At 43.7% G+C, this 576,716-nt stretch overlaps 1 protein-coding gene across 3 annotated transcripts; it reads right to left on the minus strand.

The window, feature by feature from the left end:
- Positions 1-38,488: 38,488 nt before the first annotated feature.
- On the minus strand, positions 38,489-475,980 carry cadm1a (cell adhesion molecule 1a). 3 transcript variants are annotated; one of them, XM_080214513.1, is made up of 12 exons: positions 475,812-475,980; positions 161,024-161,044; positions 148,499-148,645; positions 143,071-143,223; positions 133,911-134,048; positions 127,255-127,440; positions 103,197-103,293; positions 98,012-98,178; positions 88,236-88,304; positions 72,125-72,157; positions 44,929-45,057; positions 38,489-41,282 (listed from the first exon to the last, which is right to left on the minus strand). In XM_080214513.1, the coding sequence occupies exons 1-12, from the start codon at positions 475,978-475,980 to the stop codon at positions 41,164-41,166; spliced, it is 1,428 nt and encodes a 475-aa protein (XP_080070639.1). In that variant the 3' UTR covers positions 38,489-41,163. The 3 variants fall into 3 exon arrangements, with proteins under 3 accessions (XP_080070639.1, XP_080070640.1, XP_080070641.1); XM_080214514.1 differs by lacking the exon at positions 161,024-161,044 and having other exon boundaries at positions 475,812-475,966; XM_080214515.1 differs by lacking the exon at positions 72,125-72,157 and having other exon boundaries at positions 475,812-475,966.
- Between the last annotated feature and the right edge of the window lie 100,736 nt (positions 475,981-576,716).

The following is a 576,716-nucleotide window of genomic DNA, read 5'->3' on the forward strand; positions in this document are numbered from 1 at the left end:
CTTCCCTATAATTTTGCACTCCCACTAATGAGCCAAAAATACTAAAATTTGACGTTGATTCTGTTTTACATCAGCAGCAATGAGGATGTCTAAGAAAAAACAGATCCTGCAATGTTTGATCACTCACTGATTGAGACATTAGAATCATAAAATCCCTACAGTGCAGGGGAGGCCATTCGGCCCAGCGGGCCTGCACTGACAACATTTCCACCCAAGTCCTATCCCCATAAGCCCAAGTATTTACCTCATTAATCCCCCCGACATTATGGGGCAATTGAGCACGGCCAATCAACCTAACCTATACATCTTTGGACTGTGGGAGGAAACTGGAGCACTCAGAAGAAACCCATGCCGACACAGGGAGAACATGCAAAGCTTTTAAAGTGACGTTTATTTATTCATCATAAGCAGGCTTACATCCACACTGTAATGAAGTTACTGTGAAAACCCCCTAGTCGCCACACTCCGGCACCTGTTCAGGTACACATTAGCACGGCCAATTCACATCCAACACAACATCAAATACACAACACATTCAAACTCCACACAGACAGTCACCTGATGCTAGAATTGAACCTGGGTCCCCAGCACAGTGAAGCAGCAGTGCTAAACTCTGTGCCACCATTGCTGGCGTACTTCAAATTCCACTTGAAGCCAATTAGATAGACAGGCAACCTGGTGAACATCGAAGATCAAATATTGCACAGCCTTTGCTCAGAGCTTTAGCTGATGGTAAACATTCGACAAATCCAATTTACTGAATAAGGCTCTGGATAGTGTGATCAACAAATTGTCAATTTTGGATGAAAGCTAAGGTTTAGCCTCCACACTGCAGTTTACTGCTACTTTGTAATCCCTACAGATTTATATGTATGTGTTGGGATTTGGCATCAAGATGAGGTGCAGGCCAATTATTTTAGTCAATCTCTGAGACAGTGCTATCGAATTCTTGTTCCACTGTTTTCCGAAGGACAGATTTATTGATTTGGCATCAGGCTGGAAGATAGGGGCAAGAGTGGACCAATCAGTCCCTTAAGCCTGTTCCACCATTCCACTGGATTACACCTGAGCTGTGTTTGAATTCTATTTACCCTCTGTACTCCGGATAACATGAATCTGCTGACCTCACTAATATCTTTTTCAACTGACTCAACATCCTCACCGTTTGTGACAGTTCCACATTTCCATTTGTGTGAGGAAGAGGAAATCCTGATGTCGCACCTAAATTGCAAGGTTCTGATAGCTAAAGATGCGCAGATTATGTTGATTGGCCATGCTAAATTGCCCCTTAGCATCCTGGGATGCCTACTTTAGACTGATTAGTGGGGTAAGTATGTGGGGTTACAGGGATGGGGTCTGGGTGGGATTGCTGTTGGTGCAGACTCAATGGGCCAAGTAGCCTCCTTCTGCACTGTAGGGGTTCTAGGATTCTATGGTCATGGATATGTCCCATTATTTTAGATTCCTTCTCATCAGAAAAGTATCATTTCACTGCATCAAATCCATCGTAACCTTTCATCACTTTGATTAGATTACCTCCCCTCTGCCATTCCCTGGTTTCAAAACTAATGAGAATGCACACCAAGCATAGTGATTGTCCCTTTAAGGGCAACCCAGCAGGGTAAGGCGGCACAGTGGCGCTGCTACCTCATCGCACCAGGGACAAAGGTTCGATTCCTGGCTTGGGTCACTGCCTGTGTAGAGTTGTACACACACTGTGTTTGCATGGGTTTCCTTCGGGTGCTCCAGTTTCCTCCCACAGTCTAAAAGACGTGCTGGTTAGGTGCATTGGTCATGCTAAATTCTCCCTCAGTATATCCAAACAGGATTGGCGACTACAGGATTTCCACAGTAACTTCATTACAGCGTTAATGTAAGCCTACTTGTGACTCTAATAAACTTAAACTTAAGGGTCACCTGGTCTGGGTGACCAACTGAGACTCAAAGTGGGAAATCACGTCAGGCGTGAGAGTTTCCCTAGTAGAGAAAGATACTTTGGAATTAGATGCAATCATGCAGCTCCTGTAAGTGACTTGAAAATAAATCCTTTTTTGTTCTACTAATGAAATCTCAGACAATGCTTCATTAGACCAGGTTTCAACAACTTGCCCTCAGTGTTTAGCCTTTTCCCATTCCGGTAAATCTACGTTGTACTGTTTCCAAAGCCGGTATATCTTTCCTGAGAATTGAGGCTGGAATTGAACCTGGGTCCTTGGCACTGTGAAGCAGCAGTGCTAACCACGGTGCCACCATGCTACCCCAGTGGAAGCACAATCAATAATAGCATTTAAATTACATTTTTTAAATTAAAATTGTTGTGGGGAAAGGGAAGTAAATGGATCCAATGTGTTGGATCATTGAGCAATCACTATCATGATGGGCAGAATGGTCTCCCTCTCCACTGTAAATACTACAGATTGAGCGTGACATCAACTTCATATTAGATTATCCAATTTGTTCTCCTGGTTGAATGAGATTCTGTGGGCTAATGTTGACTTGAAAAATTAACTCCAGCATCAGAGCAAGCTAGTGTTGAGATGATTGGACCTATGTTGCCATGGCGATGGGATACCAAGGTCCTTACAGGTTGTGTTCATCCTCCCCCTGCTCCCATTTCCATTTGTTTTTCTGCTCTGCCTTTACCTTTCCAGTTGGAGAAACGGTGTCTTCTGTTGTGCTGCACAACTCTCCCACTGCTGAATAATTACTTTCCTTCTATATCAACAATATCTCAGTCAAGTCCAGCTGAATCACTGCCTGCATTATTTCTGCACACAGTCTATTCTTTATACAAACTGAATATCATCTATCTAAAGATAAAAAGTTTATTTATTAGTGTCACAAGTAGGCTTACATTCACACGGCAATGAAGTTACGGTGAAAATCCCCTAGTCGCCACACTCCGGTGCCTGTTCGGGTACACTGAGGGAGAACTTAGCATGGCCAACGCACCTAACCAGCACGTCTTTCTGACTGTGGGAGGAAACCAGAGCATCCGGAGGAAATCCACACAGACATGGGGAGAACATGCAAACTCTACACAGACATTGACCCAAGCTGGAATCAAACCCGGGTCCCTTGCACCGTGAGGCAACAGTGTGCCACCGTGCTGCCTTCTCTTCTATTCTATTCTACTCTACTCTGTGCTTATGGGACTGTTGTCATAAGAACATAAGAAATAGGAGCAGAAGTAGGTCATCTAGCCCTTCGAGCCTGCCCTGCCATTCAATAAGATCATGGCTGATCTGAAGTGGATCAGTTCCACTTTCCTGCTTTCCTCCCATAACCCTTAATTCCCTTGTCTGTCAAAAACCTATCTACCCGTGACTTAAATATATTTAGTGAGGTAGCCTCCACCACTTCAACAGGCAGAGAATTCCAGAGATTCACTACCCTTTGAGTGAAGAAGTTCCTCCTCAACTCCAATCTAAACTGTCCCCCCCCCTTATCTTGAGGCTGTGCCCTCTAGTCCTGCTATCCTTTGTAAGCAGGAAGAATCTCTCTACCTCTACCCTATCCATCCCTTTCATTATCTTATACGTCTCTAAGATCCCCCCTCATCCTTCTAAACTCCAACGAGTACAGACCCAGTCTATTTAGTCTCTGGTCCTGACGAAAACATATTTTTCCCACCTTCTCTTGCTGTCTTAGTAACAAGCATCTGTTGCTAAGTTTCAAAAGTGGGCAAAAATCTTTGGAGCTTGCCTCTCTAAATTTCTGAATATCTTATTCTTCCAGATACAGCATAGTGAAGGAATCCTTTGCAATAATTGCAAATTGATTAAGGTTGTGGGTTCAAGCCTGACTCCCAAGACTTTGATTTGATTTAGTTTATTATTGCTACTTATATTGGGACACAGTGAAAAGTATTGTTTCTTGCATACTATACAGACAAAACATACCACTCATGGAATACATAGGGGAGAAGGGAAGGAGAGGGTGGAGAATATAATGTTACAGTGATAGCTAGAGTGTAGAGGAAGATTAGCTTGATATAAGTCCATTCAAAAGTCTGATGGCAGCAGGGAAGAAGCCGTTCTTGAGTCGGTTGTTATATGATCTCAGACTTTTGTATCTTTTTCCTAATGGAAGAAAGTGGGAGAGAGAATGTGCTGGGTGCGTGGGGTCCTTGATTATGCTGGCTGCTTTTCTGAGGCAGCTGGAAGTGTAGACAGAATGGATGGGAGGCTGGTTTGTGTGATGGAATGGGCTATGTCCACAACCTATATCAGTAAGGAAAGGCAATAACACCTCCTTCACGATCATCCGCAATACTGATGCCCAAAAGGCTGTGTTCTCAGCTCCCTACTATACTCCTTATGCACCTATGACTGTGGGACCAAATTCACCTCCAATTCGATTTTCAAGTTTTCCGATGACACCACCGTAGTGAGTCGGATCTCAAACAATGATAAGACAGAGTACAGGAATGAGGTAGAGAATCTGATGAATGGGTGCAGCAACAATAATCTTTCCCTCAATGTCAACAAAACAAAGGAGATTGTCATCGAGTTCAGGAAGTGTAAAGAACATGCCCCTGTCTACATCAATGGGGATGCACCATAGAAAGCATTCTTTCTGGTTGTATCACAGCTTGGTATGGATCCTGCTCTGCCCAAGACTGCAAGGAACTGCAAAAGGTCATGAATGTAGCCCAATCCATCATGCAAACCAGCCTCTCATCCATTGACTCTGTCTACACTTCCCGCTGCCTCAGCAAAGCAACCAGCATAATTAAGGACCCCCAAGCACCTTGGACATTCTTTCTTCCACCTCCTTCCTTCGGAAAAGGATACAGAAGTCTGAGATTACGTACCACGACTCAAGAACAGCTTCCTCCCTGCTGTCAGACTTTTGAATGGACTTACTTTGCATTAAGTTGATCTTTACACCCTAGCTATGACTGTAACACTACATTCTCCTTTCCTTTTCTATGAACGGCATGTTTTGTCTGTACAGCACTCAAGAAAAATACTTTTCACTGAATGTTAATGCATGTGACAATAATAAATCAAACAAATCAAATCAATCCTTTGTAGTTTCTTGCAGTCTTGAACAGAGCAGGAGCCATACCAAGCTGTGATGCATCTGGATAAAACGCTTTCTATGGTGAATCTGTCAAAATTGGTGAGAGTCACAGCGAAACATGCTGAGTTTCCTCAGACTCCTGAGAAAGTAGAGGAGTTTGTGTGCTTTTTTGAGTACAGAAATCTAGACTAATACTCCAGTGCACTACTGAGGCAGGTTGGAGGTGCCGTCTTTTTGCCTGAGATGCCTGCTTTCTTGGATGAATAGCTCAAAGAAGAGCAGGGACATTCACCTTGATATTCTGGCCAATATCCATCTCTCAGTCAACAACATTAAAGCAGCCGACCCGGTGATTGTCACTTTGTTGTTTGTGGGAGCTTGCTGTGCACATATTGGCTACTGCATTTCCCACATTACAACTGTGACCACACTTCAACTGCTCCAAAAAGCTTTGTGACATTTGGAGTTTGTGTAAGATGATATGTAAATCCATGTTTCTGGAGAATTGAAGGCTGAGGGGTGATCAGATATTAAAATGGTGAAGGATTTTGATAGAGCGGTGCACAGAGAGAACTTATCCTCCTGTGGGCAAGAGCATTAACAGAAGCCATCAACATCATTTTGTCACTAAGAAATCTAATCTGGAATTTGGAAGAAACTTTAAGTCATGAAAATTACTACAGGGAGTAGTGAAATGAATATTATAAATGCATTTAAAGGGAAGTTAAAAAGTATTATTTATCAGTGTCACAAGTAGGTTTACATTGATAAATAAACTTAATTTCAGTGTTAATGTAAACCTACTTCTGACATTAACACTGAAATTAAGTTTATTTATTAATGTAAACCTGCTTGTGACATTAACACTGAAATTAAGTTTATTTACTAATGTCACATGTAGGCTTACATTCACACTGTAACAAAGTCACTGTGAAAATCCCGTAGTTGCCACACTCTGGCGCCTCTTTGGGTACACTGAGGGAGGATTTAGCATGGTCAATGCACTCAACCAGCACATCCTTTGGACTGTGACAGGAAACTGGAGCGCTCAGCAGAAACCCACGAAGACACAGGGAGAAAGTGCAGACTCCGCACTGACCCAAGCCGGGAATCGAACCCAAGGTCCCTGGCACTGTAAGGCAGCAGTGCTAATCACTGTGCCATTGTGCCGCCCTAAATCAAACATGGGAGAAGTGATGAGAGGTTTACGATGATAGACCTATATGAGAAAAGATTTGAGAGGAGCACAAACTCCAATATAAACTGCTTGAGGAGGCGCTAGTATCAAGATAGTGGCAATGGACTAGTAATCTAGAGAGCCATGATAATGCTGTGGGGATTGGAGTTTGAATCCCACCAGAGCAGATGGTGAACTCAATAAAAGAAATCTGGAGTTTAAAGCATAATGATGATTGCTGTAAAAAAAAAACACTAATGCTCTTTAGGGAAGGAAATCTACCTACCTTACCTAGACTGGCCTGCATGTGACTCCAGACCCACAGCAATGTGGTTGACTCTGAAATGTCACTCATTTCAAGGTGATTTGGAATGGGCTGGCCTAGCCTGTAACACCCATATCCCTTAAATGATTTTCTTTGAGAAATTGACCTATTTCTACACAGTGTTTCCTGTGTAATCCTACACAAGTTTTTCTTTCTAGGAAACCTTATTCAAAATTGATGTTTTGTCTAGGGTTTTCAGACAATGGGCAATGTCTATACACTACTTAAAATGGCAGCTGCCCACCAATGGGGTGGATAGGGCGAGAGAGAGAGACATGTGAAAATCAATAGTTGGTTAAAATAAGTGTAATTGTTGCTGCATCATTTACAAGACCTGCTAAACTTAACCCCAAAAAATCCCACCACACCAGTTTAAAGTCCAAACAGGTTTGGATTTTAAATTGGTGTTGTGGGATTTCTTCGTGTTTTACCTCAGTCCAACGCCAGCATCTCCACATCAAACTTAACCCCAACATTGAAAAAGAATTACAAAAGAACTAAACAACAAATTCACTGGTGATGTCTTCCACAGTCTAGTGGATCACACATGTTCACTATGTCCTCACGAGGTGTAATGGAGGGAATTGTTCATCGGTTTCGTTAGTCATAAACAAAGCTACGTTATCAGCAAATTATAAATAACACTTGAGTTACAATAATCAAGAAACAAAATCTGGAAGAAAGAACCATCAATACTCCATGGAGTTTAGAACAATGAGGAGTGATCTTATAATCAAAGCATGTAGAGATTCCGAGGGGATGTGACAGGATAGATGCTGGGAAGATGTTGTCCTCTGTGGAAAATTCTAGAACTAGGAGGCACAGCTTCAGAGTAGAGGGGCCCTGATCTTTCTGACTCCCATAAGATTGAATACAATCAAAACTGCTGGAGCATCCTCAGCTGTATTTCATGCACCTCTCCATTTTGTGGGTGGACTGAAAGTTGATGGATTCTATTGCTATTACCATGATACTTTCTGTTACTGCTCCCCTTAAAGGTTACTGCTTGAACACCATGGATAAATTGAAAGGAAGTTTTTATTAACAGTACTTAACTATGCACATACCTATGGTAGATATGGAGAGGACTCCACACTGGATCCTTGTACGTTGCTGCTCACCTCAAGACTGGCTCTAGCTCAAAGTCATGTGACTTCTTACATCACCATGTGGGTGTCACAGTATTCAGTCTCATGTTAACTCTTTAAGTGCCAGCTCCTTTTACTACACCTCCCCTCAAGATGAAGGGCAGCATGGTGGCAGTGGTTAGCACTGCTACCTCACAGTGCCAGGGACCTGGGTTCAATTCTGGCCTCGGGTCACTGTTTGTGTGGAGTTTGCATTTTCAACCCTGTGTATTCATGGATTGCCTCCAGGTCCTCCAGTTTCCTCCCACAATCCAAAGATGTGCATGTTAGGTTGATTGGACATAATAAATTGACCCTAGTGTCAGGGGATTAGCAGCTTAAATATGCGGAGTTATGGGAATAGGGCCTGGGTGCGATTGTGGTTGGTGCAGACTTGATGGGCTGAATGGCCTCCTTCTGCATTGTAGGGATTCTATGATTTTATGACATTAGTTTTCTTTCAGTTTGCTTCAAGCCTTAAAATACTCTGGATCTTACCAGCTGCTCATGCCACGTTCCCATTGCAACGAGTTTGGAGAATTTGGCAGCCAGCACTGCAGCGGGATGGGAAAACCCCGCCGTTGTGTATGGTGATAAGATTCGGGCTTATATGTCTTGTGTACCAACTTTAATGTTACAACTATAAACTATTCTAACTCGAGAATATATTATTTCGTTATAAACATTAAGAACATTTACAGTAATGGCAATGCATTAACAATGTTCTTGCTGCCCCATCTCCCTCCTTCAAGTCCTTGACTGAAGAGGTTCAGACATCCCTGCCATGTTTTGTTTGCATTTCAGTGGGGAGAGTGATAGACTCTTGAGGTTCTTTCTCTTGCCAGTGGTTTGGAGGTTGTACTGGGGCGCAGGCATGGTTTCATTTGTTTTTTTCATTGATGGATGGTGTCCTGTACTTGGTTGCACTGTATGGCTTGGTGGTAGTTGGTTGTTGTTCATTGTGATCATTTCTTTTTGGGGTGAGCAAAACTGGTATTTGTTAGATTGAGAGTGTTTTTTCTTCTTCTTTCATCTTTTTGGAAGTTCTTTGCAGTTGAGGGAGAATCTGTCTGTGGCTAGGAAAAGACTGGGTAGGTAGCACAGCTTTGCTTAGCTGCGTAGCATGTGTGAGGTTGCCACAGGTGTTGTGGTTTTGGCACACTGGCTGGAGGTTGTTGGGTTACAGCGGTGGTTATCATGTCTTACTGAGGTAGAGGTTTCTTTGAAGATCATTCTGGCTCTGACTTCTGCTTCCACCAGGGGGTGCTGTGGTAGCCTCATGTGTAGCCTCAGGTTGGTCTGGTCCTTGAGAAAGTTCAGGGGCCTGGGCTGGAGAAGGAGAGAAAAGAGAAGAAAGCTGACAAATAGTGTCAACATTTGAATAACTGGGGGAGGGGATGGGGAGTAGCTGGAGAAGGTCGAGATCCATGCAGGCATCTTTACTGAGGAGAGCTAAAGGCTGATTTTGCACAATGTGCATCAGCTCCGTCATCTGTTTATTACAATACCTCAGGGTTTTTGTATCATTTCAATGACCAGGAATTGGATTCCTCTTGCAGAAAGTGGGTTGTCTGTTATTCAGAGCAGGACGACTTGGAACCACAGTTCCTCTCCAATATCACTGTTATTCTGGCAATATAACCTCATTTACAGCTGGTTGGTTGGCCATTCGCCACGATGAGAGGGTTCCAGAAGGAAGAGCCACATTATTTGATGTTTCCTAAGCTGTGTGCCTTCTTTCTTTTTTATTCGTTCATGGGACATAGTTGTCCCTGGCTGGCCAGCATTTATTGCCAATTCTTAGTTGCCCTTGTTCAGAGGGCAGTTGAGAGTCAACCATATTGCAGTGGGCCTGGAGTCACATGTAGGCCAGACCAGGTAAGGACAGCCAATTTCCTTCCCTAAAGGACCTTAGTGACCCAGATGGGTTTTTCCAACAATCAAGAATAGTTTTATGGTCATCAGTAAATTCTTAATTCCAGGGTGTTTTAAATTAATTCAAATTCCATCATCTGCTGTGGTGGGATTTGAACCTGGGTCCCCAGAGTTTCTGGATTAATGATCCAGTGATAATATCACGAGGCTATCGAACCACTGGCCTTGATCTTGTCTGGCTTTCAGGTTGTCTGTGCAGTGCTGGCCTCTTGATTTGCACATCTTGCTGAATTGTAGCAGTGAAAGAACTGGGCAGTTCTTGCTGGACATTGGTCTTGCCTGTGCGGGCGCCTAACATTTCAGCAGTGGTAAGGTTGCTTGTTGGGGCGGTTCAGAGCTGGTGTACACTGACTCTGGAAGTTCAAATGGATGCAGGGTCAGAAGGCTGCCAAGGGACTTCTCACTCTGGGCTGGTGTTCTGGAGGTCAGGAATGTGTCCGAGGACAGAACTCTCACTGATTGGGAGAATCATGAGGTCCTCGACTTAAGGAAAAAAAGCCGTCTCTATCTTCTTGCCTTTTACTGTGTCTGAAATTAGCAAATGCATTTCTGCCGGATTTGATTGAAACAAGGACTGGCTGGCCTGGAAATTTAAAATAACTTTCTCTTGCCTTTGTGGTTTTGTTTGATTGAAGCTGATCTTCGACAGAGCTTTCAGTAGCATCTTTTGCTGGTGTTTAAACTTTACTTTCTTCCTGCTTCCAGGCTCTTGTCTCTGGAGCTTCTCTGGTGTGTTTTCTCAATCTCTTAGCTTCTGTAGGATGGTTGCTTCAGTGCAGAAAGTATTAAAGACATTCTTTTCTTTCACTCTTCAGCTTTGTAGTGATGCTGAGAATTGTTTATCACTTGCTGCCACCATGGTGGATTCTCCCTCTTTTACCATTGAACGGGTTAATAATTACACAAGTTTAAAAATTACATAAGCTGCTATAAAAAGGGGCTTCTTATAACAGCCTTCACAGATAGACATCAAGGCCATTAGTCTGGACAAAACTCAAGACATCTGTAACCAGGAAAAAGGGAGTGGTCCACAGACATAGGGATGAGCTGGGACACAATTACTTATTTTTAAAAAATGATGTATTAAATCTTCACGCTGTTTGGATATTATAATGAAGCAAGCGTAAAGTGATTGTGATTGGTTATATGCTTATATATCTCAGAATACCTCACTCTGGCTAGCTAAAGAATGTAAGCTGTATCTTTCCAGGGATATTGCTATTCCTTGATTAAAACAGTTGTACAGGAGAACTCTGTGACTTGGAGTGGTCACTTGAAGGGTAAAGTTGTGATCAATTAAAATACTGATATCAAAGTCCGCAATATCATGATACATTCTGATAAAGGCAAAATACTGTGGGTGTTGCATCTGAAACAAAAACAGAAAATGCTGGAAAATCTCAGCAGATCTGACAGCATCTGTGGAGAGAGAGTAGAGCCAGTGCTCTGATGAAGGGTCACCCAGCTTCGACACATTGGCTCTATTCTCTCTCCACAGATGCTATCGGACCTGCTGAGATTTTCCAGCATTTCCTGTTTTTGGACCATGATACATTTTGTTGTCATTGCCCTTGAAAGATCTATTGACAGCATGAAGCAGTCAAAATCTTTATTAACTATACTTAATTATATACAAATCTATAATAGATATGGAGAAGGCGCCATACTAGATCCTTACACACGCTAGTCATCACTAAACCAGCCCCAGCTCTAGGTCAAATGTCATTTTACATTCCAGTGTGGACATTACTCTACTCAGTGTCATGTCAACCTTCTAGGTTCCAAATCTTTCTATGACAATAGGCTAATACATTGTTGTTTGGGACATGACTGGAGTATGTCTGTGCATGTGGCACCCCGGAACATAGATTCATAAAATCATAAAATTTGTACACTGTAGAAGGTGGCCATTCAGTCCATCGAATCTGCACACACCCTCCAACAGAGCATCTTACCTAGGACCACCCGTCCACCCTATCCTCATAACACCATGCATTTACCTCATTAATCCCCTAACCTACACATCTTGGGACACTGAGGGGCAATTTGGCATGGCAAATTCATCCAACCTGCACATCTTTGGACCATATATACTTTGAAATATATATTCACATAATGATTTGTTCCTAGCTCATCACATATCATAAAGCAATATAATAGACACCATTTAAGATTTTATATGGGGAAAAATTTCATCTCTCCTAATGTCAGGAATCATTGGAATTTGCTTTCACAGAAAGCAGTGGAGACTGAGTCACTGAGTATATTTAAGACTGACCTTGACAGATTTTGAATGAGAGCGGAGTCAAAGATCACAGGGAAGAGTCAGCAAGGTGGAGTTCGGGCTGAGATCAGATCAGCCACAGTGGAACTGCTGCCTCACAGCATCAGGGACCTGGATTCAGTTCCCAGCTTGGGTCACTGTCTGTGCAGAGTCTGCATGTTCTCTCCATGTTTGTGTGGGTTTCCTCTGGGTGCTCTGGTTTCCTCCCTCAGTCCGAAAGATGTGCTGGTTAGGTGCATTGTCCATGCTAAATTCTCCCTCAGTGTACCCAAAGAGATGCCGGAGTGTGGCAACTAGGCGATTTTCACAGTAACTTCATTGCAGTGTTAATGTAAGCCTACTTGTGACACTAATAAATAAACTTCAATCCTTTATTGAATGGTGGAACTGGCCCAAGGGACATAAGAAATCCCTGTGTGTTCGCCCAAGACAGGAAAGTAAAGCAGGATGAGAAGAATTAGATGCTTCATTTTAAATAACATTAAAATATTATGCAAAGTAATTTAAGACTGCTGTGATGTTTACTTCAGTGTGTAAGGTAAACCATTATTAAAAGGTCCTGGGAGTCTGAAGCTTCCTTGAATCTAGAATTATAGAATCATACAACACAGAAGAGGACCTTCGGCCCATCGAGCCCGCACCGACACATTAGAAACACCTGAACTCCCACCTATTCCCATCTGCCGGTGCTTGGCCCAAAGCCCTGTTTAATGATGATACTGTGAAGGCCAAAAAAAAGATGGCCGGGGAGAATGCCAGAATTGATACATTACTTATACATTGAACTCTTCAATGCCAAATGATCAGAATGTCTTCCAATAGAACACTGTGGTTATTGCCAAGCATAAAATATCGATGAAAGGTTCACAGGAGACCAAGTAGAGAATAAACTATATGATACTCTTTTGAGGTAGAAATTCTGAAGAGAAACATCTTTGTAGGATTGTCCCATGTTGGAATTAACAGATTTCAGTCTGGGCTTACACAGGAAAGTGAAGCAGCGTTGAAAGGGATGTTGGAAGAAAGGAATCAGCTGGAGCCCTCATTCTTAATCATTAAACATTGACCCGTGCTATGTATCGGTGGGCGGAACTCTCCTCATGGCCCACTGACACCCATTATTAAAAATTGAAGGATGGACATCCATTTGGCAAGATTCCAAATAGTGATTAGGCAGCTGATTTATGATTTACGTGATTGGAGAACATTAATTTTTTAAAAATCTTTCACACTTAATGACAAAGGAATCAGCTTTGTTTAGTGAAAAGCAGAACTTTAGGAACAGAGGGGACTTCACATCCAATATTACCTAATTGATCAAGTGTTGGACCATTGGATCATAAGATATAGGAGCAGAATTAGGCCATCTGACCCATGGTGTCTGCTTCACCATTCAATCATGGCTGGTGTGATTCTCATCCCCATTCTCCTGCCTTCTCCCCAGAACCCTTGACCCCCTTATTGGTCAAGAACCTATCTATCTCTGTCTTAAAGATACTCAATGACCTGGCCTCCACAGCCTTCTGTGCCAATGAGTTCCACAGTTTCAACAACCTCTGGCTGAAGAAATTCCTCCTCATCTCAGATTTAAAGGAGTGTCCCTTCACTCTGAGGTTGTGCCCTCAATTTCTAACCTCTCCCACTAGTAGAAACATCCTCTCCACATCCACTCTATCTAGGCCTCTCAGTATTCTATAAGTTTCGATTAGATCCTCCCTCATCCTTCTAAACTCCATCGATTACAGACCCATCTTGCTTTGATACTTTAAAAAAGTGATCAACTCATTGATGAGATGAGAAGTTATTCCACCTGTAAAAGAGCCACTCGGTTTACGTGGCTCTATATCTAATATTCTTCAATACTCAGCAGGTCTGGCAGCATCTGTGGAACATACAAACATATGAATTATGAGCCAGAGTAGGCCATTCTTTCATTTAATAAGATCATAGCAGGTCTGATTGTTACCCCAATTCTACATTCCCAGCTACTCCCGATAAATACAAGAGGATTAAGAGTTCACACTTCCAGTTGAATGACTCTCCTTTGAAGTTGGGGTAATGGTTCACAGTTCTGAAGAAGTCATTTGACTTGAAACGTTAACTGGTTTCTCTCTCCACAGATGCCATCAGATCTGAGTATTTTTCCCCATAATTCTCAGTTTTCTTTTCAGATTTCCAGCTTCTGTAGTAGTTTGCTGTTATTTCCCAATATTCCTCAATCTACACAGAAACATAAATAGACTTTAGAATTTTGTGAAAGATAAAAGATGATGCTTTCTTGAGTGGCAAACATCTTAACCTAATATGATATGGTGTTCCCAGATCTGTCATTTTCCAAATAAGAGGATAAAATGATTCAATTCATCAGATATTTATATTAATTAAATTATTTAAAATTCAGCATCTTGAAAAGGTTCCCTTCTGCAAGTGGGTGTTTTCAGTTGATACTAAATGCTGGAATTTAGGATGATCTACTGTCAAGTTAGTTTGATCTATTTAGCAAGTTTCCTTCCAGAATTCACAGTCCTTTTCTCTCACCTACTTTGTTTTCTTTTTGATTGTTGGGTGACACTCAGTCTCGGGGTGGCACGGTGCCACAATGATTAGCACTGCTGCCAGGGACCCGGGTTCAATTCTAGCCTTGGGTGATTGTCTGTGCGGAGTTTGCACATTCTCTCCGTGTCTGCGTGGGTTTCCTCTGGGTGCTCCGGTTTCCTCCAAAAGACATGCTGATTAGATGCGTTGGCCACGCTAAATTCTCCCTCAGTGTACAAGCGCTGAAGTGTGACAACTCAAGGATTTTCACAGTAACTGTAACATTTATTTAGTTTATTTATCATTAGTTACAAGTAAAGCTTACATTAACACTGCAATGAAGTTACTGTGAAATTTCCCTAGTCGCCCCAGTCCGGGTTAATGCACCTAACCAGTGTGTCTTTCAGAATGTGGGAGGAAATCCATGCAAACATGGAGAGAATGTGCAACTCCACACAGTCAGTGATCCAAGCTACGAATCAAACCTGAGTCCCTGGCGCTTTGAGGCAGTTGTGCTAACCACTATGCTACTGTGCCAATTTCATTGCAGTGTTAATGTAAGCCTACTTGTGATATTAATAAATAAACTTTAAATATCTTTTTTTCCTAAGTTGATCTTGAGCTATTGACTCTGGATTTTTGTCTCTCCTCGGAGCTTGCAATGACTTGGGGTAGTGGGGTCAGAGTTGGTTATAATGGTGATTGGTTATAGGCTGGGGAATTTGACAGTGCACCTTGGCTGCTTTTATGCCTGGCTTTGATAGTCTTGGTGGATTAAATTGTCTTTTCTTACATGTTCATGAGCTCAATCTCCTTCCAGGCCACTGGCACTCAAGGAGCTGGATGTAGAACACCCCGTCTAATTCCTGTTACTCTAAGGTCACACCTCCCGTGTGCAACTGGCTGCAGTCTTATGTTGACTGCATTTCCTGGAGAAAACCCACTGTCTTACAGAAACAGTTAGGGGGAGGCAGTTGCGTAGTCGTATTGTCACTGGACTAGCAATCCAGAGACCCAGGGAGATGCTCTGGCGACCAAAGCCCACCATGACAGATGGTAACATTTGAATTCAGTAAAAATCTGTAACCTGGTGATGCCCATGAAACCATTGTCAAGTGTTGGAAAAACCCATCTGGTTCACTAATCCCTATTAGGGAAAGAAATCCGTTGTCATTACCTGGTCTGGCCTACATGTGACTCCAGAGCCACAGCAATGTGCTTGACTCTTAAATACCCTCCAAGATGGGCAACCAGTGCTGGCCCAGTGACATGCACATCCCATAAAAATGAATAATAAAAACATGTGCATTGTTGTGGATTTACAAACATAGTTTTGATCATGGGAACCATTGAAGCATTTGGACTTTGCATCAATAACAGTGTCACAGGGTCTGGTCAAGGTTTAAAAATGGGTAATGGGATGTAGCACCCTTAAAAAGGGATACTATCCAAGGAATAGATATGGCAAATGTAAAGCCATTTTCTATTCCAATGTTCAGGACAATGTACTGAGGGATGCACTAAAGCTTGAGGCAGCCACCCCTAGGGTTCTGTGTGGAAATACCAGTGTCTGGGGCTCCCCCTGGTACACAGCACACAAGCCCAGGAAAAAGTGTAAAGGTCTTTGGGCTACACATACCAGAAAACATTTTGACACAAAGCATATTGTAAACATAACATGTAATGGCAAAGTGATGTGAGGTACCTTGTATTGAGATCTGTATTGTACATTGTATAATGTCAAATTGAACTGTTACTTTCACAGATTTTATAAAATGCATTTTTGGAAAAAATAACGCTTTGAATCCTGCACTCCGCACCGAGTTGAGACCTTCAGACATCAGAAATCAGCTAACTGCTCTTTCATTCAGGAAGGGTAACGGAGGACATGCCACTGTCTACATCAGCGTGGATGAAATGGAAACTGTTGAGAACTTTAAGTTTCACCAACAACCTGTCCTGGTCCCTCCACACCAATGCTACAGTTAAGAAAGCCCTCCAGTGCCTCTACTTTCTTAGGAGGCTAAGGAAATTGAACATGTCCGCTATGACTCTCGTCAATTTTTATAGATGCACCATAGAAAAGCATCCTTGGCAGATGTATCACAGCTTGGTATGGCTCCTGTTCTGACCAAGACTGCAAGAAACTACAAAGGGTTGAGAATGAAGCCCAGTCCATCACACAAACCAGCCTCGCATCCAATGACTCTGTCTACACTTCCCGCCGCCCCAGAAAAGCAGCCTTCATAATCAAGGACCCTATGCACCCCAGACGTATTCTCTTTCATCCTCTTCCATTGGGAAAAAGATACAAAAGTCTGAGGGCATGTACCAAACGACTCAAGGACAGCTTCTTCTCTGCTGCCATCAGACTTTTGAATGGACCTACCATATATAACCTGGATCTTTCTCTACATCCTAGCTATGACTGTAACACTATATTCTGCACTCTCTCATTTTCTTCTCTCCTGCGTACTGTATGAATGATATGCTTTGTCTGTATTGCACACAAGAAAAAATATCCTTCACTGTATCCCAGTACATGTGACAATAATAAATCAAATCAAATCAAATCAATTGTGTCTCAGAGTTGACTAGGATGGCTCAGTCCTGCAGTTTTTGTTTCTACACGCTATCATTTCTGCACTGACTCCTCTCACAGCTAGATGTAGATCAGGAAATCGTGTGGAGGATCCGTTGGTGCAAACCCACATTGGATCCGTCTGGGCTTTCATTTCCTCATGCACTGATACACAACGAGCATCAGAGGCTTGGCAAATCACCGTGTAGTAAATTTCTCCAAAACAAGTCGGCAGAAATAATTATGAGTCAACAAGTCAATAACACAATTAAACGAAGTAAATCCTGGCTGAATTGTCACCTCCTCTCATTAGGAGTGCTTTAAACCTCTTCTGCCTGACACCAATGCACCATTTTCTGTTGCTTTGAAATCTGCATTCACGATCAAGCACCAATTACTGATCAATTTTCCCCTCCAGGAAATGCTAATGCCGATTAAACAGATCCAGACATCGAGACTGCAACACTGCTGACTTAGGGTCTCACAAACTGCTGTAAACAGAAGTGAGTAAGGCTGAAATGTATTGTAGGGAAAGTGGAACTCTTCAAAAAGAGTTATGTTGGGGATACGGTTCTGGCTGCCAGAAGCATATTAAACAGGCATTGTCTGACTTTTAAGACAATCTACCTTGGTAATCTTTAACAGCATTAAATAGAACATTGATGAAACGATAATAATGCTATATTTGCTGTCCGCTTTGAAAGCTGTTGACTGTGTGACTCGACATGGCATCTTAAAGGGCCACAGCCTTTCTACTGACATGTTTGGCATTTCTTTACCAGTAAGTATTTATCTTTTATTTTCTTATTCATTTTATGGGACTTGAGCCTAGCTGGCTGGGCTGGCATTTATTGCCCATCCCTAACTCCCCTTTCAGAGTGCATTTGAGAATCAACCACAATGCTGTGGCTCTGGAGACACATGTAGGCCAGATCAGGTAAGGATTTCCTGCAATAAAGGACCAGGTGAGTCTTTACGACAATCAATAATGATTTCATGGCCGTGATTAGACTTACAATTCCAGATTTTTATTGAATTCAAATTTCACCAACCTGTGAGGTGGGACTTGAACCCAGATCCCAGAATATTATCCTGGGTTTCTGGATTACCAGTCCAGTGACAAAACCACTGCTCCACTGTCTCCAGAGCAAATTACACTACAATGTGTCAGACAAATGCAATTTGTATGGCACATGTGGCATTGCCATGGGGGGTAAATTATATAAATGACATTGATGACTGTGGGGGGTAGGCTTACTAAATTTGCAGATGACACAAAGATTGGATGGGTGGTTAACAATGAGGCAGAGCGTCTTGGGCCATAAGAAGATATTGACAGAATGATCGAATGGACAGATAAGTTGCAGATGGAATTTAACCCTGAAAAATGTAAGGTGATACACTTTGGAAGAAGTAATTTGACAAGAAAGTATTCAATGAATGTTAGGATACTAGGAAGTTTTGTGGAACAAAGGGATCCTGGCATGTTTGTCCACAGATCTCTGAAAGTGGAACAACATGTTAGTAGGGTGGTGAAAAAGGCATATGGGACACTTGTCTTTATCAATCGAGGGATAGATTACAAAAGCAGAGAAGTCATGTTGGAATTGTATAGAACATCAGCTAGAATACTGTATGCAGTTCTGATTTCAGAGGGATGTGATGGCACTGGAAGGGGTGCAGAGGAGATTCACCAGGATGCTGCTTGGGATGGAACATTTAAGTTATGAGAGAGATTGGATAGGCTTCGGTTGTTTTCATTGGAGCAGAGAGGCTGAGGGGTGACTTGATTGAGGTATAAGAGATTATGAGGGACATGGACAGAGTGGATAAGGAGCAGCTGTTCCCCTTAGTTGAAGGGTCAGTCATGAGGGGACAAAGGATCAAGGTGAGGGGCAAGAGGTTTAGGGGGATATGTGAGGAAAAGTCTTTTTACCCAGAGGATGGTAATAGTCTGGAATGCGCTGCCTGGGAGGACGTTGGAGGTGGGTTGCCTCACATCCTTTAGAAAGTATCTGGATGAGCACTTGGTATATCATAACATGCAGGGCTGTGGGCCAAGTGCTGGCAGATGGGGTTAGGTGGGAGTTCAGGTGTTTCTAACATGTTGGCGCGATGGGCCGAAGGGTTTCTTCTGTGTTGTATGATTCTATGATTCTAATTTCACTGATCCTGAACCTCTTCCCCTACATCCCTGAACAAATAACTTTGGAAACAAGTTTTTCTGAAATCTGAAGCAGTCCCCACCATAGCTGCTTTGTGTAAAATTGAATTGAAATATTAATTCAGTCCAAATCTCTGTTGCTGTGCTTACAAAAAGGTTCAAAAACTGTTTTGCTTTTCAGACGCTGTATATTTCCAGCATCTTAGTTTTAAAATGTGTGGCAATAAGTTGAACTTAAATCAATTGGTCGGACATTTCTTTCTATTTTATAGCATTCAGCAAAAAAATCCAAATTTTTCTAGATGTTTTGTATTGCTATATTCTATCTTTGGGTTGAACAGCATTAGGAGATTTTATGTTGTATATTGGAGAATTGATGCTCAGATCAACACCAGAAGGTGTTGCGCCATATCCTAACTGTAAGGGTAGGAAAGGATTAAAATGTTTAACAACTTCAAATTTGAGCAGTTCTTCATTAGCTTGCACAAAAACCGTTATTGTATTGATTTGACCATTTCTACTTATTTTTCTGGCACAAAAGGGTTTCAGAATGGGAGCAAAGTTTAGAACAAAGCTTCTGTAGCAGTTCAACAATCCAAGGAAGGGTCACAACCCTTTAATGTTCGGAGGTGCAGGCACCTCTTGTGATAGCCTTGACCTTTGAAGGAGATTTATGAAGGCCTGTGGTATCCATCATGTCTCAGAAAATCAACGGATGACTGGAAGAACTCACTCTTGTCCTTATGGACTCTCAGACCATAGCTTTCCAATCCCTGGAGAGTGGCTTCAAATTCTGAAAATGTTCCTCTTTATCTCTTCCAGTGACTTGGATGTCATCCAGACAGCACTGGATTCTGTTCAGGCCACTCAGGATCCGATCCATTGCCATTTGAAACAATGCAGGAGCTGATGTGATACCAAACAGCAATTTTTGGTACCAGAATAAGCCTTTATGTGTCACAATTGTCAGAAATTTCTGTGACTTCTTGTCTATGTTTGTCTGCAAGGAAGCCTGGCTCAGGTCAATTTTGCTAAAACATTGGCTCCTGCCATTCCTGCAAACAGGTCATTGATGTGGGGAAATGGGTACTATTCCACACATGACACTGGATATATGGTGACTTTGAAATCCCCACAAATCTTTACAGATGCATCCTTCTTGATGATTGGTATTATTGGTGTGGCCCATTCTCTGATGTTCACAGGTTCCAAGACTCCTGTCTTCACAAGTTTTTCGAAGACAGCCTCCGCTTTTGCCTAATAGCAGAGGGCATGGACCTTGCCTTCAAGCATTTTGCTTGGCTTCCTTCTTTTAATCTTCAATTGGACTGTGATCTCTTTCATGTCTTTCAATTCTCCATCAAACACAATGGCATGATTATTTAGAATTTTTGTGAGATCTGATTCTCCATCTGTCATCAGGTTGACTTCAGCCCAGTTCAGTCGAATCTTCTCCAGGCATGTTTGACCTGTCAAATGCTGGACAATTCCCCTTTACAACATGCGGAGACAAATTTGCTGTTTGTCCATTAAATTGAACAGCTACTTCAATGCTGCCCTTCAATGGAACCATTTGATCTGTGAATATCTTCAGCACTATCCTTGAAGGTTTCAAGGGAGTGTGTCAGAGCTTTTTCTTGTAGACAGTCTCTGGCACCAATGAGATTGCTGCGTCAGTGTCAAGTTTCATTCTTACTGGTTGTCCATCCAGTGGTGGAAAGACCCAGTATCAGTGCATGGAACCAGCAATGGCTAACTGCTTTGGAGACAAAGGTCTTTGAGGCATACTTGTCTCCTTCATCACCTGACAGTATATGATGTGGAGTTGCCGGTGTTAGACTAGGGTAGGCAGAGTAAGTAGTCTCACAACACCAGGTTAAAGTCCAACAAGTTTATTTGATAGCACGAGCTTTCGGAGCACTGCCTCTTCAGCGCAGTAACTTATTGACACCTACCTGATGAAGGGGCAGTGGTCTGAAAACTCATGCTACCAAATAAACCTGTTGGACTTTAACCTGGTGTTGTGAGACTACTTACTGTGCCTGACAGTTTACAGATACATCTCAAGAAATATTTGGCTCGATCTTTTTTAATTTTCCTGGGAGCATCTCTTGTGCCAATTCTAATGCAGATCATTTTGTTAAACTCTCCAATATTGTATAACGCAACATTGGAAATGTCACTCACTGACCCATTCTGGTGCTGACAATAGGGAAAGCAATGCAGCAGCAAAACTTGCCCTTCAATATTCGGCACACTAAGAAAGTAGATGTTTGACAGGAGACCTTGGGCTTTAGATTTTCTTTGTGACTGTTACCAGTTGTTGCTTTGGAACGTCGTTTTTCAATCATGTCTTATTTTGTAAATGTTAACTCTGATTTTTGCGGACACTGTTGGCAGGCGTTCGACAAAGGCTTACTTTCTTTATTCCTTTTCACGGTGATAACTTCCATTAAGCGAGCACTTATCTGACACCTGACCAATGCAAACTTCCAAAAAAACTGCACATTGAAGCTGAGCTGTAAATAATTGGTTATCACATCAATAAAACTAACGAGGTTTACTTTCTCTTTTTAATGGTGAATAGGAAAGACAAATAGTTGGTGAAAAACAAGATCTTTTTTGTTTTAAAGGGTTTTTTGTTAAGGTTATTCATTAGTCACAATAGGCTTACATTAACACCGTGCTGAAGTTACTGTAGAAATCCCCTAGTCATCACACTCTGGCACCTGAGGGAGAATGGCCCTGGCACCTAACCAGCATGTCTTTTGGACTGTGGGAGGAAACTGGAGCACCCGGAGGAAACCCACCTAGACATGGGGACAAGTCTACACGGACAATCGCCCAAGCTGGGTCCTTGGTGCTGTGAGGCAGTAATGCTAACCGCTGTGCCACCTTGCTGCCCTGCATCCGCAGCATTTTGCTTTTATATTAAAAATATACTGTGATTTTTAAGCTCCACTGAAGAGCTGTTTCCGCACTTGTAAGCTCTGCCTCCTTTCTCAATCCCTAGTGAATTAATTTCTTCAGTAGCTGCTGGACATGTTCCTCGCTATTGAATTTCAGCAAGATGTCGGCAAAGAAAGGAACTGACCTTTGAACTCGGTGGGTTGGGTGGAACTATGGGAAATTGCAGTCTTAACTAGTCACATCCCAAAACTCTCATACGAGATCGTTCTGCCACCCTAACAATCATTGCTCATATTTCTGAGATGTGTTTGCATTACAGTTTTTGCAGCATGTTTTTTATGCCATGGTAATGTTAAGCTTGATAATAAACTCGAAGATAATTGCGTACAAGATTTATAGCCTCCAATGTCTACCTCTGTGGAACCACAACGATTTGTATTAATATAGTACATCAGGGGAAGCAATGGCCAAGTGGTATTATCAATAGATGTTCTGGGGACCTGGGTACGAGTCCCGCCATGGCAGATGGTACAATTTGAATTAAAAAAAACAAGAAAAAGTACCTGGAATTAAGAATCTACTGATGACCATGAAACCATTGTCGGTTGTCAGAAAAACCCATCTGGTTCATTAATGTCCTTTAGGGGAGCAAATCTGCTGTCCTTACTTGGCGAGATCTATCTATGACTCCAGAGCCACAGCAATGTGGTTGATTCTCAACTGCCCTCTGAAATGGCCTAGCAAGCCTCTCAATTGTCACCACCACCTACTCAAGGGCAACTAGGAGTGGGCAATAAATGCTGGCCAGCCAGCAACACACATGTCCCAGGAATGAACTGAAAAATAACTTAATGTAAGAAAATATCTCAAGATGCTGCACAGGAACTTTACAAAGGAAATTGACACCAAGCCACACTGAGGTGATATGGCAGATGGTCAAACTCTTGATGAAGGAGGAAAGGCTCAAAAGGAGTTTAAAAAATGAGCGAAGTAAGATAAAGAGGTGGCGAGATTTTGGGAGGGAATTCCAGAATTTAGGGCCTTGGCAGCTGAATTCACGACTACCAGTAATAGAGCGAATAAAATACAGGACGTTCAAATGGCCAGGGGGTCTTGGGAGAGCTGTGCGACAAGAATGGATTACAGACATAGGGAGTGGTGAAGCCATGGAAGGATACAAAAACAATAATAAATTTAAAATCAAGGCTTTTATTGTCAATAAAATACTTTTTGCAGACCTTCTACCAGTTTATTACATTTACATCAAGTGCCTTTATGAGACAGATAAAGGACTGTGGTTCAAACTTAGCTTTGTTAAAACACTCATGGATTAAAGAATCAGTTCTTACACAATAGATTGAGTTAACTTTCCCCAACTAGGCTAATTGCCTGAGAAATAAGTATTACCGGTCTGGTGAAATCAACTGGGCGTTGGATTCAATTCACTGAACTCACAAATAACATAGAATAGAATCCCTACAGTGCAGAAGGAGGCCATCCAGCCTATTGAGTCTGCATTGACCACAATCCCACCCAGGACCTATTCCCGTAACCCCACATATTTACCCTGCTAACCTCCTGACGTTAAGGTCAATTTATCATAGCCAATGGGTGGGGGTGGGGGTGGGGGTGGTGGTCCACAACATCCAGTGAAGTTAGACCAGGTCATCCTAGTTGTACTTCCCTCTTTAACAGCAGGGAGTCTGACTGAATACACAATCATAATATCTCCTGGCTGATCATCTCTTGATGGGTCTTGGGATTCCATTGTAATGTTTGAGCCCCTCTATTCAATATGTAAGAGGTATGGATTTTGGTTCCAGGTCATGGTGAAGCATCCCTGTTCAATATGCGAGACAGTTCTGGTATGAGTCCCTTTTGGCTTTTGACCTGTGGTAACCTCACAGAAGCAGTTTTAGCTGTATTAATTTAAAGTGTTTAGCTTTATAAAAGCAAATTGCTGCGGATGTTGGAATCTGAAACCAAAACTGGAAATGCTGAAAAATGTCACCAGGTCTGGCAGTATCTGTAAGGAGAGAGAAGAGCTGACGGTTCGATTCCAAATGACCCTTTGTCAAAGATAAAAGGCATAGAAAGTGGGAGATATTTAAACTGAGGGAATGAAAGATGAGTCATAGCCACAAAAACAAGTGGAAGGTTAAGAGGTGTTAATAGTTTATAGGGAGAATAGAAGGTGTGAATGACCAAATGGCAAAGAAGCTGAAATTAGAGGGTAAATCGTGACAGATGAAGATTGTAAGAAGTCTCACAAACCAGGTTAAATTTCAACAGATTTATTTGGAATCACGAACTTTTGGAGTGCTGCTCCTTCCTCGGGTGAGTCAAATAAACCTGTTGGACTTTAACCAAGTGCTGTGTGACTCCTTACTGTGCCCACCCCAATCCAATGCTGGCATCTCCACATCACAGATGAAGATGTGGGGTGAGGGTGGAGATGGGTGGGAGAGAGGTGAAATTGAGAAAAAGAAGGGAAAAGGGAATCAACGGGGGAGAAAAGGGGGGATAAAATAGGGGGAAAGAAAAATAAAGAAAGAGAATAAAGAAATTAAGGATAGAGAAAGAACAGTTAAAAATTAAATAAAATGAAAACAAAGGGGTGGAGCTAATCCACTTTTATGTTGGGCCTAGTTTCTCAGGTCTTGTCCATTTGACTGCATCGTGTTTAACTGGGAACCGATATGGTCAGAAGCACAGGAGGGGGGGTCACAGCGTGGGATAACTGTCTCAAAACATCAGTTATTGGTTCCAAAAGTATTGTTAGATGCATATTCAACACTTTGAAACATGTGGAGCACATCACCTTTAATCTAGCTTTGCATCACTTCCAAAATAATGATCCTGCCAGCAACTGTATTCATTTATACATGGCAGCAAGGCTAATTTTTGAACCACTTGATAAACAATGGAACAGCAACTTATCACAGGATGGAGCGTGGCTTAGAACAATTACAAATCACCAGAAACCTCTTGAGTTTTAGTGAGAGTGTGCTGGTCCGACTCACCTTTGTAAATCGTTTGGGCCACACTTCTTCCTGCACAGAATTCTTCAAATCAGACTTAGATTAAACCATTAAATATCCATCTGATTGACTGTCTTCAAAGCAGCCTTTCAAGTCTTGACATCTCATTTCTGTAGGCAAGACATTTCAAAGGAGTCAGCCCTGGGCTTTATTACTAGACAACCTTAAATAATTCATTGACTATGAAATGCTCTGGGTTGTCCTGATGATCAAAACGTGTACTTTATAAATGTAACTTTGCGCTTTCTTTCTACCATTACATTTGACACAGCAGAACCACTATTTTCAGAGTCAGATATTGTTACAGTGTAGGAGGAGGCCATTTGGCCCATTATACTTGTACTACCACTCCATTCACAATGTCATCCTCTTGTCCTCTCCCCGTAACCCTCTCTATTCTTCCTTTGCAGGTAGCAGGCTAATTCCTTCTTGGGTGTATCAATTGAATTTTAGGGGACAAATGAAGCCTCCTTTTATCTTTCTCAGGCTGCTGACACATCAATGTATCATTTAGATTTCCAAAATGAGCAGGGTCGGCACGGTCGCACAGTGGTTAGCATTGCTGCCTCACTGCGCCAGGGACCTGGGTTCCATTCCTGGCTTGGGTCACTGACTGTGTGGAGTTTGCACATTCTCCCTGTGTCTGTGTGGGTTTCCTTTGGGTGCTCCGGTTTCTCCCCACACTCCAAAGATGTTCAGATTAGGCTGACTGGCCATGCTCAATTCCCCTTATTGCCCCAAGTTTTGTAGATTAATGGGGTAAATATGTGGGGCTAGGGTATAGAGCTTGGGTAAGATGCTCTCTTGGAGAGTCAGTGCAGTCCAAAGATGTGTGAGTTAGGTGGATTGGCCATTAGTATCAAGGGGATCAGCAGGATAAATATGTGGAGTTGTGGGGATGGAGCTTGGATGGGATCATTGTCAGTACAGGCTGCATTGTAGTGATTTTATGATTCTATGACCACTTCCATCTAGAAGCACAAGAGCAGCAGATACATGGAAACACCACCACCTGCAAGTTCCCCTCCAAGCCACTCTTCATCCTGACACGGAAATATATTGCCGTTCCTTCGCAATCGCTGTGTTAAAATCCTAGAATTCCCTCCCCAATGGCATTGTGGGTCAACCTATAAGCATGTGCAATGCAGCGACACAAAAAGGCAGCTCTCCACCACTTTCTCAAGGGTGACCAGGGATGGGCAATAAATGCTTACCAGACAGTGATGCCCATGTCCCACGACTGAGTTTAAAAAAGTCCCTTTCGGTGAGGTAGAACTTCTGCAAGAAACTAACTTATGGACATTCTGCTACAAATCGAACTGTTGGGGCCAAGATTACAGGGCCAAGTGAATTATAAAATGAACACCTTAGAATTCAATCAGGTTTTCAAACTTAACCAAGTCCCTTGTTTCCAATACAGAACCTCACACTTTCCTCCTGTGGAAATCAATTTCTGACATGCTTTGAACCCAGTAAGAAGTCTGACAACACCAGGTTTAAGTCCAACCGAATTATTTGATCAAATAAATCAGTTGGACTTAAACCTGGTGTTGTCAGACTCCTTACTGTGTTTACCCCAGTCCAACACCGGCATCTCCACATCATGCTTTGAACCCCCAGATAAACAGGGTTAGACTATTTCTGTTCCATAACATTACTGCATTCTAAATTTACAAGTGGTTACTAATCCATTCTGTATTGTCTAAATTTAAAATGAAATGAAAAGCCTCATTACATTCATCTAAACCAATACTTTTTTCATAATTTTCCATCTTCAGGGAATAGCATTGGTGTGTGTTATATATACTTCAGAGCTATGCAGAGATGATACTCATATCTAAGCTTGCAACAGGTTTATTTACAAGAGTTTTAAAATATCTGCAATCTCAAAATGCCTGCTCTCATGCTTACAGTTCAGCCTCCAATAGCTTCTGTGGTGTTTATTTACTTTACAAGTCCATCGCCAGACCTTACCAATCAAGCACAGGGAGCATAATGCAGTTACCAGACATTCAGAATCAAACACTGATCAATTAAACCATTTGAAGAAATGGTTCCAAACAAACATGTTCCAATCAGTCTTTGGGAAGGTAGGTATCTCCGCATATTGAAATCATGTCTAAAAAGCATGCTCAACACGTGTTAGGGTGGATCATTACACTACAGCTACTTGTCAAATTAATGGTTTGTAATTACTACAGAACTTCAAAATCTCAATGCTTGCCAAATTAGAGCTCGCACAACAAACAAGGATGCATTTATGACCTGGAGGAGGGGGCCGAGTATAGGGTAACAAAATTTGCTGATGACACAAAGATGAGTGGAAAAGCGAATTGCGTGGAAGGCCTGGAAAATCTGCAGAGATCTGGATAGGCTGAGTGAGTGGGCAAGAACCTCGCAGATGGAGTATAACGTTAGCAAATGTGAGGTTATCCACTTTGGTAGAAATAATAGTAGGAGGGATTATTATTTAAAGAGTGAAAAGCTGCAGCATGCTACAGTGCGGTTTCCTCCCACAGTTCAAAGGCATGCGGGTTAGCTTGATTGGCCATGCTAAATTGACTCTAGTGTCAGGGGAAATGTGTGGGGTTACTGGAATAGGGCCTGGGTGGGATTGTGGTCAGTGCAGACTCAATAGGCTGAATGGCTACCTTCTGTACTGCAGGGATTTTAAATTTCTAGGTTAATCCCTATGCCACTGAATACAAATGAACAAAAATCATGCAATTGGGTTCTCTTTGGATGTCATGATTGCTTAAATAAAATAGGAAAATAAGCCCAACTGCAAGTCCACATTGGTGAAGTTCAAGGAATCCTATTCATAGAGTTATAGAAACAGTACAGAAAAAGGCCATTCGTCCCATTGAGTCCGCACTGGCCACAATCCCACCCAGGCCCTACCCCCATATCTCTACATATTTACCTACTGATCCCTCTAACCTTCACATCTCAGGACTCTAAGGGCAATTTTTGGCCAATCACCCTAATCCACACGCCTTTGTCGGAGAAAACCAGAGCACTCGGAGAAAACCTACGCAGACACAAGGAGAATGTGCAAACTCCACATAGACAGTGACCCAAGCTGGGAATCGAACCCAGGTCCCTGGAGCTGTGAAGCAGCTGTACTGGCCACTGTTCTTACTGTGCCTACCCCAGTCCAACACCGGCATCTCCACATCATGGCTATCAGAGTATAATCTACTTTTAGTTTGTTAAGACAGCTCTTGGGGCAAATGGGATCAAAGGTTATAGGAAGAAAGCAGGATTAGGCTATTGAGTTGGATGATCAGGCATGATCGTGATGAATGGTGGAGCAGGCTCGAAGGGCCAAATGGCCTCCTCCTGCTCCTGTCTTTTATGTTTCTATCTTTTCTTGAGTCAACACAAGTGAGGATCTGTTGCTTGCTAAATTTTCACTTCATGCTACAAGTCATGAAGAATGATTGGACTCTTCCAATCACTCAAAGGCAATAAGTGCCAAGAACATGAGGCATATGCAATCAATGAGATCAATAGCAATTATAAATTGTCATGAAATCTTAAGAAAAAGCAATAACTCATCCAAGGGAAGTCTTACCAGATAGTTACAATCTTGAGTAATGAAGCTCAATTGGGGTTTTCATCTGTTGAACAATGTAGCCCAGATTAATGAGCTGTCGCTCACTGTTAACACTCAAAAAAATGCATTGAGAGACTGGGCAGCGTGAATTGAATTCTCTACAGTGCTGAAGTTAAAAAAACTCCCCTTAATTCTCTGTCAACAATAAAAGAGCCACTTCAAATATCTAAATGTTGGCTAGGGTGGAAATGGGCTGTGATTTACAGGTGCCACAGATTTTGAGATTTTTTATATTCATGGTCATTACTGGCTGGCCAGCATTTATTGCCAATCCCTAGTTGCCCTTGAGGTGGTGGTGGTGAGCTACCTTCTTGAATCGCTGCAGTCCACGTGCTGTAGCTTGACCCACAATGCATGGGATTATGGGGATAGGGCCTGAGAGGAATTGTGGTTAGGGAGGAAATTCCAGGATTTCGACCCAGCGACTATGAACGAGTGGTGATACATTTCCAAATCCGGGTGGTGAATGGCTTGGAAAGGAGCTGGCTGGTACTGGTGTTCCCATGTATCTGCTGTCCTTTAAATTGTGGTAAATCATTAAATGTACAAGAAAGTTCATTTTGGATTTGATCCACAATAAATGGAGCCTGGTTGATTCAGGCAAGAGATACAAATGTGAAAACAATGGAAAACTGTTTCATTTCCACCATTTCTCTATTTGAAACACTGTCTGTTGTCCAAAAGCTGATGCCCCATGAACTAATAAGTTATTTTTTAACTGGAACAGATGTTTGGACTGGAATACAACTGCTTTAATCATGAAGTGTGGGGTTAATTCAGGAATGCTTGCTGCCGGGAACAATGTCTTCAATTATCAGCTTAACAAAACCTTGTTACGCATTTTAAACTGGATGAATGTCATCTGTCAAAGTTTGGCCAGTTCTGGAACATCTGCTGCTGAATCCAAGTATATAAAGCATGTGTGACCGTTTGTAATTATGCTATGAAACCTCAACTTGATTGATACTCCTTCCAGGAACATTCACTCCCCTTCACTACCGGACAGTGGCAGCAGTGTGTAACATCTACAGGATGCACTGCAGGGACTCACCAAGGCTCCTTCAACAGCACCTTTCAAACGTATTTAGAAGGGCAAGGGCAGTAGATACCTGAGAACAAAACCACTGGAGATTCCTCTTCAAGTCACTAACCTCCTCACTTGGAAATATATCGCCATCCCTTCACTGCTGCTGGGTTAAGATCCTGGAACTCCCTCCCTAACAGCACTACGGATGTACCTATGGCTCAGGGACTGCAGTGATTCAAGAAAGCACCTCACTATTGCCTTGTTCAGGGCAACAAGTACTGGGTTATAAATGTTGGCCCAGCCACATCCTGTAACTGAATAAAATATACATCCATTATGCCCAGTGGGCTAGGCAATGAATGATTTACTACCATCCCCCACTTGTCTCGGAATGAAGACACATTGATGTGCCCAGGGCTCGGAAGATCCCGCCTGAGGCCAACGGAGAATGCTACTCTCCAAATCTCGACTGCCCCAAATCTGGGGCGGGTGAGGTGGTAAAATTCCAGCCATTACTTCCAAAACAAGTTTGCAATTCTCCCTGTGTTTGTGTGGGTTTGTTCCGTGTGCTCAGGTTTCCTCCCACAATCCAAAGACAGTTGGATTGGCTAAATTGCCCCTTAGTGTCAGGAGGATTAACTAGAGTAAATGCATGGGATTATGGGGATAGGGCCTGAGAGAAATTGTGGTTGGTGCAGGTTTGATGGGCCGAATGGCCTCCTCCTGCACGGTGGGCTTCTATGATTCTATTCTATAAGTGCTGTTCTTTTCCCATCCTTATTTCTTTGCAGTCACTACCTATTAGTTTCTTCCTTTAGGCAGTGAAGGCTGTGGATAAGCTAACCAATTAATATTCCAATTAGTGGACTACTTCAAACAGAGCGTATTGTAAATTCTGGTCACTTATCCTTCTGTTGGTCATTTTTATGGTTTTTACCTTTTGTTCCTCAGACTTTTCTTTCTGGTGCTATCTTTGGTTTTTGTGTTTCTCTTTTTATTATTTCTCAATATTTTATTCCTCTCTCTCTCTCTCTCTCTCTCTCTCAGTGGGAGAGGTGTTTGTGGTCAGCAGGAGATTACTAACAACATCCAGATGAGATAATACGCCAAAACTTCTGAAGTCCTCTGCGGATTCTCTGGTCCGGCTGCAGGGAATGGAGTTTTAGCTGAGTGTCAAATTCTCCATTCTCGCCGGCAGGAGGGTGGCAATGGACGTGATAGGAGAATCCAGCTCATAGTCAAAGCTGGAGGGAAGTTTCAAGTCTCTTGGGGTAGTTGTTGGGCTGGAGTCATTTCAGTAACTACCGAAGAGAGTTAGCTGAAAACACAAACCTTATTGTGACGTATTTCCAGTTCAGAGAACACTCCCTTACATTAACTTGTTTCCATGCTGCCTTTCCTCAGACTCTCTCAGATCACACCAGTATATGTCACTCCCTTTTATGACTTGGCCTGACATATTCCATTAGACTACATCCCCCCCCCCACCCCGGTTTAGACTCTGAAGTTCCCTGCCATTCCTGGAAACTCATTGTTCTATTTCTCCTAGTCATTCTGAACATTTCCAGGTTTTGAAGTCATGCAGGAAATATAGCCTCTTTTTCCTCTCTTGGGTAAATCTCCCTCCTTCCTTCTTCCTCCTTTTATGTTGAGATTCCCACCTTCTTTTCCATCAGTAAGTTTTGTGCTGCCTTTAATTGGTCTATTGTACATTGTTCTCCTTTCACTTGTAGGGAATTAGGCATTCACATTCCGTGGAAACCTCAATGAACAGATCCAAATAATTCTGCAAACTTTCGAAGCTCTCTGTTTGTACCTGAAAATGGACTGCACCTGAAGAAGTTGCATTCAGTGTGGCAGTTGGAGGTAACTGGAGTTGGAAATTCTTTTGTATCTCTGGCTTTCCGTGGATCTACCTTTTATTCCTGATACACTCACTAAGTGACCAAGGAACCTGATTGTTGGCTGGGAAGACTCACATTTCCTTATGAGTATCAATCTCGCCTCCTGTAGGCTTCTCAGCATTGGTCTTACTCTGTCTCACTCAACTTGCGTGGGTCTATGTATCATCCATCTTACATCATCCGAGTGGCAAACAAGCCCTCCAAAAAGATTTGACTTGTTCTTTGGAAGATCTCTGGTGCCGATGTTACTCCAAAAGGTAACACATACCGACCAACTCAAGAACAGCTTCTTCCCTACTGCCATCAGATTATTGAATGGACCTAAGTTGATCTTTCTCTATATCCTAGCTATGACTGTGACACTATATTCTGCACTCTCTCCTTTTCTTCTCTATGCTTTGTCTGTATAGCAAACAAGAAACAATACTTTTCACTGTATACTAATACATGTGACAATAATAAATCAAATCAGAATCAAATCTAAATGGTATTATGGAAGTCATAAGAAGCTTAAAATCTTCTTCCGAGTTTTGTTTGCCAGAATCTGCTGCTACCATTTAAATAAGAGGATATTGAGGCTACCCTAATTTAGCTAAACTCTCAACAATTGATACCATTGGATGGACTTGTCTTTCCACAGATTTATTGAGTTACACAAGATCAATGTATAGTCTTAAGGAACTTTTTGGTTTCGGAACCAGTCCCACCTGAGCACCAACCTGTTACCTCTTTTGTGGGTGAAATGACTCTTCATCTTCCCACTGCATTGATCTCTTCCTTTATCTTTGAGTGTTGCATCGTGAATTTGCTTTTGGGCCCAGTGTTATATTAAAAGACCTCCCAACCCAATGAACAACTTTGGGAAATCTGCTCTGAACTCTCCTAATTCACAGAATCATAGAAACCCTACAGTGCAGAAAGAGGCCACATGGCACATTGAGTCTGCACCGACAACAATCACACCCAAGCCCTATTCCTGTAATCCCATATATTTACCCCACTAATCCTCTAACCTACGCATCCCAGGACACTAGGGGGCAATTTAGCTTGGCCAGTGCACCTAACCCACACATCTTTGGACCATAAGACATAGGAGCAGAATTAGGCCACTCAGCCCATCGAGTCTGATCCGCCATTCAATCATGGCTGATATTTTTCTCATCCCCATTCTCCTGCCTTTTCCCCATAACCCCGATCCCCTTATTAATCAAGAACCTATCCATCTCTATCTTAAAGACACTCATTGACCTGGCCTTCACAGCCTTCTGTGGCAAAATGTTCCACAGATTCACCACTCTCAGGCTGAAGAAATTCCTCCTCATCTCTGTTTTAAAGATAGCTTTAGCCTGAGGTTGTGCTCCGTCATTCTAGTTTTTCCTACTAGTGGAAAAATCCTCTCCACGCCCAGGCCTCACTGAATCCTGTAAGTTTCAATAAGATCCCCCCCTCATCCTTCTCAACACCAATGAGTTTAGACCCAGAGTCCTCAACCGTTCCTCATACAACAAGCTCTTCATTTCAGGGGTCATTCTTGTGAATCTCCTCTGGACCCTTTCCAAGGCCAGCACATCCTTCCTTAGAGACGGGGCCTAAAACTGCTCACAATACTCCAAATGGAGTCTGACCAAAGCCTTATACAGCCTCAGGAGTACATTCCTGCTCTTGTATTCTAGCTCCCAAGACATGAATATTAATGTTGCATTTGTCTTCCTATATGCCAACTGAACCTGCACGTTAACCTTAAGAGAGTCTTGAACAATGACTCCCAAGTCCCTTTGTGTTTCTGATTTCCTAAGCATTATCCCATTTAGAAAATAGTCTATGCCTCCACTCCTCCTTTCAAAGTGCATAACCTCCACTTTTCCATTTGCCAGTTAGATTCAATTCCATACAAGCCTTTCTATTTAAGAGAAAACAGCTTTGATCTTGAATTATGTATAGTAATTACATTCTATCTGTGCTTAAAGGTAACTGTAGTTCTCCCAGAAAACTTCAGCTTGTTCCTGTTGGTCCATGTGGCTTGTTGTAGGATGGTTAAAGAACCCTTTTTTAACCAGGGTTCAGTGTCTGAAAGATCAGTAACATCGACCAGGATTTGTGCACTCCAATACAACTTATAAATTCTTCAACCTCTATCTCAAAATCTTGTGAATTTTCTACTCTATGGACTCTGTTTCCATTTAAAACTTTTTTTTGAATGTTCTCGTTTCTTCCACTGCAACATACTGTCTGAAAATGCCCTAGGTTTTTACACCAATGGCATTGTCCCTTCACAGGGCAATTCCCAGAGTGGCACAGTGGTTAGCATTGCTGCCTCACAGTGCCACAGACCCAGGTTCAATTCCCAGCTGAATGGAGTTTGCACATTCTCCTTATGTCTGCGTGGATTTGCTCTGGTTTCTTTCCACAGCCTGAAAGACACGCTAGTTAAGTGCTAAATTCTCCCTCAGTGTACCATCAGGTACCGGAATGTGGCAACTAGGAGATTTTTCACAATAATTTCATTGCAGTGTTAATGAAAGCCCACTTATGATACTAATAAATAAACTTTAAACTTTCCTGTATCAGTACCTCTCTTCCATACCAGTTAATCTGGACTTCAACCATTGATTGCTTTTCATGCCACATGTCCCCTTCTTGACAAATTCAATTGTATCTGTTTCTTTGGGTTGCCTTTCTCTCTCTCCTCTGATTACTGATTGGTTCTGTCTCCTGATCTTAAGTTGTCTACTTAATTGAATCATCTTTGCCAGTGTCTGCTTGGGACTGCGAGTTACCAAATAGCTCATCTTTCAGGTTATGGCACTCACAGTCTTCTGCTGATCAGTATAAATCATTAATAAATACACACTGCTTTCCCCCTGGCCCATTTATTGAATTTTGTGCTCTCCATGATGATGTTCTTGCTAAGATTGGCATATGTCTCCAATGCAGCAATGACTTTGGCTATGTGGCTTTACCCTCATTGATCCATCGTCACCCACTACATACAAGAGTGTACTGACCTGCTCATCATCTGGCTTTGCTGGGAGACCTGATGCAGTACAAAATTGTGTGCAATTTTCTTTTACCTGTTTGGCCATGTTTCAGCCTGATTTAGGCCTGCATCTTTCTCAACATGCATTGTTCAAGGTAAAGATTTTCCTCGTTTCATCCTTTTGCCATTTGCCACCATATATTGGTGTGCTTATGGGCCGGAATAGTTTCAGTAACTCCTGTAGGCCGTTAGCTGCACTCTAAGCTATATTTTTACGGTTATGAGAACACTGCCTTCCACCAGCTTCTTTCGATGTTGCATTCTCTTATATGCTTGTGATCTGAGAGTGTCTATGTCACTTCCTTTTACAACATTACAGACAACTACAGTTGACCCTTTATGGGAGTTAGCCTGATATACAGAATTAAATTGCAGGATCAGGCGTGTGGGGAGAGAGGGGTTTGAGGAGGGCTGCATGGTGGTTAGCATTGCTACCTCTCAGCACCAGGGTTCCAGGTACAACTCCTGCTTGGGCCACTGTCTGTGTGGAGTTTGCACATTCTCCCCATGTCTGCATGGGTTTCCTGCAGGTGGTCCAGTTTCCTCAGACAGTCCAAGGATGAGCAGGTTAGGTGGATTGGCTATGCTAAATTGCCCCTTGATGTCCGGGGAATTTGCAAGGTGAATATGTGGGGTCATGGAGACAGGGTGGGATTGTTGTGGCGATGGACCAAATGGCCGCCTCCTGTACTGCAGAGATTCTGTGATTCCATGACTAGGACCTGATATGGCAGGTGAAAGTAATATAAAAGGGCAGAGATTATAAGATCTTGCCTGTCCCTCTAATTGCGTTACGCTCCCTCCTTTCGTCTCCCCAAAGTATCCTATTCTTTTCTACTGTAACTGCTGGCCATTACATGACATCTCCTGTTTTGCAGTAGCATCCCTGTTATTCCTTGGCCTCTTCCTTCCCGTAGCGCCTCTGCTTCGCCCCCTCGTTTGTCAATCTTTCCTTCATTTCTCTTCCCCATCCTGCCCCTGGAACACCCTCCATATTCTTCAACTCCGTCCAATAACCTGAAATAAAAACTGACATGTAAACTGAGCAGGAAATTAATCCTCAATAAGAATGGACTTGGAAAATGGTGTGCGGAGGACAGCAGCACTGTCCAATGTCAAGAGGAATGAAATCCCAAGCACAGATCCATGTATTGCTTAGGCATTGTAGATATAGTGGCCTGGGATTTTTTGCCCTTCCCCACCAGTATTTTCTGGTCCCATTGAAATTACACCCTCCCTCCCCCCACCCCCCAACCAATACCCCCCACACCCCCTGTTATAGCCAGTGAGCAACACAAATGGCCATTGACTTAGGTAGGACTGCAAAATTCCCACTTTCGGCCAATGGCGAGCCTCTGCAGTGTAAAACTCACCGTGACGGGTGGAGGCTGGAAAATCCCGGCCAGTGATTTAAACTGGAAAGAGCGCAGAAAAGATTTACTAGGATGCTACCGGGACTTGATGGATTGAGTTATAAGGAGTGGCTGGATAGTACCTTTTTCCCCTGGAGCACAGGAGGCTGAGGGGTGACATTATAGAGATCTATAAAATAATGAGGGGCACAGATCAACTAGTCGACATCTTTTCCCAAAGGTAGGGGAATCTAAAACTAGTGGGCATAGGTTTAAGACGAGAGGTGAAAGATACAAAAAGGTCCAAAGGGACAATTCTTTCACACAGAGGGTGGTGAGCGTCTGGAACAAGCTGCCAGAAGTAATAGTAACGGCAAGTACAATTTTGTCTTTTAAAAAAACATTTATACTATTACATGGGTAAGATGGGTATAGAGGGATATGGGCCAAATGTGGACAATTGGGACGAGCTTAGTAGTACGGAAAAGGACGGCATGGACAAGTTGGGCCGAAGGGCCTGTTTCCATGCCGTAAATCTCTATGACTCTAAGAATGTCTTAAACTTTTAATATGTGATCTACTAATGTTAATTCAAAATCTAGGATAACTTATGCTCATTAAAGTTTAAAGTTGAAAGTTTATTTATTAAGGTCACAAGTAGGCTTACATTAACAGTGCAATGAAGCTAGTGTGAAAATCCTCTAGTCGCCACACCCCTACCACTGTTCAAGTACACAGAGGGAGAATTTTTAGCATGGCCAATGCGAGTAACCAACACGTCTTTCAGACTTTGGGAGGAAACCAAAGCACCCGAAGAAAATCCACACAAGACTCTGCACAGACAGTGACCTAAGTGCAGAATCGAACCCAGGTCCCTAGCACAGTGGGGCAGCAGTGCTAACCACTGTATAACCAACAATAGCAGTCTATGGTAGCAAGGAAGTACCAAATTATTATTCGAATGGCCTACCTGATTGTAATCTGTCCTGTTGCTATAGCTTGCCCCTTACCCAAATAAGAGGTCTCAATGAAACCACAAAAGGCGTCTAAAGTATTGTGCCCAACTTAAGCCCGTCCAATAGTCTTTGCCACAAATATCTTAGATTCAAAATAAAGAACAAAGTTTCGGAAACATTCAGCAGGTCTTGCAGCATTTGCACAGTGAGAAAAGAAGCTATATTTCAAGTTGAAAGTGACGCTTCATCAGAGTTGTTCTTCAGTTCTGAAGAAATGTCATATTTAACTCAAAACGTTAACTCTGCCTCTCTCCACAGATGCTGCCAGACCTGCTGAGTTTATTCAGTACTTTGTTTTTATTGCTGCCTGACTTATTTAATATTCCTAGCACTTTAGTTTTTATTTCTGATTTCCATCATCCATGGTATTATAATTCAAATTGTTGTTACTAAATTATCTTCAAAATGGAACTTTCAGCTTCAGGAAGAATAGGTCTGTGAAGAGCATCACACGATGTAGGGAGGACAGTGAGGACAATTCATGGAATTCCTACAGTGCAGAAGCAGGCCATTTGGCCCATTGAGCCTGCACCAACTCTCTAACAAAGCATCTTACCCAGGCCCTATCCCTTGTATTTACCCTGCTAATCCCCCTACACATATTAGCGTACTAAGGGGCAATTTAGTATAGCCAATCATCTAACCTGCATATCTTTTGGGAGAAAACTGGAGCACCCAGAGGAAACTCATGCAGACATGGGGAGAATGTGCAAATTCCACATGGTCACCCATTCAGAGGTGCTATACAAATGTAATTGCTGTTTTATTTCAGTAATTGTGAATAAATAACATTGATAAAGCTCAAACCCAAAAACAAGATTTATCGTAGAATGCTTACAGTGCAGAAGGAGCCCAATCAGCCCAATGAGTCTGCACTGACTCCAGCAGAGTGTCTTACCCAAACCTACACCCCACCCTACCCTACCCTGTAACCCAAAGCATTTATCCTGCAAATCCTCCCAACCGTGCTCATCTTTGGACACTAAGGGGTAATTTAGCATGGCCAATCCAATTAACTTGGACATCTTTGGATTGTGGGACAAAACCCACACAGGTATGGGGAGAATGTGCAAACTCCACAGTCACCCAGGCAGAGGTGCTATACAAATGTAACTTTAAAAGCCCATATTTTCATTTATGTGAAGCATTACCACTGTTCTGAAAGGGTTAAATGAATTCTTTTTTTAAAAAAAAAGCCTCAACAACTTCAACCTTGCCTAACAAGGAAAGATGGAGAAAATGAAAAGAGAGTGTTTCGTGACTACTTCACAAGATCACAATCTTCACAAACTGCGGCTAACTCAAATGACAGAGCTTCACCCTCAAGGTAGAAAAATGCTCCATCTCCCAGTAGACACCCCTCATCCTGATGACCGTAAGAAGAAGAAAATCGCAGACGGTAATTATACACCACAGAACCAGATCAGAAATTTGGAACATTTAACTTTTTTTTATTAAGAAGACAAGAACGCTTCAGTAGTTTTTGTATTTTTTTTCCTGTAAAAATGGCATACATGAACTGATACAAAAAAAATGGCGTGGGAACATATGAGAGATTCTATCAATACACAAAATTTGCCCATGTACACCAGAAATAAGAGATGGTCTAAGCAAACAGCTTTAGTGCCTAAAGATCAAACCTATTGGGCATATAAACATAGCAAGAATCTTCAACTTCATCAATGCTTCATTTTTATATAACCAATTTTGCACAATACTTGTTTCGCACGTGACAAAAAAACCCCAATTCATTTGAACTAACTCTATACAAAGTAATACATTTTACAATTAAAACAGTGCACTGCATTTGAGAGAGAGAGAAAAAAATAATAAAGAGGGTTCACACAAAAACATGTACAACTAAAACTCTGAATTTGCCACGTTTTGTTTTCAATGTGTGGGGGGCATATCTTTTGCATTCTGCCCGAGATGCAAATGCCTATCAGAACACATGTTCCTGAGACATGACAAATTTAATTTTATTTGACTCTTTTTCTTAAAAAAAAGGCCTACTTCAGTAACACGGCTAACACTATAATACAGTTCAAACTAAAGGAGTGGGGAAAAATGACAGCAAATGACTGTGAAACCATATTTAAAACAGCAACGAGACACAGTAAATCACTTTTTGAGTATGTCAGCACATTCCCTTCACTGCTTATGGTGACCCTTTATCTGATGCAATTGTACAGAGAACTGAGCGTTGGCTATCAAGTATATATTTCATAATACTTTAAAGCAGCTCAATTTTTTTGTCACTTTCTTGTAACTCAGTGAAGAGGCTCAATAAGAATCCTTTAAATTGTAAAGCACAACACTTTCCAATTATAATGTCCCTCTGTACCCAAATCCTTACTCCCTCGTTGATTCCTTGGTTAGCACAGGTTCCAGTAGAAAGACTGAGGCTAACTCACCCTCTCCATTCCTGCCCCGTTTTACTCCTAAAGGTATGATAGTGTTTCGCACTTTGTAACATCTGTCCCAAATAAATCTCAAAACAAAACCAAAACGTTAAAAATAAAAACTAAAATGAACACTCTTCAGGTAAAGCTATGTCACGTCGGAATTGGGCCACGTACCTTATTGGAAATCAGGAGAAGAGATTTTGCTTTCCATCAGTAAGTTAATATTCATTAACCTTTAACCCACAATTTAGCTCAACGGTTTAGGTGGTGATAATTTTAAACAACTGCCAAAAAGTTTTACCTTCATGCCAAAAACTGTGAAATGCCATTTTGAGAATATTTTCTTTAAAATTTTCAACTGAAAGCAATAACAAGATATTTCCAACAGAATCTGATCCCCTCTGCAAAAGGCTCAGAGAAGAAAAGGCTTATGCTAAACACAAAAAAAGGTAATATTTTAAGGCAGCTTTTCACACTTCTCTAAAGAGGCATAATCCCTTTTTTTTTGATGGCAGACATAGGATGAATAAAATGCAGGATACACACAGAACTTCCATTAAATACTACAGCGCCCTGTACAGTGTTTGATCAATTTTAATTAAATCTTTTAAATAGAATACAAATAGCATTATACAATGGCACAAGGACTAACCACTTGCATCACTGGCTTGATTAAAAAAAATACACTGCCCTTTAAAAAGAGATCTATGCACACAGTCCATGTAAGCAGTGGTTGTTCGGAAGAGGTTCTCGAATATAAACCATGCACGATGAACAAAAGGGATACGCCTTTTTAAACCATGCTAGTGTTTATGAGCCAAACTGTACTGTGTGAATCCAGACTTCAACATGTAACATTTAACTTTTGCTCCAGGCAGTTGCTTGCCTTGCCTCTTTTGGGGTCGTGGGTGGGTTGGGGTGGGGTGGGGTGGGGAGGGGGAAAGCCTTGCTGACAGGGAACCATGAATGTAGATAGCTTTCAAGTTTTTTTTTTGGCAAACAAATTAGTGAAGTAAGGCCAATTGGGAAAGACTGATGAGATCTTTTGAAACAAAGAGCTGGCTGGAACTAAGCTTGTTCGCACTGTGATAACTCAAAACTGTCCACTTGCTAAAAGGCACAGACCTCAGCTGTCAGGTCTGGTTAGGGTTGTTGTTGAAAGTCCTGTCAGTTGCCCAGAACACAGCCAGACAGTTTGAGGTATCCTACATCGCACAGTCTATATATAGAGAATGAAATTATAGAGTCGATCTCGCCACAAGAAGCCTCACTTGCAGAAAAAAGCTCGATCCGTGTCCCTCTGCGGTAAATTGAACTGCCGCACGGGCTCACCCCTCACAGACAGAGAGAGCGTGCGTTAACAACAGAAAAAAAAAATTACTTTTTCTTTTTAAGTGTAGAAATAAAAGTGAGCTTGTAAGTCCACGGAGCTTCCAAAATGGCAATTCAAAGGCTGGAGCGTTTGCAGGGAAAACAAGGCACGGAGTTTTCTGCAAATGAGAGAACTAAACTAAGTCCAAGCCTGGCTTGGCATTTACAGAGGTGTCAAACTGTGGAACTCACTGAACTCAATGAACACTTTTCCCCCACCCTAACCCCAAGTGTACATACTCGTCTCAATCATCATCACCACCACGCTAAAAACTCAACTGCACGTACGTCTACAGTTGGACACCTCAGTGTAACTATACTTTATTTAGATGAAGTACTCTTTCTTTTCATCGGAGTTATTCTGTCCACCCTCTGCATTGATAATGGCAGTGTCCGCATCTGCTGCATCATCAGCTCCTTTGGCTTCGTGTGTGAAATATGTACCTGCAAGAAACCACGAAGGCTTTTGTTAGCATCGCCATGATTCAAACCCTCAGCCCATCCAGACTCTCTCTCCCTGGCAATCGCAATTCTGCTTCGACTGCCCAAAACCCACAGAAAATGTGCCTGAAAAGTCCCCCGCACCCTTCTTAAAGAAATGGGTGTTACTGAAGGCATGTGAAATTAAACAATCGTTATGTGGTCCAAACTTGTACAGGTTAGGTGGATTAGCGATACTAAATTGCCCCTTAGAATCCAAAGATATGCAGGTTAGGTAAATTGACTATTAAAAATTGTCCCTTGATGTCCAAAGGTGTGCAGATTAGGTGGATTGGCAATACTAAATTGCCCTTTGTGTCCAAAGATGTCTAAGTTAGGTAAATTGGCCATGCGAAATGGTCCCTTGGTGTCCAAAGATGTGCAGATTAGGCGGATTGGCGATAATAAATTGTCCTTTAGTGTGTAAAGATGTCTAGGTTAGGTGAATTGGCCATGCAAAATTGCCCTTGGTGTCCAGGGATCTCTGAGTTAGGTGGATTAGCCATGCTGAATGCACGGAGACATGGGGATGGGGCGGGCGGTTAATTTCTTTCAGAGAGTCAGCACAGACTCGATGGGCTGATTGACCTCCTTCTACACCGTTGGGATCCTATGTACCTCTCCAAGATTGGAACAGGGAAGCCACATTTACCTTGTGTCTGGTCTATACCTGTGGCTTAAGAGAACCTGGTGATGCCACTGTTTGTCAGAAATGGGAAGATATTTCAGAAGTGTCTGAGAACAATAGCTAAAGGAATATTAAGTTAATAATCCAACAATATTTGAAGGTGCAGTCCAGTCACCAAGTTGCAGATCACTCCACTCATGGAGAGATAGGGGCAAATCGGTAAAGTAGAAATAAAGAGAAGGAAAGGAAGATAAAGTTGAGAGAAAACAAACAGAAACAGAGATGTTATATTTCTTTAAAAAATTACAGTCTGTCAGAATGGAGTTTACAGAACTTTTACTGTTACTTTTCAGGTTCAGAAAAGTTGAGTGATATTGTCGGAACAGCGCCAGGCTCCTGGCTTCAATTCCAGCCTTGGGTCACAGTCTATGCGATGTCTGCACGTTCTCCCCGTGTCTGTGTGGGTTTCTACCAGAATCTCCGGTTTCCAAAGATGTGTAGATTAGGGGGATTGCCCATGCTAAATTGCCCCTTAATGTCCAAAGATATGCAGATTGGGTGGAGTAGTAGGGTAAATGCTTTGGGTTATGGGGATAGGCGGGGTGTGGGTTTGGGTAAGATACTCTGTCGGAGAGTCAGTGCAGACTCAATAGACCAAATGGCCTCCTTCTGCACCGTAGTGATTCTATGATGTCTTGTTTTTGGGTATGAGCCCTAGCAACGATATTTATTCACAACTACTAAAATAAAGCAGCAATTTCTTAAAATTTACTGGGACATCACTGGCAGTCTGCCTCCTTTGAGGAGCTAATGACATATTGTCCAGTACCACAAATCACGGTACTTTCTCCATCAGCTGGGCGATTTCAACAATAATAACAGTATGAGAATTAAGAATTCCAATACTTTACCAGAAAATTCTGGGCCAATATCAGTAGTTCATGACGTACTTATCAGAAGGCTAACTCCAATAGTGCTATTCATTGTTGATAACTGGGAGGCTTGATTTGAGGGACAGTAAGTAACAGGCCTTAGTACAAGGATTTACATAAATGAACCAACAAAGGCTACATAACAAAGGAATAACTGTTCTCCTGTCTTATCGAGAAGGTAAAGAATGGCTGTAATTTAAGAAGTTACCCCGATAACAGCAATGAATGAAGAGGCAAATGCTTCAAATGTCTTCTTTTGATGATTCTTATCATGGGGTTGGATTTCATTTTGGAGAGGCGATAGCCTAGTGGTATTATCGCTAGACTATTAATCCAGAAACTCAGCTAATGTTCTGGAGACCTGGGTTCAAATCCCACCATGGCAGATGGTGGAATTTAAATTCAATAAAAAATATCTGGGGATTAAGAATGAAGATGAAACCACCGTTAGGGAAAACCCACCTGGTTCACAAATGTCCTTTAGGGAAGGGAACCTGCCGTCCTTATTTGGTCTGGTCTACATGTGAAGAGCTACAGCAACGTGACTGACTCTCAACTGCCCTCTGTCAAGGGCGACCAGGGATAGGCAGTAAATGCTGGTCAGCCACCAACACCCATATTCCAGGAATGAATAAAAAATATATAACTGTTTGAATTCCATCACTGGCTGAGTGAAATGGAATTATAACACTGTATGGACTTTGTTACTTAGCCACTTCCCTGTGCTTTGTGACATAGACTGAAGCAGTGTCAAGGACATGATAATAGCTGGGAAACTACCTCTATAAGGTTAGGAGCTTCTCATTTGCCTACCCCAAGTAGGTGATATATTTTAAAGGGGGAAAGAGGAGATTTAAAACAAACGTCACTGCTGGTATGGGTGTTGCTGAAATGTGCCAGTTTATGGTTACTACACATTGGGCCGTCGTGCTGTTGTGTGTGCAGCAATATGTGAAGAGGCAAATACTGCAAATGCCTTCTTTTGATGGTGCTTATCAAGGGATTTGATTTCATTTTAAGGTTAGCAAAGCAAACGTGAGCCAACAGGCCATGTCTCTGCTGCTCCTCATGTCACCTCCATGGCATTCCGCACATGCTCAGAAGAAATATGCCAAAAGGATCTCACAGTTAACCTGACTTTCTGGTGCACCAAGTGGTAACATTACATTTGTTTCAAATGGCCAATATCTACATTATTATGGTGCTTGGAACAACAGCTTTTTACAAATTCTGGCAGAGCTGCAACAGGTTTGGCTTTGCAGCATTCAAAAAGAAAGTTGTCTTCAAGCAAAGCACTAAATTCTGAAGATCAGGAGGACATTTTACTTGGACCTGGAACCAAAATACGGTCTAATGGGAGGGACAGGCGCCTTCTGCTAATGTTACAGGAATTATGGTCATCACTGTCTTGAGGTTTGTGTATGCGTGCGCAAGCATGCGGTGTGAGTGTGTACACATGGGGCTGTGCGGCATGTGTGTGCATGTGGAGTGTGCGTGCGCATGTGGCTACTGTGTAATGTGTGTATAGTGTGATAAGTGTATGTAGTGTGTTGCATGTAGCATGTGTGTGTTGCATGTAGCGTGTGTGTGTTGCATGTAGCATGTGTGTGTTGCATGTAGCATGTGTGTGTTGTGTGTAGTGTGCATGTGGGGCACATGTGGTGAGGGCAGAGGGGTGAGATGGCATGGATAAGAGGTGAAGTGCCTTGTTTGGCTCTGCCACAAATAATTGCACTGGATAAAAAAGGGGGAGCTGGGGGTGGGAGGAAGAGTGCTGTTAGGCACCATTTTCCCACTACTGCTACGATCCAACCCAAATTGAGACAGGGTAGTCGAGGAAAATCCAGGGTACTTTAACGTTAGAATAAGCAGGTACTGTGAAGAAAGTGGATTTAATTCACACTGACACATTGAACAGAATTTAGATGCACTCTGCTATCCAGATTTTGCAAGCCATAAGGAACAATGCAACGCAGTTGAGAACATTGACTGCGTTTCATTGTAAGTGGTTTGAGGATGGCGGTTACAGAAGGCCTCCTTCGGGGCTTACCTTTGTGTCTCGCAAAGTATCGGCCAAGTACAATCAGCAGGCACAGAATGGCAAATACAACCACAGCAACCACTCCCCCGATGACGGCATGGTCTACAGACCTTGGAACTTCTGTGCCTGCTCTCGAGTCTGTCAGATCGAAAGCAAGAAGCCTTTGTCAGAAACATTTTTATATTGACTTAAATTAATTGACTGGGACTCAGCAAACGAGACATTCAAAAATAACATTTCCTGCCACAGATCCCTTAAGAACAAGGTAGTACATCAAGAAGCAAATACGCTTTCAAACCACCACCCCTCCCCCCCGCATCTTTGCTGCAGAATGATTTATCCTTTAGAATTACACTACAGCTTTTAAACATTCCCGTGCTGCTACAAATTGGCATGTTACAGCCTTTCTCTTTTTTATTGCTTTAGTTTGTCAAATGCTGGTGAATAATTTTACACAGGCTAAAGCAAAGAAACTAAATGCGCTCGAATCATTGATGAATATTAACAGCAGGTGACTAGAACAGAGCCAAACATCATCAACAGATATAATAACACATGCATTTAACTGCTGGGCATCTGTCAGTGGGTTCTGAGGAATGGCTGCTGCTGTTGTTCATTAACAAGCAATAAGGGCATGAAATATGAGCAAGTTGATGCAGCAAGTTAGTGAGATTCCACTCGGTGTTATCACGAATATTCCAGTAAGGTGCAATAAAAGGGAAAGTGTGATTTTTAGACCGTGACAATTTGAATTGCCAAAAAGTACCTCTGGGTACATTGAAAAAGGTATCGGCCAGAATTCCCTGACGTCTTAGGGCCTGCCAACGTTGCCAGCTGAGAACGGGGAACTCAGAGCTCAGCCAAATCTCCATTCACTGCAGTGGGGCTGGAGAATTCCCAGCCACGGGCGGGGCTGGAGAATGGCAGCCATGATTCCTCCCAGCTGGTTGTGGCTGACAGAGTCCTGGAACAGTTGAATAAATTACTGCCGATTATCAATAGGATCAATTTGAGGTGGTGAATTAAGACGACCGGCATTGAGTCCTAGTAATATTATGTTAAGTCAGGCCGGTAATAGTACTGCAACAGATACAACACGGGGGGTGGGAATGCGAGCAAGCAAAAGCTTTTTCAAGTCACAGAATGCTTTCTTTCCAACCCAAATGATGAAAAGTAGGAATAAAAACAATATAAAGTATTGCACCATCCAGAAGATTTACTATCTTTGAAAACATACTGGTAAAGCTCAGATAAAATATTCCAACTTTTAAATCATTTTTAGTTCATACCTAGTAAGCTGTCACCTAAATCTCTCAGTGTGTAATCGTACTTGGTCAATAAATCTGTCTTGATCCCAGTGCTGAAGGGAGTGATAGATATTAATTTAACCCATATATAAAATGTGCAAGTATTCATCAGTTAATTTTAAGGAAGATTTATATTGATCTCCCTGAAGATAACAGAAAATCCTTTCAAGGCTGACTACTGTGTATAATAATGTTGGAAGTTTATTGATCAGGTGTAGAGAACTGTGACAACTAAAGGTGATGCTGCAGCTCAGCGAAGAGGACATCTGATTCATCACTTTCCTGTTGAATTTATACCTTCTATGGTCTATCAATTTACCGTCTAAATTAATGGTAATTGATTTCAGCGTACTAACCTTTAGCCTCCTGGAAATTCTTTCAAATAGTTGCTCAAAGCCATATGTATCAGGCCAAGGGTTAAAATGTAATTTGAAAAGAAAGCCAGCAAATATATTTGGTTTACAAAATGAGGGGAGTTCCTGGTTTTGTATAAAAATGATTGTTATAGACTTGGTCAGAGGTTGGATTCCTGATATTTGGAACATTAAGCAAATGGCTGCCAAAATCCTGTTAAATATAATGACTAGACAAAAAATTCTACAATGGGTTCAGAGTCAAATTTCCATCTCAATTTGACAAAACATTTACCTTCCAGAACCCATGCCAGAAAAAAAAAGTGCCCTACATACAAATCTCACTCATTTATACAGTTCCTCTGGCCTCTGCGTCAGTCACTTGTATAGTTCCTGGCTTGGGCATTAGCTAATGGAGTTTCCATGGTGGGAAAAGGGAGCAGAGGTCAGAGTAGCAACTTTGCTCGTCAGATTTTTTAATTGTAGCAAAGTTGCTTTGAATGAGAGATTCTAGATTCAAGTTCATTATGTACTTCAGTACGTGATCTAGGCAAAGAATTCAGTGCAGCACTGAAGGTTGTTGTGGATTGTCACAAGTGCCATATTTTTTCATGAAGCATTAAAACTCCCTTGCATGTTCAGGCAGATGCATCCCTTGGTGCTGTCCAAAGAGCATTGGATAATCTCTTGGTGTCCCAGATGGATCCCTCAGCCAACATCACCAAGAACCAATTAACTGGTCATCTGTCTCATTTGTGGTTGATGGCTCTTTACTGTAAATAGACAACTTCAAAAAGGTATCTCACTGGCCTCAAATGCTTTGGGACAATCTGTAAGAGGAAATGCACCATGCAAAATGCAAGTTCTTCTCCAGCCACAACATGAAGCCTCAGAGAATGGGTGAAGTCAGAGACCATCCTAAGCCAAGGGATTGCAGAAGAATAGCATGGAAGGTGCGGAAAGTCAGAGATTAGATAGGTTCTTGATTGGCAAGGGGATCGAAGGTTATGGGGAAAAAACGGGAGAGTGGGTCTGAGAAACATATCAGCCATCATTGAATGGCGGAGCCAATGCGATGGGCCAAATGGCTAACTCTGCTTCTATATCTTACGGTCTAATGGAAAAATGCACAGAGGAAAGGATATCTACATATTCCAAGGTACTCAGACTTCCTGTAACTGCACACCCTAAATCAGAAGATAGATATTCTGCCAGATCATTCATACTTTCAAATGGCATATTGCTATTGCAAGTTCAAGGAATATAATTGTAAAAGTAGTTTTACAACCTTCCTTGGATCATAAGGTAGGATATACTGCTCCAAATCTAATCAGAGATCAAATCTCAAGTTTTCACTTCAAGCCTTAACCACTTGATATACCAATGATAGACCAAAATGCGTGTTAATGACTGGTGCTGCTTTTCTGATTACATGGTTGGGTAATGCAATAATACCCTTCCAACTATATCTTCTCTCATGGGTCACTATCTTAACCCTCAAATTGATAAGTCAAGGCTGCAACTCATCAACGTTCATGTAATTCAGATGTTTGTGATGAAGTATATATGAAAGTATGTTTTAATTGGCGGGTTTTTTTTGGTGGGGGTAGGTGGCATATATATTGCAATTCTCCCAGACGGTAAAACTGACATCCCACTCTACATGTTCTATCAATTTCATTAATGTAACAGGAGTTATGTGAGAATATCTTAGTCAGAAAATACTTTTAATTTGGAGTGCGATGAAGATCACCCCAAACCTCAGCACGAACATAAGGTTCCTGAGCCCCATGACTGACCGATCTTCTGCCACAGTTCAATGTTTCTTCTCTTCCTCCCCATATCCCTTGGAGAATAAAAAAGCTACCTCCCGAGTCTTGAATATACTCAATGATGGAGCAACCACAGCCTCCTCAGGTACAGAACTCCAAAGAGGCACAACATTTTACGTGAAGAAATTTCTTCTCAGTCCTAAATATCCACTGCTTCCCCCAAGACTCCGCCTCTGTGTTACAGAATCCTCTGCCACAGGAAACAGCCTCTCAGTATTGACCTTAACAAGCCCCTTCCACGCGTGCTTCAATTAGCTTGCCTCTTATTCTTCTAAACCCGAGAGACTAAGGGCGGAATGTTCTCGTCCCACCCACCACGGGAATCCTAGCGGGCTGGACAGCACCATGCAAAGATCTGTTGACCTTGGACTGGATTTTCCAGTCATGGGATGAACGTGGACAGAAAATCCCACCGTAAATGTCTAAATTACTCAGCCTTTCTTTATAGGTAAAGGGCAAAGTTGCCATAGTCCCAGATGACCATAGGCTGCTCTCCCTTTTGATGGGGAGAGCTTACTGGTGGTGATTTAACCTGAGGATCACCAGACCTCAGGCGAGGAGGCAAGGTTGAGAAGGCAGGGCCTTTGTTAATAACCTCAGCTGGTGCAGGAATCAAAACCACACTGTTTGCATAATTAACCAGCCATCCAGCCAACTGAGTTAACCCAACCCTTTCATTATAGGGCACATCACACCTCCTAGGAATGAATGTAGTGAACCTTTGGTGCACCACTTCCTAGGCAAGTATATCATTCATTAGATATAGAGACCAAAACTGTAATTCTTCTGGTATGGTCTCACCAAAGTCTCATAGCAAAACTTCCTTGTTTTTGGACACCGGTCCTCTTGAAAAAAAATGCGTCATTTGCCTTCCTCATTGCTTGTTCTACCCACATGTTCACTTCTGGTGTTCCACATACCGTGTACGAATACAGCCAAGTTTCTCCGGCTGTCAACATTTACAAGTTTTGCACCTGACCAGCACGTCTTTCAGAACAAGTTTAAAATTCATGGATAAACGTTATGCAGCATAGCACTGCTATATGAGTGATGAGGCTCTAAAGTTTGATTGCTGGTCTGGGCTGACATAGTTGAACACTAGCCCAGAGTATCCAGAATTATATCTGACTTTAACAAACTCAGACTGAGTGGTGAGTCCTGGTGGGGTTTTTTTTTGAGGGGGGTGGTGGTTGTATGTATGATACAAGGGGTAATAAGATTGTTCGATGTGACTGAGGGTTACACGGCGAATTCCAGGTCAGGCTCAGCACTCCAGCTTAAACACTCGGCCAACATTCACTGACTAGCTTCACACCAAAAAAGGAAGGCATCTTGATGAGCTGGTAGGTAGCAATCAGCTATCTCCTCGTTCCCTGTCACAGGAGAGGCAATGGCCTAGTAGTATTATCGTTGGACTCTTAATCCAGAAACTCAGCTAATATTCTGGAGACCCGGGTTCAAATCCCGTCATGGCAAGTGGTGGTATTTGAATACAATAAAAAAAATCTGGAACTAAGAATCTACTGATGACCGTGAAACCATTGCTGGAAAAACCCATCTGGGTTCCCTAATGTCCTTTAGGGAAGGAAATCTGCAGTCCTGATCTGGTTTTCATGTGACTCCAGAGCCACAGCAATGTGGTTGACTCTCAACTGCCCTTGGACAACAAGGGATGAACAACAAATGCTGGCCAGCCAGCGACACATGAATGAATTTTTTTTTAAGAAAGCAGCCTATTCTGGGGCATTAGTCCTTGTTCTCTCCTGGAAGAGGGAATGGCCCAAATCCATAATAATCCAAACCACCGCTCCGCCAGGATTGCTAACCGAAAGATAAACTGATGAGTGACAAGTGAGCATGGTCATCCAACCTTCTAATCCAGGTTGCAGTATTTAATCGGGCAGCATGGTAGCACAGTGGTTAGCACTGCTGTTTCACAGCACCAGGGACCCGGGATTGATTCCTGGCTTGGGTCACACTGTGTGTGGAGTTTGCACGTTCTCCCCGTATCTATGTGGGTTTCCTCCGGTTTCCTCCCACATTCTGAAAGACATGCTGGTCAGGTGCATTGACCCGAACAGGCACCGGACTATGGCAACTAGGGGAATTTCACAGTAACTTCATTGCAGTGTTAATGTCAGCCTTCCTTGTGACTAATAAATAAACTTTAATCTTCAAAGGATACCATAATGTACTGACAGCATAAAACTTGCCACTTGCTGGCAGAAAGCAAACATACCCACAGAATAAAGCTCCCCATAAATGACATTCACTTTGTAGCACTAATGATTAAAAAGATGCACTACAGTTGAGGTCTGGAGTCCCTTCTTGGGGCAGAGTTGGTTTTAGAAGCTTTGTGCCCTCACTTTCTCTGGAACCTTCTGTGAGTTACTGCTTTTACTTTCTCTAGCAGCTGAATAAACATAAAACTGAACATTTCTGTGAATGGAACTCTAACCTTGAAAACAAACATCCTTCAAAACACTTCTGCAGACCTACAAATATATCATCTAGAGTCTTCTTGCAGAATGGGCCATTCCAGAATCAAACACAGTTCGGTATCTAGACACCAGTTTCTTCAAGATTAAATCTGTTGCACAATTCCTGGTTTAGCTTTGGGCTCCCCTAGCTAACATTCAAACATCTTCTCTGACTTAACAACATTACATGATAAAATACTACACTCCTACATGTGGCTTGCTTTCCCTCCGTTAAAACATATCCCCCTGCAAACAAATTGCTTTGCCACCCGAATGCTGTCCCTAGAATTCGCGTTAACATCGTTCAAAGTGACAAAATCGTGACGCAGGTTTTGGAATGAAGTACGCTTCTTATTTTTTTTAAAAGAGGAGAGACACAGATTGAGTTTCTGCCTTCTTTGTTATTATTTGTTTGTTTATAAATCAATAGAAACATTCAATAAAGTTGCAGACTGCAAAACTAAAAATGACATTTAATTTGTATTCCATGAACTCCATGCATTTATTTAAATAGGATTGTTAATTTCAATTTAGCACATGAAGTCCAAGTAAATCACTCCTCTCTGTGACAGGAGGGACAAATTAATTTAATCTTTCATATACTCAATGTATTTTGAATTTTTGTTTCAATAGAAACATAGAATCCCTACAGTACTGAAGGAGGCCATTCATCCCATTGCATGGACCACAATCCCACCCAGGACATATTCGCGTCACCCCACATATTTACCCTCCTAATCCCCGACACACTAGGGTCAATTTAGCATAGCCAATCAACCTAACCCGCACATCGTTGGACTGTGGGAGGAAATTGGAGCCCCCCCCCAACCACCGGGAAGAAACCCATGCAGACATGGGGAGAACATGCAAACTCCATACAGACAGAGACCCAAGGTCGGAATTGAACCGAGATCCCTGGTGCTGAGAGGCAGCAGTGCTAACCACTGTGCCACCATGCCGCCCCAATAGAAAAGCATGAAGATTAAGTGGGTAACTCTGATCTGATGCTAGTATAAAGTAAGTGCATTAACAGATGGAACACCTTGGAGGTGTAATACTCTGTTTGAAGGCATTGCCTGGAATGAAGCATCTGGAATAACTCCTGAACAACAACAATAAATATTTACATGGTGCTTTTAATGCAACAAAATTTGGATGGCGTCCTGGATGACCTCAAGTTAGAATCATAGAATCCCTACAGTGCAGAACGAGGCTATTCAGCCCATTGAGACTGCACTGACTCTCTGACAGAATATCTTACCCAGGCCCATGCCCTATCCCTGTAATCACACATATTTACCCCACTAATCCCCCAGCCTACACGTTTTGGGGCACCAAGGGACAATTTAGCATGGCCATTCCACCTAACCTGCACCAAGTCCCTACAGTGCAGAAAGAGATCATTCGGCCCAACGAGTCTTATTTGACTCTCTCTGACAGAGTATCTAATTCAGGCCCTTTCCTCACCCTTTCCCCATAATCTCACATTTCCATGGCTAATCCCCCTAATTTACACATCTTGGGACACTAAGAGGCAATTTAGCACAGCCAATCCACCTAACCTGCACATCTTTGGACTGTGGGAGGAAACCAGAGTACCCGGAGGAAACCCACACAGACATGAGGAGAATGTGCAAACTCCATACAGAAAGTCATCCAAGACTAGAATTGAACCTGGTCTCTGGTGTTGTGAGGCAGCAGTGCTAATCACTATGCCACCAAGGGGGATAGCACACGCGTGAGCAGCTAGGAGCATATTGCAATAGTAGGTAGCAGGGGTTTCAGCAACATTGAGCTGAGACAGAGCAAAGTCAGGCGGTGTTACAGAGGTGGAAATAGGTGGATGACACGCATACGAGATTAGAAGTTCCTCTCATGATCAAATGTATCATCAAGGTTATGAATACTGACTTAATGTCAGACTGTTGCCCTGGAGAGGGACAGCGTCAACAGCTATGGAGTTTGGAGAGGGGACCGTAAACAATGGCTTCAGTCTTCTCAATATTTAATTCAAGGAAGTCTCTGCTCATCAGTTAGTGGATGTTAGGCAGGCAGTTAGATAGTGCAGTGACTGTGGAGGAATCAAGAGAGGTGGTGTGTGAGATAGATACGTTGTCAGCACGTATATGGAAACTATTGCCTTGGCTACCAAGGGACAGCATGTAGATGAGACACTGGGCATGGGGAGGAGCCAAAGACCGATCCTTGGGGACATCAGAGGTAATAGCGTGAGACCAGGAAAAGAAGCTATTGTAACTGCCTATGTTTAGATAGCTAAGAATGGAACCATGTGAGAGCAGTGTCTTTCAACTGACCAACAGCTGAAGGAGGATGGTGCGATCAACCATGTCAAAGATTGCAGGCAGATGGAGATGGGTGAGGAGGGAAAGTTTACCTTTGTCACATTCACATAGGATGTCATTTTACCTTTCTATGAACCGTGACAGTGGTGGAAATCTGACTGCAGGGATTCAAACATGGAGTGCTGAGAAGAGTGGAACAGATTCCAAAGACGTACAGGTTAGGTGGATTGGCCATGCTAATTTGCCCCTTGGTGTCAAGGAGCCTAGCTAGGGTGGCCTCCTTCTGCATTGTAGGAGCCTATGACTCAGATTTAGTACCTTTACTGACCTCAGGAAGCGTGTACAAGTAATAATTCATACCCTCCAAATTGAGAAAAGTGCCAGCAAACAATTGTTGCAACTGTTTATCCCCTGTGGATAATTCAAAGTTTCAGGATGGGTGGGAGGCTGGACTGATAGGTGGAGGTTAGTCTTTCCTTGGCTTTATAATTAAGATAGTAAGAAGTCTCAGAACACCAGGTTAAAGTCCAACAAGTTTATTTGGTAGCAAAAGCTACCAACTTTCAGAGCGCTGCCCCTTTGTCTTACCTGACGAAGGGGCAGTGCTCTGAAAGCTAGTGGCTTTTGCTACCAAATAAACCTGTTGGACTTTAACCTGGTGTTGTGAAATCTCTTACTGTGTTTACCCCAGTCCATTGCCAGCATCTCCACTTTAAGATTATGAAGCAGGCTAACTTTGTAAAATGCAGCAGGAATCCAGAATCCCCATCTTTTTCTTCTTTATTGCTACAAAACAGGAGAACACTATGGACGCAAAGCTATGCCAGCACAAGAAGAATAACTGAAAGGGCTCCATCAAAGACAAGCCTTGATTCAGTGCTTTTGGGGCCAGAATGGGTGGAGGAGATGGGGTTGTGGTGCCAGGGTTGAGCTGGGAAGATGGTATATTCTGGGCTGTTCAAACCTCTCTGAGGGCACTTGCCTTTTTTTGGATTAGACATGTTGGAAGGGTTAGTTGGAAGCAGCCAAGAAGCCTCCTTGAGTGATATGACACTCCACTTTAACATCATCATCAGTAACCCAGACTAACTTCTATCAACTTGCAAGTCAAGGAAAGCGCAATGTCTTGGTCACAACTAGGACCGAGATCAGCAAATCAACAATTGATGATCCGAGTCAGCTCAGCTCCACATCACGTGGTGGTGCAGTTACCCACGGTAACAGTTACCGTGGGTAACTGCAGCACATCATAGGAGCAGCTGCAACAAACCTTAGACAATTTAATTTTCACAGCATAATTTTTTTTTGAGATGTTTTATCATGTTTCTAGTTCTTGCTTTTGGCTTTTCATCCTTTGCTTTATCTTGCAATAGAGACCTACTGCAGGAAGAATGGATCTTCCTTTTTACCCGCAAGTTTTCCTCACATTCCTCCTTCTAAATAACATACAATTCCTTTTTAAATTCAGATTTTATATATCATTGGACGCCTTTTCCGGTTTCTAACTTCCTTTTCATATTTCCTCTGTCCCAATGCCATAAGTGTTTCCTGAGAATACTTTCTAATCTTCATTCACTTTTTCTCCAAGGATTCCATTCTATCTTCCTAACCTGCATGTCTTCACGTCATTTGTGGGCAACCTTTGTTGGCATTGATCCATCCTATTCTTCCTAGGTGTCTTCAAGAGCATGCTGGAGATAATTATTTCAAGTCAAGGTTCTTTCAGGATCTTAACGTCTGCTTTAGTTGTACTGGTATCACAGACTAATAGTCACATTTTGTCAACAATTAAATGGGTCGCGCCAGTTATACCGGGCATGACCAGCTGAGATGGTGGCCCTGATAATGAACACTTTTCAATGGAAACAATCTAAAGATTGGTCATGAAGATTTCAAGTGATGGGGCTGTGGCTATTTCCTTTGGGAGCTTATTTCATTGTGGGATTGTCTTTGCGAAGAAGCAGAGAAACTAGAAGCAGGAGTAGGATATTCAGCCTTTCGATCCTGCTCCGCCTTTCATTCGGCTGAGTATCAAATTCAATATCCTGATTCTCCCCCATATCTCTTGATCCCTTTAGCCCCAAGAGCTGCATCCATTTTTTTCTTGAAATCAGACAAAGAAACCTTACCATCGCACTGTTTTGGAAACAAATAGTCTTTGTAGTTTATGGGGATGGCTACCTCATGTCTTGCCATTGCCAGAGGTCTCCAGGTACTTGCTGCTGTCAATTCCATATTTTATAGAATATAGTCATTCTATTTTACTCCCTCTTAATTGTTGTGATTCCATTCCAAATCTTTGACTGAGGATGTGACACTGGTGTACGTTCTCAAATGTACTGATTTGCACAGAAACCTCTCTCTAGAAGGATCTTACACACAATTTGCATTCTCCAGGATTTGGACGAACAAAATGTTTGGAAACCTGATATTGTTATTGCAATGCCAAAAGATTCAACCAAAATTCATAGAATCCTAGAACACTGCAGTGCAAAAGGAGACCATTCGGCTCATCGAGCCTGCACTGACAGCAATCCCACTCGGGCCCTAACCCCTTAACCCCACGTATTCACTCTGCTAATCCCCCTGGCACTAAGGGGCAATTTAGCATGGCAAGTCAAGCTAACCTGCACATCTTCTGACGGGGGGAGGAAATCGGAGCATCTGGAAGAAACCCACGCAGACATGGGGAGAACGTGCAAACTCCACGCTGTCGCACAAGGCTGGGAATCGAACCCAGATCCCTGGCTGTGAGGCAGAAATGTTAACCACTATGCCATCCTATTGTATTTCAATATTGTACTTGGAAAAACTCCAGAAACCCCAACTGCTGCATACGTCAAGGGTGTTACAAACATAGAAGAGCACATTCAGAATCACTCAAGCGCTTATTTTCTCTATTTGTTTATTTTAGTATAAATCCTGTTTTGTATTCATTATTCTTAGTTAATTATAGGAAGCAGATACGCCCAGAAATAAGGTTTTTCACAAGTTTAGAAGATCCATGGCGTGCCAGTGCATCATTGGCAATCCATCCCTAGTGATTTACATTTTTCAATCTGCATCTATTGTTACGCAGAACACATTCATGTTAATATATTAGTGGGTAATAATTATTATAAAGATGTAACTTCAGAGTCACATAAATTTGACTCCGATCAAAAAGATACAACTAAACGGGTGACCGAGATCAACTCTTGGCAAATGTCGAAAGTTCACTGAATGAAGAGAAATGACAATTTATTTAAAGAACCAATTAGGTGTATTGATAATTGAACTTCAAGATTATAGAGGGGACTTTCGCTTCAAGATGTGTGTTCCATTTCAATCCTAATACAGTTTTGTATGACCAACTTTCATTTCCACTGCCCGGCCTGATGCCATTGGTACTGCATTGGAAGTTTAAATGCCACATTCTCAAGTGGTGGGATGCAGAGACATGCCTCGTCATCCTGAACACACTTACACTGAAGGCCAAGTGCTTTCTAAGACTCCTTCTGAACAAGACTACTGCTCTTTGGTTTCTCAAGTCCACTCCACGTATGACTAATTAATCATGCACATCTCCCTCTTTCACCCTGCCTTCCAAATCCACTTACTTTTAATCCCTTAAACTGATTGTCATAACTCACTTATTTATGAGAATTTTGCCCAGGCTGGTAAAATGAGGAGAGATTGGAAAAGTTGGGAACAAAGAAGGCTGAGGGCTGGAGGCAAAGTACTGTGGGTGCTGGAATCTGAAACAAAAACAGAAAATGCTGGAAAAAATAGCCTCGATGACTCTTTGTCACTCTGACGAGCGGTTATCCAGACGTGAAACGTTGGCTCTATTTTCTCTTCACAGTCTGACCTGTTGAATTTTTCCAACATTTTCTGTTCCGGCTGAGGGGTGACTTGATGGGGGTGCACAAAATTACGAGGGTAAGAGATAGAGTGGAGAGGATAAAACTGTTTCCCTTGGTGGGGAACTCCATAATCAGGGGACATAGATTCAAGATAGAGGGAACATGAGGAAGAGCATTGGTACACTGAGGGTGGTGGGGTGTCTGGAATTCACTGCCCAAGTTTGTGGTGGTGGCAGAGATCCTAAACTCTTTAAAGAAGCACCTAGATCTACACCTTAAGCGCTGTGAGCGACAGCGCCATGGGCTGGGTGCAGGAAGGTGGAATTAGCAAGGGCTCCTGAGGTGTCCTCCGGCTGGAGTGGACAAGATGAGCCTCCTTTCTGTGCTGTGAGGTTTGTATAGTGGGGGAAGAAATTAAGGTTTTTGGGGTGGCAGAAATCAAACTTCTGGCAGGGAATGAGGTTGGTATTTGAGAGGTAGACTCACCCCTTGGGTTGTCTCTTACATGCAGCTTGAGAGAGCTATCTATCTTCAGCGGCAGGGTAAGAGCATTTAGTTTCTTGGCCTGAAATGGTGCATGAGCACCTGAGTGAATAGATAACACACAGAGAGAATCTCATCCTGTTTCTCCATGTGCGCAGTTGGAGATAGGAAACTATGTAACGGAGCAGAAATCATTCAAATCATTAAAACAAAACCTTTGGTACCCCTTGTGGCACATTTGAATAGATATTCCCCGCACTCAAAAGCTTTGCAGCATGATTAAATGACTTTTTTTTGAAAAAAGTAACGCGAAATTTCACTTTGGTGAAATACAATTCATCACACTAAAATTATCTTTAATTTCAGCAATTCACACAACATTGTTGCTAATAAATACCACCGCAACTTGAGCAGAACGTTTCCTGACAGTACTAACAGCTATTTCTATTATTGCTTTCTTCAGGGAACCTAATGAAATTAGGGAGATAACAGTCCTCTCCCTTATAAGGCAGATTTACGCTTCACACCCAGGCATCTGCCTGGCCTCCTGACTCCTAATCCACTGCTACTATACGCAAGAGACTTGCTACAGAATATTAACATGTGCTCACACTATTCTGAAGTATTTTGGCTTTTGTGCTCAATGACTTTGGGGGGTGGAGAGGGGAGGGATAAAGTGAGATCCTCAGAGGTGCTATCATCTTGAATGCAAATAATTTTCACAGGCAGACAGTATGAACTGAATTTAATTTCACGCAAGTCTTATTTACTTTCACATCGCTTATGGACTTTTTGCCCTGTCTTTCTACTCTAAAGGTAATGAACTCTACTGAGACTGGCATGGTGGCACAGTGGTTAACACTGCTGCCTCCCAGCACCAGGGACCTGGGTTCAATTCCAGTCTCAGGTCTGTCTGGAGTTTACACATTCTCCCCGTGTCTGTCTGGGTTTCCTCCGGGTGTTCTGGTTTCCTCCCACACTCCAAAGATGTGCAGATTAGGTGGATTGAATCACAGGATCCTACAGTGCAGAAGGAGGCCATTCAGCCCATCGAGTCTGCACCGACCACAATCCTACCCAGGCCCTATCACCGTAATACTAGCTCGTCCCTCTGACACCAAGGGGCAATTTAGCACGGCCAATTCACCTAACTCGCCATCTTTGGACTGGCCGCGCCAAATTGTTCCTTAGTGTTCCAAGATGTGTATATTATGGAGATTAACCATGGAAATGTGAGAATTTGGTGGGGAAAGAGCCTGGGTTAAATTTTCTGTCAGAGAGTCAGTGCAGACCCGATGGGCTCTTCCTGCACTAAGAATTCTATGAAGGTATAGTTCCCACCATGACATCATTTACTGAAGTAATGAGATACTGAAAGTTCACTGAAGTAGAGATATGACAGTTTATTGGAAGAACCAATTTGGATATACTGGCAATTGAACAAGTTTATAAGGGAGACTTTGGCATTCATGTTTATGTTCTGCTTCAATCATAATACAGGCATGAAATCCAGCTTTCATTTTAAATTCTGATAATAATTGTGCTGCATTGGAAGGTTAAATGTCACATTCCCAAGTGGTGGGATGCAGAGATGTGCCCAGTGATTCTGAACACAGTGTTACACTGGAGGCCAAATGCTTTCTAAGACTCCTTCTGGAGCAAGAATGCTGTTTGGTCTCTCATAAGAACATAAGAAATAGGAGCAGGAGTAGGCCATCCAGCCCTTCGAGCCTGCCCCGCCATTCAATAAGATCATGGCTGATCTGAAGTGGCTCAGTTCTACTTTCCCGCCTTCTCCCCATAACCCTTAATCCCCTTGCCTATCAAAAACCTATCTACCCACGTCTTAAATATATTTAGCGAGGCAGCCTCCACCACTTCAACGGGCAGAGAATTCCAGAGATTCACCACCCTTTGAGTGAAGAAGTTCCTCCTCAACTCCGTTCTAAACCACCCCCCCCCCCAACCCCGCCGTTATCTTGAGGCTGTGCCGTCTAGTCCCACTGTCCTTTCTGAGCGGGAAGAGCCTCTCCACCTCTATCGTATCCATCCCATTCATCATCTTGTACATCTCAATGAGATCTCCCTTCATCTTTCTAAACTCTAATGAGTAGAAGCCTAGTTTATTCAGCCTCTCCTCATAGCTCAACCCCCTCAACTCTGGTATCAGCCTAGTGAACAAAGCCCACTCCATGTGTAACAAATTAATGAGTGATTATTTTCCAAGATGGAGACTGGGTGCTAAGTGTTGGCGGCCATTTAATTGCTGGAGGGCACGGGAAACGGGAGTTAGTCCTCACCCGGTCTGTGTAGCAGCAAGAGGCATTGGCTTGTTACCAGAAGTAGGAAGCCTCGTTGGCCTCGCCTCCTATACCCAGGGACACCGAGACATTCCTAAAAGCTGACTCAGCTAAGTGTATTTCAGACAGAGATAGTTAGGTTCTTGATTGGTAAGGGATCAAAGCTTATGGAGAAAAGGTGGGAGAATGGGGTTGTGAAACCTATCAGTCATGATTGAATGGCGGAGCAGGCTCAATGGGCCAAATTCTGTTTCAACATCTTATGACAGCACAGTCTTATTCACAGCATCACACCTTGATGCACTGTGACATTTTTAAAGGTTTGCTTTTCTGCCTTCAAGTCCCTACTCTGTGTTAATTTTTTTTAAAAAATCCTGAAATCCAATTAAAAGCATTGCTGGAATAGAAGTTAGAATTTGCGTACATGTTTCTTTATAAAAAAACAGAAAGGCTGCATTAGAAAGCACTGCATGCAAGGAAGGCTTCTACCTAGCCAATTTAAAGAAAGGCTCAGCATCAGATAATCAACAACAACATAATGAAAAGTAAATCAAGTTATTAAAGCACAAGTTAATACTTTGTGTTACTCAACTTGCAATTTAACCAACAGGGAAATTAGCAAGCCATCCAACGGGAATAAGATTTTCAAGTTTGGGGCGAAGCGAATAAAATGCTATAAATTATGAAGATAACAAACGAATGAAGAAGTGGGAAAGGTTAACTGGTGCACCAAAAGCTGCCAGTGTATGAGCTGAAAGCAGGCTTGATGATGAGTAAATTAAAAGAAAGAATGCCACTCTCATTAAGTGAACGGGCAGGGTGATGGGAGGGATGTTTTCATTTAAGAATAATTGGATGAAATATCTGACAAGCCACTCTCTGACCCAGAGTCCCGGTGCTTGGTCAGGGTTGCAATCATTTGCTGCTGTGGGTGGCAATGTTAAAACTTGAAAACCCACTCCAATATGTTCAGACCTGACAGTCCACACTTGGAGATTAGCTGCACAGTATTACTTTACACAGTATTAGTGGTTAGCACTGCTGCCTCACAACGCCAGGGATACAGGTTCAATTTCAGCCTAGGTCACTGCCTGTGTGGAATTTGCATGGTCTCCCCGTGTCCGTGTGGATTTCCTCTGGGTGTTCCAGTTTCCTCCCACAGTCCAAACCTAACAGTGCTGGTTAGGTTGGTTGGCCATGGTAAATTGCCCCTTAGGATCAAGGGGAATTAGTAGGGTGAATACATGGAGCTGCAGGGATAGGACCTGGGTGGGGGTGTTGTCGGTGCAGGCTTGATGTACCCAATGGCCTCCTTTTGCTCTGTAGGGATTCTATTTATTTTTCTTCTATGGAAGTTGCTGTCCCTCCAATGTGACGGCCTCCCTATTTGGATGGGTGAATTTACCCACATATTGTTGTATGCTTCCCTTTTAAATGGGCAAGAGATTTGGTGAGCAACTTGTTTTGGGATTAAGACACTAAAACTCTGGCATTTTACAGCCATGTGTTAGGACACAAAGGTAATACTGGAGGAGGGGGAAAGGCGGGGGAACGGATAGTTCAGTGGTTCATGTGCTATGAAGACCTCCCAACTGTGCCGGGAAAAAAAGATTGAAAACTCACGTAATTAGACCATAACTAAACCTTCATCTTCAGCTCTGTGGTTTGCATCTTCAATACCAGACAAATCTCAGGCCTCCCATGCATGAGCTGGGTGGCAAAGAGCTGCAGGTATGTGGTTGAGATTGTTTTTAACATCGCTCAGGCCCATGCACATTGGCTAACGGGACTTAAAGCTGAAGAGTGTATCATGTACTTACGACATACCTGCAGCAGTCAGAACCATGCAATTTATAGAGTATTTCCACAGATTATTTCACCAGCACTGCATAGCATTTCTCACACAATGCACAGATTCCTGCACAGCTGAGAAAAATCCGTTCAAAAAATAGACTTTGCCTCAAATTCCCTTACACTGCAGTAATGGGGAAGAAGGAACAAAGGTGTCTCAGCATCCATCTGGTAACTCCACCTTTGTGCTACCCACTGCCTTACTCTGAATCCTGACAATCTCTGCTTGATCCAAATAATCTGTGAATAACACATTGCTGCCGTGATTATGCCATTAATCATGGTCAGTCCTTTGCTGATTCACCACATCTCTGCAGCTCATTACAACAGCCCCAGTAGTCATTCAGTGAAAGATTTTCAGTTCGATTTAATATTTCAATAATCAAGTGATGGCACAGTGGTTAGAGCTGCTGCCTCACAGCACCAGGGACCCAGGTTCAATTCCAGCCTATGGGGACTGTCTGTGTGGAGTTTGCACTTTCTCCCAGTGTCTGCACGGGTTTCCTCCGGGTGCTCCGATTTGCTCCTGCACCCTAAAGCTGTGCAGGTTAGGTGGATTGGCCATGCAAAATTATCTCTTAGTGTCCTGAGATGTGTAGGTTAGGTAGATTAGCCCTGGTTAAGGCACAGGGTTACAGGAATAGGGTGTGGGTAAGGCCTGGGTAAGATGCTGCCTTAGTGTAGGCTCAATGGGCTGGATGGCCTCTTGCTGCACTGTAGGGATTCGATGGTTCTATGACTCATGGTCTAAATAGCATTGGCCATGCTAAATTCTTCCTCAGTGTACCCGAACAGGCACCAGAGTGTGACAACTAGGGGATTTTCAAAGTAACTTCACTGCTGTGTTAATGTAAGCCTAATTAAGGACCACATGCACTCCAGACATGCTCTCTTCCACCTTCTTCCATTGAGAAAAAGATACAGAAGCCTGAGGATACCTACCAACTGAGTCAAGAACAGCTTCTTCCCCACTGCCATCAGACTTTTGAATGGACCTACCTCACATTAAATTGATCTTTCTCTATACCCTAGCAATGACTTAACACTACATTCTGCACGCTTTCCTTTCCTTCTCTATGAACGGTATGCTTTGTCTGCATAGTGCGCAAGAAACAATACTTTTCACTGTAAACTAGTACACGTGGCAATAATAAATCAAAATGGCTACCAACTCGACATTTATATGCTGAAGTCTGTATAAATCCCAATACCAATGCAATATTTCTTGGCAAAACTACCTGAGGTGAGACTGTAGGAAGAACACACTGCAAACCTTGGCTCTGTAACCTTAGCCAAATTATCACAGATGGGTGTGGATCAGTGTCTTAGTTAAGAATGTGAACCAATTAACCACACCACTGTGATTGGCATACTCCACTGGGTGCGGTGGGTGGGGGTGGGGGAGGAGAACAGGTTGAAAAATATATTTTGAACAAAGCGGGGAGGCTGAAGCTAAAGTCAGCAGTGGAGTAGGATGAGACTTTATGGATTGTTTGTTCACCACTCCTTCCCTCCACTTGTACCTCTCCAGGGCCTGGAGGGACTCCTGCTTAACTCCATAGGTGTCATCACCGTTCTGGTTTCTCAACGCCAAGTCATTTGTCTTTGCAGGGTCAAATTTCCACCAATCAAGCCAGTTCTGGCCCTACATCCATGTCCCATGCTTTCCTGCAAGGGCCACACTTGCCACAGTCATCAAATAGAAACTAAAAGAAGGATTAGGTCATGTGACCCTTCAAGCCTGCTACATCATTCATTACAATCATGGCTGATCATCAAATTCAAATATCCTGATCCCACTTTCTCCCCATATCCCCGATCCCTTTAGCCTCAATAGCTATATCCAATTTCTTGAAATCAGACAAAATTTTGTCCTCAACCGTATTCCGTGGTAGTGAATTCCACAAATTCACCACTCTCTGGGTGAAGAAATTTCTCCTCACCTCAGTTCTAAAACAATCCTTAAACAATGGCCCCTAATTCTGGACTCACCCACCACTAGGGACATTCTTCCTGAATCTACCCTCAATAACCCTGTTAGAATTTTATAAGTTTCTATGAACTCCCCTCTCACTCTTCTAAACTCCAATGAATATAATCCTAACTGACTTCATCCCTCCTCACGTGACAGACCTGCCATCCCAGGAATCAGCCTGCTAAACCTTCGCTGTGCTCCCTCTATAGCAAGGGTATCCTTCCTCAGATAAGGACACTAAAACTGCTCACAATACTCCAGGCGTGGCCTCACCAACACCCTAAACCCTTATCCCTATATTCAAATCCTCTTGCTATGATGGACAACGCGCTCCTTCTTTACTGCCTGCTGTACCTGTCTGTTTACTTTCAGCGACTGATGCACGGAGCACCAAGATCTCGTTGAGTATCCAACTCCCTCAATTTACACCCATTCAAGCAATAATGTCTTCCTATTTTTGCTACCAAAGTGGATAACCTCACGTTTATCATGCTTCACAGTGAGCCTTGTCTGATTCTTGGCACGTTACTCTAACATGGAGGATTCGCAGGCAAATCAGATTCTCTTATCAACCAATGTCTAAGCACAGGCACACTTTCCAAGGAGTCACTGGGCAGTGACAGGCAGCATAAACCCTGGCTGATCTTTACCGGGGTGCTAATACTAAAATCCCCCTTCCTAGGATGGGGTAAATTGCCAAAGGCCATGCTTGGAAGATGTATCTTGGTTTCTCTGCTGTCTACAACTATAATTTGTGGATGGTTCATGAGGAGAGGGAGAGTGCTAAATATAGATGGAATAAACTTTTTAAAAATTAATTGAATTTCCTAATAGCAAACGATAATTTAGATTAGTCCTATATAGCATTCATTTCTGAAATCTGTTTTGCTGTTCTTAATAACTGCACTGAATTTAAATTAACTGCAAGTCATTCGCTAGTGAGGAAGGAAATAAATGCCAGGCAAAGTCTTTGCTCTTTGTATTAACTTCAAGTCACATCCCCGCATCTAAATGCTTTGATTTAAAAGGAATGCAGTCATTATTTTTTCATTAACAATTCTAAGAAATTAGATTCTTGCGAGATTGAAGTAATATCTGTTTACACCATTACCAATTCTAAGAATGTTTGAGTTAACTGTGCACTTCCTCCTTCAATAAAGGCAGTCATGAGATTATTGCTTATATTTCAATTATTGCAGTTTGATCAACTTTGACTCAAATTTATTCTATGTCAACTGCTGCAAGTTTCATTACAGAGCAAATATTCCTGCTCGAGAGAGACTTTGGCAGCAGTGCTACAACATGGGACATTTTGGTAACTTCTGTCAGAAAATTGCGATTGCAGTTGTTTGGAGTTAGGCGCCCTCCCTCCACACAGCAGTCTACCTCTCACTAGTTCTGCCTTTCCGAACTAGGCTGGAATTCAGCAGCCACTCACAGCACAGCCTCCTCCATTGCTGCAAACAAGGATGATGAACTTGGTACTCGGCCAAGTCTGTGTTCATTGCAGCGGGACCCCACAATCCTGCTGGCATGAACGATCGGAGAATTCCAGCCCTGGTTTCTAATCTTTTATGGCATGAACCCACACATCTTGCTGACTGTGACCAGGAGAAACTATCCCTCCTCATCTTTTGTGATCTGGCAGCAACCTTTGACACAGCTGGCTACACCTTTCTCCTTCAACACCTCTCCCCCATACTATATGCAGAAAATGCTGGATAAACTCTGCAGGTCTGGCAGCATCAGTGGACAGAGAGAGAGAGAGAATAAGACAGAGTCAATAAGTGGGATTCTCCCATCTTGCGTGCCCCAAGACTAGAATCATAGAAGAAATCCTCCAGAAAGAGGCCATTTGGCCCATCGAGTCTGCACCGACCACAATCCCACCTGGCCCTACCCCTTATCCCTACACATTTACCCGCTAATCCCTCTAATCTATGCATCTCAGGACTCTAAGTGGCAATTTTTCTTAGCATGGCCAATCAACCTAACTCGCACACCTTTGGACCGTGGGAGGAAACCGGAGCACCCGGAGGAAACCCACGCAGACATGAGGAGAACATGCAAACTCCACACAGACAGTGAGCCAAGCTGAGAATCGAACTCAGGTCCCTGGAACTGTGAAGCAGCAGTGCTAACCACTGTGCTACCGTGCCGCCTGAGCTCAGTGGTCCTTTGAAAGTGTGCCGAATTCTCTAACTCACTATTTCACTCCTGCTACAATTCCTGCTGCAAATGAAACAGGAGAATTTAGGCCAATGTTTCCACCCTGTACGACTCCCCTACAGAACCTGCTGAGTTTGTGCAGCATTTTCTGTTTATGTTTCAGATTTTCGGAATCTGCAGAATTTTGCTTTCATCCTTGATTCCCTTGTCCAGCTGAATGTGACCACCCTCACCTGGTTTCCAGTCTTGTCTATCCAGTCATGCAATGGCTCCTCTTCCTGCTTCCACACCATTATCCTAAGGATCTATCCTCGGACCCCCTCCTGCATCCCATCCACGTATCGTCCCTCACCAACAACATTCCAAAAAAGCACATCAGATTCCACGCACATGGTGATCGACGTTCAGTTTGATCACACTGCTACCACTCTTGATTCCTCCACTGCCTCAGTGTTTCCAGGCAACATGTCCGAAATCTGTCAGCAGATGAGCAGAGATTTCCTACAAGGATTCATTGCAAAAGCCAAATCTATTGTCTTTAGTCTCCAAACTCTGTTCTCTAGCAAACACGCTAATATCATTCACTTATGTCCCTGTTGAATGCATTATCTACACTTCTGTTGCCTCCAGTGTGACTAGTTCACTGCCCTCCAGACTGGCCTCCAATATTCCATCCTAAATAAGTGGAACTCATTCAAAACTCTGTACCCCAACTCATACCAAGCTTCACTGGTAACCTGTACCCGCTGATCCAGGCTTCCTCCCGGTCCAAAGGTCCAAATTTCAAATGTTACCATCCATGTGTTCTTATTGGCCAGTAATTAGTGATAGAAATCCAATTAGCAGACCAGACAGAATGTTCTTAAGGCAAGAATAGATACATTTTTGAACAGTAACGGAATTAAGGGTTATGGTGAGCGAGTGGGTAAGTGGAGCTGAGTCCACAAAAAGATCAGCCGTGATCTTATTGAACGGCGGAGCAGGCTCGAGAAGCCTGCTTCTAGTTCTTACGCTCGCTCCCAAATTGGCACCAATTAAATGTTCAATCCCCAATAAATTTGTAGATACGTGTTCCAATTTATGATGACAGATACCCAAAAATTTCTGAGATTTGAGTTAATGAAAATGCTGCACCCAGCACAATAGGGGCTGCCCTCAGTGACTGATCCTATTCTGGCTCTCCAAAGTTTGAGTGGGGAGGGGGGCAATGGTTTGCACTCATAGATGTTGGTTCTGGAGGAGTGACAAAGATAGAGCGTGCGGGGAATGGAGGACAGCATTCTGTAGATGAATAACAAGTCCTCTTATTATCTTCCGCAGGCAGAATGTCATCAATCCTCAGCCAGGGGGGAAATGAGCTGCGGGCCAGGCTGCAGTAGCATTCACTGCCAGGCAATTAACATGTTAAACCCTGCCACTGAGGCTTCATTAACAAGACGATGTAACCGGGACAGCTCCCAGGCTTGAATAAATCAGCAATTTTTTTTTGCCAAAATCCAGCTTGGAACATTGGCAAACCCCGAGCTTCAAACACTAGTGTTCGTGCTTGTGGTCCTTTCGGCCTTCTCTGTAATTAACAGTAATTTTTGTTTAGCTTCGAAACAGACATGCTTTGTTTTTTTTTGCCCATTATGCCGTGTCAGCCAGGTGAAATTTGAATAATTACAAAAAAAAATCACGAAACCTCGGGAGAGCAATGAAGTTTCATGTTAAAGTGGAGATTCAGATCTCCCTCCCCGCACCCCCTGTAAGAAGCTTGTCCTGTTTACATGCAGATTATTCGAGATACAAGGGAGCAAACCTGTGGGAAAAACAAATGTAAATTTTATTAAAGCCTCTGCTGTTTATGTTCTGTTGAATCCAGTGCCAGGAGTCTCATCGCAAGCTTGTTTATGCCAACATTCTCCCCGCTACACAGCACGCCCCCCCACCCCCCTACCGCCACTCCAGTGGGATGTATTGCCAGTCACAGCCAAGCCACCAGTTTCCAACCTTGGCACAAAACAACTTGCATTTTATACAGCAGTGTGATCATTGAGCATTGCAGGGTTCCCTGCCATTGGGCAGGGTTGGGCGGGCTAGGGTGGTGGTGGGGGGAGGGGAGACCAACACAGACATGCTTGGCATTAGCCTCACACAAAGCATTTTCACAGCGGAGGAAACCCTGCATTTGGTAGCGCTGCTGCCTCACAGCGCCATAGACCCGGGTTCAATTCCGGCCTCGGATGACTATCCGCATGGAGTTTGCACGTTCTCATGGCGTCTGCATGGGTTTCCACCTGTTTTCTCCCACAGTTCAAAGATGTGCAGGTTAGGTGGATTGGCCTTGCCAAATTGCCCCTTAGTGTCCCAAGCTGTGCAGGTTATTGGACTGGCCATGCTAAATTGCTCCTTAGCGTTCCAAGACATGCAGGTTAGGTAGATTGGCCATGGCAAACGTGTGGGATTATGGCTGGGGAGAGGCCCTGGGTTTTCAAAACTGACGTCAATAGCTTGAAAAATTTGTTGGAACTGCCAAGGATTCCAGCAACGCTGGTGTGCCACAGGGAACTGCTGCTCCACATGTTGGCCTGAACTAGCTGTGTATCGCCAGACAACTCAGTGGAGTGTGTGGAGTTACACTCAGGGCTCCAACTTCTTGAAGAGCTGTCAAGAATTCAGTAATTGGTATCTTAAAGTAGACGTTCGAGGCTCTCTCAGCCACTTTTCATTTGGTTTCTTAATCTCATCAACCTGGTAATGATGTGCAGGGTGCAGAAATTTAAATGCACTGGACGCAGTGTTCACTTTTCCAAACAGTATTTAAAAATCATTGACAAGTGAGGCAAAAATGCCATTTGTCTACGATAATTTAGGAAACTATTTTTTGTTCTGGTTCTCCCCCCAAGGTGTTTGTCTGTTGGGCATCAGTAATAATAGACAGCATGGGTGAAATAAAATTGTAGATCTCTGCCAATGCTGCATTATAGCTCTCTAAATAGGGCACAAGTAAAGGCAAAATCACTATAGTCCCGGGTGGTGATTTAACCTGAGGGTCACCACCACCTCAGCTCAAGGGGTGGCACGATAGCACAGTGGTTAGCACTGCTGCTTCACAGCACCAGGGACCCGGGTTCGATTCCGGCTTGGGTCACTGTCTACGTGGAGTTTGCACATTCTCCCAGTGTCTGTGTGGGTTTCCTCTGGGTGCTCCAGTTTCCTCCCACAGTCTGAAAGACGTGCTGGTTAGGTGCGTTGACCCGAACAGGTGCCGGACTGTGACTTTTAGGGGAATTTCACAGTAACTTCATTGCAGTGTTAATGTAACCTTACTTGTGACTAATAAATAAACTTTAACTTTTTTACTTCAGTGAAAGGTTGGGAAGGTAAGGCCTTGATGAATAACCTCAGCCGGGATGGGAATTGAACCTGCGCTGTTGGCCCGCTCTGCATCACTAACCAGTCGTCCAGCCAACTGAGCTCAACCCAATTGGAACCCGGGTGACTGACGCACAGATAGCAGTACTCCTCAGGATCTCACCACCCAAAGAGATGTGGCTGCCAACCCATCCTAGGACGGACTATATCATCAAACACTGTGCCAACTGGACGGTCTTTTATTTGACGTGCACAGAAAGCCAACATATTCTCATTGGCCAGGCATTGTTGCACATTAACACAAACCCCACATTCTCAATTTTACGAAGACAGCATCTGGTCTTGTGTATAAAAATAGAGCATATTAATAACTCTTTCTCAGTCCAAGTACAATCTATTTAAAATCAAAACCTCACCTGATCTGCAGTTACAAGGGATTCACAGTTAAAACTTCGTTCGGAGCAGCACAATTAGTAAGCAGCAAAATTATGCACAGATTAGGAGGAGTTAAAAACACAGGCTTACCTCCTACAGACACACCAAAATTAGACTACACAGCTGTGGACTAATAACACAAGCAGTGTGCGCATAAAACATTATGCTGATTCTGGAAATAATAAATGTTATCGAAAGTGGCAAAACAAGCCTTCAGGGCGAGGTATTTAGGTGCAGCTTTTAGTTCAGCACCATTTTGGGCAGGGACAATAGAACAATTGATGCCTCGCACTGGAGGTGAATGGGAATCAAGGCACTAGTGCTACAAGTCAATAACCCTCTCTCCCTCCCACTGGTAAAGTGCAGCGTCACGTTGGCGTCCGGGTGACACAGTTAAATCCATGTCAACTGGCACAATAGCTGTGATCTACATTCACAAAGATTAACGACAACTCCAGCTAACCCAGGGATATTTTGTTCCCTGAAAGAGGAAGACAGTGCAGAAAAACAGCTGACTTTTTAATCCAACTATAATGAATAGATTTATTCAAATATTAATACGTTGCCATTGACGACAAACATCCTATAATCCTCTCGCCAGATGTTTTCCCATTCAATGAACGGCATGATGAATGGCAGACTTGTTTATTCTTGACACCAGTTCACTGTATCAATGACAAATGTGCACATTATGAAAATTATTAATAGCTAATCTTCAAAAAGAATTGCTGATTCCAAAGTCCTGAAGACCTGGTGAAATCTCAGTTTCACATTCTGATGGTTCAAATTTGAGTTTGCTTTATGACCGAAAGGGAGGGGGAGGGGGGTTACTTTGGATAATTACAATTTAAACAGCACTTGAGAAGAATTTCTTAAAAAACTCAAGTGAAAAATAATTTTAACAAGGGGCCGACTGATTTGCACATCTTCATCTTTCTATCCCAGTTAGCAATCTGTAGTCAAATATTAGGTTATGGAATAAAACTAAAGTTAGTGCAATGATCATTAAGGACCTCATTATTTTATCATCAGACAGCAGCACCAGTCATCAATGCAGTCCATTGCTTCTGGCAAGAAGAAACATGCAACTTTGACAAAGTCTGCCAGATATTCATTCCCCCCCCAAGAAAGGAGCTTTAAGTGTCAGACACCCAGATGTCAGCTATTGATTCAGCCGATCTAACATTCAGAATCAGCTTCAGCAGAGGTGGAAGTCAGTAGCTTGCTCAGACAGCATCACCTGCTTTTTTATTGTTTTGTCAGATCCCAATTTTTGAATTCCCTTTTGTGGATTGGTGGGGAGGTGTCGGAAAGACTGGAGGCATGATTATCTACCTGTTGAACCCTGGCCATGGACATCCTCTGCCGTGGCCAAGTCCTGGAGGGGAACTTGAGCCCTCAGCTTCTGGTTCCGATGCAGGGTGACACCCACTGAGCCTTCCCACTTAAGCCAGTGATCTGCCTGCAGTGTGCATTGGGAGAGGAGATATCTCATTCTCCCCACTCTTGATCATCATTTTGGGTGTCGTGTTATGGTGGCCCAGTGTGAATGCAAATTGTACAATTTCCAATACTGGGAGAGCATGGAACAATCAACTCTTCCGCAATAGTATTATTTTTTAATTCGTTCACGGGACATTCGTGTCACTGGGCTGGCCAGCATTTAACCCTAACACTAGATGCCCTTGAGAAGGTGGTGGTGAGCTATCTTTAGCTGGCAAATGCAGCTCTTTTGTTTGGACAGACAGCAGAGTTGGCAGTATAACTTTGATGTGTCAGGTAACAGAAATACTATCAGTGTAGTGATAGCCCTTAGTCTCAGAACTCCTGCTATAAAATCAAAGATTTATTTATTCAAAGACCAACTTCTGTTATGGTTAAGGGTGGAATTGAGGTAAGTTTGACAATCAATCATTCCAAGTAAAATATAAAGTACAAAAATGGTAGAAATAACAGAGCAAAATAATGTACCAATCATCATTAAATTATATTCTTTACATTTTCAAGGCTCAAAGCTGAACAGTTATGAGAGTTTATTTGTTGTTTAATAAAATATAGTATTGGACTATTCTTAAAACTTGTTATTTCACATTTGAATTCAGTTAGTTGCTTAGCGTTCCATAGACGGTAGCTACCAAGAGATCTATGTGTGGATAACAAGTGGTAAAGAGTTTGTCAGTGATATTTTGTGAGCGATTGTGTCTGTTTGAGTGACTCTCGGGCTACGATCTGTAATTAGGGCCAATAAGGACTGACTGTCTTCTGAACACTTGCAGTTTCTTTACGCTGCTGCTTTTGCGATTTGATTAAATATGAATTTTTTTTTGTGAGGCAGGCAGGGTAAAAAAATTGAAAGAGCAAAGTGCAGAGAACCTCTACGCGCGTGGCCCAGACTCGTGCGAACGCAGAGAGCGACGCCTGGCCTTCGGGTGCACCTGAGCCAACCTCACCCCGCCCAAGACTCATCTTGCCACAAAGAAACAAACTGACTAAATAAACATCAAGTTTTACCAACCGTGAACTGATGGTTCTGTCGTCGGCGGTGTGGCTACACACAGGGAACAGATGATTTGAGGAAGGGAAGAAACAGTAGGAGCAGCATGCACAGGAATGGGAAAAATGGAATAGAAACGTAAACAAGCATTTGAGAAATTCCATGACAACAAGCAACAATTAGATTGTTAAAAAATTCTCTTAACAAGTGTGTGGGGGAGCGGTGGGGGGAGGGGGGGGAGGAAGGGGGTGGGTGTGGGTTGGGGGAGGAAGGGAGGGGTGGGACCTCAAAGCTGTAAATAAAAAGAAGCCAGTGAATGATCATCTCATCTTAAAAGACCCAGTCACATGATACACTAAACGGCAGTTGTCAAGGCAACAATGATTAATAATGGTTGCAATGATTACATTAAAACCAGCTGAACAGCACAAACATCAGATCAAATCACTTCTCATTCAACACTTCAGTTAAAACGCAGCCCTCTCGTTTGGAAGAAAAGCAACAGCAACAGAAAAAAAAGAACAGGCACCTACGGTCATTTCCTCAACATCTCAGGACTCCCTGTGTGGCACTGCATTTTATTCCATGTTAATGGGAGGAATCAAGTTGACTGGTAGACGGGGCAACCATGCCTGATATCCCAGCAACTGTGGACCAGGGGAGGGACGAGGTGAAACTATAATTTTCTAGCTTAGGAGAGGCAAAGGGAAAAAAACAGGGAAGCTTAAAGTTTTAAGGCAAAGTTCCTAAATGGTCGAGTGCATATTTTAAAAATACCTTTTTCTCAAATGCGAGACTTTATTTTAGATACATAATTTTAAAGCTTCGGATGACAACTGCACGTTTAGTTGGCTTTCTACGTCTCCCTCCAGTTAAGTGGGACAGTTTGGAGCTCAGCATTTTACCAAAGCACATCCTGCGTTTGGATTCTCTCGCTTCTAATTTTATACACCAGATTTTAATCAGTTTTATCCTGATCGGCTTTGTCCTGCTGACCGATGCTTGGCCCAGAGCCTGGCAGCTGCTTTCTGTGTCAAATCTATCTACCTGGGTTTCCTCCGAGTGCTCCAGTTTCCTCCCACTGTCTGAAAGACATGCCGGTTAGGCGCATCGGCCAGGCTAAATTTTTTTTTAAAAGTTAAAGTTTATTTAATAGGGTCACAAGTAGGCTTACATTAACACTGCAATGACGTTACTGTGAAAATTCCCTTGTCGCCAAACTCCAGCACCTGTTCGGGTACGCTGAGGGAGAATTTAGCTTCGTCAATGCACATCTTTGGGACTGTGGGAGGAAACCAGAGTACCCGGAGGAAACCCATGCAGACATGGGGAGAACGTGCAGATTCCATGACCGAGGCAGGAATCAAACTCGGATCCCTGGCGTTGTGAAGCAGCAGTGCTAACCACTGTGCCACCCAATTCTCACTCAATGTACCCGAACAGGCGCCACGGGGGAGTTTTCACAGTAACTTCATTGCAGTGTTAACGTAAGCCTACTTATGACAATAATAAATAAAAACAAACAAATCTATTCAATTCTTGATTGTATTACTTAGTTTAAAATGTAAGTTTTTACATTAGGAGAAATAGAATCCATTCAAACTCTACTTTGAGCAGTAACTTATTGTAGCTTTAACTCAATGAGGCAGATGCTGACTCAGATCAATTTCTGCCAGGCTGGTTAGATAAAGTTTCCTGAGCTATGGGATTACAAATTGATGGAACAGTTATTCATCGCTGTGTTAGCTCCAAGGTCCATATAGATTTCAAGCCTACACATAAATCGTTCTTTAAAAAACTAGGTTATAGGTGACTTTTTCCAGTATCAGCTACAAATCTTAAAACTGCCAATTAGCTTTACTGGGCAAATTTAACAAACATGGACAAAGTCCAAGGTACACACAATCTCCGGGAACATCTCAGAAAATAAACAAGGCACCAATCTTTTCACTTCCTTGCCGTTGGACTCTGAACTTTTCCTACATTGCTCTAGCCTACAAAAGAAAGGGAGATTGGCACTGGGCTTCAAGAGTGTTACCTTCAGTTGTTTGCTATCTGCCCCTGGAAGAGGACAGTGGAGAGGAGTAAGGGCAGCACTGAATGTGTGTGTGTTGTGAGTGCATGTGTGCAGTGGGGGGAAGTCAATTGAATTTTAAAGTGAACACCACCAAAGTGCCCATCTCAGCTCGGGCTAAATGCCTGGGTGAGGCAACAAAACAGGAGATAGGTGGTATTTGCCTGCTCGGTTTCTAAATAGGAATAGGAGGAGGCCGTTTCATAGAATTCCTGCCGTGCAGAAGGAGGCTATTCAGCCCATCGAGTCTGCACCAACTGTCTGACAGAGCATCTTACTGAGGCCCACCCCCTCAAGCCCACACATTTACCTTGGCTAATTCTCCTAACCTACACATCTTAGGTCAATTTGGCATGGCCAATCTCCATAACTTACACATCTTGGGATACTAAGGGACAATTTAGTATGGCCAATCCATCCAGCCGGCACACCTTTGGACTAGCCCCTCACACTCATGCCCCCCATATAATGAGGTCATGGATGAGCAGTGCACCTCCATACATCTGTCTTTCCTCCACTTCCTTCAATAAATGATCTCAACTTTAGAATTAACAACTGATCTCGCATCATTTATCATTTGCAAAGAGATCCAAACTTATACCATGTTTTTAAACGTGGTAAAGTTTCCTAATTTCGCTCCTGGTGGGTCTACCCCCTAATTGCTAGACCATGTCCTCTGCTACCAGATTTCTCAACCAGAAGAAATATCTACATAGTTGTTTCCTTTGTGGACTTAAAAATGTCAATTAAATCACCCCTTCACCCTTTTAATTCCAGGGAATACAAACTCAACGTATACACAATCACTCCTTGCACTGGAACCCTTGGGAGTCCAGGCACCGTTCCAGTAAATCTATGCTGTATTCCTTCCAAAGCCCATGTATCCTTCCTCAAACATGGTATGCAAACCCGCAATTAAGTTACCTGCAGAATGAAGTTATGGTGCACTCTCTCTCTACTGGTTCACCGCAGCTCCCACCATATCTAGTTTAGTTGGGATCCCTCTAATCACATTCTGACCTCGCTGGGAACCACCCCCTGCCCCCAAATTAACAACTAATATCAGTCAGCCAGCCACTTGATACCTGGCAGCTAATTAAACCGACAGGCCGATTTCCCATTTTCGTACGCACTAGATAGAAAACTCTTGCAAAGTGTGAAATTTTCTAAATAACGCTTGAAGTTTTGGGCAGCAAAGTGGTTAGCACTGCTGCCTCACAGCATCAGGGACCCGGGTTCGATTCCCGGCTTGGGTCACTGTCCATGTGGAGATTGCACGCTCACTGCGTGGGTTTCCTCCTGCTGCTCCGGTTTCCTCCCACAGTCAGAAAGACGTGCTGGTTGGGTGCATTGGCTGTGCTAAATTCTCCCTCAGTGTACCAGAACTGGCATTGCCGGAGTGTGCCAACTAGGAGATTTTCACAGTAACTTAGTTGCAGTGTTATTGTAAGCCTACTTGTGACACTGAAATAAAACTTTAAATTTAAAAACTTTAAACTAAATTATGGGCACAATAGGTTAATTCAGATTCAGAAAGGGAAAGGGAACAACTTAGCAGCTTCTCTCCACTTTTGATACAGAAGTCTGATATCTCCTATTGTGAGATAACAATGTCATAAAGTGAAATGTTTTTGCCTGAAGTTGTACTGCTTGTTAATTAAGTGAATGCATTAAAATTACTGTTGTTGCTGAATAAAAAGCCTTTACTAGGATAGTGGAGAAACTTCAGACAAACAGATAAACCACTTGTGTGCCATATGCAATTCCAAGCCTATGGAGTTGTCGGAAAACGAACAAGGAACTTAAAAAGCTGGACGTTTCTATTCCAATAAAGATGGAAAATGCTTTGCTTAGTTTTGTTTGATGAAGTGAAAGATGATCAAATAAAACGACATTGTTCTGCAGAACAAGGCGACTGGAGATGTGGGGCGAGATTCTCTGGCCTCCCAGACGTGTATATCTGCTGCCAGTGGGAGGTGGCACGTTGCTTGCTAGCGGCAGGACGCTTTGGTCCTGTCTCTGCCAATGGGAATTCCCACTGACCTCACCCCATGCTGGCGGGAAACCAGCCGGCGGGGCTGGAGAATTCCGGCTGTTGAATTTCCTCTCGTGCAATTACATGCATCCATGGGAAAGGAAAAATTCAACAAAATACCAGGTTAAAAAGCTAGCATTTTCAATGGTCAAAATCCAAGTAGAAAATGAGATGTACGGAGAATATAATTTGGATACAAAATACCAGGATATAAAATATTAAAGTGAAATCTGCATTCTCCCAAAATAGGGAGAGTTTGCGCAGCAGTGACAAATGTAATTTGTAAATGCTGCAGATATTCAGTAGGGTTTCAAAAACGTCACTTTTCAGAAGAGATGAAATTAATCAATTCTGGTGATAACTGGAATCATTTTTTGGTAACAAACTGGCGATAAAGCAGCACCAATTGGAGCACCATTGTTAATCGCTCAGTGACGCTGCTCCTACAGGTCAAAATTATCTACTGTGCCAGTGGGGAATAAAAAAAATGAGGAGAAAAGAGGCAGATACTAAACCGACTGCTCTGATAGGATTCTGTTTATTGCTTTTTAAAATGAGTGGATGATAGGCAATGTTGTCCAAGTTTAGCTGAAATTCCACCTGTGGTGAGTGCTATATGTGTCATATTACTGCATGCTGCTTATTCCAAAAGCAACACATGATATGCACAATAAGTTAATAAATTTAATAGTTTTTTTTCCTTCATAGATTGTAATACTATTTATTGAGTATGCAAGATATCGGTTCTCAGTTTTGAAGGGATACAAGGTTAAGAAATTTTTAGCAATGAGGTAATGGGCAGCACAGTGGCACACTGCTTAGCACTACTGCCTCATAGCACCAGGACCCAGGTTCAATTCCAATCTCGGGTTACTGTCTGTGTGGAGTTAGCACATTCTCCCCACGTCTACGTGGGTTTCCACTGGGTGCTCCGGTTTCCTCCCACAGGCCAAAGACATGTGTGTTAGGTTGATTGGCCATGCTAAATTGACTCTTTGCTGGAGAAGGCTGTGAAGGCCAGGTCATTGAGTGTCTTTAAGACAAGAGATAGATAGATTCTTGGTTAATAAGGGGATCGGGGTTAGGGGGGAAAGGCAGGAGAATCAGAATGAGAAAAATATCAGCCATGATTGAATGGCGGCGCAGACTTGAGTGGGCCTAATTCTGCTCCGATGTCTTACGGACCCTAGTTTTGGAGGGATTGGCAGGGTAAGTATGTGGTGTTGCGGGGATAGGGCATGGTTGGGATTGTGGTCGATGCAGACTCAATGGGCCAAATGGCCTCCTTCTGCATTGTAGAGATTCTATGATCTAGATACGGAAAAAAAATTAAGGTGAAAGCTAATTGTAGTGTGCGTGTCCATTATAACACACACATTTTCAAAATCAGTTCAATAACTGGCAGAGATATGGGCTACATAGGATTAACTGCAGAAATCCACCTTAACCATTAGACACTGATGAGATTAATTTTGACATTTGTATTTGATTCAGAGCTGATTTAAACATTTCAAATGAGAAGGAAAATATGTAAGGATTTGGGAAAGAGATTATAGTGAACCTAAGTTGCTATTACCTCCGTAACTTTAAACCTATGAAAACCTATGACTTTGCGGAAGGTATATTTAATATAATTGTCCTCAATGGGCAGTCACTCACTGCCTTGTTTGGGAGCAACTCAGAACTGAAGTCAGAAAATGTTTACAGTGGGAACTGTTCATATCCATTTCCATTCTGCTCCAGAGCAGAAAAAGGCAGCTCACAGAAACAAAAAGAGAAAATGCTGGGGAAACTCGGGTCTGACAGCAGCCATGATGTGGAGATGCTGAATTGGAACTGGGCGGGGGGGGGGGGCAGTAAGAAGTCTCACAGCACCAGGTTAACGTCCAACAGGTTTATCTGGAATCACGGGCTTTCGGAACCCTGCTTCAGGTGAGTGGAGATAGGTTCACAAACATGGCACATATAGGCATTAAACCCATTGGACTTTAACCTGGCATTGTCAGACTTCTTACAGCATCTGTGAAGAGAGAATAGAGCGCACATTTCGAATCCTGATGGCCCTTCATTAGGGCTAAAGACAGGGCAAGAATTTTTTCTTTTTCTGTGTTTGTTTCAGATTTTTGCATTTGCAGCATCTTGCTCCTTTTTAAAAAAAAGTCCTTGTTGGATTTTTTTCAAGGCTTGTATACCTTCTGAATGACAGCCAAAAGCAGGAAGGACATTTAGTCTATATTGTTGCTTGTGTGACTTCGGCTGACTGGCATCAGTGAGGCAATTCACTCACCATGCTGAAAATCTGGGGTACTGCTTCTCCACAATGTTCGAGTAATTATTACAATTTCATACTCCAGCTGATTTAAGGCAATGGGTATGGTGGAACTGTACTCTACCGAGCAGGCAGGTTGGAACTCCTAGACCAGAATTCTCCAATCTCATACACCCCCCGCCACTGTCACCAGCAGGAATGGAGAATTCGGCGCTCAGCCAAAACTCCATTCACTTCAGCGGGACTGGAGAATCCTGGCTGCAGGCAAGGTTGGAGAATTTAAATCCGCCAGTCTTTGCTGGGTTAACTGATGTCAGCCAGAATGCTTTTGGGGACTACAACCGCCCGTAGTGCGCATGGGCATTTGGCTGGGTAGAGAGCATGTGGTGCATGCAGAAGAGGGGTTGGGGTGCAATAGGAATAGATGATGCCTTCCATGTGTGAACAGCCTGTCAATACTCACATGGATGATCATGCGGGAGAAATGGCTACTATGCCGAGAAAGATATTGGGGTAAATTCTCTGGTCTAGACCTCGATGAGAATCGGAGAGTGTGGAATGATCTGTTGACCCCCAAGTGGGTATTTCCAGTCTCAGGGTGGGCAAGGCTGGGACCCTCTTTCTCACCCCCCGTTATGTTTTGTTCCCTTGGAACTGTAAACCAGGACAAGTTAGTTTTGAGATTGGGGATGGAGCTAGGAAAGTACAAAAGGTTTAATAATCCTTACAAGGTTTAGTTTACTTGAAATTTCTTCAAATCTTTTTTTATTCATTCGTGGGACATTGGCAGCACTGACTGGCCAGCATTTATTGCCCATTCCTAGTTGCCCTTGAGAAAGTGGAGGTGAGCTGCCTTCTTGAATCGCTGCAGTCCATGTGCTGTGGATTGACCCACAATGCTGTTAGGGAGGGAATTCCAGGATTTTGACCCAGCAACTGCTAAGGAACGGTGATATATTTCCAAGTCAGGAAGTTGAGTGACTTGGAGGGGAACTTGCAGGAGGTGGTGTTCCCATGTATCCCTCGTCCTTCTAGATGGAAGCTGTCATGGGTTTGAAAGGTGCTGTCTAAAGATCTTTGGTGAACTTACACAGATGACAGTCGACTCGTGCATTCTCTCAAATTAAAATCATAATTGATTTGGATTTCTATTTGTGGCTGAATTTTCAAACACTCTGAGTTATAAATTAGATGAAACTTTTAAATTAAAAGTTTAAATTTAAATTAAAATTTCTGCACTTTGATGATCCAAAGAACATCAGATGCAATGCTAAATAATCCGTTAACGTGCCTCTGTTAAGCATAAAGTTAAACTGATTGAGCAGTGATCTGGACCAATTATTGAATTATTTAGATAAATTTATATTGTTCTTTCCAGGATAAGTTTAAGTATTTAAACTATATCTGATTATAGTTAGCTAATCTCTTTTAAAAAACGTTACAATTATGAATAATTTTCCAACCAAATTTGATATCAGTTTTGCATATTAATTTGAAAGAACACAAGTCAGGTCTGCAGTTAGCAAATAAGACACCCCTCCTGGACTTGTGGAAGCTTCTAATAAAGGCTCTTCCCTTTTCTTAAAATTGGGTTGCCTGAAGGAAAGAACAACTCAGCAAAAAGCAGAGCTTCATGTCGCAGTCCAGGCACATTTTCCAGAGACAGTACTGCTACTTGTGAGCCAAATCAGGATGACTGCCCAATCTAATGCAACCCCCCTTCAAATTCACTGACATGTACAGGTAGATAGGATTAAAAAGGTCACTTAACAGATAGCCAACGAAACAACACCCTACTATTCCGTCTAATTTGCATTAAAATTTAAAAACTGTTCTGAGGTTTGAAGGGATAACGGTTGGGCCAATTTATCTGGGGAAGCTGCAAAATATTCAGTGAACAAATTAGAAATTCTGCTTAAAGAAACATTTATTAAATAGGGATTACTCTCCGTGCATCATTTGGTAAATTAGAACAAGAGGTTTTTGAAAGCAGAAGACTTTTACATAAAGCATTCTGCAGCACTTTGCAATGTAACGGATGAGGTAATATTTGGGTTGCCTGGAAAGAATTAATTTAAAAAAAATTTTGGCATAATTTCACATTTGGTAATTTCAAAACCATCAAAACAATGGGATAAGTTGCTAACTGGTGTAAGCCTAGGCATGAAAATCTATCCTAAATATTTATTCTTCCTCCTTCAATGTCAATCCCTATTTTTAAGCAGCTTTAGATTTACAGAATGTATTTTGCTTGGCTTAATTTAATAATGTGAAAAAAAAACCCAAATGAAATCTAAACTACAATTGCCAACCAGGTGTGAACTGAATCTGTAACAAACTGCCTTGTCTGTACGTTCCCCCCTCGCCTCTTGTTAGAATGCGTTGCATGCAGCATTACAGTGATAGACCCAGAAACATTCATGCAGGGATACAGCAAGAATCCGTAAACGTAACCAACTAGAGCAGCAGGCTTTCCGCATTTGACCAGGGGCAGCCAGAATAGGATTGTTGCATTGGCATTTGAGTTTTAAATCAGAATTTCATTTAATAATCTTACAACGAAGCATTATTAACTGCAAAATCGTTAATTAGCATGCCTTTGAGCATTGAGCTGCATTTAAAGTTTATTTCAAGAAAGGATAGAATAGGTCACATCTGTCCTCAGTGTCAATAAAATGGGAGCCTTACTATTATCCATCCCTTTCAAGGATAATGAATAGCATCTCCATCATCAGCTCTTGTACACGCCAAGTACCTGAGGCCCATGTAAGCGTTTTCTGACACATTTTTGACTCGCTTGTGGGAGTGATTCTTTGTATTATAGTTTAAGAACCTTTTACCCGGCAAGTGGATTAAAGATCAAGGTTATTGTTTTGAACAGAGCTGGAAGAACACATGGTCTCACAGAATTTCGAGTTTTAGTTTGACAAAAGGACTTTTGACCATATGATGCATATTTGAAACTAACTATGGAATTGTAGGCTTCGAGTGCCAAACAGACGGCCTTCACCAGAACAGTTCTCTAATCAAAAGACACCTTTGGAGATGTAATAGCATGAGTTGCTTCTTCAGTATGATGGGGGGGGGGGGGGGGGAACTAACATAAATACATTCTTCCAACTTTGTTTCAAAGCTGAGGTAAATATGTGTGTACAAAATATAGGAAATTCTTTTATCCGTTTCATTTTCAGCCATTGTACTGTACAGTTAAGGAGACAGGAGATAAATAGATGATCATATAGGCAGCCTGGTCCCAGGACACTGCCAATGTCATAGGAGGTTCTTCATGGCAGCTCACGACAAGCCTTCCTCAGATTCATCCTCCTGTAAAGTACGTACCTTGCTCTCGGGATGTCTCCCCCTCGCAGCAACCTAGATTGGGACCTGCAGAAGGGAATTGATGTTGCTTCGCTATGACGTAACCCCCACTATCAATTTGTATCACCGTTAAGGTTTCATTTTGTTGGCACCACTGCTTGCTTAACCAGTGGCTTCAGCAGATCCTGATTAATGGAACACTCCACAAGGGGCAGCCCAGGCTGAAATTGGAAGGCTCCAAAAATCAAAAGACTCACAATTCTGAATTCTCAACACAAGGACACTGAATGCATGTGCCATAAATCAAAAGCAATTTAATATGACAAAACTTTTTTTTAAGAAAGCAAGGCAGGTTTTACCCCATCCAATCTTGGGCCAACAAAATCGAGAAGTGTTTTGTGGCTGCAAAAATAACCACTCCTCAGAGGAGAGTGCTTTGACAGTATGATGTTCAGGAACATGAATGAATCACTGCAATCTTCAAAAGCACAAAATTATCCTGTCATAACATTCTTGATCATAATGAAGTAGGTGACAAGGACAAATAAGTCAATGCATATCCTGCAGGAACTTGTAAATGATAATAAGAGAAACAGAAAAGCTGGTCAGAATTTGAAATATGAGGCAGGATTTTCGAAAGGATAACAGACGGAGAAGCAATACAATGCAACGGCGGCACTGTGCTTGTCCGTGGCAAATACATAAAGAATTCATGCTGGCCGCAAGAATTGGATGAGTGCAGCAGTTTGTGTTGAAGTGGAGAGGTAATTAATTCCACAAATTGCCCTCACTGATTATCATGAGTACTCATTGCCCGAAGAAGCCAATCAGGGCATTAATTCAAATTGATCTTCTGGTGGCAAACTTGGTCTTTGGTAACGTGAAGGAGAAAGTGCCAAACAAGAGAACCTTTTTGTTTCTGAAAACTTTGGGAATAACTGTTCATTTGCACTTCAGTCCAACGGCAATAAGGATTCACTGGGAGACTTCAGCATTCAATCAGTGGCAGGGCTATCAGAGCTTCAGGAGTAATTACAATCGCCATGCAAGCAGCTTCCTCTTTCACTGAACAGGATATCACTTTAAAAAAAAACTCATTACTCCACTGGGAATGAAAGAAGGCATTTCAAATGGTTGACGTTCCCCAGGATTGCTAGCTCAATATTGTTTAATACTGCAATCTCTGTTCTGGTTTACCTACACTGGTTAAATGAATACCACAACCAAAAAAGGTTAGATAATAATTCTATCCTTTTTCTTAACCTGAAAAAAAAACTAAGCTTAAAACTTGTATCCTTTAATTTGCATGCACGCATTACAGTCCTCATAGAGACCGATAACCTTTAAGATATCTGCATATCCACCAACTATCTGGAAGGATCATACAACAATACATCAAGCTTTAAGACTTTTATCGTAATAAACAAACCAAAAGCAACATTGTCTAAACACTACTCATTAGACAACTCGTACTTTAAACTACAGAAAAGATTCATTCTCCAGGAACCAAAGATCATGGTTTGCTTCCTTTGACCTTTTCCAGCCAGATAACTTCTCATCATCAAATTGATTTTCACGGTGAGGTATTCTTCCCTGTGGCAAAAGCTAGGTGAATCTTCCAGCCTCCTTTAAATCATTGCAAACCTGATCTGTACAATCTGAGCCTCAGCTCCCACCAACATTCTGCATGGTGAACAATTCTTTCTCTGCACAGACAGACTGACCTCTGCGAGGTTCAAGGGTATCTTTAGAAAAACCCTGTAACCCAATCTTACAGTAGTTTGGTTTTGACTTTTGCCCTCGCAAAGCCCATCTCCTTGGCTATATAATCACATGGCTCTTACATTCAGGTAGATGCTCTAACTAATTATGGCTTAGACCCCCAACTTAGCTCTGCCTTGAAATTTAATAGACAATTTAAAGCATAAACGTTTACAAAACTTGACATTCTTAGTACCTTATTGAATCTTAGGGACCAACAATTTACTCAGAATTATCACAGATGCCCTTGTCTTTTTCCACAGGTGTGTTTTTGCACCTTTCTCTCAGTAAATCTACCTGGGCCTCATTGCCCCCATAACAACCAAGCCACATGGGGTTGTTATCAAGCAGGTTTTGGTGCAAGCCATTTGAACCTCTTCACTACTCTATTTTACCTCAAATTAAACAGACAGTTGCAAAACAAAATGAGCTTATTCTCCTCGCATTTGTAACATGCTGAAGTCAAATGTATAAGATGAACGCTGAACTTGGAATAAACAACTAGAAATGAGTTCAGAAAAAAAAGGGTTGTTCGATTCTAAAGTTTGCTTTAATAGCCGAGGAAATTGATGAGTTTAGCGCCACATCCAGGAAGTAACAAAACTAATAACTTTTACTAATTGCCCACACGCCTGTGAGAGAATTACAATGTTTCAGAGACTTAAAAGATAAAACAAATTACTGTGGATGCAGGGATCGGAAACAAAACCAGAAAATGCTGGAAAATCTCAGCCAGGTCTGACAGCGTCGGTGGACAGTGAATAGAGCTAACAAAAATGATGCTGGTTTGAGTCTGCATGACTCAAGCTCTATTCTCTCTTCACGGGTGCTGTCAGAACTGCTGAACTTTTCCAGCATTTTCTGCTCTTGCTGCCTTAGAAGATAACTTGGGGGAAAATAACTTCAGGGGACTCATGCCTCGACAGCAAGGATATTAAAAATATGTAGATATATTGAAGCTTTAAACTTGCCCTTTTATCCTCCTTGTACCCCCATGTATCCTTATCCCACCCTTTGCTCATAGCCACCACTTTGGCCCGGTAGATTTAGGCAACTGATAGCAGTGATTGACAGTGGCATTGGAGGTACTTGGGGCACAGCGAAACCTCCATCATTTCTGACCTGTGTTGAAGTGAGATGCCTCTGTGGCCCATGGTACTGAGAACTTGCTTCAATTACTACCTTTACTGATATAGGGGTTTGAAGGATGCGTCGGCGTGGAGGTGGAAATGGAGAGTTTCCATTGGAAGTAGTTGATACCCAAGCATGACTTAACCTATCCCCAATGTCTTGATCTATCTTGGAATCTGTTACTCAGCAACCTCTCAGTCTAACTGTGCAAGGATCATCCAACTCCACAGAAAACTTGGCTTAAATTTTGACTTTTTAGATACTTTGCATAAAAGTTGTGATAAAAATTGATCTGTGACAGTAACTGTCAACTGGATTAATACTTGAAAGGGAGAAAGTTGAAAGCTGATAAAGAAAGGGCAAGAACTGGGTCTAACTGGATTTCTCTTTCAAAGAACCAGTAAGGACAGAAATGGGTTCAAATGGCCTCTTTCTAAAATTATCTGAAAGACAGTCCGCCATAGAGGTTACTTTAGAAATAATTACTTTATATTAACTCTACCAACTGCAAGGAAATAGCAGTAATTGGGATAGCATGGGCAAGATTCCTGTCAATTGACAAAGATCAATTTCAATGTATATAGTTAACAGCTTTCTGTAATTGTTCTGTACAGCTGTTTAGAGCATAGCTCCCTTTTCAATGGTTCGCTAATGCAAAATCATCAAGAACTTCAGATAGCCTTTAGCACAATTTCTATCAACCTAGTTTCTATGCAGAAGGTGCGCGGATCCAATTTTCGCCCAACGGAAGAAATCCATTTGTTAGGTTTGTCAGAGAAAAGCTCCAACAACATTAAAGCCAAATGTAGGACTGAAATTTTCAAAAGGACCAGATTAATCACGTATTATTCCATGGGGTTACAGCATTCAGACCACCTTTTCAGAAATCCTCACCTTCCACTTTGCTGGATTATTTGAGAAAGGAAATCAAATGGTTTTGAAAGTGAAACTGCAGATTTACTTGTCTTTTCTTTTTCCCTCCCCACATCCCAGTTTCTTGGTTGCTTCTAGCATGGTTTCCTGTTTAAGAGGGCAAACCACTGGGCACAGAATTCTTCAGCTTCTGGTGCTGATGTTTTGTTGCCAGTGAGCAGGCAGACTAGGAACCCACCAAGTTACAATAATACAGTGTGGAAAATGTTTATCTCCACCTTGGGGCATCATCTGGCCAGATTTGCGCATATAATGGGTTGCTGAAATTGGAATTCTGATTACATTTGATTAACACAACAATGATGTGTCAGTGTAGACTTGATGGGCGGAATGGTCTCTTCTGCACTGTAGGGATTTTAAGATTGAAAGTACAGTCTATGTCGCTTCTAAGACTAAATATTCTATGACACTCTCTATAGGGGATAGGTTCATTCCTTGTAAGCTGTTTATGGAATCATACCATTCCAGCTTTAGGCACACAATGCAATCTCTCGCCTGTATTGAGTAATTCAATTATGAGAATCCGTCTCAGTTCTCAATTCAGACAAAATCTCTTGGTGTAAGCGATTGCAAACAGTCCCATGAACTGCTTCTGTACAAGAACAGCTGGGAGTGTGTTCCAAGGCAGAGTTGGGAGAACAATATCACTCCATTACACTTTATGGCATCATTTTAATCCTATAATGTCACTGACCTTTTACCTTTTACAGAATGGAGACAGATTTTCTTTATTTTCCTAAGGGATGGTTTTATTCAATTCACTGAGCAACATCCAATGATCAGGGCCACTACTTAGTTATGTCAAGGGGCCATTTGTGAATTACGACATCAGCTTTAAATATCACTTTAATTTAGATTGTCTCATTGATATTCTTGGTTCTGTCAACTCTACAATGTATTAAAATGGAGTTGAAGTCTCCCCTTTTCCTCAGGACTATTCGGACCAGATGAATCCATTATCGCCTAAGTTTGAGAGAAAGGTGCTTCACAAACCCTTTTGGAACACAAGGGTGCAAGAGTAGGCCATTTGGCCCTTCGAGCCCATCCCACCATTGAATGAGATCATAGCTGGTCTTCACCCTCAACTTCACCTTCCCACATAATTCCCTTCCTACTCAAAGATCTTCCAATCTCAGTCCTGAATCTATTGAATAGCTTTGCATCCACAGCTCAGGAGCATGGAAAATTCCAAAGACTCACAACCCCCAATGAAGCAATTTCTCCTCAGCTCAGTCCTGTATTCTGTGACTGCAGCCCCTTGTTCTAAACCACCCAGTCAAAGAAAATACTCTCCCAACATTTATACTGTCAAAGTTCCTGAAGAATTTCATTTTGCCAAGCATGTGATGCAATGGAATGAATTATTGTGTGCTGTCTTTTTTACATTTTAGCTTTTTACCTTTCACAGAATCCCAACATGCAGAAGGAGGCCATTTGGCCCATTGAGTCTGCACTGACAACAATTCCACCCAGGCCCTATCCCCACAACTGCACTTATTTACCCAATGTCCCAAGGAGTAATTGAGCATGGCCAATCAACCAAACACATACATCTTTGGAGTGAGAGAAGAAACCGGAGCACTTGGAGGAAACTCACGCAGGCAAGGGGAGAACGTGCAGACTCTGAACAGACACCTGATGCTGGAATAGAACCTGGGACCCTGGCACTGTGAGGCACCAGTGCTAACCACTGTGGCACAATGCCACCATCGTGTCCAAACCGAAAAATAGTGGAAAGGCATATTTTTAATTCAGGTAGTAGTGCTTCTCAGCATTTAAAAAAAAAAATCAAATAGTTGGCATTTGCCATTCTTCACATGAACTGGGCGGCAGAGTGGTTAGCCATACTGCCTCACATCGCCAGCAATCCAAGTTCAACTCTCAGCTTCAGTCACTGTCTGTGTGGAGTTTGTACATTCTCCTCTTGTCTGTGTGGATTTCCTCTGGGTGCTCCAGTTTCCTCCCACAGTCCAGAGATGTATGGGTTAGGTGGATTGGCCATATTAAATTGCCCCTTAGTGTCAGGGGGACTCGCCAGAGTAAATGCATGGGGATATGTGGATACGTGGGATTGTAATCGGTGCAGACTCAATGGGCCGAATGGCTTCTTCTGCACTGTAGGATTTAAACTGAATCCTACACTTGGCATGAAAAAGAAATGCTGTTTCAATGTTACATCTTTGGATTGATGCTATAACGCTTTATCAGTAGAAACCTGCTTTTGTCAGGAGTGCCCTTAATCAAACTAAATAACTAACAACAACACTGTGGGCCATCAAAAAAAAATCTGCTTAGCGGAGAGGCAAGAGTTTGTTTTTGAAAAGTGATCCTGAATTGCAAAGCATTTTTTAGAGGATTGGGTAACATTTCCTCTGAAGACACAAGCATGCAGCAGTCACAACATCGCAATCTGTCAATACACAACTAACAGCCACACTGTTGGGGAAACACATTCAATGTGAGGTGACAATTTAACTTGTACCCTGAAGCTCTGTCAGTGGGGTTCAACTTCGATTCTCAACAAACTGCTGCTGATCTTCCAATGCACAAAAGGGAAAAATAAAATATAGAGAGAAAGGGCAACAAGCAAGATGGTATGTGGGTACTGTACCTTCGGAGATGGTGGGGATGGTGGTAGTAGTGGTGGTTGTAGTGGGAGGTGGGGTAGTAGTGGGTGCATCTAGATGGTAAAAAGGAAAAAATGAATAAAAACACAAATGAAATACACAACATCTTTCCACATGAAATCACAAAAAAATGAAAAAAATTGCAAATAAATAACATACGCTAATTTCTTTGGCTCGTGTGATGGCTTTTTCCAATTGCTTTCCCTTCCCTTCAAAACATGTACCATTCCCAACCGTGTCAGAAATAGTGACATAAAACAGAAATGCCATAAGCTTCATCTAACACTCAAGAAATGGAAGCAACCACAACTTGTCGATAAACCCCAGATGGCTTTTTAATGTGCTTCCTCGCATTCTTCGCAACTTTTCCCAGGTATTGAAATAATTACTGTGCATTGCTAATGGCATTGGATTTAAGATGTTTTATGCCAAGATATAGGCTTAACATCAAAATCGTATTTAGTGAGCAATTCAATGTAGCAAAACACCTCAGTGTGATGAGATGTCATTAGCTTGGAGATACTGCTGAGCGTGGTGCCTTAGATATGGAAGGAATGCAAGAAGAAGTGATGAAAGGTCACATTAACCGCTTTAACTACAATAGCTTCTGAATTCTGGACTTTGCTTTCTCTTTTAAAAAACGGTCAATTCTCACCACAGTATACTCTTGATCAATATGCTCTTGGTTGCCAGGGAAGTGACGGCCCAGTGGTATTATCACTAGACTATTAATCCAGAAACGCAGCTAATGTTCTGGGGACCCGGGTTCAAATCCTGCCATGGCAGATGGAATTTGAATTCAATAAAAATTAATATCTGGAATTAAGAATCTACTGATGGCTGTGAAACTATTGTCGATTGTCAGAGAAACCCATTTGGTTCATTCATGTTTTTTATGGAAGGAAATCTGCCTTTCTTACCTGGTCTGGCCTACATGTGACTCTTGAGTCACAGCAATATGGTTGACTCTCAACTGCCTCCAAGGGCAACTAGGGATGGGCAATAAATGCTGGTCAGCCAGCGATGCCCATGTCCCACAAATGAATTTTTAAAACTGTCAGTAAGTAAAGGGACAATTATTTTTAAACAGGCATTATCTCAGAGTGCATTAGGCAAAAAATGTAGGTGGGAAGACGGGTAAAACCTATTTAACAATTTCAATTCAAAAAAAGTCCCTCAGGCCACAATTTATAAAGTAATCCACTGCAAAGTGAATGCCTAACAGCATTGTGGCTGTGCCTACATCATCTGGACTGTAGAGGTTCAAGGAGGAAGCTCACTCACCATCCTCTCAAGGGCAATGAGGAACGGGCAATAAATTGCGGCCTAGCCAACAATATCCACATCCCATGAGCAAATGATATAAAGAAGCTTTAATTGTACACCCTCCTTTTGACAGGCGGGTGATTCAACAGGGCATTCAAGAGCTTCAGGAAGGGCAAGAAATAATTTGCTGGAGATCTTAATGCCATGATGGAAAGATGTAGGATGGAAACTGGACTGTTCCACCCAGGTGGAAGAGAAGGGCTTGATCATTTACCACTTTTATGGTAGTACTGGTGACCCATGGCATATTAGGTGAAAATTAAATGAACGGAAAATGAAAGATGTCAAAAAGGCAACCTCCCTACAGCAGCAATATTACTTTTCAGAAACATTGCAACAAAGCTTATTGGCGGATTGAAGCCATTTTGATAATGAATGGAAATTGTGCCAATATTATGGAACTGTACTTTATATGTTTTAAACCAATGAAAGTTTGAATTTAACCAAATATAGGTACAGGAAATAAAAATGCTTTTTGAAGAATTTGGCTCTGTTTCATGCTAAGGATGTTCTTATTTCAATTTTCATCACGTGTCTATCACAGTCTCTCATTGTCATGATGCAGTTTGATAAGGGGAGTGAAAAAAACCTGTATTTACTGTAAATTCTTAATCAAGATCAATTAAAAATTTATTTGTGATGGAACAAATTCTTGTTCAAGATAAAAATCAATGTTTAAAATTTCTGAACCAAAACCAGGAAATGAATCATCAACTTTACGTGGCCCTTTGTGGGGGATGTTTACTGTTAAGTTAAATACAAAAACAAGGAGGCAAGTGTGCAGCGGGACCTGGGTGTCCTTGTGCACCAGTCACTGAAGGTCAGCTTGCAGGTGCAGCAGGCGGTAAAGAAGGCAAATTGTATGTTGGCCTTCACTGCAAGAGGTTTTGAGTACAGGAGCAGGGATGCAATTGGCCTTGGTAGGGCCTTACCTAGAATATTGTGTGCCATTTTGGTCCCCTTTTCTGAGGAAGGACGTTCTTGCTTTCGAGGGAGTGCAATGAAGGTGATTCCGGGGATGGCGGGACTGATGTATGAGGAGAGATTGACTAGGTTAGGCTTGTTTTCACTGACACTCAGATGAATGAGGGGGTTCTCATTGAGACTTATGAAATTCTAACAGGACTGGACACTGTAGATACAGGGAGGATGTTCCCGATGGTGGGGGAATCCAGAACCAGGGTCACAGTCTGAGGATTTGAGGTAGACTATTTAGCTCGGAGGTGAGGAGACATTTCTTCACCCAAAGAGTGGTGAGCCTGTGGAATTCATTGCCACAGGAAGTAGTTGATGCCAAAACATTTAATGTATTCAAGGGGCAGCTGGATATAGTGCTTGGGGCAAACAGAATCAAAGGTTATGGGAAGAAAGCAGGATTAGGCTATTGAGTTGGATGGTCAGCCACGTTCGTAATGTAAGATGGAGCAGTCATGAAGGGTCAAATGGGCTCCTCCTTTTCTTATCTTCTATGTTAGTGCTGGAATCCCACCACCATATTTATTGGGATGTGAGTGCCATTGGTGTGAACAGAATTTATTGCCCATTCTTATTTTTTACTTTAATTCCAATCAAAAAAGCCAATTCAAATCCAATCACAGTCCCCAAATGAGAGACAAACAAGATCCAAGCTGACAAGACAAGTGGTGAGCCACCTATAACTGACTGGCTAATAATGCCATTTTAGAGGGCAGTTAAGAGTCAACCACATCAACGTGGGTCCAGCGTCATACGTAGGCCAGACCCAATGATGGCGGCAGATTACCTCTCGAAAAACATCAGTGAACCCATTGGAATTTATGACAATCCAGTAGTTTCTTCATATTTACTGAGACTAGCTTTTTATTCTGGATTATTAATTCATAGAATTTAAATTCTCCCACCTGCCACGATGGGATTCAAACTTGGGCATGCAGAGCATTCGGCCTGTCTGCTGGGTTACTAAGCCGGTGACGTTACCACTATTCAACCGTCCACGTTTAGCCAAATGGGAGTAGTCCAGTTTGAATTGTGAAGCAAGTTGTTCCAAATTAGTTTGTACTTGCTGTGAAGTGGCTACAGCGTCCTTACAAATCGCCCACAGACGTCTAAGGTCTTGGCACTTGTCCTCTGCTACTTGCACATAGCACATCATTACTGAAATAACTCATGATGCATTTTTTAGTAAATTATCACATTACAGTGGGATAATCACAAGATATGTCTTGAAAAAGCCATCATCCGAACCAGAAAACACTGCTACGTAAATGATTGGGGTTTTTTTTTGGGAGGGGTTGTGGAAGGGAGTGTTTCTTTAATCTAACAAGGGGGAAAATCGATCCAAAACTTATTCAAATTAAAAATGAAAGTGAAAATTGCCACACAGCAGGAGTTTCATGGAAGGGAGAAGGAAATTCATAAAGGGGTTGGTTGGCCCACACTGCAAATTTAAATTTCTGTTTGACAATGGCTCTGACATTTCTCCAAATAGAAGATGCCTAATGCATCAGGTCTGCCTTATTGGTAGTGAACAAATAATGCAAACCACTATCCTCCTCCCACCAACCACAGTTTCGATAAAATATTAATCCCGTTTCATACAAGCAGAACATTTAATTCACGGGCATTACCCTTTAGAAAGAGGAAGCACCTATAAATAGGTCAGACTCATCCGTGTGAGGAACACTCTCACAAGAATTAACACCGCGCTTTGTGGTGTTACATATAATGTGAAAGTAACTCAATTTGCAGAGAGATCGAAAATATGCACAGAATGAACAAAAGCATTGCTGCTTTCACACGGAAACTCCTGCGTGTGCCATGAATGTCATGGAAATAGATGATAAGAGTTGAAACACAGATCTACAATAGTACAGCAGCTGCAAAAACTCAACACAGAAAAGATGAGCAATTTTTTTAATATGTCCTTGTGCTGAATTTTAATTAATACAAAGTGCTCGAGGTGACATTTTGCCTGATTTTTTTTTGCTGTGAATTGAAATCATTTTGTTAAAAAAAAAAGGTGAATTACATTTACATTTGCTCGCATCAAATGCCAATTTTGGCATAAATTATTAACGCGACGTCACTTTTATTAAATGTTAGCAATGACAACAATTAGCAATAAATAATTCTGATCTCCCTGTAAGTGTGAAATTGTTAATCCACGGGTAACGAAAACCAATGTATTTTGGAACACATCAAATAAAGGGTTAACATTTTGATACCAGTCCGTGGATTGTCCCAGCACATTTCATAGTTAACACAGATAGGAACAAATTGATTGGATTTAACGCTGGATGGCAGTTGTCTTTCTAACCGGTCTGATTTATTTTGGGTCCGCACACACCACTCTGCATCACTACCCCGCACTCCTCATATTATAAAAAACAGGAGTGTTAAAAAGAATAATTTACCTTAGCTTTACTTTGATTTGCTTAAGCAGCCAAGGCACTGTGGGGGGGAGGGGGGGTGGGGCGGGGGGAGAGATGTAACGCTTGGAGTTACTGTGCCTGACAGCATGAGTGAGCTGGTATTAACATGCACAACTGAAGTTGGAGCACCACTGGATAAATGATCATCTCTCTAGCAATGTTAATTCAACTTGTTCACACTGCTGGGGCTCAGTAACACTCCCTGGACGGTAATCCTGAAACGCTGTCACGGATGCTTGTTTAAAAAAGTTAAACGACTGGCAAGGTAGGAATAGAAGGTAGCGCATTTAGCAATTCCTTCTAACAAAGCTTTTAGATATAAGGAGCATCAAAGGTGAGACTGCTGATTTAAACAGCATCTTACTGCTCCAGACTAGACTGCAGAGACAGAGTGAGTTAAGAGAGAGAGAGAGATCTGCAGTTTACGAGAGACATTTAGGTAGCAATTGCAATTCATATCTGAATCACAGTCTGAAAAGGGCTATTTTGCAAACTGCCTTTTGGAGCTAACCCATATAAATTATTGGGTTTTATCAGACAAGCACTACATTAAATTAATTTTGAGCATCCATCATGCAATACTAATCAAACAGAGGTTAAAAATCACACCTTTACCGTGTGGGGAAAGGAGAGGGCGGCACACCCAAGGGAACCACTGAGTACAAAAACTCCCCCCCCCAGAAACCTGTTCCCCAAGTCTGCGTGATGGGGGATTCAATATTAACACATTTGCGTTTCCGCTCGCCCAAGGCGGGCTTTTAGTGGGTAAAGGAGAGAAGCAGGTCTGAAATGGTTTGGTAGTATTTTAATCAGTCATGAATGATATGGGCTCATTCTGTAACAGCATGGAGGTACATTTAAAACGCTACACTTCAGCTGAAACTAACAGCAGGAGGAACCTGGCCAATTTCAGCGTGACAACATCAGTTACACGCTGGCTCGACACTTGCCGACAGCTAGTGAAAGGGGCATAATTCATTGCCACTGTTACGAGGGGGCTCTCGTCTTAGCGGATGGTTAGGATTTAGCTTGGGCAAAAGATAGAACTGAATTTGGCTGGAACGAGAATGTGGGCTGCCGAAATTACCAGTGGAACAGTACTCAGAATGCAGTGGCTACAAGATGAAGGAAGACTCATCTGAAAAACAGAACAAGTTGGAATGGGCTGTATTATTCCACACAGTCTGTTCCAGCTCAACATCTTTGAGAGACCCATTGAAACATTACTGCATTCCACTCTTATACTTAAAATGTGCATCATTTCCCATCTCAGTTCGAGATCAGAACAGAAGGAATGTTCCCAATTACCAATTCTTGCAGCTGCCAGCTGTTCTTGAAACAAAATGAATTCTCCAATTTCTACAGTCGACTGTATTTTGGGAGTAAAATTTCTTGGGCTATTTGTATTTTATTGATATTGGAACACATCTACGGGAAACAATGAATTTCATTTGTGCAGAGTGAACCGGTAATAGGCTGATCTCAAGAAGATACGCTGAATTCCACAATGATGGGATACAGAAACGCTACTGATGGCATACTATAACTGTCAGTGCTATTCAAGAGGAGACAGTCATGGATAAGCACCTTCCTGCTTGGTCATCTCCATTCTATTTTAACATGAATAGTATAATGCTTTGGGATTTTTCTATGGCGTGCCCTCTGCACTGTTTTCTTTAGCAAACTCAGCACTGGATATTCTGAGGTGATGCTAACCAGAGGATCGTGTTGAGAGAATGACCACCCCGTCTCATTCCTCACTCTGGGCTGAACAAAAGTTGGGTTCTCCTCTTCTGATGCCCAAATATGGGCTAAGAACTGATTGAATAGTCAGACTTGGGGGCCGGGGGGGGGGGGGGGGGGGGGGGGTGTGTGTGTGTGTGTGTGTGGAGAGCAAGCTAACCAATTTCCAGTTTCTTCCACCTTTCTTACATGGTCAAGGTGCTATAAAACATTCCCTTGCTTTGATTTACACAGCTAGCAAAGGCTAGTGTCTGAAAGGCATGCTGGTTTGGTGCACTGGCCATGCTAAATTCTTCCTCAGTGTACCCAAACAGGCACCAGAGCGTGGTGACTAGCGGATTTCCACAGCAACTTCGTTGCAGTGTTAACGTAAGCATACTGTGACACCGAGGGCCAAATTCTCCATCTCCGCTTATAGCGATAGCGAGGCACGAATGGCCTGAGAATTCTGGCCCAGAGGTCCACTGATAGCTGTTCACCGCAAGCACATCAACATATAGATCTGGCTACTTTGTGAAGGCCAGTGTTTCTGTTGTGGGCTGTGTCATCATCAGTCATTGTGGTGGAGAGGGCATTTCATTCCTCGAGGTCACCTGTTTGATGTCCAGGTATTCTGCTCAACGGCATGGTCTGAAAAATATCTCCTTTCTTTGGCTTGTCATCCACATTTGTGTCATTCTAACCACCAAAGTGCCATGGGATATTTTTCCATGTTTAAGGTGCTATATAAATGCAAGAAAATCTGAAAGGGAAGGAAATTTGCCATCCTAACCTGGTCTGATCTACATGCGACTCCAGAGTCTCGGCAAAGTGGTTGACTCTCAACTACCCATGGGTAACTAGAGATGGACAATAAATGCTGGCCTGCTGGTGACGCCCATGTCCCATGAATGGATTAAAAAAAAGTGGTTGCCAGGTTTATGCCCATTCTTTCAGCATTGGCTGCAGATTAACATCATTAAATCCTATGGAGCAAATAGACTCCAGTTGCTCCTTTGTTTGACATCACCCCAGAGAATCCACTAGAGTATTTGCTGAGATAGACAGATGGTGCTCAGGGTTCCATAGAAGATCTCAATGAAGAACACTGCTCTTTAGAAAATCTTGTCTCCAAAATTGAATCCCATTGAGATGATCTATTGGGATAGGCTCATTTTTCATTGCAGCTAACCATAAAACTACCCTTGCCTTAAATTGGGATGCATTCTCAGTGAAGTGTCTTTTACATCTGCAGCACTTCGTTCTGACTCAACAACCTTTACAGAGTCTCCCAGCGTTACTGCACTATTGTTTTGTAAAATGCAGCTGGTAGGATACTTTGAGGAGGGTGCATGCCACGCGCAAGGAAACATTATGTAATCATGCGGACAATCAATGCATTAGGTTTCAAGGACCCAGCTTATTATATACCACTTCATTATTGATTGAGAACATGATGGCGGATTAATGGAAAGCTGAATATTAATTGCATTGAGAGAAATTCACTGCTGCGTCAAGACTTTCCACAACAGATTGTACTAAATGCAACTAGGATATAGCCAGTTGTTGGCCTAATCATTCAGCAGCTGCCTGGGACTATCAAGTTATTTGCCATCAATAGAACGGACCTGATTAAGTCTGACCAAGGATCATCCAGACTCAAAATGTTAGCTCTATTCTCTCTCCGCAGATGTTGAGATTTTCCAGCATTTTCTGTTTTTGTTTCAGATTCCAGCACCTGCAGTATTTTGTCTTTATCTGATTGTGGGCAGATTTGGGGTAGCTCAACTGGGGCAGGCAAGAGGAGAGACAAGAGGTGAATTTGACAATCACCCACCACCTGAACTGGTCATCAAAGCAGCACTAACGGTGACCAGAGAGAAGTGTTTGAAATTTAAAGTTTATTTATTAGTGTCACAAGTAGACTTACATTAACACCTCAATGAAGTTACTGTGAAAATCTCCTAGTCGCCACATTGATGCCTGTCCGGGTACACAGAGAGAATTTAGCATGGCCAATGCACCTAACCAGCACGCCTTTTGGACTGTGGGAAGAAACCGGAGCACCCAAAGCAGAGGCAATGTGCAGATCCTGCACAGACAGTGACTCTCAAGCCTGGAGTCAAACCCGGTCCCTGGCACTGTGAGGCAGCAGTGCTAACCACTGTGCTGCCCCCAACCCTATTTCAGGCTAGCAGGATGAGGGGATAAATGGAGAAAATATTTAATGAGAAGTTCCAATAATCCCATGTGCGTCAACTCAATTCTAACTTGAAAGTTAGAAATATGAGGTTTGGGGGTTTTTTTGTCTTTAATTTTTGAAGTGGTTGGGGAAGGAAAGGAACCCATAGAGTGATGCTGATATTAAGCTCCAGACTTCTGAAACCAGGTGTAAAACGAGCAATATATTTTCTACTTCATTCAACGTGATCATTGAGTTAGTTCAACGCGTTGATGAGGTTACTTAACTACGTCCTGCAACCCAGTCTGAACGGCTTAACTTCCATGAAGTTTGACTCCAATGGAAAAGAGGGTGGAGGAACTACATTTGATTACATTACTTTTTTTTAACTCATTCATGGGACATGTGTGTCGCTGGCCAGGCCAGTATTTACTGCCCATCCCTTGTTGCCCTTGCTCAGAGGGCAGTTGAGAGTCAACCGTGTTGCTGTGGCTCTGAAGTAGGCCAGACCAAGTAAGGATGGCAGATTTCCTTCCCTAAAGGGCTTTAGTGAACCAGGTGGGTTTTTCTGACAATGGTTTCATGGTCATCAATAGATTCTTAATTTCAAATTTTTTTTTATTGAATTCAAATTGAATTCACCTACCGTGGAGGGATTTGCAATCAGGATTAATAGTCTAGTGATAATACCACTAGGCCATCGCCAAATATTTGATTAACTATTTAGCACGTACTAGCCGGAATGGGCTCAACATCAACGCAGATAGAAAAATGCTAAGTGCTTTATGAACATGGGGCATTAATCCTTGCCATTGAAAATTTAGTGGTATACATTAAGTACTGGATCCACACTACAATTACACAACATACTTTTAAAAAGCATATTAGATTCATGATTAGTAAATAAAAGCATCTAGGAGCATTTTCATCTCAAAATCACTGTCATTTTTATACATTCCATTACTTTTTTTTTCCTCATTTACTTTACATCCAAGAAACAAATTACATTTCTAACATGCAAAAGCTACTAGTGACAAAAGCTATTTAAAAAGGCTAGCATCTGGCAGAGAGAGAGAGAAAGAGAAAGAGAACCCAAGTTTTAGATGGGAATTATACATACCATAGACAAACAAGACATAATCAGCATATGATTCCCCAACATCGTTGAAAGCCTTGCAGCGGTAGGTCCCATTGTCAGTTTTGTTTAGAGACTCAATGACTAAGTTGTCAGTCAAAATAGCACGATCAGGTATTTCATCATCTAATCGTTGCCAGGTGAGTTTAGGCCTGTGGGACAACATTGGTAAGACTGAATTTAGTATAGCGTTCAACTTTCCTCCCTTTCTTTCTCAGCTGATGTCCGTGATGGGAATATCCAAATGAATAGGTTGAAATCTTAAAACTTTAGATTACTACACTTTAGAATTCAGAAAATGGATACAGGCTAACACATAGCCATTTTTACTCAGAAGCCTTCATACACAGAATAAACAGACTGGTTTTAAAACTCAAAAACTCATTCATACAATCTACCAGAGACAGTTCTTTCTTTCTCTGAGGTAAACTTCAGGTGCCCGTCTCTGTGGAGTTTGCACATTATTCTTAGTGACTGTTACGGTTTCATCCAGGTGCTCAGGTTTCCTTCCACAGACCAAAGATCATAGAATCCTACAGTGCAGAAGGAGGCCATTCAGCCCATTGAATCTGCACCAGTCACAATCCCACCCAGGCCTTATGCCCATGACTGTATGCATTTACCCCAGCTAGTCCCGCTGACACTAAGGGGCAATTTAGCATGGCCAACGCATCTAACCCACACATCTTTCAGACTGTGGGAGGAAACTGCAGCACCTGGAGGAAACCCACACAGACACAGGGAGAACATGCAAACTCCACACAGACAGTGACCTGAGGCCGTAATTGAACCCGGGTTCCCTGATGCTGTGAGGCAGCAGTGCTAACCACTGTTCAGCTGTGTCGCCCATGTATCGGTTATATGGATTAGCAATGCTAAATTGATCCTTTGTGTCCCAAGATGTACAAGTTAGGCAGATGGACCATGGTAAATGCACAGGATTACAGAGGGTAGGGTGGGGCGGGTTGGGGTGGATGGGAAGAGGGTCTTGATGAGCTGAATGGCCCCCTTCTGCACTGTAGGGAATTTATGATTCTTTTATTGCCTTATTCACTAGCAAAGGAAATTTAGGGAAGATTAATAACGACACAACCTCGGGTTGCCACTATCAATTAAGACGACATCCCTAGAACTTAGCTCAGTGAATGAGAATTGAACATGATCAGACAACCTGTTATAAAATATACCGTAAGCTGAAGAAGAAAGAAACATTTAAAAATTTCTCCATCAAAAGTTTCAAAAAGAAATCAGGAATGATATTAGGTAAAGACCAACTTTAACAATTATATAACAGCGAATTACAAGAACTAATCAAGAAGAAGGAATTTAATTAAAGAATCAATGTCCATAATTGCTAAAGGTGATGTATTCCGTTTGAGAAGGGGATAAACGTGCTGTTTTTTTCCCTAAGAAATCAGAGGTAGTGTAGATGCATTTCAAATATATTTTGAAACCTCCAATATGTCTCCAGTTGTGTGTGTCAGCGGGGCAGAGGGGGATATTGTAAATTAGAATTCTTTTTGTGTCCTGTTCCTGGGACAACTGAAACACCAGCAGATTTAAGATAAAACATTACTTTGAATGATTTTAGCTGTAGCATTGTGCAATAAATTCTTTTTCAATGGTTTCCCTGTTAGAACGAAGGCCATCATCTTTTATAGTCGTTGACATTGTGATGCACATAGTCACTTTGAAGTATCGCAATGGCCCAGTGGTTGCCTCTCAGCACCAGAGATCTGGGTTCGATTCCAGTCTCAGATGACTGTGTGGAGTTTGCACGTTCTCCCTGTGTTTCCGTAGGTTTCCTATGGATGCTCCGGTTTCCTCTCACAGTCCAAAGATATGTAGGTCAGGTGGATTGGCCATGTTAAATTGTCCCTTAGTGTCCAAAGATGTGTAGGTTAGGTGGACTGGCCATGGTAAATGCACAGGGTTATGGGAATAGGGCAGGGCGGTGGGCCTGGGTAAGATGCTCTTCGGAGCAAACGGTCTCCTTCTGTGCTGCAAATGGTTCTTTAATAAACTTATAAATAAGTGAGCAAAGTATAACTTCCTTGACGTGTTTCTGTAAGCAATTTTAAGAACTCAACTTTCTTGTATTTTCTGAAAGTGAGAAGATAAAATTTTTGAAGAGAAATCCCAGGACCCTTACAACATCCGGATTATTATAACCCGGCTGATAAGTTATTCAGCAGTCTCTCTGGATGAAGGTAATAGCTCGAGAAAGTTATCTTCCTTGTGGGTGAGGTAGTTCACTTTCTCCGACTCAAACTAAGTGGGTGGAGTGGCTGTTTCAAATGAGGAGGATTGTGGAGGGAGTGTTTCTGATCTCGGTTGGTCCCTACTGGGGCTAGCAATTGTAATTCACATCTGATTTCATACCTTCTCATTGCAAATCATCAGAAACTTGTCGCGAGAAGGAGACTTTCCCCAGTCATAAATTGTGAAGTTTTACAACTCAAATTTCAGATAGACTCCAACTCTCGTCTCTTCAGCTATCCAGGTCTCGTGCTCCATCACTTCCACACAAGATGTATGGTGTGTGATTAAGAGGAATGATACGCTGTCTGTTGGCATCTCTAAGGGCTTCATCTTGTGACAACTTTGGTTGATGACCAAAAAATGAGCTTATACAGTAACAGGTAGATCACCTTGTAATGCTTTGGTCTAATCCCTTCTACGGGCAATGTCTTCTGTTCCATCACAACCCAGTTAAGTAGAAATGTTCCAGTTGAGAGAAGCTATATTGATTGCTGAAATACATCATGCTATCAAGATTTCCCCAGGCAAATTGAATTTTATCTATTACATTGTACAGTGCGTTGAGTAGCATTTAGGTGAAGTGAGGTTCGAGGGCAGGAGATTATTCGACCAGGGAGCACAAATGTAATTAAGTTCCCATTTTGGAGTGATACATTCGGTTCTTTATGTTTCCATTATAAGTTTCTAGATCCACGTTTGTCATAGAAATTGGCTATGTACACTGGCCACACTAACCAATGGAGGAGCGAGGTAAGGGTTTAATTACTGTAACCTTGCTAAGTTTATATTAACAGCTTCCATGATAAACCTGGATGTTATGATGGGAAAAACTGACAAGAATGAAAGCACAGATGCAAGTTTTTTTTTACAGGCGGCACTATGGCACAGTGGTTAGCATTCTGCCTCAAGATGCTAGGGACGTGGGTTCAATTCCAGCTTTGGGTGACTTTGTGGAGTTTGCACATTCCCTTTGTGTCTGCTTGGGTTTCTTCTGAGTGCTCCAGTTTCCTCCCACAGTCCAAAGATTAACAGGTTAAGTGGATTGGCCGTGCTAAGTTGTCCCTTAGAATTCAAAGATGTGTAGGTTTGGAGGATTGGCTGTGTAATTATGGGGATAGAGCCTGTTGGGATGCTCTGCCGGAGAATTGATGCAGACTTGATGGGCCAAAAGGCCTCCTTTTGTATTTTAGGGATTGTATAATTCTATATAGATTTGCTTCAAACCAATTTTTCATCATCCTCTCAAGCCACTGGTCCACACAAGGGGGCTAGTTTCTTTTGCACCCATTGATGTGTTCAAGTAACCATTTTCGCATGAGAATCAAGGGTCATGGAGCATAGTGTGGCCAACCCCATACAGTCCTTTAACTAAGAGCCCATTCAGTCCTTTGATGAACATTCACAGACAAATACTTTCCAGAAAATGCTGGAATCACTCAGCAGGCCAGGTAGCAGCTATGAAGAGAGAAAGCGAGCGAATGCATTTGACCACAGATTGTTCACTGAGCTTTAACTCTCCACAAATGTTGCCTGACTTGTCGAGAGTTTCCAGCATTTGTTGTTTTTGTTACAGACTTTCAGATATCCGCAGTAATTTGCATTAGATACTTTTCAACCACCGCATTGCAACAAGGAGGAGGAGAAAGCGGCTGAACTTTGGTTGGTCTCCTTTAGGCAACAGACACCGAAATCCACTATAGGCACTGGGGCAAACTGCAACCACTGAGGATAATCATCTAATCAAAAGTCTCATTTGGGAACTTGCCAATCTGCAAACAACATCCTACTTCCTCTAGGGCGTAAATAGGCCAATAAATATAGCTTTATGTTAATGAAATAACTAATGCGCCAAGAAAAACAAAATGATAAAATGGATTTCTGTACCAATTGATATAATAAACCCTTTTTTTCATTCATTCATGGGACATGGGCGTCTCTAGCTGGCCAGAATTTATTGCCCATTCCTAGTTGCCCGAGGGCAGGTGGGAGTGGCTTTGGAGTCACATATAGGCTAGACCAGGTAAGGATGGCAGATTTCCTCCCCTAAACAACATTAGTGGGTTTTTCCCAACAATCGACAATAGTTTCATGGCCATCAGTAGATTTTTGATTCCAGATAATATTTATTGAATTCCAATTCCACCATGTGCCATGGCGGGATTCGAACCCCGGTCCCCAGAACATTGGCCAAATTCCTGGATTAATAGTGTAGCCATAATACCACTAGACCATTACTTCCCCTTAATAGACCAAGGTACCATAGAGATATGCTCCCCTTATGTTCATGCTCCATGTTACATTTTAAAGTAGTGTTTTGTTAGCAAAAGCTCATTTGAACTAAAGTTATGCACTGTATCATTGATAATTGAAGTTAATATCTGTGGGCAGCAGAGTTAGCACTGCTGCCTCACAGTGGCAGGGACCCGGGTTCGATTCCCAGCTTGGGTCACTGTCTATGTGGAGTTTGCACATTCTCCCCATGTCTGCGCAGGTTTCCTCCAGGTGCTCCAGTTTGCTCCCAAAGATGTGTGGGTTAGATGGATTGGCCATGCTAAATTGTTCCTTTGTGTCAGGGCGACTAGCTAGTGGTAAATGCATGGGATTATGGGGATAGGACCTGGGTGGGTGCAGACTCAATAGGCCGAATGGCCTCTTTCTGCACTGTAGGATTCTATGATTCTATATGCTTGCTGCCGTTATGGAACTGAAACAGCACACAAACTCGGACTACAAATATCATCATTGTTCAAGCAGCTTGGGCAAATGTCCCATTAAATTCAAAGTTTATTACTGCTCAGCACTGGCCCAATAGGCCAATGAATTGGTTAACTGTGTGTAAAAATAAATATAGCCAACGCATCAAAAGAAAAATTAGTCTCTCTTGCCAGTTTGAAATGCGTGCACTTACTGTGGCTTCCCATTGGCTGTGCAGACCAGCTCTAGAGTGTCGCCTTCTCTCATCAGACCTTGTGGATAACTCGGAGTAATCTTTACTTGCGGCTTAACTGGAAAAATAACAGAAAGACAATTCAGCACAAGTACGTTTCACTTTTCCATTTGCATGTTCTCCCCATGTCTGTGTGGGTTTCCTCCCACTCCAAAGATGTGCAGGTTAGGTGGATGCTAAATTGCCCCTTGTTGTCTTGAAATATGTAGGCATGGTGGATTTGCCATGGGAAGTGTGTGGGGTTACGGGCATTGGATAGGGAAGAGGGCTTGGGTATAATACTCTGTCAGAGAATCAATGCAGACTCAATGGGTTGAACGGCCTCTTCTGCACTGTAGCAATTCTATAAATCTACGATTTCCTCTGGCGACTTCCCCAACTTTCGCACATTTCCGAGAGCCAAGATTTTTCTTTTCCCTTTCATTCGTTCGTGGGACATGGGCCCATTTATTTGTTGCCCATCCCTAGCTTCCCTTGAACTAAATGGCTTGCAAGATTCAACCACTCCCACCTGGCTAAAGAAAATCTCCTGTAATAATATGCTAATAGAACATAGGCACATCAGATAGGAGCAGGAATAGGCCAACTGACCCCTTGAATCTGCTCCGCTATTCAATAAGATCACGGCTGATCTTTTCATGGACTCAGCTCCACTTACCTGTCTACTCACCAAAACCTTTAATTCCTTTACTGTTCAAAAATTTATCTATCCCTTCCTTAAAAACATTCAATGATGTAGCCTCGACGGTTTCACTGAACAGGGAATTCCACAGATTCACAACTCCTTGGATGAAGAAGTATTTCCTCAACTCAGTCCTAAATCTGATCCCCCTTATTTTGAGGCCATGCCCCCTAGCTCTAGTTTTATCTGCCAGTGGAAACAATCTCTCTGCTTCGATCTTATCTATTCCCTTCATAATCTTATGTTTCTATAAGATCTTCCCTCATTCTTCTGAATTCATAAGAACATAAGAAATAGGAGCAGGAGTAGGCCATCTAGCCCTTCGAGCCTGCCCCACCATTCAATAAGATCATGGCTGATCTGTCGTGGCTCAGTTCCACATTCCTGCCCCCTCCCCAAAACCCTTAATCCCCTCTCTTATCAAAAACCCATCAACTCACGTCTTAAAAATATTTAGCGAGGCAGCCTCCATTCCAATGAGCATAGTCCCAATCTGCTCAGTCTCCCCTCATAAGCCAACCCTTCAACTCTAGAATCAACCTAGTGAATCTTCTCTGCACCCCCTCCAATGCCAGTATATCCTTTCTATAGGTGAGGGTGAGCACTTTGCTGTCAAGAATTGAGAGATATAATTTATTCACAAGAGTTCTTTTACAGATCTTATTTTCAAACAGGGAATTTTTTTTTAATATGGGATTTCTCAACAATTTTTATCAAAATTTTCTTTTAAAACTTCCATCTGTTATACTCAGGATAAAGGGAAAGAAATCCGAAAATCCGAAAACCCAAAATAAGAACAAAATAAACACTGGAAATGCCCAAAAGATGCACCAACGCTTTAAAAAACCATGTAACATATTACTTGGAAACTTTGGCCTAATTTTCAGATTGACATTATTTTGATGTTGGGCCAATCCTCTCGCCAAAAGACGTGTGGGTTAGGTTGATTGGCCATGCTAAATTGCCCCTAAGTGTCAGGGGGATTAGCAGGGTAAGTACGTGGGGTTAGGGGATAGGGCCTGAGTGGGATTGTTGTCTGTGCAGACCCAATGGGCTGACTGGACTCCTCCTGCGCTGTAGGGATACTTTGATTCTATGATTTTAAAGTAGGTTGTCACTGACATCAACATAATAGAAGTTCAGCAATAAAACACTTCCACCATGATGACTGCTTTCATTTCTGTCGCTTTCTCTTCCGAATTCAGTTTAGTTCATCCTATTTGTTACTTATTGAATAAGAACTAGGAGCAGGAGTAGGCTATCCAGCCCTTCAAGCCTGCTCCGCCATTCAATAAGATCATGGCTGATCTTTTTGTGGACTCAATTCCACTTACCCACTCGCTCACTATAACTCTTAATTCCTCTACAGTTCAAAAATTTATCAACCCTTGCCTTAAAAACATTCAATGTGGTACCTTCAACCGCTTCACTGGGCAAGAATATACTGCAATTAACAGTAAACAACTCTAAATGTAAAGACCTTCGCTTCTACAGTAAATAGTTCAGTTATATATGAATTGTGGGTTATTTCATTTTTCAGCATGCATTTAATCAACATTTCAAATAGTATTACACATCTCACGCTGTTCAGAGCGAATTATATAGTCTCCATCATACTAAAAAGTGAAATCATATTAACTTTACTTACTCGGGAGTTGCAAAATTGTTAGGGAGATTTTTAAAATTGTATAGAAAAATTGCACATGACGTGCACCATTTTGGGCATTTATATCTAGTGCAAGCACATTTTTAAATGTGAAAACCTTTCTTTTGCCACGCAAGTTTAAGTTTTTAAGTTTATTTATAAGTCACAAGTAGGCTTACATTAACGCTGTAATGAAGTTACTGTGAAAATTCCCTTGTTGCCACATTCCAGAGTCTGTTCGGGTACACCGAGGGAGGATTTAGCATGGCCAATTCGCCTAACCTGCTCATCTTTGGGCTGTGGGAGGAAACTGGAGCACCCGAAGGAAACCCATGCAGACACGGGGAGAACGTGCAGACTCCACAGAGTCACCCAAGCTGTGAATCAAACCTAGGTCCCTGGCGCTGTGAGGCAGCAGTGCTAAACAATGCAAGAACACCAGCTAAGAGAGGGCCTGAGCAACTTCATATATAGAACATAGAACATTACAGTGCAGAACAGGCCCTTCGGCTCATGATGTTGCGCTGACCAGTTAAAAAACAATGACCCTCTAACCTAAACCAAGCCCTTACCATCCATAAACCTATCCACGGATCTCTTAAACGCCCCCAAACTAGGCGCATTTACAACTGCAGCAGGTAGGGCATTCCAATCCCTCACCACCCTCTGGGTAAAGAACCTACCCCTGACATCCGTCCTATAACTACCACCCCTTAATTTAAAGCTATGCCCCCTCATGCTGGCTTTCTCCATCCGAGGAAAAAGGCTATCACTGTCCACCCTATCTAAACCTCTGATCATCTTATATGTTTCAATAAGGTCCCCTCGTAGCCGCCTTCTTTCTAACGAATATATTCCATACATACCAGGGTTTTCATTAACTTCTATTAGCAAGGTCAGGAGAGTAGGATCAATGCCAACCTCATTCCGACCTACCTCAACTGGCCAGGGCTAAACACATGGATAAGCTAATTGGGACACGCAACAGGAATGACATTCAAAGGACTGTTTTTACCTCAAATAATTGAGAATACACATTGGGATTCACTTCAAATGATTGCTGTTTATGGTAATCAGTTGGCTTTATGGATCAAATCTTGATTTGACATTCCCGTTCGTGCACTTGCACTCATTATAATTATCAACAGGTATGCTGATCTTCAAATTAATTTTGTTGTTACACAGCAAGATTTTGAACTTTCTGCTTATTGATAGTACTGCGAACCAGATTTCCGTGTCTGTACATAAAACACGGCATTAGCTTTATTCTTCTGCTCTTTGTGCACCGGCTTGCAAAGATTTGAAATATCCTGTGCAAGAACAGGTCACTGCTTCGACGCTATTTGCTGTACTTTAACTCAACGACACATTGAGACCCCACAGTAAGATCTGGACTCGAATTTTTAAAAAGGGAAATAAAAGCTAAGTTGCAGCAATGATGGCAGTACCAAGGTTGTAGTAAAGAGAAATAACTGGCATGTCAGTGTTGGGAGATGGAATCCATGCCAACACCATAGAAAGCATCCTTTCCAGATGCATCACAGCCCGGTATGGTTCCTGCTGTGACAAAGACCGCAAGAAACTACAAAGGGTTGTGAACGCAGTCCAGTCCATCACACAAGCCAGCTTCCCATCCATTCACTTCATCTACACTTCCCGCTGCCTTGAAAAAGCAGCCAGCATAATTAAGGACCCCACATACCTTGAACATACTCTATTCTGTCTTCTAATGTCAGGAAAAAGACACCAAAGTCTGAGGTCACAGGCCAACCAGCTCAAGAACTTCTTCCCTGCTGCCATCAGCTGTTTGAATGGACCTAGCATATATTAAGCTGTTCTTCACTGGACCCCACCTATGACTGTAACACTATATTCTTCACCGCCTCCTTTCCTTCTCCTCTCTGCACTCTATGAACAGTATGCTTTGTCTATATAGCAGGCAAGAAACAATCAAACGTGCCAAAAATTTTGCTGCCTGTGGTCCCACCAATGGCGCACTCTCATCGCGGGCTTCCCAGCGATGAGGGGTGCATTCATTGACAGGACCGTAATATCCCACCACCAGCGGGTGGCATACTGGAATCACCCCGTGCAGGGGAGAGGAAAATCTCGCCCATGGTTTCAAAACTTGTATTTTGAGGGTCAGATCATAACTGAAAGGGAATCTGAAGCTTCTCAATTCTGTGGAAATCGAAACTAAAAATTGAAACGGAAACTGGGAACTTCAGGTGGCTGGGGGTTAACTGAAGTTGGTTAAAACTAGATTGGAACAAACATAAAAACCAGCCAAGCTCAGATTCCCAATGGCAGCTGAGAGAGAGGAAAAGGAAAGCTGGTTCTGGGAGCAGAGATAAAAGGAGAGTGAGGTTACTGCCACTGAATAAAAAACAAAGAAAATTACAGCACAGGAACAGGTCCTTCAGCCCTCCAAGCCTGCATCGACCATGCTGCCCGACTGAACTAAAACCCCCTACAATTCCAGGGACCATTTCCCTCTATTCCCATCCTATACATGTATTTGTCAAATCACTTAAAAGTCAGTACATTATCTGCTTCCACTACCTCCCCCAGTAATGAGCTCCAGGCACTCACTATCCTCTGTGTAAAAACCTGCCTTGTACATCTCCTTTAAATCTTGCCCCTCACACCTTAAATTTATGCCCCCTAATAACTAACTCTTCCACCCTGGAAAAAAGCTTCTGACTATTCACTCTGTCCATGTCTCACATAATCTTTTAGACTTCTATCAGGTTGCCCCTCAACCTCCACCATTCCAGTAAGAATAAACCATGTTTCTCCAACCTCTCCTCATCGCTAACGCCCTCCATACCAGGCAACATCCTGGTAAATTTTTTTCTGTACTCTCTCCAAAGCCTCCTCATCCTTCCTGTAGTGTGGCGACCAGAATTGAACACTATATTCCAAGTGGAGCCTAACTAAGGTTCTATAAAGCTGCAACATGACTTGCCAATTTTTAAACTCAATGCCTCAGCCAATGAGGCAAGCATGCCGTATTCCATCTTGACTACCTTCTCCACCTGCGTTGCCACTTAGAGTTTCTGCTTCGGTTGTTTAAAAGTAACTGGTGGCCCAGCATTAGCCATTCAGCACACACAAAGCTGTTACTGAGGGTTCACAACTTTAGTGTATTGGCCATGCTAAATTCTCCCTCCCGAACAGTGTGGCGACTAGGTGATTTTCACAGTAACTTACTGCAGTATTAATGGAAGCAAATTGATTAAAGCAAATTGCTGTGGTTGCTGAATCTGAAATCAAAAAAGAAAATGTTCGAAAATGCAGGTCTGGCAGCAACTGTAAGGAGAGAAACAGCCGATGTTTTGAGTCCATATGATCTACCTAATAGAGGTGTACAAAATTATGAAGGGTATAGATAGGGTAAATAGTGGGAAGCTTTTTCCCAGGTCGGAGGTGACGATCACGAGGGGGTCACAGGCTCAAGGTGAGAGGGGTGAGGTATAACTCCGATATCAGAGGGACGTTTTTATGCAGAGGGTGGTGGGGGCCTGGAATGCGCTGCCAAGTAGGGTGGTGGAGGCAGACATGCTGGCAAGTTTAAGAATTACCCGGATGGACACATGAGTAGCCTGGGAATGGAGGGATACAAATGAATGGTCTAACTGGACCAATGCGTGGCACAGGCTTGGAGGGCTGAAGGGCCTGTTTCCTGTGCCGTACTGTTCTTTGATCCTTTGTCAAAGCTAAAAGGCACAGAAGGCGGGAGGTATTTATACAGTAGGGTGAGGGAATGAAAGACGAGTCATTGCCACTTTCTCTCCTTATAGATGCTGCCGGACTGTTATAAGTAGAGTTGAGTAACGTCCGCAAAAGGGCACCATCTTGGTGAAACTGTGCCCGGGTAACTCAGGTTGGTTGGAAACTGCTGCTGCTTGAGAATCAGTGGTTAAATCCTTGAAGGAAAAGGGCTAGAATTTCACCCTGAAGAAGTTCGGAGCTTTGCAGCACTTGTAAAGTAAAGGTAAAGAAAAGACCAGAAGACTTATGAGCAGAATTAGGCCACTTGGCCCATTAAGTTCTACTCCGCCAGTTTATTTATTAGTCCCAAATAGGCTTACATTCACACTGCAGTGAAGGTACTGTGAAAATCCTCTGGTCGCCATTCTCTGGCACCTGTTTGGGACACTGAGGGGGAGTTGAGCATGGCCAGTCCACCTAACCCGCACATCTTTGGGCCGTGGGAGGAAACCGGAGAGCCTGGAGGAAACCCACGCAGAGACGAGGAGAATGTGCAAACTCCGCAGACGGTGACCCGAGCCGGGAATCAAACCCGGGTCCCTGGCGCTGTGAGGCAGCAGAGCTATCCACTGTGCTGAAACTGGGGCCATATATGCTGATTGGACTGCCCAGTAAATCGGGGAGATCTACCTTTACTGAATCTGCCACTTAATATGTAATCTATGGTTTATATTGACTGCCTGTTAACTGATGCTTAATTGATGTTGATCTTTGTAAAGTAAATATTATAAAAGTGAAATCTTGCCCCTCGATTTTCTCACTGGGGTCGGTTGGTCCTTCTGGCTTGTTGGTCTCTGCATTGATCGTAACCATTGAAGAACTGAATCAATTCTTACTGAACCTTGGTAATGAGGAAAGGTCAAATTTATGATGCTGACTGGCATTCTTTTTAATCAATGGTTCTCTAGAATTAATTAAAAGGGAAAAAACCGGAAGTTTTTAAAAAATATTTTGATGATTCTGATTAATGTATTTAAGTTACTCATTTGTAGCACTATTATTATTCTTCCATCAATGAAGATCAGATTCTCTTTTCTTAATTCCTCTTTGCTAGCGCATCTACCGCATCCAGCGCAGTCATTTGTACATATTGATCCTGCCGACTTTATTATCAAACCAAATTTCACAGCATCCCCTTTGAATGCACAGTGACTTCCCCACTACGTGGCTAGGAAGAAAAGGAATACTCCAGCTTAAAATGAGCTAATCTAAACTTGGTCTCTACCCCTCATGAATACTTTGGACGTTGCACCTCAACCAGATGCCACAACAATTAAGATCATAATTAATTGACTGTGTTCAATTTGGACACTGAGCAACACTTGCTTGTTCAGGAAGACACTTAAAAAATTCAGGCCGAAATAAGGAAGTTTTCAGTACCAAACTGAACAGTTTTGGGCCCGAAGGAAGAACGTGCTGGCCTTGGAGGGGGTCCAGAGGAGGTTCACAGGAATGATCCCAGAAATGAAGGGTTTGATTTGATTTATTATTGTCACGTGTTAACATCCAGTGAAAAGTATTATTTCTTGCGCGCTATACAGACAAAACATACCGTTCATAGAGAAGGATATGAGGGTGCAGAATGTAGTGTTACAGTCATAGCTAGGGTGCAGAGAAAGATCAACTTAATGCAAGATGAACCCATTCAAAATCCTGACAGGAAGAGGAACGAAGCTGTTCTCGAGTTGGTTGGTATGTGGCCTCAGGCTTTTGTATCTTTTTCCCCCGAAGGAAGAAGATGGAAGAGAGAACGTCCGGGGTGCCTGGGGTCCTTAATTATGCTGGCTGCTTTGCTGAGGCAGCGGAATGTATAGACAGTCGATGGAGGGGAGGCTGGTTTGCTTGATGGATTGGGCTACATTCACGACCTTTTGTAGTTTGTCATATGAAGAGCAGTTCTGAAATCCTTCTAAACTCGATGGTGTTTAGAAGGATGAGGGGGGGATCTATTTGAAACTTATAGGATACTGAGAAGGCTAAATAGAGTGGATGTGGAGAGGATGTTTTCACTAGTGGGAGAGACTAGAACTCAAGGGCACAACCTCAGGGTGAAGGGATGCTCCTTTAAAACCCCCCACAGCTAAAGGGTGGTGAATCTGTGGAACTCTATACCACAAAAGGCTGTGAATCCCAGGTCACTGAGTGTCTTTAACACAGAGATAGTTAGGTTCTTAATCAATAAGGGGATCAAGGGTAACGGGGAAAAGGCAGGAGAGTAGGGACGAGAAATATATCAGCCATGATCGAAAGGTGGAGCGACTCGATGGGCCGAGTGGCATAATTCTGCTCCTATATCTTATGGTCTTAAGAAATAAAGCAAGCAGTCAACCTGCTCAGTTGGATTGGGAAGGTGAAAGATTTGTAAGACTAGCTGTGTGAGCACAACTTGCAAATATGTTTAGAATTGGTGATAGAATCAAAATATTTGAAAAATGAGAAAGCAAGTGTGGAAAAGGGGTTGTTAAAATTATTGAAGGTTAAAGTAAATCCACAGCCACTTGACAAATGACTTCAAACACTCGTCATGCAGGGACAGAACGCAACCCAGCCTAGCATTAGGTGACTAAAGGACAATTTCAAAACAACTGAATTCAGTAAACAGAGAGGTGAAGACAGAGGAGAACAAGAAGTGCGTGTGAGGCTTCTGAACACAGCCATCTGTCACTGACGCCAGTCACTTTCCTGGAACCCAGTCATTAATTGGGTACGTGCTGTCGCTGATTTTGCAACAGAATCTCATGGCTCATTTACTGTCAAACTTCAAGGCTCCCAAGCGCAAGCGAACTTGTCCAGATCATGTTGAAGGATGGATTCTGTATCACTGGAGATTTCTAAGCTTACGCATGTGTAACTGGTCTTCAATTCGTGGCTTATTCATGATCATTTTCCAGTTTCACCTTCTCCACAAAAATTTCAAGTTCCAAGGACAGGAAAGCTAAAGTCCTACCCTAAATAGATGGGATCCAGGAATAGTCCAGAGCTACTTGCTTGATGTAGAATGCACAGAATCCCTACGGTGTGGAAGAGGCCATTCGGTCCATTGAGCCTGCACCAATTCTGACACAGTCCTCTCCCCCGCCCATCCTTGTAACTCCACACATTTCCCACGGTTAATCCCTCTAATTTATACATCTTGCGACACAGAAGGACAATTTAAAAGTAGTTTGTCTATTAGCGTCACAAATAGGCTTACACTAACACCACAATGAAGTTACTGTGAAAATCCCCCAGTCGCCACACTCTGGTGCCTGTTCGAGTACACTGAGGGAGAATTTAACACAGCCAATGCACTTTTCATCTGTGGGAGGAAACCCACGCAGACACAGGGAGAACATGCAAACTCCACACACACAGTGACCCAAGCCGGGAATCGAACCTGGGTCCCTGGTGCCGTGAGGCAGCAGTGCGAACCACTGTGCCACCCATGTTCAATTTAGCATGGCCAATCCACCTAACCTGAATGTCTTTGGGCTGTGGGGGGGGGTGGGGGGGCAACTGCAGCACCTGAAGGAAAGCCACAAAGACACCAAGCAAATGTGCAAACTCCACATAGGCGATCACTTGGGTCCCTGGAGCAGTGAAACAGAGTTGCTAACCACTGTGTCCCCCTTAAGATAGCTGGCTCCCCTTCAGTTGTATTGTTTTCTTTTGGGTGACACTGTTTGCTGACATAACTTGTTGACCTGCAAGGAGTACAGTAAGAGTCAGCACAGTATACCTTTTTTCAATGCACGAGACCTCGTGACCCTGTAATTGTATTTGCACTGAGCACTGCCAGAAATATGCACCACACACTCTTGCAACCAGACCTCTTGTGCTCTCCAACTTGTTCAGGCCAGTTTTTACTTCCACCTTAATGTGGAGAACAGCGAGAAAATTCCCTGTCCAGCTGCCTTGTGCAGTAAAGGAAGTTGGACAGGCAACTCGTCTATGTGAATCCACTAAAAGACCAGCAGGTGGTGCACTGGAGAAGGCAGAGACAATGCTTAATAGTTCCTGTTGCTCTCTGCTGGTAACCCACACACGAGAGCAACTTTCCACTGCATTGAAGTCATCCGGATGTGTCAAACGCGACTCATACATGACATAATCAAGTGTTACTGCCAGACTGTGTCTGAACTTGAACCAACAGGGACATTAATGCAAGTAAACACCACATACCAATCATTATAACGCCAACTCGGTGAAGAATTAAGGTGTTGTGAGACAACGTAAAGCAAAAAGAATTCCAAGAGTTGTTTATAAAACCTGGAAGGTGTTGTATGGACGAAAAACACTACAAAGCATGTAATTGTACAACTTCTCCTCATAACAAGAAAAAGTTGGATTAAATCTAATTATGAGCCATCCATGTTAGTTTTAAATCTCAATTTAGTTATTTTGCTGTGTTATTGCTTCTAGGTAAGAAGGCTTGAGTTAAGAGGCCCATCACCTTAGCTGACAGTTCAGAGGAGTGTAGAGTTGCCACTATTGTCCTCGGAATGAGACATTTAACCAAAGTGCTGTTTGTCCGTTGGGGCAGACATCATAGATTCCATGGGGCTACTCAAAGTAGAGCAGGGAGTTGATCCCATTAACCAGCAAAAGGAAAATTAATTATTTATCCCTTCGTTGTTTGCAGAAAATTACTGGCTAGGAATGGCAGTTCTGTTTGCCCACTTTACAGAATTATTTTGAATATCTTTAAACATTTATTTATGAGTCACAAGTAAGGCTTACATTGACACTGCAATGAAGTTACTGTGAAATTCCCCTAGTCACCACACTCTTTGGGTCAATGCACCTAACCAAGAAGTCTTTCAGACTGTGGGAGGAAACCGGAGCACCCGGAGGAAACCCACATAGACATGGGGAGAATGTGCCAATTCATAAGAACATAAGAACATAAGAAATAGGAGCAGGAGTAGGCCATCTAGCCCTTCGAGCCTGCCCCGCCATTCAATAAGATCATGGCTGATCTGTTGTGGCTCAGTTCCACTTTCCCGCCCTCTCCCCATAACCCTTAATCCCCTCTCTTATCAAAAACCCATCAACCCGCTTCTTAAAAATATTTAGCGAGGCAGCCTCCACCACTTCAACGGGCAGAGAATTCCAGAGATTCACCACCCTTTGAGTGAAGAAGTTCCTCCTCAACTCCGTTCTAAACCGCCTCCCCTTTATCTTGAGGCTGTGCCCCCTAGTCCTACTGTCTTTTTTGAGCGGGAAGAGTCTCTCCACCTCTATCCTATCCATCCCATTCATCATCTTATACGTCTCAATGAGATCTCCCCTCATTCTTCTAAACTCTAGCGAGTACAAGCCTAGTTTATTCAGCCTCTCCTCATAGCTCAACCCCCTCAACTCCGGTATCAGCCTAGTAAACCTCCTCTGCACTCCCTCCAGGGCCAAAATATCCTTGCACAGGTGCGGCGCCCAAAACTGCACACAGTACTCCAGCTGCGGCCTCACCAATTCCACACAGTCCATGACCCAAGCCAGGAATCGAACCCAGGTCCTTTGATCTAATGCACTAATTAAATGTAGTGGTTAGCACTGCTGTCTCTCAGCACCAGGGACCCGGGTTCAACTCCTGACTTGGGTCACTGTCAGTGTTACTCTGCATATTCTCCCCATGTCTGCATGGGTTATCGCCAGGTGCTGTGGTTTCCTCCCACAGTCCCACAGAAAGATGCGCTGGTTGGGTGCACTGGCCATGCTAAATCCTCCCTCAGCGTACCTGAACAGGCGCTGGAGTGTGGCAAGTATGGGATTTTCACAGTAACTTCATTGCAGTGTTAACGTAAGCCTACTCATGACACTAATAAATAAATATCATTGGGCAGCTGTCGATAATGAAGAAACATGGGATGAGAATCCCATTTTGAGGACTGGACCTCAGTGAATATGGATCCGTAGATTTGGGCAACATCCAGTCTACTCCATTGGATGGGGAAGGTATGAGTCTGAAGGGCAATTTGATGAAGCATGGAAAATATAATCAAATTATGCAGCAAATTGGTTTCATGGAACATCTCAGCACGAGAAAGCAGAAAACTCCACTGAATTCATTCCTTAATGTCCTAGTATTCTGCCCAGATCACAGCATCAAACTGCTCCCCTAAATCATTGATCTCATTACTCTCAAAGGAGTCGAGTTTGGATGTTAACTTAATGCTAATTAATAATGAGAATTTCAAGTCTCTCTGTGGCTCAGCAAGTATAGCGAAAGAGCAGCTGAACCCCTCACCCGCTACTACTACAGCCTCTGATAGGTGGCGGTAATCTGAGCACCTCCTGGGATTTTACACTTGCAGCCACCCCAGGCGGAGCTGGTGAGTGCAGTGATAGCTTTATAGCCGACACAGATTATCCAAACTCTACCACAGATTACCTGATGCACATGGAACTCGATTCCTCAAGGCAATGCCTTCCTGAGAAGATAGGGAGGCGCATGCGGCAAATTGTGGAGTTATCACGAAATTGACCAAGTCAGAGACAACTTCACCAGCTAACCACAGGTCTATTGAACTGTATCAAGAAGATCTGTTTTCTTTAAAGAAAATACAAAGGCATTGACTAAAAAAATGGCTGCCAGAGTCACCTGATGGCTGAGACTGTAAATGTGACCATTTTTCTGAAAAGTTGATGTGAATTGCACTGCAGAATTGGTAAATGAAATTTCACACCTGGGGACTATCAAAATCCACTTCAAACAGAGACACTCTTGAAAGGAAGCCATTAAAGATGCAAAGTGCTGCACTTTGATCAGATACTCATCAGACATTGGAGGATGAAACAATCCCCAACCCCTGTTGATTATTATCATAAAATATGTCAAAGGTTTTAGAGATGAAAAGATCGGAATATGGGCGTACACGGTCTAGAACAACGAATGCAAGACTTGCTAATTCAATTCTCTTCTGGGAACATACAGTGAGGAGTTTTAAAATCTGCCCTTGCCAAGCAGGATAAGGGAAAGGGAAAACAGGAGGGGAGGAAAAAAATGACAGTCATCTAAAACACTGTTGGAAAAGAGCAGGAACGATCTCTCCCTCTTTGGAAACAAGATGATCTTCAACAAAGGCAACTTTAGAATTCTATGGGAAACCAACCATCTTCAAATGGTTGCAACATTCAACAATATACTCCTCAAAGACAAGCACAGGAGTTAGAGTCATAGAGGTTTACAGCTTGGAAACAGGCCCTTCAGCCCAAATTGTTCATCCCGCCCTTTTTTTAAAAATGACCATGCTAGTCCCAATTGCCCGCGTTTGGCCCATATCCCCCTATACCCATCTTATCCATGTAACTGTCGAAATACTTTTTCAAAAGACAAAATTGTACCTGCCTCTACTAGTACCTCTGGCAGCTTGCTCCAGACACTCACCGCCCTCTGAGAAAAAATTGCCCCTCTGGTCCCTTTTGTATCTCTCCCCAATCATCTTAAACTCATGCCCTCTTAATTGTATATTCTTTTTATTGGACTCTAATTTTCTTACTTTTGACGTGTGTGTGTCACTGTGTCTTTGTTTTTTTCCTCAGGTTCAGTAACTAACAAACTTACTCTTTTGTTTACTTAAGAAAGCCTGGTTTGATAGGCTTCTTATTAACAAATTGAATTTCAACATTTGGATTGTAAAAGGGCATTTACAGGGAAAATAAGTTGTAAAACCTTTGAACAACGAACAAAGAAAATTACAGCACAGGAACAGGCCCTTTGGCCACCCATGCCTGCACCGACCATGCTGCCAACTGAATTAAAACCCCTATTCTTCTGGGGACCATATCCCTCTATTCCCATCCCATTCATGTATTTGTCCAAATGCCCATTAAAACTCACTATTGTATTTGCTTCCACTACCTCCTCTGGCAGCAAGTTCCAGGCAGCCAGCACCCTCTGTGGAAAAAAACTTGCCCTGTACATCTCCTTTAAATGTTGCCCCTCGCATCTTAAACCTGTGCCCCCAAGTAATTGACTCTTCCACCCTGGGAAAAAGCTTCTAACTATCCACTCTGTCCATGCCCCTCATGATCCTGTAGGCTTCTATCAGGTCGCCCCTCAACCACCGTCGTTCCAGTGAGAACAAACCAAGTTCCCCCAGCTTCCCCTCATAGCTGAATCCTTCCATACCAGGCAATAGCCTGGTAAATCTTTTCTGTACCCTCTCCAAAGCCTCCGCATCCTTCTGGTAGTGTGGCGACCAGAATTGAACACTATATTCCAAATGCAGCCTAACTAAGGTTCTATAAAGCTGCAACATAACGTGCCAATTTTTAAACTCACTGCCGATGAACGCAAGCATGCCGTACGCTTTCCTGACTACCTTCTCCACCTGTGATGCCACTTTCAGTGACCTGTGTACCTGTACACCTCTGCCCTCTGCCTATCAATGCTTTTAAGGGTTCTGCCATTTCCTAGGTATATTAAACCTTCCAAGATGCATTATCTCACAAGGAAGGGTGGGGAGGCCCAGGGAGGTCAGACTGGAAGAGTGGGGGCGACCTGGGAAGGGGTTGGGGGAGGGGTGAGATGGTGGTTAGCATCCCATGCGGTACTCAGTCTGGGTGTTTAAAATACTTACTCTGAAGTCAGAAGTGCTTCCCCCCCTCACCCTCCCTTTTTTAAACTCTTTCAGAGTAACCATCAGAATCATCCAAAGTTAATGATTTAAATCAAATTGTCAGATGGTTCCTAGCCCAGCTCAATTGTCCAGGGGACAATTAGCCCTTCTGGACAATTGCCAAGAAAACCCTACATGGGAGCTTCCCAAAGGGATGGTCGAGCACATTGTGATATCCCTAAATGATGGGGATAGGAAAGGATTGAAGAAATGGAGATTATTTTAAGTATCTGAAGACCCCACTAGAGTTGTTTATAACCTTAGAATGGCAGTCAGTCCAATCACCTTCGCCAGTGTATCTTATTGCCATATTAGTTCTTTCAGAAGTCTTTGGCTGTGTTAACTCATAGCTGCTTGACTTCTAGCAGTTCTGCAGGCTCCGTTGTTCTCACATAAATGTCTCATTTAAGCTGTTTGGTGGTGGAGAGATCATTCACTGTTTTAATTTGTTTGGTTCACAGGATTGATTACAGAGTGGGCAAATCATCTCGCGTAAGCCGTCGATCTCCCGCTACACTGGCGTGACAAACGCAGGTAACGGTGTCACCGACAAAAGCCTTCAAATGTGGAGCTCGCTGTAAGCTTGTTCCGATGGCCAGGGTTAGAAAAACAGCAAAGTAGTTGAGTGAGGCTCTGGAGAAATGGTTCGCAAATCCCATTTGCAAACAAAAAAAAAATTGCAATTTCTGAAATCTCGAGCAAGTGTTTAATGTGCTGCAAACCACACACACTTGCAATCTGTCACCCAGCACGCCGTCTGATACAGAGATGGTTTACAGTCTCTGCACACAGCAAGATATTCTGATGTCAGTAAAACATGTGATAGATAAATGAATTGATGTAGCATCTGTTTTCTTTGGCGAGGAGTTTGCTGCATTTCAGGATCAATAGCAAGCATGTGAGAAATTCTGTAGCATTCAACAGGGGCTATGACTTGTATTACTGCTTCTCTTGTGATTTATTACCGGGATTAGTTTCCCAACCATCATAATGAGCCTGCTAAGCATGAGACAGGTGCGGACAAGCAAATCCTAGATAATTGCAGGATCGTCACTGCTCTTCAGGCTACGCTGATACAGATGGCTTCCTTGAGGACTGTTTGATTAACTGTGGACAATACCTGAAATCGGCCCTCTGGGACCGCTCAAGAAGTTTGAGAAAGGATGACGCAGCATTTTGAAACGTTAGTTCCGCAAACGCAACTTGAAGAAAACACCAGTCAGCACTGAGCGGCATGGTGGGTGAATTATTTGGCATCATACTTTCAGGAAGACAGCAGGTTATGAAAACGGACTTGAATATTCCCAGAATTGGGAGAAGAGGTGCAGGGCGAACACAAGGGTTGGAATTTTACCAGCACACCCGCCCTGATTCCGGGAGCGGGCGAGGTTCGGAGAACGAGCATTCTCCATCAGCCCCGGGTGGGATTGTACGAACCTCGGGCCAGACGTGCCGGTAAAATTCCACCCAAGGTTTCCATTCCGGATCGCTGAGCAATAACCCTTGTTGGACAGAGTGGGTCTTGATGTCAGGCGAGAACAGCTTTGGTACCCACTGCAAACAATGGATGTGTAACCACTGGATAACGTGGGACTAAAATGGCGAGTTGGAGAAAATACCTCGGGTTCTGTACATAGTTCAAGAAAAAAGGAGCAAAGAATTGGGGGCAGAGAAAGGAAGGGAAAACACTAGAGAATTTTAAATTGTTTTCACCTGATATTCTTACCAGGTTTATGAGTGGCCCCTCTGTATTTGTGACCCTTGTTTTGGAATCCTCATTTTTCTATATCCACCGTTTCTTTCCTTTTGGTACCTTTCTGTATTTTCATTCTAATCCATAAAGCCAAATCAGATGAAGTGCAATCATGGTGCCTACATGACAGCCAGCCAGGTCTAAGCTGACATGACAAGACATTACATTCCATCTTGGGCTTGATCAAACAAGATCCAAGCTGACAGGATGAGGCATTGCACCCCCTCCCGGGCTCGATCTGACGCTTCATCTTAGCCAAAAGGGCCAAGATGGCTTTGAAAAAATGCATCAGGTAAAGCATTGGCTTTATGTCATTGGCTACCCCGATTCATTAATCTACTCTAGTTTGGGCAAACCGCCATCGCAGACGTCAGTACACCCCCCCCATGAAATGGGCTAACCCCCCTCCCCTGCTTGACCATGGTTTTACCCCTGCCAGGTTAAGTATCACCATCATGCTCGGTGAGGAGAGCTTCAGAGCTGGAGCAGCTGGGGGACCTCTGGAGGAGGCAGAGATGGACCATCCACTGGGCACGTCCTTCAACCTTGTCCTTTACACTGGTGTTGAGCTCCCCCCTCATTGAGGATGGGGAGAGTTGTGGAGCCTTCTCCACAAGCGAATTGTTTAATTGTCTACCACTACTCACAGTTGTGGCAGGACTTCAGAGCTTAGAACTGATCTGTTGACTATGGGTTCGCTTTATCTTTTGCTGCTTATGCTTTTTGGTATACAAGAAGTCTTGTGTTGCTGTTTCACCTGGGTATATTCCTGGCATTCCCACTGACACACTTGATTGAATTTTATTGAGAATATTTGAGGCAGGGATCGAAAGGTATTTGGATATTAGAGGAATCATGGAATATGGGATCAATGCAGCAAAGAGTAGCTGATGTAATCGTTCATCATGATCTTTTTGAATGCCCACTCCTGCTCTGGTTTCCTTCCACAGTCCAAAAGATGTGTGGGTCAGGTTGATTGGCTAAATTTCCTCTTAGTGTCAAGGGGACTAGCATGGTAAATTTGTGGGGTTATGGGGATCGGGCCTGGGTGGGATTGTTGTCGGTACAGGCTACTTCTGCACTGTAGGGATTCTATGATGAATAACTCTCTGTCCACCCGTGACTAACCAAGTATATCTATATCAACCTCAGCTTTTGGGTTCTTTGGTCTGATCCGCTCGACTAATTCTTCACTACTTTTATGAAGCACTTTAGGATCCTTTACTATGTTCAAGGTGCGACCTGACTGTGCTTTAATGGTGCCAAGGGTTTGAAAACTGGAGAGGAATCCAGTCCAGCTACAAACCAGGACTGCCCTGAAGATATTTGTACCAGTGGCTATTGCGGAATAGGAAATACACTGTCATCTCTACTCCAACCACACTGGCGGCCTACAGATGTTCATAACCAGCAATAAAGTGATTTATGCCGCCTCACAGCTCCACAGTCCCAGGTTCGATTCCCAGCTTGGGTCACTGTCTGTGCAGAGTTTGCACTTTCTCCCCTCCGGGTGCTCTGGTTTCCTCCCACAGTCCGAAAGACGAGCTGGTAAGATGCCTTGGCCATGCTAAATTCTCCCTCAGTGTACCCTAACAGAGTGTGGTGACGAGGAGACTTTCACAATAACTTCACTGCACTGTTAATGCCAGCCTACTTGTGACATTAATAAAGAAATAAATGATGGAAAGATTATAATCCCTCCTACAAATGGTTTCCCTGACTAGCAGTAATAATTGCGATTTAGTTTTCAATCGGCGCTTCTTGCTAAAATGAAAGGGAACTTGGCCGGCCTGAAACTTGGACGGGAAGTAATTAATTTTACCCCTTCACCATTTTATTTTACACTCTGCAGTTCAGAGCGTGCACGGGCATTTTAACATGACACGCAAGTGTTGAGGAAGCGCTCAAGCAGAACTGGTGAATATTTTATGCTCCATTTCGCTTTGATATAAGCAAATAGGTTGTCAAAAATTGAGACAAGGAATAACTTTTCTTTTAATGGTGCAAATATTTAACTTCATTTGCCAGATTGCCTTTATCCTGTAGGAGCTGGTTAACAATGCTGTAATGAGGTCACTGCAAGAGTTGACAGTGAGGTTGTAAGACAGCTTTGGGAAGTACCACTACTCCAAAATAACTCACTCATCCTTTCATTGGTAAACCAAGAATTGGTGGCACAGTGCTAGCACTGCTGCCCCACAGCACCAGGTCCAATTCCAGCCTTGGGGTAACTGTCTGTGTGGAATTTACACATTCTCCCTGTGTCCACGTGGGTTTTCTCCAGTGCTCTACTTTCCTCCCATAGTCCAAAGATGAGAGAGTTAGGTGGATTGGCCATGTCAAATTTTCTCTTAGTGTTGGGGGGATTAGCAGGATAAATACATGGAGTTATGGGGATAGGGCCTGGGTGGATTGTTGTCAGTGCAGGCTCAATGGGCCGAATGGCCTCCTTCAGCACCGTATGGATTCTATGATTTTATTCTACAATCATTGTTGGAGCCTCAGCTATTTATAATCTATGTTAATGACTTAGATGAAGAGGCAGAGTATGTTGTATTGAAGTTTGCAACACTCCTTGAAAATGGAGGCTGTGGGGAGGACACACACAGGCTGCAAAGGGATACATACACAGATTAAGTGAGTAGGCAACAAGGTGGGTGATGGACACTGATGTGGGGAAGTGTGAACTTATTCACTTGGGTCAAAAGATTAGAAAAGCACAATAAAGAGACTTGGTTGTGCTTGCAGGAGGTTTGCAGGAAGTTAGCACACAAGATGCAATTAAGGTGGCAAAGCGGCAGCATGGTTAGCACTGCTGCCTCACAGCACCAGGGACCCAGATGCGATTCCCAGCTTGAGTCACTGTCTGTGTGGAGTTTGCACATTCTCCCCATGTCTGCATGGGTTTCCTCCATCTGCTCCGGTTTCCTCCCACAGTCCAAAGATGCACTGGTTAGGTGGATTGGTCATGCTAAATTCTCTCTCAATGTACCCGAACAGGCGCCGGAGTGTGGTGACTAGGGGATTTTCACAGTAACTTCATTGCAGTGTGAATGTAAGCCTACTTGTAACTAATAAATAAATAAACTTTAAAAAAAATTGTATGTTGGCCTTTATTGCCAGGGGATTAGAGTACATGGCATAAAGAAATCCTGCTACAATTACACAGGGTTGGGTGAAACCACATCTGTACCCAGCTTTGGTCTCCATGTTTAAGAAAGGATATGCTTGCATTGGAGGAGGTACAGCGAACGTTCACTAAATTGATCCCTGGGATGAGAGTGTTATCCTTTGACGAAAGGCCTAAATAAATGGGGCTTATATTCTCTTGAGCTTAGAGAAATGTGAGATGATCTCATTGAAACGAGATTCTGAAGGGAGTTGATAGGGTGGACACAAAGATTGTTTCCACTGGTCGGGTAATCATAGAGGGCAAAGTCTCAAGATAAAGGGCCAATTATTTAAGATGAGGAGAAATGACTTCTTAGGAATTCTCTATCTTAGGAGGTACCTTCGCTGAATACATTTAAGGCTGCAATGGACAGATTTTGGTATCTCAGGGAATCAAGACATTTGGCGAGCAGGCAGGAAAGTGGATTTCAAACTAAAGATGAGCCCTGATTGTGTTGAATGGCAGTCCAGGTAGTCTACTCCTGCTCCTATTTCTTGTGTTCATATGTGCATGTTCTAGGACTGTTTACTGCATTGTAGTCCAAAATTAGAATTGCATTTCTTCACCTTCCCAAGGGATGAAAAGATATTGAATTTAATTCATACACCACCTTCTGCTGAGATAAATCTGGAAAAGCCAAGATATTTTCAGTAATGGTGACCATGAACCTGCCAGATAATTGTGAAAACAATTCTGGTTCAGTAATGTCCTTTAGGGAAGGAAATCTGCCATCCTTACTTGGTCTGACCTACATTTGACTCCAGATGACTCCAATGAGTTAACTTTTCTTTATTCATTTGTGGGACATGGGTGTCCAGCATTTGTGGCTGGCCAGCATTTATTGCAAATGCCTGTCCCTAGTTGCCCTTACTGAGTGGCTTGGTAGGCCATTTCAGAGGGCAGTTGAGAGTCAACCATATTGCTGTGGCTCTGGGGTCACAGGGAGGCCAGACCAGGTAATTACCTCAGATTTCCTTCCCTAAAGGACATCAGCGAAGCAGATGGATTTTTCCAATGGTTGACAATGGTTTCGTGGTCATCAGTAAATTCTTAATTCCAGATTTCTTTTCTTGAATTCAAATTCCACCATCTGCTGGGGCAGGATTCGAACCCAGGTCCCCAGAACATTAGCTGAGTTTCTGGATTAATAATCTAGTGATAATACCACTGGGCCATCACCTCTCCCTGAACTGTCCTCTGAAAACTCCAACGATGTGCGGATTAGGTGGATTGGCCATGCTAAACTGCCCCTGAGTGTCAGGGTGACTGGCTAGGGTGAATGCATGGGGTTATGAGGATAGGGCGGGACTGTGGTCGGTGCAAACATGTCAGAGTGGGAAATAAATACGAATTTCAACAGCAACACCCATGTGCTGTGAATGTTTAAAAATAAAGCTTCCTCAGGTATGATCTGCACAAACTGAGGATCAAACAGCTCCAGGGAGCATTATTAAAGACCACCCCAGTATCTTGGTCTCTATAGGACCAGGTTGTCTATTAATCACCAGGAAACTGTCACATCTACTTTAATTGCAAGCAACTTTTAATTTTTTCCAGTAAAAGATGTGCACATTAGGCAGATTGCCATGCTAAATGAGTTACAGAGATGGGGCGAGGGGAGAAGGGCCTGACTAAGGTACTCTGGCAGATTGTAGGTGCTGATTCCATGGCCTGAATGGCCTCTTCTGCACGGTGGGGATTCTATGAAAATAGACCTGACCTTACAAGAAAACCAATATACACTATTAATGAACACTGGGGGAACAGCATAAGTATTTTCTGATCCTTTGCTGCAAAGATAACTGTGTTAATTATGCATGAATTTTTTACAATAGAGACACTGGACATTCAGAATGCTGCTTTTTAAAAAAGTATAACTATTGTATAAACAGGCTTACAAGACAACTGTACACAATCTTGAAAATGCTTCATTGTATAACCCAAGTACAGTACTCTGTTAAAGTACGGTACTCAGTTACTTAATGAGACCAGAAAACAAGGGAAGGTCTATGCTTTCCACTCTCCGTAGAAGTGCTTATACAAAGCTTTGCTAATGAGCTTGCAAATGAGCACCCAACTGGGAAATGTGACAACTAAAAACAGCTAATGCACCATAAAATCAACTCAAAAGGCACAAGTCTGCCAAGGGTGCATTTACCCACAAGGTACATCGCTGCTCCGGTCCACAGGCCCATTTCCCTGACTAAAAATCCATTTTTAAAAGAACGTACTTTTTCATCTCTTCTAAGAATCAACTGCTCATCTCTCGGATTTCTAACCAAGGATTGTTCTCATGCATACTCTGGAGCGAAACAAAGTTTTCTAGTTTGAAATGAAAGATTGTGATGGGTAATTGTAATCTGTCCTGCACACCGGGAAATTTAGAGGCCGGGGATTTTGCACCCCCGTTCAGGCGGGGTGTGAACGGCTGCGGGAGTGGGAAATCCAGCGAGACATCCAGATTTGCGTTTCCCGTTGATGTAAAAGTGTGGCCTCAATTCCCCCCTACCCCCTCCCACTCCCCACCAGTGACAGAACAGGATTCTGTGTGTTGAACATGGGGAACCCCAGGATAATAAATTTGAACTGCATTATCAGGCCGCAGACATGAATTACAACTGGGTTCCCACGGCACGCAGATAGACGTGCTAGAGGTCCTCGGATGAGTGCATGGCTTGGACACAGATATCCTGCGGGGTGTTGTGTTCTATTTCTACCTTGCCAGGGTGGCCTTTAATAATCATAGAAACCCTACAGTGCAGAAGGAGGCCATTCAGCCCATCCAGTCTGCAGTGACAATAATCCCACCCAGGCCCTTATCTCTGTAAGCACACATATTTACCCCACTAATCCCTCTAACATACACATCCCAGGACACTAAGGGACAATTTAGCATGGCCAATGTACCTAACCTGCACGTCTTCGGACTGTGGGAGGAAACCGGAGCACCCAGAGGAAACCCATGCAGGTATGGGGAGAACATGCAAATTCCACACAGACACAAGCTGGGAATCGAACCCAGGTTCCTGGAGCTGAGAGGCAGCAGTGCTAACCACTGTGCCCCTATGCCGCTCCAAATAATGCTCCCCAGTCTTTAAAGAACTATGTTGCTGGTGGGGCAGGCTTGTGGGAACCACCCTTTGGCTTTCTTTTCTCTAGGTTGCTAACAATATGACAGAAGAAGCCGCCTTTGGGGTTTAATGCCGCTTTTCCCACCCGCTCTGCCTCACTAAGGGAAATTTCTGCCCACAAGATCAAACACAACACTGGTTTCGCATTTGCTGGACTTTCTTTTCCATTAAGGATGGAGACAATTCTACTGGGTGCCGTGAAAAACCAGTGTTCCACTCTGGCCCTGAGTTTCCCACCCAACAAATTGAAAAAATAATATAACGAACCCCTACAAGAGATCAAAGACTTCCAAAGGAAATTGGATGGATACTTGAAGCAAATAGACTTTGTACTGCTATGGGAACTGGCTGGCTCACTCTTCAGAGAGCCATCATGGACCCGAGAGGCCAAATGGTCTCTTACTGTGCTGTCATGACCCTGCAGCACACAAATATTGATGAAAATTATCATGAGTACTTACGTATGGGGAGCGAGGGAAGAGATATATGCCTTTGTTACATAGTTGACCAAAGAATAAAGACTGCTTTTTATATGATATAAACACCTATTTTTGCAGTGAAGTTCAATGATACCTGGAACTTGGAGGGTGCCAGGGAAGAGAAATCTCTCACCATTTTCACTCTTATTTACCCACTCACCCTTCCTGGACAAGGAGTCCATGTTAACATGGGGAAAGGACAACACCAGGATCACCTGTGATGTGCTCAAAGAGGAGTGTGACTGAACCCAGTGCTCACATTGTTAAGTGGCGAGCTAAAAATCATCAAACTATTCGTCACTGTCAAAATTGCCAACAGGTGATAAATGACAAATAAGGCCAACAGCAAAAGGTGAAAGTGTTTAAACATCAGAAATTGTTGAATTATCTGGGGACATAAGACTGTTAGATAGCAAAGCAGAAATAGGCCATTCAGCACATTGAGTCTGTTCCGCCATTCAACCATGGCTGATAAGTTTCTCAACCCCATCCTCCCCCTTTTCCCACCCGTAACCCCTGATCCTTAATAATCCCACAATATCATTGAAACCAATCAGGTCTTTCCATTTCATGGTATGGTAATATATTCCTATTATAATTAAGAAGTCTATACATTCGAGTGAGACAGCCACATCATAAAAAATATAACAGATGAACCGACACACCACAAAGATTGTTTCAATTTAACCAAATCTTACATACAAGATTACGTGGTAAGAGTAAAAAAATTCATGAATATTGCTGCTCACATATTACAATGGCAGACGGTGAATTTTTACTTACATTGTACATCTAGATATCTTTGTGCTTGCAAATCCTTCATTGTCTGAAGTTCCTTCACTGCTGGATGCTCCACTTGACAGGTTACAGGTAATCCATCATCTCGGTAACTCACTTTCAGAACCAGCTTACTCGTGACATTGAACAATTTCTCTTCCCTCGGGTCCTCCTCCACTTTACCTGTGCTTTCTTGAGAATAAAGGGGGACATTTATAAATATTATTCATGAAAATATTTGCAACCAAGCAACTGCTGCTACTCAGCAACACACATCCTCGGATTGAATGTTTCCTATCGAGCTCACCGCCAGATTGGACACATTCAAGCTCACGAAAGGTCAATGTCATCAAACGCACAGCATACGTTGTCAGGCGGTGTTATCCCTGTATAAAGCATAAAAACGCCCAGCCGTTCTCGCCAGCGGGATTTTCTCATCTCTTTGCAGTGAACGGAGATTTGTCTGGGCGCCAAATTCTCTGACAGCGGGACCATGGTGTGAACGGCTGATAAGATTGCGCCCTCAGACCTCTTTTGCAGTTGCAGATGCCAATGAGGCATTACGACATTCCCAGTCAGTAACTGAGCGTTTATATATGGATGAACAGACATAAAAAAATTCCGCATGTCCGCTGCAACTCTCACCAACTTTTACAGATGCACCGTAGAAAGCATCCTTTCTGGTTGTATCACAGCTTGGTATGGCTTCGGCTCTGTCCAAGACTGCAAGAAACTACAAAGGGTTGTGAACGAAGCCCAGTATATCACTCAAACCAGCCTCTCATACATGGACACTGTCTACACTTCCCGCTGCCTCGGAAAAGCAGCCAGCATAATTAAGGACCCCACGCACCCCAGACATTCTCTCTTTCACCTTCTTCCATCGGGGAAAAGATACAAAAGTCAGAGGTCATGTATCAAATGACTCAACAACAGCTTCTTCCCTGCTGCTGTCAGACTTTTGATTGGGCCTACCTTGCACTAAGCTGATGTTTCTCTACACCCTAGCTATGACTATAACACCACATTCTGCATGCTCTCCTTTCCTTTTTTATGAACAGTATGCTTTGTCTGTACAGCACACAAGATACAACACACTGTATACTAATATATGTGACAATAATAAATCAAATCAAAATATGGATGTCAATGGCAACCTTGAATCAGTTGTATTTTGATCAAGGTAATTAATTTTGTGTTTCCAACTTCCAGTCTCGCAAGTCTGAAAATGTTGGTCATAAAATTGCAGGCCACCTAAACTGAACTGCTTAAGAGACATCAGGAGCTAGCTCATGCCACATCACATTAAGACCTCTTTAAATTAGTCCCTTGTGTTGATTACCATGAGAGAATGTATATTCGAATGCAGTCAAGTACTGGGATGGTACAGTGTTTAATTTGCAGGGTGTTCCATGCCCATGAACCCTCCGGTAGTGCTGTTAGAGCATATGGTTGCCTCGTAACAGCAAGTGGCACTCTGCTGTTTTTGGAGCAGCTCTTCACCTATTAGTAAAAATGCAGCAGTTTGAACTTTGCTGATTAATGAAGTCTCTAAAAGGAGATATTATACTGCCTTGTGTTAATTGTGAGGAGCTCCAGCTGTTAGTTAGTTTGCACGGCTTAATCAGGAGAGAATGCCAATGTGTTCAGCAGACAGACTTTGGCTAAAAGCTTACATGAAAGAAAGTGTAAGATGTCACCACACTAAGGGTTCTGTTAAGACAGGGGTACAAGCCTACAATTCCTTATACGACACTTGGCAAATTCCCAAGCTCAGTGTTGCTAATTCATTGATACAAAACAACTGAGGGCCTTGGAGAAAACAGTGCAAGCACATCATGTGCAAGTAAGCACACAAAGCACAGGATAGGCTACAAGGTGCTGCAAGCCAACTCACAGTGATCTTACTGAATGGCGGATATTCAACCTGAACAAGGGGACAATGGTGCAATGGTGTTGACCTAAAGGAACATATGAATGAGGAGGAGTGGGTCACTCGACCCCTTAAGCCTGACCCACCGCCATTTTAAAAGATCACACCTGACTTGACTGCAACTTCAACCCCACATTTCTGCCTCCCCTCGATACCCTTTCACTCCTTTATTGATCAAAAATCTAGAGTGAAACCCAATCCCACATCCTTGCCTAACCCTGATACCTTTTACCCTCTTGCTAATCTATCTATTTCTGCCTTAAAAATATCCAAAGATATTGACAAAGACATCCAACAACTGAGGAAGAGAGTTCCAGACACTCATGACATTCAAAGTATTTCCCATTTCAGCCTTAAATGAGTGACCCTTATTTTAAAAGCTGACCCCTAGTTCTAGATTGTCTCACCCACCCCAAAACTGGAAAATCCCACCTGAGGTCAACAGACATTTCCATGATCCGTCCCTCGCCTGCTCCAATTCCTGCAGCAGGCAGGACAGTAAAATTTGCCCATCCTCTCCACATCCACCTTGTCAATACCCCTCAGAATCTTAACAGTTTTGATCAAGTTGCCTCTTACTCTTCTAAACTCTTGTGGATACAAACCTAACCTCTCCAACCTTAATATATAAATATTGAATATAAATTTCTCCTCTCCACAGTCCTCAATCTGTCTTTTTTCAGTTTAAAGCCATATCTACAACCCTGTCGATTTAATAGTGTACTGGTCCCAGCCTAGTCAAAGTGGAGACTGTCACAATGAAACAGCTCTCCCTTTCCCCAGTACCCAATGAATTGAAACCCGTCTCCCACACCATTCTTTGAATCCCATATTCAATCTTCCGATTTGTTTAATCCTTTGTCACTTTGAACATGGTTTGGGTAGTAATTCAGAGGTTGTTACCTTTGAGGTTCTGCTTATTAATTTGGACCAGAGTTCCTCAAACTCCCTCAGTGGAACTTCATTCCATCCATGTTCTTGGTTCCTTTGTGGGTCATCACAACGGAGCATCCCCCTCCCTCTCCCAGCTCTTCTATAGCCGCGAGGAGATGTCCTTAACTCTGGCACAAGGCAGACAACACAACCTCCAGCACTCCCGGTTGCAGCTGCCATATCGATTCCTCTGACTATACTGCTGCCTATCTCTACTCCATTCCTTTTCACTCCCTCTACTTCAGTGGTCTCTGGTATTACATTGCCACGGTCAGTTTGTTCATCAACCCTGTAGACTTTTCCCTTGTCCACACAGGCAGCAAGAAGGTTGCAGAAGGGCAACGGCTGAAGTTCCTCCATCCCAATGTCCGCTGATTTGGTGTTACATCTTTCCATCTACGACCACTGGTCATATCTGTACTACTTTCTAACATAAAAGCTGTGATTGCCACCTGAGCAGAATATCCAAGCAACCCTCATCGTCCCCAATGCCAAAATAAGCTTTGGCCGGTTCATTTTGGATATAAAGGCATTAGGAGAAATCCAGAGAGGTTCATTTGAGTGATACCTGGGAGGTGGGTGAGGGTGTGGTCTATTTTAAGAGGAAAATGTGGACAGGTTGGGCCTGTATCCATTGGAGTTTAGAAGAATAAGGGGTGACCTTACTGAGGCACAGAAGGCAGCACAGCGACACAGCGGTTAGCACTGCTGCCTCACTGCCAGAGGCCCGAGTTCAATTCTCGCCTTGGGTCACTGTGTGGAGTTTGCATGTTCTCCCCCGTGTCTGTGTGGGTTTCCTCCAGGCGCTCCGGTTTTCTCCCACACTCCAAAGATGTGTGGGTTAGGTTGATTGGCCATGAAAAATTACCCCTTACTTCAGGGGACTAGAAGGATAAATACATGGGGTTATAGGGATAGGGCCTGGATGGGATTGTCGTTGGTACAGGCTAGATGGGCCAAATGGCCTCCTCCTACATTGTAGAGATTCTATGCTAAGACCCAGAGGGCAATTGACAAGGTAAATGCTGGAAGGATGATTCCCCTTGTTGGAAAGGCTAAAACTGGAAACACTGTTTAAAAAAAAAGGGTCTTTCATTTAAGGCGGAGATAATAGGAAGATTCCGCTTTGGATTCTTTGGAACTTTTTCCCAGAGAGCACTGGAGATTGGGACATTGAATACTGTTACAGCAGAAGTAGATAGAGTCTCAACTAAAAAGGGAGTCAAAGATTATCTGAGCGAGGTAGGAATATGAATTTAAGACCACAATCAGATCAGCCACAATCTCACTGAAAGGAGGAGCTGACTTGAGGGGACAAATGGCCAACTCCTGATCCTAATTCCAAGTTCTCATGCTTGTACTCCATAATGGCAGGATCTCAAGCCTCCAGCTCAGCAAGCCCTAGCTGGACTTCCTGGACATGCAGACACGGAGGTTGTGAAGGATTGCATTGCTCTTCACAAACTCACATGCTGCAGTTGCCCCGCATCCCCTGCGCTGTCATCCCGGGCTAACCTTGTTTCATTTATTTAGTTAAAGCATATCTATGCAATTTAACCAATAGTTTTCAACAAATTACTTAATCTAATTTAAATTAGATAAAGTTAAATATTCATTTGCAACTTGAACAATGCCCCAAGCACTGGAGATTAAAAAAGCCATATGTCTTTCCCACTCTGTACCAATTTCCTATTCTCACCAAGTTCCCAACTTTCCCACTTGGTTAATGATGCATCCTGTTTTGTGACTGCCTGTGCAACCTAAAATTCATTCACACTTTCCTCACTTAGCTGAAAAGAAATGTAGGTTGACGTCTCAAAGTTACCTGCTAACTCCTTCAGCCAAAAGACAAAACCTGGCTAGAAAATCTACTGGGGTGCAAAAATAATTCAGCACGAAAAGCTAATTTAAAAATAGAACTCAGATACCTCATCAATGATATCAAGTCAAAAATTCTACTCAAAAATGCATAGTAGCTTTTAAAAGGATAATTAAAAATGGTAAGCATAAGCCAGGAGATGGAATATTTTCTGTTTGGTGTGTTTAATCAGAGGAGAATGAGAAACACCCTAACTAAAGTGTCAGTCTAGATTACGTGTTTATGTCACTGGAGTGAAACTTGAATCCAGCATCTTCTGACATAGCTGGAGTAATTGACTACTTATCACTTGATACAGTAATACAAATTTCTTTCAATACATTGCAATATCGTGGCCAAGGTCGCCCAGTCCATCACGCAGATCAGCTTCCCATTCATTGGCTCTGTCTACGCTTGCTGCTGCCTCAAAGAAGCAGCCAGCATAATCAAGGATCCCACCCGTACTGGACATACTCTCTTCCACTTTCCTCCAGGAAAAAGATACAAAATCTGAGATCATGTGCCAACTGATTCAAGAACACCTTCTTCCCTGCTGCCGTCGGACTTTTGAATGGACCTATCATGTATTAAATTGATCTTTCTCTACTACCTTAGCCATGACTGTAACACTACACTCTGCAGTCTCTCCTTTCCTTCTCTATGCACTCTATGAATGGTATGCTTTGTCTGTACAGCACACAAGAAACAGTCTTTTGGCTGAAGGAGTTGGCAGGTAACTTTGAGACATCAACTTGCATTTCTTTTTAGCTAAGCAAGGAATGTGCAAATGAAGTTCAGGTTGCACAGGTAGTCACAAACAGGATGCACATTAACCAAGAGGGAAAGTTAGGAACTTGGTGAGAATAGGAATTTGGTACAGAGTGGGAAAGACATACTGATTTTCTAATCTCCAGTGCTTAGGGCATTGTTCATGTTGCAAATGAATATTTAACTGTATCCAAATCCACGTAACAATGATAAATCAAATCAAAATATCCACTTTTAGCAATGTACAGTTCTGTAAATGGAGGAGAGAAACATGAACCTCAAATAACTCCCAGAAGCCAGCTAGAGGACCAAGGGAGAAGCCAGACTGCCTGCCTTCCATTTACAAAGATGTCCTGAGAGGTCAACAAAAATGAATTAGCGCAAGGAGGGGCAAAAAAACTTGGAATATGTAAAACATGGGCCTTTGTTGAGGGTTAGTAGCTAAATGCTGCACCTGCCAGTTGGTATTGAGAGTTGGAACACAAAGAGTCAGAGAGTCATAGAGGTTTACAGCATGGAAACAGGTCCTTTGGCCCAACTTGTCCATGCCACCCTTTTTTTTTTGAAACCCTTAAGTTAAACCCAATTGCCCACATTTGGCTCATATCCCTCTATACCCATCGCACCCATGTAACTACCTAAATGCTTTTTAAAAGAGAAAATTGTACCCGCCTCTACTACTAGAGTAGATGGATGGCAGGGCAGGCTTGAAGGGCTAGATGGCCTACTTCTGCTCCTATTTCTTACGTTCTTACTACCTTTGGCAGCTTGTTCCAGACACTTACCACTCTCTGTGTGGAAAAATTGTCCCTCTGGACGCTTTTGTATCTCTCCCCTCTCACCTTTATCTATGCCCTCTAGTTTTAGACTCCCCTATCTTTGGGAAAAGATATTGACTATCTAGCTGATCTGTGCCCCTCATTATTTTATAGACCTCTATAAGGTCACCGCTCAGCCTCCTACGCTCCAGAGAAAAAAGTCCCAGTCTATTCAGCCTTTCCTTATAATTCAATCCATCAAGACCTGGTAGCAATCTAGTAAATCTTTTCTGCACTCTTTCTAGTTTAATAATATCCTTTCCGTAATAAAGTGACCAGAACTGTACACAGTATTCCAAGTGTGACATATTTACACAGATCAACATGATGCCAGCACAGAAAGCGTCCAAACCTTGCATCTCTTGATCGCCTTTCAGCCACTTGATCTCAGCAGCTGGCTTGCTACCCGTAGTACTGCATGTGAACTCGACATCCTCCCCATCACTCACAATGTCCTTGTTTGCATCGATGGTGGGAGTATCTGGTGGGACTGATGTTGAAAAGATGGGTGTCAGAATACGCGTAAAAGCAAACATTGGGACACATGGAAAACATTGCAGAGTTAGCCCCTGGCATTTGGCAGAAGAGAAAGAGAAGTTCAACATTTTGCTAATTTACAGTTTCACATTAAGAATTCCACTGCCATGCTGATTCCTGCATCGGCACAAAGCTGTTTTGGGCACATCTCAATGAGGCAGGATTATTTGGGCACCGGATTGGTGATTTGACTTGATTGCATTCAAGCAAGCACTTGGGCATAGCACAAGGTATAAACTAAGTTCAGAGCACAATCACAAATAAGCTTAGTTCTGACCCTCTTTACTGTTATTCTCTCTGCACATGAAGACTTAGTGACTGGGGAGCCAGGCATACAATCATGCAGGCATAAAATTCTCTGGCACTGATTTCATGGATCTCGCAGTAGGGGCCCCCAGTTGTACATAGTATCTTAGAATCCCTACAGTGCAGAAAGAGGCCATTTGGCCCATTGAGCCTGTATAGACAACAATCCCACCCAGGCCCTATCCCCGTAACCCCACATTTTTGCCTTGCTAGTCCTCTTGACACAAAGGGGCAATTTAGCATGGCGAATCAACCTAACCTGCACATCTTCAGAGTGTGGGAGGAAAGTGGGGCACCCGGAGGAAGCCCACGCAGACACAGGGCGAATGCGCAAACTCCACAAGGTCACCTGAGGCTGGAATTGAACCTGGGTTCCTGGCGCTGTGAGGCAGCAGTGCTAACCACAGTGCCACTGTATCATAAATTGCCACCCTGTCATTTTCCTGTTCCGATGCAGGTGCTTGTGGAACCCAACAGCCTAAAAACACTGTGCAATGTAGATAGAAAAACCCCAGTTGCAAAGCAATGTTATACTTTGTGTGACATTTTCAGGTTTGACACTGGACTTTGATGGATGCACTAGACTGAAGACTCCTATTATTTGTATAGACAGATAGATGATAGACTCATAATAATTTACAACCAGCCTATGTAGCATGTTAGGACCTGGTTGTGATTCGCCAGAGGCTCTCTGGTAATCAATTCAATTGCACTATCTGCCTCAGTCCCTAGGCACAGCAAGCGGCCTTCTTTACCAATAAATGTATAAAGTTTTACAACTTAATCATTCCCTACAAACACAGTCCATGAGAGATTTACCGTTAAACCTCAGCTGCAGGGTGTGGAAAATATCAATGGTTTGAGAGTGGTGACTTCTGCGGTTTCTTTGCTAATTATGTTAAATGTCAAGTGCCTCCCAAATGTGCGACTGCCCCCATCTTGAGGCATAAGTGCAGTAGGCACACGGGAACACTTTTATCTTCAGGTTCCCCTCCAATCAGGCAATATCCCACACTGGACATAAATTGCACTCCTGAAATAATGCTGGGCCAAAATCCTGGAATGACCTACAGGCAATGTGGGAACAAGGCAGTAGACGTGGTATATATGGATTTTAGTAAGGCGTTTGATAAGGTTCACCATGGTATGCTTCTGCAGAAAATGCAGATGTATGGGATTGGTGGTAATTTAGGTACTTGGATCAGGAATTGGTTAGCAGATAGGAGACAGAGGGTGGTGGTTGATGGTAATTATTCATCATGGAGTTCTGTTACGAGTGGTGTGCCTCAGGGATCTGTTTTGGGGCCACTGCTGTTTGTAATCTTTATTAATGATCTGGATGAGGGTATAGTTGGGTGGATTAGTAAGTTTGCTGATGACACCAAAGTCGGAGGTGTGGTAGATTGTGAGGAAGGGTGTCGAAGTTTGCAGGGTGACTTGGACAGGTTGCAGAGCTGGGCCGCGAGGTGGCGGATGGAGTTTAATGCGGAGAAGTGTGAGGTAATCCATTTCGGTAGGAATAACAGATGTGTTGAGTATAGGGCTAACGGGAGGACTTTGAATAGAGTGGAGGAGCAGAGGGATCTAGGTGTATGTGTACATAGATCCCTGAAAGTTGGGAATCAAGTAGATAAGGTTGTTAAGAAGGCGTACGGTGTCTTGGCGTTTATTGGTAGGGGGATTGAATTTAGGAGTCGCAGCGTCATGTTGCAACTGTACACAACTCTGGTGCGGCCGCACTTGGAGTACTGTGTGCAGTTCTGGTCCCCACATTACAGGAAGGATGTGGAGGCTTTGGAGAGGGTGCAGAGGAGGTTTACCAGGATGTTGCCTGGTATGCAGGGGAGGTCCTATGAGGAGAGACTGAGGGATTTGGGGTTGTTTTCACTGGAAAGAAGGCGGCTAAGAGGGGATCTTATAGAAACATATAAGATGATTAGAGGTTTAGATAGGGTGGATGGTGATAGCCTGTTTCCTCGGATGGAGAAAGCTAGCACGAGGGGGCATGGTTTTAAATTAAGGGGGGGTAGTTATAGGACGGATGTCAGGGGCAGGTTCTTTACCCAGAGGGTGGTGAGGGACTGGAATGCCCTGCCTGCTGCAGTTGTAAATGCGCCTAGTTTGGGGGCGTTTAAGAGATTGGTGGATAGGTTTATGGACGAAAAGGGATTGGTTTAGATTAGTGGGTCAATGTTTTTTTTTAAAAATAAGACTGGTCGGCGCAACATTGTGGGCTGAAGGGCCTGTTCCGCGCTGTAATGTTCTATGTTCTATGTTCTATCTTCACCAGAGTGAATGTCGCAATTCAGGAAATCTCACCACCAGCTTCCTGGGAGGTGGAGGTACTCTCAGTATTGTTAGTGAGGGAGTTCCAGGATTTTGACACAGCGACAAGTGATAATGGTGGCACGGTGGCACAGCGCCAGGGACCTGGGTTCAATTCCAGCCTTGTATGACTGCCCCTGTGGAGTTTGTACAAACTCCCCATTTCTGCGTGGGTTTCCTCTGGGTGCTTCAGTTTCAAAAAACGAATAAAGAATAAAGAATAAAGAAAATTACAGCACAGGAACAGGTCCTTCACTCTTCCAAGCCTGCCCAACTGAACTAAAACCCCCTACTCTTTCGGGGACCATATCCCTCTATCCCCGTCCTATTCGTGTATTTGTCCAGACGCTCCTTAAAATACACTATCATATCTGCTTCCACTACCTTCCCTGCAATGAGTTCCAGGCGCCCATCACCCTCTGTGTAAAAGAATTGCCTTGTACATCTCCTTTAAATCTTGCCCCTCGCACCTTAAACCAATGCCCCCTAGTAATTGACTCTTCCACCTGGGAAAAAGCTTCTGACTATCCACTCTGTATATGCCTTTCATAATCTTGTTGACTTCTATCAATCGCCTCTCAACCTACGTCATTCCAGTGAGAACAAGATCCTCCAATCTCTCCTCATGGCTAATGCCCCCAATACCAGGCAACAGCCCGGTAAATCTTTTCTGTACCCTCTCCAAAGCCTCCACTTCCTTCTGGTAGTGTAGCAACCAGAATTGAACACTATATTCCAAGTGCAGCCTAACTGAAGTTCTATAAAGATGCAATACGACTTGCCAATTTTTAAACTCAATGGCCGATGAAGGAAGCATATCGTATGCCTTCTTGCCTACTTCTCTATCTGCTCACTTTGTGACCTGTGTACCTGTACACCCAGATCCCTCTGCCTATCAATACTCTTAAGGATTCTGCCATTTACTGTACATTTCCTATATGTATTAAATCTTCCAAAATGCATTACCTCACATTTGTCCACATTAAACTCCATCTGCCATCTCTCTGCCCAAGCCTCCAACCAATCTATATCCTGCTGTATCCTCTGATGGTCCTCATCGCGATCCACAAATCCACCAACCTTTGTGCCCTCTGCAAACTTACTAATCAAACCATTTACATTGTAACATATATGAATGATTTGGAGGACAAACAGCAAAGATCCCAGCACTGACCCCTGAGGAATGTCACTTGTCACAGCCCTCCACTCAGAAACACACTCTTCCACTGCTACCCTCTGTCTTCTATGACCGAGCCAGTTCTGTATCCACTTTGCCAGCTCACCTCTTATCCCATGCAACTTCACCTTCTGCACCAGTCATCATGAGGGACCTTGTCCATGCAGACAACAGCCACTGCCCTACCCTCATCAATCACCTTTGTCACTTCCTTGAAAAACCCGATCAAGTTAGTGAGACACAACCTCCCCTTCACAAAACCACGTTCACTTATTTCCAGGTGGGACTAAATCCTGTCTCAAAGAATCCTCTCCAATAATTCCTCTACTACTGAGTAAGGCTCACCGGCCTGTAATTACCTGGATTATTCTTGCTACCCTTCTTAAACAAAGGAACATTGGCTATTCTCCAAATCTCTGGGATCTCCTCCGTAGCCAGTGAGGATACAAAGATTTCTCTCAAGGCCCCAGCAATTTCCTCCGTTGCCTCTCTCAGTATTTTGGGGTATATTCCATCAGGCCCTGGGGGCTTGTCTACCTTAATGTTTTTCAAGAACCTCAATACCTCCTCCTTTTTGATCTCTTGTTATTTATTTTCCTCTCACAGTCCCAAGATGTGCAGATTAGCCATGGTAAATTCACCGGGATTAGGGCAGACTGGATTAGGGTTGGAGTCAGTGGGATGCTCTTTCAGAGGTCATTGCAGACTCAATGGGCTGGACGACCTCATTCTACACCACAGAAGTCTATGAATTTCCACATCAGGCTGGTGTGCAGCTTGGAAGCGAACATGCTGACGGTGATGTTCCCATGTATCTGCTGCTGGAGTCTTTATAGGTGGCACAGCTTGTGGTTTGGAAGACTACAAAGAGCCTTGCTAAATTACTGCAATGCATCTTGAAGCTGGTACACACTGTTGCTACTATATATCAGTGATGGAATGAGTGGGTGTTGAAAGTAGGTGGATTGGGTGCCAATCAAGTTTTGTCGTGGATGGTATTGAGCTTTTTGAGTGATGTTGATGGTGGGAGATTCAGTGATGGCAATGCTATTGAATGTCAAGGGGAACTGGTTGGATTATCTCTCGTTGGAGGTGGCCATTGCCGAGCACTCGTGTGGTGGGCATGTTACTCATCACTTATTATTGCAAGCCCGAATGTTGTCTAGCTCTTTCCGCAGATGGGCAGTATCTGCTTCAGTATCTGAGGAGTTACAACTGCTGCCGAATATAAACATCCCCATTTCTGATCTTATGATGGAGGGAAGTTAATTGATAAAGCAGATGGAGATGGCATGACCCTTGTAGCACCATGATAATATCTGAGAGTAGGCTGAAGGGGTAGTAATTGGCCAGGTTGGATTTGTCCTGATTTTTTGTGGACAATGTTCCATACAGCCAAGTAGATGCCAGTGCTGTAGCTGGACTGGAACAGCTTGGCTAAGGGTGTAGCTAGTTCTGGAGCACAAGTCTCCAATATGATTGCCAGAATATTATCAGGACTCAGAGCCTTTGCAGTACCCAATGCCTTCTGCTGTTTCTTGATATCATGCAGCGTGAATTGAATTGGCTGAAGACTGACATCTGTCCTTTAGTATTTCACCAGCTCCAACAGTACTTTTTAAAAATTTTTATTCCAATCCAGAGAAAAAAATTCAAATTGAATCAATTTATCATTCCCATGAGAGAAAAACACAAGATCCAAGCTGACAGAATGAGGCACTGCACCGCAGCTCGAGCTTGGCCTAATGCTTCACCTTAGCTAAATGGCCAAGATAGCTTTGAAAAATTGCATCTGGTGATGCCTCGGTTGAGCCTCATCAGCAACCCTCGTCCTTTACACAATCCTAGCCTGGGAGATCCACCTGCCCCATCACTGACCCTCCCCTGCCAGCTCCAACAGTGATGGTGCTACAGTATCGCTCAGTGATGGACACTGGGGATATCTGGAAGAGGCCAACATTCATCATCCGGTTGGCATTTCTGGGTGAAGATGGCTGCAAATGTTTCAGCTTTGTCCTTTGTACTGACGTGCTGGGCTCCCCCATCATAAGGAGCTTCCTCCTCCAGCAAGTGGCTTCATTGTCTATCACCATTCAAGGCTGGATGCGACAGGACTGCAGTGTTCAGTTCTTATCCACTGACTGTGGACTCATTTAGCTCTGGTTATTGCATGCTGCTTTCGCTGTTTGGCATACAAGTAGCCTGGAGTTGCAGCATCACCAGGTTGGCACCTTATTTTTAGATATGCCTCGTGTTGCTCCTGGCATGACCTCCTGCAATCTGTATTAAACCAGGGGTGACAACCCCCAGCTTGATGGCAATGGAGACTGTGGCAGACCATGAGGTTCTGCTGCTGCTGATGGCCCACAGAGCCTCATGGATGCCCAACCTTGAGTCACTAGATCTGTTTGAAATCACCATGATGGAAAGGCCATGCACATTGCCAATGGCAGATTGGAGGCAAGGATTTCATCTTAATGAAGACTTGCGGTGGCATTCCTGCCAATACCGTCATGGAGAGATACAGCTGAGACAGGTAGATTGGTGAGGATGAAGTCAAGTATGTTTTTCCCTTTTATTGATTCCCTCCACAGACCCAGTCGAGTAGCTATGTCCTTTAGCATTTAGCCAGCTCCAACACTACCATTACTGCTGGGCCACTCTCGGTGGTGGACACTGAAGTTCCTCATCATAGAATGCACAGTGCAGAACAAGGCCATTTGGCCCATCGAGTCTGCACCAACAACAATCCCATCAGAGCCCCATCCCCATAACTCCTCATATTTACAGTCCTAATCCCTGATACTAAGGGGCAATTTATCTTGGCCAATCAACGTAAACCACACATCTTTGGACTGTAGGAGGAAATCGGAGCACCTGGAGGAAACCCATGCAGACGCAGGAAGAACGTGCAAATTCCACACAGTCACCCGAGGTCGGAATTGAACCTGGGTCCCTGGCACTGTGAGGCAGCAGTGCTAACCACTGTGCCATCGTGCCGCCCTGAAGTCATTCTGTGCCCTAGCCATCCTCAGTGCTTTCTCCAAGTGGCAGTCAATGTGGAGTAACGACTGATTCATCAGCTGAAGGAGGATGGTGCGTGATGATCAGCAGGGAGGATATTCCCGATGGTGGGGGTGTCCAGAACCAGGGGTCACAGTCAGAGAACTCAGGGCAGACCATTTAGGACAGAGGTGAGGAGACATTTCTTCACCCAAAGAGCGACGAACCTATGGAATTCGTTACCACAGGGAGTGGTTGATACCAAACACTGCATATATCCAAGTAGCGACTGGATATAGCAATTGTGGTGAATGGGATCAAAAGTTATGGGGAGAAAGCAGGATTAGGCTATTGAGTTGGATGATCAGTCATAATCATGATGCATGGCAGAGCAGGCTTGAAGGGTGAAATAGCCTCCTCCTGCTTCTATCTTCTATGTTTCTATCCCCTCCCCTGGCCACCACTGCCATCTGGAGCTATGTAGGCAAGTGAAAATGCAAAGATGAGTATATTGGTCTATGACCGCTCCCTTCCACACGGACTGAACACCACTGTAGATATAAACCTATTAATCCACTACTGTACCCAGAAGATGTGCTGGGGGAACCTCGAGGAGGTCCCCATGTATGTACTGCATGGGAATTGCTCGGGGAAATTTCCGACCCTACATCTGGAACCATCCGAGTTAAATTAGATGGTTTAGGCACTCCAAATAGAACTGTCACCCAGAAAAAAATTAAAGGATTAGAACCACTTCTAACTCCGACCACCACAATGTCCCCAGTACTAAACCGCCCTGACGACACCTGGTCTTTCCGCCGGAATCCCCCATCCCTGACCACCCTCCTAACCCATCAGCTCCTCTCCCCCCCCCCCCCGACCTTCCTGAACCATCCCACTCCAAATACCCAACGTAGCTCCAGGCAACCGTGCCCCCCCCTCAACCAAATACACCTTCTCTGCCGCAAATGATCTCCCCCACTCTCCCCCTACCCCTCCCCCAGCTACCCTTCCTCAGCCATCCAGCGCACTCTCAGAACAATACTGCCAGCACCCAACCCCTAACCTCTCACTCACTTATTGGAAAGACCTATCTCCCCCACCTCCCCCCCCCACCGGCTTCTTCAAGTGGCTGGCACCTTTAAACTTACATTTGGTGCATAACGACGAGGTGTAGCTTCACTTCCCCCATTTCCCCGCTTCACCGCAGCATGAGGTCAGGTATCAGGGTGAGAAATGTGCAACTCCAGAGGTTCTGGGTCATTTTTGTTCAAAGCACAATAGCACAATGCACATTAGACCAACAACACAATCAAAGAACGCCAGTTAATCTGGTCAAGAGCTTTCTTTCAGCCTACATACCCTTTGAAATGGCAGCATTGGCACATGAAGAAATACTTGATTGACTGGGCTTGTACTCACTGCTATTTAGAAGAATGAGAGGAGATCTCACAGAGACATATAAAATCTGATGGGACTGGACAGGCTAGATGCGTGAAGAATGTTCCCGGTGTTGGGGAAATCCAGGACTAGGGATCACAGTCTAAGAATAAGGAGTAAGCCATTCAGGGCTGAGGTGCGAAAGAACTTCTTCACTCAGAGAGATGTGAACCTCTACCACAGAATGCTGCTGGGGACCAGTTTGTTAGGTATGTTCAAGAGGGAGCTGGATGTGGCCCTTGTGGCTAATGGGATCAAGGGGTGCGGAGAGAGAGAGCGGGAGTGGGATAATGAAAGTGCATGATCAGCCATGATCATATTGACTGGCGGTACAGGCTTGGATGGCCTAATCCTGTGTCTACTTTCTATAAAATGTTGCACTGTTTTAGAAAACTTTCTGGATAAAACGCGGCGTTCCATCTTTGTGGAACAGCTTCCGTGCACAAAAACAAGGCTACATTGCTTAAACACAACTCCAGACACTAGTCAGGATGTTTCAAAGTGTGAGTGGTATCTGATATTTTTAGTTACTTGTCTGTTTGGTGAAATATAAAGAAAAATATGGATTTACAAGGTATTGGGTAATACCGCCCCCCCCCACTGATCCTTCTGCCTAAATAGGTAAGATCAAGGATCGATGTAAAATGTTGGGGATGGCAGCTGTCTTAGCAAAAGCTTAAAACATTATGCTGTTCTATTTCTATGAGTCAGTGCTATTACTCACCCAGAACTGTAATTGTAGCAAAGGCTTCCTGGGGAGGATCTGTGTAAAGCTGGCAGACGTATCTCCCTTCATCTACTAAAGAAACATTTGACAACGAGACTCGGAGCTCGCTGCTCGAGAAATTCACCAGCTGAAATCTGTTGTCTTTCAAAGCTGCAAGATTGAAGGTGACAACATTATAAACTTTAAAATTTTTGAATACATTAAAGCTTTTGTTTCAAGTGTCTGAACAAAAGGGAAGCATTTCAAGGTCTAAGAGGCAGCACATTAAAAAAAAACAAACACAAAGGGAAAGATGAAAAGTACAACCCCAGGAAGGAAAGATTCAGTTAGGAAGAAGGGGTTGTGTGTAACCTGTCACCAGCAGGACTTGGGAGAGTCAATATGAATTTTCTACTTTGGTCGTCAAGCCTTCCCTGTTTCCCTTCATTCCCAAAGCATTTTTGTTTTTTTTCCCCAGCTAATTCCTTTCCAGAATATTGAAACAAGCTTCATAGATTGGGTGGCACGATGGCATAGTGGTTGGCACTGCTGCCTCTCAGCACCAGGGAGCCTGGTTCAATTCCCAGCTTGGGCTACTGTCTGTGCAGAGACTGCACATTTTCCCTGTGTCTCAACTGAACAGAATATTTCACCCACGTTCAACTTCATCTCATACCTACGACTAGAATTAGCATCAGGGTGAGATGTTCTATCCTAAACATTAAATGGCAACCTCAAGTATTGGTTAAACCTAAAGGTTTCAACAAGGAAATTGGCACGATGGCACAGTGGTTAGTGCTGCTGGACCCGAGTTCGATTCCCAGCTTGGGCCACTGTCTGTGCAGAGTCTGCATGTTCTCCTTGTGTCTGCATGGGTTTCCTCCGGGTGCTCTGGTTTCCTCCCACAGTCTGAAAGACATGCTGGTTAGGTGCATTGGCCATGCTAAATTCTCCCTCAGTGTACCCTAATAGGTGTTAGAGTGTGCTGACTAGGGGATTTTCACAATAACTTCATTGCAGTGTTAATGTAAGCCTAACTGTGACACTAATAAATGTATTTAAACTTATCCCCATAAAAGTACATATTTTCCAAGGCTAATCCATCTAACCTGTACTTCTTTGGACACCAAGGGGCAATTTAGCAAGTCCAATTCATCCAGCCTGCGCAGGTTTGGACTGTGGGGGAAAACCCACTCAAACACAGGGAGAACGTGCAAACAGACAAGGTCGGAATTGAACCCAGGTCCCTGGAGCTGTGAGGCAGCAGTGCTAACCACTGTGCCACCCACCAATTTCTCATTCACGTTACGTAAAGCCCATTGTGCATCACTGCTAGTCACCTGGGAGTGTGTTATCCTTCAAATGCCATGCGACAGTCTTGCCTCTGATGTTCCATCCCTCTGTATGCCATTACTACCTGTATCCCCAAGGAAGCCTCTAAGATAGAGATACAATTGATCCCCTCCCCAAATCAGTGACGTTACATCACCACTTTGGGGTGGTGGGATGGGAAGGCGGGGGGGGGGTTCAGTTGGTGACAAACTGAAAGGGTCAAGAAATGGTTGCAAGGGTTTGGTTTGCAAACAAATAAAAACATTGTGTGGATATTTTAAGTATAAAAACGTCACTTGCACCAAAGAAACTTGTCAAAAAGCATAGAAAACGTCCCAATTTAAGAACAGGAGTGTCAAATTAATTTACACTGTTCCACACAAGCCCCAACACCTTACATTCAGAGATTGCCACTGACATTTCAAGTTGCTTTAGAATATGCAAGCATGTTCGAAATGATGCAGAACCTGAACTTTAAGGAACACTGCGGCTGATAATTTCCATACGTTGTCACCGGTGGTTAAATAAAACAGTGGAAGGAATCGGTGAAAGTCACGTAGAAAGTTTAAAATACAATCTTGTGCATTCCTCGCCTTGTTTAAACATTGTTTTAGAGAATAACTTGAATGAATTTGAGCAGGTCTAGGTCTCTCCAGGGAACTCAATGCCCGATGTGTACAATGGGAAAAGCATGGACACATATTTCACATTCTTCAATCGTCCAGTTACACCAAATAAAATCTTACAGCCAATGGTAATCCAAACAGGCAAAAACACGCTGATGCAAAATGATTCATTTCCGATTATTCCCTTGGAGGTAGCAATGGTTAGCACTGCTACTTCACAGCTCCAGAGACCTGGGTTCGATTCCCGGCTTGGGTCATTGTCTGTGTGGAATTTGCAAGTTCTCTCTATGGGCCCGATTTTACCATTGCGTCAACTTGGCGGTGTCGGGTGTGAGGCCATTAACACGATCCACGCCCACTTTACCGAAATCTGGGAATGGCAGTGATCTGATTTACGCCCAAAGTGGGCGCAACAGTGATTTAAATGCATTTGCATGTCTTTCAATTGAATTAATGAACTGCCTGCCCAACTTTATCAGCATTTCCCTTTACCGCCACGTTCGCCAATCTGGAATCATGCCAAAACGAACCTGCGAAATAAAAGTTTGAATTGGGTGCTCCAGCTGCTGAAGAGCGAGTTCAGAGCCTCCAATGGCTCTCTGACTCAGATCGGTAGGGGGGAAACAGGGGACAGATCGTTCTCTGGCGGAGGTGGGGGGGTGGAGATGAGGCGAATGAGGCCAGATTGTTGGCTGGTTGGGAAGGGGGGTGAAGAGGCGGTGGGTCAAATGCTTCTCTGGTGCGGTGTGGGGGGAGGATAGTTGTCCAGTGGTGGTGGTGGGGATGGAGAGCTGATCATTGTCTGGTGGTGGGACTTGGGGGGGGGGGGGGGGGGGGGGGTGGTGGGAAAGAGGACTGATGGTTGTCTGGTGGTGGGGCTGGGGCGGAGGTGGCTGATTGTTGTTTGGTGGTGGGGTGGGTGATTGCCGTCTGGTGGGGAGGGAGGAGGAGGTGGTCAGATGTTCCTCTGGGTGGGGTGGGGGCTGAGTGAGTGAGGCTAGATCGATCTCTGAGGGTGGGGGAGGAGGAGGGAAGCAAGGTACACTGTATCTCTGATGGATTGGTTGGGGATGGGGAAGGGGGGGGGGGGGGGAGAAGGCCACTGGTGGGTTGGGGGGAGCGGACAGATGGATCTCTGGTAAGGGGGAGTGATGGGGGGGGGGGGGGCAGAGGCGTCCATGGTCCATGTAGGAGAGGGGGAGAAGGGGCAGGGGTTTGATTGGTCTCAGTAGTGGGGGGGGGCAGTGGATAAGTGGGATAGTGATATCTGTGGGCAGTGGGGGGGCAGATAAGTGGGATAGTGACGTGAGTGGGGGCCATCGCTCCTGCTTTTCGCTCTCGGGCCGCTTTCTCCACTTTCTACAGCCCGAGAGTGATCTGACACGGGCGCACTTCTTCAAATTTTTTTCTAACTGCGCATGCGCAGTTCGGAGCTCCGATCGTTTCGGGAGCGCTAAGTCCCGTTGACAGCGCGAATGGGACTGGCAATTTTTTTTTCAGGCCGAGTGTGTATGGGGACGCCTGAAAGCAGATTTCCAAGTCGGATCTGCATTATGCCCAGATTCAGCACTTAGAATGAAAATGGTAAAATAATGTGTCTTTGTGGGTTAGCCATAGTAAACATGCAGGGATATGGGGAGAGGTAAAAGGGGAGGGCCTAGGCAGAATATTCCTTTGGAGAGTCGTTGAAGACACAATGGACTGAATGGCCTCTCTCCGCAGTGTAAGGATTTTGTGGATTCTACGGTCATCAACAGCACTATCAAGTGGCATTCATTCTGCAAAAAACCTGCTCACCAATATTTATTTAGGGCTCTGTCAGAGATACTTGACTCCAGACCCAATTACAGTTTGCTCCAGAGATGGACTGAAAGCTGAACTGCAGAGGTGTGGTGACACTGATTCTCCTTGGCATCAAGGCAGCATTTGACCAAGAGTGGCATCAAGCAACTCTGGCAAAAGTGAAGTCAATGGAAATCAGGGGGAAAGCTCTCCACTGGCTAGAACCATGCCTAGCACAAAGGAAGATGGCTGTGGTTATTGGAGGACAATCATTTCAGCTTCAGGACACCACTGCAGGAGTTCTTCAGGGTTGTTTCCTCGATCTATCAATCTTAATCAACAACCGTCACTCCACCATAAGTCTGCTGATGATTGCACAACGTTCAATGCTTTTTGCTCCTCAGATAGTGAAGCAGTCCATGCTCACACGCAGCAAGACTTGGATAACATTGGGGGTAAGACTCATAAGTGGCAGGTCATATCCACGCAGACAGTGACTATCTCTAACAAGAGAGAATCTAACCATCTCCCTTTGATGTACAACAGTATCACCATCACTGAATCGCCCACTATTAACATCTTGGGGGATTCCCATTGACCAGAAACCAGCCGTCTAAATTACAAGAGCAGGTCGTAGGCTGTGATTTGTGTGTCTTGTCACTCACCTCCTGGCTCCCCAAAGCTTGCCCACTATCAGCAAGGTACAATTAGGAATATGATGGAAAACTGTGGACTGCCTCGATGAGTGCACTGTCAACAATATTCAAGAAGCTTCATACCATCCAGGCCAAAGTAGCACTCACTTAATTGCTACCCTTTCCATCACTTTAAACATTTACCCTCTCCACCACTGGTGCCCAGTGGCAGCAGTATGAACTACCTACAAGGTGCACTGCAGAAACTTGCAACTTTTGACAGCACCTTCCAAACCCCCTTGAACCTCGACCACTTAGAAGGACAAGGGCCGCAGATGAAGTCTACTGTCTACAAATTCCCCACAAAATCATACATCATCCTGAGTTGGAATTATATCACCATTCCTTCACTATCGCAGAGTCAAAATCTTGGAACTCCCTCCCTAACAGCACTATGGGTGTATCTACATCGCATGAGGTAGTAGTGTTTAAGATGATGATGAGCCTTAAGGGCAATTTTAAAAAAATTCATTTGTGGAACAAGGGCGTCGCTGGCTGGCCAGCATCCATTGCCCATCCCTAGTTGAACTGAGTGATTTGCTAGGCCACTTCAGAGGACAGTTGAGAATCAAGTATATTGTTGTGGCTCTGGAGTCACATGTGGACCAGACCAGGTAAGGATGGCAAATTTTCTTCCCTAAAGGAGATTAGTGAACCAGATAGGTTTTTGTGACAATCAACAGTGGTTTCTTGGTCATAATTCTTAATTCCAGATACTTATAATTGAATTCAAATTCCACCATCTGTCATGATGGAATTCGAACCCAGGGTCCCCCCAGAACATTAGCTGAGTCTCTTGATTAATAGTCTAGCGATAATATCATGAGGCCATTGCCTTCCTGATTAGGGATGGGGATAGGGGAGAAAACACAGAGGTACATACATACACGCATGCACACATATATGCTTGCACACACGCACACAGTGTAAGGCATTGCTTGGGTGTGGCTCCCTGTTGAGTTACTGAAAGGAAAACATTAAGTAATTATTGCAGGAAGCTTGGAAACTTACGCCGGACGTCCCGGAAGTAAATCGTCTGTCGACTTGGATTCAACAGCTGAATAACAGAGTCGTCGTTGTTCTTCACTCGGCAGCTAATGGTTGCCACCTCGCCCTCCACCACCACCACGTCATCTGTCACCAGATTCTGGGAGTCAACTTCACAAATCAAAAGCAACAGTTAGAAACACAGAGAAATGAAACAATGCTCTTTGGCGGGTCTCTGCACAACAACCTGCCACACCAAACAACATAAGAACATAATAAGAACATAAGAAGTAGGAGCAGGAATAGGCCATCTAGCCCCTTGAGCCTGCTCCGCCATTCAATAAGATCATGGCTGATCTGAAGTGGCTCAGTTCCGCTTTCCCACTTTCTCCCCATAACCCTTAATTCCCCGCCTACCAAAAACCTATCTACCCGTGACTTAAATATATTTAGCGAGGTAGCCTCCACCACTTCAACGGGCAGAGAATTCCAGAGATTCACCAACCTTTGAGTGAAGAAGTTCCTCCTCAACTCCATTCTAAACTGCCCCCCACTTATCTTGAGGCTGTGCCCTCTAGTCCTGTTATCCTTTCTGAGCGGGAAGAATCTCTCTCCCTCTACCCTATCCACCCCCTTCATTATCTTATACGTCTCTATAAGATCCCCCCTCATCCTTCTAAACTCCGAGTACAGACCCAGTCTATTTAGTCTCTCTTCATAGTCCAACCCCCTCATCTCCGGTATCAGCCTAGTGAACCTCCTGTGCTCTCCCTCCAAGGCCAAAATATCCTTGCGCAAGTGCGGCGACCGAAACTGCACACAGTACTCCAGCTGCGGCCTCACCAGTGCCCTGTACAGTTGCAGCAAGACCTCCCTGCTTTTATATTCTATCCCCCTCGCTATAAAGGCCAGCATCCCATTCGCCTTCTTGATCACAAACATGATTAGCTTCTGCCACAAAATGAGGAGGACCTTTTTTCAGTCTGGTGAGGCTCGAGGCGGATTTCATCTTCAGTCACCTGGCATGAATTAGATGGCATTTATTCTACTGAGAAAACTCTGGTCCAACACTCGAGGGTGACACGCACTCTGGCTCACAGAGCTTGGTAAAGATTTCGCTCATTCTGGTTCAGGGTTTTGTATCCACTTGGGTCACCACACACTCTGCCTGAATAAAGCTACACTGTTTGTTCAAGGTTCAAACTCTTACCGGTACTCTTAACTTTTTTGCAGAGGATAGAAAATAAATGCCTTGCAGCCACATTTAATTGACAATAAAGAGCCAATTATATAACCATGTTAGATCATCCAAACACAGCTCCATTGTTATTACAAGGAACAGTGGAGAAACACACAATGGAGTCACCTGGCAAGGAAGAGTCAATGATCAGGCACGGTGATCTCTCAGGCTAGGGTATAAAGATCAGGTTAGCCGAATCAGTTTAACGGAGGTATTGCCTGATGCAATCTTTCAAAGCTATCTCAACCTTTTGGCTAAGATGTTGGCACGGTGGCACAATGGTTAGCACTATTGTCTCACAGCACCAGGGGCCCAGGTTCAATTCCTGGCTTGGGTCACTGTCTATGTGGAGTTTGTGTGTTTCCTCCAGCTTCTCCTGTTTCCTCCCACAGTCTGGAGATGTGCAGGTTAGGTAGTTTGCACCCTTAGTATCAGCGGAACTAGCAAGCGTAAATGTGTGCCGTTATGGGGATAGTGCCTGGGTGGGATTGTGGTGGGCGCAGACTTGATGGGCCAAATGGCCTCCTTCTGCACTGCAGGATTCTATGAAGTACTGCAATGTCTTTCTTCCAAAGCTACATAATAAATGTAATAATCTTTTAAATCTGATATAGATGGGCAGCGGCACAGTGGTCAGCACTGCTACCTCACAGCACCAGGGACCCGAGTTTGGTTCCCGGCTTGGGTGACTGTGTGGAGTTTGCACATTCTTCCTGTGTCTGTGTGGGTTTCCTCTGGGTGCTCCGGTTTCCTCCCACAGTCTGAATGATGTGTTGGTTGGCTGTGCTAAATTCTCCCTCAGTGTACTGGATTGTGGTGACTAAGGGGTTTTCACAGTAACTTCACTGTAACTAATGTAAGCCTATTTGTGACACTAATAAATAAACTTTAAAATTATCGCAAATCTAGGAATGAATCACATTTCATCGTGTCTACTCATTCCCTTGACTGAACTTGCACAAGCATGTGAGGAGGATGTGACACAATGTCCAGTCAATGATAAAAAATGAAGAAAAGGACAGTCTGAAGCAACTTGCTTCAGGAGCGAAGTGACTAATCTATTACTAAGCCTTATTTCCGATGTTTCGCAGAGCCTAAATTCCATGATGCTATCTCAAAGAAAATAGCAGAGGCAGAGGTCTCTTTTTAAAGGAATGAGATGAATACCATCTCCCGAGATTGCTAATTACAGGAGCTAAATCACAAATCTTGCTTTTTACAGCACCAAAGCTTCGGGAAACGACTTCTGGAGCAGGCTCGTTGCAAAAAACTCGACATCAAAAGTCACTTGATTTTCATACCTTATTGTAACTTTCACCTGAAAGTCAACACGTTAACAAGCAAGAGTTTACAAATCCTCCATATCTACTGTTTAAGATCACAAAGTACAAACGCTCCCAACGAGTATTTTTGTGCGTGGCCAGGGCAAGAATCACAGCACGGAAATGGCATTTTCTTGTCCCCTACTTGCCTTTCAAATTTTTTTTATTCACTCGCAGGACATGGGCATCATTGGCTGGCCAGCATTCATTGCCCATCCCGAGTTGCTCTTGAGAAGGTAGTGGTGAGCTGCCTTCTTGAATCACTGCATTCCATGCACTATGGGTTGACCCACAATGCTATTAAGATGAGCATTCCAGAGTTTTGACTCAGTCACTGTGAAGGAACAGTGATATATTTCCAAGTCAGGATGGTGAGTGGGTTGGAGGGGAACTTCCACAATGGCACGGTGGCACAGTGGTTAGCACCGCTGCCTCACACTGCCAGGGAGTCGGGTTCAATTCTGGCCTTGGTTGTCTGTGTGTGTTTCCTCACACAGTCTAAAAAATGTGCAGGTTAAGTGGCGTGGCCATGCTAAATTGCCCCTTTGTGTCCCAAGATGTGTGGTTTAGATGGATTAGCTAGGGGAAATGAGTTATGGGGATAAGGAGGGGTAGAGGTTCTGGGTAAGACACTTGTGTCAGGAAGTCAGTGCAGACTCAAAGGGCCAAGTTGCCTCTTCTGCACTGTAGGCACTCTAAGATTTGGGATCCCAAAAATTATGTGCAGAATAGTGAAATTAGTAAAGTGAATTTGGGCTCGAACTCAAATCGAACTGGGAAATTTGGTGTAACTAGGAAGAGCACTTGCAGTCAAAAGGCTGTGGCTTCAAGCACCCCCCCACCAGCCCTTGAACCCTCGGCTCAAATTAACAGCGTAAGGAGCTGGTACCACAGTGTTGGAAGTAATTAGCTGTTAGGTCAGCCAGAAGCAAGTCGCTGATCCATTGATTCAGATGGATGTTAAAGATCTCATAGATGAGTACAAGAGGAGCAAACTTCTTCCATTGGATATCGACAAAAACAGGGTAGGTTATTGCTTGTGAAACCTTTCTACCCACAAAATGGCCAGCTTGATTACTTATATATTTAGAGCACTACAGAATATAGTCCATAATGTGGATCGGTGCCCAATTTTTCTGATCGAATTATCAGGGTGATTGACTGATCTGTGATGTGTGACCTGCATTTCGCCGCGCCAATATTTGTATGGCACATTTGATAAACAGTTGCAAAATTTGAGTTAGCAACTCCAGAAATACATTTACAACAGAGATTCATCCTAACAGAAGCTGTGAGCTTGTTTAAATATAATTTTATGGACTGTATAAAAATAGATTTCGTGGGGCTGGATGCTACTACTGTATTGGACACCTATGGTGCGCTTTCTGTTGGTTAATATTTTTTGCACTGCCTTATTTGGAGTACAAAGGCCCCGGGATCTGCTGCCCCCACCACACCGCTCCAATTGCATCGCAACATGAGCGCCAGCTTTAGAATGTGTGATTGACAAGGCTTTCACATCTTAAGATTCACAATTCATCAGTGGCCAAGAGACCAGTTTCTCCAAGTTCCTCACTCAGCAGTTGGTAATTTAGTACGAGAAAATTGTGTTCTGTTTCTGAAATGCCATCTACCAAGTTCTGACTGCTGTAAAATGGAAAAAAAACAATGAAGGTAGATGCAGCCAAAATGGTTTACCAATCTTTCCTTTGCCCTGTATCTTCTTAAGCCACAGATCCATGTGGAGAACCACCAATGAATCATAGTTTGGTATAATCTTATCCCAACTTGGCATTCATATCACATGTTTTCTTTTCTCAGGGAATTGCTTGTGACCAGGAGGAGGCTATTCAGTCTTGGTCCATTCCAGCCATTCAGTAAGAACATGGTTCACCTGTATCTTAACTCCAGTGACCTGCCTTGGCTAGCAAAAATCTCTCTATCTTGGGCTTCGAATTATGAATTCAGCTCCATCATCTCCTTCTTTATGGGACAGAATTTTCCTCTTGTACCACCCAGGAGCTGGGGCAGCACGGTGGCACAATGATTAGCACTGCTGCCTCACAGCGCCAAGGACTCGGGTTTGATTCCCAGTTTGGGTCACTGTCTGTGTGGAGTTTGCACATTCTCCCCATGTCTGTGTGGGTTTCCTCCAGGTGCTCCAGTTTCCTCCCACAGTCCAAAGATGGGCAGGTTAGGTGAATTGGCCGTGCTAAATTCTCCCTCAGTGTACCTGAACAGGAATGTGGCCACTAGCCGATTTGCACTTCATGGCAGTGTGAATGTAAGCCTACTTGTGACTAACAAATATACTTTAAAATTTATCCTTCTTCAACCATCTTCTCAAGGGCAATTATATCAAATGCTAACTTTGCAGTGGCACCCTCCCCAACCCTGTGAAGTAATAATTTAATCATAGATTGAGTTCCTACAGTGCAGAAGGAGGCCACTCGGCCCATTAAGACTGCACCAATAACAATCCTACCCAGGCCGTATCCCTGTAACTCTAGTCTCTCTGATACTAAGGGGTAATTTACCTTGGCCAGTTAACCTAAGCGGCGCCTTTGGATAGTGGGAAGAAACCGGGGCACCCAGAGGAAACCCACACAGACACAGGGAGAACATACAAACTCCACACAGACAGTGACCTGAGGCTGGAATTGAACCTGGGTCCCCGGCACCGTGAGGCAACAGTGCTAACCACTGTGCAGATTTTGCATGTTCTCTCCATGCCTGTGTGGGTTTCTTCCGGGTGCTCCAGTTCCCTCCCACAGTCTGGGAGACATGCTGGTTAGGTGCATTGACCGGAAAAGGCGCCGAAGTGTGGCAAGTTGGGGAATTTCACAGTAACTTCATTGCAGTGTTAATGTAAACCTTACTTGTGACTAATAAGTAAATTTTAACTTGTTAACATTTCCTCATCACCCCATACATTTACCCCACTAATCCCTCCAACCTGGGACACTAAGGGGCAAATTAGCATGGCCGATCAACCTAACCTTCACATCTTTGGAATGTGGGAGGAAACCGGAGCACCCAGCGGAAACCCACGCAGACACAGGGAGGGTGACCCAAGGCAGGAGTTGAACCTGGGCCCCTGGAGCCTTGAGGCAGCAGTGCTAACCACTGTGTCACCCTTAATCTTGAAGAAAGCTTGCAAGACTTATGAAAATGATATGATTGAGTAACTGAGTGGCAGGATTTTTGCTTCTCCCTGGTCCAGGAATATGGAGACCATTTCCAGATGAAGTTAACAACTCAGAACAGAAAACAGAATACAGGACCTTCCTGGGTGTCCGTCTCATTCATAACATTAGGTCTGTTGAGGTTTACAATCCTTTTAATTTGTGCAAGGCCATTATAAATGAGAGTTTTCCATAAGGCGATGTAACAAAGCTTGGTCAAACCTTATATTTCATTTCTGGGGGATACGAGTTGTCAGAAATATGGTGGTCAGTTTGATAACTGGACAGGCTGTAGGACGAAGTGTATTGAAATTTAGCGTTCAGATTCCAGATTCAGCTTCAGGAATAAATTGGAAGGCAAATCACCTCGATTTCCCTTTTGATTTGGCGCCATCTTAAAATCTTTCCATTTAGATGCAGCACCAGCTTATTATCAGCACATTTCACCGTCTCTGACACGACTCTCATTCTGTCCGTCAGTCAGGCGAGTGAGGAATAATCCAGGTCTGGCCAACTCCAATGCCAGTTTGTGGCAAAATTTTGACTCCAAAGGCAAATTTTGAAGCCAATTCAATCTCTATCTGCTGCAGAACTTCTGTCTTATTTGCGAGTGAAGTTTCCATTTCTCAGCCAGTTTTGTGACAACCCTAAACCGAGGCACGGAATGTTTTTGGTTCTGAAACCTTTAGCATTTTGCACACGCTTTCGTTTCATTCATGGACACGACTCCGAACACTCCAGGGCTCAATATTTCGTAGCAGGTGATACTTCGTAGATTTGCTGGTGGGTCACTCGTTTTAACTCCAGGGAACCCACAGCAGTTATTGAGAATTACACTCTGGGAGACTCTTGATGCTTATCTCAACAAGAGACAACACGGAGAGATGGCCTCATGATATTCACTTAGCTGTGCAATAAATCTGAATTGCAATCATTATGTTCAAGGATCATTCTATTCAGTCTAGTACAGTAAAAGAGGTTATTCACACATGCTTTGTTAATTACATTACCATTAAGAGTGAGGCTTGTGAAACTTTTAGACAGATTTGACGAGATGCCAACAGTGAGGGATGTACTGAGTGAATTGTGAACCAGACTCATTACAATGGGGAACTGTTACTCGGTAATTTGACAAAAGCAAAAGCAACTCCCCAAGTATTCACGGTGTACACACGCATACTAATGTGAGCTCACGATGCAAGCATTAGTCAGGCTAGCTTATTGAGAAGGGGCATTCCAACGGAAAGAAAGCAACTTATTTTCAGGTGCCAGAAAAGCTCATATCCATGAATAAACTCGCTATATCAAGCATAAAACCAAAAATAAACAGATCAGCTGGTACAAGATTATAATAGACAAGTCATAAAGCATACTGGAAGCTGTCTGGGAGCTGCCATGATTATAAAAAAACCAAGTCAAAGGAAAGTGCTAGTTTAGGATTGTTAGCAGAGATGTTACTGCACGCACTCATTACAGGTAGGATGGGCTTGTTACCATAGATATTCATCATCAAAACACATTTTAAAAATTATACACAAATACACATTCATACCCAGAAACACTGACTGAGGAGGGTCAAATAATGCTGATAAAACCCCACTGCTTAATATCACAGAAACCCTACAGTGCAGGAGGCCATGCAGCCCATTGAGTCAACACCAACAACAATCACACTGGGCAGCACGGTGGCACAATGATTAGCACTGCTGCCTCACAGTGCCAGAAACCTGGGTTCGATTCTCAGCTTGAGTCACTGTCTGTGTGGATTTTGCATGTTCTCTCCATGCCTGCGTGGAGCTCCAGTTTCCTCCCATGCTGCTTAGGTGCATTGACCTGAACAGGTGCCAAAGTGTGGCAAACTAGAGGAATCTCACAGTAACTTCATCGCCGTGTTAATGTAAGCCTTACTTGTGACTAATAAATAAATTTTAACTTGTTAACATTTCCCCATCACCCCATTCATTTACCCTACTAATCCCTCCAACCCAGGGCACTAAGGGGCAATTTAGCACAGCCAATCAACCTAACCTTCACATCTTTGGAATGTAGGGGGAAACCGGAGCACCCGGAGGAAGCCCACGCAGACACAGGGAGAGTGACCCAAGGCAGGAATTGAACCCGGGTCCCTGGAGCTGTGAGGCAGCAATGCTAACCATCGTGTCACCCTTAATCTTGAAGAAAGCTTGCACGACTTATGAAAGTGATATGATTGAGCAGCTGACTTTTCTGCAAGTCATTTGTCTGTGCTCCATGTAATGCGAAAAAATTTGGAATGCTAGCAAAAAACAAGAGATAACTGCCTCACGCAGTCTTATTTACAGTCGTCTATCTTCGGATGAATAAAAGATCAGACAATTAATAAGCAATTCTGTCACAGCTGGGGAAGGGTGTGCAGCTCCCGACCCCTTCACTTGTCTCCCGCCTTACTGAACAGATTGCGCAGGCCAATCAAATTAATCAGGGTCCTGCAGATGAGACAGCAAAGTTGCAGTCAGCTACTGAGAAGCAGTGACGATAACAGCAGCGCAGGGTGTGCCATTGCACCAGCCCTCTACCAAACGCAAGCAACATCATTCTAAACGAAAGGAACCGAAGACCCAAAAGGAATTTTAACCATGTACATATCATACGTGTGCGTGCCGAGGTCTTCTTTCTAAGGCATGCAATGGGAAACATGCAGGGGGTTGGGGGGGGTGGGTAGAGAAAGGAACAAGGAACACGCAAAAAGGTGAAACAAAAGAACTGTTAGAAAGATATTTAAAAAAAAACACACGCACACACAATTGAAAGTATTCAGCTTTTCCAGCTGAGAACAAATCCATCTGCAAGATCAAAGCTGGGCTCTTTCCGGTTCACTGCTACCATTAAGTTTAAATGAGATTTTGGCCACAGCCTTTATCCTGATGGCTAGAGACAGTCCCTGCTTTTAAATTCTTTTATTACCCGACGGTAATTGGATCATTCACTAGCAGCCTGGATTCATCACTTTGGGCCAAACTGCAGGGATTTGAAGTTCGGACGACAAGCTGAAGAATTATATCCAAATTAAAATTCATGTGCACAGGACGGGCCATGGTTTCTCAGAGTTGTTTACTGAGAAAAAAAAATGGTCCGAGGGATCTGCACTGTTGGAAATTTTAATTGGGAGGGAATTGTGGTTAAGGATGGTGGCAGTGGGGGCGCATCAGGATAAACTATGTCTCCTGGCAATTTAATTGAAGCGATCTAAATTTTAAACTTTCCCACAGAAGATTTAGAACGTGGCCTTGGCAAAATCTGGGTGGCCTGCAACCAAAGGCAAAGATGCCCCCCAAGCGAGTTCAGCTCCTGGTACGCCGGTCACAAAATGTGGAGCCCTCCACTGAGATTCTCCTCACGAAAGGCCTTAGCACATGGTGTGGCAACCAGCGTACGCATTGAAGCAAGTAACGCTTTCTGCTTGTTCGAGTCCAGATACAAACTCAACACCAGAGAAAAGGAGGATAATGGCTCAATGAAGGTGACTGTCCATTTTGAACTTGAACAAACTTGCATTTATATAGCGCCTTATCTCATCATTGATTATTCTATTATTTTTCATTTTGCAGTGGTGCATTTTCTTTCCAGTTGCCGCTTCAGACTATACGGGCATTTGATTTAAGATCAGGAGTGGGCTATTTGATCCTTCAAGCCTGCTCCATTCATTAAGACAATGGCTACTCTAATTGTAACCCCATTTCCACATTCTTGCCTATCTCAATAACCTTTCACTCCTTTTATAGCATAATCAAGGACCCCATGCACCTGGGACATACTCTCTTGCTTCAATCAGGAGAAAGGTACAAAAGTCTGCGATCACATACCAACCCACTCAAGGGTAGCTTCTTTCCTGCTGCCATCAGACTTTTGAATGGACCTACCTTATACTAAATTGACCTTTCTCTACACCCTAGTTATGGCTTTTTCCCCAGCATTGAGATGTCTAAAACTAGAGGGAATGGACTTAAAGGGGAGATAGGGAAAGTTCAAAGGAGATGGGAGGGGCAAGTTTTTTTTGCACATAGAGTGGAAGGTGTCTGGAATGAACTGGCAGGGGTGGTGGGGCAGGTTGATCCAATAGTGGGGTTTTGGATAAGCACGCAAATATGAAAGGAAGGGAAATTAAGAAGAAATGTGTAAGGAGATTACAGATAGCTTCAAGAAAAATAGGGTGGGTAATAGTAGGGGATTTTTACTTTCCCAACATTGACTGGGGCAGCCACAGTATTAGAGGGTTGGATGAAGAGAAATTTCTTGAGTGTATTCAGAAGGAATTTCTCATTTAGTATGTGGATGGCCTGACTAGAAAGGGGGCAAAACTTGACCTCCTCTTGGGAAATAGGCAGGGCAGATGACAGAAGTGTTGGGAGGAGTTACAGAACAACGATCTAGGGGTATCCATTCATAGCTCCTTGAAAGTGGAGTCACAAGTGGATAGAATGATGAAGAAGGCATTCAGCATGCTTGGTTTCATTGGTCAAAAAATCAAACACAAGAGTTGGGGCACCTTGTTGAAGTTGTACAAGACATTGGTACAGTTCTGGTCACCCTATTATAGGAAGGAAATTACTAGACTAGAGAGAATGCAGAAAAGATTTACTAGGATGCAATCAGGACTTGATGGATTGAGTTATAAGGAGAGGCTGGATAGACTAGGGCTTTTTTCTCTGGAGCATAGAAGGCTGAGGGGTGATGTTATAGAGGTCTATAAAATAATGAGGGGTGTAGATCAGCTAGACAGTCAATATCTTTTCCCAAAGGTAGATGTGTCTAAAACTAGAGGGCATAGGTTTAAGGTGAAAAGGGAGAGATACAGAAGTGTCCAGAGGGGCAAATTTTCACACAGAGTGTGGTGAGTGCCTGGAATAAACTGCCAGAGGTAGTAGTAGAGGCGGGTACAATTTTGTCTTTTAAAAAGCATTTAGACAGTTACATAGGTAAGATGGGTACAGAAGGAAATGGGCCGAACGCAGGCAATTGGGACTAGCTTAGGGGTTGGCTAAAGGGCCTGTTTCCATGCTGCAAACCTTTGTGACTCTCTATGACTAGAGGGATGTGGAACAAGGACAGGCAGCAGGGATTAGTTTAATTTGTGTCATGTTCGGCACAACATCACAGGCTGAAGGGCCTGTAAAAGAAAGGGTGAGAGTGTTACAAATCCCAGCAGGAGCCAACGAGGGCAAATTACAGCAGACAGTAAGTGTTACATGGCACGCCAATGTTTGGCTTGTAGGCTGGCAGGAAATACATTTACACTGGTGATTCCCCACATTAAGTTGCATGTCAGAGGAGTGATCTAATGAAGCAGATATATATTTTCTACTGGAACCGGATAAAAACACGAAACGTAGCACACTTCTCTCTCTCCTCCTCCCCACAATCTTGCCACGGGCTCAACAGGAATCAGAGCAATCATGCCTAAAGAGCAGAAATTGTTTTCCCTGAAAGAAATCTTTTAAGAAGGGCAGCTTTTAGATGAAGCCACTGAAAGAAAGAACAAGGGCAATGCAAAGAAACTCCCCTGTGCAACGTACAATAGGCAACTTGGCTATCGGAACACTGCACGAAGTTACCATAACATCTTATAACAATGAATTCATCGTATTTGTCCAAAAAGGAGCAACCAGAACATTCTAGCTACACTGCTTTATCCATACGGGTTCACTTGCCTCATTCTTATGATGCATGCACAGCTACAGTCTGTGCCCTCAATTCAGTTACAACCTAATTTCCCAAGCTCTTCATTTTAACGTCTAAAAACACGAACCAGCAGAATGTCACAATGTTCAGTGGCGCCTCCCAAGGCGTGCTGTAGAAATGCAAGTTTGTTGTGGTTGTAGAATGCCCATGTTTAAAACAGAAGAAAGGAAGCAAAGCGTGCACAAAATCCGGAATCATCCAGATGCTCACGCCCCGCTACCGCTACCAGCGAGGATGGAGAATTGGCCCTCAATCTAATCTCTGTTCACTGCAGCTGGACTGGAGAATCTCTCCAGCGTGAACGGCCAAGAAATTCCGGCCAAGTCATTTCTGTCTGCTATTGGAGTTCCCAGGATAATCACTGGAGAACAGAGTTTTTGAGAACACAGGAGGAGGTACGGTAGCACAGTGGTTAGCACTGCTGCTTCATAGCGCCAGGGACCCGGGTTCGATTCCCGGTTTGGGTCACTGTCTGTGTGGAGTTTGCACGTTCTCCCTGTGTCTGTGTGGGTTTTGTCTGGGCGCTCCAGTTTCCTCCCACATTCTGAAAGACGTGCTGGTTAGGTGCATTGACCATAACAGGTGCTGGAGTGTGGCAACTAGGGGAATTACACAGTAACTTCATTGCAGTGTTAATGTAAGCCTTACTTGTGACTAATAAATAAACTTTAACTTTGAAAATCTTTTTGATGTTAAAATGGCCAGGCAAGAAACAAAAAGCAAATTTCTAATGGTGAGATTTAGCTTTAACCTCATGGTTTCCACACAACTGACAAGAGAAATTTAAATTGAAGAGAGTCCAGATTCCAAACGAAAGAATCAATTTTTGGGTTATTCCTTCACTTGTTGTTAGTGGCCTAAGGCAATATTAGAATGCAAACTAAAGGGCATCACTGATAATTGCATCTTTATATCCCCCAGTACCAGACCTCAGGTTGCATTTTTAAAGCAAGATACTGAATGATTATTGCATGGGTTGGTGCAATGGCTGGCCATCCAATTTGCAGCTCTTTTCCCTTTTAAAGAGGTCCCCACGTGAAACAGAGAGAGTCCAAGCTTATGAAATGCATTTGTCCTTCTCTACCTTCGATCTCTTGTGCAGCCCCTGTGAGAAAAGAGCGGTTTGGGTAGAAGAGGGAGGGGTGAGAAAAGACAAAAGAAAAACAAGTTTAGAAGTCAGCATTAGCCACGTGTGATTAAAGCTCTGACAGAGAAAAAAACACAAGCCATCACGAGAACATGAATAGCACTCAAGATTTACCGATAACCTGTGGAGGGGGAAACTTGCTGTACAGTACAGTGCAAGCAATGCAGTCATTAACGCGATAAGGTGCACAGTGTGTACCTAACACATCTATTCAGCTCCAAGACCAGACAGCTAGTGAAGCTCAATGCAGGCTCTCAATGTCTTCCTTGCTCAAGTCTGAACCTGTGCCAATGTTTCATTACAAGAGTTAGAGGATTTAACATCTTGACGTGCATTAATCAGCCCAACAGTCTCCTGTTTGGGCATGCATCATGACCGAGAAATGATTCAACTCCCCAGGAAAGGAAAAGGCATGCGACATTCTCCCAGATCACAACAAAAGCACTTTTTTTCAATGCCTTGTACCGAGAATTGTGTTGAAAAAAAATATAAATGAAGCAGTTTTTTTTCTGGAATTACAGCTGTTAAGTTGGCGGATCAAAATCCGAGCTCATTAACACAGATTCCCTGACAAGCCCACTAACATACAGCATGTAGTTGTACTACTTGATGTTCTTGTATTAAAAAAAATGGTGGAGTAACAAGAACTCGATAATACAACACTGAATTAGCCTGACAGAAATGTTAATAAGTCTTCGCTTTGTAACGATCTCAATAAATATTACTGCTTAAATTTGTAAACTCTCATATATCTGGAAGTCAGTCCTATTGCATCTTGGGCTGTTTGAAAATCCAGTCAATGGCACGTGATCTACGTGTAACACAGTAGACTGCTGAGTAGAATAGCGCGAATGGCTCCTTCTGCCAAAATGCAGAACCTTGGCCAAAGAATGGAGGACAAAGAGGAGGAAATATTTGGCGAATAAGGCAATCAAAATAACAAGACACACTGATGGACGGCATGGTGGCACAGTGGTTAGTACTGCTGCCTCACAGCGCCAGGGATGCAGGTTCAATTCCCAACTTGGGTGCGTGTGGAGTTTACGCATTCTCTCCGTGCCTGTGGGGTTAGGAAACTGAAAGTTCGAAAGACATGCTCGTTAGGTATGTTCGTCATGCTAAGTTTTCCCTCAGTGTACCCGAACAGGCACCTGAGTGTGGTGACTAGGGGATTTTCACAGCAACTTCATTTAATTTGATTTATTATTGTCACATGTATTAGTACACAGTGAAAAGTACAATTTTGTGTGTGCCATACAGACAAAGCATGCCTTACATAGGGAAGGAAAGGAGAGAGTCAGAAGGCAAGGTTATAGTCATAGATAGGATGTAGAGAAAGATCAACTTTATGCGGGGTGGGTCCATTCAAAAATCTGATGGCAGCATGGAAGGACTGTTTTTGGATTGGCTGGTACGTGTCAGACTTGTTTATCCTTTTCCCAGCAGAAGACGGCGAAAGGGATTATGTCTGTGATGCGTGGGTCTTTGATTATGCTGGCTGCTTTACTGAGGCAGTGGGAAGTGTAGACAGTGCCAATGGCTGGGAGGCTGGCTTGAGTGATGGACTGGGCTTCCTGCATGACCCTTTGTAGTTTCTTGCGGTCTTGGGTAGAGCAGGAGCCGTACCAAATAGTTACACAACCAGAAAGGATCTGTAGAAGGTGGTGAGAGTTGTAGCAGAGATGCCAACTTTCTTTAGACTCCTGAGAAAATAGAGGCATTGATGGTCCTTCTTAACTATAGCATCCGCATGGCGGGACTAGGACAGGTTATTAATGATCTAAAAGCTTGAAGCCTTTGTCCCCATTGATGTAGACAGCGGCATGTCCTCCACTATGCTTCCTAAAGTCAATGACAATCTCCTTTGTTTTGCTGACATTGAGGGAGAGATTGTCATCGTACCAATTCACCAAATTCTCTATCTCTTTCACGCACTTCATCTTGTCATTGAGATCCGACCCACAACAGTGGTGTCATCAGCGAACTTGAAAATCGAGTTGAGTTGGAGTACATTGCAGTGCTAATGTAAGCCTACTTGTGAAACTAATAAACTTGAAGTCCTCCAGTTTCCTCTCACAGTCCGAAAGGTGAGCTGGCCGTGTTAAATTTTTCTTCAATGGACCCAAACAGGCACTGGAGTGTGGTGACTAGGGGATTTTCATAGTAACTTAATTGCAGCGTTAATGTAAGCCTACTTGTGACAATAATAAATAAATGATGTGCTTCTCAGCATTCAAATCGAGATAGCATAGTGCAGAAATGAAAGGGCAGCTTTCTTACTTAGACCACAGAGATACTCAACAGGAAAAAATATATAAATACTAAGATAATTAGCATTTCCTCCATGTTACATTTATGCCAAAAACAAAGCCTTAATGATGTGCTACATTGAATAAACAGAGAGGAATTTACTGTTAAATATTGACAAAATCTGAAGATCCCTTCAAAAATAGAGAGAACAAACATAAAAGTCAACAGGCAACGTAATTTTTCTGGAAAGATTGTCAGACTTGGCTTTACAAAAATGCTCAAGGTCTCCATAGCAACGACCTCATAAGGTCTGCCAATAAGTAACTGAAAAGTCCAAATCTGCTTTTACAAGAAAGGTCAATACAGCCAGTTAAAACACTTCAGCCATGTAATTTTTTTCTTCTGAAGTGCATCAGATAAATTATATTTACTGTTCAATCCCAGTTGTGTTTATTCCAGATGCATCCACAGCATAACAATGCCACAATCTCAATTCTCTGGTCATCAAAGAGCAATCAACTCAATCTCCTCCCCTCACCACTTCATAACTTTTCTGGTGTGTATTTAGCTACTGAAGAAACGTTTAGCACTCAACGATGGAGCACAGCATCAAACATTGGTATATCGTCCATCACAGGGAAAAGCCGAGAAGAGCCTCACCCACTCTGCCCCCAAAAAATGACTTGGCTTCAACCTCAATCTCCCCGCGGTGACAGTTCCCATGTGAGTGAGCACTGTGACCTATCGGAGCGAGCCTGTTAATAAATTATTTACTGAACTCTACTGGCCCCTGTTCACTACAGCAACCACAATACCAATGTAAATTGCACAGAATCAAAGTGGCAGCAAAACACCCAACTTACAAGATCACAAAATAGATAGAAGGCAGCACACACCTATGGCCATTTTAGTTCAGAGAATGCAACAGTTTGCCCAGTGCAACATTCAATTATTTCTTAAATATTGCAAGGGTTTCCTTCTACTATTCTCATGGAGGATTGTTCCATGTATTGCTCATTCTGTCAAGAAAAAAATCCCCTATATTAATCCTGAGTTTGCCTTTGAAAAAATCCCTACAGTGTAGAAGAGGCCATTCAGACTGTCAAGTCTGCACCGACTCTCTAACAGAGTACTTTACCCAGGCCTTCTCCACTCCCTGCCTTGTAACTCCACAGATTTACCATGGTTAATCTATCTAACCTACACATCTTGGGACACTAAGATGGCCAATCCATCAAACCTGCACATCTTTGGATTGTGGAAGGAAATCAGAGCACCCAGAGGAAACCCATGCAGATACAGGGAGAACATGTAAGCTCTGACATCAATCTGAAGTAATTTTCCGTGTTTATCTTTTCCACGCTGTATAGTATTTAATACAAGGCCACCCCTTTGGTCACTTATCATCAAAACTGAAAAGGCTAACTTTCGCTAACATTTTCTCAAAATTTACTTGGATAAAGGAGAGCTAATTTTCACTCCTGGTGGGAATTGTACCCGAGTAACATTCAAATGCCAGGAAGACTTTTTTCACTCTGTGATTCCCTGCTTGGCCAGCCCAGAGATCCCCAGCAAGTCCCAGAGAGAAGATACAATGAGGCATCTTGCAACTGAGGAATGGTGATAAACCAGGTCAACAGAAGTCAAGACAGGGTTGGTGGAGGATGTGTTGAGAAAAGAGGGGGTGGGGCAACTACTGGAGATGCACCCCTATTCCTCTGTGTCCCTCTAAGCAGAATTTTTATTTTTTTCTGTAAGACTCCCAACAAGGGCCCTTCTCAGGATCTGATTTATTTAGCCCCTTGTGTGTTTCTGAATTTGCTCATGAGGTTACTGGTGGGTGGCACTGCTACTAAAACAGGCAATGTTTAAATTGCAGACTGGTCAAGATTGGAGCTAATCCATTTTAATGCCACTCTCCACTCGATTTGCACTGATTGGAGAGAGTTAAAACTCACCCTTGGGAATCAGCTCCGAGACTCTTAATTGAATTGCCTCCAAGGCTTGTATAACTTCTCTAATGACTAGAATTGGAATAGTTCTGTATGGTTTAAGCCCTCCTCTCACTCTACTCAATTGGGTATCTCTTTTACATACCTAAAAAGTAAACAAACTCAAATTAACTTAGGGACAAATTAAGACGGGCAGCCCCCCCAAAAAGGAAGGATGGGGGGGAACGGCCCGAACAGAAACCAAAGTCCAAAGGAAACTTAAAACGTTAAATCAAAATGTTGTTGTAAGGGTCTATAACACACACCAACCCCTGCGGTGCTTAGCGGGCATCTCGATCCAATCCAATTTATCTTATTGATTGCTATTGTGCCGGGCTTGGCCTAATTGAATGTCAAGTCTGCTGTTTCTTGAACAAAAACAGAAAATCGCAGCAGGTCTGACAGCATCTGTGGGGAGAGAATAGAGCTAATGTTTTGACTCTAGATGACCCTTTGTCAGAGCTGGAGCATATATCTACTGTTTCTTGGTTGGTTTGATGTTCTTTGAGTAAATCGTTGCCATTTTTCATTTTTACATGCTCTAATTTACATTTGCCCATTCGAATTTTATCAATCCTCTGGGTTGGTATAGGCTCTATGGGCCTAATGGCCTTCTCCTGCACTGTAGGGATTCTATGATCTTTGATTGTTCTTACCACTTGCAACCATGGCCTCGTAAATATTTAATCTTCCATAGATTGCAATTAATTACGTGGACCTTTAAACATTCCTGACTGAACACAAACACAGATATTAATCAAGTTATTCTGAAAATCTAAGGAAATTATTCCAGCACCCTGGCCAACAAATACCCCTCAACAATCACAGACACATTATTTGACCATTTATTTCATTGCTATTTGTTGCACCTTGCAAACCGGCTGCTGCATTTGCTTACAGTGGGGTATTCCAGTCTGCAGACACCTCCAGTGCCAATGTGGATTCTTGGTCTATATACTTGTCTTTTTCCAAGGCATTGATTGAGTGGACCAGATATCTCTTCAATCAGCACAGAGAAATCATGGCCAGAACTTTCCGGACATTCATGGCAGCGAGATCTTCTGGTCCTGCTGACAGTGCACCCCATCACGGATTTCCCTGCAACAAGGGTGTGTTCAATTGGAAACCCCACTGACAACACCAGAACCTGCAATGGCAGGCTGCCTCCTCCACCTCTAATCACGCGACGGGTTGTGTGGAAAATTACGTCCATTATTTTTTACCACCTCCCCTGAAAAGCTCGTGTTGGTGCCTGTTCAGTTTAGAATTACAATTCGTGCTCCTGTTTATAATGTCCAATATTCTCACAATAGAAAGATGAGCTGCCAGTAGCTTCAACAGCAATGCTTCCCGTGCAGTGCAGGGTCATGCTGAGCCACACTGACAAAGAAATGTTTCAATTTGATCCCTGGTCTAAGTGAGCAGATATCAGGCAGGCTAATGGCTGTGGTGGTAACTGGCACCAATGAAGTGCAGAGAAACGCAGTTCAGTTGAATTTCCTGCTTCTGTCAGCGTAGGGCATGGTGACACAGTGGCAAGCACAGCCACTTCATAGCACTAGGGACCCAGGTTCAATTCCAGCTTTGGGTGATCCTGTTTGGAATTTGCACGTTCTCCCTGTGTGTCTGCGTGGATTTCCACGTGCAGGTTACGTGCATTGGCTATGCTACATTATCCCTTAGTGTTCCAAGATGCATAGGTTAGGGGGATGAGCGGGATAAATATGTGGGATAATGGGGATAGAGCTAAGATGCCCTGTCGGAGAGTTGGTGCAGTTTCGATGGGCCGAACGGATTCCTTCAAGGTAAGGAGCAATACTTTTCACTGTATGCTAATCCATGCGACAATTACAAATCAAAAGCAACTCAGTCCATCACTCAAACCAGCCTCCCATTCATCTGTCTACACTTCCCGCTGCCTCGGAAAAACAGCCAGCATAATTAAGGATCCCACACACCCTGGACATTCTCCCTCCCACCTTCTTCTGTCGGGAAAAAGATACAAAAGTCTGAGGTCACATATCAACCAACTGAAGACAGCTTCCCTGATGCCATCAGGCTTTTGAATGGGTTATGAGCTATCTCGTAACCCATACTGGAATGTACATTTGGCAATTGATCTTTCTCTACACTCTAGTGATGGTTATAACACTACATTCTGCACTCTTTCCTTTCCTTCTCTATGAATAGTAAGCTTTGTCTGTATAGCGTGCATGTAACAATACTTTTCACTGCAATAATAATACATGTGACAATAATAAATCAAATCAAATTCAAATTCTGCACAGTAGGAAATCTTTTATAAATTCTATATAATTCTATAAATTGGAGAAGTTGGTATTCCTTTCCTTGAGAACTTTGAAAGGAAATTTGATTGAAGCATTCAAAATCATAATTGATCAGGGCAGAGTAGCTAGGGAAAAAATCATTCCCAGTGGTGGATGTATGGAAAAAAGGAGGGCAAAGGTTTAAGGTAATTGGCAAAAGAAGCAAGACTGACATGAGGAAAACTTGTTCACACCACCGTGAGTAATGAGGAATGCATTGCCTGAAACTGCGTAGGAGGAAGTATCAATTAAGGCATTGGCGAGGGAACTGGATTAAGAGCCTGTAGGGCTATGGGGAGAAGGTGAGCGAGTGGTACGAGGTGCATTGTTCACCCGGAGAGCCAGCATAGCGAGGACAGGCTGAAAGATCTCCTTCTGCGCAGTAACAATTGTTTCTTTATTCATTCCTGGGACATGGGCATCGCCTGCTGGCCAGCATTTTTTGCCCATCCATTGTTGCCCTTGGTGGGCAGTTGAGAGTCAACCACATTGCTGTGGCTCTGGAGTCACATGTAGGCCAGATCAGGTAAGATCATCGGATTTCCTCCGCTAAAATACGTTAGTGAATCAGATGGGTTTTTCTGACAATCGACCATGGTTATCTGTAAATTCTTAATTCCAGATTTTTTTTATATTGAATTCAAATTCCACCATCTGCTGTGGCGGGATTTGAACTTGGGCCCCAGACCTTTAACTGAGTTTCCAGTTTAATAGTCTAGTGATAATACCATGAGGCCATTGCATCCCGTGTGTGATAGCTATCTCACAATCCATACTGGAATGTACATTTGGCATGTGTACTGGAAAGAATAGGTTTGGGCTCAGCTACAATGATTCTCACGGTCACACACTGTTTATATTGACAGGGTGCAAGATTCATGTGGAAAGATACCCCAGGGTGAATCAATGTCTTCAGTGGACGGGGAGGAAGAAAATGGGAGAAAAAGACAGTCTAATAAAAACAGCAGTAAAGAATTCAGTATGTTCATAAAAACAAGCCTAGTTGTTTACGATGCCAATCGCTAGGGCCAATGAAAAGAATTAGACATCTCAGCTCAGAGCTCAGTTGTGGTAAACCTAGCATCTCTGCATCACTGCCATTAATCAAAAGCAAAGAATCACATCAACCTTCCAGAGTTAGAAGCATTTGAGAGCTGTTCCGTACAGACGCAGAAACACAGTGAAACCCGCTGACCGCTTCTGAATATTAACAGTCACCGCAAGGCGTGAAGCCACAAACTTCCTTTATGACAGAAGAAATGTACAACAAGAGTGCCAGAACAGGCACTTCCTACAAAAGGCACGTGGAGTAACACATTACCAAGAGGCAGAACACAAAAACTTACCCCCAGGCGCGCTGTACCTGTGAAAAGAAAGCTCAAATCAATGCTACGAGAATGTGCCACGTGGTGTCGAGCTTTTGACTAGGGAACCCACACTGATACACCAGGATGCTGGGGAAAAGTTCACTGGGTTTCAGCCCACAGCTTCCCAGAGAGAGTGACATTTCCATCTCAGGCAGGTTTTCAAAGGATTCAGAAAACCACAGGATTAAAGCGAACTTGCAAGCTTTTATTACCAGGCTAGGGTTGCAGTGGAAGGTGCATGGAGACTGCTAATGTTGGAATTGAGTTGTACATGTTTTAACTTGGTAATCGAGAGCAGCTGTCTCCAATTGGGAAAGCATTAGGGTTTCATTACATGAATAGAAAAAGAAGTGTTCGTACTGGGTGTTGGAGGGAATTGGAAGAGTGCACATCTTTACTCTGCAGGCTTGGAAAGAAATCTGTTTACAGACTGGTTTCTTTCCTCAGCACACCAATATTGGATTTAACAGATTACACAGCTACCCACTTGGTTCTTGAATGACACAGCCTGGAAATAGATGGCACATTGACCCTTGTACGTTCCAGCCTCTGCTTCTGGATCTGAGTTTCCTTCGTGTAATCTACACAGGGCTGTCCCAGAGCAAACAGTCTTACAGTGGGGGACCTTTTGGATTCTCAGCTTTGTTTCAGGAATAGTCCATGATAAGTTGGGCCTTTACCATTGCAGAAGGTGACGTATGTTTGGTTCATGATAAGCAGGCTCTTCTTGTCTGTCATATTGGAGGTGGCATAGTGGTTAGCACTGCTGCCTCACAGAGCCAAGGACCTGGACTAATTCCAGCCTGTGCTCCCCATGTCTGAGTGCGTTTCCTCCGGGTGCTCTGGTTTCCTCCCACAGTCCAAAGGTGTGCGGGTTAGGCTGATTGGCTGTGCTAGATGGGCAGGATTATGGGGATAAAGCTTTGGGGGGAGGGAAAGGGTGAGGTGAGGGAGGCTTGTGTGGGATGCTCTTTCGGAAGTCAGTGCAGACTTGATGAGCTGAATGGCCTCCTTCTGCACTCTGAGCAATTCTATAGATTCCATGGAAAGAGGCCATCTAGGGTCCAATAAATGGATATTGTCCAACTGAATTCCTAGGCTCATATCAGATAAGGGGGAGGAGTGGAGACCAAGGACGATGCATGCAAAGTGCACCAGAGGTCAAAGAGAATTCTGAAGAAAGTCCAAAACAGCAGAGAAAGAAGACAGAAGCTTACAAATGAGGGGGAAGCTGGAGAAACTCAGACAGGAATCTGCGACAAAAGCTCCTCTCACCATTTTGATTCCATACATCCAATTGGACACCCACTCAATGCTCAGGGTACAACAGGACCCTTTAGGTTTCATGCTTGGATATAATGAATTCTGGGGATCGATGGAACTTCTACCAAGCATTTCATTGCCTAAGGCCACATCTTGCATAAAAAAAATGAATTTGTCAGTGAGGCACAACTTAGGATAGAAGACAAACAATGTACTTGTAACAATGCATGTGGAACGGATTAAACCTCATTAGATAAAAGCAACATGACATCAATAAAACTCGGTTCCTGTAGCAAGCTTGTTAGTAAATATTATTTTGGTAAATGGGAGCTTTTTATTATTCAGATTTTTTATTAAAACTATGCAGAATGATAGTGAACAGAGGAAGAATGCCTACAGTGCAGAAGGAGGCCATTCAGCTCATCAAGTCTGCATCGACTCTCTGATAGAGCATCTTACCCAAGCCCTAGCTCCGTAACCTCACATATTTACCCCGCTGATCCCCATAGCCTACCCTTCTTGAGACACGAAGAGACCATCTAGCATGGCCTATCAACCTAACAGGCATACCTCTGGACTGTGGGAGGAAACTGGAGCACCCAGAGGAAACTCACACGGACATGGGGAGAACGTGCAAACTCCACAACAGGCAATCACCTAAGGCCGGAATTGAACCCAGGTCCCTGGCGCCGTGAGACAGCAATGCTAACCACTGTGGAAGTCAGCTTAAATGAACTACAAGAGTTGGAGAGCATTTATCATAGCGTCTGTTTCCAGTTCACCTGCATATTCAACTCGATTTGGAACAGTATTTTATTTTTAAAACACAAACAGTTGTCATGACTTTTTGACAAATGACTTTTGTGCTGTTGGTTGTTTTCCTGCAGCATTAAGGAAATGAGCTTTCTCGACAATTAATAGCCCTGTTCCCTCCGGGGCGCGCAACAAGCTGTTGCCAGTGCGGAGTATTCCTGCTCATCGTCAGACTGACCCCCACCACTGAAGGATTTATGTCCTTTCAGCTCCCCTGCGATTGTGCTCCTATTCTTGCCGCTTGGTGTCAAACCGATAAGACAGGAGTTCTACACTGATGGATGAAAGGCCCGATGAAAGGACGTTACCACCTGCAGCCGTTCAAAAAGAAGCTGATATGTCGAGAATTCATCAAATACCACACCGCACAGAAAACAAACAGAAAGTGTGAGGCGTGCCAAGCGTTGCTGACGATTGAAGGGAGGCTGGATGCCAATGCACAGAGGCTATACCTTGCAGAAACTATAAAATGTTGACAATATAAAATGTGACGATAAGGATGAGATTTTTCCCATATCTGTAGTAAACGAGTAGGAATTGGGTGGGAAGCCATAACGACCTTTCCAGCGCAGGGGAATTTATTGAGAAGCGATTTCAGAGAGAGAGCTTTTGACCTTTGGTTGATCAAAATCAATTTGCCAATTTGTAACACAACTGGGGAGGGAACGGCTTTTCACATTCATCTTAGCAAATTGCAAAACGCTTCCTGTTGCTTTCCTCACTTTCAGAAACAAACACTGGCCAATGCATTAACACTAGGGTTGCCAACACGAGGCCCTGGCAACTGTATCCAAGGTGACGGAGGAGATACTTGTTCCCGCACCTTTCATTATCAGGTCACGGATTTGGCGATATTTTCTGCTTTTATGCATTTGGCGGTGGCTGGGCATCAAGTACCATAAAGGACAGCCAAGCGCCTGCCGGCGTGCGCAGGGACAAAGCAGAATATACACTTCACCTTCAGTACAAATTTCAGATGGGGCAAACCAGAGTGCTGTTACATCAGGCCAGAAAAGGCATCTGTGAAAGTGGTGAGTTTTCACACAGCTTTCCCCACCTGAGCCAGCGCTCTGCAGAATTTCTGGAAAATTCCACCCCATTGCCCTGAAGCCTTTTGCACACCCTGCCTATCCTCGCCTCAGTGTCCGCGCCAAGTCGTTGACACAGGCATGACATTGAATGAGTCATTTCATTTACAAACCTGGCGAAATGATATTGAGTCAGCCCACCTGCTGCACGATGTGCCTTTACATCATTAAGCATTGGTGGAGAAGCTAACACTGGCAGCATTTCTGCAGGGAGAGGCAATGTGTGCTCAGTTTAATAGTGACAGCTACTCGTTTGTCATCTGCAGTGAGACACAATTTTCAGTTGGAGACTGGTAAACACTGGAAATTGTCCCCCGCTCTCTCCTTCCCAATCAGCAGACAGTAGACAATAGTTCGCTTTGTTCTCCAGCTCTCGATAAATCACAGGGCTGCTGAGTTGTTACAGAATGCAAACAAAACATGTTCCAATCATCTGCCCTGGCAATCATGAAGAGTAAGGGATTCCGCTTTTTCTTTATCCCATTCCATTAAGGAAGACAATTAATGTGGACCGCACGGCCGTACACACAGATGACCCCATTTATAACTGGGTATGGGAGAGAGTCTTTGAAACAAGACCGGTTCCAGGTTCAACCCCAGGCCTGTGTGGAGTGGGGCAGCACACTGTTCCTTACAGTGCCAGGGACCCGAGTTTGATTCCGGCTTGGGTCATTGTAAAGTTTATTTATTAGTCACAAGTAAGGCTTATGTTAATGCTGCAATGACGTTACTGTGAAATTCCCCTAGTCACCACACTCTGGCGCCTGTTCAGGTCAATCAACCTAACCAGCACGTCTTTCAGGCTGTGGGAGGAAACCCACGCAGACATGGGAAGAACGTGCAAATGCCACACGGACAATGACCGAGTGGAGTCTGCGCCTTCTCCCTGTATCTGCATGGGTTTCTGCCAGTTTCCTCCCACAGGTCAAAAGACATGCTGGTTAGGTACTTTGGCCATGCTAAATTCTCCCCCAGCGTACCTGTGCTAGAGTAGGGCGACAAGGGGATTTTCACAATAACTTCATTGTAGTGTTAATGTAGGCCAACTTGTGGCACCAATACATAAATTAAAAAAAAAACTTTACATGGCTTACCCCAGTTGAGATTGCATTAAATTTACAGCACAGGAATAAGACCACTTGGCTCAACTGGTTGGCATTGCGGCACAGTGATTAGCAATGCTGCCTCAGAGTGCCAGGGTCTTAGGTGACTATCTGCCAGGAGTTTGCATGCTCACCATGTGTCTGCAGAGTCCAAAGATGTGCAGGTTAGGTGGATTGGCCATGCTAAATCACCCTGTAATGGCCCAAGACGTGTAAGTTAGATGGATTCGCCATGGTAAATGTGTGGGGTTACAGGGGTAGGGCAGGGGAGAGGGCATACGTAAGATTCTGTGACTGTCGGTGTAGACTTGTTGGACTGAATAACCCACATCTGAGGAAGGACGTGCTGGCCTTGGAGAAGGTCCAAAGGAGGTTCACAAGAATGATCCCTGGAATGAAGAGCTTGTCGTATGAGAAACGATTGAGGACTTGTTGGAGTTTAGAAGGATGAAAGGAGATCTCATTGAAATGTACAGGATACTGCGAGACCTGGAGACAGTAGATGTGGTGACGATGTTTCCACTAGTAGGAAAAACTAGAATGAGAGGGCACAACCTCAGGCTAAAGGGATGATCCTTTAAAACAGAGATGAGGAGGAATTTCTTCAGCGAGACAGTGGTGCATCTGTGGAACTCTTTGCCGCAGAAGGCTGCGGAGACCAGGTCATTGAGTGTCTTTAAGACAGAGATAGATAGATTCTTGATTAATAAGGGGATATGGGGTTATGGGGAAAAGGCAGTAGAATGGGGATGAGAAAAACATCAGCCATGATTGAATGGCGGAGCAGACTCGATGGGCCGACTGGCCTATTTCTGCTCCTATGTCATATGATATTATGGCCTCTTCTGCACTGTAAGGATTCTATGCTGGTATTTATGCTCCAGGTGTTTCTTTTCCCAGCTTACTTCATATAACCAGACCAGAACATCCTTCCACTCCTTTGTCCCATCATGTACGTTACCAGCTTAGCCCGATTGTACACTGGGCAGCTGTGATATTGGTTTGGGCAATCTACACACAGCAGAGAGAAAACTAATGACCCAGAGGTACCCCCCCCCCCCCCCCCCCCCCCCCGATTCCACCCCGAAAAATGTTCACATATGGACAAAATTCAACTGTGCAGGTTCCTCCCTCCCCAACCAGATAAACACCCTGCTGATACTCAATACAACAGCTCACACATTAAGGGCAATTACTAAGACAAAAGTGCTAGAAAACTGCCGGCAGCTGGAGAACTTCATCCTGGGGTGAGTCATCAACTTCCAGCAGTGAGAATGGAACAAGAGGGGGGGGATCAATTCAAAACTCAAGAGCTCCATGTTAATATCTAGTCTCCCAATTCATTCAAACAGCCCTGTAATAACTGCCTTCATAATACTGCTGTGATATTTACATTCATATCTTTTCATGCACGTTCAAACTGTGCACTAATATTCAAGACCTTGTGTTTAGAAAATATTTACATCATGGGATTCCCAGTAAGACTTTCAGAAAGCAAAGTCAACAAAAGCACCTTCATAAAAGCAAATTACTGCGGATGCTGGAATCTGAAACAGCACAGAAAATGCTGCAAAATCTCAGCTGGTCTGACAGCATCTGTGGAGAGAGAATAGAGCCAACGTTTTGAAATCTGGATGACCCTTCGTCAGAGCCTTTCATTTCACTTGGACTGTGGCAGAGAGTCAAGCACGCATCACATCCCAGTGTGCTTGAGTGGGGCAATTCTACAACACGGTGCTCCCAGTGACAAATCTCGCTGCCTGGAAATGATCAGAAACTCGGGTGGAAAACAGCATGTGCCTGAATACCCAACCTTGAAATCGAAAGAAGCTGGAGGATAACTTGCTGTTTGAGGTTTCATCATGTGTCCGCAGAGGAGCAGACTTCCCCTCCCATGGCAGAATAAAGTTGGATTTCTTCAAGCCTGGTTGAGAGGCAACTCGAATTACACGTGATTATGTTCTCTTGCCCATCTCAGTGGGTTATTGGAAAACTGATAGCACTCAACTAAACCCCATGTGCAACAATATTTGTAAATGCTTGGTCTACCTGGCTTTCAGGGTGGAGTTTTAAATACGTAATTCATCTCTCCACCTTCTCCTGGAAACTACCAAGGGTTGTGAACATAGCCCAGTCCTTTACGCAAACCAGCCTCCCATCCATTGACTCGGAAAAGCAGACAGCATAATCAAATACCCAACGCACCCTGGACATTCTCACTTCCAACTTCTTCCATTGGGAAAAAGATTAAAAAAAAGTCTGAAGTCACGTACCAAACTGACTGAAGAACAGCTTCTTCTCTGCTACCATCAGAATTTTGAATGGACCTACCTCGCATTAAGCTGATCTTTCTCTACATCCCAGCTATGATTGTAACACTACATTCTTCACTCCCTCCTTCCCTTCTCCTGTATGTACACTATGAACAGTATGCTTTGAGGCGTCATGGCAGCACAGCGCATTGCTGCTTCAAAGCACCAGGGAGCCAGGTTCGATTCTCGGCTTGGGTCACTGTTTGTGTGGAGTTTGCACCTTCTCCCTGTGACTGAGTGGGCTTCCTGCAGGTGCTCCGGTTTCCGCTGACATTCTTAAAGATGTGTTCATTGACCGAACAGGCGCCGGAGTGTGGTGACTAGGGGAATTTCACAGTAACTTCATTACAGTGTTAATGTAAGCCTTACTTCTAACTAATAAACAAACTTATTTACTTACCTGTCTGCATAGTGCACAAGAAACAATACTTTTCTAATACACGTGACAATAATAAATTGAATCAAATCATACCTGGTGAAGAAGGCCATGGTATTAAAACTGAGTGAACCGCTTGTTAGATCGAAGATCAAGTGAAAAAATGAGTAAAAGGCAACTGAATTCAGGCATTGCCGACCACTGCATTCAAAAGAGGAAACTCCAAGATTAACCATCTCAGTCGAAGAGACTGTAACCACAGCAACCAGGCCATAGTGTTTCCCATTCTGCCACTTTATAACTCAGCATTAAATTACTGGATTAAACTGGATTTACTGGGAGCAGAAGAACTGAATTTGATGAACTGTCTCCAACTGATTTCCAGCTTCAAAAGCAGAGGGAGTTTGAGGGTAGTGGGGAAGGTGGAATGCTTCAACAGACAGCAAGCAGCATGTAGTCGCTGCACAATGCTGAAATGTCTTCTGAGCAGATACTAAACACAGCAAGACAGAGCATGACACATAACCAGCGGACCACTGAGACAAGCTTCTCCAGTCATGCCTTTGATGAGAGCAACGACGCCCCATACAGTTGGTGGCACTGTCACCAGAGATCAGTACATACTTGGTGCTAAACATGGCGGTAATCCAATCATGGTCAAATAAAGACACCTTTTCCAAATCATTAGCATTAGCCATGGTGTGATCTGGGGCTCCTTAGAACAGGAAATGAGATTTTACTTTTCCCTTTTTTTGACACAGAATTGCATTTAAAACTGCACCGTTTGTTTCAAAGTCTTACAGTGGTTTGGCAATACGTGTCAACATGCATATACACCAATGCTTTCCCCAAAAAACCAGGTGACCATCAGTTGGGTCTATGAGAATTGGCACCCCAGCACCTTTCCACCTGGTACCAAGCTTATTAATAATTACAAACACTGTGATTACAATAGGAGGGAAAAGTGCAAGGTTCTTAAATCTAAGTGATCAACCGCAAAAGATTTTATCAGGTCGGAAACCATTACGTTGTTTATTTACCATATGTCAAACATCTGAACTCTTTGAACACTGCACAGTACCACACACTGCGATATACTGAACTGGCGCCAGGAGAACAATTTGATATTCATCCATTCATAGAATCCTTACAGTGCAGGAAACCATTCAGCCCATCAAGCCTGCACCGCCAACAATCCCACTAGGCCCTACCCTTGTAACGTTGCGTATTTACCCTGCTAACTCCCCTGAGGCCACGGGGCAATTTAGCATGGTCCATCAACCTAACCCGCGCATCTTTGGACTGAAAATGATCTTTTCAGAGGGCCGTTTGGTCTCTTGAGCATCTCTGATCTTAACAGTCTGCCACTGGAGACCATGCCTTCAGTTTGTGAAATTTTAGTCCCTCAACTCTCCACCTCATCTGCTCTCCTCTCACCCTGGCCTACTGTCAATCTCTGATTTTAACTGCACCGCCATCATTGGCCATTCTTTCAGTTGCCCAGGCCCTGCGCTCTGGTGTGCCCTCCCTACACTGTGGAACCCAGGCAGTGGTCAGTTGGCTTGGCTTTGACTGGGTACGACGGAACGAATTCCAGGCCAATCCCAAAAACTCCCTCAGACTCGGACCAAAAGTTGTCCCCTGTCCTCCAGATAATTTGAACCCTTTGTTAGGGATGGTAAAAACTAATCAGTTCCCCCACTGTGATTGAAGGGCTGTTGATATTGTGCCTGTCATTTTGTGATTTGAACATTTTATGAGTAAAATATGAAAATTTATACAACATATTCAGCTATATCTCAACCAACCTGCTGTCAGCCCAAAGGAGAAAAATTCTACTGGCACAATTTAATTCTTTCTCCACACATCTTATTTCACAGCCCATATGGCATACACTTTGCCGTTAAATGAGTTTTAACTTCAACATTAACAATGGAACTGGTTCGACACTGACGTGAGCAATGGAGAGGTTTGTTTTTTTTTCCTGAAGAGTTCCTCATTTTGTAATCAGCCCAATCATCTGGAAACCTTCAGCAAGTTGGGAGATTTAGATTCTCGGAGAAAATCAGAAGTGTGCCCCTAGGTGCATTACCTTATCAAACTGACTGCAAAAAGCAGACTTGTCTCATCTGCTTAGTTATACTCAAGGGACCCTGGGTGTAATAGGAGCTTTCGACTGTCAAGGAGAGAACTTGATCTCCCAAAGGCACAGCGTGTGGATTTGTTCGGAAAGCTTCTTTCTCTAGGTTGGAGCACCTGTTCCCTGCACCTGCTCTACGCTCCCCAGACAACCACATCACATCCTGTCAGTGCATCAACGTTATCCCAAGCAAGATCAAAATCGCTTGGGACCAAAGCAATTATATCCCAAAGGCATCAAAACCTCTCCTCGGGTAGAAGCAGAAGACTTCTTCATCTTGCTGCCATTTTCAAATGATGAATCTCAACGTCACACTGCACTCTGCCAGTCTGGAGGCCGAATATTATCTTTGAGGATAACCCAATAGGCTTTGAGCAGTAAGTTTGCCAAATTGTGTTTCCAATTTGCCAATCAAAAATTTCATACCACTGTACTCGCCCTTATGGCTACCCAAGCTTATGATTCGGACAAAGCCGAATTAGGTCTTTAAGGACTGAAAAGGGGTGCCAGATTGGCATGTGGCACAATAGTTAGCACTGCTGCCTCTCAGTGCCAGGGACCCGGTTTGATTCCTGGCTTGGGTCACTGCCTGTGCAGAGTCTGCACATTTTCCTCGTGTCTGCATGGGTTTCCTATGGGTGCTCCAGTTCCTTCACCCAGCCCGAAAGACGTGCTAGTTAGGTGCATTGGCCACGCTAAATTCTCCCTCAGTGTACCCGAACAGGCGGAGTGTGGCAACTAGTGGATTTTCACAGTAACTTCATTGCAATATAAGCCTACTTGTGACTCTAATCAATAAACCTTCAAACACAAACTTCAAGGGAAAGGAAATGTTTTAAAGATGCAACTTGTGCAGGACAAGGTATCAACTGGAAATGCTGGCACACCTAAGTGGCGTGTGAATGAATTAGTACAAACATGGATGAGATGTCCTTTGAAGAGAAACCCAGAACAAAAAAAAATCAATTGTTCAAAGACCATCTGCAACTTGTCTTTAGTTGAGACAAACATTCTTAATTCTTATCGTAGAATCCCTAGAGTGCAGAAGGAAGCCAGTCACCAACTCCCTGACAGAGTATCTTACCCAGGCACACCACTCCACCCTACCCCTGTAACCCCACACATTTACCATGACTAATCCCCTTAATCTTGGGACACTAAGGGAGCAGGTTGGCATGGCCAATCCACTTAACCTGAACATCTTTGGACTGCAGGAGGAAACCGGAGCACCTGAAGGAAACCCTTCAAGGCGATTTTCACACTAACTTCATTGCAGTGTAAATGTGATACTAATAAATAAAATTGATTTAAAGCTTAATGTACAAACTGCACTCTCAGTCACCTGAGAACCCGGGTCCCTGGCACCGTTCAGCTTCATACGGATATCATCTCTCCAATATATTTCTTTGACAATGTTTTGCTCCGAAGTCCTACTTAACAACCGCCTACTCTTCCACTTACTGAATCTTAACTAATGCAGCGCTTAACACAAGGGGGTAAGTTGTGTGTGTATCGGAAAGGAGGTTGAACGAATTACGCAATTGTTATGTATTTAGCTACGGGAATGAAGACAAAGTTGAACCCAAATTTAAAAAAAGATAAATCCTCTTAATCTTCTGAAGCCTGGTTCTTATTTTATTAAAGTCGGTTTTGCTGGCTTTCATTTATTTACACTGGATCGAGGGCTTTAAAAAATAAAATCTTTTCACCCTTGGCGTACTGAGGGCCAAGATATCAAATGCAAAGAACAACTGGAGACTGGAGGAGGGCAGAGCAGAAAATTGAATGGCTGAACAGATGATTTTATCTTTTAAAATGCATCCAGAATTCAGCAATAGAATTTCTGGCTTGAAAGAGTACAGAAATACTACACCTACAATTCAAACCATGTCCATCCATTGTGTGTTCTGCCCTATGGCGTGTCCAAATAAGTCACAGTTAAAATATTTTTAACCTGCTTCCTTGGACAGAGTGGCCGAGGTATTTTTCTGTTACCTTCCTTGTGGTTTACATTTTAATCTTTGGAGGAACTTCTAAAGGTGGGCTGCAACAACGGCCATAACGTTTCCCCTAACCTGTGGGTGGCACAATGGTTAGCTCTGCAGCCTCACAGGTCAGGGACCCGGGTTCACATTCCCGGCTTGGGTTGCTGTCTGTGTGGAGTTTGCACATTCTCTCCGTGTCTGTGTGCGTTTCCTCCAGGTGCTCCGGTTTCCTCCCACAGTCTGAAAGATGTGCTGGTTAGGTCATTGACCCAAACAGACGCCAGAGTGTGGCGATGAGGGGATTTTCATTGCAGTGTTAATGTGAGTCTTACTTGCGACTAACAAATAAACTTTAGAAAAAGCTTTAGAATGGTAGGGAAACCAGCCCACAGCCCCTGGATGCAAGTACCTCCAAATCATTCATCTCAGGTTGAGCAGCATTTCACTTGCATCTCTTTCAATTTTGGTCTACTGTATTGATTGCTCCCAATGTGGGTCTGTTCTGCATTGGGGAAATTAAATACAGACTGGGTGACCTGCTTTGTGGAACACCTTCCATCCGTACGCAAGCACGACCCCTATCTTCCTATCACTTGCTATTTCAACTCAGCATCTTGCTCTCAATCCCACACGTCTGTCCTTGGTCTGCTGCAATGTTCCAGTGAAGCTCAATGCAAATGGGAGGAACACCACCTCATCTTCCGATTAGGCACATTACAGCTGTCTGGACTCACTGAGTTTAACAACTTCAGCTATAAACTTTCCCCTCATCTTAAATCCTTTTTTGTTTTCTTTTTTGTCCCAAATCCTTTCCCCACAGGGCCATCTGTCACGAGTTCTTTAGTTTTACTTGCACTGAGCACTGACCTTTCTCCCCCTATTAACACGTGATCTTATTTACACCACTATCAGCACCTTCATTAATCACAGAATCCCTACAGTGCAGGAGGCCATTCAGCCCATCGAGTTGGCACCAACCACAATCCTACCCAGGCCCTATTTCCGTAACCCCACATATTTACCCTGCTAATCCTCAGGCACTAAGAGTCAATTTAGCATGGCCAATCAACCTAACCTGCACACCTTTGGACTGTGGGAGGAAACCAGAGCATCTGGAGGAAATCCACGCAGATACAGAGAGAATGTGCAAATTCCACACCGACAGTAACCTGAGGCTGGGATTGAACCCTGGTCACTGGCGTTATGAGGCAGCAGTGCTAACCACTCAGCCACTGTGCTGCCCTAGTCCTTGATGCTACCATTAACATTCCATTTGTGTCCATGAGATCTTTGTAAATCTCTTCTTAGCTCCAACCTTAACCCTGACCTTCTACTCTGCTCCCCCTCCTCCACCCTGTCCCCCTCTCACACCGTGTCACATTTCTACTCTTCTTCACCCCTGAGGAAGAACCACAGGGACTCAAAATGCTGTCTCGGTTTCTCCCACCTCGTGAGGCTGCCAGACCTGCTGAGTTGACCTCATCACCTTCTGACTCGACAGACTGCCACTAAAGCCAAAGGCTCAGCACCCAGGCGGCGAGGAAGCTTCCCCTCCCAGTGCTCCATGAGATAAGTCACTTGGTGAACCCTGTTGGCTTCAGCTGAGCAACTTCAGTCAGCCCTGAGTTTGAAAATGCCAACAGGATCGGCATGTCAATTCTTTGTGTGTCTGTGCACTCCTGTTTTAAATTCACAGCTACAATCGGAGTGGTGTTGCTGCAACCAGTATACTGGTTTAGCAGGCAGCCTGATCAGACAAGGCAGTGTTCAAGTGTTTTTGCAAAGGTCCCAAGTGCAAATTGAATGCAGCATCTAAAACGTGTGACCTCCCGATATTAGTGCCTGCGGGACCTCGCTGGGCACAAATTGTCCCGCCTACATGACTACAAATCGGAAATATTTCCCTGGCTCTAACAGTGGGAGTTTCTACAATTGTGAACTAAACCACACGCTCTATGAATGCAAGACCTTTCCTCCACTCCACACGTAAGTGGAATAAACGGGGGAAAAGAAACATCATATGTTAAGATCTTAAGGTCGGGTACTGTCGCTTGCTCTGAACGAGTGCAAGAACTTCAGAATACATTTGGCCAACACAAGCAGTCATAGACACTAAAGTAGTCCTCCCGTTCTATGCATGACAATAGCAGAGCTCAATAGATTCTGCTAATGCAGATTAACAGATTAGGGCTTCAGGTTTCATAGCCTGAAAAACAAATTGGCTGTCTCACTGGCATGAAGCTAATTGCCTCTGGGGAAGCAAGGTGTCAAAGTACCTGCATTTCAGTTTCAACAAACCATTTACTGCAAGTGCCCAAATTCTGTGTTGAGCTGGGTATGAAATGTGATCAGCATCGCACAGCGGAGGTCACCACCCCTAATCAAAAGCAAAGCAATTAGTAGACATTTTAAAAATGCATGCACAGTCACCCGGTATAACTCTCTTGGCGTGGGTGCATTTCTGAAATTGATATAGAATGCCTACAGTGCAGAAGGAGGCCATTTGGCCCATCCAGTCTGCGTTGACTCTCTGACAGAGCATCTTAATCAGGCCCAATCCCTGCCTTATCTCCGTTACCCCACTGATCCCCCCCGACTAACCTGCACATTGTTGAGAAACTAAGGGGCAATTTACCATGGCCAATCCAGCTAAATCTGTATATCATTGGACACCATGGGACAACTTCCCATGGCTAATTCAGCTAAACCTGCACATGTTTGGACACTAAGGGACAATTCCCCATGGCTAATCCATCTACTCTACACATATTAGGATACCAAGGGTCAATTAAGCATGGCCAATCCGCGTAACCTGCACATCTTTGGACCATGGGAGGAAACTGGAGCACCGAGGAAACCCATGCAGACATAGGGAGAACATGCAGACTCCACACAGATTGTCACCTGAGGCTTGAATTGAGCCCAGATCCCTGGCGCTATGAGGCAGCAGAGCTAACAACCATGCCACCCCGATACAAAACTCCAATGCTCACTCAAATCCTGCAAAAGATTATTTGAATTCACTGCACTTATATTCAACTTTACACAGGATGTGACGGTGGCAGAGCGGATAGCACTTCTGCCTCACACCTAAGAACTGCTGCATTTATGATTTCATAAAAAAACAGAAACACTCTTTATTATCCAACGTAAAACACAAAATATTATTCTGACATGGTGGCACACTGGTTAGCACTGCTGCTTCACAGCACCAGGGACCAGGGTTCGATTCCTGGCTTGGGTCACTGTCTATGCAGAGTCTGCACATTCTCCTCGTGCCGTTGAGGTGGTGGAGGCTACCTTGCTAAATATTTTTAAGACGCGGGTTGATGGGTTTTTGATAAGCGAGGGGATTAAGGGTTATGGGGAGAGGGCGGGAATGTGGAACTGAGACACAACAGATCAGCCATGATTTATTGAATGGCGGGGCAGGCTTGAAGGGCCAGATGGCCTACTCCTGCTCCTATTTCTTATGTTCGTATGTTTCCTCCAGGTGCTCCGGTTTCCTCGCACAGTGCAAAGATGTGCGGGTTAGGTGCTTTGGCCATGCTAACTTGTCCCTTAGTGTCCCAGGATGTGTAGGTTAGAGGGATTAGTGGGGTAAATGTGTGGGGTTACGGGGATAGGATCTAGGGATCGTTGTCGGTGCAGACCAGATAGGCTGAATGTCCTCCTTCTGCACTGTAGGGATATGATACTTTTGTGGGGAGGTGAATGAGATTAATTGGTTCGTGAAAATGTGCTAACGTGAGAAACATCTGATTAAAGTACTCGTATAAACAATATGGATCAGTGCACAGAGCGTTCTGGCTGGTGACATTTCTCCAGCAGAATAGACACTCTTCTCTTTGCTTTGTCTGTCCCTTCCAATTTCACAGATTTCCTTTCAATTACTGCATCTCATTGTTGTTTCACGTAGTTCTCTGTCAACTCATGCTCTGCAGATTATCGATTAATTCTTCTTCACACTCTATCTTTCACTTGCTCCACACATTTTGGAAATGATTTAGTGTTGTTGCAGTGAAGGATGAAGCAGGAGACAGAGAGAAGGCAGCACAGATAATCTGGAGGTAATGTGGACACATGTATTGAAAGATTTCCCACAGAGAGGAGCATTAGCCTAGCCGTTTATTTTTAAAATGCCAGCTTTTGTCTTGCTTCAAGTTAGTATCAGCTTGAATACAAATGGCAGCATCCCCAACCTGGAGGTTAACGCCTCTTGGGATGTTTATCTGTCAGAAAGAGGAGTCAGTTTAGCTCAGTTGGCAGGACGGCTGGTTAGTGATGCCGACAGCGCGGGTTCAATTCCTGTGCCGCCTTTTCAAACTTGCCCCTTGTTTGAGGCGTGGTGATCCTGAGGTTACGTCACCACAAGTCAGCACTCCCCCCTCAGAGGAGAGAGCAGCCTATGATCATCTGGGACTGTGGCGACTTTACCTATCTGAAGGAGAGGCAGACTTGCATTTATATAGCACCTTTTCCCAACCTCTGGGTGTCCCAAAGCACTTACAGCCACTGAAATGTCATCCTGTCAAGGTTTCCAAGCTCAGGATTGACTGAAGTTGATCAGCGTTGTGTGGTGGTGTTATATAAATGCAAGTTGTTGGCGGTGGTTCTCGGAAGACACCAGGGGTGTAATTTGATGTTTCCATGGTGGCAAGGGGCAGGGTGGAAAATGTGATGAGTCATTCTGACGGCATTAATTTCAGCAGGAGAAGATCCCACTGAGGGGGGGAGGGGACATAAAATTCTGTCCAGGTGACAATGCATCTAAAGCAGCAAAGTTAAAGGATAAGGGCCATCTTACTGAGTCTGACTGGCATTTCACGGGGTATTTAAGAATCCACCACATTGTTGTGGCTTTGGAGTTACATGTAGGCCAGACCAGGTAAGAACAGCAGATTTCTTTCCCTAACAATCGACAATGGTTTCATGGTCATCGGTAGATTTTTCACTCCAGAGTTTTACTGAATTCAAATTTCACCATCTGCCCTTGAGGGATTTGAACCCAGGTTCCCAGACTATTACCCTGGGTCTCTGGATCTTGTCATAGATTCCTACAGTGCAAAAGGAGGCTATTCAGCCCAGTGAGTCTGCACCGACCACAATCCCATCCAGGGCCTATCCCCATAACCCCATGCATTTACCCTAGCTAGTTCCCCTCACCCTAAGGGTCGATTTAGCACGGTCAATCCACCTAGGCCGCACATCTTTGGACTGTGGAAGGAAACTCACACAGATACGGGGAGAACATGCAAGCTCCAGACGGACAGTGACCCAAGCCAGGAATTGAACACGGATCCCTGGTGTGGTCAGGCAGCAGTGCTAACCACAGTGCAACTGTGTCCACTGACACAACCAATTATGCAATCACCTGCCCTCAATGAGCACGAGGGGACATGGGGAGTGGTTTGAAGAGTAGAATCTGGTATAGGAGGCATGAAGAGACATGGGGGCAGGGTGGTAGAATTTGGCATGGGAAGTTTTTTTTTTAAAAAGGTCCCCCTCATATAGACTCAAGTTCATCATTCGGAGGATCCATGAACCCCAGACCCTTTAAACATTGGCTGGAAATTACAAAAGAGCTGGATTGGGAGTGCTGCTGACAAGAAGCGGCCTCCATCCTTTAAAGGCAAACCTGGAAATCTCACTGCCCGGGAATGGGATCAGGGATCCTGGAACTGGCCGTTTTTGAAGGACCATTGAATCAAGCTGACTGAGTGAAAATCTTGACCAAGTGCTGGTCAGCAAAGGAAGCGGCAAATTCACCTGTGTTAAATTGCAACTTTATGTATTTATTTAATTCTATTCATGGAATGTGGGTGTTGCTGGCTGGGTCAGCATTTAATGCCTCTTTGTCCTCTAGAAGATGGGGAGCTGCCATGTGGCCATTTTACCAACAGGTAGGCAGGACAGGCAAGTTTCCTGGTATTGTTAATCCTCCAAAGCTGATGGTTAGTAAAGTCACCGTAGTCCCAGCTGACCACTGGCTGCTCTCCCCTTAGAGAGCAGAGACAGACAGACAGACACAGGGACAGACAGAGAGAGAGAGACAGACAGAGAGAGAGAGACACAGAGACAGACAGAGACACAGAGACAGAGAGAGAGAGAAAGAGACAGAGAGAGACAGACAGAGAGAGAGACAGAGAGAGACACACACAGACAGAGACAGAGAGAAACAGAGAGAGACAGAGACAGAGACACAGACAGACAGACACAGACAGAGAGAGAGAGAGACAGAGAGAGAGAGAGAGAGAGACAGAGAGACACACACAGACAGAGACAGAGAGAAACAGAGAGAGACAGAGACACAGACAGACAGACACAGACAGAGAGAGAGAGAGACAGAGAGAGAGAGAGAGAGAGACAGAGAGAGAGAGAGAGAGAGAGACAGAGAGGGAGAGACCGAGAGAGACAGAGAGACAGAGAGAGACAGAGAGACAGAGAGACAGAGAGAGAGACAGAGAAAGAGTGCTAACTAATGGTGATTTAACCTGAGGATCACCACACCTCAGGCAAGGGGTAAGTTTGAGAAAGTGGGACCTTTATGGATAACCTCAACTTGTACTGGAATTGAACCCAAGCTGTTGATGTCACCCTGTGTCACTAACCAGTCATCCAGCCAACTGAGCTAACCTGATTCCAAAAGGTAAAGTTACCAGGGTTGCAGATGACATAGGCTATTCTCCATTGTGAGGACAGGTGGTGATTTTAACCTGAGGACCACCTTGCGAGGGGACGGTTAAGGTGGTGCAGCCTTTATGAATAAACTTATGTTGCAGATCACTTGAGTATTCTCACATCAAAATCAACTGATGAAGACCCCAGAGATGTTTTACTTCATGAAAGGCAGGTAGCTGTGCAGCAAACCTCTTTGAAAATCATATGGAAGTAATTATTTTGATCTGAAGTTAGATTGGGAAATTTACAATTTCTTCAACTTCCGTCACTTTCCATTGGTTACGCGAGAAAGGTACAGCGCTGGAATAGATACACAATTTATCATCACAGCTGTCGAAGATGGATAGGATTCCTTTGTTTGGACTCAGTGGGACCCTCCCTGGGACGTGTATCGAGAACAATGCCAGCTCGATGCCCAATTGACTCTTTGTAAAAGAGTATTTGCGTGCAGCACAGTCACTGCTGAGCAACCATATTGTTACCTTCCCAAAGAAGACCGCTTCAAATGAGGAGGATGTTTAAAATTCAAGTTTGGCAACAATGTTAACATGAAGGAAAGGGGGAGACATATAAAGAAAAACTGTTGGAGATCTGAAATGAAAGCAGAAATGCACAGCGGTCTACAAGCATTTGGAAGCTTTTTTTTTTAAATAAAATCTTTCTGCATCTTCTCTTTGTCAGCTCTTGGACTGACGTTCTGTGTATTTCCCTTCCACCAGCATTTTATCCATTTAAGTGTATGGGCCACATTGGATTAGATTTCTCTTGTTAAAAGCTTGAGATGTTGCAAGTTACTGACTCATTTCTCTATTTGTACAGCACATTTCACACGAAGATAAGGGACTGGTGGGCCAGGCTGAGGAATCGAGCTATGTGGAGAGAACGCTGATCCTGACATTAGAACTCTCACCATTTTACTGATGACATACCGTTACACTCATTCGTGCAAACTTGCACTTAGTCTATTTTGCCATCTACTGGCATGTCAACAATTCAGGGGAGCTCAAACCAGGCAGAATTTTTCACCCATGTTAAAATTCATCTCATACCTACGGCTGGAATTAGCATTAGGGTGAGATGTCCCGTCCTAACATTAAATGACAATCTCAAGCATTGGGTCAACCTAAAGGTTTCAACAGGGAAATTGGCTCGACGGCATAGTGGCTAGCGCTGCTGCCTCACAGTGCCAGGGACCCGGATTCGATTCCTGGCTTGGGTCACTGTATGTGCGGAGTCTGCAAGTTCTCCCCGTGTCTGTGTGGGTTTCCTCCAGGTGCTCCGATTTCCTCCCACAGTCCAAAATAGGTGCAGGTTACGTGCATTAGCCATGCTAAATTCTCCCTCAGTGTACCCAAACAGGTGCCGGAGTGTGGCGACTAGGGGATTTTCACAGAAACTTCATTGCAGTGTCAATGTAAGCCTACTTGTGACTAATAATAAACTTTTTTTTAGAAGGGATGTTCAAACCAGACAAGATGGAGTCTCTTACATTCACCACTTAAAATCTCTCCCTTACGGACTCCTAACCACTTCTGTAACATGAGCATTTCAGTGTCGAAACATAACACCACTTCTTTGTCCCTAAAAGTCATGGAAAGTCTGAGAAAACCCAGGACAATGTGTCAACTTGACTGTTGGAAATATTCAGACATGACAGCAATATCTCTAGTCAGGATTTTATGACATATCTACGCACAAAGTTGTCTTTTAATAGTGAACACTCTATGTGAGGCTACAAAATTCCCCATAAAACAAAAAGGGTTGCAGCATTTAACGACCCTGGATTATAGTCAACAACTTTTGCGCTATAAACTGCTTTGCTTGTACAAGTAGTTAAAGCCACGGGCAAGTCTCACTGTTAGTCACATTGCCATAATGCAACCTTTCTCATTTTCACATGCCAGTTAACCAGTTTTTTCATCCGCCTTATTTATCATTGTGATGTCAATGTGCTCCAGGGTGGAATGAACCAAACAAAAACACATTTAAGCCACACACCAGTGCTGTCTGATGCTCCTAATTGAACACTTCAAGTTGCATTCACCGTGAACACCAGTGACAGCTCTGTCATCATTAGCAACTCACCCGTTCTTCCATCATTCACAATGCTCACCTGAACACGTTTCGAGAAACTTCGAACATATATAAACCTATTTCACTGCTTTGTGAATGGATCTAGGGTACCAATTTCACATTATGCTTTGCTGAAATCCTACTTGCAACTCTGTATGCTCCCTGAATTTGGCAAGCACACATTAAGTTAAGTGAAACTTGAATTCCAGACATCCTTTTGCTGCCATCATACTAAACTGCTTTATTTGCCAGCTATTTCATGCTTCCTTCCCCTTCTGATGATTCCCTCATCCTCTTGACACATGTTTGGTTTCTCTAATTTCTCTCATTATCATCTCATTCTGCTTGGCACTGTTATAACTAATGTCAGTTAATTATCCTTCTATCTCCAATGACCCACCTCTCCTACTTTTATTTTTCTTTGCCCCGTTTACAAAGGGTTCATCGATAATAGCTTCCTGTTCCCAGGATATGTGATCGATCTGAAAGGTCAACATCTCTCTCTGCAGATGCTGACTGACCTGTCGAGAGTTTCCAGCATTTTCTGGCTTCATTTTCACCTTCGCTAAGTATTGTGTTTTTTTCGTTTTTGAACCAGTGTTGGATTGGTTCAGTGGCTGGCACTCTTACAAAACAGGAGGCCATGGGATTAAGCTGCACACCAACTCAAGCACAAAATCTAGGCTAACGCTGTCAGAGGGACCAGTAAACAAAGACCTTATTTTCCTCCTGTGCCTCATCCCTGCTGTCATCAGATTTTCAATGCACCTACCTTATATTAAATTGATCCTTCTCTACACCCTAGCTGTGACAGTAACATTACATTCTGCACTCTCTCTTTTTCTCTCCCATATTCTCTATGTACAGTATGCTTTGTCTGTACAGCAAGCAAGAATGGGTGACACTGTGGAACATGTTTGGCACGGTGGTACAGTGGTTAGAATGCTGCCTCACAGCGCCAGGGACCCAGGTTCGATTCACGACTTGGATCACTGTCTGTGCAGAGCTTGTACGTTCTCTTTGCATTGGCGTGGGTTTCCCCACGGGTGCTCCGATTTCCTCCCACAGTCCAAAAATGTGCAGGTTAGGTGGATTGGCCACGCTAAATTGTCCCTTAGTATGTGGGCGCTAGGTAGGGTAAATGCATGGGATTATGGGGACAGGGCCTGGATGGGATTGTGGTTGGTACAGATTTGATGAGCCGAATGGCCTTCGTCTGCACTGTAGGATTCTATGATTCTAAGAAACAATAATTTTCATGCATACCAATACATGTGACAATAATAAGTCAAATCAAGTAACAGATCTTAGGCTGCATATCACATCAACATTATTCCCAACCAGATTGAGAAATGATTGACGAGTGAATAGTTCAATCACAAACGGGGATCATATTAAATGTAGTAAGCGCGGTCGCTTTTCCTTTGTCTTGTTTGACTATCCAATGTGATGGAGGATAATCAAATAATACCAGCCAGTTGGCCTTGAATTGGTGACATTGCTGTCGGGTTGGCCCCTTATTCTGTTTACCTTAGTTTATAAAGTCTCTTTCCAAGTAAACTCCAAGGTTGTTGCAGAGTGCTGTTTAAATAGAATCTGTGATTTGTTGTAAATTAGACAGATGGCTCAAAATCCTGCCCCACCTCCAACTCATCAGCTAACATAGTGTCAAGAGACACATTGAAGATTTTGATGTCAGCATTTGAGGAGAACCAAGGGCTTTCTCCCCAAGTACAGGCAAATATTCACTGCTCAAACAACGGCATCTAAATAGATGAACAGAATGCACAAGAGGCAGTTCTCGGTGGTATTGTCACCGGACTACTAATTCAGAGACCTAGGATAATGCTCTGAGAACCCAGATTTGAATCCCACTACGGCAGATGGTGAAATTTGAACTCAATAAAAGCTTGGAATTAGAAGTCTAAAGGAAACCATTGTCGATTGTCGCAAAAATCTTGGTTCACTGATGTCCTTTAGGGAAGGAATTCCGCCGTCCTTACCTGGTCTGGCCTACATGTGATCCAGGTCCACAGCAATGTGCTTGATTCTTAACTACTCTCTGAAATGGTCTAGCAAGCCACTCAGCTCAAAGAAAAATACAGCTCAGGAACAGGCCTTTCGGGCCTCCACGCCTGTGCCAATCATGATGCCCTAACTGGAAAATAATCTTCTGCCCTTATTTGGTCCACATTCCTCTATCTCCTTCCTATTCATGTACCATCCAAATGCCCCTTAAATATTGCTAACTTGCCTGCTTCCACCACATCTTCTGGCAGCATGTTCCAGGCACCCATCACACACTGCATGAAAAGCTTCCCCCGCACATCTCCTTTAAACTTTTCCCCTCTCACCTTGTACCTGTGCCCCCTTGTAATTGACACTTCCACCCTTGGAAAAAGCCCCTGACTATCCACCCCATCTATGCCTCTCATCATTTTGTAGCGTCCATCTTTCCAGTAAAAAAGAAATCCTAGTTTATTCAATCTCTTCTCATAGCCAACACCTTCAAGTCCAGACAATATCCTAGTGAACTCTCTTTGCACTTTCTCCAAAGCTTCCATGTACTTTTGTGGTGACCAGAACTGCACGCAGTATTCCAAATGCGGCCTCACCAAGGTTTAATACAACTGCAACATGATTTCCCAATGCCCTAACTAACGAAGGCAAGCATGTCACATGCCTTCTTAATCACCTTGGCCACCTATGTTGCCACTTCTAGGAAACTGTAGACTAGCACACCCAGATCCCTCTGCAGGTTAATGTTCCTAAGGGTTCAGCAATTCATTGTATGATGCATACCTAAATTTGATCCTCCAACACGCATCGCCTCACATTTGTCTAGATTAGCTCCATCTTCCATTTCTGTCCCCAAGCCTTGAATCTATCTATATCCTGCTGCATCCTCTGACAATCATCAGCACTATCAGTAACTCCGCCAATCTTCATGTCATCCACAAACTTACTAATCAGACCACCCACATTTTCCTCTAGACCATTTATATATATATTACAAACAACAAGGGTCCCAGTGCTGATCCCTGCAGAACACCACTAGCTACAGATTTCCATTCTGAAAAACACCTTTCCACCGTGACTCTTTGTCTTCTATAGCCAAGCGAGTTCTGTATCCATCTAGCCAGCCCACCACACATCCCAAATGATTTTAATTTTTGGACTAATCTGCCATGTGGGACCTTGTCCAATGCCTTACTAAAGGCCGTATAAACTACATCCACAGCCCTTTCCTCATCAATTTTCTTTGTCGCCTCTTCAAAAAACTCAATCAAGTTCGTGAGACATGACCCTCTATGCTGTCTGTCACCAATTAGTCCATTTTCCTCCAAATGTGAATCCATCATCCTCCAAACGTGGCAATTAAGGACAATTAGAGATGGGCAACACATCCCATGAATGAATAAAAACAAACTTACCACATGGCCATTCATATTTTGACCAACGCATTTGTCTACATAACAATAAATACACTTCAAAGGCAAAACATATTTGCCATCCCAAACACAAAATATATGGGGAATACATGCTTCTCACATAAAGAAAATAACATGTTGATCGTTTAACGTACAAAGTAGTACATAGTGACTATTACACATGGTGCTTTCATTCCATAATGTTTGCCATGGGAAATATGCACCATTTTACTAATTTGTATTTTCTAATCAAAATAAACAGTGAGGCTAAGGTGCCGTTATTAATAAGTAAATCAGACAGCTCCTTTGGCCATCAGCACACATGCAATTAAACATGGGGATCAGTAATTTATGAGATCATAAATTGACCCTTTGTGCCAGAGGGATTAGCAAGGTAAATACGCAGGGTCACGGGAATAGGGCCTGGATAGGACGGCGATCAGTGCAGAGTTGATGGGTCAAATGGCCCCCTTCTGCACTGTAGGGATTCTATGATTCTGTAATCAGGAAGTTAGTGTCCCTGTTGTCTTGTCTTTCTAGAAGTTACATTAAAATAATATCGTGCTGACATCCTCTGTATTCACACAGATGAAGTCAGGGAGGGGCAGGGGTCTTTCCCACTAGACACCCACTGAACTTGCCAGAAAAAGTTAGAGTTTAAGTTTATTTATTAGTGTCACAAGTCAGCTTACATTAACACTGCAATGAAGTTACTGTGAAAATCCCCTAGTCGCCACACTCCGGAGCCTCTTTGGGTACAACGATGGTGAAATTAACACAGTCAATGCACCTAGCCAGCACATCTTTCGGATCATGGGAGAAAGTTGGAGCGCCAGAAGGAAACCCATACAGACATGGGAAGAACGTGCAGACTCCACACAGACAGTGACCCAAGCTGGGAATCAAACCGGGTTCCTGGCACTGAGAGACAGCAGTGCTAACTCCTCTGCCACCATCCACAATTGAACTCTTAATGGTGTGACAAATCTTAATTTATTAATGCCAAACAAACCTCTCAAGACACTGAAAATTGAATTTTACAAGTGTGGAGTCTCATTCCTTCAGATTTTCACTATTGCTGAAGATTTTAAAAGGGTGAAAATAACTTAGTCTTTTCATCCCTCCCAATCCCACCTATCTTTCCCTTTATTTCACTTCCTGTATCTGGTCTGACATTAAATATTCTAACGCGCAATTCCTGGTTTAGATGTGGTGTGTCTCAGGGAAACTCTGAAAGCTGCTTGCTAGAGGAGACGCACGTATTTAAGCAGGGCTTAGATCCCCTTCCAACACATCACATTGCATCAACTGTTCTTTTAACAGCAAATCCAGGGAAATATTTTAAAAATCCCTGAAGTAAATCTCAAACTTCAACAGCAGAATTTCTACATTTGACAAGGTACTTAATCCCCAAAATTCAAACAATAACTTACTTCTAATTTTGTTATAGCGCAAAGCAGATTTTCTCGTAGGTGAATAATACTCAACATGCAGTCAGGTGAACCACTCTGTTCTTTCACAACTTCAAACTGATTATTCTGTTTTTACCCCTTAGTTGATGTCTTGCAATTTATTTACCAAATATTTTACATTATCAACATAAAAATTTCCTTAACCTAGGGTAAATGGTGTCATGAGCTTGATTAGTGGCTGCTTAGTCCCATCATTCAAGATCAGCACACATCTCACTCTTGAACTCCTGATGAGACAGCCTAATGGAACAATTCCACAAGGTTAATAAGTAAGGATCCCCTCCATAAATAGCATTTTTGCTTCCCACATCAAGGAAAGGCAGAAAGCTCGAGCTGCAAGTTCCGACGCATAGAGTCATAGAGGTTTACAGCATGGAAATAGGCCTAACTTGTCCACGCTGCCTTTTTTTGGAACCCCTACGATAATCCCAATTATACAGGGCGGCCCATACCCATCGATACCCATCTTACCCGTGTAACTGTCTAAATGCTTCTTAAATGACAAAATTGTTTTCGCCTCTATTACTACCCCTGGCAGCTTGTTCCAGTAAGAAGTCTCACAACACCAGGATAAAGTCCAACAGGTTTAGTTGGTAGTAAATGCCACTAGCTTTCGGAATGCTGTTCCTTCATCAGGTGAGTGGGAAGTTCTGATCACAAACAGGGCGTATAATGGCACTTGCATTCTAATCATTATTCTGTAAATTATGTTAGTAGAATAGGTGTGGAGACATTGCTTTTTAATTGCAAGACCCAATCTTGCAATTGCACCTTTTTTAGTCTTAAAGGTGCTAATCAGCTAATCAAGTCTTAAAGGTGCAATTGCAAGATTGGGTCTTGCAATTAAAAAGCAATGTCTCCACACCTATTCTACTAACCAAGTTTACAGAATAATGATTAGAATGTGAGTCTTTACAGCTAGTCAGTTAATCAAGTCTTAAAGGTGCAGACAATGTGACTGGAGATAGCATTAAGCATAGATTAGTCCTTTCAATATCTTGTCTGCTTTCTTGCACCCAAAAGCTAGTGGTGTTTACTATCAAATAAACCTGATGGACTGTAACCTGGTGTTGTGAGACTCCTTACTGTGTTAACCCCAGTCCAACGCCGGCATCTCCAATCTTGTTCCAGACACTCGCCACCCTCTGTGTGAAAAAATTGCCCCGCTGGACCCTTTCGTATCTCTCCCCTCTCATTTTAAAACCATGCCCTCTAGTTTTAGACTCCCCTACCTTTGGGAAAAAATATTGAAAATCTGGCTGATCTATGCCCCTTATAAGATCACCCCCTCAACCTTCTACGCTCCAGAGAAAAAGGTCCCTGTCTATCCAGCCTCTCCATGAACAATTGCAGATGCTGCACTGAGGCCATGCCATAAGGGGCAAGGACAAGTTTCCTCTGGCATTGTGGTGCTCCCTCCACTGCACTGTTGGGTAGAGAAGCCACCACCAACACCCAACATGGATCCAAATTCACACGGTTATGGCAGGCATGAGGAAGGATGCCCGATGTTTATAGACCAAATCATTTACTCAACTATGCATTCAACAAAGGTTCCCTCAATAGGCATGCCATTCTCCACCCCAACCCCTGTATAATCTCGTTTTGCATGCCGCCCCTACGCTGTAGCAATAAAACATGGTGGGACTAATTAATCAGAGCCGCGTGAGAATTCCGTTACTCATTGGAATGAGGGCTCCACCCTCTGGAGCTGCCAGCCAATCAGATCAGGCAACACATCACCCTACCCAGGCAGCACCAGGAAAGGCATCAGTTGCAGGTGAGGGGTGGGGCCCGGGGTCTCGGGTCTCTGAAACAGTTAATCTGGGGTCTTGGGCCAGGAGAGTTTGGGAGCATTAAGGAGGGAAAGGGGAGAATGACCCCCCCCCCCAACTCTTCCCATCCTTTAAACATTTGCATTTAAAAAGCAATGTCTCCGCACCTGTTCTACTAACCAAGCCAAGTGTATTGTGATATGAAAAACATACTATGAGGGTCAATTAGATTAAGGGTCGTTATTTATTTCAATATGGCAGGTGGGCTTCTGGTTTCGGTGCCCAGCCCAGCTGTATTATGGGGGCGAGAAGAAAAGCAGTGGAATGGGTGCCCACCCCATTCACAAAGAGTTGTGAACGTAGCCCAGTCCATCATGCACACCAGCCTCCCACCCATCAACCCCGTTTACACTTCCTGCTGCTACAGAAAAGCAGCCAGCATAATCAAGGACCTCATGCACCCCAGACATACTTCCACCTTCTTCCGTCGGGAAAAAGAAATAAAAGTCTGAGATCACATACCAACCGACTCAAGAACAGCTTCTTCCCTGCTGCTATCAGACTTTTGAATGAACGGACATTATATTAAACTGATCTTTCTCCTTAGCTCTGATTGTAACACTACATTTTGTGTTCTCTCCTTTTCTTCTCCCCTATGTACTGTATGAATGCTATGTTTTGTCTGTATAGTGTGCAAGAAACAATACTTTGCACTGTATATCAATACATGTGACTATAATAAATCACATCAAAACAAAATCAAATCAAATGTTACATGCTCCCCATTCAGGAAACACAGTGGTACATACAATGCAGTGTTAGACTAACGTCAAACATTCCCTGCTTCTACCTCACTGTCAACAGTTTAAAATATCTGAACTGAAAGGAGCGATTGGCTGCAACACCGGTTAGACATATCAGCCTCAAGCACCTAAAGCTTAGAAAAGAAGGATTCACTCAATGTTACAATCATGGGGTGCAGCTGGGTTAAGAACTATGCAATTCAACTGACTAATATCAATCAATAAAGGCCAGGTGGAGGTTCAGACCAAGCAAAGGGCCATTGACCTCGGGCGGGATTCTCTAGTTTTGGAGTTAGAGTTAACGCGGCCTGTGAATCCCACCTGCAAAGAGGGCCCAAACACAGGAAAATGCTTTTCTCTATCCGAAGATGAGCGGGTCAGGTTGGTTGGCCTTACTAAATTGACCCATAGTGTCAGAAGATTAGCAGGGTAAATACATGGGATTATTGTCCATGCAGGCTTGATGGGCCAATTGGCCTCCTTCTACACTGTAGGGATTCTATAATAATTCCGTTTTAATCTTTGGAATCTTTTTTGGGAAAACATTATTTTCTCAATCAAACAAAGGCAGCGTTTAACATTGGTTTTCCAAAATCATTACATTAATGATCTTCCTCTGCACGCTACCAGAACATAAATAAACAAAGGATTAATTTTTATTTATTAGTCACAAGTAAGGCTTACATTAACGCTGCAATGAAGTTACTGTGAAATTCCCCTACAGACCACACTCCGACGCCTGTTCGGGTCAATGCACCTAACCAGCACATCTTTCAGACAGACAGGAAACCGGAACACCCAGAGAAAACCCACGCACACACGGGGAGAACATGCAGACTCCACACAGACAGTGACCCAAGCTGGGAATCGAACCCGGGTTCCTGGTGCTGTGAGGCAGTGCTTACTACTGTGCCGTGTTGCCCACAGTACATAAATCTGCGTCACCCATTGCTCAACTGCACCAAGAATCGTGCTTCAGTTTGTTTTCAAAGACTTAGCACAGCACACACTGCCACATGCATGCTAACCACCCCTCTGGAAAATTCACAATGCTTATCTAACTGCTCCCTCTTCGGAGGAACTTGTTGAGCTGATGTCTTTCATCAGTATGAAAATGGAATGGACCATCTTCCTCTGCTGCACTGCTCCATTATGTGGCGCACAAAAAAACCTGAGAGATAACAACCTGCCAGTGCAACAGCTCTCTGATTTAATGTCCTTTATCTCACCGTTACTTATTCACCCAGAAGATTTTTTTTTCCCCTACAAGATTAATGAGCAAGGATGCAACCATGACAAGCTGCGTACACTTGTTGAGGGAGCCCACAATCTACAGTCTATAGGTATCCATGTGCAAGCTTATCAGCCTTGTGTGCAAAGCTCGTCTACAAGAGAAAGCAAAATGAAACACTGGATCACAGTAAATTGCATGCTAACACTTATGCTTTTTGGCAAACGAAGACTGCAGTATTAGACCCTGAAGTTCCATTTGTTGTGACAGAGAGAGAGAGAGAGAGAGAGATAAAATATGGTGCAACTTACCTTTCTAATATCAAATTTACCTTGCTATTATCAAAGTATGATCCATAATATGGGCAAGGTAGGTTCAGAAAATTCTACTAAACACAATGTTCATCATAGTACACAAGCAGAATTCACAACTCTGCTGTTCATAAGGGCGGCAATTATTGTGGTGGTTAGGAGATTTTCACTGCAGCGTTAATATAATTCTAACATGTGAAACTAATAAAAAATTAACAAAGATTTGGCACATGATTAAATGTCGCGTATATGATTAGGGTACCCTAGTATATTTATTTGGGTGGCACGGCGGTTCGCATTGCTGCCTCACAGCGCCAGGGATCCAGGTTGCACTCCTATTTGGGTCACTGTTTGTGCAGAATCTGCACATTATCCCTGCGTCTGCGTGGGTTTCCTCCAGGCGCTCCAGTTTCCTTCCACAATCCAAAAGACGTGCTGGTTAGGTTTCTCCCCTTACAGATGCTGCCAGACCTGCTGAGATTTTCCTCAACACCTTCTCTTTTAGTTTCAGATTCCAGCATCAGTAGTGATTTGCTTTCATCCAGCGCTGGTTAGGTGCAGTGGCTGTGCCAAATTCTCCCCCAGTGTACCAGAACAGGCGCCAGAGTGTGGCGACTGGGGGATTTTCACAGTAGCTTCATGGCAGTGTAAATGTAAGCCTACTTGTGGCACTAATAAATCAACTTTAATCTTATTTGATTGGACTAGTAACCCAGAAGTCAAGATCCCTCATTGAAATCCCACCATAACAGCTGGGGCATTTAAATGCTGTCAGTTAAACAAATCTGAAATAAAAAGAAAGCGTCAGTATGTGAAACAATCAGACTGTCATTAAAAAAAACCTGTTAGGATTCATTCATGTGCTTTGGGGTAGGAAATCTGTCACCCATGCTTGGCTGGCCTACGTGAGACTCTGCAGTAAGCCATTAAAGGCGACAGTTAGAAATGGGCAACAAATGCTGGTCTTGTCTTCTCTGAATGAATAAAAATAACCTCATGCACTGGATGACCTGCTGGGGAACTGACAGGAAGGATGCTGGCATTCGGTTCCAAAAGATGGGGGGGGGGGCGGATTGGCAGAAACCTGGCGAATTCGAAGTGATCGGATAACCACAGGATCAGCTTTATATCCAAGTCCCTTCTCCTCTCGTGCGCTGAAGCAAACACAAATCCTTGGTACAGTGAGCTGCTGCTGACCTGACCCTCTCCTCTCTCACCGCGGTACCTGTCAGGGAAAATCTAAACGTTCTAAAACAAACTGGTGAACTTACAAACGCAAGAGTAAATACATTAAATGGAAAATGAGGCTGCCTGCAACTGTACTCATTAAATTGCACCAATTTTATCAAGAGCTTTTGCTTCCCTCACACAATATGTTTACATTTTTGTCTGCTTCCAGTTTTGTCTGCAAAACGCAAAGTAATGCAAGCCAATCAAACTAATTATACAGATAATCAGGTAGCGAGGCTAAGTGCGTATTAGGCAACCTAATCATTAAGAGCCCAAAGCATGCGTGAACACCTGAGCACGATGAATTAATATAAGACTAAGCAGTGCAGATGATTTTATTCAATCTTTGTCAACTCTCTTATGAAACACAACATCCTTCAATTTGTGTACCTTCTGTTAAAAAGAAAAGGTTTGATCCCTGGTTTGTGTGAGTTTACCAAGGCTTTGTTCAGATAACTCGAGAGCTAGGATTAAAGCCCAGAGCTGCCCACTTCTCCATGACTCAGTGTCACATTATTCAGTTCGCCAAGGGGGTCATTGAGGACTCAATTGTTTTGAAAGACCCGTGAATGATTAAAACTGGCGAGGGCACTAAATTTGGCGTGGGGGGGAAAAGTCAAGCTTCCTACCAGCAGGAAATTAGTTTTGAATTTTGTTCCCTCGGCCATGATCAAGACCGCAAGAAACTACAAAAGATCGTGATCATTGCCCAATCCATCAGGCAAACCAGCCTCCCATCCACCGAATCTGTCTATACTTCAGCATAATTAAGGACCCCACACACCCCAGACATTCTCTCTTCCACCTTCTTCCTTCGGGAAAAAGATACAAAAGTCTGAGGTCACGTACCAACCGACTCAAGGGCAGCTTCTTCTCTCCTGCCATCTTAAAAATGGATTTACCTTATATTAAGTTGATCTTTCTCTACACCCTAGCTATGACTGTAACACTACATTCTGCACTCTCTCCGTTCCTTCTCTACGAATGATATGCTTTGTCTTTATAGTGCACAAGGACCAAACTTTTCACTGTATACTAATACATGTGACAATAATAAATCAAATCAAATGGCGGTGGGTTAACAGCAGGTTAAGTCTCCTGCTGATCTGGGTTGGGAATTACATTTACATTTATTTCCATCTCATGAAGGTTCATTAGCAGGCCAACTCACTAGAATGACATTTCTCCCTCCCAATTATGGTCCCTGCCACCAATGGACAATGGGGACAGTCAGTATTCTGACAGTATACAAGTGCTACATGCCAGGCCAAGTCAGACGCTGCTTTCCCTACTGTTAGAAATGTTATCAGGGACAATAAAAAGACTGTCCTGGGGCTGTGCGGGCCACGTTAGAAAGTTCAGCATGGCACAAATGTCTTGGTGCCTGGGTCTTGGCCAGGGGAAGGCCTCTCTGGGCAGTGAGGGCTGTGCACGGTATGGTGGGTAGGCTATGCTCAGTCACCGATGGAATTGGATTGTGATAGTTTGAGTTATGACATTGAGAGGACTGGCAGCTGAACCGTCATGTGGGGGTGGGGGGAGGGGGTATTGGATGGCCTCATTGCAGGAGGGCAAAACAGTGAGGGTGCATATTGCCTTAAGAAGGGGAAGGGGTCAGAGGGTATAGGGACATCAACACTAAAGAGGTCAGAAGGAAGATACAGATAATGACGGGTTCAAGGCCCCTGAAGGACAACTAACATAGCTATGGATCCAAGGATGAACTTTTTTTTGACTCAAGCAAAACCTTCATTATGAATGCGCAGTCACATCTAAGGATAAGTTGACCCCACTTGCTTCAGGATGAGATCAGCCTGCAAGGAGGAGAACTTGGTATGTGGCGTGCGGACTGAGGGAAAGTCAAGGACTGGAAGCTGCTTCCCAGGAGGGAGACCATTCCATGGGAGCTACAATTGATAGCATTGCTCACGGATACAAGCAGGAGTGGGGGATACAGGCTGCAGGCAATGCAGGCAAAGTTACCAATCTTGATAACTTTGATTAGAATCTTACAGATTCTTACAGAAATCTTACAGATTTGTTTCAGATGTTTGGACCAATTGGGCTCCAATACTCACTGCAGTGTGTCCACATCTTCACTGTTGGCTACAACCCAGCACTGCCACAGGGAGACATGGAAGAGCTAGATGTCTCCTCAGGTGAGGTTAACATTGAAGGGAATGAATGTGGAGAGGGTGAGGGCACCATTCAGATGAGCCACATGAAGATGACACTGCAAGCGTAGAACATGGCAGACCCACAAGCTCATTGCTGCCAGATTCCAGGAGGAATAGGTGAAGACACATTCACGGTTCATGCTTTGAGGCCGCAGCATCTTCGTCGTCACCTTCAACCTACCCCAAAAAGGTCATCAATCTCACAACAATCACAGAAGCAACACCAGTCACCTTCAACCCTAACAATGTCGCCATCCCCAGAAGGCACAGCAGCTGAGGGAATGTGCAATGTAATCAGCACTCCACTCACGCAAATCCTTCAGCAACTACACACACAGTGCAGTCCTTTCAACCACAGCAGCAATATGTCAGTGGCCACAGCACCCTTCAAGAGACCGAAAGCTGTTGCACACACGAATGCTCTCGCGCCGGTTTGACAGCAGCTTAGCGAGACAGCTCAAAGATGAAACACATTCATCTGTGGTTAGCACTTGACCACTTCAAAAGGGAGCCACATCCGGACAGCACCAGCTCTCCAAATGCCAGCTCTCATGCCCATACACAACTGATGCAGAGGTTGCACCTTGCCACCGAGCCCAAGACTGTATTGGACATGGGCACACAGTGACTTGATCTGCCACAGCAGGGACCCCATGAGTTATGTTCTCACTGTCCCCACAGAGAGTGGTTCAGCAGGGTAATTGCGAGATCACTGATAAAACACTCATTTGTCAAAAGTGTGCTGACTCTACATCCTGCATTGCCTTGGTATTTTGGAGAGATGTGGCCCACACATTTTTGGCGCAGCAGTCAATGATCACTTATTCCCTTTTATAGATACTGATGAGCGCACAGGAGATGTAGTGGAGCATCGGTTTCACATCATTACAGTCCTCAACGATGTCCATCTCACAAAAGCTGATCCAGGCTGTGAACCTTAAGTCACTGAGTGTACAGCCATGCAATTGGCGTTAGAGTCAGAGAGATATACAGCACGGAAACAGGCCCTTCAGCCCAACTCGTCCATGCCAACCAGGTTTCCTAAACTGAACTATATCCTGTGTATGGCCCAAACCTCTCCAAACCTTGCCTATCCATGCACCTGTCCAAATGTCTTTGGTGATTCCATGAAGAACCTTTAGGCAGCCATACAGGAGCAAAATCAGATCCTTGAGGGTAAGTAGGTGCAATCAGCACACACCTCCAACATCACACGTTATTCCAGTCTAGCAAACATTTCAAACGTCACTAAGTGGAACCAACACCCATCACTCAATATCATGCGTGGGGAGAGTGGGAACTAGCAGGGGAATAACATTCAACCTTAATCAGAGACAGAAAATTCTGCGGGGGCGCATGAAAGGCTATAGTGTTCAACAATGAATATTACTTTACCCAAAAGCGTTCAGCCATAAAATAAATGCCACTGCAAAATACATTTTAGAGAAAAAAACTAACATTGCCCATGGGAAATACTTACAACAACCACAGACTACAGTGCAAAAACATTATGATAATCACTAATCTGAATTAGCAAATCTCAGGAGGTCACATAACATCACCCCTGTATCTCAGACAAACATGAGTGTTGCATTTTGGCTGGCCGGGGGTGCTGACCTCACCCTGATGGCCTCCTCCCAGGCAGGTATGGTCAGGTGCAGAACTTCCTGCCCCCATCCCCTGGAATGAGGACCTCTCTCCCCTATCTTGGATGGCCTGGAGGAGAATCCCCAGCGAGGCCTCACTGAACCGTGGAGCGAGAGAATGGGCACCGTGGTGACACACAAATTCACCACACGGCCATTTAAATATGGTGCCATGACCTTTGACCTCCCCATGCGGGAAGGACAGGGTGGATGTATCCCTGCCCACTCGACCACGAAATATAATGCAGAATAATTAGCTGAAAAGCAGAAAATTGGGCAGAAAAATAGGAAACACACCAACTTATCCACCTGCCATTGCTCTCATCCAGAGTAGAAGATTCCAACCCGCATCAAGTGGAAAAAGCTCCTTCACCGCAGGCAAAAAATACAATCCATGATTAAAATCGATTCTCTCCAACATTTTATTTTGCTGGAAATAACATTTTAAACCTTGAGGCAAAGTCCAGCAGATAACCATCTCACCAATGAACAGAAATGTCAGCAACATTTCCCTCAAACCAACCTACTGCTTCCTCACTTGTCAAAGCTTTGACCAAAGCCCTTTCCCCAGTACTGACTGAGAGTGGCCCTCAACCTCTTCTGCCCAAGAAAGAAAGCCCATCCCCCCCCATTTCCCCCTTGATCAAACAAAAGTAGGCCTGATCTATTCTCTCAGCATCACGCAGACCTGCTTGTCACACTGCACTGAAATCAACCCATTTGGCACAAATGTGCATCAGTTCACCCAGCCCCGCTAGGTGCACTAATTCTCCCCCACTAAGAGAAACAAATTTCCATCCTGCACCAACAACGTGTGCTCCCTCTGTCCCCTCACGGAGAAGCAACACTTTTCCCCCAACCAGTCAAAAACCTGCGCCGGAAAGAGAGTGCATGCTGCCCAACCTCATTGAGTGTTTCCACAACTTTCCACACCGTTAGTGCTGGGTACTTGAGTACTGGGCGTGATGGATCAGGGGGTCAGTGCAAGGTGCCAGTACCTTGCAAGTGGGCATGGCCAGTATTGGTGTTGCAGCTTTGGTGGAAGGAAGATTCAAGAGGCTTCTGTCTTGTACCTCTCGAGGAAGGGAAATTGGAGGGCTTCAGAGAGGCTGTTTGTGCTGCTCTGCCTACTGCTCAGAAGGCACAGCCTGAGACCAAAAGGGTATGACAGTTCCAATCTGAAACAATGCAGTGGTTGAGAAACACAAATCTTTTGAGGCTGTTGACCTTGTGGTTATAACATCCCTACAGTCTAAAGATGTGCAGATTAGGTGAATTGGCCATGATCAATTGCCCCTGAATGTCAGGGGGACTGCTAGCGTAAATGCATGGGGATAGGGTCTGGGTAGGACTGTGGTTGGTGCAGACTCGATGGGCCGAATGGCCTCCTTCTGCACCGTAGGATTCTATGGTTCACACAGCATCACTTTTGTTTCCTCGTCCAGTTCAACAGCCTTGGGATTCAGCTAAAGGTGTGAAGATCTTTTTGTCCGTTGTCTTGTAATTTTACTTTTGTTTTTAAATGCCTGTTGCATGTGGGGTTGAAATGATCATAGGTTCTTGTGTAAGTCATTCTGTTGGAGCTTATTCTCAGAGAAGGGACCCCTTTGCAAGGCAGGAGTTCTTGTGTTTGTTTTCATTCCAAGTCCCATTTGAACATGGAATTTTACTGCCCCGCCTGGCATGGGAATTGGGGTGGGCGAGGGGCGAAACATGGAAAGAACCATTGATCTCTACTTTCGCCCCTACTTTCTCAGAAGACTAAAGAAGTCTGGCGTGTCCGCGACGACACTCACCAACTTTTAAAGATGCATCACAGCTTGGTATGGCTCCTACTCTGCCCAAAACTGCAAGAAGCTACGAAAGGTCGTGAACGTAGCCCAATCCATCACGCAAACCAGCCTCCCATCCACTGACTCTGTCTACACTTCCTACTGCAAGCAGCCAGCATAATCAACGGCCCTACACACCCTGAATACACTCTCTTTCATCTTTCTCCATCAGTAAAAAGGAACAAAGATCTCAGATCACGTATCAACCAACTCAAGCTTCTTCCTTGCTGCCAACAGAATGCTACTTTACATTAAACTGATCTTTCTCTACACCCTAGCTATGACTGTGACACAACATTCTGCACTCTCTCCTTTCCATCTCTATGAAGGGTGTGCTTTGTTTATATAGCGCGTTAGAAACAATACTTTTCACTGCCTAATACATGTGACAATAATAAATCAAATCAAAAACCACGGGCAGGATCTTGCGGTGTCGGGATGAACGAGGCCCGAAAATCCCATTACTCTCTTTCCAATCTCACTTTTGTGCCTCAAAAAGTTACACCTGCCAGAGCTACGCACACTGTTAAAATTGCTCTCTATGCTCACTTGCAACTCGTACACCATTTGTTCATGCAATTCTCATCAAATCTTTACACTGAACCGTTCTGGCACCAAAAATCACCAAAACATCTGCTGTTCCCACCAAAGGGTCAAGATTGCAGCCAAAGGCATTTGGAAGCAGCAGCAGAGTCAAATATTTATGCAGACTTTATGCAAAGTTTGTTCATGAGGCTGGGGGAAGAAAACACTTGGATCGGCATATTCAAAACCTACTTGTCTCAGGAGAGTAAAATCCAGAACATTTGCTGCGGTAGCTCCGTTTTCATCATTATTAGTAATAATCTTAAATCTACGACCTTTAGTTATTGACTCGACAAACGGCGGGGTTAGCTTTTCCCTCCCATATTGGCTTGGCAAAAACCCCTTCATATCAGGTTTCAGCGCCTCTATCAAATCTCCTTTCAACGTCAAGGGCGGTTTGAATGAAAGACACCTCAGTTTCCTTAGTGTCTGCTTGGGTAGCTTCTGAGCATTGCCAGCGATGACATTAACTGCCTTTGTGACAGCATTGCTTTTAATAAGAAAGTTGTGTATCTATATTCCGGCACCCCTCAGTTACTCAGCTCTGAGACTGCTATGAGTTCGGCATGACTACGCGAGGACGGAAAAGAAATGCTTTTAGGCAGAACAAAAGGCACATGGATTTTATTCAATGAGGTCTGAAGTCACCAAATCAATTACTATTTTATTTTTGATCTTTTTTCTCTGGAGGCAGTTTACAATCTCTGCATGAAGCTGTCCTCAAATCTTTAGAGCATTTCTTCTTCCTTTTTTTTGAAGAAATTACTTTGTAAATATCCTCAGTTAGATATTACAGTCAGACTTTAGAACGCGAATGCTTCTCCCAGTAGGTGGTGCGGGCTCTTGTTTTCAAATCAGCTACCTTTGTTGTTCTTCCTTTTACAAATCTCCAAACCCATTCTTCTGCGGTGACCTGTGATTACGCATCCAAAGGAGTTGGGTTCATTTCTCCCACTCACGACACAAAACGCAGGCAGAATTAAAACTCCCAGCACGCGCCACAAATCACAGTCAGACCTTGCGAGATCGCAGAGGTATTACAGTGTAGAAGGGGGCCGTTCAGCCCATCGGATCTGCAGTCGTTCACTCAAAGAGCTAGCTTAAAAAAAAATTCATTCATGAGACACGGGTGTCGCCGGCTGGTCAGCATTTATTGCCCATCCCTAGTTGTCCTTGAGGAGGAGGCAGGGACGGACAATAAATACTGGCCAACCTGCGATTCCCATGTCCCACAAATGAATATAAAAAACTAGCTCTTTGAATTAACAATTCATTTAGTGCCATTCTCTTGCCTTCGCCCTGCACATCCTTCCTTTTCAGATAGCAACTGTTTAATTCCTCTTTGTATGGTTTAACTGTATCTACCTCCACTGGCAGTGCATTCCAGACTTTAACCTAATCTTTCTCGGCACAGCAATTTAAATATGGTGATTCATCTTAATACTGGCTTTGGAGGAACTTAACATTACTTTAAAAGAGCACTTATAAAAAGGTTTGAACAAAATGTCCAATATAGACAACAAGCAATGAAACCTACCTCTTCTAGACTGGTCATGCTTACTGCAAGAATATGCTTGAATTGCAGCCTCTGATTTTTGAGAGAGGCTGAATCTGAACAACTCTCTCTCTAAAATTGCTCATTAAGTTCTTAAATATTTTTGTCCTACACGCAGAGGTCAAAGACCAAGTGTCGTCTTCAACTGAGGTGGGATTGGAAGCCAGACAGGCCTGCAGATTAGGCCTCATCAGAAGCAAGCTATTGATTTGATTTATTATTGTCACATGTATTAACATACAGTGAAAAGTATCATTTCTTGCGCAATACAGGCAAAACACACCATTCATAAAGAAGGAGAGAGTGCAGAACGTAGTGTTACAGTCATAGCTAGGGTGGAGAGAAAGATCAACTTAATGCGAGGTAAGTCCATTCAAAAGTCTGACAGCAGCAGGGAAGAAGCTGTTCTTGAATTGGTTGGTATGTGACCTCAGACTTTTGTATCTATTTCCCAAGGGAAGCTCCGAGCATGAAGGCCCATGCTCGATCTTCCTGCCCTGCCTCCATTTGAGTCCAATTAACAACCACTTAATGACCTCTACCTAGCACTGTTATGATCTTTGTAAGCTTTGACAAAGGGTCAACGTGACTTGAAACATCAGCTCTTTTCTCTCCTTACAGATGCTGCCAGACCTGCTGAGATTTTCCAGAATTTCTCTTCTAGTTTCAGATACCAGCATCTGCAGTAATTTGCCTTTATCCAGTTACAATCTTCCCAGGTCCAGCTCCATTCAAAGAGCTGGCACAGACATGATGGGCTGAATGGCCTCCTTCTGTGCTCAGTAAGAAGTCTCACAACACCAGATTAAAGTCCAACAGGTTTATTTGGTACCCTTCTGTGTTGTAACACTTTTGAGATCATAGAATCCCTGCAGTGCAGAAGGAGGCCATTTGGCCCATCGAGTCTGCACTGACCACAATCCCAGCCAGGCCATATCCCAATAACCCCTTGACATTAATGGGCAATTTAGCATGGCCAATCCACCCAACCCACACATCTTTGGACAGTGCGAGGAAACATGGGGACGAAACCCACACCGACACTGGGAGAATGTACAAACTCCTCGCAGACAGTCACCCAAGGCTGGAATCAAACCCAGCGTCCTTGTGCTGCGAGGCAGCAGAGATGAGATTTCACAAGGCCCGGCTGTGATTTGTGGCGTGTGTTGGAGTTTTAATTCTGCCTGCATATCCCTACTTTGTTACAAGGGCGGGAACGAATGAATGATGCTGGCTCGTCAGGCAAGACCTGTCAACTCCTTTGGACGCACAATCATAGATCACCTCATGAGACTGGGTTTGAGCGTCTGTCAATGGAAGAGCAACAAAGGTAGCTGATCTGAAAACAAGAGGCTGCGCTACCTACTGGGAGAAGCATTGGCATTCCAAAGTCGGACTGTAATATCTAACAGAGTATTTACAAAGTAATTTCTTCAAAAAAAAATATATCGGAAGAATAAGCATCCAAAAGATTTGATATGTGGCCGGCACAATTAGTAAAGCAAGTGGGCTGCAGGCCACCTGGTGGAGGGGAGGGGGGTGCGGTGTGTGTCTCTCAATCTGTACGCGACCATGGGCGTGAATCTTGGGTAGCTCCTGGCAACGAAACTACTCCCCCCCCCCTCACCCCCGCTATTGACCCACCTCGCCCCACGGCTCTCCCCACCCTGTGACAACATCCCCCCTCTCCCCCACCCTGCCCAATAGCCCTCAACTGATTCCTCAGCCGTTCCTCAAGCCTGAGACTCAAAAGGGTTATTATTCTGGCAGCAGCCGCCCATAGCCGCTTCCGTGGTGCTGCCTTTAGTAGGCCAGCAGCTCTTGGTGGCAGGGAAGCCATTTTCTTGGGTGCTGAGAATTTGATTTATTATTGTCACATGTATTAACGTACAGTAAGAAGTATTGTTTCTTGCGCGCTGTACAAAGCATACCATTCATAGAGAAAGAAACAAGAGAATGCAGAATATAGTGTTACAGTCATAGCTAGGGTATAGAGAAAGATCAACATAATGCAAGATAGGTCCATTCAAAGGTCTGACAGTAGCAGGGAAGAAGCTGTTCTTGAGTCAGTTAAAGTTATTAGTCACAAATAAGGCTTACATTAACGCTGCAATGAAGTTACTGTGAAATTCCCCCTTAGTTGCCACATTCCGCTGCCTGTTTGCGTCAATACATCTAAGCAGCATGTCTTTCAGAATGTGGGAGGAAACCAGAGCATCTGGAGGAAACTCATGCAGACACGGGGAGAACGTGCAAACTCCACACAGACAGGACCCCAAGCCAGGAATCGAACCCAGGTCCCCGGCGCTGAGAGGCAGCAGTGCTAACCACTGTGCCGCCATGCCACCTTTTTACATGGTTGGTACGTGGCCTCAGACTTTTCTATCTTTTTCCTGATGGAAGGAGATGAAAGAGACAACGTCCGGAGTGCGTGCGGTCCTTAATTATGCTGGCTGCTTTGAAATTAAAAATTGAGTACTAATTTGAAGCTAGTGCCATCTCAAGGGGATCTGAGGTGCTCAGCAATAGCTGATGTTATCAAGCAGGGTAAGCAGCCAATCACACTGAAGTATCCTCACAGACAGCAAAACAAAGTAACTGGCAGTGATTACCCTTCCCTTGTCTCTATATTTTGAGGGAAGGCAAAGGAAAGATTGGAAAATGCACATTAGAAACTAAAATGTCACAACTAAACTTGAAAATATGAAAAACTCTGCAATCTTTATATCATATTGGAAAATTCCTAGGTTCCATCTAGCGGTTAAGCTATGGCTCTTCAGGGCGGCATGGTGGCAATGGTTAGCACCAGGGACCCGGATTCGATTCCCGGCTTGGGACGCTGTCTGTGTAGAGTTTGCATGTTCTGCCCGTGTCTGCGTGGGTTTCCTCTGGGTGCTCCAGTTTCCTCCACAGTCTAAAAGATGTGGGGGCTAGGTGGATTAGCCATGCTAAATTGCCCCTCAGTGTAAGGGGGACTAGCTAGGGTAAATGCATAGGGTTATGGAGACAGCACCGGGTAGGATTGTGGTCGGTTCAGATTTGATGGGCTGAATGGCCTCTTCCTGCACTGTAGGGACTCTATGATTCTGTGAAACATAAAATGAGTTTTCCAGGACCTTGGGAAACACTTCAGCAATAGTTATGATTTAGCATGCTTTGGGGGGTAGCCTGACAGTAAAATATTTGTGCTTTTTAACATACATTTATGCCTACTTTTAACAATTCCAAAGGGCGCCTGATCTCCAACAAATGGGGGCAGCTGACCTCAGTCAAAGATGTTCTGGGATCAGATCCAAAGGGGTACCTTGCCTCTCCAAGGGGACTAACCAACCTTTCCAAAAACATCCTCCAAGTTAACCTGCACACATTGGGTTTCCAGTTCCTGGCCTACCAAAAACCCACTTCAGTGGGGACAGCTGGTGACTTAAAATGGCCAATTGCCTCAGGGAGGCACGCGTGTGCAGAATGCACCCTGCCTTCATTCCCACCCTGCTTTGCAATGGCGAGAATCTGGGCCGTTGTCTTGGTTCCTTATTACTAATTGTTATGCCTATATTTAGAAACATAGATAAATAAAAATTAGAAGCAGGAATAGGCCATTTGGCCCACAAGTTGCGCTGATGATATCCATGCCTACGAGGCTTACCTATAACCCTCAATTCTATTAAGTTCCACGTACTCATCCAGAAGTCTCTTGAAAGACTCTATCGAATTTGCCTCCACCGCCACCAACAGCAGCCCATTCTACTCACCCACCACCCTCTGAGTAAAAAACTTAGCCCTGATATCTCCTCCTCTGCAGCACTTCAAACCTGTGTCCTCTCGTAGCAACCATTCCAGCCCTTGGAAAATGCCTCTGAGAATCCATCATGACTGATCATCAAATTCAATATCCCAATCCACCCCTCCCCCCCCCCCCAACCCTCCACCACCCCCAATATCCCTTGATCCCTTTAACCCTAAGAGCTATATCTAATTTTAGTGAAAATTACTCATGCACACTTATAATCCAGGTGCCACATCACAGTTGGGTTTAATTGCAGCCTGACATTTTAGATAGGCCACCTTCATTAGAAATCTGAATGTTGCGTCTGTTAATGGAAAAGTTGGCAGCATGTGTAAGCAGGCGAGAGGTGCAACACATTCATAGATGAATGCAAGTTATAATAACACACACAGCAGCATAGGGAGCAAGTAAGAAAAACATAGGCTTGATGTTTATTCACCAAATGGCTGAACACCATTTGGTCCATGTCAAATTAGCCATAAAGTATTTAACCAGCGCTGCGGCGACATAATGGCACAGGGATCACTATTAATCGTTCTCTCCACTTGACAGTGTTGTTCTATTATTTCTAGTAAGGCATGAAACATAATCCAACTGCAGCTGCAGCTGCTTGCAGAGTAAGCATTGTATTGATGCACCAGGGAATGATATGAAAAATTAACTGGTACACAGGTGAGTTCTTTAAGTGACTTTTAGCAGGGAGGAAGGAGCTCCAAGCACCAGCCGCAATATCAGTCCCAACACTAGAGGGAGGACTAGGAACTTCTCTGCCGCGAAAGAGATCATAATCATGCGGCAACTGAGGAATCCTCCTGGAAGCTGTGCTTGCAAAGACAAACCTTTCAGTTTGCCACTGCCAACAAGCCAGCTCGAAGCTAGATCAGGCAACACCTACTTGCGATCCCAGTCGAACTGCAACAACCACCTTCATTTATGTTAAATGCTTTTATTAATGTAATAAATCGCGCAGTGGCATAGTGGTTAGCCCTGCTGCCTCACAGCACCAGGGACCCGGGTTCGGTTCCCGGCTTGGGGGTTGTGCGGAGTCCGCACGTTTTTCCCCCCTTGTCTGCGTGGGTCTCCTCCGGGAGCTCCTGTTTCCTCCCACGGTCCGAAAGACGTGCTGGTTCGGTGCATTGGCCATGATAAATTCTCCCTCAGTGTACCCGAACAGGCGCTGGAGTGCGGCAAATAGGGGATTTGCACAGCGTCTTCATTACTGTAATAAGCCTACTTGTGACACTAATAAATGAATTTAAAACTTAAATCATTCCCAAGTGCCTCCCAGAAGCAGTATAAAAGAAAATTTAAGACAACAAGCTGCATTAAGCAATATTTGGCCAAAATTGTCTTAAAGAATACAGTCTACAATGCTGAAAAGTTCACACATTTTTGATCGTCTGGCTATTGGTTTTAACAAATATCAGTGTGTGCTATCCACAAGATGCACAGCAGGAACTCACCAAGCCTCCTTAGACAGCACCTTCCAAACCCTTCATTCCTACTATTGAGAAGGACAAGGGCAGCAGACACATAGGAACACCACCACCTGGAAATTTCCCCTCCAAGTTGCGCACCATCCCTATCTGGAAATACAGCGCTGTCTTTCGCTGTCGCTGGGTCAAAATCCTAGAACTCCCTCCGCAACAACACTGTGGGCGTGCGTACCAGCACCACAGGTTAGGTGGACTGGCCACGCTAAATTGCCCCTTCGTGTCCAATTCTGTAGGTTAGATGGATTAGCCTTGGTAAATATGCAGGGTTATGGGGGAGGGTGGGGAAACAGGCCTAGGTCAGATGCTTTTTTGGAAAGTTGGTGCAGACTCAACGGGCCAAATGGCCTCCATCTGCACTGTGGGGATTCTATGGTTCGAAGATAAAATGCTGTCAGACACAGAGAGACATTAGAAGAGGAATTCACAGCCTTTCTTTTGCTTTGTAATGCATTTAGCCTGTGCATAAGTTGGTTCCTGACTCTGAATTTCCCATTTAGAATCTTGCATCCCTCCAGAAAATCCTCAGTCTTCTCACTCCAGTTTCTCTCCTTTGTCGTTGGACACTTGGATCGGTCTCGTGCGGCTTCTGCGAATTATGTTAAGTGCTGGGGTTGGCCCCTCTTTGCGTCTCACCCACCACAAACGAATATTACTTGAGGCGCGGTCGATGGTGGGATTTCCAACTTTATCTCGACTGAGAGAAACACAGAACTCGGAGCGGGGTGGGGGGGGGATCATCTTCATTCTGCCTGGAAAAAAAAACTCCTAACTTTGACGGCAGAAGGATTTTGCACCCCAAATTTAATCAGGAGTTGTTCCCCGCTGTTACTGCTGCAGTGCAGGCAGTTTACTACAGAGCAGAAAATTGGGAGAATCTGGATCTGTTGTTTGAAAGAGCTCTGTGTGTTTTGTAAAACAAAATAAAACCCTTAGGGACCCTAAGAAGCCTGTTTTGTTTGGGCTGGGGAAGAGCTCCCAGTTGTGCTGGTGCTACATCATCTGATCAGAGGTACACCTCAATGAAGAGCAGCTAAGCAGATGGTCCGCACCATATGGGAGGAGAAAAATGAAATCAAAATAATTCCATAAATTAGCACAGACATTACCTTCCCGACATTGGAGACTGGACCACTAGGTTCCACCGTCTAATGAACTTGGCACGGATAGTAGGCAACTGCGTGGGGGCCCAGTGTAATTACTGGCTTAACTCCCTGCTTCAGCAAATTGCTTCCGTACTCCCACAGATATTCACGTCTAGGTGTGCACTCCGTTTCCAAACCTTCGGCACCGCAAAGCTTTTTTAAAAATCGCTCGCCATCTTTTCAAACTACAACTTGTTGGTCACCTCAATGCACCGCAGCCTGCAAATCCATTAGCGAATCCTAGTTACTGGTTACATCACATAGAGCGGGAGCGAAAGGGCTGAGTCCTCTATTCCCCACCACTGCACACATTTCCCAAGAAAAATAAATTAATGGGGCACAATGTAATTAAGCACTGTGCCAAGCTCCGACTAGTTGTCAGTACCACTGACATCTGATTTGCAAAGAAACGTCACAAGGAAATTAACCCAAGTTTTTTTTTACAAAACTACAGAGGGTTTACTGGAAGGTCTATGAGCCTGAAAGCGGCAATGTGTGTAAATCTTCCAATCAAGCCCCCACGTGTGCAAGAAAATCTCATTCACAAAACTCTTCACGTTCTCCCTGAAAATGGGATTCCATTATTGAACACTGGCCTTTCCATGCTTAGCAAAAGGCTCTTGTAACATTAAATATTGAAACGGCAATTTCTGCCATATTGTCAGAAATGAGACTCCAAAGGAGGGGAAGGAGCAACAAATGCCCTCATGGCACAGGAGTGCAAAGCTCACCTTCAGAAGCAATAGTATTTCGTACAACAGGCGTCAAAGACTTCCAGCCTATTATCTTAATGCTATGCTGTGCTGTTTTGCACTGTTGAAACTCAAAAGGCGCTTGCAGAAGTGCTTGCTTGCACGTGACATGGATCCGATTAAGACCACAAAGTTCTGATGTCCAGTTCCACAGTTTCCTGAATTACAGCAGATAGTTTTACTGGTGCATCAAGGGCAAAGTGAAGGAAAGCTTCAACATGTTTTGTGTAGTCATCTATTTCTGAATTAGACAAAACTGGGTCAATTATGAACCAGGTGACATTCTGAACCACATAAAACACACACAGGAGGCTAGGAAGTTAATACCAATTGAATTATGATGCGGCAATGCCAGTGTTGGACTGGGGTGGGCACAGTAAGTAGTCTCACAACACCAGGTTAAAGTCCAACAGGTTTATTTGGTATCATAAGCTTACGGAGCGGTAATGAGGGAACAGTGCTCCGAAAGCTTGTGATACCAAATAAACCTGTTGGACTTTAGCCTGGTATTGAGAGACTTCTTACAATTGAATCATAGAATCCCTACAGTGCAGAAGGCGGCCATTTGGCCCTTTGAGTCTGCACCAACCACAATCCCACCCAGGCCCAATCTCCATAACCCCATGTACTTACCCTGCTAACCCCCCTGGCAATTTAGCATGGCTAATCCGCCTAAGTCGCACATCTTTGGAGTGTGGGAGGAAAGTGGAGCACCCAGAGGAAACCCACGCAGACACAGGGAGAATGTGCAAACTCCACACAGTCAGTGACCCGAGGTGGGAATTGAACCCGGGTCCCTGGCGCTGTGAGGCAGCAATGCTAACCATTGTGCCACCATGTTGTCCTAATTGGTACAATATAATTTGTTGAAGCACCAAAAAAGCAACATCTAGGAGAAATAACGGGCACTTGATTTTTGTCAGTGTGACAGTCACTGCGTTGCTTTTCTTAAAACATCATCCTTCTGGGCATCTGTGACAAGGTCACAGCATTTATTGCTCATCTCCAAGCTGACCATGAAAAAGTGCAGTGAAACCTCGAACTGCTGTTGTGCGTGTGGTGAAGGATGTTGGGTAGGGAGTTCCGGGATTTTGACCAAGTGATAAAGTAACAGCGATATGTGACCAAGTTCAGAGAGCTTTGAAGTGAGGCTCTCATCCTTCAGGCTTAAAGAAGAATATGAATATCTAGAATAGAACTACAATGCAGGAGAGGCTGTTCAGCCCATCAGGTCTGCACCACCTCACTGACAGTATCTCACCTAGGCCCTTTCCTCGTAACCCCAAACATTTCCCATGGCTAATCCATCTAACCTACGTATCTTGGAACACCAGAGGACAATTTAGCATGGCTAATCCACCTAACCTGCAACCTTTGGGAGGAAACCGCAGCACACGGAGGAAACCCATGCAGACACGGGGAGGATGTGTAAACTCCATATAGACAAGTACCAAGTTAAAGTTTAATTGCAAAAATGAAATCAGTGCAATTAAAGCAAATTTGATGCCTACTGCACTTAAAAGGAGGGGCCATATTGCCTTGAGGGGTTAACAGCTAGAAAGATAAGGTAAATAAACTGCTGGCCTTTAGAGATTGCCAGAAAGCCTCAAGAAATGGCAGTTCTAAAGGTTAGTCATGTTTGTTTAATTAAATCAGAAGATATAGATGTATAAAAGGGCAGGTAAGTTTAGCTAAAGAGCATGCTCTGGGATTCTCCTCAAAAAGAACTCAGCGTAAAGTTTATTTATTAGTCACAAGTAAGGCTTACATTAACACTGCAACAAAGTTACTGTGAAATTCCTCTAGTTGCCACAGTCCACCTGTTCAGGTCAATGCACCTAGCCAGTGTGTCTTTCAGAATGTGGGAGAAAAACTGGAGCACCCAGAGGAAACCCACGCAGACACAGGGAGAATGTGCAGACTCTATACTGACAGTCACCCGAGCCAGGAATCGAATCTGGGTCCCTGGTGCTGTGAAACAGCACTGCTAACCACAATGCCACCCCAGATCAGAAAACGGGAGAAATTCCCACCCGCTTTTAAGGGCATACTTAGTTTGTCTCACAAAGTGCCTCAGAGGGATTCGTATCAAATATAGGGGGCAAGGCCTCATCCTACCTGAGATGCCAGCCGCATAGTGCTGATTGCTGCATGCGCAGTGGCCCAATCTGTCAGTGTGGATATTGGCACGTGCATGCTGTCTCCCCTCCCCATCCCCAACAATCGCTGGCCACCCTATCCCTCTGCTGATTGCTGGTCTATCTGACCCCATGGTTAGCCCCGACAACCCCCAATGTCGCTGGCCCCAACTGCCCCCTCACTCCCTCCCCCGCTGATCTCATTACAGAGTGGCAGCAAGTCTCCCCACTCCTCCCCCAGTAGGCCCCACCCTCCCAATAGGCCATGCCTCCCTCTGCCGCACCAGGATGCTAGGCTGGCATTGTCCAAAGGGCACCCCTTCTTCCCCTAGTCTCCCTGGAGAGGGGAGGGGGGGGCTCAGTAGTTTTAGGAAGTAAAGATAGTTGAAAAACACTCAGTGAAAGGTTGTAAAAACTACTTACGTCATCAGATCAAAGAAGGAATTGTAATCAAGAGATAATTAACCTAAAGGTAGTTTGCTGACAGCCCAGAGCGGGCTATTTTGTCATGGAGATGGGTGGAACATAGGATTGTTCAGAGGTTTCAATTTAGCTGGATATTTACAGTGAGTGATTTTTATTTGCAGATTGGACCTTGTGCAGTTTGCAGCTCAGGAAAAGACGTTAGGCTGAGGAAATGATGGTCAGCTAAACCTGCACTGTAAGCAGCGTAAAGAACTCTCATAATGGTGGCTTCCTCTCAATTTGAATCTTTTGAGGAAACGCGAACTGGAAGATTGCCAGGTTTGAAGTTAGAGAGCGAATAGACAGTTGGCCTGAGCATTTTATTGCAAGAGAATGTTATCAGCAGAATTAGCTTATAAGTATTTAGAAATAATCAGGAAAAGGGACTGAGGTAAAGGGATGGTAAATGCAAGTTTTACCACTGAGAATAACTGGAACTGAAGAGAATTTTAAAAATAGCTTTCAGAGGACTCATAGGTGGTCCCTACAGAAGTAAATAACTTTAAAGTTGATGTCTCCTTTTACTAATCTGAGTGTACAACACATAGTTTAGGATTTTCCTGGACTGTATACAAGTGTAGGTGTGTACCTACACCACCTGAACAGCAGTAGTTCAAGAAGGCAGCTCACAGCTCACGTCTACTCAAGGGAAATTATGGATGGGTAATAAATGTTAGCCATGCCAGTGATGCCCACGTCCCATAAATGAATAATAAAAAGGAACGAGATTGACTAGATTGCTTTACACAGGACTGACGGGCTCGATGGGCCAAATGGCCACCTTTGGTGTCGCGATGATTCTATGACTGGAAAGTGACCCCTTTCCTGCATTAATATATTGTTCACGTTGTCCCATTACTTCAAATCCAATTTAAATCTGCGACAATTCATTCTGGGATGTCCTCTTCCTGAGTGCCTCATACAGATGGAGAGTAAATCTAGACTCTATTCTCTCAAATTGTGTAGATGTAAAACAACTTGACAAATGAAATGATGACATTTAGCTATGGAATCCCTACTGTGCAAAAGGAGGCCATTTGGCCCATCGAGTCAGCACAGAGTTTCTGAAAGTGCATCTCAACCATAATGCATCTGCCCCCACAACCCCACGCGTTTAGCATTGCTAATCCAGCCAACCTGCTCATCAGCCTTTGTGGACTTCATTGGATATAGTGACAGAACCGTCACACCTCCCGATCTCTAAATCCACCGGCTCACTGTACAAGATTAAACCTAAAATTTTCTGTTCCCCTGACCCCAGACGTCAGTTGCCAGGTTACGCCATGTGGTTAGCACAGTTCCGAATTAGAAAAAAGACTATCCAAGGAAGTTGAAGTGAGGCAGTTTAGATCATTCGATTACTTTTAATTAGAACCACAACAAACCTTTGAAGTGAAACGGATTTGCGCTGGGAACGTTGCTGGATATTGTACATCTTAGGAAGTCGCAGTATTTATAATAAAAATTGTGAAGCCATGCAATTTGAAACCCACTGCTAAATGAGCAAAACGCACGGAAGATTGCAAAAGAATTAATCATTCTACAGCTTAATACTTTCTTAAGATTTGAACGTTGCCACGGTGACTAGTTTAAGAAACAAACAACTACCTATTCCAGCTTCTATATTAATTAAAGTAGTTCCACCTGATGTACTAAAACCTGCAGCCTCCAGCTCTCTGAAGGAATTATGATTTCTAGACAGTTGGATTAAACTTCAGTACCAAAATAAATTAAAATCACACTTTCTATTTGATGATTAAAACAACTGTTCCACTTCAAAAGGGTGGCAAAAGCCTTAAAACAAATCCCCAACTGGAGAAGTGCAGCCACTGTCTCATGAGTCACACTGATCAGGAAGGCCGCAGGCTATTCAACTCTTGTGCTGAAATAGCTGTGATCTCACCCAGGGCAGCACAGGAGATTCACCACTAGCCGCAGGCATTAGGAGGCAGGGAGAGATGGGCCCAGGCTACCCTGCTGATGTCAACAGCGAAGCCCCCACTTTACACACTCAAACCATTGCCCAGTGGGGCCAAACGTGGACTTGCTATCGAGGCTCACAACTTGCCTCTTGGTCCACACCACACCATGAAATGGCGCCTTAAGTCAAGAGAGTGAAAAGCCTTCAGATGAACACAGTAGAAATATTGGAAAGAAGTCAGCAATAAATGAATGGCTTACAAGCTGGAACGTGCAGGTTTTAACAAATATCTCGCGCGGAAAAGGATGAAGAAACCCTCCACACTTGAAAGAGGTTCGAAGAAAAAGCACAAACAGTGGTTAAGCACTGCTCTGTCTTTTTGTCTACTAAATACATTTGGAATTTCCAACAATTAAATAACTTCACACTCCAATTACTGTTCGAGGGAGCATTCTTTAATTAGGAGTTTAAAGGGCATTTGTCTCGCATTCCAATACCATTTGCAAACATGCATTGTTAAAGTTATTCGCATCGTAAATCATGTCAGCAACACGCAGCTGCCTCAGAGAAAAAAAAATGCTGACTTGAGACGGGCTCCTCCAGCCTTTTTCGATCCACAAAGGTAATGACATCCACTCTAAAAAAAGATTAGAAATACGTCCCATTCCGCAACTGCTTTGCCGATGCGCCGCACGCAAGTGTTGTGAAAAATCCTGCTGCCAGGAGACAGAAGGGAATCTCAGGTCGAATCTGCAAGACACGCTTTTAAAATCTCCTGCTTCGTCTTTCGTTGTAAGGCCAGAGTAAACTTGCTTGGAACACTGGCTAATTACCTGAATGTCACCTATGCACTTCCGAAATGACAAAGCTTTAAGTTGTCCATCAATACTCCAGGCAGGTAGCAATAGTGATCGATGAGGGCAGACTGTGAATTTTTAAGCATACAGTTAAAATGCCAAGGGGATTGATTATAGATCAAGTAATCACAGCAGACGAGAGAGGCGGGGGGGAGAGAGAGAAAGAGAGGAACAGCGCCAACACTGGCATGGGACTGTTTCAATGTCTCACTCTTCACCAAATCACACCAGCAAAGGAATATTTCAAAAAAAGGATGCTAGGAATCCGAATCAACAGAAAATGTTGGAAATATGCAGCAGATCCATCAGAATCTGATAACAGAAAAGGATTTTCTCTCTCTCTCTCTCAAAATGTTTAGCTACACATAGATTTTTCAGATCTGCTGGCTATTTCCAGCATTTAAATGTGGACTTATCCAAAGTGCAGTTGCAGAGTACATTAATTAAAAACAGATCAGTGCCAGGAACCCAGGATTGATCCCCGGCTTGGGTCTCAGTCTGTGTGGAGACTGCACATTCTGCCCATGTCTGCATGGGTTTCCTCCCACAGTGTGAAAGTCGTGCTGGTTAGGTGCACTGGCCATGCTAAATTCTCCCAGTGTACCCAAACAGGCGACTAGGGAATTTTCACAGTAATTTCATTGTAGTATTAATGTAAACCTACCTGTGACACTAATAAATAAACAAACTAGAGATAAGATATGTGAGCTGGAGGATGTCCCACAGCATGACAGATAAAGCAAGTTAATCGCTAACTAGAAATGGCCATGTCTCTCCAAGCCGGCTTTGCCAGCTCATAGGGTGGCTTGAATAAAGCTTCCAGAGACTGCTACTGCTCTGGCTAAATGTCCTAACATTTAAAAAATAATTTCCTGCCATATGAAAGTATTTAAGGTGCAAAATCAATCATGGCTTCCAAGTAACTTGCTCAGTCTCTCTCTGCCAAATTAATCCTTGTAATTCTGTTTACAATGATGGTGTACATCCTTCCAACTAAATGCATTTGATTTGATAAACTGTTGTCACATGTAGTGGGATGCAGTGAAAAGGATGGTTTCTTGCGCCCTAAGACAAAGCATACCATTCATAGAGTACATAGGGGAGAAGGAAAGGAGAGGGTGCAAAATGTAGTGTTACAGTCATAACTAGGGTGTAGAGAAAGATCAGTTTAATATAAGGTAGATCCATTCAAAAGTTTGTTGGTAGCAGGGAAGAAGCTTTTCTTGAGTCGGTTGGTACGTGACCTCAGACTTTTGTATCTTTTTCCCAACAGAAGAAAGTAGAAGAAAGAATATCCAGGGTGCAGTACTTATATGTTCACATTTGCCATTTATCTGACCAGTAACATACGCAATCTTTCACTGCATCTCCCACTGCTGCACATCTTAGTCAGCAAAAAATAGGGACATTCACGTTGAATTGTATCACAGCTTGGTAATGGCTCCTGCTCTGCCCAAGACCAAAAGGAACTACAAAAGGTTATGAATGTAGCCCAATCCATCACGGAAACCAGCTTCCCATCCATTGACTCTGTCTACACTTCCTGCTGCCTCGGCAGAGCAGTGAGCATAATTAAGGACCCCACGCACCTTGGACATTCTCTCTTCCACCTTCTTCCATCGGGAAAAAGGTACAAAATACTGAGGTCATGTACCAACCGACTCAAGAACAGCTTCTTCCCTGCTGCTGTCAGACTTTTGAATGGACTTATCTTGCATTAAGTTGATCTTTGTCTACACCCTAGCTATGACTGGTCCTGTATAGGGCACAAGAAAGAATACTTTTCATGGTATGTTAATACATGTGACAGTAATAAATCATATAAAATTCAAAGAATTTAAAGATTTAGGTAATTAACATGCATGAAGACATATAAACACTCAGTTTCCTCTTGAGTTTCCACCATCACATGCCCATCTCCAACTAACCTGATTCACTCAACAAGATAATTAAGTTATGGTTGAGTGCGCTGGACAGAGCAATGGTTATGGACACTGACAGAATCCCAACTGTTGTCAAAGTCTGTGCTCCAGGGTTAGGTGCATCCCCAGACAAGTTGTCCAGCACAGTCACAATAATGTCATCAAAGAAGTGGAAAATTGCCCAGGTACGGCGATAAAATGCTGAACAAATCCAGTGGTCTAAGTATCAGTCTACTTTCAATCGTCAGCTAAGTGATGGAAGGTGTTCTGCTATCAAACGACACTGGCTCAGCAATAACCCATTCACCAATGCTCAGTGTGGTTCCATAAACTGAGAAATAGGGACAGGGGCTCACCAGACGTAACTGCAGTTGTAGAAATAACAACACTTACAACTCTTAAGAAAATGGGTACTGCATCAATATTTAAACTAATGGGAGAAGACATTACACTATGACAATCTCAGATATTGAATCCTCTAATTGTTTCTCATGTGTCTTGAGTTTTATGCCACTTCAGGGCACAAGGAACATCAATCAACTTGCTCTCATCAGGGCCTGGAATAGATTGACTGGGCCACTAAGAGTTGAAGTACATTTACCTCAAGATTTCTCACCACAGAATTCACAACATAAGACAGTGTTTCGTACAATCCCTACAGTGTAGAAGGAGGCCATTCAGCCCAGTGCGTCAGCACTTACTCTCCTTCGACACAGCATCTTATCCAGGCCCACCCCCCCCCAGCTCCATTCCATTAACACCACACATTTACCTCTAACCCAAACATCATTGGGCACAAAGGGCAATTTAGCATGGCCAATCCACCTAACCTGCATATCTTTGGACTGTGAGAGGAAATCAACATAGAAATGGGGAGAACGTGCAAACTTCACACAGTCACCCCGAATTGAACCCGGGTCTCTGGCACTGTATAGCAGCAGTGCTAACCACTGTGTCACCATGCCGCCAATTTACAAAGAACTGATTATTATTTTCACTACTAAGATCATTTTTCACATCATACAAGCTTGTATACTCAAAATACTTGTCCGCCCAGCATTTTCAAAGCTTTTCTTCCTGCAAAGGCGCTAATTCATACTGGTGTGAATGCCATATTATAGCCATTGGGTACCCGTCCAAAAACCCAGCAGTGCTGTACGAATCTGGTAGCAGGTCACTTGACTGTGGGGCGGTGTTAGACTGGAGACAATTCTTGCCCTCGAACAGCATTGACCTACACTTTCCAACACGGTATCAGAGGCCAATTATCGCGGCTCACATTGAGCATGGAGAGAATGAGTTCCATTCGTACAGTGTAAGGATCAAATCCTGAATCTAGCAAGGCGAGCTCACTGCCACACTGGACCTATCAAACAAAGCACTGTAACCTGCGAACCAAGACCGATGGAAAAGTCTAATCGCCCAAAATAAGAAGCTGCGTTGCGATGAAGAACAAACACCAAACTTCATCTTTTATTAATTATTGTCAGTTTTATATCTGGAAGTATGGGCTAAATATTGCAGATTTATGCTCTAGAACAAAGAAAATTATCACTCAGGAACAGACCCTCCAAGCCTGCACCGACCATGCTGTCCTTCTGAACTAAAACCTCCTACCCTTCTGGAGACCATATCCCTCTATTCCCAAACTATTCATGTATTTGTCCAGGCACCCCTTAAAAGCTCACTATCATATCTGCTTCCACTATCTCCCCTGGCAGCAAGTTCCAGGCACCCACCATCCTCTGTAAAAAAATCTTGCCTCGTACATCTCCTTTAAACGTTGCCCCTCACACCTTAAGCCTATGCTGCCTCGGAATTGACTCTTCCACTTAGGAAAAAGCTTCTGACTATCCATTCTGCCCATGCCTCTCATAACCTTGGCAAAGTACAGTTTTACTTACCTCAACTCAGATGGTGAACATAGAAGCAGCGGATGGAATTTTCCCACACTGCCTGCCATGCAAATCACAGTCGGTGGGACATGGACCACACATAGGACCGTTGAACTCGGGCGGGATATTCTGGCCTTGGGTTGAGCACGGCCAGAAAATCCGTGGTTTTTTTTTAAACAGTACAAAAAGAGGCCCTTCAGCCCTTCACGTCAATGCCAGCCACTAAGCACCTTTCTATTCCAATTCCATCTTCCAGCACTGGGTCCGTAGCTTTGTATGCTATGGCATTTTACGCCCATCTAAATGCTTCTTAAATGTTGCAAGGATCTCTACCACCATTTCAGGCAGCAAGTTCCAGATTCCCACCACCCTCTGGTCAAAAGGGTTTTCCTCAAATTCTCTCTAAATCTCCTGGCTTTTATCTTAAACCTATGACCTCTAGTTATTGATCCCTTTACTAAAAATAGGAAATGTTTCTTCCTATCTACGTCTCTCATAATTTTAGCACACCTCAATCTGATTCCTCCTCAGCCTTCTCTGCTTGAAGGAAAAGAACCCCACCCTAACCAGCCTCTCTAATTCTCAGCTGAAATGCTCCAGCCCAGGCAACATCCTCTCCACCCTCTCTAGTACAATCATAATCAAAGAAAGAAATGATTGAAATATACAAATTGTGATACCTAACCTGTTGACACTCTTTGTGGCCTTTCGAGTTGGCTTCTTTGAATAAAGAAGCCATCCACGGTGAGCAGATTTCATAGGGAGGCAATGGCCTAGTGGTATTATCGCTAGATATTAATCCAGAAACTCAGCTAATGTCCTGGGGAACCCAGTTCGAATCCCACTGCGGCACATGGTGGAATTTGGATTCAATGAAAAAATATCTGGAATTAAGAATCTACTGACAACCATGAAACCATTGTTGATTGTGGGAAGAATCCACTAATGTTCTTTACGGAAGGAAATCTGTCAACCTTACCTGATCTGGCCTACTTATGACTCCAGAGCCACAGCAATGTGGTTGACTCGCAACTGCCCATGGGTAACCATGGGCAGTTGCGAGTCAAGAAATGGGCAAGAAATAGGCAAGAAATGCTTGCCAGCCATGTACCATGAACGAATAAAAGAAAGAAATATTTACAGCTAGGCACATGTAGTTTTACTAAAAAAACCAACAGAAATAAAATAGTCACATCACAGACCTCTGGGAATCAGGACTCATTAATACAGGATAACTCGTTAGTTCATCACACTATGTTGCTCAAACTCTAGCTGGCAGGAAGAATGTGGTCACACTGCACAGCTGCATGGGAATTCATTTTAGGTACCTGCCAAATGCCAAACTGCATAAAACTAACAAACATTAGCAGTTGGCAACGCGTCTGGACGCAAGCTGATATCTGGACAGCACCAGTCATACAGTATGAACGTTGGCACACTGTTACCAGAAAGTCAAGTTCAACCAATCTGATCTGGTGCAATGCCAAGTCTTCTGAATGCAAGCTTTCAAAGTCTTCCCCACAGCGAGGATCACTGAACTTCTGCACTCACAGCTGAACATGCATGAAGTGAAGCACGCAGTGTCGGTGCCTATTCTTCCCAGATTCAATGAAGCCCGGACTCCTGGCTGTTTGCTTTTGAAGATCATTAGGTCCCAAACAAACTGTTCAGTTGCGAGCCGGGAGACTCGAGTGTTCAACTGAAGAAAAATAAATACAGCAGATTTGTACTCGAGAGACAGCAGTCAATAGCTCACCATTTTGCAACCCAAAGAATACAACCAAGAGCGCATCAAATGACTCGCAGCCTGCCAGGATTATGCTTAGTTTAGGGTAAACCAATAACATAACAGGATGAAGTGTCCCTCTCCAAATAAACGCACCCATCAGATTACTCAACCAAATCCACTTTCCACACATTCCGTCCTTCTCTCCGAGCGGTCCTCCTGAATTATTGACAAATCATCATACAGCTTCTGCTCCATCCACTGGGATCTACAGCAAGAATGGTCAATTTTATTTCATTTAGCTACCTCAGCAGCCACCAGAGGAAGTGCATTTCATTCTGCCTGACAAGGTTACATTTAAACTCATCTCCCAATAAGTGAAAATGGCTAAGACACATTGATGTCAACAGCATCTGAACAATTGGGTCTTGCGCCAACTGTACTTTATGGGCCATTAGAAACAAGAACCATTAAAGCATTCACATGAATGCTTTCTTGTTCTCAAAGATATATAAAATCAAACCCAAGACCTTTAAAACCTTATAAAATTCAGTACTGTGCATTTTTTCTTTATTCATTCATGGGACTTGGGCATCACTAGCTGGCCAGCATTTATTGCCGATCCACGGTCACCTGATGGCAGCTGACAGTCAAGCACATTGCTGTGGCTCTATAGTTGCATGTAGGCCAGGCCAGGTAAGGATGACAGATTTCCTTCCCTAAAGGACATTAGTGAACCAGATCAGTTTTTTTCCAACAATCGACAATGGTTTCATGGTCATCGGCTGATTGTTAATTCCAGATATTTTTTATTGAATTCAAATTCCATCATCTGTCATGATGGGATTCGAACTGGGGTTCCCAGAACATTAGCTGACTTTCTAGATTAATATTCTACTGATAATACCACTAGGCCATCGCCTCTACTTATAATAAATAGTTTGTGAAGTATGATTGTGCAACTTGGTTGAGTGGAATGCGTCACCTGTTATATGTGGGAAGATCTGGATGTACCAGGCAAGGACAGCTGATTTCCTTCCTTAAAGGGCATGAGGGTAGTGAATGGCCTTTTCCGACAATTGATAATGGTTTCATGGTCATCAGTAGATTCTTAATTCCAGATTATTTTAATTCAATTTAAATTCCACCATTTGCTGTGTTGGGATTTGAACCCAGGTCCCCAGAACATGAGCTGAGTTTCTGGATTAATAGTCTACCTAAATACCACTAGGCCATCAACTCCCCCTACGTTGCCATATCAGAGAAGTACAGAACGTTGGATATCAAGGACAGTCACATTTCAATGTCTAAACTCAGTTCCGTAAATCACATTGCACAAATTCCTCCATTACAACACTGGCTCCACCGATTCCTGGCTTGGGTCACTGTCTATGCGGGGTCTGCATGGGTTTCCTTCAGGTGCTCTGGTTTCCCCCCACAGTCCAAAAAATATGCTGGTTAGTGCATTGGCTATGCTAAATTCTCCCTCAGTGTACCTGAATAGGCACCGGAGTGTGGCGACTAGGGGATGTTCGCAGTAACTTCATTGAAGTGTTACTGTAGGACTACTTGTGACATGAATGAACAAAAAAAGTCCATCATTGGCTGCAAAGTGCTTTGAGGCATACCGCGCTTGCAAAAATCGCAACATAAATGCAAGTCTTTTCTATTCAGCTCTACTCTGGCAGTGAGCAATGATGCAGTGAGACCATTTTATATTCTAAAGTGCGCTGCGAAATCTAGGTGAAGACTGTCTGCCAGTATACATTATAATGTGTTGAATACTGCAATAAAAAATGACACATCATTAAACATCAGTGCCAGCCTAGATAGCAGACAGGTAATCATCTTCCAGGGTTTCATTGCTGTACAAGAAATTTGAAAATGCAATTAGGATTCCACCCCCCCGCCCCCCATTTATGTAAGAATAAGCAGTGTCAAAACCACAAGGACTAAGAAACTCAGCTTAAGCCCTGGCCACTTGGAAATATCAAGGTGGCCCATATTAAATATACACAGTAAAAAAAACGCTTGATCGAGAAATAACTCAACATTCAACGAGCTACTAAATTTTTCATCACTGGTTAGTCAGTTCCTAGAACAAACCTTGTGCTTTGAATCAAGCCAGAGACCAGCATTGAACTGATAAGGGGGTATGGAACACACTGGTACTAATTTGTAGCGACAGATTACATGCACCTACTCCTTCAATGTTTATTTAATTGTACCAAACGCAGTGCCATTGTTGTATTAGTTGCCGCTGGGCCCAAACTTTGAGAATGGTCAATTTGACGTCCTCTCAACAGCCACCAGAGGAAGAGCATTTCGTTTTTCCTGTTGAGGTTACATTTAAACTCATTTCCCAGTGAGTGAAAATGGCCAAGACACATTGGTGTCAACAGCCTCTGGACAATTCAGTTTTGCACCAACTGTATTTCATGGGCCATTAGAAACGAGAACCATGTAAGCATTCACACGAATGTTTTATTATCTTTGACGATATGCAAGATTGTCAACTTCACAACAGAGTGTCATAGTTTGAAATTCTATTGCCTCGCCTGCCACGGAATCGGAGCGGGTAAGGGGCAGATGACAAAAATGCCTGTTAACCTCTGGCAGGAATTTCAATCTTACTCGAGCGAGGCCGTAAAATCCCGCTCACGGAGTTTTGCAGCCGGAAAAGAAGCCCTTCTTCAGCCCGACCTCCCTATTCTTATCCCGTTTGCAGCACTTGGTCCATAGCCTTGGATGCCACAGTGTTTTAAGTGCTCATCTAAATGCTTCTTAAATGTGTTGAGAGTTCCCACCTCTACCACCCTTTCAGAAAGTGAGGTCCAGCTGCCCACCACCCACTGGGTGAAATGCCTCAAATCCCTTCTAAATCTCTTGCCCCTTACCCATGTCCCAGTTCCAGTGCGAAAACATAGCGGTTACAATGGAGACCGGGTAATTGGTGCGACAGGAAGTTTATGTGGAGCACACCTCAAGTAAGGCCATCGGAAAAAACGGTTGGTTTCTGTGCTCTAGGTTCCACATGCCATCATCTTGCCTGCTCGCCACTCTTCCTCCAGTGTTTTTTCCAACATTTACTCAAGCCGCCACCTTTTGAGGCTACACCGTGGCAACGCTGCCTCACAGCAGCAGTTCAATTGCGTGGAGTTTGCACCTTCTCACTGCGTCTGGCTGGGCTTCCTCCAGGTTCCTCCCGCACTCCAAAGATGCACAAATTAGGTGGATCAGCCTGGGTAAATGTGTGGAATTACAGGGGAAGAAACGCTGTCAGAGAGTCAGTGCGGATTTGATGGGATGAATGGCCTCCTCTACATTTTTGGGTGATATGAATATCCAACTTAGTTTGCGAAAGGGACAGGATATAAGTTGGAGGTCAAGCAAGTTGCATGCAGTCCATTGTAAAAGTGGGCAGGAGCAATCGACTGCCAAACACTGCCTTCCCTTTTAACTGTGAAACCAGTTACACAACAGGGCAGTATTATTTCCTCTACATGATGCCTTGGAATACTTTGATCCAGAACTCAGCTCAGAGCAGAAATGATGTCAAAACTTTTACTGATTTTTCACCTGATGACAATGGTAGGATTGGTCACAGGGATTTGATTTGATTTATTATTGTCACTTTTTTTTCATTCATTCGTGAGACTTGGTTGTCACTGGCTGGCCAGCATTTATTGCCCATCCCTAGTTGCCCTTGAGAAGCACGTTAAGTAGTCTCACAACACCAGGTTAAAATCCAACAGGTTTATTTGGTAGCATGAGCTTTCGGACCGTTGCCCCTTCATCAGGTGAGTCTCAACTGATGAAGGGGCAACGCTCCGAAAGCTTGTGCTACCAAATAAACCTGTTGGATTTTAACCTGGTGTTGTGAGACTACTTACTGTGCCTATTCCAGTCCAACTCTGGCAACTCCACAACTTGGCCCTTGATAAGGTGGGGGTGAGCTGCCTTTGAATAGCTGCAGTCCATATGCTGTGGGTTGACCCACAATGCCTTGGGAGAGGGAATTCCAGGATTTTGACCCAGCGACCACGAAGGAATGGTGATATATTTCCAAGTCAGGTATTAGTAGACGGTGTTGTTCCTTGCGCAGTTTACAGACAAAGCATACTGTTCATAGAGAAGAAAGGAGAGTGGAGAATGCAGTGTCACAGTCATAGCTAGGGTGTAGAGAAAGATCAACTTAACGCAAGATAGGTCCATTCAAAAATCTGATGGCAGCAGGGAAGAAGCTGTTCTTGAATCGGTTGGTACGTGATCTCAAACTTTCGTATATTTTTCCTGATGGAATAAGGTGCAAGATAGTATGTCCAGTGTGTGTGGGGTCCTTAATTGCGCTGGCTTCCTTTCTGAGACAGCGGGAAGTATAGACAGAGTTAATGGATGGGAGGCTGGTGTGCGTGATGGATTGCTCTCAGAATGCAATTCCTCTTCTTAGGCTTCGCTTACCATGCCAACCAAAGGTACTGTAGGAAGATTTCCAATGATTACACCCGCTATTTGGTGCGTAACGGAACAAACTGTGTCTCAACACCATTAACTTGGATAAAGTGTTCCTGTATTTGTGGCCTCTCACATCTCCATGCACTGCCCAATGCCAGCTCCTGCTGAAAAAATCACATGACCAAACACACTTGGTTGACGGCATTCCAGTTGTGCAAACAAACCTGTGCGGTTCCGTCTGTGAAGTTCGCTAATTGATGCTGGGAACCAAATTAAAAGTTGACGATCCCAAAACAAATGCCTTCACAGCAGGAGTCCTGCCACAAAATATAATCCCTAAAGTGTATTTCCCATGACACAGTTACATGGTGACTATTTTGAGGATATGTTTATTCAAGGAATTTAAAAGAGGTTTCGTCTTGTGCATCCTTCTCTGAGTCATTTAACAGCTTCACAAGCAAATAGCTCGGCCAAGCGAGGAGGTAATGTAGGGCCTAATGGTTTGGCCACATCTGGAGCATTGTGTGCAGTTCTGGTCACCTCACTATAGGAAGGAGTTGATAGCATTAGAAGGGTACGGAGGAGATTCACCAGGATGTTGCCTGGGATGGAGCATTTCAGCTATAAGGAGAGACTTGCTTTCTTTACAGCAGAGAAGAATTGGAGTGGGAGGCGGGAGAGGGGAAGGAATACATAATTGAGGTCATAAGATTATGCGGGGTATGGACAGAAGGAGTAGGGAACAGCTGCTTCCCTTGGTTGAGGGGTCAGTCACGAGGGGGCACAGTTTTAGTCTGAGGGGCAGGAGATAGAGGGGATTTGAGAAAAAACTATTTGACTCTGACAGTGGCAGGAATCTGGAACGTACTGCCTGGAAAGCTTACAACCTTTCAAAATATTTGGATGAGCACCTGAAATATCATAACATTCAAGGGTATGGGATGAGTGCAGGAAAATGAGATTAGCACGTCTTTCGTGGGAGTTCATGGCAGTGCAGAGTTGATGGGCCTGTATCTGGATCCACCAACAAGAACCCCCTTCTCCTGAAAAAGGAATTTGAGTTTTAAGCTTGAAACGCGGTGCAAAAACCCTCAAAAATGATTCTCCGGGAGCTTTCTATCAAAGTTCACACATTGTTAACCCAAGAGTGTACAGTTCTTCACAGATATTCATTTTGTTTTTTAGTTTTTTACAATCAAACCCTGAGCTGCTCAGTGACTGACAGGACAGGCTCACAGTACATCTTGCATCATCCACTCTCCCCAGAATTTACTGACTCATGTGTGCAATTTAAAGGATTCCAAACAAATTATATAAACCGACACGGATGAAGCTCACAGAAAAGAATCTGGAATTAAAATTCTGGTACAGCTACCCACCATTACTTCAGATCAATATGTTCTTTCAGAGCTAAGTAGTTCCTGGCATTTGAACCTAGTGATTTTGCTTATCTACAAAACTGCAAAATCCATTTTGCCTTTTCACTGGACGGTCATTAAAAGGAGGCAGTAAATATTGCAGCTGGGGCAACATAATGGGGTTTTAGCACATTTTGTTGTCTACGCTCCATCTGGTCTTCAGCACACAGTAACGCAATGTACAGCTAAACAGATGTGTGTGTGTGCCAGGCGTACTGGTGCGTGCATATGTGCATGCATGTGGAGGGGCAGGTCTGGTGCGTGCGGGAGAGAGTGTGTGTGCGCGCACGTGCGGGAGTGTGTGCGCACGCGTGTGCAGGAGAGAGTGTATGTGTGTGGGAGAGAGAGCGTGTGTGCGGGAGTGTGCACGCGTGTGCAGGAGAGAGTGTGTGTATGTGTGTGGGAGAGAGAGCGCGCGTGTGCGGGAGAGAGTGTGTGTATGTGTGTGGGAGAGAGAGCGCGCGTGCGGGAGTGTGTGCGCGCGCGTGTGCGGGAGAGAGAGTGTGTGTATGTGTGCGGGAGAGAGTGTGCGCGTGTGCGGTAGTGTGTGTGTGTACACGCGGAAGAGCGTATGTGGGCAGGGGTGTGTGTGTGTGTGCGGGAGTGTGAGTGTGTGTATATGGGGAGTAGGTGTGTGTAGGGGAGTGTGTGTGTGTGTGTGTGTTTGGGGAGTGTGTGCACACGCATGCATGTGCACGGGGTCTTGTGTGTGTGTGTGTGTGTGTGTGTGTGTGTGTGTGGGGTCTGCTGTTTGACAGCGTGCATCAGTGTGTGCGCATGTGATTTAATCTATATAGCACTTTTAATCAATATCCAATTAAGTAATTTAGAAAATTACTTCATGCAAGTGTTGACAAATAAATATGCATTCTTCATTACTGGGTATTTGGCAGAATCCCTGGAACATCATCAGAGGAAATGCTGAATTAGGATGCAGCAAGACTGGAAGCAGCAATTTACTTTGCTTGTGCCTCTGCATCCAGAAAGGCTTTCTGATGGCAACTCGGGCAGCATGAAGACTTTAAACTCCAGCACCGTGAGAGATTGGGCCAGCTCATGGTGAGCAATTCTTAATTCACTGTGCTTCCTTTGCCCTTCAGCATGGAGTTGATTTGTGTTGTAACTTGCTGGAACCATGAGCTGATAATGGCCTGGTGAGGGTAAAAGGATAAACGGGGCCTTTAGCGAACAGCATTTATTGCTCATTCCCAACTGAACTGAGCGGCTTTCTAGGCCATTTTTTAAAGAGTCTACCTCCTTAGTGGTGGGAACTGCTGCCTCAGAGCGCCAGGGACACAGGCTCGGGTGACTGTGTGGAGTTTGCATCTTCTCCCCATGTCTGTATGGGTTTCTTCCGAGTGCTCCGCTTTCCTCCCAAGTTCCAAATACGTGTAGAGTAGGTAAATTGGCGACGCCAAACTGCGCCTTAGTGTCCCAAGATGTGCAGGTTAGGGGGAATTAGCGGGGTAAATTCGTGGGCATATGGTGAGGGGGCCTGGCTAAAATGCTCTCAGTGTCGATGCACATTCAATGTGCTGAGTGGCCTCCTTCTGCACTGTAAGATTCTGTGATCAACAAATGAGATTGGAGGATTAAGAAAGAAACAGCAACAACAGGGAGGATGTTTTGGAATAGAACTGGAAACAGAAGGAAAAAGAAGAGAGAAAGCAAGATTGGAATAAGATACTGTAGGTGGGATTTTCTGGTCACACTCGCTCCAAAGCTGGAAATCCCTGGTCCGAGGTCAGTGGACCTTTGCATGGCCACCACCCCGCCTGCTATGATTCTCATGGCGGCCAGGATGAGAAAACTCCGCCCTTTGTGCATTTAATTGTCTTTCTTCATGTTTACACCTCATTGAGTTGAGAATTAGCGTTAGGATTTTAAATAAATAATTAGCCACATGCAAAACAGAAGTAAAATGGTCAAGATTGCATTGGAACGTCTTTTATTCTTTTGTGAGATGCGGGCCTCTCTGGCTGGGCTAGCATTTATTGCTTATTCCCAATTGAACTGAGTGGCTTTCTCTGCCATTTTTTAAAGAGTCAACCACATTGCTGTGCGTCTGGTGTCACATAAGAGTGGCAGATTTCCTCTCCTAAAGGTCCTCAGTGAACCAGACAGGTTTTTTGAATAATTGAGAATGGTTTTGTGGTCACCGTTAGACGTCATCTTTTTTAGAACCGTAGAACATTACAGCACACAAACAGGCCTTTTGGCCCTTTGCCAAACCTTTTTTCTGCCTAGTCCCACTGACCTGCACCTGAACAACATCCCTCCACACCCCTCTCATCCATGTACCTGTCCAAGTTTTTCTTAAATGTTAAAACTTTTAAAAATGGAATTCAAATTTCACCATCTGCCACGATGAGACTTGGACCCGGTTCCCCAGAGCACAACTCAGTCCAGTGAGATTACCATTAATTCATTGCTTCCTCTATGGAATCAATGTCTTTGGTTTGATTTATTATCATACGCTTTGGGATATGGCAAAAAGTATTGTTTCTTGCACGCTATACAGACAAAATATACCATTCATAGAGTACATAGGAGGGAAGGAAAGGAGAGAGTGCAGAATGTAGTGTTACAGTCATATCTAGGATGAAGAGAAAGATTAGCTTAATATATTCCCTGGAGCGTAGAAGACTTAGTGGTGATCTCATAGAATAATGCGAATAAATCAGCTAGATAGACAACATTTTTTCCCAAAGGTAGAGGAGTCTAAAACTAGAGGGCATAGGTTTAAGGTGAGAGGGAAGAGATACAAAAGGGCCCAGAGGGGCAATTTTTTCACAGAGTGATGGTGTGTATCCAAAATGAGCTGCCAGAGATAGTAGTAGAGGCAGGTACAATTGTCTTTTAAAAAGCATTTAGACAGTTACATGGGTTAGATGGGTATAGAGGGATATGGGCCAAACGTGGGCAATTGGGAGTTAGTGGTTTTTAAAAAAAGGGCAGCATGAACAAGTTGGGCTGAAGGGCTGTATACGATTGGTCCATTCAAAAAGTCTGAAGGCAGCAGGGAAGAAGCTCTTTGTTCTCGAGTTGGTTGGTCCGTGATCTCAGACTTCTGTATCTTTTTCTCTGACAGAAGAAGAAGGTGGGACAGAGAATGTCCGGTGTGTGTGTGTGTGTGGGGTCCTTGATTATGCTGGCTGCCCTTATGTCTGTCAGTGCATCAAACCTAAACTAATATTCTATACGGCTAATCAGAAAAATACCACCTTCGGCAGAATGCTCCAGCTTTAACCTCATTCCACTCCCAATGCACCAGTCAGCTTGGAGCAGCAGCCTGGCTGAATCACTGTCACAATCATTTATCTTGACACTAAATCCATTTTCATCACAATCTTCCACAACCCCACTTAAAACTCTGATCCTTCCTCAGTGAGGAAAATGAATGCCATGGTTGAAAAGGTTTTTACCTTTTAGGAAAAGCTCCAGTTGACCAATGAAGTAATGATCTGTGCCTGATTGTGACAGGGCAGAGGCGTGACAGCAAAAAAAAAATGACTGGCTTGGACTGATTCCCAAAATTTCATGCGTACAACCGACAGAATACATCTCAACATATGTTCAAAATCCATGGAGCGTTCCGTAAAGCAGCACACTTACAGAATACTGACCAACTTTCATTACTCAAGTGAAATGCTCACAAGAGCCCAAGACACTTGTATAAAATGTAAATAATGAGTTGGCAGCTTTGCTTGGAATGAGAGGGTAGTGGATCTGGAGTGTGGAGTCTTGGAACAAACAGAGTACATTGGGCAGCACAGTGACACAATGGTTAGCACTGCTGTCTCACAGCTCCAGGAACCTGGGTTCGATTCCTGGCGTGGGTCAGCGTCTGCACAAAGTCCACGCTGCCTCCCTGTGTCTGCTCAGTCTTCCCGTGTCTGCGTGGGTTTCCTCTGGGTGCTCTGGTTTCCTCCCACAGCTCGAAAGATGTGCTGGCTAGGTGCATTAATCCATGCTAAATTCTCCCTCCGTGTACCCGAACAGGCGCCAGAGTGTGGCGACTAGGGGATTTTCACAGCATCTTCATTACAGTGTTCACGTAAGCCTACTTGTGACACTAATAAAGAAACTTTAACTATAAACCATTCTGTGTGCAGAGAGGAAAGAGAAGAAGGGCTTTCGCCAAGCAAAAGGTTCCAAGAAGAAAGGGAAAATGACAGGAAATAAAATGAGTGACTTCTAAAACCAAAGGCTGTCAGAGGTATTTGGTGTCAGGTCCCTTCAAAGCAAAACAATGAAGTCTTAAGTTGCTAAAAGTACAAGGGCTGAATTGCAAGCTTGGTTTTAGGCTAAGCTATGATTTTATATTTCTATTTTAGACAGTCAGGCCCTTCCCAAATGTTCGAGTCCTTTCTCTGTTTTTACCTGCACCTCCTGTTATTAAAGCACTTAATTGTTTCTGTGGAAGCTGCATAAATTCCAACCAACAGTCCTCGCCCCACGAGAGGTCACATGACAGTTTAGATCCATTCCAAACAGTTTAGTGCTTTTTTTTGGAAGTCTTCGATCAACCCTCACCCTCGCATCATTCCGCCTTCGTGAGGCTAGCTTAATCCCCACACAGCTGGAGATTTGTCTAGGCTTCAAACAGCCTCAATAACCATTGTATAATTTCAAAAGACATGTTTTCAAAGCTCCTTCCTGCTTCAAGATTTTGGTATACTTCTTATTGTTCATGACATCTCCTGGCTTAGCAAGAACCAGCTGTGCACAAAAACATCCATCTTCGGCCACTGACACTTGTGTACTTTTCTACTGGCAAGCAAAATATTCAAGATCAAAGCCTCAGTGAAGACAATATCCATAGGCAAGTCAGTCTCTCTTCATAAACAACGAAGAGCTAGAACGCAACTACCTTCTATTCAAGTTAAGGGTGGCACAGTGGCAAGCACTGCTGCCTCACAGTGCCAGAGACCCAGGTTCAATTCCAGCCACATGGGAGTGTGTGGAGTTTGCACATTCATAACACCCCTACATTGTAGGAGGAGGTCATTCGGTCCATTGAGTCTGCACCGACAATAATCCCACCCAGACCCTATCCCCATAACCTCAAGCATTTACCCTGCTAGTCCCAATTGAGGGGCAGCTTGGCATGGCCAATCGACCTAACCCACACATCTTTGGAGTGTGGGAGGAGACCAAAGCAGCCAGAGGAAATGCATGAGGAGAATGTGCAAACTCCACACAGACAGTGACCGGAGGTTGGAAATGAACCCAGATCCCTGTGAGGCAGTAGTAACAACTATGCAACCATGCAGCCCATGTTCTCCCAATCCAAAGTGGGCAGCAGTGGTTAGCACTGCTGCCTCACAGCAGCAGGGAGCTGTTTTTGATTTATTCCTGAGGTGACTGCCTGTGCGGAGTTTGCACGTTCTCCCTGCGTCTGGGTGGGATTCCCCTGGGTGCTCCGGTTTCCTCCAATACCCCACAGATGCGTGGGTTAGGTGACTGGCTGAGTTAAACTGCCCCTTAACGTCCAAACACACGTAGGTTAGGTGTGCATGTTAGATTGGCTGCGGTAAATTGCCCCTTATTGTCCCAAGGTATGTATGTGAGGAAGATTAGGGAGATAAATATGCAGTGTCACAGGGACAGGACAGAGGAGATGGCCTGGTAAGATACTGAGTCAATGTAGACTCGATGGGCCAAATGGTCTCCTTTTACACTGTAGGTGTTCAGACACCCTTGTATTTTTGAAACTGTACAGCTTCTTGCTAATCACCCCCACAATTAACCTCCCTGCTTTGTCAAATCATGGTAAGATTTCTCAGATATCAGTATCTTAAAAGCTGTGACATGATTAAAAGTTAGAGGTGTCCTTGATGATCAAAGGCAAAAAAAAAAAATCGCTTCCAGAAAATAAATCTGAGAACTCGGTGTATGTTCGTGCCACCTTGCGTTGGTGGCCATTCTTCATACTGATCATCACTTTAGCGAGCCTTCATGTTCCATGCCTCCGAGAGTATATTTACTGTTTGCGTCCAAGACTTCCCTCATTTTTCAAAGTTACATTTGCTCAACGAGCAGTGCATCATTGTAGATGCCATCAAGCAGCGTTGCTTAATTCTTATTGCCGGGTGTTAAGCGCAACTGATCGCATTTGATTTTGCTTTACTGACCCGACAGAAAGCACAGCCCAAGTAAGGAAAGTTTAGAGACAATATTTGCCTTTCAGAACTTTACATTTGTTGGATCAGGATTAAGAATTAAGCAAGGGAATATTCTGCTGCCTCTATGACTTAATTGCGTGCAATATATGTACGTTGATGTAAGATGCAGAACGGGCCACTGGCTATATTTAGCACGTAATAATTCAGAGCTGCTACAGTTGAGATATTGAGCCAGATCTTGCATGAGAAATAACGACGTGTGGCATTATTCATACTGAAACTGGCGGCATGGATTAAGACACGGCACGGGTTTCAAATCTCTAGAATATTGTTGGCTCATTTACACCGTTGTGCCGTTGGCTTTGCAAAAATGGCAATTTGCGCCCTCAGCCTGCCCTCGAACTTTTGATGTTATTTACTTATTAGTGTCCCAAGTCTCTGGGGTGATGTCGATCAAAGAAGCCATCAGGGCCTTTCTGCTCCACAGGATAAATGACGATAATCTGCAGCCAATGCTGAATGGGCTATACACATGGCAACCACCTACATTCATACAGCACCTTAACCATGGGAGAATATCCCAAGGCGCTGGCGAGAATGACAAGTGAACTAAAAAAGGAGAAATCCTCAGGCCATGCTGTTGAGCAGAACATCTGGTGTCAAACAGGTGATCTAGAGGTATGAAATGCCCTCTCTGCTATAACAGCTGGTGGTGACACAGCCCACAACAGAAACAGCTAGATCTGCTTGCAGTGAACATCTGTCAGTGGACTCCCGGGCTGGAATTCTCCGGCCATTCATGCCCAGCTGCTGCTGCAAGCGAGGATGGAGAAATTGGCACTCAACCAACTCTACATTCACTGCAGCAAGACCAGAAAATGTTTATTTTATTAGTGTCGTAAGTACATTGACACTGCAATGAAGTTACTGTGAAAATCTCCTGGTTGACACACTCCAGCGTCTGTTTGGGGACACCGAGGGAGAATTTAGCACGGCCAACGCACCTAACCAGCGCATCATTCGGACTGTGGGAGGAAAGCGGAGCACCCAGAAGAAACCCACACAGACACAGGGAGAACATGCAGATTCTGCACAGTGACCCAAGCCAGGAATCAAATCCAGGTCCCTGGCGCTGTGTGTCAACAGTGCTAACTACACATTAATTATCCATTAAATTTGCTGCAGAAAGTTAACGCTGGAGCTTTGCAGCGCAAATAACTTCCTAAACTTCTAAAATTCTAACACGATTAGACAGGGTAGATTCTGAAGCAATGTTCCTGACAGTGGGGGGAGTCCTGAACTAGGGGATCACAGTTGGGAGATGAGGGGTAAACCTTTTTGGACTGTGAGGAGAAATTTCTTCACCCAGCAAGTGGTGAATGCGTGGAATTCACTACCATAGGAAGTGGTTGAGGCCAAAACAGTATGTGATGTCCAGCAGAAATTGGGCGTAGCTCTTGGGGCTAAAGGGATCGGGGGGGGGGGGGGCACGGGGTGGTTGATTTTGATGGTCAGTCATGATCAAAAGGGCCAAATGGCCTTCTCCTGCTTCTAGTTTCTATGTTAACACAATGCCTAGTCGACCTATCAGAACCCAGAAAGGATACAGTCTAAATGGCTCATTATGATTTCTGCCTGTAAGAAACCGTTTGAAGATTTAACTAAATGTCATATTTCTGTTTTTTTTTAAATCACTTTTCTGTTCTCCCTTAATCCAGTCTTCCTTTTCCTCTCTTTATATTTCCATTTCTGTCCATTAATTTGATTTGAATCCACCCACCCCTCAATTCTGCTTTCAATCCTCAAGCCTCATTGATTAAGCAGCGTGTCCCATTGCTCACCGAGGGCCGATTATCCCCAGTCGCCAGCCCACACTTCCAGCAAATTAAGGCGTGAAGAGCTTCCATGCTGAAGAGTGTGCGGGACATCTAATGGTGCTGGCATTGGAATGCTTTCCTGCAGCAGGATTCATCAGAGCAATTGAACGCAAGTACAAAAATAAACTTCAAGCCCATCTAAATGAATACATTTGAATTGATAAACAACATTCCGCTCTGTTGCGATGGATGCATTTCTGAAATCAATTATTCTAAGGTTAAAGAAATGGTCACATCCCAAATGAATTGCTATCAAAGGCAAATTTCAGTATAATGGACTGAATTACACACAAAGCTAGAAGGCTTTATGATTCCCTAAGAATATAATGAACTGTCATAGGAGCAGCCCAACACATAGCATATGGATATATTATACACTTAATCTGTCATTCTCTGCATATTTTCTGAGTCTTCAGAACTCGATTTCAAGTCAGAAGTCAGTTATGCTTCTGCTAATCTACTGCAGATCTGAACGATTTACGCCCAAGCCAATTGCAAAGTCCTGCCTCACTTCAGAATTATGAGTACCTTGCCGATATTCCTGTTCGGTATTTCGTATTACCTCCCTTTCAAAAAAAAACACACTTCCCACACAAAAAAATCCATCTTGCCTCAGGCATTTTGCTGCTATCTGGAATGGACGGCATGATGGCACAGTGGTTAGCACTGCTGCCTCACAGTGCCAGAGACCTGGGTTCAATTCCCGGCTTGGGTCACTTGGTGTGGAGTTTGCACATTCTCCCCGTGTCTGCATGGGCTTCCATCAGGTGCTCCGGGTTTTCTCCCACACTCCAAAAGATGTGCATGTTAGGTGGATTGGGTGCAAAATTGCCCCTTAGTGTCAAGGGGTCTAGCTAGAGTAAATGCATGGGGTTATGGGGATGGGGCCTGGGTGGGATTGCGGTCGGTGTAGGCCCCCTCCCACACTGAAGGGATTCTATGAAGTTCATCCAATCTGTTGCTGGCCCATCAAAATGGATGGCAGAAGTAGAATTTTGTAAAATTTGAACATCTGTGGAATCAAAAGAGTGAGTGCAAAAAGCTGCAAAGATTTCCAGCTGTTAACAGCCACAAACAAGGAAGTATCGTGCTAGTAGAAACAGAATTTACTTCCAACGCCATCTCATTCAATCCCCGACAGGACAGCCATGTTTTTGGAAACGTATCCATCCCACAAGCATCTCCACTTCGAAATAGTAGGTCCGCGTGCACACTCCAAAACTGCCCCACCTTTCACAGTGCAGCCCTGGGAACAACCAGATATTTGAAAGGAAGTGCTTTGAACTCGCTTACTATTCCGTACACGCCTGCTGAATAAAAACGTCACCCGCCATGCTCACACAGAAGAAGCTGTTTATTGCACAGGAACGTATCAGAACAAACACTGCATCAGCAACGGAACATTTTTTTATTTTGAACCTTAGCGCACGTTTGCGTATTATTTTCGGAGAGGTTGCCGGGATATCACAGATGGCAGGCACTAAGTTCCACTGCTGGCTTTACTGAAAGACCTGGATAGAACGGGATGTGGGAAAGATGTTTCCAGTGAGTGGGAGAAACAAGAATCTGAGGACATAGCCTCAGAGTAAAGGGATGACCCTTTGCAACTGAGTTGAGGAAGAATTTCTTCAGCTAGAGAGTGGTGAATCTGTGGAATTCATTGCCACTGAAGGCTGCCAGGTCATTGAGTGTATTTAAGACAGAGATAGATAGGTTCTTGATTAGTAAGGGGATGAAAGATTGCAGGATAAAGACAGGAGAATGGAATTGAGAAACACATTGAATGGTGGAACAGACTGGATGGGCTGAATGGCCTAATCCTATTTCTATATCTTACGGTTCTTATGGAATGTCAGCAGAAAACAGATATTGAGCCAAATTTCACATGACCCCAGCAGATGCGATTTGATGTAATCTAAGAGGGGACAGTAAACTGGGGTGGGCACCAATTTGACCACCTTGCTGCCCACACCCAAGCTCACTCCATAACTCTGGGGCAGACGGGCACCAAAATCGGCAGCCCAGGTCCATCTGAACAATTGAGGGTCAGTTAGACTTGTTAGTAATCAAATGGACCCTGATATTACACCGTCCATGCCATAAAATGTTTGGCGTGGGCAGCAGGATGGGAGCAGGAAGACCAACTTTTCACCTCAAGCTTCTGAAGGGCAGGAAGGTTGGTTCAGGGGATGAGCTTTGCTGAGATTGTGGGACATCTCTCTTTGGTTGAATGCCCTCTTCCTTCCTACCCAATCTCTCCTTCACTGGGCGGTGGCTAGTTAAAAACAATTTCTTGTTTCTCCTGTGCCATTGAATAATCAGAAAAGTTTCAAAAATCAGTATATATAATCCATTTTTTAAATAAAAGTCACTTGTACAATGTACAGTAAAAATGTGGTAGAACAACAAATGGCCAAAAGAGTGGAGGCTTCAATGGTTCTGTGGCCAACTGCACCATGTATTGCAGTGATGGTCCCACATGCAAAACGTTATCCCTATTCTATGCTGAGTAAACTATTTTCAAACAGGTTTGGGTATCGAAATTCATCCTAGATCATGCTTGGGAACTGGCTTTCAGTAATGGCTGATAGGTAAGGCACTTCCGTCCCATTAGGCTAGACAAATGCAACTTCAAATGGACACAGTCTAGGTACATTCTTGTAACAAGGACTGGGCGGAGTGGTGGGCCCGTAGAGTTGGATAGCCTTGCAGGAACGGTCATCTGCAGCAGGGAAAATGATTAGGTTTGTTTCAGAATGCCTCATTAACAAGAGATCACATCTATTCAATGCAGATTAAGTATATGGTTCACAAGTAACAGTGCTTCCACACCACCCGATGTAGGTGCATGCCTTTAGACCCATGTTCAAACCTGTTCGCGAAGAAACATTGATCGTGCAAGCTATATTTGATTAAATCCCCAAAGATTTACCATCAGCTGCGAGCAGTTACTGGCAGGAACCGTGTCTGGTCTTGGAGCGTTTCATAACTGCGAGAGAGTTCCACTTACCTAGAAAACAAAAGGGAGAGATCGTCATTACAAAAAAGGTACAATTGTCCATGCTGCAAGGGCTACAAATTTTTAAATAGGTGAACATGAATTGTTGCCTACAAGGCAGGAAATAAAGATGTAAATGGGATGCATTCAATTTTCAAGCCAATATAAATTTAGCAACTCTTCTGTATAAGTTCATTTTTGCATGTAGACATAATGTTTGACAGTGAGCCTGATTGTTCCTGTTTACTTGCAGTGTGGATACACTAACAAATAATGTGGCTGCATAATTTATGCATATGTTCATTGATTGAAGTTTTATGTGCACAGAGACAATAACAATAAATTTATTTTTTCCTCAAATGAAAGAAACAGAACACCAGCGTGTTATATCATGTACATTGACAAGAAGTCAAACATCACATACAAAACGGATAAATGGGATCGGAAGATAAGGAACTAGGCCAGTGAATCCTCCATTATAGAGAAGCAAAATTTTATTACAATATCAGTTTATCAGGCTGGTTGAAATCAAAACAAAAAAGGCCCTTCGACCCTCACTGTCCAAACACTTCACATGCCCAATCAATGCCAACTCATGCCTCCACCCACACACCATCCCATTCTCCTCTTGCCCTAAGCCAAGCTAGACCATTCCACCCATCCCTTCATGTCCCCTGTGGCAAGCTCTACCTTTCCCTTCCCCACTCCTTATGGTCTCTCAGCTGAGCTAGAGCACTTCCATGCCTCTTGGTTCTATGCAGTATAAAGTTGGTCAATGAACCTTAGCGTAGGGTATAGTAGTGTATGTAAAAAAAAACTCTTAAATATTTAATTCATTCATAACTTTCCCCTAGATTGCAAAAGTGTAATTTCACTACAATCATCAAGGTCCTTCGAAGCATTGTGACAAAAACTACAAACCCTTGAAGCAATTTAATTGTGCAAACAAACATTGTGGAATTGACAGCAGAGAATCAGAGAGCCTGAGTTGTCAAATGAATGCAATGAGCGGGATTTTACGGCCTCACCTCGAGCAAGACTGGAAATTCCTACCCAAGGTCAACAAATACTTCTGTCGCCCGCCCCTCTCCCACGGTGGGCGGGGTGGTAGAGAATGTTTTCTCTCTGGGGCGCAGATGTTTTAGTACGCCAATGGTTGTCTGGACTCTCTCAACCAATGCAGTGCAAAAACAGCTGCGCCCTGGGAAATCACGTGCTGCCATCTCTGTCACTGCAATCACTAAACACGTAGAACCACTATTCAAAGCACATTCTGTTTCTCCCCCAACAGCCACACTGGTATTGAAGCAAGAGCAGCCAATAACATCAGAATTTGGATGGATTGTTATCATGGAGTACTACCCGCATATCTGAAACTGTTGGCTCTTCAACAATTCAGGGACATACTGTTCGTAAAATGCCCTGGAGTCATCTGAATATTCTTTTATTAAAATACATTTTTATTGGACTTTTCTCATTTTTACAAGTAACACGACACATCCTCAAAGCTGTTACAGTTCAGCTCAATTATTTCTCTATATATAAATATAGTGAAAGACAGGAGGAAACTCATGCAGTTGGGTCACTGCGTGGCATTGTCCACCTCCATCTCCCCTGTTTCGCGCTGGCAGGAGGCAGCAGCATCACCTTCCACAATGAAACTTGCAAAGTCAAAAGTCTAGGCAGCAAATGCAAGGATATGGTACATGGGAATTGGTTTATCAGTTGTGAGGAAATTAATTGAAGTTAAGCCTTGCAATTGGATTTCAATGTTCCATGTCTATAAGAGCTATCTTCTGCAAGCAATAAGGTAGAAAACAATGTTTAATTTTTAATTTCCTCACACTATTGCAAATGCATGGTTTTAAAAGTTTGTTCTTTTTTGGGATTGTACCTCTGTTTAGGTAAAATAGAGGAACGAAGTGATCGTGTCTAAATTCTGCTGATTGTAAATCGCAGTGGTTTGGGTGTTAAAGATTAAAGGGAAGTCCAGGTTGTTTTACTGGGAAGAAGGTGCAAGATGTCCGATACTAATAACAAATACATTTGCACAGATGGTGGAAAGACTTAGCCTCCAAAGCCCCGGAAAGACTTTAGGAATGTCAAGTTTTATAAATGGTTATGCCAAAACTTTACATTTATTTCAAGATTGCGGTGGATCAAAAAACACTGGTGAAGGTTTTCTCTTGATTGCTGGGCAAGCCCATAGCACACCACAACAGGATCAACTCAGTGACATTTTAACAAAACACCACTGGACCTCAAAAACAGCATCAATCTACAAAAGACAGAGGGGAGGGAGAGTGCGCGTGTGAGAGCATGCACGCGAGAAAGAGAATGAGAGTGAGAATGAGAGAATGTGAGCGAGAGAGAATGAGAATGAGAATGAGAATGCACCAGTCCCTATCGTTCACCAAGGATGCAGGTGGGTGCTGGTTTAACACTGCACAGACTAATGATCATGTGATAGTGGGATCGAGGCTGTTACTTGAATACTGCAATCAAATGCTTTTGAGACTCAGAACAGTTTGAAGACCAACAGCTTCCCAAAACATCAGAGACACTCTGGTCCCGCCCCCAATAACAGCAAATTTTCATCCATCAGAAAAACGAGTTCTCGTTCTCAGAAAACCAACAGAATTTTAAAAACAACAGGGAGAGGGAAAACACTTCCTTTCAACTTGCTGTCCCTTCTAAAACTCAAACCTGCAGCTCCAAATTGAAACTGAAAGTTAAATCCCTGTCAGTTTTCTTTTCTCCTCCCAACAATTACATCACCTAAGGTTGCGAGCATGAATTTAAAAAAACTCTTTTAAAGGTACACTAACATCACTGTAGGATAGTTGCTGGTGCAGGCTCGATGGGCCAAATGGCCTCCATGTGCACTGTTGGACTTCTGTGATGTAACCAATTGCTTTCAGCAATACCACGCCACCATCTTAGGGAATTCCGGACTCTCCGACTTTACACTCTACTCTGAAGCATTCCGCTACACACGACTGTGTCCCAAACGACGAGCAAAGTTCCACGCAGCAGGGAAAAGAGGGACAAAAGGACCTTCAAGCTTCGGCTGCTTCTCTTAAGTCTCCAGTGTGGTGTGACATTAGATGCTTCAATTTGGTGTGTCAGTATTACAAAGTGCTCAGGCTTAAAAGGGCATGAAGGACATTTAGTCCAAGCAGACTTAGCAATAAAAGCAGGGCAGTGTGTTGTCTGAATACCCACAAATAAATTTATAGATCTGTAAAGCTGCCTTTAAAAAAAAAGCTCTCGCTATGCTTCACAGTAATTATTCATCAAATCCCACTGAACCACAGCACTCCATCCTAATCAAATGGCTTACTGCCCTTATAAAATTGGAATTACTTTTCAAGCAGCAAGCACAGCATTCTTCAATATATTACAGAACCAACAGAGATCAGAAACATTTCAGACGTCCTGTCAGCACCGTATCAGCTGTCTGGACCACAGGCAGCTGCAAGTGGCCGGGGATTTCCTCCACAGGGGAAAAAGAGGAGGAGGAAAGTGATAGAGCAGAGAACAACAAAAGATAATGGTGCTGGTTTCCTCAGAGAGCTGGTTGATAAAATATGTGGAAATGTTGGGTAACTGTAAGATCGGGTTCGATTAAAGTCACCCGACACCTCCGATCAAATAGTCAGTTCAGGCTTGTTCAAGAAGAAAAATATAGCACAGGAACTCTAGCCTTCCAAGCCTGTGCCGATCATAATGCCCTAACTAAACTAAAAAACCTTCTGCCCTTGTTTGGTCCATATCCCTCTAGTCGTTATTCATGTAACCATCCAGATGCCTCAAATGCTGCTAATGTGCCTGCTTCCACCACTGGCAGCGCGTTTCAGGCACCCACCACTCCCTGCACAAAAAACTTCGTCCGCACATCTCCCTTAAACTTTTCCCCTCTCACCTTGAACCTGTGCCCCTCTCCCTTGTAATTCACACTTCCACCCTTAGAAAAAGCATTTGATTATCCATCCTGTCCATGCCTCTCATAATTTTGTAGAATGAAGATCACAATATGTTTAGAATTCACAATTCTTGTAGAATGATTTTTGACAATGAAGAAATCATGCCCAGTGTTGTACAGATGCATTCATACAGTGACCTTAATGTAGCAAAATGAATAGCAAAATAGCTGATGGCTGGCATCTTCCATATTACGCACTCATAAACCACCTCGCTCAAGCTTTGTAAATGGCTCACTTCCAAATCTGATATTATAAAATTAATATTTTCCTCTGCTCGCTGCTTTGGATGAACCTGTGCCCACTTGTAATTGACACTTCCACCCTGGGAAAAAGCCTCTGACTACCCACACTATCTAAGACCCTCAATTTTATCGACCTCTATCAAGGTCTCCCTTTCCAGTAAAAACAATCCTAGTTTATTCAACCTCTCGTGGACTAAAAGTACACGGCAATACTTGGGTCACGCAAGAAGAATGCCAGCCCTGTAGAGTTGTTTCCCCCCACTGCCAACCCAACGTCCCACCTGACTTTAGCGTGAAGGTTTAGGAGACGGAGGGAGTAATCACTACATTTTACAATCTGCCAAAAGAATTGGACTGTAGAGATCAAAAGAAGGATGAAAATCTCTTAAGAATAATCATCAGCTGAGCACCAGCAAACTGTAGAGACAATTGTGTGATTCAACCTCATGCTCTCAGAATATAGGGGGTTCTTTAAAATGAACATGTGGATGTGTGCAGATGTGTTCAGAGATATTCTCCCTCTCTGCTGCATCTGTGTATGTGAGAATATATGCGTATGAAAAAGAGGACACAGTGCAAAGCATTGGAATTAATAACCTACAGCAGTGCTAACCACTGTGCCACCATGGAGCAGCACCGTGGTAGAGTAGTTAGCACTGCTGTCTCGCAGCACCAGGGATCCCCCCAAGTTCGATTCCTGGCTTGGATCATTGTCTGTGTGGAGGCTGCATGTTCTCCCCGTGTCTGCGTGGGTTTCCTCCAGGTGCTCTGGTTTCCTCTCTCAGTCCGAAAGTCATGCAGGTTAGGTGCACTGCCCATGCTAAATTCTCCCTCAGTGTACCCAAACAGGCACCGGAGTGCGGCGACTAGGGGATTTTCACATTAACTTCATTGCAGTGTCAAGTCTACTAGTGGCATTAATAAGTAAACTTACAAACAGGTTAAATCTAAAGGACTGTCTTGAAATGACTACTTGCAAGTTAACAAAACGGCAATCCTTTTTTTGCCGAGAACAAAAAATGCTGAATGACAGCAGCCATGCTCGCAACATTGCCCGACTATAAGCCAAGAAACTCTTAAAATAAAATGAATATTACACATCAAGCACCAGCAAAACAAACAGCTGGCCTGGAGTGATTTCAAAGCAGTCATATAAACTTCATAGTCGGATGATTTATAAACCACTGGAGCTTTACAATGGTAGCTGATGCCTTCACCTGGAGCTCTGAATTAGTTGACTGCTTTGTAATGATTTTCAAGATATTCATTCATTTCCGTACATTGTGCCGCTTCAATAATTAGCGCCTCGCCACAGAATTATTAAAAATGCAATGATACATGTAGCATTTAACTGAATGTGACAACAGTCAAGTACAACAGATGCAAAGCTATCTGAAAACAGCTTGCTTATTTATTATCTTTCAGGATAATGATCATTCTACAATTGAACTTAATTTCAGGGTGCGCATACCTAACACGTCGGGTCCTGATTCGACACAAGCATTGGAATGCAAAGCATCTCGGAGCACTTCCCTTCACAGAACAACTGCTTGTATTCACCGAATACAGACATTGCGGAACGCTGATATTGACCTGTGATTGACACTGTCGATAACCGTTCCTCCTTCACACGTAATCTCCAAGACCACTTGTTTCAGAAATAAATGGTTAGGGAAACTCGCTGAGAAATAGCCCAGTGTGACAGGCAGAGTTTTCAGCCTGCATCCGTGTATCCCTGGAAGACTGTGATGGGAAGTGTGGCAGTGCTACTTTGTTGGGGAGTAGGGGAGCTTCTCTCTCCAATTCTCCTTTGCAACATGTCCTTTAATGGCTTTCATAGGATCCCACAGTGCAGAAGGAGGCCCTTCAGCCCATCAAGTCTGCACAACCACAATCCCACCCAGACTTTAGTCACCTGGAGCGAACAAGAGGAGCGAAACTCTGTATTCTGGATGGAAGGAGGACACTGGACAAAGGGGTACAGAAAGCAAGAAACTACATGCAACTGACTATATTCTGGTACAATTTTGACACATTGCCCCAGGGTTTGGGTCGTTCACAATGGCAGACGGAATGCAAAAATCAGAGAATAGTGTAGGAGGCCGCCATTTGACCCATCGAGCCTGCATCGGCAACAATCCCACACGGACCCTATCCCCCGCAATCTCATGTATTAACCCTGCTAGTCCCACTAACACGAAGGGGCAATTTACCATGGCCGATCCACCTAACTTGTAAATCTTTGGACGGCGGGAGGAAACCGGAGCACCCAGAGGAAACCCACACAGACACAAAGAGAACGCGCAAACTCCACAGAGTCACCCGAGGGCAGAATTGAACCTGGGTCACTGGTACCATGAGGCAGCAGGACTAATCACTGTGCCACCCTGGAACTAGAACAGAAAAACAGGTTTAGATCTAAAAGTGGCAACCAATTTGGGAGGGTCTGGGGAACTCTCCAATGATAGCACAGGTGAAAAGTGCTGTAGAATTGCAGCACTTTCGATCAGCCATATTGAATCATAGAAAAGCTACAGCACAAACAGGCCCACAAGTTGCGCCGATCTTATCTCTACCTACTAGGCTTACCTATAACCCTCAATCCTATTAAGTCCTATGAACTTATCCAGAAGTCTCTTAAAAGACCCTAGCGAATTTGCCTCTACCACCACCAACAGCAGCCGATTCCACTCACCCACCACCCTCTGAGTGAAAAACTTACCCCTGACATCTCCTCTGTGCCTGTTCCCTCACACTTTAAACCTGTGTCCTTTTGTGGCAGCCATTTCAGCCCTGGGGAAAAGCCTCAGAGAATCCACCTGATCAATACCGCTCATCATCTTATACACCTCTATCAGGTCCCCTTTCATCCTTCGTCTCTCTAAGGAGAAAAGATCGAGCTCTCTCAACCTATCCTCATAAGGCATGCCACCCAATCCAGGTAACATCCTTGTAAATCTCCTCTGTACTTTTTCAATGCCTTCCCCATCCTTCCTGTAGTGAGGCGACCAGAACAGAGCACAGTACTCCAAGTGGGGTCCGACCAGGTCTTATACAGCTGCATCATTATCTCCTGACTCCTAAACTAAATTCACCGATTGAAGATGATCAGTACACCATATGCCTTCTTAACCACATCCTCTATCTGCAAAGCTGATTTGAGAGTCCTATGAACCCAGACCCCAAGATCTTTCCAATCTTCCACACTGCTAAGAGTCTTACCCTTAATATTATATTCCTTCTTCCCATTTGACCTGCCAAAATGTACCACCACACATTTATCCGGGTTGAAGTCCATCTGCCACTTCTCTGCCCAGTCTTGCATCCTATCTATGTCACATAGATTGAGGCACAGCCTACCCAAATAAAGTGCAGAGAATCAAGGAGAATAGCTATTTATTAAATTATTACATCTGTTCTCAGCTGCAGTTAATACAAATATGTCTCTGAATCTCACCAGAGATAAAACAATCCCTAAAAACAGAAGAAATTGAGTTGTAAAAGTTGAAAGAGCATAGATATTGATCTCAAAATTTAAAAGATCCATTGATTTTTATACCAATGTCCTCCCGAAGCAATGTCCCTGCTGGGCCAAATGAATTAAGCTTACGCTATTAATTTCAAATCCAATATAGCATGCTAAACTAATGATACATTAAACTGCAAAATTTCAAAAAGAAAATCAACTGAATCTAAATCAAGTGAAACATCAGTACTAAAACGTACACACTTAGAACCCTGAACACTCCTGTGGCCTTTCATTTCCTAATAATGACATGACAGAATTTCCACTGAAAACACTAAATGTTTCAATTCCTTTGGACGCATCTCATTAACCAGTTGAGTGGGATTTAGTGCGTGACAACTATTTCACAGAGAGGATTGCCCTCTGCATCTACCGTGGAGTTGACACCAATGACTCAAAAGGTAGCACAGAACTGGTCAAGATGCTGACCGTGGGACCTCTGCAATCACGGATCCCACGGCTCAGGCCTTTGGTCTCTAACTCAATGCAATCTCAAAGCCTTTGTTGCACAGAAGCCAAGTCAATTAGAGCATCTTGTACGTTAACGACTGGGAAATTGAAATACTGTAATAACATAAAAAGCTGGAAATACTCAGCAGGTCTGGCAGCAACTGCAGAGAGAGAGAGAGAAATAAAGAGTTAACTCTTCACGTCCATAAGACCATATCACATAAAAGCAGAATTATGCCACTCGGCCCATCGAGCCTGCTCCACCATCCAATCATGGCTGATAAGTTACTCAACTCCATTCTCAGGTCTTTTTCCTGTAACCTTTGATCCTCTTACCAATCAAGAACCTATCTCTGTCTTAAATACACTCAACGACCTGGCCTCCAAAGCCTTCTGTGGTTACAAATTCCTTAGATTCCCCACCCTCTGGCTGAAGGAATTCCTCCTCATCTCAGTTCTAAAGGGTCATTACCCTGAGGCTGAGGCTGTGCCCTCAGATCCTAATCTCTCCTACTGATGAGAACGTCTTCCTCATGTCCACTCTATCCAGGCCGTTCAGCATTCGATAAGTTTCAATGAGATCCCCGTCCTCCTTCGAAACTCCATCCAGTACCAATCTCAAACGCTCCTTATACATCAGTGACCTTCCATGAGAACATTGTTCTGAAGTGGGCCAAATGATCTTGCTCTGTGCTGTAACTATCCTGTGATTTTACATTTACTCTGTTTCTCTCTCGAAAGACACTGCCAGATTTGTTGAGCATTGCCAGCACTTTTTGCCTTATTTCAGCTTTGCATTGGTTTGGTTTCACAGAATGCCTACAGTGCAGAAGGAGGCCATTCAGCCCATAGAATCTGCACCAACAGAGCATCTCTCTCAGGCCCTATCCCTGTAACCCCACGTATTTACCTGGCTAATCCCCCTAATCTACACATCTTGGGACACTAAGTGGCAATTTAGCATAGCCAATCCACCTAACCTGCACATCTTTGGACTGTGGGAGGAAACTGGAGCACCTGGAGGAAACCCACGCTGACATGGGGAGAATGATGTGGAAATGCCGGCATTGGACTGGGGTAAACACAGTAAGAAATCTCACACCACCAGGTGAAAGTCCAACAGGTTTATTTGGTAGCAAATGCCACTAGCTTTCAGGGCTCTGCCCCTTCGTCAGGTGAGTGACGAGTCAGGTGATCATAAACAGCACATATAAAGCCACACACTCAGTTTACAGAATACTGATTAGAATGCAAGTCTATACAGCTAATTAAGTCTTAAGGGTGCAGACAATGCCCTCATAAAGATGCCCTCGTAAGAGCAGGATATGGTGCTCGACTCATCGACTGACAGTTTTGATGCACCACAGCGAAAAACTGCACCGATCTCCTCAGAAGACAAACATGGGACACGGTGGACAGAGTACCCTTTGTCATCCGGTACTTCCCCGGAGCGAAGAAGCTACAATATCTTCTCAGTCTTCAACATGTCTTTGATGATGACGAACATCTCGCCAAGGCCATCCCCACACCCCCACCCCCACTTCTTGCCTTCAAACAACCACACAACCTCAAACAGACCATTGTTGCAGCAAACTGCCCAGCCTTCAGGAGAACAGTGACAATACCACACAACCCTGCCACAGCAACCTCTGCAAGACATGCCGGGTCATCAACATGGATGCTATCGTCTCACATGAGAATACCATCCATCAGGTACACGGTACGTACTCTTGCAACTCGGCCAACGTTGTCTACCTGATACGCTGCAGGAAATGACGTCCCGAAGCATGGTACATTGGAGAGACCATGCAGATGCTATGACAACGGATGAATGAACACCGCTCAGCAATCACCAGGCAAGACTCTCTTCCTGTAGAGAACACTTCAGCGGTCACGGGCATTCGGCCTTTGATCTGCGGGTAAGCGTTCTCCAAGGCGGCCTTCACGACACATGACAGCGCAGAGTCTCTGAGCAGAGGCTGATAGCCAAGTTCCGCACACAAGGACGGCCTCAGCTGGGATCTGGGGTTCACGCCACACTATTTGTAACCCCCATGACTTGCCTGGGCTTGCAACATCTCACTTACTGTCCTGTCTGGAGACTCTTTAACCTATGCTTAATGCTCTCTCCACTCACATTGTCTGCACCTTTAAGACTTGATTAGCTATAAAGACTTGCATTCTAATCAGTATTCTGTAAACTGAGTGTGCGCCTTTATATGCCCTGTTTGTGATCAGAACTCCCCACTCACCTGATGAAGGGGCAAAGCCCCAAAAGCTGGTGGCGTTTGCTACCAAATAAACCTGTTGGACTTTGACCTGACTTCTTAATGGGGAGAATGTGCAGGCTCCCCGCAGACAGTCACCCAAGGTGGGATCGAACCCGGCGCTATGAGACAGCACTGCTAACCACTGTCCCTCACCAAATTTCCAGCCGAAACATAGCCTCAGAAAGACAAAACAGCTGAACATGGGCAAAGGTTGGAGCTGCATGGACAGTGCAGTACACTGTCTACAACAAACAGTCGCGCTTGTACAACATGCCGCTACCATCGCTCATGCAGGTGATGGGAGAAAGTTAGCACAGAACCTTGAGCAAGGGAGACAAACCGAGAAAGTTGTAACCTCGGTCATTTCTTCATTAATATTTTACTTGCAAATATACACCCAAAAGACATTACAGTGAATGTAGATAATTAACAAAGATCAGCAGCATCTTTATGATGGTTAATGAAGTGCTTAACCCGATTAGAGGATCCCATTGTGCTCACTCAGAAGTAATTAGTCACTGCAGCTGGATCTGAATTTTGCACATTTTATGATTCCGAATTTAAACGAATTTTTCATGAAAGCAGCCCCACACGAGAAAATAATCAACAGATGAAAAAAAAATACTGCAAATGAAATAAAAATAAAAATCAAATCAAAAGAGAAAGCCTGCCATCTGAAAGCAGGAGGTGGTTAATGGCTCTGGTGGGACCACTCGTCAGAACACTTGTGACAAGCCCCCCCCACCCCCCAAACACAACCTACATCATTAACTAATTTCTCCCAGATGTTAAACGACTTGCTTTGCCTTTCCAACAGTTGCTTTTCTTTTTCCACCAGATAGCCTCTCCCCGCATTGTGCAAACGTCATCTCAAGCCTGAAACACAGCCTGGTTAATGAGCTGATGTTGAAAATGGCCCACTCCCAGCAAAGCCTCTTGGTTGCTGGCAGCTGGCAAACACAACGAAGCACATCCTGCAATCAAAAAGAAAATTTCTCAAGATTAGCAATAGGGCGTGCAAATTATTTGGCTGCTCTTCCTCACGAAGAAAGGGGGGGCCAGGGGGAAAGAAATACAGAAACATAGAAGATAGGAGCAGGAAAAGGGTACTGGGCCCTTCGAGCCTGCTCTGCCATTCATACCATCATGGCTGATCGTACAACTCAATTGCTCAATCCTGCTTTCTCCCCAGAATCTGTGATCCCATTCGCCGCAAATGCTATGTCCAGGTGCCTCTTGAATGCATTCAACGTTTTGGCATCAACTACTTTCTGTGGTAATGCATTCCACAGGCTCACCACTCGGAGTGAAGGAACGTCTGCTCATCTCCATCCTAAATGGTCTACCCGAATCCTCAGACTACAACCAGAAGAGAAGGGAGAGACGGTGGGGGCTAAAGGCAGAGGGGGAGGTTAAAGGTGTGGGGGGGGGGGGGGGGGGGGGTGGGGGGGAGAAGAAGAAGGAGGAGGAGGAGGAGGAGGAGGAGGAGGAGGAGGAGGAGGAGGAGGATGAGGATGAGGATGAGGATGAGGATGATGAGGAGGATGAGGAGGATGAGAAGGAGGTGGTTAAAGGGCAAAAGGAATGGAAGGGAAGGGGAAAGTGCAGGGGTTTGGGGAAAAGGCGGGGGGGGGGGTGGCCGGAGTGGAGTGGCCGGGGGATTGGGAAAGGGTGAGGGAGGGAGGAGAGGGGCAAGAGAGAGGGGGGAAGGAAGGAGAGTGGGAAGTGTCTCCCACTGCTACAAATAAAGGATTGTCAAACTTCCCCATCAGCACCCACTGCAATATATTAACAGCTAGCAGCCAGCCGACAGGTGTGTGCGCAGGTGTGACAAGGGGTCATACTCTTGGTAAAATCTCTGAATCTTTTGACAGTCAGAGTGTTAACAGCTGTGACGGGATCAAAATCTTTCATTAATTGCAGAATGAATTCAGCAGATTAGCTTCCTAACTTACTGGGGTATTTGAACGAGCTAACCAATTGGCATTTTCCCTCACTTTATATATTGTCAAAAGTAAGAAAATGTTAAGGTGTCCCAGTGGAATCATTTGGAATCTTCCCCATAGCAGACTGGCATCCTGATAAACGCAAAACGAGGGGTGCAAACAGATCTCTTGCAGTTATATTTCAATTTTCTATTTGCAGCTAAATAGTCCAGTTAAAAATTGAAGATCTGGGAATAGTAAAGGGTAAACACAATCCAATGCCGGCGTCTCCACATCAATAGTAAAGGGTGCCAGACAGCAGAAGAACCAGGAAACGGCCATTTGGTACATCAAGTCTTCTCTGCCGTTTAATAAAATCACAACTGATCCAGAATCATAGAATCCCTACCGTGCACAAGAGGCCAGTTGGCCCATCGAGCCTGCACTGACAACAATCCCACCCAGGCCTTATCCCCACAACCCTGCTAATCCCCCTGACACCAAGGATTAATTTAGCTTTGACAATCAACCAAACCTGCACATCTTTGACAAAATGGTAGAGTTCTCACCAGCGATTTCACTGGGGGATTTTCACAGTAACTTCCTTGCAGTGCTAATGCAAGCCTACTTATGGCTCTAATAAATAAAACTTTATCCAATCTCGCCTTTATTCCTGTATTTGCTATGGGTAATTTCCAACACCCAGTAATCATTGCATCATCAAATTCCAAACTTGTTGAATAATTGCCACAGACAGAAAGCTTGTAAGTAAAATGCACCGACTATCCTTCACTTAAATCATTTTACAGAAAGTGACATAAATATTGGGAGATTCACACATAAAACACACCTAATACACACTAAGAAGTCTCTCAACACCAGGTTAAAGTCCAACAGGTTTATTTGGAATCACGAGCTTTCGGAGCACTGCTCCTTCAAAGTATATTTATTAGTCACAAGTAAGGCTTACATTAACACTGCAACAAAGTTATTATGAAATTCTCCCAGTCGCCACACTCTGGTGCCTGTTCGGGTCAATGCACCTAACCAGCACATCTTTCACTTTGGGGGAAGAAACTGGAGCACCTGGAGGAAACCCACACAGACACAGGGAGAACATGCAAACTCTACGCAGACAGTGATTCAAGCCAGGAATTGAATATGCGTCCCTGGCACTGTGAAGCAGCAGTGTTAATCACTATGCTACCATGCTGCCCCATCAGGTAAGTGGCCACTCACCTGATGAAGGAGCAGTGCTCCAAAAGCTTGTAATTCTAAATAAACCTGTTGGACTTTAACCTGGTGTTGAGAGTTTTTTTTTTAAACTGTGCCCACCCCAATCCAATACTGGCATCTCTACATCATAATACACATTAAGGCAGAGGTTAAAATAACAAATCATTTAAAAATATATCAAAATCTATGGGTGTGCTTTTATCATGAAGTGTTTCTGGGCTAGAGAGATTGTTCAGCAGAGGTTATGACATTGTGCCATTAAAATGCCACTTACACCTCATTCAACATGGTGCAGCCTTGTCAATGGTTTTTACAGCCAGGCTAAAAGAACAGAAGTGAAAGGTCACATCAGATCAGTGATTTTTAATTGGTTTCCATCTGTGATGGTTCCCTCCAGCACATCCTACAGTGCTGTGCGGCATCATTGATAATTTCTGAATTTCCAGGGTTTAACTGTGCATCAGCAAGCACCAGAACTGCTGCCTGTGTTACAACTATGAAGTTTGTCAGATTGATATGCTTTGAGGCTTTCTTTAATTTCAGGTAAGATGAAGGAATGAACTTTGTGAATGAACCTTGGATGAACTGTGCTGAATCCAACCCGACAATAAACCAAAGTAGCCTTGTAGTTAAAGATGAAGGAGAAAAAGATGCAAGGTGCTCATGGCTGCAGACTGTTAGGAAGACCAGTTGTGTTGGTAGACAGTTAGTCTCCAAGTATTGGGGGAGGGGGCGATTTCTCCAAATATTGGGTGCAGTGGAGGTGACGGGGGGATAAGATTCCTGGGTCACTGGCTACGCAGAGTCTGCACGTTCTCCCCATGTCTGTGTGGGTTTCCTCCAGGTTCCATCCACAGTCCGAAAGATGTGCTGGTTAGATGAATAAGCCATGCTAAATTCTCCCTCCGTGTACCCAAATAAGCACCAGGGGATTTTCACAGTAAATTCATTGCAGTGTTAATGTAAGCCAATTTGCAAATAAACTTAAGAAATTGTAACATCAGTTCCACAGTTGATGTTGACAACTTTGCTGCCACTACAACACCAAAAATCCAGTTCCATGTGTTCATGCTTGGCACTCAACCAGGATATCTGAGGGTTCCAGGCAATGCGGTACCACCAGATCCTGCTTCAATTTGCAAGCTCTCAATTAAAAAGTTCAAGACGATACTACAAACTTTTGCCTTTCATTCTGGTTTGCTAACCCACCTACAGTTAACTCAATAATCCACTAATCAAAATTAATGCAGAATTTAATTCTAGCAGAGCTTTCAATGCAGGTCCAGTCCTCCTTTCTAATCTTTGCTATTATGCAGCAGGAAAGAATGGCAGAAGGGAAGGAGAAAGAGAGAGGGAGGAGAAAAAAAAGGGAGAGGGAGAGGAAAAAAAAAGAGACAGGAGAGAGAAAGAAAAAAGAGAGAAGGAATAAGGGAGAGTGAAACAAAGAAGGAAAAGCAGACAGAAATGTTAACTGTTTCTCCCTCCGTAGATGCTGCCAGACCTGCTGAGTTTATCCAGCATTTTCTGTTTTTATTTCAAACTTCCAACGTCTGCAGCTGTTTGCTTTTAATTGAAAGGAAGATTTGTCTTTACGTAAATGATCTTAGTCTGTCCCTGAAGCATGGCAGAGCCAGTAAAAAGTATTTGAACAGTAGTCATTATTGTAAAGCAGGAAATGATCCAAGTGCTGCTGTGTAAAATACATAAATGATTAGAAGGATTTACTTTTCACATCATCAGCAAGTTCACCATCTTGTCCACAGGTGTTAAAATCCATTACATAAGCAATTTACACTGTACAGCTTCAACCTTCATTTACAAAGCGTTGGTATGCTTTTGATAAAAAGAATAGCTCACTTTATTCTTAAAATAAAATAGCACCTGCTTCAGATAATGAGAGAAGCAGGCTTCAACGCAAGTGTGACCCTCAGAATGAATATGTGACAACTGATCAACCTCACTGTATCTAAACGATGGGTTTAATACTAACCTCCACACATTTAGTCAATCTGCAAACTTGCCTTTCTAATTTTTAAAAAAAATCAGTGTTTAAAATCTGATTCTCAAACACTGAGGTGAGATTTTCCAGCTGGCCTTGCACCAAGACTGGAAAATCCCGCTCAAGGTCAATGGACCTTTGCCAGGTCTGTGTCCTGCCCAGGACGATTCCCATAGCAGGTGGGATTCTACCTGCCGCCATGACATTAGAAAACAGCATGTTGACAAAATGTTGAACTGAAGCAACTTCTACATTTTGATCTGGGCAGCACCGTGGCACAGTCTGTGTGGAGTTTACACATTCTAGCAGTTCGCAATGCTGCCTCACAGCGTCAGGGTCCTGGGTTTGAATCGCGGCTTGGGTCACTGTCTGTGTGGAGTCTGCACATTCTCTTCGTGTCCTCCGAGTGCTTCTGTTTCCTCCCACAATCCAAAGATATGTGGGTTAGGTGGGATTGGCCTTGCTAAAATGACCCCGAGTGTCGGGGTGGGGGTATGGGGATAGTGCCTGGGTAGGAATGTGGTCAGTGCAGGCTCGATAGGCCGAACTGCCTCCTTCTGCACTGTAGGGATTTTATGATTTAGCCCAGATTGTGTTCCAATGACACTTTGCCGAGAAGCAGGTTTTTGAAATAAAGGGCAAGTCTTTTTGTGGAATGGAAATGCGTCAGGCGGATCTGGTGTGACGCAAGACAAGTTGAACCGTTTTATATGTCATAATATCAGTGGTTGCCTCAAGCCACAGCTCAAAGATTTTGTGATTAATTTGTCTGCCAACTAACTTATCTATCACTTTCTGAGATAACAGCAGCATGAACTTCAGTGATGGAAGCTGTTAACTCTAATCTATTACACCGATACACATCCTGTTACAAGATGGTGTCTTCATTGGTTCATCAAGCAGAGTTCAGGTGGGAACAAGGCAGCAAAAAGAAATCTACTATTAATTAGTCGAGGCAGAGTGGCACAGCGGCTGGACCCAGGTTCAATTCCGGTGAATGTGCAGAGTCTGCATGTTCTTGCCATGTCTGCGTGGGTTTCCTCCAGGTGCCCTGATTTCCTCCCACAGTTCAAAGATACGCAGGTTAGATTGACTAAGGTGCAGTTTTGCATAACCAGTCACAGAATCAAAGAATCTCTAGTACAGAAGGAGGCCATTTGGCCCATCAAGTATGTACTGACTGCAATCCCACCCAGGCCCTATTCCCATAACCTCTCATATTTACCCTGCTAATCCTCCTAACACGTGGGTTAATTTATAATAGCCAATCAACCTAATACATACATTTCTGGACTGTGGGAGGAAACTGGAGCACCTGGAGGAAACACTATGCAGACATGGGGAGAATGTGCAAACTACATACAGTGATCCGAGGCCGGAATTGAACCCAGGTCCCTGCGCCCTGAGGTAGCAATATTGACCACTGTGCTGGCCCAAATGTCCCAAGATGTGTAGGTTAGACCTGCGCAGAGAGACCTGGGTGTCCTTGTGCATGAATCACAAAAAGTTGGTTTACAGATGTAGCAGGTAATTAAGGTGGCAAATGGAAATTTGTCCTTCACTGCTGGAGGAATGGAGTTTAAAAACAGCGAGGTTATGTTGCAGTGGCATAAGGTACTGGTGAGGCCACACCTGGAGTACCGTGTACAGTTACAGTATCCTTATCCGAGAAAGGATATACTGGCACTGGTGGGTGCACAGAGCACTAGGTTGACTCCGGAGTTGAGAGGGTTGGCTTATGAGGAGACACTGAGTAGACTGGGACTATACTCACGGAATTTAGAAGAATGAGGGGGGATCTTATAGAAACATAAAATTATGGCGGGAATAGATAAGATAGAAGCAGGGAGGTTGTTTCCACTGACGGATGAAACTAGAACTAGGAGGCATAGCCTCAAAATAAAGAGGAGCGGATTTAGAACGGAGTTGGGGAGGAGCTTCTTCACCCAAATGGTTATGAATCTGTGGAATTCCCTGCCCAGTGAAGCAGCTGAGACTCCCTCGTTGAATGTGTTTATGGCAAAAGTAGATGGATTTTTAATCAGTAAAGGAATTAAGGCTTATGGTGAATGGGCGGATAAGTGGAGCTGTGTCCACGCAACGATCAGCCATGATCTTATTGAATGGCAGAGCAGGCTCAAGGGGCCAGATGGCCTACTCCTAGTTCTTATGTTCTAAATATGTGGGGTTATGGGGATAAGGTCTGGGTAAGATGCTGTTTCGAAGAGTTGATGCAGACTCGATGGGCCGAATGGCCTGACTCTGCACTGTCGGGATTCTATGATAATTGGGCAGCAGTGCTCACATCCGCTCAATGGAGGAGCTGCAAACATCACGAGTATCATGGTGCTATGACAGAGAGGGGAGGGTACACCAAATTTCCACAGAAATTACCCTCCTTTTCCACAAATTGTGCTTCTTCCAAATCCCAAAGGTTTTGGCAAAATTCTCGTTCTTTACTGGAAGAATATAGCATCTGAGATTCCAAGGAACGCCCTTCACCCATTGAAAAATGTCATGTACAGCCATTTTTTTTCTGCTGCACTCTATCCTCCAAAGCACTTGCTTTCTTCCAATGAATTTTCTCTTTAGAGCGGAGGAGGATGAGAGGCAACTTAATAGAAGTTTATAAGATGATGAGGGGGATAGATAGATTGGACGTTCAGAGATTATTTCTTCGGGTGGATGTAACTGTTACTAGGGGGCATAACTATAAGGTTCATGGTGGGAGATACAGGAGGGATGTCCGAGGTACATTCTTTACTCAGAGTGGTTGGGGTGTGGAATGCACTGCCTGCTGTGATAGTGGAGTCGGACACTTTAGGAACTTTCAAGCGGTTATTGGATAGGCACATGGAGCACTCCAGAATGATAGGGAGTGGGATAGATTGATCTTGGTTTTGGACATAGCTTGGCACAACATCGAGGGCCAAAAGGCCTGTACTGTGCTGTACTGTTCTATGTTCTATATGAATCTTCTGCTGGTCTCGTGGTATTATTGCTAGACTGTTAATCCAGAAATTCAACTAATTTGCCGGGGATCCAGGTTTGAATCCTACCATGGCAGATGGTGGAATTTGAATTCAATAAAAAAAAGTATCTGGAATTAAGAATCTTCTGATGACCATGAAACCATTGTCGGAAAAAACCATTTGGTTCACGAATGTTCTTTAGGGAAGGAAATCTGCAGTAGATTTTTAATTCCAGATTTTTTTTTATTGAATTCAAATTTCACCACCTGCTATGGTGGGATTCGAACCCAGGTCCCCAAAACATTTATGAGCTTCTGGATTAATAGTCTAGTGATAATACCACCAGACTATTGCTTAGTGGTATTGAAACCAGATTTGAACCACAACGATCTATTAGGTTTGCCAAGACAATGAAAATTTACAAATCCCTCAATTCTTGCAGCAAGAATCCTGAGGTAGGCTAAATTCTATAACACGATAAACTCAGGCTGCTTCACCACACTGACGGCACACTGATGGGGGTGTCAACAGTGCCAGCATCCCCTTCAAAGACTGGTACAAGATTTGGCCCTGCGGAATTTTTGACTCTATAGGCGGCACAGCGGTTACCACTGCTGCTTCACAGCGCCAGGGACCAGGGTTTGATTCCTGGCTTGGGTTACTGTCTGTGGAGAGTCCGCACATTCTCCCAGAGTCTGCATGGGTTTCCTCCAGGTGAACAAAGAACTGTACAGCACAGGAAACCGGCCCTTCAGCCCTCCAAGCCTGCACCGATCGCGATGCCAGGTGCTCCGGTTTCCTCCCACAGTCTGGAAGACATGCCGATTGGGTGCACTGCCCATGCTAAATTCTTGCTCGGTGTACCCAAGCAGGCACTGGAGGGGGGTTTTCACTGTAAATTCATCACAGTGATACTTGTGACACTAAAAAAAACCTGAATGTTGCCGACTTGTACCCCGTGAGAAACACTCAGTGAGTAGCGTTGCACTAAAAAGACCATGTCTGTCAAATGAATGGCCTGGCCATGAGCCCCCTTTATTGGTCGTCTATCAGGGTCCGCGTTAACTAAAGGATTTGGGCCATTTTCGATTAAAAGCTGCTGTTTTTGAAGTCTTTTCAATGGGGAGCTCCTTCTCCGCTGCTCTGATGAATATGTAGCACACAACTGCGGATAATTGGGCAGAAGTCAGAAGTGGAGAACAGCAGCAGACTATTACGCAAGATTTGAGACAAAATCTTAACCAAATAAGAAGCTAATTCAAGCCACATTCAATTAAATTAGAGCGGCAATAATGGAAACAATATCTCTAGATATGAGATTGATCCAATTAAGCATTCTGTGGATATGATTATTAACTATGCTGCTTTGTGCTGGCCAGGGTGTTTGTTTCAAATCTTTATTTGCAGGGTGCTATTCAGAGGAGCCTCATAAACAGGTCCAATTCATTGTCCTGCTTGTGGTTATTTAAGGAGTGCTGTGTAATTTTAATTTTCCGATGCATGTCAATGCACCAAGGCGAACAGCCTGAGAGCTGAACTGCCAAGTTCATTGAGGTGGCACCTCAATGAACTTGGCAGTTCAGCTCTCAGGCTGTTCGCCTTGGTGCATTGACATGCACTACTGCCCTACAATGCCAGGGATCCAGGTTCGATTCACAGCTTGGGTCACTGTCTGTGTGGAGTTTGCATGTTCTCCCCGTATCTGCGTGGGTTTCCTCCGGGTGCTCGGGTTCCCTTCCACACTCCAAAGACAACCATGCTAAATTGCCCCTTAGTACCTTGGGGATGCGTAGGTAAAGAGATTAGTGGAATTAAATATGTTGGGTTATGAGGATCGGGCCTGGGTGGGATTGTTGTTGGTGTAGACTCGATGGGCCAAATGGCCTCCTTCGGCATTGTAGGATTTCTACGATTCCCGCACAACAGTGACATTATCAAGCTATCACCAGTTTGAAACACACTGCACCTCTTTCTTGAGCTGTTTTTGGGCTTATGATGTGTACAAGAGAATAGGATAAGGAACAGAAAAGGATACAAGTTGCAGCGGATGTGGATTTTTCTGTATGTTTCCATTTCTCGCTAGGTGCAGCTGAGATTTCTTCTAAAAATATATTTTCTCAATGATGTAAAAAAAATGGGTGCACTTATAACCCTGCCTACTTTTAGATCTTGAGCCTATGGGCTATAGTATGAGCAAATAAGCATTTTCCATCGTGAAGGTGTGGCAGGACGGTTAGCACTTGATGCAATACGATTCCAGGGAGCCGGGTTCAATTCCAGCCTTAGGTGACTGTGTGGAGTTTACGTGTTCTCCCTGTGTCTGCATGCGTTTCCTCCTATTTCCTCCCACACTCCCAGGATGTGCAGATTAGCCATGGTAGATTGCCCCTCAGCAGACAAAGATGTGCAGGGTAGATGGATTAGCTATGGTAGATGTGTGAAGGAATGGGAATTTTGGGGGGGTGGGGGAGAGGAGGTTGCTGGGTAAGATACTCTGTCAAAGAACATGTGCAGATTCGAGAGGCCAAATGGCCTCTTCTGCAACGTAGGGATTCTAAGAATTTGGTTCGAGTCGCCAGAATTGATGATCTCAGTGCAGAGTGTGTGTCCACTATACCACTCACTGCCCCATGTCACGTGGTTGAGGTTAATACTCTTGAAGAGTATGCGGGCGGGTATGGTTGCCCTCAGAGACTGGGTGACCGTCCAGTGAAAACCATGGCTAATTGTGTTTAATTTTGTGTGGCCCGTGGCAGCATCTCTATCACTAGTGTGGTGGAAGATCAACTTACACAGCACGGAACAGTGCTCGAACATTATAAGCCTCATGCCACACAACATGATTTATCTCCTATTTAGTGTAGTGGAAGCTCTCTGTTTCGGTGTCATTTTTAAGTAGCTGAGTTCCCCAGGGATCTTAGTTTATGGATTTCCTGCTTCTTTAACATTCCAGAAGCTATAACCCAAGTACATCGTTCGCAGCGGTTTATTTTGCCACATTAAGTAATGTAAAAACCTGCAACGAAACCCGAATCATTATCTTTTTCTCTGAAGGTGATTATCTGTACTACCAGCCTCTGGGTATGAGTATACACAGGGGTATACAGTAAACGAGCAAATATCCAATGGCTTCAACATCTTCTGTACAGCATTCATGTTACACTACAGTGCAAGACTGACTGACTACAATTAATTCCCCAAATCCGGTCTTTGTACACGAAGACATGGAAAAATGCATGTGCTGATTAGTGGCAATGCAACGCAGCAGAACTGGATTAAAACCAGCAAAGACACAAATCACTTTTAATAGCTCCAGCTTGTTGTCCAACCCGAACAAACTTAAAAGATAACACTCCAACGTGTTGTGGCATCTCACTGAGTTAAGAACCAAACTTCACGGATACATTTACAATGGAAACATAGCAAATAACCCTGTATCAAACTGTCATTTGGCTCTTTGCTTGCAGTCAGAGTAAATGGCAATAGCCTCATATCAGGGCCAAATGGATCTCCCTGAAAAGAAAATGAAATCCTTTTGTCTCTGCTTCACGCCTGCAAGGATGCATGCTGCTACCAGCTAGATTTTTGGAGGAATGTTCTTGTGCTACATGGAGGTGTGATGCTTGTGCTGATGAGTAGCAATGTGAATCAGCTGAACTGGATTAAACCAACAAACACAAATCATTTTTAGTAATTCCAGCTTATTATTGACATCGGCGAGGACAAAATAGAAATGATCGAGAGCTTCAGGTTTTTACATGTCCAGATCCCTCCATGCTAACACTATAGTTAAGAAAGCCCATCAACTTTCTCAGAAGACTAAGGAAATTTGGCATGTGCACTACGACTCTCACCAACTTCTACAGGTGCACCATTAAAAAGCATTCTTTCTGGTTGTATCACAGCTTAGTATGGCTCCTGCTTTGACCAAGACTGTAAGAAACTACAAAGGGTCATGAACGAAGGCCAGTCCATCACTCAAACCAGCCTCCTACCCATTGACACTGTCTACACAGACTGCTGCCTCGGCAAAGCAGCCAGCATAATTAAGGACCCCACGCACCTCGGACATTCTGTCTTCCAGTTTCTACCGTCGGGGAAAAGATACAAGAGTCTGTGGTCACATACCAACTGACTCAAGAATAGCTTCTTCTCTGCTGCCATCACTTTTGAATGGACCTATCTCACATTAAGTCAATCTTTCTCTGCACCCTAGCTATGTCTGTAACACTACATTCTGTACTCTCTCCTTTCTTTCTCTATAAACGGTAAGCTCTGTCTGTATAGTGTGCAAGAAACAATACTTTTCACAGTATGTTAATACATGCGACAATAATAAAATAAATCAAAGCAAGTTGAAAGTTGAATAATCACAGATTTCCTGGGGTTATAATGTGTGACTGTGAAATTACAGTTTTGATTTTGGCCACTGAAGCTAAGCAGGTAATAAATTTTAAGTAAAGAGGCAAAATCTTGTGTGGTTATTTATTCCAGCTGTTAAACTACCAGGGTTATTTAAATTTAACCGAATCTCTGTCTAATGCCCAAGCAATGTTTGGCTCAATTGTTGTTGCTTTGTTAAACCAATCCTTCATCTCCCTGCCAATGTCGTTGTCAGGAGCAAGGCCTTCATCATCTCCTTGTCTAATCATTGCCACTAATAAAGGCAGCATCTTCACTTCCACTACAAAAGGCACAGATTTGTACAACTGGTTTAATCAGCAAATTGACAGATTTGGCTGGACCACATCAGCAACTTGTACCCTTCTGAAGCAAAACCACCCACTCTTATCCAGCATCCTCATGCTCATTGATCTGCTTAAATTCTCATCCTTGTTTTTTAAAATCCATCCATCCATGCCTCACTCGCTCCCTGGCATCTGTCCCAGTTTCTCAATGCCCAAAAGATCTCTATGCTGGTCCAATTCCGACTTTTGAGCATTCCCGATTTTAATTACTCTACCATTGATGGCTATGTCTTCAGCTGCCAAGGCCCTAGACAACATCCCTCCATCCCCACCCAAACCCCTCTGCCCACCTCCCTTCTTTTAAGAGGCATGGTAGCTTAGTAACTTTCAATCCAGGGGCCAGACTAATGCTCTGCATATTCAAATCTCACCATGGTGCCTGATGGAATTTGAAGTCAATGAACAAAATCTGGTCTCAGTAAAGGTGATCATAAAACTATCAATTGTTGTAAAAATCCTTCTGGTTCACTAATGCCCTGTAAGGAAGAAAATCTGCCATCTTGACTTGGTCTGGCCTATATGTGGCTTCAGATCCACAGCAATGTGGTTGATTCTGAAATGGCCTAGCAAGCTGCTCAGCTCAAGGGCAATTAGGGACGAGCAACAAATGCAGGCCTTGCCAGAAATACCCTCAGCTTATGAAATGATAAATAAAATGCCCCATATAGTCTAACTCTTTGACCAAGCTTTTGGTAGTTTGCTCTAACGTGGCTTGGCATCAAATCTGGCTTGATAAGATTCCTGAAAAATGCCTTGGGACACGTTTATGCTGCCTTGAAGGCACTGTGTACAAGTTGCTTTTGCTGTTCAGTTGAAGAGCAAAGATAATGCGCAACTTCATTTCACCTTCATTATTGCCTCCTCAACCACCTCCCTGTGCCTTCCATCCTAACTTCCAACAAGTACAAGGAGCTCTTGGATTTCTTTACTGAGCTGGAGGGTGGGCTGCTGTTAACGCTGCTCCCTCCACCTCAACAAAAGCTTTACAATCAGACTTTTCCAACCCAATCACTGAACAACTTTTCCATTCGACCTTCCCATGCCCCATCAAAGCACAAATTCCCTATGTGACGTCTACTATTCCCCTCGACCCCATTCCCATTAACTTGTTGCACTCCCCCCGCCCCCCCACCACCCACCAACTTCCTCTCTTGGACCCTATGGTGGTTACATTTGCTCGCCACTCAATTACTTTCCATCTTGCTTGCAAATCACCATCATCACCTCACAAAACCCCACCTCATGTAACTCCTGCCCATCTTCTATTTTTTACCCTCTGAAGTCCTTGAGCATGATGTCTTACTCATCTTTCCCACAAGCACCAATGTGAATCCTTTAAAATGCGCTATCTTCACAACTGACTCCATCTGGAATTCTGCTCCCCCTATTCATGGCTGGAGCTTCTTATCATCACCCTTGTCCTTGCTGAATCTACATTGGCTTCCAGTTTACCCAAAGCCTCTCGTTTAAAATTCTCCCATCACCTTTTAACCTCATCAAACGTCGACTTTCCAGAGCTCTGGAATACCCTTTAGCTGATTCCCAGTCAGAACTCTCCCATTCTTGGATTCCAGCCCCCAGTCATCCAACAAGCGTCAGAATGTGGCGACTAAGGGATTTTCACAGTAACGTCATTGCAGCGTTAATATAAGTATGCTTATGACACTAATAAATAAACTTTAAACCTTTCTCCGATCCTCCGTTCACCTCTCTTCCATCATTTTGGCTAAGTGTTAGATACCCCTCCCAATACCTCCTCTCTTAGCTTTATGTTTTCTTTTGTCCCCTTACGTTTCTATTAATCGTTGAATCCCTACAGTGCAGAAGGAGGCCATTCAGCCCATTGAGTCTACACTGACCACAATCCCACTGAGGCCCTATTCCTGTAACCCCACATATCTACCCTGCTAATCCCCCCGACACTTGAGTCAATTTAGCATGGCCAATCCACCTAACCCGCACATCTTTGGACTGGAGGGAGGAAAACCCACGCAGACATGGGGACAATGTGCAAACTGCACACAGATAGTGGCCCGAGTCTGGGTCCCTGGCACTGAGAGGTGGCAGTGCTGGTCACGGTGCCACCCCATCTTGACAAGCGTTGCGATGTTAAACTTTGGGCTGCCATTCTTTATAAGGAGGAGGGCACTTGATAAGCCGCATCACGTGATCCAAGGTTGAGCCTCAGCAAGTGGCTGACAACAGCCATCGGAAAGAGCTCTGATTACCACTGATTTGACAGCTTCTAATTAGCCTCTTTCAGGCATCGCGCAGAAGGGAGTCCAGCTGAGTGCCCGAGCAGGCGATACACACCGAATGTGGCTGCCGTCAGTTGCAGACTGTGGAACATTTCTGATCAGACCACGTTCGCAGCCCGCTGTGCAAAAAATGAAAGCCATAAGCGTCGCTGTAATTTCCACACCGCTCGTAACTTTCAATAGTGATTTTCCTAAATGTTGCTTTTACTGAACTCGAGACCATGGTAATGAATTCCAGCTTCATGTCATACAAGCGAAACAACATGATACCGCTGCCGTTACAGGATACTTTGGGAAGTGTGGGAAATAATCTATAAATATTTTGATGCCTGCAGATCTGCGCTGTATGGCAACGTCTTACTCAATTTTAACCGCCAGCAGATATTTGCATGTCCTTTATTGTGGCTGTTATTCTAACACAGACATTAGTGTGGAAGCGCCAGAAAATGCTACTTCTGGCTTGCCAGAGGCAGCTACCGTTGAGATGAGACAGCTGGAAAGCAGAATGACCCTCTGCTTTTAGAAAAGACAGCACTCTGCAGTCTCAAAACTAAGTTTTTTTTCCTCCCACCTCTCTTGCTGCTTCTCGCCCGCTGCCAAGCCTTTTGAAGTCAGCCACTTCTTTTAAATTTCTGTCAAGCCACCACCTACCAGCGTTAAAGCTGATTTTATTCAGCTTCAAAGTTCTCCTCTTAATAGCTGGAAGTTTTTGAGCAGCTGGTAACTTCATTTTCCGCTACATAGATGTGGGCATGGAGCACAAGCCCACACTGAGGGGGAAGGGCTGACGTGAGCGGTTAGAGACCATTGTGCAGAGGTAATGTCACTTTGTGGTTGGCACTGCCACCTCTCAGCGTCAGGGACCTGGATTCAATTCCCAGCTTGGGCCACTGTCTGTGCGGAGTCTGCACCTTCTCCCCACATGTGTGTGGCTTTCCTCCGTGTGCTCCAGTTTCCTCCCACACTCCAAAGATGTGCAAGTTAGGTTGACTGGCCAAGCTAAATTGACCTTAGTGCCAGGGGATTAACAGGGTAAATATGTGGGGTTACAGGAATAGGGCCTGGGTGGGATTGTGGTCAGTGCAGACTCGATGGGCTGAATGGCCTCCTTCTGCACTATAGGGATTCTAGGGCTAATAACCCCCCAGACCCAAGCTAATGGAGCCATGGGCCGGAAGTTTACCACTCCCGCTCACCATGGGAATTGGGGCGGGCGAGAGTCGGACAGTGGGAAGGTCTGTTGACCTTGGGATGGATTTTATGGTTTCGGGACGAGCGAGGCAGGAAACTCCTGCCCACTGTTCTTTTCAACTGCAGAGGAGGAAAAAGTGCCATTATTGATTTTGTGCTTTCGAAGCTGGATGTATATCTGGAGACAGCAGATTTAGCTAATCGCACGGGTCTAAAATATCATAAAGAAAGCTGAATGTTCAATTCTGATGAGGAGGCTGTGGAGTGAGGAAATATGCTGTCCTGGGGAGAGGGAGTGAAGGAATAAAGGAGTTAGCGTTTACTGATACAAGTGATACAAAAGCCTGATGTCAAATATTACAACCCAAACTTTATGACTGGTCATTTAACAATGGGAGAAATTTGGACCTCCAGGTTTTAAGATAACCATGGTGACAAAGTGATTAAAATAATCCATAAACATTGTCATTTTCATAGCTAGTATTGAATCTGTGTTGTCCAAACTTTCAATTTCCATTTTCTCGTGGCAGGATCTTTCTTTAAAGTGTAAATATGGATGCTGACACAGATCAATCCCATTCACTGTGTGCGTGCCTGCACATATGTGCCTTTGTGTGTTCGTGCCTGTATGCCTTTGTGCGTGTGTGCGTCTGGTTATTTGAATCTTGTAATATACTCGCAAGCTTTCGGGTTAGCCCCTTCGTCAGGTGAATGGAGAGTTCTGGCCAGAACTCTCCATTCACCTGACGAAGGGGCTAACCCGAAAGCTTGCGAGTATATTATCAAATAAATAGGTTGGACTAAAACCTGGTGTTGTCAGACTTTTTACTGTGTTTACACCAGTCCAACGCCGGCATACCCACATCATATTTGAATCTTGCCTGCCCAGCGGAATGGGCAGTTAGATTTTGGCATGGTGATCTAACTGGAACGTTTCCTTCCTCCTCCCCCACAACTCGCCCTTCCCTGCACAATGGATATTAAAACCATTTGTCTGAAGCTTTCACAATCCTATCATTTATCAGGCCCCGGCTGCAAAGCGTCATTAAGCAGATCTGCGGCTGAGGCTTGCCGTCCAGGTGAAGAGGGCAGTGTGGCACAGTGGGATTGTCACTGGGCTTGTCATCCAGAGACCCAGGGTGTCTCTCTGAGGGTAAAGGCAAGAGTCTGTGGATGCTGGAATCCGAAACAAAAAGTAAAAACGCTGGAAAAGTCTCAGCATCGGTGGAGAGAGAACAGAGCCAACGTTCAGAGTTGGGATGAGCCTTCATCACAGATAACACGAGTTGGACAGGTCTTTGAGCATGGGGAACTTTTAGGGCAGTGACAGGCGACTAAGCTCATGAGTGGGATGAATGAGTTGCCCTCCTTCATCCCAGTGAACCGCAGTCACTAACTATGACCCTATGAATAAAATTAAAATCCATTTACTACACGCCAAATATTTCAAGTTACAGAAAATGCTTAATCATTTAAATATTAACAGAACTGTCACAAACTTCAAGTGGTTAAAAACAAAAGAAATATTTACACTTTGGACACAGAGGAAGTGCACAGTGCTCCCAATCAATGTTGTGAGCAATCACTTCACTTGCCTTTGCTTTACTGCTAATCATTTCAGTCACACTGATAGGGGAAAAAAAACACATGGGTGAAAATCAGTGCAACGTGGCAATTCTGCATGTGGGCAGTCAACAAAATACTGTTATTGCTTGTTTGTTTATTTTAGTTACAAGTAGGCTTACACTCACACTGTAATGAAATTACTGTGAAAATCCCCTAGTCGCCACACTCCGGCACCTATTCGGGTACACTGAAGGAGAATTGAGCATGGCTAATGCACCTAACACACTGTCCAGTAACCAAGCCCCATTGGAGCGGCAGATGTTTCACTTCCAACTACCCCTGCCACCCACTGGTCAGAAGGGCAAAGCAGTTGGACTGTCCTTTCCGTTGGATGGACCCCTATACTGCAGAATAAAGGAGGTCTGGAGCGTGAGGCAGCAAGGCGGATGATGGGAGCGCACCCTTTGGGGCATGCCCCATTTGTGCTCAAATCAGAGTAGTGCCAAGCTATGTAGTCTTTCAGCATTAACATGAGTGTCGAGTCCCTGAACAGCTCTAATCCCACAACTCGCAAATTGACATTGGCAGATTTGCGGAGACAGACTGGACTACTGGACCAAAAATAGCTGGTGGTCTAGAACCACCTGGTGCTTTCATCCCCCACTATCAAAGCCCTGTCACTTGCATGTCAAAAATTATACCACATGAAATGAACAATGATAGATGCTTGATTAAAGCAATTTATTAGCCCAATTTAGAGAAGAAATCTATTTGGCGATTAATGTCTCAGTCACTTTGCATCTTATTTATTTCTATGGTGGCAAGGTGACCTCTCCCAGTATATTGAAGCGCGCCAGCAAACCCTTCACCAAGCTCTCAGATTCCATTTCCCAAAAGCAGCCAAAACAAAATCACTCAGATTCAGAGCATCAACCCATCACTGGCTTAGTCTCAGATAGTCATTGCTTCACATACTTATATGGCAACCAATAAAAAGGAAAGAAAGTGCGACAAGCTGGTCAAATACTTTTGAGGAGATTTTTGTCATGTCATAAAGCAGACTTTCAGGGAAACTTGAGAACTTGCAGAAGAGATGAGAAAGCCGGCAGTGAAATGAATTGACATGAAGCCCAATCAATCATTCCACTGACGCTGAGGTCTTTGGAAAATTTCGTTTTGTTCAGCATTTTGTTTTATGGTAAAATTACAAATAAATGTCTTACAATCAGTTTCCATTTTTGTTCATGTTAAGATGGATTTATACGGTTGACTAATCATTGGCGCCAGTTCCTTGGCTCTGATAAAGGATCTTTACCCAAAGCATTAACTCCTGCTGCGCACTCCCAGCCTTTTGGTTTCTGCACTCGCATGGTCCCTGGAGCTAATCCCAGGTGCTTTACAGCGAATGAGTGGAGTTTTGAAGAGTTATGCTGGAGAATACAACAGCCAGTCGGTGCATAGCAAGATCCCACAAGCAGCAATTGAGATGAAGGGCCAAGTACAGAAACAGAAAATGTTGGAAAATCTCAGCAGGTCTGACAACATCTGCAGAGAGAGAATAGAACCAACATTTTGACTCTGAAGGGTTGTTGAGGCTTGATGCATTGCATCCATTGAGAATAGAGCCAGTCAGATTTGTTGGGATTTTCTGTTTTTGTTTCAGATTCCAGCATTTGCAGTATTTTTGCCTTCACCTTAGTAATTTGCTAGGTGTTGACTGATAAATATTGGGTAAAAAAACCCCTTCCTCCTCTTCAAATACTGCATGGGACCACTTCCATTCGCTTGAAGAGTGAACTGACTTAACCTCTCATCAGAGAAGGCAGCATCCTTGACAACCCTCCAAGTGTACATTAAAGACGTCAAGCTTAGATCATGGATTTCAATCTCCAGACGGGACTTCAAATGGTTATGTTCCAAATTCTTCAACCAAAGCAAAAGTGCCCAATAAATGATTGTGTCAGCAGACACAAACATGTCACAGCGTGTGAACACGCATACAGAAACATAACATTCATTTGTGGGTGGGTGTCACAGGTTGGCCCCAGCATTTATTGCCCAGCACTCAGCTGAGTGGTCTAAGGCACCAGATTAAGGCTTGCATCTGCGGGGATGTGGGTTTGAATCCCACCGTTGCCACGTTGGGTGGCACGGTGGTAAGCACTGCTCCCTCATAGCGCCAGGGACCTTGATTCTTGGCTTGGGTCACAGTCTGTGAGGAGACTGCATATTTTCCCCATGTCTGGATGGGTTTCCTCCCAGAGTCTGAAAAATGTGCTGGTTAGGTGCAATTGGCCGTGCTGAATTCTCCCTCAGCGTACCTGAACAGGCGCTGGAGTATGGCGACTAAGGGATTTTCACAGTAACTTCATTGCAGTGTTAAAGAATGAACAAAAAATTACAGTACAGAAACAGGCCCTTCGGCCCTCCAAGCCTGCACCGACCATGCTGCCTGATTGAACTAAAACCCCTACTCTTCCGGGTACCATATCCCTCTATTCCCATCCTATTCACTTTTTTGTCCAGACACCTCTTAAAACGCATTATCATATCTGCTTCCACTATCTCCCCTGGCAGCGAGTTCCAGGCATCCACCACCCTTTGGTAAAAAAAACTTGACTCCTACATCTCCTTTAAACCTTGCCCCTCGCACCTTAAACCTATATCTACTAGTAATTGATTCTTCCACGCTGTTAATGTAAGCCTACTGTGACACTAAAATAGAAGACGGTTAAGTTTTTAAATTTTATTTGTTAGAGGGCAGTTGACAGTCCACCACACTGCTGTGGCTCTGGGGTCGCATGTAGGCCAGGCCAGCAGATGTCCTTCCCTCAAGGACATTAGTGAACCGGATGAGTTATTACGACAATTGACAATGTTCCATGGTCATCAGTAGACATTTAGCTCTGGATTTTTTTTGAGCTCAGATTTCAGCAAATGCCATGGTGGGATTCGAAACCAGGTCCCCAGAGCATTATGCTTGGTTTCTGGGTTGCTAGTCCAGTGATAATTCCACTGTGCCACAGCCTTCCCTCCACTAGAATAACTGATAGGAGATTCACAGACACATTCAAGATATCAGATTGCACTAGAAGATCAAGCTTATAATAAATGTCAAAGTTTCACACCGCCCCTCTCCCCAGATGAGATGTTAGCTACGTAACCTGTAACTCCATACTTAATGTTTGAGCATCTTAACATTTCAGTTCTTTGTGGGAGGCCCGATTCACTTCAGTTTCCTCACCTGCAGAACTTAACTTCAACCGTGTCCTTGACGTCTGATAAGAATTCCACAAATACACAAGGCAGACTTCGAGAAATAATCTGCAGTGGATTACTAAGAACTCCTGCGTCCAGTGTACATTCCACAGGGATAATTACATCAGCATTATCTGCTCACTCATGTTGCAGCTTCTGAATTTATGACTAAAGTTCATTAAAGCATCAAGCCTACTCTGCCAGGTGGACTTGAACAGAATACTGATACCTTAAGAGACACAAGTCAGAGCAAAATTACTAGAGAGGGGGTTGTAAGGCACAAATGACCACACAAAGCAAAGCTCTATCCAAAATCAAACAGATATCTTATGCACGCAAGAATGCCTGACGCCAGACATTGCTTTAAATATACAACCACAGGAAACAAGCCAGGCGAAATGTTGGTAGAATCATAGAATTCTTACACTGCAGAAGGGGACCATTTCGCCCATAGAAACTCCAAGAGTATCCTACCCAGGACCACCCCTCACCCTATTCATGTAACCTCACACATTTACCCCAATAATCACCGAACCTACACATCATGGGACACTAAGGGTCAATTTACTGTGGCCAATCCACCTAACCTGCACATCTTTCAGACCGTGGGAGGAAACTGGGGCACCTGGAGTAAGCCCGTGTAGACATGGGGAGAATATGCAAACTCCACACACAGTCACCCAAGGCCGGAACCAAACCGGGGCTCCTGGTACTGTGGTGCAGAAGTGCTAACCACCGTGCCACCATGGCATATAGGTAATTAATGGCCAACTCACTGGGGAATATACTTACGGTTATCCAACGTATTCCCAGGCTATTCTACACATTGAAATAGACAGACTTCAAGATTTCTGACAGCATTTATAGTTTTCCATTACAGTTCAGAGTCATTGGCTTATAACAAGTGGGCCTTCTCTTGCCCATGGGGAGAGATTCAAGGCCACACTTGGAATGAGTGCGGCACAAGACAGACTACGCCTAGCTGCCATTGAGTGATCAGAGAACAAAGGGCCAGTTAAGTTAATGCCTTTGCTTTTTGCCAAGAGGATCTGAATTGAGCAATGAACAAGCTTTATACACTCTACTAGTGTTAAGCAGAGAACATTGAAGTGATCAGCATGTAATTAGGCACACTGGTCTAGGCATTAGGTTTAAACTGACGCTTGATGTAAACTCAACCACCTTGAGACAGCTGTTACTTGAGGTGACTTGGTATGAAAGCTCACAAGAGAATGGTGAGAGTGTGGGTTTCTCTGCCACAACACAATGCACAATTCCAAAACCCAACAAGAAAATAGTTGAACGAGCAGATATAGATGTGATGGGCTGAATGGCCCTCCTCTTGTGCTGCACTTCTAATGGGAAAAGAGCTTCGACCACTCGAAGCCAGGTGACACACATTCAAAACTCACCCACACCATTACCATTTCATTGTGAACGGTGTTTGAACACACATGCCTCCAACCCACTCCTCTACACACGAATGTAATGAAATTGGACTGAAGGCTGGGAAGTCCCATGGTGATTTTTCAAATAATTAAAAAATAATTTCTCACACCTAATTAACCAGCAGGTGTCTTCTTTTTGGCTGAATTATTCCATTGTTAATTAAGTCTGCAGGCTGGTTCTGAATTAGCCATCACATTCGACACAAAGAAAACCCATTAACCGGACAGTCAGGTGAAAATATATATATTTTTAAAACACCTTTTTCCAGTGTCACACAGTACTTGCATGCTTGTTATCTTGTTCCTTTGATCAGATAACGCCACCTTCATGCAACACACTCCTTCAGCTTTCAAAGTTTGCACTGATTTCAGTGCAACAATGGAGTCCCAGTTCCTGTTTAACGTTACCCTTTCCAAAGTGGGCTTCATTAAACAAACAACACATTGGTAGAACTACCAGTCTTCCCGAGTGCTCGGATGCTGGTGCTATCCCAGTGTGAGGCCGCTGGAACAGGTCACAGAATCTCTACAGTGCAGGTGGACATTCAGTCCATCGAGTCCACACTGACCACAATCCCACCCAGGCCCTATTTCCGTAACCCCACATATTTACCCTTCCAATTCTCCTGATACTAGGGTCAATTTAATATGACCAATCAACCCAATACACACATCTTTGGGCTGTGGGAGGAAACCAGACCACCCAGAGGAAACCAACGCAGACATGGGGATTATGTGCAAACTCCACACAGACAGTGACCCAAGGCCGGAATCAAACCCGGATCCTTGGCACTGTGATGCAGCAGTGCTAATATGAATAGCTGTGTGTCTTCACTCCATCTAGACACCTTGGCACTGCAACCCTGTATAGATGGTTCTCAATCTCAACTGCAATATTTCATCAGGCCTCACCCCCAGTGGTCTTTCAGGGGCAGAGAAGGAGAACATGCAGCAGTAAATGAGTGAATGAATACTTCCTATTTGTCAAAATGTGTGTTAAAAAGAGATATTGACCGTGCCACAGTGGTCAGTTTAAGGTGAGTGGACTGCTCACCTGATGCACCATGAAGTGATAAGACATCATATTCCCTATTCATTCCAGGCAGTGCAAATCTGTGGTGAAGGGAGCATTGACATCTAATTAAATGAGGGAAGTCAGATCTTGCAATGGTTGGTGTCAGACAGTATGCTCAGAGACTTTGAAGCAGCTCAACGGCTCAGTTGTCCTTTGAAACAAAGCTACAGGGAGGGAAAGAACAATTAACTGGCAACACCATCCTCAAAAGATCATCTAGATCAACAGTGGCGCAGTGGTTAGCACTGCTGCCCTTCAGTGCCAGGGACCCGAGTTCAATTCTGCCTTGGGTAAGTGCGGGGAGTTTGCACCTTCTCCCAGTGCCGGCCTGAGCTTCCTCCGGGTGCTCCGGTTTCCTCCCACTCTACAAACACGTGCGAGTTAGGTTGATTGGCCAAGCTCAATTGCCCCTTAGTGTCAGGGGAATTAGCAGGGTAAGGACGCAGGTTTACATGGATAGGTAGGATTGTTGTTGGTGCAAGGTACGATTGTCCAAATGTCCAAACAACCTCCATGTAGGGATTCTATGGATTGTATTCTATGGAAAACTAACTTTGGGGAAAGCGCATCTACAGGTAACTGAAGATTCAAGCCAGAAAGTAACTGGATTATTTCTTTCTTCCATTAGGTACGATGTTTCAGTGACTTGTTTCAAATGATTCCTTCTTGCTAAATTATTGATTCCCAGCTGGCGTGACGCACTTGGGCAAGGCATGCGAGCTGTGTCCAGGCATCCCCCACAAGGAGGTGAAGATAGCAGTGAGGGACTGCGCTCTGACCCAGATCAATTTGCGAGCACTGTTTAGCAGCAGGTTCTAGAATGTGCTGGCAGGAAGCACATCTGCTCTCCCAACCAGAAATAATGCTCCACAGTCCAAGAGGGTTTGTGCAACCTCGGGGGCTTTGCGACCTGCTGCTCCAGGTCCACGTTAGCAATTAATAGAACAAAACTATTTATTTTCTTCCCAAACTTGGCGATGGAAACACCGTGAGATTTTGAAAACCATACAAGAGGTTTCATTGAGAGTCCAGCCTGTTAAAGCCAAGTGCGCTGTTCCTAAAATGTACCACAGTTTAACCAGGATTATCATCCACACTGCATCTACAAGGACAGGACTTAGCAGCTCAAGCCACTGAAGGAAATTATTGAATGCAGAAGTTTCCAGTCAAAAATAAACAATTCAACGTTCTTAGTCAAGGCTGCACCCCACTGCTCAAGATAGGGGTAGCTGCCAACGTTATAAATTATCCTCACTGCACTCGAGTGTTGGGTCTCAAAGGCTCGGTCATCACCAAGAATCATTTCAAACACATCTTCCAGTCGGCTAAAGCAATAATCTGTCTTTTTTTTAAGAAAACGCTACATGCCGTGACATGCTGCGTGTTGACTGCAGACCTGGGCGAACGACAAGACAGTGTGGAGCGAACACCACAGTTGATTCTCGATTGTCAGACCTGTTCATGCTTCAGAGCAGTAAATGGTGGTTGGGGGGGGCGCACACTGGGTTTTCAGGAACTGCTGATAAATCATATACGGCATCTGCTCAGTAACTGCTTTCCTTGCACATTATTAAAACATGGACTACACTTAAAGAGGAGGCAAATAGTACCCTGCTCCACTCCTTCCAAATTTCAATCTGCTTTTGTTCCCCCACCACATTGAAATCAGAGGAACCATCGCCCTTTTGTTCTTCCTCTCCCCCTCCCCAGTCCCCTTTCAACAGCAAAATGCCCCCCCCCCCATTTCTACCTTCCATCAGTTCTGCAATCATATTCAATTCTAATGTGTTAACTCAGTTTTTCAGATGCTGCCAGACCAAGAGTGACAGAAAGCGAGAGAGAGAGAGAGAGAGAGAGCGATATATCCTAAGATTGTGAAAGATTTTGTTTTCTTTCCAGATGTATCACAACTTGGTATAGCTCCTGCTTTGATCAAGACCGCAAGAAACTACAAAGATGTAGTCCGGTCTAACATGCAAACCAGCCTCCCGTTGACTCCATCTACACTTCCTGCTGCCTCAGAAAAGCAGCCAGCATAATCAATGACCCCACGTACCTTGGACATTCTCTCTTTCACTTTCTTCCGTCAGAAAAAAATACAGAAGTCTGAGGTCACATGCCAACCAACTCAAGTACAGCTTCTTTCCTGCAGCCATCAGACTTTTGAATGGACCTACATATATTAATGTGACCTTTCTCTATACCCTTGCTATGACAATTACAGGGTGGGGGGGGGCACAGGTTCATGGCGAGGGGGGGAAGGTTTAAGGAAGATTTGCGGGAAAGCTTTTCACACAGAGAGTGGTGGGTGGCTGGAACGCGCTGCCAGAGGTGGTGGTGATGGTGGTGGAAGCAGGCACATTAGCAACATTTAAGATGTACATGAATAGGGAGGGAATAGAGGTATACGGACTAAGGGCAGAAGGTTTTAAGTTTCATTAGGGCATCATGATTGGCACAGGCTTGGACGGCCAAAGGACCTGTTCCTGTGCTGTACTTTCCTTTGTTCTTTTGACTGAAGGGGATCATTCAGTCCACTATATTCTGCACCCTCTCCTTACCTTCTCCACTATGTACTCTATGAATGGTATGTTTTGTCTGTATACAGCAAGAAACAATACTTTTCACCTCATCCCAATACATTTGACAACAACAAATCAAATCTTCTATTTTGCAAATGGTCACCAGGCAGCCAGTAGAGAATCTCCAGTGTTGTCCCTGTCACATTAGGGAGACTGACCAGAGTAAGTCTTTTGCTGCTCTCTGCCTCCCACAAAATGAACTTCATTAACCTCCTCACTTGGCTCTGTTCCCATTATGCACAAGTGCTTTAAGTTTTCCTGCACTGTAATTATACAGAAAGCTGACTGATGTTCATATCACAATTCCAATTCAAACCCTAAACCTCTTACAAGCTTTACGCTTTATTTTTCCGACCATAAACAGTGATAAAGCTGACACGAGTGTAGCTACTGCGACCAGCAACAAGACAATTCATACTCAACCTCAAATACAAACAACAGTTTGCCAGTTTATACTGCACCTAATTTGAATGCAACTTTTTAACAAATGGTTTTGAATACTTAACATTTCATGATCACACACACACGCACACAGATAAACATCTCAATTTCAAGTAAAATATTTGCAAATTTCAATATTTAATGGCAAGCTCCAACATGCTATTCCCCAACAGAACCTGAGCAGCATTTAAACAAAGGTTCAACCCAGTGCCAATTAACCATTTTGAAAATTAGAATGTTTCTCATTATGTTTGAATTAAGTCTCCAATTTCTACATCAATCCCTAACAACATCATGGTGAGAATGTCTAATTCTTTGATTTGATTTATTATTGTCACATCTATTAATATATAGTGAAACGTATTATTTCTCGTACGCTACACAGACAAAGAATACTGCTCAGAGAAGGAAACGAGAGAGTGGAGAATGTAGTGTTACAGTTATAGCTAGGGTGTAGAGAAAGATCAACTTAATGCAAGGCAATCCCATTCAAAAGTCTGATGGCAGCAGGGAAGAACCTTTTTTGAGTCGGCTGGTACTGGAGTTCAGACTTTTGTATCTTTTTCCCGACGGAAGGATGTGGAAGAGAGAATGTCTGGGGAGTGTGGGGTCCTTGATTATGCTGCTAATTCTTACTGGCAATGGATACCTCAAAGCCCAGTACTCTAAAGAATCCCTTTGGTGCAGAAGAAGGTCAATCTTTCAAGTCTGCACCAACTCTCCAAAAGAGCATCATAACCACATGCATTTATCATTTAACCTAACCTACACTCTTTAGTAACTAAGAGGCAATTTAACATGGCCAATGCACCTAATCTGCACATCTTTGAACTGTGGGAGGAAACTGGAGCACCCGGAGGAAACCCATGCAGACATGGTGAGAACATGCAAACTCCGCACAGTCACCCCAAAGCCGGAATTGAACCTGGATCCCTAGTGCTATGAGGCAGCAGCACTAAGTATTAAAAGCTCAATGTTAAAAAAACCCTCAAACCTACAAGTAGCTCAGACAAAATGACGACATTTATTTCTTTCCAACACACAAGGTATGTCCCTTCCTGTCCCAATTTTAATTTAACGACAGGATTTACAACATGCGACCAATGACATCAAGATCAGATTAAGGAAAGTGTTCAGCACCATATCTGAACATTATTCAAGTCAATTGTCTCATCTTCAGACAACATTTGAATAGAGGCTGATCCTGGTCAGATCTTTTGCAATTTTCTAATTTAGTTCGAGTGCTTTGTAATAAGGGAACTAATTGCTCACCAGTCTAATGTCCACTACGTGTTGAAATAAGCCTGAAATGCTTATTTTTTTTTCCTCAGATTCCTACTTGAGAATAACTTCAAAAAGATAACGGTCTTTTAGCTGACCTAGAAGGTCAGGGAAGCAGACAGATGAATGGAGATGAATTAAACCGGAAGACTGGCTAAGTGCCTGCAATCTTAACAAAAGGACACTTCCCAAGACCATAGCTCCATCATCCTAGGATCTGACAATTGTTAACAAATGCGGGATTTTGTAAGACGATTATGTTTCAAACCATCTCTTTAACTTGAGGTAAAATAAATCAATGGAGATGGTCATGTGATGAGTTACACGTTCTTCTCACTAACAAAAAAATGGGGCCCAGGTTGAGACTTAAAGAGCAAGGTACCTGACAACAAAGGCAGAGTCACATTGGTTGACTGTGGATAGGTTGTCTCAGAGGGTGTTTCGTTTTGGATAGGAGGAGAGAGAAAGAGAAAACTTAGAGACAAAGGCTGCAGCTGGTGTGGACAAGCTGGTATAGTTTTGACAAAGGGTCATCTGGACTCGAAACATCAGCATTTTTCTTTCCTTCCAGATGCTGCCAGACCTGCTGAGATTTTCTAGCATTTTCCCTTTTGTCTACAGCTGGTGTAGTCAGCAGAGAGTCTCCTGTGTATTCAGACAGGATACGGAGAAGTAATACAGTGTTCAATTGCACTTGGAATATAGTGGTCGCCACACTACCAGAAGGATGTGGAAGCTTTGGAGAGGGTACCGACAGGATTTACCAGGATGTTGCCCAGTTTGGATGGCATTAGCTATGTGGAGAGGTTAGAGAAACTTGGTTTGTTCTTACTGGAACGACACAGGTTGAGGGGCAGCCTGATAGAAGTTTACAAGATTGAGAGGCATGGATAGAGTGGATAATCAGAAGCTTTTTCCCAGGATGGAAGAGTCAATTACTAGAGGGCACAGGTTTAAGGTGCAAGGGGCAAGGTGTAAAGGAGATGTACGAGGCAGATGTTTTCCACAAAGGGTGGTGGGTGCCTGGAACTCGTTGCTGGGGGGAGGAAGTGGAAGTGGACACAGTACTGACTTTTAAGGGACGGCTTGATAAGTACATTAAAAGGGTGGGAATAGAGAGATATGGTCCCCTGAAGGATAGGGAGTTATAGTTAAGTCGGGCAGCATGATCAATGCAGGCTTGGAGGGCTGAAGGGCCTGTTCCTGTGCTGTAATTTTCTTTGTTCTTGGGAGGATGGTCCCTAGAGTTGTCATGGTGAGGCCAGCGAAGGAATCATAGATGTAAACCTTACTGGTGAAAGCCTTTTTGGCAATTCTCAGGGGGACTGAGGGAGGAGATCTTGGATGGCAAAACAAGGAGATAGGAACTGACTGGAAGCTTGGAGTCACTGGGCTGTTTCGATAAAAGACTACAATCTTGTGGTGTGTGTACTGGAAAGCAGATAATATGGCATGGGGTTATTTGTCACGTTAAAACACTAATTAACATCTTTTCTGTCGTTTAGAATATTAGTTGCCTACTAGCTATTTAGTTGATGCTGTTTTTATTTTTTTTTACATTAAAAGCCTTAAAAGTCTTGTCATGCAATCCCTTGACATCGGTCAGTAGGAATTCAGAATCTAATATGTAAAGTTATTGGTCTCCATGGGGATTATAATAAAACGATCAGCGCATTTGCACTGCAAATGTCCTTTTCGATTGGTCAAACCAGGTTGGACAAGGCAGCCTTGAGGAAGTGTTCATAGAATGTATCCGCAGTAGTTTCCTTGAACAGTATGTATGAAACCTGTGAGGGAGTAAGCCATCCGAGATTTGGTCCTGTGCAATCAGACATGAAGAGTTAACTATCACAGTTAAGGATCTTTTTTGGAAGGAGCAATCACGGTAAGTTTGAATTTACAATACAGATGGAGAAGGTAAAATCCAATACTAGTGGCATGCGCTTAAACAAAAGGGGATTACAGTGGGATGAGGGAAGAGTTGGCTAAAGTAGATTAGGAGCAAAATCTTGATGGTGGGACAACTGAGGGACAGTGGAGGACTTTCAAAGTGATTTTTCACAGTGCTCAGCAAAAGTTCATACCAGTGATAAGGACAGACTGCAGAAAAAGGGATATTCAGCCATGGATATCTAAGGAAATAAAAGGAGGGCATCAAATTGAAAAAAAACATAAAGTGGTAAAGGTTAGTGGGAAACCAGAGGATTGGGAAATCTTTAAAGGTCAACAAAAGCCACAAAAAACACTATAAAGAAAAGAAAGATGGATTACGAGAGTAAACTAGTTCAAAATATAAAAATGGATAGCAAAAGTTTCTACAAATATATAAGAGCGTGGCTGAAGTAAGCATTTGTCCTTTACAGGATGAGGAAGGGGATGTAATATCCAGAATGAGGAAATGGCTGAGGCATTGAAGTATTTTGTGTCAGTCTTCACAGTGGAAGACACAAACAACATGCCAAAAATTGACAAGGCGGCGGCTATGGCAGGTGAGAACTAGAAATGATTATCACTAAAAAAGCAGTGTTAAGGGGCAGCATCGTAGCAGTGGTTAGCACTGCTGCTTCACAGCACCAAGGACCCGGGTTTGACTCCCGGCTCGGGTCACTACCTGTATGGAGTTTGCATGTTCTCCACGTGTCTGTGTGGGTTTCCTCCGGGTGTTCCTGTTTCCTCCAGAAAATACATTATGGGTAAGGTATTAGCATGGATGGAGGATTGGTTAACTAACAGAAAGAAAAGAGTGGGGGTAAATGGGTGTTTTTCTGGTTGGTGATCAGTGGTTAGTGATGTACCTCAGGGATCAGTATAGGGACCGCAATTGTTTACAATTTACATAGATTATTTGGATTTGGGGACCACATGTAGTGTGCCTAAGTTTGCAGATGACACTAAGATGAGCAACAGAGTAAAGTGTGCACAGGACACTGAAAGTTTGCAAAAGAATATAGGTAGTCTGAATGAATGGACAAGGATCTGGCAGATGGATTACAATATTGGTGAGCTTGAAATCACCCATTTTAGTTGGAACATCAAAATGGACTATTATTTAAATAGTAAAACATTGCAGCATGCTGCAGCAAAAGAGTGGTTTGCAGGTGCAGCAGGTAATTAAGGCGGCAACTGGAATTTTGTCCTTCATAGACTAGATGGATGGAGTTTAAAAACAGGGAGCTTATTTGCAGCTGTGTAAGGTGCTGATGAGGCCACACCTGGAATATTATATATAGTTTTGGTGTCCTTACTTGAGAAATGATATACTAACACTGGAGGGGGTGCAAAGGAGATTCATTAGGTTGAATCCGGAGTTGAGGGGGTTGACTTATGGAGGACAGACCGAGTAGACTGGAGCTATACTCAATGATAGATAAACGAGGGGGAATCTTGTAGAAACATATAAAATTACAAAGGGAATCGATAAGATAGAAGCAAGGAGGTTATTTCCACTGGCAGGTGAAATCAGAGCTAGGGAGCATAGCCTCAAAATAAGAAGGAGCAGATTTAGGACTGAGTTGAGGAGGAACTTCTTCACCCAAAGGGTTGTGAATCTGCAGAATTCCCTGCTCAGCAGTTAAGGCTACCTGATCGAATGTTTTTAAGGCAAAGATAGATGGATTTTTGAGCAGTGAAAGAATTAAGGGTTATGGTGAGCGGGTGGGTAAGTAGAGCTGAGTCCACAAAAAGATCAGCCATGATCTTACTGAATGGGGAGCAGGCACGACGGGCCAAATGGCTTACTCCTGCTCCTAGTTCTTATGTTCCCAAGGATCTTATTATAAAAACCAAATCCCTCCATGTTAATAGTTTCAATACAATGCTATTACATGCCAAGTGACATGAGCCAAGTACAGCTCTCACTAGAAGAGAAGCAAAGGCAGATTTGTAATCTCATTTGTCACATTGCATTTTTCTGAAAAAGAGCATTGGTTATACTCAAGACGCACAAACCTTTTTGACTATAAATCAAAGGCAGGTTTAAGTTTAAGTTTACAACAGGCTTACATTAACACTGCAATGAAGTACTGTGAAAAATTCCTAGTTGTCACATTCTGGCACCTGTTCAGGTATACTGGGGGAGAACTTAGCATCGCCAATGCATTAAACAGAATGTCTTTCAGACTGTGGGAGGAAATCAGAGCACCCAGAGGAAACCCACGCAGACACGGGGAGAATGTGCAAACTCTACACAGACAGTGATCCAAGCTAGGAATCAAACCCTGATTCCTGACGCTGAGAGGCAGCAGCGCTAATTGCCTTTGGGAATCAGGATTGGCATTGTCTAAAAGGGTTCATAGAATCCTATAATTTATTCATTAGTTGTACGTCAATTGTATATCATAAAAACAATGGTCCCAGTTTTTGACAGATTGGGGAAGAAATGGTGAGTAGATAGATAGAGTAACGTATTCAGCCCTTTCCCCTGCCCGATCAGAGTTGGTGCAGACTTGACAGGCTGAATGGCCTCTTCTGCACTGCAGCGATTCTATGATTTCTCGACCGCTTAAAAAGACCAATTTTCAAAATATTTAACATTTCTGATCAGTATGTGATCTTTTCCCACATTCTGTCACATTTACAGAATGTGGATGGACACATGGTTTCAATACTATATTTGATTCAATTCGTGCTTTTCCAAACTCCTTGGTTATGTACCTGCCATGAAGATCGCCACCCACCTTTCCTGCAGCTCAGAACTGCAGAGCGCAGAAGCCGCCCTTCGGCCCATCACGTCTGCACCGACGCGCAAGAAATCCCTGACTTTCCACCTAATCAGCACTTGGCCCACAGCCTTGAATGCCATGACATGCCAAGTGCTCATCCAGGTACTCACGTTTGAATCTTTCCAAGCAGGTCTTTACCTCCACCTCAGTACCAAAATTGCACCACCAACTCACTTCATGTGACGATGGGGCATTATAATGTTTGCTTTTCAGCCTGCCAACGCAGACAACCAAACAGTCCACTACTACTGGCCAGCTCGGGGGCAGCCATTGCTTGGCTCCACTCTTTTGTCCATCACAGTGGCACCACCTGTAGCAATGGCTTCTATTCCTACATCCTTCAACCCTCCTCTTCTACGTGCACCTCTGCAAGATGATCCACAAACATGATTTGTTTGGGGGCTGCAAGAGTGGTTGGTATCAGCATCCATACAGAAGCTGAAGGCTCCCAACGATATCACATTTCTACCTCTGCCCTATTACAAAACCAGAAACAGCACTTGCCACAATTGAGTTTTGGGAACTGGAAACAATGAAATTATCTTTGGCCTCAGTCATAAACCCCAAAATGCCACAATTTTAATCTGCTTTATCTCAAGCACAGCCAGGGTTCGTGACCTTGGTATTCTATTAGACCTTGAGTTGAGCTTCTGAACATGTCTTCCCCATCACATGCTCCATTTGTGTAACATTTGCCTTTGCTTATGCCACTCTGAAGCTTTCACCCTTCGTAAAAAGTCTGACAACACCAGGTTTAAGTCCAACCGATTTATTTGATAGTACACTCACTAGCTTTCGGGTTAGTCCCTTCGACAGGTGAACGGAAAGTAGTGAGTGTACTGTCAAATAAATTGGTTGGACTTAAACCTCGTGTTGTCAGACTTTTTAACTGTGTTTACCCCAGTCCAACACCAGCATATCCACATCACGCTTTCACCCTCGCCATGGTTGCCTCCAGACTTGGTTAGTACTACTGCCTCACAGTGCCAGGGACCCGGGTTCAATTCCCATCTTGTGAGGAGTTCTCCCAGTGTCTGTGTGGGTTTCCTCCCACAGTCCGAAAGATGCGCTGGTTAGAATCACAGAACCTTAGAGCAGAAGAGGTCCTTCAGCCCATTGAGTCTGCACCGACGCATGAAATGCCCTGACTTGCCAGCGCCTGGACCATGGACAGAATTAGATGCATTGGAATAGTTCAGTCCATCCAAAACTTTTGCCCGTATCCTATCCTGCAACAAGTCCCATCTGCCCATCACCTTCAGATCCACATTAGGCACAAATGCAACTCACTTTACACCTTTTATCTCTGTACTCCACAGTCCAACTTCTCCCTGTCATTGCAACCATTTTCAACACTGCAACCATAACCCTCATTTTCTATTCCTTTGACTTTCTCATGCACGTTCTTCCTTCCCTTCACTCCACCATTGATGGTCATGCTTTTAGTCACCAAGACCTCTCACTTTGCAATCCCCTCCATAAATTCCTCCTCAACTCCACACCTTCCCAACCCCACCACCTCACCTCTTTGACCAAGCATCCTGTCCCTATATTCTCTTAGTGGTGTACCTTGACTTGGGGGGAAGGGGGGACAGGGGGACAGACAATCTTCTTGCTGATTGAGGCACTACAAATGCAACCTGTCACTGTTGCTTAATCCTCCCCAACACCCACAAAAAAAATGATACAATACATACGAAAAGTAAACAGAACATTAATATGCTGTAGGACAGCTGGTTTCTTGCACGGGCTACAGAGCAAATTGCACCATGCATGGATGGCAGGCTCAGCAGTCACAACAAATGCAAAGTTAAACTCCTGAGCAGCTTGCCGGGAGGCAGCATTGTATTTAACACAATTTTATTTTTCACATGAAAAATTGACCAACGGAATAAACGAGACAGAAGCAATTTTTTTTTTGTGTAAATCACAAATTTATACAGCGAGAGAAGGATTTTCAGAGTCCGATAATAACATTCGCACCTCTTGGGCATGTTATTTATTCATCAAATCTCACCAAGTTTCCACCCTCTCCTCAAGCATAGTTCCACAAGCTGTGGTAGCAAATATTCGCGTGATGTTCGACGGATCATCCACAGATTATCTGAACACCAGGTTGTTCGTAGGGATGGGATGGGGGAGTAACACAGTCACCCAATCTTGTGCACTCGGACATATCTCAAATAGAGGGTTCGCTGGCAGCAAATCAGAATAAAAGAAATCCAAGGTTGGTTTTCTCTCCTGGACCCACAATGTCCTGATACCTTGCACAGCTGCCGTGCTGCTAACTGATATCAACTTGTACAACACGGATCCAGCCTTACATACAACAAAAACAGTCAAAATCTCAGCAGTCTGACAGCATCTCTGGAAAATAGAGCCAACACTTCGGGTCTGGGTGACACTTTGCAGCGGGTTTGAATGGACCTACCATATATTAAGCTGATCTTTCTCTACACCCTAGCTATGACTGAAACACTATATTCTGCACCCTGTCCTTTCCTTTCCCTCTACATACTCTATGGTCTGTATAATGCACAACAAACAATACTTTTCACTGTTTCTCAATACATGTGACAATAATAAATCAAATCAAACACCTTACACGTGGATTCAGAGGCAAATGGCACCAATAGGCATTCGTGAGGGAGGAGAATTCAACTTTGATCAAGGTCCAGAATGGGTGATGGAGGTTTGACAATCCATTTCCCCTCTCACTGACTTCAATTGAGAGGAAACATCATGAAGAGCAGCCATTTTGCTCATTTTTCTTCCCCCTCAAGAGTTAACCCACCCAACCCTTGCCCTTTTATCACCTTCAAAGAAAGTTAACCTACAGAAAAGAAAATCTCTTGCCCATTATTGTTCCGAAATCTTGTCACAGGTCAAAGGTCATTAGAAATGTCACTGAAGAAATCATAAGGGGAATAAAAGAACCTCCTTTTGGCTTTTTCTTTTCAAATTACCGTAGATTTCTTTTATCAGTGGGCTAGTCAATACAATAAAGTGGGTTTATTTTTAAACATGATTGTTAATGCACTTTAACATTTTCCTCAAAATCCGACTGGAGCGGAGAAATACCCTCAAGTGCTTCAAGAAAAGATTGCAGGAAAATAACTTAAAACACAGTCAAAATGTCAAACGAGGATAGGAGAAGATGTGCAAATGTCACAGTGAACTACAATAGACCCATTTTATGAAAAAAAATCTTCATTAGAAAACTCGACCTTCTGCTGAGTCCCCACAGAATTGCCAATTTCTCCCCCCCCAACATGTATAAGAGATGAACAGTACTCGCGACAGTCAATCTTCACCACCCACTGAGTTCTTAAAACAGTAAAAGATTTCTTTCTTCTACTTCAATGGAAGCTGCTGCAACTGGCGCCAATGCTACCAAGTCAAGAAAGGACAGAATATATTATCCTTGATCATTTAAGGTGCAGGTGTGGAGAGGTTCAACCCAATAGGTGTGCAGTCCTCATTCTGAGGTAAATATTAATTTTTCGAAAAGGCACTAAAATAGGTGCAATGAAGTTTGACCAACTGATGCAGTGCACCCTATAGGTATCACATAAAGTGTCACCATAGTCCCAGATCAGCGTAGGCAGCTGTTCGGGGCAATTTGAAAATCCAAAAAGAAAGAAAGTTGTGTTTCAAAACCTCCTACACTGTAATTTTATGAAGGAAGACAAGACATATCTCAGCTGTTATGGGAAGGCAAGGTATGGAGTGGGGGGAGGGGAGGGGAGGGTGGGAGAAGAAAATTGTGGGGAGGTGTGGTTACAGTACTCACCTTTTTGCACTTTGGTGAAGTGCGCACCCCCAACCTCCAGCAACGGCCTGGATCTTGCAGCAGCAATGGCAGTTAACCTGTCACTGTCTGCCCTCACTGCTCCACCAACACAGACAACAACTTCTGGAGTCTGCACTTGGCACAGATTAACATAGAGATACAGATTTTCCTATTGGTAATTGTACACTTCCCCAGAGAGTGCACTGTTGAGGCTTCCCCAGACTACAGTCAATGGCAAATAATTGGCGAGATCTTACACTATTAGTCTTGCTACAAAATCTCTTGAAAAAAGTTCCACCTGATTGAAATGTAACTGGGTTTTCAAACAAACAAAGCTCATAATTACTGCTGAACACAATCACTGGCCCCAAAAAACTAACATTACATTTCTGGAATGTCAAATTTCTTCATTACAAAAAAAAAAATTCCAAGTACTTTTAAATTCTGACTTTTAAAGTTCTTTCTACTTTAGCTTGTCTTAGTTTAATCACAATCATTTATTTTGCGCTCTGAAAATTTTAACCTAAAGAGAATGATTGCAAATGCTTTCAACTTCCTGCTTTGCTGCACGTGAATACTTCAATGTGGTTGGCTGATTACCCGCTTGGTTACAGTGCTGCACACCAGAAGATTACCTTGACTTTAAGTTTATTTATTAGTGTCACAAGTACGCTTATATTAACACCGCAATGAAGTTACTGTGAAAATTCCGTAGTCACCACACTCTGGTGTCTGTTTGGGTAAATGGAGGGAGAATTTAGCATGGCCAATGCACGGATTGTTTGGGGGGTGGGGGGGGGGGGGGGGGGGGGGGGGGGACGGGACTGGAGCACCCGGAGAAAACCCACGCAGACACGGAGAGAATGTGCAGACTCCACACAGATAGTCACCCAAGCCAAGAATCGAATCTGGGTCCCTGGTGCTGTGAGGCTGTGCTGTGGTGCATTGTGCCTCTGTGCCGCCCTGTGACTTGGCACTTAAGTTAACTGTTGTTAGAAAAGATGGAATCATGCAATGCCAATTGCTAGGTCTTTTTGGAAGTCTTTAAGAAATACAAGTAGGCCATGTGGCCCTTCAAACCTGCTCCACTATTCAGTAAGACTGTCAAGTTTTGGGAAGAGTCTATTTTCCCAAGGTTTGCTGGATACTCAAGTTTGTAGTTTCTCAAGACTCTATTTCCAGCAAGCATTTACACATTTCAACCTCTGGAAGACCTCCTCCTTCCAGATTGCTCTCACTTCTCAGTTATGTGACATGATTATTACATCAGCATCGTGCATGCTTCTGATGTTAACCTTCTACAATCACATCTGATCTACCTCAACTCCATCTTCCAGTCCATTAGTCCCAAACATCAACCACTGTCCTGAAAATGTCTGGAAACAGTACCCACAGCTGAGAAACCATTTCATGAGCTCCACCAGTAAAGAGAAATTACAGGTGGAATTTTACCCAAAGAATTCTAAGTGCCATAATGGCGAGGACACTGGAACAATCTGCGGGCAGTCTGGCATGCGTGCTCTGCATCACAATCATATCATTTTTTAGGAGAGTGAGTTACGCGCCAGTACTGAAGGGTTCTGTACTACGCGCCATTATTACCAAACATGCCAGTTGCGCAGGGACACATTAGGAGACATTGTCCCCTCTCCCAAGGTGAGAGGACGATCCCTCCCACCCCCTCCCCTCCACTTCATCAGCAACATAACCCCAGAAGCCCTTCCTGACATGGCTCACTGACAATGGGGCCTTCCCAATGATCCCCCTACCTGACCCCTGAATGTACCTCCTCCTATCATGATCTCCTTCATGTTTCCCCCACATAGCATCACCTACACTCAGGTCCCAGCCCATTCAGGCTCCATCCCCTTGGCACTGCCCCTGCCACAATGCCAGTGCCCAACTGGCACTGAGGGAATGCCCAGTGGGCACTGCCCAGCCATACGTCCAACCACCCGGGGGCTCCAATGGCATTCTAGACCCCCCACCCCACCCCCTGGAGGCCGCTGATGGTGAGCAGTAGTGATTCTTGCCACTCTCACACTGCGCCCACAGGTCGGAAGTTCTGGGAGCTGGGTGTGGAAAACATTACGCATATTTAGATGCTACTTTAAATATGCTAATTGACTTTGCACCCTTTCTGGGCGCAATCCAGTTTGCACCATTAGATAGGAACGGGATGATTGCAAACGCTTTGACGTTGGGTGAGAAGCCGATCTTTAGGCCCAGACGCTATTTTCCACGATTGGCTCAATCTGGGCCCGGCGCGGCGAGATCGGAAAATCACACTTGCGTTTCTTTTTTTGAAAGCAAATAAGCAAATTTGCATTTTCATTTGGACATACCGTAAGTGGCAGTTTCCTGGATAAATGCATGGGTCATAAACAGTTGGCTTGTTTCATTGATCGGAACTCGTGAATAGCATTGGGACCTTTGCAGATGGAAATGCAGTTTTCCTTCTGCACAGCTGTGTGAACACTGTCCAGCTCCCCACCACCATCTCATTCTTACCCATTCGTTTATCAACAACGGCAGTTATAACCTAAATGCAGTCTTAAAGACCATCTATAAAAAGAGTTCAACTTCAGTGCGCGTCAGACTGCTGGAGAATTCTTTCCGAGTACAGACGTAAGACTTTGTTTTCCCACTCTGGAAAATTGTTTTTTTTTAACCACTTGATTCACTTGTACTGAATGCAATACAACATGACACAATCTGGGGCAATCATTCTTCGAGAAAGCAGACTTTTGTTCTGAGTGCCACCAGAAACCTTTCTTTTCAAGGCACCCGAACAAAAGGTAATTGACCCATTACGTTGTATACATGTTCAGATTATACTGTGCTGAAAGTATTTGCCAAATGGTTTGTTCGATAGTTCTATTTAGCTGAAAAGGAACATTAGCATATCTTGGACAGCGTGCAATGGTTTAGCAGTGACCACACGAGCTGAAAGCTTTAAACATGGGGACAATACAACATTTAAAAACCATTTCAATACCTGCCAAAATATCAATTCAACAGCTAGAGATGGCATGCTTTTTGGGTTTCTGATTCTACATTAACACCGAGGATAAAAGGATAAGTTTAGATGTGGCCGTTTGCAATAGCGACAGATCGGAACAAATTGGGATGAAGGCGAAATACTGCAGATGCCGGAATCAGAAATAAAAATAGAAAATGCTGGAAAACTCAGCAGGTCTGACAGCACCTGTGGGGAGAGAATAGAGCCAACGTTTCAAGTCTGGGTGAAGACAAAGGGCATATTAAGGATAAACTGTTGGCCTACTCATCTGATTTTCCACGTCTTCAGCTCTGATGAAGAGTTATCTAGACCCAAAGCGTTGGCTCTATTCTCTCTCCACAAATGCTGTCAGACCTGCTGAGATTTTCCAGCATTTTCTGTCTTTTATGGTGTTGTATAAATTTAGGGATACCTACTTTAACAATTACTTTCATAGAATCCCCACAGTACAGGAGGCTGCCACCCAGCCCGAGTCCGCACCGATCACAATCCGACCCAGGCCCCATCCCCACAACCCCACGTATCTCAGCTAATCTCCCTGATGCTAACAAACAATTTAGCATGGCCGATCAACCTAACCTGAACATCTTTGGCCTGTGAGAGGAAACCAGAGCACCTGGAGGAAACCCATGCAGACACAGGGAGAATGTGCAAACTCCACACAAAAAGTGACCCGAGGCTGGAATTGAACCTGGGACCTTGGCGCTGATGCAGCAGTGCTAACCATTGTGTCACTGTGCCACCCATTTGAAGTGTCAATTTAAAAAAAAATTAATCCTTGACAGTTTTCCTAAATCCAGTTATAATGCTTGCTGTTTAATTTTTAATGTTATCATTTTCATTGAATGGCTTTCTTTCAACAGTTCTGGAAAACGGAACTTGTGGAGCATATGACACAAATGAGGAATTTTCAGATCTTTAAAGACAGTCTGCAGGGTGATATTTCTGTATCCATTGACTTACTAACATTGCTGTAGGAAACAAGAATGTCATTCTCTATCGAGAGCCACTACCATCTTCAGAAGTTACGATAAAAGACCAACATATCAACTAGGTGTGTGCTGTCATAAAGAAATTGAAAGTCCTTGCCTAAGTTAAGGATAAGCTACTGGTCCACTTGCAGAAAGTTGTTATAAGAATGTAACTATTTTAAAACGGTCAAAATATTTTAAAAAAATATCTGTTTTATTTGTTTTACTCAGTCAAACTTCTGACTTGGTGGAGAGAACAGTAAGCATCCCAACAGTCCCACTTCCTGATTACAGAACTATTTAAATAAGTAAGGCTAATGGAACGTTGACCATTTATCTCGAGAGATTGAAATACAAAAGGGGGAGGAAGTGAGGCTCGAGTTGTACAAAGACTGAGTCAGACCCCTTCTGAGTACTGTTTTTAGTTTAAGAGTGCAAACCTCAGCAAAGACATACTGGCCTTGGAAAGGGTACAAAGCATATTCACCAACTTGGCATTAAAGCTTCAAGTCTTCCATTATTGCTTCAAGTCTTAAATTATGAAGACAGGATACCCAAATGTGGTTTGTATTTCCTGGAGTTCAGAAGGTTGAGGGTCTTAATTGAGGTGCTTTTTAAAGTAAGAGGTTCAATAGCAAAACTAAAAAAGTTTAAAGTTTATGTATTAATAGGTTTGCATTAACACTGCAATGAAGTTACTGAGAAAATCCCCTAAATACCACACTCCAGTGCCTATTCGGGTTTACTACAGAGGGAGAATTTAGTATGGCCAATGCATCTAACCATCACATCTTTTGGAATGTAGTTTCTCCGATAGGGAAATCCAGAACAAGAAGTTATTTTAAGATTAGGGCAAGGCCAATTAGACTAAAATCAGGAAGCACTTTCTTTTACAAGGCTAGTGGAAATCTGGATCTTACTCCTCGTCAAAGGATCAATTGAAATTTCCGAGATTGAGATTCAAAGCATCCTTTTTTTAAAAGGAAAGGTTTCACTCAAATGTGAAAGATTGGAGCGGGGATGGAAATTGGCCATTACCTAACCAAACGGTGAAACAGGCTTAAGAAGATTGAGGGCCTATTTTTATCACTCTGGAACTACAACAGACAAACTCAAAAGTAGTTACTTCCTACCACATGGCACCATGTGGTATAATAACACCCTCTTCTCGAGTCTGTGGTAATGGCATAACATAAAACCCAATGATTGATTTATGATAACAATCGAAGCTCAAAGAAAGATCGCTTTCGGAGAGGGGAAAAAAAAAATCAAATATCTGACTGCCAGAAACAGATTGAAAATACGTTCTGAGGTCTGCAGCATCTGGTCTCAGCACCGTCCATTAAACCTGGGAAATAAAGGCCCCGGGAAGTTAGACTGTCATTCCAAAGGGGAATGCTAGATTAGAAGTTGAGCATACCAAGCCCCTCTGAGCAAGTGTAGGAGGTGCCAGGTGGGCTAGCCAGAAGGCAAGATTTAAACATAAGCAATAAAAAACAAAACACAGCCCTCACACCTCATTCACTTCCCGTGCCCTTTCTACCTCATGTCCCTCTATACCCACCCAGCTGCCTGCTAATGCCTCCATTACCATTCTATGCCTCTGTACCCCCCTAAATAGCCTGTTATATCCCTTATGCCTACCCATGCCCCTCATTCATCCCCTTGGCTCTTTATACCCATTTTGCAAACTTGTGCCTTTTGGGTGGGTGGGGGGGGGTGTTGCGCGAGGGCAGCCACCTCCATTAGGCACAGATATGCAATTTATAACTGTTCCCATTCCATGAAAATGGTGAAGTCTGGGTTGATAGGTGGGTTTCTGGAATTGGGGCACTAATGGTATATTCACACAAATGAGCCCCAAATTCACAGCTCCATCCCGTGATATAAGAAGCAAATGAAACCATTTGCCATACAATACAAGAGACCACTTAAGATTTTTATGGCCCGACAGCAGCACATCACATCAAAACATCTCGCAACACTCGATAGAATGAAATAATCTTTTTCTACTGTGTGATGACTGTTGCCTAGTAAAAAAACACAAGTTCAATACAAGATACTTTCTCCGAACAGATAGGGTTTGAATCTGTCCGTCAATTTTTACATTTAAAAACAGCAAAATTTAAAAAAAATCCACAGAAGTGAACTTCAAACCAGCACAGCTTAATCAAATCACAAATGTAGTTCTTTTCAACATCTATTCAAACTGGATTTCCCAACTATTACCAGCCCTGTTCTCCCAAAGGCTTACATTATTGCCCCATCTCGACTTTCCTTCTGCACCACCACCGATTTAGTGAAATTTATTTACAGTAGAAAACAGATGTGGGTAAATTGGCTTGAAGCTCCCAATCTGTTGCTGGTCTAGGATCTCAAAAATTCATTTGAATCATCTCCAAATTATCGCACTAATGTTCAACAGCACCGCGCGAGTACTTAGCCCTGTCTCTGACAAAATCGCGACATTTGAGCCAAACACATACTGGATAGCAACAATCTGTGCAATTATTTGAATGGAATTCATGCATAAATATTAGCATAAATACTGGGTTCATCTTTAGCAATACTGTGGCCAGGACATGTTGTTAGGATAGATGTTGGTCATCTCTAAGTAAGTACAGTTGTGTGATGCCAGCAGATCCATTGAGAGGCCGAGACTGAAATACCAATGACTCAATCACTGGCAACATCCTTTCTGACTAGATTAGCTTCAAGCACTGGGGACTGTCTACACATTGGTCAAAGCAGTTGGTAAGTCTCCACATTGGAACATCGAAATTTTAAGGATTACGTTTTCAGATAGACAGAGAAAAGCGCTATCTTGGGGGAGTTTAAGCATGCTGGCCCCCCACATCAGCAGATGGTGAACTATGATTCCCCCACTACAAAAGACAATGCCTTGCTCAAATTCACAGAAGTGACAGAATCATACAGTGCAGAAGGAGGCCATTTGGCCTGTTGAGTCTGCACCAGTCACAATCCCACCCAGGCCCTATTCCCATACCCTCTTATATTTACCCTACTAATCCCCTGACAAAGGGGCAACTTATCAAGGCCAATCAACCTACCTTGCACATCTTTCGGACTGTGGGAGGAAACCAGAGTACGCGGAGGAAACCCACACAGACACACGGAGAATGTGCAAACTCCACGCAGACAGTCACCTGAGGCCAGAATTGAACCTGTGTCCTTGGTGCCATGAGGCAGCAGTGCTAAGTATTGTGCCGCCCATTGGCCTGTACTCCCAGCTGAAAACTAGCATCAGATGAGCAGTGGATATAAATCACTGGCAATGAGACAAAGCCAAAGAGAAGGTCAGGTGAACGGCTTTGTATTAAAGGGAAATTGGCTTCATGTAGTACCATCTGGGAAACTGTGTTGGAACTTGCCAATGACACCATGGTCATAATTCTCTAACTCCCCACTGCAAAGCAGTGTTAGAAAACTCCATGAAGACAAGGGAATAGCTCTGCCTTGCAGTTGCAGATCCTGCATTCAGAACTCACCGGAGGACGTGCATCCAAATATCCTTTTAGATTCTGCAAGTTTAAGAGATGACAGTTGATGGTTTAACAGTGCAAAATGGGGAATCCTCTTCAGATTTTCTGTCACCTCAGAGCTGGCCTAATGAAATGCATAGTGTCAGAAAATAAATTATTTAGTTGCGTTAGAGTGAAACATTTAGGTACTTAAAGCCTTTTTTCAGAAGGGTAATGCCTTGAGCAGTAAAGCTGACATTAGAGGGCACCTCAGTCAACTATGGAAATAAAGTATCTAAGGTGGAAATAGATATTAAAAGGTATTATAAATTAATTCCACTCTTCATGTGGATTCACCCTTTTAGGACTCAATGCTCGTTCAATAACCTTGTTCAAAAACTGAGTTCACACAACCACATCCATTGCCGGACTTTAACAGCTTATTGTATTAAGCTTTTAATCTCAATTAAATCTCGAGTTTAAACCACATCAATGTCATCGAGTTTCAACTTGGCTCCATGGGCAGCACTGCCAAGTGTAAACCAAATGTTTGTGGAATCCAGGGCAATTATTTTTCAATTGTGGCATTAATCCAGTTGAGTGCTGAAAGAGGAGCAGGGCGTTATCCTGATGGAGAACGCTGTTGGCTCGGACAAACAAAAAGCCAAAAACCGATTAACCAGTTTATTTCATTACTATCTTCCCAATTTCCCAGACCAGCTGAGGCTTCGGAAAGGCAAGACTGCCATTATGGTCCTTTACATCAGTGAGTGCCGTTAGTGCTGTGACGACTTCCTAAGTGGATCACAATGGGACAGCCTGATAGCACAATGGTTAGCATTGCTGCCTCACAATGCCAGGGACCCAGGTTCAATTCCAGCCTTGCATGACTGTCTGTGTCAAGTTTGCACATTCTCCATGTGTCTGCGCAGGTTTCCTTCAGGTGCTCTGCTTTCCTCCCACAGTCCAAAGACTTGCAGGTTAGATGGATTGGCCAAACTCAATTGCCCCTTAGTGTCCCAAGATGTGCGGATTAGGGGGATTAGTGGCATAAGTACATGTGGTTACGGGGATAAGGCGGAGGGTGCACCTGGATAAAGATGCTCAGGGAGTCAGTGCAGACTCAATGGACTATAGGGATTCTATGATTCCAAATTCATGTAATTAAACAGAAACCAACATTTATTTTCAACTCTGTGATTGGCCTGATGTGAATCTTAGGCCTCCCGAGCACGTGCCGACTGAGAAAAAGCCACACATGCATGGTTTACATGTTATTTTTATGGTGGTCAGGCCTATATGAATGACCCAAAACAACTTGGAATGAAAGACAAAAGATTCCATGCACCTGCCCAAGAAGCAAAAACTCCATCTGCGCATTACAACAGAATGCTCAGGGACAGATTGGCCTGGGTGGGCATACCCACCGGAACCTGACCCAAACACCCCAGGTGAAGGGTCGCCGTCGCTTCAGACGATGAACAGTAAATAAGGAAGTTATACTTATGCAGCAATGGAAATTATTGAAGCAAAAAAAAATCAAAGAGGGGCATCTCTAATGCCTTCTCCTTTGAGGAGAATCTCACTGGTACTTTTCTCATATCCTGTAGCAACATTGGCAGGTAATTTACAGAAACCATGCACATCGTCAGTTACACAATTATCCCAGGTTTCCATTGTTAAAACTGGCAATGAGAAGAATGCACACAATATTTACTGCCCACTATTTGACCCCTGATCCATGCAGGTCACATGGACTAAGGAAATTTGGCATGTCAGCTAAGATTCTCACCAATTTTCACACATGCAGCATAGAAAGCATTCTTTCTGGTTGCATTACAGCTTGGTATGGCTCCTTCTCTCACCAAGAGTGCTAGAAACTACAAAAGGTCACGAATGTAGCCCAATCCATCACGCAAACCAGCTTCCCATCCATTGACTCCGTCTACACTTCCCGCTGCCTTGGCAAAGCAGCCAGCATAATTAAGGCCCTCACACACCCCGGACATTCTCTCTTCCATCTTCTTCCATCAGGAAAAAGATACAAAAGTCTAAGGTCATGGACCAACCAACTCAAGAACAGCTTCTTCCCTGTTGCCATCAGACTTAAATGGACTTACCTGCCTCACACAAAGTTGATCTTTTTCTCCACCTTAGCTACGACTGTACATTACATTTTGCACTCTCTCCTTCCCTTCTCTATGAATGATATTCTTTGTATAGTGCACAAGAAACAATACTTTTCACTATATCCCAATACATGACAATAATAAATCAAAACAAAATCTGATGTTTCCTGGTCTGCATTAACTTAACAACCCCTGGCTGAACAATAGCAAGGGCTTAGTTGACAAATTTCCTTGATGCCAAGCAGTGTTTAGCAAATAACCTGTTTTCCAGTCCACTCAGTGAGGCACGTGTGGAAGTTGGACGAGGACACAAACACAAACGTGATTGCATACCTGTGAACCCTCATACATATGGTCACAGCATCGAAGGAGGCTATTGGCTCATTGCAAATTTACTAGTCTTCTGCAAGAGAATCTCACTTCATTCCACATTCCTGCCATTTCCTCACTGCCCTGCCAACTTTCCTTCTTCAAAAGCTTATCCAATTCCCTTTTGAAAGCCATATCTCCTGTGCAAAAATAGAAAATGCTGGAAAATCTCAGCAAGGCTGATAGCATCTGTGGAAAGAGAATAGAGAGTGTTTCGAGCCTCCATCAGAGCCAAAGACAAGAAAAATAGGACAAGATTGATACTGTAAAAGGGAAGAGGGGTTGTGTTGGATTGGTTTGGCATAGAAGAAAAGACAAATGGAATGTAAATTGTGATGGAGGCGGCTAGGAATGGTGCTATTAAATGATGGGAATGCTTTAATGGCAGAACGTTCTTTTGCTTTTAGAACATATCTCCTTCCACCGTATTCATAAGTGGTACATTCCAGATCCCAGACATTTGCTGTGTAAGACAATGCTTCCTGAAGGCATTATTGGCTCTTTTACCAACCACCTTAATCCTATTCCTCTGGTTCTCAATTCCTTCCAGCAATGGGAAGGAGCTTGTCTTGCTCTGTTTCAGCCTCTCACGATTCTGTTCACCTGTAGAAAATCTCCTCTCCACCTTCTCAGCCCTGAGCAGAACAGCCCCCAGCTTCTCCAGCCCAACCACAAGTCCATCACCCCTGGAGCCATACCCGTAAATCCTCTCTGCAAAGCTTTCAACATCCTCAGTTGAAGGGCACTCCCCAAAATTATAGTCAATATTTCAGTCGAGGCCGGACCAGTGCTTTGCACAAAAAAAATTTAGCTGGGCAAGATACTTAAAAGGCTGAAAATACCGTTGGAACTGTACTCTAGAGTGAGTCAGGACATTGGAGTGAGGAATGGAACTCAAAAGACAAATACACAAACGCTTCTTCAATGCCAAGTTAGAGTCATATGCACCAACAGCAGTGAGCTCAATTCAACTTGCAACATCAATCAACAGAGCAGGTAAAAGATGATGAAATCCATGGTCACAAAAACCTGTTCTGTGACCCACAAAGAAGCTTCTCTCTCATTTTACTATCTGTACCAGCAGCTGCATTTTAATGCAACTGGTTCATTCAACACAATACAAAGCAGATACCATCTATTAAACATGTATTTTATACGCCAACTCCTACCTTGGCTCTTCTCTTCAAAGCTTTGCACCAATTTTTCAGATATGCACATTTTTTTTAAATACAGAGCCCGTCTCCAAAAAAGAGAATTGTTAATCAAAATTTGTTTTTAAAAGACAATTATCTTTTTCATTTGCTACAAAGCAAGAATACCTGATATAACTGAATGGAGAATGAAGTCCGAGCTATTCCGAATTCCGTGACGTCAAGAAGGGTTCCAGGACGAGACTCGAGATTGAATTTAGTGGTGGCTTCAGGCCCAGGTCCAGATGTGTAACTAACTATGGAACATTTGAAACAAATCTACGTTCTGGTTTCACAAGAGTGGCAAGCATTATAGACATGATGATATTTATATTATAAAAGTATAGAGCGAGGTCCTAGCCCTCCCGACAACAGTAACTGTCCCCAACAGCTCCACAGTCACGATGTTAAAAAAGAACATGTTTAAATGAATCATAGTCCTGCCTTCACTGCAGTCCTTCTGGAGACAGAGTGGCCTTGTCTCGCCCCACGTGGCCAAAGAGAATCTTTCGGCATTGAACTGAATCACCTATATTATTTCAGCCCACAAAAGACACGATTCCAAAGATTAAAGAACTTCTACCTACAGTAAATGTGCACCTCTATTAATCGGATAAAGGCTACAATGGATTAACCAGACACAAAGGGTCACACAATTCTTAATCTGTAAAATAAAGGCTGGTTTGCATAAGAATTCCACGATGGCAGAATTCTTGTCACCACTCCTGTAATCTTTGAAACCAGGCCCAATTCTGAGCAGGGCCCGTTAAAAATTAATGAGCCTGTTGGCCAAATTTTCATTACAGGAATTGAAACCTTGCAAACAAACTTGATCGATTCCATTGCAATTTAGAGTAGGATTTGTATTTTTAAAAACAAGACAAAAATCCCTGGAGCACTTAAAAACAGGAGACAGGTAGAACCACTGAAAGCCGAAACAAATAAATGCTATTATTGTGTCAAGTGTTCAGTTTGGAAATTAAAACCCCGTGGAGTCCAATGTTTCAACATCGTGGGAGTCAGATCAATTTAAATGAAACAGATATCATCCATCATTTTCTCAGCTAAACGTATCCTCTACTTAATTACAGTGGAGAATGTCTAAGCTACAACTCTTTCATCATGGTGGCACAGTGGTTAGCACTGCTGCCTCACAGCACTAGGGACCGGGGTTCGATTCCTGGCTTGGGTCACTGCCTCTTCGGAGTTTGCACGCTCTCCCCGTGTTTGCGTGAGTTTCCTCCGGGTGCTCCTTCCAAAAGGCATACTGGTTAAGTGCATTGGCCATGCTAAATTCTCCCTCAGTGTGCCCAAACAGGCGCCGGAGTGTGGTGAGTAGGGGATTTTCACAGTAGCTTCATTGATTTGATTTATTTCCACATGCATTAACATAGTGAAAAGTATTGTTTCTTGCACGCTATAGAGACATATACTTCATTGCAGTGTTAACTTAAGCCTACTTGCGACACTAACAGAAAAACACATTTTAAAAACGCCTTTTCAGACATCCCACTGAGACACGTCACAGCTTTAATGTCAACTTTGCTTCCAATGCATCTCTGAAATGCAAATAAATACACTCCCACATTCTCGGATTAGCTCATCACACAGGCAAGATTAGCAGACTAGAAGTTATCCATGTTGACCTTTGATGTTTCGCTGGCTTATGCAGAGCTCACGAAAACCCCTGAACCTGACAAGGGAAGCTGTCAGTTTGCCGCATTTAAGAGTACTGTGTAATAACGTGAATCTAATTTCTCTTGCCGGGCATGGAGAAGATTTTTTTCCCCCCTTTTTAATCCAGGGATCTGAATGGTGGCAGCTAAGAATTACAAGACGGAAGACAACAGGGCATTTTCTGCAATTTTCTACATCAAAGCCTGAAGCAGCTTCCTCGAGAGCAGGATTAGGTAACTGCAAGTAGTACTCTTGGCACTTCTCATTTTAAGCATCAGTGGGCTTTTTCGAAATAAATGTGAGCAGAAGCCACAAGAGCCAACGTGATTTAGAGCTGAAATGTGTGTGGGGCACCAAGCAAAGTCTATCCCTAGCCACTCTGACAGTCTGCAAACCTGTGGAGAGATTGAGTAGTACAGCAGAGAAAACACATTAAAACCGTCCAGTTTGCCCCGAATGCAGACAGAATTTCATCAGTGCGGGCAGGAAATAAACCATTCAGTGGAGATTCGCCAGGATATACTTCATTGGCATATTAACACCACCAGTGACAAGCAATTCCAAAGGGGAAACTATAGAACAGTTCCATCATGCATTTCTTCTTTGAGCACGTTGCCCTCACACTATATGCGTTAATGGACTTATCCTGCCCAGCACCAGTACAAAGATGAATGTCAAATTAATATTTCAGTATATCACAATCCAACAAAAAACGCATGGCTGATCAAGACAAAGTAGAGTTTAGAGACCGCAGTCTCAATGTATTAGGAGGATTAGTCATAGCCAGACAATCACCTGTAATGGCTTCTCCTCTTGTTCCTGTAGTATTACCTCTGGGGTTCCCCCAAGGATCAGCACTTTGTTCCTTCCTATTTCTCATCTACAAAATAGGATATCTGAAGACATTAATACTGACAACACACAACTATATTTCACCACCCCCTCTCCCCGCCCTCATCTCCAAATCGTTAGAGTGCTTATCCCGGACAGGGTGCACCAACATTTTCTCCAACTAAATATTGGGAAGACAGAAGCCATCATCTTCGGTCACTGCCACTAACTCGGCTTCCTAACTGCTGGCTCCAGCCCCCTCCATTACAACTGGCCGTGGCTAAGCCAAATTCTCACAGCCAGATCATTTGATCACAAGTTGAGCTTCCGACCACAAGTCCACATCATCACCGTGACATCTACTGTCATGTCCATAACATAGCCCAACTCTGCCCTTATCTTAGCTCATGAAGCCTGAGGCCATGCCTTTGTTACCCCTGGACTTAAACTTAGTTTAAGTATTATGGTCACAAGTCAGCTTATATTAACACTGCGATAAGTTACTGTCAAAATCTCCTAGTTGCCACACTCCGACGCCTGTTCGGGTACGCTGAGGGAGAATTTAGCACAGCCAATGCACCTAGCTAACACGTCTTTCGGACTGTGGAAGGAAAATAGAATATTGGAGGAAACCCACGCAGACACAGGGAGAATGTGCAAACTCGACACAGACAGTGACCCAAGCTGGGAATTGAACCTGGGTCCCTGGCTCTGTTAGGCAGCCGTGCTAATCACTGTGTCCCCCTATATCCCACTGCTCTCCTGGATGATCTGTCAACCTTCACCCTCAATAGTTTGAGCTAATCCAAAACACTTCTGTACATATCCCACACTGCACCCAGTCCTATTCACCTATCGTGTTTGGCTCAATTTTAAAAATTCTCATGTTTGATTTCAAATCTCTCTATGCCCTCAAACTTTCTGTATTCCTACAGACATACTATCCTCAGAACTCTCTGCTATTTCAGTCTCTTGTCTCACCGTGATTTTAATTACTCTGCCAATGGGGTGGCCATGATTTCAGCTGCCCGGATTGGAGGCTCCAAATTTTCTCTGCAGATCTCTCTCTTAAGTTTACGCCCCTTCGACCAAGCTATCACCTGTGTTAACATCTCTTCATCAGGTAACTTTGTCACATTTTGCTTGCTAACACACTTTGAAGGGTCTTGGGTGGTTTTATTCTGCAAAAGGTGCGATATAAAATGCAAGTTCTTGTGTACAGGGTACTCAGTTCCAATTCATTCGATTTAATATAAATTAGTAGAAGAGACTTTCTCCACACCCTAGCTATGACTCTGATACTACATTCTGCACCCTCTCCTTTCCTTCTGTACGAATAGGATGGGAATAGAGGGATATAGTCCCCGGAAGGGTAGGGGGTTTTAAATCAGTTGGGCAGCATGATTGGAGCAGGCTTGGAGGGCCAAAGGACCCGTTCCTGTGCAGTAATTTTCTTTTTCTCTATGAATGGTATGCTTTGTCTGTATAGTCTGCAAGAAACAATACTTTTCACTGTGTACTAATACATGTGACAACAACAAATTAAATTCTGCTAATCGAGCAGAAACTGAATCAATCATTCTCCCCACTGCCCCGCACTGCCATATTTCAAAACTTCTGGTGAAACCTTGTACAACTCAGTGTACATGACGACTTGCATAGCTAATTTTCCAGTTTGGAACATGACCTACTCTACTGTCAATCCACAGAATTCTTCTACAGTCACTCATACTACTGATAGGGTACTGAAGGGAATCGAAGGGCTGAGGGTACAGATGACATCATCCAACAACTCACTTCAGCATTATGCACATAAAAAGTCAGAAGCATTTATTATTTCCTCCAATAATTTATTCGATCACGTCAACATTTAGTTGACAATTAAGGCCTTTATCTGCAAGATTACAATATTCCTCAAAGAAGACTTTCTTCCTCCAAGGGGTTTTTATTCAGCTAAGTATACACGACACAATAATTGTAGATGCTTTCGTACATTGATGCTGTCCTTTGAAATGGAGTAAATCCATACCGAGACTTTTGAATGGACCTACCTTGCATTAAGTTGATCTTTCTCTACACCCTAGCTATAACTGTAACACTACATTCTGCACCTTCTCCTTTCCTTCTCTACGTACAGTATGCTTTGTCTGTATAGCACGCAAGAAACAATACTTTTCACTGCATGCTAACATGTGACAACAATAAATCAAATCAAACCAAACCAAACCGCTGCATGGCAAAGTTAACATTACCTGATTCAACCCTGCTTTTCTGAATAAGTTTCATGTGCTGAGGCGGGTGATGGAATTGGAGGGTGGCCATTACTGGGCTTTAATCCTAAAATCAGAAGTTTGATGTATTAGCCACACTGTCTTGACAGACCAAGTTCACATATGGAAGCAGTCTGTGCCATCAAGTTCGGCCTCAAGGTAACTTTATGTTGTTCAGAGATTCTTTGAAAGTTTGACTGTTACCACAACAACCCATAACTTCCCCATACATTAACCTTGCAGCACAGCTCGTTCTGGGCTAAACACAGAGAGCGTTTGCCAGAGAAATGATGAGGCGCCAACTAACCACTAGTCCTTTTGATTTCTGCTGCATCCATCTTGTTGCACTGATCTCTAATCTTGCAAGTTGGGACAAAGAGAAAGGAAGCATTGGGAGTTAGTCTTAAATGGTTTACATGTGCAATTTAGGATCAAAGTGTCAATGAAAATTTATAATTATGTGATTTTTCCTGCCTGCTTTATCCGTCAGTGAGACTGGGACTCTTTCCACTAGAAATGCAATGTCCAAGAGGGCGAAGTAACAGATTGTTCATAAAGACAGATGAAGGGAAATGATTCCACTTTGGGAGAAGTGCAGATTACATTTGGGGGATCACAGGTATAAGATAGCCACTAATAAATCCAATGGGGAAATAGATTTACCCAAAGAGTTGTTGGAATTTGCTACCACAAGGGATAGTTGAGGCAAAGGAGCAGCCAGTTAACACAAGAGAAAGAAAGGAATGGAAGGATATATTGATGGACTGAGGTGGAGATGGGTGGGTAGAGGCACATATGGAAGGATAAATGTGTGTGTGGACTGGCAGGGGCTGAACAGCCTATTTCTATTACAGCCGGTTACATGAGCGATATGATGGGCATAGTGGTTAGCACTGCTGCCTCAGCGCCATGAACCTGGGTTCAATTCCCAGATTGGGCCAGTCTGTGCGGTGCCTGCACATTCTCTTCTCGTCTGCTGGGTTTCCTCCCGGTGCTCCGGTTTCCTGCCACAATCCGAAAGATGTGCTGGTTAGGTGCACCAACCATGCTAAATTCTCCCTCTGTGTAGCCGAACAGGCGCCGGAGTGTGGTGACTAGGGGATTTCACAGTAACTTCACTGCAGTGTTAATGTAAACCGACTTGTGAGACTAATAAATAAACTCAAACCGGAGAGAAATCCGCATAATTCTACATTAATTAGGGAAAGATCACATGTCACAGTAAACATTAGTAACTATTAAAATCAGTCCGGAAGTAAAACTTTATTCTGAGAACTTGGCATAATAATGATTAGAAATACTTGTTAAAGGACCAGTGCTTTGATCTAATCGTCTTGGAATGGGGTTAGTGCTAAGGAGAGTGAGGCCCAATGTAAAAAAAAGTGAGTTGACAGTTGAGAACCTGCTGGCAATGGATGTGTTTTATACACTATTTAATGCAAGGGTGTGCACTATTCTAGTATATCTAGCCTGCAGAAGACTGACAGATGGTACTAGACAACTGATGGAAATTGATTCAATGAGCTACATATTAGCCCCTTTAGTCTTAATTGTTTTCAACGCAAGAATTATTGGCATGTTAGTGCAAAACTCAATTTCTTCCAAATATCAAAACAACATCCATCACTTTCTATTTATCGAAGAGGCAAGTTCTTGACTTTTAGAATTGGGGAGAGAGAGTCATAGATGTTTACAGCATGGAAGCAGGCCCTTCAGCCCAAGTTGTCCATGCCGTCTCATTTGTTTTTTTAGAAAACCCACTAAACTCGTCGCAATTACCCACCTATGGCCCATATCCCCCATACCCATCTTACCCATGTAACTGTCTAAATGCTTTTTAAAAGACAGAATTGTACCTGCCTTCTACTACCACCTCTGGCAGCTTGTTCCACCCTGCATATGAAAAAAATTACCCCTCTGAACCCTTTTTGTATCTCTCCCCTCTCACCTTAAACCCATGCCCTCTAGTTTTATACTCCCTTATCTTTGGAAAAAGATATAGATTATCTAGCTGATCTACGCCCCTCATTATTTATAGACCTCAGTAAGATCATGCCCAAGCCTCCTACGCTCCAGGGAAAAAAGTCCCAGTCTATCCAGCCTCTCCTTATAACTCAGCCCATCGAGTCCTGGTAGCATCCTAGTAAATCTCTTCTGCACTCTTTCTAGTTTAATAATATCCTTTCTATAATAGGGGGGACCAGAACTGTACACAGTATTCCAAGTGTGGTCTTACCAATGTTTTGTACAACTTCAATAAGACGTTGAAAACATTGAGACAGGAAAGAAATATCAGCGCTTAATTCAAAATAATCATGGCAAATACATTAATCAGTCACTAAATACAATCTGCACCAGTTCCACACACAAACCATTTAAAAAAATCATTGAAATGTGTCCCGGTTAATACATAATATTCAGCATCTGTAATCACATTTTAGCTGATGTTGAGTCTGCAATGCTTTTCTTCATCTTTAAGCAGTTAACAGTATTTCAATCCAAGACCACAGAATTAAAAGTATTAGATTTAATTACCATCTTTGCAAGTAAGCCACGGAGACTGTAGGAAGCCAGCAAAGCTTTCAAAACAAATCCTTCTGCTACTAAGCTAGTTTGCTTGTTCTTAATGATATAAAGCCAGAGAACCCCTCTAAGCTCCAGGATGATCTAATGTTGGAACACTATCCGCCAAACAGTTACCTCTCATGAGCGGTAAACACTCATTTAGTAATTGCATGATGAAAGCAAACATCTTCCATTACGTGTAACAGTTGGTTTAAAGTTTACGCGGCCATTAAACATGTTCCTTTCGAAAGAACTTGCCTCTTCTAGTTGTGTAGAAGCCACAAGTAAATAAGAATCTTATGGTACACTTGAACATCCAAAAGGCACTCTTGCCTGTCATAGAGGATTATATTCACTGGAGTTTAGAAGAGTGAGGGGGGATCTCATAGAAACTTATGACATTCTAACAGGGTTAGACAGGGTAGATTCAGGAAGAATATTCCCAATGGTGGGGAGTTCAGAACTAGGGGTCATAGTTTGGGATAAACCTTTTAGGACCGAGGCGAGGAGAAATTTCTTCACCCAGTGAGCAGAGAATGCGTGGAATTCACTACCACAGCATGCATTTGAAGCCAAAACATTGTCTGATTTCAAGAAGAAATGAGCGTGGCATAATAAGGTCACACACACTGTCTGTGTGGAGTTTGCACATTCTCCCAGCATCTGCGTGGGTTTCCTCCAGATGCTCCGGTTTTCTCCCACAGTCCAAAAATGTGCGGTGTAGGTGGATTGGTCATGATAAATTGTCCCTTGGTGTCAGGGAGACTGGCTAAGGTAACTGGGTGGGGCTGTGGTCGTTGCAGACTCAATGGACCAAATGGCCTCCTTCTGCACTGCAGGATTCTATGATTCTAAGAAATGAGATACAGCTCTTGGGGCTAAAAGGATCGAGGGATGTGGGAGGATGGGGAGAAATCAGGATATTGAATTTGATGATCAACCATGATCAAAAGCAGGCTCGAAGGTCGAATGGTCTACTTCTTCTAGCTCCTATATTTCTATGTCATCAGCAGGCCAGCCATCTGCACAAACATTCCACAATGCCAGAGTTCCATTTTATCATCCAACTGATTATTTAGTTCTTCGACCCTCATTTAAGACAGAATATCTTGCTCTGTGTTGCATACTTGACAATCTCAGGAGAAGCTCCCATCATTTACTGGGCTTTCAATCTTTGAACCAATGATTCTGCATTTATGATCTTCAGAATGCACTTATCCAATTATAAAGGATGTCTCTCTTTTCACAAGTGTTCCTGATCTGCTGTGACCCACGCTTGCACCAAAATAACTTTAACACAACATTGATAAAAGAAATTGAAAGGATATATTGACCTTTAGCCAGGTGCAATGTAGATTTACCAAAATGATGCCTGGACTCTAAGGGTTAAATTACGAGCAAAGGTTTCAGTTTATTTATTAGTGTCACAGGTAGACTTACATTAACACTGCAATTAAGTTACTGTGAAAATCCTCTAGTCATCACACTCCAGTGTCTGTTTGAGTGCAATGAGGGAAAATTGATCATGGCCAATGCATCTAACCTGCATGTCTTTTGGACTGTGGGAGGAAATTGGAACACCCGGAGGAAACCCATGCAGACACAGGGAGAATGTGCAGAGTGACCCCAAACTAGGGATCGAACCTGGGTCCCTGCACTGCGAGGCAACCCGTGCTAAGCATTGTGCCACCGTGCTGCCAACACAGATGACACAAGATAAGCAATTGAGTTCTGAAGATAGGCCATCAACTAAAATAGGAGCAAAATACTGCAGATGCTGCAAGCAAAACAGAACAGAAAATGCTAATAATTCTCAGCAATTCTGACAGCATCTGTGGAGACAGAATAGAGCCAACATTTTGAATCAGGAAGATGCTTTGTTAAAGCGGGCACGATTTATACCATGAGGGTGAGGGGATGGGGGTTGGGGGCTGTAATTGATAGGAATGGTATTGACAAAGGAAAAGTAAATGGCACTGATAAAAGACCACAAATGGATGGAAGGCAAGATTTTAGAAGTGGGAAAAATAAAATGAAGAATATAAAGTAATAAAAATGGACGAGGTGAAATGAAGAAATGAAATAAAATAAAATAAATGGAAATGGGGTGAAAGTGGAGAAGAGCTCAAGCTCAATGTTCAGTCCAGAAGGTGATTAAGTGCCCAATCAGAAGGTGAGGTGCTGTTCCTCCAGCTTACATTGATAACATTGGAAATAGTTTAGGTTAGAGGGTCATTAGATTGGTTCCACCGGTCGGCGCAACATCGAGGGCTGAAGAGCCTGTACTGCGCTGTAATGTCCTATGTTCTATGTACGTTGGGGTTCACTTGAACATTGTAAAAGGTCAAACTAAACTAAAAGCAAAACTTCATTTCCCTTGCCCTAGATGATGCCAGATCTGCTCTATATCCCCAGCATTTTCTCTTCTTTCTTACACAAGCTAAAGAAGGTGAAGGGGTGATTTGATTAAATTATAACGTGAAACAGATGGAGAGAAACTATTAGTGTTGATAGAGTCTCAGACTAGAGGCCACAGTCCAGAAACTAGAGCCAGATCTTTCAGAAGGAAGTAAAAACTGCTACATGTAACAGGTGTTAGAAGCTTGGTGTTTTCTTCCACAAATGACAACTGTCACAAGATTAGTTTTAAAAATGACATTGATAGGTCAGAGAATCATAGAATCCTATAGTAGAGGAGGCTGCCATTCAGTCCATTGAGTTTGCACTGACCACAATCCCACCCAGACCCTCTCCCACAACTCCATGCATTTACCCTAGCTAGTGCCCCTGACACTAAGGGGCAATTTCCCATGACCAATCTAACCTGCACATCTTTGGTGCGCGGGAGGGAACAGAAGCACCCGAAGAAAACCCACGCAGGCACAGGGAGAACATGCAAACTCCAGGCAGACAGTGACCAGAGGCCAGGAATTAAACCAGGCTCCCTGACGCTGAGAGGCAGCAGTGCTAACCACTGCGCCACCGTGGGATCTTTGCTAATCGAAGGTATTAAGATGAAAGGAGAAAGATTTAAAAGGGACCAGAGGGCACCTTTCTCCACACAGAAGGTGGTACGTATATGGAATGAGCTGCCAGCGGGGGTGGTAGAAGCAGGTACAATTACAACATTTAAAAAGGTATTTGGACAGGCACATGAAAGGGAAAGGTTTAGAGGGATATATATCAAACGCAGGAAAATGGAACTAGTTCCATTTAGGAAACTGGTCGGCACTGAAGGGCTTGTTCCCTTTCTGCATATCTCTAGGACTATGTATCGAGGGTGGAATATGATGGAGGTTGGTCACAGAACAACCATGATCCCACTGAATAGTGGGACCAGTTTCAAGGGACTGAATAGCCTTTTCCTGTTGCCTTGATTGATTTTTAACCAAGCAGACTTTAAAGATACAATAAACATAAACATAGAAAAGGGAGCAGGTGGAAGTCATTCAGCCCCTATTCATTATCATGGCCAGTTGGATCTATCAGATCCAACGCAATAGCCTGAGCCCCCATCTCCTTTGATTTCACTTCAACATTGCTATTTTTATCTATTAAGTTCTGTGCCCATCAGATGGGGAACAAGTCATGCAGGTGGAGAGCGAAGCTCGATTGAGGCATATTTTGCAAAAGGGGAAGGCCGAAATCCACGGATCGAATCTTGCCCGGCACATCCTGGTGCTCAAGAACGCTTAGCCTTTTGGTAAGCACGAAGGTTGACGAGCAAAATGGCTACACCTCATCAGCAAGGGCTGCATGGCCTGAAATGTAAGAGAATTAATGAGAATTGTTTCGAATGTGTGGAAAACAATCGCATTCCTCTTGTAGCTTTCAGAAGAGAGGTTGATTGCTTTTATAATTCTGAAAAGTGCAATTATACTCCAAAGTAGTTATCTGTGTTTTTCTGCACTGATCAGCTGGGATTCAGTTATCTATCCAATAATGGATTCCAATTAATTGTGCTCAGCAACACAATTTCATAAGGGAAAAAAAATCTTGAAACTGGAACTCCCAAATTCAGTAAATTGTATTCGGGACCAAGCAATGACCCCTCTTAAGCACAGCAAAAGCGTGTCAGCAGTGCTGGGATTTTCTTATAAGGAAGTTTTACCAGTATTATGGAAATTGGAATCAAATTTCAATTGATAACCTTAATGTTTATGTTAGGTGCAAAGTGAAAACTGAAGAGTTTAGCCATACGGGTGGGTAAAAAGTATTTATTTTTCATCTTTATCAAGGCGATTGATGATTACGGATCTAAACAGTGTTCGGGCTAGGTTTTTGTCCAACAAGGGGCTGAACAGCCTCATCCTATTCCTGCGATAAATTTTTAATCAGGCAGATTTTAAAAGATACAATAAACATAGAAAATAGGCCAAGTCCAGTTAGCCCTTCAAGCCTGCTCTGCTTTTTTTTATTCATTCATGGGACATGTGTCGCTGGCTGGGCTAGCATTTATTGCCCATCCCTAGTTGCCCGAAGGCAGTTGAGAGTCAACCGTATTGCTGTGGCTCCGGGGTCGCATGTAGGCCAAATAAGGACAGCAGATTTCCTTCCCGAAAGGGCACGAGTGAACCAGATGAGTTTTTCTGGCAATTGACAATGGTTTCATGGTCATTGGTAGATTCTTAATTCCAGATTTTTTTAAAAAAAATTAAGTTCAAATTTCACAATCTGCCTTGGCTGGATTCGACCCCGGATCCCCAGAACATCAGTTGAGTTTCAGGATTAATAGTCTAGTGATAATACTACTAGGCCATCACCTCTCCTCAGTCAGCCCCCCACTCATTATCATGGCTGATTATCCAACTCAGTAGTTTGATCTCACCTCCACCCACCCCCAATCTTTTGAGCCCCTGTTTCAAAACAAGCACAAGGTTTCAGCTAGAGAAATGCTCCAGCAATGGCACTATTTTCTTGAAACATAATTCCATAGAAGGGTGACCTCAGCACACGATGCTCCGATTCACATGGTTACAGCATGAAGAGCCTTCGATACCACTTGTCACTTAGTAAGAAGTCTCACAACATCAGGTTAAAGTCCAACAGGTTTATCTAGTAGCAAAAGCCACTAGCTTTCAGAGCACTGCCCCTTCGTCAGGTGACTGGGACTTCTATTCACAAACAGGGTATATAAAGACACAAACTCAATTTACAAAATAGTGGTTGGAATGCGAGTCTTTACAGGTAATGTGGTTACCTGTAGATTACCTGTAAAGACTCGCATTCCAACCATTATTTTGTATTTTGTCTTTATATGCCCTATTTGTGAACAGAACTCCCACTCATCTGACGGAGGGGCAGCACTCCAAAAGCTAGTGCTTTTTGCTACCAAATAAACCCTGTTGGACTTTAATCTGACGTTGCAGACTTCTTACTGTGTTTACTCCAGACCAATGCCAGCATCCCCACATCATGACTTGTCACTTACGCAGTGCATGTTAACCAAGACAATGCACGTGAACAGGAAAGCGTTCCAACGGGTCATTTATTTGCTTTCCTCACTGAGGAGCGGATTTACGATTCCATTCACTGCTGAAGCACTCCAGTAAGGCAAGGAAATAATGGCACTCATTCTAGCGCTCCACAATTTATGCTGAGTGTTTATCATATTTAATATAGCAGCTGCAATTTTTCATATCCCGAGCTCCAGTTGAGCGAGGGGACAGGTAGCTGCGAGAACTGCTGGCTTGGAGAAGAATTTCTAAAATCTTGACACGGGCAGATCCAAATTTGTCAACCAAGCTTCTCGGGTTGACTTTGCCACGCGTGATCACGTGGGCACCAGTCATTTATCATCTGGAAAGGTACCATAAATCTATCCCTTCCATAATTAAGCCTGTGTGTACAGTTAGGTATGCTTGGGAGGAGTGGAGTTGCATCATATACACAGTGCATTAGTCAGAGGAGGTCACACAGCAACCCACCTGAAGGGCAGAGCGACAAAATGAAAGACTGGGGGACCATCATGACAACCGTTTATAAATTAGCCACTCGGCATCTCAGCCATGAGCAAGAGAATTTGCATAACATTAACAACTCTGTCAGGGCACCAGAACCTTGCAACACAACACTGGCTGAGATTCAAACTGGAGGTGAAGCATTTGAACAAGGCAGACAATAATAACTTATATTTAGATTAAGGCTCCCCCATATAGACCAATAAGTATTGACAAAGATAAAAAAATTACAGCATAGGAACAGCATGTACCAGCCACGCTGCCCATCTGAACTAAAACCGCCCCAACTCTTCCAGGGACCATATGCCTCTATTCCCATCCTATTCATGTATTTAAATTCATATTCAAAGTTATTTAAATATGCTTAACATTGAATTCGTATTTAACAATATGAATTGTCTAGTGGCCTATGCAAAGTGTGACGCAAGATTTCACATGAAGATTTTTATTGTAACAAGCAACCAACATCGACCAAACGCTTATCAGGTACCAAGCTTTGGGTGGCACAGTGATTAGCACTGCTGCCTCACAGCACTAGGGAACCAGATTCGATTCCTGGCTTGGGTCACTGTCTGTGCGGATTCTGCACATTCTCCCCATGTCTGCATGGGTTTCCTCTGGGTGCTCCGGTTTCCTCCCACTGTCCGAAAGACGCGCCGGTTAGGTGCATTGGTCATGCTAAATTCTCCCTCAGAGTGCCTGAATTGGCGCTGGAGTGTGGCGACTAGAGTATTTTCATAGTAACTTCATTGCAGTGTAAGCCTATTTGTCACACTAACAAGTTTTAACTAAGCTACAGAAAAAGTATCCCCCTGACCTCAACACAAATGAAAACTCCAATATCTTTCCACATTATTCTGCATTTTTCTGATTGAAAGCTTCTCCCAGTGCTACCACAATTCCCTCACTTAATCCTTATTCCACAGTCAAATAGGCCCACTAACGAGGTTGTCTCTGATGATTCTGTGATCTCTCTTCACAACCCTGACTCCAGCCTAACAGAAAAGGAGCCGCTGTGGGGCTTCTTCAGAGCAACTGACCTCACCTGTGCCCCCACCCAATTTTTTAAAAAAATTTCATTCGTGGGACATGGGCATCGCTGGCTGGGATTACCCATCCCAGTTGCCCTCGAGAAGGTGGTGGCAAGCTGCCTTCTCTGCGCTGTGGATTGACCCACAATGCCATTAGGGAGGGGATTCCAGGATTTTGACCCAGTGACTGCGAAGGAGAAGCGATATATTTCCGAGTCAGGACAGCAAGTGGTTTGGAGGGGAAATTGTAGGTGGTGGTGTTCTCATGTATCTGCTGCCCTTGCCCTTCCAGATGGAAGTGGTCGTGAGTTTGGAAGGTGCTGCCTTAGGATCGTTGGTGAATTGCTACAGTACATCTTGTAGACAGTCACACTGCTGCTACTGAGTGTTAGTGGTGGAAGGAGTGCATGTTTGTAGATGTGGTGCCAATCAAACGGGATACTTTGTCCTGGATGATGTCAAGCTTCTCGAGTGTTGTTGCAGCTACACCCATCCAGATAGGGGGGGGGAGTATTCCATCACACTCCTGACTTGTGCTTTATAGATGGTGGACAGGCTTTGGGGAGTCAGGAGGCGAGTTACACGCCACAGTATTCCGAGCCCCTTTCAGTCCGACTGTATTCGCGAGTCTACAAGCAGCAAGCGATGAATTGCACTCAGGAGTTAAAACTCACACCAGCTTTCAATGGAGCTCCAAAGAGTGACAGATTCAAAACGTCAACTCTTTGTTCTATTTAGAGACTGTTAGAACTGCTGAGTTTTTCCAATGTTTTCTGTTTTTGTTTCAGATTCCAGCATTCACAGTATTTTGCTTTTGTTTTGAATTTTACCTACTTGTTGTTACACCATTCACTCCAGAATCGTCACTGCAGTTTCATCTAATGTAGTCATTCTAATTATTCCATTATTTTTGCCTGATGCTCATATTCAATCCATATTCTAGACTTTACTTGATTTACAATGGCCTCTGTGGATTCTGCAGGGAGTGTTATGTCCATCAGCGTACCATTGTTTTATACTCTTGCCTCAAATTTGACCCCTGGAGGTACATCCAATTCTCCAATACATGTTGTGTATAGATTGAGTAATTTTGGCGACACAGGCAGCCTTGTTGCACTCCTTATGTCACTTGAAACATATGATTGCCCTCTTCAAGCCTGAAGAGGGCAATCATTTGTATCATAGGATCCTTACAGTGCAGAAGGCAGCTATTGGACCCATCGAATCGGCATCGACTCTCTGACAGTGAGTCTTGCCCAGGCCCTCTCTCCACTCTATCCCCATAACCCACACATTTAGCATGGCTAACCCATCTAACCTACTCCTCATCGTACACTAAGGAGAATCTGATGAACTGGTGTGATGACAATAATCGCTCCCTCAATGTCAACAAAACAGAAGAGATAGTCATCGATTTCAAGAAGCGTATTGGAGGGCACCCCCCTGTCTACATCAATGGGAATGAGGTAGATATGGTTGAGAGCTCAAGTTTCTTAGGTGTCCAGATCACCAACAGCCTGTCCTGGCCCCTCCATGCAGACAGTATAGTTAAGGAAGCCCACCTATGCTTCTACTTTCTGAGAAGGCTAAGGAAATTTGGCTTGTCCATTACAACTCTCACCAATTTCTACAGATGCAACATAGAAAGCATTTTTTCTGGTTTATCACAGCTTGGAATGGCTCCTGCTCTATCCATGACTGCAAGAAACTACAAAGGATTGTGAATGAAGCTGAGTTCATCGCTTAAACCAGCATCCTATCCATTGATACTGTCAGCACATCCCGATGCCTCAGAAAAGTAGCCAACATAATCAAGGACCCCACGCAACCTGGGCATACTCTCTTCCACCTCCTTCCATTGGGCAAAGGGGATAAAAGTCTGCTAAAAGTTTGAGGTCACATACTAACCAACTCAAGAACAGCTTCTAACCTGCTGTCATAAAACTTTTGAATGGACCTACCTTGCATTAAGTTGTTCTTTCTCTACACCCTAGCTATGACTGTAACACTACATTCTGCACCCTCTCATTGCCTTCTCTATGAACAATATGCTTTGTCTGTATAGTGCGCAAGAAACAATACTTTTCACTAATACACGTGACGATAATAAATCAAATCAATTTAGCATGGCCAATTCACCTAACATGCACATCTTTGGACTGTGGGGGGAAACCAGAGCACCCAGAGGAAACCCACAAAGACGGATAATGTGCAAATTCCACGCAGATAGGTGGGAATCTAACCCGGGTCTCTGGCGCTGTGAGGCAGCGGTGCCAACCACTGTGCCATCCCTTCGGTCTCAATTATTTTTGCATCACTTAGCTACTATTTACAAAACTGTGGAAAAGATGCCTCAAATGTTTCATACACAATACACGATTAAAATTCATGCATCATCACCTTCCCATCGCAGTGAGTATACTGGAATTCAAAAAAAATGGCAACACGTACGAGGTCCAAAAATTCATTTTTTGTCATTAGGCGTTTGAAATGGAACACGGGTAAAAATAAATGAAGAGCAAAATGGAGTTTCTAATGAGACTCAACTACATCTCAACTGCATATGTGCCACTGAAAAATGTAGTTTGAATTTGTGGCAAATGTATAATCTTCAACAACATAACTTAGCCTATGACAAATGATATAGATTTGCTGAGAGGCTGCAGGTTCCACATGCAGAACTCACTGTCAAGAAAGACTAATCTTTGGGATAATCTCAGTTTTCGCAGCAGATGTTTTCCTGTTTTCTGCATAATTTTACTACAAGGCATCTGTTTCTCTACTGTCAAGAATTCCCTCTCATCCTTGTGAGATCTCTGCTATACAGATGTTGAGCAATTTTTAAACTCGAAGCTGAAAAAATGTTCCAGTTCAGTGACAAATTCATTTTTATCTCATTAAGGCCTGCAGTGCAATTCTACTTTTGCGTTATCATGGGTAGAAAAAAGAAACTGGGCTCCTTCAGAACCTGCTGAAAAACTGGGCTTTACTCAAGCTTGGTTCTGAAGCTCCTAGCCAAAGATTAACTATCGTTACAGGCAAAACCAGGTTCGCTGCAATCCAGATTAACGCTAGCAACGTATTATCTACACAGCCATTTAATTGTAGCTCCCTCTTCTGAGGGGCAGCCAACATTTAGGACACCAGATTAGGCAATCACACTTGGAACAATTATTCTGTGGGTGGCACAGTGGTTAGCACTGCTGCCTCAATGCCAGGGATAGGGGTTCAATTCCATTCTTGGGTGACTGTGTATGGAGTTTGCACATTCTCCCCATGCCTGCATGGGTTTCCTCTGGGTGCTCCGGTTTCCTCCCACAATCCAAAGATGGGTGGGTAGGTAGATTGACCATGTTAAATCGCCAATTAATGTCAGGTGCATTAGCAGGGTAAATACGTGGGGTTACAGGGATAGGGTCTGGCTGGGTTGGTGGCCAGTGCAGAATTAATGGGTCAAATAGTCTCCTCCTGCATTGTAGAGATTTTATGATTACACTACATGGATATAATAAACCGCAAGTCATCATGGTGCTGCCCTTGTTTAATAATCCAGAGATGCAGGGTAATGCTCTGGAGATCTGGGTTCAAATCCCACCAATGCAGATGATAAAATTTGAATTGAATAAAATTCTGGGATGAAATGATCATAAAACCCGTCTGGTTCACTAATGCCCTTTAGGGAATGAAATCTGTCATCCTTACCTGGTCTGGTCTACACAAGATTCCAGATTTACAGCAATGTGGTTGACTTATATTAGAGACCCCTCTATTCAGCTGGGCAATAAATGAATTAAGGACTTGCATTTATGTACTGTCTGTCGCAACACAAGGCTATCAGCAAACAGCCTTAGAAATATCTCTGAATTGCGATCACTGTTTGTCGTAGAATCCCTACAGTGCAGAAGAGGGCCATTAGGCCCATCAAGTCTGCCGTGACTCTCTGACACAGCATCTTACCAATGCCCTTTCCTCATAACTCCACATATTTATCCTAATAACCCCCCTAAGATGCATAACTTGGGACAATAAGGGGCAACTTAGCTTGGCTAATCCACTTAACCCCCACAACTTTTGGACTCTGGGAGGAAACCAGAGCATCTGGAGGAAACCCACGCTGACATGGGGAGAACATACAAACTCCACATAGAGTGTTTAATTCCCAAGCTGGGAATTAAACCCAGGATCCCAGGCGCTGTGATGTAGCAGTGCTAACCACTGTGACACCGAGGCACACTGCAAGTTAGTAATGCAGCAAACTCCACAACCAGATTACAGACAACAGGATCCAACAAACAGCACGTGATAACAATCAAATAATCTGTTTCAATGATGTTGGTTGGGATGAATATTGACCAAGACATCACTTATGGTCAAGTAGTGAGGCAACTGGAGATTTGCTTCAATTTCTCATCAGGGCGACATGGTAACACAGTGGTTAGCACCGTTGCCTCACTGCACCAGGGACCCAGGTTCAATTCTGGCCTCACTCAGGTCACTCTGTGTGGAGTCTGCATGGGTTTCCTTCCACACTCCAAAGATGTGCCTGTTAGCTTGACTGGCCATGCTAAATTGCCCCTTAGCGTCAGGGGGATTTGTAGGGTAGATAAGTGGAGTTACGAGGATAGGGTCCAGGTGGGATTGTGGTCGGTGCAGGCTTGATAGGTCAAATGGCTTCCTTCTGCACTGTAGGGATTATATGATTTGAAAGACAGCGCTTTGGACAATGCAGCACTCCTTCAACAGTGCACTGAACAGTCAGCTGAGATTGGAGCTCAAGTGTCTGGAGCGTGACTTGAACTCATGACCTTCTGATTCAGAGCCAAAAATGTTACACTAAAGCCAAGGCGGGCAGCTTACAAATCCTCACAGAGTTTTGATTAAAAGCTGCCTCGCACTTGGGTTCAGCCTGCACAGGTATCCTTGGGGAACTCCCAGAATTAGACTGATGTAAAAACCTGACTCTTTTACTGTTCTGATTTGCTCCCTCATTTTTTTTTAAATAAATAACTGAAAATTTAAAAAAACACAACGCAGGATTCGCAATCATTTTTTTTTGTTGCTTAAAATGTTTAGCCAATTCGGTGGTTGCTGAGTGGGCGCCCAGGTTGCTAGGCAGCAGAATATGCAGCTGTCACAGAGGCTGTACGTTCCATTTTCTCAAACAGATCTAACTGTCTCAGCGATTTGAGACCTCCATCTCACGCCGGCAATCACCAGTGCCACTGACTCAGTTACTCTGACACATCTACTTAAAGCAGCTCGAAGCTGAAGACTGGCATCTGCATATTCCATTCCATCATCGTTTCTTTAACTCTTTGTAAGCTCACACTGTCCCTTTGGGATATTTCAGATTGCTCACCCCAAAAGGTAATGTACCACTGCAACAGTGCAGATGCACCAACTTGGACAGAGCTGTGAGCTCCAAGATGCGAAACTGAAAATTCAATGTAGCGCAATGATGCAAAAACTCACGAGTTCAAAGCCATTTGTTTAATATTAGTGTACTAGTCGGCTTAACATTAACACTGCAATGAAGTTACTGTGAAAACCCTCTAGTTTCCATACTCCGCCTATTCAAGGGAGGGAGAATTTAGCATGGCAAATGCACCTAATCAGCACATCTTTCGGACCGTGTGAGGAAACCCACACAGACATGGGGAGGACATGCATGCTCCATGCAGGCAGTGACCCAAGCCAGGAATCGAACCCAAGTCACTGGCGCTGAGAGGCAGCAGTGCTAACTACTGTGCTGCCCCATGCTGCGAATGGCATGGAAGGGTTACGTGAATCTGTGTGATTAAAGGTAATGGCTGTGTTAAAGTTTGGACGGGCGTAGACAGAGTGGAACAGTGCCCAGTTTGGGTACTTCCTCACTGAGAAAGTATGGAAGCTGACCTCTTTTTAAGCGGGGTATTTATGGCAAGTACAAATCACTGTCATTAAATGTGACACATTGTTGGGTTTATTTAAACAAACAAAAGGTACCTTGTACTAACAAACTGTGCAACACAGGCTGTTTGAACATGTTGAATTTCTGCCAGATTATTGCCTTCTCAGAACAAAGCAGAAGATGGCAAGATTCACTGCTACAAAATGTTGCAGGAGAAATATACTCCTCGCTTTAGTTGCTTGACACCCATTGGATTCTATTGATTTCACGTTGGCAGGTTAAAGGCCAACTTTTAATGGCATCTCTTCCCAGAATTTCTCTCTCATTTCAAAGGCAGCCTTTTTACTGATCTCCGAATTTGCAAGGTTTTCCCAGCACGATGGCCCCGATACACAGGGAAGAGTCTGCTACACATCAAGGATTGCGAAAACGTCTGCAACAGTTACACTCAGCCAATCTCAGCTGCCTGCACAATGATTAAACGCGATACATTGGGAGTGACTTGAGAATATTCTCAGGAAACCCTCTGACACATGACAAAGACAGAGCCAAGCCGTGCACCAGCCTCGTTAGTGGGGTTGCCATCAAGACAAATCCCAACAGAAGTTTCAATCAGGTCTTGTCACTGCAACAGTGAAAATTATACATTACACTTCATTTTCCTATGCTTGAAAAATGGACACTTGGCCAATTCGTATGGTATGCCGTCAACTCGGATGGAGTTCAGGGAGTTAGCTCCGGCAGCAGGGAAGTGAAGAAAACCCCAGAGGAATTTTGATCTTATTTATTATTGTCACATGTATTGGGATACAGTGAAAAATATTGTTTCTTGCGCACTATACAGACAAAACATACCATTTATTGAGTACATGAAGAGGAGGCAATGTTGCTAGACTATTAATCCAGCTCATGTTCTGTGGACCTGGGTTCGAATCCTGCCACAGCAGATGGTAGAATTTGGATTCAATTAAAAATATCTGGAATTACGAATCTTCTGATGACCATGAAACCATTGTCAATTGTCGGGAAAACCCATCTGGTTCACTAATGCCCTTTAGGAAAGGAAATCTGCTGTCCTTATCTGGTCTGGTCTGGCCTACATGTGACTCCAGAGCCACAGCAATGTGATTGATTCTCAACTGCCATCTGAACAAGGGTAATTAAGGATGGGCACTAAATGCTGGCCAGCCAGCCATGTCTATGTCCCATGAATGAATTAAAAAACATAGGGGAGAAGGAAAGTGGACGGTGCAGGGTATAATGTTACAGTCATAGCTGGGGTGTAGAGAAAGATCAACTTAATGTATGGTAGGTCTATACAAAGAGGGAAATGATTAAGAGAAACACTACATAATACGTTTGAATAACCAGTGACTTTGACGTTATTACCATCAGCCAACCTTTGACCCCCACCTCACTTAGTCCTCACAGAATGGCTACAGTGCGGAAGGAGGCCATTTGGCCCATTGAGTCTGCACCGGCCACAATCCCACCCGGGCCCTATTCCCGTAACTCCACATATTTACCCTGCTAACCCACCCCCCCCCCGATACGAAGGGGCAATTTAGCATGGCCAGTCAAATTCACCCAAACATCTTTGGAGTGTGGGAGGAAACTGACGCAGACATGGGGAGAATGTGCAAATTCCACACAGTCAGTGACCAAGGCCAGAATTGAACCCGGGTCCCTGGCACTGAGGAAACAGTGCTGACCACTGTGCCGCCATGTCGCTCCTATGCACGGCATCACTCTGTCATCTATATGCCTGCAAAGAAATCATCACACGATATGTGTTTCAATATAACCAAACATTCAAGAGCAGCACAGCAGACGACAGAGGGGTCACTTCTGGCTGCCTCTTACACTAAAGAACGAGATGTAGTGAACATGAGATATGACATTCAGGAAACCACCTCTCTGGGCATGATGAGTATACCTGGGTTAGTTGCAGTGTTGGATTTTGGAATCTTTCTGTGCAGGTGGCTTCCTTCCAATTTGTTTGTTTTAAACTGATATCATTGTCATCTCGGGGATGGGGGAGGAAGAAACTCATTAGCAAGGTCAGCCATGTTGTCCTTGCTGAGACTGCAGCACCTGACAAACGTTGATAAACTACAAGCAACACTAATGACAACTCGAGTCATCATAAAGATCAGATTTAATCAGGATTAATCAGGTACAATTCACCTGCTGGTGCTGTCCGTTCAGTCAAGTGCTGCAGTTGACACATTTCACATTCAAGATTTGCGCTAAAGGTCACAAGATAGTCCTCCCCCTCTTTTTTTTGCCAACGGTCTCGCGCAACATGTTAACTTTTAAGCGTAAACAGGAAGATTATAAAATTAAAATATTACAAAACACGGCACAGAGAGAAACCTGGCCAACAGCGTGGCGAGCAACTAATCGGACAAAGCTGCATTTCAGATAAAACATGTTGTCTTTCCTTCGGGCAGGTTTATCTGCAATTCTAATTGCAAACTGCCAACTGGAAGATCAGGGCCAGGGCAATCCAACAGCTGTTCATGCCTCGGAGATACCTCGCAGAAAACTGACCAAGGTTAGTCTGGCTTCAGGCAGAATCGCAGGGTCAGCAAATACAACAGTAATCACTTTCAGCCCCAAAAACTGCTTCCTCCCCCATCCCCGTCTCTAAAATCTGGCCAAAAGCTCTCGAGCTGATGGGTGAAATGATAAATGTGGACTGGAAGTGGCTTGCTTCACAAATCCCACAAATAGACCAACAGATGGAACGAGAGAGGCATCTTGGGAATGATTAATTCCTCTTTCTATTCCCCCCCCCCCCCCCCCCCCACTCTGTTGTTTCTGCCTCTCCTGCTCCAAGATTCCCAATCATGCTGCAAGAGATGGCATTTGACTACCTCTCCCATTCAGGATTCAGCTGCTGCCGATTCTACCCCTGCACAGTGACGCAGGGCAGATAGAAGTTTTTTTTTTAAAATGACTGCATTTCACCTATTGTAATTCTTAACCTCGGGCAAGCAGTGCCCATGGCGACTCAGATCCCTGCTCAGATTGTTGTGCTGCCCTTGACCCAGGCCCGCTGGGTATTCTTCGTCCATAGTATGCTCCAGTGCACCTATTACATTTGGAAGGCTTGACCATGGGGGTGAAAGTGGGACAGCACGGTGGCACAGTGGTTAGCACTGCTGCCTCTCAGCGCCAGACACCAGGGTTCAATTCCAGCCTTGGGACACTGTCTGTGTGGAACTTGCACATTCTCCCTGTGTCTGTGTGGGTTTCCTCCAGTGTTCTGGTTTCATCCCACAGTCCAAAGACGTGCGGGTAGGTGACAGGCCATGCTAAATTGACCCTAGTGTCAGAGAATTAGCAGGGTAAATGTGTGTGGTTACAGGAATAGGGCCTGGGTGGGACTGTTTCCGGTACAGACTCGATGGGCCAAATGGCCTCCTTCTGTCTGTAGGGATTTTATGATTTTAAGCCAGTGTGTTGGCTAATAACTTTTGGGGAGTGGGAGAAGAGGAAAACAGATGAGATGTGGAAGTGCTTTGAGCAAAGGCTTCTCCAGCCCCCTCATGGTTCAGTCCTACTTGGCTGTCAACATTAGGCTGAAGAATATTGCAACAGCAATGGGCGATGAAAGGCTGGTAGATTCTTCATCCTGCCTACAGTGGTAGTCTGGATGAACAGGCTACTGTTGAAGTGACTCCTGGAAAATATAGAAAATGAAACAAAATCTGACCAACATCTCAAATCTCTATATTAAAAAATCCCTTTTAAAATCAGTTTCTCATTAGTTTGGAGAACATAGTGTTTTTTTTAATGCCATACACTAGAAAATAGTTACTGGGGAGGCGATGGCCTAGTGGTATTACCGCTAAACCATCAATCCAGAAACTCAGCTAATGCCTTGGGGACCCGGGTTCGAATCCCGCCATGGAGTTTGAATTCAGTTTTTAAAAATCTGGAACTAAGAATCTACTGATGACCATGAAACCATTGTCGATTGTCGGAAAGACCCATCCGGTTCACATGTCCTTTAGGAAAGGAAATCTTCCATCCTCGTCCAGTCTGATCTATATGCGACTCGAGCCCCACAATGTGGTTGACTCTCAACTGCCCTCGGGTATCTAGGGATCAGCAATAAATGCTGGCTGGCTGGCCAGCCAGTGACACCCATGTCCCACAAATGAACAAAAATAAAAAAAAATCACATTCACAATGCTATACCTTATCTCAATACACTCCAATAGCAGTCTATGGATTTAGAATCTTGTCACACTGCATTCAATACTAAAAACAATAGTTTTGCTGATACAGCCACAACTTACAAAGCAATTGGATTTTGCTAGTTCATGGCTTTGAACGGTTCTCAGATTGTAAAAGTCAATGGCCGTCAGAAACTAGCAATGGGACACTAGTACCTACAAGCGAATCGATTCCATCAGCATAATTGCTCTTGGGAGACCATATACCATCTTGGAAGCAAAATTTGAGAGTTTAAGAACATAAGAAATAGGAGCAGGAGTAGGCCATCTAGCCCTTCGAGTCTGCCCCGCCATTCAATAAGATCATGGCTGATCTGTTGTGTCTCAGTTCCACATTCCCGCCCTCTCCCCATAACCCTTAATCCCCTTGCCTATCAAAAACCTATCAACCCGCGTCTTAAATATATTTAGCGAGGCAGCCTCCACCACTTCAACGGACAGAGAATTCCAGAGATTCACCACCCTTTGAGTGAAGAAGTTTCACCTCAACTCCGTTCTAAACCGCTCCCCCCCCCCTCCTTTATCTTGAGGCTGTGCCCTCTAGTCCTACTGTCCTTTCTGAGCGGGAAGAGCCTCTCCACCTCTATCCTATCCATCCCATTCATCATCTTATATGTCTCAATGAGATCTCCTCTCATTCTTCTAAACTCTAACGAGTACAAGCCTAGTTTATTCAGCCTCTCCTCATAGTTCAACCCCCTCAACTCCAGTATCAGCCTAGTAAACCTCCTCTGCACTCCTTCCAAGGCCAAAATTTCCTTGCGTAAGTGCGGCGACCAAAACTGCACACAGTACTCCAGCTGCGGCCTCACCAGTGCCCTGTACAGTTGCAGCAAGACCTCCCTACTTTTATATTCAATCCCCCTCGCTATGAAGGCCAGCATCCCATTAGCCTTCCGGACCACCTGCTGCACCTGCAGGCTGGGTTTTTGCGACTCATGCACAAGGACCCCGAGGTCCCTCTGCACCGTCGCCTGCTGCAGTTTTTCGCCATGTAAGTAATAGTCCTTCCTACCATTATTCCTACCAAAGTGGACAACTTCACACTTGCCAACATTAAATTCCATTTGCCAGTTCCTGGCCCATTCGCCCAGCCTATCTAGATCCTTCTGCAGCCTTTCCACACCCTCCGCACAATTTGCCGTTCCACCAATCTTGGTGTCATCAGCAAATTTCGACACCATACACTCGGTTCGTTCCTTCAGATCATCTATATAAATGGTAAATAGCTGAGGCCCCAGCACCAACCCCTGGGGCACTCCACTAGTCACCAACCGCCAATCCGAATAGCACCCATTAACCCCCACTCTCTGCCTCCTATTTGACAGCCAATCCCCTATCCACGCTAACACCCTACCCCCAACTCCATGCCCCCTGACCTTCTGTAATAACCTCTTGTGCGGCACCTTATCAAACGCCTTCTGAAAATCAAGAAACACCACATCCACCGGCTCTCCTCTATCCACCGCCCTAGACACATCCTCATAGAGCTCCAATAAATTTGTCAGACACAACTTCCCCTTAACGAAACTGTGCTGTGTCTGCTCTATCAAACAATTCTCCTCAAGATGCCTCGCTATTTTCTCCTTGATCACGGATTTGAGCATTTTACCTACAACAGACGTTCAACTAACCGGCCTATAATTCCCTGCCTTTTGCCTGCCACCCTTCTTAAACAACGGCGTAACATTAGTCGTTTTCCAATCTTCCGGCACTTCCCCGGAATCCAGCGACGTTTGGAAAATAATCACCAAGGCATCCACTATCACCTCCGCCATTTCTTTCAGAACCCTTGGATGCATTCCATCCGGTCCTGGGGACTTGTCCACAATCAGTCCCTCCAGTCTGTTGAGCACTGCCTCCCTAGTAACAATAATGTCATTCAGGCCCTCCACTCCTACCATCTTTCCATCGCTAACACCCGGCAAACTATTCACGTCCTCCTCCAATGAAGACTGAAACAAAAAAAGTTATTCAGGGCCTCAGCCGTTTCCCCATCCCCTACCACTAAGTCCCCCCTCTCATCCTCTAAGGGTCCAACGTTCACCCTAGTCAGCCTCTTCCTTTTTATATATTTATAAAATATAAAATTTATAAAATATATTTATATATTTTCTGTAACAAGGCAGGTCTCACAATTACAAATCTCCCTCTGTTGTTTAGAAAGCTGCTATCCAGTCTTGAGTGGAGATGTCCCAGTCTCAACGCGTGTGCTGGAATGACACAACGCCCCAAGGAAATTTTAAATGCTACAGAGCAATTTTAACTTCAGCACACACCCACTTATCCAGTCCTTACTTTTTGGAGGGGAAGATAGGTGAAAAGAAGGCTGAAAAACGCAAGCCATTACCCAAAACTCAAGCTGACACACTGTTCTGTATTTGTCTACAGCACACCTGTACAAACACATCAGATCTTGGTATCTTTTAACAGAGCATTTGACAGCCGCTTTCTGAGCAGTAACTGTTTCTAACTTTCAACTAATCACATTGAAAGGCATATTTAGATCTCAGCATCAAGATGTCTGTCTCCCCAGTGCTGAGAACATAGCTTTGTATTGAGATGCAAAGCCCAGACAGTAGTGTGTACATGTGCGTGCATGTTTATAACATACAAAGCAGACACTGACTGTGTACTTTTGACATACTGCTGTCTGTGGTTTCTCCAACTATTAGAGCTAGTTAGAAGGGGCTGATGGTATTATCGCTAGACTACTAATCCAGAAACTCAGCTAATGTTCTGGGAACCCAGGTTCAAATCCCACCACGGCAGATAGTGGAATTTGAATTCAGTAAAAAATACCTGGAATCAAGAATCTACTGATGACAGTGAGACTATCAGCAGTAAAACCCGTCTGGTTCACTAACATCCTTTAGCAAAGGAAATCTGCCATCCTTACTTGACCTGGCCTACATCTGACTCCAGAGCCACAGTAGTGCAGTTGACTCTCAACTACCCTCCAAGGGCAACTAGGGATGGGCAATAAACGCTGGCCAGCCAGCGACGCCCATGTCCCACAAACGAACTTTAAAAACACACATAACAGAGACTGGCTGTGTACTTTTGATGATGTACTGGTATCTATGGTTATTCTAACCATGAGAGATAGAAGGGATTTCACACTTTGGCTGCTTTTCTATGCAGAATAAGATGCAAAAAAAAAATGACCCATTTCATTACTGTGCACTGTAGCCACTGGTCAATTAAAGTGCATCTAACAGGAGACAGTGCAAATTGGAGTCACTGATGCAACATAACACTTGACTGTTAATTCATTATAAATCCTCAATTCCTTGGCATAACTTTCTTTTCGAAAAGATTTTTTTTCCCCAACGCTTCTGTTTTTCACATCACGTACTCTCCCACCTCTGAGCTTAGAGTTACAACTGAGGTGGAACGCTTCCTCTCTCCTTGTCCTCTCTGATGCCCCAGCTATGTAGAAGAGCCCAACACGAATGTGAAGGAGAGTGCATTCCACAATGGCGTACTGCAGCACTGTCACGCAGATGGCACCACTAGACTGGCAGCCACTTCAACAATGCCTGGTCCGACTGAAAGACGGTCACCCAAGTCGCAGGCGCCCAGTTAGAAAACAGCCTTTGCACTGGGCTCACAAAATAATCCAGCAAAACAAAACAGGTAATAACTGGAATGAGCAGCGGCCAAAAGAGAGAGATCTCCTGCCCATTATTATACCAAAAATACATCCACAATCACATTGTGATATTCTGAAAATAAGGCCTGGTTTATATGCTCATTCCCAACTCAACTCAAATCACAGCTTGATAACATTTTGCCAATACCCCTGACAGATAGTCTATTTCACTGACGTCTTTATGAGTTCAGACACGAATCCCATTTTCAGTCTGTCCTATCCAATTTCCAATGAGCAAAGTGTAGGTTTAATGCCACAACTGCTGATTTCCACCAATCTAATCCATAGCATTACTGCCACTCTTAAAGGAAACCTTTGATCATATTGCACCACAACATTCAATAAACCACTTTTATCATTCAAAATTACTTACAACACATGATTTCAGTCAAGTGGAATGGTGGAAATAAAAAAAAGCCTGATGTAATTCCTGCTTGAACTGTGAACAATGCCTGGCAGTATAACTATAGGTTCTGTCCTTCCAAACTAAACTTCTGCTTGTGACTTACACAGTAATAAATATTGGAGCTTGTTATTATGTTGCAATAAATAAGAGCAGGAATAAGAGGGAAATGATGAATTGGGGGCACCATGCAAGTACATCGTAGTTAACTACAGACTGGTACCAAAACATTAATCAACTTTATGGGCAGCTTGGTGGCACAGTGGTTAGCACTGCTGCCTCACAGCTCCAGGGAGCTGGATTCAATGCCTAGCTTGGGTCACACTGTGTGTGGAGTTTGCACATTCTTCCCGTGTCTACGTGGGTTTCCTCCGGCTGCTCTGATTTCCTCCCACAGTCCAAAGATGTGCAGATTAAATGCATTGGCCAAGCTAAATTGCCCCTTAATGTCCAAGGCTGTGCAAGTTGGATGGATTGGCCATGTTAAATTGCCCCTTAGTGTCCTGGGATGCACAGGTTAGGGAGATTAGCAGAGTAAGTTAGTGGGGTTATGGGGATAGGGCCTGGATGGGATTGTCAGTGCAGGCTTGATGAGTTGAATGGCCTCCTTCTGCATTGTAGGGTTTTTAAGTAAGTGATAACAATGAATCCCAAACTACCCTCCAAAAGAGAAAAATGCTGCCTCCCTACGGGAAGCTTGACCAGGACAGACGTATTTAGGAACATAACTCTGGAGACCAAAAGAATTGTGTGTGTCATCCAACATCAATACTGACCTGAGTCATGCATCCAGCTATTGTTTGAGGCACTCAAGTCCACAAATGCACCAACCCTACCATCTGGGCTGCTTTTGCAAAGAGTGTGAAGTCATTTTTACCCCTACTCATCTCTTCTAGGTTATGGCAAACAGCCTCAGGTACCAAAACATGTGCAAAACTTTAAGCATATCCATTGTTCCGCGCACTGGCAAGTTCTCATGAATAGTTCACACACACAAGGCTCAAAAATAAAAGGTCATTAGAACATTCAGTCTAAAGAAAAGTAAGAGAATTTGCCATTTTTAAACAGGGAGGTGTTGACCAGGCTTGGATTTTTCCATGGATTGTAGGAGAATGAGGGGTGACCTTATTGAGGGGAAGAGATAGGATAGTCTTGTTCCCAGGGAAAGGGGAACTGGAAATAGCAGACATAGGTTTAAGGAGAGAGGGGAAAGATTTAAAAGGGACCTGAGGGGCAACTTCTTCACGCAGAGGGTGGTGTGTATACGGAATGAGCTCCCAGAGAAAGTGATTGAGGCAGTACAATAACGATGTAAAAAGCATTTGAATAAGTACACAGATGGAAAAGGATTGGAGGGGTGTGGGCCAAACATGGGCAATTGGGACTAGCTGAAAGGGCACCATCGTTGCCCTGAAGGGCCTCTTTCTGTGCTATATTGCTCTATGACTCTGTGCTTCAATTAAAGAGATATCAAATTTCTCAAGCCCAGCTATTGGACGACCAGGAGGATTGAACTATAAACCAATCACAAAGGCTTCCTGAAGGACTGCAGCCAAAATGAAATTGTGCAAACTCACTAGTAAGGGCGTGGAATGCCCTGCCTGCGACAGTAGTGGACTCGCCAACATTAAGGGCATTTAAATGGTCATTGGATAAACATATGGATGATATTGGAATAGTATAGGTTAGAAAGGCTTTAGATTGGTTTCACAGGTTGGCGCAACATCAAGGGCTGAAGGGCTTGTACTGCGCTGTAATGTTCTATGTTCTAAGGGCATGGAGACTAAGCAGACACCATACGTGTTCCTGACGTGTGCTAAACTTTCTGAAAGTCAACTGTGTCAGTGGTGTGACCACTGCAGTTTTATCACTGAAAATAATATTTCCCCTGTGCAGTATGCAACTACATCAAGACCTCTCTTCTCAAAGAGGCTGACAATTCTGTTTCAAGATCAAACCTTCTTCTTGGGGCTTTTGATGAGCTACAAATTAAACCAAGAATCCCTTCCCAATTACTAGCCATCAATTTTTGTTTGCCAGCTGCCTCAACATGAGGTTGGTGGGTGGAAGAGTTGTCACAGGACAAAAAAATTGGGGCCCAAGGCTCGACGGTGGAAGCACTTCCAGAGAAGGCAAAACCAGATTGATCAATTAATACAGATAAAGAAACATCGCCCGCAACTTTTGAAGGTGTGCTGTAGTGATACTTCAGATCCTGTAAGCACAATTAGACAAGGAGGTGGTGCAACGAGACTTGGCATTATAGTCAGCCAAAATGTAGGGAGGAAGGAATAGTAAGAAAGATATTTGATCTTAGGAGGAGGAAGTAGTAAGGGCAACATGAGAATAACAGCATCGATCAAAACAGTTGCAAGGGGAGTTCAGTGTTCGAAGGACAGATGTTGAACCTGTACTATTTGTCTAACATCAAGCAACCATTTATCTGCAAATAGGGCAAAGCTATCCTGTTTAATGCTTCCAAGCTGTTTAAAAATCACAAGAGGAATCACTAGGCAGTGGGCTGGTGTGATGTGGTATGATACCAGTATGATAAAACTCCCTTTAGCGCATCATGGGAAAATCTTTCGATTCACTCAATTAAAGTCCCTTTTCCAAGCTTAGTTTTTTCTGTCAAAGCCCGACGCAAAGTCTTTTGATTTTGATTTAATTTATTATTGTCACACGTATTAACACAGTGAAAAGTACTGTTTCTTGCACGCTACACAGACAAAGCATACTGTTCATCGAGGAGGAAAGACGACAGAGGGCAGAACGTAGTGTTAGTCATAGCGAGGGTGTAGAGAAAGATCAACTTGATGCAAGGTAGTTCCATTCAAAATGTCCGACGGCAATAGGGAAGAAGCTGTTCTTGAGTCAACTGGCAAGTGAACTCAGACATTTGTGCCTTTTTCCCAACGGAAGAAGGCGGAAGAGTGAATGTCTGGGGTGCATGGGGTCCTTAATTATACTGACTGCTTTGCCCAGGCAGCGGGTAGTGTAGACGGAGTCAATGGATAGGAGGCTGGTTTGCGTGATAGGCTACATTTATGACCTTTTGTAGTTTCTTGTGGTCTTGGGCAGAGCAGGAACTATACCAAGTTGTGATACAGCCAGAAAGAATGCTTTCTGTGGTGCATCTGAAAAAGTTGGTGACAGTTTTAACTAACATGCCAAATGTCCTTAGTCTTCTAAATAGAGGTGTTTAGACATGCAACTGCCATTCTGCAGAAATGTAAGCAGAATGCCATGCACATGTAGCATCTTCTAAGTGCTCTCAATGGCTCAGCTCCCGAGATTTTATAATTGAAATAACCGCTGCATAACCAGTCCACATTTAATTTTCCATGTCAATATTCGATAAACTCCAAAATTTATGCAACGAGAGAAGCCTGGCACTTGCTGGAATCAGGTTTACTTGATTAAAATTCCAAATGGTCAATCTCAGCTGACAGAGTCGAGAACAAAAGGTCTCATCCGCTCTCGGAATTATATCAAGTGCATAATTGCCATCCTGACTTTGCCTTTTCAACGTTGCCACCCAGCTCAAAACTCTTAAGTGACCTGCAATTGCTGGAGACAGGATCCACGAGAGATTGCAGTTGACAAGGGGCCCACAAAATTAGTTTTGTATTTTGTGGAACGGAGGACAAGTCTCGATTTGCGACGTGCGTGAAGCAGTCCACACAAATCACTGTCTTGAAAACTATTAACCTTCATGAACCCATTTCAGATAATTGAGCTCAATTAGATACAAGCCCAACAGAATTTGCCAGAATGAAAAGCGGTGGACTTTGCACTTTGAGGAGTGAATCTATAGTTTATATTTCAAGGCCCCGATTGTGGAAATAATACAAATTATCTCCTGATTTGTCAGATAAGACTAGAAACCAACATCCTTGCCAAAACACAATATTGCTGTACTTTTGTAGCAACTCTTAACAGATGCATTGGAGCCAGCAACTGAGATTCCCAGTAATTTTGGAGTTCAACTTATCAGATGGGTTCCTGGTAAATGTGTAGTGGAATTCAAGTTCTGTATCTTTGTTGCTGCAATAATTCAACTTCAGTTTACTCACCAATTTGCATTTAACATCTGCGACTAAGAGTTTCATCCCACAATCCAAAGATGCACAGTTCAAGTGTATTGGTCATGCTAAATTCTCCCGCTGTGTATCCGAACAGGTGCCTGAGTGTGGCGACTCGGGAATTTTCACAGTAACTTCATTGCAATGTTAATGCTGACTTGTCACAATAATAAACAAACTTTACATTTAGCATAACTGGCTCAGCGAGACACTAACAACAGGTCAAACTTTGTAACATTATGCTCGTGGCACAGTAGTTGGCACTGTTGCCTCACAGCACCAGGGACCCGGGTTCAATTCTGGCCTCAGACGACTGTCTGTGCAGAGTTTGCATGTCTCCCCCCTTGCCCTCCCCCACATTCGGCTTCAGTGACTGGGTGCTAACTGAAGACTTTTGAGGCCACGGACTGCATTAATCTCCACTCGCTACCCTGGTGGAAAGGAGGATATAAAGGTTGGTGAACGTGCATCGATGAGGTCTCCCAGGACAGTAGACATTTTCACTGCACTTAAGTCAACTACTGAACAATTGTGGATAATGGGAGTTCAGCTTTGCCTCATCTTTTATTCTGTGAACCTGAGCACCCCATTCTCGAAGGAGAAAAATGGACAAAGTCACCACATGGCCAACTGGTCAAAACAAATCATCAACTGTTGAAAACCTTGGGAGTGGGAGAGGATAAAGAATATCAGATAACGCAAGAGGATAGTCAGCAAGTACAAGAGAAACCAATAATTTAGGTCAAAATTTCAGTTATTTCATTTAGGCGATTACGGAACCTGATAACACTGAACTAGCAATCCAGATATCCACCTGGTCAATGGTACGTTATCAAATTCAACTTAACGGGCTGAACTTTCCCAGCTCCATGGTGCCCACGGAAAGGGAGGGAGCCACCTTGGGGTGGTTTTCCCATTCATCCCCATCACCGGAGAACTCTTTCAGGGGTGCGCAAAACACTTTGGTGAGCAGCCAATTAAAATAGTTAAGGCTCCAGTTGGGAGCAATTTTGTGGTTTTGATGGCATTTGGTCAGTGGTGGAATGGTTCCCCTTATCACCTCAGTGAAGACAGCTGCCTTGCAGAAGGACTGGAAGGCCATCAGGCTCCCTGGCTAAAAGAGAGGAGTATACTATCCCACTGGAGGGGTTTTCCCTCTGCTCTACCCTTGGACAATAGCAGCTATTTTCTTCTGATACAGAGTACCAGACTGTAGGTTATAGAGTTAGATATTTACAGCATGGAAACGTACCCTTTGGCCCAATCTGTCCATGCCGCCCAATATTTTTTTAAGCTCTGAGCTAGTCCCAATTGCCCACTTTTGGCCCATATTCCTCTATACCCATCTTATCCATGTAACTGCCTAAAATCTTTTTCATACAATCCCTACAGTACAGGATGAGACCATTGAGCCCATCAAGTCTATACCGACCACAATCCCACCATGGTCTGGGTGGGATTGTGGTTGGTACAGACTCGATTACCTTGCTAATCCCCCGACGTTAGGGTCAATTTAACTTGGCCAATCAACCTAACCTGCACATCTTTGAACTGTGGGAGGATACCAGAGCACTCGGAGGAAACTCACGCAGAGACGGGGAGAATGTGGAAACTCCACACAGACAGTGATCCGAGGTCGGAATTGAACCTGGGATCCTGGCGCTAAGAGGCAGCAGTGCTAACCACTGTGCCACCATGCCACCTATTTTTAAAAGGTTAAATTGTGCCCACCTCTACCACTGCCTCTGGCAGCTCATTCCAGACACTCACCACCCTCTGGACTCTTTTGTATCTCTCCCCTCTCATCTTAAACCTCTAATTTTAGACTCCTTACCTTTGGCAAAAGATATTGACTGTCAACATTATCTATGCCCCTCATTATTTGATAGATGTCTATAAGATCACTCTATGCTCCAGGGAAATAAATCCCATTCTATCCAGCCTCTCCTTATAACTGAAGCCATTAAATCCCGGTAGCACCCTAGTAAATCTTTTAGAATCATAGAATTATAGAAACCCTACAGTGCAGAAAGAGGCCATTCAGCCCATCAAGTCTGCATCAACCACAATCCCACCCAAGCCCTATCCCCTTATCCCTACATAATTACCCACTAATCCCTCTAAGCTACACATCTCGGGATACTGATGGGCAATTTACCATGGCTGATCAACCTAACCCATACATATTTGGACTATGGGAGGAAACCGGAGCACCCGGAGGAAACCCACGCAGAGGGAAAGCGTGCAAACTCCACTCAGACAATGATCCAAGCCAGGAATCAAACCCGAGTCCCTGAAGCTGTGAAGCAGCAGTGCTAACCATTGTGCTACACTCTTTCTAGTTTAATAAAACATCCTAATAACGTGACCAGAACTGTACACAGCATTCCACGTGTGGCCTTACTAATGTCTTATACATCTTCAACAAGACGTCCCAACTCCTGTATTCAACGCTCACGAACACTTCTGCAGGAACATCCATCCCTTCCAGTTCTGGAGATTCCAGTCCCACGTTTTGTGCTTGACTCTAAATGTACTTGGGCAATTAGGGGTGAGTAATAAATTCTGCCTCGTCAGTGTGGCTGGGACAACACAGAAACTGCTGATCTAGATGCTGCACATTCTCAGCCTTTTCATTATGTAAATATATGCACTCTCTGCTTTTATCAGTCAAATGCTGTACGTTGCGCTCTGCCAGAATGGATATGTGATATCTGAAACAAACACACAGATGAACACAATTTCCCGTGGGAGACAACAGTGAGAGCTCCCAATCACTTCGGTCAACAACTTATTTATTAAATCAGCGGATAAAAATATAATATACAGGAACTGCAGAACAAATAATAGAGTGGGAGGTAATGCAATGTCATAGTCTCGGGGTTAAGATATTTGCTTGCTTTCAGTTGAGAAGGTCCAAGTGTATTTGTTGCAGCCATTAACTGCGTCCAGCCTTCAGCAACTCTCCACAATTTATTCTGGACGACCATATCCCTGTTAATCTACTGCAGATTGCTCTGTGTAAACCTGCAGCAATGTCAAACATTGAATACCCTTCTAGTGATGTCCTATAGCACTCCTCTCAGCTATCAGCTTACCACAGAATCCCACATGGGACCTAAAGCATTGCCTGAGCCATTATAGGACCAGTACAAGAGCTTCATTTCAGCTGCTTATCAGCCTTTATTTTATCACCTTACCAACGAGAGATAAACACTTCACTCCATTGACAACACGGGAGGGAAAATATCTGCTGTGATGCTCGCCTTTATGTAGACAGCTGAAAACATTTGTTTTCCACAATCAAGAACGGACAAATACGCATTCGACACAACAAATAAAAATGCTATAATCCAATCTCTGGTCTACTAAACCATGATCTTCACTCTCAGTTTAAGAGCGCCTGAATCCATTGATCCCAGCTCTCTGCTGCCTGGGAATGTATGCAAGATCCAACACAAATAGTACAAGGTTTTTTTTCTATTTCAGTGAAAAGACTTTATTGTTGACTCTGCCCCCTGCTATCTTCAAATTGTAGAATCCCTACAGCGCAGGAGCAGGCTATTTGCCCCATTGCGCCAGCACCGACAATAACCCCATCCCTGTAATCCCACACATTTATCCTGCCAATCCCGACACTAAGGGGCAATTTAGCATGGCCACGCAACCTAACCCACACATTTTTGGACTGTGGGAGAAAATCGGAGCACCCGGAGGAAACCCACACAGACACGGGGAGAACATGCAAACTGCGCTCAGTGACCCGAGGCCTGAATTAAACCCCAGTCTCTGGCCCTGAAAGGCAGCAGTGCTAACCACTGCCACCTTTACCATGTATTCAATGCGGAGTTGATTGAATATGCCAGGAGTAAATCTGCAGCCCATGAAAGAATCTGATAAAAAATATTCAATTTATTTTAAGTACGTCAGTAGTTTACAGTACGTCAGAAAATAGCAACCTTTCTCATCCAATCCCTCAGCAGGAAAACCTCCACTGCCAGAAAAATGGGAAAGGTCATTTTTCTTCAGAGAATACAGAAAAAAAAGCTCACTGGCAATATTGAGTAGATCCTTGCTCTCTGGAGGTACCAATCTTTGTAAAAAGTCTCACAACACCAGGTTAAAGTCCAACAGGTTTATTTGGTAGCACAAGCCACGAGCTTTTGGAGTGCTGCCCCTTCATCAGGTGAGTGGGAGTTCAGTTCACAAACAGGGCATACAAAGAGACAAACTCATTTTACAAAATAATGGTCGGAATGCAAGTCTTTACAGGAGGGAGCGAGCTATCTTGGATCTGGTGCTATGTAATGAGGCGGGTAGAATTAGGGACCTTGCGGTGAAGGATCCTCTTGGAGAGAGTGATCATTGCATGGTGGAGTTTCTGTTGCAGATGGAGGAGGAGAAAGTGGGTTCCCGGACACGCGTCCTTTGTTTGAATAGAGGGGAGTATGGTAGGATGAGAGAAGAATTGGCGAATGTGGACTGGGGGAGCGCGTTGGAAGGTAGGTCTGCTGAGGAGCAGTGGAGGATCTTTAAGGAGATCTTTCTTGGTGCTCAGCAGAAATTTATTCCGATGGTCAAAAAGGACAGTAGGAGGAGAGGTAATAAGCCGTGGATAACGAAGGAGGTGAAGGAAAGTGTTAAATTAAAAGCGGAGGAATTTAGAGTAGCTAAGAGCAGTGGGCGAGAAGAGGATTGGGAAAGGTTTAAATGTCAACAAAGATTGACAAAGAAGTTGATAAAGGAGGGTAGGAGAAGCTATGAAGCTGGGCTAGCGCTTAATATAAAAAAGGATAGCAAGAGTTTTTATAAATATATAAAAAGGAAGAGGCTGGCTAGGGTGAACGTTGGTCCTTTAGAGGATGAGAAAGGGGAGCTAGTGGTAGGGGATGGGGATATGGCGAAGGTCTTGAATAACTTTTTTGTTTCTGTCTTCACGGAGGAGGACGTGAATAATTTGCCGGGTGTTAGCGATGGAAAGGTGGTAGGACTGGAGGGTCTTAATGACATTACTGTTACTAGAGAGGTGGTGCTCGACAGACTGGAGGGGCTGATTGTGGACAAGTCCCCAGGACCGGATGGAATGCATCCGAGGGTTCTGAAAGAAATGGCGGAGGTTATAGTGGATGCCTTGGTGGTTATTTTCCAGACGTCGCTGGATTCCGGGGAAGTGCCGGAAGATTGGAAAACGGCTAATGTTACGCCGTTGTTTAAGAAGGGTGCCAGGCAAAAGGCGGGGAATTATAGGCCGAATAGTTTAACGTCTGTGGTAGGTAAAATGTTGGAATCCGTCATTAAGGAGGAAATTGCGAGGCATCTTGAAGGGAATTGCTTGATAGGGCAGACGCAACACGGTTTCATTAAAGGGAAGTCGTGTCTGACAAATTTACTGGAGTTCTATGAGGATGTGTCTAGGGCAGTGGATAGAGGAGAGCCGGTGGATGTGGTCTTTCTGGATTTTCAGAAGGCGTTTGACAAGGTACCTCACAAGAGGTTATTGCAGAAGGTCAGGGGACATGGAGTTGGGGGTAGGGTGTTAGCGTGGATAGAGGATTGGTTGTCAAATAGGAGGCAGAGAGTGGGGGTCAATGGGTGCTATTCGGATTGGCGGTTGGTGACTAGTGGGGTGCCCCAGGGGTCGGTGCTGGGGCCTCAGCTATTTACCATTTATATAGATGATCTGGAGGAGGGAACCGAGTGCAGGGTGTCGAAATTTGCTGATGACACCAAGATTGGGGGAAAGGCAAATTGTGCGGAGGGTGTGGAGAGTCTGCAGAAGGATCTAGATAGGCTGGGCGAATGGGCCAGGAAATGGCAAATGGAATTTAATGTTGGCAAGTGTGAGGTGGTCCACTTTGGTAGGAAGAATGGTAGGAAGGACTATTACTTACGTGGCGAAAAACTGCAGCAGGCGACGGTGCAGAGGGACCTCGGGGTCCTTGTGCATGAGTCGCAAAAACCCAGCTTGCAGGTGCAGCAGGTGGTCAGGAAGGCGAATGGGATGCTGGCCTTCATAGCGAGGGGGATTGAATATAAAAGTAGGGAGGTCTTGCTGCAGCTGTATAGGGCATTGGTGAGGCCGCAGCTGGAGTACTGTGTGCAGTTTTGGGCGCCGCACCTGCGCAAGGATATTTTGGCCCTGGAGGGAGTGCAGAGGAGGTTTACTAGGCTGATACCGGAGTTGAGGGGGTTGAGCTATGAGGAGAGGCTGAATAAACTAGGCTTGTACTCGTTAGAGTTTAGAAGAATGAGGGGAGATCTCATTGAGACGTATAAGATGATGAATGGGATGGATAGGATAGAGGTGGAGAGACTCTTCCCGCTCAAAAAAGACAGTAGGACTAGGGGGCACAGCCTCAAGATAAAGGGGAGGCGGTTTAGAACGGAGTTGAGGAGGAACTTCTTCACTCAAAGGGTGGTGAATCTCTGGAATTCTCTGCCCGTTGAAGTGGTGGAGGCTGCCTCGCTAAATATTTTTAAGAAGCGGGTTGATGGGTTCTTGATAAGAGAGGGGATTAAGGGTTATGGGGAGAGGGCGGGAAAGTGGAACTGAGCCACGACAGATCAGCCATGATCTTATTGAATGGCGGGGCAGGCTCGAAGGGCTAGATGGCCTACTCCTGCTCCTATTTCTTATGTTCTTATAATCAAGTCTTAAAAGGTACAGACAATGTGAGTGGAGGCGGGGCCAAGCACAGGTTAAAGAGAAGCGTATCGTCTCCAGCCAGGACAGTTAGTGAGATTTTGCGAGCCCAGGCAAGTTGTGGGAGTTACAGATAGTGTGACATGAACCCAAGATCCTGGTTGAGGCCGTCCTCATGTGTGCAGAACTTGGCTATCAATCTTTGCTCAATGACTCTGCATTGTCATGTGTCGTGATGGTCACCTTGGAGAACACTTACCAGAAGATCAGAGCTCGAATGCCTGTGACTGCTTAAGCGTTCTGCAAGAGGAGAACACTCGCTTGGTGATTGTCGAGCGGTGTTCATTTATCCGTTGTTGTAGCGTCTGTATGGTCTCCCCGGGCTTGCAAAATCTCACTACCTGCCCTGGCTGGAGACAATACACATCTCTAACCTGGGCTTAACCCTCTCTCCACTCACATTGTCTATACCCTTAAGACTTGATTACTGTAAAGACTCAAATTCCAACCATTATTTTGTAAATTGAGTTTGTGTCTTTAAATGCTCTGTTTGTGAACTGAACTCCCACTTACCTGATGAAGGGGCAGCGCTCCAGCGCTTTGGGGTGCTTCATCAAGTTAAATGTGCTGTACAGACACAAGTTGTTGCTGCACTACTTTTGTCATTGAAGTAAACAGCCACCAATGGAGACAAGGTCACTTACAAACACTAAAGTAATAAGGGGGCAGGTCAGGCAGGATTGCATATTTGCCACAATGCACGACAAAGGGCAGATAATCCCTGTAAGGTTGCAGCACTCCTGCCATTAATGGACTTCAGTTGTAGCTTTATTATTAACTTGCACAGTACAATGGCAGAGATGTGATGTATGCAAATATGTAAGTCACAAACAGACGCAACCTCAGACATTTACTTGAAATGGTTCTTAGTGCGCAGAGACTCTAGTCACTTTACATTCTTGAAGATTTACAATCCCCATGCTCCCAGGTCAAGATATGCAAATACCTTCTCGTAATTATCCCCTCAGATATCCTTGATAACAAGGAACAGTGAGCGGATCAAACAGAAAAGCATGACGGAATCTGCTTCTGCACGCAGTATGCTGCTTTTTACAAATTGATAGAAAAAAAAAAGTCATATTAACCTTACCTACTCTCAATGGATGTCTGATATAATTGGGTACAATCATTTTGGGACCTAGGATTAATGCATCATTGCCCATTAATGCACTCCGGTCTAGTCAACTCAGGTTAGCACACAAGTTTAATGCAGCAACATATACTTGTATGTCTATTTGGCACAGAATGTCAATGGTCTACTCCTAGGAGATGACAAGAGCAAACAACAAAAATATTCAACATACATTTTAAACCTCTCAGATACCAGCAGTCTAGAGGGCATTCTACAGTGTGTGCACACTTTATAATTTAAAAATGATACAAGTTGCAAGAAACATCAACCAGTTGACCCAAATGGCAATCTGCCAACCAGTTAAAAGGCTTGTAAAATATTCCAAACCCAAGGGTAAGGCACTCGGAAAATCAAGGACTTAGTATTTTTATGGAATCCCTACAGTGCAGAAGGAGGCCGTTCAGCCCATTTGAGTGTGCACCGACTCTCCGACAGAGCACCTCACCCAGGTCCACCCCTATAACCCTATGAACTCACCCTATGTCCCCTAACCTGCACATCTTTAGACAGTAAGGGGCAATTTAGCATGGCCAATTCATCTAACCTGCATATCTGTGGGAGGTAACCGGAGTACTCAGAGAAAATCCATGCAGACATGGGAAAAAAGTGCAAACCGCACACGAAATAACTTGTCACTTGTCAATATTTTACCGGGACGTTTCTTTCACCAACCAAGGTTTTCTAGAATCCCGAGATTAAGTAATTGAATATCTCTTTAGAAAAATCAGGAAAGAATTTCCTATGGAAAATGGAACTATATTTCACATTCACACAACCCAATCAGTTTTACCTTGAAATCGGTGGTGAATGAAACAGGATTTGCTCCCCCATTACAAATTCCATTATATTCATCCCTCCTCTTCCTTTCAGACAGTCAACCTAACTTAGACATCCTGTGGCTGCAGGAAAAACTGAATGTGCGTCAATTCGCCAAAGTGATAGACACAAAGTGAGCTGTCCTGAATAAATGAATTCAATCAACTCAGACACATCAAGATGACAAAAAGGTGGCAGTGAGTGAGCAGAGGTAGCAGTCAAAAGAAAACAATGCTGGTCCATCATTTAAATGTTGAATCCCTCTTACTAACACAAATTGTTCAAAACAACATTCCTTACCAAACTTCTCCATTAGTACCCTGAAGGACAGTTAGTCACACAAGGTCAGAGTTCACTACTTAGACTTCGACATGGTAGAGAAATGGATAAACATGACCTAATGCACTTAGAAGTAATCACAGCAATTATTTGACAACCTGAACGCAACTAAAAGGTCATTCGCACACAAATACAGCAAACATATGCACTGGGCAAAAGCATTCCAGAACACATTTCCAGTCACTTGCTTCTTTGGGATACTAATCCTTCCCTTAGTGACCGAGTGTGGTGTAAAAACTTTCCAACCCAAATTACGAAGTTCCAACTGACTGTTAAATCCACTTACGTTCAACTTGTGAATTGGTGATCAACACTCAGAGCTGAACTCCAGAGGTGAGGTGAGAGCGATTGACCTTGATATCAATGCAGCCTGTGACAGGGTGTGGATCAAAGAGCCCCAGCAAAATGGGATTCAGGGCAAAAACGTCACTGGTTGGAGTCAGACTTGGCAGAGTGATGGTCGAACACCGATCAACTCAGTCCTGGGCCATCGTTGCAAGAGTTCCATTTAATGCTCACTTAAGCAAACGTCATCTTCCCACCCTACCCAGGCCAGCCAGCCTGGGAATTGAGGCTGGACTGGACAAGGCCTTAAATGGCCACTAAATAATCACGTAAGGGCCTTGACAGGTGGGTTTCCCACCTGAAGCAATGCCGCTTAAGTGTGAATCGAGTCTGGGATTGGGCAAGTGGCTTCCCAAGGAGCTCCACCCATCCCCATCCCTCAGCCTCAGAATTCCCCCCAATCCCTGGGGATGGTGGCGGGGGGGGGGGGATTCCTGCCCCCAACACAGTACCACAACTTCAAAAAGAACTTCATATCTGCAAAGCACTTTGAAATATGCGGCGTTTGAGAGAAGCACTCTTTCAACAAGTCTTTTCTTTAACTTCCCCAACCCCAGTGAAAAACACCCTAAGATTGTAATCCAGTTGGCCTGGCCCGATACAATGTTTTATACACAACAAATACTACACCACGGTTCTTGATTTATTGTCACATGTATTAGTATACAGTGGAAGTATTCTTCCTTGCGCACTATACAGGCAAAGAATACTGTTCATAGAGAAGGAAAGGAGAGAGAGTGCAGCATGTAGTGTTGCAGTCATAGCTAGGGTGTAGAGAAAGATCAATGTAATGTGAGGTGGGGCCATTCAAAAGTCTGATGGCAGCCACCACATTGATGCCAACCAACACTGTTCAAACCCACTTCAATCATATTCCCACACCAATTGGAAGAGAAAAAGGCTTCAAAAGACCAATGACCCTCAGCTTCTTTCAATTTTACACCTGCTTTTATTTTCTGGATAACACCAGCAGCAAGCACAGTTCAGTGAGGAGACTACGTGAGAAAATGTGGAGGTGGAAAGAATGGAAACACAAAGTGTTGGCTGTCATAGGAAATCATTTTAATACAACTATCAAAAGGCTTAGCCAACCTTTCAGTAAAGCAACAAATTGCAGGGATGATTTATTCGTTGTTATCATTACCATATAACCTGTTCTTGAACTGATTTTTGTTCAAGCTTCATAGAATTATAGAACCCCTACAGTGCAGGAAGCCATTTGGTCCATCAAGTCTGCACACTGACAACAATCCCATCCAGTTCCCACCCGTAACTCTACATATTTATCTACACATCTTTGGATACTAAAGGGCAATTTAGCATGGCCAATTAGCCTAAACTGCACATCTTTGAACTGTGGTAGGAAACTGCAGCACGCAGAGGAAACACACGCAAACACAGGGAGAATGTGCAAACTCTGCACAGTCACCCCCAAGGCTAGAATTGGACCTCGGTCCCTGGCGTTGAGAGGCAAGAGTACTAACCACTGAAATGTTCAGATCCTGCACAGGTATCACTGAACTGTGCAGCATAACAACACGCCCTTTGCTCATCTCTTGTCCATCAATGAACAACCTCAAACTCATTTTCCTGATCAACCCTCTTTAGGGCAGCATAAAATGCTGTCAGCGAATAGCTGCCATTTGCAAACCCAGTCTTCAGAGCCTCTCAACCATGCCTGTGGGCTATGGATTTCCATGGTGACGTTAGTGTACCTTTAAGATTTTTTTTAAAAAGTCATGTTCTTGCATCTGTGTTGCTGATTTGCCTTTTTATTGCTACTTAAATGGGGTTTGTTTCTTTTTACTCGGGGTCTTTTATGATCCTGCATGATCAGGAGGAAGACCATGTGTTCTGGACAGTTTATTTTCCCTTCATGATTTTAAGGTTTCATTTCTTTGTTTGGCTGGCAGCAGTGTTAGATTTAAAAGGGACATCAAGCTGAAAAGTGTTTCTCCCTCTCCCTAGTTTTGGAAATTCTGCTGGTTAGCTGAAAGCAAGGCTTCTTACTTCCTGGAGTAGAGAATCTGCTGTTGGTAGCTCAACCTGGTGTTCTAGGAAGCTGTTCAGACTCCAAGCGTGGAATTTTACAACCCGACTCAGACAAGACTCATCAAATCCTGCCAGAGGGCATCGGAGAATTCCATTCTGCAGTAAAATTCTAGCCCAAGCCCAAGTCTGTGTGTGCCTCAAGAGAACGGCAGAATTCATCCAAAGGACTCAGTTTCAGCATCACGTGAGCAGTAGTCTTTGCTGCATTAAACAAGTGGTCCTAGAGTCAGAGTCAAATTCTAACCAAGGAGCCCCAGTAAGAATGTATGACTATTTTCTACTAGAGCAGAAAAATCTCTGAAATTCTCTGGATGCAATTTTTTCATTTGTGGGACATGGGAGTCACTGGCTAGCCAGCATTTACTGCCTACCTCAGGCTGTCCGAGGGCAGTGGAGAGTTAACCACATTGCTGAGCTCTGGAGTCACATGTAGGCCAGACCAGGTAAGGGCGGTAGATTTGCATTTTAGAAGGTCTAATATACAGTAAATGGCAAAACCCTTAAGAGTACTGATAGGCAGAGGGATCTGGATGGACAGGTATACAGGTCACTGGAAGTGGTGATGCAGGTGGAGAAGGTAGTCAAGAAGGCATATGGCATGCTCGCCTTCTTCTGCCGGGGCAATGAGCTTAAAAACTGGCAAATCCTCTTGCAACTTTATAGAACCTTAGTTAGGCCATACTTGTAATGTTCAATTCAGGTCGCCACATTACCAGAAGGATGTGGAGGCTTTGGCGAGGGTACACAAAAGATTTACCAGGATGTTGCCTGGATGTAGGAGGAGAGGTTGGAGAAACTTGGTTTGTTCTCACTCGAATGACAGAGGTTGAGGGGTGACCTGATGGAGGTCTACAAAATTAAGAGGGGCATGGACAGAGTGATTAGTCAGATGTTTTTTCCCAGGGTGGAAGAGTCAATTACTAGGAGACACAGGTTTAAGGTGCAAGGGGCAAAGTTTAAGGAGATGTATGAGGCAAGTTGTTTTTTTTTTTAATTACACCGAGGGTGATGGAGCCTGGAACTTGCTGCCAGGGGAGGTAGTGGATGCAGATACGATAGTGACTTTTAAGCAGCATCTTGACAAATGCATGAATAGAATCGGAATAGAGGGATATGGTGCCTGGAAGGATAGGGGGTTTTAATTCAGTTGGGCAGAATGGTCCATGCAGGGTTGCAGTGTTGAAGGACCTGTTCCTGTGCTGTAATTTTCTATTTCCTTCCCTGTAGGGCATTACTGAACCAGTTTTGCCAATGATCCACAATGGTTTCTCGGTCATCAGTAGATTCTTAATTCCAGATATTTTTTATCGAATTCAAATTCCACCACCTACCGTGCTGAGGTTCGAACCTGGGTCCTTAGAACACGAGCTGAGTTTCTGGATTAATAATCTAGCGATAAAAACCATCGCCTCATCCAAGGCGTACGGGGGGGTGCGGTGAACAATGTCTAAGGGCCACTTTACCATATTCAATGCTTTGAGAGTTCCTCTCTCAAGAGCAGGGAAATGCTGCTTCCCAATCGAATTCAGGCCTCGTCATTTCCAACAGCTTCCTCCGAATTCCATCACCATTCCGCTCGACTGCTGAACACTTGAAATGATTGGTCTGACACAGTGAGGCGTTTAAAACAGCTGTGCTGCCCTGGAGTCTGCTTGAAGGTTTTGATGGCATTATATTAACTTTTCAGAACAGCCGCGCCAAAAAAAAATAAAAACACTACTCACAACATCACAGCAGTTTTGTAATCTCTTTGGGCATAGGCTCCAGACTTATTTTACTCGCTGCAATCTGTCATTCTCCACATGCAGAGAGTAAAATAATCTAACTAATGATCATGGATGTCATGTTGCCTGTCATTCTAAAAATAAATTACCACAAAAAGAATTCCACATCATGTTATCCCAGAAAAACCTCATGTACGCCTGGGCTGAACACTGACTCATTATCAATTTGGTATCGCAGAGACTCAGGCTGAGAACACTTCTGACTCCTGAACAATTTTTCAACCTTTCGGTTGGTAGGAGGGGGGAGAGACTAATTTAGCAATCGAAGGAGAAATTGGCCCGTCTCCAAATTAGGAACTCATCCATCCGCAGTTCCCAAGAAACGTCAACACCAACTGGATGTCTTATGCGTCGCCTGTTCAAACCAGCTTCAGGCCTGAGATTTTAATGATGAGTGGGATCACTTAACTGGAGACTTTTTCTTTTGCTGTCATCCGGAGCGAACTGGCAAGGTAGCTTTCTGCATTTTCAGCAGAGTCATGGCAATAGGGAAGCAACAGAGAGGCAACTGCGTTGGCTGAATCCTTTATGCATTCATTTTACAACTGGTTTCATCCTGTTCTGTGATTTGAGCACACAACAGCACTTAACAGTCCCAAAGCATTCTTCAAATAACCGTACCAATATGTTGCATGAGAGATAAGGCTAACCATCAGGGTATGCGCCAGTGAGCAGTCAGTTGCAATTGCTCTTCACTGAAAAGCATAGTGACTCACAATTTAAACCGTCGACGGTTTGCCGATTACGGTGGGGAGGGCGATGGTTTTAAGCATCTCGCAGCAATGCAAACTGGTGTAAACAACGTAAACAATCCAATGGCCTGAAGATACCTCTACTTGCAAAAGGGAGGGGTGTAGTATCATCATAAACCAACGCTTGATGGCAATTTGCAAAATTATGATCAGCTACATGACTCTGGTTGTGTCCATAGAGTCACAAAGTCATAGAGGTTTAGAACACGGAAACAAGCCCTTCAGCCCAACTTGTCCATGCCACCCTTTTTTTTTTAAAACTTCTAAGCTAGTCCCAATTGCTCACATTTGGCCCATCTATACCCATGTAATTGTCTAAATAAATACTTTTTAAAAAGACAAAATTGTACCCACCTCTGGCAACTTATTCAGCACGCTGTGTGAAAAAAATTGCCCCTATGGACCTTTCTGTATCTCTCCCCTCTCACTTTAAACCTGCTCCCCTACCTTTGGGAAAAGATGTTGATTATCTACTTTGATTTCCTATGTTTATTAGTCGAAGTAAGACAGGTCTGCGCTGCAGGTGGCCAGCACAAAGCTTCCTCGGCAACTGCCACTTCAACCCATTTTGGACCAGCCAGTTCTCGCTGCAAAAATAAGGTAGCATCTTAAACTACTCGGAAGACACATACCAGTTATGGAAAAGTCAAGTGTCTTGATAAGTTATAGAACAAGTTAGAAATAACAAGTCCAAAATTTGCTCTGCTAACAATCATGCACAAGTATAAAGGAAACTCAATGGAAGGTTGCACTCAAGAGGTGCTGATAGACTCCGTTTAGCTGTGGCAATGAACATTGATGTGGAGATGCCAGTGTTGGACTGGGGTGGGCACAGTAAGAAGTCCCACAATACCATGGTAAAGTCCAACAGGTTTATTTGGAATCACGAGCTTTTGGAGCACTGCTCCAAAAGTCACCCCTCTGGTGAAGGAGCAGCGTTTCGAAAGCTTGTGATTCCAAATAAACCTGTTGGACTTTAACCTGGTGCTGCGAGACTTCTTACAATGAACATTGATACTATTTAGATCATCGAATACCTCCAGGGTGAAAACAGGCCATTCAGCCCATCAAGCCTGCACTAACTCAGAACATCTTACCCAGGCCCTAACCCCATAACATCATGTACTTATCCCACTATTCCCCCCTAACCCACACGTTTTGTGACACTAAAAGGTGATTTAGCATGGCCAATCTACCTAACCTGCCATCTTTGGACTAAAAGCAGAAAATTCTTCCGACATTGTGGTCAACATTTCTCAACCAGTATTGCCTAAGCAAGAATAATTTGTCTCTGACGCCATGACTGGTGGTGGAGAAATGGGTGTGCACAAATTAGCTGCTGCATTCACTTAAATAGCAGTGAATGCTCGTCAAAGCAAGTAATTGTATTTGATGAACATTTCAGCGTGGATTAGCTTGAATAAGGAAATAGCACAAAAATGTCAGCTTATCCTGTGTGCAAGCTACGACAAGTTTTAGCAAAGTGTGGAAGTAAAATGAATTTCTTGGCACATTGTGTATTCATGGTGGCACAGTGGTTAGCACTGCTACCTCTCAGCGCCAGGGACCCAGGTTCGATTCTCGGCTTGGGTCACTGTCTGTGCGGAACTTACATATTCTCCCATGGGTTTCCTCCTGGTACTCTGGATTCCCCCCACAGTCCAAAAGATGTGCTGGTTAGGTGCACTGGCCGTGTTAAATTCTCCTTCAGTGTACTCAAACAGGTGCCGAGTATGGTCACTAGAGGATTTTCACAATAATTTTCATTGCAGTGATAACACAAGCCTACTTGTGGATAATAAATAAAAAGTATTCGATCTAGACTCAGAAGGTTTGCTGACCTCCATTTCTTCACTTGCACAGATATTACTGCCTAGAAAACGGGACTGGGGAAAACTGGGTTGTGATATTGATGAAACTATATCAACGTCATTTTCTAAAACATAACCTACCTCTTACCTCAAAGCAGCTTAAATTGTCAGCCCTATTTTTGGTATTATTCACATTGTTCAAGTTATTGGATTGTTCACAAAACTACATGAAGTGTTGTATGGATAAAACATTGAACATGTTTGGATACTGCTGCATATCGGTGTACTGATCGTAAATTATTTCAGCCACGGCAGAACCGGTTCCTTCTCCTTCTGCACCCTCCTCTTTTCTTAATAGTAACGTAAAGTAGAATTAACAGTTTGGAGGTGGGGTTGGGGAGGGGGGGGGGGAGCAGGAAGAGATGAAGAGAAAAGCCAAAAGGGCTCATGCTCAAATATCAAAGACATTAAGCTGCCTTTTAACTTGGCTCAATAAAGTTAATTCATATCCTCTTTGCCTTGATAATTGTTCAAAAGAGCAGCGTTTCATTAAAAATTAAAACCACACATTACTTGTCGTGACAAGGCAAACACCCTCTGGATATTGGGGAAAATCAGGATTTTAAAAAGTGATCTTGTACACGTTAAGCTGTGCAGTTACAAGAGCAGCTTGATATAAAAGGAGTCGCATTACAGCAGGCTATGTTGTTTAATATTGTCTGCATTCCCACAAGGTTGAATATTATGTGGACACATTGGCACATCTCACCCTCTGTTAATTTATGGCTTTGCAGAGGTCCCTGCAATTCAAAAGAATGGCATTATTCCAAAAGAATTTCAAAAATTGTACATCTCTAATATGCAAAGAGAAATTTAATTTGTGATAGTTGGGAAGTTAATGTCCTTGGGATTTCCATTGACCAGAAACTCAACCGGACTCTCCACATGAAACACAGGTGATTAAATGAACAAGTCAGAGGCTTGGAATACTCCGGTGATTAACTCACCTCCTGACTCCCCAAAACTTATCCACTATCTACAAGGGGCACAAGCGAAGAGTGTGGAGGAATACTCGCCACTTGCCTGGATAGGTGCAGCTCCAACAACACCCAAGAAACTCCACAATGTCCAGGACAAAGCAGCCCGCTTGATTGGCATCACATCCACAAACATCCACTCCCCCAACCACTGATGCTGAGTAGCACCACTGTGTACTGTCTTACAAGATGCACTGCAGCAATTCACCAAAAGATCCTTAGACAGCACCTTCCAAACCCACAACCACTTCCATCCAGCAGGACAAGGGCAACAGATACATGGGAACACTACCAGATACAAGTTCCCCTCCAAGCCACTCACCATCCTGACTTGGAAACATTTTGCCGTTACTTCACAGTCGCTGGGTCAAAATCCTGGAATTTCCCCTCGAACAGCATTAAGAGCCAACACACAGCACGTGAACTGCAGCTATTCAAGGCGACAGTTCACCATCACCTTCTCAAAGGCAAGTAGGGATGGGCAATAAATGCTGGCCAGCTAGCGACACCCATGTCATATGAATGAATTAAAAAAAAAAACAGTTGTGGCACAGGGAGCCCTAACCCAGTATTGAGGAAATGCAATGGTGAGTACGGTGAAACATTTGTACGGAAGTAAAGAGCACTACCCTATTACATAATTGCAGAAATTGCCTTCCATACAGTTGCAGTCTATAATATTTGGATAGAGTATTGCCAGCTGCAAGCCTACCTCTTTACTGGAAACAATTTGAGTTGGTGAGTTATGATCACTGCAGAGCAAAGGTTTGGGTGCAATTATTCCTGAAATCATCACTATACTAAATTCGGCAAATAGTAGCACCAGCCAAGTCCACAATTCATTAAACATGAAAGGAACAACAGACACACGTTATGATGGATGACCATCCTATAATGTTAACAATCTAGCTAAGACCCAGCAATCCCCCAATGTTATGTAGTTAAGTGGTTACATGATTGTTTTACCATCCAGTCACACGATTTGATGGCGATGTCATTGGGGCGTCTTACAGACTCCGGATTTTAGTTTGTTTCTAGTCTGTAGCAACAGCTCCTTCAATAAACCCTCTTGTCGTTACTTTGAATCTACATGGGCAAACCACATCAATTTTCTTCCTGTGTAAAACACTTAACACAGCTAATACATTACACCCAACATCCACACCCATACTAGGACTAGAAGCTACCATCAAGTGTCTTTTGTAAACAACAACAACATTTCATAGAAAGCAAGGCTTTTCAAATCCAATTTCTCTTCACATTGATGTCTTTTCGAATAGCAGAGTTGAAGGGGAACTTGCTACCCAGTGTTCAGGGGCAGAAGGTGACATAAAGCATTGATGCGCTAGATTTGTCTTATCAATGAGTTGGGCAATGGGTGGACAAAGAATGGAATTATGGACAGCCTCTTTATTTAGCACAGCAACATGGAATCTTCTGTCACTATGTGAACCAAAACGTTGGCAAGAAATATGACAGGACAATAGCAGGGTTTCAGTCGAACAGCTTGTTGTTCTGTCCTTGGAATATTCAAAGTTAGCCATAATTACCTTTTATTCTGCTGCATGATTTCTGGTTTTATACATCGCTCATCTCAGCGCTACCTCAACACCGCCAAGAAACAACTCCACTATTTTGTTCGGCAAATTGAACAAAAAGCCTGAACTGCTGCGATGTGAAAGTAGATCACGGCAGCCCTCAGGATAGGAACAAATTCATTGTAAAGTCAGTCACATCTGGCAAGGTAATTCCCTGAAAATGTCCCAGTGCTCAGCATTAGCTACACTGGGGCAAAATTGGGGGCAGGGTACCTGCTCCAATCCAAAATCAGGTTAAAGTCCAACAGGTTTATTTGGAATCACAAAGGAGCAGCGCTCCAAAGGGTCATCAACCAGTGACCACTCACCTGATGAAGGGGCAGCGCTCCAAAAACTCGTGATTCTAAATAAACCTGTTGTATTTTAACCAGATGCTGAGATTTCTTACTGTGCCCACCCCAGTCCACATCTCTACACCATGGCCGTCCAAAATCAGGTGGCAATGTCAGAGGAAGAGGAAACATTTGGGCAATGGGGTAGACCACCACCTCCGCAGTTCAACTATGATTTCCTTCTCTTTACATCAGGCCACCCATTAGATCCCGTCTCCATATAACTGAGGAGGAGTAGGCCACTCAGCCTCTCGAGCCTGCTATGCTCGTAACTTCAATCCCACATTCTGCTTACTCCTGACAATATTTCACCCCCCACCACCATTAACCAAGAATCTATTTTTTCACTCATTCGTAAGACATAGATGTCGCTGATTGGTCAGCATTTATTGCCCATCCCTTGTTATCCAAGGCAGTTGAGAGTCAACCCACATTGCTGTGGCTCTGGAGTCACATGTAGGCCTGACCAGGTAAGGACAGCAGATTTCCTTCCCAAAAGGACAGCGAACCAGATGGCTTTTCCCAAAAATTGACAATGGTTTCATGGTCATCAGCAGGTTCTTAATTCCAGATTTTTTTTCTTATTATTTAGTGGACTTGAAAGCATTCAAGGATTTTGCTTCAGTCATCTTTTGAGGGACAGTGTTCCAAAGGTTTTCCACCCTCAGGAGAAAAATGTCCCCTCCTTGGCAGCTCGGTGGCACAGTGGTTAGCACTGCTGCCTCAAAGTGCCAAGGGCCCGGGTTTGATTCCTGGCTTGGGTCACCGTGTGGAGTTTGCATATTCTTGTGCCTGCATGGGTTTCCTCCGGGTGCTCTTATTTCCTCCTATGCAGGATAGGTGGACTGGCCATGCTAAATTGCCCCTCATGCCAGGGGAACTAGCTAGAGTAAATGCAAGGGATATGGGATAGGGCCTGGGTGGGATTTTGATCGATACAGATTCAATGGGCTAAATGGTCTCCTTCTGCACTGCAGGGATTATAGAACATAGAACACCACAGAACAAACAGGCCCTTCAGCCCACAAGTTGCACTGATCATATCCCTACCTACCAGGCCTATCTATAACCCTCAATCCCATTAAATCCCATGTACTCATCCAGAAGTCTCCTAAAAGACCCTAACGAGTTCGCCTCTACCACCACCGACGGCAGCCGATTCCACTCACTCACCACCCTCTGAGTGGGAAAAAAAAACTTACCCCTGACATCTCTGTACCTGCTCCCCAGCACCTTAAACCTGTCTCCTCTCGTAGCGACCATTTCAGCCCTGGGAAATAGCCTCCGAGAGTCCACCTTATCTATTCCTCTCAACATCTTATACACTTCTATCAGGACAGCACCTCCAACAGTTCAGCATGCCCTCAGTGTTCAACTAGAGGGTCAGCTTACTGTCTGTAGCCCTGGCCTGGGCCTTGAACCCAGAAGCCTCAGACTCGGTGCTGCAGTGCTCCCATTTGAACCATTGTTGACGCTGTACAAGGTCAGCTCAAAAGGTCAGGTGCTTTAAGCCTGAATTTACTTTGTCCCATTGCCCTCCAACTGAATCAAAGATTTCACTTTCTATAATCTCAGTCTTAAATGAACACCTCTTGAATTTTAAACAGTGACCCCCCCCCCCCCCCCCCGCCCCCCCGTCCTTGCCTAAAAGCAGCAAATATCGCGATGGCTTAGCTCAGTTACTGGAAGATTTCAGACCGAGGAGCCCCTATTTAACATTGGTTCTTGGTGGGAGATGCCAGGAAGCAGTTGTAAAAGCCCTTAGTTTACTCAGTGGAAGAGGAGGCGCTCGTAACAGCTTCCTCTCCCTTCAAGTTGAATTGAGAACTTAAGTGAAGCAATCGGTCTCAAGCGAGGCCTTGGCTGCCACCTTTCTGGTTCTTCCGCCCCGATAAGGACCCATGTGACCTCTTGTGCTGTTTCACCCAGAACCACTTGATTGAAACCGTCAAGATCCTCGGGGGGGTATTGACAGGTTCGGTGTGGAGAGGATGTTTCCGCTTTTGGGAGAACCTAGAACTGTTTAAAAAAATGAAGGGCTGCTCATTTAAGACAGAGGTGAGGAGAACTGCTTTCTCTTAGAAGGTTGAAAGCCTCTGGAACTGCCTTCCTCAAGGTGGAGTGGAAGCAGAGTCTTTGAATATTAACGCAGAGCTGAGATTCGTGATTCAAAGGGGTGAAAGGTCATCAGTGAGAAGGCAGGAACGTGGGATTGAGATTACAATCAGATCAGCCATGATCTTACTGACAGGCAGCACAGCAGGCTCGAGAGAGCAAGTGGTCCACTCCTAATTCGTATGTTTATATGTCCATATCACTGGTGGGATTTTCACCTCGCTCACTTGTGAGCTCTCTCCAGATTCCAACTGCCATGTTCACATCGTATGTCAGCACAGGCTCGATGGGCTAAATGGCCTCCCTCTGCACAGTAGGGAATCTATTCTACAATTCTATTGAAACCCAGGAAGATAGTTTTGAACAAGGGCATGCCTGGCAAGTGGTGGAAGTCCTATCCTGCTGAAATGTGAGAGAGAAATGGATGGGTGAATTCTAGAGGAGGAAAACAAAAAGCAAATACAGGAAAGATTGTCACCATTGAACTGTCACAAATTTAAGAAAGCAATTATTACAAAGACCTGCCTCAGTAAAGAGGAAAAATAGCTAACTTAATGCACCCTTCAAAGGAAGAATCACAGGCACTCAGTGATGGCTCGCTTCCTCAATACAATTGCTCCTGTGTAGAGTTCAAGTCTCTCACAGCTACACGAGTACTGAACCCCCTGATGTTGTTCCAAGGATAACAGTTGATTCCACTTCAAGCTGTTTTATGGTTAGCCTGAAGACACAATTCTGCTGGAGAGAGACATAGAAACTTTGGTTAACAAGCCAGGAATTCCAGAATGAGATTCGACTTGTCTTTACAAAGTTTTTGTCAGTATTGCTGCCAAAAGCAAATGCTTATCAATTAGTCAAATCAAAATAACCTAACTCAGCCTGTCTACGAGGCAGCTTTTAAGATTCAGATCTTGGCTGAAGGTGGTAGATAAAAGTATTTCTGTACTTTGACTAATTCCAGGTTTTGGAACTTGAAGCAGCAACTGTTAAGGTAAGTGCATTCCATGATACAAAATCCTCCAATCTCTCCTTAGGTGATAAACAAGAGCATTAACTGCAGCTAAAAGGGCAACGGCTCGTAACACAGGAGTCATAGAATCCTACAGTGCAGAAGGAGGCCATCTGGCCCATTGAGTCTGCACCAACAATTCCACCCTGGCCCTCTCCCCACAATCCCTAGCTAGTCCTTCTGACACTAAGGGGCGATTCAGCATGGCCAATCCACCGAACCCACACATCTTTGGACTGTGGGAGGAAACCCATGCAGACATGGGGAGAATGTGCAAACTCCACACGGATCCAAGCTGGAAATCAAACCCAGGTTCCTGGCATTGTGAGGCAGCAGTGCTAACCACTGTGCCGCTGAAATCAGAATTTCAGTTCAGGGTCAAAAGGACACCAAGGCTGCAGCAATTGGGTTTAGTCCAAGACCACAGCCAAAAAAAAGGGATGGAATCAGTAGGCAGGGATTGAAGACAATGAATTCATTTTAGATGGAGGGACTGCAGCAGGAAATGGATGTCAGACAAGCAGACTTGTGACACAGACACAGTGGAGCGGTCATGGAGCCCTGATGGTTAGGTCGAGCTGGATGTAGTCAGCTTATGTGACATGTCATTGCCTCTTTGGATGGTATCTCCCAAGTGCAACATGTAGCTTAAAAAAAGTAGGGGGACCAGGCCTGTGGGACTCCAGAGGATAGGGTCTGCGGGGAGGGGGGCGTGGGGAATGCCGAGAGAACGTTGCAAGGGATTCTTTAGTTGGGACAGGATATGAGCGGAGATGAGGGCAGTCCCTCACTCAGCTGGGCAATGATGTGATTAATCATGTCAGAGACTGCAAACAGGTTTACGGAGGATGAGGGGAGGGATTGTGCTGCTTAGTCACAAAGGATGCACTCAAGGGTAAGGTTGCTGTAGTCTCAGACAATCATGAGCTGTTCTCTCCCTTTAAAAAGGTGGGGGGGTGTGTGTGTGTGCTGATTGGTGGTGATTGAACCTGAGGATCACCACACCTCAGGCCAGGGGCAAAGCTGAGAAGATGGAGCCTTCACAAATAACCTCAGCCTGTCAGTGTTGCTCTGTATCATTAACCAGCCATCCGACCAACTAAACTGAATCAGCCCATTCCTTGGAGGATCCATAGGAGTGAAGGTAAAAACTTTACCAAAAACGCAACATACTGCAAAAGTCTTACTGTACATAAAGAAATCCAATTCTTTATTTTTGAGCTTCTCCTTTCTCTTGGAAACATTCCTTTGCAGTTATCATGAAGTAGCTTAAAGAGTCCCAGCTGTTTCACTACATGGTCAAATTGCTCCAGAGGTTGTAACAAAAGTCATAATCCTGATAAGCGATCAGTGAAACTAAAACTTCCAGGAACACAAACATGCTTATAAATTCCCTCCAACCAGTTCAATACCGTAATCATAGAATCCCTATAGTGTAGGAGAAGGCTATTCGGCCCATTGAGTCTGTACTGACTACAATCCCACCTAGGCCACACTCCCTTAACCCCACATATTTACCCCTGACACTAGGGTCAATTTATCATGGCCAGTCAACCTAACTCACACATCTTTGGACTGTGGGAGGAAACCCGAGCACCCGAAGGAAACCCACACAGATTCGGGGAGAACGTGCAAACTCCAAACAGACAGTGACCCAAGGACAAAATCCAACTGGGTCACTGGTGCTGTGATGCAGCAGTGTTAACTGCTGAGCCACCATGCCACTTTTATAAGTAATACGACAGTTACCTTTAGTAAAGGCCCTTTTACAGTACATACCAGTTTCAAAGCTTAAAACAGATATCCCACAAGTAGGTGAATAACAACACTCCCCAAGCAATAAAGATCAATTTACAATTGAATTTTGAGTCTAGGAGATTAACAGCTTCAAATAAGCCAAGTGGTATCTGCAGATTATTGCATTTGATTTACTGGGACATGTTTATCTTGGGCATTCACGAGGTTTGCTAACATTTTACCACTGATGTTTTCAATTACGCGAGAAAAGATTCTGTTTTATTTCTTTCTAATCTGGCACAAGTTTATGATTGCAGTTCGTTTTCAACACTGTATCCTTGTAGGCATCTTCTGGGCTATCGGAGGCCAGAGTACAAAAGAAAATGGAGCATTTCAGTCTGTGGGATATTATTAGAAACCTCTGCAGCGAGAAGTGGAACCAACAAGTGTAGAATTTAATGGCTTCGGCCTTGACAAACCGTGGATAATCACGACTGGTGAAGGTATACACTACTAATGAAAGAGATGGACCTCGATGGTGCTGTTGACGTTCTCTTCCATCATTTTCTGATGCTCAAGGGTATACTAATGGTTGAAGAGGAATTGTGGAGGGATGAAGAATAATTTGGGGCGGGGGGTTGGGCAGTGTAGAGGCCAGGGGAAAGTGTATCGGTAAGGGGATAAAGGCAATGCAAGACAGAGGCGGGGGGGGGGGGTGGAGAGATGGGTGGAAAGAGAAGATGGAGGGTGAGAGACGAGGGGGTTGAGCAAGAGCAGGGTATTGAGCGGGGAAATTGGGAATGGGGGGAGGTGGGAAAGGTGGAGTGGGGTTGAGATGGCTGAGGGTGGGAAAACAGGAAGCAAAGGAGAGAAGGGGAAAAGGAAAGGGGGATTGGGGGAATGGGGATGGCGACAAGGAAGAGGAAATGAGTGGGATTGGTGATAAAAGAAGAAAGGAGCGAAGAGGAGGAAAGGTTGAATAGGAGAATAGGAAGAAAAAGGGAGGGGAAGATGCTCAGGGGCAGTAATTGGCGGGGTTGGATTTGTCCTGTTTCTTCTGTGTAGCACATACCAGGGCAATTTCCACATTGCTGGGTAGATGCCAGTGTTGTAGCTGCACTGGAACAGGTCGGCTAAGGACACAACTTCTGGAGCACAAGACTTCAATGCTATTCCCGGAATAGTGTCAGGGCGCGTAGCCTCTGCAGCATCCAGTGCCTTTAGCCGTTTCTTCACATCACATGGAGTGAATCAAATCAGCTGAAGACTAACATCTGTGATGCTGGGGACCTCCATTCCTTTCTACATCACTGGGTATTCACACTGCAGCCATCAGAACAGGATTTTCCTCCCCATCAGTTTAACAGCAATGATTGTCAGTTGTGGACTGCACTGACTTCAAGAAATGTTTCCACTCTCACAATCCTATTGTAGTTTGGAGTTCCAGGAACAGGTTTCAATTATAATATAGCAACCCCCAGATAGATTTATGTAAATACCTGGTTTTGTACAACATGCACTCGTTCAACTGCAGACATGGTAAACCAGGTTTATCAGTTCAGAGCTGTGGTGAATAGCTGTTAATTTAATGATCACCTGTCATTGCCAACAGCAATTAAATTTTGATTACTGCATGAAGAAGCTACCTCTCCCCTCATCAAAATGCATACACGTTTAAAATTAGAGACATTGTACTGATTCATCTGTCACCTCCCACACACATTTTTAGGCAAAGTAAAGAAGCTAAGACTTTTTAACCAAATGATCTGCCTTCACCAATCTCAGGCATTAGTGATGGTAGTTTCCCCAACAGTTTCCAGGTATTTCATTCAGTGGAAGTATTTATCCAAAGTATTAAGCTTAGGTTACCTAGGCGCATTGATTAAAGTTAACTTATTAGTCACAAGTAGACTTGCATTAACACTGCAATGAAGTTACAGTGAAAATCCCCTTTTCGCCACACTCTGTTCGGGTACACTGAAGAAGAATTTAGCATGGTCAATGCACCCTAACCACCACATCTTTCAGACTGTGGGAGGAAATGGGATCAACCCCACGCAGACACAGGGAGAATGTGCAGACTCTGCATAGACAATGACAGAAGCTGGGAATCGAACCCGGGCTCCTGGCAGTGCTAGCTACTGTGCCACATTGTTGATCTGAAAACAAGATAAAGCCACAGGTAAGTCGATGAGTTTCAAAAACTCTGTGTGAAGTTTATACAATCTCCCCGTGTCTGCATGGATTTCCTCCCAAAGATGTTCAGGTTAGGTTGATTGGACATGCTAAGTTGACCATTAGTGGCAGGGGGACGAGCAAGGTAAATGCATGAGGTTGCAGGGAAAAGGTCCTGGGTGGGATTGTCATCAGTGCAGACTCAATGGGCTGGATGGCCTCCTTCTGCACCGTTGGGATTCTATGAGACATGTTGGCTATGCGAACCATCGAAGGCATTCTGATAGTGACAGAAAGGCTCAAGATGATGCAGTAAATATTTCCATCGATCCGTTTGTTCCTGCATGCAAAACACACATTGAAACAGAGACAGCACCAACATCCAGTCACTATTTGGACGCACCATTCCGTCAATTTGTACAATTGTTACATTCCCAATTAGAAGACGGGATCAGCATATTGACAATAATTAGGTCATGTCAATTTCCCAGGAGGAGGTAAATTGCCAATCAGCGCTGATCAAGTTTCAAGTCAAGTAACATAGATTGTGTAACGGAGCTTAGTTATGAATGCAGAAACCCAATTCAATTAAGCAGACAACAGCTTCATCTTACAGCGCATGACCTCTGAGTCAGAGAGTAATGATTGTGTTTTTTGTCTGTACAACTCCAAGTCATGCAGTTCGCTGAATCCTTGGAACAGTAATGCCAGGTCAAATTGTCATTGGGTGCTGATTAATTGATCTTCCCACTTTTGTTGCCCTTTGACATCCAAAACAGCCCTGGAATTAGCAGGCCAAGTGCCAGAAGACAAACCATGGAACACCATTCACAAAAACTGAATGTCAATTGGGCATACATTTGCATAAATTTACTCGTTTTAGCAGAAGCGTCTGCTTGAGAGTGCATTCTTGTGATTTGCGCCTCCCCCATCAGTTATTCATACAGCAGGGATCTTGGAAGGTAAAGACATAACAAACTGGAGCCTCTCCGTGCATGTGTGTGTAAACACAATCTTAAAAATAGGCTAATAAATTTCAGTCTAATTTTCCTCTTGGGAATTCCAGCATCAGACAGTACAATGTACATGAATGAGGGATATATCCACAAAGCAGAAATCAGCTGTGAAAACCAGATACCCATTACACTTCTGAACTTGTGTTCGTTTTAGCTACCATTTGGGGTGAGAATGTCCAATAGCCATTCACAGCCCAGGTGAAAATACATTTACTACCTTACAGTTCTTATAATCATCTAATCAAAGAGTTGCTACTTGCCTCGAGACTTTGTCCCCTACATTCTTGGTGGTTAGCACTGCTGCCAAGGACCCCGGTTTTGATTCCTGGCTTGGATCACTGTCTGTGCGGAGTCTGCACGTTCTCCCCATGTTTGCATGGGTTTCCTCCCACAGTTCCAAAGACACGCCGGTTAGGTGCACAGGCCATGCTAAAGTCTCCCTCAGCGGACCCAAACAGGTGCTGGAGTGTGGCAAATCGGGGATTTTCACAGTAACTTCATTGCAGCGTTAATGTACACCTATCTGCGACACTAACAAATGGAGTTAAACTTAAATCTTAGTTTAAACATTTCTACGCACAAAAACGACAATAGTGTCAAACGTGGTTTTGTGGAAGCATTCTCCTCTAAATTAGAACCTTGCGGGTTCAGTTCCCACCTTAGAACCCAATCCATGCTGACAGTGTCTATCTGAAGCTTTTTGGGTGGAAAGTTGAATTGAGGCTCCATTCACTTTCTCACAATGCAATCAATCATCACTATTTGAAGAGCAGCACAAAGTCCTCTGGATGTGCTGGTCACCATTTATCCCTCAACCATTGCCAGCCATCTGCCCCCAAGCTCATTTACTAAGCTTGTTTACAATGTGTTAACTGGCTTTGGGGAGGGGGTTCCCCCCCCTCCCACTCAAGCATAATTCAAAAGTACAATATAAAGGCAAGTTCTTTTATTTAAATCCTTAGAATGATGTTGGTGCATTGCCAGAAACAACTTGCCCATTTGAACCAGCACATCCATTCTTGAGATTCCAGGTTCCGGGTATACTACCCACTTTTGACGGTTGCAAAGGAGCAGTCTAACTAGCAAAACTAGAAAGCACACTTTAGGAGCAAGAAGGTGCGATCTCTCAACTAAGGAGATTGCTTCACACCATTGTGAGTTCCCAGAAACTGTATTTATATCGTGTGAGTTTTGTGCTAGTACTGACTGATTCTTCTATGCGGAGGTAGCTGGGCCTTGCCAGTCACTGGCCACAGTGAATCCAGCAAGTTTACCCTTCGGCTGCGAGGAACACAATATCAGACATTGGCAGATAGAACTTGATCAAATATAAAACATAACGTTCAGTATCCACACAACCACTGCCACGTCTGTTAAGCAAACGTTATTCAAGCTCAATCTAAATAATGTGAGAACTATCATGACAAAAACAAATGGTGTTTCCAATTTGCTAAAATCAAGAAGAGGATTGCATTAATTTCTTTAAAGTTTACTTATCAGTGTCACAAATCAGCTTACAGTAACACTGCAATGAAGTGACTGTAAAAATCCCCCAGTCGCCACACTCCAGCGCTTGTTTGGGTACACTGAGGGAGCGTGGCCAACGCACCCAATTTAGTGGGGGTGGGGGTGGGGGGGTGGTGTGTTAGTGGAAGCGGATACGTTAGTGACTTTTAAAGGGGTGTTTGGACAAATACATGGATAGGATGGGAATAGAGGTATATGGTCCCTGGAAGGGTAAGGGGTTTTAGTTAAGTTGGGCAGCATGGTCAATGCAGGCTTGGAGGGCCGAGGAGTCTGTTCCTGTGCTGTAATTTTCTTTGAAACCCTCGCAGACATGGGGAGAATGTGCAAACTCTGCGCACAGTGACCCAAGCCGGGAATCGGGCTCGGGTCCTGATGCTGTGCAAACCACTGTGCCATCTTGCTGAAGATGGTATAATCGGCAACAAGGTTATTTGACAATGTTCAATTGATACAATGGCTCTCAAAGGCAGTTTTTCTTTCAAGGAGATGAGTTTGGATACAATATGGTATAATTACTTAAATTGAACCGGCAAGGTTTATAACATTTGTAGACATTTAAATGCAGCAGATGGTTAAAAAAAAGCAGCAAAATTAATTCAAACGTGTGACTCCTGTGTTGTGACCTGCATACTGATGAGCATTGCAGTTAATTCAATATTTATTTAGTGCCTTTGATCAAATGCATCAAACCCAACAAGAATCCTGTGAATCAGCCTTCAGAGAGTAATCAAACAGAGTCACCTCAGTTGTGACAGGAAACCCTATGAAAACAATGAAGAAACGAGCACATTAAAGACACCTAAATCCCAAGCAAATTAAAGCAAGGCATCTCCTTGCTCAGCTGCATCCCACAAGTTGACAGGATGTTACCTGGTGACTGGATCAATTCCAAACTGAAGAAACTATTGAAGCCAATTAGATTAAGAAGTGAGGGCCTGTCCAAACTGAAGGTCAACTGACATCAATGTATGCGCAACATAAGGCTGGACTCCTTTACCATTATTTTTAAGAATTTAACATGAGGGGCGGTGAATCAAAGCAGACGTGTGTTGACAAGACCTTGAAAGGCTCCCAAGTGTAAACACACGCAACCATCCAGCTCAAAATCTCACCTTTAGAAATCAATGCTGCCTCTTTGGTGCACAGGGTTAGCACTGCTGCCTCACAGCGCCAGGGACCCGGTTCAATTTCGGCCTTGAGGCACTGTCGGCGCAGAGTTTGCACGTTCTCCCCATGTCTGTGTGCGTTTCCTATGGGTTCTTCCCACACTCCAAGGATGTGTGGGTCATGTGGATTGGCCATGCTAAATTGCCCTATTGTCAGGGGGATCAGCAGGCCTGGCTGGAATTATTGTGGTGCAGGTTTGATGGGCTGAATGGCCTCCCTCTGTACTGTAGAGATTCTACGATTCTTTATGGACACTCGCACTGGATAGGATCAACCTTGGGCAACAGGGGCAGAAATAACTGTCTTACTTTGCTCCCCTCAACACTCCCCAAGCCAAAGGATTTTAGGTAGAGTATGTACCTTTGAACACAAGACCCTGTACAAATTGAAGTATCTTTCTTTTATATCCACCCCTATGCTTGCTGCCTTCTTCTGAGGAACATATCAAACTTGCACGAACCTCTGTCAAGAATTGAATGCTAAGCACATTGCCTAGACATAGTTCCGCTAATTAAATATCACACATTCAGTCATTAGCAATGGACAAGTGAAAATTCTCAGTCAATCTTCAGTATTCTTAGCATATATAATTTAAGATGAATTGCCCCAACCAACAGCATAACAAAATCTTTAATGAACTTTGGGAAACTGAGTGCTTTAGGATGGTAAACTTATTTTAGAAATGGAATGAGTACAGTTTATTTATCCTTCTTTTAAACTTAGTGTCAACAGATACAGGACAGTGTAAGTCACGACAGAATGGTTTGCAACAAAGCATAATGTTGTGCTTAGAATGCCTCAACTTAATATCATACTTGGTACAGTATCAGAGATCCAGGTTCTATTCCTGGCTTGGGTCACTGTCTGTGTGGAGTCCATACGTTCTCCCCGTGTCTGTGTGGGTTTCCTCTGGGTGGTCCGGTTTCCTCCCACAGTCCGAAAAATGTGTGGGTTAGGTGCATTGGCCATGCTCAATGTACATGAACAAGCGCCAGCATGTGGGAGATTTTCGCAGTAACTTCATTGCGGTGTTACCGTAAGCCTACTTGTGGCACTACATTTATTATTATGCCACCAAGCTATGTGTGAGATACTTGAATGAAGGCATAGCCTTTACCAAAGAAAATCGATCACCTTCACTCTGTCAGACAATGGAATAGAGGCACGTCAAGAAAGTGGAAAAGAGTCTTCACAAAAATAACAAAAATGGGAATAAAAGGGAGGGAAAGGTGTCACGTCTTCAGGGGAAAAGTGGCACATTGATTTTTTAGCAAATGTAATTTATAAAATTAACGTTAATGATCTTCAAACAGAATTTTAACCAGGTCATTTCCAGTGCTGTTCATTACTCAGGATTAATCTCTCATATACAGGATGGATTACACATAGCTACAACCAAACTGAATCCCCACCACGCTCCAAATGTTAACATCTAAAAATGTTAACAGACGGCACGGTGGCACAGTGGTTAGCATTGATGCCTCACAGCTCCAGGGACCTGGGTTTGATTCCCAGCTTGGGTCACTGTCCGTGCAGAGTTTGCACATTCTCCCCGTGTTTGCGTGGATTTCCTCCGGGTGCTCCAGTTCCCTCCCGCAGTCCAGAGATGTGCGAGTTAGATTGATAGGCCATGCTAAATTACCCCTTAGTGTTTCAGGATGCATAGGTTAGATGGATTAGCAGGGTAAATATGTGGGGTGCTGGGGGATAGGGTGGGATTGTTGTCAGTGCAGACTCGATGATCGAAATGGCCTCCTTCTGCACTGTAGCGTTTCTAATGATTCTATCTGGGGAAAGAAACTAACTTTCCTTTTTTAAAAAGGCAAATTTCAACACATGCACACAAACACATACCCGGCTATAGGTGCCCTGTCAAGTCAGAGCATGAACAGACTTCACTTTAAGATGATTTAATACAGATTACTTCACCAATGTTATTGCCAGTTTACTCCCGTGGCTTAAGTTTCCACAACATCTGCTGTGCAGCTCACGTACTAGAGGGCAGCAGATATCTAAAACATTGCAAGAGGCCCTACTTTACCTGCCCTATACAGAGGATCATTTATGCACAGGCATGGCCTGCATTTGTGGGACACTACACTTAGTCCCTAACAAATATTCTGAGCAATATTTGGCAGAGGTTAAAAGTTGATAAAAATCAAAGCATCTCTGGTTTGTAAGTAACAAGACAGTGTACTAATAGCAGCTCCCAAGGCAAAAATCAAGGAAGGATACAGTCATAGAATAAAATAGAATCACAGAATCCCGAAACTACAAAAGGTAAGAACATAACAAAACATAAGAACATAAAGAAATAGGAGCAGGAGTAGGCCATCTAGCCCTTCAAGCCTGCCCCACCATTCAAAAAGATCATGGCTGATCTGAAGTGGATCAGTTCCACTTTCCCCCCATAACCCTTAATTCCCTTGTCTATCAAAAACCTTTCTGCCCGTGACTTAAATATATTTAGCGAGGTAGCCTCCACCACTTCAACGGGCAGAGAATTCCAGAGATTCATCACCCTTTGAGTGAAGAAGTTCCTCCTCAACTCTGATCTAAACTGCACCCCCCTCCCCTTGTCTTGAGGCTGTGCCCTCTAGTCCTGCTATCCTTTCTAAGTGGGAAGAATCTCTCTCCCTCTACCCTATCCATCCCCTTCATTATCTTATACGTCTCTAAAAGATCCCCCCTCATCCTTCTAAACTCCAACGAGTACAGACCCAGTCTATTTAGTCTCTCTTCCTAGGCCTACCCCCTCATCTCCGGTATCAGCCTAGTGAACCTCCTCTGCTCTCCCTCCAAGGCCAATATATCCTTGCGCAAGTACGGCGACCAAAACTGCACACAGTACTCCAGCTGCAGCCTCACCAGTACCCTGTACAGTTGCAGCATGACCTCCCTGCTTTTATATTCTACCCCCTCGCTATAAAGGCCAACATTCCATTTGCCTTCTTGATCACCTGCTACACCTGCAGACTGGGTTTTTGTGACTCGTGCACAAGGACCCCCAGGTCCCTCTGCACCGTAGCATGTTGCAACTTTTTGCCTTTTAAATAATAATCCCTTCTACTATTATTTCTGCCAAAGCGGATAACTTCACACTTGCTAACATTATACTCCATCTGCCAGGTCCTCGCCCACTCACTCAGCCTATCCAGATCCCTCAGCAGACTTTCCACACCCTCCACGCAATTTGCTTTTCCACTCATCTTCGTGTCATCAGCAAATTTCGTCACCCTACACTCAGCCCCCTTCTCCAGATCATCTATATAAATGGTAAATAGTTGAGGCCCCAGCACCGATCCCTGCGGCACTCCACTAGTCACCAACTGCCAACCAGGATAGCACCCATTGATACCAACTCTCTGCTTCCTATTAGACAGCCAATCCTCTATCCATCAACATAGCCCCATCCACCATGCAAACCAGCCTCCCATCCACTGACTCCATCTACACTTCTCACTGCCTCAGCAAAGCAGCCAGTATAATCATGAACCCCACACACCCTTCCACTTTTTTTCCGATGGGAAAAAGTTACAGAAGTCTGAGATCACGTACCAACTGACTCAAGAACGGCTTCTTCCCTGCTGCCATCAAGACACTTGAATGGACCTACCTCGCCTTTAGTTGATCTTCCTCTACACCCTAGTTATGACTGCAACACTACATTCTGCACCCTCTCCTTTCCTTCTCTATGTAGGGCATGCTCTGTTTGTATAGCATGCAAGAAACAATAATTCTCACTGTACAATAACACATATATGACTAATAAACGTCAAATAGGGGGCCATTCAGCCCATCGAGTCTCCACTGACAGCAATCCCACGCAGACCATATCCCCATAATCCCCCCATGTAGTTACTCTGCTATTCCCCCCCGCTGACATTAAGGGGCATTTTAGCATGGCCAATCAACTTAATTTTTGGAGTGTCACAGCAGTCTGAAAAAAATCCATTCAAGGAATGAAATTAAGAGTGACTGGCAGGTCAAATTTCTAGGAGGTGTTAGTGAAGCAGTAGCAAACAGACAGAGTGTCCTTTCATTAGGAATTGGAGGATAGGGAGCAATAACATATTTATGTAGTGCCTTTAAACGCAGCCAAATGCCACAAACCGCAGTTTTATTTCAATATCAACTTAAACCTGATGGGCAGCACAGCATTGAAATTTAAACACCTAATTTTACACACGCATTTCCAAAATTTTAAACCAGTTCTGAGCTAACAGTTGAGACCGGTCATCAATGTAATCATGTAAATGGGTCTCATTTCGAAACACCCAGGGTTGACATTTACCAAGGTTGTCAACATTGCCCTGAGGAGATGAATCAGAACTCCTGGTTGGAATGAATGACTCACTCAGCCCTGCTATTGCCAAGTTTTTCGATGAGCATTAATTGGAAGTTGGCAAATAATGCATGGGTGTCTATGCCAGCAGGAAGGCAGCTCTTCAATAAAAAAAAGGAGTGGAACTCCCACCTACAAGAGAATGGAGGGTGAATGGTGGGTCAGAGTTGGCGAGCAACCTGAAAATGATACCCCTTCCCGTAGTAAGGACCACAGGAGTGTCAAGTTCACATCCCAATTTACACTGAGTTAGCTTAACTTAGGCAGGAAGTTTTTAATTGGCCTCAGAGGTATGGCAGCATATTGGTTGCTGCGGGAATAGCAATCCAGAGGTCCGGACTAATGAGCCAGAGACACGAGTTCAAATCCCACCATGGCAGCTGGTGAATTTAAATTTGGTTAATTAAATAAATCTGGAATTAAACTAAACAGTATCTTTAATGGTGACTACCAACTTGCAGAAAAAGCCCAACTGATTCACTAATGCTCTTTTGGGAAAGAAAATCAGCCATTTTTATCAGGTCTGGACAGTACTATGGCCCAAGATCCAGACCAATGTAGCAGATTCTCAACTACCCACTGAAATGGCCTAGCAAGCCACTCACTGCAGGGTTACAGGGATAAGGTGGGGAGGGAGCCTGGGTAAGATATTCTATCGGAGAGTCAGTGCAGACTCGATGGGCTGAATGGCCTGTTCTGCACAGTCAGGAATCTATGACACCCTCTGGCACCTTTCCCAACTTTCGCACATTTCGAAGAGTCAATGCACAAGATTGGCTTGGAATGCAGATCGGGTTTGACTTGTCGGATTTGGCAACAGGCAAGTTTGTGGAACCATGGCTGGCTCTGCTGCCCAGGAGGGCAGGAAAAAGAGTGGCAGAGCTGTAAGGAAAGGGGAATAGACAGGTATCTCTGTGGATGTAAACGAGACCTCCCTGGTGCAAGGGTCAAGGATGTCTCTGAGCAGCTACAGGGCATTCTGCAAGGGGAGGGTGCATATAGGTTAAAAAAACAGGATGGGGCTCCACAAACTGAATTTAGGGAGCTAGGAATTAAACTAAAAAGAAAGACTTCAAAAGGTAGTGATCTCAGGATTGCTATCAGTGCCACATGCTAGTCAGAGTACAAATGTCAGGATAGCTAAGGTGAATACGGGGCTTGAGTGCAAGCGCAAGGGCGGGGGGGATTCGAATTCCCGCAGCACAGGAACCGGCTCTGGGTGAGGTGGGACCTGTACAAATCAGACAGTCTGCATCTGGGCAAGGCGGCAGAAGGCGTGCTGGCTTTCACTGGTCGGAGCGATGAGTGTAGGAACTGGAAAATCGTGTTGCAACTGGATAAGACTTTGATTAGGCTGCATTTGAAGTATTGTGTACACTTCTGGTCGCCACAAGGACGTTGACGCATTGGAAAGTGTGCAGGAGAGATTTACCAGGATGTTGCTTGGTTTGGAGGATATGGACTATGAAGAAAGGTTGAACAAACTTGGATTGTTTTCACTGAAGTGTCAGCAGATGAGGGAGGGGGGGGACCTGACAGAGGTTTTACAAGATTAAGACAGGCTGGGATAGAATGGATAGTCACAGTCTTTTTCCCAGGATCAAAGGGTCAATTACTCAGGACATCGGTTGAAAGTTGAAGGGGGAAGGGGGAAGTTTTGATAGAGGGTGGTGAATGCCTGGGACGCGCTGCCATTGGTGATGGTGAAAGCAGATTCTATAACAACATTCAAGAGGCATCTGTATAGATACCCAAATAGGCAGGGAATAGAGGGATATTAGACCAGAGAAGCGTCTGTGTCAGCACATACTTGGCAGGCTGGAAGGCCTGTCCCTGTGCTGTACTGTTCTTTGTTCTTGCATAGTCACATCCAGGATGAGAGAGCTAAGACACAGAGAGACTCGAATGTGCTTCTTGGATGAAATTCAGTGAGAAATTTTCCAGGTTTTTTTCCCTTAATTAGCAAGGGCTTTGATCACTAAGGTTTTTCCCCTGGTAATTGACATTTCTATCCTGGGAAAAGGACTCCAGCTATCCACATCTCCCAATTTTGTCAACTCCTATCAGGTCACAACTCAGTCCCCGTCGTTCAAGTGAAAATGAACCAAGTTTGTCCAATTTCAGCACCGAGTTAGTGGTTTCACATTCACTCTAAAGACAAAGGGTTATGCATTCAAACCCCACTCCAGGACTTGAGCGCAGTAATTAGACCAACACTCGAGTACTCAGAGGGTACTTTTTGTTGAGAAGTCACACCTATTTTTTCAGCTGTGTGTAAAAGATTACAATGGAACTATCCAAAGAGCAGTTTCTTCGCAATATTTCACCCCATTGTGTAAGACCTTGCAGTGTGTAAATGGCTATTATGCTTGCCAACAGACCAAGTGACTACAATTACAAAATCAGTGACTATTACATACTGAAGGATGGTCAGACAATATGAATGACTACATAATGCGACTACTTTGATTGGGACTAAAAATATCCCACAGTAAATGAATACTTTACATCAGCATTGCCCAACACATTAACCACTAACATCATGTGACCAACACATTTTTGATTGGTAACCCAAATAGTTAATATAGTTGTTGGCAGGAAATAATATAGATGTTGGCAATAAACTAATGTAGCTTTGGCATTTTATCACAATATTTGTTCCTGAATGCGTATTTTAATCTTTGAGCTTTTGTTGGTATGTTAAGACAAAAAACACATTGTTGAAATATTTTATTAACTGGTTATCTGTTTCAATGTTATCTAACAAGAGTGAAAACTTCAGTTTTCAGGATCACAAAAACACCAGCACAGCTCCATCACCCAGCAACCATTCCAGACTAGCAGAAGAAAGCAAGCCCAGCCGACAAGTAGCAACTACAACAGGACACATTGTGGCAAAGACGAATTAACATCCGGCCGTACTCTCAACGAAGAGCAAGAACAGGTCTGTGGTACGTTGCCAACGACTGTGAAACTAAGCCGAGAAGCCACATGAGGATATTTACCTGGATTTCCACCATGTCAGGCTGACTAAAGAGAAGTGTAAAAGTGGGTTCCATGACTAGATTTCAGAAATACCATGCCCCTTCCTCTTGCCAGCAATTTTGGCTGGCTCAAAATAAAAGTGCAGGTAGCCAGCCCACCTGTACACGACATTCCCATCCCATACTTGGTGGAAATGAGGCCATCCTTCAGCCTGTTTCTATCGATACAGTTGCCAGAAGGCCACATTAAAAATACTTAGCTTAACTCCAAGAACGGTTAATCTACTTGGATCTCGGCAATCGAGGTTTATACAGCTGTAGAGGAGAGTAAAATCTCTTTGACTAACATCTATATTACCTTGTTAAAAACCTGCATTTTATTTGAAGGTTTTTTTCACTGTCTATTTACACAAGATTAAGAGGTCAGAATTGGATAGAATCTTTTGTCATTGATACAATGAATGCTGTGATTGGTCAAAAATTAAGTTGTAAGCTGAGCCTTTTTTCTGCTTATTATTTTAGTTCCAGGATCATTTGAGACTTGCCGATATTAGTTTTGTACATGGTGGATACAGAGGATTTTGAGGAAGTACAAGGGTGGTATGGGAAGCCCCGAGAGCAGAATGAAAAGGGTCATCGGAGGTCTGACACATGGAGGAGGAGGAGGGCAGTATGTCAGGTGGGTGGGGAGGTTGAGAGGTGATAGGTAAGCATTTAAAGAACCTGACATTCATCATTACAAGTCAGCTGATGTCCCAGTAACTGGAGGCGGGCAATTTAGCCTGCCAGCCAGCTGCCTCCATTGATACCTCAGGTTTGCACCCAAAGAAAGCAAGACTAACTCCATTCTGCCCCCGCCTCCTTTGAAAACACGGCAGGTGACAGTCACCTTAATGGAGACGGGTTTGCAGAATCAGGAAATTACCCAACTCCCAGTACCCACCTCGTTCATGAGAAGTCTGCAAACTACGCTTTATAATTTCTAGAAGTCTGGCATAAGTTTGAAGAGAAAAGCAGCAAAATAATTGGCTGTTATTTCTGTTCAGTCGATATACACAAATTACATTCACTTATACCCGTGCCTACATTCAGTTTAGTTTTGTATAAAAAAATTAGTGAATGTGGCTAACAGTGCCACCACAGCCAGCCCTCTGGCCCTTCAAGCAATCTTCATCAGACATCATGTTCAGCATTTTCTTTCAGCGAAATCGGAAAAATTGCCCACACACAAAAAAAAAAATCAGCTGTCTAATTTCAAATATTGAAGCAATGAAGATTGGATTGTTCGTGGCCACTGTGTGTCCACCTTGAACTTAACTCATTGTTCAAATGGGACAACTGGAGGACAGTTTTTCCTTCAGTGGAATGATGACTTTCCACATAACACATCTAAGGGCTGCAAAGGAAAAGCACTAGGAGGGGAAAGAAGATTGCACAGCTAGGTGACACAAAAATGTGTGAATTGCATACTAAACATGAAAGATCTGTGAATCAATGATGCCCTCAAAATTAGTCCCGCATCCCATTAACCAGGTACAGCGTTCTAACTTCACATTATCATAGAGTCCCTACAGTGCAGAAGGACGTCATACAGCCCATGAAGCCTGCACCAACACCAATCCCACCCAGGCCCTATCCCCTTAATCCCAATAATTTACCTTGCTAGCCCCCCTGACATAAGGAGCAATTTACCACGGCAAATCAAACTAACCGGCGCATCTTTAGACAGAGAGGAAACCAAAGCACCCGGAGAGAACCCACACAGACATGGGGAGAATGAGCAAACTCCACACAGACAGTGGCGAGAACAGATTGAACCTGGATTCCTGGTGCTGTGAAGCAGCAGTGCTAAGCACTGTGCCACCACGCCTCCCCATTAGAGTGGCACAGGATCTGTAAGGAGCGATCGCTTGCTGCTGATGCGTTGGCTGTATTCTGCACATTTCTACTGAAATCAGCATTTTATCCAGTGTCATACAGGATTAAGGAGGCCGAAGGAGATGAGAGGCCACACAAAGTAGCAGCACCAATGTTTGTGTCCGTGTTGCAAAACAAAATTACCGCCACAAATCAGGGGTGCTGCTTTTTCATCACCTTGGACATGGTCAAACTAAATGATAAATTTCATCCAGGCACAGAACCAAATGCAACAGCTGGGGTGCAGTTTGCTGCAGTGTTTACAGACCTATTCAAAAGGGCTTTACATGGGCCAGCAGCACTTAGTACAACGGACCATACGTGCACTGGGGACTGATTTCAAAATCTCAACATCACAAAACACAGCTGTTCCTCTAATTTGCAGTAAAGCGAACTACATGAACGCCAAACAGAAGCAAATTCATTCTTCTGTGCCCCTCCCACACAAAAGTAGTGTCGCCCAGTGGTTTGTCAGGCTCCTATCCAGATCCCTTGAAGCTACTACTGTCAATAACATCACAGCCTTCATGGAAGATTCGGGTTGATATATTTTTGTCACATATTAGTATACAATAAAAAGTATTGATTCTTACGCTCTATATAAAGCATACCGTTTATAGAGAAGGAAAGGGCAGGGTGCAGAATGTAGTGTTATGGTCATAGCTAGGGTATAGAGAAAGATTAAGTGAAGGTGAGGTAGGAGCACTCAAGAGTCTGACAGCAGCAGGGGAGAAGCTGTTCTTGAGTTGGTTGGTATGTGACCTCAGGCTTTTGTACCTTTTTCCCAACGGAAGAAGGTGGAAGAGAGAATATCCGGGCTGTGTAGGGTCCTTAATAATGCTGGCTGATTTTCTGAGGCAGCGCTAAGTGTAGACAGTGTCAATGGATAGGAGGCTGGTTTGAAAATACCTCAAGGGTTATCTCACAGGAGTGTTATCAAGCACCATTTGATACTGAGACACCCAAGGAGACAGCAAGATCAAAAAAAGCTAGGTCAAAACTGGTAGGTTTTAAGGAGCATCTTTAAGGAGGCACCGCTGCCTCACAGCACCAGGGACCTAAATTCGATTCACGGCTTGTCTGTGTGGAATCTGCGCATTCTCCCTGTGTCTGCATGAGCTTCCTCCGGTTTTCTCCCAAAGTTTGAAAAACGAGCTGATTAGGTGCATCGGCCATACTAAATTCCCTCTCAGGGTCCCCGGACAGGTGCTGGGGGATTTTCACAGTAACTTCATTGCAGTGTTAATGTAAGCCTATTTGTGACACTAATAAATATGATGGAGAGATAGAGGGCCTTAGGGAAGTAATTCCAGAGCATAGTGTCTTGTCAGCTGAAGACACAGCTGCCAATTGTGGAGTGATTAAAATCAGTAATGCAAAAGTGGTTCGAACTGGAGGAGTGCAGACATGAGGGTTGCCAGAGGTTACAGGGAAATGTGCAAGAATTTTACTGCCTTGCCCGCCCAGATTCTCCATTGGTCTCACGTGGGTCTTTACAAACCTCGCCCAAGCAAGGGCATAAAATAACATCGATGCAGTCAAATAAATGATGCAGGCAAATCCACTACACTTCTCATAAAAATGTCACATTATCTTTTGGGTCCTTGAATATCAAATATTTTTCCAAAACTGTTTATGGAGTCCATTAAATCCTCAATTACATACATTTTGGATTAGAATATGAAGTGAAATTAGATTTCATCCCCTCAGGAGGGACATCATGTTAGAGCAAACACCAGAATGGCAAACATAAAATTTGCTTTAAATGCCCAAGTTTAACGATTACAACCCAACATTTATCATACTCTAACAATTGAAGAATTGACTCCCTCGATCTTGACATTTTCCAAACCAACTTCACACAACATTTTCACAGAAAAAGATCAGCATTTCATTCTGGTGCCACAGAGGACAGACGACCAGTTGAAGGGGACAGCAGGTCATGCAGAGGACCAGTGCAAGTTTAGATTTCAAACGCTACATTGTGACATTAATATTCTGTGCAGATGTTGGAAAAACATGTTGATCACCAACTTCTTTCAGGTTTTACCTGCTCCATATGCAGGTCGCTGTGCACACACTGGGCAATGTCCATATTCGTGAAAAGTACGCAGCTTCAGGGATCATCATTCTCTTCTCTAACACTGAACAGTGTGGTGATCAGATACTGCAGGCACTCAAATCACATCTTTTTGGAGCAACCCAAACCTTCTAATATATCCAGCTCCTCAAAATGGTGCAAACATTTGCCTCACTTTCTCAATGCTAGCTTTCAGAAAATACCCACTGTACAGAGGAGGCCGTTCGAGTCCACACTCACTCCTTAACAGAGCATCTTACCCAAGCCCTCTCCCCCCTGCCCTCTCCCCATCACCCTACGTATTTACCCCACTAATCCCCTTAACCTACACATCTTGGGACACTAAGGAGCAATTTAGCACAGCCAATCCACCTAACTCGCACATCATTGGACTGTGGCAGAAAACCGGAGCACCCAAAGGAAACCACGTGGGGAAAACATGCAAACTCCACACAACAAATCTCAGGTTGAGGAAAAGGATGACGACAAAAAGGCCTCTTCAGAATTGTGCGACAATTGCATTCTGAAGAAACTCGAGGGAGAATGTCACTCACCCACTTTTAGTCTCTTACTGGGCAAAAAGTAGCCCCTTTTGACTTGGAAACTCACAGAAGACAAACATACGTGGCGAACCTACTGTGTTGGCTTGAATGAAACTGGCTCCTTGATGTTGATGCATATAATTGTCTATTATGTAGTCAGGAGATAGTGGCAATCCAGATATCCAGGGTAATGCTTTGGGGACAGGTGCTCAAATTCCATTATATAAAAATACGGAGTTCAGTACCTTATAATGAGCTTAAAACCACTGCCGACTGTTGTAAAAGCACATCTGGTTTACTAATGTACAGTAAGAAGTCTCAACACCAAGTTAAAGTCCAGCAGGTTTATTTGGAATCATGAGCTTTCAGAGCACTGCTCCTTCCTCAGGCAGGTCCTTTTTTTCTAATGTTTGGCGTCGTTAGAAGGTCTTGTGCAGTGAAGAGGTCTTGTTTGAACTTCTGAAGATATTGGCATACTGAGGTGAGAATTTGGTCCCCATGGCTGTTCCGTGTGTCAGGATGAAGGTTGTTGTCTCCACACACTCACCCAAGGCAAAACTGGTTGTTGAGGGTGAAGACGCTGTGGTCTAGGATGAAGCGGATGAGTTGTAGATTTGCATCTGGAGATTGGCAATTGTCGGTACTGAGTACCATTCACCTGCTGAAGGAGCAGTGCTCTGAAAGCTCGTGATTCCAAATAAACCTGTTGGACCTTAACCTGGTGTTGAGAGTGTTCTTACTGTGCCCACTCTAATCCAGCGCCAGCATCTCCACATCACTAATGTACATTAGGGGATCAGCCGTCCTTACCTGGTCTGGCCTACATGTGACTCCAGATCCAAGTGGTTGACTCTCAAACACCCTAGCAAGTAACTCAGCTCAAACCAAATAAAGCCAGGCAACAAATGGTGGCCCAGTTAACAACGCCTACATCCCATGAATGAATTAAAACTTACATTTTGTGCACACACTCGAAAAGAACCATGGGGAGGTCTGCCAAGCTGCTTTACTGAACACAGGCAATTAACAATGCCTTAATTCCTCCAGTTAAATATAATTGATTTATCATTATTATCAAACAAAGTCAAAACAAACTGAGGTTCTTTTAAGTTGAGGATAAATATCCGCTCTCCGAAACAAATGAATGGTTAGAAACTGTTCCCTCGCAAGAGCACATCAAGAACTAGAGGGCATAGGTTCAAAACACTGGGCTGAAGGAGTACATGATGTGAGGAAGATATGTCTCACACCGAGTGGTTGGTGATCAGAATCAACCTCTTGAGAGGTTGGAAGAGGCAAGTTCGATCAAGATATTCAAAAGGGCATTGGATTGCTGTTTGAAAGGAGGGGGGAGGGGGGGAGGGGGGAGGGGAAAGAAAGAAAGAAAAAGGGGAGGGAGGGAGAGAGAAAGTACAAGGTTATGGGAATAGGGCAGGGGAGTCGGATCGGGTAGAATGGACTTTCAGGTAGCCAGTACAGACGTGATGGGCTGAATAGGCTCCTTCTGCACTGCAAAGATTCTGTGAATAAAACCTTTAATTATATGCTCAGTCCAAAAGATTTGAGACACATTTGTGATGCAGACGGGGCATCAGCAAAGTTAGAGAGTCAGTAACAGGCAAAGCTGCAGAATGGGGGTAAGTCATTAGAACATGACACTGAACAGCTGCTGAAGTTGCCTTTCCAGTATTGCCTACGACAGCAACTTCAGCAGCACATTAACAAAGTGGGGCTTGGGCCTCAGGAGGCTGCAGAACACGGCTAAAACAGGTGGCTTGCACAAGTGCATCCGAAGGAAATTACAGCAATGAGAGTGTAAATGCTATCTCTGAAAGGGGAGGCTGGCAGCTTTCCTTAAAATAATGTACGCTGAATCATTCAGACTGACAGTGAGTCGCAAAGCCAGAAAGCTTTTAGTTCCCCCCTTAAAAAAAAATGCACCTACTGCCCCTATATATTACACTCTGACTGTTTCGCTGCTGTTAAATCATTCAGAACTGGAGTGGATTCTACAGAACCCAGATTAACCATGTTCAAAATGGCAATAAAATACAAATAAATTCCAGTTAATTGCATACCCTGGATTGTTGGTTCATCTGTTGTACTCAGAGGAAAAGTGCACTTAATAAGTACAGTGAACATGACCCCAAGGCTTTTCAACCTAGATTGCTGCAGAACTGCACTGACAAAACCAAAAAGGTTCCACATCAGCAATGTGTCACTCCGGCTGTCAATTCAGAGTATGGCCATTCAATTGGAAAACATATGGCAATTATTGAAGTACCATTAGTTCAGCTTTATCTGAGGTGATCTTAAAACTTGAGACTTGTCAAAATGTGACAAGTGCGCACAGTAGTCAAAACCTTGCTGCTAATTGATCTGCCCACACACACACGCGAGATAATCGGTCTGCAAACCCACACCCTCCGTTTACTTATGTGGGGAAAGGTAGACTAGATGCTGTCGCCAAAATGAATTCAAAAAGCAAGCTTACGCTAATCTTAACAGACAACCACCCTTGTATAGGTGGAGGAGATTTTACTAACTTTAAAATGACATTGCAACAGAGAGAATCCATTGTCCATGCTCACAGAATCAGCAGTGCAGGACGCCGCCATTTGGCCCAACAATCCTGCACTGATAAATCCGCCCTTTTGCCCATAATCCCACATATTTACCCTCCTGACACTAAGGGGCAATTTATCATGGCCCAGCAACCTAACCTGCACATCTCTGGACTGTGAGAGGAAATGGTGTAGAGAGATGCTGGCATTGGACTGGGGTAAACACAGTAAGAAGTCTCACAACACCAGGTTTAAGTCTAACCAGTTTATTTGATAGTAATCCCACTATCAAATAAACCGGTTGGACTTGAACCTGAGACTCCTTACTCTGCGAGAGGAAACCCATGTAGACAAAGGGAGAACATGCAAACTCCACACACTCACCCAAGGCCAAAATTGAACCCGGGTCCCTGACAATGTGAGGCAGCAGAGCTAACCACTGTGGTTCAACTTTCCACCTCCCAATTAACCACATTTATATTGCCACCTACCTTCTACGTCACACACACCTTGTTGGCTATTCAGGGCCTGAAGACCAATGTAGATCAACAAAGCTTATACAGTGGGACAAATGTTGATTTTTCCCTCTGATGATGATATTTTTTATCCATGAAGCCATTCACTGCATACTGCACAGTGCTCTAACAAAACCTACCCACCAAGTATGTCTATTATCTTTTCAATTTGTTTTTATTCCATCCTTGAAGTTACAAAACCAATGCTTCAGAGTGGAGCGGGCAAACTCAAATCCATCCCTTGCATGCTCCAAACAAAATAAAATCAAAATCCAATTGAATCCAATTCAAGGTCCGCTCGCAAGAGACAAACAAGATGCAAGTTGACAAGATAAAGGTATTGCAGGCGGGGCATCAAACAGTGACTAGTTATCCAACAAAGCTGTAAAATAAAAAGGCCAGTCTAGGTCAAAAGTTGCCAACAATCATCCCAATGGTACTAATCGGTTCCTGCACTGAAACCAGTTTTGGTTTTCTGTCACCACACAACTGCTGGCATCATGCCACCTCAAAACCAAATTGCACAGCAGTCCCATGGGCTTTCAAATAATATGACAAATGAGAACACGTTTGTTTCAAACAATGTCAGGAAAAACTGTGCTCATTAAGTTCTCAGAAAAGAAAACGTTACAGATCACTCACTCTGCTTCTGATTAACAGCTTCTGCTGTGAATAACTTCTGGCCATTGTTGTTAACAAAATAATGTTCCTTCAAATAATTTGTCAAGGATAACATTTCCCATCTATTCTACTGAATAAAAATAACAAAGTTTTCATCAGTGACTCATCTGGTTAAAAAGTACTTACAGCTTTATTGGATAATGGTCGCTGTTTGATATTCCACCTGCAATGTCTTATCTTCTCAGTTTGGATCTGGTTTGTCTCGCTCTCTCTTTCGAGAGGACCTTGAATTGGATTCAATTGGATTTTGAATTTTGCTTTTGAAGCCAGCAAGGAATGGATTCAGGTTTGCTCTGTCCATTCCAAGCACTGGCCTTGTAACTTTAAGGACGGAGGAAAAAAAGTTAGAGAAAGTAGACATTGTTCAGTCATCCCAGAAATCATTAGCAAATCCAAACTGGGAAAAGACTAATAAGGGTGTATTTTTTTTTTATCTCCCCAGTTAGTATTGTAATTCAATGGGATATCAAATCTTGAAAGGCATAATCCTTCTGTATCCCTACCCAATGGAAAACCCAGCTAATGTCAGCACCATCTCATTACTATGCTAAATCTAGGATTAAGATCAATATAGAACCTATAATGCTCCTACTAAAAACTTTCGCCAGACTTGACTTGCATAAACTGAGTTCCTCCAACTACAGACACCCATGTGATCATCACCCAATCTCAAAACCAAGCTGCATTTTCCCATTGCAGTTTGAGAGAGCAATATTAAAACATAAAAAAAGTGTAGGGTTGGATTTTGTGGGACATGGGTGTCACTGGCTGGCCAGCATTCATTGCCCAACCCTAGCTGCCCTTGAGTTGATGGTGGTGAACTGCCTTCTTAAAATGCTGCAGTCCACATGCTGTGGGTTGATGCACAATGCTACTAGAGAGGGAATTCCAGGATTTTGGCCCAGCGACTGTGAAGGAATATAATCCCAAGTCAGGTGTAAGAATGAGAATCATGGACCCAACAGGAATTGCAACAGGACAAAAATAAGAGCACAATAGCAGGTGAAGGTAGATGATCTCCATCCTGAGCATTCCTGGATGGAGCCAATTTAATGCAAGGTAAAAGAGGTGTGGATTGATGATTCAACAATCTCAGGTACCCAATCTTCAAAAATAAGGCTAGTCTGGTTTCACCCAACGAACTCATGATAAATTGGACAAGGAACAATGCCTCAATTAAGAAGCTGATTCCAGATAGGGATTATGGCAAAAAGCAGCATCCAGCGGGTTCTCGGGTCAGCAGGATCTGTGTTTCTCTGCATATTTCACCCAGTTAGCAAACTCCCAATTTTAACTCCATCGCCAGAGGAAACATCTTACCCACATAGCAACCACTTGCACAGCGGCAGTGTCAGAGAATGGGAAGGAAGCAGACAGCCTGTCCACAGAATTGCATGTGACAGGACCTACACACAGTGAGGGAAAATAATACCAAGCGTAAGCAGGGAGACAAGGTAAGCGATTCTGATGAAGTATGGTGTTCAGATCATTATACAAATTGGGTGTGACAAGCAGTGACAGTGTGTTATGAGATAGCAAGTTTCCAACATCTACTTTGACAACCTACACCTTCCAACTCCAATTTCCAAGACCTGTCATTCTGATCAATGTGATTGGATGAAACATGGGAATTTCAAATTGGATCATTATTTGAATCAAAAGGGAATTAGAAATTATCTGAAGAGGAAAGGATCGCTACAGAAGAGGCAGGGGAGGGTGGGACAGGAGTCACTCTTCCAGAGAGCTGCCAATGTCGCATATTGCAAGATCTGAACGTATGATTATATTGTCCTTTCTACTGGAAACATGCAAATAAAGTTGCTTGAAAAATGACTCCCTGCAGTTGAGCATCTCATAGCTTCTCAAAGTGTAGCTGTGGTGATTGTTCCTGCGAGGGCAACACAGCAGAGTAAGGGTCACCTGGTTAGTGTGACCAGAGTGGAGAATCACCCCAAGGGGAGAAGTTCTCTGAGGCAGAGGCATTCTGGAACTAGCTGCAGACATGCTGCTGCTCTTGTAGATCTTATAAATAAATCCTTTGTTGTACACTAATGAAGGGCAAAATTCTCCTCCCCCTTCATGGGGTGTTTGCAGAGACTCACTGGCAGCGGGTCCCATGGCGGGGGAGGGAGGGGGCAGTGATGCACTGTTGGCAGGACCATAAGATCCTATCGGTGTAAACAACAGCAAGATTTTGGCAGAAGTCTGTGAAAGTGCTTCATTACAGTAACAAGCAACAGAAAGATGAGAAGAAGATTGGGATGGAATTATCACTTACATTTCGTGTGGGAAATTAAGGACTGCGGAACATTGTGATCTTCGGAACTCAAAAATCGATTTGAAGGGATCTTGAGCAACTTGAAAGACTGCTCCATGTGCACATTCTATTCAGATAGGGCAGCACAGTGGCATAGCAGTTAGCACTGCTGCCTCACAGCCGCAGGGACCCGTGTTCGATTCTTGGCTTGGGTGTGTGTGGAGTTTGCACGTTCTCCCTGTAATATGTGAGTTTCCTCCCACAGTCCAAAAGACGTGCTGGTTAGGTGTGTTGGCCGTGCTAAGTTCTCCCTCAGGTGTACCTAATCAGGGGCCAGAGTGTGGCGACCAGGGGACTTTCACAGCAACTTCATTGCAGCGTTAATGCAAGCCTACTTGTGGCTATTAAACCTTAAAACTGTAAATTTTAGTCAGCACGATACATAATTGAACAAAAAGCACTAAAGGCATATTTGGGGAGGGGGGGTGGCGGGGGGCATTTCAGTCCTAAGAGGACTGGCATAAAAACAAATGAAGGCTACACCTTTGACTAAAAGCAAATAGAATAGGAGATGAAGGAAAAAGAAATATTTTACACACCATGATGGAGCCAGATGTTTTTGAGGTGGTGTCGAACTAACACTGCCCACCAGAATGGGCTATTTTGAAATTTAATGAGATTCTGGACTTGTTTATGCACCAGGTGTTCCTTGCATGGAACGTAAGCAGTTGCCGAGTCAACTGTTGTAGCCCACATTCTCAGATTGAAGAAACACTCTCATCACTGTAGGGACAGGGCATGAACTTTAACTTTGAAGTTTATTTATTTGTGTCGCATGTAGGCTTACAGTAATACTGCAATGAAGTTAGTGAAAATTTCCTAAGTGCCACACTCTGGCGCTTGTTCGCACTGAGGGAAAATTTAGCCGATGCACCTAACCAGCATGTCTTTCGGACTGTGGGAGGAAACCGGAGCAGTTGGAGGAAACCCACGCAGACACAGGGAGAATGTGCAGACTCCACACAGACAGTGACCCAAGCCGGGAATTGAACCTGAGTCCCTGACGCTGTGAGGCAGCAGTGCTAACTACTACGCCATCATGGGAGATATGTTTGCAGGAGGCATAACAAGTACAATAAAATCCAGGCTGAGCTTTTGAGATGAAGAAACTAAGTTGACCGTGGACGGAGATCCCAGACTGTCAACAGCCATGGAGATGGCAGAGAGTTGTTGTAAATTCTTCCTGAACTGTCAGGTGAAGTCCACAGGATTTCAGCAAAATCTAGGTCCCTGCAGCCAGTTTCATGGTCTCAAGGGTCAGAAACCTGGAGACTACGATTGCCATGGTAGCCACAACCATTTACATCCCCCCCCATCCCACCCAACGTCCAGCCAGAGTACTCTGCCAACGGTAATATTATGTGGTGGTCAGCTGACCCAGTATAAGTAGGAAGTAGATAGGGATTGTGGGGAGTATTAGTGGCCCAGAGTGTGGTCCAAGTGTGGTGCAATGAAGTTTCTTTATTAAAGCTTATTACTTGGAGCAGCACAATGGTTAGCACTGCTGCTTCAGTGCCAGGGACCCCGATTCAATTCCTGGCCTGGGTCACTGCCTGTGCGGAGTTTGCGCAGACTTCCCGTGTCTGCCTGGGTTTCCTCCGGGTGCTCCAGTTTCCTCTCACCAGTCCGAAAGACATGCTAGTTACGTGCACTGGCCATGCTAAACTTTCCCTCAGTGTACCCGAACAGGTGCTGGAGTGTGACAGCCAGGGGATTTTCACAGTAACTTCATTGCAGTGTTAATGTAAGCCTACTTGTGATACTAATAATAAACTTTTGTAAAGCTTTTTTTTAATTACTTGCCACTGAGTATCTGTACTGCCAGATGAGCATGTGGGAAAGTCAAAGATCGAAGCAAATCAATATCAGCTCAAGGAATGCTGAACCGACAATGACATAACCCTGCCTCCTGATTCAGTATCTACTTCTGCAACATCACATCACAAAAGCTTTGGTTGCCGTTGACACTAAGTCTGCTATACGACCAAAATAAAGAAACAATGCACAATTCTGAAAAGAAACATGCATACAACACACCATGAAATCTGATGTTCCAGCAGAAACGGACAAGTGAACAAACACATAAAAACTGCAAATTACTATTGTCCATGTTACTGTCATGGTTCATGGGCCCATACCATATTCTCCTCTCCCTGAACATAGCTGTCAGCCCATTTCTATTAACCAGTTTAATATCTCTGTTAGAATAATGGAATGGGAAATCCCGTTTGAATGTAGTAAATAATAGCCTGAAAATCTTTATCCTGAATTCTTTTAAAGCTGGAATTCTGTCCCCTTTATCCTGAACTCAGGAACAAAATGCTGAAAAATCTCAGCAGGTCTGGCAGCATCAGTGAAGAGAGGGCCGAGCCAATGTTTCAAGCCTGGATGACTCTTCACCAGAGTTTCAGGGTTGTGATATAGCTCAAGGGTGCAGCCATGCACCATACTGAGGGAAATCTTAAGCTGGTTCAGGAACCTGGAAATCCACTAATATGCATGTGACATGTCATCAAGCAGGAAGGTCAAGTCGTACTCAACCAGAGAGCAAACAAAACAACATACGGAATGAGAGTAAAACCAGATTTACAGGGCAGGAGTTTTAAATGCCTCAAAAGGCTTAATAGTTCCCTTTGGACAGCTGCCTCTGACAATTCATCTCAACGGTTACTTCCGAAACTCTTTTTTGACAGTATTAATGGGTTTACACAATTTCTATGTTGATATTTAATAAATCCGAAGCATAGCTTATCTCACCAACCCAAAGGGACCCCAGGACCATATGCAAAGAGATAAACCTATCTATCTAAAAGAATACTCCCCTGCTCCAACCCCCTATAAAGTTTAGAGTTGCATCTGCCAGATCTAAGCAGCACATGTCCTGGCTAATGAAAATCAGTCTTGACTAGAATAGTGCGAACTTTGGTATTTTAAGTGGGAGATTCATACGTTGGTCATTGTCACACGTGTGGCCTTGTCTAATATAGCAGAAGGTGAGTACATGAAATCCCTAAAACACATTTCCTTGCACACTATTAGTGCGAATCATAGAATCCTACAGTAGAGAAGGAGGCCATTCAGCCCATCAAGTCTGCACTGACCATAATCCCACCCACACCCTATCCCTACAACCCCATACATTTATCCTAGCTAGTTTCCTGACACTAAGGGGAAATTTATCATAGCCAATACACCTAAGCAGTCTTTTGGACTGTGGGAGGAAACCAGAGCACCCGGAGAAAACCCACGCAGACACAGGAAGAATGTGCAAATTCCACACAGGCAGTGGCCCAAGCTGGGAATCAAACCCAGGTCCCTGGCGCTGTGAGGCAGCAGTGCTAACCATTATGCCATCACGCTGCCCATAACTGAGTAATTATTCCAACAACAGTTTCCAATGGCAGATGATAGGGTACAGTGTAGTATCCTATTATCTGCCATTAGTAATAGAGAGAGGGAACAAAATCTCCTTGATGGGATGGAAATGTCTTGTGAAGATATGGTTAAACTGGGCCGAGTTATTAACAGTGGAGATCAGTGAGCACATGTGTGACATTGAGTGTGCACGGAGAGAGGACAAATGGTCACTGAGCGAGGATCAAATGATAAAATTAGATATCTCAAGGCTGGAAGTCATGATGAAGGACAACATACAGCCAACATTTTGCAAGATGTTCATGGCACACAGTCAGAAATAGGAAGAGCCAAGGACAGGGACAATCAAACAAGTGTAGAATAGTGGATCGCTTCCAGCCGTTGTGGTAGTTCAAAACACAAAATGGGTCTGTTTGGATTTGAGATCATAGGCAAATGATACTCACCCACTGCCTACCAGCCTAGATTTAATTTCTAACTCTGTCAATGGAAAGGCACTAAGATAGAGAGCACATGCACAGGGCCCTTTAGAGCTCCTATCAAAACACCCTGTACCCACACCATTCTCCTCAGACCCATCATGGGCAGGAACATTACAGAGATTAAATAAATTACATTTCTAAGTGTCTATTGCAAACTTTCATTTTAAAAAAACACATTCATAAAATCATGTTCCTTTAATTACATAAGCATTTCACTCAAGTGTTTAATCTCTTATAAAAACAAACATTGGAATTTGTAGTCCCACTTCACAGAGTCGATAACCTCTTGGGATTGTTAATCAAATTGAAAAGATGGTGCCCTACTATGGTAATAGAAGGTTTAGAAGCAAGTCAAGTAGCACTAATTTGGTAATGGTAGCAGTCAGGCTTATGTCACAGTGAAATAGAAGTAATGCTTGTATTAAAAAAACAGATTTACAGGGCAGGAGTTTTAAATGTCTTAAGGCTTGATAGTTCTCCTTGGACAGTTGCTTCTGACAATTCCTTTCAATAGTTACTTCTAAAACTTCTGACAGTAATAATGAGTTTATGCAATTTCTATACACATTCATGCTGATATTTAATAAATCCTCACATCCACTCAAAAGTACCCCAGGACCATAGGTAAACTTACCTATCCAAAAGGGTATACCCCTAACCCCCTACAAAGTTCAGAGTTGCTGCCACCAAGTCTACATAGCTCATGTCCTGACTAACAAAAATCAGACATGACTAGAAGCAGGTGCCTCCATGAAATATGCATAAGCAAACAGCGACCCAGGTCCAACTCCTCTCACACCCACCCCACCTGCCCGCTCTGGCACTCAGCTCTCCCATCCACCCCGCACCACAGGCTGAACAACTTTGTTCTCTTACAACATAACCCCCATAGATTACAACATGTTGTTTACTTCACAAATTAGCATCTAATCATGCTCCTAAGACAAGGTTTAGATTGCTAAAGCCATGATGTCAATCATAAAATGTGAAAAAGTGAAGATAGGGGAGGCGGTGGTGATGGCCTAGTGGTATTATCGCTAAACTATTAATCCAGAAACTTGGCTAATATCCTGGGGACCTGGGTTCAAATCCCACCACAGCAAAGGGTGGGGTTTGAATTCAATTTTAAAAATATGAAAATAAGAATCTACTGAGAACTATGAAACCATTGCCAATTGTCGAAAAAAACCTCTCTGGTTCACTCATGTCCTTCAGGGAAGGAAATCTGCCATCCTTGCCTGGTCTGGCCTACAAGTGACGCCAAAGCTACAGTAATGTGGTTGACTCTCAACTGCCCTCCAGGGGCAACCAGGGAAGGGCAATAAGTGCTGGCCAGCCAGTGATGCCCACGTCCCACCAATTAATTAAAAAATGATTCACACTACACCAAGCATGAACCTCAGAATTCAGTGCTGGTCAGGAGGTCACAGTGAAAAAATTCTCATCACCTGAGTGATATTTGATGGAATTGTTGTAAAGGGATTCAGTGCATTCACATTTTGAGTGAAGAACGCAGTGAGGCGCTGTCAATGTAGCCCATTTACTTAAAAGAGGAAAATTGACAGAGAGAGAACGTCAGACACCTCCTGTGCTGTAAATTCTGCGCAAAGTCAAAAAGAAAGCAAAAATCACAAAGAAACTGCAAATTTGTTGACACCATGGAATTCACCAAGTCAGGGTCTTCGATTAAGGCAAATCAATCACTGTCACAACCATTAATTAGAGTTGGTAGTTATAAAGTTCAGATTTAACACAGAGCAGCATTAAGCTAATGGAGATACCTAAAGAGAAAGAAAGCAGACAGATTAGTAAAAAGTTGTGTGTTGAATGGAACTCTGCATTTGGGCAGCACTTGCTTAATATTCCTGAGTGTGCCAATAGTTACACTAACAACTAATTTAAGGTAATCAGTTCAGCTCATAACATGGATCATCTACCCTTGCTAGAAGAAACACACGTTCATACGCCAGGACTTGTTCTCCACAGCGAAAAGAAAATCTCCAAGCCTTGTGTTTTTTTCGTAAATCACCCAGGAGCTTGGAAAGCCCAGAATTAGTTCGCCCTTACTTAGTCCACAGCAATGTCTCGGCCAGAGTTCACGTCAGCCTATCAGCATCATTTTTGCCTGTAGCAAGAATCAGTCTGATTGCTTGAAAATTTGGCATTCTTGCTTTTGTCCTAATGACTGCACGATGAAAAACGTCGACAACATACCTCTTTTTCAATTAATGTTGCACAAACAGTGCGCAGCAATGAAGTTTAAAAAGATTATTTCCATTATTTCCTGCCAAATTATGATATTTTTGTTAAAATATATTGGTGTTTAGAGAAAATAATTCACTATAAGTAAATTACTCTGATAGCAGTCATTTTAGTTGCGAACATAGTAGTATACAACCAATAGCTGATATGCTCAGGCCTGAAACAGGGTGGCACGGTGACAGTGATTAGCACCACGGACCTGGGTTGGGTCAGGTCACTGTCTGTGGAGTTTGCACATTCTCCTATGTCTGCATGAATTTCCTCCCACAATCCAAAGATGTGCAGGTTAGGTATATTGGCCACGCCAAATTCTCCCTCAGCGTACCCGAACATGCACCAGAGTGTGGCGATTAGAGGATTTTCACAGTAATTTCATTGTGGTGTTAACGCAAGACTACTTGTGACCAATAAACAAACTTTACCCTTTGATGCTGGCTTAGGCATATTCATAGAATTACATAATCCTATGGTGTAGAAGAGGCCCTTCGGCCTATCGATCCTGCAGTGACGTACAAGAAACACCTGACCTCCCACCTAATGCCATTTACCAGCACTTGGCCCACAGCCCTGAATGTTATGATGTGCCAAGTGCTCATCCAGATATTTTTTTAAAAGATTTGAGGCAAGCCGCTTCTAGCACGCTCCCAAACAGCACATTCCAGATCGTCGCCACCCTCTGGATAAATTGTGTTCTGGGAACTTATGTATATATACATCAGAACTGCTATTTATTTAAAGTGGGGGAGGGAACGTAATATGTTGCAAAATTGAAGCATTTTGTTATATCATCCCCCCCTTGCTGGGGACATACAAATTAAGTTAGCTCCATAATAATTTCTTACCGCGAACATGTGTTAGTCTCAATCAATGCAATACACAGTGGGCACAGACACAATGAGCCATTTGGCCTTCTTCTGTGCTGTAATCATTTATGATTTTAAACGAGATGCAAGACTGACTTTCTGCTACTGTTGAGGATATTTTAAAACGTGTGCGATTTCAGTGACACTTGCACAGATGCCTTGTTAGTTGTTCGTAGGATTGCAAGCATGTTCTTTGATCTCCAGATGCATCAAAATGAATTAGCATTGAAATTATATTTGCATCAGAATATTTCAGATACAGGAGGCCTGTAAGAGAGAGAAACAGTGACGAGTCAAGTACTCCCACGTGCATGAGATATCACTATCGTAGAACTTGAACATTGTGCAATCATATCTTACACTGGAGCAGAGATGCGCTCTTTTTGCTGGATTTTAGGATTGCGTCAGCTGTGGCTCGACTGGTAACATTCTTGCCCTCGAGTCACAAGATTCCAGGTTCAAGCCCTATTCCAGGATGTGAGCACACAAAAGGAAAAATAAGCCAACACTCCAGTGCAGAACTGACGAACTGTACTGTCAGATATAGGCTGGAATCTTACCAATGTACGAGTGGCAAGATTTTCTGGCCCCCACCAATGAATGGTGATTTGGCCGAATGCCAAATTAGTCATCTTCGCTTGCAGCGGCAGTGGGGCACGAACAACGGTAAGATGGTGCCTATGGTTTTTCAGGTGGGGTGTTAAACCAAAGCCCTATCTGTCTGCTGAGGTGGTGCCCATTGTCAATGCATCACTGTATCCACAAGTGCATGCTGTGAACTTAATAACACAATTAGCTGAACAATGTCAAAGACAAGTGATGGTTAATGACTCAACCTCCAAAAGACTATCAATGGACACAGTTGGAACAGTTACTATGGGGATTTTATATGGAGAATGTATCTTGGAATTGGATGCTGAATAAACGTGAAGCTAAGTCACATAAAAAAATGATGAGGCGATGCTGGCATTGCATTGGGGTGGGCACAGTAAGAAGTTTCACAACACCAGATTAAAGTCCAACAGGTTTATTTGGAATCGTGAGCTTTCAGAGTGCTGCACCTTCATGAGGTGAGTGAAAAATAATTAGTAGCAGCACCTATTCCCAAGAGGAGTTTCCCCATCACCCTGGACCAATGTTCATAAGAACTAGGAGCAGGAGTAGGTCATCTGACCCCTTGAACCTGCTCTGCCATTCAGTAAAATTGTGGCTGATCTTTTTGTGGACTCAACTCCACTTACCTGCCTGCTCACCATAACCCTTAATTCCTTTACTGCTCAAAAATTTATTTATCCTTGCCTTAAAAACATTCAATGAGGTAGCCTCAACAGCTTCACCGGGCAGGGAATAACAGGTTTACAACCCTTTGTGTGAAGTTCCTCCTTAACTCAGTACTAAATCTGCTCCCCCTTATTTTGAGGCCATACCCCTTAAGTTCTAGTTTCATGTATCAGTGGAAACAACCTCCCTGCTTCTATCTTATCTATTCCCTTCAGCATCTTATGTTTCTAGAAGATCTCCCCTTGTTCTTCTGAATTCCAATGAGTAAAGTCTCGAAGTGAACTTGCATCCCTCAATTAACATCTCAAAAAAAGCATACCTGGTCATTCTCACATGGGTGCTTGTGAAAGACCACTCTGCGTAAATTGGAGTTTCTTACAAGTGGCAAAACTTCAAACGTACTTCGCTGACAGTAAACAACTTTGAGACGTCGAATGGTTATGAAAAGTGTTATATAAATGCGAGTCTCGCTTTTTAGAAATGAGAGAAAACACTGCATCTCATTCAGCAAAACAAAAATTTAGAACAAACAAGTGCAACATTTCAAAAGAAATATAATGAACGCTTCCAGCTAAAGTGGACTGACTGCTATGAGGAGTCGATACAGATCATTAGCTGCAACTTTATCATCTTGTTCCCCCCCCAACCCTGCAGAGATTCTTCCAGCAATTCTCACTGAAGGAAAGAGATGTGTTTCACATCCCATCACTGGAGGCAGGAGATCGACTGTTCCCCATGCCAGAGAAACAGCTGCATGTGCCATCCCAAAGCTGGACAATAGTGGCAAAGACGTGCCTCATCGATGCAAGTTCGAAGCAGTAAAACATTTCGCTGCACTTCACAAGAGTGCTCGGAATCAAGCTTTGACAAAATGGATATTGGGACAGGTGACAAAAAGCTTGGTCAAAGGAGGTCAATTTTACAGAAAGTGGCAACAAAGAGAATTGCAGAGGTTATGAACAAAGAAGAAAATTAAGCACAGGAACAGGCCCTTTGGCCCTCCGAGCCTGCACTGACCATACTTCCCGACTGAACTATGGTTTAGACAGCTGAAGGCACAGTTGCAATTGGGGCGAGTCATGGAAAAGCGAGGATCCGATAGTAACAATGGTGTTTAAAGTTGTTCGCGGGGGTGCTTTATCAGCTGTAACTCAGAACATCTGCAGTCCTTGGTTTTGAACCATATAGGGGGTGGGGGGCATGAATAGTACAAGCAGAGGTTTATCATGGCAATGTTAAATTCAACATAGCAATCCTAAAAAAAGGAAAAATAAAAACTTATCTAAGAACACAAGGAAAGCAATCGTTTCTTGCCTCAAGGTTGCCAGTTGTCAATTTTTTTCTTCTGGAAATGAGAAACAAACCAGGCCAGCTCCTGGCTGGGAAACATGAACAGCATCTTTTAAATCACCTCCCAAAAGGCCAATATATATTCTTCCTATCTGTAGGAGACTCATCATTGTAGATTGTCCATCCAAAGATGTACAGGTTAGATGGATTGGCCAATGCTGAATTGCTCCTTAATCTCAGTGGGATTAGTGGGGTAAAAATGTGGGGGTGTCGTCAGCACAAGCTCGATGGGCCAAACAGCCTCCTTCTGTACTGTAGAGATTCTGTGATTCTATGAAACGTTAGCATTCCAAATATTATCAATCCTGTCTATGCTGAGCTCTTCCTCAAAAATAAATCCCAAGCTTCTCTTTTACAGCAAATTTAAACATGCATTAGGAAGAGGAGGAATAATTAAATTTGATCTCAATTTTCTCCATTTTGCATACTGTTACAAAAAAGCACCAGTAAAACATTAGCATTCTCAAACCCTGTCCATATGACCCTCGGGCACTGTTTCAAGGACTTTAACTCCCACTTCAACAATGGAGATCAAAAACTGTGATAGGTCTTCACCTGCCTGGAGACTAGCCTAATTGCCCCCAAAAACACAAACCAAACTGGTACTTTCCTCCAAAATGTATTTATCAGTGTCACAAGTAGGTTTACATTAACACAGTAATGAAGTTACCGTGGAAACCCCCTAGTCGTCACACTCCGGCACCTGTTCAGATACACAGAGGGAGAATTTAGCATGGCCAATCCACCTGACCAGTACGTTTCGGACCCATGCAGTCACAAACGCAGATTCCACAAAGACACAGTGACCCAAGCAGGAATTGAACCCAGGTCCCTGGCGCTGTGAAGCTGCAGTGCTAACCACTGTGCCACCATGCCAACCACATTGCCAACCCAGGTTTCCATTCCAATGGAGCTGGTAAAAGAAAATATGGCAGCCAATTCCTGTCAAATGCCTTCACTAATACAGACTAACACTCCTCTCTCCACATTAATGTTGTCCCCCTCTCAATACAGCAATTAACAATAATATTCAGTCCTTTCTGATTTGCAACAGATTTAATAAAAGCAGCAATGCCTTCCATAGTAGTTCATCCACGTTACACCATTGTTTACCGATAAACACTTCACCTTCCACAATATCCCATTCAATAAAAATACTGCAGAACTGTACTGACAGTACAGTTGATAGGAGTAAACCAGAGTAGTACAAGTAATATTACTAGAAACAAATGATTTGTAGAAGACAAACAGATAGAATATTCCCAGTCACTGGAATTCATTATTCTTACTCAGCAGCGACGCAGTTCACTACATGGTTTCAAGGGGGTGATCAATCTTGGGATAAAGACTTCAAACTCAGATGCGATCCAAATCATACCACCCCTGCAGTGCAGGAGGCCATTTGACCCATTGTGCCTGCACCAACAGCAACTCCAGCCAGGCCCTATCCCCGTAACCCCACCTCATCCCCCTGACACCAAGGGACAATTTAGCAAGGTCAATCAACCTAAGCCACAAATCGTTAGGCTACGGGAGGAAGCCGGAGCACTTGGATCAAACCCATGTGGACACGGGGAGAATGTGCAAACTCCCCAAAAAGACACACAGTCACCCAAGGCCAGAATTGAACCCAAGTTCGTGGTGCTGTAAGGCAGCCATGCTAACCACTGTGCCACCCTAGTTTAGACTAACATTCTCTGGTGAAATTACAGGCTTATGAACAATTGTTGCGTTACCTCCTCAAATCGCTAAGAGGACTAGTAGTTCGGTTCAGCTGTTTAAAGCTTGCAGTTCTCACACTGTATTTAATGAACAATTAAACAAATAGAAGCATCGTAACAAGATAGCTGACATCAAGTTACAAGGCCACAATTCAAACAAAAACTTAAAAAAGTTGTAAACGACATTAGCAGAGCTGGAAGCGTGAGCAGGTTAGTAGAACCAAGAACCAAAGTAGGGCTCAAAATACATGGACCACTGTATCTAATGCCTTCATTTAAACATATTACATTTGTATTTTTATAATGTGGGGATAGAACATTCAAGATAGCTTTTAAATTTATTTATTAGTGCCACAAATCGGCTTACATTAACACAGCAACGAAGTTACTGTGAAAATCCCCTAGTCGCCTCACTCCGGCACCTGTTTGGGTACACTGAGGGAGAATTTAGCATGGCCAATGCACCTAACCTGCACGTCTTCCAGACCATGGGAGGAAACTGGAACACCCAGAGGAAACCCACACAAACATAGGGAGAACGTGCAGATTCTGCACAGACAGTGAACCGAGCCGGAAATCAAACCCGGGTCCCTGGCAATGAGAGGCAGCAGTGCTAACCAGTGTGCGACCGTGCCGCCCACGGACAGCTCATGCAGCCTCTGGTATCTTTAAGTCACGGTTTCGTTACTAAAATCCAAAATAGCCTCTTTTTTCAAACATCGTGCAAAGCTGTTTTATTTGCAATAAAATCTCAGGACTCGATTTGATTGCGTCTGACACGTTCTTTGAAAGTGCCTCATTTATTTAGCAGTTAACCTACAAAAAAAGGCCAATTAAAAATCAGTGCTTTAACACAGCTTGGCCAGGACTTGGATGCTGCTGGAGGTATTAAAGACATCAGCAAAGTGGCAGCAATCTAGCACCGTGCTTAAAACTGCATGAAATCATACTAAAAATAAGGTATCTAGTAGTAGATTATTAGGAAATAAAGCCAGGAAACACAAAGTGCATCTCTAAATGGTCACACGGGACAATTAAATGAACCCCAAAATGATGGCTTTGCCTAGGCTTCCCACAGTTAAATTATCAGTAACAGCAGGTGCAGAGCTGAAATGTCATATTCACGGGAAATTTGGATCTATTTCTATGCCTCTTCACCTTTGCCATTGGTTTTTGCAGCAAATTGCTCTGCTGTAGGAACACATCTTCCATGATTAGGTTCCTTATTAAGCCATTTTACAGCACAATTGAGAACACTGAAGAATTCAATTATTTTTACTGCACCAAGAATCCACACAGTAGGATCTGCCTTGATTCCCATCCGTGGTTTTATCAAGAGCTCAAATTGCAGATTCCGTCGCTTCTCCTGCTTTGTGTTTGATGGAAGGCCCCACGCCCTCCCGACCCAACGGAAGTCTCATTCTGTTATCAGGAAACTCCCAAAACATAGGCAGTTGATGGGCCATTCTTGCTGACCCAGTGAACCGTGTTTCAGTATCCGCTGCACCTCACTTTCTTGCTGAAAGGATCAAGGTCACAGAATTTTGACAATATTTGGTGAACGGCAACTTTGAACCTTTCAAGTCGGCCCACGTTTCTCTTGGGACTGCGATGCTTGCCCAGAAACATTCCCACAAACCCCAACCGGGTACCATGCTTTGCCCATGTCAGGCTGGGTTATAAACGTTAACAGGTCAGCCAACCACATGGGGCAGTGTTTTTTTTTAAAATTCATTCATGGGACATGGATATTGCTGGCTGGCCAGCATTTATTGCCCATCCCTAGCTACCTTGTTTAGAAGGCAGTTGAGAGTCAACCACATTGCTGTGGCTCTGGAATCACATGTATCATAGTGCAGAATAAGGCCATTTGGCTCATTAAATCTGCACCAATCACAATCCCTCCCAGGCCTTATCCCCATAATCCCACTTATTTTCCCTGCTAACCCGCTGACATTAAGGGGCAATTTAACACGGCCAACCAACCTAACCTGCACATCTTTGGACTGTGGGAGGAAACCAGAGCACCCAGAGGAAACCCACGCAGACAGGGGGAGAACGTGCAAACTCCACACAGTCACCTAAGCCAATTCAACAACTTTGCAACAAGAACTCTCCCCACCACATCACCCCATTTCCATTTTACTTCATTTAATTTTGTTTCATCCTAGTCATCCATTTTATCATCCTTCTTTCTGACATCTATTTTTCCACTTTCCATTCCATCCACACACACCACCACTCCCTCTCCCCCCCCCCCCCACAATCCAGGGCAAGAAGCTGTACTTCTGTTCTGCCATTCAAACATTCTGATCACTTAATGGACACTTTACAGCACTTTCTCTGCCTTCTGTACCCTCATTACATTCCCTTTGTGCCACTCAATCCCCCGGCCCCACCCTCATAGTATAAATCTCCACTGATTCTCAGTTCTGACAAAGGGTCATCGAGACTCGAAATATTGCCTCTATTCTCTCCCCACTGTTGCTGTCAGATCTGCTAGATTTTCCAGCACTTCGAATTTAGAATTAATCTGCTGTTGCCTTGGATCACAGTACACAAGGAGTTAAAAAGTTGCAGGAATGCGGAGACATAGAAATCAAATCTCAGTTTAAATTAATGCAACGCGGCGCCAACAGATTGCATTGCTGCTGCCAGTCGGTTTTGAGGAACAGACAGTTCGGAAAGACTCTCTTCCAAGTGGTCTGATGGTCAACTTCTTAAAACAATTCACTGTTAATTAAATTCATGAAACGCCAACTGCTGCTTGTCACCTATCATCCCCAGCCACTGTGAGCTCAAATCACATTCAAATACAGTCTATCTGGATCTCCCGAAGAGAGTTAAGCGAGGCAACTAACTTCTGCAGGAGATACAAACTAAAGTAAAATTAGAGAATGTTACACTCGACATTGAGCTCAACAGTTCTAAATTATAATCTCGGCTTCCATTTCATTTCAAGAACTTTTGTTGATTCAATGTTCTCTCTTCACTAATTCCTTTGCTTTGCGCTTGGACACCTGCATTCACACCTCATCTTTGATGTGGTGATGCCATGTTAGGCTGGGGTGGGCACTGTAAGAAGTTTCATAACAGCAGTTCAACAGGTTTATTTAGAACGATGAGCTTTCGGAGCGCTGCTCCTTCATCAGGCGAGTGATGTCTCAGCTGAGAAAGGAGCGCTCCGAATGTTTGTGATTCCAAATAAACCTGTTGAACTTTAACTTGGTATTGTGAGACTTCTTACCGTGTCCATCCCATCTAGGCATCTTTTGTTTCTTTACTTTTCCCATTACCGGCTTTCTGTGCCATTAAATCCTCTTGTTATTTTATCGGTTCTGTCCTCCATCCAATCTCGCCTACCCCACGCCTTGCCCCTGTACACTCGCTGACCATCCATCACATCTCACATCTCAGCTCTGATTAGAAGTCAGAAAATTGGAAGTGTTGGTCAGGGGCTTGGTGGTGGTGTTTTGACACTTGTGCGCCATTCCTGATGACAGTATAACTGGGAGTGACCCCCCTTCTTTCCCCAAGGTTATGCTAAAATATTAAGTTCTGGCAGTGTGCACAGGAGATTTGTTGACAATGCTGCAGCAGTGGGTGGTCTACAATAAGTACTTTTGGACAGACAGGGAGGCTCCTCACCACAGCCAAACTTCCCCACCAACAAAAAAGAAGAGTTATTGAGAACAGAGAGGTGGCATGGGTGTTTTACAAGATTAAACTTTCCTTACATCACTTGGCCTCCTTCTCCATGTATTGGAAAGGCCACTGTCTGAGGTCACTCTCAGTGAGGATGGTTGAAATATCGTAGGTGAACTCCCAGTCACAAACCTCCCCGACTTGGTCATTTTTTGAAGGGAGGGGGTGATTTGTACGATGAAAGGGGCAGGGCCTAATGACAGCAAAGCGTGCTGCTCAGAAGGGCATCCTGATCTCAGATTAACCTTAGAGGTGCTCCCCCGCATCCCCCCCCAACCCCACCAATCACTGGCAGCAAATGTTAGAACATAACCAATGATAACATCGGATCTGTTGTAGCGTGACCAGTGGTAACAAGTTGGAAGAATGAGCTGACCCGAAAACTATGTAACCATGATGACAACATGATGTGATGATCAGCTGACCAGCTGGCTCAGTATAAATAAAGAACCTGTTGAGAATTGTTAAATTGCTTAGAATGAGGACTCAAGTGTTAGAGTAATGAAGTTTCTTTACAAAACCTTTTTTCTTTGATTTATCTGTGGGAGTAAGTTTTGTTTTATTTCACTGTCTATAATTGAAGAGTATCTTCTGCCAAATGGTCAAAGGCTTCCCCCCCCCACTCCTTAATCACCAGCATCTTTGGAATCCTCCCACCCCACATCGCCAGCACCAAAAGGCCCCCCACCTGTGTGAACTCCCATAAAACCAACTGGCACGTCACCTCAAAAGGATAACACGTGAATCACTTGTGCTGCTGATTTGGTCATGAAAGTCGGCCACAATTCAAAAATGGTTTACACTGATATGCATTCATGATATGCAGACGTATAACGAGTGGAAACTGGTGGCAGGTGCAAGAACACCTCTAACTTTATCTCTTACCACTATTGGAAAGTTGTGATTTTGCACCTGCCTCATTAAGTTTTCCGGCACGCTACATTTCCCACTCCTGCAGACTCCATAAAATCGCCAGTAACTCTTGCGTTTCTATCTCCACAGCTGCTACTAAGTGTCTTTCTCTACTTTTGTTTAACATTTCCACAGTATTTTGTGTTTCATCAGAGTGCTATGCTGTTCCTTTCAAAGAAAGGAATGCCATCAATATACAGAATGATTTGGAATATTGCACGCAGTTCTGATCACCACACTACCAGAAGGACATGGAAGCTTTGGAGAGACGCTTCACCAGGATGTTGCCTGGTCTCGAGGGTGTCGGCTATTAGGAGAGGGTTAATAAACTAGGATTGTTTTCACTGGAAAAGCGGCGCTGAGGGGAGACCTGATAGAGGTCTACAAAATTACGAGGGGCACAGACAGAGTGAATAGTCAGGGACTTTTTCCAAGGTAGAAGTGTCAATTACAAGGGGGCACAGGTTCAAGGTGAGAGGGGAAAGTTTAAGGGAGATGTGTGGCAGAAGTCTCTCATGCAGAGAGTGGTGGGTGCCTGGAATGCACTACCAGAGGGATTGTTGAAAGTAGGCACATTAGCAACATGTAAGAAGCATCTGGATTGGTACATGAATAGGGAGGAGATACGGACCCAGTAAGGGCAGATGGTTTTTTTCTTAGTTTAGTTGGGGCATCATGAGCGGCATGAGCTTGGAGGGCCTCAGGGCCTATTCCTATGCTGTACTTTCCTTTGTTCTTCTGAATCCAATAGCAGGCATATCATTAGGGCAGGAAATGGGTCCTCGACTTAGGCTGGGCACACTAATATTCTACCAAGATGTCAAGGCTATTCAGGACAGTATTGCGGACATAGGAAATGTATTGTCTCACTAATGATAATAATCCCTCATGGAAGGCTGAAATACACCAACCGAACCCTCCTGCCCTATCATAAAAGTAACATTTTGCACGCCAAAAAATGTTCCACAAAAACAAGCAAATTGGTTAGATCAGAAGCAGCCTTGTGCACATTATCTCAGTTCGCCACACTCCATACTCTTCCTGTTTAACTACTTTCTTCTTAAAAAAAGAAACCTTGCTCCTGACCCCATAAACACAATCTAAAAATGATGGGAGTTGCTGAGTTGACCTGATCAACCCTTCTAAACTTGGCGTACGGTCATTTTCAGGCAAAGGTTGTTTGCACACACCCACTTGCACACAAGTTCAATCCATTTACTTTTCCAAGTGTGTGGCAAAAACCCATATTTCTAAAAAGACACAGGTTTCCCAGGTCAGGTATTAAATTTATTCTGTTCCCTCCCTTCCCTGGGCCCAGTTCCCTTGGGCAGCTGTGCAGTCAACTTGTGAGGGGACACAACCTCAAAACCGATTATGTATGAAAAACTGTACCTTACAGGCAGAACTAAATTCTAATAACCAGAGATCAAATCTTAGAGGAAAAGTGGTCGAGGTTGGAGGCTGTCATATTAACCCCGACCAGCATCAAAATAGTCTTAATTTAAAACTTTGCAAAGTGAACAGAAACCTGTTTTTATGAACTTTACAAAAACAGAACAGAAACATAGAAGATAGGAGCAGGAGAAGGCCATTTGGCCCTTCGAGCCTGCTCTGCCATTCATTACAATCATGGCTGATCATGAACTCAATAGCCTAATCTTGTTTCCCCCCCCCATAACCTTTGATCCCATTCACTCCAAGAGCTATATCCAGCACCCTCTTGAATACATTCAATGTTTTAGCATCAACTACTTCCTGTGGTAATGAATTCCACAGGCTCACCACTCTCTGGGCGGAGAAATGTCTCCTCACGTCCATCCTAAATCCTCAGACTGTGACCCCTGGTTCTGGACTTCCCCATCACGGGAATGTCCTCCTTGCATCTACCCTATCCAGTCTTTGGAATTTTACAAGTCTCTATAAGATAACCCCCTCATTCATCTGAGTTCCAGCAAAAACAATCCAAACTTCGTCAATATATCCGATTGAATGCCAAGATTTTAGAATTTAGTTTTCCCAGGGTAGAAATATTAATTACTAGGAACACAAGTTTAAGGTGAACATGGGGAAATTTCACAGTGACTTAATTACAGTGTTAATGTAAATCTACTTATGACTAATAAATTAACTTTAAGTTTAACAGGGATATGAGAGGTTTTTTTTAAACACAAAGGGTGCTAAGTGCCTGGAATGCATTGCCAAAGGAGGTGGTAGAAGCAGATACAATAGCAACACTTAAAAGGCATCTTGACTGATATATGAATAGGCAGGAAATAGAGGGATATTTGATTTTTAAATTTTGATTTATTGTCACATGTATTGGGATACAATGAATAGTATTGATACTTGCACGCTATACAGACAGAACATACCGTTCATGGAGAAGGAAAGGAGAGTGTGCAGAATGTAGTGTTACAGCAAGATCAGCTTAATATATGGTAGGTTCATTCAAAAATCTGATGGCAGCAGGGAAGAAGCTGTTCTTGAGTCAGTTGGTACGTGACCTTGGACTTTTGTATCTTTTTGTTGAGGCAAAAATTCTCTTAATTTTATTTATTGTCACAAGTAGGCTTATTTTAACATTGCAACGAAGTTACGGTGAAAATCCACTAGTCGTCACAGTCCGGCGCCTGTTCGGGCGCACTGAGGGAGAATTCAGCACGGCCAATGCACCTAACCAGCATGTCTTTTGGACTACGGGAGGAAACCAGAGCGAACACATGCAGGCAGAGGGAGAAGGTGCAGACTTGGCACAGGCAGTGACCTAAGCTGGGAATCGAACACAGGAGCTGCTAACCACTGTGCCACCATGCCGTATATGTTGGCACAGGTTTGTGGGCCAAAGGGCCTGTTCCTGTGTTGTACTGAACTTTGCTCTTTAAGCACAGTAAGTGGATAAGCATTGAAAGCAGACCCTTCTACAGGCTGTTTGTTTACAGCGAAAGTAGATTAAAATATAACAATTGATTTTTTTTGCAACAGGTAGTGATTTCACAGAGATTAATTGAGGTTTAGCAAGAAATTAGCAATCACAAGATCTTGTGTACAAACTCTAATTGTGCACCAGTAGTCACAAATAAACATGAGATTATGGGGCACCTGACACCAGATTTCACATTAGGACAGGCAGAATTCATTGCACCATGAGACAGAAGGCCAGGTTTGAAGGAGTATCCCGCTGAAAGTCATGACACAAACCAGGACTAGTATCTGAAGTGGAAGTATTGTTGCAATAATACCCCATCACAAGGCATTCCAACCTCCTGTGAAAGTCACACTGCACTAAGGACATCAGCGTGTTAAGGATCAGAAACCCAGCACACCACCCCCACACGAACACATCACAGGAAAAAGATACCAAAGGTTGCAAACTGCAGGGTTTTGAAGCTAAGCCAGATGAGCTTTGTGCTTGGAGTTTCGGGCGTCTGAACCCCTCAATTAGATTAGCACCATGCAACTCAGTTTTATTTATCTGCAGCGAGGAAAAAAAAATTAAAATCCGTGTGTTCCCATGGTAACCATGGGCCTCGGCAAATGTCAAGCTACATCTTGGCCACCTCTTTTGTATCAGACACCCAAATTCTCTAATGTAATAGCACTCCTGACAAGTCCCAGTGCCCTGCCTCTTGTGTAACATCAAAGACATAGTGATTAATCATTCTCCTCTCTGGAGATGACACACAGGTAAAAAAAAAACTGCATCCTAAATTAGGAGAACTTATTACCTGGGAAAGCAATCCGTCACAGCAGCGTATCTAAGAAATAACTCCCATCTGCTGCCCATCAACACATTTCTCAGAATAAGCCCTGCTGTCAGGCACCAGGTAAAAAAAAGGTTATTTCATCTTTTGCCAAACCCAAGTAATCAAAATGCGAATTATCCCAACTGGTCTAATTTTTTTTCTCCTCTGCCTTTTGATCTGTCCCCTTTCTTCCATTTCTTTAGGGATATTCAGCATTGCTGCGTGGCTGTGATTAGACACCCCAGATAGCTGACATGGCTCATTTGAACGCTCCACAATTCCCAATCAATTCTGATTAACTGTTCATTTGAACTCGCCAACACAGGAGATGGTGATCACTGGAACTTTAAATGCAGTCTGAGCTCTCCGCATCCGCATGAAGCATTAACATGTATTTCATGTTCTATTGGAATAGGCCGCGGAGTCTTGTTAAATTGTACAGTTAAACTGTGCAGATCCATTGGATGTTCAATGCTCTCCCTAGTTAAGTGGTTTCCACAAGAATAAAAATGCGGATGTCAGCAAAGCTACACTATTCTCCAGAGGTCAGCAAAATCAGTACATGAAAGTAGGAAGGTCAACCATACATGCCTGCATCTTCCCTGGAATGAATAATTCAATTATTTTCTGTTGTTGGTTCCGTGGTTCCAATGAATTCTTTGTCTAGTTACATCAGTGTATTATGAAGCCCCACATGTTTTCCAGAGATTAGGTATTAAAGTGTCCACACACACTGCGGTTACCCAAAATCCTTCATTGGCCAACTCTTACCTCAAAAGTAGCCACACTTCACAGAGGCTTATCAACCACAATTATTTTAAGTCTTCTGTTCTATATAAAAAAAATACAATGGGAATATTTTCCAGTGAATCTGTCCGCCATACAGCCTCACACTTGTATCACAAAATGACAAGCTCACTTTTTCCTAATAATTCATGTGGATATAAGATATTCATGCCGTAAATTGGACACCTGCCATCATACTAGTCATCCCATTTCAGGAAGGATGTGAAGCCTTTGGAGAGTGTGCAGAAGAGGATTACCAGGATGCTGCCTGGATTAGAGGGTGATGAGGAAGCTGGATAAACTAGGGTTGTTTTCTCTGGCAAAGGCCGAGGAGGAATAGAAGTCTATAAAATTAGAGTCATAGATAGGGTTGACAGTCAGAATCTTCTCCCTAGAGTTGAAATGTCTAATACGAGGGTGCATGCACTTAAGGAGAGAGGGGGAAGTTCAAAAGAGATGTGAGGGGACAAGATTTTTTTTTTTAAAAACAGTAGTTGCCAGCGGTGGAGGCAGATACGATAGGGGTGTTTCACAGGACAGTGCAGGAGGAGGCCATTCAGCCCATCAAGCTCAATCCCACTAAGGCCCTATCCCCATAACCCCATGCATTTACCCTAGCTCGTCCCCTGACACTAAGGGGCAGTTTAACACAGCTAATCAGCCGAAACCGCACATCTTTGGACTGTGGGAGGAAACCGCAGCACCCGCAGGAAACCCAAGCAGACACGAGAAGAATGTGCAAACTCCACAGACACAGCGACCCAAGCCAGGAATCTAACATGGGTCCCTGGCACTGAGAGGCAGCAGTGCTAACCACTGCTGTTCTTTAAGGGGCTTTTAGATAAGCATATAAATATGCAAGGAATAGAGGAATATGGACCAAGGGCAGGCAGAAGGGATTTGTCTAATTTCGTGTAATGCTCGGCACAACATGGGCTGAAGGGCCTGTCCCTGCGCTGTAACATTCTATGTTGTGTTAGGCATTAGAACAGACAAACTATTGTTGCTTGACAGAATAATGACAAAATAATGTTTTTAAAACGTCAAGACAAAATTAGTTGACATGAACACATTTCAAGTTACTCAAACTGCCAACTCGTTCCATGGGAATACCGAATTAGTAGTATGCCACTGGCAAATGGCTTCTACCAGGCAGCCTTAATTTGAGTTCTACTTTATGTACCTATTGTACAATGGCAGTCAGTCAATGTAACACTCTTCCATCTCCTGGTTACAAAGTAGAGACGCTTGGAAACCAAACCTAACCAGGAAGTGCTGGAAACACGGTTTTGTGAGCATCACTCCTGGTACAGGTCCATTATCTGAGCTGTAAACAGGTGGGCACGCAGCCTGTGTGTTTCCAGCATTTTGCCCTTGGTTTTTTTAAAAAATCCATTCATGGAACGTGAGCATTTACCACCCATTCCTAATGGCCAGATGGTGGTGGCAAAGAACTTTCAAGTAATGCTGCAGTCCATCTGACTGCCAGCAGCTCTGTTAGGGAGGCAGTTCCCAGTTTTTGACTCAGTGACAGCGAAGGAAACGCAAAGGATATATTTCCAAGTCAGGATGGTGGAGGGGAACTTGGCAGGCAGTGATGCTCATGTGCGACTGCAGTCCTTCTCCTTCTCAGTGGTGGAGATTGTGGGTTTGGAAGGTGAGGAAAAGGAGCCTTGGGTGAGTTGCTGTGTAGATGGGACACAGCCCTGCCACTATGCGTTGATGGTGGAGAGTATGAAAGGTTAAGTTGGTGGATGGTGCGCTAATCAAAAGGGATTGCTTTCTCCTGGATAGTTTTGAGCCACTTGAGGACCAGAGCTGCACTCATTCAAGGCAATGGGGAGTATTCAATCACACCCCGGACTTGAGTTTAAAGTTTTTTGATGTCACAAGTAGTTACTGTGAAAATCCCCCCCCAAGTCCCAACACCCCGGCGCCTGTTTGGCTACACCGAGGGAGAATTTAGCATGGCCAATGCACCAAATCAACACATCTTTTGGACTGTGGGAGGAAACTGGAGCACTCGGAGGAAACCCATGCAAACACGGGGAGAATGGACAGACTCCATGCAGACAGTGACCCAAGCCGAGAATTGAACCCAAGTCCCTGGCGCTATGAGGCAGCAGTGGTGACAACTGTGGTGTTTCTTTGATTTATTATTGCTATATGTATTAACTTAGGGAAAAGTCTTGTTTCTTGCACGCTGTACTAACAAAACATACCGTTTATAGAAAAGGAAACAAGAGAGTGCAGAATGTTGTGTTAGTCATAGCTAGAGCATAAAGAAAGATCAACTTAATGTGAGGTAGGTCCATTCAAAAATCTGACAGCAGCAAGAAAGAAGCTGCGTCGGTTGGTATGTGACCTCAGACTTCTGTATCTTTTTCCCGATGGAAGAAGGTGGAAGAGAGAATGTCCGGGGCGCTTTAATTAAGCTAGCTGGTTTGCCGAGAACTGTAAACAGAGTCAATGGATGGGAGGTTGGTTTACGTGATGGATTGGGCTATATTCATGGTCTTTTGTAGTTCATCGCAGTCTTGGGCAGAGCAGGAGCCACACCAAGTTGTGATACAACGAGAAAGAATGCTTTCTATGGTGCATCTGTAAAAGCTGATGAGAGTTGTAGCTGACATGCCATCTTGTTGATGGTGGAAGGGCTTTGGGAGTCAAGAGGTGAATTCCCACTCTCTGACCTGCTCCATTAATTGTAGAATCTATATGGTAGATTCAGCTAAGTTTCTGGTCAATGGTAACCTCTAGGATGTTGATGGTGATCTACAGCATTCTTTGCTTTTTAACTTGAAGTGTATGAGTGTTGGGCTAGCTGCCGCTGTACTGTAGGCACACAAAGAACAGGAAGGAAATTCTATACCAAGATTAACCCAGAACGAAACCATGAAACCAAAGTAATGTCAAAACCCTTTGTGACATCAGGAATAAAGGATGTGCAACTACAGAATGAGGAGAGAGACTCAAAAAAAAAATACAAGAAAATAAAACACACGGACAATATGGAAAACGTTGTGGTCCTGTCTGGAATTTAAGACAGGTTTGGAGATGATATTAAAGTCATAAATTAGCTAAATTTCTATTTGGATCAAAGGCTTGCAGAGTGCCTAGGGAGAAAAAATATTCATTGAGATATATAAAATTTTAAAAGGGATTGATAAACTAAAATGTAGACCAAATGCTTCCTCTTCTAGAAGATGAGGTCATAGGTATTGGTTAAGAGGCGATTGATTTAAAACCGCGATGACGGGGAACTACTTCTCAGAGGGTGGTGAATTTGTGGAAGTCACTGCCCCATAGCACAGTGGAGTCTAAATTGTTGAATGGTTTCAAGAAGATACACAGATATATTTCTAATAGATAAAGGGATATGGGGAACAGGTGGGAAGGTGGATTTGAGACCAGGGAGAGATCAGCAATGGTCTGATTGAATGGCAGAGCAGACTTGAAGGGCTGAATGTGCCAACTTCTGCTCCTATTTCCCATATTCTTATGAGTTTGCTGGAACAATGAGATGTCAGAGCTGGAATCAGGGGAGAAAGTAGTGAACCGTTGATGGCTACAAGGGATCACACCTACATATGGGTTGCAGGTGATCAGTGAATTAATCAATCTGCATTTCCCTCCCCCCCAATTTAAAAGGCAAACAAAGCAGGATGGGCTCTATAGATGGTGTCAGGGAAACTCCGTGGAGGGATTAAGATGGCAACGGAATCCAATTCTGGGATCGTTGCCCCCATTCCCAGGGACTCTGATTTTCAGGGTTCGCCTCAAGGATGAGTGCTGGTTCGGGTTGAGAGTTTAATCTGCTGCTCTGGTCGCTTCCATTGCGGCAATCGGCAACTTTTCAATTTCATCTTTGTAAACTTGCAGGGAGTCAGACCAGCTTTTCAATCAGTCAGGTATCTCCATATCTCAGAGGGGGCGTGAGCTAAAGTCTGCATGAGGCAATCTTTCGCAAGGCAAGTTCAAACGGCCCACTCAATGCCAAAACTAAAGCATTCTGAAATTGATCTTTGCAAAAAAAAAATCAAATTTCTCAACATTGCCAAGGAAATGGGGCAGCAGAGTGGTTAGTGCTGCTGCCTCACAGCACCAGGGACATGGGATTGATTCCCGGCTTGGGTTACTGTCTGTGCAGAGTCTGCACGTGTCTGCGTGGGTTTCCTCTGGGTGCTCCAGTTTCCCCCCACTGTCCAAAAGATGTGGTTTTGTGCTTTGACCATGATAAATTCTCCCTTGATGTATCCGAACAGGTGCTGGGGATTTTCACAGGGGATTTTCACAGTAACTTCACTGCAGTGTTAATGCAAGCCTACTTGTGACAATAATAAATAAGCTTTTAAAAACAATTTAACAACCAACTTTACCTCAAAATTAAGAAATAAAAAGATCAGAAATTATTTTAGCGTCAAGTCTCACCCCTGGAACAGGACTGGATGGTCAGTATCGATTCATCTCAAATCATAGAATCCTGACAGTATAAAAGGAGACCATTCGGCCCATTGAGTCTGTACTGACCACAATCCTACCCAGGCCCTATTCCCATAACCCCACACATTTTCCCTCCTAGTCCCCCTGATACTAAGGGGCAATTTAGCATGGTCAATCAACCTAACCCGCACTTCTTTGGACTGTGGAGAGAAAACCGGAGGAAACCCACACAGATACGGAGAGAACCCGTAAACTCCACATAGAGAGCAACCCGAGGCTGGAATTGAACCTGGGTCCTAAGTGCTGTGGGGCAATAGTGCTAACCACGAGAAGGCGCCAGAAAATTCATATGTTATCTTTATCTCCACAGCATTACAAAACACCAGGGAAGTGTCCTCCTCAGTGCCTATCAAGAGTGGCCACTGTTTCGTCGTTGTGCCCGGTTTACGAAGCGAGGAGGGGGAAAGCTTTGGATGTGCTGGCTGAGCAGAGTGGGATTACAAAAAGCAGTGGTGTGCATTCGCTGGGCACATCTGGATGTGTTTGGCCCAGGGATTTTGCTGCGGCTGACTCCACTCTGACCACATGCAGACAATCCTCGCCAGTTCTGCTTGCCAAGGATAACAACATTTCCCACTGCAGCTCGGCATGTAAGCTGTCAGTGTCGAGATATGACCGGCGCACTCGCGGTATTAAGGTTACATCCCTGCAGTAGTTAGAATAATGCACCAACGGCCCCAATAATTAATAAAAACTCGCAGCGTTTTTTTGCAGACTTGGAGAAGGGTCCGGATTCAACGTAGAGGGTCAGCTGAAATCAAGTTCAAAACTTACATCATTCGACTAAAAATGAATGATTTTCTCCATTGTCTAACTTCCAGGTCACAGAAACAGATTCAGTGTTTTGATCATATGTGGAATGCAAAACACTGGCTTCTATCATCCATTAGACAAATAAAGCTGTCAAAAGATACATGACGTGCAACTCTTCAACCAACTAATTAGAATAAGCCTCAATCATGAACGCAGTTAGACCTCTGTGTTTTACTTTGCATAATTCTTCCAGGTCAAGTTCACAAATCTGATTTAATACATATTTTAAAGGGTTTCTTTAAAAATCAAACCAAATTTTTTTAAAGTTTATAGATCAGCATCACAAGCCGGCTTACATTAACACTGCAATGAAGTTATTGTGAAAATCCCCTCGTCGTCACACTCCGGCACCTGTTTGGATACACTGAGGGAGAATTTAGCATGGCGAACGCACCCAAGAGCAGTGTGGTGGCCCAGTGGTTAGCATTGCTGCATTTAAGCCTCAGGGGCCCGGGTTCGATTCCTGGCTTGGGTCACTATCTGTAAAGAGTCTGCATGTTCTCCTTGTGTCCGTGTGGATTTTCTCCAGTTTCCAACCCGCAGTCCAAAGATGTGCAGGTTAGTTGCATTGGCAGTGCTAAATTCCCCCTCAATGTACCCAAACAGATGCCGGAGTGTGGCGACTAGGGGATTTTCACAGTAATCTCATTGCAGTGTTAACGTAAGCCTACTTGTGACAGTAATAAATAAACTTCAACTGGCACGTCTTTTGGAGTGTGGGAGGAAACCAGAGTGCCCGCAGCAAACCCACACAGACATGGGGAGAACGTGAAGATTCTACACAGGCAGTGACCCAAGCTGGGAATCAAACCTGGGTCCCTCGCGCAGTCCTTAAAGCTTAAAAGTTAAGTTTCATTGTTTTCAATTTAATACCTGCACAGTATTTGAGTTCTCACTCCCAGTAGATTTTTAAAAATGCTATTACTGACTCTCCCAAAGCAACAGAGAGATCACACCAGGAGGCAACGAACAGTGTGGTCTTCTGCATCAAACATGCAACAAAATATGTTCACCACAAAAGCTGATGATCACTAATTAGTTAACAAAGTGGCCAATTAGTCAGAAATGAGACCACAACTGATTCACTCTGCACTTAATTCAATTGTGAAAATTAAAACATTTGCATTTAGTCCCCAACTCGAGACAAGGGAAGCTGAAATAAAAAGCTGATATAAAAATGTCGGAGTGCATCACCATTGAAAGCTTTGATGCCCATTTTGCCATTTTAGGGACATCCTTACACAATCCATTAACGGCACCAAGAACAAACACGAACTGCACAGAATCTGCGCCGCACAATAATTGGAATTGTTACCAACTCCGATCCCAAGACATGTGCACTGCTGTGAACATGGGGGGGCGGGGGGAACGGGATACAGGAGGGAGAGAGATTGATGATCAGGAAGAGTGAAACAGATTGTGAATTCACAATCTGTGCTGGCTCGGGAAGCTGAGATATACACTAGAAATAGGTCACATTTTTCACGCCAGGATGAGTCTCATTACAAATTAGTTGGTGAGAATTGACCAGATTGGAACTCATCAAGATCAGCTTCACACTACACTACAGATCAGGAGTCTCCCTTTGAAGAAAAAGGCAGCAGAATAAAATCTGTTGATGCTTCAAGCCTTGTCGAATTAGTTGATGAGGGAGGCTTTTTTTGGGAGATAGGAAAGAGTTGCTGTGTAAACAGAAAATCACCTCGGTTTGTACAAAAAAATAGCATTTTATTCAGCCACAAATAGACTTACATTAACCCTGCAATGAAATTACTGTGAAAATCCCCTAGTTGCCAGACTCCAGCACCTGTTCGGGTACACTGAGGGAGAATTCAGCCTGGCCAATGCACCTAGCCAGCATGTCTTTCAGACTGTGGGAGGAAACTGGAGCACACAGACACAGAGAATGCGCAGACAAGTACCCAAGGCCAGTAACGAACCCGGGTTCCTGGTGCTGTGAGGCAGCAGTGCTAACTGCTGTGCCACCCTAACAAGATAGGCCAGACTTTCACCAACTGGGAAGAATCCACTGACCCTTGAAGTCCCACCCTCATTTCCAATATTGGCTGGTAGGGGAAAGGAGGTGGGGAATGGTTCACAGGTGGGCAATTGCAACTTAGCAGGGGCCTTTGAACTTGGTAACGAGTTCAAACGGAGCCTAATCTAAAGGGTTTTTAACCTGCAGTTTTGGACTAATGAATTGATGAAGTAGGTGTCAAGGTTCTTGAAGGGCAGATAGGGTCTGTTCAAGTTTTATTTTTAAAAATGCCCCTGCTCTTCAAACTTAAAGAAAATAACACATTTATCATATAAAATAACAGAGTAGAAACACAGTAGCATCTGGTTCTGCAGTTTCAAAAGAGATCTTTGTTGACACTTCCCAAGGGCTATAATTATGTCATTATGAATGGCTGGCTGAGTTTCAAAAGCTAAAGTTGTCTCAGCCTGGAGCTCAGACTTTACATTTTGAATTATAGCTTAAAAAGGCTACTTATAGCTTTCTTTGATATCTTGTCTGAATAGAAGTCTGTTTGCTTTTTATAAGAGGTTAACTACTTGGGAAGATTTAAAAGCTTTGAACATCTTTGAGCTTTTCTCCACTATCAAGTAGAAAACAGAGCTGTCGCCTCTCCTCATGGCTCCTGAGGTTTGCCTATGGGTGGTAAATGGGTGAGTGACTAAACATGGAGGGTGACAGGTCATAAGGGCCTAACAACTTCTAAAACAACTGGGGTGAAATGCCAGCGAACGGTGACAATTCTTCCCAATCCCAACACCTTGGCACTCACCCACATCCGTGGACATCTACACTTTATTTCCAGGGTCAGAGGGGGCAAATCTTTCCTAATGGGGGGCTTATCAAATGATGGAGCAAGCTCAAGGGGGTGAATGGCATGCTCCTATTTTTCTTTGCTCTGATGAAGAGTCATCTAGACTTGAAACGTTGGCTCTATTCTCTCCACACAGATGCTGTCAGATCTGCTGAGATTTTCCAGCATTTTCTGTTTTTGTTTCAGATTCCAGCATTCGCAGTATTTTGCTTCAATCCAATTTTTCTGTTCTGGTCTTGTGTTCTTATGACTTGGCTAGACAGTGCCTTGACAAAAACCCAGTTGAGTAAAATTCAAAAATGTAGTACCCTCTCCCCCAATTAAAAAGGCAACAACTGTGAAACATAGAAACTAGAAGCAGGAGTAGGCCATTTGGCCCTGCTCCACCATTCATTTTGATCATCAAATTCAATATCCTGATCTCAACCCTCCCCACCCCCACCCCCGCACCATATCCCTTTAGCCCCTAGAGCTATATCTAGTTTCTTCTTGAAATCACACAATGTTTTGGCCTCAAAAAGTAGTGAATTTCATACATTCACCACTCTGAGTGAGGAAATTTCTCCTCACCACAGTTCTAGAAGGTTTAGCCATTATCGTCAAACCATGACCCCCCCCCCCACCCAGGTTCTGGATTCCCCCCATCAGGAACATTTTCTCTTGAATCTGCCCTGTCGATGATAAAAGGGTCAGCTATAAGAATAAGCACTTTATACTTGTAAAAGAACTGCCCACTATCCCCACCCCAAACTCTATCCCAAGAAGAAGCCATCGAAGGAGGTTTAAGTTTAAGGCTCCTTCTAACTGGTCATTGAGGAGTACATATGCAGCCCAGCTTTATGCTCACACATTACTCTATTCTCCATTTATGAATTCCAGGTGGCACAAAAGGGGAAGTGAAACCGATTCTGAACAATCCACTAAGTTCCTGCCATGTATTGTGCTCGAACTGGTTCAACACTCCAGCTCTTAGCAACAGATTGCAAGCATCCCCGCCCGCCCCCACCGCCCCCTGAATTACTCACGACTTTTAAAAGCTGCTGTTAACACACTCTCAGTGATCAATTTACAATCCAAAGGCCAAATTATCTTGGGTTAAGCGGGGGGGGGGGGGTACAAAATGGCTTTGGATTTGCCCAGCTCGAAACAAAGGCACAACGACAGCGTCCATTATTCTGGGAACTTGCATTACTCGTGGGTGGGGGCACAGCCTAGGGGTTGGGGAAAGGATAGGAGCCTGTGAGTCAACAGTTAATCACGTATAGTTACATGGCTTGCACACATTCAAAACCATTCTTCTTCCGACATAGGTGGCAGGGTAGTTAGCACCCAAAAGAGAAAATGCTAGAAAATCTCAGGACGTCCGGCAGCATCTGGAAGGAGAGAAAAGAGCCGACGTTTGAGTCCAGGTGATCCTTTGTCAAAGCTAAAAGGCATAGCAAGTGGTTAGCCCTGCTGCCCCACAGCGTCAGGGATCTGGGTTCAATTCTGGCCACCGTCTGGGTGGAGTTTGCATGTTCTCCCCGTGTCTGCATGGGGTTCTTTTGGGTGCCCCGGATTCTTCCCACACTCCAAAAGATGTGCAGGTTAGTTCGATTGGCCATATTATGTTGTCCTTTAGCATCAGGGGGATTAAGAAGGGATACATGAGGGTACAGGGATGGGGCCTGTGTGCGATGGTCATCGGTGCAGGCTCAATGGGCAAAACAGCCTCCATCTACACTGTAGGGATTCTGTGATTTTGAGAAGAAAATATTCCTAATGTTCATTTTAAATGCTGTTACACAGAAGGCTCATTGTATTTGGAAGTTGTTGAGTGTATTTGCAGGTCTGAAACCTTTTCTCTTATTTACCTTCTATTATTCCAGGTTACTTCCCATTCATGATTTTGGTGGCTAATTTGTATTTTAACTGATTTTGATGCTCACGGAATCACTAATACCATAATTATATCAGCCACCAACAGTTCTGAACACACAGACACACAAAGACTTCTGCTGTCAGAGAGAGAAGTGGAATAAATATACTTTACCTTGCTGGCTGAACAGTAACTGTCTAATTCCAGCCACCTAAAGTCAGGCCTGCTCAACAACACATCCATCACTCCAGTAGGCAAAGTGACAGACAAGCTATCAAGACAACCAAGCACCCAGATACACCAAGTCCTTGATGTCGGGCCCAGCATGCACTGTTGTCTCGTAAGACCATCGCTCAAAAACCACTGATATCACAGAGTAGGGACCACCCTCGTGCTGAGGGTTCCCACATAACACTGGGGTCAAACTGCATTGAACCCACAGGAACAGTGGCCTCCACAGGGGCAAAGTGGGTCCAATCTTAGAATCTACATACAGGAGGCCATTTAGCCTACTGAGTCTGTACCAACAACAGTCTCACCCAGACCCCATCCCTGTAACCCCACGTATTTACCCTGCTAACCTCCCTGACACTAAGGGGCAACTTAGCATGGTCAATCAATCGAACCCGCACATCTTTGGGCTATCGGAGGAAACTTGCAGGAAATCCACGCAGACACGGGAAGAATATGCAAACTCCACACACACACGCAGCCAGAATTGAACCCGTGTCTTGGGCGCTGAGAGGTGACAATGTTAACCACTGTGCTGCCCAGCTCCTAGTTGGAATTGTGGTCTGGATATCCAAACGTTATCAATTTAACCATTTTTTTAAAAATTAACTACAGCTCCCTGCCAAGAGAAAGCATTGAAGGCCAATCGGTGTTCTTCCAGAAATCCAAACTAGCCCTTCACCCACTAATCAGACCGCTATAAGCTGTTGGGTGCCAGAAGTGTACCCTTAGTGGTGTCAGAGCTCTGATGAATCATCAGTGTTGGCTCTATTCTCTCTCCACAGATGCTGTCAGACCTGCTGAGATCTTCCAGCATTTTCTGTTTTTTTGTTACCACAGCAAGTCAAATGGTTACGAACTGGGTCACCGGCATAGAAGATTTCTATTTAAGGATTATGTGCATCTCACATGGTTTAAAATCAACACTCCTATCCATCAAGCGTTTTGACACCTTGAGTCAAAATCTGTTTAGATCATACTTCTTTTATCAACGAGATAACAACGGGATAGAGGTACAACGTTAATAAGACAACAGCCCGTTCTAAACTAATGGTAAATTCAAACCCAGTAAAATCATCAGCAAGAAATTAAATGCAAATCAAAATAGAACAGATTCCTGAGGCAGTGGGCCAGATTACCAGGACTCACTATCGCAGTTTAAAATGCCCCTACTTTCTGCCGGAGATGTTCAGTATTCAATTTGAAAAAACAAATTATCCACTTCAAAACACTGAAAATATTCTTCATGGGGAGGAATGAAATCAGCAGGGAAAATGCAAAGAACAAAGAAAATTACAGCACAGGAACAGGCCCTTCGACCCTCCAAGCCTGCACCCACCATGCTGCCCATGTCATCTAAAACTCCCTACCATTCTGGGGACCATATCCTTCTATTCCCATCCTATTCATGTATTTGTCCAGACGTTCCCTAAATGTCGCTATCGTATCTGCTTCAGAGGAAATGATTCCAGGGATATGGATAGATTGGAGAGGTTGGGACTGCTGTTCTTGGAGAAATTAAGGCTCAGAGGAGACTTGATAGGAGAATTCAAGATCTTGAGGGATATGCACAGAGTAAGTGGTAAAAAACTGTCCCTGCACAGATTCAAAATAATGGCTAAAAAGGAGTGACAAGGACATGAGGGAACATCTTTTTCATCCAGAGGATGATTGGGGTCTGGAATGTCTCCCTGAGAGGGTGGTGGAAGCAGGTTTGATCGAAATATTCAAAAGGAAATGAAAGAATGAGCAATGTTTCAGGGGTAAGGTAGGGAGTGGGATTAGACAGAAAGCTTTTTCAGAGAGCTAATGTAGACTTGGTAGGCTGAATAGCCTCCTTCACAGAATCATAGAAACCTACAGTGCATAAACAGGCCCTTCGGCCCATCAAGTCTGCACCAAACACAATCCCACTCAGGCCCTACCCCCATTTCCCTACATATTATACCCACTAATCCCTCTAACCTTTTTCTGGACACTAAGGGGCAATTTCTTAGCATGGCCAATCAACTTAACCTGCACACCTTCGGGCTGTGGGAGGAAACCCACGCAGACATGAGGAGAACGTGCAAACTCCACACTGACAGTGACCCGAGCCAGGAATCGAACCTGGGACCCTGGAGCTATGAAGCAGCTGTGCTACCATGCCACCCCTTCTACAGATTGTGGTTCTCAAGAGGGGAGGGAATCATAGAATCCTACAGTACAGAGGGAGGTCATTCGGCCCATCGAGTCTATAATGACCACAATCCCACCCAGCGCCTATCTCCGTAACCCCACACATTTACCCTGCTAACTCCCCTGGCACGAGGATCAATTTAGCATGGCCAATCAACCTAACTCACACACCTTTAGAGTGTGGGAGGAAACCCATGCAGAGAGAGAAGGGGAGAAAGAGGGAGAGAGAAGGACCGGGGAGGGGGGCAGGGGGTGGGGTGGAGGAGAGAGGAGGAGGAAAAAGGAGGTCAGAGAAAGGAGAAAAAAAAACAAATCATACAAGTGACTAACATCTTCCATACAATTGTTCCTGGGGCTTTCTGTTTTGAAATCCTTCATTGGATAGATTCCCAAATCCTGTGGGATGCTAAGATCTGGAATTTATCTCTGGGTGAAATATAAGGACAGATGACCAGATGCTCTCTGTGATTTCCTGAAAAATAAACAGACCAGATTCTAGTTTTCATTGGCAGAAACTAACTAGTAAAGCACAATGGTGAAGTTAGCCGCACCGAGGCACTGCAGGGGTTATTAGTAAACATTGGAACCAATGCCCAGGGAGCTCTGGATTTTCCTCGTGGCATCGTACTGTTCCCGTACCTGACCCCACACCATGTAATTACACATTTCAAATGACTACTCATTTTTCATTATGACACATTCAATTATCAATCCCATGACCATCTGACACCGTATGCAAATGTGTTCACATTTCATTCCATATTTTCTTTAGGGAAAAATAGCCCTGGCGGTTTTTGTAGATTTTCAGAAAATGAAATTCACCTTCCACTTCATGAATATGGACAGTTTTACCAAAGCACATCACTCAAGAGAGGCTCGCCCTTTTACAAAACATCACAGTACGAGGTCCAATTTACTCCTCAGAAGTCTTTCCCCAATTCCATAAGGGATTGGAGATTAAGGGTCAGTCAAGTAGGTTATTTAGAATCATAGAATTGCTGCAACGTGGAAGGAGCCCAGCGGGTCTGCACCGACTTTCTGACAATGTCTTACCCAGGCCCTCACCTCACCCTAACCTGCAACCCCACATGGTCAATCCATCTAATCTACACATCTCAGGATGCCAAGAGACAATTTAGCACAGTGACCCAAGCCAGGAATTGAACCCAGGTCCCTGGCACCGTGAGGCAGCAGTGCTAACCACTGTGCCACCCTATCCACCTAACCAGCACATGTTTGGACTATGGGAGGAAACCAGAGTACTTGGAAGAAAATGTGCACACTCCACACAGACATACAAGACTGGAATTGAACCCGGGTTCCTGGCACTAAGGCAGTAGTGCCAACCACTGTGCCACCCTATCAAACTTTAGAGCAAATCAGCTAATACTGATTTAAAGTAAATTGTTCATTGTTAATTTCAATTCACAAAAATCACGAACATGCAAGTGATTCGTTAGTTACACATTACAATTTCATTCACTTGACTCGAGATTGCTCCCTACTCACTTGTGACTACGCTGTACATTTAGTCCTTCTCTGCAATGTTAACAGCTCTGTCCCTGGATTTGATCTTCATTCCTCGAGTGTCTTTTCTAAATGCACCACAGCATCTAAACCTAATAGCTTAAACGTAAAGACTGCAAGGTTAAAAATCATCAAGCCAGTTCTCTCTAGAAAAGGACTTCAGTTAGACTGGAGTTGCAACAATATGAAAATGCAAATTCACCATTTCCAAGTCTATTGTGTGCAGGCACACACTGACGGAGGCTAAGTGAAGTGGTCTGTTGCGATACACATGAGTTTTTTTTCCCTTGATGCCCTTATCCTGGAGCCCAGACCATTCTCTGGGCAAACTGCAGATAAGCATTATCCTTTGGAGATTATCATCAACCTTCAAAGGGTCAACATGAAAGTAGCATCAGAATCATACTGCCTCTGGTCTCGTTTTGATCGACCTCCTTAGACACCGTGGCTTTACCAACTGAATCAAACATCATCCTGTAATCTTTTTAACACTATCGAGACTGTCTCAGTTTCTCCGGAACATTAGGAGTAAAGGACACGGGCAGAGGAATATATGAAGAAGGCAAAGTGTGGTTTCTTAAATCGGAGAAACACGATGGGATATGGAGCTTAGATTTCACCTCCACACGTACAACATTGACAACTGAAGCAGGCAATTAGATAACTAGTTCCCCTCCATATTTACACACAAACAGGGTGAGTGGTACAGTTTGCAAAGTAACATCTCTCCAGACAGGCTACTACTGCCAAGTGGTTGGGGGTTCAAATCCCAGCCACAAGATTACAACTGAATTCCACAGTTGCAAGGCAATTAAACAACTCCAACCTTCCCCTTTTCTGGGTCCACCCGATGAACATATGATGTGACATTTTTTTGAAACAAGAAAAAGGAAACAAACAGGAATGGGAGTTAAGAATTATAGAATCCCTAGTGTAGAAGGAGGCCATTCGGCCCACTGAGCCTACACCAACCACAATCCCACACAGGCCCTATTTTCATAATCCTGTGTATTTACCCTGTTAATCTCCTGACACTTGGGGACAATTTATCATGGCCAATCAATCTAACCCACACACCTTTGGAGCGTGGGAGGAAAGCAAAAGATCGGAGAAAACCCACACATGCAGATATGGAGAATGTGCAGACTCCACGCAGACAAATAGTCACCTTTTGATTGATTTCATTTATTATTGTCACATGAATTAGCATACAGTGAAAAGTATTGTTTCCTGCACATTATACAGACAAAGTATACTGTTCACAGAGAAGGAAACAAGAGTGCAGAATGTAGTGTAACAGTCATAGCTAGAATGTAGAAAGATCAACTTAATGTAATGTCCATTTAAAAGACTGAGGGCAGAATTGAACCTGGGTCACTTGCGCTGTGAGGCAGCTGTGCTAACCACAGTGCCACCATGCATTCAACCCACTTTGAACTTTGACATAAAACTACAAAAAGAAATCCTACTCAACCTGCTTATTATAGAATCCCTACAATGCAGAAGGCGGCTATTTGGTCCATCAAGTCTACACCAACCATAATCCCGCCAAGGCCCTGTTCCCTTAACCCATATTTACCCTGCTAATCCTCTGACATTAGAGTCAATTTAGCATGGCCAATCAACCCAACCTGCACATCCTTGGAGTGTGGGGGGAAACTGGAGTACCCAGAGGAAACCCACACAGACACGGGGAGAACATGCAAACTCCACTCAGACAATCACCTGAGGTCGGAGTTGAACACGGTCCCTGTCGCTATGAGGCAGCAGTGCTAACCACCCTTTGCTTATGTAGCTGAGAAATGTGTTCTTGTGGCTGCAGTTAACAATAAATACAAAAGTTACACATTCAAATTATTTGGTACCAATTCTTTTTTGAAAATTGGATAGGTTTATGATGAATATCACTCAGGAGTTGCATTTCTTTCAGTTCATTAGCTTTAAGCTGAAAAACGAGAATCAATTGGGTCACTAAATGCTGAGAAATTTTAATTCACTGCAATTCTTAGCTTCAGTTTATCAGATTAAGTCCTTTTCTGCTCCAGCGTTCCATTAATGTAAATGAAAGTACTTTGCAAATAAAAGTCAGAACGGATTTAATTAAGAAGACAACTGCATTGCCAAATCAGTCAAATTTGGCAACATTCCCTAATGTTGAAGTAGATCAGGCTGTACTCGGAATACTGACTGCATTCAGTTCTCGTTACCATGACAAGGGTTGGGTACGCCAAACCCGATGGGGATGGTCCCCAGTGCCAAAAGAAAATGGAGCGGAGGAAGAAATACTAAAGTTTGAAATGTTCAGCCTTTAATGACAGCGGAATAAACAACACTTCAACTTAAACCCCAGCTGCAGAAGATAGATGGGTACAAAATGACAAAAGGCGAAGTTAAGACACGATTTTACTGAGCGCTTTTAACAGTGATAGTCACAGACAGCAGAAAGATAGATCCAGGAACATTCAAGAAACTATTGAGAGGATGAGTTGGGTGGCAGGGGAGTGCGATGAATAAAAGGCTTCTGTGGAAGGTAGCTGGTTCAGCTTAAGTTGCCTTCCGCATCTGTTAGTGTATCTTCGTGACATTATACAATTGCAAACATACTGCTCCTGTTTCAACCTTGGCTCGTGCAGCTGAAGTTACAATTGACTTGAAAGTAGTAGCGGGGCACGATAATCCCAATACACAGCATGCAGCAAGCATAGGCTCTTGTGGAATGTGGATGCTAGATTCTGGCCAGCTCGGGTCCTTTCCCCAAGTTTAGGTTAACTGAGGACCACTGCTTCATTGCATTAAGAGGTCCCGACAGGCCTGAGCTTTCACAATGAAGAGGATTGATCTCCATGTGAAATACAGACGATGTGGGATTGACTCACAGCTGCACATGCCTGGTGCTGCACACTGCACAGTCAAACTGTCTACAAAAGGGCAGCTTTCCTGGCTCCAATCATCACATTCCACACATGAATGCTTTCAACTGATTCTGAACTTGACTGCTGACCTTTCAAATTCCTTGGGCGTTCGCCTCAACCTTGACCCCTCTTTAGGCTACAAAAAAAAGTTAAGACATTAGCTTCATTTTCCTCCATGTCGGATAATTAATGCTGCCATTGGAGAAAAAAAACTGTGCGCGCTGAACACCTGAAAGATGGAGATTAGGCAGAGTATTTGCCAGCTGTGAACATAATAAAACCTGCTCAGTAGGAGAAAGAAGAGAAATTAAAATAAGTCTTCAGCTGCAAAACTAGTGTAAAGAAAATAGTATTCATCAACTAATCGATTCGCTTCAACTTATTATTTATTCGACTCAGTTAAAAAGCCAACAAGCAGAGTGGAATTTTTAAATAAAAAGATAACTTTTTAAAAATTCTCCACAATTTTCTTCCGACTTCGCTCAAGGACTTCCTCTATATCAGAGGGACCGAGCGTAGACTGGGTGATCTTTGCTGAGTACCTTCGGTCTGTGCGCATTTAGGACCCTGATCTTTCCATTGCTTGCCATTTTAACACACGGCCCTGCTCCCATGCCCACATGTCTGTCCTGGACCTGCTGCAATGTTCTAGTGAAGCTCAACGCAAACTGAAGGAACAGCATCCCACCTTCCAGTGAGGCACTTTACAGCCTTCCGATCTCAACATCGAATTCAACAACTTCAGATAATTAGCTCTATCCCACGTCAACACCTTCGTCTTCGTTTTATTTATTTTTAACTGTTCTCTAGCTTTTTTGTCTTTCCTCCAACTCTTTCTACCTATTTCATCCCACATTTTCTCACCTTTTCGCCCCCTTTGCTTCCCTTTTTTCTTAATTTTATCTCTCTCCCACCCATTCCCCCCTCCCCCACATCTTCATCTGTCACAGTTTATCCTCTGATTTCAGCTTCTCTGCTGTTTGGCCTTTCACACCTTCTATCCTTTCTACAGACTGCCACTGGTTTTTCCCCTTTTTGTGATTATGACTCATTTTTCATTCCGACATCCCACAGTATTAATATACTTTCTATGCTTTTTTAGCTTTGACAAAGGGTAACCTGGACTCGAAACGTCAGCTCTTTTCTCAGATGCTACCAGCCCTGTTGGGGTTTTCCAGCATTTTCTCTTATGCCCAAAGACTTATTGGGCTTGTATTCCACATTCAGTATCAGACCCCACATCCCACTTCAGTCTCATGGCCCTACTTTGGGTGAAGCTAGCAGACAAGATACTAGACATTCTGGGCAGCCATAGTGCAAATATGGTTAGATCTGCAAATGCATGGTCAGTGGTGGAGGGTAGGTCAATGCAGGCATTTAAGAGGGATTTGCATTATTAACACAGGGTGCGGCATTAGATAAAGTGCTCACTCGGAAAGTTAACGTGCTCATCAGATATAGCCCAAGAATGGAAAACTCTAAACCCGTTTGAAAGAAAGTACAATTTCTCGCAAGGAAGTCAGCATTCTGAGGAGTGGACGCAACCTGATTTGGTTCAAAACAATAGGTGCTCTGTGCTAAGTGGATGGCTACCAGCCAGGGCAGTGGTAAGACTATTTCTTCGGTCTGTCTGCCTACTCAGTTTTGGGAGTGAAAGCGAACAGCGAGTAATCCCAATTTATGTCCCCTAAACCTTCCCCTGACTTTACTCAGAATGGGGATCAATTTTTCTTGTCCACATTTACATCATCCACTCACTACCTGAATGGTGCCCCCCTGGGTGAGACGCTAAATAGGTGCTGCCAGAGGCAAACATACTTCAGGATGATTCAGCACCTTCACTGGAAGAATGCATTTGGAGAGAAATAAAACCCATCATTCAGGGGATGCGACTGCCGAGTGGTATTATAAGAACATAAGAAATAGGAGCAGGAGTAGGCCATCTAGCCCTTCGAGCCTGCCCCGCCATTCAATAAGATCATGGCTGATCTGTCGTGGCTCAGTTCCACTTTCCCGCGCTCTCCCCATAACCCTTAATCCCCTCTCTTATCAAGAACCCAGCAACCCGCTTCTTAAAAATATTTAGCGAGGCAGCCTCCACCACTTCAACGGGCAGAGAATTCCAGACATTCACCACCCTTTGAGTGAAGAAGTTCCTCCTCAACTCCATTCTAAACCGCCTCCCCCTTATCTTGAGGCTGTGCCCCCTAGTCCTACTGTCTTTTTTGAGCGGGAAGAGTCTCTCCACCTCTATCCTATCCATCCCATTCATCATCTTATACGTCTCAATGAGATCTCCCCTCATTCTTCTAAGCTCTAACGAGTACAAGCCTAGTTTATTCAGCCTCTCCTCATAGCTCAACCCCCTCAACTCCGGTATCAGCCTAGTAAACCTCCCCTGCACTCCCTCCAGGGCCAAAATATCCTTGCGCAGGTGCGGCGCCCAAAACTGCACACAGTACTCCAGCTGCGGCCTCACCAATGCCCTATACAGCTGCAGCAAGACCTCCCTACTTTTATATTCAATCCCCCTCGCTATGAAGGCCAGCATCCCATTCACCTTCCTGACCACCTGCTGCACCTGCGAGCTGGGTTTTTGCGACTCATGCACAAGGACCCCGAGGTCCCTCTGCACCGTCGCCTGCTGCAGTTTTACGCCACGTAAGTAATAGTCCTTCCTACCATTATTCCTACCAAAGTGGACCACCTCACACTTGCCAACATTAAATTCCATTTGCCATTTCCTGGCCCATTCGCCCAGCCTATCTAGATCCTTCTGCAGACTCTCCACACCCTCCGCACAATTTGCCTTTCCCCCAATCTTGGTGTCATCAGCAAATTTCGACACCCTGCACTCGGTTCCCTCCTCCAGATCATCTATATAAATGGTAAAGAGCTGAGGCCCCAGCACCTCATCGCTCGACTATTCATCCAGAAACTCAGCTAATGATCTGGGGAGCCAGATTCAAATCCTGCCACTGCAGATGGTGGAATTTGAATTCAATTTTTAAAAATCTGGAATTAAGAATCTACTGATAATCGACAGTGGTTTTGTGGTTGTTGGAAAAACCCACCTGGTTCACTAATGTCCTTCAGGGAAAGAAATGAAATAGAACAGGATCTCTACACAGTGCAGAAGGAGGCCATTTGGCTCATCGAGCTCCAGTGACAACTATCCCACGCAAACCCTTTACTTGTCACCCTGCCTATTTACCCTGCTCATTCCCTTAATGCTAAGGATTGATTTAACATGGCCAACCCATCTCACCTGCAAATCTTTGGATTGTGGGAGGAAACACGAGCACCCAGAGGAAATCCATGCAGACACGTGGAGAACATGCAAACTCCACACAGACAGTCGCCCGAGGGCAGAATTGAACCCGGGTCCCTGGCGCTGTGGGGCAGCAGTGCTAACCACTGTCGTCCTTACCTGGTCTGGCCTACGTGTGACTCCAGAGCCACAGCAATGTGGTTGGCCCTCAACTGCCGTTGGGCAGCTAGGGATGGGCAATAAATGCTGGCCAGCCAGCGATGCCCATGAACAAATAAAAATAAAGTTCAGGAAGGTTCAAATAAACACTCGTCATCAGGTTGCCGGTGCACTGTACTCAGTGACTGGAAGCTACCTCAGTTATAATTCAGCACTGTCACAGGTTACCATGGCAACAGCTTCAGCTCAACTGCAGCAAGAGAGAAATCCTAAGTCACAGCTCCGTATCAACAGGTCACCCGCCACCAGTTCAGCAACATGAAATCTGCAGCTGTCGCGATCCCCACCAATACAGAAACACCAACAAGAGGAGGTTTCTCCAACCTCAACCACAGGATTCCCACAGTGCAGGAGGGGGCTGTGCAGCACATCAAGGCTGCACTGACCCTCCGAAAGAGCACCTTACCCAGGCCCAAGGGGTGACTTAATAGAGGCATACAAGATGATCAGAGGATTAGATAGAGTGGACAGTGAGAGCCTTTTTCTTTGGATGGAGATGGCTAGCACAAGGGGACATAGCTTTAAATTGAGGGGTGGTAGACACAGGACAGATGTCAGAGGTAGGTTCTTTATTTAGAGAGTAGGAAGAGCGTGGAATGCCCTGCCTGCGACAGTAGTGGGCTCGTCAACATTAAGGGCATTTAAATGGACATTGGATAAACATATGGACGCTATTGGAATAGTGTAGGTTAGATGGGCTAACCTGTGAAACCAGAGTGCGGTGACTCAGAGGATTTTCACAGTAACTTCATTGCAGTGTTAATGCAAACCTACTTCTCCTCATCTCTATCTGAAATGAATGACTCCTTACTTTTAAGTAACTGTCCCTAGTCCTAGGCTCTCCACATCCACCCTGCCCAATACCCTGTCAGGATCTTGATTAAATTGCTTCTTGCTCTCCTAAGTTTGAAACAAACCTAATCTCTCCAATCTTCCTTCATAAGACAACCTGCCCTTTCCTGATATTAATCTAATAAACCTTCTCTGAACTGCTCCTAATGCATTTACGTTTTCATGTCACATTTATGGAATAATTAAGTCAATTTTACCACACATCAGGCTCAGAAAAAAGGATCAACAAGAGTGAACTCCACAGAAGTTTCTTACGAGGACATAAATTAATAACTGTGACACAGGGGAGGGATGCGACACCTGCGATGAGGGCAGCACGGTGGCACAGTGATTAGCAGGGTTCCGGCTTCGATTCTGGCCTTGGGCGGCTGTTCCTCCAGGTGCTCTGGTTTCTTGCCACAGTCCAAAGATGTGCAGGTTAGGTGGATTAGCCATGCTACATTGCCCCTTAGGTGTCCAAAGAAGTAGAAGTTAGATGATTAGCTTTGATAAATGGGGATTATGGGGATAGTGCAGGAGAGAGGGCCTGAGTAAGAGAACCAGTGCAGATTTGATGTGCTGAATGGCCTCTTCTGCTCTGTAGGGATTCTATAATTCATTGTTTCCACTCAGCTGGACAAACTATAGTTAGTCGGTTTACTGGATGTCATAGAATTGAACCCCACACAGACAGTCACCCACTACCGGAATTGAAGTCAAGTCACTCGACCTGTCGCTAACCACTGTGCCACCGCATCATTCCCAAAGTAGTGTTGTCAATACTGGAGAGATACCACTTATTGTTGCCAAGGACCCAATGACAACCTCGATTGGTGATAGCGATGAATATGGATGGGGAGAAACCAAAGAAAGCTGATCCCTGCATGGTCTTGAACTTGGAACCTTCCAGTTAACAGCCAAAGCTTCTGACCAACTGCACCACAGAGACTGAGATGATTTGCATCAAAGTTTTGGGAAAAGGGGAAAAGGGGATTAGAAAAAAAAACCTCCAAGTGTCAAGAATTGCAGGGCATCACTGCGATCTCTTTTTAGCCTAAATTTAGGAGCACAAGTGAGGGAATGACTTTTAATTACTCATCGTTTCTAAAACGGTAGAAACATTGAACATTTTCAGGAACAAATCTCTTCTGGAGATTTTAGTGGAGAAAAGATGTTTTTACAAAGATGGTAGGGCCACACGGCACTCAACATAACTAGAAAAAGGTGTTTTCAGGAGGAACTAATAGGAAGATTCTAAGAGCCAATGTTTAGTTCGGAGGCTTTGAAAGCTGATATTTTTGTCAAGAGTAAGCACAGAGCTGGTGAAGGAAGCACAACTAGAAGACTGCTTCCCTGCTGCAAATTTTCACACAGCTGTTTCAACAACTGCAGACATTAATCCCAGTGGTAATGTCCCATGCACATTGTATGTGAGGGCAAGAACCTGCCAATACATGGGATGCTTTCATGACCAAGCCTTCCAGGTACCGCAGCAAACACTCTTCAAATATGGTGCACTGGGAACTCAGTAAGTCATAAAGCAACAGCAGATCAGCATCGAACCACACCAAGGGCAAAACACTGAATATGTTATTTATTTACTCGAGGAGAGGGACAAGATAAAATGCGACCAAGTCCTGGCAATTTCCCAGATTTAAGAGGAGAACCTAAGTTGGCTTCAAAGTGTGTTACCCTTACTTCAGGGGTGAATCACTGAACTACAATCACAGAATAAAATCATAGAATCACAGAGATTTACAGCATGGAAACAGGCCCTTCAGCCCAATGTCCATACTACTCCCTTTTTTAAAACCACTAAGCTCAGTCCCAATTGCCCACATTTGGCCCATATCACCCATCTAACTGCTTTTTAAAAGATAAAATTGTACATGTCTCTCCAACTACCTCTGGCAGCTTGTTCCAGACACTCATCACTCTCTCACCCTAAGCAGGCAGACAGAAGGAGGCCATTGAGTCTGCATTGACCACAATCCCACCCAAGGCCTATTCCCGTAACCCCACATATTTACCCGGTTAATCCTCCCGACACTTTGTCAGTTTAGCATGGCCAATCTACCTAACCCACATCTCTTTGGACTGGGAAGAAACCAGAACACCTGGAGGAAACCCAGACAGACACGGGGAGAATGTGCAAACTCCACACAGACAGTGACCCGAGGCCGGAATCAAACCTGGGTCTGTGGCGCTGCGAGGCAGCAATGCTAACCCACTGTGCTGCTCAAGAGCCATTTGGGCCGCATCATTCTTAACAGATAATTTTTCACATTGCAGCAGAACAATTTTGTTCCATATAGCCACTGTGACCATTAATGCCACTAAAATTATCCAATGACCATGAAAATCATAATAAAAAGAAATAATACATTTGAAGTAGGAATAGTGAAACAATTTGAATTTAGACCTGGAGAAGGAAGAAGAAAGGGAATATTTAACCCAAACACGATCCTCAATAAGTATCTAGAAGTTAACAAGAATATTTACATATGTTTCATTGGTTCCAAAGACTGTGTTTATCACACAAAGTTAATAGAAGTGTTCTTGAAATGGGACACTGACAGTAAAGATCTGAGATTTATCCAGGGCCAATATGGGGACCAAACAGTGAGCGTTAGGTTAGAAGAGCGGCAATTAGACATATTTCAGGCGAAGACAATGCTGTGTACTATTTCCACAATTATTCAATCTGAACACAACAAATATCCAAAGTGTCAGGGGAACTTGCAGGGTAAACCTGTGAGTTACAGGGATAGGGCCTAGGTGGGATTGTTGTCAGTACAGGTTCAATGGGCCAAATGGCCTCTTTCTGCACTGTAGGGATTCTATGATTCTATTCAAGGAGGCATAGCTAGTTTTGCAGTACAGGCCTTCGGTAATCCTAATCAATTGAGGATTAATTGAGCCATCAACCCGAAATGTCTGAGCGAACAACTGAAACTCAAGCTTTGTTTAAGCAAAAAGGATTTTGTTAAGCAGTTATTCTGGTGCTGCACAGGCAATATTTTAAACTGAGAGTCACACTGGACTTTTGACAGGTCTTGTAATGCAAGGACACTCAACATGCGACAAAAACCACCAGCTTTGAGAACTAATTTGCTGTTCATCGCTAGGCAGAATTGGCTCAAAATAGTTGCATAAAAACACAAACCACTCTTGTTTCAAATGACCCAACCACAATGACTTTCCATCATTAACAGGCAACCTCAGTTGAAAAGGCAAATGGAAAATACTTGGTCACTTTTTCCAAAATGCACTCAACAACTAAGGAATGCCATTACAAAAACCACAGACGTTTGACAATTAAGTTTCATAAATATTTCAAGTTGACCCCACACTGGAATTGACCACAGTACACACCAGTTCAGTTTTAAATTCACAAAGGAATTTTTTAATTGATCAAATACCATTCGCGTGTAGTACAGTTCAAAAACCATGTTTTTAAATTTATTGATGGGATATGAACATCAGTAGTTGGGCCAGCATTTATTGCCTGCCCCTAACTACCCTCCATTTCAGACAGCATTTAAGAGTCAACCACATTGCTGTGGGTCTGGAGTCACATGTAGGCTGGACCAGGTAAAGATGGCAGATTTCCTTCCCTAAAAAGGGCATTAGTGAACCAGATGGGTTTTTATGACAACCAGTAGTGGTTGCATGGTCACCATTCCATTTTTAATTCCAGATTATGACTGCATTCAAATTTCATCATCTAGGTTCAAATCCCACCGTGGTAGATCTTACCCTAGGTCTTTGGATTACTAGCCCAGTGACAATACCACCACGCCACTGTCCCCCCACCTAATGTATCTACTACAATACCTACTGCTTAACTTGGATACCAACCCCACCCCACCAGGACCTCCATGGAGTCAACAGACAAGGCTGAATTCAAGCATTGCATCCCAAGAGAGCTTTCATCCAAAGTGGGGTCCAGTAAAAATAAATTGAAATGCAGATGCCAGTCATGCATTTCAGGGTAGCCTTGCCTGTAAACAAATCCATCACAGATTTCCCTCCCCTTGCTCCATCTAATTGTTACAATACTTTATTTGTGCTCATTCTTCAGTTCTGCCTTCTAGCTCAAGATTCAAATCTGGAAGGACACAGGGGAAGTATATACCATTGACACAAGTAGTAAGCTCTGGTGAAACTCTGCCACATCCTGATGCATGCGGCGCACATCAAAAGTCAAGACGTTACATCCATAGACCAAATGGAACCAGGGGAGGAGAAAAAAGCCAACCCTTTGCTTTTGGAAATATAGTGGAAGCTGCTAGCAGTGTACACTGGCACATAACCAGATAAAAGTTGAACACTTGGATCAAGGCTAGAATAAGCACTTTGAAGTGTATGCTGCTATTGACACAAGAACAACTTTGGAATGGGCTTAGCACCAAAATCCTATCCCATTAGCTTTAATAAGCATCATATTCGGTAAAGTGTTCCGAAACATCGCACCAATCTCTGCCAAGTATCGACGACTCAGCTGGTATAAAAGCAGCAGCCCAGTTGTTGCCATGGCAATAAGTACCTCACACAAGGAAAGCAGCTCCCTCTCTTCTCTTTGCACTGGCCCTCTATACCCAATCTCTTCCAAAACTCTTGATTTACTGTGCTGGGTTTCAGCTTTCATGCTCCTAACTGGCCCAAAATGTCCTTTGGATTCCAAGCCTCGAACAATGCAATTCACTTAACTGGAATAAGGAGGCAACGGCAACACTCCCAAACCTCACTCTCTCATATATGATTGCTGCTTCTAACATACCATCATCATTTACCTCATCTGCTGCTTCTGAATGATTGAAGCTTCCAAAGGCAGGAAATAAAAATAAAACAAATGATTTCAAGTGAGGGGTGGCAAAAGGCTCGAGAGAGAGAGAGCAATGTTCTATTTTCATCTAAATTTTGCAGATTTTCCCCAACCAAAAACTGATGGGGAGAAGTAATCATAGAATCCCTACAGTGCAGAAGGAGGCCATTCAGCCCATCGAGTCTGCATTGACCACAATCCCACCCAGGCCCTGTTCCCGTAACCCCACATATTTACCTCGCTAATCCCCTGACACTAAGGGGCAATTTAACATGGCCAGTTAACTTAACCTACACATCCTTGGACTGTCAGAGGAAACTGTAGCACCTGGAGGAAACCCACACAGACACAGGGAGAATGTGCAAACACCACACAGACAGTGACCCAAGAATTGAACCCGGGTCCCTGGCGCTGAGAGACAGCAGTGCTAACCACTGTGCCACTCCAAATGCTCAATGGACCATATCATTACCCCTCAGCTATTTGGGAAGACCAGGAAATCAGGTTGGTTGAACTTGTGCTTCCAAGCACAGGTTTGCAAACCAGCTCTAGAGAGTCTACACTCCATGAATCAAGCAAGTTGACGTGGATTTAAGTCCAAATTGCACAAATCAACTACTGATATAATTTGTAAATCATACCCACATTAGGGAGATTGGGCTGGATTTTAGAACAACCAAGGTGTAGATTTGGTGAAAGGAAATGTCTCCCACACAGTGAATAAATTTGAGAACTAAAGGAACAGAAAAAAGATAAAGTATGCTTTCCACAAGTGTATATGCACAACTTAGGATGCAAATTATACCATGTCATATGTACCGAGATAAATACTAATTGTGGTATTTGATAGAGATCACAAAAGGTCAGCGACAATTCAGTACTCACTACTTTTGTGCTAATTATTGCGAGATGAATGCAAGTCCATGCCAGTGTTAAAAACGCCCCCACAGTTAAACCAGGAAATTCCTGGATGCAGAATTTTCCGGCTGTGCGGTCCGCAAGAATGGAAATACTCACCCAAGACCAACAGACCATCCCTTGGCCCACAGAATTTTCTGACCTGCCCACTACAATTCCTGTGGACGGCAAGATTGGAAAATTCCACCCCAATTCTTGACCAAAATCCAGACACCATCGCCTCTTCAGATAGAGCGTTAAACTTGTCAAGTCCCTTACACCACTAATGCAAAGTTAATTCCAGTGGATCTTTCTCACACTCCAAGATCATTGACCTACTCCATTTCATATCCATCTTTTAAAAAAAAACAAAATCACAAAGTAAATTCTAGATGTTCCATAATTGAAACACTGACATTGTCCCACTCAACACAGTCCCAAGTTTGGATGTAATCAGATGCATCGCACATTCAGCTACTTCCATGTTGTGGAACCAAAAGGGAGAGGCAGAGGCTAACACAGGGGGTCCGTTTTAACAAATCAACTGAGGGAGGAGGACGTGAGGAATAAAATATCCAACAGACCAACATTCCAGTCAAAGGGTTGGGTTTTCACAGACTCGGAGAGGCTGCAGGTTTAAAAATGGCACCTGGGATTCAATTCCGGAATTCTCTTCTTATAAGAGGGCTTTTTAAGGGGGCATTCCCAACCTGCTGACTCCACTGTGGGGATGGCCATGTCCTAGCCCTCAGCAGTTATCACAGGTCAGGTCACATTTTGATTGGCCAGCTCAGATTTAACGAACCTTAGTCTGCATGAAGGAATCTTTCAAAAAATGAGCTCAAAATGTCATCCGCAAGCCCTCCCCTGATGCCATGACATGCTTTTTAAGTGTCGAAGGAGGCCATTGGCCGACCAAGCCTGCATTGACCACTATCCCACTCAGACCCTATTCCTGCAACCCCACACATCTTTGCTGCCAATCCCCTGACATTAAGAGGCATTTTCCATGGCCAATCAACCTACCCCCACAACTTTGGAGCCACCATGTCATAATGAGGCTTAATGGAGAGTCTAAAAATCGATTAGAGTTCTGAAGCAAAACCCTGGAGAAAATATAGCATGATAACTCTGGGGCTTTGATCTGTTCCGTCCATTGTGCAATGTTTATTTACACAAGATAAAAGGATTTCAGGTGCTTACAGTTTTCATTTTAAAGGATCTGGAAGCTTGACACTTATTTTGGCCTATATTGAAAAGTGAAAAGTTATTAGTGTTTTTTTTTAAGAAGGTTATTTTTAAACACATTCAGTTGGCACGAAGCTTCATTGGTTCTGCACCGTATAGTCAGTGAAATGACATGGAATGGGGGACATAAGGGGCCACGAGGGTGGGTGGGGAGTGCAGGGGTGAAGGAATTAAAGCCTTTGTTTTTATTTTAACTGGGACTAAGCCCCACAGCAGGAGGCTTGCCTTATGTTCAGTCCAGCTAGGCAACAACAAACCATGCCGCTGTCTCTGATCTTTTTCCTAGGTCAGCTAGTCCATCCTTGTGGGTGAGCCGAGTCGAGAATTATCCTAATTCCCATTATAAGGGTGAAAATCCAGCTCAAATGTCTCCACTATCATGCCCTGATCCTACACAAATAGGCAGCTTGGCAGCACAGTAGTTAGCAGTGCTGCCTCACAGTGCCAGACACCTGGGCTCACTTCCTGGTTTGGGTCATTGTCTGTGCAGAGTCTGCACATCCTCCCCATGTCCACGTGGGTTTCCTCTGGGTTCTCTGCTTTCTTGCCATAGTCTGAAAGACATGCTGGTTAGGTACATTGGCCATGAACAGGCACTAGAGTATGGTGACTAAGGAATTTTCTAGTAACTTCATGGCAGCGTTAATGTAAGCCTATTAGTGACACTAATAAATAAACTTCAAGTCTCACTAGCTAAGCCCATTCAAATCTCAAAACAGAAATAACCAACCTAATCACAGTCTCGTGGGCCTAAAGGCTGCTCTTGCATGCCCAATCCCCGAGCTTCGTCTGGAGCCAAAACAAGGGACAACTGTAAGACATGGGCAAAAAGCCAAATAATGACATCAGCTTGGCACAGGTGAAGTATTAAGCACGTACTCTGTACTTCAATGCACCCATGAGCAAATCCACAAGATATACTAATAAGCCAGGGATTCTGAACTCATGCAAAAGGATTGGGAGATAAATAAATATGCCATCTGTTGCAGTGCTGAGCTATACATACTAGACAGGTGCGTAACTTGACCGCTGCTACATATCACTTGACCATTGCCAGGTGGCAGTGTGGACACCAATGGCCTCAGCTGTTCCTATCCCACCCTTTCTGGGTCAGGAGTCATTCCATGGCACAAGTCGAGTTGCTCTATCTATATCACATAGCACAGGTTTTCATATCAAAGACACAGACCCTTGTACAAATGCATACACGAATAACAGTTACACACAATAGGGCGGCACGGTAGCACAGTGGTTAGTACTGCAACCTCACAGCGCCAGGGATCCAGGTTCGATTCCCTGCTCAGGTCACTGTCTTATGGTGTTTGCATGTTCACCCCGTGTCTGTGTGGGTTTCCTCAGGGCGCTCTGGTTTCCTCCCACAGTCCAAAAGATGTGCAGGTTAGGTGCATTGACCCTAACAGGCTCCGAACTGTAGCGACTAGGGGAATTTCACAGCAACTTCATTGCAATGTTAATGTAAGCATTACATGTGACGAATAAATAAACTTTAACTTTTCATGGAAAGCTCTAAAATTACTATGGGATTTCAGATATCATAAAAAGGACATCTCATCCCTGCTCACCTTGGTTGCTGGATACTCCCATGTTTCAACACATGCTGAAATCAGCAAATTATTTTGTTTGGTAAAGGGACCGAGAGATATAAACAAAAGGCAGCGAATTGGGAGGTATCAATAAGATTTGATCTAATTGTTTGGCAGAGCAGATTTGAGGGGCTGAATGGCTAACTGCTGCTCCTACATGGTGTCGATGTTGGATACCAGATGCTTGAAAGAAACCAGGTTGGCTGAAAACTAAACTGTTCACTCAAGTCTCTGAAAGATAAAAAGACATTCCAACAATACAGGTGTCAGACTGGAAACGCAGTTCATGACCCAAAGTTTAGGTGCCAATAAACTGTATAGCAGCTGCCTTTTTAGTGAGCCAATCCAGCTTCTTCTGGTGACTCAAAAAGGAACAGTGTAGACTAAAGGAGGGGCAAATTATATGAAGCATTGTCAGGTGGTGACAGGGATGCTGCAACCAACTGACTGGAGCTTGAATATTTGGATAGCATCCTCTTTTTGGCACCAGTTGTCCAGCTATAAGGTCAACTAATTGGTCATCTCAGTCTAAGATGCCAATGGAATAAGAAGTCTCAACATCAGGTTAAAGTCCAACAGGTTTATTTGGTAGCAAACATCACATGATGCCAATGGAGTCATAACGCATAGACCAATATCTAAATAAGGGAAGTGGCATGAAAGAGGAAGAAATGCAGGCATTGTATTTTTGAAGGAAAAATGCTGCTATCATTGAAAGAGGTCTCCCCACATTGCCTCAGGAACATGCAGAAGTCAGAACTCTTGTCAATGGCATTTAATGTTTACAGATGCACCGTAGAAAACACCCTTTCCAGATGTATCACAGCTTGGTGTGGCTCCTGCTTTCATCAAGATCATGTGAAAGGGTTATCAATGTAGCCCAGTCTATTATGCAAACCAGCCTCCCATCCACTGACTCCATCAGCACTTCCTGCCACCTCGGAAAAGCAGCCAGAATAATCAAGGTCCCCACGCACCCCAAACATACTCTCTTCAGTCAGGCAAAGGATACAAAAGTCTGAGATCACGTACCACGTGGCGCAAAAACAACTTCTTACTTGCTGCCAGACTTTTGAACGTACCTACCATACATTAAGCTACGCCCTGTGACTGCAACACTATATTCTGCACCCTCTCATTTCCTTCTCCCCTAGGTACTCTGTGAATGGTATGTTTTGTCTGTACAGCGTGCAAGAAAAAACACTATACCAAAGTGACAATAATAAATCAAATCAGGAAGCCAACCAGAAGGCTGAATGTAAGAAAATAACACTTTCCTCTATCTCTCTATAACTTGGCCAATAATTATTGCATCACAGCAGAGAACATCAGGATGGGACCAACAGAAACACTGTAGATGCCAAAAACCTGCAACAGGAAACAAAACAGTGTCTACAGACAAGGGAAGACTGAGTGAACATTTGACAGGTTGTCTCCCCACCACTGTCCGATAACATTGCAGGTTTCCAACATTTTCTGTTTACAGCACACAGTGCAACTTGCTTCAAAACTTAAAATGGCCAACTGGGATTTTGTTGCATTTGATCATAGAATCCCTACAGTGCAGTACGAGGCCATTTGGCCCAATGAAACAACACCAACAACAATCCTGCCTCGGGCCCTATCCCCATGACCCCACTCTACCAGTCCCCCTGACTCTAAGGAGCAATCTAGCATGGCGAGTTGTCAGCATTGCTGCCTCACAGCGCCAGGGACCCGGGTTCAATTCCCGGTTTGGGTCATTGTCTGCATGGAGTTTGCACGCTCTCCCCATGTCTGTGTGGGTTTCCTCCAGGTGCTCTGGTTTCCTCCCACAGTTTGAAAGGCGTATTGGTTAGGTGCATTTACCCGAACAAGCGCTGGAGTGTGGCAAGTAGGGGAATTTCACAGCAAGTTCATTGCAATGTTAATGCAAGCCTTACTTGCGACTAATAAATAAACAAACTTTAAATCCACCTAACCCACACATCTTTGGACTTGAGGAAACTTGAGCACCTGGAGGAAATCCATGCAGACATTGGGAGAACATGCAGACTCCACACAGACGGTAACCAAGGCCAGAACTGAACCCGGGTCCCTGGTGCTAACCAATGTGCCGCCTTAATGGATTATATAATTTTAATTCCCCTGCCCACATGACCTGGGAGGTGCAAAATCCATTCCCATCAACAGCCAGAGTTTAAAAAAAAACACACACCACTACCATGAACCATATCTATTTAGAATTCACCAGTTAAGGAGCAGAGAAGCACACTCAACATTTGGTGGAAATAATATGGAATATTTCTGTGCTTAGCCTGATCAGTAATCACCTGATGAAGCAGCCTGTGACTCTGAAAGCTAGTGCTGCCAAATAAACCTGTTGGACTTTAACCTGGTGTTGCAAGACTTCATACTGTGCTTAAAAAATACAGGCATGCATATATTTAATAAAGTTTACTGTATTCATCGCGCAAGTGCCAGCAGAGTGGAACAATTATCCTTTGAACATAATTAAATCCTTGAAACACATTGCAAACACTGCAAACTTACTGCAGATCTGTAATTATGAAACCCACAAAGATGGATTTCACACTATGTAGTTCCATTAGATTGCATTTCCTGCCCACCCATTTCCCAGTGAAATTAATCCCGCAGTTTTGCTGGTGTCTGGTTCAGTCAGTTTCATAGACATGCCACGGAGCCCTGGTGCGTGAACACACTCTCACTGCATTCGGTTAGCTTTACTCAATGGTGATTGTATGAAAGCTAAAATCGTGGGCAGCCCAAAAGCATTCAAATTTTTCATCGCTATAAAGCTATTTCAAGCCCCAATACAATTGGAGTAGCAAACTAACCCCAAACTTTAATTGCACATTAATTCTGACAAGTGACAGACTAACTAATCAATATTTCTTTTGCTAAATAAAGTAAAAAATGGATTAGCTTTACTTATCAAATCATTTCAATTATTCCCCTGCTCCACATGTAAAGCAGACTCATTATAATCCTTTCCAAACAGTAGATTTCAAGTCTTTAAGGGGCAGTGTACGGCGTATGCTACAGTGTAGTGGAGGCTATCGCTGACTTAACCACGGGAAACCATCCATTTTAAACTAGTCATTTTATAGAACAATAAAAAACAGGCAAACATGAATCAATTGTGAAAGCACATCGCATTTCACAATTATCTTTGTCCAACAAAACACGTTAACAAGATCTGAATGCCCTTAACATTGCTCATTTTTGAACAAGTTTAAACAATTTTATTCAAGCTGCAAATTTCTGTCTTGCTGAATCTTTTTTTTAGTTTCATAGAATGGCTGCAGTGCAGGAGGCCGCCCTGCAGCCCATTGAGTCTGCACTGACCATAAACCCACCAAGGCCCCATCCCCACAATTCCACTTACTTACCCTAGCTAGTCCACCTGACACCGAAGGGCAATTCTGAACTAGTCACTTTGTAGAAAAAACATGAATCAAGCTATGAAAGCATGCCACACTTCACGATTATCTAACAAAACAAGTTCACAAGACCTGAATCTCCCTTACAATTTCTCATTATTAGTCAAAGTAAGACAGATATAAACTGTAAGTGGCCAGCACAAAAACCTACTCAGCTTTTCAACACATTTTGGACCAGCCAGTTCTGATTGCAGAAATGAGGTAGCATCGTAAACTACTCAGAAGAGAGATACCAGTTATGCAAAAGCCAAGCATCTCAACAAGTTACAGGGCAAGTTAGAAATAACAAGTCCAAAATTTGCTCTGCTAACAATCATGCGCAAATATAAAGGAAACACAGTGGAAGGTTGCCATCAGAGGTGCTGAGAGATTCCATTTCACTGTGACAATGAATACTGACGTGGAGATGCCAGCTTTGGACTGGGGTGGACGCTAAGATTGAAAAGCATAATCCACAGATCTTTGGACTGCGGGAAGAAAGCGGATGCAGAAAGACTGATTTCCCAAAAACACAGAGCCAGGGAATTGGGGCAAAAAGAATGCTGTTTGCTGTATCTCTGCACACAATCCAATAAATCAACCAAGTCCCAGTCTGCATCCAACCGGTCCGACTAAAACTACTTAACAACAAAAACATGCTTTGATAATATTTCCATGCTGTACAGTTTTGCAAGATGTCTTAAGTCGCCAGAGCATTTAGATTTCTTGTATTAGACATCAATAGATGTGTGTACAGTGATCCTCCTGAGGCAGGAAGCTTTCCCACACAAAAAGTAGGAAAACAATTCAACAATACAGTCCAGCCTGCTCAAAGAGAAATCCCTTTGGTCCACTTTACAGACACATGCCTGTTATATCAAATCATAACTCTTCAAGATGACATAAAGGGCTGAAAATCTCTGGGGGTCTCTTACTGGGGCACTGAGGGCAGAGGAGAATTAAAACTTGTCAAATCCAAACAAACCGTTACAACGGAGTTGATTACTGTCGGCGAGTAATTCACAAGAAACAAATTAGATGGTGGCACAGTGGTTAGCACTGCTGCCAGGTTGCCAGGTACCTGGGTTCAATTCCTGGCTTAGGTTACTGTCTGTGCCGTGTCTGCACGTTCTCGTGTCTGCCTGGGTTTCCTCCTACAGTCTGAAAGACATGCTGGTTAGGTGCACTGGCCACGCTAATATGACCCTTCATTTACTCAAACAGGTGCCAGAGTGTGGCGACCCAGGGATTTTCACAGTAACTTCATTGCTGTATCAATGTAAGCCAACTGTGACTCTAATAATAAATAAGCTTTAAATAATAAACTTTACATGCTCAAGTGTGCTGAGCAGTGCAATGGCACAGTGGTTAGCACTGCTACCTCAGCGCCAGGAACTTGGGTTCAATTCCAGCCTTCGGTAACTGGAATTTGCATGTTCTCCCCGTGTCCGTGCGAGTTTCCTCCCACATCCCAAAGATGTGCATGTTAGGTGGATTGGCCATGCTAAATTGCCCCTTAGCATCCAAAGATGTGATGGTTAGACAAGTTAGTTGTGGTAAACGTGCGAGGTTATGGAGACAGGGTGGACCTGGGTGGGATGCTCCTTCGGGGAGTTGGTGCAGACTCCATGGGCCGAAAGGGCCTCTATGCTTAAAAGGTCAGACGATGATGCAATTTTAGCAGACGGCACCTCACGTATTGCACTTAGCTTTGGTCACCAAGGAGAAAAGGAGATTCAAACCACGGAGACAGTATGGAGAAAGGTCAGGAGACTAATGCTGAACATCAAAAGACTATGTTGTGACTGAAGGGGAAAAAGAAAACCTGGGCTTTTTAGCATCGAACGTCACCTTCAGAAGGATTGACAGGCAATAAATGTCATGGATAAGGTTAATCCAGTGTATTACTTCAAGGTATGTCAGAAATCCAGAATTAGGGTGAAAGGAAAGCTTCGGATAAATGTCAGGAAAAAGATCTTCACCCAAGGAAGAATCCATGTAGAGCAGTGGAGGGAATAAGAAGCAGGAAATTCATTAGAGATGGTAATTGGTGAGCGAGAAATGTTAACCCTGTGTTCGGAACGGATGCAGTAAGTGGACTGAACTTCCTCCCCAATGTTGGTGCCCACCTGGTCATCTTTATTAGCAGATCCTTAACAAAATTTAACAAAAGAGGCAGGTTCGACAGAAACATGTTTTGCAGCAACACCTGGTACAGCAACCAAAATAATCGAGCACCAGTTTACAGGAACACACGGAGAAAATGCCTTTCTGCTAATCGTTAACCACTCAAAGTGCTGCATTATTCCAGTCGCAGGGCACAACTTCAGTGGAGTTTTCCCATTTAATTTGGCTTCGGGGAGCTCAGTTTATCCACACCTGGCCCATGGAATCCAAATTAAAATCTTGGTAACAGTCCCACCAGAGTCAGATGGTTCTGGGTTGGAAGTCTCTTTCCAGTTTGCAAACTCATAAATCAGGACCGACAGCTCATTGTCAGAAACGCTGCGTTGCAAACCGAGTGCCTACTTAAAAAGGACTTTCAATATTCCGTGACACTTCTTTCCGAAAGAGACTGGTGCCCTGCCCGATATTCTGCCCTCAAACAGCAGCAGCTAAAAACACAATTTCACAGCCGTTTGTGGAATCCTGCTTTGCCTAGATTCACTGCCCTATCTATCCACATATCACTTCAGAAAGTAGTTTTCAAAAAACCCATTAAACAGTCAGCGTGGATAACTAATCACAAGATGGCAGTTGTAGCACTTCTCCAAACAAGATAAAAGTAGCCAACCGTACACCCGAAAGCTTGTTACATCCTCACCTCGTTTCAGATCTGTTCATTTAAAAACTCAGCCATAATCTCAATTTAAAATAGCCCTTTCAACTCGTTTCCTGACAGAATGCATCAAATTTCAATCCCTTTTCCATTCTCCACAGAATTATCGAAATAATGGAACACAGGTCAAATGACAGAGTAGGGGAGCGAAAAAAATTGGAAAATTTTACAGGTCATTGACCTGTCATGCCTATGCCAACTCAAGTAAAATTTTGGCCATAATTCTGAAAAGTATTGCCTTCAAGTATTCAAGGCAACGGTAGCAATGTAGGGACCCAAGGCGGTGCTCTGGGGACCCAGGTTCAAATCCCACCATGGAACGTGGTGAACTCAATATTAAAGTAAATTTGGTATTTAAAAAATCCAATGATGACCACAAAACTATCGCTGATTGTCATAAGAATTCACCATGCTCATTCACGAACTCTAGGGAAGAGAATCTGCTGTCCTCACTTGATCTGGACATGCGACTCCAACTCCAGAACAATGTGGTTTGATTCAGTTCAGGGGCAATTCGGAACGGGCAATAAACGTAGGCCCTGCCAATGATGCCCTCTTCCCCTGGAAGTAGTAAAATCCAATTCCCTTTCGAAAGCTATTATTGAATCGGCTGCCAATCCATTTCTTTCCAATTATACACCTGCTATTAATCAGGGCTCTGAGTTTAAAGTTTAGTTATTAGTATCAGAAGTAGGCTTACATTAACACTGCAATGAAGTTACTCTGAAAATTCCCTAGTCGCCACACTCCAGTGCCTGTTCGGGTATACAGGGGGAGAATTTAGCATGGGCAATGCACCTAACCAGCACATCTTTCGGACTGTGGGAGGAAACAGAGCACCCAGAGGAAACCCACACAGACACAGGGAGAAGGTGCAGACTCTGCACAGACAGCGACTCAAGCCTCTGGTGTTGTGATGCAGCAATGCTAATCACTCTGCCACCGAGCTGTACATGCTGCCTCTCAGCCAACAAATATTAGGAAGACCGGATTCTAAAATCATACATTCATCATATTAAGTATGTCTTTCAGTTCATCAGTGGTGTAAAAATAAATGATTGCTTTTGAGTTGTTAATCAGATTGGATCTACAATAAGAAAGTTGTCAAGTGTTGTACTTGGATTTACAAGCTTACAGAATTTTATAGCCAATTCATCTATCCTTAGAATGCCATAACACATTCCAGACACACCTTACAAACAGACCGTAGTTTCTTCAAACTATCAAAGACATGATGAGAATGAACGTGAGAATAGTTACAGTACAGGGGGCTGTCATTTGGGCCCCATCATCTACATGCCGGTTCTTTGCAAGAACCAATTAGATAGTCCCCCTGCTCCAGTCTCTGCAAGAGCCAGTGAGATCCCCAATTTCCTATCTTTAAATCCCCCCCACCCCCACACTCACCACCCTGCAAATCATCTCTCTTCGGATTATTATCCACTTTTCTAGTGGAAGCCATGATTGAATCTGCCTCCATCAAGCAGGTGCTTGTTTTTGACACTGCGTTGAGATAGTTGATCTCAACGATGGCACAGGCATGAGGTTGGCATGTTGCAATTACCCTCACAGCTGAGGTTCAGGAATTGGGGGTTTGGTCCCATACTTAACAACTCTCCAGGAACACCTGCTGGACAGCAATGCCCCTGGGTGGACAAGATTGGGTTCAGCTGGTATATACACTCGTTCTGTAGCGGCACATGGCACAGTGGTTAGCAGTGCTGCCTCACTACACCAGGGACCCAGGTTCCATTCCAGCCTTGGGTGACTGTGTGGAGTTTGCATCTGTATGGGATTCCTCCGGTTTCCTCTAAAAATGTGCAAGTTAGGTGGATTAGCCATGCTAACTTGCCCTTAAGTGTCCAAAAGGTGTGTTGGTTGGGTGGATCAGTAAATGTGCAGGATTACTGGAATAAGGAGAGGGTGAGCCCTGAGGGAGTCGGCGCAGACTCGATGGGCTGAATGACTTCTCTGCATTGTAGGGATTCAATGATTTTATGAACAGTTTGTGACTACTGCTAAGATCAGGGATGACAAAGCAATCATGTGGGAATGTTTGGCGAGGGGGAAGAGTCAGGCATACTAACTTGAACTCAGAATGAATAAGCATCTCCAGGACAAAAAGCAGCACAGAAATACGCTGAAGTGAAAAACACGAGCAGACTTAATTCCGATTTCAAAGAATAAACGCCTGAGTAGCTCGGCACTAATCCACCTGCCAGTCACCCCAATCAGACATGAAATATAAATTAACAATCAACATTCATTTATCTTTATGTAGCTCATCCAGCTGGTTCAAGAGTCGGAATACAAATCCCACCCAGCCCTTTTGAAATGCAGCTCCTGCCAGCGTTCCTGCAAATAAAATGGATCATTTCATGGGAACATAAAAATGTTAACAGTACTCGAGGCTACATAAAGCAGAACTCAGTCACTGTTGCTGGGTTATTAAGCTTCAATTCTTGCCAAGTGGCAAAACACCTTTACTTCAAAAGGAGTGGGTTCTGAGACCTCTACAATGTTTGCCAACCACTGACTTGGGTAGCATTTGTGTACACTCAGGGCACTCTCCATCTCAGGCTGCAAGCCCCATATCATCCACAACAGACCACCATCAGCAACTGTTGATGTGATAGCTCTTTGGTGTTGAGGTATTAGCTTTTTTAAAAAAATTCATTCATGTGTGTAATAAGTCCTTGCCCGAGGCAAAACTCCCTTCACCAAAATCCCTTTATTTATAAACTCTAACAGCAGTACACAGAGTGCCAGTCATTAGCAGTTTATCTCCGGGAGTGTCAGAATAACTGACACTCCTAGTTAAGTACAAAGATGTGCGAGTCAGGTTGATCGGTTGTGCTAAATTGCCCCTTAGTGTCTTGGGATATGTAAATTAGAGGGATTAGGGGGTAAATATGTGGGCTTACAGGATAGGACCTGGGGTGGGATTATTGTCGGTGCAGACTCAATTGTACAGGGCACTGGTGAGGCCGCAGCTGGAGTACTGTGTGCAGTTTTGGTCGCCGCACTTACGCAAGGATATTTTGGCCTTGGAGGGCGTGCAGAGGAGGTTTACTAGGCTGATACTGGAGTTGAGGGGGTTGAACTATGAGGAGAGGCTGAACAAACAAGGCTTGTACTTGTTAGAGTTTAGAAGAATGAGGGGAGATCTCATTGAGACGTATAAGATGATGAACGGGATGGATAGGATAGAGGTGGAAAGGCTCTTCCCGCTCAGAAAGGACAGCAGGACTAGAGGGCACAGCCTCAAGATAAAAGGGGGGGGGGGTGCGTGGTTTAGAACGGAGTTGAGGAGGAACTTCTTCACTCAAAGGGTGGTGAATCTCTGGAATTCTCTGCCCGTTGAAGTGGTGGAGGCTGCCTTGCTAAATATTTTTAAGACGCGGGTTGATAGGTTTTTGATAGGCAAGGGTTTTGATAGGCTTAAGGGTTAAGGGGAGAGGGCAGGAAGGTGGAACTGAGACACGACAGATCAGCCATGATCTTACTGAATGGCGGGGCAGGCTCGAAGGGCTAGATGGCCTACTCCTGCTCCTATTTCTTATTGCCTAATTCTGCATTGTAGGGATTTTATGAGTACAAGGCAAAGACTCCCTGATTAATCCATCAATTGGATCCTTAATCAGGAAGTTCAGACTCCATTAGGCCAATCCAATGGCCTTTTTGAAGTCATTACAATGGGATATGGGTGGCGCTGGCTGGCCAGCATTTATTGTCCAGCCCTAGTTGCCCGAGGGCATTTGAGAGGTAACCACATTGCTGTGGCTCTGAAGTTACTCGTAGGTCACACAGGTAAGGACAGCAGATTTCCTTCCCTAAAGGACATTTGTGAATCAAATGGGTTTTTCCTACAATCGACAATGGCCATCAATAGATTCTTAATTCCAGATAATTTTTATTGAATTTAAATTGCACCATCTGCTATGGTGGGATTTGAACCCGGGGCCCCAACATATTAGCTCAGTTTCTGGATTAAGAGTCTAGCAATAAGACCATTAGGCCATTGCCTCCCCTTTCTTTGTTCATGTCCTGCAGCTTTCCATCTACCACAGCCAAACAGCTAACTGGCAGAATTCAATCACGCGCGCCTACGAAAATCCCTTGGGTCAAAAGGGAAGACTCATGGCTGGATTACCATCTGCCGGACTAAGAGTCAAAATAAGCTTGTAATGATTTAATTCTGCCAACTCAGGTGGCAGAGTGGTTAGCATTGCTGCTTCACAGCGCCAGGGACCCGGGTTCAATTCTGGCAAAGGGTCGCTGTGGGGAGTTTGCACATTCTCCCCATGCCTGCATGGGTTTCCTCTGGATGCTCTGCTTTTCTCCTACAGTCCAAAGACGTGTGGGTTAGGTGGATTGGCTGTGCTAAATGACCCTTAGTGTCCCAAGATGCGTAGGTCAGGGGATTAATCAGGTAAGTACACAGGGTTATCATAATAGGGCCTGGGTAAAATTAGAGTCGGCACAGACTCAACTCCAAATGGCCTCCTTCTGCACAGTAAGGAATCCATGATTTAGTTCCAAAGATATTTTTTTAAAAATCTGCCTTGTTTCTTCCTTTCCAGTAATTCCTTAGCACATGAAGTTTGACAGGCTTATGGAGTAACTTTTTGTTTTCAATGAAATTCAACGTTGATGAACTTTTATGGAAGGAAATCTGCCATACTTATTGGACCTGGCCTACACGAGACTCCGACTTGGGTCTCAAACCCTCACCTCTGGCTTCTTAAAGAAATAAAAACAAACCTTAAAATGTAGCAGTAGGTCACGAGCTGAAACATTAACTCCATTTCTCTCCACTGATGCTGCCAGACCTGCTGAGCATTCCCAGCATCTGCTGCTTTCGCCTCGGGGCTACACCACCACCGTCACGACAGAGTTAGCTGCCAGTGCACGATGCGTGTAAAACGATGATGTGCCTTAAAAATCATTCCCCCTGACAACCAGGCAGCATCAACCCAACAAACCGGATATCTCCACTCAACAGCTCATTACACAGTGACTGGGAAGGAGGACCCAAAAAGAAAAACAAGAAATTTATAATCACCGGACAGGATCCCGAAAGTCAAAGTGGCAAGCCGAGAGAGAGAAAAAAATATTTTTAACAGGAACAAATCGTGGACAGATATTAGAAGGTTGTTTGCTTGCGCTTAAATTTAAGCAGAGTCTTGTAAGATTTGCGACCAGAATGTTTAACATTTCCAAGCAATGTTTCTGCCACAATGTCACATACATCACTGCAGTGCAGCTCGAGTGGCTGCTTTTTTCATTACATTCATTTAGCAGCTTATGCAGGGCACAAAGTGCCATGCTCTGTCAAAAATGACATTAATACCACAGGGCTCCCGGTTGTCACGTGTAAGATGTCAGTGATGAACCTCCACACCAGCAACACACCCTGTTTGTTTTGCTCACACTCGAGAGGTAATGCCAATGAAAATTTCTGTGACTTTGATGTAAAAGCAAGGAAGAAGATTACAGTGAACAGAATTCTGCCTCTACTGATGTAAGGCAGTAAAACAGAAGATAAGAGCAGGAGGCGGCCATTTGGCCCTTCAAGCCTGTTCCCACCATTTATCACGATCATGGTTGTTCATCCAACCCAATAGCCAAATCCGATTTCTCCCCAAGGGAACCTTTGATCCCATTTGCCCCAAGTGCCTCTTGAATACATTTAATGTTTTGGCATCAACTACTTCCTGTGATAATGAATTCCACAGGCTCACCACTCTTTGGGTGAAGAAACGTCTCCTCATCTCCATCCTAAATGGCCTACTCTGAATCCTCAGACTGTGACCCCCGGTTCTGGACTCCCCCACCATCAGGAACATCCTCCCTGCATCTGTCCTGTCTAGTAACTCACTATTATACATTATGTTTTTTTTATTCACAGGATGGGAGCACCCAACACCCCTCCAATTCAGAGGGCATTTGAGAGTCACCCACGCTGCGGTGGGTCGAGAGTTACACGTAGGCCAGACTCGGTAAGAACAGCAGATTTCCTTCACTAAGAGGATGAGGGATCCTGTGTATGCTTAGCCCAGTTTGCTTCAGTCAATGCAAAGACTTCATTTTAAGATATTTTTGTCTGTGCAACTAACTCTGCTAAGCTTAAAAGATTGACTGCAAACTTGGCTACATGTAGAAGCAGAAGGCTGAAGGTTAGCTAAAAATTGACTGCATCCCTGAAGGATACACAACAGCAGGCAAAAAAAAGAGATTTTCATAAAACAATTCTTGCAGCTGCTGTTAAGTCAGAGACAGGCTGCAAAAAATATTTCCAATAATGGATAAGAATTGAAATATAGATTGGATTTTAGTGTGCGTTTTCAGTTTGTTTCAAGATCTGTTCAGTGAGGTCAGTACACGGACTGGTTCGCTGTGGAGCCAGTCTCCCAGATTTGCTTTTTCTTTTCTGCTTCCGTCATGTTAATGTAATTCTTTTAAAAGCAATTCTTTTAAGTTCTGTTCAATAAAAGCAAACCGTTTTTAAAAAAATCATATCAGTGCTGTTCCCTCGTCAATTCAAACGAATTAATGGACCCAAGAAGGGACATTACAGAACCAGATGGGTTTTTACAACAAATGACAATGGTTTCACAGTCATCATTAGACTTTTAATCATTTATTGCTCATCCGCCCAACCCTCCTTCACAGGGATGGCGACGAGCTTGCTGAATACAACCCAGTGGTTTGCTGGGCCGTTTCTGATGGAAGTAACAAGTCAATCGCACTCTCTGAGGATTGGAGTTACATATAGGCCAGACAGGGTACAAAGACAGATTCACAGAATCCCTGCAATGTAAGAGGTCGCCATTCAGCCCATCGTGCCTGCATCAACAACATCCCATCTTGACCCTAAGCCCGTAACCCCACACGTTTATCTGCTCATCTCCCCGACACTAAGGGACAATTTAGCATGGCCAGTCAACCGAATCCGCACATCTTTGGGCTGTGGAAGGGGACCAGAGCACCCGGAGGATTCCCACGCAGACACAGGGAGAATATGCAGATTCGACACAGACAGTGACCCAAGCAGGGAATTGAACCCGCAACGCTGGATGTGTGAAGCGGCCGTGCTAACCACTGTGCCACCCTTTCATACAAGTATCTCCTTCCACAAAAAGGACATTATTGAACCAGATGAATTTTTGATTCCAATCTGGTAGTCTCATGATCACCATTACTGAGACTAGCTTTTAATTCCAGAGCTATTTAATTAATTGGACTTAAAATCTCCACTTGCTGTGAGTCTGAATCAATAGAGCAGACCTCGGGATTACCACTCCGGCGACATAAGTACCATTGCCCAAATCCTCTGGTCCATAGGTTGTCAAAAATGGGACATGAGTTACAAGATGCACATTGGGACCCTCCAAAATGTGCGCACGCACACAGGCAGAAATTGCCTGGCAAGTTTAAACTTCCACTGAGCCATTTTTTTCTGGGTTAATGTCTCTGATCCTGAACTCGGGGCAGAGGCTCAGGCCCAGTCCACAGCAATTACCTGCACACATGACCAAGAAATGTCAGTCTGATAGCCAGCATGTCTGAGCACCATAACTGGCCCTCTTCCAAATCGACACCATCTGACAAGCCTCCGATCTGATCACGCCACTGACGAACATCCCAGCAAACTTGACCAGACTATCCACACCTACCCAATGAAAGCTTTTTAAAGATCCAAGTCAATTCAAACATGACAACTACTGCTACGAAAGGTGGCCTTGCCCTATCTTCAATTTTTGTGCCCAATGATCTTCTCTGCACATGGTAACACTGACCCTTTAGACACACAGGCGGCACAGAGGTTTAGTGCTGCTGCCTCACAGCACCAGGGACTCAGGTTCAATTCCAGCCTTGAGTGACTGTCTGTGGGAGTCTGCACATTCTCCCAATGTCTGCATGGGTTTCTTCCGGGTGCTCCAGTTTCCTCCCACACTTCGAAAAACCTGTTGGTTAGGTGCATTGGCTATGCTAAATTGCCCCTCAGTGTCAGTGGTCTAGCAAGGTAAATATGTAGGGTTAAGGGATAAGGCCTGGGTGGGAATGTGCAGGCTGTGCCAATTTCTCCCTCAGTGCACCCAAACAGGTGCCAGAGTGCAGCGACTAGGGGGTTTTCACAGTAACTTCATTGCAGTGTTAATGCAAGCCTACTTGTTACACTAATAAATAAACTTAAACATTTAACAGGGGATCAGAAGACGTGACTGAATAGAAATCATAAGTGGCAGAGTTAGGAGACAGTGCTTTCCATTTAACCCATAGACCTGAGAGAGCTCAAAACACATCTTTGCATTTCTCAAACCAGACTTAAATCACTCGGATTCATTCAAAATTGCGAACTTCGAGGAAAAATGTAAAGAAATAGATCATAAATTTAGAATTTGGAATGCTCTGGGACAAGTGGTGTTTCCTCTATAAGGAACATTTAATCGTTCTCAAACTCTTGCAGTGAGACAATTCTTATTCCTGTTCACTCCTCACCAATCTCAAAGTTCATTTATTAGTGTCACAAGTAGGTTTACGTTAACACTGCAATGAAGTTACTGTGAAAATCCCCTAGACGCCATACTCCGGCGCTTGTTCGGGTACACTGAGGGAGAATTTAGCATGGCTGATGCACCTAACCAGCACATCTTTCAGTCTGAGGGGGGAAACCGGAGCACCTGGAGGAAACCCATGCAGACATGGGAAGAACGTGCAAACTTCAAACAGTGACCCAAGCCAGGAATCGAACCAGGATCCCTGGCGCTATGAGGCAGCAGCGCTAACCACTGTGCCACCGAAACCAACCAGTCAGCTCAATGGACGTGAAGCTCAGAAAGCAAGTTCCCTGCTGTATTTGTTCTTTTCATTTACTCCCAGATCAAATGAACACTATTTTAAATCTTTTAACAGGAAAAAAACTATTGATTTTACCCGGCAATCGAGAAACTCTCGCACATGATTATTGTCCCAGTAAGAGGTATTATTCCTGAACAAACATTTCCTCCATCAAAATTATACCTCGGATAACTAATAATCCAGACACTTTAAAAATGGAAGACTTGCTGTTGGCAATAAAGGATTTGCCAGAGTGAAATGAAAGGAATGATTTAACCCCTCTCAGAGAAAAAAAAATTTTGGATCCATTAGAGAAAAAACAACTACAAAATTTGATTGGGGGACATACTCTTCACCTCAATGCAAGATGGTAACAATCCCCCTGGGATCAACTGTAATTTCTCAGTAATACCACTGGTACGGTCAAGAAAACACAGCAGAAATTACACTACTGTACGCCAAGTTACAGATTCATATCAAATTTCTTCAGCGTAATGATCACTTAAACCCTCTGGGTTTTAAGTTTAGGCAGCAACTAATAATGTTTTTCTTTGTCAGCCCTCGCATCTTAGCTTGCAGTAGGAATCGTGACAAAACACCCCGGTACGCAATGATAACCAGGAGGAAGCAACTGACAACGAGACCAGCTTTTCCAAACAATGATCGAGCAAATGTTTAGCTTCCCTAACATTCGTTAGTTGCGTGACCAACAGAAACATTAAAAGAATCAATTAGCAATTTAGAACAGAGATGAGGTGGCACAGTGGCAAGCACTGCAGCTTCACAGCGCCAGGCACCCGGGTTCAGTTCTGGCCTTGGTCTGTGTGGAGTTTGCATGTTCTCCCCATGTCTGTGTGTGTTTCTTTCAGGGGCTCCGGTTTCCTCCCGGAGTCCAAATACGCGGTTAGGTTGATTGGCCGGGCTAAATTGCCCTTTACCCTACTAATCCTGCCCGGAACACTAAAGATGTGGGGTTACGGGGGTAGGGTGTGGGTGGGATTGTCGTCAGTGCAGACTCAAAGGGCTGAATGGTCTCTTTCTGCACTGTCAGGATTCTCTGATTCTAAATGGTGGTGAGGTAACCAGGAGTTAGCTTCCATCAGGCATTCAATAAGAAAGTAATTTATTTTTATGATGACTAATCCCCGTCAATTAAATCAATGGAATATACAGAGCTATTGAAACTCAATATGAGGTTGGCACCATCCTAACAAACCAGCTTGGGAGACTTGAATTCCACATCCGACAGCCTTGAGAATTTCAACAGCAGATTCAATGTTTTCAACAATACCATCTCGGAGCAATTAAGTCTGCTTCATTGTATTTAAAACTTGCACAGAATTTCCCATGCATCAATTACCGCTGGATTATTAGGACAGCTTGCATACCAGGCACTACATGACAGAGATCAGAATCTTTCATCAGAATGATTAACTACCAGGATAGGTTTCCAACTCTGCATGACTTGGTAGCCTATTTTAAAACAATGTACAGCGGTCTCCCCACTTAAGGGAGGATAATACTTACATTGGATGCAGTTCAGAAAAGTCCATTAGTCTTGATTTCTGAGGGGAAATTCTCTAAGGTTGAGCAGCTCTTTGTGGAGTTAAGAAGAACGAGACGTGATCTTATCAAAACGGGCATATTCTGAGGGGGCTTCAAAGAGTTGATGCCCAGAGGATGTTCTCTCTTGTGGGGGAACTAGGGGTCACAGTTCAAAGACACATTGGCATTGTGGGTCAACCCCACAGCATGTTGACTGCAACGTTAAGGCAGCAGCTCACCACCGCCTTCTCAAGGACGACTAGGGATGGGCAATAAATTCTGGGCAGCCAGCAATGTCCATGTTCCACAAATAAAAGAAACAAAGGTTTTCCCACATAAGACAGAGATGAGGAGTTCTTCCCCTCAAGGGGCTCATTAGTATTCTCTTCCACAGAGAGCAACGAAGGCTGGATCATTGGATATATTCAAGGCCGAGTTAAGACAGACTTTTGGCAGGCAAAGAAGTCAGATGAAAAGGCAGAATCGAGGGCACGACCAAATCAGCTGCGATTTTGTTGAACGTTGGCGGTAGGCTTGACGGGCTGAATGCCTACTTCGGCTCCTATGATCATATGTTTTCAACTTAGTTGAGTATAGCAGCTCCCACCCAGGACCTAAATAGCAATTTCTTCCATTCTTTGGATGATATTAAACCGAACTCCCACCAGTGTTCTTTGTATTGCTCGAAACATTGAAGAAATTGCACTGCGCTATCTGAAGATTTGTTCTTCCAAGTATCCAGGTCAATCTTTATCTTCCAATCAACACCACAAATAGTACACCACAGTATTCAACTATCAGCTCTGCTGTGTGTGGAATCTTGCTGTGTGCAAAGTGACTACCATGTTTCCTGATGTACAAACTCCATAAAGTATGTTATCGTTGCAAAGAACTTTGTATATCACCTATCATGACCTCAGGATTTCCCAAAGGAAGGTTTCTCTTTCAGTAACACCTGGACCAGAATCTTGCCTGTCCCGCCTACCATGGATGTCAGAGTGGGTGAGGGGCAGACCATGGGAATGTCCGCTGATCTCAGGCAGGGCACTGGTCAGGTTTCAGGGGTGAGCAAGGCCGGTAAAATCCCACCCTAAGACGCACAGAAAAAATTCTCTCAGCAAGGAGAACTTGGCTGAAAGTTTTAAAGCTTGTAGCCTGGTTTGGGTATCCAGGCCAGGTAAGACGCCTTTAAGAGACGAGATTTTATCTGCACTGTTAGCGTTGAGGTTATCCCCTTCTGAAGGAGCAAGCTGCATCACATAACGAAATCAGAAATATCTGCACAGGCAACGATTCCTGGATCAGATAATCGATAATTTCGAAGTACTCAGCAGACTTTATTTCTAAGTCAACATCTGGAAAACATTCATCCAAGGGTAGGTTTTAAATGATGAGGCTGTGGTGGACAACCTTCAGCCTGGGTGGGTGGGGGGGGGGGGGCGTTCACGTGCGGGCCATCTGGGTTCCGAGTGTGGCCCATAGGGCATTTTGTTGTCCTTTGTCTATGTGCAGGGTTGTCACATTTTGTTGATTTCCACCCGCGTAGCTTTTTCCCTATTGGTCTGACTGAAGTGATTCGCACGTAAGGCAAGGGCAAGTGAAGTGAGGTGTGTGCTGATCACTCACAACATTGGACACAGAGGGAGTGCAGTCAAAGTGTGAATGTTTCTTCTGTTTTTACCATTTGAAATTGACAGTCCTATTACTGTCAATGATTCAGCATTTTCTACACTGCATTATGAAATATTTTTCATTATGAAATATTCCACACACATTAAACGTGCTTAATCTTATTCATAGGATCATGGTTAGTGAACAAGCCCAATTTCAATCTGGGGAGGGGGTCCACTGGGATGAAGGCAGGTCACTCAAGCAGCCCATTCACTTGCCTCGATCGGCATCGCTGCCTTAAGGCTTTTCGCATTAATAGAGTAAAAGGAACCAGGCAAGTAGACTGGCAAATGAATCAAGTTATTAACTGAAAGTAAACAATTTCTGCATTTTTAAATTGAATTTAAATAATAAAAAAAAATTTGTGCTCAGGATTTTAATAATGAGTTGATTATATTCATACCAAACTACTTGCTGGTACTGGAATGGGTAGCAATGCATAACAATTGACCCTAAGAGACCTCCTCTGACCATGCCTTTGCTATTATTAAGCCAGAGAGAGCAGCTTAACTGCAGGAGATACGCAACACATGAGCTCAAGAACCTTAAGAGATTGAGCGACTGAACCGTTTAGGCTGATACTCTCTGGAATTAAGAAGAATGAGGAAATCAAATTGAGGTAAACATGATGATAAAAAGTCTGGATAAAATAGACATGGAGCGAACGCTTCCTCTTGTGGGACATTCTAGGATGAGAGGTCATATTCTTAGGATAAGGGGTAACAAATTTAAAACAGAGTTGAGGAGAAGCTACTTCTCCCAAAGGGTTGTGAATCTGTGGAATTCGCTACCACAAAGTGCGCTGGATGCTGGGACAATGAGTAAATTTGAGGAATTAGACTGATTTTTAAATTGGTAATGGGTTGAAAGGTTATGGGGAGAAGGCAGGAAAGTGGGGGTAAGGAGCACATCAGCCATAATCGAATGGCAGAGTAGACTTGATGGGCCAAATGGCCTAAATCTGCCCCTATATCTTACGAACCTACAGAAATAGCTTGCATGACAACAGCTGGATTAAACAAGTTTGGAGCTAATGCATCTGCAAATGGCTCTGTTTGTGCCTCCAGAACATTCCTCAAAACAAATCCTTTCTTGAAACTTTGAGCCATCTGTCCGACCATCTCAAGAAAAGGAGGAGGCCCACTTAGTCCTTCCAACTTGTTCTGCCATTCAATAAGATAATGGCTGGTCTGTGATCCAACTCTATACATATCCTTAAAGCTTTGCTTGACAAAAATGTGTCAATGCGGATTTAAAATTGAATGTGGACCCAGCAGAAATAGACATTTGTGCAAAAGGTGTTCCAGAGTTGTCCCACCTTTTGCGCATGAACGCATTTCCCAGCTTCACTCCTGAAAGGCTGATATCCCATTCCTAACAGCTTTCAGAATGGCTCGCAATATGGCTGGTCAGCTTTGCTAGCCGTGGCATTACTTCAGCCGGCACCCATGAATTCTCGTCCAGTATTCTATCAGCTGCCTTGATTATTTTACTGAGCTTGACAGTGTCTCTTTGAACTTCCACTGTGTCAACTATTCACCATGGTGAACAGCACAGCACAGCACGGTGGCACAATGCTCACCACTGCTGCCTCACAGCGCCAGGGACCCGGGTTCAATACACAGTCACCCAAGGCTGGAAGAGTTTGCACGTTCTCCCCCTAAAGTGCGTGAGTTTCCTCTGGGTGCTCTGGTTCCTTCCCACTGTCCAAAAGATGTGCAAGTTAGGAGGATTGGCTATGCTAAATTGCCCCTTAGTGTCCAAAGATGTGTGGGTTAGAGAGATTAACACAGTAAGAAATCTCACAACACCGGGTCAAAGCCCAACAGGTTTATTTGACAGCAAACACCATTAGCTTTCGCAGCACTGCTCCTCTGTCAGGCAAGTGGAAAGTTCTGATCCACATTTAGATGGATTAGTCATGGCAAATTTAGGGAGTTACAGGGATAGGGCGGGGGAAAGAGGTCCAGGGTAAGGTATCCTGTCAGTGTGTCGATGCAGACTCAAATGGCCCCTTCTGCACCGTAGGAGTTCTAAAATATCTATTCTAACTAGAATTATCTAGTTTTATCCTAAGGTCCAAAGTGTACAACTTCACTTTCCTATACATTTAAATCCTTAGCAATCAAGTCCTGCAGGGACCAGCTGGCAGGGTATTCACAGACATCTTCAACCTTTCTTTACACCAATCTGATGTCCCTAATTGCTTCAAGAAAACAACCATGACCCCGGTACCAAAGAAAAGCCAAGCAGTGTGCTTCAATGACTATCGTATGATGGCTCTGACATCCATCATTATGAAATGCTTCGAAAGGTTAGTCACAACACAACTCAATTCCAGCCACCCAAATTGCCTGTATCCACTACAGTTCGTCAACAGGTCCATGGCAGATGCCATTTCCCTAACCCTACACTCAACCCTGGAACACCTAGATAACAAAGACATTTATGTCAGACTCCTATCCATTGATTACAACTCCACCCTTAACACCATTGTTCTTACAAGACTCATCTCCAAACTTCATGGCCTGAGGCTCAATTCCTCCCTCTGCAATTGTATCCTAGACTTCCTTACCCACAGACCGTAGTCAGTAAGGATAGGCAACACCACCTCCTCTATGATCATCCTCAACACCAGTGCTCTGCAAGGCTGTGTCCTCAGCCCCTTCCTACACTTCTTATACACTCAGTGATTGTATGGCCAAATTTCCCTCCAACTCAATTTTCAAGTCTGCTGATGACATCACCATTGTGGGTGGGATCTCAAACAATGATGAGACACAGTATAGGAAAGAGATAGAGAATCTGTTGAACTGGTGCGATGACAATAATCTCTCCCTCAATGTCAACAAAACGAAGGAGATTGTCCTTCAGGAAGCATAGTGGAAAGCATGCCCCATCTACATAATGGGGATGAAGTAAAAATGGTTGAGAGCTTCAAGTTTTTAGATGTCCAAATCACCAACCTGTCCTGGTCCCACCATGCAGATGCTATAGTTAAGAATACCACTACTTTCTCAGGAGACTAAGTTAATTTGGCACGTCTGCAACAACTCACCAACTTTTACAGATGCACCATAGAAGACATTCTTTCTGGTTGCATCAGAGCTTGGTACAGCTCCTGCTCTGCCCAAGATCGCAAGAAGCTACAATGGGTCATGAATGAAACTGAGTCCATCACTTAAGCTAGCCTCCCATCAACTGACTCTCTACACTTCCCACTGCCTCAGTAAAGCATCCAGCATAATCAAGGACCTCACAGATCCCAGAGATTCTCTTCCACCTTGTTTCATTGGGAAAAGATAGAAAAACCTGAGATCATATACCAACCGACTCAAACACAGCTTCTTCTTTGTTGCCATCAGACTTTTGAATGGACCTACTTTGCATTAAATCGATCTTTCGCTACATCCTAGCTATGACTGTAACATTACATTGTGTATTCTCTCCTTTCCTTCTCTATGAATGGTGTGCTTTGTCTGTAGAGTAAGAAACAATATTTTTTATTGCATACTAATACATGTGACAATAATAAATCAAAAATCCATATGCCAGTTTTGTCTATGTGCTTAATATTTCTTTATAATTTCATATGGCTTGTCAATTTTTTATTGACAGTGGTTCCATAAATTGCCATTGGGAAGCAGTGATAAAGGCACTATGTAAATGCAAGTTGTTGTTCTGGAGTTACACTAAAAATATGACAACCTTACTGCCAGAACCTAAACAAGTCTCATTAGCGAGTTCTCTGGCACAATAATTGCTCTAAATATTTAAATAAAGGAATATAAATAAGGTTTTAATCAAGTCGAGAAATGTGAGCGACTCATCAATGGTTGACATTGCGCTCATTAAAAGTGCACTGGTCCCATTACACTGCAGTCAACGTTCTTAATGGTCAGATCGCAACAGTGAAGCAAGATGTTACTATTCATCCTTGGAGAGAAGGAAAGTTTTCCATTACTTGCAGCAGCGTAATTTCATGGTTACTGCTAACTTGGTTAGCTTGACTCTGTTAGTAGGGTACCGGGGAACAATGTTGTTGTTTCAAAGCCATTTTAGGACCTGCAAACCACAGAGGCAGTACCAGGAAGGTGCTGCATTGGTGGAAACATTGAGTTTGTGCACCTGTTCCAATTGTTCAGGTGGGCATAAATAAATAATACTGGTATCTAGTCGATATTTCTTCCTCAACCAATGCCAGCAGAAACATTTTATTCATGGGTGGCATGGCAGCACAGCGGTTAGGAATGCTGCCTTACAGTGCCAGGGACCCCAGTTCAATTCCAGCCTCGGATGACACTCTGTCTGGAGTTTGCACATTCTCCCCGTGTCTGCATGGGTTTCCTTTTTGATTTGATTTATTTTCACTGTATACTAATACATTTTATAAGCATTGTTTCTTGCGCTATAAAGACAATGACTGCCGTTCATAGAGAAGGTAAGTAGATGGTGTAGAACATAGCATTACAGTCATAGCTAGGGTGTAGAGAAAGATCAACTTAATGCTAGGTAGGTCCATTCAAAAGTCTGATGGCAGTAGGGAAGAAGCTGTTCTTGAGTTGGTTGGTATTTGACCTCAGACCTTTGTCCTGGTTTCCTCCCACACTCCAAAGATGTGCAGGTTAGATGAATTGGCCATGCTAAATTGTTCCTTATGAGAGAGTGATTAGCTATGGTAAATATGTGGGGTTACAGGGTGGGATTGTCGTCAGTGAAGGCTCAAGGAGCTGAATGGCCTCCATTGGCACTGTAAGGATTCTAGGGCTGGCAGGGGAATCTTGTACCCAACTGTCCACTGCATCTTTGCGCTTAACAGCAACCACAAAAGGAGGTTCACCAAATGTAAATATTCTGAGACGCCCTGTAAGTAGATGAACTTTATTCTTCACAAACTCCAGTGGTCTAACCTCTTGACAAACAACATTGATTAATTCTACATTCATTGGAAACAAATAAATCTCTCCACCTGTAGAGGTAGCAGGAGGGGAAACCAAATTGGGAAAAGCAGCCAAAAAATGTAGCAAAATTAAGCACAAAGTGGCTACTGACATTACGCTTCCTTTGAGATTGAATCATAGAATCCTTATTGTGCAGGAGGCTGCCATTCGGTCCAGAATCTGTACCGACCACAATCCCACCCAACCTCTATCCTCATAGCCCCACATATTTACCCTGCTAGTTCCCCTGACACTAAGGGGCAATTTAGTACGGCCAATGCACCTAACGTGTATATCTTTGGACTGTGGGAGGAAACCAGGGCACCCGGAGGAAACCCACATAGACGGGGAGACAATGTACGGATTCCACACAGAGAGCATCCCAAGCCAGGAATCGAACCCAGATCCCTGGCACTTCGAGGCACCAGTGTTAACCACTGCTGCCAACTCTTAGTTTGATCAAAGGAGACGCCAAAAGAATCTTTGATTTGGAGTAAAAAAAAGTTTGCTAACATTGTGCAACTTGAATACCAACTGTTTGAAAATATATATTCTGTTTCAATTTTTATTTGTATTAAATACTGAAATGATGGCATTTTTGTAACAATTACATACAAGTACTTGCCATGGATCAAACTTACTCAGAAGACAGTAGACTGTGTCTATTGTTCGTCTGAGACAGTAAGTTTTTTAAATTTGTCGACAGTTTTGGAGTTCAAGGATAGAATGACCACAAAACATTCTTGTGTCTGCTTTCTTCATGATTCATACAAATGGGAACCCGACAAGAACCTTTTAGTCAGGTTTAATCAAAGGAATCCACATCTCAGGGTTAAAGACAAAACCTCTTATCGTGTGACTCACACTGCTTTCCATTTAGCTTCTGTGACTTTTCTCCCCACAGTTCAGTCTGCACTCAGTTATCTCACACCATGTTGCTATGGCATCTGTTGAAGGTGATGCAATTGTCAATTCACTGCCCAATGCCCTTTTTTGTCCTTGTCAACAGGAAAGTTTTTTTAAAAATAGGGAAATGTGGGATCTCCTTAAGGGATGATGGAGTACAACACTGTCAAGACTAGGGTGGCACAGTGGTTAGCACTGCTGCCTCACAGCACCAGGGACCTGGGTTCGGTTCCCAGTCTGGGTCACTGTCTGTGCGGAGTCTGCACATTCTCCCCGTGTCTGTGTGGGTTTCCTCCCACCCTCAAAGACATGCTGGTTAGATGCACTGGCCATGCTACATTCTCCCTCAGTGTACTCGAACAGGCGCCAGAGTGTGGCGACTAGGTGATTTTCACAGTAACTTCATTGCACCGAAAGACATGCTGTTTGGGTGCATTGGCCATGCTAAATTCTCCCTCAGCGTACCCGAACAGGCGCTGAAGTGTGGTGACTAGGGGATTTTCACAGTAACTTCATTGCAGTGTTAGTGTAAGCCTATGTGTGACACTAGTAAATGACCCTAGCCATGACTGTAACACTACATTCTGCACTCATTTCCTTCTCTATAAACGGCATGTTTTGTCTGTATAGCGCGCAAGAAACAATACTTTTCACTGTATGTTAATACACGTGACAATAATAAATCAAATCAAAATAAACTTTAAAAACCAAGAAATATATTTAACACAAAATTGGAATGAATGTGTACTGCAATAAAGTTTAAAGTTAGTGTCAGGAAGTAGGTTTACATTAACACTGTAATGAAGTTACTGTGAAAATCCCCTAGTCACCACACTTCAGCCCGTTCGGGTAGGCTGAGGGAGAATTTAGCATGGCCAATGCACCCAAGCAGCATGTCTTTCGGTGTGTGGGTGGAAACTGGAGCACCCAGAGGAAACCCACGCAGGTACGGAGGGGAGTGGGTGCAAACTCCAAACAAAGGATTAAAACCATTAAGATTTCCTCTTCAATCGTAGCAATAATTTCATCAACAACGTGCAGAACTTTGATTCCTCTCTCAAAAGACAGGCATTTAAAAACTCATGTTAAAAAAGTGAAGCACTAACCCAGTCCCACAGAGAAAACAAAATGCAACTGAAGAAAGCACATCAGTGGGATGGGTGGAAGTCATTTTGAGTTTGAGTTGTGTTTAGAAACACCTGAAGTCCTTCCATTCGCCGCGGATTGCAAATAAAAAGTCACTGAATAAACTGAATGCTTCTTCTGACTTGAGTTTGCTTTCCCACACTGGTAACATGTTCAACAGTGACACTGCTGGTCAGCCACGGAACTGAAGAATCCAAGCATTTTGAGGCTTTGGCCAGTGGTGTCACTCTTGGGTAGATTTAACTTGGTGAAGCAGTAGAAATTTCGAAGACACACCACTGAAACAATCCTCACAATCTTCTGCTGTTCCAGAGACTTTTCAACTGGGTAAGCAGAAGATAAAGATACCTCCTCATCACAAGTGAGGTTATTTAACCGTTACTGAAACGTTACTCCAACGTTCAATTGTGAAGTTGTTGTTTGTTTCTAAACACACAGACACACAACTCAGAGGTTTACAGCATGGAAACAGGCCCTTCAGCCCATCTGGTCCATGCCGTCCAGTTTTTACCATTAAGCTAGTCCCAATTGCATGTGTTTGGCCCATATCTCTTTACACTCATCTTACCCATATAACTGTCTAAATGCTTTTTATAAGACAGAATTGTACCCACCTCTATTACTGCTTCTGGCAACTCATTTCAGACAGTGTGACAAAATTGCCCGTCTGGACACATTCGTATCACTCCCCTCCCACTTTAAACCTATACCTTCTAGTTTTAGGCTCCCCTAATATGAGAAAATTGGTGAATGGAAGTTGATCTGATGGAGTACATAGGTTTTGACAGAATTACTGGCATGCAGGCATTTAGAAAACTTGTCAAATTCACACCGATAACTGTCTTTAAATATCTCACTCCAGGAAAACCATGCCAACAGCACAATATATGGAATCATAGGGTCCCCAGAAAGAGGTCATTCAGCCCATTGAGCCTACACTGACAACAATCCCACTCAGGTCCTATCCCCGTAATCCCACATATTTACCTTGTTATTTCCCTAACACTAATGGGCAATTGGGTATGGCTAATCTACACAGTAAGAAGTCTCATAACACCAGTTTAGAAGGAGTTTACAAGGATGAGGGGGGATCTTATAGAGATGTATAAGATAATGAAAGGGATGGATAGGGTAGAGGTAGAGAGATTCTCCCCACTTAGAAAGGATAGCAGGACTAGAGGGCACAGCCTCAAGACAAGGGCAGAAGGGGCAGTTTAGATCAGAGTTGATGAGGAACTTCTTCACTCAAAGGGTGGTGAATCTCTGGAATTCTCTGCTCGTTGAAGTGGAGGCGGCTACCTCGCTAAATATATTTAAGTCATGGGGAGATAATTCTCTTGTCTATCAAAAACCTAAGGGTTATGGGGAGAAAGCAGGAAGTGGAATTGATCCACTTCAGATCAGCCATGATGTTACTGAATGGCGGGGCAGGCTCGAAGGGCTAGATGGCCTACTCCTGCTCCTATTCCTTACTTACCAGGTTAAGGTCCAACAGGTTTATTTGTAGCAAAAGCCACTAGCTTTCGGAGTGCTGTCCCTTCATCAGGCGAGTGGGATTTCACCCACCTGATGAAGGAGCAGTGCTCCCAAAGCCAGTGGCTTTTGCTACCAAATAAACCTGTTGGGCTTTAACCTGGTGTTGAGAGACTTCTTACTGTGTTTACCCCAGTCCAACGCTAGCATCTCCACATCAGATCGATCTAACCCACACATCTTTGGACAGTGGGAGGAAACTAGAACACTCAGCACCTCACAATGAGCTACAAGTTGGGAAAAATATGGGGAGGAAGAAGATGATAAACAAAGACAAGAGAATCAAGGGAAAGCAGTCAATCTCAGGTTTTTCCCTCCCAGCTGTTTAGACCAAATTGCTATTGCTTACTTAGTAAGCTACTACTAGATTCTGGATGTCCATCTTTGTAGGAAGACAGAGGCCCAATGCAGGGTACATTTCACCACTAGGTTTCCTTGCCCTGCAACACATGTCAACCAAGGTCAAGAATTTACTGTGCGGAGTAAGTGGTTCAAATCTGCCTGGGGCCACATCAGAATACCATACACTCTGGCACTGTAGTGCCCATAAATACAACAGGCTCAGTTAATTGATACCAACTCAAATTTAATGCTGTCCTAAGTAAACCTGGGACTAAATTTATCATATTTGGCATCAGTTATGCTAACAATGGAGTTGTCACCCGCCTCAATAACCTCTGTAGGAATTATTTGATTTGTTACTGCCATGTGTATTAGTATACAGTGAAAAGTATTGTTTCTTGCACGCTATACAGACAAAACATATTGTTCAGAGAGAAGGAAATGAGAGACTGCAGAATGTAATGTTACAATCATAGATAGGGTGTAGAGAAAGATCAATTTCTACAAAACTCCACTGTCTCCTTTCTTGTTTAAGGATATCCCATTCACACACACTTGGCAAAATGCCACAAAATGAGAACTCTGTCAAGAAAGATTAAGTTTCTCAATGATGACATTTTTTTTTGTAACAGTATCTAGAACCAGAGAATCACCCAGCTATAAGTAGTTTTGCAGAATCTATAAGCAATCAAAAATAATAAATGCCAACTTAACAAGGGAGGAGGATTTAACTGCTGCAATCCAGGAATAGGTCACCAACAGGGCAGAAACTGGGGAACTCTGTGCTCAGCGAGTTTACCCCGCCAGCATTGAGCAGTGCCAACCAGGAAGATCCCAGATTATATTCCTGCAGTTTGACCTCAGGAAGGGCAACATAAGATGATTAGAATGGCCATTCCAACCACCACTGCTGCCTGCACTGGGAAGGGGGAAGATGCAGAGGAAAAGAACCACAGTTGAAAAGATTACCTGTAGAACAACAGCACCTACTGCCATTCACCAACAACTACCAGACTTTAAACAGCTGCCACTCAGCATGGTGTCAGGCACTGGTGGATAATGCAATGCATAATAACATTTCAAAACAGCAGCTTGTTCTAAAGAGAACACAATCTAAATGAAAAGCATTTCTTTTCAGAAAGAATAGCTTCAACAAGGCTTACAGGGAAAAGGAACTGTGGTAATTTACTTACAAAAGTACTTTTTAATGGTAATTTGAGAGATTTGCTTAAAAGCGTTTCAACAACAAATGTAGTACATAAATGTGCGTTATCTCCACTGAAAAGTGAGAACATAACATTCCCGTCTCACAGCATGCACCTTCCTTCCAGTGACTGTTAAAAAAATTTCACCACAAAGAATACAGATGCTTAAAGTTCCACAACAGATGTGACTACAGGAATCCTCGGAGTCTTGCGGCTCAGTGCATGGCCCAATCACAGGACAAGATGATTTGGATTTAGGTTCCAATCCCAAACTTGATGGCCACGGTTCCTAACGTGACCAAACTGGAGTCCTGTGACCAGCAATGTGCCTCAGGGATCAGTGCCAGGTCCATTGTTATTTGTCATTTATATTAATGATTTTGGATGAGAACATAGAAGTCATGGTTAGTAAATTTGAGGTTGACATCAAGATTGGTGACATAGTCTACAGTGAAGGTTATCTTGAATTTCAATGGGATCTTGATCAATTGGGCCAATGGGCTGATGAATGGCAGATGGAGTTTAGTTTAGATAAATGCGAGGTGGTACATTTTGGTAGATCAAACCAGGGCGGGACTTACTTAGTTAATGGTAGGGCCTTGGGGCGAGTTATAGAACAAAGAGATCTAGGGGTAAATGTTCATAGCTCATTGAAAGCGGAGTCACAGGTGGACAGAGTGGTGAAGAAGTTCTTCGGCATGCTTGGTTTCACTGGTCAGAACATTGAACACAGGAGTTGGGATGTCTTGTTGAAGTTGTACAAGACATTGTTAAGGCCACACTTGGAATACTATGTACAGTTTTAGTCAACCTATTATAGAAAGGGTATTATTAAACTAGAAAGAGTGCAGAAAAGATTCACTAGAATGCTATCAGGATTTGATGGTTTGAGTTATAAGAGGCTGGATAGACAGTGACTTTTTTCTCTACAGTATAGAAGGCTGAGGGGTGATCTTGTAGAGGTCGATAAAATTATGAGAGGCCTAGATCAGATAGATAGTCAATATCTTTTCTCAAAGGTAGGGGAGTCTAAAACTAGAGGACATAGGTTTAAGGTGAGAGAGAAGAGATATAAAAAAAAGTGTCCAGAGGAGCAATTTTCACACACAGAGGGTGGTGAGTGTCTGGAACAAGATGCCAGAGGTAGTAGTAGAGACAGGTACAATTTTGTCTTTTAAAGCACATTTAGACAGTTTCATGAATAAGATGGCTTTCATGGGATTTGGACCAAAAGCGGGCAATTGGGACTAGCTTCGTCGTTAAAAAAAACAGCATGGACAAGTTGGGCCAAAGGGCCTATTTCCATGCTATAACCCCCTCAGAAATCAAATCACAAGCACAAACAAGATTCATTATAAAGGACAAGGATAGAGTCATAGAGGTTTACAACATGGAAACAGGCCCATCAGCCCAACTTGTCCATGCTGCCATTTTTTAAAACCCCTAACTAATCCCAATTGCCCATATTTGGCCCACATCCATCATATCCATGTAACCATCTAAACGCTTTTCAAAAGACAAAATCGTATCTGCCTCAACTATCATCTCTGGCAGCTTGTTCCAGACACCAGCCTGTGCGCGATAAAACTGCCCCTCTGGACAATAGAGTCAGAGGTTTACAGCGTGGGTATCCCGAAAGACTAAACTTGGAACAGATTTCCCTACACTCACTGGAATGCAGCAAGTACAAAATATGGCAATGTGGAGTTGCAAACATCCTTTTAAAACAAGAGGGTTTGACACCATCATTTTCCTTTTGCATTTCAGTCAAATGCCAGTTTTATTCTGACAGCTGTCTTGCTGTTGAATGGCTAATTTAGGACAATTTTTCTTTCACATTTTGAAATTCAAATGTTAAGTAATGGAAAGCCATTTTAAGATCAAGGTAACCACAAAGTATCTCTTATTTCACACTATGATACTAACCAGTCACAGCAGTTAATTCCTTTTGTCCGACTTCTAATGTTATTGCTCCCCTGAAATCAAGGCTCAGTGATTTTCAATTCACTTCATAGATTTTTTGAAATTTATTCGTTGTTCATGGGTATCATTGGCTGGCCAGCACTTATTGCCCACCCCTAGTTATCCAAGGGCAGTTGAGAGTCAACCACATTGCTCTGAAATCTGGAATCACATGTAGCCCAGACCGGGTAAGAACAGCAGATTTCTTTTGCTAAAGGGACATTAGTGAACTGGATGGGTTTTCCAACAATCTACAATGGTTTCATGGTCATCAGTAGATTCTTAATTCCAGATGTTTTTTTAATTGATTTTTTTAATTGAATTCCACCACCTGCCATGATGGGATTCGTACTTGGGACCCCAGAACGTTCACTGAACTTCTGGATTAATAGTCTAGCAATAATACCACTAGGCCATCACCTTCCCATAATGATTTTCCCATTTACTGCCTCCTTTCCTCATACACACAGTTCTATGTGTCGACAGCCCTCAGATGTTGTGCTCAAGTGACAATTCTTCATTTAAAATCTTAAGAATCAGTAAGGGCAGCACGATGGCACAGTGGTTAGCACTGCTGCCTCTTGGCTCCAGTGACCCAGGTTCAATTCCGGCCTCGGGCGACTGTGTGTGGAGTTTGCACATTCTCCCCATGTTCGTGTAGGTTTCCTCCGGGTCCTCCAGTTTCCTCCCACAGTCCAAAGATGTGCTGGTTAGATGGATTGGATTGGCCATGACAAACTGCCCCTTAGCATCCCTAGACACGTAGGTTAGATAAATTAGCCATGGGAATCGTGTAGGATTACAGGGATAAAGCGGGGCAGAGAGTAAAGGCAAAATACTGCGGATGCTGGAATTGGAAACACAAACAGAAAAATGGTGGAAAATCTTAGCAGGTCAGACAGAGTCTGGGAAACTCTGAAGGGTCATCGAAACATTGGCTCGATTCGCTCTTCACAGATGCTGTCAGATGAGATTTGCCAGCATTTTTCTGTTTTTGTTTTAGAGGGCAAGATGCTTTGTAAGAGAGTCAGTGCAGTCTTTTGAGTCCAACAGCCTCATCTACACTGTTGGGTTTCAATGATTCTGTGACTTATTCAACATTGGGATGGGATTGTAGTTTAATTCATGCCGAACAAGGGCACACCAGGTACTAACCCAGGAATATTAACTCTGGAATATAAAACATAATTGTGAGGGCCCCATTCAGCCTGGAGGAGAATTTGGAGAGGTTTATCCAAATCACGCCTTCAATTTGTGCAAAGTTGTCTTCAACAAATGAGAATTTCAGCTTAACAATGCATCTGAATTGCACCATGCAAATAAGCTGGGTTTCACTGATCACTTGATTTTTCATTTTACTTCAAAACAAGTATGTAACAATTCTGTCAATTAAAATTGTTTCAATTTTCTATTCACTTACAGCAAGCATCTGCACAAAACACTGAAGGAATCTCTAGTCAATGGTTACAATTTAATTTGCTGTAATTGAGATAGAACAGCAATTAATTTTCTGTGATTCAAAAAAACCCCATTTAATTTATTGCTTTGACAGTTTAAATGAAGAAACAGATTATAGAATTCACACAAGTAAATAAAGCAGAGATATAATTATGAGTCTGTAGGGCTCGAGAACAAAATTTCAAGGCTGACACTGCGGTGGAGCACCCAGAAAGTGCTGCACTGCCAGAGGTGCCGTCTTTCATACGAGATGGAAAATGGAGGCCCTACTCGTCCTTTCAACAGATGATTCTAAAGTGTTAATCGGAAGGGGAGTAGGACTGATATCCTCAGAATTTACCACCTCAGTCCAACAATCGCAAAGTAAAGTTTAGCTGGTCATTATTACATTGCTGTCTGTGGGATCTTGCTGAGTGCAAAAATGGCCACTGTATTCCCTGCATTACAACAACACTTCAAAAAAGTCTATCAGTGGCTGTAAAACGTGGTGAGACATCACGTGAAAGGCACTGCCTCAAAAAGCACAAGTTGGGTAGCTTACCAGTTGAAAGTTCATTGAAACAGTTTAACATTGTTCAAATGTAACTGGTGACAACTTTGTATTGGATGTAATGTGACCAATGGTAGCAAGCTGCAAGGGTCAGCTGACCCAGTATACCATGGAACCAATCACAGAATGATGCAATAGTCCGCTGACTCACTATAAATAAGAACCTGTTTGGAATTGTGGGAAGCTTGGAGTGGCCCAGGGCGAGGCCCCAAGTTAAGAGTAATGAAGTTTCTTTATTAAGCCCTTTCTTTGATTTATAAGTTGGAATAAGTTTTGTTCTATTTTTATTGTCTGCATTTGAAGAGTTCCTTCTGAAGAAACAAACATTACCTCAGAACAGAGATACTGAATTGTTCTGGGGAGCAAACCCAGTGCTGGCTATTTGAAAGTACATCCCAACCAAAGTGTGACAGTGACAGACTGTGTGGAAGGTACAAACACCAAACCATTTTTTACCTGGAGGCGGTTTGAAATGATGAGCATTTTAAAGATTTAAAGGGGTCCACTTAAACTGCCAGAAACTGTAATTGAAAACGGTGAAGTTAATAAATGCCGGAGAAAATGATCTCAGAGTACTTATTTGTAGTTCAGAAAGACTAGATTTGCAGCTAAATTTAAATGGAATTGGACTCCCTGCCTTAAAATACGAGGCATTTGACATCTCTGCGGGACACAATGTATTATGGAAATGTTAAAAGCATCAGGAATACAGCGTGGCAACTGAGGAACACCCTTGGCCCTACACAGCACAGCATATGCAGAACCAATTGTACAGGTATGCAAGGATACACAGTATCTCATGATTTGCAACTCAATGTTCTACCTTGCTGTCCCCTAGCCAACGTATACAGCTCGGCAAATGAGAGTTATGATCATCTGTAATCCATGTATCCATCAGTGGTTAAGATTCACATTTTCATTGAAATTAAGTAACAAGGAACACATATTTGGCACAATTGCAGCACAGGAAGAAATAGCTGGATCCGAACCGATATCAAAAACCACTTTAAGGGCTCAAAACTGCAATTTGAGCAAGTTTCACAAAAAAAAAAATGGGGTCCTGCCCTCCTCAGCCAGGTCTCTGTTCCAACATCACCCACATGCTGTATTTTACACAACATCAACAAGAAACGTGTAGAGTTGCACCAACAGGTTGACCATTTTCACATAAAACATACTTACACCACTCATTGTTTTGGTATACACTGCACAGCAAGTTTACAGAATCCCTAGAGTGCAGGAGAAGGCCATTTGGTCCATCAAGTCTACACTGACTCTGACAGAACACCTTGCCCAGGCTCCTATTCCTGTGACCCCACACATTCCCCAAGGCTAACCCATCTAAACTACACAACTGATTTACTGTCACATGTATTAGCACACATGAAATGTATTAGCACACATGAAATGTATTGTTTCTTGTGCGCTATACAGGCAAAGTACACTGTTCATTGAGAAGGAAAGAAAAAAGTAGAGAATATAGTGTAATAGCTAGGACGTAGAGAAAGATCAACTTAGTGCGAGATAAGTCCATTCAAAAGTCTGATGCAGCAGGGAGGAAGCTGTTCTTGAGTCAGTTGGTACGTGACCTCAGACTTTTGTATCCTTTTCCTCATGAAAGAGAATGTCTGGGGCGCAAGGGGTTCTTGATTATGCTGGCTGCTTTTCTGAGGCAGCAGGAAGCGTAGACAGAGTCGAGGCTAGTTTGCATGATGGGCTACATTCACAATCTTTTGTAGTTTCTTGCAATTTTGGGCAGAACAGGAGCCATACCAAGCCACGATGAGTGGAGGCGAACAATTTAGGAACTTTCAAACGGTTATTGGATAGGCACATGGAGCACTCCAGAATTATAGGGAGAGGATAGCTTGGCACAACATTGAGGGCTGAAGGGCCTGTATTGTGCTGTAATGTTCTATGTTTCTATGATGCGACCAGAAAGAACGCTTTCTATGGTGCATTTTGGGACACTAAGGGGCAATTCAACATGGCCTTTGCATCTAGCCTGCACATCTTTGGAACGTGGCAAGATACAGGAGCACCCGGAGGAAACCCACGCAGGCTCAGACCGAACGTGCAAACTCCACATAGAGAGTGACCCGAGGCCAGAACGCTGACAGGCAGTAGTGCTAAACACTGTGCCACCCCATTTGTGGAAATTATTTTTAAAAATCTTTCAGACAGTCAGCTGTAAACTATTAAAATTTCTAAACCCTATAGGAACGAGTTACCTATTCAAAATGCCACTTGTGGTCAAAAGGTTGAGAAACAGGAGAGCCAAGTAGGCATTGAACCAAGTTAAACGTTTTTTTTTAAAAAGCAGGAATTTCTGCTTCCACATTTGACATCTGTATAAGCACACAACTGTGGAACTTAGCAGTAGCAGGAATGCAGTGTGCTCACAGGCTTCCCGCCCCCCTGACACACACACAGGTCCAGCAGCTGCTGCAACACATGGCAACACTGTAACTGGCGTGTCGTTTTCAGCTCCTTTTTTTTCTGTGAAACTGCAAATGCCAACAAATGGACAGTAGCATTAAATCAAACCAGCGAAGCTTCTATTAATAGATGAATCGCAACTGCGGAGAATCAAAGCTAAAAATTGTCACCTCTAAAACCAAGAGGATGAAATAAGCTGCAGGGCCCTGCATTACACAGCAAGCTGAACAAACTAAAGGGAAAACTGCTGAAACCATTAATTTCTGCTCTGAAGGGAGCCCCACACTTAGGACTTCATTACTGCTGGAATCAGAATTTTGACTGAATTACATGGTCTTCATTAACATTACATCAGAACAGTCACATGCATACAACAGTACAATATTAAACACCCTCCTGCCCCCTCCCCCAACCTCAAAATCTCTGGATACCTTGGGCAAACAGCCACACTAAGCATATCAAAATGCCACAGAAGGCCAGGTACAAGTAGGAATAATAATTCCATTTGAAAATTAGTGGGGAATAAAGTATAAATTTGATATGGGACTTGTAATTTCCTGCTACCATTCATACGCAGCTAGCATTTTTGTCCGGATGTGCTAACACATTTGTGGCTCTCTCTCAAAGGCATCGTTATACAATCCAAAACGGATTGCAGGGATTACAATAGGCATGTTTGTTCACCCAGATTTGCGCTGAACGTAGTCTTGTTATTTCAAGGCATGCTTGCCTTGACAGGTACAATGAGTTAATGAATGGGTCCTGCCTCTACACATGCAGATAACTTCATCCAAAAGCCCCACTGTCTCAGTAAGTTGTCCAACCAGTAGCAGCTCCCGCGCCTCATCTTAACTCCCAAGGAAAAGTTAAATTAGTTGCTTGCACCCAAGAACAGCAGTGAAGCACCAACAATGGACTTCAGCATCATTCAAGGGCAGAGGGGGAAAGTATCAGCTATAGTGCCCTTTTCTAATAAGGATCCAACAAACCTCTGATTGCAGCAGCTTGGTGCACAGATCAGACAAGGGCAGGGAGGCTGTAACACTCCCTATTGTTGAATCCTCAAAACTTGTGCATAGCTCTTCACATTAAGGCTGCCATGAGAGGATGATTTTAGGGATGTCTTTGCACCTGTGGAATTTTGACCCAGCAAGGAGTCAAGGTGGTAAACAATGACAAAAAGAAACCTTCCAATTAATTCCCTAGGGAATTATTCAAGCAGTCTATGAAAAGACATTTGTGTTGTGAAAATTGAACGTTTGTGTATGACATACGTAAACAAAGATTGCTTTCATAATAAAACATTGGAGAAAAAAATTATGACAAATGAAATGGCATGTAATAACTTCACAACTCTTAAATCACGTTTAATTCCGCCATATATTAGTCTCAAAACATTCAAAAACAATTTTACAGTAAAAACAAAAAACAAGTTGCAATTTGGACTGAGTGCAGAATGTTCTGACTAATGTGCGTTTCCCAAAATATTGACAACTCTTCGACTGTTAGGTTAAAGTATATTACCTAGAATTCCATAAGTAACATGGTCACAGGTTATTTAAAAAGTAAACCTTTTTTTAAATTCATTCGTGGGACATGGGCGTCACTGACTGGCCAGCATTTATTGTCCATCCCAAGTTGCCCTTGAGAAGGTGGTGGTGAGCTGCTTTCTTGAATCACAGCAGTCCACATGCTGTAGGTTGATCCACAGTGCCACTGGGAAGGGATTCTTTGTAGCAAGTAATTCAACTGAGGGGCTTGCTGGACCATTTCAGAGGGCAGTTGAGAGTCAACCACATGTAGCCCAGACCAGGTAAGGACGGCAGATTTCCTTCCCTAAAGGACATTAGTGAACCAGATAGGGTTTTCCAACAATTGTCCATTGTTTGTTTCATGGTCATCAATAGACTCTTAATTCCAGATTTTTTTTTATTGAATTCAAATTCAACTGCTGTGGCGGGATTCGAAACTGGGTCCTCAGAACATTAGTCGAGTTTCTGGATTAATATCTGGCGATAATACCATGAGGTCATCACCTCCCCATGTGCCACCTTCCAGTTTTTCCAAATGAGCCTTGTTGATATGTTTCTTTATTAAAGATGGACTGACCATGCTAAATTGACCCCAAGTGTCCCAAGATGTGGGGATTAGGGAGATTAGAAGGGTACAAATGCGGGGTTATGGGAATAGGGCCTGAGTAAAGGTGTTCTCAGAGGGTTAGTGCAGATTCAACAGGCCGAATGATCTCCTTCTGCACTGTGTGGATTCTATGGAAAGGAAAACTCAAGCCCACCAATACCTGCCCAAATTCCACAGACCCAGCATCGACATTCAAACTTTGGACTTGCAAAGATAGTAAAGGGGAGGTTGAAAAAGTTTGTTGCCAGGAAAGGCCAGGCCATTCTCTACAGCTGAATTTATACATGACAGCAAGCTGACCAGAGAGAAAAATTGTCCCACACTTAAATTAGCACCATAATAGACATTAGTTAATACCATCAACAGGAAAACAACATGGCCAGGCTCAGCTTTGATCTTAGACAAACTTGGCAGCAAGTAAGCAGTTAGCAAGATCCCATGGCAAGCAATCCAACAGCTGAATTTTTGTAAACATTCGTGGGACATGGGCATCATTGGCTGGCTAGCCAGCATTTATTGCCCATCCCTAGTTGCCCTAGGGCAGATGAGAGTCAATCACATTGCTGCGGCTCTGGAGTCACACGTAGGCCAGACCAGGTACATTAGTGAACCAGATGGATTTTTCCAACAATGGCTTCACAGTCAGTGGATTCTTAATTCCAGATAACTCTTTATTGAATTCAGATTCCACCAGCTACCATAGCGGGATTCGAACGCGGGTCCGCAGAACATTAGCTGACTTTCTGGTTTAATAATCTAGTGACAATATCACCAGGCGATCGACCAGTGAGACTGATTTGGTGATGCCGCAAATTGAAGGATGAATTTAGCAGCATGCTTCAAGAAATCCATTACTTGAACGGCACGATGTCCACTGGAATATGTAGATAATTTAGTTTATTTATTAGTGTCATAAGTAGGCTTACATTAACACTGCAATGAAGTTACTGTGAAAAATCCCCTAGTTGCCACACTCCGGCACCACTTCGGGTACACTGAGTGAGAATTGAGCACAGGCAATGTGCTTAACCAGCACTTCTTTCGGATAGTGGGAGGAAACCCACACAGACAGTGACCCAAGCCAGGAATCGAACCTGGGTCCCTGGTGCTGTGAGGCAGCAGTGCTAAGCAGTGTGCCAGCCACTGTGCAATCGTGCCGCTGCTATAGGCTATGAAGTCTCCTGGAAACACTTCCTGAAGCACCAATCTCATCTCTGGGCTTGAAGCCAGAATCTTTTATTAAAGAAAACAACATCATTTCAAAATCTGGAACATTGCATTTACTCATGCGTGAACAGCGTTGACACTTCTGCATTGTACTTGGGATAAAATAGTTTGTTGGGGATGACCTATACTTCACTAAGAGCTTTCTATAGCACCTTAAAAATCAAAAGCACTCCTTCAGTTGATGTTAAGTGCTACAGCTATGCAGACAATCCAGCCCCAAACTTGTTCTGGTCACTTATCTAAAACAACTCAATTTTGATTCAAGGAGCAGTCCAATAAAGCAGGACAAGGTCTGTTTATTCTCTCTCAGGCAGTTGGATAATGGAGAACATTGCAGGTTCAGCAAAGTCTTGAAAGATGACTGAATGATATTGGGTGTGATGTACAAGCTGCTGGTATAGCTTTTTCAGATGTACTGTCAGCAGGTATTTAAAACAATACATGGAGCCGAGGGCTCCCAAAAAAAATACTGTATTCCCAAATCTGAGATACTGAAGCTTTGTTCTTTTCCCACATGTTCTTTTTTTTAGTAGTGAAAAAAGGTCGAAAGACGTGGAAAAAAAAAGCCCAGTGCATTTCATGTAAATAGGATAACGTCACTGAATGAAACCTTACAGTGAGACTCCAGGATTGCTGAGGCTATTTTACTCTTTAGATTTCAGTCCATTTCTCCTGCAAGATTCGTGATGTAATATTTTTTGAAGATGATTTGATCAGACAGTGCCCGAGAGCTGAGTGTGTCCCAGGCAACGACAAAGAGCAGCCTCTGGCCATCTGAGCCACAACTGGATTGGAATGTCCAGTGTTGCATCCGACACTGTGACATGGGCACACATAGCTGGGTGACATCCACCCTGGCTGTGGCCATAATTCAGGTTGCCAGCTGTATTCCTGAAAGTTTGTCCCCAGGCTCCAGCCATTAGTTGGCCAACACACCCATCCTCGTGGCCCGCCAGCTTCCGAAGCCAACTGGAGAGCAAAAACGCTAATTACCCAACTGCATATTGATTGACTCTCAGCCACATGGCTAAGCACTGAACCCCTACAGTGCAGACAGAGGCGATTCTGCCCAACCAGTCTGCTCCCCCCACTCCCATTTTCAATATTCTTTTATCTGGGACACGTTCAAAGAAAATGACATGTCCGATTATTTTTCTGCAGGATTGCACACAAGTGTCCTGAAGATTCATTTTCAATGCTTGGAGACTCAAGGCCAATCCTGGCAAGTTAGCAACCTGAGAAATAGTATGTATGTGGTAACCCAGGATGCTGTGCCAAGAATAATATTTGTTTAGACACTCGCATCAGTTTCTGCCCTTCAAAATGTATTTTATATATTACAAATACATCCATCTCTCCTAGGGTTTTATACAGAATAAAATCTGCATCACTGGAATACACTGAGTAAGCAACAGGCTCCAGTTCATGATTGATTGCAGAAAAGGATGAATAACATTCCTCTGCTGGTAAGGAGGCAGAGTGTTACAAGCTGGCATTGTCTCCTTACAGCAATGTCTCATTCAGAACACTGGAAAAATTTCCTGTATAGCGAACCATTAGAGTTGACTAAGGCCCCCATTCTCTAAAACAACATCACACCAATGTGACCTCCCATTAAATTTAAAAGAAAGCGCACAATCATGGCCTGGCACAATCACGGTTAGCGCTGCTGCCTCATGGCACCAGGGACCCGGGTTTGGTTCCACCCTTGAGTGACTGTGTGGAGTTTGCACAAAGAATCAGAATTCTACAGAGCAGAAGGAGGCCATTCGATCCATGGAGTCTGCACCAATCTCAATCCCATCCAGGTCCTATCCCCTTAACCCCATGCATTTACCCTAGCCACTACCCCTGACACTACGGGGCAATTCGTTAACAAGGCAAACCCACCCAGCCCGCACATCTTTGGAGTGTGGGAGGAAACCGGAGCACCCGAAGGAAACCAATGCAGACATGGGGAGAATGTGAAAACTTCACACGGACAGTGACCCAAGCTGGGAATTGAACCTGTGTCCCTGACGCTGAGAGGCAGCAGTGCTAACCGCTATGTCGCCATGCCACCCATTCCCTCCATGACTGTGTGCGTGTCCTTTGGGTGCTCCAGTTTCCACCCACAGTCCAAAGATGTGCAGGTTAGCTGGATTGTCCATGGTAAATGCGCCATGTTGCGGGGATAGAGCAGAGGGGAGGGCCTGGGTGGGGTGCTCTTTCAGACAGTCAGTACAGACTCAATGGGCCAAATGGCCTCTTTCTGCACTGTAGAAATTCTATGGTTATCCTCATCCCCACAAGCAAGGGTCTGAATATCTTGCATTAAGTTGATGTTTCTCTATACCCTAGCTATGACTGTAACACTACACTCTGCACTCTCTCCTTTCCTTATGAACCATATGCTTTGTCTGTACAGCGTTCAAGAAACAATACTTTTCACCGTATACCAACACATGTGACAAAATAAATAATTGTATTCTGCCATTGAACAGGAATGTTTTCCAACCCCAGAATAAGTGACCCCCCCCCCCCCAACATTTCTCATCAGAATTTAACTATTCAGTTCACCAGCACAGCGATGGCCAGACTGAAAAAGCAGAATTCAAAAGTTGACACCAATGCTTCATGGTGCTAATCTTTACACACAAGAATCAAACTGTCTGCCGCCGCACCACAAGGTGTTGGACATTTGGCTCCTGATCAAAGACTGATCTTCCCTCCTGTCCTTCCTTCGCTGGATCTGTTCCAGCGAGTCTTGCCAAGCCACTGGAAAGAGTATCACATCCACCTTAGGAACTCGCTTGGTAAACCCACTTAACGACTACAACTCAATCAACACCGCATTTACATCAACCCAAGCTGCAGCCTGTGGGTCACATACCAGCTTCCATCACCCCCTGTCTGCTGCAGGTGGATTTCTTACCCACCCTTTCACTTTGCTGGAACTTTGTGGATTCAGACATTTGGAAAAGGGTTGTTCCACCTCACGAAAACCAGAGCACCAAGTATTGCATCAGGTTTAAGCTAACAGAAAACTTGACCTGAACGTGACATGTCCTGATGTTTCAATGTCTTCACTGAAGCTGACCACAACAGCAACAATCTCACTAGTTTGGGACATTTCAGACATAGTGTGAGTGCAAACCATGGTACCATCCTAAGTAGTACAGTGAGCAGCACAGAACCCCTACAGTGCAGGAGGCCATTCAGACCATCAAGTCTGTACCTACTACAATCTCACCCAGGCCCTATTCCTCGCAACCCCACACATTTACCCTGCTAACCTCCCTGACACTAGGGTCAATATAGCATGGCCAAACAACCTAACCTGCACATCTTTGGATGCTGAGGCATGAGAGACAAGAGCAACAAATTAAGTGAAAGTTAGCTTTATGCTCACATAATCATGGAAATGTGTCAATTCCAATCTGCTTTGTGAAGTAAAGTGCCTTTAAATGGCTCTTGTAGCATCAGTGAATGTTCGCCAGCATTGCCTGTAACTACTAGAGTACACAATTCTCATTTATCACTTTTTCAATTCCAGTCTGAAAAGGATTAATTATGCATCAACAGCATAAATAAGCTGGTGGATGGGTTTATAAACATTGAGGGGCTCAGCCTTACAACACGCGACAGAAGCCAAATCAGAATTGAGGAACTAAAGCAGAATGCCTTGGATTCCTTAAAGAACTGCAGCTATCTGCATTAAATCCACATGTAATGCCACAGCAAACACTGAGATGGTAAGAGCTCCGCAGAATCTCACTAGCTGCGAGAGAGCTATCTCCTGGACAAAACTAATCAATACTGTACACACCATTAAAAAGTAAAATATTTCAAAAGCAAGCGAGGTGGCCTTGATCTCCGACCTAAAGTTCCAAGGAAAATTACATCTCAATGACTGATTACAAGTTACCAAGCATTAACTGACTCGGAGGACTCAATGCTACAATGATTCTTCCTTGCAGCTTAATTGCCATATTCTAAAAATTGCCATATTCCAAATTCCAGTAACCAGCAATCTGTCTCAAGCCAATTGTAAAGTCAGTTTATTTACAAGTACAACAATGAAATGCAAATGCATTTCGAGTTTAAAAAAAGAAAAATGACTCAATAATTACAACAATCAATTCCAAGCCAGCGTACAGTGTCAATAAAGAGGTATGGAAAGTACAGAGGGAGAGAGAAAAAAAAAACAGTCCAATGTTAACCAGCTGAAAAGGCATTTGTCAACTTCAGTGACAAGGTCTTAGGTTTTGATTTTTTCCTCTCTCTCTCTTCTGCAGCCTAGACTGAAATCTGTCCCCAACACAACAGAACCATCCGGAGAAAGCTTCCCTAATGAACTGAAGCACAATCAAAAAGAAATGCTGCCAGTGATACAGGAGGGTGGAATACATTTCATACCAGCCTCTCTGAAAAGAGGCTCCCAGGTAATAAATTCGCTGTTTGTCTTGGATATACACTCAGCACTGTATGGCACAATCCACAGGAAGCGAGCTGGACAACTCGTGTTTATTTTAAATAAGTGTCAAAATCTGCATCTCTCTCTGTAAGTCAGTGAAGCGAACTTCACAAATTCCCACACAATGTCGTGATTTCAATAGCGAAATCCTCCTCCAAGGAAATAAACCGTACAGCAGCCGGATTTATTCAAAAGTGTTTGTCACATTGGATTCTCATAGACACCGATTTTTTTTAAAAAAAACCTCACTAGTCTTCAATAATCCTAAGAATTCCCGGCACATAAAAACAGGGTTTGGTTAAGTTCAACACACACAAAAAAAAAGAGATGAAACAGCCTCAAATCATGTTCAAAAAGCTAACACATGCAGGCAGCAGCGCACTGTCTCTCGGTGATGGAGAAATATCTCACTGGGATTCGAAGGTGGTGAACATTGAGTGGAGTTGGGTTTTTTTTTGCTTATCAGTTTCATACTGGAAATAAAATTGCCATTGTGTTAACATGCATCGCCCAGTAAATGTGAATGGCATCGGGGTGGAAATGAGAACTACTGGAGAGGAGTACAGTGATCCAGTGTCTGTTTTCTCATACTGATCAGGAACAGCGTTCATTGTGGCGGAGGGAATCATCTACAAAACGCTTTATGAATGCACTCTTTTGTTCGCGGTCACTAGCTGCTGTTTGGGGGTGTTCCGATGTGTTCCAATTCGAAAAAAAAGGTCAATCAATAGAACTCTTGTTTGCGACCATCGGCCCGGGCGGGGGTGGGGGGACAGAATTGTTTTCCCATCTCGTAATGAAAGGTCTTTGCCAGTTGTTGTGTGTCTCCCCCCCCCCCCCCACCCCCACCTCCTCCCTTCCAGGCACATCTCAAGCCACTGGACAGTCACTGTAAATAAGAAATAACAAACGGGCGAAAAGGGGGAGGGGGTGCTTTGATGAAGCCATCAGATGATGACACTGCCTGTCTTTCTACCCCCCCCCCCAACCCCCCAAAAAAAACAACTTTGGCAAGCAACACACCGACTCCAGTGCGGGGGGTGGGGGAGGTGAAATTGGCCAGTTTCAGGGGATGTTGCATTGGAAGTTCAGGGCGGATTTTTTTTAATGCATAAACAAGACGGCAGACCTGACTTCCACATTCAGTGTGAAATGTGGTCAGAATATCATCACAGGAGTGGCACCAACTGATTTCAAAGAAAGCATCTCGATGCGCATCAAAACGCATCAATTTTGGGAACCTCATCATTAGGTGCTTCGGAGGGAGGTGGACCCGTCATGCTTCGAAACAAAAAACAGGATTTGGGAGGTAAATTTCCTGCCCCTTCTTCACGCAATACAGGGATCACTTCACCCTTATCTCTTCCTCGGAGAGTTCAGCGGGCGGACCAGGGGAGCGTGTTCTCGCTGCCTTTGAAGTAACAAGGAAGGGGATTTCTCCAACACAAGACTTGTTTTTAAAAGCGAAATCTTGCTCCGACTTTTTAGAAAAGGGAAAGAAAAAAAACGCTCCGTCCAATTCAAGAGCGAGATTGTTTTTTTTTATAAAGTTTTAAAGAGTAGTAAAGCTCCTCTGTGCGGTTTGCTTGCCCAATGTAAATCATGTGTCAATCCATGTTGCATGGCTGCAGTTAGTCATTTTAACTCTAAATTTGCCTTGAAGCAGAGGGCTCGCTCGCTCTCTCTCTCACACACACACACACTGGTTCGTTACAGCGAGACTCCCTCTCCACTGTCGTGGGGAAGGTAAAGGGCCCGCTTACATAAAGAAGGGTTAAAGAGGGATTCAGTTATCGCCTGCAAACAAAGGGTTGAGGAAGAAGAGGGGGGGGGGGGGTGAAAAAGGCGGGCTTCCCGGCTCTCCTTTCCACCAGCATCAGGGAAGACAACCCCGCTACAAAAGGAAATTTCACATCGTCTAAAGAACTGGGAGGCAGAAAGACATTCATTTCTCCACTTGTTGTGCCTTCACTCAAAACCACACGGGGAGGGAGGGAAACTGACATCTAGTCATTTCAGCAGCTTGCCACTCAAGTCAATTTCAATCCCATTCAGTTACAAGCAATAAAAAAAAAGGAAACATGTATCCGTGTGGATCGCAGTTTGATCGAATCTTCCCTTGTTTAATAAATAATCAAGGAAAATAAAAACAGGATTTCTGGAGAAACATCGCCCTCTTCTCTCTAAAGCCCGGCTAAGCTGAACTCCCCATCACTCCAAGTACACAAACAGCACCGTTTGTAAACGTAGGGACAATAAAACAAACGGCTGTTTAAAAATAAAATACCAAGCCGCTCTGCTAACTTTTCACAGTTCCCTGCATTCCACTATCAGAACGGTCCCAAATGCGAACATGTATTGATATACAACACTGCCTGACAACACCCCCCCACCCACCCCCCCCAAACACAAAAAATACCTCCAACCAACCAACCAGCCAAATACAATCCGGAGCTTTCAAGTTTATTTTAAACCTCTCTCTTGCAATTAAGGCTCCCTTTTCTTAACGCAGTGCTGCTGAGATTTCTCTTGCAAGGCTGGCAAAAAGTTCAATTTAAAAGCGCGCACACACACACAGAGGTTCAATGTTGCAGATCACCGCTCCCGTTTCTTTTTGGTGTCTTAAAATTGAAAAGGGAGGTTGGGGGAGGAAAGGGAATGAGACAGAGAGAGAGAGAACTTTGCTGGGATTCAACTGGAAGGGGGGGGGGAAACAAACATTTAATCTCTGCTTTCCTCCCTCCAGTTCTCTCTCCAAAGCCTTTTGGAAATTAAAAAAGGATTTATTTTCCCCTCTCTCTCTCTCTCTCTTTCCCTGGCTGTTTTTCTCTCTGTTACAGAACCCTCAATGTATTTTTTTGTGCGTGGCTTTGCTGTTAATCCTCTTTCCTTACACCCCCCTCTCCCTCTTTCTTCCCCCCCCTCTCCCCTCCCCTTACCTTTCCCGATGATGAGTGCCCAGACGGCGAGGCAGAGGAGATGGTGAGAGGCAGAAAGAGCAGCAGCAGAGACAGATACGCCGGGCATCGTGAACGCCATGTTGAACATACACCTGCTTGTGTGCAGAGCCGAGCCGAGCGAAGTCGCGGCGCTGCTCCTCCCTCGCATGCTAATCACCCGCCTAATCAGATGATAATCAGATGCTAATGAGATGCTAATTACACGGACTGGAACGGCACAGAATGGAAATTGACCTGGGAATGTGCACCAGCAAGAAGCGGGGAGGGGGTGGTGGGGGTCAAAAAAATAAGAGACCAGAAGAGGTGGGAAAAATAACCCTCTGTCGAACTATGGCACCTCCCTTATGATCCTCTCCCTCTCTCTATCTGCTCTCTTTATAAAGTCCTGATTATTTATTTATCTATTATTGAAGACTTTCTCATCAATAAGCTCTGGCACCTTTTCTGGGGGAGGAATAAGGAATTTCTTGACAATTTCCCACTAGAAAACTTGGGGGAAAATAGATTCCTACACTGTTCTGAGATGTGTGTGTGTGTTGGTTTTTTTTATTCAATCATTTGATTTCCACTCTTTATGACAAGGGAGGGAAATTGGTGAAATAAACTCGTCTTTTTTTTTGGGGGGGGAATCATGAATTTTGTTTTTACTCTCATAACTTGGGTGAACTGGTACTTCTGAACCAGTGCCAGAGTTTAATTTCCATCCTGAGTTATCTTCTCCCCATGGCAGCATTGAACTGAATGGTCTAAGGATAAAGGGGTAAATGGGAATGGAGAGCGGGGGTCGGGGAGTGGGGGGGGGTGTTAGATTCTGATCAATGTCTCCCCTGATGGCTCTGCACTAAATTCTCTTAGTAAGTGTGTTCCTAATAGGAATTACACAGCTCATGAGTAAACGTTTCTAGTCTTGCTTTAGCTGATTTGAGCAAGCTTATGTGGACTCACATGCATCACTCATTGCACAGAGGTAGGCGAGCAGCAGAACTATTTGGCACAGAGAGAGGTCTCCCCAATGCACAGTTGAGTGTTTGTTCCTGATCAACGTTTCTGAGGACAGATGATCTTGTCATCATTATATTGTGGGTTTTTTTTCTGTGTGTGAATTGTTGCCATTGGGGTGGCACGGTGGCACAGCACTGCTACCTCACGGTGCCATGGACCCAGGCTTGATTCCACCCTTGGGCCATTGTTTGTGTGGAATCTGCACATTGTCCCCGTGTCTGCGTGGGTTTCCTCCAAGTGCTCTGGTTTCCTCCCACAATCCAAAGATGTGCTGGTTAGGTGCATTGGCCACACTAAATTCTCCCTCAGTGTACCCAAACAGGTGCCAGAGTGTGGTAACTAGGGGATTTTCACAGTACCTTCATTGCAGTGCTAATGTAAGTCTACCTGAAACTAATAAATTTAAAAAATTATATTGATTGGATTTAAAATTGTCACATATACTGGGATGCAGCAAAAAAGTATTATTTCTTTCACGCTGTACAAGCAGAGCATACCATTCATAAGGGAGAGGAAAAGGATAGGGTGCAGAATGTAATGTTGCAGTTACAGGTAGGATGAAGAGACAGATCAGTTTTATATGTGATAGAACCATTCAAAAGTCTGATGGCAGCAGGGAAGAAGGTGTTCTTGTGTTGGTTGGTACGTGATCTCAGACTTCTGTATCCTTTTCCCGACAGAAGAAGGTGGAAGAGAGTATGTCCGGGGAGCATGGGGTCCTTGGTTATGTTGGCTGCTTTCCCAAGTGGCGGGAAATGTAGACAGAGTCAATAGATGGGAGGCTAGTTTGCGTGATGGGCTAGCCCACTTTCATACCCCTTTGAAGTTTCCAGGAAGCATCTTGGATTATTCAAAGGTTTACACCCTGGTTTTGAGGTGGCCGTCTCCCTCAGATAGAGTGTGAATCAAACCCCATGCTGTCGTCTTTATTCCTAACCATGTGCTGGCCACACAGATAAGTTACCTTACCCATTCCTAAACACCACACACAGAACAGGGACTACACTTCAGAAATACTTCCTTGGCTGTAAAGCACGTGAGACACAGTTGCTAAAGACACCATATGAAGGCAAGTCTTTAAAATTAGAATAACTGTTCAAACATACAAGAATTTTGAAATCAATCTTTAGTTGCAGTCTGATAGACTAGGTTAGAATCTAAAATATAATAGAATTAGCTACCAGCTTTGCTTTGATAAACTGCAGTTTACCAACATGTTACTGACAAATCCGCAGAGATAGATTTGTGTTTACCCAATATGGGGTGCACAAGTTTGTCATGTAGGAGCAAGCCATGGTCAGAGGCACAAATCAATGAATTAGCACTACCCAGGATTCCATAGAATAAAATCCCTACAGTGAAGGAAACCATTTGGCCCATCGAGTCTGCACCAACCACAATCCCACCCAGGCCTTGTTCCCATAACCGTACATATTTACTCTGCTAATCCCCTGATTCTAGGGTCAATTTAGCATGACCAATCAACCTAACCTGCACATCTTTGGACTGTGGGAGGAAACTGGAGCACCCGGAGGAAACCTACACAGACACGGGGAGAACTCCACATAGACAGTGACCTGAGGCCAGAATTGAACCCAGGTCTCTGGTGCTATGAGGCAGCAGTGCTAACCACTGTGCTACTGTGCTGCCCAATTTACAGTATGTTTGATTTGCCCCTATCTGACTCCTTTGGGCGCTGGCATGTTAGATTAACTTAAGCTAAAATTGGACAAACCATATTCCACATTCTTATTGTAAGGGAGAATGGCTGATTAACCACTGACAGTACCCTGGAGTGATACAGACCCAGGATATATGGATCGAGTAACAGATTACAAGTTTGCCATATTACACCTGTGTCAACAACAGTGTAGAGAGAGAATCAATGTTTCAAAATCTATAAACTTGTTGGAACTGATCTATTTGCTTCCAAGTCCTCAAACTCCCTGACGGACATAGGGGAAGTCATAACTCGGAAGCTAATTTTAACCCATCCAAGAAGTCAGCAGGGCAATGCGATCAGATTGACTGCCAGGTTTTGCTTTTTGTTAACTCCAGCGGGAAGAAATTGATGGGAAGTAAGATTCAGCTGGTGGGAAAAGATGGAAAATCGGATCTCGGCAAGTCATACAACAGGATAGGAATTTCCAGCAAGCTCAAAAAATGGAACATTAAAGACGGCAATTCAAATTGACAATAGTGAAGGGTAAATGATTCTTACAATAGCATTAACTAGACACTTGTTGAAACGAGCCGCTGCCTAGGTGGAAGGCCTGTGGCCATTCTCAATTCATTTCACAGTGGGAATTGCCTGGACCACAAAACTACCCTGAATTCTCCACAAACTGCCAATTTTGCAGAGATGGCTGATACGAAAAATAGAAAATTGTCCCACTAACGCATTTGACACTACCTTTCTCGAGATGGCACAGGACACAGAACACAGAATGATTAAAGTTGACAATGGTTAAAGTTGACAATGGGTGTTCAAGATATCCCAGCACTAATATCCCTTACTCTGATGGACATGACATTCAAAATTAAATGCCTATTCCCATTAACTCTTCAGACAAAACACTAACTTTGAGGCCAAATGAAGGACAAACTGTACAAAATCCGACAGCATGTAAACAACTGCGAAATTGCCCATACTTTAAAATTTGATTTTTCTTGAATGTTAAGAGGTTAAGAGCATAGTGCCCTGCAGTGTGTCTTAGTTGGGCATCACAGAAAGGTGAAAGGGAGAAACTGAGACACAGCAATGCATGGCTGCTCCAGCACATCTCAGAACTACCAGTTGCAAAGCCTCTCTGACACAAGGTCTGGGAATAGGTTGCCTGAGAATATTTTTTCCCGCTGGGATATAGTGCGTGACGTGAAGGATTTAAAATGGGGTAGAGAATAGCTGACAAAAATGAACAATTTTTAATGATTTTTTTAAAATTAGGAATTGCAATTATGATCTGACTTAATTTGAAATCTCTTTGCAAGACTAATGCAATTCAATGCTTCATCCCTCCTATCTTACAAATTGGGAATCAAATATTCTTTGCATCGGCTAAAAATGACCAGAATTGAAGGGGTTAGGCTTTGCTGCAATTGCCTTCCTGATCAATGTCATTTCCCTCCCTATTCTTTCCTGAATGTGGCACTGGAGCAAATAGCTGGTGTTCTTTTGTCTGCACCTCCTTCTCAATCACAGAACGGCTGAAATTCCTGCATTTCGAAATTTTAAGGAAGAATTAGACTCCTTTTAGACACTTCTGCATTGCCATTAGGGCATGAGAGTCTGCCTTATAAAGCTTATGCTGTGGCAGCTCGATAGAGAGAAAGAGTCCCAAGAATAAACAGTTGGTGGAGCAAGTCTACACATTTTATTCCTTAATTTTCAATATCATGGTGTAAAACACTTGCATGCTTTTCTAATATCTATTCAAGCTGCATTAAATGCACACATTTTAAATTATAGGTATAGCAACTGTATTTTTTCTCCAGAATAGTGCTACTGTGGTTCCAAAATCAAGTTAATTTAATCTAACATAGCTGCAAATTCTACAAGGCTGCAAATATCTTTGCAATTATTTTAATAATTACTCATTTCCAAAAACACAGCCAGCTCAACTTCCGTTGGCATGGTTTACGTGCAAATAATTAACTTTGGTCACATTTGAGTGGCTGTAAGATTAATAGATTGAACAACAGGTTCAGAAAATATATCCAATGAAATGGTTTCAGAGTGTGGCTGAGAGTACAGTAATGTATCTCCAACTGGAGTCCAATCTAATTGTTTACTTATCTAACAACATAGAACCATGGAATCCCTACAGTGCAGAATGAGGCCATTCAGCCCATCAGGTCTGTATCAATTCTCCGAAAGAGCATCCTGCTCAGGTCCTCCTCTCCACCCTATCTCTGTAACCTCACGCATTTACCATTGTACTCCATCCCACCTTTGGACACAAAGGGATACTTCATTTTTGGACACGAAGGGCGGGATTCTCCAGCTGTGCTCACCCCAAGGCCGGAAAATCCCGCCTGAGGTCAATGGAGCTTTGCAATTCCTGTGGTGGGCAGGACAGTAGAATTCTGCCCTAAGAGACAATTTAACATGACTTATTCACCCAACCTGCACATCTTTGGACTGTGGGAGGAAACTGGAGCATGCAGAATGGGGAGAATGCCATGTGGACAGTCACCCAAGGCCGGAATCGAACCCAGGTCTCTGGCACCATGAGACTGCGGTGTTAATCACTGCGCCACCACGCTGCCCTATAGGAAATACATGGAAATGTTTCTTTCATCTAGTATGGTCTCTTTAAAGCCAACCATATAGGTCAGACCAAGCTTATCTTGATATCATCTTATACACAAATAATTTGAATCAAAACAGTGAGGTGTGATTAGTTTTTTATGTATATGACAGATTGAATAGTCAAAATTCAGGAAGTGCTACAAACCTTTGAGATATAGAAACAATGCCAGGGTTTTGAATGGTATCAGGTCGAAATTTAGAGTGTAGAATAGCTGAATCGCAAACTGCATTTGCATCCCTTCCAACAGAGTGGGACAATGGGCAGGCAGGGAACTCACTGGCAGAAGTAAACTAAACATTGAAACAAGGTCGAAGGAGATTTTAATACAAGGTTGCTTTGGGAAAGGTTGGGTTGTTTTCCTTGAAGATTAAGGGAGATTTGATGGAAGTCAATATATTTAAGGCTCAAAGCAATTGAAGTGGTGGGGCTGAGCGGAGTAAGGAAAGTGAGGAGAAACTGATTGACGCAGTGAGTGGTAATGACCTGGAACTCACTGTCCATGAGGGTGGCGGAAATGGAAACAATCAGTGATTTCAAAGGGAATTGGATGGGTGCTTGAGAAAAATAGACTTGCAGGATTACAGAGATTGAGTATTAATGTAGCACTGACTGGATTGTTCAGTGGAGAGCTGGTATAAATGCAATGGGCCAAATGATCTCCTTCTCTGACACTATGCCCGCCTCTTATTTAAAGTGCAAGCTGGCACAGTGGTTAGCACATTTGCCTCACAGTGCCAGGTACCTGGGTTCGATTCCTGGCTTGGGTAACTGTCTGTATGGAATCTGTACATTCTCCCTGTATGTGCGTGGGGTTTCCTCTGGGTGCTCCATTTTCCACCCACGGTCCGAAAGACATGCTCATTAGGTGCATTGACCATGCTAAATTATCCCTCAATGTACCCAAACAGGCGCCAGAGTGTGGTGACTAGAGGATTTTCACAGTAACTTCATTGCAGTGCTAATGTAAGCCTACTTGTGACACTAATAAATAAAAAAAGCCGTAGTTTCAAATTTAGCAATGGCTAACTGAGAAACTCTGTTTGATGCAATTTACCTGCTTTGTCGATTTCCTACACTGCCCCCCACTCCCCTAACCGCACCCCCCACCACCCCCAACCCTGCGTTCCCTCTGATCTCTCCGGACGCTTCTGATCTCCTCTACAAAGTCTCTGAACTCCCTCTGAGCACTGATCACCACCCCCCACAACCTCAGCCTCTGACCTGCTTCTGACCTCTCATGTCCCCTGACCTACTCGATGTTGCCTGTCTCCCACTGATACTCCAAAATCCACAACCTCACACCCCCACACTGTCCCCATCCCCACCACCACCACCACCCCCCCGTCTCCAAGATCATCCTCAGTTCCAGGCTGTGATGTCCCCCACAACTGCCGCAGACGCCCCCACCAACTCCAATCACTTCAGGCTTCCTTTGAAAATAGTGATTAAGAAATATTCGTCAGGTACTGCTGCGAAATTCCGCCAGAACATTTGGGACTCCCATCCCTCCCTGACTCAGAACTAATATCCATTTCTATTGTTCTTAAAGACAAACTTAAAGACATATCAGAAATGGAAGTAATTCCCTTTAATCTTCTCCAGGTGAAAGACTAAAACTTCCAAGGGATAATTTAAATCAAGATAAGCTGACAAGAAATTCAAAAAGAAAGATCAAACAGAGCTTTTATTTGAAAGTTAAAGTTTAACCCAACTCTCAAGTGAAGCAGAACGAGACTCCCTTTTAGCAATGAACCACACATTAGTTTACTCTGGTTTCCCTGACCCTGGGCTGCATTCATATTATACCAGTGGTGTTGGTTCATAGTTGCTGTATTGTAGAGGTACTGTTACAAGCCACACTCATGTTATCTGCGAGGGCATCTCAATGTGAGGCACCAGTTCTTGGTGGTGTATGTTATAGTTTGCAAAATAGTATGACTCCTCCGTGAAATGGTGTGTTGGCCTTCAAAGATGTCTGTGTAGATTTTGATCCCCACCCCCTCCCCCCCTACGACCCCAGCCTCTAGTCTGCCTCTGACCTCTGATGTCCCCTGACCTCCTCAATGTCACCTGCCTCCGAAAGTTGATGTTCCAAAACCCACCCCCCACCCCACTTCCAAGATCTTCCTCTATTCTAGGTTTTGATGTCCGTCACAAGCAAGATGATTTGAGTACAGGAAGAGGGATGTTTTACTGCAATTGTATAGGTCATTGGTGAGGAAGTTTTGGTGTCCTTATCTGAGGAAGGATGTCCTTGTTCCAGAGGGAGTACAGCGCAGGTTTAGCAGGCTGATTCCTGGGATGGCAAGTCTGTCATATGAGGAGAGATTAAGTCAGTTGGATTATATTCACTGGAGGTACTATGAAGGGTGAAAAAGGGATCTCATAGCAACTTTAAAATTCAGACAGGATTAGACAGGGTAGATTCAGAAAGAATTTTGCTGAAGATGGGGGAGTCCAGAATTAGGAGTCATAGTTTGAGAATAGAGGAGAGCCGGTGGATGTGGTCTTTCTGGATTTTCAGAAGGCGTTTGATAAGGTACCTCACAAGAGGTTACTGCAGAAGGTCAGAGGACATGGAGTTGGGGGTAGGGTGTTAGCGTGGATAGAGGATTGGTTGTCAAATAGGAGGCAGAGAGTGGGGGTCAATGGGTGCTATTCGGATTGGCGGTTGGTGACTAGTGGGGTGCCCCAGGGGTCGGTGCTGGGGCCTCAGCTATTTACCATTTATATAGATGATCTGGAGGAGGGAACCGAGTGTAGGGTGTCGAAATTTGCTGATGACACCAAGATTGGGGGAAAGGCAAATTGTGCGGAGGGTGTGGAGAGTCTGCAGAAGGATCTAGATAGGCTGGGCGAATGGGCCAGGAAATGGCAAATGGAATTTAATGTTGGCAAGTGTGAGGTGGTCCACTTTGGTAGGAAGAATGGTAGGAAGGACTATTACTTACGTGGCGAAAAACTGCAGCAGGCGACGGTGCAGAGGGACCTCGGGGTCCTTGTGCATGAGTCGCAAAAACCCAGCCTGCAGGTGCAGCAGGTGGTCAGGAAGGCGAATGGGATGCTGGCCTTCATAGCGAGGGGGATTGAATATAAAAGTAGGGAGGTCTTGCTGCAGCTGTATAGGGCATTGGTGAGGCCGCAGCTGGAGTACTGTGTGCAGTTTTGGGCGCCGCACCTGCGCAAGGATATTTTGGCCTTGGAGGGAGTGCAGAGGAGGTTTACTAGGCTGATACCGGAGTTGAGGGGGTTGAGCTATGAGGAGAGGCTGAATAAACTAGGCTTGTACTCGTTGGAGTTTAGAAGAATGAGGGGAGATCTCATTGAGACGTATAAGATGATGAATGGGATGGATAGGATAGAGGTGGAAAGACTCTTCCCGCTCAAAAAAGACAGTAGGACTAGGGGGCACAGCCTCAAGATAAAGGGGGGGCAGTTCAGAACGGAGTTGAGGAGGAACTTCTTCACTCAAAGGGTGGTGAATCTCTGGAATTCTCTGCCCGTTGAAGTGGTGGAGGCTGCCTCGCTAAATATTTTTAAGAAGCGGGTTGATGGGTTTTTGATAAGAGAGGGGATTAAGGGTTATGGGGAGAGGGCGGGAAAGTGGAACTGAGCCACGACAGATCAGCCATGATCTTATTGAATGGCGGGGCAGGCTCGAAGGGCCAGATGGCCTACTCCTGCTCCTATTTCTTATGTTCTTATGTTCTTATAATGGATAGACTGAGGTAGGAGAAATTTCTTCACCATTCATGGTGAATGTGTAGAATTCACAACCACAGAAAGTAGTTAAGGCCAAAATGTTGTTGGATTTCAAGAAGAAATTAGTTATAGCTCTTGGGGGTAAAGAGATTAAGGGATATGGGGGGGAAGGTGGGATCAGGGTATTGAATCTGATGATCAGTCATGATCAAAATGAATGACAGAACAGGTTTGAAGGGCCAAATAGCCTACTCCTGCTCCTAGTTTCTCTTTTTATAATAAAGTACTTGTAGGAATAAGAATGACTAAAGGCTATTACTAAATGAAAGAAAAGACCAATACGCATGAACAGGACTATTATTCTAACACAAACAAATAGCGGAGTAATACACTTACAATTTTATCCAGAAATTACTGCTTGTTCCAAACCATATCCCCATACCTGAACTGAGTAAGAACTTCTCCATTTCCCAAACAATGTCCACCTTAAACAGACCTATAAATCAAATCCAGCTTATAGTTACCACACAATACATGGAGGGTGATCCAAGCTGGGAAATGTCTTTGCCTGGTTTAGCAAAGATAGATAAACAGCCTTTTTCAAAGTTTCTGCATTAACTTAGCTATAAGACTTCACAAAGAACGGTTGTGGTTAGCTGGCTTGCTGTCACCCTGGCCTTCCTGTGAGATGTTAAACTGGCCTCTCTGCTTCTGCAAGAATTAACAATTATATCCCTGGCTGTCTTTGATTCTGTTCACTGTATATTGGGAAGTCTGTCTCTCCTACCTACTTGGATTTTTGAAAATTAGCATCTGCACGCCTCCCCAATCTCTCCGTCAACTTAGTAAACTGTTTCCTAATGATAAGGCCATTTACATCTGACCTTACCTAGATGTCTGCTAATCTTGTTACTAAGAAAACAACACATCTCATCAGACTCCTTTGAATGTGGACCACTGCTGTCTTCAGGCAGATTCTCCCTTGATGCTATGTGGATGATATCCCATCATTCCCTTTATTAATTCAGGGTTTGGATGTTACCAGGCAAATTGATGATGCTACCTCTCCAGATCCTCTCCAAAATTTTACCAGTACCTTGCAGGAACAATCTGAAACAAATCCCATTGTCTTGCTCTCTCCAACAGATTGAATTTCAATCTGCTTCGAATATTTATTACATTTTTTTCTTAAAAGACACAATGTTCTACCTCATTTTCAATGACCTTCTCAATAAATGTCTCTTAATGTCTATCCTCAAGTAACCTCTCAGCACTGATTCCCTAGTCAGATAAAATCACCTTTCCCTATTTAACAGCTCAAATCCATTTTCATAGTTTGCAAAACCTTGATTACATCTCTTCATGGGCTTCACTGCTCGATTAGACTAAAGACAGTCTCTGAAGTTTCTACTCGTAACCACAGTTTCCTCTCTTCTTAACTTTGTTGTGTGGCCTCATTTAAGTTTTAATTTAGTTTTAGCAGGGTGACTTTAGTTTTTGGATTGATTGGGTACTCTATATCCTTACTTTTCCATGGATGCAGCGAAGGTTTACCAGGCTGATTCCTGGGGTGGCAGGTCTGTCATATGAGGAGAGATTGAGCTGGTTAGGATTATATGCACTGGAGTTTAGAAGAGTGATCTCATAGAAGCGTATATAATTCTAACAGAATTAGACAGGGTGGCTTCAGAAAGAATGCTCTCAATGATGAGGGAATCCAGAACTTTGGGGTCATAGTTTGAGAAAAACGGGCAGACCTTTTAGAACTGAGGTAAAGAGAAATTTCTTCACCCCGAGGGTAGTGAATGTGTGGAATACGCAGTAAATAGTTGAGACCAAAATGTTGTGTGATTTCAAGAAGAAATTAGATAAAGCTCTTGGGACTATCTGCCTGAAGCAAGAGTTTTTCACGGACGTCACTTGAGATCCGATAGCTTCAGTTCGGTTGACGGGGAAGAAGAAAGGGTATAATGGTTTTCCTTGCAACTATCAGCGGGGGTGCAGTAGCATTGTTATTGGAATGACTGGACTATTGTAAAAACTCATCTGGTTCATCAATGTCCTTTCTGGAAGGAAATTTGCTATTCTTATATAGTCTGGCTTAAATATGACTCCAAGCCCACAGCAATGTGGACTTTTAATTGCCCTTTGATGTGGCCTAGCAAGCTACATCATACTACACAAGATAGCTCACCTTTTTAAGGGTAATTAAGGATAACAATAAATATTGGCTTTGTAGGCAACACCCATGTGCTGTAGGTGAGTTTAAAAAAAGCTAAACATGAGAGACGGTACAGTGGCATAATGGTTAGCACTGCTGCTCACAGCGTCAGGGACCCAGGTGCAATTCCCTGCTAGGGTCGCAGTCTGTGCAGAGTCTGCACGTCCTCTCCATGTCTGCATGGGTTTCCTTTGGGTGCTCCGGTTTCCTCCCACAGTCTGAAAGATGCACTGGTTAGGTTGGTTGACCATGCTAAATTCTTCCTCCGTGTAGTTGTACAGGCACCAGAGTGTGGCGACTAGGAGATTTTATAGAATCCGTACAGTGTAGAAGGAGGCCATTCAGCCCATCGAGTCTGCACCGACCACAGTCCTACCTAGGCCCTTTTCCTGTAACCCCACATACCTACCCTACTAAACCCCCTGACACTAGGGCCAATTTAGCATGGCCAATCAAGCTAACACACACATCTTTGGACTGTGGGAGGAAACCGGAATATTTGGGCGAAACCCACACAGACATGAGGAGAATGTGCAGACTCCGCACAGACAGTGACCCGAGGCCAGAATTGCACCCAGATCCCTGGCGCTGTGAGGCAGCAGTGCTAACTGTTATACCACTGTGCCGCCTGGGACAATGTTTTTACAGTAACTTAATTGCAGTGTTAATGTAAGCCTACTTGTGACAAATAGACTTAGGAATTTCCAAAGAGTTACAACCCTCTGAATAAAAACATTTCTTCTCACCTGGGCCCTAAGCGGCTTCCGTCTGATTTTTAAACGATGTTCTCTGGTTCTAGATTCCCCAACCAGTCTTCCTTGCATTTAGCCCGTCTAGCCCTTTAAGTATTTTGATCACCTTTCATTCTTTAATACTCCAGGCTCACTTTCTCCAACTTGTCTTTGTAGAACAGTCCCAGGAACAAGTCTGGTGAACCTTTGTTTCACTCCCTCCTTAACAAGGTAAGGGAATCAAATGTGTACACAGTTTTCCAGATGGGAATATTTCATTATCAATACTTATCAAAGAGGATTATCAGGAAGGAGATTAATCCTGAAAAGTTTAAGAGCCAGAGAAGCAATGTTATGATTGATTCTAGGTAAGTTGGTCTGAAGGAAGAGAAAGGCTGGGTTTTTTGTAGCTCAGTTATGTCCCATCTTTAGGACTAAATGCAGGTCTCGGGCCCCCCAGGAGTGGGCAGCGGCAACTATCCAGTCAGCAGTCAATTAAAACAAGCGCCCTTAATTAGCTGGTACCTGGAAGGTTGTCATTGTGGCCACACAGCCACAGACACAGGCTCAGAACACACGTTTGGCAGGACTTAACTTGTGCTGAGAATATCCCAGCCGCTGGCAAAGCCAAATGAGACCCATCCTTGAATTCTGAGGGAAATTAGAAAATAAATTGCCAAGACCTATGAAATTACATTTCCACTTTATTTTTGAGGGTAGATATATGTCGAGGGATTGGTAAATGGCCAAGTTTAGACTCACTTTAAAAAGGCAGGAAGAGTGTACTTCTAGGTCAGTTAGCTTAACATCTGAGGTAGGTTAAATTTTATTGCCTTTAAGTAAAGGGTAAAAATGACATATATCTAGATAAAGAAGAAGAATTTAAATATAGGCAGCATAGATTTCATAAAAGATGATTCTGCTTAACAAATGTTCATAGTTTAGTTTCTTCATAGAATTCCTACAGTGCAGTGGGAGGTCATTTGGCCCATCGAGTTTGCACTGAGAACAATCCCACCCAGGCCCTATCCCCTTATCCCCATGTATTTACCCTGCTAGTCACCCTAACACTAGGGATCAATTTAACATAGCCAATCAACCTAATCCACACATCTCATGGGAATCTTCGAAGTGATTACATGTATTGTAGTATAGAACCATAGAATCCCCACAGTGCAGAAGGAGGCCATTTGGCCCACTGAGTCTGCACCAACTCTCCAAAAGAGCATCTGACCTCAGCCAACCTGCCTAATCCTCATTACCCCATGCATTAACAATGGCTAATCCAACTGACCTGCACATTTTTGGACTGTTGAGGAAACAGGAGCACCCGGAGGAAATACACATGCAGACACGGGGAGAACTTGCAAACCCCACACAGGCATTGATACACGGCCAGATTCAAACCCGGGTCCCTGGCGCCGTGAGGCACTGTTGATAACCGTTGGGTGGAATTTTACCGATATGCCCACCCAAGGTTCATGTGATCCCACCTGAGGCCAACAGAGAATGCCACTCTCCGAGGTTCGCCCGGCCCTGGAATCGGGGTGGGCATGCTGGTAAAATTCCAGCCATTGGATCACCCTGCTGCCCCATGGTAGATAGGGCAAATGTGGTGTGTGTTGTGCAATAGATCTTTAAATAGACCATGTAAGAGATTACTAGAGAAGATTTAGGAGTACTGTATGCAGCAGGTGGTGGATAACTAACCGCATTTCAAATTAGTTATAAGCTAGGAACAAAGGATAGCTTTTATAGAGAGATAAAGAGAAAGAAGCAAAATTGAGATGAGAAGGGTTCAATTCTGGGTCCACTTTTATTCACTGTGCACATTAATGATTTGGAATAGAGAAGTGGCATTCAAAATTACAGACGATGTTGCAGACGAACTGGCGGCACGGTAGCACAGTGGTTAGCACTGCTGCTTCACAGCTGCATGGGACCTGGGTTCAATTCCTGGCTTGGATTGCGTGGAGTTTGCACGTTCTCCTTGTGTCTGTGTGTGTTTCCTCCAAAAGTCCAAAGATGTGCAGGTTAGGTTGATTGGCCATGCTAAAAATTGCTCATTAGAGGCCTGAGATGTATAGGTTAGAGGGATTAGTGGGTAAATATGTGGGGATGTCGGGGTAGGGCCTGGGTGGGATTGTGGTTGGTGCAGACTCAATGGGCCAAATGGCCTCTTTCTGTACTGTAGGGTTTCTATGATATCAAAATGAAACTATAGTTAATCCTTTTTAAAAAAAAATCACAGACTGCAGAGGAATATTGATAAGTTGGGTTTAGGGTAAAATGTGACATAGGAAATTCAATGTCAGAAAACTTTGAGGTGATCTGTTTTAATAAAAGAAATAGTAATTATTATTTAATTTGAAACAGTCTTGGTGCTGTAGATGAGCAGAGGGAGAGCCGGTTTACAAAATATTAAAGACACAACCTCAGGCCATAAATAAGCTAATTGAATTTAGAGTTTATTACAAGAGCTATTGCATATAAAAGCCAAGAGGTAATGGTCAGTCTATATAAAAACTGAACAAGACATCAAGTTACAGCACTCCAAATTATACTGGGCTCCAAACAAAAGGAATGATACAGAGGTTTTAGAGAATATAAAGTTTTTTTTATTAGTCGTAAGTAGGGTTACATTAACACTGTAATGAAGTTACTATGAAATTCCCCTAGTTGCCACACTCCAGCGCCTGTTTGGGTCAATCACCTAACCAGCATGTCTTTCAGACTGTGGGAGGAAACTGGAGCACCCAGAGAAAACCCACACAGACACGGGAAGAACATGCAAACTCCACACAGACAGTGACCCAAGCTGAGAATTGAACCCAGGTCCCTGGCACTGTGAGGCAGCAGTAGGACACAAGCTGGAATGACAAATTACAAATATGTCGAAAGACTTGAATAATTCAGATATGTTCATTGGTACCATGCAGCTTGTGAAGCAATCTGATAGAAGAATCATAAAATCCCTACAGCGCAGAAGAGGCCTTTCAGGCCATTCACACTCTGACAGAATATATGACCCAGGCCCTCTTCCCCTGCCCTATCTCCATAATCCTGCACATTCACCATCACTAATCTATCTAACCTACACATCTTGGGGCACTTTGGGAGCAATTTATCATAGCCAATCCATCTAATCTGCACATCTTCGAATGGTGGGAGGAAACTGGAGCGCCCGGACAAAACCCACACAGGCAGGAGGAGGATGTGCAAACTCCACACAGATAGTCACTCAAGGAGTTTAATATTTTGAAGGATTAGGACAGGGTAGAGTCAAATGAAATCATTTCCCAAAGTTGAAGGGTCAAGAATGATGGACTTGCTCATATAAGACAGAATGATAAAGATTTAATGAAGAGAGCGGGAGAAACTTCATTCTGTGGCGATGTGACGTTGTGGGATCTTCACTGCCAGAGTTAATGGATAAGCTATAAATCAAGTCAGCTCTCAGAATTGGTCGATAAAATCAAAAAAGGGATTAAAGGGTTTGGAAATAAGGTGGGTAAATATTTACTGCCATGGAGGGCAGTAAATATTGGTTGAGCCAAATAGTGGCTCGGTGGCACAGTGGTTCAATTCCAACCTTTAATGACTGTGTGGAGTTTGCACATTCTCCTCATTTCTGCATGAGTTTCTTCCAGGTGCTCCAGTTTCCTTCGACAGTCCAAAGATGTGTGGGTTGGCCATGCTAAATTGCCCCGTAGTATCGGGGGATTAGCCTTGGTAACTATGTGGGGTTACGGGGATAGGGCCTGGGTGTGATTTTTGTCTGTGCCGCTTGATGGGCCGAATGGCTTTCTTCTGCACTGTAGGGGTTCTATGATGTGTTGTAATTTCCATGTATTTTTATAGCAGCTGAGTTTCGAGGAATCATGGTTTTCAGTGTGGGCTTCATTCCTAACCCATAGCTTAGAAACAGAATTCGTTCACTCAGCCAACTGCAATGCATAGTTTGCCCTTCACAGACATGTGGACAAAGGTCATTGAGGGTTCACAAGCAACCCTCAAGAAGAAATGTTAGTCCCTGAAAATGTTGCTTCCCATTCACCTCTGTTCCTCATTTTGGAAACTGAGGAAATTTCCCGATGTGTTTTTAATTCAGATCCTTCAATAAAAGGGGCTTCACAAGACTGAGTGGACTCTTCAGTCAGGACTACGCTATTCCAACAATTGTTCTACAAACTGCACTTCAAGCAACACTTCTTATTCCACTATCTCCAAATTAAGATCCTTCCCTTCAGGATCCAGCGCATTAAAAAAATACCCTGTGGCTCAGCCTCCCTGGAACTGGACATTTCACTTCTTGACAGATTCCTCCCAGAAACACAGCACAGTTACATTTTTGTTATCCGGCATTTTTGGGGAAAGGGTCATACCATTCAAGCAAAAATGTCAATTAACGTAGCAAGTTACATTGCTCCCATAAAAGACAAGCTGTGGTACATTATTTTGTTCAGGCACGGTAACCCTAACTGACCTAATAACATAATTTCAATGAAAGGTCTAAGAACAACTTCTCCAGGTTTAGGACTATTATTATGTTTTATCTTCAATGCATTACTTGAACACCAAAAGTGATTGGCTTTAAATAAAAAAAGCTGTAGACGTTCCAGTTATTGCAGAATTGCAATTGGTGGGGTGCCGGATTATACAAAGTTCACTATATGCCGTTTCTCCATTAGAGATCAAGAGAGAACACGTAAGAATATAAGATCTAAAGGAATGTAAGAGAAGGTGATAGCCTAGTGGTATTATTGCTAGAGTATCAATCTAGAAACTCAGCTAATGTTCTGGCGACCCAAGTTCAAATCCCACCACGTCAGATGGTGGAATTTGAATGCAGTAAAAAAAATCTGGAATTAAGAATCTAATGATGATCCTGAAACCATTGTCGGAAAACCCATCTGGTTCACTAATGTCCTTTAGGGAAGGAAATCTGCCATCCTCGCCCAGTCTGGCCTACATGTGACTCCGAAGCCACAGCAATGTGGCGGACTCTCAGCCCTTAGGTAACTAGGGATGGGTAGTAAATGCTGGCCCACCAGCGACACCCATGTCCCACGAGTGAATAAAAACAAACAGCTGTACGTATTTCCTTTGTGCAAACTTTGCTTCTTATTGGTATGTTTTTGGGCACATCCTTGTGCTGCCCTCGGATTGAATGTTTTGGGGGAAGGGTGGGGAGGATGCAGACACTGACTACTGGAGGGCATGGTAGAGAGGAGCCCTTGAGACTTCTGTTGTGGGGTGGGAGGGGGTAGTGGGGGAGATTAACATTTGCTCTGATCAGGACACCCTTTAAAAATGGTCCCCAATCCCAGTGCAGCCGGGTTTTGCCAGTATGTGAAGGCCTCCCCCACATCGCGCCCCCCCACCACCCCCCACCCCACCAACCATCCCACATGACAATGTGAAACACACAAATCTCCTATTTTGTGACTCACTGTGGTAAGATCTGGAGAGAAAACCAGTCTGTTTCTCTGGGAACAAAACATTTCCTTGCTGGAACCAACAATCTGCCACCTTCTGGTAAGATTTCGCCCATTTGTGTCTAAAATGCTCATCTATCTGTTTGGGTGGATCAAATTCTCAGTAATGGGCTGATTTATTAAGCAGATATGTAGGCAGATAGAAAAATAAATAACTTGACAGAATGTTATTCACATTTAAATATTATAAAGGAGCACTGAGGCACTTATCTGCATCTCTTAAAAGCTTCCTATACTGTTATTATTGTCAAATTGTTAAATGAATGCGAGGTCAAAAGAAGTCACTGTAAATACAGAGGCAAGTGTTCTCGACGTGACTTCATGACATATTTATAAGTGGTTTTACAAATTGGTCATGTCTTAAAATAAAGTTAGAGAAAATTAAGAGAATATATAATCAAAAGGATTAAATCAATATTTTAGCATGCAATTTTGTGCCTGGAAATTTTATATATTTTAAAATATATAAAGAGATTTTTCAAATACACAAAAAAAAAGTTACCATGGAAACCTTTACTTCATTGCGGAAGAATGCATCTTTCCAGCTCCCATATCTTTATGTTCATTGAGGGTATCATTTTGTGTCAAGAAATAAAAGCATCCCTGATTGGTTAAGTGTTGCGCTTATTTATAAAGAAAAATAGATTAGAATGAGATAATCTGGCTAGAATAAATATAGAAAGAGGGAAAAAAAATAGCTTGAACGCATTTTGCCAAGATACAATACCTGCACGTGACCCTGTGACCTTTCGTTGAGATGACCTTGACAAGTAATAGGAGCCACGATTATATTTTTAGACCATTAGCTTTGCTGTAATATAAATCACGGATGATACCCCTACAGGTCCTAAATTTGCTCTCTGGAAGGTAATATTTCAGTTTTGCAACTACCCTCATTTTCTGCAGTGTCTCACTTGGGGGCGATTCATAACTACTCATGGTATGATTGCAGCTGGCATGATGGGCATCTCAAAGATTGTGGTTGAGTAGCAGAGGGTGTTTTTAAAGCAAAGTTTATTTATTAGTCACAAATAGACTTGTATTCACACTGCAATCAAGTTACTGTAAAAATCTTCTCGCGGCCGCATTCCAGTGCCTGTTCGGGTACACTGAGGGAGATTTACCACAGCAAATGCACCTAACCAGCATGTCTTTTGGATTGTGGGAGGAAATCAGAGCATCCGGAGGAAACCCACGCAGCCATGGGGAGAAGGCACAAACTTCACACAGACAGTGACCCAAACCAGGAATCGAGCCCCGGTCCCTGGTGCTGCGAGGCAGCAGTGCGAACCGCCCCATTGGAGAGAAAGAGAGACACACACACAAGGTTCAAGAGTGTGTTGTAATGAAAGATGGGTAAGGAAACACCAAGGAGCTAAAGGTCAGTCACCAGCAGACTAAAGAGAGAAGACAGTGAAAGCTGGAAATCTCAGACTGGATTTGATGATAATCAAACATTAATGGGCACAGCCTGGACTGGTGACCTCCGAGTGCGACCACGTGAGTTTAGCAAACTCAGCACGGAATGCAACCTTCCTTGTCAGCTGCTCACTAAATAAACCTGCTCTGCCTTTGCAATCTTACGGAAGTTATCATTTCTTTTCCATCTTCCTTCATTCATTGGTATCACCCATCACAACAAGCTTGAGGGTTGAGATAGCAAGAAAAATAACTGAGGGATGGTGCCACAAAATTTCACCCGCCCCTCCCCCCCCTCTCCCGACCCACAATGGATTTTCAATCAGGGTCACTGGGTGATAGTTAGGAATAGAAACATTGGCTTCTTTCCCACTTCGGATTTGATTTCTCCTAGGTAAACTCAATCACTTAATGTCTCTCCACTGCTGTTCTTCCTGATACTGACTGACACAGGATTGAACTGAAACCCCTGCCCTCAATGATGTAGTAGCACATGGTCCCTTGACCAAGTGAGCGATGATAAATGTGCCCTCAATAACTAATGACAGTGACCCAGTTTACTTTCGGGGAGCGCACTATGGCAGATGTCTCCAGCAGTTTTAATGATATTTTCTGAATTTAAAAAAAGGAGGAAAGAAGTTCATTTTTTTTTAACTGTCTCATGCGGATCCTGCTGTGTAAATGTGCAAACCTGCCTGAAATGAATACGACTGTGATCTTGCATCCATTTATTTTTGATAGTAAGTGATTCTTCAAGCTGGCAAAATGAAAGAGCTCTTTGGGAGCACTGCCACTTGGAAACATGTAGCATGTCAACAAATGCATTGAAAAGATTCAGGTCCTGGCGATGTCAAAGAACTTGGTTCTCTCTTAGCAACGTCACCGATGCAGGGTTAGGGCGAGCAGCTCAATGGTGCAAGGGCAGCACAATGGTGAGCACTGCTGCCTCATAGCACTGGGAACCAGGTTCAATTGCCAGCTTGGCTGTGTGGAGTCTGCACATTGTCCCCTTGTCTGCGTGGGTTTCTTCCAATTTCCTCCCACAATCTGAAAGACGTGCTGGTTAGGTGCATTGGCTTGAACAGGTGACTGGGGGATTTTCACAGTAACTTCATTGCAGTGTTAATGTAATGTGACACTAATAAATAAACTTCAATAAACTTTGTTCTCCTCAATATGCATTGCTGCGATAAGGTATTGAACCGCAAAGCAAATGTTTTAATTTTTAATTGACACACCGTATCATGTTACTGTTATATAATAAGGTAATATTGTAAAAGCATCACATCCAACAGGTGCAGCTTGAATCTGAATAAATATTCTAATCACTAATCTTCCCTGGCCAAACAACAATGAAACGCAGAGTGACCTGAGCCTCAGTTTACTTAACAGCCTTAATTGAATAATACATCAGACTACTCCAGTTATAATGCATAACCTGATGAACATGAATGCACATGTCCTTAAAAGGGTCAGGCTGGGCTGACAGATTAACATCAGAACCACACTCCAAATTCCAGACTATTCAAGATTAATGCCACAAAAGTTGGCATGCACACTGGGAACATCAAGTTTCCCCTCCAAATCACACATCCACCTGACTTGGAACTATAACACTGTTGCTTCATTCTCGCTGGGTCAATATCCTGGAAAGTCCTCTCTAACTGTAGGTGTTTTCAAACTTGGGGGGGGCGGGAGAGTGCACAGTGGTTAGCATTGCTGCCTCACAGTGTCAGGTATCTGGGTTTGATTCCTGCCTTGGGTCATTGTGTGTGTGGAGTTTGCACATTATCCCTGGGTCTGCGTGATTTTCCTCCAGGTGCTCCTGTTTCCTCCCACAATCCAAAGATGTGCAGGTTAGGTGAATTGGCCATGCTAAATTCTCCCTCAGTGTATCTGAACAGGCGCTGGAGTATGGAGACTAGGGGATTTTCACAGTAACTTCATTGCAGTGTGAATGCAAGCCTACTTGTGACTAATAAATAAACTTTAAACTTTACTGTAGGGACTGCAGCAGTTCAAGAAGACAGCTCACCATCACCTTCTCAAGATCAATTAGGGATGGAGAATATTTGTTGGCCTTCCCAGCGATGCCCATATCTCATAAATGAATGATGTTATGGACAGGGATGAAAGAGAATGGAAATCCTAATTCCCTTCCCTTACTGTCTGTAAGATATGCTTTTGAGGAAGGTGATGCGTGCCCTCCTTAATCCTTGAGTTTGTGGTCAATTTCTGGAATCAGCAGCAAGCTTTCATCGATTTAAATAAAAAAATTATTTATTCACCTATTCACCCCGAAAGTCTATCACTATGTCATTTACCCAGCACTCACATACACACACAAGCTCAAGACAAAGTGCAGTTACAGAGAATAGGGAATAAGTTGTAAACAAAATAATGGTTGTAATTCAGTATAACACAACAGAGAATGGATGGTTTCCATTCACAATTACTTATGATTTGACTGGTTTCTCTACAACTCTCATTGTTAAGTTTTGAGCTTGGAGGCAGTAGGTCTAGAGTCCAGAAATTTTGGGTGGGATCTTTCTGTGCCTGACATGGCGTGTTACATGGTGGCAGAGGTGGTCTATCATTAACCGATGGCCGGATCAGGAGATCCTGAACACCGTCAACAGGGTTTCCTGTGCTGTGCACCACCTGCTAGTGGGGTTTGTTGTCACTGGGACCGGAAGATCCCGCTGGTGAGACCAGCAAGGAATTTCCAGCCTTTGAATTTTGGGTAAACTCACAATTTGGAGGAGGTGTGAATTCCACAATTGATTTCAGCTTGGAATGCTCACTTCAGAAGATATTCCACCCACTGTCATTTATTTAGGCACTTTCCAGCCACACTTCGGAGTCTATGAAGATATTGCAAAAGTGGCCAACCCTTGACAGCCACCTTAGCAGCCTCTTAATGTCAATTTTTAAAAGGAAAAGGCAGTTCCAGAAAATTCTACACAGCTATGAATATGACACATCTTTACTAGGCACGACAGTAAAAACAAACAAACAAACAAGTTACTCAGGCATAGATTTCCTGAATAAGTGAATTAGAATACACATTTATTCAAATACGTTGACTAATGTCAAAGAGGTTGGTTAATGGATAGCATTAGTTATAAAATGAGAAAGTACTGGAAACACTCAGGAGGTCAGAAAGTGTCTGTAAGAGGAGAAGCAGAGTTAATGAGCCCAATCTCTGTTTACACTAATGGTATGACTGGAGGCAGGGAGGGCATTGAACTAGGCAGGAGGGTGGCAGGTGAGAGTCTTGTTGACTTTCCACTCCGCCAAAATTAACTCTGACAAAGGATCATCCGGACTCAAAATGTTGGCTCTATTTTCTCTCTCGGTAAGAAGTCTCACAACACCAGGTTAAAGTCCAATGGGTTTATTTGGTGGTAAACGCCTTCGTCAGGGGGAAAGCCCAAAAGCTGGTGGTGTTTACTACCAAATAAACCCATTGGACTTTAACCTGGTGTTGATATCTTACTGTGTTTACCCCAGTTCAATGCAGGCATCTCCACATCTATTCTCTCTCCACAGATGCTGTCAGACCTGCTGAGATTTACCAGCATTTCCTATTTTTCTTCTGCCAAAAATTATGTCTGGGGCAAGAAGGGCCCCCCACAATATACACACACATCCCCCATCTCAGAACTCCAACTCACAAAACCCCTCCTACCATTTATTTCCTCTGGCCTGGGTTACTTCATGATTCTGGGCCTCTGGTGATGGCCGTTCTGAAGCTGCCCCCTGCTGAACAAAGAGCCACCAGCCCCTGATTGGCCAGCAGCTCTCAGTGGGTGTGACCTCCCATCCGCTTGGTCCTGATCCTGAGGTAAGCCGCTGGTGGCCTTTCAACTGCCTGATAAACTCCTGTTTGGCAGGCCTTCACCTACATCAGGCAGTAAGGTCTCCAACCAGTTCACCAGTCACCTCCACAAGAATCCATCCAGCGTTTTAAGTCAACGAGCCTTCACTAGACCTGACAATGCAGGGCACTGAAATAATCTGAGGGAGCAGCCTCAAGGATACAGCAAATCGAGGAATTCTGAATACTTAGCAAATGTCAGTATTATTTATTGTCACAGCTAAGCTTACATTAATTAACACTGCAATGAAGTTACTGTGAAAATCCCATAGTCGCTACACTCCGGCGCTTGCTCGGACACACTGAGGGAGAATTTTAGCATGGCCAATTCACCTAACCAGAACGTCTTTCGGATTGTGGGAGGAAACTGGAGCACCCAGAGGAAACCCACGCAGACGTGGGGAGTTAATGCAGATTCCACACAGACAGTAACCCAAGCCAGTAATCGAACCAGGGTCTCTGGCACTGTGAGGCAGCAGTGCTAACCACTGCACCACCGTGCCACCCAATAATTGCATGTGGATTCTATTATGTTTGATATTGAAGACGAAGAAGGATTACAAGGTAAACAGTAATAAACGAACACAACAGTTATTACATGTCTTTCACGTAGTACAGTCAGCGCCAGACTGCCTGGGCAAGTTCCACCCAAGCCGGAGCTTGAGTCCAGGGTTTTTTAACTCTTCTCTTAAAGCGGAATGCCTCGATGTACAGGACAAATTTGAAGCACAGAATGGAATCCAAGTGAAAGAAGTGGGAGCCAGAGGCAGTCCTAAGGAAGAAAATGTGTGGCTCTGAATGTGGGTTTTGGTAGATACGTGACCTAACTGAAAGACATTGTCATCAACTTTAGCAAGCGTAGTGCCTCTGTCTACATCAATGGGGGCGAAGTAGAAATAGTTGAGAGCTTCAAATATCTAGGTGTCCAGATCATCAACAGCCTATCCTGGTACCCCCTGTGCCTAAACTATAGTTAAGAAAGCCCACCAATGCCTCTACTTTCGCAGAAGACTAAGGAAATTTGGCATGTCAGCTATGACTCTCACCAACTTCTACAGATGCACCATAGAAAGCATTCTTTATGGATATGTCACAGCTTGGTATGGCTCCTGCTCTGCCCAAGACTGCAAGAAACTACAAAACATCATGAATGTAGCCCAATCCATCACGCAAACCAGCCTCCTATCCATTGACTCTGTCTATACTTCCCGCTGCCTCAGAAAAGCAGCCACCATAATTAAGGACCCCATGCACCCTAGACATACTCTCCCCCAGCTCCTTCCTTTGGAAAAAAGATACAAAAGTCTGAGGTCACGTACCAACCGACTCAAGAACAGCTTCTTCCCTGCTGCTGTCAGAATTTTGAATGGACCTACCTTGCATTAAGTTGATCTTTCTCTACACCTAAGCTAAGACTGTAACACTACATTCTGCACACCCTCCTTTCCTTCTCTATGAACGTATAGCATGCAAGAAACCATACTTTTTACAGTATACCAATACATGTGACAATAATAAATCAAATCAAATCAAAGGAAGAGAGATAGAAAGTAACTGAGGTGAAAAAGGTAGCAGACTCAAATGGAAATTCCATTAGGGAGAAAAACTTAAGCTTTTCAAGATTGGTGTTGCCAGAAGAGAACCGGCAGAGAATTAAACTCTCATAGAAAAGCAAAATACTGCAGATGCTGGAAATCTGAAATAAAACAGAAAACAAGGCAACACACAACAGGTCAGGCAGCCTCCGTGGAGAAAGAATCAGTTAACTTTTCAGGTTTGTGACCTTGCATCATTTTATGGTTTTGGAATAGCAATAGCCACTAGCTCAAAAAATACTCTGCACCCATTTGAATAAACACTGAATGGATTATAATTTGTCAGGGCTCTACCTCACTCTCTTGAATCATTAATTGTTTCTCATACTGTCATTTGCGAGAGAGATTTTCAAAAACCCTAGTAACAATTTAAATGATTACAACTCAGGGGTTGCCAGAGAACCGTGAATGAGTTAGGCCATTTTGCCCATCTTTAATCCAGACAGAGCTCGCAGTTCCTCCACTGCATCATCTACCTGCTTCTTCACTTTGTTACTTTATCCCCAGCATTTGATGATTGTTTTCGTTTCTCTCTGATCAGAACAGGCACTCTTGTCAGTGGACTCTATAGCTGCAGACTGTGTAATCTGCAGGATACACTGCAGCAATCTATCAAGAGTTCGATGACAGCTCTTCCCTCTCAATGAGAAGGTGTGATGTCAAGGATGTACTATCACCTCTACATCCCCCTGATGGAGGAGATGGGCTGTGCTGGATCAACCTGTAGGAATCCCTGCTCTACAAACAATAAGTTTATTTATTAGAGTCACAATAGGCTTACATTAATACTGCAATGAAGTTACTGTGAAAATTCCCTTGTTGGCTGACTGTCTGGCCTTGTGTGACTCTGTGTGGAGTTTGCACGTTCTCCCTGTGTCTGCGTAGGTTTCCACCGGGTGCTCCGGTTTTCTCCCACAGTCCAAAAGATGTGTATGTTCGCACTACTTGTCTCACGCCTGACATTATCAAGTTTTTGCACGTGAAAACAGGCACAACACAATGGTAAAATCGGGCCCATAGAGTACAACAGCAAGAGGATTAAGCTGAACTCATAAAAGACACAAGTTAGACCTCGCTTGGAATATTGGATACAGTTCTGGGCGCCACGCTCGAGAAAAAGTGTGAGCACTTTATTGATAGGGCAGAAGAGGTTTACAACAATGGTTAAAGGGATGAGAAATTTCAGTTAAGAGGACTGATTGGAGAAGTTGGGACTGTTCTCCTTGGAGAGAAGAAGGCTAAGAGGAGATTTGATAACAATGTTCAAAACCATGAGGGTACCAGACAGAGTAGATAGGGAGAAACTGGTTCCACTTGTTAAAGGATCAAGGAAAAGAGGACACAGATTTAAAGTGATTTGTAAAGGAAGCAACTTTGATGTGAGTTGTTCAGGTCTGGAATGCATGGATTGGAAATGTGTTGGAAACAGATTCAACTGAGGCTTTCAAGAGTGCATTAGATGATTACTTGAATAGAAACAATGCGCAGGGGTACGGGGAAAAGGTAGGGGAATCACACTGAGTCATGATGCTCATTTGGAGACCCAATGCAGATATGATGGGTCAAATGGCCTCCTTCAGCATCTTAAGATTTCTGTGAGTGTTTGACTCTGTGAAAGCTCTTCAGAAGGTGCCACCATCTCTCTCTCTCTCTCTGTCTCTCACTGGCGAAATTCGCAGCTCCCACTTGTTGCTGGTGGGGTTGCCATTTCTTCAGTATTGGAAGGCCTTTTCATTGCTCCTCCAGCTTTGGTAGACCACCCGTGTCCTTAATTGGACAACTTCCCCAAGATAATTGCACAGGGCTGGGGACTATCCAACAAAGTGATTTAAATCACAAACTTCAGATGGTTCTGCCATATTTCTGATAGACAAGAGAATTAGGGTCATGGGGAGAAAGTGGGAAAGTGGAACTGATCCACTTCAGATCAGCCATGATCTTATTGAATGGCGGAGCAGGCTCGAAGGGCTAGATGGCCTACTCCTGCTCCTATTTCTTATGTTCTTATGTTTACTCTGATGATTAGTCTGAAAGAGTTAGAAGGAAAAAAGCACTTCTAACTTCAGAGTAAACACTCAGATTGATCCCTCACTCCAGGATTGGCCTCCAGGGGACTCCATTACACTGATGGTCTTCTAGGGAGCCCCCCCAATCCCCGAACCCCATTGGGTAACCCCCTCAACCAAGCACCCCACAAGCCCCACTTAAATTGTCCCTTTAAACTTTGCAACAGTGACTGCCATAAAAATGGTCCTTTCCCCTCTGTGCTACAACTGGGGTGGGGGGGGTGGGGGGAGGGCGCACTTTGCTGCTGTTTGTTGCACTCAGCCCGAGGGAAGAAGGTCAGGACTTTCAATGAGGGGAAATGCCTACAGAATGACAATCTGCCAGTGATTGCCTCCGTGGGCCTATATCTCCACAGGTTGAAGAGTAACTAACTGCCTTACTCTTTAAAATTTTTTCAGAAGCTTTCTCTAATAACTCCAGGAGTCCATTTGAAAGGAACCATGCTTTTAATGCACAAAATGAAAATAAACAATAACCATGAGCTGTAGTGGACACATCAGGTCCCAACGGTGGGGAGGTGATGGCCTAGTGATATTATCACTAGGCTATTAATCCAGAAGCTCAACTAATGTTTTGGGGAACCTGGGTTCAAATCCCACCATAGCAGATGGTGAAATTTGAATTCAATTTAAAAAAAAGTCTGGAATTAAGAATTTACCGGTGACCATGAAACCATTGTCAATTGTCATTAAAACCCATTTGGTTCATAGAACCCTTTTGGGCTGCATGATAGCACAGTGGTTAGCACTGCTGCTTCACAGTTCCAGGGATCTAGGTTCAATTCCTGGCTTGGGTCACTGTCTGTGTGGAGTTTGCACATTCTCCTCATGTCTGTGTGGATTTCCTCCGGATGCTCCAGTTTTCTCCCACAGTCCAAAGATGTGTGGGTTAGGTTGATTGGCCATGCTAAAATTGCCCTTAGTATCCTGGGATGCGTCGGTTAGAGGGGTTAGTGGATAAATATGTAAAGATAAGGGGGTAGGGCCTGGGTGGGATTGTGGTTGTTGCAGACTCGATAGACCGAATGGCCTCTTTCTGCACTGTAGGATTTCTATGATTTCTATGATAAAAGGTTACTGAATCCTCTCAGGGTCTTGCTTTATATAGGACTCAGTATACGAGCTTCAGCTGCTTGGCTCATTACCAATTCCCAGGGAGCTCATATTCAATGAGCCCAACTGGGAGGTCAATTAGTGATTCCTCATGCAGATCATAGGGGTTATCATGCTTTCTGGAAGTCAAGGCCTGTAAAGGAGAACCATGGTTCACTTGGGGCACCTCTTTGTCAAAGACAGGAACTAGATTGGGCCGACAATAGGGTCTCTTCTGAATCCATGTTCGCTGTTCCTTATCCCAAGTTATTGCCACACATCAATCCTCAAGTTCATTTTGGTTAATCAATCCCAACTATATTACACAGAATTGAAATAAAACAGATGGGTGAATAGTTTCCTCCATCGATTTGCTCACATTTATGAAGATGGACACGGCATTAGACTCCTTTCAATCTACTAATACCTCCCCCATGTTCAGTGATTCCCCCGTAACGATTGTCAATATTTCACAAATCTCCTCCTTTTGCGCCTCCTCAGTGTTCTGGGATAAAGTACTCTTGATGCTGGGGGTTTGTTTGTTTTGAACTCTTTTATCCTGTCTGGGACTTCCACCTCAATCATATCAAAGTCATTAAAATTTGCCTTGCATGCCGCTGCTTGGGGAATACTGCAAACATTCCGGAGCTCTGCCCTGTGTTAAATGGTGTGCCACATCCTCCATGTTCAGTATCATTGCAGTCGACTGGGTATTGATTGGAGATGAATGTAAGAATCCAGAACAAAGGCGAGAGTTGCAAAATTAAATTCATTTCCCTTCATCGGGTCAAATCGCTAAACATGATGTCGCTGGGGGCGTTCGGGAAAAAATTACTTTAATTGGTAAAATGTTTAATTGATGAAAATATTGCATTTTCATTGAAAAATGCCACAGCTTTGAAACAAATGAAATATTCTGAACAGAAAATAATATACTCCAATATATTAATACATTGCAAGTATTACAGGGCTTGTTGTGATCAATGTACTGATACAGTTCCATTAAATAGAACTGTGATTTGTTTTAATGGGATGTTTAAAATATGTATAAGATGATTAACTGATACAATATTAAAGAGTGCATTTGCTTGGCATGGAATAACAGAACTGGGGGAAATAAAAGGGGCAGTAGTGTAATCAAATTCTTGGTGCCTTGAACCAGAGGATGTTCTAAAGACTGGGTGCTCAATGAATCATAGAATCATAAAATCCTACAGTGCCATTTGGCCCATCAAGTCTGCACCGACCGCAATCGCACCTGAGCCCTATCCCCATAACCCATGCATTTATCCTGGCCTGTCCCCCTGACACTAAGGGGCAATTTGATGTAGCCAATCCACCTAACCCCCTCATCTTTGGACTGTGGGAGGAAACCGGAGCACCGGGAGGAAACCCACGCAGACACGGGAAGAATGTGCGAACTCCACACAGACAGTGACCCAAGGCCAGAATTGACCCTGGATCCTTTTAATTTAATCAATAGCTTGTCTATGTTATTTTGGATAGCGTGGCATGATGGTGCAATGGTTAGCCCTGCTGCCTCACAATGCCAGGACCTGGGTTCGATTCCTGGTCTGGGTCACTGTAGGGAGAGAAACAAAGTATTTGCTGCAAGGCCAATATTGATTCAGAGTTCTGAAGAAGAGTCATATTAGACTTAAGATGTTAACGATTGTAAGATGTTAACAAGATGGGCGGCATGGTGGCACAGTGGTTAGCACTGCTGCCTCACAGCACCAGGGCTCTGGGTTCGATTCCTGACTTGGTTCATTCTCTGTGTGGAGTCTGCACATTCTTCCCGTGTCTGCGTGGGTTTCCTCCCACAGCCTGAAAGACATGCTAGTTAGGTGCATTGGCCATTGAAGATGTTCAGGACTCCAAATTTAGTGAAATGTGGATTTTTTTATTCATTCATGAGACATGAGCGTCGCTGGTTGGCCAGAATTTACTGCCCATCCCCGAAGGCAATTGAGAGTCAGCCACATTGGTGTGGCCCTGGAGTCACACGTTGGCCAGACCAAGTAATGACGGCAGATTTCCTTCCCCAAAGGACATTAGTAAACTAGATGGGTTAATCCAACAATTGGCAATGGTCATCAGTAGACTCTTAATTCCAGGTTTATCTCAGAGGGTTGGGGGAGATTATAAAAGAAAAGTAGGGGTGAGACCATGGAAGGATTTGAAAATAAGACACGTATCTTAAAATCAAGAAGTTGCTTATTTGGGATTTAGCCAACGTGAGCGAACACAGAAGTGATGGGCGAACAGGTCTAGATGTGAGTAAATTCATAAGCCGCAGGGTTTCAGATAAGTGTAAGTTCATGGTAAGTAGAATGTGTGGGGTTTACTAAGAGACCGATGTTACTGTCAAATCCAGAGGCAGCAAGAAGAAGGACTACTTTGATGGTGATGGTGCTATAGAATCAGAACATGCTGGAAATAACAGTTTGACAAACATCTGTGGAGATAGGAACAGGGTTAACTTTTCAGGTCGCTGACATTTCATTGGACCAGTTAGCATTCTTCCAGCATTTTCTGCATTTGCTTCCGATCTCCAGCGGAATTTTGTTTTTTGGATCAGATCACGGAGCTGGTGTGGCCACCTCCTCCTGCTAAGAAAATAACAGGATTGAGATTAGATTTGGCAGAGCGAAAGACAGCTGCAATATGGAGGAGGAAAATGTCTCGTGTCCAGTCACGTGAAGTTGCAAAAACCCAGTGAGCTGCTTATATTTTGTCAGCTTTACCTGTGTGCCGGGAGAGCTTGTGAAGAACCTGAGTCATCTGCAACTTGACAGTGTAGGAGAGGTTCTACAACAGTCTAGGAGAGGTTCATAGCTCTGAGGGCTGAAATCTACCATTTTGAGACCAGTGCAGTGATGGACAGCACCAACAGCGGCTGTTCTGCTGACCAGAAGAGCAGGATTCAAAACCTGGTTCTATCTTGGAATCTCAGTAATTACTTGTCAAGTGAAATTACCCCTGCACTACCACCTTCCCAATTGTTCAATACATCCACTGTGACAATATTCACTTTTATCAGGTTAAAAGCAATTTACACACAAGCGCATTCCCCTCTGAGTCACCTGGCAGGTTCTGAGGTCCCGATGCTCTACTTAGACACATTCATGTCACTCTGTTCCACCCACCTGTCTTCACCGGACTGTGCAGGATGTCAGTAGCCCAGAGGAAAAGCGCTCACCGCTTCAAGAGGAAATCTGTTCCTCCAGGGACAGGAACCTGGGTTCAATTCTAGCATCGGGTCACTGTCTGTGAGAAGTTTGCATGTTCCCCCTGTGTCTGCGTGGGTTTCCCCTGATTGTTCCGGTTTCCTCCCACAGTTCAAAGATGTGCAGGTTAGGTTGATTGGCTGTGGTAAATTGCTCTTTAGGGTCAGGGGAATTAGCAGGATAAATATATGGGATTACGGGGATAGGGGAAGGGTGGGATTGTTTCTGGTGCATGCTTGATGAGCCAAATGGCCTCTTGCTGCACTGTAGGGATTCTATGATTCTATGACTCACCTTTCCCCCTGAGCCCATCACCTGTGGCTCATGCCCCACCTGGACCTCTACCCACTGCCTCTTGCATCTTCGTGCATTCTCTTCCAGTAAACAATATGGCCCTTTGTGATCTTCTCATGCAGCATTGTCAGGGTCCAACTTCCTTCTCCTTGGTGTTCCCTCACCCTTCTATGGTTCATCATCCTCATCCATACCCTTGCCCCTCCTTGTGCCATTGTGAGCTCTCATCCTTCCCCTATCACTTTGCACTGTCCTTCATCCATATTAACCCCCCATCTTCACTTATCCCCTGCCTCACAATGCACTGTACACTTAGTCAAACCTCAGGACTTTGTTATGGTAGCTGCAGCATGTCCCACAGCACAGTGCTGTCCAGATAGACACTGGTGTGTGGCACAACGGAGAAGGAGACCCCTGTACTCCACAACCTCAGGTGCAGCACTGATCAGACTCAATGGCATTGGAGTGTCCATGAGTCCAGCACACGTTGTTGTTCATGAAGACCAGCAAGGCATGGAGATGAGGGCAGAAACAAGTCTGCCCTGGCACAGTAGTGAAATGCTGGCCAGCATTTATTGCCCGCCCCTAGTTACCCAAGGGCAGTTGAGAGTCAATCACTTTGCTTTGGCCCTGGAGTCACATGTAGGCCAGGCCAGGTAAGGATGGCAGATTTCCTTCCCTAAAAGGCATGAATGGGATTTGGGGATTTTCATAATAACCTCACTGCAGTGTTAATATAAGTCTGCTTGTGACTAATGAATAAGCATTTAATGAACCAGATGGGTTTTTCCAACAATCGAGAATGTTTTCATGGCCATCAGTAGATTCTTAATTCCAGATATTTTTATTGAATTCAAATTCCACAATCTGCCACGGTGGGATTCGAACACAGATCCCCAGAACATTAGCTGAGATTTAGAATTAATAGTCTAGCAATAATACCACTAGGCCATCGCCTCCCCAAATCCCATGGAGCAGATGAAACCTGGCATGGGCTGGCAGAGAGAATTCTGCCCTAAGTGTTTAATATCTTTCACAGCAAAATACTGGGTACATTCAGATTAATAATGCTTTCCAATAAAACTATGGCAGTTTCATCCAAGAGAACTGCCTTGGACAGTCATTCATATCAAGATAAGGCAATTGCACCCATACATAGCTCTTTAAGTTAATTGTTAGGTATGGCCATGTATAGAGGTGTAAGGTCATTGATTATAAGTCCCTTTGTTTACCAAGGTAGCATTTTTCATGTCTGACAGGTCTACATTCATCCGAAGGCAGCAGGTGCCCAGCATCATGTTTTTCTCTCATTTATTTGCCTCCAATGCTCGCTGGTTTACCCTTTTGACCCTAGGAAGACATTTCATCATTTCCATAGACTGCCCACAATAACATGATGGCGTTTTGTCAAAAGAAACCGGCCCTTTTGGGATTACCTTGCTTTTGAATTTCACAGCTGGATTGTCCCTCTAGACATTAGTTATTTGCGCCTGTTGGTGTATATGATGGCGATCTCGCGATTCACCAAACTTTACGAGTGTGTTCTGCCAGTTATGCCTCCATCTGGGCTCTTTGAATTTTTTAAAATGAAGGAGAAAAAGTTAACCCTTATTTAACATAAGAACACCAAGAGCAAATTAAACCCCTCAACATTGCTGTTGATATTCTAACCCAAAAGTACCTTGATCAGCTATGAAAGGGAGCCTTGTATGTGTATAACACTTCAGAATGTCCCAAGTGCTCAACAGCCAATGAAGCACTTGTGAAATGTCATCATTGTCATAATGCAAGAAAAGTGGCCACTGATGTGCGCACAGCAAGCTCCCACAAACCGCGAGGTGATAATGACTAGATAAAATGTTGCTTGATAATAGTAGGTTGAAGGTTAAGTATTGGCCAGTCCACTGGAGGAACTTGCCTGCTCTCATTTAATTTTGGAATATGGATCATAGAATCATAGAATCCCGCCAGTGCATCAAGAGGCTAATTGGCCCATCATGTCTGTACCGACCACAATCCTACCCTGGCCCTACATATTTAGCCTGCTAATCCCCCTTAAACTAAAGGGCAATTTAGCATGGCCAATTCACCCACCCCGCACACACCTTTGGACTATGGGAGGAAACAGGAGCATCTGGAGGAAACCCACGCAGACACGGGGTGAACGTGCAAAGACAGGCAGTCACCCAGGGCCAGATTTGAATCCAGGTCCCTGGCACTCCCAAATGTACAGCAGTCCCTCAGTACTGCATTGGCGTGGTAATCTAGACTTTAGTGTGGTTGAGTGGGATTTGAAGCTGTGACGTTCTGATTCAGAGTTGAGGGTTATTAACTGAGCCATATTGAACACCTACGACATTTGTTGAAATTAAGAGCTCCTGCATTTATGATTTCATAAAAAAAAGCAGAAGCACCCCTTATTATCAAATGTAAAACACCAAATATTATTTTGACATGGTGGCACAGCGGTTAGCGCTGCTGCCTCACAGTGCCAGGGACCTGGGTTTGATTCCCGGCTTGGGTCACTGTCTGTGTGGAGTTTGCACATTCTCCCCTTGTTTGTGTAGGCTTCCTCCAGCTGCTCCGCTTTCCTTCCACAGTCCGAAAGATGTGTTGGTTAGGTGCATTGGCCATGCTTAATTCTCCCTCAGTGTACTCAAATGGGTGTCGGAATGTGGCAACTAGGAGATTTTCATTGTAACTTCATTGTAGTGTTAATGTAAGCCTACTTGTGACACCACCAATTAAACTTAAATGATAAGTATAATTTGATCAGAAATTTTGCATTGTTTGCCAGTTTACTTGTCTTGTTTCTTTTCTGCAAAATACAACACAGATGAAAGGACATCCAATTACACTCCCAAAGTTGCTGCCAAATGATTTGTTTCTTGGCCAAGTTTTATTGACTCCAAGTCAGACTTTTGGTTCCTTGTGTGCTAGTCTGATTGGAAAGCATGGCAGTTAGTCAATGAATTACTAACTGTAAAATACAAATGAATAACTTTAAAGAATAGATCATTCATGGCTCTGATTCCTGGTATGCCAAGTTGCCAATCTTGCTGTGCCATCAGAACAGTAAGCTGAATGCTGACAGTGTGATTCCTTGCAAAGAAGGAGGGGGAATCAGTCAGTGACCCAATATATGTCACTCTTGGGTGCTCACAAACAATTGATTTAGGCTCATACTTTCCTGATGGCTCCTTGGCTTTGTGTACTGCCCAGTGAGCTATACAACTAAACACTGCAACTTCTCAAGTTTAATTCTTTTTTGTGCTCCATTCCCTGACTTCAGCCAGGTAACAAAGCCCACTAAATTCCTACAAAGCTCGACGATGCAGGAATGATGTTGGCCCGACTGGTGGGCCGGAAGTCGGGGGGCAGTGTGGGTGTGGGTGATTCGAACCAGGGGGGACACTGTCTGAGAAGAAGGGGCAGGCCATTTAGAACTGAGATGAGGGGAGTTTCTTCACTCTGAAAATAGTGTATCTTTGGAATTCTCTATCCCAGAGAGATCTGGAGGCTCAATCACTGAGTATGTTCATGACAGAGATGGATAGATTTCTAGATGTTCAAGATAACAAAAGATATCTTTGGTTGGCACAGTGGTTAGCACTGCAGCCTCACAGCTCCAGGGATCCGGGTTCGATTCCAGGGTGACAGTCTTCACGTTCTCCCCTATGTTGGCAAGGCTTTCCTCTGGATGCTCCCGTTTATTCCCACAATGCAAAGTGTGCAGGTTAGGTGGATTGGTCATGCTAAATTGCCCCTTATTGTCCCAAGATATGTAGGCTAGGGGGATTAGTGTGGTAAATGTGTGGGGAAACAGGAATAGATAAAATGCTCTTTCGAAGAGTCAGTACAGACCTGGTGGGCTGAATGGCCTCTTTAGGGTACTGTAGGGATTCTGTGGAAATAAGGGGATGGTGCATGAAGAAAGTAGAGATGGAAGATCAGCAATGATCTAGTCAAATGACAGAACTTGAGGGACCAAATAGCTTTTCCTTCCTGTATTCCTAGTTATCATTAGCTGATGAATGAAAAGACCAATTTCCTCATAATCCTAGTAACTGCAGTGCAGAAGGAGGCCATTCAGCCCATCGGGTCTGCACCAACCACAATCCCACCCAGGCCCTTTCCCTATAACCCCATGCATTTACCCAGCCAATCCCCCTGGCACTAAGGTTGTTCCAGAGAAGTTGCTTAATTCATGAATCAGCAGTTCTGCTTGTGGCCAATGTCCTATTTTACTTCAACTGATTGTGGAGTTACATTGAGAGAGACCCAGTGTCCAGTTTCTGAAAGTACCACAAAAATTCAGGCCCTAATTCATAGGCCTGAATGTTTATTCAGGCCACTCATCCCACTCCTGGGCTGTTTTCCCAGTGAGAAGTCTCACGGCATCAGGTTAAAGTCCAACAGGTTTATTTGTAGCAAACACCGCGAGCTTTCGGAACTGGCTGTCCCTTCATCAGGTGGGTGGGAGTTCCCACCTACTTGACGAAGGGGCAGCGCTCCGAAAGTTAGCGGCGTTTGCTACAAATAAAACTGTTGGACTTTAACCTGGTGTTGTGAGACTTTTTACTGTGTTTACCCCAGTCCAACTCTGGCATCTCCACATCCAGTGGCAGGGCGGGGAGGCAGTGGGTAATGTGGAGCTTCTTGTCCAAAAAGTCAGCTGTGCTTGCTGAAGGCTTGTTGAAGCGTATTGTCAGAGTCTGCTTGAAATTTTCCAGTTGGCCTCCAGGTTGATGGAGGTGTTGGGGAATAGTGCGGCTGCCAGGAGTTGGTCTCCTAATGGCAGACACAGGCCATTTTGCTGCATTGGAAAGGTGCCAGCTGATATTTAGGCAAGAAGGAAAGAATGAGGACTGATACTGCAACTTTCATTCCTACAGGACACCCTGAAGTATTCCACAACCAATTAATTATCATTGAAGTGTAGTCAGTTGGTACATAAACAAATGCATTAGTGAATGTGTGCAAAACCAGGTCCCTCAGACAACAAATAAGATGAATAACTAGGTAGTCATTGAGAACCCTATTTCTGTCTTTCTCCTCGGATAAACATGAGAGTGACAAATAGCCTATTGAACAAGCACGGCCAAAAATACAACTAACATCGACTTTCTATTGAAAATATGAGCTTTTTCAGTTTTCTCCATGCTCAATGATATACCAAACATAACCTATATTTTTATTTATTTGTGGGGCATGGGCATTGCCGGCCGGCCAGCATTTATTGCCCATCCCTAGCTGCCCTTAGAGGGCAGTTGAGAGTCAACACATTGTTGTGACTCATGTAGGCCAGACCGGGTAAGAACAGCAGATTTCCTTCCCTAAAGGATTAGGGAACCAGACAGGTTTTTCCGACAATCAACAATGGTTTTTTGGTCATCAGTAGATTCCTAATTGCAAATATTTTTTACTGAATTCAAATTCCACCAACTGCCATGGTGGAATTTGAACCTGGATCCTCAGAATATTAGCTCAGCTTCTGGACTAATAGTCTAGCAATAATACTACCAGGCTATTGTCTCCCCTAAAGAATAACACTCGCTGCACTTCATGATGCCAGGGGAGGTGATGGCCTCGTGATAATACTGCTAGACTATTAATGCAGAAATGTTCTGGGGACCTGGGTTCAAATCCTACCACAGTAGATGGTGGAATTTGTATTCAATTTAAAAAAATTTGGAATTAAGAACCCACTGGTGATTATGAAACCATTGCCGATTGTTTAAGAGAAAAACCCATCTGGTTTATTAATGCCCTTTAGGGAAGGAAATCAGCCATCTTTACCAGGTCTGGCCTACATGTGATTCCAGAGCCACAGCAATGTGATTGATTCCAAGGGCAACTAGGGATGGGCAACAAATGCTGGCCAGCCAGCAACATTCATGTCCCATGAATGAATTAAAAAAAATGCAACGTGCATGGAAATGTTTCTGAGATACACAATCAGCTGCTACATGAACTCAAGATGTTATTATTTTCAGGCACTTTTCTTGTTCAATGGCATTATAATAATGAATAAATATTGGCATGTGACTCAAATGGCATGTAAAAATCGAGTTTGCTGAATACATCTTACATCTATAGAAATATGATGAAGAATTCTAAATAACGTTACTAATTAATTACGTTACATGTTTCTTAATAGATTCCGCAATCACATTTTGTAAATATTTAATCTTAGTTACAGAGTCATAGAGATTTACAGCATGGAAACAGGTCCTTCAGCCCAACTTGTCAATGCTGCTCATTTTTTTAAAACTCCTAAGCTAGTCCCAATTGCCTGCATTTGGCCCATATCCCTCTTACCCATATAACTGTGTAAATGTTTTTTAAAAAACAAAATTGTACCCGCCTCTACTCCTACCTCTGGCAGCTTGTTCCACCCTCTGTGTGAATAAATTGCCCCTCTGGATCCTTTTGTATCTCTCCCCTTTCACCTTAAAGCTATGCCTTCTGGTTTAGACTCCCCTGCCTTGGGGAAAAAATATTGACTATCTAGCTGATCTATGCTAGTTATTGTCATCAAGCTTGAGGAGAGGACTTACATAGCATAGGAGGAAAATTAATGTGAATTAATAGAAGAGAGGATTCCTTAATATTTGTGCTGTAGGAGAACCATTGTACTCACAGCACCTTTCCCTCTTAATAACAATGAGGTGAATTTTATGCTGGGCATGGTTTTAATGGGGCTGATGGATGTTATGTATGTTGGGACATGCCCCTTTAAGAGAATGGGTCAGCTGGCACAGGACTGATTCACCCTGGGTGGAGTTTATCCTGTACTGACTGCGCTAGGATTGTCAAAGGGTCATTTGGACTCGAAATGTCAGCTCTTTTCTCTCCTTACAGATTCTGCCAGACCTGCTGAGATTTCCAGCATTTTCTCTTTTGACTCCTGTCGGCGATCCATTTGTATATTCTCTGCTTCCTCGTGGCAGTCTGGGTATTGCCAGGACTGATGGAGTCAATCCAGTTGGATCCACGTTGGCCTCGTTGTGGTGGAGGCAGAGGGGAGTGTTGGAGCATTTAGGGCATGGGGGCGAGCCGGCCATACCCCCACCCCCATCCCCTGAAATATGCTGCCCCAAAAAATGTCTGAAATTATCAGCAACTTGTGAATATGCTCGTAACATTATAAATCCTTTCGCGGGATGTGGCAGTCGCTGGTCAGGCCAATATTTGTTGTCTATTGCGACTTGTCCTGAAAACATGCATATGAACCATCTTCTTGAAGTGCTGCAGTCCATCTAGTGTAGGTACAACCAGAGTGCTTCTCAGAAGGGAGTTCCAAGATTTTGATCCCACAACAGTAGAGATGGTGTGTGGCTTGGAGGGGAACTTGCAGGTGCTGGATGTTGCAAATTTGGGAGGTGCCGACAGAGGAGCCTTGGTGAGTTGCTGCATCATATCTTGCATTGTGCGCACTGTGCCTTGCTGATGGAATGAGTGAATGTTTAATCTGGTGGATGGGATGCCAATCAAATGGGCTGCTTTGTCCTGGATTGTGTTGAGCTTCTTGAGTATTGTTGGAACTGTACCCATCCAGGCAAGTGGAGAGTCTTCCATTTACACTCCTGAGGCAGGGAATTCTGAGGTGAGTAATCCACCTCCTGATTCAGAATCACAGAATGCAGAAGAGGCCCTTTGGCCCATCAAATCTGTATCGATGCACAAAAGGTCCTGACCTTCCCACTTAATCCACTTCCCAGCATTTGGCCCATAGCCTTGAATATTATGGCATACCAAGTACTCATTCAGGTACTTTTTAAAGGATGTGAGGCATCCCTCCTTCCCCACCCTACCAGGCAGTGCATTCCAGACAATCATCACCCTCTGAGTAAAAACGTTTTTCCTCAAATCCCCCCTAAACCTCACTTATAACTTGTGTCACCTTGTAACTGACCCTTCAACTAAGAGGAACAGCTGCTCCCTATCCACTCTGTCCATGTCCCTCAATAATCTTGAACACCTCAATCAGGTTGCACCCCCCCCGCCCCCTCCCACCTTTGTCTTCTCTGCTCCAGAGAAAACAACCCAAGCCTATCTAAGTTCCCTTTATAACTTAAATGCTCCATCCCAGGCAGCATCCTGATAAATCTCCTTTGCACCCCTTCCCCAAAGCCTTCCCAAAGCCTGTCCACAAGGCACAAGTCCAATTTTGGGCAGCGTACTTTAGGGAATATGTGAAGGTTTGGGAGAGGGTAGAGAAGTGATTTATGCAAACGATTCCAAAGATGAGGGACTTTGGTTATGATGATAAAATGCAAGTCTGGGATTTCCACTGTGGAGCAGAGAAGGTTGATTTGATAGAGGCATTCAAAATAATGATAGGTTGGAAACAGTGGACAGAAAGAAATGCTGGAATTTTACCAGCACTCCCACCTTGATTCTGGGGCAGGCGAGGCTCGCAGAACCTCCATTGGTCTCAGCCGGGATCTTACAAGCCTTGGGTGGGTAAGGTGGTAAAATTCCAGCAAAAGTGTTTCCATTGGCAGAAGAATTTGAGAACCAGGAGACAGAATTTAAAGATAATTTCAAAAGAACCAAAGGTGACATGACAAAAAGCTTTTGTACGCAGGAAGTGGTTAGGATCTAAGAACATAAGAACATAAGAAATAGGAGCAGAAGTAGGCCATCTAGCCCTTCGAGCCTGCCCTGCCATTCAATAAGATCATGGCTGATCTGAAGTGGATCAGTTCCATTTTCCTGCTCTCTCCCCATAACCCTTAATTCTCTTGTTTGTCAAAAACCAATCTAATGTTTCTAAAGGATTTCTTTCTAATGTTTCTAAAGGATCTGTAATGTTGTGCCCCAAAATGGTGATGATGGCAGATTCATTCATGATTTTGAAAGGGGAATTGGATAAGCATCTTAAGGGAAAGTAATTTACAGACTTACAGGGTAACAGGGAAGTGTGGGTGAGTCGGGCAAGCCAAATTGCTTCCAGAGCAATGCCTCAGGTTTGATGGGTTGAATAGCCACTGTCTTTGATCTGATTTATTATTGTCACAAGTATTGGTATGCAGTGAAAAGTATTGTTTCTTGCGCACAAAGCATACCATTCATAGAGAAGAAAAGGAGAGAGTGGAAAATGTAGTCTAACAGTCATAGCTAGGGTATTGGGAAAGTCCATTCCTGGCAGTATGGAAGTAGATGTGCTTGAGTCAGTTGGTGTGTGACCTCTAGGCTGTAATCATTTTAGGATTCTATGATTATTTACTTCCTTAGAAAACTAGGGAAATTTGGCTTGTCTGCTACGACTCTCACCAACTTTTACAGATGCACCACAGGAAGCATTCTTTCCGGTTGTATCACAGCTTGGTATGGCACCTGCTCTGCCCAAACCGCAAAATACTACAAAGGGTTGTGAATGTAGCCCAATCCATCACGCAAACCAGCCTCCTATCCATTGACTCTGTCTACATTTCCCGCTGCCTCAGAAAAGCAGCCAGCATAATTAAGGACCCCATGCACCCCGGACTTTCTGTCTTCCACATTCTTCCTTGGGGAAAAAGATACAAAAGTCTGAGGTCACGTATCAACTGACTCAAGAACAGTTTCTTCCCTGTTGCCATCAGACTTTTGAATGGACTTAAGTTGATCTTTCTCTACATCTTAGCTATAACTTTAACATTCTGTACACTCTCTTTTCCTTCTCTATGAACGGTATGTTTTTTCTGTATAATGTGCAAGAAATGATACTTTCCACTGTGTACTAATACATGTGACAATAATACATCAAATCAAATCAAAACAGGTTAAAATAAGTGTGCAAGTTCATTTGAGATAAATGTGGGATCTTGCAGTCTGCAGACTGGATGCCAAATGTTCCCACAAAGCAGTAATTTAATTTCATCCCTTATATGTGAAGTGCTTTGTGAGGCATTTCTGATACATGACAGGCTCACATTTATTTAATTGTCCTATTTGTCTGTGTATCCACTAGAATGATCACTGTTTCTTTTTCTTTTGCTGCACGTACATTTTATTAATGGATCTATTTATTGGGTGGATTACAAGGCTTAAAACTATAGAATCACTGTATCTCCACTGTGCAAGAAGAGGCCATTCAGCCCATTGAGTCTGCGTTAACTTTTTTTATTCATTTGGGGACCTGGGCATCGCTGTCTGGTCAGCATTTATTGCCCATCCCTAGCTACCCTTGAGAAGCGGGTGGTGAGCTGCCTTCTTGAATAGCTGCAGTCCATGCTCTGAGGGTTGACAATACTGTTAGGGAGGGAATTCCAGGATTTTGATCCAACTGTGAAGGAACAGCGATATATTTCCAAGTCAGGATGGTGCGTGGTTTGGAGGGGAACTTGCAGGTTGTGGTGTTCCCATTTATCTGCTTCCCTTGTCCTTCTAGATAGAAGTGGTCATGGGTTTAGAAGATGCTGCCTAAGCATCCTTGGTGAATTACTGCAGTGCATCTTGTAGATAGTACACACTGCTGCTACTGAGCTCTTTCTCTGAAACAGCACCCCATCCAGGGTCTCCTCTCCGCTTATCCCATAACCCTGGATATTTACCAGGGCTAATTCACCTAACCTGCACATCATGGAACACCAAGGAGCAAATTAGCATGGCCAATCCACCTAACCTGCGCATCTTTGGACTGTGGGAGGAAACTGGAATGCTTGGAGGAAACCCACACAGTCACAAGGAGAACATGCAAACTCCACACAGACAGTCATCCAAGGCTGGAATCAAATCTGGGTCCCTGATTTGATTTGATTTATTATTGTCACATATACTGGTATACAGTGAAAAGTATTGTTTCTAGCACACTATAGAGACAAAGTGTATATAGGGTACATAGGGGAGAAGGAAAAGAAAGGGTGAAGAATATAATGTTACAGTCCATAGCTAAGGTGTCAAAAAAGATCAATTTAATATGAGATAGGTCCATTCAAAAGTCTGATGGCAGCAGGGAAGAAGCTGTTCTTGAGCCGGATGGTACGTGGATTGGTGATGTGAGGCAGCAATGCTAACTACTGTGCTGCCTACGCCAATGGTATATTAGAACTGTCAAGTACTAAGTGTATGGGTTAAATTATCCTGAAATTTAACTCCTTCCCCCAGGCTCCCTTTAAGAACAGCTGCGGTTAACTGTGTGAAACATTTTGGACTTGAAAGTTTATTTATTATTCACAAGTAAGGCTGACATTAACACTACAATGAAGTTACTGTGAAATTCCCCTAGTCGTCACACTCCAGCACCTGTTCAGGTCAATACACCTAATGCACACATCTTTCGGACTGTGGGAGGAAACTGGAGCACCCGAAAGAAACCCACGCAGACACTGGGAGAACGTGCAAACTCCATACAGACAGTGACCCAAGCCGGGAATTGGACCCAGGTCACTGGCACCGTGAGGCAGCAGTGCTAACCACTGCCACCGTGCCATCCTGACTTTGACTATTTCATTATTATTAAGCAGGAAAACAGGTGGAAAGTTTCACTCTGACGGATTAGCATCTTAATGTAACAAGCAAATAAAGTGCAGAAATACAACCACAGGACAGCAACTGATCTAAATGAGCGCAGGCGTTTCGTGAAGAGGAAGCACGAAGTAGCCGAACAAAAAGGTTGCAAGTGGGGAGAGACATGGTGAAGCAACTGCCTACGTGGTCAGGACGATTCTTGTGTTAATGTAACATGTAATGTACACATTGATGCAACAACGCCCCAAAACAATTGTGGCTGGATCAATTATACCCAGACTGGGTGTGAAAAGGTGGGCTGGAATTGACATGTTAATCAGACAAGTTAAGACTAGTCGTAGTGAGGTAAGCAAACACAATCAACAGATTGCATTCATGACATAATCGCATTGAAATTAGTACAGTGTCAGTTCAGTGCTTTGACGGTGTACAAAAGAGTTGAATATGTGAAATAATTAACATTTTAATTGTACTGTACCTCAATATATAGGGAAATATTCAATTACTTGCATTATGTTCTTGAATAATGCTATTCCTTCTTAGCAGGGTTCTTCACATTTTCGACGTGATTCCTTAAAGCTCTTTACTTTTCACTGGGCAAAGGACAGAGTTTTTGGAGCTTTGACATTGTAGTCTGATTGCTGAGTGCCACTGTACAGATACAGAGTCTGTCTCCTTGGCGATTGACTTCCATCAGAAAGCTAAAATTGGTGAGTGGCAAATGAAACTCCAAGTTAAATGAAGCCCCTAATTTTCTCCAGGGGGTGCAGATTCACATTTCCTTTCCGTGCAAATGTTCTCCCTTCCCCACCTGAGGTGAGTTGAGGCGTGATGTGATGGTACGTATTTCTACAGACACTGCCCGCTGTCTGGAGAGAAACAATTTACAGAGCTGTGTGGTGGGGGGTGGTGAGTGGGACCAGCTGCATTGCTCTTGAAGAGAACTGGCATTGGCACGATGCGTTGAATGGTCTCCTCCTGTGCTGTAACCACTCTGTGGATGAGATCTAAAGCCTGTGTTCACTGTCTATGATTAGCTCAGTTGTGTGGACGGCTGCTTTCGTGATGTGAAGCAATGCCAACAGTGTGGGTTCAATTCCCATACTGACTGAGGTTATCCATGAAAAGTAAATTCTGCAGGAACGTGGGAGGGAAGAGGGAACCAACTGTGCGGTCTCCCTCAGCGGATCCATATGACATAAATCGCACCGTTCACATCAGGGAATTTGATATACAAAAAGAAACCATTTGGTCCATCGTGCCTCCACCAGCCATGAAGCTCGTACCTATTCTAATCCCATATTCCAGCAGTTAGTGTATACCCTTGTGTGGTGTGGCATTTCAAGTGCTCATCTAAATGCTTCTTAAACATGATTTCAAATGTGCTCACCTGGGATGGCGACACGGTGGCACAATGGTTAGCACTGCTGCCTCACAGCGCCAGGGATCCAGGTTCGATTCCTGGCTTGGGTCACTGTCTGTATGGAGTTTGCATGTCCTGCCTGTGTCTGCATGGGCTTCCTCTGGGTGCCCTGGTTTCCTCCCCCAGTCCAAAAGACGTGTTGGTTAGGAACATTGAACTGAACAGGCGCCAGACTGCGGCGACTAGGAGAATTTCACCGTAACTTCATTGCAATGTTAATATAAGCCTTACTTGTGACTAATAAATAAACTTTAAGATATGATGATCCTGAGGAGAGAAGGTGTTTAAGGAGGCAGACGGGATATTTTCATCTATTAACAGTGACATAAAATCACTGCTGGAACTGTATACAACACTAGTTAAGCTGTAGTTGGAGTGTTCCAATCAGTTCTTGTCACCAGCGGCTGAATTTTACAGGGTTGGGGTATGGAAGAAATATCATTCCTGAATGTTAAGTAAGACCACTCCACAGCTGGATACACAGCAAGGCAGTCATAAGTAGGTGAAAGTGGGGCTTTGGCCCCCAGTGCAAAGATGACCCACCCTTAGTTTACCATTGAGTTGTAATTGTTGCTCACTTATGTCAAGTTTCTAATGGAAGTCAACCTCCATGGAGATGCTTTGTTTGTACATGTGAAATGGCACCCAGTGACCAGACAAAGACACAAAGAAACACATTACCTCTGCATGGTTATAAAAAGTCTGAGGTCATGTACCAGCCGACTCAAAAACAGCTTCTTCCCTGCTGATGTCAGACTTTTGAATGGACTTACCTTGCATTAAGTTGATCTTTCTCTACACCCTAGCTATGACTGTAACACTACATTCTGCCCTCTCTTGTTTGCTTCTCTATGAATGGTATGCTTTGTCTGTATAGTGCACAAAGAAACAATATCTTTCACTGTATGTTAATACATGTGACAATAATAAATCAAATAATAAGAAAAAGAGCTTTAAGAAATCACTTTAATGGGCGGGAAGGTGGGAATATAGAGTCATAGAGATTTACAGCATGGAAACAGGCCCTTCGACCCAACTTGTCCATGTTGCCTTTTTTTTAAAAGCCCCTAAGCTAATCCCAATTGCCTGCATTTGGCCTATATCCCTCTACAACAATGTAACTATCTAAATGCTTTTTAAAAGATAAAATTGTACCCACCTCTAGTACTACCTCTGGCAGCTTGTTCTAGACACTCACAACCCTCTGTGTGAAAAAATTGCCCCTCTGGACACTTTTGTATCTCTCCCTTCTCATCTTAAACCTATGTCCTCTAGCTTTAGACTCCCCTACCTTTGGGAAAAGATAATGACTATCTATCTTGTCTATGCCTCTCGTTATTTTATAGATCTCTATAAGGTCATCCCTCAGCCTCCTACACGCCAGAGAAAAATGTCCCAGTCTATCGAGCCTCCTTATAACTCAATCCATCAAGTCCCGGTAGCATCCTAGTAAATCTTTTCTGCATATGTGGCAAAAGTCTGCTAAAAACAAATGAGAATGTTCGAGAGCATATTGCAAATAGTTGAATGTATTCAAAAGTAAATGTTGAGTTGTACATCTTGCTCCTCAGTGTCAGTGGGACAAGGGTAAATATATGAGAGACAAAGGGCCATCTGGACTCGAAATGTTGGCTCTACACTCTCCCCACAGATGCTGTTAGACCTGCTGAGATTTTGTAGCATTTTCTGTTCCTGGACTGTTTTATACGTCTGGGAGTAAAACAGATTGACAAAAGATTACGTCCACCAATTAAAGGGGCAGCCTCTTAAAGGGAAACTGCAATAAAAGCCAGAATCAAAAAGGAAACCAATTAACGTCAAATCAAATTGTGCTTGTGAGGGTCAGTAAAGCACCCCAGCCCCTGAGATGCCCACTGAGCACAGAGGGCCTCAATGGATATCAATTATTTTATGGCATGGATAGTGTAACTAATACTCGATCAACTGGCTTGGAGACAAGCTCGATGGATCATTAATTAAACAACATGGCAGTGGGCTGCTGATTTCAACAATTGCCCGTGACCATTTGCTTTTAAGTAATTGGTTGAAGGATGAATGGGGAATAATTTTCACCCATAGGGTACCCAGTGGCTGGATCTCACCACTTTAAAGGATTGTAGAGACAAGAACTCTCATTATTTCAAAACATAGAATCCTACTGTGCAGAAGGAGGCCATTTGGCCCATCGAGTCTGCACCAACCACAATCCCACACATTCATTTACCCTAGCTAGTCTCTCTGACACTAAGGGGCAATCTAGCATGGCCAATTTACCAAACCTGCACATCTTTGGACTGTGGGTGGAAACTGGGGCACCTGGAGGAAACCCACGCGGACACAGAGAGAATGTGAAAACTCCACACAGACAGTGACCCGAGCTGGGAATTGAACCCGGGACCCTGGCACTGTGAGGCAGCAGTGCTGACCACTGTGTTGTAGTGCTGCCCATATTTGGATATGTACCTGAAATGTTGTAACTTCCTAGGCTAGGTGATTTTTGACTGGCGCAGACATGATGGACCTAATAGCCTGCTCCTCCTGTACTGGAAACCTCAGTTCTACTTTGGTGAATATGACTGTGAAGTTACTGTGTCATTATAAAAACCCTTCTGCTGCAGTAACGTCCATTAAAAAACTAAATGTGCTAGCCTTATCTTTTTTACGTGTAACGCCAGTCCCGCAGCAGTGTAATCAACTGAAGAGATCTTTAAGGTGCTGAGTACACTACTCAGCTGTGCTACAGTGATATAGGAAGAAAATTCAATTTCACAGAGTGACTCGCAGTGGGCGATAATTACCAAAGATGCTCATATCCCCAGAATGAACAGAGCGTCTGTGTGGAGTTTGCACATTCTCCCCATGTTTGCGTGGATTTCCTCCGGGTGCTCCAATTTCCTCTCACAGTTCCAAAGACGTGTTGGTTAGGTGGATTGGCCGTGCTAAATTCTCCCTCAGTGTACCCAGAGTGTGGCGACCAAGGGATTTGCACAGTCACTTCATTGCAGTGTTAAGGTAAGCCTACTTGTGACACTAATAAATAAACTTGGTAAACTTTATCTATTTGGAAAGGGCTGATGGAAGGGAATTTGTTTGCAGACTTGGATGGGTTCCCATTCATGGGATGATTTTATTTTTAAGAGCTGCAGTGTCTCAGACATCTCAGGTGTTCCCCATGTCTCCTAGCCCTTCAGGTAAGCAGGCAAGAGGTGTTATACTGCTGCCTTCACCACAGCCTTTATTAAAGCTGCTTTTTTGTGTCCGCACATTGAGGCTAATGATACAAGTCTTTCTCACATTTTCTAATCACAGAGTCCTGCTACCACTTAGTGCCTCATCGTTTAGCAACCTGGCACAGAACTGTCAATCCTTGATTAGTGACAGCGGGTGTGTTTGGATATCAGCAGCATCTCCCTCTCAGCCCATCTGGCTGGGACTTCAGCACTATCGGATCACCAGATCATTTGTTTCAATAATTTACAGGGAAGAGAAAAAAGAAGTGTGAATGACTTGCAACATGAAAGCAGCCTATTTGCCTTTTCTTACCCTAACCTCCCGCTCCATCTTCTCCGACCCTATTTATTGTTCCTCCCGCAACCTTCAATAAGACACGGCCTCTCGGAAAGTGGAATGGTGGCAGCCCTACCCGCTGGAAGCTGAATTTCTCTCAGTCCAGAAGGCCCTCCTGACCATCATTGGGAGTGATGAAAGCGTGGGGCTTCCCTGTGGAGCTGACAGCTGACAGTCTCAACGCTGATGTCAGCCGAGTGGATCATGGCTGAGCAAGAAAACTCAGAGTGACACTGTTCGCAATGTGAACCCTCACGGGTGTGTTTATGTTGAAAGCAGTTCCCCCTTTTCCTTCTGCAGTAAGGCATGTGCGCCTCACGCTTTTTGCATCCTATAATAAAGTTAAAGTTCATTCATTCACCAGTCACAAGTAACGCTTACATTAACATTGCAATGAAGTTATTGTGAAAGTCCCCCAGTCACCACAACCCTGGCACCTGTTTGGGTCAATGCACTGTGGGAGGAAACTGGAGCACCCGGAGGAAACCCAAGTAGAAATGGGGAGAATGTGCAAACTCCACACGGAGAGTGACCCAAGACATGAATCGAACTCAGGTCCCTGGTGCTGGAAGGCAGCAGTGCTAACCACAGTGCTGCCGTGACTTTGACTGTTCCCTTCTTATTAAGCAGGAAAACAGTTGGAATATCCCACCAGAGTGAACAGTGAAAAGACATTGACATAATTTATGACTATATTGACATGAAAACCGAATTGTGACCATGATTAATTTTACAATTCTAACTCCATGAACTTTATAAACATGTATTTTGATCTCTTAACTTTTACAGCCAAGTTACATAGTAAAATGGTTTTCAAGATGGACTGGTAGCAAGTTCCAGAAAGCTTGCGGGCCATGTTCAAGACAATTATTCTCCTGTACTTCTAGTGAGTTAACTCTGGCCTCACACAACACCAACTTTCTCTCTCTCTCTCCCCGCCCATCCCACCCCTGTTAATAACAGAGACAGTCTCAGCTTTCTAGGCCATCAGCACTTGTGCTGCCACTGTACATTGATGTTGGAGGGAGTGAATGGCAATGGATGGGGTGCTTTGTCCTGGATGGTGTCAAGCTTCTTGAGTGTTGTTGGAGCTGCACCCATCCAGGTAAGTGAAGAGTATTCCATCACACTTCTGACTTGTGCCTTGTGGATGTTGAACAGCTTTGGGGAGTTACCTGTCACCCCCCAGCCTTCAACCTGCTTTGTAGCTGGGGTGTTTAACTGGCTAGTCCAGTTCAATTTCTGGCCCATGGTAACCCCAGGACATTGACAGTGACGGATTCAGTGATGGTAATGCGGTAAATGTCAAGGGGAGATAGTTGTAATCTCTCTTGTTAGAGGTGATTACTACTTGACATTTTTGTAGTGTACATGTAATTGGCCACTTATCAGCACAAGAGCTGGGGAGAGACCTGCGTCTGCCTCTCTTTGGGAAAGCCCATTTGTAGTAACTCAAGAAGCCTGACTGGTATGGAACAGCAAATTAGGATAAAAGGAATCTGAAACCAAAAGAGAAAATGCTGGAAAATCTCAGCAGGTCTGGCATCATCTGTAAGGAGAGAAAAGGGCTGATGTTTCGAGCCCAGATGACCCTTCGCAGACTCTGCACAATGACCCAAGCCAGGAATCAAACCTGAGCCCCGGCGCTGTGGGACCCTGTGCTGCCCGTACACGTCACATTTAAAGTGATGAGGTGGATAATCAGTGTCATGAAGGAAAAACTAAAACATCAAAGGTTATAGGGAAAAACAGGCTTAGGCTATTGAGTTGGATGTCAGCCATGGTCATAATGAATGGTGGAGCAGGCTCGAAGGGCCAAATGGCCTCCTCCTGCTCCTTTCTTCTGTGTTTCTATATAATTAGCGAGGATGGGGAGGGGCACTGATGTAGGGAGTAACTAAAAGCTTGGTAACAAAGAAATAGGTTTTAAGAGAAGTCTTTAGGGAAATGAGGGATAAGTGGAAAGACAGTGGAGTTTTAGCGAGCAAATTCCAGAGTGTGGGGCCTGGAAGTTTATAGGTACAGCTGGCAATGGTGCAGAGAAAGGAAGAGGGCGAGATACACAAGAGGTCAGAGTAGTCACTGTATAAATGTAAGTTGTTGTTGTACAATGAGGGCAAATGGTTGAGGCAGTAATTGACCAACTGGCTATCATCACTTTCCAGGCACTTCTATGCCAAACGGCAAATGAGATTTGTCACAGGGTCGATTGCTCCAGATGGAAATCACCATTGGAAATTCCCTTCTGTCAACTGTACGTCTTCATGTCTGGGTCAGTTATTGTCGGATAGAGCAGCTGTGAGTAAGGGTCTTTTTTGAATTGTTGCTCCTTTTCCGCCGGTGTCAATGTGTACCATTTGGCAGCTGACTGAATTATTCTGCAATGCACTCCAGGCTGGCACCGCACCTTCCATAAACTTGAGGTCAGCCAAAGGCTGCTGCCCTTATCCTAATTTGCAGTTCTACCCCTGAGCTCACTGACTAACACTGGCTCCTGTTCAAAGCAATATCTTAAGTTTAAAGTGCTCGTCCGTGTTTCCGAATCCACTCATGACCCCGTGTGTCCCTCTGTCTTTAATCTCCTCCAGCTCCAGAACCCTCTGAGATATCTGCCCTCCACTAATTCCGGCCTCTCTTGCATCCCAGATATTAATAGCCTCCAGTTGCCTCAGCATCTTCCTCACACTTCTCTGCCCTTTTAAAACCGGCCTCTTTGACCATACATTCATACAGTGTAGAAAGAGGCCATTTGACCCATGGAGTTTGCACCAACTCTTCAACAGAGCATCTTACTTAGGCCCACCCCTCACCATATCCCTGTAATCCCACACATTTTCCACTCTCATTCCCCTAATTGACACATCTTTGGACACTAAAGGGAAATTCAGTATGGCCAATCCATCTAACCTGCACATCTTTAGAGTGTGGGGGGAAACCAGAGCAGCTGGAGGAAACCCATGAAGACACGGGGGCCAATATTTTACAAGCTCACTTGGGTGAGGCTTGTAAAATCCCACCCGAGGCCAATGGAGAATTCTGTTCTGCAAGGTAAATTCCACCTGGGGAGGATGTGCAGACTCCACACAGACAGTCACCCAAGGCCGGAATTGAACCCGGGTCCCAGGTGCTGTGAGACAGCTCTGCTAAGCAGCATGCCACTGTGCTGCCCTTGTTGTCAGAAAAGTGTGTACCTAAAACGTGACAACGAAAAGTAGAGTTTGGAGGTTGGTTTAGCTCAGTTGGCTGAGCAGTTGGTTCGTGCGAGATGATGAACCATCTCCTGAACTGTTGCAGTCCATGTGGTGTAGGTAAACCCAGAGCGCCGTTAGGGAGGGAGTTCCAGGACTTTGATCCAGCGACAATGAAAGAAGAGTGATACAGTTGAAAGTCAAGATGTATCTCTGCATGCAGTGTGTTTCCAGTTGCAAACGTATGTTTTTAACAGTTCTCCTTGCTTACAGTGTTTGAATAGTCAGCATATACAATTCACAAAATGAGCAAAGTTGACAAAAAATAGACTCCAAAGATGAAATTGGATGAGCAAATGATGGATATCAGTGAACTTTTTTTTTAGTTAAATATCTATCCTACATTTTTCCACCATCACTTTTAATTAAACCAAGGAACAATAAATATAGCCCAATTCAATTTTGTTTTAACATTGTCCAAACAATTACATCTTCCCTCATCATATATACATTGCTGAGTTTTATAAAGATTCCCAGGAAACATGAGCTGTGTACACTGCACACTAGGTGGTCTCAATCACTGGTAATCAGTGTTATCAGTAAGATCTTTAAAGAACATGCTTTTGTCAAATAACGCATGAACGATGGACAACAGTCACTTTATTTATTGCAGAGTCACATTTTTTAAACTGTAGCCTTGAAAATGAGATAAAAGGATGCCGAAAACATCTTGTGATCAGGCGATACCAGTGGTTTGTTGGTATGATCGTAGTCAGATAAAAACGGCAACTTTGCAAGTTTAAATTTGGGGCGGCACGGTGACTAGCACTGCTGTCTCACAGCTCCAGAGACCTGGGTTCGATTCTTGGCTCGGGTCACTGTCTGTGTGGAGTTTGTACATCCTCCCCCTGTCTGCGTGGGTTTCCTCCGGATGCTCCAGTTTCCTCCCACAGTCGGAAAGGTGTTGGGTTAAGTTGATTGGCCATGCTAAGTTGCCCCTTAGTGCCCCGGGATGTGTAGGTTAGAGGGATTAGCAGGGTAAAAAAAATTTGTGGTGAAAAGGGGTACAGCCTGGGTGTGATTGCTGTTGGTGTAGACTCGATGGGCTGAATGACCATAGGGTTTCTATAATTCAGCTCAAGCCAAGGAATCTTTCCGATTGAGATTGTCTAACCTTGTGGGGCAAATCTTATCATAAGAACATAAGAAATAGGAGCAGGAGTAGGCCATATAGCCCTTCGAGCCTGCCCCGCCATTCAATAAGATCATGGCTGATCTGTCGTGGCTCAGTTCCACATTCCCGCCCTCTCCCCATAACCCTTAATCCCCTCGCTTATCAAAAACCCATCAACCCGCGTCTTAAAAATATTTAGCGAGGCAGCCTCCACCACTTCAACGGGCAGAGAATTCCAGAGATTCACCACCCTTTGAGTGAAGAAGTTCCTCCTCAACTCTGTTCTAAGCCATCCCCCCTTTATCTTGAGGCTGTGCCCCCTAGTCTTCTCCATTTGTGTGATAATTCAGGGCAGTATACTGCCTGTTACAGAATATGTCCAATTTCTGTAGCATCAAACTCGGGTAGATTCTCAGAGGCTTTTTCCCAGGGCTGAAATGGCTGCCACAAGAGGACACAGGTTTAGGGTGCTGGGGAGTAGGTACAGAGGAGATGTCAGGGGTAAGTTTTTCACTCAGAGGGTGGTGGGTGAGTGGAATCAGCTGCTGTCGGTGGTGGTGGAGGCAAATTCGATAGGGTCTTTTAAGAGACTTCTGGATGAGTACATGGGACTTCATAGGATTGAGGGTTATAGGTGAGCCTAGTAGGTAGAGATATGATCGGCGCAACTTGTGGACCGAAGGGCCTGTTTTGTGCTGTAGTTTTTCTATGTTCAATGTTCTAAACTCAATGGAATGAAAGTGGGACAGGTTCTGTCATGGGCCATTGGTCTGTTCAGTCTGATTAGCACCAAGAAAATGCTATAGATGCAAATTCACCACAATATGCTCATTGATAGAGCTGCTTACTTTATTTATTATTAGTGTCAGAAGTAGGCTTACATTAACACTGCAATGAAGTTACTGTGAAAATCCCCCAGTCGTCACACTCTTGGTGCCAGTTTGGGTACAATGAGGGAGAATTTAGCACGGCTAGTGCATCTAACCAGCACGTCTTTTGACTGTGAAAGGAAAATAAAGCACCTGGAGGGAACCCATGCAGGCACGAGGAGAATGTGCAAACTCCACAGAGACAGCGACCCAAACCAGGAATCGAACCCGGGTCCCTGGTGCTGTGATGCAGAAATGCTAACCATTGTGCCACTCTGCTGCCCTATCCTATCTACCTATTAACCTTATAACCTATTATATGTTCCCTGATCAGACCCTTTCTGAGGCAGTGGGCAAATTGTAAATCGACTGATCCCTGTGTGGAGGGGGATGGGGAGGGGGGGGGGCGGAACAGGAAAAGAACCAAACTTGAACTTCTTTGGTCTGTTCAAACTAAAAACAAATTGCCATGCAGATCAAATATTAAGCACGGTCACCAGTCAGAGAGCCAACGGTTTTGCTTGTGAAGGCGTTGGGTTTGAATATGATTTTGAGAATGCTGTCTGTGATACAGTTTGTATAGGACATCATGAACCATCAATTACTGTGGGAATGTTCCAAAGTCAAGTTCACTTATAATGTCATTGGGTGAAATAACAGCCTCACTGTAATGGAATTAGTATTGTGAGAATGGCAGCGGGGGGAACTTCAAGCCTCATAGCAGTAGAACAATTTGCAGATCAAAACCAATGATCACAATATCCAAGCTGATTTTAAGCTCTATTATGCCATATGAATGGGTTAGTTGGAGCAGTAAATCTGTTGAAAATTAGTTCTGCTTGATTCTTGCTGATTATAAGCCTCATCATATTTTCATTGTCAGCCATGACTCAATTGTTAGCCGTCTTATTGATTTATGTCACAGGATTCTGGGTTCAAGTCTCATGCCAGGGTTTCAGCACATAAATCCGTGCTGATAGTTGAATGCAGTATGGAGGGAGGTGCCCACCCCTCGGATAACATGTTAAACCAAGACCCTATCAGCCTGGGGGGGAGGGAATTTTCCACTACCATTTTCAGCGGGTGGGAAAGCCAGTGGGGGCTGAGAATGGGATGAAAATGGCTTTTACACCAGTGGGATTTCCCACTGCCATTGTCCCCACCCCCTCAATTCACCAATGAAGTGTTGGGGCTCCTGCCATGAAAGATCCAGAAGCCCAAAACCATACATTTAAATATAATTAGTGGCCTTTCCCACTGCATCAAGTAAGGACTCCCTTTGCTGGCGTGATGTCGTGTTTATGAGGTTTACAATAGGTTTGGACAAGTAAGGACTTGGTGAATTGGGCGGTTGGGTTTGGACTGGGAGGGGGATTGGGGGATTTGATTTGATTTGATTTATTATTGTCACATATATTAATATACAGTGAAAAGTATCATTTCTTGTGCACTATACAGACAAAGCATACCATTCATAGAGATGGAAACGAGAGGCAGAATGTCGTGTTACAGTCGTAACTAGAGAAAGAGCAACTTAACACGAGGTAGGTCCATTCAAAAGTCTGATGGCAGCAAGGAAAAAACTGTTTTTGTGTCGGTTGGTACATGACCTCCGACTTTTGTACATTTTCCTGTCGGAAAAAGATGATAAAGAGTATATCCATGGCACATGAGGTCCTTGATTATTCTGGCTGCTTTTCCGAGGCAGCAGGAAGTGTAAACGGAGTCAAGGATGGGAGGCTGGTTTGAGTGATGGATTGGGCTTCATTCACAACCCTTTGTAGTTTCTTGTGGTCTTGGGCTGAGCAGAAGCTGTGATACAACCAGAAAGAATGCTTTCTATGGTGCATCTGTAAAAGTTGGTGAGAGTCGTAGTGGACTTACCAAATTTCCTCAGTCTTCTAAGACAGTAGAGGCATTAATGGGCTTTCTTAACTATAGTCTCAGCATGGGGGGACCAGGACAGGTTGATGGTGATCTAGACACATAAAAATATGAAGCTCTCGACCATTTCTACTTCATCCCCATTGTTGTAGACAGGGGCATGTCTTCCACTATGTTTCCTGAAGTTGATGACTATTTCCTTCATTTTGTTTACATTCAGGGACAGATTATTGTCATTGCACCAGTTCACCGGATTCGCTATCACTTTCCTGTACTCTGTCTTGTCATTATTTCAGATCAGACCTATTACAGCAGCGTCATCAGCAAACTTGAAAATTGAGTTGAAGGGGAATTTGGCCACACAGTCATAGATGTATAAGGAGTAAGTTTTATATACCTCTGCAAATTGTATACATGTTTGCTCCTGACTATCTGGAGGTCCATAATAGATACCTAGCAATACTTCTGCCCCTTTTTTAATTCCTAAACTCCACTTCCAAAGCTTCATTGAAAGCCCTTCCAAGTATCATTTCTCTTCAATGCAGTAAACAACTTCTTAACTAATAATGCAATTTGCATTAGGGGGTCTTTTACCCCTCTCCTGAAGATTTTATATCCCAGAATGTTGAGCTGCCAATCCTCCCCCTCTCTTAACACATCTCTATGTTTGCTACTATCTCACAATTCCATGTGTCAATCCTCGCCTTTAACTCATCTGTTTTACCTGTAATCCACCTAGCATTGAAGTAAGGTCTTCCAGCCTTCCTTGAAAATTAATGCCACTGTACTCCCTCTGATTTGATTGATTTACCATTTTGCGCTGTGTTCCTACTCTGCTAATCGAAAGTGCAGACCGTGCCCCAATTTAACATCTCTACTGAAAGGCGGCGTAGCCAATTGGGCATCAGTCAGTCATGGAGTGTCATCTTAAAATATTGTGTACAGCAGGTCTTGAACTCACAACCTTTTGATTGGGAGAAGTGAGTGCTACTGACAGAGACATGTCTGACATTCTAGGAACTAATGTCAGGACAGGCAAAACTGCTCCTTCTGATTACACGGCGAATTGCCCACTGCTTCAGTGTGTGATGCTGTTACACTTTCCGATGTTTGCTCCTGTTGTGCCGAGTGGAGTTTTGTGTTCATTGCAAGAGCTTCCCTTTCGATTTGGGAGACTTAAGTTTAAGTTCATTTATAAATGTCGCAAATAGGCTTATACTGCAAAGAAGTTACCTGGAAAATTCCTCCAACACGTCTGCATCAAATGGCAAGTGAATCGCTCAAAATATTGAGCTTATAAGATTGGATAATCTGCCTTTTAGGCTTCTGCATACTTCCACATATTTCCCCAATCAATAGTAGGCATCGCTTAATAGGTTCGACAGGATGAGAGAGACTGAGAAAGGAGGGCATGGGAAAGATATCATCAAATGCACATTTTAGAAATAAAAAGTCGTTTGAAAGCATTAGAATTTTCATTCATTTTGCATGTTGGACATTATTGCTTAAGTCATAAAATATTGGGAATGTGATAAGTTGAATTGGCTTTATAAAGATATTAAACTCAATAGGCAAGCGACTGAATTAACCTCCGATAGTCATTAACCTGGGGTGCTTTATTGATCATTTCAGCTGCATATTACCATAACCCTGTAGCACTGATAGACTCAATGTATCCTCCATCCTCCATCTCTGACAATGTCATCAGTACGTTCTTCTTTTGACAAACCAAAGTGGTCAGCCAAAAACCAAAGGATTAAAAGAAAAGACAAGGCGGAATTGGAAATATTGATTTGGTGATGCCAGACTTAGCTTAAAAAGGCCTGAGGATTGTAAAGGAAGGAAAGGCATTGGAACCAGCACAAAGACCAACACAAATATTTACTTTTGATGTATCCGGTATTTAGGAAGGCGGATGATGGAGTTGAAGCTCAGGAGGATAGAAGGGTGTTTACCAAAGTAACATTGATAAGCTGAAATAAAACAGATAGGACTCTTTGAAAGCTGAATCAACTATCAGGTAAACTTTTTCTGGCAACCTGTCCAGGAGCTTGAGGTATCAGGTATGGTAGTAATATTTATCCTTTGGATGGACTTAAGCCTGTCGTGGATGTAGGTGATGTTGAAAGAAAAGTAAATTTTCCATCTGACTATAGCACAAGCACATGATCTAGTTTGACAATCTGGTAGGAATTTCTTCTTTGATTGGAAGGATTTGTGCAATCTGAGGCCAGGTTACAACCAAGTGAGTCATACTGACAGTATGTGCAATTGGTTTCTGGTAAATGTTCAATTTTGATAAGTTTATATATACTAGTTTCTTCCTTCTTTAGGTATTGTTTAGATTTTCCCTCATGACTTAAGCTGCAGTAGAGTTTGTGGGCAAGGTGGTGCAATGGTTAGCACTGCTGTCTCACAGTGCCAAGGACCCAGGCTCAATTCCTGGCTTGGGTCACTGTCTGTGTGGAGCCTGCACATTCCCCCTGTGTCTGCGTGGGTTTCCTCTGGGTGCTCTGGTTTCCTCCCACAATCTGAAAGATGTGCTCGTTACGTGCATTGGCCATGCTAAATTCTCCCTCAGTGTATCTGAACAGGCGCTGGCAGAGTGTGGCGACTAAGGGATTTTCACAGTAACTTTTTTTGCAGTGTTAATGTAAGCCTGCTTGTGACATTAGTAAATAAATTTTAAAAACTTTTCGCACCTTTCTTGAATCATTTTTCTTCATGTAGGAGGCTAGACAGTGGGTGGCATTTTCCAGCCTTTCCCGCCGGTGGGATCTTCCATTGTTGGTTCCCCAGTGGTGGAGCATGTGAACAATGGGAAACTCTGTTTACAGCGGCAGGACTGGAAGATCATGGTATCGGTCAATGGTGGATTGTCTCCGTCACCACATCAAAGTGTGCGGGGAGGGTGGGGGAGTGGTGGAAAATCCCACCAAGCATCTAACAGCTCTGGGGTTTGCTGAGATTTGGGGTCACAGCTGTGGTTAGTTCTGTAGTCAATGTCTGCATGCTCGTGCTTTTTGACCACAGGACATCTGATACCCAAGGATGAGAATCCATCTGATTCTGCCTGTCCTGTCCGAGGCATTCTCCAACTACGGTCACAAAAATACTTAATAAACTCAGCAAGACTGGCAGCGTCAGTGGAGAGAAACGCAGTTAACATTTTGATTCTAAATGACCCTTCCACAGAATTAGAAACAGAGAGCGAGATTCTCTGGGCTCCCAGCTGCGTGTTTGTAGATGGTAGGAGATGGCATGCCATTTGTTTGGGGCAGGATTCTCCAGTCCCGCCACTATCGATGGGATCTCTCACTGAAGACACCCACGCCTCTGGGAAACCAGAGACTATCGCTGGTGTGAACTGCCGGAGAATCCTGGCCAGAGTCTTTTTCATTTGCTCGGTGGAAGGGTCATTTAAATCTGAAATGTTGGCTGGGATTTTATAACCTCACGTGGGCAAGGCTCATAAAATCCTACCCAAAGCCAAGGGAGAATTTTACCGTTTCGCCTGCCCAGGGATCGGGCTGGGTGATGCGGTAAAATTCCAGCCATTAACTCTGTTTCTCTCGCCATAGATGCTGCCAGACCTGCTGAGTTTGTCCAGAACTTTCTGTTTTTATTTCAGATTTCCAGCATTTACAATATTTTACTTCCACTCAACTAACTCAGCACACACGAGGTATTAAAACCTGGACCTTCCTATCCTGTTGGGTTCAACATCATACTGAGTAGGATTCTCTTTGCAACATCTTGTGAAGCGGAGAGAGCAGACGGACTATTTCACAAGAGGCATGACTTTCAAGGACAGGTACTTCTGGTGCCCTGATCAATATTTATCCCTCAATCAACATCACTAAAACAAAACATATTCCCTGGTTATTATCACATTGCACTGGGTGCAAATTAGCTGTCAAGTTTCTGACATTACAGCAGTAACTACATTTCAAAAAGTACTTCATTGGCTGTAAAGTGCTATGGGATGTCCAGTGGCACCTTTTAAATGCAAGCCCTTCTTTTGTATTTGGCAAGGATATCCAGAGTTATGGATCCATGTTAGTCAGATGAGATATTCAGATCAATCAAGATCTAATTGTGTGGTTTTATTATTCTATATAGTGAACGCAGTTCCCTGAAGCCAAGCGAAAGACTCATCAGCTGCATTTAGGGTGATCGGTTCACCACTTAGTGTGCAGAGGGGACATACGTCACTGTTTGGGTCCTTCCACAAGTGCTTACAGCGCTTTCTGTGCTGGAACAGGTTCAAGGGGTTGAATGCTCTCTTCTTGTTCTTTTGACGGAGTAATCACTTCTAGAATGAATGGAAACAGAGTCTTCCTTTTCCTTTGTCCTACCTCTCAGTGACACCCTCCATTGTTGCAAGGTAACAGACAACAGAAGTGTCTTCTAGATCATGGTTGCTATGTATGGTGCCATGTAGAACAATGGCTTGCAAAACAGAACTAAAATGAAAGGCAGGTAGCAATCTGACCATCAGTACAATATTTCAAAACTGCTTTTTGAAACTGAAAGATTTAATTACTTGATTTTATGCATTACTAGATAAAAGTCATAATAAAAAACTAAAAATTGCTTGTCAAATTTTTGAACTTTCTCTTTTAAGTGGACATGATTCATTCTTTTATTGCCTCTTGTCACTTTAGAAAAATTGTTGATGGGTCCCAGTGGCAATTACTGAGAAGAAACTTCTATTTTTCATTGCTAAGTGCTTTGTACAATAGATTTAGCTTTTTTGTGTGCACTTTAAGAGCATCTGACCTTATTTAACAACGTCAGCCTTTGTTAGTGTGTCTGTTACTTTTAATATTCCCCGTCTTGTGCCATCAAGGCATCAGTGATCTACAGATGCACTTGAAAATAGCAATTTGAAAAGTAACTGTCATGCTTTAATCTTAAAGTTTCAGTGGGTGGAGAACGTAAAACTTGCCAGTTAAAAAATAATTGCTGCTGTTGAGGAATCAAAGCAAATTGCCCACAAACCACTACTTGTTCATTTGCCAATACTGCCACGTTTAACTTGCTGCTGCTATATCCATTTCCCAATTTGCTTTCCTGCTTCTTATAAAATGTATATATTCCTAAAATTAGCAACAGGAGGCTAAGGAAATTCAGCATGCCCGCTATGATGCGCAACAATTTTTGCAGATGAAACCATAGAAAGCATCCTGTCCGGATGTATCACAGCTTGGTGTGGCTTTTGTTCCAACCAAAGGCTGCAGGAAACTACAAAGGTTTGTGAATGTAGCCCAGTCCATTACGCAAACCGGCCTCCCGTCCATTTGTGGGTGGCACGGTAGCACAGTGGTTAGCACTGCTGCTTCACAACTCCAGGGTCCTGGGTTTGATTCCTGGTTCGGGTCACTGTCTGTGTGGAGTTTGCACATTCTCCTCATGTCTGCGTGGGTTTCGTCCGGGTACTCCGGTTTCCTCCCACAGTCCAAAGATGTGCAGGTTAGGTGGATTGGCCATGCTAAAAATTGCCCCTTAGTGTCCTGGGATGCGTAGGTTAGAGGGATTAGCGGGTAAAATATGTAGGGGGTCAAGCCTGGGTGGGATTGTGTTTGGTGCAGATTTGATGGGCCAAAGGGCCTCTTTCTGAACTGTAGGGTTCTATTCTATGACTCCGTCTACATATCCTGCTGCCTTGGAAAAGCTAAAATTCTCCCTCAGTGTACCCGCTGGAGTGTGACGACGAGGGGATTTACTCAGTAACTTAATTGCAGTGTTAATGTAAGCCTACTTGTGACCCTAATTAATAAATAAATATTAAGAAGGAGCTGTCATAATCAAGGACCCTCGACCTACTTCCTTCGGGAAAAATGCAATAGTCTGAGGTCACGTACCAACTGACTCAAGAACAGGTCTTTTCCTGCTGCCATCAGACTTTCGAATGGGCCAACGTTATATGAAGTTGATCTTTCCCTACACCCTAGCTATAACTCTAATACTACATTTGCATCCTCTCCTTTCTTTCTCCCCATGTACTCTGCTCTGTCAATGTAGTGCATAAGAAACAATACTTTTCACTGTATCCCAACATATGTGACAATAATTAATCAAATCAATGAAAAACAAATCAATGATTTTTGCCAACACTTAACTTTTTTAATGCTGAGTTTGGTTGCTTTGAGATGACTGTCACCAAACCTATGGGGATTGGGTAAGCTCAGTTAGCTGGGTGGCTGGTTTGTGATGTAGAGTAAAGCCAACGGCATGGGTTCAATTCCTGGACCGACCGTGGATATTCATGAACGCCCCGTCATCTAAACCTTGCCTCTCAGCTCAGGTGTGGTGATCCTCAGGTTAAATCACCACCAGTCAGCTCTGCCTCTCAAAGGGGAGAACAGGCTATGGTTATCTGGGATTATGGCAACTTCACTCAAATGATCACTTACCATTGGTAGCTACTTTTTTCTTCATTCATGGGACATGGACATCACTGCCCGGCCAGCATTTATTGCCAGTTGCCCTTGTTCAGAGCGTAGCTGAGAGTCAATCACGTTGCTGTGGCTCTGTAGTCACAAGTAGGCCAGAACCAGGTAAGGACGGCAGATTTCCTTTCCTAAAGGACATTAGTAAACCAGATTTTTTTCCTGACAAACGACAAGGATTTCATGGTCGTTAGTAGATTCTTAATTCCACATGTTTTTTATTGAATTCAAATTCTACCATCTGCCATGGTGGGATTCGAACCCAGGTCCTCAGAACTTTAGCTGAGTTTTTCTGGATTCATAAATCTAGCAATAATACCACTAGGCTATCACCTCCCTAAGTGGGACCTTAAGATTGAGCAACAGTGTGTAATGGGTACTTTAGCTTGGCAGTGGCAAGTTGAGAGGGAATCATTATAGAGGTGTATGCTTAGGATTCTCTGCACATTCTGATTCTTGTCAGTGATATCAGGGATCAATGTTAACAGGAATATGAAGCATTTCCCAAAAGGCAGAACTAAAGCATTGGATTTTTCCTGGGCTGATATTATTAGTTCTCTGAGCTACTAATATGATGCAATGCCTGGGTGGTCTCACTTGCATTACAGAGTGTAACTTGGCTACAAGTATCTTGTGTTACTATCAAATGGAACTAGGTCACAGTGATACAGAAAGTGCAGAATGACAGAGTATTAATTGAGTTTTTCTTTTTCAATGTTCATAAAATGTTGCAAGTTAAGAATGGACAGTATCCATTTATACATGGCAACACAATACATTCAGAAAGGACGGTCTTGAGGATGTGAGTTGGATCGAGGGACATCAGTTGTGAGGAGGGGTTGGAAAAGTTGGGACCCTTCTCCTTGTTTCAGAGAAGGTTAAAAAGTGACTGAATAGAGGTTTCCAAGACGATGAGATGGTTTGATTGAATAGGTAGGGAAAAAAATAAATAACCTCCAGGAACATCAGTCTGAAATCAGTGGCAAAAGATATGGAGGTGAAAACGCTGTACCGAAAGCAGCAGGGAAAACTCATTCCATCCAAATTGTAAAAGGAGGATGGACAGGTACTGGAGGATGAGAAACTAACAAATCTTATGGAAGAAAATCAGGAGTGGGGGACTAAGAATGACTGATCTTTCAAAGTGTCTGCACACGCTGGAACACTGGAAGATTTCCTTCTGTGCAAGTTTCTAGGATTTTACAAACAGATTAATTATCTGTTACGGTCTCCTTATTTATTTTCTTGCCTCGGAGATCAAGTTCTTTGCCTGGAAAGCTGTCTGCCCATGCTGTAGTGCTTAATATACGTTCTGAATACAACTTGATAACCGAAGATTAAATGCAGACAGAGAAGCCTCAATATTACTCTGGAGTTTATTTCTAACTGAGCAAAGTAATGCCTCTGTGCATAGCAATCTTTCATTCACTGTAATTTTCTTACCATCAATTTGCTCAATCAAGGCAAAGGAAGGCTAAGGAAATTTGGCCGGTCCATTATGACTCTCATCAATTTTTACAGATGTGCCATAGAAAACATCCTTTCTGGATGTATCACAGCTTGGTTTGGCTCCTGCTCTGGCCAAGATCGCATGAAACTACAAAGGGTTGTGAACATAGCCCTTTCCATCACACAAACCAGCCTCCCATTCGTTGACTCTGTCGACACTTCCCGCTGCCTCAGAAAAGCAGCCAGCATAATCAAGGACATCCACGCATGCTGGACATACTCCCCTCCATCTTCTCCCATCGGGAATAAACAAACTTCTGAAAACACATACCGACCAATTCAAGATCACTGCCAGGTTGTCACTGTCAAGATCCATGCTGTCATCAGAGTATTGAATGGTCCTATCATATATTAAGCTGAATTACTGTGGATTCTAAGTATCTGAAGCCAAAAGAGAAAATATATTAAGCTAATCTTTCTCTCTGCCCTACCCGTAACTACAACAACATATTCTGCACCCTATCCTTTCCTTCTCTGCTATGTAGTCTATGATGTGGGTATGCCGGCGTTGGGCTGGCGTAAACACAGTGAAAAGTCTGACAACACCAGGTTTTAGTCCAACCTATTTATTTGATAATATACTCACCATATATTATCAAATAAATAGGTTGGACTAAAACCTGGTGTTGTCAGACTTTTCACTATGTAGTCTATGAACAGCATGCTTTGTCTGTGTAGCATGCAAGAAATATTACTTTTCACTGTATCCCAATACATGTGACAATAATAAATTGACTGGCCAGTATGCGCCAAACTCTTTTTGCAGCATTCTGCTTCCTGTTTTAGTCACTAAAACTGCGCCACTGAGTGGGATTGTTGTCAGTGTAGGCACAATGGACCAAATGGTCTCCTTCTGCACTGTAGGGATTCAATGGTTCAAAACTGTTTCTATCAATCTATGATTTCCGTTATAATTAAAATGACTAGGATTGTGCATTATAAATTACTTTGGGACGGCAGCAACTGGGATAGAAATGGAAATTTCAATGTTTTCGGTTATGGAATTCTGAGCAAATACTTAGCACAGAGCAAGCCATATGTACTGAGCAGCTGTGCAAGCTTTGCCAAGTCACATCTTATAAACAGCACCGGCTTCTACTCGATGTATTGTATAAACTGCTCTTGAAAACAGTGTTTCTGTAAAAGATCACAGAAAACTTTTGACATGCCACCATGATGGATAGTGCTACACATAACAAGCAGACAGGCCACGTAAATCAACAATTTTTGGCTCATAATGTTTTGTCAGATTCCAAACACCACAGTTTGGTTTAATTAATCTATTTGCGGCATAAATAGGACTGCAAAGCCAGGATGTCACTGCCATTTTTAACACAGTGATCTGACCATTCTAAACTTATGCGCTTTGGTGTTGACTCTTTGGTGTAAGATATAATAATATGTTGCTATTTATCTATTATAACTGAGCCTTGACCATGCACTAAAGGATTCAGTGTGTCGACTCTGTGACTTGACTCATAGAATCAGTGAATCCCTGCAGTGCAACAGGAGGCCATTTGGCCCATCCAGTCTGCACTGACAACAATCCCAGCCAGACCCTATCCCCACAACACCACATATTTCCCCTAATGGTCCCCCTAACTCTGAGGGGCAACTTATCATGGGCAATCCACCTAACCCACACATCTTTGGAGCGTGGGAGGAAACTGGGGCACCCAGAAGAAACCCACGGAGACACTGGGAGAATGTGCAAATTCCACACAGACAGTGATCCAAGGCCAGCATTGAACCCGAGTCTCATGGCGCTGTGAGGCAGCAGTGCTAACCAGCTCGGGGTTTGAAAATATTCACCAGACTCAACAGCAAGTCAAGTATTATGGACGCGATCGTACGGGCTGTTAATGCCTCGCTCCTGCTGTGACAAGGTCGGAGAGTTTGGCACCCAGCCAGGTCTCTGTTCACTGAAGCGGGATGAGAAAATCCCACTGGCTGAATGGCCATAACGTTCCGGCCTAGGACCAGGCAGGGGATTATACTGATGCATTTGGCTACAATATTGTCTGCTTCTCTAAGCTTGGAAGTGAAAATTGCACAAGAAATGAGAGAGAGAGGAAACACCAGTTTAGCAATCGGAGCAGATATTCGTTGATGATCACGCGTTTGGGATGTTTATGCTGCAGCTCATCTTTCATGGGAAGAATACCCAGAACACAAATTGGGAAGCACTACAGGTAATTACTCTGACCCATTGCTATAAAATAGGTCAAGTAATGATTTCTGTATCAACCTTTTTAAAGGTACAAGCTGTGCATTACATTTATTCCTGATACCTTGGCATTGTGGTGCTGCTCACTCCACCTCCTATCTGCTCGGCACAGCTGCAGGGTCAGGGACAACAATTTGAATCATTCCAAATGATGCCTTTAATATTAAGTAGATCAATGCAGTGGGACATATGACTAGAGAGAGCTATGCCCAACCTTGCAGGTGATACCACGATTACATGTAGCTCAATGCTTATTGATAAGGTCGTGGAAGGGTCAAAAATGTTGCAGAAGGAGGAATTTAATGTCAATAAATGGGAGATGGTAAATTATGACTAGCAAAAAGTACTAATTATACTTTGAATGGGGCAGCCTGACGGAGATGGGAGAGCAGAGTGAGTTGGGGATTCAGGCTCATAAGACATTAAATGTAATACTTCAGATGCCTTTTTATTATTCATAACTGGACCATGTGCATTGCTGGAAAGGTCAGCATTATGAGAAGGTGGCGGTGAACTGTCTTAGAATCATAGAATTACTCCAATGCCCATTCTGCCCATTGAGTCTGCACTGATTCTCTGAAAGAACATCCCACCCAGGCCTCCCCTGCCCTTTCCCTGTAACCCCATGTACTTACCATGGTTAACCCACCTAACCCACACATCTTTGGACATTAAGGGAGATTTTAACTTGGCCAATCCGCCCATCTTTGGAGTGTGGGAGCAAACCGGAGCACCAGGAGGAAACCCACACAGACATGGGGAGAATGTACAAACTCCACAGGGACGGTCATGCAAGGCTGGAATCAAGCCTGGGCCCCTAGCGCTGTGATGCAGAAGTGGTAACCACTGTGCCACTGTGCCTTGAACGAAACTGAGTAATTTGCTGGCTGCTAGTTGCTACAACAGTTCATATTGCTGTGTATCTGGAATCACATAGACAGAAACATAGAAAAAAAAGCAGGAGGAGGCCATTTGGCCCTTGAAGTCTGGTCCACCATTCATTATGATCATGATTGATCATCCAACTCATTAGCCTGATTCTGTCTTCCCCCCACGGCCTTTGATCCCCTTCATCTCAAGTACTATATCTAACTACTTCTTGAAAACATTCAATGTTTTGGCCTCAACTGCATTCTGTGGTAGCAAATTCCATAGGCTGACCATGCTCTGGGTGAAGAAATTTCTCCTCGCTTCCATCCTAAAAGGTCTACCCTGCATCCTTAGACTGTGACCCCCGGTTCTGGACACTCCACCATTGGGAACATCCTTCCTGCATCTACCTTGTCTAGTCCTGTTACATATAGAAGCTAGCCAAGTTAAGGATGGCAGATTTCCCTTCCTAAAGGGCATTAATTAACTCAATCTTTTCCCCAATAACCCATTAAATTCTGCTCTGATAGGTTTTATTACAGATTTTATTTACTTGAATTTAAATTCCTTCATTGCTTTTCACCAAATCATTTGTCAGTGTCTTGATATTCCAGTAACGCAGCCATGATGCTATTGAACTCCCCAACTGAGCAAGTGCTTTCATGGTGTCATTTACAGTAATGACAGGATGGGGTCAAGTAGCTAAGATCAAACTGATCCCAGTAATATATGAGTCTGGAATGAAAGGACATGGACATATGATTAAATCTAAATGACTTAGAAAAGGGAGAAGGAGAAAATTTTCTTTCATGGAAGGTTCTGGAATGCACTGCCAATTTAAAGGTGGAGTTTTACAGCCTCATGGCGGTGGGGGAGGGGCCTTAATATATAGTGAGCTGTTCAACTGTTCATTGAATTTGGTTGGAACGGTAAACTTCTACTCTTAGTGATTGAAACAAGAGGCCAGGTCAGCATTTAAGAGTTGGTTTGATAGATGCTGGAAGGAAAGGGGAATAAAGGAATGTGAGAACAGGGTTGGATGTGTAGGAGGGCAGGCATCAACAAGGACTGGTTGAGCAATTGAATGGCCTGTTTATCTGGGTTAAGGAAGCTTGTACTCCCATCATAGGTGACAGTGACCTGATCCAGAGGAAATTTAGTCTCACTAGAACAAGAATTGATAATGTTTGTTCAATGGAAATGTTGCACTGTAACGTTTACAGGTGTCGTAATTCACCCCAAGGACAATTATAAAGAGAACTTTTCCTTCACTAAACCAGGGATATCATCAGAAAGCTCGCCAATTTCAACTCTCCCCAGACTGCATCAAAAATCTTTAAAATAACTGATGTGTGACTTAAAATATGAATCAATATTTAATAAAATATTTTTACAAGAAGTTGATGCACATCACTTCATTAATCATTGTCCCGTATTAGCTTTCCTGCTGCTGCTCATTCAAATGGAAAAGTTTAATACACGGTTACAAAACTGTAAGTGGGTATAACCATCATTTGATGGAAGGTCACTTTTAAGTGGATCCTTCCCCTTCATCTATCATGTTAAAATTAAAAATAACCATGATGTACAAACCATTTCATTTCCTTTATCAACAGATCACTGCTCAGCATGCTGTGAAATGATGTCAAACATTAAGGCCGCGGTTCTCCCGTCCCGTTGCGCTAATTTTTTTAGTACAGTGGGCTGTGAGAATTGTATGGGGGTGGGGGGGGGGGTTGGAGCGATGCACAGGATTCACTCAAGATTTCACGCCCCACTAGCGTCTCCCAACGCCGGACTTCTGGCGCAGTCTGCTCCAGCGATCGAGCTGGGCAGCAAACCGGAGGCTGCGCATGTGCAGAAGTCTGCTGGTTTCAGATTCCCCGGACGGGAATAGGCCCCCGGCCCCTGAAAGCTAATGATAGTCGTGCTGGTGGTCTTTGCATTGCACAGAGTGTGGGTGATTCTGGAGTGAATTCCCACTGAAAAAAAAAGCTTGAATTACTCCAGTTTTCATGTGAATTCGACACTTAGAATTTTCTGGGGAGAATTCTGCCCTAATTCTCCAACCAATGGAACCAGAGTTTTAGTGCAAAATGTATCTTTCAGATTGGTCTGTTGTTATTGTGCTTTGAGTTCAATTGAAAGACAGTACGGCTGAATTTGTTCATTGCTTTTGACACTATTCCTGATCTGTCTCATCCTTTGTAAGATGGATCTGGAGGTGGAGGAATGTTGGGAAAATAGGGAAAAGGGTGTAACCCTATTAAGGACTCCAAAATCATTGCATGTTGTTGTAATGTTCAAATGCTTCACTAGAAATACAAAAGGTATTTATTGATAAGAAAAACTAACAGGGGACAGCAGCCCCACTGGGCTGCCCCAGATCCCTACAGGTCTCCTGTGTAAGAGGAGACTCCACCCCCTATGGGGATTACCCACTCTCAATCTCATTTGGCCCTCAAGCTAGGTGACTCTTCTGTCTCTTAAAAGGACAATCACCACAGTTGCATGTTGCATGACTTGGAAATACTATGAAGTCTTTTGTTCAGCTTGCCCGGACTAAATGTTTACAACACATAGAAACACAGAAACGAGAAGCAGGAGTAGGCCATTCAATCCTTTGAGCCTGCTCCGCCATTCATTTTGATCACGGCTGATCATCAAATTCAATAGCCTAATCCCACCTTCACTCCATATCCCTTGATCCCTTTAGCCCCAAGAGTGATATCTAATTTCTCCTTGAAATCACACAATGTTTTGGCCTCAACTATTTTCTGTGCTAAAGAATTCTACAGGTTCACCACTCTCTGGTTGAAGAAATTTCTCCTCACCTCAGTCTTAAAAGGTTTACCCCTTATCCTATGATCTCTAGTTCTGAGCTCCCCTATCACCAGGAATATTCTTTCTGAATCTACCCTGCCTAATCTTGTCAGAATTTTATAAATTTCCAAGAAATCCCCTCTCAGTCTTCTAAACTCTAATAAATATAATCCTAACTGACTTAATCTCTCCTCATATGACAGACCTGCCATCCCAGGAATCAGCGTGGTAAACATTCATTGTACTCTGTCTATAGCAAGAACATCCTTTCTCAAGTAAGGACACCAAAACTGCACACAATACTCCAGGTTTGGCCTCACCAACGACCTATACAATTGCAGCAAAACATCCCTATTCCTTTACGCAAATTCTCTCGCTATGAAGGTCAACAGACCATTTGCCTTCTTTACTGCCTGCAGTAGCTGCAAGTTTAATTTCAGTGACTGATGCATGAGGTTACCAAGGTCTTGTTAGGTGTCCACCTCTCTCAATTTACACCCATTCAAATAATAATCTGTCTTCCTATTATTGTTGCTGATGTGGATAACCTCACGTTTCTCTATATTATACTGCTTTTGCCTTAGATGCTCACTCACTCAGCCTGTCCAAATCACACTGAAGCATCTCTGCACTCTCCTCCCAGCTCACACTCCCACTCACACTGTTAGTCATATGTTTGTGTGGAGTTGAATTTTGGTTTGTGAGGTAAGTATCACAAAGAGTGGGCAGGCTGGCCTCTTAAATGCTGATACTGAATCTTCCATAGAAATCTGAGTAGATTTCTCTTAGCACAGTAACATTTGCTGAGAGCTTACATCATGGTAACTTTTACAAATGTACTACGGAAAACATTCTTTCTGGCTGTATCACAGCTTGGAATGGCTTCTGCTCTGCCCAAGACCACAAGAAACTACAAAAGGTTGTGAATGTAGCCCAATCCTTTACACAAACCAGCCTCCCATCCGTTGACTCTGTCTACACCTCCCACTGCCTTGGCAAAGCAGCCAGCATAATTAAGGACCCCACGCACCCCAGACATTCTCACTTCCACCTTCCTCTGTTGGGAAAAAAATACAGAAGTCTGAGGTCATGTACTAACCGACTCAAAAACAGCTTCTTCCCTGCTGCCATCAGACTTTTGACTGGACCTAACTCACATTATTTTGATCTTTCTCTACACCCTAGCAGCGATTGTAACACTACATTCTGCAATGTCTCCTTTCCTTCTCTATGAATGGTATGCTTTCTCTGTATGGCGCACAAGAAACAATCACTGTATGCTAATACATGTAACAATAATAAATCAAATGAAAAAAAGATTTTTCTTCATTCAAAGTAAATAATTTTCAATTGGCTGGGTTTGACAGCAACAGGTAGGCTTATATATTATAGACGTTTCCTTTCCACCCAGTTTAAGTTGTTTTTTCATTCTCAAGCAAGCTTGTCGATGGGTATTTGAATCATGCATGATTATCAGGGCAATAAAAATAGCCTGGAAGAAAATGAGTTAGGACAGCACAGTAGCACAGTGATTAGTACTGTTGCCTCACAGCGCCAGGGACCTGGGTTCAATTCCAGCCTTGGGTGACGATCTGTGAGGAGCTTGCATGTTCTCCGCTTGTCTGCATGGGTTTCCTCCTATAGTCCAAAGATGTGTGGGTTTGGTGGATTTGTCATGCAGAATTGTCCCTTAGTGTCAGGGTGACCAGCAGGGTAAATATACGGAGGATAGGGATTGAATGTGTTTGTCATTGGTGGCCTCTTTCTGCATTGCTGGGATTCCAGGATTCTCAGAGTCTGGTATATGGTTCTAATTTTCATCATTGAATATTTTCCAGTTTTCTTTCTCATTGTAAAGTTGGTTGGGCTTCCATTGACTCTTCCCGCTGTCCATTACCACTGCTGGCATCGCCATTCCTGATATCATAGAATCATAGAATTATACAATGCAGAAGAGGCCCTTCAGCCCATCAGGACTGCACCCACATCAGCAGGATTTATTTAAAAATACATCAGGTTTATTTCAAGGAGTTTACCCTTTGTGTTTCTTATTAACAGGTTGGGCTTAGAGGGTTAAACTATAGGTTACACAAACTTGGCATGTATTCTCTTCTGTCTAGCATATCAGCGTGATTGGAGGAGATCTGCATAGGGTAGATAGGGAGAAAGGTTTTCCTCTGGCTGATGGTGTCAGACTTCAAGACATACGACAACGCAGAATCGCCAAGCAGAGACTGATAGCCAAGTTCTGCACGCATGAAGACGGTCTTAATCCGGATCTTGAGTTCATGTCACATTATCTGTAACCCCCAAGACTTGCCTGGGCTTGCGAAATCTCACTAACTGTCCTGGCTGGAGACAATTCACACCTCTTTAACCTGTGCTTCTTCCTCTCTCCACTCACATTGTCTGCACCTGTAAAGACTTGATTATCTGTTAAGACTCGCATTTCAACCATTATCTTGTAATTTAGTTTGTGTCTATATGTGCCCTGTTTGTGAAACAAATCCTGCACTCGCCTGATGAAGGTCCTCCGAAATCTCATGCAAACAAATAAACATATTGGACTTAAACCTGGTGTAGTGAGACTGCTTACTGTGCCTAACCAGTCCAATGCTGGCAACTCCATATCATGACAGAGTCAAGAGCAAATAGACAATACCTTAAGGTTAGAGCCAGGCTACTTGGGAGTGAGATCAGGAAGGGTTTTTGCACAGAGAGTAGAAATCTTCCTAAAGAATGTATATTCTAAAGAACAATTAGAGCTTTCAAGACAGTATTAAATTACTTTCCTTATATAAGTGAGGCACAGAGCATCATGATCAACTTGAATGGCACAGCAGGGCTGAGGGGCTGAATGGCCTACTACTGTCCTCAATCTTCTGTATTCCTTGAGGCTTTATTGTATAGTAACCTATGGAAATAATTGTGACTGAAACAAAAACAAAGAGACAATTCCTTTATCTAAGATGTGAAGTCATGTTTTTCTGATGTGTTGTCACCAGAATTGTGACACTCTCTTGACACAGCAGTATCGAGGGAGTGCTGCACTGTTGGACGTGCCGTTCTTTCAGGTGACATGTTAAAACAGGGCCCCAACTGCTCATTCAGGTGGATGTGAAAGATTCCACAGCATAATTTTGAGTTGTGTAGGGGCACACTGGTCTAAGTTTATCCCTCGACTGATATCACCACGTCAGATTGCCTGGTCATTATCACATTTCTGCTTGTGTGACATTTCTTGCATTCTAACTGTGAAGCACTTCAAACAGCACTTCTGTGGCTGTAAAACATTTTGGGATGTTCTGAAGTCACGAGATAATGCAATACTTTGAAAAGAAATGCAGTGAATCTCACAGTGAGTTAGCCACTGGCTTTCCACTTTTGGGAGCTACGCTTAAATCCAGCCCAGACTAATGGCATGATACTGCATTTTGTCTCCTAGCTTGACACTTCTTTGTGAAATCAATTGGAGCAGCCTGAATCTAGTTTCTAGTGGGCACGGAACCACAGCACAAAACTACACAGAATTCAACGAGAATGTCAACACTGGTTGTCCATAGACCAAAATGGGCAAGGGGTGGGAGTTCTTCTGGACTAGTGAGAGGGGGACAAAATCTACTCTGCACCCGTTTGTGTGATCAGTGACATAGAAATAAATGATGCAAGTAAGAGGGCCACCCCTTAGCACACAACATTGAGAAAAGAAACGCCTTTGGGACATCTGAGAATATTTTACAGCCAATTAAATTGTAGTTGTAATGTGGGAAATGCAGCAAGCAATTTGCAGCATGCTCCCACAGAGGGAAATGTTATAGTTACAGAACTATAGCTCCTTGAAAGTGGAGTCGCAGGTGGATAGAATGCTGAAGAATGTACTCAGCAAGCTTTGTTTCATTAGTCAGAACATTGAATACAGGAATTGGGACGTCTTGTTGAAGTTGCACAACACATTGGTAAGGCCACACTTGGAATATTGTGTACAGTTCTGGTCACCCTATAATAGAAAGGATATTATAAAACTAGAAGGAGTGCGGAAAAGATTTACTGGGATGCTACCGGGACTTGATGGTTTGAGTTATAAGTAGAGGCTGGATAGAGTGGAACATTTTTCTTTGGAGTGTAGGAGGCTGAGGGGCATAAATCAGTGAGATAGTCAATATCTTTTCCCAAAGGTAGGGGAATCTAAAACTAGAGGACATATGTTTAAGGTGAGAGAGGAGCATTTAGATAGTTACATGGGTAAGATGGGTATGGAGGGATATGGGCCAAACGCAGGCAATTGGGCCTAGCATGGTGGTTAAAATAAAAGGGCAGCATGGATAAGTTGGACCGAAGGGCCTGTTTACATGCTGTCAACTTCTATGACTCCATGTGATAGTGATCAGCTCATCATTTCTTTCTTTTGTTGTGTGAGGGACAAATATTTGACAGGACACCAGGAAGAATTCCCTACTCTCCTTGGAAATAATGCCATGAGATCTCTCTTTCATCCAGCTGGGAATGTAGACAGAGCTTCACTTTAATGTTTCATCTGCAAGTCAGAGCCTCCAATAGTGCAGCATTCCCTCAGTGCCACACTGGAATGTCAGTCTGGAATTTTGTACCAGGTCATGGAGTGAACCTTAAACCAACAATCCTCTGACCTGGATGCACAAGTGCCACCAACTGAGCCGTGGGTGACTGAATATTTGGGCCTTGTTCGTCAGTTGGAACCATTAACCTTTTCTGAATAGCAGAGTCTCTAAGTGGGACTGGGGAAGTTTCAAGTTATCAGGGTTCGACACGATGGCACAGTGGTTAGCCCTGCTGCCTCACAATGCCAGGGACCCGGGTTTGATTCCCAGCTTGGGTCACTGTCTGTGTGGAGTTTGTATGTACTCTCCATGTCTGTCTGGTTATCCTCCGGGTGCTCCGATTACCTCCCACAGTCCAAAGATGTGTGGGTTAGGTAGTTTGGTCATGCTAAATTGCCCCTTAGTGTCAGGGGCACTAGCTAGGATAAGCGCATGGGGTTATGGCGATAGGGCCTGAGTGGGATTGTAGTTGGGGTAGACTCAGTAAGCCAAATGGCCTCCTTCTGTGCTATGAGATTCTACAATTAATAGGGGTCTGGTGCAGGGAGAATGGCCCTTGAGAAAGGAATGGAGTGTAGCAGCTATGTCAAAAAGGAATAGGTGAAGCAGACTGGCCAAAAGGAAAAGGTGCAATGATAGAGGAAAAGAAGCAAAATGCAGAGCACAAACAGAGAAGTGAAAATCAAAATGAATGGAATACGTTGTTAATTTTATGGGGCGGTTTTATTCTCTTTGAGGTTGACTCTGCATGTGGTCCATGCTGATGCCCAAGGGTGTTCAGTGATTAATGGTTGTGACACGATTGCTGCAAATTTATCGTGAACAAGTTTACTGTTAATTACAGATGAAATTAAGTGGCCCAAATTTATCTTGAACAGTTTTAAAGTTTAAGAGCAACCCTTCAATACAAGGTTTAACCCATCTTGGGAATTAACACTGGTGGGTTGGATTTTCTGGTCTGACAGTCTGATCCCAAGCCCACTCTTGCCAGCATTGGGACTGACTCTCAATTTTATGCCAGGCAGTCTCCTAATTGATCACGTGCAGGTCTGCCATCTAATTAAGCAGATCAGAGAATGGGAGAGATAGGGGCTGATTATAGAATCCCTACAGAGCAGAAGGAGGCCATTCGGCCCATCAAGTCTGCACCAACAACAATCCCACCAAGGTCCTATGCCCATAACCTTACATACTTACCTTGCTAATCCCTTCTAACCTACACATCCCGGGGCACTAAGGGGCAATTTAGCATGGCCAATGCACCTAACCCACACATCTTTAGAGTGTGAGAGGAAACCCACGCAAAAAAGGGGAGAATGTGCAAACTCCGCACAGACAGTGACCTGAACCGGGAATTGAACCCAGGTCCCTGGAGCTGTGAGACAGTAGTGCTAACCACTGTGCCAGTGTGCTGCCCAATGATGATGAACCAGGCAGTGACTTCAGGGCACCATCCAGGTAAAAATTAAGGGCTGAGGGTTGGAAGAGAAAGACCTTTGGGATGAATTGTTGGTGCCAAAGGTTTGTGATCCCTGTCTGCAGCCCCCTCTGAGGGCTCTGGAACTTTCAGAAAACCACAGAATCCCTACAATGCAGAAAGTGGCCATTTGGCCCATTGAGTTTTCATTGACTCTCCGACAGAGCATCCAACGAGGCCCACCCCCATCCTATCCCTGTAACCCTGTGCACTTACCATGGCCAATTCATCTAACCTACACATACAGCCATAGAGATTTACACCATGGAAACAGGCTCTTCAGCCCATCTTGTCCACATTTCCCCGTTTTTACCTCTAAGCTAGCCCCAATTGCCCGCATTTGGCCCATATCCCTCTGTACCCACCTTACCCTTGTAATTGTCTAAGAGATTTTTACGCATCTTTGGACCTCCAGCTTTAACAAACACCAAACTGCCACAGGAAGACCACCTCACTGGCACTCTAATATTAGCAAAGTACCAGTGGCCCTGAAATGGCCCTCAATAGATCCTTTAATTACGCAAATCAATTGTACGCCTCCTTGATCCACATCTAGTTCTCTTGCTGGGAAAATTCCCCAACTGTGGGATTGTGTCCCAAGGCAGCTCAACAATGCAGTCCCCAACTCCACCATTACTTTGCCAGCTTCCGTTGCCTCCCAGGTTGCCACTGGGGGGGCCAATAAAATTCTACCAACCAATTCAGGACTCTAACTTTCATCTCTGTGGGAACAAAACTACTTGCAGCTGTGATTGGCTGCACCTGGTTTCCTCAGTAAGTATGTTGCCTGACAGTTTAGTAACTGGTCACTTCTTACTTCCTGGAGCCTTAAATTGATGTTAGATCTTTTAACCATGTTAATTGTGGCCTTCCTACAATGAAATTCACTCAGTTTTTCCACAGTAATGTTGGCTGAATAGCAATCAACAAAAGGCGGCAGATATAAGGTGGATTTCTAATTTTCTACTCAACTCAGTAATCCTGCTGTTCACCTTCATCCTCCATCCATTCACTTCCACCCTCAGGGCACACTTCAGGGCCTACTTAGAATCGAACATGGCTGAATTTGGGTAGACCCCAACTAATGAGCCAAAATGAGTCCTGGATTGGTCGCTGCTATTTCTGTATCCTTATAATGAGGTCCTCAAAATTGTACACAAAATTTCAACAGTGGTTCTGTTCAGTGGTAATGATTCAGTGGTTAGTACTGTTGCCTCACAGCTCCAGTGACCTGATTCTCGGCTTTGGTTACTGTCTGTACGGAGTCTGCACATTCTCCCCGTGTCTGCACGGGTTTCCTCTGGGTGCTCCAGTTTCCTCCCAAATATGTGCAGGTTAGGTTGGTGATTGGCCATGCTAAATTGCCCGTTAGTATCCCAGGATGTGTAGGTTAGAGGGATTAGCGGGGTAAATATGTGGGGTGACGGGGATAGGGCCCGGATGGGATTGTTGTCGGTGCAGACCATATGGGCCGAATGGCCTCCTTCTGCCCTACAGTGCAGGGTTTCCATAATTCTATGGCTTCTAGTGGATCACTCTAGGTCAACAAATAGCCAAGAAGGCAAACAGTATGTTGGCCTTTCTTGCAAAGGCCGGTATAGATCAGCCATGATCATATTGAATGGCGGAGCAGGCTTGGAGGGCCGGGTGGCCTACTCTTGCTTCTATTTCTTGTGTTCTTGTACATTCTTCTGTTGTGTTCTTTCGTACAGCTTCAATATTCTACTCTTGTGACTTCAGTGACTTTAAGTAGAAGATTCTTCTTGTCCTGCTTGCGATCTGATTACTTGTCATGCTACTTCTGATGGGTTGTGGAATTTGGAATTCCGTACTCCACAGGGTTGTGGGTGTTCCATTATTGATCACATTTCAGGCTAGGGTAGACAGAACTTTGGTCCATCAGAGAATCAAGGGATATGAGTAGCAGGCGGGAAAGTGGAGTTCATAGAATCACAGAATCCCTACAATGCAGCAGGAGGCCATTCAGCCCATCGAGCCTGCACCGACATCAATCCCGCCCAGACCTATCACCATAACCCTATTCACTTACCCTGCTAATCCCCCAAACCTACACATCTTGGGACACTAAGGAGCAATTTAGCATGGCCAATCAACCTATTTCACAAATCTTTGGACTGTGGTTGGAAACTGGAGCATCCGGAGGGAATCCGGAGTTGAAGCCTAAGATTGGCCATAGTTGTATGGAATAGCAGAGCAGGCTAGATGGTCCAAGTGGTCTATTCCTGCTCTTACCTCTTATGTTCTTGTGTTCACCACCCTTGTCGTGAGCGAGTTTCACACACAGTGTAAAAAATATTCACTCACATCCTTTAGTGCCTTTCCATTAAATAGATAATGTCATTCCTTGTTCTTCTAAACAATATAATATCATCTTTACCCACACGCAGTTGGATCTGTCTCTCCACTCCAAGTAGCTGCCCATGTGTTCTGAAGTCCATTAAACTTGCTGTTTGTTAAAACTTCTATATATACATGATTTTTCATTGAAGTCTTTTTTATTTAATCAATTGATGACTTCTTCAACCAACTCTTTTGTGCGTCAAACCAATTTACCTTTAACAAACCTTTCATTAGCTCATTCATTTCCACGTGCTTACTAATCATAACCACAAATTATGGATTATATGCGCTTGACCACAACTGACGAGAAAATAAATGATTCACTAATAAGTACTTTATACTTCTCTCTCTCACTTGAACAAGAATGATATATTGACTATTCTCCAGTCAAATTCTTTCCTTTCTCTCACCTCTGACTAGGGCTCAATCAAGGCCCAATTCATTGTCTTTTGTTAATATTGTAGAATTACTTAAACCAAAAGAGAAAATGCTGGAAAATCTCAGCAGATCTGGCAGCATCTGTAAGGAGAGAAAAGAGCTGACGTTTCAAGTCCAGGATCTGTACTTCGGTAGTGCACTTGGGTTCAGATTTTAGCATCTGCATTAATTTGCTTTTATACTTATTGTAGAATTACTTTTTCAATGGGCTGCATAGTTTACTTTTACACCTATCTCTTGTGTTCGTATGTTCTAATGTACCTTTAACGTGCTGTATATCATACACCTTTGTGTCTGATTAAGGATTCCACACGTCCTGGACATTCTCTCTTCCACCTTCTTCCGTCAGGGAAAAGATACAAAAGTCTGAGATCACGTACCAACCAACTCAAGAACAGCTTCTTCCCTGCTGCCATCAGACTTTTGAATGGATCTACCTTATATTAAGTTGATTTTTCTCTCCAACCTAGTTATGACTATAACCCAATGTACTGCACCCTCTCCCTAACTTCTCTTCTTGTACTCTATGAAGGGTATGCTTTGTCTTTACAGCGTGTAAGAAACAATAATTTTCACTGTATTCTAATACATGTGCCAACGATAAATCAAATCAAATTCCTTTCCCTTTTTCAAGAACAGAAAATGCTGGGAAATCTCAGATGATTTGACAGCATCTGTGAAGAGAGAATAGACACAACATTTCGAGTCTGGGTGACCCTTCACCAGAGCTTTATTCTGTCTCCACAGACGCTGTCAGACCTGCTGAGATTTTCTAGCATTTGCTGTTTTTGTTTCAGATTCCAGCTTCCACAGTATTTTGCCTTTATCCTTTCCCTTTTCATTAATTTGTGTGATGTGGGCATCGCTGGCTAGGCCAACATTTATTGCCCATCCTACCTTCTTGAAACTTTGCAGCCCATGTGATGTAGGTACACTCACAGTGCTGTTAGGGACGGAGTTCTGTATTTCCAAAACACATTACTTCACAATTTTTTTTGTACACTGACCTGCATCTGCCATCTCTCTGCTAACCTAGCTATGTTCACCCTCAGCCTTCTGCAACCCTTCTGACAATTTGCCACACCTTTCAATTTGGTACAATTAGCAAACGTTGTTCCTGCATTAGCTAAAGCCAGGTGTTTGTGCATATTTATGAAATTCACTGTCCCAGGTTTAAATTGGTAACACTCTCCAGGCATCATGAAAGTTTAAAATGTTTTGCAGATCGATTCACGGTCACATAAATACTTGTCTATTTTTATAACACATGTGTGGGTGGAGAGAACTGAATATATTCTCTCAGTTTAGTCCCAGAACAACAATACCCTGTGGAAAACCCCACTTTAAATAATTTGTAATTTCTCTCGTACAAAAATCTTGAATCTGAATATAAACATTTATTAACATTGGGAACTTGAGAACAGGAGGAGATAGTCAGCTCCTCAAGCCTGTTTTGCCATTCTATTAGATCATTGCTGATCTGTCTTCAAATCCATTTCGCTGACATTGCTCCATATCCCTTGATGTCCATACCTAACGTAAATCTACCCAGTACAGCCTTTAATATTTGAATGGAAATGGCATCAACTGCCTTTTGAAGGAGAGAGTTCCAGATTTCCACCAACCTTCAGCTGCAGAACTGGCGTCCTTATTTCGTCCAAAATGGCCAACCTGTAACTTTAATTTTTTGCCTCTTTATTCTTAATCCGCCCATGAAAGGAAATGGTTTACCTTCAACGCCTTACTGAATTTCCTTAACATTTTAAAGATCTCAATTTGATTAGCAATCTTGTTAATTCAAGAGAATATAAGTCTGTGCGACTTGCCTTCCTCATTTTATCTTTCCTGAGGTAAGGTCGCTCTCCCCTGTCCCTCCTGCACCTCCCCTCACTCCCATTGCCTTGAGGTCAATTAAAACAAAAAGGAAAGAAAAAGCTGTTTTCTTTTACCAGGGAAAGACGGTGGATGCCACGGTGTCACAGTGCTTAGCACTGCTGCCTCACAGCTCCAGGGACCTGGGTTCAATTCCAGCCTCGGCTCACTGTGTGCGTGGAGTCTGCACCTTCTCCATATGTCCGTGTGGGTTTCCTCTGTGTGCTCCAGTCTTCTCCCACACAGTCCCAGGATGTGTAGGTTAGATGGATTAGCCAATGGTAAAGGTGTGATGTAGGTGGATAGGGCAGGAGAGTGGGCTTGGGTAAGATGCTCTATCAGAGAGTTGGTGCAGGCTCGATGGGCTAATGGCCTGTATGCGTTCTATGATTCTATGAAAAGAATTAACAAAGAAGGGGATGGGATTTTTCAGTTACATCCATTCTGAGACCGGAAATTTTCATAGTCAATGGACAGTTAAAAAGTCCACCAAAAATTCGATCATACCCGCCACAGTTTCTGGATAGAAAACAACAGTTTAGGGTAGAAAATCTACCTGGGACAGTGAATTTCATAAATATGCACAAACACCTGGCTTTAGCTAATGCAGGACCAACGTTTGCTAATTGTACCAAATTGAAGGGTGTGGCAAATCTACCCTAGAGTTTGTCTTTCTAATCAGATTTACATTGAAAAGTACACCTATGGAGAATGGGTGAGGAAAGGATAAGGTCTCAGTTGTGATTCCACATGGAAAAGTAGCTGGCCAACATTCCCTGTCTTTGTGCACATTGTTGCTTCAGGCTATAACATGTAAAGTGTGTCTCACCATGGATCACTGCCTGAGGGAAAGGAAGGGATGGGGAGTGGGGGGGAATATCTTGTGTGATCTGTCAAGAGTCCAAAGGATGAAAGTAAAGTAGAAGTTCATAAGAAGGTCACAGCAAAGAATGAGGTCATTCAATCCATCTTGCCTATGCCAGTCCGAGGAATCCATAGAATCTCTACAGTGCAGAAGGAAGCCATTTGTCCCATCGAGTTTGCACCAATCACAATCCCTCCCACATATTTCCTCTGCTATTCTCTCTGACACTCATGGAGAATTTGGCATGGTCAATCCATCTAACCAGCATATCTTCGGAGTGTGAGAGGAAACCAGAGCACCCGGAGGAAACTGTGCAGAAATGAGGAGAACGTATATACCCTGCACAGACACCAAGGTGCCCTTTCTAATCCCTTTCTAATTCGACAAATTATTTCAACGCATGGATGCTGGGGGTGTACTTATATAATTTCACATTTGAATCTGGGTGGGAAATTTTCAAGGTGGGGTAAAGAGTAACCTTTTGGTAGGAATTGAAGGTTCTAACATTTATAGATACCGACATGGTTTTGAAGAGCTCTCTATAATTAGAGGGGTGGATTTGAAATAGAATGAATTAAGAGCATTTCAAATGCTTACTATGCATCACATCAATGATGTGAATAGACAACTTAAAAGTTAAATCTCCCCATTTGCGAGCAAGATAAATTTAATGAACTCCATAGCATTGGACATATATAGAAACACCATGAGTACTGTTCACCATAGAATAGACACATTAATAAAATATTTAACAGCCACTGAAGATCTATTTTATTTATGACAAACTGTGATGGATAATATCCAATATTTTATATTTGTGTTCGCTCTGCTTTATCCCAATTTCACTTTTTGTTTGCCTCCCACCCTCAAGGAGAAGGTGGCCATCTGAATTTGTGGATGTTTTTGTGATGTGTATATTATTGTCACCAATATTGTTGTCAGAATCCATAACACACTCTCTTCCTTCTTTCTATGACTTCTACAGACTTGCCAACTGATTCACCCCATAACTTGCACAGTTCCTGATTTATCTTTCCAGCCTGGATGCCATTAACCTAGATTTCAGTTTGTGTGGAGGTGTATATCTTAATATTTAAACAATAACATTTCACAATGCTGTGACATTTTGCGTAAAAATTAGACGGCATTCAATGAGAGCATTATCAAAAAGAATTATTAATAAAGATTGACTTCCCTGTTATCAAAGTCTGTTACTTAATTTTAAAGTTTATTTATTAGTGTCACAAGCAGGCTTACATTCACACTGCAATGAAGTCACTGAAAATCCCCTAGTCACCACACTCCGGCACCTGTTTGGTCCACTGAGGGGAATTTAGCACGGCCAATGCACTAACCAGCACGTCTTATGGACTGTGGGAGGAAACCGGAACACCCAGAGGAAACCCATGCAAACACGGGGAGAACATGCAAACTCTGCACAGACAGTAACCCAAGCCAAGAATCAAACCCAGGTCCGTGGCACTGTGAGGCAGCAGTGCTAACCACTGTGCCAGCATGCTGCCCTCATTTTTCCTTGTTTGCTTATTTATCTTTGCCAATTTTACTTCATCTCATCGTTCTTTTCATTAACATTTTGGATCAGGCATATCCTCAGAAGCACCAAGTAAGATTTACAGGTTTACACCAGTGGTGGTGCCGAGTGTAATGAGTGACAAAGGCCTTTCCATCAGTATCAGTGTTAACAACTCAGTCGTATCATGTGGCCTGATTGTAAAAAAAGTGAGAAGTGGTACAGAAATTGAGTATTGTTGAATAAAATGCATTTTGTTAAAGCATTTTGTCTTGAACTCATCAGGGCATTTCACAAGAATTCCCAATGTCAGGGAAAACAACAAACTTATACTTGCTCTTTCTCCCCATGTCTGTTCATGTTTCCTCCGGGTGCTCCAGTTTCCTCTCACAGTCCAAAGATGTGCAGATTAGGTGGACTGGCCATGATAAATTGTCCCTCAGTGTCCCAAGTTTTTAGATTAGTTGAATTAGCAGGGTAAATACGTGGAGTCATGGGGAGACGGTCTGGGTAAGATGCTTTGTCAGAGAATTGGTGCAGACTCGATGGGCCATAGAATCCTTACAGTGCAGAAAGAGGCCATTCTGCCCATCGAGCCTGAATCAACTCTCTGACAGAGCGTTTTATCCAGGCCCTCTCCACTACCCTATCCATGTAACCCCGCACGTTCACAATGGCTAATCCATCTAACCTAGACATCTTGGGACATTAAGGGGCAATTTAGCATGGCCAATCCACTTAACCTGCACATCCTTATGATGTGGGAGGAAACCAGAACACCCAGAGGAAACCCACACAAACAGTAACCCAAGGCTGGAATTGAACCCGGGTTCCAGATACTGTGAGGCAACAATGTTTATCATTGTGCCACTGTGCCACCCGAATTGGCCTCTTCTGCACTGTAGGGATTTTATGAAACTGTGTAAGAAGAAAGTGCTGACTGGTTGTCATTTGGATTCTGGAAACACCTTGACTAATCACAATCCATTTGTCAACCTATCAGCACTCTCTTCCCATACAGAATAAATTTGTTATTTTTCCTTGTATCACAATTCTTGCAAAATGTCCTCAGCAGTGTGGGAGGAAAAGGTTTGACAAACACATCTCTTTTTTTCAGCAATACAGAAGCAAAAGTGTTAACCTTTAGAATTGATGTGAAGAGTACATTCTGAGCACAGTGTGGAGACAAAGCCACCAAGACTCCATTCGGAGCTTGGAACTCTGACTGGAGAATGAGCCAAAGATGGTGGATACATTCCCAGTGATTCAGTACATAACATAGCAGCAGCCCTCCAGTGATAATTAACAGTAAGCTTTAAACATGCCTTTGGTTCCATATGTGTGGAGAATTATCCAGAATTGAAGAATGTTTGTTTTGTATCACATTGATTAGTCTGACCAGAAGCTTTGGCTTTTTATTATTAATCTCTGGAACATGGGTGTCACTGGCCGGCCAGCATTTATTGCCCATCCCTAATTGCCCTTGGAGGGCAGTTGAGTGTCAACCACATTGCTGTGGCTCCTGGAGTCACATGTAGGCCAGACCAGGTAAGGATGTCAGATTTCCTTCCTGAAAGGACATTAGTGAACCTGATGGGTTTTTCCAACAATTGACAATGGTTTCATGGTCATCAATGGATTCTGAATTCCATATATTTTTTATTGAATTAATATTCCATCAGCTGCCATGGTGGGATTCGAACATGGATCCCCAGAATCCCCAAGGATCTGAGTTTCTGGATTAATAATCTAGTGATAATATTACAAGGCCATCACCTCCCCTTTACAAGTCTATCAGTTCATAAGATATAGAAGCAGAATTAGGCCATTCAGCCCACTGAAGCTGCTCTGCAATTTAATCGTAGCTGATATGCTACTCATTCCCATTTTCCTGCCTTCTCCCCATAACCCTTCAACCCATTAACAATTAAAAATCTGTCTAACTCATGTAATGAGGCGGGTAGAATTAGGGACCTTGCGGTGAAGGATCCTCTTGGAGAGAGTGATCATTGTATGGTGGAGTGTCTGGTGCAGATGGAGGAGGAGAAAGTGGGTTCCCGGACATGCGTACTTTGTTTGAATAGAGGGGAGTACGGTAGGATGAGAGAAGAATTGGCGAGTGTGGACTGGGGGAGAGCGTTGGAGGGAGGGTCTGCTGAGGAGCAGTGGAGGATCTTTAAGGAGATCTTTCTTGGTGCTCAGCGGAAATTTATTCTGATGGTCAAAAAGGACCGTAGGAGGAGAGGTAATAAGCCGTGGATAATGAAGGAGGTGAAGGAAAGTGTTAAATTAAAAGCGGAGGAATTTAGAGTAGCTAAGAGTAGTGGGCGAGAAGAGGATTGGGAGAGGTTTAAATGTCAACAAAGATTGACAAAGAAGTTGATAAAGAAGGGTAGGAGAAACTATGAAGCTGGGCTAGTGCTTAATATAAAAAAGGATAGCAAGAGTTTTTATAAATATATAAAAAGGAAGAGGCTGGCTAGGGTGAACGTTGGTCCTTTAGAGGATGAGAAAGGGGACCTAGTGGTAGGGGATGGGGATATGGCTAAGGTATTGAATAACTTTTTTGTTTCTGTCTTCACGGAGGAGGACGTGAATAATTTGCCGGGTGTTAGCGATGGAAAGGTGGTAGGACTGGAGGGTCTTAATGACATTACTAGAGAGGCGGTGCTCGACAGACTGGAGGGGGCTGATTGTGGACAAGTCCCCAGGACCGGATGGAATGCATCCGAGGGTTCTGAAAGAAATGGCGGAGGTGATAGTGGATGCCTTGGTGGTTACTTTCCAGACGTCGCTGGATTCTGGGGAAGTGCCGGAAGATTGGAAAACGGCTAATGTTACGCCGTTGTTTAAGAAGGGTGCCAGGCAAAAGGCGGGGAATTATAGGCTGGTTAGTTTAACGTCTGTGGTAGGTAAAATGTTAGAATCCGTCATTAAGGAGGAAATTGCGAGGCATCTTGAAGGGAATTGCTTGATAGAGCAGACGCAGCACGGTTTCATTAAAGGGAAGTCGTGTCTGACAAATTTACTGGAGTCCTATGAGGATGTGTCTAGGGCGGTGGATAGAGGAGAGCCGGTGGATGTGGTCTTTCTGGATTTTCAGAAGGCGTTTGACAAAGTACCTCACAAGAGGTTATTGCAGAAGGTCGAGGGACATGGAGATGGGGGTAGGGTGTTAGCGTGGATAGAGGATTGGTTGTCAAATAGGAGGCAGAGAGTGGGGGTCAACGGGTGCTATTCGGATTGGCAAATGGTGACTAGTGGAGTGCCCCAGGGGTCGGTGCTGGGGCCTCAGCTTTTTACCATTTATATAGATGATCTGGAGGAGGGAACCGAGTGTAGGGTGTCGAAATTTGCTGATGACACCAAGATTGGGGGAACGGCAAATTGTGCAGAGGGTGTGGAGAGCCTGCAGAAGGATTTAGATGGGCTGGGCGAATGGGCCAGGAAATGGCAAATGGAATTTAATGTTGGCAAGTGTGAGGTGGTCCACTTTGGTAGGAATAATGGTAGGAAGGACTATTACTTACATGGCGAAAAACTGCAGCAGGCAACGGTGCAGAGGGACCTCAGGGTCCTTGTGCATGAGTCACAAAAACCCAGCTTGCAGGTGCAGCAGGTGGTCAGGAAGGCGAATGGGATGCTGGCCTTCATAGCGAGGGGGATTGAATATCAAAGTAGGGAGGTCTTGCTGCAGCTGTATAGGGCATTGGTGAGGCCGCAGCTGGAGTACTGTGTGCAGTTTTGGGCGCCGCACCTGCGCAAAGATATTTTGGCCTTGGAGGGAGTGCAGAGGAGGTTTACTAGGCTGATACCAGAGTTGAGGGGGTTGAGCTATGAGGAGAGGCTGAATAAACTAGGCTTGTACTCGTTAGAGTTTAGAAGAATGAGGGGAGATCTCATTGAGACGTATAAGATGATGAATGGGATGGATAGGATAGAAGAGGCGGAGAGACTCTTCCCGCTCAAAAAAGACAGTAGGACGAGGGGCACAGCCTCAAGATAAAGGGGGGGGGCGGTTTAGAACGGAGTTGAGGAGGAACTTCTTCACTCAAAGGGTGGTGAATCTCTGGAATTCTCTGCCCGTTGAAGTGGTGGAGGCTGCCTCGCTAAATATTTTTAAGACGCGGGTTGATGGGTTTTTGATAAGAGAGGGGATTAAGGGTTATGGGGAGAGGGCGGGAAAGTGGAACTGAGCCATGACAGATCAGCCATGATCTTATTGAATGGCGGGGCAGGCTCGAAGGGCTAGATGGCCTACTCCTGCTCCTATGTCTTATGTTCTAACTCCTCCTTAAATTTACCCACTGTCCCAGCATCCACTGCACTTTGGCGTAACAAATTCCACAGATTCACAACCCTTTGGGAAAAGTAGTTTCTCTTCAACTTGCTATCCCTTACTCTAAGTCTATGACCTATTGTCCTAGAATGTATCCATTCCATGCCTACTTGATCCATATTTTTTATTATCTTTGTTGGCTACTTTGTTACATCTTTATTGAGGCAGGAGATATGTCTGCAAAAAGCATCCCTGTTACAACATAATTTGTTTCACCACATGAGGGGTGACTAAAGCAAAAGTTGTGAATTCATGTTTTGTCTTCACACTGTGCTCAGAATGTACTCTCCACATAAATTCTAAAGATTAACGCTTTCACTCTCTATTGCTGAAAAAAAGAGATATTTTGTCAAAACTTTTCCTCCTGCACTCATCAGGACATCTCGCAAGAATCCCGATGCAAGGAAAAATGTAGACACCCAGTAATATATTCAGATTTATACGAATTAGGGAATGGCTTAGACTCAGTACTGGGGTCTCACAGAGCCTATCCAAGCCCACTCCAAAACCTGAAGACATGGGTTAACCCCTCGCTCAGTGTCATGCTTACAGTGTGTTGTGCTGTTAAGGATATCACCTTTCAAATAGCATGGGCGGCAGAATCACCTTCATCGTCTAAAGGACCAAGTGCCAATCTCTTTCGTTCTGTGCTATTTGACAGCATAAATAATTCATCCGTGGGATATGAGCATTGCTGGCTGGCCAACATTTATTGACCATCCCAAGTTGCGAGTCAACGACATTGCTGTGGCCCTGATGTCACATGTAGGCCAGAACAGGTAAGGATGTCAGGTTTCCCTCCCTAAGGAACATTAGTGAACCGGATGGATTTTTCCATCAATCCACAATGGTTTCATAGTCATCAATGGATTCTGAATTCCAGGTACCTTTTTTTGAATTAAAATTCCACTCACTACCAAGGTGAGATTCAAACCCGGATCCCCAGAACACTAGCTGAGTTTCTGGATTAATAATCTAGCGATAATACCATCAGCTCATTGCCTCCCCTTTATAAGTTCATAAGAAGATGTAGGAACAGAATTAGCATGGAGAATAAATGTGCATATTGACATCTTGCAACAAAAGGTAATGATGAATCACACTCATAACTTTTGTTTTTAGGTTTCTTAATTTTCAAATAAAATGCAAAGTTCCATATTGTTGGCCGATGAATTTCTACTTCCCTAGACCCATTCACAAAACTGTTAAACCGCAGGAAATATTTTGTGATCCAAAGCCTCTCTTTGAAAGGAGAGGCTTCACTCTTCTTTACCCTTCTGTGGCCAGAGAAAACATCTACCTTTCCTTCAATCACCTCTAATGTGGGGAAGCAAACTGGTATCTGTCAATTCCGTCTGACCTTGTGGAGTTTGCAAGTTTTCCTCGTGACTGCGTGGGATTCCTCTGGATGCTCCAGTTCCCTCCCACAGTCTAAAGATGTGCAGGTTAGGTGGCTTGGCCATGTTAAATCAGTCCTTAGAGTCCCATGATGTATAGGTTGGGGGATTGGCGGGGTAAAGACGTGGGGAAACAGGATAAGTCTGGGTGAGAGTTGATGCAGACTCAATGGGCTGAACTGAACAAAAGCAACATATAAACCAATGTATTTCATATAAAAATGATAATAATGAAAGTATCTCTACGTTACGTGAGAAAAAACCAGTTCCAGCTCAGAACTGATGAGGAATGAGAAACTACTATGTAGGCTCCTGCTTACAGAAGAATTCAATGGACAAATACGCAATGAAGAATACACAGGACCAAGGATTTTTGGAATAAGCTGGCATCATCACATCGGGAAAATTAGCTGTAATTAGGAGAACAAACAAACTGACAAGGCTGTCTTCTGTTGTGCTAAAATATGGGTCCAGTGGATTGGTAGCTGTCATGGGATTCAATGATTCTAGGATTATTGCAGGGCCATACATTAAATCTGAAAAGTTAGAATTTTCCTCCCCTAGCTTTTGTGCCAACTCTTGGTATCTGCACCCAAATCGAGGAGGATTGAGGGGAGTAGATTTTCAGGGCTCTATGTCATTCACAAAGTTGCCACTAGGAAATGTGCAAGGGCACCTTGACCTCCAATTTCTCTTGTTCAGGTCGTGTCCTGTCCTTCCTTTTTATCTTCTTAAATGTCAGGCTGGTGACTGATGATCTCAGGATGAATAGCTGAAAAGGAAAACCCACTTTTCTCCATTACATTCTTCTTCTTCTCGATGTACAAGGTAACTTTGCATTTGTCTTCCTAACTGCCATATTAGTATTCACGTTGAGAGGGCTAGAATACAAGAGCAGGGATATACTTCTGAGGCTGTATAAGGCTCTGGTCAGCCCCCATTTGGAATATTGTGAGCAGTTTTGGGCCCCATATCTAAGGAAGGATGTGCCGCCCTTGGAAAGGGTCCAGAGAAGGTTCACAAGAATGATCTCTGGAATGAAGAGCTTGTCATATGAGGAACGGTTGAGGATTCTGGGTCTGTACTCGTTGAAGTTTAGAAGGATGAGGGGGATCTTATTGAAACTTACAGGATATTGCGAGGCTGGATAGAGTAGATGTGGAGAGGGTGTTTCTACTAGTAGGAAAAACTAAAACCAGAGGGTACAACCTCAGGCTAAAGGGACGATCCTTTAAAACAGAGATGAGGAGGAATTTCTTCAGCCAGAGAGAGTGGTGAATCTGTGGAACACTTTGCCGCAGAAGGATGTGGTCATTGAGTGCCTTTGAGACAGAGATCGATAGGTTTTTGATTAATAAAGGGGTCAGGTGTTAAGGGGAAAAGGTGGGAGAATGGGGATGAGAAAAATATCAGCCATGATTGAATGGTGGAGCAGACTCGATGGGCTGAGTGGCCTAATTCTGCTCCTACGTCTAATGGTAACAATACCAATCATGCACAAGGATTGGTGAAATAATAATGTGGATTCTTCATTTAAGGATAAGACTCCATAATGTTCACTGAGAGGCTAAGCATATACATCTGATCTCGAATGCTGCTACTTGCAGGCTGACTAGAGGTCATGGAATGAATATATCACATCCTGTTGAGGTGGAAATGATTGATAGTAGTTTCAGATTGGATCTTTATAGGTACATGCACATCATATAACAACACTTACCATTGTAAAGTGCTTCTGTGCCTATAGAATGTAGCTCCGTAGAGCCTAAAATGCTTGATTTGTGAAGAAATTCCAGAAATGTGACTTTTGGGAGGTTTAAACGTTTGCGGTGACTGGTGGTGTGTTACAGTTCGCTTGGGGAGGCCGAGTTGTTTTAGCAACATGCACTTTTACCATCTGGGCCTTTGGCTAATGATGTCGATGCTCCCACTTTCATTGAGTCATAGGCCGGGATTCTCTGATCTCGTCTGCAGCTGGGATTCCCTGGCCGTGTTGCAGTGAATGGAGATTTGATTTGATTTATCATTACCCCATATATTCGTATACAGTGAAAAGTATTGTTTCTTGTGCGTTGTACAGACAAAGCATTCCGTACATTGAGAAGAAAGCGAGAGAGTGCAGAATGTAATGTTTCAGTCATAGCTAGGGTATAGAGAAAAATCAACTTAGTGTGAGGCACTTTGGCTGAATGTCAAATTCTCCCTTCTTGCTGGCAGCGGCAGCAGGGTATGAATGGTCGGAAAACTCCAGCCATGAAGTTTTACAGCACAGCAAGAGGCCCTTTGGCCCATCGTGTCCATGCCAGCCATCAAGCACCTATCTATTCTAATCCCATTTTCCAGCACTTGGTCCATAGCCTTGTTAATTATGGCATTTCAAGTGCTCACCTAAATGCTCCTTAAATGCTGTGGGGGTTCCCGCCTCTATCACACTTTCAGGCACTGAATTTCAGATTCTCACCACCCTCTGGGTGAAAAGGCCTTTCCTCAAATCCCATCTAAATCTTCTCTCCTTAACCTTAAATCCTCTGGTACGGATCCCTCTAATAAGGGGTAAAAGTTTCTCCCATCTATGTCCTTCATAGTTTTGTACATTTCCATCACTTGGCAAGTCAGGGTCTACTTTATCGTGCACTAGAAGGTCATTACTCAATCTGTTTTGCTGCATTATTACTGTGTGTTCCTTGGCCATCACATCCTGGAGTGGGACTTGAACCTGGAGCTTCTGGGGAATGAGGGATGGATGCTACTCACTGCATCACTCGCCATTGATAGATAGGAACGGGAAGTGATCAGGCAAACATCAGACAGACAACAGTCAATAGCATGGAAACAAGAGAATTTAGAAAGCACAATGGAAACTTTTTATTAAAATTCATTTGATTTTATTCTGAAACATAAATGAATACTAATATGAATAATTCCCAAGGCAAAACTTGACATCCAATGACATCCAACATCATGAATATTTATTTTGTAATTTCCCTTCAATCTTGCACATATGGTGCAAAATCATTGCTATGAATTCCTAGTGAAGCCCTTGCATTTAGTGCTGATCACCAGGAATATTATTTATTTCATTTATTGTTATTATCACAAGTAGGCTGACATTCACACTGCAATGAAGTTACTGTGAAAATCCCCTCAACGCCACAATGTTGAGCTTGTTTGGATACCCTGAGGGAGAATTTAGCATGGCCAATGCACCTAATTCGCACGTCTTTCGACTGTGGGAGGAAACCGGAGCACCTGGAGAACATGGGGAGAATGTGCAGTCTCTGCACAGTGACCCAAGCCAGGAATCGAACGCGGATCCATGGCCCCGTGAGGCAGTGGTGCTCACCACTGCGATAGTTTAAAGGGCAATGACAACAACTTGTCTTCATGCTGGGCTGTTGCACTGATTTTGTCAAGTTATCAGCTGGGGAAATGAATGCTAATTCATCCGAATGCTTTGCACAGCCTAAGCTTATCCTCAAAAGGCCTTTGCTTCTACAAACTCTGGGGGCTTCTTGCTTCCACGAGGTAACTTAGGTGTGTCAGGAAGATCTGTGAATGTTTCAATCATCATCACTAACTGTAATTCTAACTGCCCATTGGATATCAATTCATCAAGACATTAGGAGCCTTGAAATCTTCAGTATAGTTTCTGGTAGTACTGGCGGCACAGTGGTTAGCACTGCTACCTCACAGCACCAGGGACCTGGATTCAATTCCTGCCTTGGGTCACTGTCTGTGTGGAGTGTGCATGTTCTCCCTGTGTCTGCATGGGTTTCCTCTGGGTGCTCCAGTTTTCCACCCACAGTCCAAAGGTGTGCGGGTTAGGTTGATTAGTCGTGCTCAATTACCCCTTAGTGTCCGGGAGATTAGCAGGGTAAATACATGGCATTACAGGGATAGAGCTTGCTCTTGGGCTGAATGGCCTCCTTCTGCACCTTTGGAATTCGATGTTACTGAAATGAAGCTGGCTCCTTTGCTAGAATTCACATCCATGCCACCTTAGTCACTTCTATTGATTTAACTTTAACCTTCAGATAATTAATTTCCAATCGCCATGCAAGATTTCAGTTCATTGTTGCCCTCTATCACAGAGATGACTTCTTCTGTCTCAACTCAAGTAGCCTGACACCATTCATCATTTTGTTGTGAACCCTTGACATTTATCACTCTAGATTCAAAGCTATTTTAAAAAAACTATGTCATGTGTACTGGTGGATGATTGACTGACAATTGATGTGTTGGCTGCTGTCTGTGAAAGACCATTCCTTTAAACTGGGAAAACAAAATCATTTTTGCACTTGGGATGAGCACTTCACGAACTTGTGGCTAATAGATACTTTCTACACATCATGCACAGGCTATGTGCATCGCAAATCACTGCGGATGCTGGAAACCAAAAGAGAAAATGCTGGAAAATCTCAGCAGTTCTGGCAGTGTTCATAATGAGAGTAAAGCTCTCTTCTCTCCTTACAGATGCTGCCAGACCTGCTGAGATTTTCCAGCATTTCCTCTTTTACTTTCTCTTTTGGTTTCTGTGCACTGGAGCATGGAAAATATTCTCAGATATACAAGTTAATTTAACAACTTGAAAAATGTCAAAGCACATGACCACTGAACAGTGAACTTTTGTTTCCAGAACAGAGAAGATGAAGCAAAAGTAGATTTACATTAGCGCCAGAATAACGTTATTGCAAAACGCCTCCAGTTGCTACACTCAGGTTCGGGTATACTGAGGGAGAATTTAGCACAGCCAATGCACCTAACCAGCACGTCTTTTGGACTGTGGGAGGAAACCGGAGCACCCAGAAGAAACCCACGTAGACACGAGGAGAATATGCCGACTCCACAGACAGTGACCCAAGCCGGTCAAAGTGTGACAGGTGACCTAGGAAGCATATTCTTCAGACTTCCTGTTTGACAAGTTTATTTCTTACTGCTGTCATGACTGAGATAAAAAGAAATCGTTTCCCCCAAAGGTCTGTGAGTCTTTGGAATTCCCTACCCTGGAGGATTGTGGATGCTCCATCGTTGAATCCAGTTAAGGAAAGGGCAAGCAGATTTCTGGTCTCTCAGCAAATCATGAGCAGCAGGCAGGAAAGTAGAGTTTTAATACCAAGGTCAGCCATGATCGCTTTGAATGGTGCAGTAGGTTAGATGGGCTGAATGGTCTATTCCTGTTCCCTGTGTTCAAATTTTTGTGACATTTGTAATTCACCTGACATTTAGTTGCCCCTGAAGTATAATGGGGGGAGGTGGTGGTGTAGTGGTATTGTCACTGGACTAGTGATCCGGAGACCCAGGTTCGTACCTCTGTTCCTTAAATTACTGAAAGAAGTGTTGCCTCTAGATGCGCTGTCTTTCTTATCTATGTATGTACGTCATTTTAATGAATCTCTTATGGCTCTGGAGATGGGTTCAATTCCTGGCAGGGTCACTGTCTGTGTGGAGTTTGCATATTCTCTCCGCGTCTGCATGGATTTCCTCTGAGTTCTCTGGTTTCCTCCCACAGTCCAAAGATGTGTGAGTTAGGTGGACTGGCCATGCTAAATTGCCCCTTATTGTCAGGGGGACTAGCAGGGGAAATGCAAGTGGTTGTGGGGATAGGGCCTGGGTGGAATTGTGTTCGATGCACACTCAATGGGCCAAATGGCCTCCTTCTGCGCTGTAGGGATTCTATGAAAAAGACCCAGGTTCAAATCCCAAAATGGCAAATGGTGAAATTTGAATTCAACAAAAAAATTCTGGAATTAAAAGTCTAATGATGAAACCATTGTCGATTATTGTAAAAATCCATCTGGCTTGCTAATGTCCTTTAGGGAAGGAAATCTGCTATCCTTACCTGGTCTGACCTACTTGTGACTTCAGACCAACAGCAGCATAGTTTAAAGTTTATTTATTAGTGTCACAGGTAGGCTCACATTGATACTGCAATTAAGTTACTGTGAAAATCCCCTACTTGCCACGTTCTGGTGCCTGTTCAGGTACACTGAGGGAGAATTTAGAATGGCCAATGCAACTAACTAGCACATCTTTCAGACTTTTGGAGCACCTGAAGGAAACCCATGCAGACGTGGGGAGAATGTGCAGACTCCACACACACACCGGTCCAAGCCGGGAATCACACCCAGGTCCCTGGTGTTGCGAGGCAGCTGTACTGACCACTGTTGCTGCTCAATCATGTAGTTGATTCTTACCTGCCCTCTGAAATGGCATAGCAAGCTACTCAGTTCAAGGACAATTAGAGATGGGCAATAAGTTCTGGCCCATCCAGTGTCGCTCGCACCACCTGAATGAATATATAAAAAAAGTTGTGCCTAACACTTTTGCATTTAACACATAAAATTGCAATTGTTACCTGACTCTCCCACCATTTCCTTATTTCATAAGACAATTGCAACAAATACAGTTTAAAAAACATTTTCTCCAACTATCTTAGAACAAGGCCATAAGAGATTCATTAAAATGACGTACATACATAGATAAGAAAGACAGCGCATCTAGAAGCAACACTTCTTTCAGTAATTTAAGGTACAGAGGTACGAACCTTAATGATCTACTGTATTTGTCTATGTTTGGTTCTGCTAGAACTAATTATACTTCTCCCAAATAAAGTATTAATGATCATTAGTGAAAAGTTTGATAAAAAGGCAGTTTTCTGATTATTCATAATGTACCGTTAAGACAATTAGTGAAGAGTTAGTGTAGCATTCCGCAGCCGCACAGCTATCTCGGAAAATAACAACTTTTGTTCTTTTTCAGATTGGACATTAGTCAGCTTAATGAACAAGTAAATTCAGAAGCATCACCACAGGGATAAGCAAAGATTCAGGAGCAGCTCATAGATCTACAACGCTGACCAGAAAAATGGATTGTGGGGAAATACTCTGGGGAACACGGGCGGAAAGAAAATTAACCATGAAAGCTGATGAAGCTGGATGGCAAATTGATGGCCATGTTATTCTGCTCAAAAAACAAAACATTGGCGCCATTAGATATTTTTGACTGGGGATGTGGACGCAAGTTTAATATTCCAGGCAACTTGGGAGCCCAGCACCATTCTTCACACATTCTTCTATTATCTGCGGCAGTGGTTTAACAAACTTTAGCCTTTATACTCTCGGCAAGGTGATTTGAGTTACTGCCAACAGAAGCTTTTTTCTCAGAAATTAGACACCCAGAATCTGCAGTGCTCCTTGGTGGGTCATTCGTTTTAGTAGATCTCGCCATTAATTCCGCTTTTTCAATGGGCCAAGTGGTTTCCTTCTCAACGGCACTATTTTGTGATCCAATGGTTTGTTCCTGAGCACAGTAATACCAGGTTAAAGTCCAACAGGTTTATTTGGTAGCAAAAGCTACTAGCTTTCTGAGTGCTGCCCCTTCATCAGGTGAGTGGGAGTTCTATTCACAAACAGAACATATAAAGCCACAAACTCATTTTACAAAATAATGGTTGGAGTGCAAGTCTTTACAGATAATCAAATCTTAAAGGTACAGACAATGTGAGTGGAGAGAGCATTAAGCACAGGTTAAAGAGATGTGTATTGTCTCCAGACAGGACAGTTAGTGAGATTTTGCAAGTCCAGGCAAGTCGTGGGGGTTACAGACAGTGTGACATGAACCCAAGATCCCGGTTGAGGCCGTCCTCATGTATGCGGAACTTGGCCATCAGTCTCTAATCAGCAACTCTGTGTTGCTGTGTGTCATGAAGGCCGCCTTGGAGAATGCTTAGCTGAAGATCAGAGGCCGAATGCCCGTGACTGTTAGCTAGCTAGTGGCGTTTGCTACCAAATAAACCTGTTGGACTTTAACCTGGTGTTGTGAGACTTCTTACTGTGTTTACCCCAGTCAACGCCTGCATCTCCACATCATTGTTCCTGAGCACGATGGTCCAACAGTGTTATCAACAGTGACCCTTTGCAAGGTTCCCTCATCATTTTCTTTACCTCCCTTGGGGGCTGCTTGGTTAGACTGGGTTCGATGTTGTGCAGCTTTGCCCCCTCTGTTGGACACTCAGCTAAGCTTTGAAGCTAATAGGTGGGGAATTTCCAGCCTCCCTCAGTATGTTTTCCAGCAAACACTGCTGGGATTTTCCAGTCCTGCCGACGTCTCAGGTGTTTTGCATAGCTCACCTGTCCTGCTGCTGGGGATCGCCATTGGCAGGACCAGAAAATTCAGCCCAATGTTCTCTCTGTCACTAAAGTGCCACCTTGCCTTAAGGAAAAGCAATGTTCGACTTCTGAAGGGGGCTCTTTTTGAGGTGTTCCCCTCGCTCCCTGTACACTTCCCACCTGATGTAACTCTTTAATTTTCAACCTTCTCCATTGCAAATTCAATCCCAGTGGGAATAAGTGGCTACTTAAGGTCCTCAATTGAGGTAAGAGTGGAATTTCAGTCCAAAGCCTTGCCAGCCCCAGCATAAAATCACCACCCGATCACAGTGGGTGGGAACATGGAATCTAGTCTCTTCAATTCCACACTCCACACTTCCTAAAAATCCATCAGTGGGAGAATGTAAAATTCTGGCCATTGAATTCTTGGATTAATTAATAATGTTTACTATGGCTTTGCTCTTCTCTACTTCGGCAACCTCTTACAGTTTTTTAAAATTTGATTTGATTTATTGTTGTCACATGTATACAGTGAAAAGTATTGTTTCTTGCGCACTTGCGTACAGACAAAGCACACCACACGTAGAGAAGGGGAGAGAGCACAACATAGTGTTACAGTCATAGCTAGGGTGTAGAGAAAGATCAACTTAGTGTGAGATAAGTCCATTCAAAAGTTGGACAGCAGCAGGAAAGAAGCTGTTCTTGACTCAGTTAGTACATGACCTCAGACTTTTATGTCTTTTTCCTGATGGAAGAAAGTGGAAGAGAGTATGTCTGCGGTTCGCGGGATCCTTGATTATGCTGGCTGGTTTTCCAAGGCTGCGGGTAGTATAGACAGAGTCAATGGATGGGAGACTGATTTGCATGATGAACTGGGTTCGTTCACGACCCTTTGTAGTTCCTTGCAGTCTTGCAGGAGATATACTAAGCTGTGATAAAACCAGAAAGAATGCTCTCTATGGTGCATCTGTAAAGGTTGGTGAGAGTTGTAGCATACATACCGAATTTCCTTAGTCTTCTGAGAAAGTAAAGGCATTAGTGGGCTTTCTTCACAAAGTGTTGTGTTGGTAAGTACTCTCTGGAGGTCTTGTGTAGCGTCTCGGCTTCTGAGCCATGAGGCTTTTGGTTCACGTCCCGCCTTAGGACTTGATGGCCAAAGAAGTTGCATTTGAGACGCAGCCAAACAGGTCGAGTATCAACTTGTATATCCTTCAAACACACACCAATGGCAGATGGTAAGAGTGGGAGGGATGCCTGGTCAACCTTGTGATGGAAAGAAATTGGAGCATCTACTGTGATCATACATAGCTCCAACATGCATGGTATTGTATACGTTACCACATCAACTCAGGCTCCTCAGGGGAGGGGCTGGTTGGTTCATTTTGGCTGGACGGCTAATGTGACTCAGACTGGTACTAACAGAAAGGGGTTTGATCACTGTCCTGGCTGGAGTTGATTTAGAAACTATCTCTTTGATCTACCCACTGCAGGTCAGGGCTTGCTTTTGGACAGAGAACTTGAAAAGAAGATGAAGCACTCCTCATTCTTTTCACCCTGGTGCTCTTTACAGCCCCCTTCAGAAACATTACGCTGAGGGATAGAACCCTCTGTTATCTCGGCCTTGAATTCTAGAAACATTTCCTAACCTCATATAATCCCGATGATGTGAAGATGCCAGCATTGGAGTGGGGAGGCACAGTGAGAAATTTCAAAACACTGGGTTATATAATCCCTACAGCGCAGGAGGAGGCCATCTGGAACATCGAGTCCGCACCAACTCTATGGCAGAGTATCTTACCCAGGCCCTACCTCTTGCCCTATCCCAGTAACCCCATACATTTCCCACAGCTAATCCATCTAACCTACACATCTTGGCACACTAAAGGGCAATTTAGTATGGCCAATCCACCTAACCCATATATCTTTGGACTGTGGGAGTAAATTGGAGCACCCAGAGGAAACCCACGCAGGCACAGGGAAAACATACAAACGCCACAAAGACAGTTATCCAAGACTGGCATTGAACACGGGTCCGTGGCATTGTGAGGCAGCAGTGTTAATCATTCTGCCACTGTGTCGCTCATAATCTACCACACCTTGTGGTTTCTCTATCCTTTCAAAAAGCTCAACTGTTAACAACTTTCAGTGAATGCTTTTATGACTGTTCTCGTGACTTTTATTAACTCTTTTTGTCCATGTAAAAGAATATGGTCTTAGGTGAATATTGGTTATTTCCAGTTCTAACACTGAATGTGAACTGCTCTGCCGATTTTTCTGATTTGCCTTATTTGTTTAAACATGCATTACAATCATTAGCAACTCGTTTGTAGCGTAAACTAACAAACTCCGGTGATGCCATTCACGTTAAGGATAGGGAATGTGCAAATAGGACAGCTATGGTAAAAAAGCATAGCTGTATCCCCTATTAATTAGAAAGTGTCAGAAATGACAACTGCAACTAACAACAAGAGTGCTCGCTTCTTGCCGTACTGCAGAAGATACCAGCCAAAACAGACAGCAGACTTGATGAGCCTCTCTCCAGCAGAGAGGTGACTCCAGGCAGCCTGCGGAATTAAGTTTCTCCTGGAGAGAGGAAAAAAAACCTGCCTTTGCCAGGGGCTGCACAAGTTTCAAACAGATCAGTTAAGGACAAAATGTAAATCAAACTATTCAGGCTCAACAAGCAAGTGCAAGAGAAGTAATTATTTTATCCTCAAAACAATGCGAAAGCTTGATAAAAATTTTAAATACTGTTTGAAGAAATATTAAGCAACAACTGCTTTGCAGAAATAATCCTGAACTGTCAACCGGAAACAGCCAGCCAAAAAAAACATGTAAACATGGCTCATTTTGAGTAACCTGTTAGCTTTACTCCAATTAAGTATAATTTTCCTATTGCAGTGTAAACTAAGTGGACACAGTCCATCGATCATAGACACTGAAGTAGATGCCCTCATTAGTTGGAAAGTTCCAATTTTAGTGAGATAAATGAAGTACAGTAACTGGAGCTTTGATGTTGTGTAACGTCTCTTATCAGGCAGTGGAACATCAGCAATAACAAACCTTTGCGGACAGATTGATGCAAAAGTATTCAGGAATCTCCAGTTTGTGGTGATTGTCCCTTTAAGGATCAATCTGCAGCGTAAAGGTCACATGGCCCAGGGAAACCAATCAGGGAGCAGGGTAGGGCAATCATAAAATCGTACAGTGCAGAAGAGGTCCTTCGGTTCATCGATTCTGCACCAACATGAGACCCCTGAACTCCGACCTAACCCCACTTACCAGCACTTGGCCCATAGCCCTGAATGTTATGATGTGCCAGGTGCTCATCCATGTACTTTTTAAAGATTGTGAGGTGTCCTGCCTCTACCACCCCTCCCAGGCAGTGCATTCCAGACCATCACCACTCTCTGGGTAAGAAGTTTTTCCTCAAATCCCCTCTAAACCTCCTGCCCCTCACCTTGAACCTATGTACCCTCATGGCTGACTCTTCAACTAAGGGGAACAGTTGTTCCCCACCCACTCTGTCCCTGTCCCCCATAATCTTGAGCACCTCAATCAGGTCGCCCCTCCGTCTTTTTTGCTCCAGGAAAAACAACCCAAGCCTACCCAACCTCTCTTCATAGCTTAAATGTTCCATCCCAGGCAGCATCCTGGTGAATCTCCTCTGCACCCCCTCCAATGCAATCATATCCCTCCTATAATGTGGCGACCAGAAATGCAGGCAGTATTCTAGGTCTGACCTCACCAAAGTTCTGCACAACTCCATCGTGACCTCGCTGCTTTTGTAATCTCTGCGTTGACAGATACCTTCCACGCTGATCAGAACCTTCCACACAGCTGACGAAGGAACACCGTTTCCGAAAGCTTGTGGGATTACTATCAAATAAACTGGTTGGACTTATACCTGGTGTTGTGAGACTTCTTACTGTGTTGACAGATAAAGACAGATAGAGATGAAGTGTCCCATGTGCCTTTTTCACCACCTGACTAAAGTGCCCTTCTGCCTTCAGAAATCACCCTGGTGAGCATGAGCTTCTGTACTCAGAGTCATCTCGGGAACTGATTGCAGCCAGAAGGAAATGACTGGTACTGATCCAAATTGGAGTTCCACTTTGTGGGATATAAAGCCAGTTTGGATACTAACCCTCCGTCTTGTATTCTTACTCCTTCCACCTTCAGATTCTGCCTTATCTCTGTTAGTGAATTGGAAAGAGGAAGGTGGAAGGAAAAAGAGCAGAGATATGGTTTTCTTACTTTAATGCACTGTGGAAATACTCCTCTCCCAAAGGGGAGGTTAAACTTGAACCATCTTCCTGCTTTGACCTAACATGGTTTCAATTGTCCACCAAGCAAAAACAGGATTGAGTAGCAGGTTTAGTAGTTAAAATAAAGCTGAAAGTTTATTTATTAGTGTCACAAACAAGCTTACATTCACGCTGCCATGAAGTTACTGCAAAAATCCCAAGTCGCCACACTCTGGCACCTGTTTGGGTACACTGAGGGAGAATTTAGCATGGCCAATACACATAACCAGCACATCTTTCGGACTGTGGGAGAAAACCAAAGTGCCTGGAGGAAATATACACAGACACGGAGAGAACGTACAAACCACACACTGACAATGACCCAAGTGGGAATTGAACCTGGGTCCCTGGCGCTGTGAGACAGCAGTGCTAACCACTGTGGCACCACACGGCTGAATTGGGGCAACCACGGCTAATCTTCCTTTGCGGCATGGAATTTGAGACAGAAAGCAGCACCCATAGAGCAAGTGGAGCTCAGCTAATAACAGATTAGGGATTGACTTTGCAATCTTTCTCATTTGAATAGGTTAGTTTCACATGAAGCGATGTACTGACTCATCTGTAACCTCAAACAGATGCAGTGTCATTGAATTGTGTTAATTGGAAGTAATAGATCCTCCAACCTGTTGGCTTCAATGTGCTTAGCTAAACAAACAAGACAGAAAGGGAGCACTATCGAGAAATAATTGGGTGTTTTACAATTGGCAAACAGGTGGTAGAAGTAAGTCAATGTCGATATACAATTAGGACTGCCAACTCTCCTGGATTGGCCTGTACTCTCCAAGAATTGAAGGTCGATCTACAGAACATCAATGTGTGCAATCCCGGGAATAATCATAGGGATGCTTCAAAGAAAATAATTTCCTTTAAACACTTTGCCAGATATAAACATATTGAAAATGAAGGGTGCAGTAAAGGCTGTTTAGCTGAGAGTCAAGTATCATTCAACTGGGGCGGCATGGTGGCACAGTGATTAACACTGCTGCCTCACAACGCAAGGGACCTGGGTTCGATTCCTGCTTGAGTCACTGTCTGTTGGAGTCTGCACATTCTGTGCGTGGCTTGCCTCTGGGTGCTCCAGTTCCCCCCACAGTCCAATAGATGTGCTGGTTAGGTGCAT

Source organism: Carcharhinus amblyrhynchos, chromosome 29 (genome assembly GCF_965287045.1).
Source record: "Carcharhinus amblyrhynchos chromosome 29, sCarAmb.v2.hapA, whole genome shotgun sequence".
Lineage (NCBI taxonomy): Eukaryota > Metazoa > Chordata > Chondrichthyes > Carcharhiniformes > Carcharhinidae > Carcharhinus > Carcharhinus amblyrhynchos.

What these genes read in the sequence shown, in the direction of transcription:
- cadm1a (XM_080214513.1), bottom strand. Translation starts at nt 475,980, where the DNA reads ATGCGAGGGAGGAGCAGCGCCGCGACTTCGCTCGGCTCGGCTCTGCAC. An exon ending in TTATGTCTTGTTTGTCTATG is followed by an intron (nt 88,305 to 98,011) that starts GTATGTATAATT and finishes TTTACCATCTAG; the next exon opens with ATGCACCCACTACTACCCCA. An exon ending in GACAGAACCATCAGTTCACG is followed by an intron (nt 45,058 to 72,124) that starts GTTGGTAAAACT and finishes TCGATCTGACAG; the next exon opens with ACTCGAGAGCAGGCACAGAA.